Source organism: Haliotis rufescens, unplaced genomic scaffold, assembly GCF_023055435.1.
Source record: "Haliotis rufescens isolate VD_foot unplaced genomic scaffold, xgHalRufe1.0.p SCAF_18, whole genome shotgun sequence".
Classification (NCBI taxonomy): domain Eukaryota; kingdom Metazoa; phylum Mollusca; class Gastropoda; order Lepetellida; family Haliotidae; genus Haliotis; species Haliotis rufescens.
The window spans coordinates 22815137-23391852 of NW_025963868.1; the positions used below are offsets into that span (position 1 = coordinate 22815137).

General features: G+C 40.3%; 10 protein-coding genes and 3 long non-coding RNA genes across 20 annotated transcripts in view; 7 read left to right on the plus strand and 6 right to left on the minus strand.

The window, feature by feature from the left end:
• The first annotated feature begins 1527 nt into the window (after window positions 1–1527).
• On the plus strand, window positions 1528–15369 carry LOC124132888. Its single transcript, XM_048398425.1, has 6 exons — window positions 1528–1667; window positions 8455–8702; window positions 10093–10134; window positions 12097–12189; window positions 12970–13666; window positions 14296–15369. Exons 2-6 carry the CDS (start codon window positions 8468–8470, stop codon window positions 14456–14458), a joined length of 1230 nt encoding a protein of 409 aa, XP_048254382.1. The 5' UTR covers window positions 1528–1667; window positions 8455–8467; the 3' UTR covers window positions 14459–15369.
• Window positions 15370–20711: 5342 nt separating this feature from the next.
• Window positions 20712–40318, minus strand: LOC124132891. 2 transcript variants are annotated; one of them, XM_048398426.1, is made up of 8 exons: window positions 40120–40318; window positions 36942–36995; window positions 35640–35768; window positions 34512–34536; window positions 31241–31284; window positions 24010–24117; window positions 22446–22561; window positions 20712–21705 (listed from the first exon to the last, which is right to left on the minus strand). In XM_048398426.1, the coding sequence occupies exons 2-8, from the start codon at window positions 36970–36972 to the stop codon at window positions 21691–21693; spliced, it is 468 nt and encodes a 155-aa protein (XP_048254383.1). In that variant the 5' UTR covers window positions 36973–36995; window positions 40120–40318; the 3' UTR covers window positions 20712–21690. The 2 variants fall into 2 exon arrangements, with proteins under 2 accessions (XP_048254383.1, XP_048254384.1); XM_048398427.1 differs by lacking the exon at window positions 40120–40318 and adding an exon at window positions 37856–38086.
• Window positions 39235–40653, minus strand: LOC124132964 (basic proline-rich protein-like). Its single transcript, XM_048397967.1, has 2 exons — window positions 40644–40653; window positions 39235–40007 (listed from the first exon to the last, which is right to left on the minus strand). The coding sequence occupies exons 1-2, from the start codon at window positions 40651–40653 to the stop codon at window positions 39235–39237; spliced, it is 783 nt and encodes a 260-aa protein (XP_048253924.1).
• A 183-nt stretch (window positions 40654–40836) lies between these two features.
• On the minus strand, window positions 40837–46216 carry LOC124132892. 3 transcript variants are annotated; one of them, XM_048398429.1, is made up of 6 exons: window positions 46092–46210; window positions 45857–45907; window positions 44329–44425; window positions 43114–43518; window positions 41830–42177; window positions 40837–41165 (listed from the first exon to the last, which is right to left on the minus strand). In XM_048398429.1, exons 3-6 carry the CDS (start codon window positions 44405–44407, stop codon window positions 41071–41073), a joined length of 927 nt encoding a protein of 308 aa, XP_048254386.1. In that variant the 5' UTR covers window positions 44408–44425; window positions 45857–45907; window positions 46092–46210; the 3' UTR covers window positions 40837–41070. The 3 variants fall into 3 exon arrangements, with proteins under 3 accessions (XP_048254386.1, XP_046353003.2, XP_046353004.2); XM_046497047.2 differs by lacking the exon at window positions 45857–45907 and having other exon boundaries at window positions 46092–46216; XM_046497048.2 differs by lacking the exon at window positions 45857–45907 and having other exon boundaries at window positions 40837–41159.
• A 109530-nt stretch (window positions 46217–155746) lies between these two features.
• Window positions 155747–161904, plus strand: LOC124133008. The gene is made up of 3 exons (XM_046497195.2): window positions 155747–156124; window positions 157107–157310; window positions 160947–161904. The coding sequence occupies exons 1-3, from the start codon at window positions 155833–155835 to the stop codon at window positions 161117–161119; spliced, it is 669 nt and encodes a 222-aa protein (XP_046353151.1). The 5' UTR covers window positions 155747–155832; the 3' UTR covers window positions 161120–161904.
• Window positions 161905–184745: 22841 nt separating this feature from the next.
• Window positions 184746–190862, plus strand: LOC124133009. The gene is made up of 3 exons (XM_048398430.1): window positions 184746–185254; window positions 187722–187925; window positions 188335–190862. Exons 1-3 carry the CDS (start codon window positions 184963–184965, stop codon window positions 188505–188507), a joined length of 669 nt encoding a protein of 222 aa, XP_048254387.1. The 5' UTR covers window positions 184746–184962; the 3' UTR covers window positions 188508–190862.
• Window positions 190863–195148: 4286 nt separating this feature from the next.
• LOC124132896 (T-cell-specific guanine nucleotide triphosphate-binding protein 2-like) lies at window positions 195149–204305 on the plus strand. The gene is made up of 3 exons (XM_046497051.2): window positions 195149–195295; window positions 201172–201335; window positions 202209–204305. Exon 3 carries the CDS (start codon window positions 202209–202211, stop codon window positions 203457–203459), a length of 1251 nt encoding a protein of 416 aa, XP_046353007.1. The 5' UTR covers window positions 195149–195295; window positions 201172–201335; the 3' UTR covers window positions 203460–204305.
• On the plus strand, window positions 198487–199179 carry LOC124132969 (interferon-inducible GTPase 1-like). Its single transcript, XM_046497152.2, has one exon. The coding sequence runs from the start codon at window positions 198487–198489 to the stop codon at window positions 199177–199179; it is 693 nt and encodes a 230-aa protein (XP_046353108.2).
• An 11791-nt stretch (window positions 204306–216096) lies between the features above and the next one.
• Window positions 216097–396993, minus strand: LOC124132897 (dynein axonemal heavy chain 8-like). Of its 5 annotated transcripts, none has more exons than XM_048398431.1 (90): window positions 396856–396993; window positions 394503–394690; window positions 390709–390843; window positions 389164–389254; window positions 386736–386887; window positions 385914–386106; window positions 381005–381168; window positions 378530–378820; window positions 377873–377980; window positions 376188–376436; window positions 375462–375659; window positions 374592–374668; window positions 371916–372009; window positions 369374–369493; window positions 365673–365808; window positions 364179–364366; window positions 361196–361276; window positions 360946–361062; window positions 359151–359270; window positions 354617–354764; window positions 353559–353766; window positions 352946–353051; window positions 351915–352083; window positions 349451–349632; window positions 348653–348779; window positions 345512–345747; window positions 344188–344292; window positions 342584–342697; window positions 340451–340513; window positions 338135–338373; window positions 337373–337613; window positions 335132–335331; window positions 328148–328301; window positions 325940–326103; window positions 323300–323402; window positions 321661–321765; window positions 317349–317510; window positions 316181–316405; window positions 315311–315483; window positions 314708–314886; window positions 312880–313067; window positions 312179–312265; window positions 311529–311636; window positions 310928–311062; window positions 308800–308961; window positions 307800–308046; window positions 305435–305676; window positions 304245–304385; window positions 303095–303326; window positions 301402–301544; window positions 299766–299900; window positions 298499–298621; window positions 297125–297338; window positions 295794–295900; window positions 292049–292212; window positions 289847–290039; window positions 288999–289121; window positions 284108–284238; window positions 279712–279865; window positions 278868–279032; window positions 272823–273049; window positions 270548–270770; window positions 269365–269541; window positions 267826–267993; window positions 265354–265569; window positions 264389–264526; window positions 260106–260233; window positions 258818–258986; window positions 256698–256853; window positions 254006–254161; window positions 253439–253528; window positions 252037–252129; window positions 250781–250885; window positions 245303–245441; window positions 242703–242817; window positions 240151–240341; window positions 238577–238698; window positions 235660–235778; window positions 234845–235047; window positions 233378–233451; window positions 232487–232639; window positions 230437–230592; window positions 229407–229523; window positions 226673–226774; window positions 226247–226407; window positions 223068–223224; window positions 219825–219977; window positions 219027–219216; window positions 218350–218471; window positions 216097–216780 (listed from the first exon to the last, which is right to left on the minus strand). In XM_048398431.1, exons 2-90 carry the CDS (start codon window positions 394653–394655, stop codon window positions 216493–216495), a joined length of 13872 nt encoding a protein of 4623 aa, XP_048254388.1. In that variant the 5' UTR covers window positions 394656–394690; window positions 396856–396993; the 3' UTR covers window positions 216097–216492. The 5 variants fall into 5 exon arrangements, with proteins under 5 accessions (XP_048254388.1, XP_048254389.1, XP_048254390.1 ...); XM_048398432.1 differs by lacking the exon at window positions 396856–396993 and adding an exon at window positions 396481–396592; XM_048398433.1 differs by lacking the exon at window positions 396856–396993 and adding an exon at window positions 396170–396189.
• Window positions 396994–411080: 14087 nt separating this feature from the next.
• Window positions 411081–436818, minus strand: LOC124132898. The gene is made up of 2 exons (XR_006860837.2): window positions 436660–436818; window positions 411081–412954 (listed from the first exon to the last, which is right to left on the minus strand). It is a non-coding gene; the product is annotated as an uncharacterized LOC124132898 (long non-coding RNA).
• Window positions 436819–533293: 96475 nt separating this feature from the next.
• Window positions 533294–542332, plus strand: LOC124132899. Its single transcript, XR_006860838.2, has 2 exons — window positions 533294–533425; window positions 541317–542332. It is a non-coding gene; the product is annotated as an uncharacterized LOC124132899 (long non-coding RNA).
• A 15297-nt stretch (window positions 542333–557629) lies between these two features.
• On the minus strand, window positions 557630–569032 carry LOC124133010. Its single transcript, XR_006860851.2, has 3 exons — window positions 568850–569032; window positions 563078–563313; window positions 557630–558043 (listed from the first exon to the last, which is right to left on the minus strand). It is a non-coding gene; the product is annotated as an uncharacterized LOC124133010 (long non-coding RNA).
• A 7611-nt stretch (window positions 569033–576643) lies between these two features.
• LOC124132900 (iduronate 2-sulfatase-like) overlaps window positions 576644–576716 on the plus strand; it is a 3370-nt gene continuing 3297 nt past the window's right edge. The window contains exon 1 of the mRNA XM_046497054.2: window positions 576644–576716. This exon is cut by the window's right edge and continues 3297 nt beyond it. The gene's annotated coding sequence lies outside the window, so the exon portion shown is untranslated.

Below are 576716 nucleotides of genomic sequence, written 5' to 3' on the forward strand. Positions count from 1 at the left end.
AGAGATACAATCATCCTGTTGCCTGGTATGTTCCGAATCATTAACATTGCTTATTTGTTTGTTTATTGTTTAACACTGCACCCAGCTATATGACGGCGGTCACCTGGATATTTACGCAATCATGACAAATATACATTTGCATTGTGCATGTATATAATACTGCAAATATTTCGTAATTTTGACTGTCTGATGGCAATCTGACAGCATGAATGTGTATGTCTCTTAGATACAAATGTAGCATAAAGATCTGAACCGTTTCCATGTTATGATCCAGGATAAATCATATTAAAGGTATTATTCTCTTCATAACAAACAAATGTATACAATGTATCTGTGTATTATAGGGTGGGGATAATATCGGTTGTCATGGTATGGTAAAGATACCCAGGATTATTTCCAACCAAATATGGTTGATATTTATCTCTTAGTTCCAGAAAAGAAGTCATTTAAAGCAATATAACCAAATTACCCCTATTTGGCCCCGCCTCTCCGCCCCACCATTTGTACAATTTTGAATCCCCACCACCAAGGGATGCGTCCAACCAAATATGGTTGATATCTATCTCTTAGTTCCAGAAAAGAACCCCAGCGTTAATACAATTTTGAATCCCCACCACCTAGGGATGCTTCCAACCAAATATGGTTGATATACATCTCTCAGTTCCAGAAAAGAATTCATTTAAAGCAGCCCCAGCATTAATACAATTTTGAATCCCCACCACCCAGGGATGTTTCCAGTCAAATTTCGTTAATTTCAAATTAGTGGTTCAGAAGAAGAAGTCGTTTGAATAAATTGTTGAGCATCGATCCATCGATTGGGATACCATGACATGCATCCACCAAGTCAGCGAGACGGGTGCATTGATTCAGGAGATCAATATTTCCTTTTGTAAGATTTGCGTGATGTTATGCTGCATGGTTGTACGGCAATCAATGGATCTCCACGGTTGCATTGGTTATTTAACACTGTAACATGCCATAAGTTTCCTTAAAGCCCCATCTGCGGTAGTAACTACCGCACTCTAGTGGGCGGAGCTTATACAAGTGATTTGACAGGTCAATATGACGTCATGATAACACATACATTTCATTGGTTAATGCGTAAAGGGAGACGTCATGTAAACACCCACCCACGTGGGCCGTTTGACAACAAGGACGTAAGTTTTAATGGTAATATAAATATCTACCAAACGATTCCAAGACTTTTCAACAAACGCGTACATCTTTGAAGTTTGACGGTCAAATGTTGATCTCGTTCCCGTATGGTTTTCAAAAAACGTCCCGACACTCGGTTGTGTTTACATTGTCAGTCGTTGCGAAACTGAACCACCGCCACTTTGCGGGCTATTTATAGTCAGGGTGGGGCTTTAAAAGTAGGGTTGGGTTGCACAGACCACTTTCGCCCCTTTCGGAAACACATTAAATGGCCTGGCCGGGCCCGTGTGCGAAATACGCATCAGTCGGAAAGGGCAATAAAATCTCCTAAGTAAGTAAGTAAGTTTAAGTAGTTTTATAGATTCTTAGATTGCATGCGAATTGTCGGGTCCCAGTTGGCAAAGGTAGCTTGTGCACAAGTGTATATCCTTGATTCAGGACGTTACTCGGAGGAAATACTGGACAACCAGTTGTTTGAAGGTGTACTTCTACGGATACGAGTCTTCTATTCAGTAAGTACTTGTATATATGGTGTAACTGTCTTTAGGGTTCCTGTCGACCGCTGCCAACAAGGCATTTCAGCGTAGAAATGGTACGTCGAAGAGACTAATCTCAACTCGTGAGAGGTTAATTTCACGAGGTTATAAGTCCAGGAGCGATGGGTTCTGAGACTGTTGTTCCTCATTACCTACATAAATAGAAATTCATGTACTTTCATGTGATTCTCTTTCACCCGAAACAGCCCCGAAAGCCTCGAATCATCTACGAAAATATCAAAATATTTTCTTCGAAACCATAAAGCAATGATTTGTCTAAATGAATAATTGCGTATGATATATTACACCTAATAACATGATGCATGAAATATAATTATGTGGCAAGGAATGATACATTCAAGTCAATAACACTGACCTGAAAAAGAATGCAAAAATATTTGGATAAATATTATTAAATAACGCCCGACGCTAACACCGTATTCGTTTCCAGTTGAGTTGATTGGTTCAACTGTGTCATATGGCCCTGTGACGCAGGGGTAGCATTATGCAGATGGATGTTACAATGAATGCTCGTTCCACCCGTGACGAACAGGTCTGGGCGTAGATTTTCGAAACGATCTTAGCTAAGATAAATCTTAACAACTTACGTTCAAAGATAAGATATCTTAAGGTTAAGATACGATAGATTTTCGAAACTATCGTAAACCTGTCGCAGATCGTTCAGAGTTACGATACCTGTCGTAACTCTGACAGAGAACTCATTTGTGTTAGAGATTGAAAAAGCGGGGTGTTTCCCAATGACGTCACGGGGATTTCCCAGCTGCATATGCGTTCAGCATTTAACATGCGTGTTCAAGTCTGATGTTAAGTGATGTATACTGTTTATTTTTATGTTTATGTCAAAAGTCAAGTTTATATTAGTGTAAACACCAACATTTTACGTGGAAACACTCAAAACAAAAATTGTTCAGGAAGCAGCGCACCCACAAGCAAGTTTATATGACAATCTAAGCTTGTTAAGTTTGTTTTGTTACTTATGTATCCAATATATTTCACGAATAAACCAAGGACTTAAATACAATATCAAGCTATTAGTATTTAGATGATGAAATTATTTTTTTATCTATCTAAATTAGATCCATAATTATTTTCAAAATCTAAAAGTGACACTAATTTTCGTTCGCAAAGAGAGATAATTTAGGAATTGTCAAGTTATATTGTCTCATGGAACACGCCACAAGTTAACGTGAACACACATATAATGTAGTCATTTTGTATCCTTTTAAATTAAGTAGAGCTAATCAACTGATTTGTCTGATTTCATTTAAATCTGGCTGAGGAGCGAAATATTTGTCTTTCAAGAGGATATAGATAACGTAGGTAGAATTTAAAACGAAACAAATTACAATTACTTTTGCAAGAAAAATATTAGATATTGTATCTTCATCCAAGATGGCGGCATACTTTGCCATAAATATTTTGACAAACAATTAGTCTGCTTTACGTCCAAACATTGACATTTCATTTTGTAAAACTGTGTGATTCAAATTGACACTTCGAAAACACGAAGAACGCATCAAGTATATCACGTCAAAAATGTTCTTAATCGCGACAGCGATCCACATGACTGTGGAGTCGATAGCCTACAACATATTTCTATCTGAGTCCATGCTGAAGGAGTGTGAAACAACATACCTTTTCGATAATTTGGGAAGGATAAAAACGGAAGGTGTCGGCAGGCTACAGTAATGACCGTGACCTTATTGATAACTCAGGGGGAGCTAATCTTAGTTCAAACTCTAGTTGAGAGTGGTTTCCCTTTGTATTCCCCCCCCGGGACACCTTGCTCAATGTTACAGTTTTCATAAAGCGCAGAGTTCGCTGTTATATTTTCTGGATCGCATTTGTGTCAATGCTTTAGTCTTTATTTTCGCATTTTATAAAATTATATCAATCAACATATGTAAAAAAAAACATACAGGTTTCGCATAAGTTTTTACATCTAAAATCGTGTAGGACGGATGATTTTAATAATTGAATTTTAACTATACAGTGTAGTATTTATTAACTTAACAAGGAAATACATGTGATCAAATATTTATCAAATATGTAATTTGTTTCGTTTTAAATTCAATACCTATGTTATCTATATCCTATTGAAAGACAATATTTGATAAAAAGTGATTAAAAACTGTCTGTTGAACATTTGCATTCTTTAAAAACAGGTGATTAACGGCATATAGATGTATTCCATTAAATATAACAATTTACTGAAATTATGACAGCAAAAGTTAAGCACAGATTTTCGTATCGACAAATCAAATAAAAATGAGTTCCCATGCTCGTTCGGGTTCTCGTCAAAATGTAGCATAGTTTGCACATTGTCCAAAATTCACTTTCCAAAATATGTTCGTAGAAAATATGTTTTTTGAATGAAATTTACTGATCAATATAAATTACACATTTTCAACACAATAATCTTTGCATTCAATAAACCGCTTTTAAAATAGTTTGGTCTTTTTAATATTTAAGTCTACATCATCCCGTTTTATGTTCAAAATAAGATATAGATATACTTGAGACCATTCAGACAATACCATCGTAAAGGTATAGGGTCAACGGACAAATACTAGTAAATTATTCTCAGCAATTCTGTCAGACAAGCCAAACATCATTGAACTACGTTCTGGAATAGATTTGACACATTACAAAGTATTTCGCTCCTCAGCCAGATTTAAATCAGACAAACCAGTTTATTAGCTCTACGTAATTTAAAAGGATAGAAATGACATTATATGTGTGTTCACGTTAACTTGTGGCGTGTTCCATGAGACAATATAACTTGACAATTCCTAAATTATCTCTCTTTGCGAACGAAAATTAGCGTCACTGTTAAATTTTGAAAAGAATTATTGATCTAGATAGATAAAAGAAATAATTTCATCATCTAAATACTAATAGCTTGATATTGTATTTAAGTCCTTGGTTAATTCGTGAAATATATTGGATACATAAATAACAAAACAAACTTAACAAGCTTAGATTGTCGTAAAAACTTGCTTATGGGTGCGCTGCTTCCTAAACAATTTTTGTTTTGAGTGTTTCCACGTTTAATGTTGGTGTTCACACTCAAATAAACTTGACTTTTGACATAAACACAAAAATATACCTTATACATCACCTTACATCAGACTTGAACACGCATGTTAAATGCTGAACGCATATGCTGTTCGGTCAAAGGTCTCGTCATTGTCATTTAGAATAATGTCCATTACTTTCGTCCTTGACTTTGTACGCGATGTGTTTATATCATACAGTTCTGCGCGCTCACGAGAGGACCATTTGAAGGGAAAATAGTGAAGTATCTTTTGGCACGTTATTTCAATTCTAGTAGCTAAAGTGCGGTAACTACACATATTGATTACAACATTTATTGGTTTTGGAAAATGCTATTGCATGGCACACGAATGTTATTTGTGTTCCGGTAGTCATGGCATCTTTTATCAGAGAGAACAAAACGTCTACATGTAGGACATATGTAGGATTGTACAGAATTTCACTCAAATATGTGCATGTTAAACCATGTGACCTGACAATGTGATCATGAATTCCGTGTCACTTATCTATGTTGTTGTTATTGTCAGCAGCTGGGAAATCCCCGTGACGTCATTGGGAAACACCCCGCTTTTTCAATCTCTAACACAAATGAGTTCCTTGTCAGAGTTACGATAGGTATCGTAACTCTGAACGATCTGCGACAGGTTTACGATAGTTTCGAAAATCTATCTTATCTTAACCTTAAGATATCTTATCTTTGAACGTAAGTTGTTAAGATTTATCTTAGCTAAGATCGTTTCGAAAATCTAGGCCCTGACTTATATCTTCACTCTGAACAATTACCCGGCTATTTTACTTACCGCTTTTGCCGACATTATTATGTTATGACAGTTATTACTAAAGTAACTTACCGTATATGCCCTACGTACGTAGTTTTCATTCTATAGAATTAATGTTAACGATAGTCATAAGTTCTTACCGTAGTTACCCAAATAGGCGCGACACAGAATTGTCATGTTGGCTGTACCATTCATGCTCTATGAAAATGTTATAATTACTCAATTTATCTGTATTTCCCTTGTTTAATGACTATATGTGCATTTACCGTACACACTCCAATATATTGTATTTATTGCCAGACTTAGATTGAAACTGCATCAGGATATTAGTATCATTATTATTGTCATTGTATGTCATTACTATATATGAATTCATGTAAAATGAATTATATGCCTGCACACTCGCTCGAAATAAATCCAAGGACCTCCTCTCTTGTTTCAAGACAAGACTAGCTAATTCCCCATATCGATGCTTGACAGTAATTAGATCAGAGTTGTCTTAATAATATAAAAACAATAGCATGACATCAAATATGACAATGGCAAGGGCTGATTATATGTCCTTGGATTGTAGTTGACTCTAGAACTACGAAAGTCATAGTGTACTCCATCGTATTTCATTATAGGTATATAGGTATTATACTAACCAAACTACGAGAAACTACGCCCCGTTACGTCCTTGTTCCTTTGACGGATCCACTTTCCCAACATAAACAACTGAAGTAAACAGAAAAAAGATCCATCTCAGAAATCAATTTGAAATTGATTTTTATGAGTATTAATAAAAACCAATTAATTGCCTTCGAATATCACATGATAAACAGTTGCTACGCCGTTGCTGCCAGCCGAGGGGAGGTCATAACAACAACATCCACTGGGAAGTATTATGGAGAGGAAGAAGAGGAAGATTACACATCTCTGGACGCAACTGGACTTAATTCGATAAAGTATTGATATAAATTGGCCACTGATGTGATTACACTAGTAGTGGATGATATATTTATAGAATTATAAAAATGGTGCCACGTTACTGTAGGCCAAACAAAGTCAGTCACCTTGAGATTTACAGTAGACTATAAATATGACATTAAATCATTTATATAGCATATTAGAACAAGTATCTTGAAGGAAATATTTCTAAAAGAAATATTTGTGACAAAAAAACCCACATGAAAGCCTACTTGTATTCCGGAAATTACCGAGAGTTAATGACGTGACGTCATAGTGGTGGGTTGCCTTGCAGACGATCACTGTTTCTGTGTAGTGTTTGATAGAATTCTAGCGTTCGTCACGGCATCCCCTGACAATGTCATCGATGAAAACGTTGAATTGTGGCGCAGTGACCTTACACATATCGAAATGAGCCAGTGGTAATCAAAAACAGCAGCGAAGAAAGCGAGGAAGATCTACTGAAGACGATCAATCTGATGTCAACACGGAAAGACAAGGGAACACAATCTGGTGTAAAACGGTATCCTGATATTTCTAAATAAAATGGATGTTTATCAATAAAACATAATTCGTGAGACAGTTATTCTTGTGTAAAATGTGCCAGGCGTAGATTGAGGCTTAGCATTGTCAAAACTTTGTTCACTTAGTCGTCAAAACAATTAGCATAGGGCCATTAAAACTAAAGTTGTTATCTATACGAATGAATGTTATAGATTAATTTATATTGTTAAGTGATGGTTGGTTCAGTTAATACTGCCGTGTAAACAGTTATTATAATATGTACTTCATTTATCAATAGAGTGACATTACAGGCAGGCATTTAGCTTACATGCACACTGACTCTACTCGTCATGTCAATGAACATCCATCATTATAACATGAGAGAGAGAGAGAGAGAGAGAGAGAGAGAGACGAAGAATGAAATTAATTTATTTAATCACTACTAAATGAACTGACAATATCACACCACAAATACCCGTCACATTCTGAACACCAAATTAACACTTATCTAACCTGAAACAGGTTTTTGTCAAACAAGAACTTATCTTAGATTTAGACAAAAAATGACTGAAAAATCGTCGGTGGTAGATCCAGAGGCGGGATTCAAGGGGTTCATTAACCTTTACCCCCACCCCCACCCATCCTTTTGAAATCCACACCTACTAAAAACTTCCCTCCCACCGAGGGTAAAACCAGTTCGATCGAGAAAAACTGGATCAGCCTCTGATTGTTAATAATCGATAATAAACATATACCAAATAAAACTGACACGTTGACTTTAAATTTTATTGTTAAATCATTTCCGAGGCAAATACATGGACTTGATATTTTATTGTATGCAGCAGCGAACATGACAATTTGTTTCAGGAAATATTTGTCAAACATGGTTATGACTACTAATTACTTTAGAAATGTTTCAAAATCCCCGTTCAAGTCAAGATGTAAAACATTACTAGGTTTCATTACACCATGACAGCAATACCCTTGACCACTTAGAAATGCGGAAACATCATCTAAGGTGGTGTACACTTTGTAGATTGATTTATGTTGGAGGGACACAAATCAAATTAAACACAACGTAATAGCCTTAAATGCAGTCGCCCTTGTAGGATGTCCAGAGAAAAACATTGGATTTGACTGTTATATACAGCAATGCTGTAAGGATATTATGGCCAAATAAAAGATGTCAGACATTTTTCTACCTAACGAGTGGAAATGCCAGTCTGGTTATCTCTGCTCGTCGATTACCTATGTCTTATGTATCAAAACTTACTGATCCGACAGCAAGCATGTCCGTGCTGATTCTGTTCATGTGTATGTATGGTGATTCATCAAATATTATGATTTCATACGGATACATCTCATTGCTTCCCTCAAACAATCTAATCCTTGGAACTGCTGAATTATAAAGACGATATTCGACTGTTTGTAAGGTTTTGTTCATGATTTTGCAGAAGCAGGAGCAAAATGGCAGAATCACACTTTTTGAAAACACGGTCAAAGATATCTTATTCAAGACAGATGACAGAAAATATATTAGATCATCAGAGAGTGATGAGAAGTGCAGGTGACAAAAGGATGAGATGCCACCCCGTGATAACTTACAGTGACAAAAGTTCCAGTGATGGCAGTTATGGCAGCTATGACAGTGACAATGATATAAAAAGAGGAAGAGAAAGTAAATCCAGAAAGCTCTCAGTTGGTGAGTAAGAAATAAAAGTACCTGAAAATGGTTTTCACCAGGTATGGTGGTTAATGTATACAAATAATCTGTCAGTTTTGAATTCATTCCAGTAACGTCACCACTGGCACCCTTACATATCTAATAACCCCTAGGGTTCAGATTCATTCAACTGACATCAGAATATATCAGTGAAAACCAAACCAAGTACATCGACATTTTAGGAGAATTGATTTGTTTGTATGTTTGTACCAGAAAAGTCTCTAGTATAGTCTGTGGAATATATCTCATATCCAAAGCAATATAGTTGCGTGTGTAGTGCATCAAACCCCTTTTGTGTTTCCTCGAGACTCCTTCTCGTTGGAAAATCTTTCCATCCATTTTTTCTTCGCTTTGTATTCAGTTTGTTTTTGTATTTGTTGAATTGTGTCTCGTATTTTGCTTCCAGAGCCTTCTATATAGGGTATTGTATTTGCAACAGTAGCATGCACGCGGCATCCGTATACTTTCTGTGCTGCTATTTGTATTTCTTGTAGTATACATTTTGCAGATCCATTTTCTCCAGTTGTACAAGACACAGATCCTCGTAGAGATACTATATCGTTTTCTTCTAGATAGCCAAATACATACATATCGTCTATAAATGTTGGTAGGCCCTCCAAAGGTTCTAGATGTGTTCTGCCTAGATTTCCTTCCAAATAGTCTACCTTGGATATATCTGGTAGCAAGTTGTCTTCGTATGCATTCTCCACTAGTTGGAACACAGACATTTCTGCTCGTATTCCAATGCTCTCCATAGTTGTATATTTCGCTTCTTCCATTTTTGTTCTATACTATAGTTGGGCACAAATGTTCAATTTGGAATTCGTTGGGCACAGTTGTATGCTTTGTGCACATCGTATTGCTCTAGTGGAAAAAAATATTGTAGGGGGGTGCCGAAATCGGGGGTGCCAAAGAAGAAAAAGACGCCCTCTTGAGTTTAGTCTCATGTGGGGTTGCGACAGAATCACCATTACCTATACTACTGATGACATACCAAGTCAGTGAGGCTGACCACCCAATCCTGTTAGTCGCATATTTCAACAAGCAGGGCCATGGGTTGCTTGAAGACCTATTCTCTACCCGGATATTCACGAGTACAGAAGATAAATACTACAGCTATCTGCTGTACCATTTATTGTCTTTCCAGCAAAACACTTGAAGCTGTGGACTCGATCTACAACTAGTCTATTTTGCACGTTTGAATGAACCGCTGTTTGATTCCTCAGAACATTGTAGAAAGCAGTTTGTTCACCATAATCACTCAGATTTTTCAAAAGTCGCACAGAACACGTTCCTTTCATAAAGGCCTGAAGGCGGTGGCCGCATGTACGACCACTTTTAAATGATAGTCTCTCTACATCTATTATAGTTGCCGAAAAGAGGACAGACGATGGCCACCTTACATTCATGGGTAAGATTACTTTTATTCTGAAAGGGAATGTTTTTTTACGCTGTAATATTGTTGCAAATATATCTGTAAGTACGAGTCTTGAAAAGAAAAGCTTCTTGTTGGTGCTATGGACAGTCAGTCACCAATTTGTTTCTTACAGTAACTACCCGATCCCTTCAGAGAGAGCCTCTTGATACATGTCTTGAAATACACTGAAAGGCAAAAGAAACGTCATGTGGATGTATCATATAAATATCTTTATTTTCAAGTGCTTATATATGTAAGTAAAGACATCGGAGTGTTTGACATGAACTTAACAGTCTGGGGAATGTTTTTGCGAATTGTGAATTGGGGGAGGCACCAGAAGACATCACAGCTGGGGGGTTCAAAATCAGTACCTGGTGTGGCCACCACGGGCGTTGACTACAGCCACACTTCCCCTGTACATGGAGTGGACTAGCCTGTTGATGAAGGCCATTGGGATATGGGCCCATATCCTCAGGAACGCTACACGCAGTTCTGCTGCAGTTGTCGGCCTTGGGGTACGTCTTTGAGTCGGCGTTGGATCTCAATGGAATTCAAATCCGGACTGAGGGCAGGCCAAGGCATGATTTGGATGTTGTGCTGCTGGAGGAAGTCCCTGGTGACTCTGGCAGTGAGGGGACGGGCGTTGAAAGGTGTGGTTTTGATGACGGGCAAAAAAGGCACGATATGAGGTCTGAGGACTTGGTCAATGTAGCGGAGAGCTGTGATGCCATTACCCCTGCCTGGACCAATATTCTGACAGTCCACAGGTCCCACTCACTGGTTCAGTCCGATTCCACCCCAAACACAAGCATCAGCATAACGTTCGGCCTCCTTCGCCAGACCCTGACTCTGCCATCCACCGTTGAAACACAGTAGCGACTTTCATCAGTGAAGATGATTCTTCTCCATTGCTGTTGACACCAACTTTTAATGCTGCCTGGCCAATTGCAGTCGGGCCTGTCGGTGACGATCTCTCAGGATGGGTACACGAGCAGGACGGTGGCACGAGATGTTGTTGGCAGTTAGGCGACGTCGGACTGTACGATAATTGATGGCACGCTGGTGGTTGCCAATTGTTTGCCGAGCTGTTTCAGTGGCCATTCGGAATCGGTTCTGCAGATGTTGGCGTATCATGAACCGATCTTGTTGTGGAGTAGTAACTCTAGGACGACCACTACGCGGTCGGTCGTCGGTGGTGTTGGTGGTGTTGTGGCGATGTTGCAAACGATATATCGTTCTGCCGTTGACATTGAATGCATTTGCAACGACCTGTGCACTCTGGCCTGCTTGCAGTCTTCCGATCGCTTGTTGTCTCTTATATCCTGATAATCTTGGCATGGCTGATGAATCGAAATAACAAAAGCCAGCTTAACAGTTTTGGGTGTCTTTTATACTCAAACCATCCACGATATGCACGTGCATCATGTTTTTGACAAGACTTTTCCGCAACTGAGTCCCGTTGCACTTTTGTAGGCTGCGTTTGGGCAAAGCACTCCATTTTAAACTCAATTGTTAAATGGACTTTAAGGCAACAAAAAGAAGCAGTAGAACATGTAACTGCCAGTGTCTGTTAAGTTTTATAAGTATTTTCAGAAGTGACGTTTCTTTTGCCTTTCAGTGTATATTGCGGCACAGGCGACCCTCAATCGATTAGTGAAAGTTTATATTTAGAACGATTCACAAAACTTTTAATTCCAGATCAACTGCTATATATAAAATACATGACATTAGTAATACATGTATGTAATTAATTTGTGTTTGATTTGATTTTCAGTGATCTGTTCATAAGTTTCTTTTTGCATTTTACCCCCAATGTAATCTGAGACATAATCGCGACTTGTTATATACATGTTGTTTATTTGTTTTTAAACGCCGTATTGGGAAACGTTGACATGTAAGCGAAACTGACCACCCGAGATTATATTATGTAGTTTTTGTTGTGTTCCATTTTGTCAGGTCCTCCCCTAAAACCTCTGGACTTGGTTGAACAACGTGTGGCGACACTCAACCCATTCATGCCAGCTGTGTTTAACTTTCCCAAGGTTAAAGGTTTGTATACTGTTTCGTCATGGGAATCTGCAATGTAAGTCTTAGTTACTGAATGGAATTACGAGATATTTCAAGGGGTGAACGAGTAACACCATACAAAATATCGGGTGTACACGAGAAATCCATTCAACTACAAGATTGCAGCAGGGCCATGTCAATCAAATGTCAGGTGACATCTCCTCCACAGAAGATGACACCGCGCTTGTGATCCACGTGGTTATTTTGCACGGGCAACACGGACGACCGGTAAAGACTCGCATATCATTTGTAGGATGCATTTTGTTATTGTGAATAGTGATTGTTATTTGTGTGTTTGTTGTTTAACACCGCATTCAGCAATATTCCAGCTATGTGACGGCAGTCAGTAAACAATCGAATCTGGGCCAGACAATCCAGTGATTGACATCATGAGCATCGATCGACGCAATTGGGATACCAAGTCTGCGAGTCTGACAGGATCCCGACAGTCGCCTTTTACGAGGAGCATAGGGTGCTGATTACCAATTCCAACCCGCATCTTCAAGGGTTGCAGGCATCAGTAAGCCATTTTGTTGAAGGATGAGGGGATGACTTTTGTTGAAGGAAACAGTGATGTAATATCACCATTAAGGGAACAAAACAAGGACTGGTCGGCAGGATACGCTCACCTTTTCGCGAACACCTGGTGTCATCACTATTTGATAGTGATTGAGAACATAAAGTTGGAATCGTACAGTCGACTCTTTTGGCAAATTATGACTTTCAGGTGTAATATACGTGTATGTGATTTATTTTGCACAGATTCTGCTCAAGCCCAAAAGTTGGAACATACTTCACAGAATCTTGCTACAGAACTTGGTCTCACGGAAGCAGATCGTCAGCCTCCTGGCGTTCAGAACACAAAGATCTTCCTCAGTGAAGAAACAGTTCCATTGCTGTGTGTTGTATTTTGTACTGACAAATCACAAGCTGACAAGAATCGTACTGCGGCTGATGCCAAGGACTATGCCAGGTCGCTGGCCCGGGAACTCACACACAAAATGAGAGATTTTACAGACGAATCTTTCAACTTTCTCTGCACGGTGGTGGACGTGGCTGAGTCAACAAAAATCAACTGGACACAGATGTCTGTCACGTTGCTTCAGGAGAATGGACACCTCTACCCATATGAAAGAATGACTATGTACCAAAGAAAGTTCCAGAACCTCAAGAAAAGCCTACATTTTGTGATGTCGGCCACAAGCGTTCCCTTCTACACTCGGAACGGTATGCCAGCATGGTCAAAGCAAGACGATCCTGACAACGTTCCAATCTATCAACTGACACAGAAACAGCTGGGGTTCATGCGAGACCTTCTGAAGAAAGACAAGCCTTGTTTCATAACCGGCAAGCCAGGAAGTGGGAAGACAGTCATGGCAGTGGAAATTGCAAGACGTCTGAACCAGGATGGCGGCGCCCTGTTGATCTGTCATGATCTCACTCTCAAAGACAAACTTGCGTAAGTATTTATTAAAACGGGAGTGAATGACCTGGTGCTAACACCCCTATCATCTTTGTTTTAATATTGTCGCAAACGACAATAATGTGTACCAAGTACAAGGAATTAAACATTGCAAAAATATGCTTTTCTGGTTAAATGAGCCAATCCCATGTTTAGGATATACGATACGTATGTGTACCTGGAAGTGTTTCTGGTGACTGTGTGATGTTTATGGGTGAGTAGGGGAGTGAGTTAATCTAACTCCGTATCTGCATGGTTTAAGCCTTATAGAGACGATTTAAATGCATGTTAGGAATACATTAAAGTTAATTTTAAAAGAAACGGTTTTTTCCAATATTTACACAGGCTGTACAGTTACCACTTTCGTGAAGCCTCCCTGTACGATTACCAGTATAGTGCTGATACACAGAATAATCAGCTAGAGTGAGTGAGTATGGTTTTACGCCGCTTTTAGCAATATTCCAGCAATATCACGGCGGGGGACACCAGAAATAGGCTTCACACAATGTACCCATGTCGGGAATCGAACCCGGGTCTTCGGCGTAATCAGCTAGAACTGACTACAGGAGGAAAAATAGGATATATTGAGAGCGTTACTTTTATGTCAGTTATGTTTGCCTTTCTAGGAGGATGTCATGTTTGAAGGATATCAGAACATGCCCAGGTGACTTGTCACAGACAGGATGTAAACACATCATAGCAGTGAAAGTCCCAGAGAAGGATCTCAAGAAGTACAAGGCTGTAGAACCGCGGGTACCAGGAGGCAAGCTGCTTGTTTTCTGCAACTGAGTCAAACGTTTCAGATGAAGGTTTTAAATGTCAGAAAGTGGAATTGGTTATTTTTAAAGACGATTCACGATATACTCTTGAATATGTATTGATAGGTGAGGATCCTCCATTCCGTGTCCCAAGTGATGACAGAATCATTTCTCAAGCAAATCGTGCTTGACTGTGTTGATTTTTCCATCACATGGGATACATACTTCAAAGATTCATCAATAAGTGATCTTTTTAGCTATATCAGCTCTCATTTAATTCTTTCTTTTTAAAAAAATATAGAATTGTTTCATAAAGTTTTAAATATATGTTGTGTAATTAATACATGATGGTTTTATGATTATTAGTAAGAAATGTGAAAACAGATTCTTAGTACCTGTTCCCTCGAAGGGGGTTGGAAGTGGTGTTAACTGACCGCCCACCGGAGAGTGTATGTAAGACCACGTCATTCAAATTTGTTGTATTTCTGCCACATTTTTAATCGTAGAATAAGCGTGTGTTTTTATCTCGACTAATTTTGTCAATAATCGAAGGGATGATTTAAATCCTGGGTCCACGCAGGTGGCATATATTGTGTCGTTGACTGATAATATATTCCTTTTCATGTTCTCAACTTGTTTTAAATCGAATATGTGATAATCTATAACGTACTGTCAATCGACAGGTTTCTATTCAGTCTGAATATATTTAGGAGATAAACAAAGTGTGTTTTCAATGTAGAGCTAGATTACCTGTAGATTTAACCGTGCTAAACTGAATATGGAACCGTACGTGCAGCGTGGTGTTTCACGCGTTAAATGATCGATTGTTGATTGCACGACTCCGACACTTCCATTAGCATGTGTTTATGAATCACTATCAAATAGTGAGGATACCAGTTGTTCCTGCAGAGGTGAGCGTCTTAGAAATTGACCATAAATAAATCTACATTGAGAGAACTACAGAATAACCAGTCTAGATTATCCGACGAAACAGATGACATTGTTCGTAAAAAAAATAAAAATAGCTGCCCCAATTATATGAATGGATGTCTACAAATCAGTGATGACACCAGGTGTTCGTGAACAGAGTAAGCATGTTCTCCCTACAGGTAACACCGCTACTCACACAATCTGCACTCCTTGGCCCAAACATTTCTATTGTAGCTGACTCAGCATAACTGATATATGCTACCGAGCTTATGATGAAACGCGACAGTCCACCAGCAGAAACGTCGACTCCGTTCAAGTAACTATAAAACGTCAACGTCAGGGAATTACCAGTCTCAGTTATGCGAAGAAACAGATTCAATTGGGCGTTAACCTGTTTGTTTATTAATTAATTGTTTATTAATTTTGCTTACTCAATTGTTCCCTTACAGGTCTTATCAATTGTAAACCTAACAGTCTGGATCACAAAGGAGTGTTCGCTACGTTGTATATTTTAAATAATACAAAACATTCATAAACATTTCAAGTTTGGCTTTATAAACGTGTCGACTTTAATAACATAAACAATATAAATTCGCAGTAAACTGGAATAGACGGTTTGCTGTGTGTAAAGAAGATGTTAATGACATGTGATTTGTCTATTCGAATTTTAAAATATAATGGCAGACCACAATTACATATGATTATATGTACCCGGAGTAATGGTGATATTACGAATTATGAAAAATGCAACTGAAATATTGTAAAAAATTGGTATTGAAATATAAATGAATAACTAGGTACTCAGCTGACTAGTAAAATTACTACTCATTACTGGAAAGTATAGAGATGCAGTCGAACCCCGTTTTCTCGACCAACATTATCTCAAATGTATCGATATTTCGAATCTGTTCTCCGATGCCGACCGCTTTACTATATTCATGTTCATGACTCGTGATCTCGAATGTCCAAATATCTCGAAGTTACAACACGGTCCCGCTAAGTTCGAGACAACGGGGTTCGACTGTGCTTTATCAAATATGAAGGAACTACATTATATACCTTCCCTCCCCGCTTTATACAAATGCTAGCTCGAATTATCTTATCTGGGAATAGAGGAGCAAATATACGCAAAAGATGTTCCCTTAGTGCAGATTTATTTAAGGTCAATTTGTAAGAAGACTCGTGGAAATCCATATGAAATTCACTATTTTTTATTGTTGTTTTTTCTTGCTAGTTCATGTTTTTATTTTATTAAAGGTGTGCAAATAGACATTTTGTCAACAAAAACATGTCATTTACACTTTTCAGAAAACACGTCATGTGGTGATCCATAAAAAAATTGAAACAACAGTTTTTTAAATATTTGTTATGCTTATTACTGCATAATATCTTTATAGAGTGCAAATAGACATTTTTTCAACAAAAAGATTTATGAACAATTATATTTTCCATAAACATTACTCTCATAGAGATTTGTTATTTTACATTTGTTTTACAATTTACCTCAACTCAATACATGATTGCAATTGCATCACGTATTAAATATTTGTTTTTTTACCAATAACTTTATTTACGACCTCTCATAATTTTATGTAAAACATGATTGATCACAAGACTACTGTGTGCTTTTTTTAACATTTATTTATTTTAGTGTGGGGCTTGATATATACTTTAGTGAACATTTGGCCCCATGTCACTTCTTGCCCGGTTGAGCAAATATACTTTATACTCGCTTATGACATTCCTGTAGTTTTCTCAGATCAGATTAATGTTTTACCGCACTTATGTATATGCATTCGTATTTCTTTTCTGAAGGTTCTATCATGATATAACATTTATACTAAGTTTTCCTGTAATAATTAGATCCACATCAAGTGCTTTTATGATTTATCATGGTGTAATATGTATACATCATTTCATATAATTATAGTTTAGCAAGTAATACTCTTCATCAGGTAAAATGCATATATAAAATATCAGTAGTTTAAGTTATAGCTTTTTAGATAGATGCTAGCCTAAGGTAACGAGAACACATCTCCTAGACATACTATTCAATAAGACAAAATTATGTCTACATAGTTTAAATGATTTAAAGCTTTTAGATAAATACAAGCCTAAGGTATCAAGATCCCATCTCCCAGACATAATATCCAATAAGACAAAAGATATGTCTACATAGTCTTATAGATTGCCTTGAACTATTTTATTTAAGTAAATCTGTCATCACCTATATTAGAATAACATTCAGCAATTACTTCAATTTAGACTCATTATGGATTAGCCCCCACACAAGCTCGTCTATAGTGACACCATGATCTCTTTCAAAGTACCCAGTAAATATGTCAACAAGATTAGTGCCAGTCCAACAGGATTAACAGAATTAATTATTCCCCTCTGTCTAGCCATTCATTAACCATAAGGCACACCCCATCGTGTATCAAACAATCATATTCCTTTTTATTGTTCTAAGTTTTGTTAAATACATACAGAAGCAAAATGTTAAGCAGAAGGGGTTTGACTCTCATACCAAGCAGACCTCTCTCCCACAGCCCAGAGGGTTGTACCGACTCTCTGTGGCACCCTCAACTATATTCTAAGATATTGTAAATTGGTCATTGTTAATTGTTCTTGAAAATAAAATTGTGATTAGTCTCCTGTGACCCTGGCTCTTTGCTGACTAATTCCCCCAAGAAAACCAGCATGCCATTTGGAAGGTTTCGTTCATCCGAACAGAACCATAATAGTTCATTGATTGTTCATAGAGTTCATACAACTCTCTGTTTTTTTATAAAGTACCACATGTGCAAGATTTTCCATACAACGACGAGAGGCTAATCGGGTTTCGAATGAGTACTTCTTGTAATTTTATACACATGTAATACATATATTGTTGATAATCTTTAATCACTTTCTTATAATTCATTTTCTCATTTTAATAAACGACTTGTTCGAATTCACGTTTCCATTTTTTTCTCCAACAATTGCAGACTGACTGAGGTCACCCAAACAAGTCTCCCTCCCCCGCCATCAGCTGCCACAGGTCACCGACACAAGTCTCCCTCCCTCGCCATCAGCTATCACAGGTCACCGAAACAAGTCTCCCTCCCTCGCCATCAGCTATCACAGGTCACCGACACAAGTCTCCCTCCCTCGCCATCACCTTTATACAGGTCACTGACAAAAGTCTCCCTCCCCCGCCATCAGCTATCACAGGTCACCGACACAAGTCTCCCTCCCTCGCCATCACCTTTATACAGGTCACTGACAAAAGTCTCCCTCCCTCGCCATCAGCTATCACAGGTCACCGACACAAGTCTCCCTCCCTCGCCATCAGCTATCACAGGTCACCGAAACAAGTCTCCCTCCCTCGCCATCAGCTATCACAGGTCACCGACACAAGTCTCCCTCCCTCGCCATCAGCTATCACAGGTCACCGAAACAAGTCTCCCTCCCTCGCCATCAGCTATCACAGGTCACCGACACAAGTCTCCCTCCCTCGCCATCAGCTATCACAGGTCACCGAAACAAGTCTCCCTCCCTCGCCATCAGCTATCACAGGTCACCGACACAAGTCTCCCTCCCTCGCCATCAGCTATCACAGGTCACCGAAACAAGTCTCCCTCCCTCGCCATCAGCTATCACAGGTCACCGACACAAGTCTCCCTCCCCCGCCATCACCTTTATACAGGTCACTGACAAAAGTCTCCCTCCCTCGCCATCAGCTATCACAGGTCACCGACACAAGTCTCCCTCCCTCGCCATCAGCTATCACAGGTCATCCACACAAGTCTCCCTCCCTCGCCATCAGCTATCACAGGTCACCCACACAAGTCTCCCTCCCTCGCCATCAGCTGTCACAGGTCACTGACATATGTCTCCCTCCCCCGCCATCTGCTGCCACAGGTCACCGACACAAGTCTCCCTCCCTCGCCATCAGCTGCCACAGGTTTACAGCATGATACATTTGAGTGATTTCAACTAGCTACAGATCCAGGCTATAACTTCCGGCAAATTGAAAAATATATTTCACTTTCGGAACGTAACACTGTCATCATATGCTATCAATACCAGAATAATATGCTTATAATCAGCTAGAATGGGAGCATTCAATGCGTCCGAAAGCACATCCCTGGAGTGACGGTACCAACACCATGGTACTGATAGAACAAGCCTGGTGCAAGTGAAAGGCAACATGTGAACGGCCTATTATGATGAATCCTACAGCCGCACCTTGGTTCCATTATGAACCCTTCTGACATCATCTTTCAGTTCAACGACCTGTGAAGATCCGGGGTAGAATAGGTCTTCAGCAACCCATGCTTGCCGTAAAAGGCGACCATGCTTGTTGGCTCCCTGACTTGGTTGATGGATGTCATTGATCCCAATAACGTGGATTGATGCTCATGATGTCAGTCACTGGATTGTCTGGTCCAGACTCGATTATTTACAGACCGCCGTCTTATAGCTGGAATATTGCTGAGTGCTGCGTTTAACAACAAACAAACAAAACAGAAAGAGTTATTTAAGCCAAGCGCTCATCCAAGGAAGCCGTATATATGTTGTTCTTCTGATGAGGTGAGGTAAAATTGGGCTTACGTTTCGTTCAAGATTACTGCCCTTATAAAGCGAGGAGCATGCACGTGTGTGCCGCTTGTGCACATTCTGCAATATTCCAGTTGTATGACGGCGGTCTGTAAAAATCCGGACCAGACAATCCAGTGATTAATATCATGAGCATCGATCTACACAATTGGGATGCGATGACATGCATCCACGATGTCGCCTCTTGCGACAAGCATGGGTTGCTAAAGACCATTTCTAACCATTATCTTCAAGGATCCAAATCTTCTTTCTGTGTGGGATAAAGGCTTGTTTTGATAATTCACGTGGTGATTGAATGGAACGGTGTGGTTCAGGGGTGTTCTCATTACAAAAAAATCAAGGGACATCAAGCAAATGAAAACAAAATTATACAAACACCTGTCTGAAAAAAATAATAAATTGGTCTCCAGAAGTTTAAGGCGTCACAATTCGCTGTGCAGAGTTGCGTCCCTTGGGCTAGAAACCTATGATTGTGGGTTCGAATCCCGGTTCGTCCCGATTAGGTTTCTAGGTTTGTCAGCACCATACTCGTGCTCGTGGTTTTCACCGAAGTGGTAAACGTCTGAGACCTGCATCACTTCGGGCTTTTCTCCCACATTAAACTGACACGCCGTGATATAACTGGAATACTGTTAAAAGAGGCATTAAACACTATTCACTCACTCCTATAGCTGGAACATTGCTGAGTGCTGTTTCAACTACAAACAAACTTATGACGAACATTACGAAAATGAATACCATGTAGACACTGAGATTTGTAATGAAGCTTTAATGAAGTCTCGTTTGTGCGTCTGCTTTTATCTCTAAAAGTGTGCAACATCATTCAACGACAGGTATGGACATATACGACATGCACGCACGCAGCGGGAATGGCGAAACAAAGGTAATTGTTCCAAGTGTCAGCTATAGCTGTGGAGCTGGCATCATCGGTTGTTTCTTGTAGATCACGTCTCCAAAGAGATGAAACTGTGTTTCGACGAACATTAGAATTTCTGGCAACTTCGTTTTGCCCCTTTCCTGTTTGCAGCGTACCCATGCCGCGTAGACCATTTTTCTGCAAGCTGTGGCTTTGCGTAAGCGTTATTTACGGTTAAACAAAAGTGTTTTTATGAGCACCTGGTAGCTAAAAGTCATTGTGCGCTGGTTCACATTAAAAAACCACATGTGTGAAACTTGTGCATCATGCATTAACGTGCACGTGCAAATTGTGAATCACGACTTACAGTCGAGATGTCTCTAGGAATACTCATTGAAAGATGCATTATTGAATTTCAGAATAAATTTAGATTTATGGAACTCTACATCAAGCGTAGTTACTTTTTCCGCTAGTATAGATTGTAATCTTGTATTGCAAAGGCCCCCTAAAATCAAACTGACGCACTTACTCGCTCAAAGTTGTCGCATCAATTTTACGGTGATGCGTATGATTACTGACGGAGGCGTATATACCGGGGACAAATATTGATACTTCATAGCCATACATCGTTCATTCAGAAACAAATACGACAAATAAAGACATCAGATAGTATTCGTGTAAAACAGATGAAGTGGAAGCCTTTGTGTAAATAGCAACTAGGAGGCCTGGTCGTCAAAAACAGCATTCCCTCCATCCGCCTCTCGTCCAGGAAACCAAGACAACACTTGCGGCATCCTGAAAACTCAGTGGTCAGGGACGTTGTTGCTGCATGGCAGATCAAGACGTGATTCAGGGGCCGCTTGAAGTATCATCTGCTAGATGGGCACAGGCTGTGATGAAAAATTAGTTTCAATAAAATACTTGTCTCAATGAAATTTTTTTTTAAGGAAAGTGTTGTCTTAGTGAAAGATTTGCCTCAATATAAGTTTTATCTTAGAGACAGATTAATCTGGATGAAAGATATGTCTCAATGAAAGTTGTGTCTCAGTGAAGGGTTTGTCTCAAGGAAAGATTTGTCTCAAGGAAAGTGTTGTCTTAGTGAAAGATTTGCCTCAATACAAGTTTTATCTTGACAGATTGGTCTCAATAAACAATATGTCTCAATGAAAGTTGTGTCTCAATGAATGATTTGGCTGAATGAAAAATATGTTTGAAAGAACGTTTAGTCTGAATGACAGTTTTGTCTGAATGACAGTATTGTCTGATTGAAAGATTTGTCCGAATGAAAGATTTACCTGAATGACAGATTTGTCCCAATAAAATACTTGTCTCAATGTAATGTATGATGAAATACGTGAGAGATTATTTACAATCAAATTCAAAACATCAACGCCAGAGAATGATCAGTGTAGAAATATCTGCCGAAACCGATTCCATTTGGCGATAAAGGCAAAATAGTGGTGGACATTATGTGAATGAGTCATTGAAAAATCAGTGATGACACCAGGTGTTCGCGAAAAGGATGAAAACCCGCCTCTCGCACAATTTGCATGACAAAGTAAGTGCCAGTGAACAAGGAGGTGTGAAGAGAGCCAATGAAAAGGTAAAAGATAAGATCAGCATTACGAACCTCAGCCTTTGTCGGCTTCCCTGGTGGATGTGTGTCCTTGTCTTCAATGCTGAAGGCGACGTTGTCTTCAGTTCCACTATTCAAGGGAGCCACCTTAATAACCTTTGCATACATATCTGCATGGGAAACAAATGTAGTTTTACTACGCGTACACAATACACCATATAGCGAAAAATATACATTGAGACCTGGACCACAACCGCTTTCATAACAGCAAATGTTAGAAACATCTATGCATGCAGACAAAGGGATATTATTTTTGTTAAACAGGGCGATTTCACTGGGAACATCCACAGTACTAACTATCCTTTAAAATAAATATAGAATACTAAACGAGCTCTCGTGTAATACCAATTTTATGAAACTCGTGAATAGTTCTGGTATCTGACGAGCGAAAGCGAGTTTAGTATTTTATTAATTACTTACCATTAATAACGTTTTTAGAATTACACTGTATACTGAAAGCTTTATCACACATTGTGCAATACCGAAATGCTTGCTAATGTCGGAACATGTTTCCTGAACAAATAGTGAAAGCTCTCAACATCCCTTGGCTTATTAAACGACATTGCGTGTGAATTGATAGATCATTGAGAGGAGCTTATGCACGCTCAGTGACCCAAAGCAGGCCCGTTGCTAGGGTGACGTCACATGACATTGTTTCGCCGATTTATCTGGCAACAAAATTCCATAAATTACGTCAACGGATATTTTGACGTGATTGTAAACTTTGAGGTGCAAGGCCCCGTTCCACACGATGATCGTACTGTATCGCAACGACAGTCGTAAGTCTAAGTTAAGTATGCGAGTTGCGATAACCTTAGCGCTACGATAACTTTGTGGAACGGACGCCTGAATTCTAAAGGTGGACCGTTATATGGTATTAAATTAACTTTTGACGTGTTTGAAATATTATTCTGTTAAACTCAACTGGATTGTGCCGTGGATCGTGTAGGTGTCAGCCTATTCACACACGACAGTATAATTCTAAAAACGTGATTAATGGTAAGTAATAAATAATATACTAAACTCGCTTTCGCTCGTCAGATACCAGAACTATTCACGATTTTCATAAAATTGGTATTACACGAGAGCTCGTTTAGTATTCTATATGTATGTGTATTAAACGGGTGATCTCTCCACGAGCAAGTAATAAAACAAAATCTGTTATATTTTCCGTTTTATATGGCTAATACCAGCCAGGTACTATAGGGCACAGTTCACTGATATTACTTATCACATCTAACTTTGACTTGTGTATTAATCAGAAGAATAAAACATACTAGTATAGCAAATATGGTGCTTGGAACACCTTTTTAAAATTATGCCAGTCATATTTCGGCGTGCCAGCTTCATTTGGGAGGAAATACCAGTGACTCATAATCGTAGGTATTATGCAGACAAACCATGGTGATTCTGACTTGAACAAAGATCTCTGGAGAGAGACGTAACTGCGCCGTGTAGGACCAGAGGGCATCCTTCAAACTGGACTTGAATTGTCTCATCAGAGAAGCGGGTACAGGTAACAGACAATGATTGATTGTCCAGTGAGAAAACTCCTCACCTGTGATCTGACGCTTCCCCGCTGACTCGCCCCTGGGTGGTTGGTCGCCAGGTCTTGCGTCATGTCCAGTGTCAGCGTACCCTCCATACAGTACGTTGTCCACCATGACTAGAAACAGGAACATGAAAAAAGCGATTAGCGTAAATATCATCATCTTAATGAGTGAGGGATTTGGCGAAGTTTTGGCACTGTTCCCCGCATCACGACAATGTCGGACACCTGCAATGGGCTTTGTACACATCACAGGTATGTGGGTCTTCGGCGTGGCTATAAGACACACACAGCGACCACTCTAGTCGTGTAACATATGGAAGATCCTCGGGTAGCACTGGCCGGAATCCTTATTGGAACTAGCTTCGTTCAGGTGAAGGACCGCCTCCGTGGTCTAATGGTAGAGCGTCCGCCCGGAGAGCGGAAGGTCCGGGGTTCGATCCCCAGTCGCGTCATACCAAAAGACATTAAAAGATGGTACCTGTTGCTACCCTGTCTGGCGCTCGGCATTAAGGGGCTCAAACAAGGACTGGTCTGCTCGGAGTCAGTATACTGTGTCTGAGTAGGTTATGCATGTTAAACTGCGGCATGGTATCTCAGTGTGCTAGCACTATAAATCGGCATCATTCCGGACTAGTACAAGCAGCCACACACACACATACACGTGCATGCACGTCGCTATATAAGTGCAATAATCTTGGACGCGACGTTAAACCCTATTTCACCTCACCTCACCACCTCGTTCAGGTGACTATGATAACACAACACAAACTGCGGCAGACGAATTCCGTATATAATTGTTCAAACTGTTTCTGTTTGTTTTTGTTTTCATATTAAATGATATCGCTAACTTTTGTTGAATACACGAAAACCATCTTCAAAAACCGCTGTCATTTGATACAAACTATATGCGGCTTTACATGATTACACTGACATAATGCAATATCACTACTCCATGGCTATCTGAGGTTTTATCTGTCTGTTTGTTTGTTTGTTTTACGCCGCATTCAGCAACATTCTAGCAACTTGACGGCGGTCTAAATGATCACGTCTTTACAAGCCGATCAAGTGACTGATATGATTGGCATCCATCCACGCGATTGGGATACAATGACATGCATCAACGAAGTTAGCGAGAAATGAGATCACCTGAATTTCCTGGACAGTTTCACCATGGTGCAGTCGTGATTTCAGCTCTTAAAGGACAGTTTCACCATGGTGCAGTCGTGATTTCAGCTCTTAAAGGACAGTTTCACCATGGTGCACTCGTGATTTCAGCTCTTAAAGGACATTTTCACCATGGTGCAGTCGTGATTTCAGCTCTTAAAGGACAGTTTCACCATGTGCAGTCGTGATTTCAGCTCTTAAAGGACAGTTTCACCATGGTGCAGTCATGATTTCAGTTCTTAAAGGACAGTTTCACCATGGTGCACTCGTGATTTCAGCTCTTAAAGGACATTTTCACCATGGTGCAGTCGTGATTTCAGCTCTTAAAGGACAATTTCACCATGGTGCAGTCGTGATTTCAGCTCTTAAAGGACAGTTTCACCATGGTGCAGTCGTGATTTCAGCTCTTAAAGGACAGTTTCACTATGGCGCAGTCGTGATTTCAGCTCTTAAAGGACAGTTTCACCATGGTGCAGTCGTGATTTCAGCTCTTAAAGGACAGTTGCACCATGGTGCAGTCGTGATATCAGCTCTTAAAGGACAGTTTCACCATGGTGCAGTCGTGATTTCAGCTCTTAAAGGACTTAGTCGAAAATCGGGGTAAACTGGGAAGTGATCAATACCCAACGGATCTTCTTGATAAACATCCCACTTGCATTTAGCCGACAGGGGTGATGAAGCAAATGACAAAATCAAGAGGAGGTAATCATCTTTCAAGATGAGCTTGGTGCATTTTCCTTGTATTTAGAAGAACAAAGTCTGTTTTTTTCTGAAACAAACTCTACATCATAGCCATTGTAATCAGTATGGTCACTATCCCACTACTGCATTATCTGGCAATTCATATTCCTTGCGTGGAAGGTCAGGTTGCACAATATTGCACAACCACCACTTCCACAGTTTTTAGCATTTGGATTACAGGTAACCCTGTCTCCCCGATAAAGAACATAGCCATCAGTTTTGAAACTGTTTTCTGTCCAAAGGAGAATTCCTTGAATGCAAATAACGTCAGGATGAGTGGAAGTACCCATTAGAAACCTGTTTAAGGTTACAACCATGAGCCACTAAACTTTCCGTGTTCTATTATAAAAAGGTAAATAATAAAAATACCTTCTCTATTAATCTTGATTAGTATGAAGTCACTCCAAATATCTTTAGATACACCAAGGCAGAGATGTGTATAGATGCGGCAGTAGAGTTGGATGTATCAGCTCACCTTGATGGGCTTGGTTCAGAGTGTCCGAGATCCGAACCATGCCTACATACTTGACAGTGACAAGTACATGTCGGGGACGGGAGGGGCAAATAAGTAGAATTTGATCTGATCTCAACTGGTAGTTTAACAGCAATCACTACAGATTTAGAACTGGCATTCTTGAGAGCTGCGGCGTACGAGATGGATTTGCAATTGTCTGCCTTAACAAGGCGGGACGTTCCTGCACATGATAGTTCATTCTCCACACTAACCCTGCGGTCATTTACAGCCAGTAATGCTGGGTAGCCTCTGTAGGCAGCACTATGATCACCGCCACAGGTTCTGCATTTGGTGGCGTTATCTGAGGGACATTTGTCAACAGATTGATTGTCATTACATCGCGTACACACTTGAACTTTGCTTCTACAAGTCCCGGATACATGGCCAAAGAGTTACGTTTGAAGCACCCGATTGTTGGCGGTACAAATAATCTGACACGGTATTACTGGATACAAACCATAACGCTGCCAAGCAGGCGTGGAGTATAAGTACTGGTCACATCCCTCTCTTCACCACGAAGCATCTTTCAATTCGATAAGAACGTCCTCGACGAATATCAGTGTCATTGTATACAGCTCGCTTATATTGAGAAATGTATTTAGAAATATAATTTCTCATAACCATACGTATGTCTTAAAATGTGGACACTTCAAGTGACTTATACGGCTGATCTATTGTCCTTTCAATTGATTACTATCTCTCCTCACTCATTGACTCAATATCCTCGACTTTGTTATCCAAAAGCAACAGAGCTGAGATATAGAGTAACAGAGCTGAGATATAGAGTAACAGAGCTGAGATATAGAGTAACAGAGCTGAGATATAGAGTAACAGAGCTGAGATATAGAGCAACAGAGCTGTGATATAGAGCAACAGAGCTGAGATATAGAGTAACAGAGCTGAGATATAGAGTAACAGAGCTGAGATATAGAGTAACAGAGCTGAGATATAGAGTAACAGAGCTGAGATATAGAGTAACAGAGCTGAGATATAGAGTAACAGAGCTGAGATATAGAGTAACAGAGCTGAGATATAGAGTAACAGAGCTGAGATATAGAGCAACAGAGCTGAGATATAGAGTAACAGAGCTGTGATATAGAGTAACAGGGCTGAGATATAGAGCAACAGAGCTGTGATATAGAGTAACAGAGCTGTGATATAGAGTAACAGGGCTGAGATATAGAGCAACAGGGCTGAGATATAGAGCAACAGAGCTGTGATATAGAGCAACAGAGCTGAGATATAGAGCAACAGAGCTGTGATATAGAACAACAGAGCTGTGATATAGAGCAACAGAGCTGTGATATAGAACAACAGAGCTGTGATATAGAGTAACAGAGCTGATATATTGAACAACAGAGCTGAGATATAGAGTAACATAGCTGAGATATAGAGTAACATAGCTGAGATATAGAGTAACAGCTGAGATATAGAGCAACAGAGCTGAGATATAGAGCAACAGAGCTGAGATATAGAGCAACAGGGCTGAGATATAGAGCAACAGAGCTGTGATATAGAGCAACAGAGCTGAGATATAGAGCAACAGAGCTGTGATATAGAACAACAGAGCTGTGATATAGAGCAACAGAGCTGTGATATAGAACAACAGAGCTGTGATATAGAGTAACAGAGCTGATATATTGAACAACAGAGCTGAGATATAGAGTAACAGCTGAGATATAGAACAACAGAGCTGTGATATAGAGTAACAGAGCTGTGATATTGAACAACAGAGCTGAGATATAGTGCAACAGAGCTGTGATATAGAGCAACAGAGCTGAGATATAGAACAACAGAGCTGAGATATAGAGCAACAGAGCTGAGATATAGAACAACAGAGCTGTGATATAGAGTAACAGAGCTGATATATTGAACAACAGAGCTGAGATATAGAGTAACAGCTGAGATATAGAGCAACAGAGCTAAGATATTGAACAACAGAGCTGAGATATAGAGCAACAGAGCTGAGATATAGAACAAGAGAGCTGTGATATAGAGTAACAGAGCTGATATATTGAACAACAGAGCTGAGATATAGAGTAACAGAGCTGAGATATAGAGCAACAGAGCTGTGATATAGAACAACAGAGCTGTGATATAGAGTAACAGAGCTGATATATTGAACAACAGAGCTGAGATATAGAGTAACAGCTGAGATATAGAACAACAGAGCTGTGATATAGAGTAACAGAGCTGATATATTGAACAACAGAGCTGAGATATAGAGCAACAGAGCTGAGATATAGAACAAGAGAGCTGTGATATAGAGTAACAGAGCTGATATATTGAACAACAGAGCTGAGATATAGAGCAACAGAGCTGAGATATAGAGCAACAGAGCTGAGATATAGAGCAACAGAGCTGAGATGTAGAACAAGAGAGCTGTGATATAGAGTAACAGAGCTGATATATTGAACAACAGAGCTGAGATATAGAGTAACAGCTGAGATATAGAGCAACAGAGCTAAGATATTGAACAACAGAGCTGAGATATAGTGCAACAGAGCTGAGATATAGAGTAACAGAGCTGAGATATAGAGCAGCAGAGCTGAGATATTGAACAACAGAGCTGAGATATAGTGCAACAGAGCTGTGATATAGAGCAACAGAGCTGAGATATTGAACAACAGAGCTGAGATATAGAGTAACAGAGCTGAGATATAGAGCAGCAGAGCTGAGATATTGAGCAACAGAGCTGAGATATAGAGCAACAGAGCTGAGATATAGAACAAGAGAGCTGTGATATAGAGTAACAGAGCTGATATATTGAACAACAGAGCTGAGATATAGTGCAACAGTGCTGAGATATAGAGTAACAGAGCTGAGATATAGAGCAGCAGAGCTGAGATATTGAACAACAGAGCTGAGATATAGTGCAACAGAGCTGTGATATAGAGCAACAGAGCTGAGATATAGAGCAACAGAGCTGAAATATAGAGCAACAGAGCTGAGATATAGAGCAACAGAGCTGAGATATAGAGCAACAGAGCTGAGATATAGAGCAACAGAGCTGAGATATAGAACAAGAGAGCTGTGATATAGAGTAACAGAGCTGATATATTGAACAACAGAGCTGAGATATAGAGTAACAGCTGAGATATAGAGCAACAGAGCTAAGATATTGAACAACAGAGCTGAGATATAGTGCAACAGAGCTGAGATATAGAGTAACAGAGCTGAGATATAGAGCAGCAGAGCTGAGATATTGAACAACAGAGCTGAGATATAGTGCAACAGAGCTGTGATATAGAGCAACAGAGCTGAGATATTGAACAACAGAGCTGAGATATAGAGTAACAGAGCTGAGATATAGAGCAGCAGAGCTGAGATATTGAACAACAGAGCTGAGATATAGTGCAACAGAGCTGAGATATAGAGTAACAGAGCTGAGATAAAGAGCAACAGAGCTGAGATAAAGAGTAACAGAGCTGAGATATAGAGCAACAGAGCTGAGATAAAGAGCAACAGAGCTGAGATATAGAGCAACAGAGCTGAGATAAAGAGCAACAGAGCTGAGATAAAGAGCAACAGAGCTGAGATATAGAGCAACAGAGCTGAGATATAGAGCAACAGGGCTGAGATAAAGAGCAACAGAGCTGAGATATAGAGCAACAGAGCCGAGATATAGAGCAACAGAGCTGAGATATAGTGCAATGGAGCTCAAATTCAACCTCGGGTAAAGGTGAGGTAATGGGATTTAACGTCGCGTTCAAAATTATTGCACGTTTAACATGAATACCCCACTCATACACATTATACTGACTCCGAGCCGACCAGTCCTTGTTTTAGCCCCTTAATGCCGAGCGCCAGGCAGGGTAACAACAAGTACGATATTTCATAATATTTTGGTTTGACGCAGCCTCGATCCAACGCCCTACCATCCGTTCTCCGGGCAGACGCTCTACCACTTGACCACGGAGTCGGGTAAAGAGATGTAAAGATGACAATATATTTGACTGGCCCAAGTGCATTGTCATTCCATCAACACTGTGCTTACTTTTGTGAAGTTTGGACACCGTTTTTGTATATGTCTCGGCAAACTCCGAATCAATGGAAGTTTCCTCAAAATCATGCTCAAAAAGGCCTTTGTACAGTACATGTCAATTAATCAGATTGCATACTGCTCACAGCAAGAGGTGGATTTAGACCAAACTGAATTCAACCAAATACCAGAGGTCAACAAACATGCCAACAAACACATAAACATGCCAAAGCTAGGTAAGCATGGCCAAATAATACATCCTCAGGCTCGAAAATTGGCCTATAAGGAATACACGGAGAAAGAATTAAAAGTAAATCTCAAGCATAGTCAAAACCTAGATTTGCCACTGGTCTGTCTGAATCTACGCTAAACAGCATCAGAATGTGAGGACTAGAGCTATGATTATCCAGTTATCTCAATATCAATGCAGCCAGCAATATTACATTTACATTATGCTGAAACCCCAATTTAATTAATTAAGGGGTATGTCATTGAGTCAGATATCACTGCGTTAAGGTCTCAACCTTCACAATCATCTGATGAATGACATGACATCTATCCAGTATTTAAAGCAAATGACTTCCTTCATTGTTGTTATCTATGCCAATTACTGTCACCGTTTTCACAGTCATCGGGTACGCACTCACATCAGCACGTACTATCGCCACCAGAACTCGTTGTTAGTCGAGACAGGACACGCACCTAATCGTACTACTTGTCGCGGACCACCCGCTACCCCTTTCTTCACAAAGGTACGCGCCAGTAGGCGGACCTCCTGTGTAGCACCATTAATCATAACCTACTTGTACCGTGGCGTACCAGTGATTAAAACCCACCAGCGCTTTCTCTTTTAGGGTTTTCCTTTTCGTCATCATCTTTCCTGAAACACCATACACACATTATCTTTTTTATAACATGGATCATACAGATCATGATATGTGATTAATCATCATCGGAATAAAAAAGACAAAGAGTAACTTTTTTGTTTTCGTAAATAGGACAAATGTTGTCGTCACTAATAAATTGCTAATGCGATGTAAATTTTAACTCACTCTCTCAAAGCCGAACGGTCGCTATATGAAATATATAAAGCCGATACGAGGTTAAACTTTAACTCACTCACTCAATGCCAAACAAATGTCAATACTGAATAAGTAGATGCCATTTTCGACCTTGTTACATCCAACCTAATTACGATTTTTTTAAAGACTGGAACAAACGGATGAAATCTCCGCATAATTTGTTGAACATTGAACACCTAAATTGATCAACAGCTTTCCTACAAGGATCGACTTGCTCATTGTAAACTATGGAGGTACAGTATCAGGGGTTTAGTATTACCCGACGCCCGTGTACAGTCATATTGAAGAAAGTCGAACAAGTGAATTCATCGCTGATACAACCAGTACAATCAGTACAATAAGCACAACAATCAGTACAATCAGCACAACAATCAGTACAATCAGCACAACAATCAGTACAATCAGCACAACAATCAGTACAATCAGCACAACAATCAGTACAATGTGTACACTCAGTACAATCAGCACATCAATCAGTACAAGCAGTGCAACAATCAGTACAATCAGCACATCAATCAGTACAATCAGCACAACAATCAGTACAATGTGTACACTCAGTACAATCAGCACATCAATCAGTACAAGCAGCGCAACAATCAGTACAATCAGCACAACAATCAGTACAATCAGCACAACAATCAGTACAATCAGCACAACAATCAGTACAATCAGCACAACAATCAGTACAACGTGTACACTCAGTACAATCAGCACATCAATCAGTACAAGCAGCGCAACAATCAGTACAATCAGCACATCAATCAGTACAATCAGCACAACAATCAGTACAAGGTGTACACTCATTACAATCAGCACAACAATCAGTACAATCAGCACATCAATCAGTACAATCAGCACAACAATCAGTACATATTGTACAATCAGTGCAATCAGCACATCAATCAGTACAAGCAGCACAACAATCAGTATATATTGTACAATCAGTACAATCAGCACATCAATCAGTACAAGCAGCACAACAATCAGTACATATTGTACAATCAGTACAATCAGCACATCAATCAGTACACTCAGAACAATCAGCACAATCAGTACAATCAGCACACAATCAGTACACATTGTTCAATTAGTACAATCAGCACAACAATCAGTACAATAAGCACAACAATTTGTACAATTAGCACAGCATTAGTACAAATTGTACAATCAGTACAATAAGCACAACAATCAGTACAATAAGCACTTCAATCAGTACAAATTGTAAATCAGTACAATAAGCACAGCAATCAGTACAATTTGTACAATCAGTTCAATCAGCACAACAATCAGAACAAATTGTACAATCAGTACAATAAGCACATCAATCAGTACAAATTGTACAATCAGTACAATTAACACAACAATCAATACAATCAGCTTAACAATCAGTACAATTTGTACAATCAGCGCAACAAACAGTACAATTTGTACAATAAGTACAATCAGCACAACAATCAGTACTATTTGTATAATTTGTACAATCAGTACAATCGGCACAACAATCAGTACAATCAGCACAACAATCAGTACAATTTGTACAATCAGCACAAGAATCAGTACAATTTATACAATCAGTACCGTCAGTACATTTGTAGTCTGTACAATTTGTACAATCAGTACAATCAGCACAACAAACAGTACTATTTGTACAATCAGTACAATCAGCACAGCAATCAGTACTATTTGTACAATTTGTACAATCAGCACAATCGACATAACAATCAGTACAATCAGCACAACAATCAGTACAATCAGGGCAGGTCAGCATTTCATTTTGGAATCCTTTTGACATGTATATCTTTGATATATATATATATATATATATATATATATATATATATATATATATATATATATATATATATAATGAAATGAAATTGCTATGAAAATGCTTTGGTTCACTCGAGGTTAGCTGTATAGCGGTCTGTAAAGGAATTACAAGGGGTGGGTTGTAAAAACAGGGACGAGAAGAAAGGAAAAGTAACCTCTTTAATTTGCTGTGGTCATGAAATGTTTATATATATATATGAAATATATCATATATTTTCTCATTCCTTCTCATTATTTCCTCGTAATTTCCATTATTTTCTCGTTCGAGAAAATAATGGAAATAACGAGAAATTTCGATTTTAAAAAGGAACATTAATGCTACTGTTATAAGGTTAAAAATGCATCCCAAAAACATAAGAAAAATGGTAACAAATAAAACCGTTATAGCTGCAATGAGGAGTTGCATTAGATATAGTTTGTGACAGAGAACTTTTAGTTCGAAAGGAATCAATAGATAAAAGACATTTCAAATTTATCACAGGGTTCCAGGTTATCGTCCATTAGTTAATGAAACAAGCAGAGAGATTCAAGGTATATTTCATTTTGAGCATCCGGAGCGAGTAACAAAATCAATAGAGAGATGAGCAATCTGGCACGTAGGCTTCTGTATTTTTCCGATTACGACACACATGAGTTCATGGTCAGATTTAACTTTTAACGAATCAAAATGAGGTATTGTGACATGTGACAAAGACAGGCCTGGCCCGAACACTATAAAATGATACTTTAACATGCAATCGATCGAGTCGAATCCCGATCATTCTAAGTTTTCCCGAATTTAGTGACGAGTCTGGTCGGTCTGATCCTGTCCTGTATTGATAGATGGGCTGGGAGTAAGTAAAACTATGTGAGTATAAAGCTGGTGTTTTGTTTCTTTATTATACGAGTATGAATGCTGACAGAGACAACTTGGAGTAAGTGTTGTTAGACCAATCATCCCTTGACGGAGCGCTGCGGACAAGGCGAGTTGCAAAGTCATGGCGTAATTGACCATGATGACCAGTAACGGCAATACTTTTAGTAACTGTAGTAGGGTCGTACTTGACGCCCGAAAGCAGTTACGACACTACCAAAGGTGCACCATTAGGCCTTCGTTGTCAAGAGTGCCACGCGATATATTCGTTTAAAGTTGTATGCAGATACATAGAACAACTAATTCCTATACACATCCATTCGATACGAAAAATAGACTTACATTATCGCGTCTTCATTCTGGTTACCTGAAAAATAACATTTGACATCATATGTAGTAACCATCATGAATCGGCTGACGGCATATACATGGATAACTGGGGACCTTGGTAATGAAAGAGGTTAACTGTTAAGCAGTCTGTAAAGGCATTACAAGGGATGGGTTGTAAAAACAGAAAATTTTGAAGAGGGACGAGAAGCAAGAAAATAGTAATGTCTTTACTGTGATTACTGGTATATGGGCCATCAATACAGCTAAAAACATGTTAAAGAGCAGATTAACTACAGTGATATGAACGAATCGGGTGTTCTTTAACTTATTTTTGAGTATTATACATCTTGAGTGCGTTGGGTGGAAGGTAATATTATATTTTATTGAACGTTTTTTTATCTTTTTTATGGGACGGGACGGTTACAACATCATTTCACGGAAACGCTCCTCCCAAACACTATGGGTGTATGGTGGATGAGATAAGATCATAAAAAAGTATTATTGGTTGGGTGAAATAAAGTAAAAATATAATAAATTAAAGTGTCACTTTCACTGACATACTAACCTACCTACGGGTACCTTTGAAATATTTTCACGACAGAAAGGGGCGGTCGGGTAGCCTACTGGTTAAAGCGTTCGCTCGTTACGCCATGGACCCGGTTTCGATTCCCGACATGGGTACAATGTGTGAAGCCTGTTTCTGGTGTCCCCCGCCGTGATATTGCTGGAATATTGCTAAAAGCGGTGTAAAACCATACTCACTCACTCACTCACGACAGAAATCAGCATTTGGAAGACAAAAGCCCAACATTGTCGGTCAACGGAGACGTGAACTAATTAAAAATGGATCGCCTAAAAATATGTGAGTGAGTTGGGTTTAATGCCGCTTTTAACAGTATTCAAGTCATATCATGGCGTGTCTGCCTGAAGTTGGAGGAAAGTCCGAAGTGATGCAGGTCTCAAACGTTTACCACTTTGGTGAAACCCACGAGCACGGGTATGGTGCTGACAAACCTAGTAAAATAATCGGGGCGAACCGGGATTCGAACCCACAATCATAGGTTTCTGGCGTGCCGAAGGGACGCAACCCCTGCTCCCGTAAGTGGGGAATATTGATGGGACACAATATCGTGAACTAACCATTAACACGACGTCTTCCCTTTCTTAACAGGACACAACAACATATGAGGGAGACGAGGATGACGACCACAACCACGCCGCCACAGCCAGCAACGATGTAGATAAATGGCCGCCTTAGAATGAGTTCTCCTGAAATGATATAAGGGCAAAGGTGAGGTGGGGTTTAACGGCGCATCAAGCATTGTTGCATTTATATAGCGACGTGCATGCACGTTTGTGTGTGTGTGTGGCTGCTTGTGCTATTCTAATAGCCAAAATGCCAAAATAGGGCTAGCCCACTGAGATACCACGTCACAGTTTAACATGGATACCGCACCAAGACACAGTACACTGACTCGGGGCCGATCAGTCCTTGTGTTTGCCCCTTAATGCCGGGCAGGGTAACACGTACCAAAGTTCAACGTCTCTTAGTATGATGCTGCAGGAGATCGAACCAACGATCTTCCAATCTCGGCTCGGCTGGACCAGACAAACCAGTGACTGATGTTAGGAGCAACGACCTACGTCTTCGGGATAGGATGTCACACCATCAGCCATGTCACGGCTCCACTCCAGTTCATTGCCTAAAATAAGGCCTATTCTAACCCGGAATCCCAGAGTGGTTGACTTATAATTATAAACACGGTAATCATCGACAATTCATAGCATACATTTTGAATAAGGATGCCAAAACATGGTTACATTTCGACTCATTTTTGAGTCGGGACAATTCCCTATCTTAACATTAAGTAATCAAGACTTTTAATACATTTTTACCCCTGGGACTTCCGGGTTAGAGTGGGTCCCCGGCACTATGCGAACAATTGGATCACGTGGTCAAGCTCTGTGACTTGCTTGGTTGCGTGTCATCGTACCCCGACGGCTTGATCGGTGCTCACACTATCAATCACCGAAATGTCTGATCCAGACTCGATTATTACAGGCCGCCGTCTTTAGATAACACTTTACCGATTGCCGCTTTAAACCACAAACAAGACAAAACACTAAAGGTATGTAATTCACATGGTGGCTTTGTACACAACACCGCCTCAATATGGTATTGTTTGTTTGACTGCTGTTTTTGCCACACTCCGTAATATTCAAGCTATAAGACAACGGTCTGTAAATAGTCGTGCCTGGATCTAGTGATTGACATCATGAGCATCAATCTATTAATTGGGATACGACGACATGAATCAGCCAATCAGCGATCCTGACCACCCGATCCCGTAAGTCGCCTCGTGCAACAAGAGGCTGCTGAGGACCAATTCTAACCCGGAAGTTCACGGGGGATATAGGGTACAGGGCAATACTGGTAGGTACCTGTAGAGGGCGTGGTGCAGTTGGAAGCCATGGCCACGTCGCTCAGGGAGAAATCTGCAGACAAATTGAATTCCATTCAATAACAGGATAACACGTCCTCGGTATACTGGTGATTTATGTGGTGTGTTTACCAGCTTGCTCCATCCCCCGTGAATACATTTGCCCTTAAGTGTGTGTACAGACGTGTGACTATTTGTAGTTAACTAATGACATGGTGCCGTTTATAGCACATGTGCATATGTCTTAAGCACTGTCTTAAAATGAAGCAATGTCTTGAGCAGATGTTACCTGAGCGCTGATTCGTCAGAGCACTCGCTATTTCTCCTCTGACATGAGCTATACCGTTGTTTGATTTGTTGGTTAAATAATGACTATATTATACTGCGGTGTATACACGAGGGGACGTAGTTTATGCAAACCTGTGAAGTACATGGACTGACGATGTGTGTGTGTGTGTGTGTGTGTGTGTGTGTGTGTGTGTGTGTGTGTGTGTGTGTGTGTGTGTGTGTGTGTGTGTGTGTGTGTGTGTGTGTGTGTGTGTGTGTGTGTGTGTGTGTGTGTGTGTGTGTGTGTGTGTGTGTGTGTGTGTGTGTGTGTGTGTGTGTGTGTGTGTGTGTGTGTGTGTGTGTGTGTGTGTGTGTGTGTGTGATTACCTCACTCTATCGGCCGTATGACATGAGCAAAAACATGGCGGCACTTCCTGGTTATATGGAAAGGTGCTAAAATACAATGTACATTTTCCGATAGAATAATATTACTTATACGTTTAAAAGTTCTAAGCAGGCTGTTTAAATCCACTGATTGGACGTCTGCTATACAAAGAGTATCACTGTTTTGTCAGTCCGAACAATTTTACTGTATTCAAACCCAAAGATTAAAAGCATTGTCTCACAGACATCACCACATATACTAACCAAGTTTTCGGATAGGATCCCAAGAGAGCAGCGCACAATTGTATCACTATCCACAAACAGCAACGCTGTGCTTTAACGAAGGTGGAACACACCGGTTGACAGCCGTGTCACAAGCTAGAAAGTTATATCTTACTGTTTACATAGCTAGGTGATGAAAAGTGTTTCATAAGGACTATTTACATTGAGCGTGTCCCTTTCAACATGTTCTATTCCTGGGACGTTCAACAGGGAACGCACATTCATGTATGATGACACAGAAGAAGAAGAGGAAGAAGGGGGGGGGGGGGGGGGGGGGGGGATTACAATATCCCATGACCTACTAACGTCATATATATATATAAGGAAAACATATAAGGAAACACTAAAAGTGACAAAAAGTCACATCAGTGTAGGCCCAGACACATTTGTTTAGGTCTGGAAAAAGACCAGGAAGGGCAAGAGATGATTGCTGCTCTCACACAATGAAGTTATTGTATGGGATCAGCCAGGCGTAGATAACGTCACAGCTTGGTTAGACGTCAGTGTCAATGCAGGTGAACTGGAGCATGTGGGATGAAACATTTCATTAATTTAAAACAGATGTATCAACAAGGGAAATGTGTGTGTGTGTGTGTGTGTGTGTGTGTGTGTGTGTGTGTGTGTGTGTGTGTGTGTGTGTGTGTGTGTGTGTGTGTGTGGTTGTGTGTGGTTGTGTGTGGTTGTGTGTGGTTGTGTGTGTGTATGTGTATGTGTGGTGTGTGTGTGTGTGTGTGTGTGTGTGTGTGTGTGTGTGTGTGTGTGTGTGTGTGTGTGTGTGTGTGTGGTTGTGTGTGGTGTGGTGTGTGTGGTGTGTGTGTGTGGTGTGTATGTGTGGTGTGTGTGTGTGTGTGTGTGTGTGTGTGGTTGTGTGTGGTTGTGTGTGGTTGTGTGTGTGTATGTGTAGCATTGTGTGTCAGTAAGTATGTATGCCATTTCACAAAACCCCATTAATACTCTCACTGTCCTTATCGAAATTCAATTGTTATTGTCTCGTATTATAATGATTGTATTCATTTATTGAGACCATGAATGTTATCTCAGTATAATATATCTTGGTCCCTCAACATTTTTCATAAGGTATGTATGATCTCTTGTATTATAAAACCCAACACAGTAACTCACTCACTGTCAAATCGGTCTCCTTTAGCAATGAGAGTGAGTGAGTGAGTGAGGTTTTTTTCGCCGCTTTTAGCAATATTCCAGCAATATCACGGCGGGGGACACCAGAAATGGGCTTCACACATTCTACCCATGTCGGGAATCGAACCCGGGTCTTCGGCGTGACGAGCTAACGCTTTAACCACTAGGCTACCCGACCGCCCCTTTAGCAATGAGAGAGGGAGAGAGCAAGTCAGTCATACTCAGGGTGGATCTGGAGACGCTTGATATGGTAGGTAAGCCTGGAGTGGTGCGGGGCCTGGGCCTTGAGTGGTGCGGGTCTTGGGCTTGGAGCGGTGCGGGTCTTGGGCCTTGAGCGGTGCGGGTCTTGGGCTTGGAGCGGTGCGGGTCTTGGGCCTGGAGTGGTGCGGGTCTTGGGCTTGGAGCGGTGCGGGGCCTGGGCCTTGAGTGGTGCGGGTCTTGGGCTTGGAGCGGTGCGGGTCTTGGGCCTTGAGTGGTGCGGGTCTTGGGCTTGGAGCGTTGCGGGTCTTGGGCCTGGAGTGGTGCGGGTCTTGGAGAGGTGCGGGTCTTGGGCCTGGAGTGGTGCGGGTCTTGGGCCTGGAGAGGTGCGGGTCTTGGGCTTGGAGTGGTGCGGGTCTTGGGCCTGGAGTGGTGGGGGTCTTGGGCTTGGAGTGGTGCGGGTCTTGGGCTTGGAGTGGTGCGGGGGATGGGCCTGGAGTGGTGCGGGTCTTAGGCCTGGAGTTGTGCGGGGAATGGGCTTGGAGTGGTGCGGGGGATGGGCTTGGAGTGGTGCGGGTCTTGGGCCTGGAGTTGTGCGGGGAATGGGCTTGGAGTGGTGCGGGGGATGGGCCTGGGGTGGTGCGGGTCTTAGGCCTGGAGTGGTGCGGGGAATGGGCTTGGAGTGGTGCGGGTCTTAGGCCTGGATTGGTGCGGGGAATGGGCCTGGAGTGGTGCGGGGGATGGGCCTGGGGTGGTGCTGGGGATGGGCCTGGAGTGGTGCGGGGGATGGGGGATGCTGACGATATGACAAACAGAGAAACGTAATCAGGGCGAATCGGGAACCAACTCTACACCGTGCTTCTACATATATGACTGATGACTAGTGAGTAAATATCACATATACTCACCATGTGTACAAATGGTATCCCAAGTGAGCACTGCACAGTGCCTAGGTGTAGGTGCTATGCTTTAACGAAGCTGAAACGCACCAGTTGATAGATGTGTCACAAACAAGGAAGTTATGTCCGTTATTATCCTGTGCATTCTAGTACATTCATTACCTTGCCTTCCCCATATGCTGTCGTCGCTTCGTTTTGAGCCCAGGGGTCACGGGTGGCCCAGTCGTCTGAGGCGCCGAGATTCCCTGTGCAGAGTTGCGTCCCTTCGGCACGCCAGAAACCTATGATTGTGGGTTCGAATCCCGGTTCGCCCCGATTATGTTTTTAGGTTTGTCAGCACTATACCCGTGCTCGTGGGTTTCACCGAAGTGGTAAACGTCTGAAACCTGCATCACTTGGGGCTTTCCTCCCACATTAAGCTGACACGCCGCGATATAACTGGAATACTGTTAAAAGCGGCGTTAAACCCAACTCACGCACTCACTCAGATGACGAAAGTCGTGTGTCTTATTGCGCTGTTCCTGGTGCTGTACGTGTCCGCATCCTCTGCTGCTTGTGAGTGTGTCTCGGTATCACTCACTCACTCACTCGTCTTGGCCCGAGTTCGACGAATCAAATACTCCCATCGCGAGAGAGTTTAGTTGTTAAGTAATGAGAGGTATGACACGTAACGAAGTGAAGAAATGTGGCGAACGGTTCAAAAGCACTGCAGCAAAACATTGGTAGACTTTTCTTTATTGAATAATACATGTTTAATGCCAACCTCCATCGTCATGATACCTCAAGGTGCACTCAATAATACCAGCAAATTGGATACAAATATGATATTCGTCGACGGTGTAGAATACAACTGTAATGAGCAACTTGCGAAGGGAGATACAAAACCTTGGTGCCAGCCAGGTCTCTGAACACTTTACAATGTCTATGAATGTCTTGCTGTTACGTTACTGCTATGATACATCAGGTGCAGATGAACACCAGTGATAAAACGAGACCCACGTAGACACGTGTGCTCTTCGTCACTCCTACTGCCGTGGAAGGTCTTGAATCTGGAACTAATAATGAAAATATCATCATCGCAATTTACAATTCTTTTCCTCATCCTCCTCCCAGTTCTCCACTTCCACCTCCTCCTCCTCCTCCTCCTCCTCCTCCTCCTCATCATCATCATCATCATCATCATGACCTTCATCATCACCGTGATATAACTGGAATACTTTTCAAAACGGCGTTAAATCCAATTCACTCATTCGTCGTCATCTTCATCATCATCATCATCATCATCATCTACATGAATAAGCATAGATAGCTGGGCATTTCATTGTTGTCACAGAGTGAACCCCAAATGAATTTTAATGTCAAATTAGCCTTCTTTGTTTTCACCATATGTATAAATAAGTGTTTTCGAATAGGAACTTGCTTCAAATCGTTTCTGGAAATCTTTTCAGTATTCCTGACTCCCATTTTGGACCAATCAGAACATTAGTTGTCTGTCGTTACGAACATGAACTTGAGCTTCAGAGTGAATGGTTGTGACAGTTAAAATTAATGGAATTTATTAAGAATCATACTGAACAATTCATATATATGAATTTTGATATTTGCTTATTTAAGTTTAAAATAGGATGAATGATTAAGGACGAAGCATACTTGTTTGGACTGCCCATTCACCGCGCCTAATCCCCAATTTCGACGGCCTACAGATCAGATTAGACATACGTTTAAGATAAATCGTCGTGTTTGCGCTGAACTCGGCACTGAAGACGAAGCATCTGAACTGCGTTCCATTGTCTCGATCAATGACGGTATGCACCAGTGTTGTGGCAGCTGTGAACGTGCAGTCCCCGTAGGAGGGGCTGTCGTAGTTGACGTTGTTAGGGTGAGGGTACTGTGTCCATGGGGTGTCCTCACTCTCCCCAGATCGCCAGTCCCAGAGCCACGGGTTCTGGTGATTGCTGACGTTAATCTGATTGCCCAGACTGCCTGAACATGTCAGCTTTATCTGGTCGCCCTCAATATAGTCCAACTTCTTGTCGGTGATGGACATTGCTATGTGCTCTGGGTAGGCTGAGGAACACATATTTGTTGTTATAACGTGTACATGGCAGGGACATTGGGGATAGGTCTGGGCTTTTCTTTACAAACTGGCTTGATATCAGGGTGAAATACCAAAGTGAGTGAGGTGCTGGTTTTAAGGCTGGATATGAAAAGTAATGCGCTGTGTAGACTTGCGTCCTTTAGGCGAGCCAGAAACCGCGAGTTAGAATCAGACCTGTTTCCAGTTTTGCCAATTATACCCATGCCTGTCGGGTTAGTAAACGTTTAAGACCTGCATCACTTCAAACATTCCGCAAATCAACTTAAATGGCCATAATAAAACTGGTCAAACCGGCATTAAACCCACCAAGTCACGAGTGACTGAGATTGAATGTTGCCTTCAAAATAGAACACTAGAGCGCACCGCCGTCATACAGATGGAGTATTCTGGAGTGCAAACAAAAAAACAAAATGGCAGGGGGCTCCACACCCTGCACCCATTGGTGGCATCGAACCCGGGCATTGGCGCTACGACCGAACGTTTTAACCACAAGGCTATCCCTACGCCCACTGCATTATGTTTACATGGAAAACAATTATAATAATACTGGCCAAGACGATATACCCAAATGTAGACCGCCTCCGTGGTCTAGTGGAAAGAGCGCCTGCCCGGGGAACGGAAGGTCGGGGTTTGACCCCAGGCCGCGTCTTACCAAAATACGTTAAATGATTGTACTTCTTGTTACCCTGCCTGGCGCTCGGCATTTAGGGGATAACTCGAAGACAGGCCGCATAATGTGTCAGAGTAGAGTATCCATGTTTAACCACAGAATTCTTTCCAGCATTATAAACCCGACATGAGACCGGAAAAACCCAAGCGGCGACACTTAAGCTTGCACGTCGCTATGAGTTCAACGATCTTCAACACGACGTTAAACCCCATTTCCCTTCACCAACAGTACTTACTTTTGACGGTGATGTTGAGCGTGTCCCGGTCGCTACCGAGAGATCCCGCAATGTACGCCGTTGTGCAGTAGTATTCCGAAGCATCATAACAATACAGTTGAGTCAACGAGAACTGAAGGCTCCCTGACGCTCCACCGACGGCGCCAAACGGTGTTAAGCGGCCATGGCGTGATTCAGTTTGAAGGTCGTCTACGTGTTGGTGATGCACTTGTACGGTTGTATCTGAGGAGATAATTGACACTAAAGGGACGTTTGTGCCACGATGGTCCCTCCTTCCAATCTCCATTTCAAACACCCGTGATAGTCCAGGCGCGTCCGCCGTGCACACGATGAACAACTCGGTCGTAGGGTTGTTGCCTCCAATTACAATCTCTTGCGGTGATGCTGTCAACGATGCAGCTTGCCCTGCAATATTGGTAAAACGATTAATTTATATAATTCATTTCATTTACGAATCCACTCGCTTTTCACACATATCAATTTAATTGAGATTTTGAGGGAAAACGTTTTCTCATAAGTTAGAAACCTGAAATACGTCGATATGGGAAGGTTTTACCTTGTCATAATGTCGTTTATGAAAAAGTCATCATACAGCGATTTGGACCTTACTAATTATATCATATTGGACGTACTTCTGCAGGACAGACGATCATTTCTCAATCATTCGATATATAACGGCAACTGATCGGCCTTTGCCTCCAGGAGATCATGTCTGGCCCCTACTTAATTTAAAGGACATAATTTGTTGTAAATACAATTCGTCAAGTCAACAGAATAACCAATCTCGGTTATCCGACCCAACATATTCCATTGGGCGCAAAAGCAAAATTTGCGGGAAAGGGTATATACTAGTACAGTAAACTACGGTTATAACGAACTCAAATGGACTACTAATTTTAGTTCGTTATAACCGTAGTTCGTTATAAGCATATATACATCCATTAACTACAGCAAATAGTCGGGACCAAAAAAGTAAGTTCGTTATATCCGTCAGTTCGTTATAAGCGTGTTCGTTATAACCGTAGTTTACTGTAAATGGATCGCTGACAATCAGGGATGCCACCAGGTGTCCGCTGTATACACGTGCTGAGATTTCAGTCATTTGAAAAACGATTGGTGTTCTTGTTAGATGAATTTTCTTATTATTGTCTATTATCCCCGTTACAGGACACAGATCCTTATACATATATATATTATAAAACTGTTTATACTCACCTTTCTTCAAAACAGTAAGACACATGGCGCACACCAATAGGCAACAACTTCTGGTAAAATCGACCATGTTAATGACCATGATGGGGTCACGCTTCCTCTGAAAAGATGCTGATGTATGTACACATTGCAAAAGGAGACCGATTTGACAGTGAGTGAGTTACTGTGTTGGGTTAAATAATACAAGAGATCATACATACCTTATGAGAAATGTTGAGGGACCAAGATATTTTATTCTGAGATGACATTCATGGTCTCAATAAATGAATATAATCATAATAATACGAGGCAATAACAATTTAATTGACAGTGAGAGTATTAATGGGGTTTTGTGAAATGGCACACATACTCATTGACACACAATGCTACACAAACACCACACACACACACACACACACACACACACACACACACACACACACACACACACACACACACACACACACACACACACTTACGTATTGATACACAATGCTACACATACACCACGCACATCACACACTTACAACACACAAACAAACACGCCGCACACAACACACATACACCACACACACATATACACAACACACCACACACATACACCACACACACCACACCACACACACACCACACGCACACACACCACACACACACACACACACACACACACACACACACACACACACACACACTTACGTATTGATACACAATGCTACACATACACCACGCACATCACACACTTACAACACACAAACAAACACGCCGCACACAACACATATACACCACACACACATATACACAACACACCACACACATACACCACATACCACACATACACCACACACATACACCACACTCACACACACCACAAACACGCACACGCACACACCACACACACCACACACATACACCACACACACACACACCACACACATACACCACATACCACACATACACACGCACACCACATACACACCATTCATCACACATACACCACACACATACACCACATACAACACACACAACACACACATACACCACATACCACACATACACACGCACACCACATACACACCACACATCACACATACACCACACTCACACACACCACAAACACCACATACAACACATACACCACACACATACACCACACTCACACACACCACAAACACGCACACGCACACACCACAAACACGACACACATACACCACACACACCACACACATACACCACACACACACACACACCACACACATACACCACACCACACCACACCACACGCACACTCCACGCATACACCACATACCACACATACACACGCCACATACCACACACACACACACACACACACGCACACACACACACACACACACACACACATCACCACACCACACCACACCACACACGAGATTTCAGTCATTCGAAACAGGTACATGAGAGCTACGAAAGAACACACAACGTTGCTCGTAGGACCATGACAAATAATATACTCTATATTACAGGGTGAATAACAGACTGTGTATGTGGTTGGAACCGTCCTGTGACTACGGACCTTTAAGCTCTTGCATGCGTCTTGAGAGATGTTGATGTCACGTCACTGTACCTGGTAAAAAGATGCGAGCAAAGGCCTCAAATAGAAACACAGAACATCGATCTATCTGCACGGGTCCTGCATGACAATCTCCTACACGGTGTTGGCTTATGTCCAGTGCGATAGAAACATTGAGGATATAGGACATGAGAATCGAGTACAAGCTATGCTATGTAATGTACGTCATACTACTTACAATACACAAGCTCGATAAGATCCATAGCAGCCTACTGAAATCTGCCATTCAGGTGCGAACTGCGGACGTCCCTGCTTCATTGAATCACGCATAGCCTTTGACTAGGCCAGATAGATTTGTGTTCATTGACACGGGTATTGCTTTCAATGGGTCAGATGTGTATGTGTTCGAATCGTGACTGTATTTCTTAACATTGTGACGTAGTTACTTTCTTCCTTGCCATATCATTTCAAAATACATTTTCAAGCCAGTAAGTATTGCTGTGGTTGATCGCTCAATAGCTGGAATCTTAGGCGAGGTGAGGTGAAATCTGGTTTAACGTTGTGTTGAAGATTGTTGCACTTATATAGCGACGTGCATGTACGTTTGTGTGTGTGGCTGCTTGTACTGTGTGTGTAATGCCGATTTATAGTGCTAGCCCAATGAAATACCATGCCGCAGTTTAACATGAATACCCCACTCAGACACAGTATATTGACTCCGAACCGTCTTTGTTTTAGCCCCAAATTGCCGAGCGCAAGGCAGGGTAACACAAAGTACCATCTTTAAACGTCTTTTGATATGACGCGGCCGGGAACCGAACCCCGAACCTTCCGCTCTACCACTAGACGATGGTGGCATCTTAGGAAGGGGCGGACTGCCTGCACGTCGCTGTAGAGGTAACATAATCTCAAAATAACGTCCGATGCAGTTGACTAGTTTGACCTTGTACAATATCTTCCGGTGTTTGTGCAGGTGAACAAATGGCTTCCTTTGTAAGTGTTAATGGCGGGTGCCGCCGGTGAGGCAGGATATCCACACACCTTGGCGAACACCTGGTATTAGCACTTTTTGATGGTAATTCAGTAAATGAAAAAACGTCAACGCCAAGGAATTATCAGTCTCAATTATCTGCGTATGGGCGTAGAGGGCAAATTAATGGAGGCAATGATTTGAGCGGATCACAGCCTGAGGAATTACTGTCATTCGAGGGCTGCTTGTTAACAAAGGAATCTGTTTTAGCAGAAGCTCGAGAGTAATTATTTGCGGGGTTGGTGTTTTATATAATGCTCATGGAAAGGGTTTCCAAGGTAGCATTAAACTGAAACAACGATTTATTCATCAGTTAATGACAGAGACGATATTTCCCACATGGAATATCCTATTTATTATATACTTTTTGTGTAATTGTCAACCGGAAAATTAATTATTTCATTATAAATGTAAAACCTTGCAACGTAAATTCTCCCTACCTAACACACATGGGCGATTCACCAACCCTTGTATTTGCGACTTAGGAGTAGTCTCGTGTTTGCAAAATATTAAACAAAAGTATCAAAAAATATTTAGGGTCACGAAAATTCTTTATCATACATTTAATTTTGATAATATACACACAAAAAAGTAACAAAAAATATCCTTGAAAACTAGGTGACCACTGTTGAAAGATACACGCAAAATACACGCCGTCCAAGTAACAAAAGTGGCGCTTGGCGAAACGAACAGTCTCAAATGACGAGTTAAATGAGGGGAGGTAACTCTTGTGTGACAATTGCTCCGTCAAAGTGTTATGTTCACTGCAGTCCATATATACTATATTGTTATAGGAGCGGACATATGTCTTAGTTCGGGAAGGATAAGTATCTTAATTCGGGAAGTCCATAGCTCCACATTGAGAAGTTAAGGAGTAAAGGGACAGTGTTCAGTACAGTGTGTTGAGCAGATGGACGATCTGGAGCAAGCAGGTCATAACATAGGCCCAATTGACGCTCAGTACGGTGTGGGTTAAAGTCGCTCATTTCAAGGATGTAGCTCTGAATGTTCTCTCGCTATAGAGAATGGTGTTATTAACCCACGAATAAAGTGAATAAACAGGAGACTGCTACATAGCCATTTAATTGTACATGGATATAGAGAAAACTACACTCATTCTCGTTAGATACCATTTTTAGGAAACGAGTGGACTTTCTACGTTATATGACCGAGCGAAAGCGAGGTTAAATACCATAGAAAGTGCACGAGTTTCGTAAAAATGATATCTAACGATAATGAGTGTGGTATTTTATTTATTACCCACGTTAAATTTATATTAAAGTGTAAATAAATAACAACTTTCGTTCGTTGACAGACCAAACTGAAACTGGTTGCAAAATCTGGTTGTGCATGAATATTGATATATGCCCAAATATGGGCATTGTTGAATTTCTGTGCATACGCATTTCCAACATGCTCTTGCTATTGTGTTTGCAAACATGACGCCCATTGTGGAAACAAACTTGTTTCTAGTATTTACTTTCCAACATCTTAGTATGTAGTATATTTGTAAACGATATATTCGTCACATAAGACAACTCTGCAAGTTTCAAGAATAGCATATACAAACAATCTAAAATCTGAGCCATTGCTGTTCCTGCAAGTCAGTTCATTTATTATTATTAGAGACGGACCATTTGATATTTGGGTGTCGGGGATGGGTGGGTAGAGTCCCGTTATTATTTCTTTCACTGTTAGGGGGAGAGCCTTTTTTCATCTGCAAATTCAACCTACTGAAAGAATGTTAACATTTTCTCACTGTTAACCAACACACAATAACTGTACAAATGTAGGTGATTTTAAAACAGAACATTAAAAACTAGCAGTATGATCAAGCATTTTCACACAATAAAATTTTTTTAAACACCATGTACAGCAAATGCCCAGTGTGCATTTTCTTCAATACGACAAAAAAAAACAAAAAAAACACCTGATCAACTTGACATGTTTGTACTCATCACTGCTAGGGGAAAGTAACGTTTCATTTTTTAAGATTTTGGATGATGGGCATAGCTTTTGATGTAAGCTAATGAAAAGAAACGTTACCGAAAAGATTTACAAAATGGTTGAGAATCAATCGCCCAAACGCAACCAAAACGCAACCAAAACGCAACCAGATCAGTGTGAAGTGAAACTTTTGCTGCATTTGCAGCAAGCCAACCTACAAAGATATGGGTATAAAATAACGATCTACTGTTCATTCACACCCAAACCGTTGGGCAGTGACAAATAACATGCTAAGATTAACAATAAACCAGAGAGAACAAGCCGTTGGTACTATACATCAAGGAGTAACGCATGCAAGGAGTTTGGCTTGTACAGACAGACTGCGCTGGCTAGAGATAGACCTAGGAATGGCAGACCTCCTGTCACCACCACCCAGGAAAACGCTACATACGTTCCCTCCATGTGAGGAATCGTATCAATACGGTGACGCCGTCAGCTGTTTGAGAATTTAACAGTACAACATTCGTCGTTGAAGGGAACAAGTATTCACGGTTTCTGTCTAACCTTTGATAGTCGTGTTTGCTGGCAACACCGGATCTTGTTGATACCATACTTGACGATTTTTTCACTTTGCTAATCCTACATATTTAAAACAAGATATTGTAATGCGTTGTCAGCATTGCGAGCAAATGCAAACATGTTCACGACGGAAGAAAATGAGCTGATCTGGGCTCAGGTTTATCCTTTGATATTAATGTTTTACAGTCACCATACGATTGCACGAATTATCCAAATGACACTTTAAACACTAGCAGAGTGTGTATTACTTTGTCAGTTAGTGTATTGTTTTAACGCGGCAATCAGCAATGTCAGAGTTATATGACGGCGGTCTGGACCAGAATTCCAGTGATTGACATCATGAGCATCGATCTTCGCAATGCAGGAATATGATGCCATGCATCAACCAAGTCAGCGAGTCTGACCACCCGATCCCGTTAGTCGCCTCCTACGACGAGCATGGGTTGCTGAAGATTAATTCTAACCCAGATCTGCACGGGTCGTGTGCATTACTTCCAAACTGGCGGATATATTGGGTGAATAGACTTTTCGGTAATGTCCCAGCTCCGAATGATATATTTCATAAAATGGGGTTGGTTTGGATAATAATTACGTTCATCAGCTGGGAAATTTGCGACGGTGTGACCGTTCATCCACACGATCACTTTGTCCATGGCCACGACCAAAATGTAACAAAAGGACACACTCGCTTTTAGATAGATTTTCTTGACCTGAGAACATATTATCTTTTCATCTTTAGTTTTACAGTGGAGGGATGTGGGATAACCATATGTCATGGAGAGTGTGCACACCGGATTCCGCCAATCCTTTCTGAGAGTTCACAAGTTTACCAACAATTCCGCGCCATGACAGTGGGCAACTAGTTGTTGTGTTTGTTTGTTGTTTAACGTCGCACGCAGCAATATTCCAGCTATCTATATGACGGCTTTCTGGAAATAATCGAGCCTGGACCAGAAAATCCAGTGATTAACATCATGAGCATCGATCTTCGCAATTGGGATACGATGACATGCACCAACCAAGTCAGCGAGCCTGACCACCCAATCCCGGATTTTTTTCGGGAAGGTCTACTCATATAAGAAATAGTTTACTTAAATGTAGTTTAGGAGCTATGCGACTGCGTCTTTCGAAATGGCATAACTCCTTCGATGCTTCATCTAAATGCAATAAGTATTCTCAGTTTAAATCATGGGTGGAAAGGTATTTAACCTGCTACCTCCTTAAACGAGAAGAATGTCTCGCCAATCATCTGATCAAACACCCAACAATTGAAACTTTGTACTACTGATGTCTAACGACAATACCATAATATTAAATGATATAACATGCGTGCGCGCGCGCGCGTGTGTGAGCGGACTTGAACGTGTTTGCGTGTTAGGGGCGGTATTTTGGTATGAGATCAGCATTTGTTTCTTTATGCTCATTAGCTCAAATAGGGTTTTTTTCTAATTATATACTACTGTACGTTGTTGTGTGTTTGGTGAGGTGAGTGAGTAAGTGTGGTGTGAGTCAGCGAGTGTTACATAAACTGACGTCCAAAAGAAACTTTACCAGAGTTTTAAATCACTCTTGCTCAAAAACAACAAAACATACATGCATGAAGTAAAGTGTATTGAGAAGATCAATATATCAACATAATCAACACTGAAAATGACAATCATACCGCGACCGAGAATGACGTCAGAACCCCGAAAAGTTGGGTGTGGTACAAAATTCGAGCTTTCAGAATCATGGACAATAGGCACATAATAGTACATAAACAATCGCTCACGTTCAGTAACAAGTCATTAGTAGCGTGTGTGACCACCAAATGCCTCAATACACGCAAAAACTCTTCGACGCATAGAAAAAGTCAGTCGTCTGATGAGGTCACGTGGGATTTTGACGCCATTCTTCTTGGAGGGCCAAGATCAGTTCTTGCCGGTTGGCCGTTCGTTGTCGAACACGACGATCCATCAAGTCCCAGAGGTGTTCTATGGGGGACATGTCGGGTGAGCGTGCAGGCCACGGCAGGGCGTTGACGTTGTTGGCTGCGAGGAAGTTAGTGACAATTCTGGCTGTATTGGCTCTAGCGTTGTCATGCTGATAAATGACACCACGTGGCTGCTGTTGGAGAAATGGTAGGACAACTGGACGAAGAATGTTATCCATATAACGCTGAGCTGTCATGTTTCAACGATGACCAGCGGTGTCCTCTCCTGCCCACAGATACCTCCCCACACCATGACACTCCCTCCACCATATGGTACGACCTCCTGCACGCAACACGCCGCCGTTCGTTCACCCCTTCGGCGGTAAACACGTTGTCTTCCATCAGCCGACGATGTTGCGCTGTCAATAGCTGTCCTCTGTATGGTCAAAAAGCCCTGATTCAATGAGCCCTGAGTCTCCTGGCCGCTGTCTGTCGACTCACCCTGTGACCTAAGGCATCTGTCGCCGATGACGTCACTGTCAAGCGATTTCGGAGGTGCAGGGTACGCAAGTACCGGTTATTATGGGGCGTGGTCACCCTGGGGCTGCCTGTTCTTGGCTTGTCAGCGGTCCGCCCTGTCTGTCTGTAACGTTGCATCAAGTTGGTAACGGCAACACGGGACCAACCGAAGGTTCGTGCAATATGGGCGTAGGTGGCTCCCATCTGTACCATACCCAAGGCTCGTTCACGTTGTTCGACTGTGAGTCGTGGCATTTCTTTTGTGTGTGTTTTTTATCACTGTGGATGTCTGACTTGCCGTTGCAATCGTTTTTACACTTACCCGCACGTGCATTTGCAGTTGTCCGTGGTGCACGTGTTTTTCACTTTTTCGCGTGTTATCTCGCTAACATGTAACAGACGATTAACAGTTTCTGCATACACTATTGTTGTATTTAGGTTATGTGTTTTAGATAGACTTCATCGCAAAAAAAATTATACTTTGTCTGAAATTTATATTTTCAGTTGGTAAAGTTTCTTTTGGACGTCAGTTTAATTTGCCACAAAAAAGTGATGAAATCAGAAGAACTCTATAGTGTTGCTGTCTGAAAATTGTTTGTTTGAACGTTGAGAGGAATATCATTTGCAGTCACGCAACAGGCATTAAAATGCAGAGTTAGACAACATATTTACTTTATTGAAAATTGAAAAAAACCTTTTTATTGAAACAACCAAATAACACATATGCCATAGAATAGAATATACCACCGAGTGTCTTTGATTTGACAACCTTGAAGGAATGGCATTTTTTGTGTCGCAGCATAAAATATGCATAGCAAAGATATCAACACCATGAAATTGAAGACACTGTGAGCCTAGATGCAGTGTCTATCTATTCTGGAAATTCCAATAATATGTCAAACAAATATGATATTATCATGAGCAAAGTTCTTTTCGTTTGTTTGTTTAAATTTTACGCTCAATTTTACTCTTGGCAGATGTTTGTGATAACAAAGATTATTTTCGTTTTTATTCCTTATCTTCCAAATATGATATATTAGTCTTCAATGTGTAATATTGAAACATCAAGCAACATTAGGAAAAAGTTATCAAAATTCACATCGTCCGAATAATAGACAGGTATGCACTAAAAGCTAAGGACGATACACTTTTACGGAAAACAATTGTCACAAAAACACATATAATACTATATATAAGCACAAGAATGGGTGATTGAGTGTGGGTTTTTTACGCCCGTTTCAACAATATATCAAGGGTAAGATACATGCGTTAGAAAAGCCAAAGGTGATTTTATTATTTATATTAAACCACTATGATGAAACCCATGAACAGGTCTCAGACTCTATTGGCACACACGCTTACTTTTGTCTGAGACAGCCATATGTATCCGATCATATAGAAACAAATACACACAAATCAGCTATTACATAGAGACCCAAGCACATCAACAATTGACACAATCATTATTTTTTCATATAATGCAGTGACGTGCATGACAAATACAGTGTCAAACAAACAACAATCCATTTTGACCCAGGACCCTTTCCACATTTGGAAATTGGCAGATGCATTCTTTATATTAAGAATATGAAAACTGAAATTGTGGGTAAGTAATACTTTACGTCAATTTCAGCAATATTCAAGAAATATCATGGTGGGGTGGAACAGCAATGGGTTTCACACACTGTAACCATAAGGGCAATCTGGTACAATACCTACATCTACCACAGCATTTTCTCGTTAAAGGGGCGGTCGGGTAGCCCAGTGGTTAAAGCGTTCGCTCGTCACGCCGAAGTTCCGGGTACAATGTGTGAAGCCTATTTCTGTGGACAGAGTGGACACATACTACACTGATAAAGAGTGGACGCATACTACACTGATAAAGAGTGGACGCATACTACACTGATAAAGAGTGGACGCATACTACACTGATAAAGAGTGGACACATACCACACTGATAAAGAGTGGGCGCATACTACACTGATATAGAGTGGACGCATACTACACTGATAAAGAGTGGACGCATACTACACTGATATAGAGTGGGCACCTACTACACTGATAAAGAGTGGGCACATACTACACTGATAAAGAGTGGGCGCATACTACACTGATATAGAGTGGGCACCTACTACACTGATAAAGAGTGGACGCATACTACACTGATATAGAGTGGACACATACTACACTGATAAAGAGTGGACGCATACTACACTGATAAAGAGTGGACGCATACTACACTGATATAGAGTGGGCACCTACTACACTGATAAAGAGTGGGCACATACTACACTGATAAAGAGTGGGCGCATACTACACTGATATAGAGTGGGCACCTACTACACTGATATAGAGTGGGCTAATACTACACTGATAAAGAGTGGGCACATACTACACTGATATAGAGTGGACACATACTACACTGATAAAGAGTGGGTGCATACTACACTGATATAGAGTGGGCGCATTCTACACTGATATAGAGTGGGCGCATACTACACTGATATAGAGTGGGCGAATACTACACTGATAAAGAGTGGGCACATACTACACTGATATAGAGTGGGCACATACTACACTGGTATAGAGTGGGCGCATACTACACTGATATAGAGTGGACACATACTACACTGATAAAGAGTGGACACATACCACACTGATAAAGAGTTTCAGAAACTGATTCCGGTCCCTGGTCATCCCTATTATTTCCTGTCCTGTTTGCATTACTGATAGTGTAGATATAAAGTATAGTAGGGATCAGATCTATGGTGTATCACTAATCTTTGGTTGATTGTCTCACTGTTGTAGGGCGTCTTTTAGATGATGACATCAAGTATATTTGACGACAGATTCACAGTGACCTCATAAAATACGATCCAACTTTGAACAAGATACAACTTTGAGAGATAATGATTATATTAGTTTTGTTTAAAACTGCTTGGAACAATATCTATTAAGGTGTGCTTGATGTTAGAGTAATGTCTATTCAGGTCAGGCATTTGTATCGAGATGTATCCAAAATTTTATAAGTTAAGCATTTGTAATTACTGTGGTAATAACATAACCACTTGGCATACAATATTGACAAATAAGACCAATAATTGATTAATGTTATAGTACTGCAGGATAAGGGACAGACCACTTCATATGCTGCGGGAAGGCCTGAGATTTGATGTAAAAAAACATGTCCCAGAAAAGGTTTCAAAAGCTAATTGTGCTTGAAAGTTGAAACAGTAATTGTTAGCCACGCGAAATACTTTATGGCAAACAACAACAAAAAAACAGCGCCTTCCCCCCAGAACATCCAATGGTCGGTCCCTCAGTAGCATTACATGGGTAGAATCAACAAAGAAAATAAAGATTCCAGTCGGAAGATCGTGAGAAATCGTCATTCTTCACAAGGCCCGTGGCAGTGTGGCATTCTCCAGTCTTGGCATTGTGGTTGATGATGTAACAGTTGGGGAGCCTCACACATGCCTGTAGACATGCTCCTTGACTCATCTCTCGGCCAAGGACAACAGCAGGGGCGCTCAGCTTCTTGCCAGGTTTTTCGTCAGGGATGGAATTAAGGCGACCTAAAACAAATCATTGTGGACCATAAAGTAGGAGTTCTTCCAGATCGTATTCAACGGCCCTCTGTTGCGGTACTGATACCTGTTTACATATGAAAGTATTCTGACATGTGTTGGCTGAAAGCGAGATTCAAAGTTCCTTCAATGCATCAATTTAAGTTAACTACTCCATTCGAAAAATCGACTGTTTCTGTGGAAAGGTTCAGTTTACCTGAAGGCATAGCCTACGTCATGTGACGAAACAATATTTACTATTCCAACTATTTTCAAGCCAGTAATGATGAATAATATCATAATGTAAGTGTCAACATTTTGATTAAATGCTTTTGACATTCTCAACATTACTGTTAAAATAGCAATGATATGTAGGATGCATTTGTCTGTCCAAGTTAATACCCATCCTAAAGATAGGGGGCACGGGTGGCCCAGTCGTCTAAGGCGTCGCGATTCGCTGTGCAGAGTTGCGTCCCTTGGGCATGCCAGAAACCTATGATTGTGGGTTCGAATCCCGGTTCGCTCCGATTATGTTTCTAGGTTTGTTAGCACCATACCCGTGCTCGTGGGTTTCACCGAAGTGGTAAACGTCTGAGACCTGCATCACTTCGGGCTTTCCTCCTACATTAAGCTGACACGCCGTGATATAACTGGAATACTGTTAAAAGCGGCGTAAAGCCAAACTCACTCACTCACTCACCCTAAAGATAGCTTTCACATACATGTGTAACTGGCTATTCCTTTCAGACACTCTTTACCCCGGTGTTTAATGGAAGCCCGGGAATTATAATTTCAATTTCCGACTAATATTACGCTCAGATCCATATCCTGTACCGTAGTTTAAAATGTATTTAAAATTAATTTAAAATGCTTGTTTTAACAGGGAGAATTCCGTTTTTAAAAAGTACCCAGCGTTATATATTGTTTCAGATGAAAGGTTGTGCAACAGATGTGCCACAGTGGTCTTCCTGTGATAATTCTAACCAAAACAATCTACCTTGCTGTTTATTTAGTCCACATAAGCTTAAAGCTTTCTTTTTTAATTAATCATTTCTCTTCTGAGTTTTAGACTCCGATAAATCGACCAATGCCGACATAAGTGTTTGTGTGCGTGCCTACTTGTACTAGTCCGGACTAATACCGCCTTTGTAATGCTAGCCCACTAAGATACCAGGCCGAAGCTTAACAGGGATACCCTACTCAGACACAATAGGGACACAACACTGAGACACCAGGCTGAAGCTTAACAGGGATACCCTACTCAGGCACAATAGGGACAGAACACTGAGACACCAGGCCGCAGCTTAACAGGGATACCCTACTCCGACACAATAGGGACACAACACTGAGACACTAGCCCGCAGCTAAAGAGGGATACCCTACTCAGACACAATAGGGACACAACACTGAGACACTAGCCCGCAGCTAAAGAGGGATACCCTACTCAGACACAATAGGGACACAACACTGAGACACCAGGCCGCAGCTTAACAGGGATACCCTACTCCGACACAATAGGGACACAACACTGAGACACCAGGCTGAAGCTTAACAGGGATACCCTACTCCGACACAATAGGGACACAACACTGAGACACTAGCCCGCAGCTAAAGAGGGATACCCTACTCAGACACAATAGGGACACAACACTGGGACACCAGGCTGAAGCTTAACAGGGATACCCTACTCCGACACAATAGGGACACAACACTGAGACACCAGGCCGCAGCTTAACAGGGATACCCTACTCAGACACAATAGGGACACAACACTGAGACACCAGGATGAAGCTTTACAGGGATACCCTACTCAGACACAATAGGGAAACAACGCTGAGACACCAGGCCGCAGCTTAACAGGGATACCCTACTCCGACACAATAGGGACACAACACTGAGACACCAGGCTGAAGCTTAACAGGGATACCCTACTCAGACACAATAGATACACAGCACTGAGACACCAGGCCGCAGCTAAAGAGGGATACCCTACTCAGACACAATAGGGACACAACACTGAGACACCAGGCCGCAGCTTAACAGGGATACCCTACTCAGACACAATAGGGACCTAACACTGGGACACCAGGCCGCAGCTTAACAGGGATACCCTACTCCGACACAATAGGGACACAACACTGAGACACCAGGCCGCAGCTTAACTGGGATACCCTACTCCGACACAATAGGGAAACAACGCTGAGACCCCAGGCCGCAGCTTAACAGGGACACCCTACTCCGACACAATAGGGACACAACACTGAGACACAAGGCTGAAGCTTAACAGGGATACCCTACTTCGACACAATAGGGACACAACACTGAGACACCAGGCTGAAGCTTTACAGGGATTCCCTACACAGACACAATAGAGACACAACACTGAGACACCAGGTCGCAGCTAAAGAAGGATACCCTACTCAGACACAATAGGGACACAACACTGAGACACCAGGCCGCAGCTTAACAGGGATACCCTACTCAGACACAATAGGGACCCAACACTGGGACACCAGGCCGCAGCTTAACAGGGATACCCTACTCCGACACAATAGGGACACAACACTGAGACACTAGCCCGCAGCTAAAGAGGGATACCCTACTCAGACACAATAGGGACACAAAACTCAGACACCAGGCCGCAGCTTAACAGGGATACCCTACTCCGACACAATAGGGACACAACACTGAGACACTAGCCCGCAGCTAAAGAGGGATACCCTATTCCGACACAATAGGGACACAACACTGAGACACTAGCCCGCAGCTAAAGAGGGATACCCTACTCCGACACAATAGGGACACAACACTGAGACACAAGGCTGAAGCTTTACAGGGATTCCCTACTCCGACACAATAGGGACCCAACACTGAGACACCAGGCCGCGGCTTAACTGGGATACCCTACTCAGACACAATAGGGACACAACACTGAGACACTAGCCCGCAGCTAAAGAGGGATACCCTACTCAGACACAATAGGGACACAAAACTGAGACACCAGGCCGCAGCTTAACAGGGATACCCTACTCCGACACAATAGGGACACAACACTGAAACACTAGCCCGCAGCTAAAGAGGGATACCCTATTCCGACACAATAGGGACACAACACTGAGACACTAGCCCGCATCTAAAGAGGGATACCCTACTCCGACACAATAGGGACACAACACTGAGACACCAGGCTGAAGCTTTACAAGGATTCCCTACTCCGACACAATAGGGACCCAACACTGAGACACCAGGCTGAAGCTTAACAGGGATACCCTACTCCGACACAATAGGGACACAACACTGAGACACCAGGCTGAAGCTTTACAGGGATTCCCTACTCAGACACAATAGAGACACAACACTGAGACACCAGGCCGCAGCTAAAGAGGGATACCCTACTCCGACACAATAGGGACACAACACTGAGACACTAGCCCGCAGCTAAATAAGGATACCCTACTCAGACACAACAGGGACACAACACTGAGACACCAGGCTGAAGCTTAACAGGGATACCCTACTCCGACACAATAGGGACCCAACACTGGGACACCAGGCCGCTGCTTAACAGGGATACCCTACTCCGACACAATAGGGACACAACACTGAGACACTAGCCCGCGGCTTAACAGGGATACCAAACTCCGACACAATAGGGACACAACACTGAGACACTAGCCCGCGGCTTAACAGGGATACCCTACTCAGACACAATGGGGACACAACCTTGAGACACCAGGCTGAAGCTTAACAGGGATACCCTACTCCGACACAATAGGGACACAACACTGAGACACCAGGCCACAGCTTAACAGGGATACCCTACTCAGACACAATAGGGACACAACACTGAGACACCAGGATGAAGCTTAACAGGGATACCCTACTCAGACACAATAGGGAAACAACGCTGAGACACCAGGCCGAAGCTTAACAGGGATACCCTACTTCGACACAATAGGGACACAACACTGAGACACCAGGCTGAAGCTTAACAGGGATACCCTACTCAGACACAATAGATACACAGCACTGAGACACCAGGCCGCAGCTAAAGAGGGATACCCTACTCCGACACAATAGGGACACAACACTGAGACACCAGGCCGCAGCTTAACTGGGATACCCTACTCAGACGCAATAGGAAAACAACGCTGAGACACCAGGCCGCAGCTTAACAGGGACACCCTACTCCGACACAATAGGGACATAACACTGAGACACCAGGCTGAAGCTTAACAGGGATACCCTACTCCGACACAATAGGGACACAACACTGAGACACCAGGCTGAAGCTTAACAGGTATACTCTACTCAGACACAATAGATACACAGCACTGAGACACCAGGCCGCAGCTAAAGAGGGATACCCTACTCAGACACAATAGGGACACAACACTGAGACACCAGGCCGCAGCTTAACAGGGATACCCTACTCCGACACAATAGGGACACAACACTGAGACACCAGGCCGCAGCTTAACTGGGATACCCTACTCAGACGCAATAGGGAAACAACGCTGAGACACCAGGCCGCAGCTTAACAGGGACACCCTACTCAGACACAATAGGGACACACCACTGAGACACCAGGCTGAAGCTTAACAGGGATACCCTACTTCGACACAATAGGGACACAACACTGAGACACCAGGCTGACGCTTTACAGGGATTCCCTACTCAGACACAATAGAGACACAACACTGAGACACCAGGCCGCAGCTAAAGAAGGATACCCTACTCCGACACAATAGGGACACAACACTGAGACACCAGGCCGCAGCTTAACAGGGATACCCTACTCAGACACAATAGGGAAACAACGCTGAGACACCAGGCCGAAGTTTAACAGGGATACCCTACTCAGACACAATAGGGACACAACACTGAGACACCAGGCTGAAGCTTAACAGGGATACCCTACTCAGACACAATAGATACACAGCACTGAGACACCAGGCCGCAGCTAAAGAGGGATACCCTACTCCGACACAATAGGGACACAACACTGAGACACCAGGCCGCAGCTTAACAGGGATACCCTACTCAGACACAATAGGGACACAACGCTGAGACACCAGGCCGCAGCTTAACAGGGATACCCTACTCCGACACAGTGGGGACACAACACTGAGACACCAGGCTGAAGCTTAACAGGGATACCCTACTTCGACACAATAGGGACACAACACTGAGACACCAGGATGAAGCTTAACAGGGATACCCTACTCCGACACAATAGGGACACAACACTGAGACACCAGGCCGCAGCTTAACAGGGATACCCTACTCAGACACAATAGGGAACCAACACTGAGACACCAGGCCGCAGCTTAACAGGGGTACCCTACTCAGACACAATAGGGACACAACACTGAGACACCAGGCCGCAGCTAAAGAGGGATACCCTACTCCGACACAATAGGGACACAACAAGTACCATCTCTTAACGTCATTTGTTATGGAGTGGCCAAGGTATTGAACCACCAACCTTTCGCTCTCAGGGCTAACGCTCCTTCTGCTACACAAAGGAGTGAGTGAGTGAGTATAGTTTTACGCCGCTTTTAGCAATATTCCACCAATATCACGGCGGGGGACACCAGAAATGGGCTTCACACATTGTACCCATGTCGGGAATCGAACCTGGGTCTTCGGCGTGACGAGCGAACGCTTTAACCACCGGGCTACCCGACCGCCCCCTACACAAAGGAGTGTAACAAGAGTAAGATGATCATCAAATAATAAGGGTTCTGTCATATTCCAACATTAATTTGAGATGAAAGCTCAAAGTTATTCAGCTTGTTGACGTTTTCTCCCAGGGACTATTATCATATCACGAAGTACATGTACGAATCTATACTCTTCACATACATGATTAACATCTTGAACATTCAGCAAGTCAGCCACTTGCTCAACGCACAGTATAAAGTAACATAAATATGATTTGTCTCAACAATATTGTTAATATTTTCTGATTTGTAAGAAATACTTATGATTAATTGATTGAAACGTGACCTAGATGTTACATGGGCGGTCATTCTATTCTTTCTAGTACAACCTGTATGACACATGGACATTCACTCGCTACATTGACACAAAATGTCACTCCTTTCAAGATTATTGTAGGTTTGAAATGACTCACCTTTGTAGCGATGATTTTCAAACATTTGTAGAATTTATATGTACTCTCAGATATTTCTCATGTATTTATGGTAATTGTTGCCTCATCAATAATTGTAAACAGCTTGTTGTAAATCCTTAATGATACGGTTGGATAGCTTACGTTCAGCGCTTTATTTTGATACTTATATCTTCAGTTTGGACACACGTGTTTTCCCCATGTGAAGAGAAACACACATTGGCAAAGAGCCCCAGTCTGTTGTATTCCTCGGCAGTTAAGGAGAGTTTAGCATCTATGAGGTCCGCGCGCTGTATATTAACACTTAGTCTGGATCTCGTGTCTTTACCCTCCAGGTTTCGTTAGATCGTTCACGGTTGTATCGCTACTGGCGTGGTCACGGTCGGAACTCAGTTTTCGTTAGAACGTTCACGGTTGTCTCGCTACTGGCGTGGTCCTGGTCGGAACCCAGGTTTCGTTAGATCGTTCACGGTTGTCTCGCTACAGGCGTGGTCACGGTCTGAACTCAGGTTTCGTAAAATCGTTCACGGTTGCCTCGCTACTGGCGTGGTCACGGTAGGAACTCAGGTTTCGTTAGATCGTTCACGGTTGTCTCGCTACTGGCGTGGTCACGGTCGGAACCCAGGTTTCGTTAGATCGTTCACGATTGTCTCGCTACTGGCGTGGTCCTGGTCGAAACTCAGGTTTCGTCAGATCGTTCACGGTTGTCTCGCTACAGGCGTGGTCACGGTCTGAACTTAGGTTTCGTTAAATCGTTCACGGTTGCCTCGCTACTGGCGTGGTCACGGTCGGAACTCAGGGTTCGTTAGATCGTTCACGATTGTCTCGCTACAGGCGTGGTCCTGGTCGGAACCCAGGTTTCGTTAGATCGTTCACGTCAAAGTGTTGTTTTAGCTATGCTCATTTTATAACTGCAATACAGTTTTTTAGCAAAGCAGCTTGTATATTCGCGCTGATGTAAGTTATCAGTGATCTTTGTCAGCGCAGGTTTTTTGTATATCTGATCATTTATTGTCATCTATTAGTTCAATCAGCTGTTATTTAAAAAAACTGTGAACCTATTACCACGTTTTCATTATTCCTTTATTCTTATTGTATGACACTCCCTGATGACTGCTCCGTGACAATATGATATGTGCATCTGCCACATCTGTTTTGTTCTGAAAATGTTTCATCTTTTCCTAGGACCTATGGACTTTATTTTATCGCAGAAGCAACCAACCTTGGTCGTTTCTAAATGTCCCATATACTTCAACTTCACACAGGGTAACAATCCCATTTCTTGATATTCGGATGAACTGAGCTCTTGTTTCTTGAGCAAAGGACACATTGACCACAGCTCCCGACGGACCGGCATGGAAGGTAGAAGAACTGGGGACTGGGTTGTCACACGTGGCTGGGTAGTGCAGGAACCCCTCTATCGTCGTGTTGTCGAGTCTTTCTACAAACAAGACAAGCTCACCTGTTTAGTGTGGGGGCACATGGTCACAATAAGTCAAAGCTGAGCAACGTTGGTTGCGGGGATTAGGTTGATGAGTGATTTGTGACGTTTTTCTAATCTTCTAAGGCTATTTGGTTGGTTGGCTGGTTTGTTGTTTAACGCCGCACCGAGCAATATCCCAGCTATATGACGGCAGTCTGTAAATAATCGAGTCTGGACCAGACAATCCAGTGATTAATATCATGAGCATCGATCCACGCAATTGGAATCGATGACATGCATCAACCAAGTCAGCGAGCCTGACCACCCGATCCCGTTAGTCGCCTTTTACGACAAGCATGGGTTGCTGAAGACCTATCCTACCCCGGAATCTTCACTGGTCCTTAGGCTATTTGATAAGGATAAGGGTGGTGTGTGTGTGTGTGTGTGTGTGTGTGTGTGTGTGTGTGTGTGTGTGTGTGTGTGTGTGTGTGTGTGTGTGTGTGTGTGTGTGTGTGTGTGTGTGTGTGTGTGTGTGTGTGTGTGTGTGTGTGTGTGTTTGGAGGGGTGTGTGGGTGTGTCATCTATAGATTTAAATTAGTTTTTCGCTTTCTCTTATCTTCAGTTCGGCTTTGTTACTGATAGACATTCATACAATCGCCACAGACTGCTGTTGTCCATGTGTATATGTTCGATAAAGTGCAAAAAATGCAAACTGGCGGGGCCAGGTGGAGACTAGTTACTTACCTAAACGATTTTGATATGTTAGAGTGCCTTTGACACAGTTAAACGGTAACTAACAGCTGAAGTGCTCGCAGTTTTATCTGAATCCTGGGAGACAATTTGATTTTGATATTTTAGACTGCCTGTGGAACTGTTAAACGGGTAAATAACAACTGAAGGGCTTACGTTGAGATGTAGCTCTGTTATATATGACAATGAAGTCTATGGTGTATATGTGTTGGAGATCAACGATCCACCATGCTGGATAGCTGAATGCCGTGTGGGTACAGCTGCCTTGGTAGTAATAGGGGTCTTTGTTACCATCCACAGCAACACCAGATGAGCCGGGATTGTTCAAATAGGAGGACTCGGTTGTAGGTTTTCCTTGCGCTATGTTCGTGACTGTATGGTCAGACACCAGACCTGTGCAATGTGAAACACGTAATACAGTATAACTGGAATAAGTTGTCGGTGATCTGACGACATTGACTTGGGGTGGCGTTTTTATTAGGATGGTGTCTTTTAATATTAATCCTTGCCCATTCTTGTTTCTTTATGCACATGGATCGGTATTTCTGCTCATATTGGCAAGGGAATTTTTAACAAAACGTTTAACTTCATATAAACTAGTGTCCAAAAGAAACGATACCACCTGTTTGCAACGACATAAAAGAAAAACTAAACAATGCAGAAGTTTAGGATTGGTGTTATGCTTTTGAGAAATCCTTTCACAACATCTGTACAAAAATTTCATTGCAATAAAATCTGTACAACCAATATGACAAGCCTTTAAAGATGGGTGGGGTCGAAAAATGAACATTTCGTTAGAGCACTGATCACAGAAACAACGGGAAATGTCACACCACACGTCTTAAAGTCAAGTCAGTAGCGGGTATGTCCACCGTGAGCATCAATACATGCCAGAACACGCCTACGGACTGATGACGTCAAACGTCTGATGACGTTGGGAGTGATGCGTTGCCATTCCTCGAGGAGACATCGTTCCAAGTCCTGGACGTTGACTGGAGGCACACGGCGACGTCGGATTTGCCTTGCATTGTCATGTTGGAAAAGGAGTCCACGAGGCTGTTGCTGAATAAAGGGCACCACAACAGGCCGTAGGATGTCATCAAGATAACGCTGTGCATTCAGGTTTCCACGATTTTCGACAAGCATCGTTTTGACGTCACCACATATGCCACCCCAAACCATTAACCCTCCACCTCCAAACGGCCGGACCTGTTGGATACAGTAAGGCGCCAAACGTTCACCAAATCGTCGGTATACAAGCTGCCGTCCATCGTTTCTGAAGATGAGGAATCTGCTCTCATCAGAGAACATAACACGTGCCCAGTCCCGCCGTTGCCAACGTCGAACTCGCCTGGCCCAGATCAGTCTGTTGTTCCGGTGTCGAGGCGTCAGGAGCGGCCCTCGGTAGGGATGACGTGGCCGGATACCATACTGCCGTAGTCTCCTGTAGACAGTCTGTCGACTGATCCTGTGTCCCAGTGCTGTAGCCGCCGTGGACGTCGCTGTTACGGTGCGGTTCCTCAGGTGTTATACCCGGATGTAACGATCTTCACGGGGCGTGGTTACTCGTGGTCTTCCACTCCTGGGCCTGTCTGACGTCTGACCTGTCTGACGTAACCGCTGCATCAACCTGGTGATAGTGATGCGTGCGCAGCCCAACCTTCTGGCGACGTCGACGTGTGACGCTCCTTGTTGGACCATTCCAACGGCTCTCTCTCTCTCGATGGCTGTCAAACGTGGCATATCTTGTGTTCTTTTTGTTGCTGTGATATCAACGTGTCTGATCAGCCGTTTTATACAGTTTTTCTGCACGTGCAGAACATGCTAGAGAGGGAAATGTCACTTTCACGAAATTTACGTTTTTTCCCGGAAGTGATCACATATTCCCGGTGTTTTTTATCGACTATGCTGTGTTTGGGATGTGCAATACGAATTGGCATGTTTTCATACTTGACAATTCACTTAGTAAAAAACAATTTTGAAAATATTGGTATCGTTTCTTTTGGACACTAGTTTATATCAATGATCTGATATGGTTCATTTATAGTCCAATAGCCAATGTGCTTCAACTGATTTACAGATCTGAATTAGGAATAAAAGAGACAAATGAAACCGCCGCATCTGTTTGACATTTAGATCTATGCATACAAATGTCGAGTTAAAAGGAAGTTGTCCACAAGGCTTTATGAAAAGAGGGCTGACTTCAACTCTCCAATCGTGAACTTTCCCTTTATGTAAAAAAATTATTTCAATAGTTCCTGTCTACATTTCGCAATTTTTGAGGTACAAGTATTTGAAAGACCATCATACGATTCGGTCTCCAAAAGGGCTCAAACAGTTTACAGTATTCAAGGCCATAGTGAAGCTTTCGGGTGCGGCAAAAATGTTGATGACTTATAAAAAAGGACAAGAACAGGTTTGTTGGATCAGGTTTGTTGGTCTGGATACGTCTGAGGCTGTATATGGGCCTATTTAAAAAAGTATTGTATTTATCATTTTCGATGACGCCATCTACATATTCCGGGTCGTACCATGGATGGATCTCTGTGTCAAAACCACAAGCATCGCAAAGACGGTAATAAAATGGTCGAGCCACTTCATCATGTCCCTTAAGATACTGTGTTTGTGTTGTGTGATACGCGATCTGTGTTGGATTCCAAAACGGAAGCGTATGTATCACTCGCATTCAGTTAGATGTTCTTCTACATTCATATAACACGAGGTTCTTCATGTAAGCGTCTTTCTTTAACTAAATGAATCACCCTCAACCAATACATAATTGATCTACTCGTGTAGCTATATGGCATAAAAAGCCACTGTTTGTACTTTTGCTTTGGCTAACAAAGTATTAATCTAAAATTAACAGTTGCAATAATCGTTACAAGAAAAGTTAAACACAATATATGTAGCTTGAGTGTGTCATACACTCGCTTTTTTCAGTTTATGCATGTAACTTTCTTGATTTATCCGGTTGTATAAAACCCCCGATCTGTGCTCTATATTTCTCTAAATATATCCCCATTGTGGGAGCCGAGGTGAATATGTTATGACAGTCGGACTACTTGCATGCACGTCCATGTCTTCCAGTCATTCAGTCCAATGAATACACGCATGGTGACAGGCTTATGGTGACATGCTTATGGTGACAGGCTTATGGTGACAGGCTTATGGTGACAGGCTTATGGCGACATGCTTATGGTGACATGCTTATGGTGACAGGCTTATGGTAACAGGCTTATGGTGACATGCTTATGGTGACATGCTTATGGTGACAGGCTTATGGTGACAGGCTTATGGTGACATGCTTATGGTAACATGCTTATGGTGACAGGCTAATGGTAACATGCTTATGGTAACAGGCTTATGGTAACAGGCTTATGGTAACAGGCTTATGGTGTCAGGCTTATGGTAACAGTCTTATGGTGACAGGCTTATGGTGACATGCTTATGGTGACAGGCTTATGGTAACAGTCTTATGATGACAGGCTTATGGTGACAGGCTTTTGGTGACAGGCTTATGGTAACAGGCTTATGGTGACAGGCTTATGGTGACATGCTTATGGTAACAGTCTTATGGTAACAGGCTTATGGTGACAGGCTTATGGTAACATGCTTATGGTGACAGGCTTATGGTAACAGTCTTATGGTGACAGGATTATGGTGACAGGATTATGGTGACAGGATTATGGTGACAGACTAACAGGATTATGGTGACATGCTTATGGTGATATGCTTATGGTGACAGGCTTATGGTAACAGGCTTATGGTGACAGGCTTATGGTGACAGGCTTATGGTGAGATGCTAATGGTGACATGCTTATGGTGACAGGCTTATGATGACATGCTTATGGTGACAGGCTTATGGTGACAGGCTTATGGTTACATGCTTATGGTGACAGGCTTATGGTGACAGGCTTTTGGTGACAGGCTTATGGTGACAGGCTTATGGTGACATGCTTATGGTAACAGGCTTATGGTAACAGGCTTATGGTGACAGGCTTATGGTAACAGGCTTATGGTAACAGGCTTATGGTGACAGGCTTATGGTGACAGGCTTATGGTGACAGGCTTATGGTAACATGCTTATGGTAACAGGCTTATGGTGACAGGCTTATGGTGACAGGCTTATGGTAACAGGCTTATGGTAACAGGCTTATGGTGACAGGCTTATGGTGATATGCTTATGGTGACAGGCTTATGGTAACAGGCTTATGGTGACAGGCTTATGGTGACAGGCTTATGGTGACAGGCTTATGGTGACAGGCTTATGGTGAGATGCTAATGGTGACATGCTTATGGTGACAGGCTTATGATGACATGCTTATGGTGACAGGCTTATGGTGACAGGCTTATGGTTACATGCTTATGGTGACAGGCTTATGGTGACAGGCTTTTGGTGACATGCTTATGGTGACAGGCTTATGGTGACATGCTTATGGTAACAGGCTTATGGTGACAGGCTTATGGTAACAGGCTTATGGTAACAGGCTTATGGTGACAGGCTTATGGTGACAGGCTTATGGTAACAGGCTTATGGTAACAGGCTTATGGTGACAGGCTTATGGTGACAGGCTTATGGTAACAGGCTTATGGTAACAGGCTTATGGTGACAGGCTTATGGTGACATGCTTATGGTGACAGGCTTATGGTGACAGGCTTATGGTGACAGGCTTACGACTGCCGCGTTTGTAATAACGACTTGACACGCAAATACTTCTCCTTTAACGTTTGATAAACTCTTGTCCCACCTATCGCTTTTAAAACCTTGTAAACGCCACAGAATGAATCTCTTGAAGGCTTGAGTTGTATGACGTTTTAATATGAACAATCAGTTCAGTATTTTTAGGTTTAATAGAACAATAGAACATGTAAACTATTTTAGAAAAGCATTTGGAAACTGTTCTTGAATTCAAACATTATTGTATCATTGTTTCCAAACTCCTTTTAATCCTTTAAACGTTGTTTCAAACGAAAGTATATATATATTAATGTATGATGTACAACGTGGACATTGTTATGTGGCAGTATTTAATGTAAGATTTTTCCCTGATGATTATTATGGCAGAAGACAGGGAGGCTCATTCAATATTGAGCTCATTTTTCTCCTTTTAGAGATCCGCGGCAGCTCGTCAATAGAAGTGACTTCCCTTAGTGTTGAACATACAATAATGCCCTTTCACACCTGTGATAAAACTGTACGGCACTACACAACAAACACACAAGTATGGTTAGATGAAATGGTGTTTAACTTTACGTTCAAGAATATTGCAATTACAGCGAGATGTCTCTTGTACATGGATTAAATATCTCATTTTCATTCACTTCCACCTGTATGTTAGTAAGTCCAAATAATAAACATTCGGCATAAACAATGTTTAGACACAGCAAACTCAATCTCAGTAGTTTAAAAGTGATACTGCGAATGTCTCATAAAGTAAAGGTTCCTGTGGCTTGGTCCAACAAGGATTCTTACCCTCAACACATACTGTGTTACCACCATGTCTCTCCACACACCGAGTGCCAGGTCCACAGTTCGCGAGGGAGCACGCACCTGCTGAAGCCTAAACATCAGAGACAATTCATAACACTACAGTAATACTAGTAATTCTAAACGTTGTGAGGGTTTTTAGCAAAGACGATATTTGTAAAGAAACTTGTTTTAACCATATTCTTTTTTTCATGAAATAGTTCCTTATTGAGTGTAGTTTCTTATGTGACTAACGATTGCTACCGGTAGAACAGGACATGCTTACCAGTTTTACAGCAATTCCAACAATGCGTCTTTTTATTCAGATAAATGGGTAGGCCTGCACTTTATTGTCTGGTTGGTTTACAGCCTGCTGTCGCATGGCAGTAGGCAAAAGTGGGCTGCGTCAGGCAACAGACACCTAATTCTGTTGCAAATTGCATGCATTCTATTGGTAGCGGAGGACATACTTACCATTCTCATGACCACCTGCTGTCATCACTGATCAGTGATCTATTCATATAATTCCCACTAATATTTTGCCTTTTGCGCCGAATAGAATCTGTGTCAGCGGATACAAGAGGATGATTATTCTCTGGCATTGACGTTTTATCTAGTCTGTTACAGAACGTTGAAGTACTTTCTACCGAATTATTTCTAACACCAGAAGAACACTCAATACTAGCGACATTTGGTTTCTTAAACATATTCTTGATTCCAATAAAAATTCATATAATTGTCTGTAACTGAAAAACGTACGTTACCCTAGCCTATGAGTATATGTTTATTCCTGAATAAAGTAGAAAGCTGTAGAACGTACTGTGAGGCTGTAGAACTAGACCTTGATCGTGATCTGTTGTACTTATATCATCTCACAGAATCACACGTGTGGTGTTGAATGAGTTAATGTGCATGTACTGTCGTGTTGATTCGGAATGATATAGATTTGGATACTGGTTCTGCTTTAGTTCTCTAGGCTGGAAGTACTCAGATCCTGCCTTTTGCCCAAAATATATGCAGCATCCTATATATCCCAAAAGCGGACCATCGTTTCAGCAATGTCCTACCAAAAGCGGGGATTTTGCATACTATGGGCATTCCTACATCCTTAAACTGTATGTATCAGTGATTTGGGGAGCATAGTACCAACTGAATATGTGAGGTTGCATATCTGTTCTGGTTCTGTGAAATAATATTTTCACTGTCCTCTCGAATGTGGCACTGGTTCTTTGGAGACCCAGGGAACGTGATTTAGACACCTTCAGTTCTAGACAGTGATTCATGAAGTTATGGAACAATATCAGCTTCAAGAGAGATTGTTCTTCCGGGTTGCAGAAGTAGAGTGCAAGATCCCATGCCATGTCCATCACTTCTGGGAAAGCCATACCCAGTGCTGTACGATAACTGTACTATGTCCATCGTATGTTACAATAGTCCTGGTCCAGAGCATACACTCAGGCTTGACATCAACCTTGAAGCGATACATGGCACAGTATTTAAGATTCATTCTATTTGTACTTTGTATTGTGTTTTAATTGTTTCTGTATTTATAAATGTTGCATATGAATCCGGACTTATGCACCACATATTCACCAGTTAAATAAAAGGAATGTCCGCGAGAAGTTTCTATAGGCCATGCCAGGGAGATCATATTGCTTAGTAATACCCACGACTTCGACTCCTAACATATGAGAAAAGCAATATTTCACATTACAGGAAGTGTTATATCGAAATCAAACTTTCCACTGCATCTCCGCTATTGGTTTAGAGACTATGCCCCCATCTGAAAAGAATCCATGCATTCGTCTTTAAATTATAGAATCGAGGATATCGAAATCAGCCTTGAATAACCGAGCATGGTTGTTGAATGAAAGCGAAAAACCAACTGAACATGCAATTTGTACAATAACTAGTAGTAACATGTCATGTTTTAGCAGCATATTTTAGACACTGTTCAAAATTCCAGATTTTACCTCGAGACCTTCAGATACACCAACGATCGTTAATATTCCCACATGAAGATAAAATAACTTACCTGGTTTCTTTTCTTTGGATGAATAACGTATCCGTCCTTCGTCAAACTCGTGTCATCCTTGTGAGAAAGACGGCACACTAGTCTGTCAATGTTATATGCAAAACTCATACAGGAGCCTCTTTGAATGCATTTAAGGTAGCACAGCTTGAATCCAATACCATACACCACCTCCTGTTCCGTCGCTTGTCCATATTGGAGGTACATGTAAGTAAGTAGTAGGACAAGTAGTTCCATCTTCTGAAGAGTCCAAAGTTCAAGACACTGCCCAGGTGTATTATACTCTCAGAATGTATCAGAGCTCCCTGCATGACCTAGCTGAAGTAAGATGGTGGCCCTTGATATCAATCAAGCCTGGTGCACTACTTTCGTAAAATGTATCCGAACTGCTTGAATAATATCATTAGAAATAATTCTATATGTACTTCAAGACCAACCAGTGACGCTTCGCCTATGCTTATACTAATATCAGCACGCCTCTTTTTGCCAACGCATCAGACAATATTAATATTGTATGTCATTTTAAAGTCTTGCTGGTATTCAGTAGTATAGATGTTTCTTTTGACTATGGCTGCTCATATTCGTCACTGCATCCTTACGTGTGGAAAGTTTAACGCTAGTCACATGTCAATACAAGCTGGAAATTGTTATCATTCAAGAACATGAGCCGCCATAGCCACCTGTCAAGTAAGAAGGATGACATTATCATAAAATCTACCATTACACTGAAGAATGCTTGCTCTGTACACAATACTAATACCACTCATATGTATCTCCATCATTTAATTTCCATTATGTTAGAGGAGACGGGTGGCATCTGTGCCTGCAATGCCAGTATCCGATGTGTAATATGAGGGCAATGTGTTCATTAAGTCTGCATTACGCTGTACATCTAATCCACTGTGTGCTCACTCGTTTTATGCAAACAACTAGAAATGTCAAACCAAGGAAAAGTATCCAAGACGTTTAATCTTAGCTTCAGGTATATCAATGATACCACATCGTTCAATACTTGTCCAAATGCCAATTCCCTTTCATTGATTTACATGACTCACCCGATTCAGAGTGACAAAATAACCAGAAGGCTCTATGACAAGAGGTATGACTTCAACTTTCGAATTGTCATATTTTCTTTATGTTGAGAAATTTTTATGCAGCTCCAGGCTTTGGTGTCTACATTTTACAACATTTGAGGTTGCTCTTTCCTGTTTAAAAGTTTTGGATCAGTGTTACAGCTTTCAAGGCCTTAATAAAGCTTTCAAAACGTTTGATGGTAGACATAAGGGGACATTTCCACATTTCACTCATTAGGGGCCACAATTATGTCGATGCAATTCTCCTACTTGATTTGTTCCATATGTTCTCGTGTTTTGTTCTTGTGAACAGTTGTTTTGCCTGTGCATGTGTTTGCGACGGATGTCACAGGATACGTAGGATACGCTCATCTCTGCGCGAACGCCTGGTATCATCACAATCAAATAGTGATTCATGAATACATGCATATAGTACAGGCAGAATCGACTTTGTTTTCAGCAGAGATTTGACTCTGTCGATTTTATTTATTATCATTCACGTACTGGGCGGTATTTTCACAACTGGACATTGGGTTTGCCAATGCACACATTTGCCCATTCAGTGGCTTGTAGTAGTTGTCACGTGTGCTATCACCAATCACCAAACATGGAAATCCCCAAAAGTTGGTGTATTTGTGGAAGCTCGTGAATGTGATGTTGTTCTATGGATATTAATGGATACCTCCAAGGAAGACATAATATATCTGTACATGTCTTATAAAATCAAGGGGTATTGTAACATTAAAATATCATTATCATTTTGTATCACCAATAAGAAGTTATTAATCACAGCGTGGCAGACGTAATTCGTGTTTATTTTAATGGTTATTAAAGCGTGATTTTCATTCAAACTAACGAGTGAAAATATTATTATCAAATCCATATCATAACAGGAAAGGGGATAAAAGCAAGGATGATTCAGTGCCGACAAAGATCACCAGTTTTTTTCTCTACATTTTATATTGCATAAAACCAAAATTAATTAATTTGGAATTCATCCACTACTTCAGTGTTTTGTTACATATGTATTTGTGTCAGACTCTTAGTAACCCCAAGTAGGTATATATGGAAAATTATCAACATTCCAGTTCGACACGCATGTTTTTATTGTGAGGGTGGTTTGATAGTGTATAGGGTTGGGAGGATGGGTGTTTGCTAATATGGTTAGGTGGGTAACAATAAAGTACAATTACTGGTAACATATTTATGTTGCTATTTGTTTATTACCTTTACATGTTTCTCCTTAAACGATGGCGCGATAAACTAGTGCTGGAATCGGTAGTGTTGCTGTCTGAAGTGGTTATGTTTAAACGTTGAGAGATCATTATTAACGCAACAGGCACTAAACTCCATAGTTTACAAAAAATTAACTCCACTGGACAACAACTTTCACTGATAAACCCAACCTACACATATTCCATAGAATACGATAACCCTCCAAACGTTATTGATTTGAAAACCTTGAAGAAATAGGACACTTTATGTCGTGGCATAAAATATGCATTACAAAGATATCAAAACCTTGGAATTGAAGATGCTGTCTGCTCAGACGCTGTGACTACGTATTTAGGCAATATAACATGTCAAACAAATATGATATATCATGAGAAAGTTCACGAGAATTGATTCTTTTCCTTTATTACAATATTCGTTGTCAGCAATCAGAAAGTGCTGCATACAACATCAAAACCTGTCGGGCATTATTGCTTTTGAATGTGCTGCAAGAGGCCCACGACTAGTTATTGTAATACTTGACCAGTATTCTTAGACTGAGTGAGTGAGTATGGTTTTAAGTCGCTTTTAGCAATATTCCAGCAATATAACCGCAATGGACATCAGAAATTTGCTACACACATAGTACCGGGTACCCATGTGAGGATTCGAAACAAGGTCTTCGACGTGACGAGCGAGTGCTATTACCACCAGGCTACCCCACCGCCCAAGTATGTCTTAAAATAAACTGTCTTTGTTAAATATAAGATCAGATAGCCTTAGTTATATACTGTAGCCTAGTCTACTTGCATGAAACGATATCAGTGCAATTGTAAGAAGATAAAAGATCGACATCTTAGATATGGTGGGAATCTACGATGAAGGAGTAAGACATGTATTGCAATAGACTCCTGTCTACATAAAAAATATATCTGTCAAAACATATAGATTGCTCAACACACCAAATGTAGCACTAGTTTCATTGCACCTTGCAAAACATTCCACGTAGAATCGTCCCCAAATTTGTTCATTTTTTTTTTTTTACTTTTAACAAATAAAACTTTTCAATGAATTCAACTTTGCTCTGACTGATTGTACTTGACCCTGAACACAAAGAACAAAATTCAGTGGGCACATGTATCTATGGAACCGATGCCGCAATATTTCTTAATGGAATTGCTTCTGGGAATCTGGATGAAGCGTACATTATTGTCAACAAATAAGAATTATCAGACTTTGTCTGAGGCAAGAGAACACCACAGTCAATACTGACTTGACTGAAGCGCACTTCAAATGCTGGCATGGACTTCAAAGGGACAGGGGGATTCTTTTTTATGTTTTGATGTACTATTCACTTTCACTTTTTGAACAGGTTTTATGGAAGACATGATGCAAATGCGGTTTCATATTTCGGCACGTACAATATGTTCCCGTGATTGTTCAGGTGAATATTTGACCTGCCGCTGCGTGTGTTAGTGACGGGGGCCAATGGTGGGGCAGAATACACTCACCTTTTCGCAAAAACCCCAGTTACACACCAGTAACATTATTTAGTGGGGCAGCAGCACAGCACTTACAACCAAACTCAAAGACTTCAAGATTAGAAAAGAAGAAATCCGCATCAAAAGACCCCAACCATAAATCCACCGTGATCAAGGCTATGACATATCTTCTGCTTACCATCAAGTCATCACAGATTCCTCTTGTTTGTTACTGGCTTCACCCCCTTGTATATGTGACTGACATTTTTTTCACCCGCTTATGTACTCCACTGAAACCACCCCTATCTATTCAACTGTACAAACTCTACCTTATACTTGTTGACATGCTTCTAATCCATACTCTGTACCCCACTTGCTTGATCCGTTAGAACCTAGACTGCAATGACGCTCCTAGTTGTAATACAGAAATTCAACCATATATGTTATCCTTACTCAGTAAATGCACTATCGTGTCACTTGATGGTCTGCTCTGTTAACAGGCCACCGTCAGGAGGCAGGAGTACTGCTGTGCGGTGGCAGGCAATCAATACGTCCACTTTATGTAAATTGTGTGAATGGCGGGTGCTACTGTTATGGCAGGGTGTGAAGCCCATTTCTGGTGTCCCCCGCAGTGATATTGCTGGAATATTGCTAAAACCGGCGTAAAACCATACGCACTTACTGTTATGGCAGGACATCCTTACCCTGTTGGCGAACATCTGGTGTCATCATTGGTTTTCAGTGGTCCATTCACAAACTGTTCACAGCTATTTTGCCCTTTTCGCCAAAGGGAATCTATTTCGGAGGGTAATCTGGACTGGTTACTTTCTTGCATTGCCAATTTATATTTGCAATCATCCACATTGGTATTAAACAAGCAGGGTACAGGCAGTTGTACCTTGAATAACCATTGTGTGGCACTCATCAATCACAACTGCCTGAACATTATCCTAAAATGCCAAAGTGGCTCCTTGAGATGTTGAAAATAATTCCTCATGGTGACATGAGATCACATCATGAAGTCCGGATTCTATTACCTCTGTGAAACATCAGTCTCACATTCCTAAAAAACAAAAATGATACAATGTTCAGCATACAGTTACCGTTCCACTACATTCATTAAACGTATTATCAACAATATTGTGATGGTGTCGTAACTGCGTTTGGGGGCGTCAAGAGACCCTACAACAGTTACTTAAGTGTATTGGCGTTGCGTGTCGTAATGGACAGTTAAGTCATGACTGCAACTCGCTTGGTCAGGAGGAGCGGGACGGTAAGTGAAGAAGTGAGGGGACCGAGGACCATTACTCCTAATTATCCCCATAGGCATTCATGTATGGGCACACTCAGAAACAAGGGGGGCGGTCGGGTAGCCTAGTGGTTAAAGCGTTCGCTCGTCACGCCGAAGACCCGGGTTCGAATCCCGACATGGGTACAATGTGAGAAGCCCATTTCTGGTGTCCCCCGCCGTGATATTGCTGGAATATTGCTAAAAGCGGCGTAAAACCAAACTCACTCACTCACTCACTCAGAAACAAGGAATAACACTACCCAAGGTTTGACACTCACACACGTTTACTCAGCTTCAGTCCATCTCTCAGTACCCAGCCACTTGGACAGAACCAGACAGGTCATATAGTGGGGAATTAGAATGACTGTCAAAACCGCGCACTACTGTGCTGATGTTGAAGGTGTACAGATTCTGAGCTGTAACCTTTCTTCTGACGTAGAAGCGGACCAAGCAGCTGGAAGATCAAATATTTCCCATACCAGTGGGAAGACATACTCTACAGTCACGCTCTTGCGTACAGATATACTCATGGGCTTCCCTCTGATGATGTTTCGGTTTAATGTGTCCCTTGTATGTGAAAAATCTTATACATATCCATTTTCTCATGCACGTTTGTTTACAAACAAGAAAGGAGTCCACGATATGTAAATTACCCGTGTATGACCCCGAACAACAAATTTGCCAGGGTTATAAGTTTGGTCACGTGATATGCAAATTAGCCTGTGGCAGTGGCGTTAGCTAAGTTTGTTTGTTATTTAACGCCGGACCCAGCAATATTCCGGGTGGGGGGCCTCCAAAGACACCCTCCTCTCACTCTATATATCACTAATTAGATCTAAAATAGACTACGGATGTGCCATATACGACACCCTAAACCAATCCCTAAGCAAAAAACTAGACTCAATCCAATATCAGGCTCTAAAACTAATAACACGCACTCAACGTAGCACCTCCTACACATCACTCCAGGCCTTAACAGGAGAAATGCCACTAAATCTACGTAGGGAACAATTAACCCTATATTTCTGGGCCGCGTCTCAATCCAACCCCCTAATCCAAAACCTAAAAAACAAAAATATCAGCCCCAAAAACCAAGCCCTAGCTCAAAAACACCCTCTATTTACTCCAATATCCCAAAGAATAACCAATTACTTAAATGAACACCAAATAAACAATCTTAATCAAAACTGTAAACAATCAAATATCTTCCCCCCAAAACTTAAAACACCCAAAATAGACATAACACTAGCTAGCACAATAAATAAACAAACATAGCTAAAACCACCACACTAGCATACAAACATGAAAATTGGCCAAATTGGTGTCACATTTACACAGACGGATCCTCAGATCCGATTTCCAAACACACAGGTTTCGGAGTCCACATCACACAACCAACTAAAGCCACACAATCCTACCGACTACCAAACAATCAATCAATATTCACGGCCGAACTAATGGGCATGGCCTCAGCCCTTCATAATCAACAATCTAAAACAACAAACAATCCTAATACTTACCGACTAGCTCAGTGGACTACAAGCCCTCCAAAATAAAAACACCAAAAATCGCCCTGAACTAATAAATCAAATACTAAAAAGCTCAAACGATTTAACTAAGGCAGGCAAACAAATAGTATTCATTTGGATCCCCGCCCAAGTAGGAATATACGGCAATGAAAACGCCGATAAAGCAGCTGAACTATCCCTTAAAATCCCAGAAATAAGCTTAAACCTACCCATCTCCAAATCAGAAATTAAAAGTGTCAACAAACAAAAAATCACCAAAAAATGGCATAACTTATATCTAAACTCAAATCAAAAAGGTTCTAAAAATTCTACATCCATCCAAAAAAATCGACGGAGTAATCTCTAAACTCCAAACAGGACATACCAACCTAAATAACCATCTCAAAATAATTAAAAAAACACGCAACAGGAACCTGCCCACATTGCAAACAACAAGAAACCCCAGAACTAGCACTCATACACTGCACCCACTACCTAACACACCGAACTACACTACAAACCGCCCTAAATCTAAATAAGGCTCTTACTCTAGAAGCAATCCTAAACCCACAAAATAAAATAGAAAAATTCAAAGCCTTAGGCGTATACTTAATCAAAACAGGACTAATAAATCGCATTTAAAACCCCAATAAACTACCAAAACCAAACCACATAATCAAACTAACAAACTTCCATACTCAGCTCCCTTAGTTCGCCCCCCCAAACCCTCTTGGCATTTTTTTTCAAATCACAAAATTTCCAAAATTGTATATAAGCAACCACTAAAACACCCCTACTGGATTGCCAAACAACTTTTTCCCCTTTTCGGAAACACATTAAATGGCCTTGCCGGGCCCGTGCGCGAAATACGCTGCAGTCGGAAAGCGCATGTAAAATCTCCAATATAAGTAAGTAAGTAAGTAATATTCCGGTGATTGCCTAAACGTGGGACCAAGAAAAGTCGGGCCGGGCCAGGCCAGCGTGTAATACTAAAAATGGATTGAAGAATAACTTACTTACTTACTTACTTACTTACTTACTTACTTACTTACTTACTTACTTACTTACTTACTTACTTACTTACTTACTTACTTACTTACTTACTTACTTACTTACTTACTTACTTACTTACTTACTTACTTACTTACTTACTTACTTACTTACTTACTTACTTACTTACTTACTTACTTACTTACTTACTTACTTACTTACTTACTTACTTACTTACTTACTTACTTACTTACTTACTTACTTACTTACTTACTTACTTACTTACTTACTTACTTACTTACTTACTTACTTACTTACTTACTTACTTACTTACTTACTTACTTACTTACTTACTTACTTACTTACTTACTTACTTACTTACTTACTTACTTACTTACTTACTTACTTACTTACTTACTTACTTACTTACTTACTTACTTACTTACTTACTTACTTACTTACTTACTTACTTACTTACTTACTTACTTACTTACTTACTTACTTACTTACTTACTTACTTACTTACTTACTTACTTACTTACTTACTTACTTACTTACTTACTTACTTACTTACTTACTTACTTACTTACTTACTTACTTACTTACTTACTTACTTACTTACTTACTTACTTACTTACTTACTTACTTACTTACTTACTTACTTACTTACTTACTTACTTACTTACTTACTTACTTACTTACTTACTTACTTACTTACTTACTTACTTACTTACTTACTTACTTTGGAGATTTAACGTGCGCTTTCCGACTGATGCGTATTTCGCACACGGCCCGGCCAGGCCATTTAATGTGTTTCCGAAAGGGGCGAAAGTGGTCTGTGCAACCCAAGAGGGGGGTTTTAGGGGTTGCTTATATAGAATTTGGGAATTTTGAGATTTGGAATAGATGCCGATGGGATTGGGGAGGAGAACTAAGGGAGCTGGGTATGGTGGATGTTTGTTTGTTTATGTGATTTTGATTTGGTAGGTTATTGTGTGTTTAGATGCGTTTTATTAGTTCCGTTTTTATTAAGAATACGCCTAAGGCCTTGAAGTTTTCTAGTTTATTTTGTGGGTTTAGTATTGCTTCTAGAGTTAGAGCCTTGTTTAGATTGAGGGTGGTTTGTAATGCGGTTCGATGTGTTAGGTAGTGTGTGCAGTGGATGAGTGCGTGTTCTGGGTTTTCTGGTTGTTTGCAGTGTGGGCAGTTACCTGTAGTGTGTTTTTTAATTTTTTTTAGGTGGTTATTTAAGTTGGTGTGTCCTGTTTTGGAGTTTAGTGATTACTCTGTCGATTGTTTTGGATGGATGGAGAATTTTTGGTTTGGTTAGTGGTTTGCTGAGCACTTTTTTGATTTGGCTATTTGAGTTTAGATATAGGTTATGCCATTTTTTTGTGATTTTTTGCTTGTTTACACTTTTAATTTCTTATTTTGAGATGGGTAAGTTTAAGCTTATTTCTGGGATTTTGAGGGGTAGTTTAGCTGCTTTATCGGCGTTTTCATTACCGTATATTCCTACGTGGGCGGGTATCCACAAGAAGGTTATTTGTTTGCCTGCCTTAGTTAGGTCGTTGGAGCTTTTAAGTATTTGATTTATTAATTTAGGTCTGTTTTTGGTATTTTTGTTTTGGAGGGCTTGCAGTCCACTTAGGGAGTCGGTAAGTATTAGGATTTTTTTGTGTTTTTTTTTATTCTTGATTATGGAGGGCTGAGGCCATGCCCATTAGTTCTGCCGTGAATATTGATTGGTTGTTTGGGAGTCGGAAGGATTGTGTGGTTTTAGTTGGTTGTGTGGTATGGACTCCGAAACCTGTGTGTTTGGAGGTCGGATCTGACGATCCGTCCGTGTAAATGTGACACCAATTTGGCCAATTTTCGTGTATGTATGCTAGTGTGGTAGTTTTAGCTATGTTTGGGTCGGTTTGTTTATTTATTTGGCTAGCTAGTGTTGTGTCTATTTTGGGTATTTTAAGTTTAGGGGTGAAGATATTTGATTGTTTGCAGTTTTGTTTAAGATTTTTAATTTGGTGTTCATTTAGGTAGTTTGTTATTCTTTGGGATATTGGGGTAAGTAAGGGGTGTTTACGAGCTAGAGCTTGGTTTTTGGGGCTGATGTTTTGGTTTATTAAGTTTTGGATGAGAGGGTTTGATTGGGACGCGGCCCAGAAATTTAAGCTTAGCTGTTCCCTGCGTAGACTTAGTGGCATTTCTCCTGTTAAGGCCTGAAGTGAGGTGTAGGAGGTGCCATGTTGGGTGCGTGTAATTAGTTTGAGAGCCTGATATTGTATTGAGTCAAGTTTTTTTGATAGAGAGTTGTTTAGGGTGTTGTATATGGCGCAGCCGTAGTCTAGTTTTGATCTAATTAGTGATATGTAGAGAGAGAGAGGAGGGTATCTTTGGATGCTCCCCAGTTAGAGCCAGTTAGGCATCTTAGGGTGTTTAGGTCTTTACTGCATTTAGTTGTTAGGTTTTGGATGTGAGCATCCCAGGTGAGATGTTCATCGAAAATAAGTCCTAAGAATTTGGTTTGTTTTTGAAATTTGATTGTTTGATTGTTTAGCTGGAGGATTGGGGAGGCGGGTTTCATGTTTTTATGTTTGAATACTATTCCTGTTGTTTTTTCTGAGTTAAGGGAGAAGCCCCATTTGTCAGCCCATTGTTGTATTTTATTAAGAGATTTTTGGAGTAAATTTTGGACCATGTTCATGCTTTTAGTGCGGATCCAGATGGCTCCATCATCCGCGAATTTTGATGTGTTTACTTTAGGGGATAGGCCCTCGAATAGATCGTTTATCATTATATTGAAGAGGGTGGGGCTGAGGATACTGCCCTGTGGAGTACCATTTTCTAGGGGACATTGGTCCGATAGAGTTTGGTCTATACCCACGGTTATTTTACGATTGTTTAGGAAGTCCTGGATGTAGTTTATTATCTGACCTTTGAGTCCTATTTTTTTAAGTTTTTGTATTAGCCCATCGTGCCATACCATGTCGAAAGCTTTAGAGAAGTCTAAGAAGATGCCTGTGGTATATTGTTTATTTAGTTGTCCTGTCTTAATATCTTGTTCTAGTCGGGCGAGGTTATCTAGGGTTGAGCGGCCAGGAGTGAAACCGCTTTGATCTGGGTTTATGATGTTATTTTGGGTTAAGAAATGTTGTAATCTATTTTTAGCCATTGATTCCATTACTTTACATAAGTTTGAAGTTAGGGATATTGGTCTATATGAGTTAGCTTGATTAGCTGGTTTATTAGGTTTAGGGATTGGTATGACTAGGGCCTGTTTCCAGGGAGTAGGAACCTGTCCGTTTAGGTAGATGAGATTGTATAGTTTGAGTAGTGCCTGGAGTAGTTTTAGGGGGAGTTTTTTAATTATTTGGTAAGAAGTTAGGTCTAATCCTGGGGCTGTGCCCTTTTTCCTGTTTTGGATTACGTAGAGGAGCTCCTCCATTGTGTAGGGTTGATTTATTTCTAGATTGTTATTGTTTGGTTCTTTTGTGGGTTTGTTTTCTGTTTTAAGTTTATCTTGGAATTTTTTACTGAAGTTGGTGTTACTGCTAACGGCCGAAAAGTGGTTGGCGAGATTATTTGCTTTTTGGGCGGGGTTGGTTGAGTTGTCAATGTTAGGTGTTTTTTTATGTCGTTTTAAGCCTCTGATGGCGTGGATTTTGCGCCAGACCATTCTGGCATCTGTACGGTTATTTATACCTTCGCAGATTTTTTTACAGTCTCTACTTTTGGCTATTTGGACTAGTTTTTGAGCCTGGTGGTTTAGTTCGTGGGCTATGTTTAAATATTTGTAGTCGCGTTTTGCTTTATTGAAGGCTGATTTACGTTTTCGTCTAGTCTGTTCTATTTCCTCATTCCACCATGGTACCGTCGGTTTGCCTGTCTTAGATGTTTTGAAGGGGTGAAGAATAATAAAACGAAACGTGCATATATAGGCAGATCTCAAATGTCCACAAACGTATAGTTTTTCTCATTTAATTGAGTTTGAATCAAAATGCATCTTCAACAATGTAATAAAGTGATAATTATGTCTACATACCGTGAGTCCTCGTAGAAAAGTCAGTGTCTTGACTGTGTGTTTTCTTTGATGAGAGTGTTTCTCACCGACCTTAGCGTGTAGGGGTGTGATGTCCTGGGCAGGAAATGACAGTGTTTCGACTACTCTTCTTTCATTAATTAACGTGTTGGGCATCCCTAATTAACCTTTACTAATTCATGTTAAACCAACACAGGATGTTTTCTGGAAGTGTATATTCGCGAGTGTCATAGGGCTGACACGACACGTATTAATAACTGTCCTAGCACTCCTAAAGTTACTAAACATTCTTTATATCTAAAGACTAGTATTATATCTAATTTTATACCACTTTATTGTCTCATATTGCGGTAGTTAAAGAAAACAAGGTGCTCAAAGTGGAGCCCTTTTCCCTTTACATTCTCAACATAGTCTCTATAAAAAGTGTTTGGCTTGTGTTGGGTCCGAATTGGCCCGGGCTGTCAAAATCAACTTTAAACGCATAGATGTATCATCAAATGTGTTTATATCTAAACCTTGTTTTCTTTAAATACGGTTGTACTGTGACGGGAACATAAACATTATAATGATAATGATGATGATAGTTGTTTATGATGAGGATGATCACCATATTTTAACGTCTATGGTGTGATTAACAAGGAGGCCTTTCATGATTGAATTTAATCGTGCACTATTGTACATATTTATTTATCTGAAGATCCTCTTGTGAAGCATGTCAAGACTGAAAACAAGTCATTCAGTGGATTTTCCCAAACGACCCATTGGTGTAGTACTGAATATCAATGTTAACAAACCTGATATGGTCCTTTTTGATAAATCCAATGAAACCATTGTATGACCGATTTATCTGTTTCTTTTGAAACTAATGAGATTCAGGAGAAACAAGGCAAAGACAGTATGAGGACCGTACTAACGAAATGTCAAGCTAGCTTCCCAAGTTGTTATACTCGCCATTCATGACAAGAAAAATCCCGTTTCCCGACGCTTAAAATAGTGTTTGTATTAATCAAAATGCACAAAATATTCGAAATATTCCAGTGTCCATACCGTCCACTATCCTAGAAGGATCATGATGACGTAGACGACAAAAACGACAACGACAGCAACGATGTGCTGGATTGACTTTCAGAAAGCATATGATTCTGTCTGTTTGGGAATGTTTGGACATGTTGTAGAAATTTACGTCAGTGTCCACATCGTCAACTATCCTGGAAGGTGTATCTTGCAAAATTTGTTAGCGGGTAGAGACACAAAACCAAATAAAGACATGACACATGTGTATGCATACAATTTGGAATAATATGGAAAGTTTACAATCCTAGACACATTCCACATTAAGCTATGTTAGATCATGTTTTCACTGCTGTTTTATGTATGGGAACACAAGAAAGTACATATTTGTCAGTCATTCAAATCTCGGGTTCAGCAAAAAGTTTCGTAACTATTTATAGTAAAAATCGTTAGGAGTTTTGCGATCAGGGTATTAGTTGTCAATTTTAGGTGCTTAAAATGCACTTTAATGAATCCTTGGAGTCTGTAACCTTGAGAAACTTTTGATACAAAAATCAGTAAAAGGTAAAGCATATATTTTGGGACCGGAACTAGCATGTTCGAGGTAAAGCATACATTTTGTGTACCATCAAAAGCATGACAGTGATGACATTTCTTCAAAACATGACGAAATCCCTATAATCCACAACATGAGAGATATTTACCACGAATGTGTGTACCGAACTCTCGAACCTATTCTCCGCCTCACCATAAAAATACATATAGATTTGGACCTGTGAAGATCAGGGTTAGAACAGATCTTCAGCAACCAATGCTTGTATTAAAAGGTGACTATGGTTGTCGTTAGAGTTGTCGGGTTGGTTGTCAGGCTCGCTGACTTGGTTGATTGGATGCATGTCATCTTATCCCAATTGTGGGGATTGATGCTCGTGATGTCAATCACTGGATTGTCAGGTCCAGGCTTGATTATTTGCATGACCTCCTTCATATAGCTGGCATATTGCTGAGTGTGGCGTTAAACCAAAAAACCAAAAACAAAACATATAAATTTAACCGCTTATTTCAAATTCGAGATAAAAATACATAGCGCCATCTCGAACTCCCAATCTGACTTTACAATGAACTGTGTACCATGATATCGAAGTTTGAATTTGCCACCGTGACAGCTTTAAGAAATCTTAATTTAGAATTTTACTTAACTGTAAACAATTCTCCTCGATACAGGTTGAGGAATTCGTAATGAAGTCAAAGAAAGTGATCATTTGCAACATTGTCAAACTTAGTTTCATCCACAGAAACCAAGGACCTTTTTCGCAAAACTAAAATTCAACTCAATCCTTCACTTGTTTTTCTGTCACAATGTTTATTGATTATTACCTGCGAAATACATTTCAATTTGTCATTGAGATACATTTCAGTTAGCAACACCTTACACCTGTTGTATTCTGAATTGATCGTCTATGCAATCGTATTTCTATGGATCTATAATACACAGTCTGTTACTCAGTTTTATTTCGCTTATTGACTTTCTACATAGGTGAACAGGGACATTTATTTTACATGCAAACAACATGTTATTAAGGAAAATATAATTACATGATAGGGGTTTGTTAACACACAAACAATTATTTATTCAAACACCTCTTCCTTTAAAAAAACATATATATTAACACACACAAATGGTTTTTACAAACAATAGTTGATTTTATGCTTCCAAACAAACCACACGCAAGCTATTGTTGAATTTTAAAATATAGCCAAGGTAAATGTATCCACAATCATATTTAATCACAAATATCGTTCTGTTCTATATAAATGTAACAAATGAACTTACCATTTCAGTGGATCTCAACATGGACAAAACTGTTGGAGATGTTCAATGAGTGAATGTTTATTTAATGAAGTAAACACGTAGATTCTTTCTTTTGGTAAATACGTGTAGCTGTACATCTTATAGATGTTCCAAGAGAAAATAATATAATATCTACCTATATGCCACTTTATAGTGTCTCAGATCTTTGTTTGGCTTGTGGTGGGTCCGACTTGGTCCGGGCTATCAAAATCAACTTTAAACACACAGATGTATCATCAATGTAGAGGGAAAAGGGCTTCACTTTGAGCAACTTGTTTTCTTTAAAAAACGCGATCTGAGACACTATAAAGAGATATTTAGGAAGATAAAATACTAATCTATAGGTGTGAATCCATTTCATGTTACATCTGTGAGGTTTAAGTTGATTTTGACAGCCCGGGCCAAGTCGGACCGAACACTTGTGAGACTGTTGAGTGTATGAGGAGCAGAGGTCTACTTTAACCAACGTGTCTGCTTTATACACGATAAACAGTGACATTATTAAGTGGTATTTACATAGATATAGTACTATCCTATAAATATAAACGCTATGCCGACAGATGGAAATTTGTATCGCGATAGCTAGAAGTATTTGATACGTTTCAAATCTTATTTCGTTTAACGATTGCACTTTTACATGTTACCTAATTCAGCGACGCTTACACACAGCTCCACTTTCTGATTTTCAAGCGATTTACTCCGAAATACCTAATTATGTTGCACGTTTTGGTTGGTGATTGTTTAGTAATGTCATGTGTGTATGTTGTATCAATAATATGTAGGTATGATCGCCGATAATGAAGTAATTAGCCAATAACACTTTTGCCCGTCTTGGCCCGGCTCGGCCCGACTTTTAGGCAATGCCATATTCCGGCTGTATGACGGCGGTCTGTTAATAATCGAGTCTGGACCAGACAACCCAGTAATTTACATCATGAGCATCAATCTACACATACGATGAAAGCATCAACCAAGTCAGTAAGCCTGAGAGAGAGAGAGAGAGAGAGAGAGAGAGAGAGAGAGAGAGAGAGAGAGAGAGAGAGAGAGAGAGAGAGTGTGTTACTTCCAGGCTATAGCGCGTGCCAATATTCAATGTGTGTATGATTCGTTATTGGAGTGACTATAGTAACATATCAATAGAATTTCAAAACATCGTATAAATGTCTCTTTTGTCATACACAAACCGAGGAATGTCGGGATGTCTTTGTCACGTAACTTTCCGAATGGCTAGATATCGTTAAAGGAATGTATATATAAAGAGAGCGATCAAGATACATAAGTTCGTGTGTATAACAATATCAATGTGTCATTGGTTTTTAGACATTTACAATCCAGAAATGAGGATTTCACTTGTGTTCGTCATCGGCGTTAGTTGTGTCAACTTCGATCGAAGTTTGTCAGATTTTACATAATTCAATATGCATGACTGTTGATTACTATAAACACGCAGTGTATTCTTAACATGGTAAACCACAGCAATGTGTATTTGTGTTTTTAAGTGTAGAATCGTTGTGTTAATATTTTAGTATAATGGTTTTAAAAATTACTCTATTTGGTTCTTGTCTAAGAATTAGAAGAAGCTCCAAACTGATAGTAGATGCATATTCTACAACAGCATGAGAACATATATATCTCTTTATCTTCTGATAAAGTACATTTTTTAAGTTAAGTCATTATGGGCCGAGAGCATGATTCTGTTCATCTTTTCCCGGGATCTGGCCTATCCTGGGTAACATTGGCCTATCAGTCCTTTCAATCAAGATGCATACCCATATCAATTATAGATTGGTGAAATAGTTTCTGTGTTGCCTACAACGAGTCACGGCGTTAACAGTCGTGAGAACTTCCACGGACGTATCCTACAAACAGTGACAATTGTCCTGTTCAAAGTTTAAAACTCTACCTTGTGAAACGAAATGACGAAGCAAATAAAGTAAAAAATTCAGCGTCCCCTTTCGAATCCGAGGTCGTGTAGTCTAGGTATTATCAGCACTCCGTGGGTCTAAAACCAATAAAACAGACACAGTTCACATACACAATGCCAGAGAATACGCTGGCCACAGCAGTGGTGTAAGTTATATAAATGGATCACTTTAAATCAGTGATGACATCATGTGTTCGTGAAAAGAATGTCCTGCTCTACCGGTAGCACCCGTCACTCACACAATTTTCAGAAAAAGGCCGCACCCAGCAATACCATACGACGGCGGTCTGTAAACGATCGAGTCTGGACGAGGTAATCCAGTATATGATCAATGATTCAGGTCGTCGGCATACGAAGCCTGACCACCCGAGCCACTAAAGTAATGGTGAAAGGTTGACTGGAAAAACTTAGCTGTAAGCTCATTGGTGTCTTTTCATGAACTTGGAATAACATGTACATGTACATGCTCTTATGTTCGGAAGCAACTGGGAAATGTAGACGCAATATGTTGAAGCTGATGGTATATTGGTAGACATGAAGGCGAAATACACGATAGGAAAATCGAAATCATACAGATAATATACAAATAAATACAATCATACAGCTTGGTACAGAGGATACCATCATTGTGAATTTCTTCACACAGATTCAGATATGACACTGGTTTCTCATTTGATCGACACCCAACTCTTGTGGATAGATGAGGTAACAAACTAACCACATCTATTAAAACTCATTTCTTGGTAACAAAAGCGCTGTTAATTAGTGAACGTAATTTCTCTTTTAATGTATTATGAGTGATAGTTGTGTAAAGGGTGGACAGATGTGCGTCCAAGTCTCAAATTCTACGACTTCGGTGCAAATCTTTTGAATTTTTAAGATCCAAATGTGAAAAAATTATATTCTCAATTTATTCACTCAGGCTTTGCTTGATTGTTGTCATAATTATTGTTGGTAGTTTTGACAAGGAGTTGGTGGTACCTTTGCTGGACCTTGGATTGGATTTTTATGAAGCTAAGGAATCTGGTATAAAGCTGGGATGAATTTATTCTTAGTTTTTTTTACGTGTTGAAACACTGCATGATTGTCTGAACAGAACTGAACTGTGCTGAACTTTTATTTACACTCAGGCCGATATCAGCGGCACCAGAGGTACAAAATCATTTCAACAACATATTACATATTCATATATGCATATTTAGATTCACTCGGGTAGCAATATATGTGCAATTCAATCAGGGGAGAGTTACTTGATAAGGTTTAAATAATAACATGATGATTTTACCGAATTTGGACAAATTTCACAATTATGAATTATAGAAAAGTATATTCATTTTATACATATTGGGTTCGATGTAGTAGAATCTGTATAAAAAATATTTTCTTTCTTTCTCTAAAGATAGACAAATAAACAAATACAGTAAACTACGGTTATAACGAACACGCTTATAACGAACTGACGGTTATAACGAACTTACTTTTTAGTCCCGACTATTTGCTGTAGTTATGCTGTATATATGCTTATAACGAACTACGGTTATAACGAACTAAAAATAGTAGTCCCTTTGAGTTCGTTATAACCGTAGTTTACTGTAATGGAATTATTTGCCACTTTGTCAGACAGTTTACAAAGTGGATATTTCCTTTCGGGTGAAGCTATATTTCTCTATCTCCCAGTTTCAGGTAGATTATGGTTGCAAGTTATAAACTTAATAAGACCCGCCAAACGTTTTCCTGCAGTACGTTCAAGTAATATTTAGGTAAAGGTAAATTAAAGTTTAGGTAATCCTTTTCTTATATGATACTATGCATTGCACCTTTTAAGTCTTATCTTATCTCTTGCACTTGTCCAACACTGTAGACTAATGCCATTTAATTTTTCATAACGTAACAAATGTTATATTTGGGATAATCCGTTCCGGGATTCGAACCCACACTTGCCAGAGTGAGGCACCTAATCGCCATGGCATTGTGTATTCATATTTTTTCATAGACTAAATGTTTTAGATAAGTAGAATTTATGAAACTTTGTGAAAACCAAATGTAGATATGTCCATGTTCGTCAAAAGTCTATTTGATATATGTAATCCATTTATGTTTACATTTACCAAACAGGTCGTCATTAAATAATAATTTGTATAAAGAAAGGGTCATTTGGATGATTACCTAGGGAGAAATTTTGTTCCAAAACATATTCTTATTTTAGCGATGTTTGATAGATGGTGTCTTCCAAGTCCTCATGTACCATGAAATTTGGAGTTCTTTTTCTTAAAGATAGGAGATATTTTAGCAAACGTAAATGGACCTCTTCTATGGTTGAGATGTTTTCAAATGCCCATACTTCGCATCCGCAGAGAATTAGTTTAACCATGCTGTCAAAAAGCCGCAGTGGATATTTAAGTCATGAATATAATTTACGTCCTTGGCATAAAACAGAACACAGATTTCGCTGCTTCTTTTATTAATTATTCCTTTGTTAAAGTGAATTTATTTTTTTTGTAAAGGCAACGCCAAGGTAGTTATAGGAATCAACTTTTTCCAAAACATTATGACCAATTTTGAATTTATATTAATATTAATGTTTTGATCCAACAAATATTAATATTTTAGTTGTGATAGTATTAATCATAGCCTCGAATGTATACAATAACCATGAAATGAGTCTAACATATGTTTTGTGGTCAATAACATTGCATCATCTGCATACAGTAATAAAAATATTGTGACAATATTTCTGATTCGATCATAGAATTCATCTGGTTTCACTTCGGCACCGTACATGAATCCCGTACAAGCTCCGTTCCGATATTGTAAGTAAGGTTTTCTCTTTGTCTTACACCAGGTTTTCATGAAAAGAAACTTGTTAAATTACAGTAAACACATGATTTTATATTCTGGAATATATTATAAATAACATATGTGAATTATGTACTGTGTTTCTCCATTGTTTTTTCAAGTATTCAAGATTATCTGTATCAAAGTCATCACCTTCAGACGCAGATTGTAAAGAGTTGAATAAAGATTCACTATCTGGTAGGTGTTCATTGCCAGACTGCCTTTGCTTGAGAAGTTTCCAAAATGAACGAGGGTCGTTTCTTTCAAAATTATATCTTCAAGGTTTTTTTAAATACGTATTTGAAAAATTATGAATGCAGACGTAATTACTTTTCCAGTGTACTTGCATGAACTAGTCGTTGTTGATTTTGATATGGTTGGCTACTTTTGAAATATTTTTTGGCCTCAAAGTATTTTCCACGGGCGACCTTACATTGTTTACTAAACCAGATTTTATGGCGCTTGTGTAATGTTGATGTTTTCTTACACTTTTCAACAAATCCGAAATCTTTACCAGCAGTATGAAGAAGCACGTTACTTATTTTGGCATTTACGTTGTTATAACACCAATTGGATTAGAATAATGGATTCAATGGATTGTGTAACCTCTTTGTCAACATAGTCGACATAGTCAGTAGCAAGCGTCCTATTCCATTTTCCAAGGCGGCGAATCGTGTCGTTCTTTGGGCTTAACGGATGTTTTTCGTTAGCATTAGAGTGATAGGTGAGTGGATATCTGAGGACAATGGCTCAAAATCAAGGACCTCGAAATCAACTGTTTTGGGGGAAACATTAGCGCTCGCTACAGCATAGTCAACCAAGCTGAATCCTTTACATGTAACTTTGCCAACTCCTTGGTCATGTCCAACTCGGCCATTGACAATGTATATATTATTGGTTTTTACATGAATCATCTAGTTTATAAGCATGTGAGGTTGTATTCCCCAAATCCTGTCGTGACATACATTACAGCCTTGGAATTTGGGAAAATGGAGACGAGCGTGGTTTATCGACGAATCACGATTTCTTCTTCACCTGCGAGATGGAAGACAATGTGTTTATCGTCGTCGAAATGAGCGTTTTGCCCCACATTGTGTGCGTGAATTCGACAAATTCGGTGGCGGTGGTGTCATGGTGTGGGGGGCCCTATCCTACACCACGAGATCTGACTTGGTTGTGGTTCAGGGAAATTTGACAGCGAATCGCTAAATCAAATTCTTCAACCTCACCAGTCATTGACCGCCAGAGGGAGCTGTTTCAACGCTCCACCGCACACAACTCTTGTCACGGTAGACAACCTACATCAACGTCTTGCCCTGGCCGTCGAGATCTCCAGATCTCAACCCAATCGAACACCTCTGGGATGAACTCGATCTTCACATACGTCAACGCCAGAACACACCGCAGACACTCCCACAACTGACCAACGCGTTGCAAACAGAATGGTGCAGAATTCCACAGGACATAATTTGTACACTTATCCAGTCAGTGTCGAGGAAATGCAGAGCCGTGATTTCTGCCCGGGGCGGTCACACGAGATACTAAGTTCAGCGCAACGTTGTAGCCTTATGTGACATGACAATGAACAGTCAGTTTTCAATGCCTTCGTACAACGATACCATATGGCTATCGAGCTCCAAAAGTTCATATTTGTATCTATGATATAAAATGAAATATACTGAACAACACAAGTTCCTGTGACATTGAATAGATTTAATGCAAAGTTTTGTTTTTTTACCAAATCTGAAACAATTTCGGTTTGCAACAGATAAAAGACTACTGTAAATGTTCAAATGGTTTAATTTGCCATACTTTTGAAAATGCGTGATTTCATAAAAATTAAACATGAACATGACAAAACGCAACGCATCTTCGTCAACATGGAATGGACCAGGCGTCGCACAAAGTCCTGTGGGATATCTGTCCATATCTACTGGAGCATGTTTCGAAGTTCCTACAGTGTCTGTGGAACACGTGGTTGACGTCGAAGACGCCGATCCATCTCATCCCACATGTGCTCGATTGGTGAGAGATCAGCGAGCCGGCCAGGTGATGACATTCACGTTGTTTTGTTGAAGGAATCCTGAACAGGTCGAACAATAAGAGACCGGGCGCTGTCATGTTGAAAGGTAATACCTGGGCCATGACGACGCAAAAACGGTAGGACAACAGTGCTGTCCATTGAGACTTCCCTCTACCACTATCAAACGGGTCCTCTGTCCTGCTGTAATCCCACCCCATACCATAACGCTGCCGCCCCCGAACCGATCTTCTTCCATGACACAAATACTGACGTAAAGGTTCAACTCGAATCCGTCCATCGCTGTGGCTAGAGTGAAAACGAGACTCGTCAGTGAATAGAACTTGTCCCAACTGCATGGACGTCCAGCGTAGACGCTGTCTGCACCACTGTAGACGTGCTTGACAGTGGTTTCCTGTCAAATTGGGACGTCTGGCGGGTCTTCTGGCGACAATCCCTGCACATATGAGGCGGCGATGTACGGTTTGTGAAGATATTCGTCGATGGCCAGGGATGCTTCTTGCAGTCACTGTTGCTGGCTTGAATCGATTTCGTAGGTATGTTGTTCGAATCCAGTTTTCTTGTCGATTATTGGTTACGCATGGTCTCTGGCTGCATTCATCTGTTGCCAACGCTGCCAGAAACACCAAATGGTGTTTCTGTGGACGTTAAATTGTCTTGCCATGCGGTAGACCTAGATCAGTGCATCTACAATATTCTACTTACGCGGTAAAACTAGATAGGTACATGTACAATGTTCTACCTACGCGGTAAACCTAGATCAGTACATCTACAATGTTCTACCTATCAGTGCATCTACAATGTTCTACCTACGTGGTAAACCTAGATCAGTGCATCTACAATGTTCTACCTATGCGGTAAACCTAGCTTAGTACATCTACAATGTTCTACCTATGCGGTAAACCTAGATCAGTGCATCTACAATGTTCTACCTATGCGGTAAACCTAGCTTAGTACATCTACAATGTTCTACCTATGGGGTAAACCTAGATCAGTGCATCTACAGTGTTCTACCTACGCGGTAAACCTAGATCAGTACATCCACAATGTTCTACCTATGCGGTAAACCTTGATCAGTACATCCACAATGTTCTACCTATGCGGTAAACCTAGATCAGTACATCCACAATGTTCTACCTATGCGGTAAACCTAGATCAGTGCATCTACAATGTTCTACCTACGTGGTAAACCTAGATCAGTGCATCTACAATGTTCTACCTACGGGGTAAACCTAGATCAGTGCATCTACAATGTTCTACCTACGCGGTAAACCTAGATCAGTACATCTACAATGTTCTACCTATGCGGTAAACCTAGATCAGTGCATCTACAATGTTCTACCTACGCGGTAAATCTAGATCAGTACATCTACAATGTTCTACCTACGCGGTAAACCTTGATCAGTACATCTACAATGTTCTACCTATGCGGTAAACCTAGATCAGTGCATCTACAATATTCTACCTACGTGGTAAACCTAGATCAGTGCATCTACAATGTTCTACCTACGGGGTAAACCTAGATCAGTGCATCTACAATGTTCTACCTATGCGGTAAACCTAGATCAGTGCATCTCCAATGTTCTACCTACGTGGTAAACCTAGATCAGTGCATCTACAATTTCCTACCTACGTGGTAAACCTTGATCAGTACATCTACAATGTTCTACCTACGCGGTAAATCCAGATGTGTTCCTTGGCCAAATAACAGGAATATTGGCTGTGAAGTAACAGAGGTAGGGTTTACGAAGGAATTATATATTTTTAAATCAGATAACTTTATTTATGGGACCAAATGTTAGTCTAGGACAAAGGACAGGTGGTGTTATTAAACTACCAAGGATTGTCTGCATGTATATGGTTTTCGTTGTGAACACATGTAATCCACTCTGATTCCATAGAGCTAGTAAATTATGGTGAGATAAAATCGAGATCCAATGTTTTTCTCTGGTCATACTGAGGTCAGTTAGTCGACAGTAAGGATATTTTTTTCCAGCACGTCTCTTACATTGCCTTGAAGGCTACATAATCTCCAGGCTATTGTTATCATCTGACCACGATCTGTGAAACCTATTCATTAGTACGACAAACAAAGGATCTGAAAGTTTTCATTATATTTACGATATGATTCATCAGTTATTCTCACTTAGAGTACATAAAACAACCCTGATAAACCATGTTTACAGTGGTCATCTAGTAGGACCAGATTGTTTGTACAAACTTTGCTTAAATAAGCTTTGATAAGTTTCAAATTGTTGGAGCACAAGCACGACTATTGATATCAAGAATGTGTCTGCCTTTTTCACATAAACATGACACAACCATGTAACGATATCCATGGTTAAAAATCTACCGTCGTTCGGACTTTGGAACACCAACGTGTAATAACACATTCAATTTGTCTAATCATTGATGTTGACAACCTTCACATCAACAATATGTTGAATCAGTTTGTGTTGTAGAAAACCTTTATTAAATTACACTGGTATTGTGAGACCCGAATAGTTTAAAAAAACTGACATTGTGTATTCTATCAATACCTCAGCAGACTATACCGTTATCACTGGCACAGATCCTTTGTCCGCGATGGCTTTATCAATAAACAAAATGTATCTATCTAGATTTACTTGGAGAATGCCTATGATATGACAAGGAAGTATGGTATTATAACAGAAATGCACAATAAAGGCCTTCGTGGCCGGATGCCTGATCATGATGTTATTGCATGGCTTTCAGAAAGAGTGAAAATTTAAAGTCAGAGAGGGTGTTGACTAAAAATATTGATGGGTCATTATCTGTTGATGACCTTAATAGTTCATGCCATGGTACAAAGATGAACATCATTGAAAGACAATTACAACTTTGCCTCAGCAAGATTCATAAGTGGTCACTGGAAAACAGTTTTTATTTTTAAATGACTACATGTATTGATGATCTGATGTGACTATATGTAACTGTGATGGTGGACAATTGTTTGTTTCTTTGGACAGTTCTCGATTTAAGAGTCAACGTATGCGTTGACAATGTCTTGAAAAACAAGTTGTACTTTGAAATTTGTTTTACATATGCCTCGCATTGTAGGAAAAAAAATAAGTGCCCTTTTGTTGCAGATGTATGTGTGTATTGAAATATCGATAACATTCATAAAATGTTATCACGATTTTGCTGACGTTAACATGTTCAAGTTATGAAACATCTGTTGATTGACGATTGCGCTGAGAACATGTTTGAGTGGCAAAATGTTGTATAAATACGTCAGACAGGGACTACCCCAACGCAGATGCTATCCTCCCGGTGAAGGAAAGAGCTATACAAGGTCAGTTCTGTGCTGCGATTTGTACTAGATATGTTGTGATATGTTTTGTACGTTGGGGCTTTTGCGCCTATTATAATCCTAGGTCTCACAGCATAGTACAGAGCGACCAATGTAGTCTTTCCAAAGCTACATACAAATCCGCACAAAAATGTATAATATGTTACTAAATCCCTCTCTCAATGATTAACCATATTCCTTAATACAATCAAGGAAGGACTCTCTTTATATTCACGGAAAGTATTTGAGACGAGTATTTAAGACTATGTCTATTCTCAAAATCTCAAAGATGAAACAGATCGAAATTTGTGGCTTGAAACTTCATGTGACTATGAATGAAAAAGATGCTCTTACAGTGATAATAACCAATCAGAAACAGAAAAAATGTCTATATTCTCAACTATAGAAGCGACACATAAACGTCTTGCTAGAACCTTTTCATATGTCAAGTTATAGACTACAAAACAAACGTACGAAAAAGGTTATTGCAACTCTGTATAGCATATCAAATAATTACTTCAGAGTTATGGTTAGGGATACGTTTGGAATAATCAGCGCAACAGCGAATATTCTGTACTGAACTAAACCTCACAGAGTTTTGCATATTTAAAGTGTCGCATAAGCTGAGTTTAGATGTAGCAGAGACCATAATATATGGTCTCTGGATGTAGTTCAAATAATATGAAGGAACATCATGTCCTTTATATTTGCCCACAATAGATACAAATATATATTGAGCAAAAGTTACATGTAAACCTCAATATATGAAAATGTGTGACATAGAGGATTAACCACTGTGTTTTGTTGTTACCGAAAAATCTACACACAAGTGATTAATCTGTCACGATTAGAACGAGGCTTTGTGTTAATCCTTTTTCTCCCATAACAATACGCCATAAAAAGTCGAGCTCGTAGTTGAAGATTTCCCGTGTTTAGAAACCACTCGGGATTCCCTCCAGCCTCGTTTGGAATATGCTCAGTAAGACAACTGCACCATAAACAGGTGAAAAGGATCTAGCGAAGACAAACCACACGAGTTTTCCCGTGACAGGCAAGCCACTTGTTAGCATTCTTGTTAGGTTTTTTGTTAAACTATTAAAAGCTGATGGGAGTAACGTTTTGAGAATTAGTAATGTGAATTGATGGTTTGGGATTACTCGGCCCACAACTTTATTTGAATTCGTCTCGCCGTGACTATCATTCTCAATGCGCAACACTAAATAGGCCCACCTTTTTAGTGTATGTAAATACGTTATTCGTTTATTTGTTCGCTTGAAACAAATGTTATAAACCCAAATAAGAGGAAATTAAATATTGTCTTTTATATCGTGAAATATTGTTAACGAAAAACAAGGGCCCAAAGGAACTGTCAGCAGGATTGATCAGGCCAGATTCTTTAAACACCAACTCTGACAACTGATCAGCTGATTACATCTTCTCAAATCAATCAATGGATTGTAATATTTTTGGACGAATTTTCCTCTTTAAAACTAAGTTTACAGTGAATAATTTAATATGTAAAATGATGATTATTTCTTGTCATCTTTTTTTATTTTGTTTTGTTCCTGAACACGGTGAGCGCATGTGATTTTATTATATAAAAAGAAACTTATTCAGTGGACAATTTTTCTTTTGAACATAATATTTAACATCATGACACCAAAAGTGTTACTAAATGAGTCATCTAATATTCCCATATTTGTGAATGACAAGAAACAATGTGAATTTGACAATCACAATAATTTATTCTGTGTTAAACATAAATACATAGGCTATATGTAAACAATAAATTATCATTTCAGTAGTTCTACAAATATTAAATTTTGCATTTTAATACCCTTGTTATTTTACATTATTTTACTGCAACAGTTACCTCCAAACTTTATTCTTTTGTTATTTTATCAGATTAGAAGTTAAGACTGATAATAGGTAATTTAAAATTAACATTTTCTTCTTTTTATCTTCATGAAAACAAGCCATAATAATAAATATGTATTTTAGTGACCTGTTCATATGTGATTTTGTTGTAAAAACTATTAAAATCAAAATTAGACATCGCTAATGTAAAGAAATGAGGTTTATGGTAAAATGTTATAAGAGGACCTCTTGTTGGTCATTTCTTCATCACCCATAAATTTGAGTTTTTCTTTATTTACCATGTTCTGAAAATTTACACATTAGAATAATTTAAGGTCTCTGATTACAATAGCGACACAGCTTTCCACTCCCAGGCAGCCAAATAGATTATGTGAAAAAAATAAACCACTGTAAACCTTGTAATGGGAGAATAATAAATAAAAATACATTTCTTATTTTGTCATATGTCAAGTTTATCATCCCAAGAATTGCTAAATAATTATCATTACAATTAAGCTAGCTATGCATATTGGGGCTCTTTATCTGCTAAAGAAGTTATTAAAGAAGTGTTATTTCAGTAATCATGGTAAATAATAAATCTTTGGTTTAAAGAATATACTTGAGACAAACCTAATTCTACATATCTTAATACTCTGTATTGTCTGTTAATTCTGAAAATAATTAACTGTAATATTAAGTTTCTACCTAAAACTAATAATATGAAATTAATTTTGAGATTATTTCATCCTATCTAAAATACAAAATACATTTTAAGATGCATAAATGTACATCATTGTTGAAAAAAAAATATAGTGTTTGAAAAAAATATCTAAAAAGGTTGATTGGTGCCCACCATCTTTATCTTCATCATTGTGTCTGCTCCCTATAATAAATAAAAAAAAGTTAAGAAAATATATAAATACATATATTACTTTCTGGGCCCTGTTCCACAAATCGATCGTAGCGCTAAGATGTTCGTAACTCCCATACTTTAACTATAATGATCTGGATAAACTCCACTTGTTGAAACAACTACTGTGGTTGCAAAACATCTTGGTCGTGAGATGTACGGTCCGTCCGGCAAAGATTGATCGTTTCCTGCATTAAAGTTGAGTATTCCTTTAGATCCAAATTATCTGAGTGTTTATTTTCTTAAAATATGAAATTTAAGTCTCGATTATTTTAATATAACTATGAAATATGTTTTTGATGGATCGGCTCTGGATCAACACTTCTTTATAACGTGACATTTCTTATGTGGTTGATAGTTATTTTAAAAAAAAATAACAAACAATATGTTTTGTCTCACTATTTCATCGGTATTTTTACATTAATTAATTAACTGTTTCATTAGCTTTGTTATTAGCCTTAAAAACGCCCAGTAAAGAATGTACCGGAGTGGCTCACCTGGTCCCGTAATATCGATGCGGTATCTCGCTTCGGTTACCGTCTTCTCATTCTGCAACTGAATCTGGTACATTGGGAAGCCGAATTCCCTGAAATATCTCCACATATCACACTCCTTCTTCCCCCACAAATTTTCTCTCGGTCACCAACTTTCGGAGATGGAGACATTGTCACTACGGTAATGTTTTGCCAGCTGGGGATTTCCTGTACTAGACGACCTCGGGTTTCCCCGATCCGAAAATAGTGCCGTCAATTATTTTTAGCCAGCCAATCAAAACGCGATGACACAACTCTCCACTCTCAGCCAGCCAATCAGATTGGGTGAAAAAAAATAAACCACTGCGAATAAACCACTGCTGAGGATTGAAGATCAAGCCCTGTTATGGGAGAAATTAATGGCAACAAACACTAAAGGCTACGCAGCTTAACCATATACAGACAGATAGATAGTGTAGTAAAGGCCAAGGATCCATAGTACAAAGACGTCATCAATATGTTACTGTTGAGAGTTATACATATTTAAATTCGTTCCGCATTTTGAATACAGAAATGAGAAATTTAGCAAATTTTGTAATTAGTTCTGGTTGAGAGAAGCAATGCTGTAATACATGTCACTATTTCGTGCATGTTATTGGTCCCTTTTTGTCATTATCCAAAACACAGTTATACAGAATATGATATTCATCATCAGGCACCTTACACTTGTTACATACATTGTGTATAACTGATCCATCAATAATCTCAGTAATAACCCTAAGCACCTCCTTTATACGTGACCGCCTCCGTGGTCTAGTGGTAGAGCGTCCGCCCGGAGAGCGGAAGGTCCGGGGTTCGATCCCCGACCGCGTCATTCCAAAAGACGTTAAAAGATGGTACTTGTTGTTACCCTGTCTGGCGCTCAGCATTAAGGGGCTAAAACAAGGACTGGTCGGCTCGGAGTCAGTATACTGTGTCTGAGTGGGGTATTCATGTTAAACTGCGGCATGGTATCTCAGTGAGCTAGCACTGTACATCGGCATCAGTCCGGACCAGTACAAGCAGCCACACAAACACACACACGTACATGCACGTCGCTATATAAGTGCAATAATCTTGGACGCGACGTTAAACCCCATTTCACCTCACTTTCTTCATACGTACATTATTTCATCCACTTCTAAATTTAGGTTTCAGATACACTACTTTTCACCCAGTATGGCGTCCTAGCTTTTTGTGTGCATCTAACACTCTGAAAACAATCAAACAAAGAAAATATAAAACTTAAGTCATCGGGACTTAGCCCAAGTCTCTGTAAGTTCAATAATATGAATTCACTTCTAAATTTAGATATATGTTTCTGTAAGCATATTATTCTGAAGTAAATAATATTCTAAATCCTAAAGTGACTTGAAGGTTGATGTATTACTTTGTTGCATGGCTTGCCAATCTTGTGTTGTACAATGATTAATTTGTTGCTGACAGCAGACATATAAACGTTGCTAAACAAGACATTCAAAAAAGGAATTAAACTTACGTTTTTTAATTTTTCTGAGGGCGGACAGGGCCAATGTCTGTATTTGGGCCCTTTTAACCCTCAGGCATTTGCGTGGGATCTAACATGTGAGATTGTTAAAACTACTACTGAAAGTTTTAACACATACTTTTGAAGCTTTTAAATGATTTGAACTAATGCCAACTTTGTTGAAATAGTTGAACCATAATGATAATGTTTACAAATTTTCAAAATGTCTTGAACAACCAGTCTCACGGAAATGAGAGCTAAAAGGGCCAAAATCTAGCAAAGTGACTTTGGCCCTTTCGGAACTTGACTTTGGCCTTTTCACAGAATTTGAAGTACCTATATTTCCAAAACTTAGACAAGTAGACAAAAACCCATAGATGTTATTTATGCAATAATATGGGAAAAGGCTGTAAGATCTCATGCATGGACTAGTGGTAGAGCGTCAGCCTGGGGAGCGGAAGGTTCGGGATTCGATTCCCGGCCGCGTCATACCAAAAGACGTTAAAAGATGGTACTTGTTGTTACCCTGTCTGGCGCTCAGCATTAAGGGGCTAAAACAAGGACTGGTCGGCTCAGAGTCAGTATACTGTGTTTGAGTGGGGTATTCATGTTTAGCACTATAAATCGGCATCACTTCGGACTAGTACAAGCAGCCACACACACACACACACGTACATGCACGTCGCTATATAAGTGCAATAATCTTGGACGCGACGTTAAACCTCATTTCACCTTTTATATATATATTCTGTTCGGATTAACTTGGCATGATGCATGTATGTATATATAATTTGTAATCATGATCATGCTTGTAAACAACCTTTTGGAATTTTTATATAGTCTGTGGTTATACTAACATTAAATCAAGTAAATAAGAGACTTTTGGGTTTGAGATTTGTAACAAAATACATTGTATGTACATATACTATTCAAAGTTTCTAAGGATCACCACTTTAAAACATAATATGTCAAATTGTGTACATTTGCCCAATACAACATTGCGTGAAAACATGTTAAATGAACAAAAGTACGTTGTCATGTGCCACACAATGCGAACTAACAACATGTGCCGAGCGCAAGGCAGGGTAACAACATGTACCGTTTTTAACGTGTTTTGGTATGACGTTGCAGCCAAGTTCATTCATTGTACATGAGAAGAATACTGTAAAACATTTCATTGTTTGTACATGTGTTTGAACAAGGTTGCTACAAACTATACAAACTATTCTACTACTACAAGATAGTAAGGATAAGAAATTTATGGATGAACAACTTCTTTATTACAATTGTAATAAAGAAGTTGTTCATCCATAAATTTCTTATCCTTACTTAGTACTCCAACTTCTAAATGCCTATCAAAGAAGTTACTACAAGATACTACTTTGGAGAAATAATTATAGTGTAGTTCTGGATTCATGCGTATTTCAATTTGTTCTCTTCAGATGACGAAACTCGTGTGTCTCATTGGGCTGCTCCTGGTGTTGTACATGGCCGCATCCTCTTCTGATGCTTGTGAGTATGTCTCGGTATCGGGAAGGCACTTGCGTCTTTATCTACATACGTCGATAATAGTTAACCCTTATCCATGACACCAACTCTCTTGTAAATCGTGCTTGGTTAAACCCCCTTCCAATTGACAGTGTATCTTTTGTATTATTGCAGAACTGGCACAGCAGTTTGCCTTGTCATAGTTGATCGCGTATTGGCTGTTTGATGGTCCTGCTTGGTTTGGGATAACCTTTCCGTCAAGATCTTCTGCATCGTGACAGAACTTGCTCGGTTTTACGTCCCTATATCCACTACGATTGATAATGTACCTGTTGTGTTATGACAGTGAGTGAGTGAGTGAGTGAGTGAGTGCGTGCGTGCGTGCGTGGGTGAGTGAGTGAGTGAGTGAGTGAGTGAGTGAGTGAGTGAGTGAGTGAGTGAGTGAGTGAGTATGGTTTTACTCCACTTTTAGCAATATTCCAGCAATATCACGGCGGGGGACCCCAGAAATGGGCTTCACACATTGTACCCATGTCGGGAATCGATCGCTTTAACCACTAGGCTACCCGACCGCCCCTCTGTATCGTTTAATGCAGGGATGCAAATGTTAATTGTATGCTATATAGTTATATGATAGTGTACCAAACTTTTACAGATTGTGTTCTTTCGTTTACTTTTAAGTTATGTTACATCTATATTGTGCGTTGTGAGGTGAGGTGAAATGGGGTTTAACGTCGCGTCCAAGATTATTGCACTTATATAGCGACGTGCATGTACGTGTGTGTGTTTGTGTGGCTGCTTGTACTGGTCCGGACTGATGCCGATGTACAGTGCTAGCTCACTGAGATACCATGCCGCAGTTTAACATGAATACCCCACTCAGACACAGTATACTGACTCCGAGCCGACCAGTCCTTGTTTTAGCCCCTTAATGCCGAGCGCCAGACAGGGTAACAACAAGTACCATCTTTTAACGTCTTTTGGTTTGACGCGGTTGGGGATCGAACCCCGGACCTTCCGCTCTCCGGGCGGACACTCTACCACTAGACCACGGAGGCGGTTTGTCCGTTGTATCAAAGTTTAATCAACAATATCAAGGGACTATCATCTTTTGCCAGTGTGTCACTATCTGAACAACGTTAAATCTAGAAAAAGTTTACAGACGATTTGCATAGGTTCCATCGTGACTGTTTCTGTTTCGTAGTTACATGTATGAGTGAGTGAATATGGTTTTACGCCGCTTTTAGCAATATTCCAGCAATATCACGGCGGGGGACACCAGAAATGGGCTTCACACATTGGACCCATGTCGGGAATCGAACCCGGGTATTCGGCGTGACGAGCGAACGCTTTAACCACTAGGCTACCCGATCGCCCAGTTACATGTATGAACAATGTGTATGGTAAGATGCAGTGCTTCGCAACCAGGATTGACAGCTTTTGCGCAATGTGTTTGCTGCAATGCTAGTCAATAATGTTTAAGTTGATTCAATGGCATTACATAGAAATATACAATATTAATAAAACAAAAAATATAAATTCAAAAACATTTCTCAAGCAAGTTAGCAACGAAAGGAAAGTCGCAACTTCTCTGTCTCACAGTCCTGGACCATATGTGTCGCCCTTCTGCCCAGCCCTTACGGTAATACTACATTTCTCAATTACCGTATTCGACGTAATAAGCGCCCCGCTCTAATAAGCGCCCATGGCGATAATTGCTAACATTTTAGCTAGTGAACAATCCCAATTAGCACCCCTTCCGATTGATCAATGTACACAAGACTTTTATATTCGTGTATAATACGCAATCGTGTGTTATATGCACCCTTAATTATGGGCAATTAAATTCTGGAAAAATATATCTGTCGTACATAAACATTTCAGGCTGTCAGCATTAACCACGAAATTTATCTTTCAACTCGGTTTTTTCCACCAAAATAATATTCTTATAAGAGCCCCTATTTTTAATTTTGAGAGCACCCTGGGCGCTTATTACGTCGAATAAGATGAGCAAGTCTAGCTTTTCCCAAGGTCTGAATCTGCCATCTTACAGGGGCGTCTTTTCAATTTAATTGCAGTTGTTTGTTTCTATCAAAATTATATATAATAAGAGACTAAGCGTTATTCTAGCACAACCTGTATAGTACGCAAACGTTAATCTGATTTTGGTGAATTAAACAGTATATCTGTAACAGTCCCGAGTTCTGTCAGAAGCTATTCATTAGATTTATTGTGTATGTAAACTAGTGTCCAAAAGAAACGATACCAACTTATTTTCAAAATTGTTTTTTACTAAGTGAATTGTCTAGTATGAAAACATGCCAATTCGTATTGCACATCCCAAACACAGCATAGTCGATAAAAAATACCGGGAACACGTGATCACTTCCGGGAAAAAATGTAAATTTCGTGAAAGTGACATTTCCCTCTCTAGCATGTTCTGCACGTGCAGAAAAACTGTATAAAACGGCTGATCAGACACGTTGATATCACAGCAACAAAAAGAACACAAGATATGCCACGTTTGACAGCCATCGAGAGAGAGAGAGCCGTTGGAATGGTCCAACAAGGAGCGTCACACGTCGACGTCGCCAGAAGGTTGGGCTGCGCACGCATCACTATCACCAGGTTGATGCAGCGGTTACGTCAGACAGGTCAGACGTCAGACAGGCCCAGGAGTGGAAGACCACGAGTAACCACGCCCCGTGAAGATCGTTACATCCGGGTATTACACCTGAGGAACCGCACCGTAACAGCGACGTCCACGGCGGCTACAGCACTGGGACACAGGATCAGTCGACAGACCGTCTACAGGAGACTACGGCAGTATGGTATCCGGCCACATCATCCCTACCGCGGACCGCTCCTGACGCCTCGACACCGGAACAACAGACTGATCTGGGCCAGGCGAGTTCGACGTTGGCAACGGCGGGACTGGGCACGTGTTATGTTCTCTGATGAGAGCAGATTCCTCATCTTCAGAAACGATGGACGGCAGCTTGTATACCGACGATTTGGTGAACGTTTGGCGCCTTACTGTATCCAACAGGTCCGGCCGTTTGGAGGTGGAGGGTTAATGGTTTGGGGTGGCATATGTGGTGACGTCAAAACGATGCTTGTCGAAAATCGTGGAAACCTGAATGCACAGCGTTATCTTGATGACATCCTACGGCCTGTTGTGGTGCCCTTTATTCAGCAACAGCCTCGTGGACTCCTTTTCCAACATGACAATGCAAGGCCACACACAGCAAGATTGACACAGAACTTCCTTGCCAACGCCAACGTACAGGTTTTGCCATGGCCCGCATGTTCACCGGACATGAATCCCATCGAGCACTTATGGGACCACCTCGATCGGCAAATCCGACGTCGCCGTGTGCCTCCAGTCAACGTCCAGGACTTGGAACGATGTCTCCTCGAGGAATGGCAACGCATCACTCCCAACGTCATCAGACGTTTGACGTCATCAGTCCGTAGGCGTGTTCTGGCATGTATTGATGCTCACGGTGGACATACCCGCTACTGACTTGACTTTAAGACGTGTGGTGTGACATTTCCCGTTGTTTCTGTGATCAGTGCTCTAACGAAATGTTCATTTTTCGACCCCACCCATCTTTAAAGGCTTGTCATATTGGTTGTACAGATTTTATTGCAATGAAATTTTTGTACAGATGTTGTGAAAGGATTTCTCAAAAGCATAACACCAATCCTAAACTTCTGCATTGTTTAGTTTTTCTTTTATGTCGTTGCAAACAGGTGGTATCGTTTCTTTTGGACACTAGTTTACTATATTGTAAAACGTTAGGAACGCGCTAATCTGCAAATCAAATTGATTTTGTGCGTGTATATGTTAAACTTCGACACTTCGACAAAGTAACAATAAGTATTTCTGGTGCCAAGGTACTCTTTGCCATGGTGTGAAACGCTGCTGCGTTTTCACGTTTCAAACTGAACATAAAGGACCGCATCATTCATTCATGTTCACAGACGGCTTGTAGGTATCGTCGTGTCACTTCAGGCGCTCGTCGCAGTCCCCTTCTCTTCATGTAATCATCCGTTACTCTCACATACATGTACATGCAGCAATATATAGCAAAGATTGGTATGTTAAGTGTCCCTAAGTGGCAGTACGAACGGTGATACCCCTAGTCGTGACAAGGCAATTAGCCTCAGGGAGATCTGTTTTAGCTTCCTTGGAGATATACACCACACAACGTTAGCTGTCCTTAAGCTGTTCTTATATAAACAAAAACCTAATCATTGAGGGGTCCTTTGTCCTCCTTATTCGACTGCTTGTCAAGATCTGCGTGCGTGCGTGTGTGTGTTGTTTAACGCCGCACTCAGCAATATTCCAGTTATATGAAGGTGGTCTGTATATAATCGAGTCCGGATCAAACGATCCAGTGATTGATTCACGCCGTTGGGGCACATTGACACGCCAACTACCCTATCAGTTAAATCATGAGTTGCCTCACACAACAAGCTCGGGTTACTGGGGACCAATACTACCCGGATCATCACCGATATACCAAATGCATATAGAAAAACTGACAATGAATACTATCACAATCATTCATTGAAAATTTCCATATGGATCAACATGCTATCTCGGTATACAGCTTTTTTTTTATTCACACTGAAAATGTCCGTAATTCGAATATGCATGAACGCGAAAATGTCGCTCAATGTGTATTTACTCGAATGTATGCGGGCATCCACATATATGTACTGACCCGTGACGATCCGGGGAAGAATAGGTTTTCAGCAATCCATGCTTGTCTTCCCCGTGAAGTCGCTTACAATAAATAGTACTACATTCCAACTACAACTCATCACCGTCCAAAAACAATGCAATGAACTTCCACTGAATCTCAACAGAAACAATGGAATAAAGTTATACTCATTGTTTAACAATAAATTATACTGCCATATAACACTCTCCTTCGGAGAAAGAAAGTTTGAACACAGTGAGAACTTTCCTTGCTGATAAAAGTACAAAAACTGCCAAGTACAGTGAATAATAGTAAACATGACACGTGGTAATTATGAGGAATGTTTACAAAAATGCAAATCATGTTTGCAGTCAAAAGTGATCACATTCAACAAACACGAGACAATGCATCAGCTGTAACGTTGTCTTTGAATTTTATATGCTTGATGTCCAAATCTAATTATTGCAAAGACAGGCTCCAGCGCATTAGGCGTTTGTTTTTGTTCTTCACATTATGAAGAAAGGTCAGTGGATTGTGATCAGTGTGCACCTGAATGGGAAACAAAGTAGTACCCAAGTACACTTCAACATGTTGCAAGATTAATTAAAACTTGCTATGGTTTTACATGTCTCTGTCTTTTACGAGTGATAACGTAAATGCTGTATTATGACAGGTGAGGTGAGGTGAAATGGGGTTTAGCGTCGCGTCCAAGAATATTGCTCTTATATAGCGACGTGCACGTATGTGTTGCTGCTTGTACTAGCCCGGACTGATGCCGATGCCGATTTATAGTGCTAGCTCACTGAGATACCATACCGCAGTTTAACATAAATACCCCACCCAGACACAGTATACTGACTCCGAGCCGACCAGTCCTTCTTTTAGCCCCTTCGTGCCGAGCGCCAGACAGGGTAACAACAAGTAGCCATCTTTTAACGTCTTTTGGTATGACGCGGCCGGGATCGAACCCCGGACCTTCCGCTCTCTGGGCTGACGCTTGTATTATGACATCCCTCCTTATTACATCCCTCCTTGGTGTTGTGGAAAGAGCGGCTATCCCTTTTGTGGCAAGGCACACACGCACACGCACACGCGCTTACACGCACATGCACGTCACCAAATAAGTGCAGTAACCTTGAACGCAGCGTTAAATAAAAACAAGTAAATAGCCAGTCTAGATTATCCTCCTCACCTCACCTCCCTTTATCTCACCTCACCTCACCTCACCTCACCTCACCTAAACTCACCTCAACTCAACTCAACTCAACTCAACTCAACTCAACTCAGCTCAACTCAACTCGGTTACAGCGTTCGCTCGTGACGCTGAAGACTCGGGTTCGATTCCCCAAATGGGCACAATGTGTAAAGCCCATTGCTGGTGTCCCCCGTAATATTGCTGCAATATTGCTGAAAGCGGCGTAAAACTCACCCACCCACACACGCTCTCTCTCTCTCTCACTCTCTCTCTCTCTCTCTCTCTCTTTATTACTTGTGTTTTAAAATTAAAATGTCCTGCCTCCCTTCTACAGTACTTCCATTGACAACTCCGGCTGCACCTACAGGTACAGGTATACCTACGCCTCCAACTACAACTGCAACTACAACTACAACTCCAGCTCCAACTACAACTCCATGCTGAGGTAAACATTTTCTACTGCTAACTCACACGTATATCGTGAGTCTTTTTGTTCATTAATACACGGTACCACGACTTGCTCACAAGTACATGGTGACACTAATTCTTTACAAGTACATTGTGCCCCTATATGCTCATTAGTACATATTAAAACTACTCACAAGTACATGGTGACACTTCTCCCACACAAGTACATGGTGACACTACTCCCTCACAAGTACATGGTGACACTTCTCCCACACAAGTTCATGGTGACACTACTACCACACAAGTACATGGTGACACTACTCCCACGCAAGTACATGGTGACACTACTCCCTCACAAGTACATGGTGACACTACTCCCACACAAGTACATGGTGAAACTTCTCCCACACAAGTACATAGTGAAGCTCCTCCCTCACAAGTACACGCTGACACTACTCCCACACAAGTACATGGTAACACTACTCACTCACAAGTACATGGTAACACTACTCACTCACAAGTACATGGTGACACTACTCCCACACAAGTACATGGTAACACTACTCACTCACAAGTACATGATAACACTACTCCCACACAAGTACATGCATATGGTAACACTACTCACTCACAAGTACATGGTGACACTACTCACTCGCAAGTACATGGTAACACTACTCCCCCACAAGTACATGGTAACACTACTCACTCACAAGTACACGCTGACACTACTCCCACACAAGTACATGGTAACACTACTCACTCACAAGTACATGGTAACACTACTCCCTCACAAGTACATGGTGACACTACTCCCACACAAGTACATGGTAACACTACTCACTCACAAGTACATGGTAACACTACTCACTCACAAGTACATGGTAACACTACTCACTCACAAGTACATGGTGGCACAACTCCCCCACAAGTACATGGTGACACTACTCCCACACAAGTACATGGTAACACTACTCACTCACAAGTACATGGTGACACTACTCCCACACAAGTACATGGTAACACTACTCCCACACAAGTACATGGTAACACTACTCACTCACAAGTACATGGTGACACTACTCCCTCACAAGTACATGGTGACACTACTCCCTCACAAGTACATGGTAACACTACTCACTCACAAGTACATTGGAACACTACTCACTTGCAAGTATTTGATGACACTACTCTCACACAAGTACATAGTAACACTACTCACTCGCAAGTACTTGGTGACACTACTCCCACACAAGTACATGGTAACACTACTCACTCACAAGTACATGGTAACACTACTCACTCACAAGTACATGGTAACACTACTCACTCACAAGTACATGGTGGCACAACTCCCCCACAAGTACATGGTGACACTACTCCCTCACAAGTACATGGTGACACTACTCCCACACAAATACATGGTGGCACTACTCCCACACAAGTGCATGGTGACACTATTCACTCAGAAGTACATGGTGACACTACTTCTTAACAAGTACATGGTGACACTACGACCACACAAGAACATGTTGACACTACTCCCACACAGGTACATGGTGACACTACTCCCACACAGGTACCCAGTTACACTTCTCCCACACAAGTGTATGGAGGCACTACTACCACATAGGTGCACAGAGACACAACCCAATCCCAAGTACACACTGACACTACAAAACACAAGGACATGGTGACACTGCGTCCTCACAAGTACATGGTGACACTACTTCAACACAAGTACATGGTGACACTACTCCCACACAAGTACATGGTGACGCTTCTCCCTCACAAGTAAATGATGACACTATCCCCTCACAAGTACATGGTGACACTACTCCCTCACAAGTACATGGTGACACTACTCCCTCGCAAGTACATGGTAACACTACTCCCACGCAAGTACATGGTGGCACTACTTCCACAGAGGTACACAGTGACACTACTCCCTCACAAGTACATGGTGACACTACTCCCTCACAAGTACATGGTAACACTACTCACTCACAAGTACATTGGAACACTACTCACTTGCAAGTATTTGATGACACTACTCTCACACAAGTACATAGTAACACTACTCACTCGCAAGTACTTGGTGACACTACTCCCACACAAGTACATGGTAACACTACTCACTCACAAGTACATGGTAACACTACTCACTCACAAGTACATGCTAACACTACTCACTCACAAGTACATGGTGGCACTACTCCCCCACAAGTACATGGTGACACTACTCCCTCACAAGTACATGGTGACACTACTCCCACACAAATACATGGTGGCACTACTCCCACACAAGTGCATGGTGACACTATTCACTCAGAAGTACATGGTGACACTACTTCTTAACAAGTACATGGTGACACTACGACCACACAAGAACATGTTGACACTACTCCCACACAGGTACATGGTGACACTACTCCCACACAGGTACATGGTGACACTACTCCCACACAGGTACCCAGTTACACTTCTCCCACACAAGTGTATGGAGGCACTACTACCACATAGGTGCACAGAGACACAACCCAATCCCAAGTACACACTGACACTACAAAACACAAGGACATGGTGACACTGCGTCCTCACAAGTACATGGTGACACTACTTCAACACAAGTACATGGTGACACTACTCCCACACAAGTACATGGTGACGCTTCTCCCTCACAAGTAAATGATGACACTATCCCCTCACAAGTACATGGTGACACTACTCCCTCACAAGTACATGGTGACACTACTCCCTCGCAAGTACATGGTAACACTACTCCCACGCAAGTACATGGTGGCACTACTTCCACAGAGGTACACAGTGACACTACTCCCTCACAAGTACATGGTGACACTACTCCCTCACAAGTACATGGTGACAATACTCCCTCACAAGTACACTGTGACACTACTCCCACACAACTACATGGTGCCACTACTTCCACACAAGTACACGGTGACACTACTCCCACACAAGTACATGGTAACACTACTCCCACACAAGTACATGGTGGCACTACTTCCACAAAAGTACACGGTGACACTACTCCCTCACAAGTACATGGTAACACTACTCCCGCACAAGTACATGGTGACACTACTCCCAAACAAGTACATGGTGACACTGCTCCCTCACAAGTACATGGTGACGCTTCTCCCTCACAAGTAAATGATGACACTACTCACTCACAAGTACATGGTGACACTACTCCCTCACAAGTACATGGTGACACTACTCCCTCACAAATACATGGTCACACTACTCCCTCACAAGTACATGGTGGCACTGCTACCACACAAGTACATGGTGACACTACTCCAACACAAGTACATGGTGACTCTACTCCCACACAGGTACATGGTGACACTACTCCCTCACAAGCACATGGTCACACTACTACCACACAAGCACATGGTGACACTACTCCCACACAAGTAAATGGTGACACTACTACCACACAAGTAAATGGTGACACTACTCCCACACAAGTACATGGTGACACTACTACCACACAAGTAAATGGTGACACTACTCCCACACAAGTACATGGTGATACTACTCCGACACAAGTACATTGTGACACTACTACCAGACAAGTACATGGTGACACTACTCCCACACAAGTACTTGGTGACACTACTCCCACACAAGTACATGGTGACACTACTCCCGCACAAGTACATGGTGACACTACTCCCACACAAGTACATGGTGACACTATTCCCACACAAGTACATTGTGGCACTACTCACACACAAGTACATGGTGGCACTACTCACTCACAAGTACATGGTAACACTACTCACTCACAAGTACTTGGTAACACTACTCCCACACAAGTACTTGGTAACACTACTCCCACACAAGTACATTGTGGCACTACTTCCACACAAGTACATGGTGATACTACTCCGACACAAGTACATGGTGACACTACTCCCTCACAAGCACATGGTTACACTACTCCCACACAAGTACTTTGTGGCACTACTTCCACACAAGTACATGGTGACGCTATCCCTTCACAAGTACATGGTAACACTACTCCCTCACAAGTAAATGGTCACACTTCCCCACACAAGTACATCGTGGCACTGCTACCACACAAGTACATGGTGACACTACACCCAAACAAGTACATGGTGACACTACTCCCTCACAAGTACATGGTGACACTTCTCCCACACAAGTACATCGTGGCACTGCTCCCTCACAAGTCCATGGTGACACTATACACTGACAGGTACATGGTGACACCTCTCCCACACAGGTACATAGTGACACTTCTCCCACACAAGTACATCGTGGCACAGCTCCCTCACAAGTCCATGGTGACACTATGCACTGACAGGTACATGGTGACACCTCTCCCACACAGGTACATAGTGACACTTCTCCCACACAAGTACATGGGGACTCAACTCCCACACAAGTACATGGTGACACTTCTCCCACACAGGTACATAGTTACACTTCTCCCACACAAGTACATAGGGACTCAACTCCCACACAAGTACATGGTGACACTTCTCCCACACAAGTACATTGTGACACTGCTCCCTCACAAGTACATGGTGACATTACTACCACACAAGTACATGGTGACACTACATGCTCACAAGTAAATGAGGACACTGCATGCTCACAAGTTTATGGTGACTCTGAAGCTACAACATTAAAGCTACGAGTACATTGACTTCCTTAGTCACTTGTGAATGTGTGAACGAACGGTTAATGCCTATCCTTTTCTGTTGGTTGAAAGCCTTGTTCTTGGCGACCCGTTGACATTCAAAATAAGACTTGAGATCTCCAGCAATTCTTGTTTGTCCTAAGAGGCGACTAATTTAGATCGTGTGGTCAGGCTCGGTGACCTGGTAAAGCTTCATCAAAGTCATCACATATCAATGCATTAGGCTACTCCAGTATGCCGATCAGTATGTAGGATGATTCAGACAAGCATGTCTGGAGAAGATTTCAGAACACTTTCCAAATATGAATAGAATTGAATCTGCCACTTACACCAGACATGGAGGCATATTATAATAACTTACATGCATCTCTTTTGTTACAGGATGATCTCAGCGAGGGGACATCCGCATTAAAGCAAGACCCATGTAATCAGAAACAATAAACGTTGCATAGATACACACTTCGTTCTGTAAATAGTAGTCCCAATGAAATGGGACAGCTAAAAGAGTTTGTTGCAATTTGACCACCTCACCTGTATTTTTGTCTCGCGACATGTTTTGAAAAGTTTTTTATGACAGCTTTTTCTTCAATGGATTTGTTCCAAGAGGTCCTGTATTGATAAAAATATAAATTAATCCATGTCACTATCCCACCTACATAACGGCGGTCTGTAAATAGTCGCGTCTTGACACGACAATCCAGAGACTGGCATCATGAACATCGTCCTACGCATTTGGGATACGATAACATGTAATTGCCATGTCAACGTGCCTTACCACCCGTTCCCGTTTGTCGACTCTAACGACAAGCATTGGTATACATTTTAGAATGAGTTGGTACCGAATATATACGCAATATAAGTGTTAGTAAACTTAGATTCCAAGTCACATAAAACCATCGTTGCGTCTTTGGAACTGACTATAAAGCCCCCTTCCTCAATCTATATTAGCAACATATCCTATGATCATAAACTCCTCAGAACTCAATTTCTACTGCCGGTTCTACGAAAGTCTAATGGTGCAACTTTGGTAGCATATATATTTAAAATCGAATTTTTTCGTTATTTTAATTATGTGTTTATTTTCTCGTTACTCCGATTATTTCCTTGAAATTGCGATTATTTTCTCATTATTTCAAGTTTATTTCGAATAATAAATAATCGAAATTACGAGCAAATATTCGATGTAACGAGAAAAACAATCGCTATTTCGAGAAAATAATTGAAGTAACGAGAAAATAATCAAAGTAAAGAGAACGAACTAAAAATTTAGAGAGATTATTGAAATAACGAGACTCAGTACTTATCAATCAGCCCTTGTAGATTTGCTTTTTCTTCCACATGAAGGAAATGCGTGTGTGTGTAGCGAAGGGAGCTCATGAACTTATGATAATATTTAGTTCAAGACTTAGTATAAATCACAGCAAAGTTATAACACGTCCTGTTCGACGCGTCATATTGTGTCGACAACATCGTTAACAACGACTGCATTGGTGTCGTCAATACAGGGTATGGCCTCAACTGCGATGGAGAGATGTCTGGTTCAGCGACGAATCAAGATTTCTCCTATGTCGAGGGGATTGAACAGCATGGTCTACAGACGTCTGTGAGAACGTTACGCCGGAAACTGCGTACAGGAAGTGGACATGTTTGGTGGGGGTAGCGTTATGATGTGGGCGTCTCTCATCGCATGGCAGGACAGGTTTGGTCCATACCCAGGGCAATCTTACGGCTCAATGATACATCAACGAAATTCTCCTACCATACGCCCTCCCAATTGCAACCAACGGCAACGGTGTATTCCAGCAGGACAACGCTTAACCGCATACAGCACGGATCACAAGATCCTGTCTTCACAACAACAACGTTGATGTTGTCCCCTGGCCCTCCAGATCCCCGGATTTGAACCCGATGGAGCACCTGTGGGATGAATTGGATAGGGGGCTACGCCGACGTCATCCACAACCCCAGACGTTGCAGCAGTTGGCTTTTGCGTTGCAGGCCGAGTGGGCTACCATTCCCAGTATGTGATTCGCATACTTGTCTCTTCCATGGGCAGGGGACATCAGGCCTCTATCGATTCCAACGGGGGACATACGCGTTATTGATGGCAACTGACCTTCACCTTGAACTTTTCCTATGTACCGATAACTGAGATGACTACAATCACCAAGTGTTCTCTCCACAACATTTTGGCTCAATACCTTGTTCGGATCCTCGTATAAATGTATTTTCCTACCTTACACAAATTTGGCTTTGCGTTGCTTTTTTTTGAATAGTAAGGAAATAAGGAAGATCCTGATATCATAAGGACAGATGTTGATGTCTTGCATGACAAATGGACCCGTGAAGATCTGGGGTTGACTATGCTTGTCGTAAGAGGCGACCAACGGGATCGGGTGGTCAGGCTTGCTGACTTGGTTGATGCATGTCATCGTATCACAATCGCGTGGATTTACAAACCGCCGTCATATAGCTGAAATATTGCTGAGTGCGGCGTTAAACAAGAAACAAAGGAAAAAAACACATACATTCCCAAAGGTCAAACGATTGTAGTGCGCGATTTCTTGTTGGAAATTAGTTAAAATTCTAAACCTTCTGATATGCCATCAATCCCAATCAAATAATAACAACAATGAGCCCACGTCCACTGTTTATTGATAAAAAAATGAAACCTTTTTTTTATTTACTGAGAACAGTGAAGCTCCATACAGCAATGACATGAGTAGGACTAGGAGATCGCTGCTTTATCACGTACTTGGAATGTCGTACACGGCCACTAACGGGATCGGGTGGTCAGGCTAGCTGACTTTGATGATGCACGTTATCGTGTCCAACTGCGTAGATCGGTATCATGATGTCAATCACTAGATTGCCTGGTCCAGACTTTATTATTTACTACCCCCGTCATAGACATGGAACATTACTGAGTGTGGCGTTAAACAAGAAAGAACTAAACATTAAATGCTTTGAGGTTTTGAAATTCTCTTTCTGAGATGTTCAGTTTTACTGTCTTTCTAACTGCTGTTACAAAGAAAGGACATTTTGACCTTTTAAATTCGAGGTTGTTACTTTATTTCAAACGTAATGAATTAAAAAAGCTTATGTCTGCATGAATGAATGAATGAATGAATGAATGAATGTCTTGATTTCCTCCAGATAAATCCGAAGATTTTCAAAACATATGTAATTAAATAATTAAATAAACAATAATCAAACATATATACATATAAATATATATACATATCAATGTCCCGCATATTTACAGGCTATAAACAGTGAGGACTATTGGTAAGGTTACCACACGTTGTTTAGGATATGTTTCATTTGATATAAATACTTTGAGAATTCAATAATATTGGAATGCCACGTTATTTCATCAATGTCATTGTTATCTGCACCAAGAAAGAATGCTTACATATCACGGTCTTACATCATCTCTATTTTAACATACATTTCAACATCAAGATTATCAATTAGAGTGGAAAAGAATACATCTCTCTGAAAGTAGACATTCATAGTTTAAGATGACATGGTGATAATAATCATGAGCAAAAGTATTACATTTTGCACATTCTTTTGATATTTTGCTGCTGGGTCCAATCCTTATTACATACTGTATTTTTTCTCTCAATTCTGGATGTGACATTACAATGCTGTATCACACATGAGGAGTAAGTGTTGTGTGAATTTTAGAATATCGAGATAGGTCAGCTCTGCATGATAGTTTATATTTCCATACTTCTTCCTCGTGGGTAGTTATTTCATTTAACACAATCTTTCTCCACTTAGTCTTCGCGGGGAATTCCCCTGTGCGAACGTAGTGAAATACATGATGAAGTAGCTTATATTTCTTAGCTGTTGAAAGCAACACTCCACATAAACTGAGTAAATTATTGTTATGAAAGTAATAGAGTGAAGTTGATGCGCAGAAAACAGTTTCACAAATTGAGACACATGAGTTGTTGCAGAGACGCCCCAGCAGCTGTAGTCTACATTTATCTATATAGCCAGCCATGCTCCAAAGTCCTAGATTAGCAATAGTGGCAACGGTACCGGTGTGAGAACGTGTGTCAAAACCTTGTACAATCCTTGCAAAGTAACGCTGGGTGCTTTCAGTTAATTCAAGATCTTTACCATGCAGAGGAGGTAGTAATTCACATCAATAATAACTTGTTGAGATCATTCTTTTCCATATCTCAATACTTGCATACTGAGATAAGTCACTACTATTTAGACCAACAGAGAGGAGAGAATTAATAGTACGCCCTGCTTTTGTGCAGCTCTCTTCAATATATAATTTGAAAGAAAGATTACTTTGTAGAACAACACCCGCATATGTTACATTATCAAACACAGGTATGTCATGATCCCCAAAGTGATAAGCATGCGTACACAATAATTGCTTCTTTTTATGAAACACAACAATTTTACTTATAAACAACTGTCTATAAGGCTGTTTGCAGACCTTTAGGGCTGTAACTGATAAGAGAATTATCATCAGCAAATAACGCATGGTAAACTAACATTATATATACATATTCCTGTATTTCACTACCGAAGCCCAGTTATGAGGTCATTTATGCACACAAGAAAAAGTCAAGCTGATATAACTCTACCCTGACCTATACCTGTACCTTGTCTAACAGCAAATACATCAGATTGCTCGCCCTTATGCACACACATACATGGAAGTGAAACAGTGATGTAAAAGAGACCACCAGATGGTTTCTTGTCGAGGAAGTAATGCCGACGAGATGGTTTCTTGCCGAGGATGTAATGCCGACGAGATGGGTTCTTGCCGAGGATGTAATGCCGACGAGATGGTTTCTTGTCGAGGAAGTAATGCCGACGAGATGGTTTCTTGTCGAGGATGTAATGCCGACGAAATGGTTTCTTGTCGAGGAAGTAATGCCGACGAGATGGTTTCTTGTCGAGGAAGTAATGCCGACGAGATGGTTTTTGTCGAGGAAGTAATGCCGACGAGATGGTTTCTTGTCGAGGAAGTAATGCCGACGAGATGGTTTCTTGTCGAGAATGTAATGCCGACGAGATGGTTTCTTGTCGAGGAAGTAATGCCGACGAGATGGTTTCTTGTCGAAGATGTAATGCCGACGAGATGGTTTCTTGTCGAGAATGTAATGCCGACGAGATGGTTTCTTGTCGAGGAAGTAATGCCGACGAGAAGGTTTCTTGTCGAAGATGTAATGCCGACGAGATGGTTTCTTGTCGAGGATGTAATGCCGACGAGATGGTTTCTTGTCGAGGATGTAATGCCGACGAGATGGTTTCTTGTCGAGGATGTAATGCCGACGAGATGGTTTCTTGTCGAGGAAGTAATGCCGACGAGATGGTTTCTTGTCGAGGAAGTAATGCCGACGAGATGGGTTCTTGTCGATGAAATAATGTCAACAGGGTTATAATTATTTATTTGAATTCAGTGATGTAGCGTATCGTGGGATAGATATCAGGGGTGCCAGGATTAAGAACATGTTGCCTACCACCAGTGCGCAATGGAGGTGGGTGACATGTGGGAAACTGGCATCAAGTAAATAGGAGGTGCCTGCTGAGATGTTCAGTTTTACTGTCTTTCTAACTGCTGTTACAAAGAAAGGACATTTTGACCTTTTAAATTCGAGGTTGTTACTTTATTTCAAACGTAATGAATTAAAAAAGCTTATGTCTGCATGAATGAATGAATGAATGAATGAATGAATGTCTTGATTTCCTCCAGATAAATCCGAAGATTTTCAAAACATATGTAATTAAATAATTAAATAAACAATAATCAAACATATATACATATAAATATATATACATATCAATGTCCCGCATATTTACAGGCTATAAACAGTGAGGACTATTGGTAAGGTTACCACACGTTGTTTAGGATATGTTTCATTTGATATAAATACTTTGAGAATTCAATAATATTGGAATGCCACGTTATTTCATCAATGTCATTGTTATCTGCACCAAGAAAGAATGCTTACATATCACGGTCTTACATCATCTCTATTTTAACATACATTTCAACATCAAGATTATCAATTAGAGTGGAAAAGAATACATCTCTCTGAAAGTAGACATTCATAGTTTAAGATGACATGGTGATAATAATCATGAGCAAAAGTATTACATTTTGCACATTCTTTTGATATTTTGCTGCTGGGTCCAATCCTTATTACATACTGTATTTTTTCTCTCAATTCTGGATGTGACATTACAATGCTGTATCACACATGAGGAGTAAGTGTTGTGTGAATTTTAGAATATCGAGATAGGTCAGCTCTGCATGATAGTTTATATTTCCATACTTCTTCCTCGTGGGTAGTTATTTCATTTAACACAATCTTTCTCCACTTAGTCTTCGCGGGGAATTCCCCTGTGCGAACGTAGTGAAATACATGATGAAGTAGCTTATATTTCTTAGCTGTTGAAAGCAACACTCCACATAAACTGAGTAAATTATTGTTATGAAAGTAATAGAGTGAAGTTGATGCGCAGAAAACAGTTTCACAAATTGAGACACATGAGTTGTTGCAGAGACGCCCCAGCAGCTGTAGTCTACATTTATCTATATAGCCAGCCATGCTCCAAAGTCCTAGATTAGCAATAGTGGCAACGGTACCGGTGTGAGAACGTGTGTCAAAACCTTGTACAATCCTTGCAAAGTAACGCTGGGTGCTTTCAGTTAATTCAAGATCTTTACCATGCAGAGGAGGTAGTAATTCACATCAATAATAACTTGTTGAGATCATTCTTTTCCATATCTCAATACTTGCATACTGAGATAAGTCACTACTATTTAGACCAACAGAGAGGAGAGAATTAATAGTACGCCCTGCTTTTGTGCAGCTCTCTTCAATATATAATTTGAAAGAAAGATTACTTTGTAGAACAACACCCGCATATGTTACATTATCAAACACAGGTATGTCATGATCCCCAAAGTGATAAGCATGCGTACACAATAATTGCTTCTTTTTATGAAACACAACAATTTTACTTATAAACAACTGTCTATAAGGCTGTTTGCAGACCTTTAGGGCTGTAACTGATAAGAGAATTATCATCAGCAAATAACGCATGGTAAACTAACATTATATATACATATTCCTGTATTTCACTACCGAAGCCCAGTTATGAGGTCATTTATGCACACAAGAAAAAGTCAAGCTGATATAACTCTACCCTGACCTATACCTGTACCTTGTCTAACAGCAAATACATCAGATTGCTCGCCCTTATGCACACACATACATGGAAGTGAAACAGTGATGTAAAAGAGACCACCAGATGGTTTCTTGTCGAGGAAGTAATGCCGACGAGATGGTTTCTTGCCGAGGATGTAATGCCGACGAGATGGGTTCTTGCCGAGGATGTAATGCCGACGAGATGGTTTCTTGTCGAGGAAGTAATGCCGACGAGATGGTTTCTTGTCGAGGATGTAATGCCGACGAAATGGTTTCTTGTCGAGGAAGTAATGCCGACGAGATGGTTTCTTGTCGAGGAAGTAATGCCGACGAGATGGTTTTTTGTCGAGGAAGTAATGCCGACGAGATGGTTTCTTGTCGAGGAAGTAATGCCGACGAGATGGTTTCTTGTCGAGAATGTAATGCCGACGAGATGGTTTCTTGTCGAGGAAGTAATGCCGACGAGATGGTTTCTTGTCGAAGATGTAATGCCGACGAGATGGTTTCTTGTCGAGAATGTAATGCCGACGAGATGGTTTCTTGTCGAGGAAGTAATGCCGACGAGAAGGTTTCTTGTCGAAGATGTAATGCCGACGAGATGGTTTCTTGTCGAGGATGTAATGCCGACGAGATGGTTTCTTGTCGAGGATGTAATGCCGACGAGATGGTTTCTTGTCGAGGATGTAATGCCGACGAGATGGTTTCTTGTCGAGGAAGTAATGCCGACGAGATGGTTTCTTGTCGAGGAAGTAATGCCGACGAGATGGGTTCTTGTCGATGAAATAATGTCAACAGGGTTATAATTATTTATTTGAATTCAGTGATGTAGCGTATCGTGGGATAGATATCAGGGGTGCCAGGATTAAGAACATGTTGCCTACCACCAGTGCGCAATGGAGGTGGGTGACATGTGGGAAACTGGCATCAAGTAAATAGGAGGTGCCTGCTGAGATGTTCAGTTTTACTGTCTTTCTAACTGCTGTTACAAAGAAAGGACATTTTGACCTTTTAAATTCGAGGTTGTTACTTTATTTCAAACGTAATGAATTAAAAAAGCTTATGTCTGCATGAATGAATGAATGAATGAATGAATGAATGTCTTGATTTCCTCCAGATAAATCCGAAGATTTTCAAAACATATGTAATTAAATAATTAAATAAACAATAATCAAACATATATACATATAAATATATATACATATCAATGTCCCGCATATTTACAGGCTATAAACAGTGAGGACTATTGGTAAGGTTACCACACGTTGTTTAGGATATGTTTCATTTGATATAAATACTTTGAGAATTCAATAATATTGGAATGCCACGTTATTTCATCAATGTCATTGTTATCTGCACCAAGAAAGAATGCTTACATATCACGGTCTTACATCATCTCTATTTTAACATACATTTCAACATCAAGATTATCAATTAGAGTGGAAAAGAATACATCTCTCTGAAAGTAGACATTCATAGTTTAAGATGACATGGTGATAATAATCATGAGCAAAAGTATTACATTTTGCACATTCTTTTGATATTTTGCTGCTGGGTCCAATCCTTATTACATACTGTATTTTTTCTCTCAATTCTGGATGTGACATTACAATGCTGTATCACACATGAGGAGTAAGTGTTGTGTGAATTTTAGAATATCGAGATAGGTCAGCTCTGCATGATAGTTTATATTTCCATACTTCTTCCTCGTGGGTAGTTATTTCATTTAACACAATCTTTCTCCACTTAGTCTTCGCGGGGAATTCCCCTGTGCGAACGTAGTGAAATACATGATGAAGTAGCTTATATTTCTTAGCTGTTGAAAGCAACACTCCACATAAACTGAGTAAATTATTGTTATGAAAGTAATAGAGTGAAGTTGATGCGCAGAAAACAGTTTCACAAATTGAGACACATGAGTTGTTGCAGAGACGCCCCAGCAGCTGTAGTCTACATTTATCTATATAGCCAGCCATGCTCCAAAGTCCTAGATTAGCAATAGTGGCAACGGTACCGGTGTGAGAACGTGTGTCAAAACCTTGTACAATCCTTGCAAAGTAACGCTGGGTGCTTTCAGTTAATTCAAGATCTTTACCATGCAGAGGAGGTAGTAATTCACATCAATAATAACTTGTTGAGATCATTCTTTTCCATATCTCAATACTTGCATACTGAGATAAGTCACTACTATTTAGACCAACAGAGAGGAGAGAATTAATAGTACGCCCTGCTTTTGTGCAGCTCTCTTCAATATATAATTTGAAAGAAAGATTACTTTGTAGAACAACACCCGCATATGTTACATTATCAAACACAGGTATGTCATGATCCCCAAAGTGATAAGCATGCGTACACAATAATTGCTTCTTTTTATGAAACACAACAATTTTACTTATAAACAACTGTCTATAAGGCTGTTTGCAGACCTTTAGGGCTGTAACTGATAAGAGAATTATCATCAGCAAATAACGCATGGTAAACTAACATTATATATACATATTCCTGTATTTCACTACCGAAGCCCAGTTATGAGGTCATTTATGCACACAAGAAAAAGTCAAGCTGATATAACTCTACCCTGACCTATACCTGTACCTTGTCTAACAGCAAATACATCAGATTGCTCGCCCTTATGCACACACATACATGGAAGTGAAACAGTGATGTAAAAGAGACCACCAGATGGTTTCTTGTCGAGGAAGTAATGCCGACGAGATGGTTTCTTGCCGAGGATGTAATGCCGACGAGATGGGTTCTTGCCGAGGATGTAATGCCGACGAGATGGTTTCTTGTCGAGGAAGTAATGCCGACGAGATGGTTTCTTGTCGAGGATGTAATGCCGACGAAATGGTTTCTTGTCGAGGAAGTAATGCCGACGAGATGGTTTCTTGTCGAGGAAGTAATGCCGACGAGATGGTTTTTTGTCGAGGAAGTAATGCCGACGAGATGGTTTCTTGTCGAGGAAGTAATGCCGACGAGATGGTTTCTTGTCGAGAATGTAATGCCGACGAGATGGTTTCTTGTCGAGGAAGTAATGCCGACGAGATGGTTTCTTGTCGAAGATGTAATGCCGACGAGATGGTTTCTTGTCGAGAATGTAATGCCGACGAGATGGTTTCTTGTCGAGGAAGTAATGCCGACGAGAAGGTTTCTTGTCGAAGATGTAATGCCGACGAGATGGTTTCTTGTCGAAGATGTAATGCCGACGAGATGGTTTCTTGTCGAGAATGTAATGCCGACGAGATGGTTTCTTGTCGAGGAAGTAATGCCGACGAGAAGGTTTCTTGTCGAAGATGTAATGCCGACGAGATGGTTTCTTGTCGAGGATGTAATGCCGACGAGATGGTTTCTTGTCGAGGATGTAATGCCGACGAGATGGTTTCTTGTCGAGGATGTAATGCCGACGAGATGGTTTCTTGTCGAGGAAGTAATGCCGACGAGATGGTTTCTTGTCGAGGAAGTAATGCCGACGAGATGGGTTCTTGTCGATGAAATAATGTCAACAGGGTTATAATTATTTATTTGAATTCAGTGATGTAGCGTATCGTGGGATAGATATCAGGGGTGCCAGGATTAAGAACATGTTGCCTACCACCAGTGCGCAATGGAGGTGGGTGACATGTGGGAAACTGGCATCAAGTAAATAGGAGGTGCCTGCTACCATGGGACTTAGTAAAGCGATTCAGCCACTTGCACCGACACAATCACGTCCAGGGTACAGGGGCAATGCACTGACAGGAACTTCACCTTACACACAAAACCTTGACCACTAGGACATTGGGAACGAATGGACAAAAGAATGTATGATATGAAGTTATTGTATTCCACCAATAGGGCCCCAAATACTATCACTAAGGCCATCTTTATCTGTTCCCAGGCGAGATGTTGCTCTGGCTGTTGACGACCACCACCCTGAGCCTGGTTTGGAGTATACAAGGGACAATTAGTCTGGAGAATGATCTCCAGAGATTACATTTTGGGGTTCTGTTTAAAAATTTGGGGAGACTTAAAACATACGACCAAACTTGGGTACACACATTCGCACTGACACTGCCGAAAACACTTCCTACAGATCTCACATTCAAGTTCCCGCGATGTGTCGCTGCATTTAAGGGTACTCCTGCCAGATGCTTACAGACAAAGGACGTAACGGAACCACTCTTGAATTACACTCGGGACATACACCACGCCGCAACCCAACACATACAGAATACCCTCGACACCATCAAACACTTCATACCAGAAAGTACAGAACCTCAAAGCCAATCGCGCCAACAACGCAGCTTATTACCATTTCTGGGTGACATAGCTAAGGGCCTCGCGGTGGTCGCCACAGAAAGGGATTTAAAGGTCACTGCGGATCATGTCAGACTGCTAGCAAATGAAGTCCACTTACGAGACATAGCCTTTAACCTCACGGGGCACACCATGGCATCATATATGACAAAAACTAACTCCCGCCTGGATAACCTGGTGAGAATTGTAACGCTTAATCACAACCAAATAGTACTGGCATCACAACGTAGCCTCCGAGAGAATGACTGGTACAAACAATTATTTGCCACCTTACTCACATTAACCACACAACAGTTGCACCTTACCAATGAACTGAACGCACACGCACGGGACCTCCTGACCAGTACATCAAAACTCCTACAAGGCCAACTACCACAAGAATTGATTCCATTATCTACGCTCAGAGTGGTAATAAATAGAATTCGACTTCAGTTAGCCTTACATTATCCCGACTTTGACCTCGTGCATAAGGACCCGGGTCAATATTACACCCAGGCACATGTGAAAGTCACCCGGAAAGGGGATATTCTTTTCCTGTCCCTATTAGTCCCCATCACCCCATTCAAGGAAGCCACTACCCTTTATCAGACCACAGCTATCCAAGTTCCATTACATGAAGACTCGAACGATACTACCATAGTCAGAAACCTTGCAAGATTCATCGCGGTGTCACAAAGAGATAAACGGTTTGTAGAGTTTACGAGGGAGGAGTACGAATCGTGCATAGACACAACCACCACACAATGTAGTAGTCTACCAGCGGAAAGGAGCTTCGTAAATCCCACATGTACGCTTGCTCTCATTCAGAATGATATCGATTTGGTACATGAAATATGCAACTTCCACTTGGTACCCGATGGAGCGGAGTCACAACTATACGAATTGGGTATAGGACAATTACTCCTCATTAAATTACCCAAAATAATTTACACATGCGCGAACGTAACAAAAATTCAGCAGGGATGTAATTATTGTCTGGCGCCTATCTACTGTTACTGTTCTATCCAAGCAGTAGGGAAGATGCTTCCCCCACGCCTTACTGGTTGCAGACAACCAGAAGACACATCCGCTGTAAATTACACGTTAAATATGGCCCTGCTCCGTCATTACTTTTCGGCACAAGATATCCTGAAGAGACTACCGTCCTTAGTTGCAAAAGAACCAGTTGCTTACAAAACGGCACCATTTCGATTGTCAAACGCTTCGTTTACTAATGTTATGAAAACAGACACAAAAATCAGTATTAACTTAAAACATGCCGTCGCCAAAGCCAAAGCCAACGAAATTATATACACTAACCCGGCCGATCCTTTGTACCTGGATGCACTGACGAGTACTGACGGGGACACCGATTGGTTCGGTGTAGTAGCCTATTCCACTTACGCGATGTGGGCCTGTATTGCTGTTCTATTCGTCTCGGTAGTCCTTACGAACAGCCGCATAGCGGCGATACAGGCACAACTGACCTTAAGGGCGGCGTTGGCCACGGCGGCGGGAATATCCATACCTCAGAATCCCTTGGTATGGACGCGCCCTACCACCACAGCAATGACAACCGCTACACCCGGACTGTCAGTGGCGGCCATATTCAAACCATTATGGAATCTAGAAATGCTGATACTACTGTTCGTAATAATACTGCTCATCTCCCTCGCAATCTATTTCTACCGGGTACAAACCAATCCCACCTCCACACTCTGCCTGAGTTTCTCAGCGCCACATGACAACATTAGGATCAATCTTTTAAAGGTAGATGCCCCACCTATGGTCCTGGCCCTTTCCCAACCACACTATATACCAGAAAATATCCAGATCAAACATCACTGTCTCACTTCAGATCTCACTTCGCATCAAATGGCCCATGAGCAATGTGTCCCTGAGTAACACACTCACTGATACCCAAATTCCTCTCCCAGTAGTAGTAACGGTTCCCCGCCACGTGGCTGCACGGCTGTATTACGTCCTCCAAGGTAGATACTTACTGTTTATGTACTTGGTGCAATTTAGAACGACTTATCCCGTTACTACCGGACCCTCAAATTCTTCTGACAGTCACCCGCCAACAGCCACCCCCTATACAAACAGGTCGGCGGGAGGACTATATCCAGCGTTAAACGTTTAAATTTATTGTCTTCCAAGGCCTTATACGATAGGAATTGCCATACACCAAAATACTGTTCTCTCACAAGCCGGGAGGTTCTGTTCAACCACATAACCGCACAGTACAATCATATAGGTCTACTTCTATTACACACTCATAGGGACACATAACAAAACACACCGTCACACTTTTATATGGACACATATAACGCATATAATGGAGGGGTCACTCCATTCTTGACGTGAGCGAGTCTCGGATAACCAGTATTTATAACGCCGGGTCGGTGTTCCTTACAGTACAATTAGGTATGGCATTATAGTCACTGCTATACAGTTCAACAGGAGTGTTACTCCCGAACTGCAATCCATGCGATCGAGATATATTTACGCCTAGTGTATACGAGTCATATTGCTTTATAATCACTGCTATACAGTTCAACAGGAGTGTTACTCCCGAACTGCAATCCATGCGATTATACATATCGACATATAAGTCAGCAGCAATTATCTCCAGCCAAATAATATTAAGTTCGACAGGGGTGTTACCCCTGGGACTTGTCAAGCCAAACAAACGTCAATAAAATACAAATTCTTCGGGTTAGATTACATCCCCAGAGTTTGATATATATCTGCGTTATCATTACCATTATCCCCTTTTTATATCTATACTTATTCATTTTTATAACAGGATGGAGAACCACCTGGTTGAGCACGTTGTGACTCCCCATGACGAGGAATTCGGTAAAATCACCTCCCCTGTTCCCATCCCAGGGAAAATCTGGCGAAAGCTATGCCATCTCTCCCTCGTGTTAAAATGTCTGGCGGGTGACATTTTCAATTTGGGTGCACGATGGGGCACCACCCATCTCGCTAATGGTTTAGAACGTATAAACGTCTGCGCTTCACGTTTAGTCCCCCGATACTGTTTTTACCCAGCCCCCCTGATTTGGCCGAACGCATAGGACGGGCCCTTACCCTAGCGGCATCCCAGACTCCCCCGACGGACATGTCTTCCACGACGGATATAGGGGCGGCCGTACTTTTAATGTACGGCTTATACTACGATCTACCGGTCCTGGTAGACATTGGGGTCAAGACAGCAATCTGCACGTTAGACTTGGCAATCCATTTCCAGCTAACGCAGCTTCAGACGGACATGGGGGCCGACTTGCAAGCTTACGCGCAGTTATTCTGGCAGCTGCTGGACATTCCCAGATCCGTGATTGGGTATACACTGTCCAAACCGAGTACACCAAATACGGTGGGAAGTTTAAGATTCGCAAGGGCCAGGTTTCCATGCAGGGGAACAAAATTTGAATTGCCGCTCGTGTTACGAAATTGTGCCCTTTGTATGGATGAAATATTTCCATTGACGGATGACGGGACCAACTTCCCACCGATAACATTCTGTAAATGGTGCCGTCGGGTGCAGCATGCGGAATGTGCTGTCGCCCTTTTGAAACTGTCCGGTATATCCTACCGTACTGTAACGCCTGCCGCGGGGGCGCCAGACCCCCTACGATTTATAGACTTATACCTTTCCCCTCCGGTTCACTTGACCGCAGCTTTGACGCAAGGAGGGATGTGGGAGAGTTGTTTTCCCCCGGAGTTAAACCTTAATTTTAATTTAGACCAGTGCTCGGTTTGTCGGGTACCATTCGGACTAAATTGCGGGGATGTGTCGGACACAATTCCCCCTATCCTGACGCACAATCCAGCCCTCAGTCCACCTCAGCATCCACCAAATAGATTTGATGTAAGAACATTCATAAATTATTTTAGGCCAGCGTCGGTGCAAGTACGACCACGGCAACCGGTCCGGTTGTATTTGGGCGAGGCGTCCCCCCCCCCCCCCCCCCCCCCCCCCCCCCAATGGAACTCTCGAGGGAGGTAACAGACGTAACAAGGCGTCTCGTAATCCCTCTGCAAATGAGCTTTATGGCAACAAGGGAGGCACAAATACGCCAGTTTTACCCTCCCCAAAGTTCGACCTTTTGGGATGAGTTCCAGTGGAATGGCGGGGACAGTGAACCCGTCACCAGACACACGTATAACAGGGACCGGGACGCGAAATAATGAAAAACACTAAGGACCAGTTCGGTCGAATCAGGGAACCAAATATTAATAATAAGTAAGATAAGTCTAAATTGCGACTAAAGTACTCGTTCAAGAGGAGTCCCACGTATCTACAAGGTGGCCACCAAGACCTTTAAGCCAATATATATATGGCAATGTAGTTACGTTACGAATTTTATAGTAGAAATATTGTTAGTACATTTGAAGATATATTTGTATTAGAATTGGTTATAGGCGACCTAGTATTAGCATGAATGATGTGATAAATTGTTATTAGACATTGAACTTGTTATTGTTAAAATGATGTGATTAGATTAATGTTGCACACCGAATGTAAATGGATGTACCATATATAATGAAATTTTTTGTTGTTGTGAAACTGTACACGGGTGTTGTTGTGAAACTGTACACGGGTGTTGTTGTGAAACTGTACACGGTCAACCAGTTCATGGTCACGATGGTTATTTCCAAAGTATTCCAAATTTAAAAAGGGAGCCAACCTGGATCTCCACGTCTTGAGAGTGTGAGGACACACTCTTCGCCAAAACGGGGGTCGTATTATAGGCATAAAAGGGTAATACATATTTAGATAATTAACAAATAATTAAAGTAATTAATAAAGCATTAAGAGACATACTGATTATATAAAAGATCAAGAGGGGGAGTTGGGGTCGGTAAGTCGGGAATATATATAGGTATAATACAGGCAGCTCTGGTTAGTTGAAGACTACGGGAGCATGCCTGGCCACGAGCATCCAGGGGTGAGGGTCGTAGGTCGAGGGCTATACATTAACGAAAAATGATTAGCAGATGAGGAAATAGATAAAGGGGTAGAATAGAGTTGGGAGGTACGGGAACGTCAGGGACTTGGGACATATATAGTATGGGGGGGAAATAGTCCGAATTCCAAAAGGGTGAGAAGCTACATTATGGCAAGTCCGAATAAGGTTCTGGTTATTAGAGAAGAGTGGGGAAGAATGACCTAAGGTAAGGGGGGAAAGGTGTTTGACCAATGGAATAGGAAAAAAATGGGTAAGACCCGGACGTAAGCTGGGGGGTAAAAAGACGGGGAGACCCAAGGTTCGGGAGACTGGAGGATCCCATTTGAGCACCACGATCTCGACCTTACTCTTGAAAAACACCAGTTTACACCTCCAGTATTTCGGCCAGGACTGAAGCTTCGCGGCTAAAGTCCATAAACCATCGTGACTAGAAGTTGGTGATCAATCTTATGTGATTGAATAAACAGTCATCGACGAAAGAAAACTCTTTTGTGCTCATTGGGAGAACTACGGTAATTTATCCAAGGCCCTCGGGTACTGACATTGTACCTCTCGCATACCCTTTATCAGACTGTCAGCACCAAGAACGAGGGGATTACCGTGGTTCAGGTGAGGAGGTAACGACTGTTACACTCCGGTTAATTAACATCAATTAACGCCTGTAATTAAGGTGTTAAAAGTACCTTGGATATTACCTCTAATACCAAGATGATAGAGTTTTACAAAGAGACCCGAGTGCCATATTCGATCAAAAGCTTTCTCGTTATCTAGAAATGCTGTGTAGATACAAGATCCCCTGTTAACATAACTTTGTACACATTCTATGAGGGTAAATAGCGACATGACAGCACCGTGCTCTTTCCGAAAGTCAAACTGCAACATATCGGGGAAAATTACAGGCATTTCGGGATGTCCACGTTTCTAATCTTTCTAGGAGAATTTTCTCAAAGAGCTTACTAAGGCAAGATGTTAGCGTAATACCTCTATAATTGACAGGGTTTGATTTATCTTTTTTACCCTTATAAATAGGTAGAATTACCCCGCGTCCATAGGCTGCAGGTGTGTACTGAAGTTTAAGAATAGCATTAAATAATAGAGTAAGTGCTAACTTCCCCACTTGCAGCTCACCACCAAACATCACATGTTCATTATTAATATTGTCAGGGCCAGGTGATTTGTTCCTCCTCAGTGTCTGTACATATCTAGTCACTTCCTGGACCGATATTTCAGCACACAGTACATTATCAACATATGAGTTAGATTCATTACTGGAGGCTAATTTCTCAATTTCATCGTCAATACCATCTTTAAAGTCTTGATCGAACAGGTCAGAGTCATATGGTTTTGCTGGGTCCGCCTAGTACCTACCCCAAAGCTGACATATGTCAGTGGGGGATGTTACATTACGGCCATCATATGTCAGTGGGGGTTGTTACATAACGGTCATCTTATGTCAGTGGGGGTTGTTACATTACAGTCATTATATGTCAGTGGGGGTTGTTACATTACGGTCATCATATGTCAGTGGGGGTTGTTACATTACGGTCATCATATGTCAGTTTTTCAACTCCGATCTTCTGCTTACGTAGTTTTCTCACAGACTTATAAAACGTATTCACATCAGTATCACAAGGTTTGTTTCTAATTCAGAACAAAATTTATTTGAAAAGGGCTGCTTTGACTGTCTGTGGCGACGTCAGAAGTCTCGCCGTACTTGCTTGTATGATGTATAGGAATGGAAATTATTCCCCCTTTGTTTATCCTCGGATAACCATCTCCGCCTTGCAACTCGCATGTTATAATGGTCTTGGTGTAGCCCATCCTGTTTCCAGTAAGGCTTCAGATGAGCCTTGAAACTACCTACTGGTATAGACTGACTACTGGCATCAATCATACATTTACTGATCCCCGTATTAAATGATTCAATATCATCACGTGTATCTATTGATAAACAAATTTCTGCATTGTTTAGCAGTGTATAAAGACAGACCTTGTACAAAGAGATCTCATTATTGGAAGCTTTGTTCCATTTAACAAAACATGCTTCTTTAACCTTTTGCCTTACATTATCATTTACTTGTACGGTATCTACACATGGGAAGTGATCGGATACATCATAACTAGTGAAAAGCATTTCACTTGAGCTAACGTTACTCTGCAAATGGGAAGGAATCAGGATATAATCAATCAGAGACTTGTTTATGTTATCTTTGCTCCTGAAAGTATATGAGCTAATGGCTTGAATAGTATTCACTAAATAACGACTGCTAACAAAGTGAGACAGAAGTTTGTCGCGTAGTAACATTAGACACTTACATATATCTGAGTTGAGATCACCTAGGATAATTGTGTCACCCTGCACACACAACTCATCATATAAGTCAGATAGTTCGTCTAGAGCCGTGCTATACGTAGAGTGAAGGGCATTAGTGGACGGAAGGCGACATGCAATCACATACATGTCAGCGGCACGTGGGTGCGTTAACTTAACAGCAATACTACTGTCAGAAGACGAATGTAAACACTGCGTTCCCCATTTAGAATGAGTGTTCTGTAGAAGAGCTATACCACCGGACCCTCTCATGGAGGTACATGCATCGTCACATATGTAGGACAGAAGTTTACAACATTTAAGTTTTTTGAATCTTTGAATATGCCATGTGTTTAGCCAGTGTTCTTGTACAGCAATGATATCCACATTGTTTTTTTCTCTGATTCACTCCTCGCTCGCTGTTAATGTGTTCTGCTGTATCTCGGCAGCAGTTGTTTAAGAAATTCAAATTTCTAAGGATGGTACATAGCGTAACAATCAGTGTGAACACAAATTACTCAGGTTCATCCATGAACAATGTGATAGCTTGCGTCTGGCTTGAAGGGAATAATAACATCAGCTTAAATGTGTTGCTTTAAAGAAAGATGTGTTATACATGTACATAGTAAACTTAATTGTGGGTTCATTACTCCCTTTCATATAATAATATTATCCTGAAAACAATTTTGTCTGAATGGAAAATATAAGTTATGTTTCACCGAATAGGAAAGTCAAACTGAGTATCAGACTGAGTATTATTGATCCAAAGCAACACCATAGTATACACGATTAATTTAGAAAACAACAGGTGTATGAGGTGTCTAAGTGAATGTATTTCGCAGGAAATTACCAATACCAATTTTACAGTATTTAAAAAAAAGACTGGGTTGGTTGGGATCTCGAATTAACGATAAACGGTCAAATTTATATTATCACAAAGTATACGGTCGGGACAGGTGGATAGGTTCGAGATATCGGTACATTCGATATAACGGGTCTCGATATAACGGGGTCCAACCTTTATGTGTAACTGAAACATAATGCACTGGGGGGACTACAAGAGAAACTATATGTGTTCAAAAGAATTTTGAATAGCATTTTGAAATTAAAAGATATTTTTCACCAGTTAGAAAGTCATGCCCAGTAAGTAACAGAAGGCTGACTAAAAGTATTGACAAATGTAGATGTGCGATTGACAACAGCTGAGTGAAGTTGGTATTGGTATTTTTACGAAAACAGTCAGAGACAGGTGTTTGTACTTAATGACCATGGCTTCAGTGGATAAAACTAAGCGAGACAAATGTTGCAAATGATCTCTGAATTTTACGTCATTCCGGATTCCATAGCCTGTAATCTAGGAGAATTGATCTCAAATGTGTTAATGTGGCAATTGCCAACTTCGAGATAAAGGGACTAAAATTCTATTGTAAAGTCCGAATCGGGACCGAGTGCAAGGTTCGAGAAGGCGCTTTGTATTTGTATCCGAATTTTAGATCAGCGGTCAGATTCATATGTATTAATATAGTGAGACGGTCGGGACCGGAGAATAGGTTCGAGTTATCGGTACATTCGATATAACGGATCTCGATATAACGGGGTCCAACTGTATGTGTACCTGAAACATTATGTACTGGGGCGACTACAAAATGTTAACTATATTACAATAGGATCATAAAAAATGGCACCATTGGTCCATATCTGACTGTAGTTTTCTTTCATTACATACATCGAATCGCCCTCACGCCACTGCTTTGAGGTAGAGCGGAAGGTCCGGGGTTTCGATCCCCGGTCGCGTTATACCAAAAGACGTTAAAAGATGGTACTTGTTGCTACCCTGCCTTGCGCTCGGCATTATAATTAAGGGACTAAAACAAGGACTGGTCGGCTCGGAGTCAGTATACTGTGTCTGAGTGGGGTATTCATGTTTAACTGTGGCATGGTATCTCAGTGAGCAAGCACTATAAATCCGGACTAGTACAAGCACACACACACACGCGCGTGCATGCACGTCGCTATATAAATGCAACAAGCATGAAATACTCATATCCCCCGCCAATATGACATGTCCGGTTGTGTGCAATCCATTAGCTCCTGTGAACTATGTTCACTGGGCCTTTTTGTAAATGGCCTTATTGCAGCACTAAAAAAAGTTATTACTGGTGTTGTTTTGCCATCTGCAGTTTATGATAGAACATGTAACTGTATATGTAATGAGTAAGGATGAGACATATATGGACAAACAACTTCTTCATTACTGTTAGGAGCGATAGGGTTTCGGTGTAGGTTCTAACACTGTTATCAAGCAAGTGAAGTACAGAGTATGGTTGACAAGTATATATACAGGATAGGAGGTAGTGTTTATACAGTTGAGTAGGTTTAAGATCACTTACACTGTTGTATTTGTAATGAGTTGTGTTTCTGCATGAAGTTATTCAGTGAATGCAACAACCGTGTCCATGACACTTTTGGAGGAACATACACACAAGCAATGCGGAACTTACCAACAAGAAAGGAAATGTATTCAATACTGCGAGATGACATTATGTGCCAATTTTGGTGAAGAAATATGGTACGGTTTTCAAGATCTGCTCCGGAAACGAGGACTACCACCATATTCAGCCTAAGTCAAAGTCGTTGCCATGGGAACTCGAAAAATAATGTTCTTTTTAAATCCCAAACTATCAAAAGGCACCAGATCACCACTTGACCTATCTATGTGCCACGTTCGGTTAAAACATATGGTACGGTTTTCAAGATCTGCTCCGGAAATGAGGACTACCACCATTTTCAGTCTAAGTCAAAGTCGTTGCCATGGAAACTCGAAAAATAATGTTTTTATAAATCCCAAACTATCAAAAGGCACCAGTTCACCACTAGACCTATCTATGTGCCAAGTTTGGTGAAGAAATATGGTACGGTTTTCAAGATCTGCTCCGGAAACGAAATGTGACAGACAGACGGACGGACGGACGGAAGGACGGCACCCATTCCTGTATCCCCCTTCCACTTCGTGGCGAGGGATAATAATCCTCGACGCAACGTTAAACCCAATTTCGCCTCACCTCACCACTGCTTTGAGGCTATAAACACCAAGAAATACAGCTTCAAAACACTGGTCACGGTTCAATTCATCAGCAGCTGTACCCTAACCTACATGTACTAAGCGGATGGGCCTTGTCATAACAGGGACTCTAACTAAGTACAGTAAACTGCGGTTATAACGAACTCAAAGGGACTACTAATTTTAGTTCGTTATAACCGTAGTTCGTTATAAGCATATATACAGCAGAACTACAGCAAATAGTCGGGACCAAAAAAGTAAGTTCGTTATATCCGTCAGTTCGTTATAAGCGTGTTCGTTATAACCGTAGTTTACTGTAAATACAAATAAGACAATATAATTATTGGACAGAGACTAGGCAACTATGTTTACAAAATTTACAGAGTGGGGAGTGACTACTTACTCTCAAACGGATAAAAGATGAAACTATTTCACTTTATAATTACAGTCTGTAGATAGTTTATTAACGAATTGTAACTGTCAATTGTACCGTGTGCCTCCTTCCCTTTCTACGATTGTAATGCTGCCAGTTTGATATGAATATATACTGACGGCAAAAAGTAACCGTGCTTCATATAAAGTTCCATCAAATACAATTAAATAAAAATAATAATCTTTCAATACAAATTCATGAAAACATATCATCGACTTTAAGGTCGTGATTCATAATTTGCACGTGCATGTTCCTGCGCGGCGCACAATTTGGACATGTCCGTGATTGTTGGGAGCATGCTGCCGGTTGAAATGGTTGATTGATGAGTTTTCACTGTAATCGAAGTAGCGAAAAAGAACTCTAAATTTCGAGAAAATAATTGAAACAAGGGCAAAAGTGAGCGTGGCTCACTAATACCCCCGACCCGCCTAGTGTGTCTGTAGTTTCAAATTAAATAATGGATAGGGCTAGGGTTTGAAAAATTCATTAAAAAAATTGAAAATTAATAAAAACTTTTCTTTTTTTTGACTGCACCCCTCCGTATGACACAGATTATATGTACTAAGTTTGCGATGAATCCACTGAATAGTTTCAGAGAAATCGCGCGGACAAAGTTTTCGGACGGACGGACGGACAGACGGACGGACGGACGGAACCTTGGTATAACTATAGATGTATATACTATAATAACGAGAAATTTCTATTTCCAAAAAATATTAATGCTACCAAAGTGGCACCATTAGGCTCTCGTATCGGTTGAGCATATTTAAACATTTTTCACCATAACGCTATTCCTTCTATGTGAGGCTCCGCACTTAACAATCAGCCCTCGTAGATTTTGCTTTTTTTTCCCCACATGAATGAAATGTGAGTATGACTCGGGAACAACAACGAAGGGAGCTCATGAGCTTAGGATATATAGTTCAAGTCTAAATCACAGCGGAGTTGTACTACTATATGTCACAAAAAGCCAATATCTCTGACACCAATGTGTTATTGCTGATGGAAAAATATGTGTTAACTTATTACCGAATGACGCAGCTGTGACTTTCTTGGAACATTCAAGATATTCAATATCAAATCTGAAATAGGACCCCTATTTCCTGCAACGTTGACGAAGTATTGTTTGATGAAGAATTGGTAGTGCCCCTTTTAGAGGGGGTGTTGCCAATATGTGAACCACAGAACAATGCCTTAGGGTTGTGCTGATCTATTGGTACACTAGTGTTTATATGTTATGGTTATTTGATTGGTTGGTTTGTTGTTTAACGCCGCACTCAGCAATATTCCAGCTATATGACGGCGGTCTGGGCCAGACAATCCAGTGATTGATATCATGAGCATCGATCCATGGAATTGGGATCGATGACATGCATCAACCATGTCAGCGAGCCTGACCAACCTATCTCGTTAGTCGCCTCTTACGACAAGCATAGTCGCCTTTTACGGCAAGCATGGGTTGCTGAAGACCTATTCTACCCCGGATCTTCACGGGTCTATGGTTAATTGAATACTAGTATATAAGGAGTACTGCGGGAACACCCAATGTAGGCCTTATGGTGTCAGTGGGGATGTAACAGCTAATGGTTGATGAGTGATGGGAAACACGACCAGCTTCCAGCATCCACTTGTATTTTACTTGGTTCACATGTTGATTCATCATTCCATTGAAATTACAGTTGAAGTATCGTATAATATCTAATACAGCCGATTTATCCCCTAAATATGCAACATATTTTTTATCTGCGCGTAAAACAAATGTCAGTCTCACGTTTTTAGAATGTTATTAACATAACTGTTTTAAACATATTGCTGATGGACATAAATGGTCAATGGGATTTAGGAAACGTATCTAACTTATGTGTCCCTCTCCTTACTACATTCATACATACATTGATTTTTAAATATAAACATTACGTTACAAAGAAACAAAAAGTAATATATTCATAAAAAACATACATACATTGCATATATGAGCACATGATACTTGTACAAATACATTGATACATAAATACATAGCAAACGTACACATGCAAAGATACATATAAAATCTAAAAGTTAAACGAGACTTACCTGTTAGTTGACGGTTGACTGTGCTTCTTATCAGCATATCTTTAGTAATGGAGGAATTATATGAGATTGCAATGCGCATGTGCGAGTCAGACTTTAAAGTACGAGTGTGTTTCAGAAAATATTACTTATACCCAGAAAAAAGGTTTGGAATCCACGGGAGGGCATGTAATCCCTCCATTATTCAAGATAAGCTGATAGAACCACAGTCAACCTTCAACTTACAGGTAAGTCTCGTTTAACTTTAAGCTTATCACGTAATGTTCGAGATTCCATGAGATCTCAAAGACTGATATATACTCGTATGAGCTGGGAATACACCATAAGTTGAAACCTTTATTCCAAATATATAATAAGAATGGCAATATTCAAAAGAGTTTAATTGTTAAATGTATTGTTCTCAAATACAATGGTAGTGAAGGTGACTACCCTTGACAATATATACATCATAAGTCGCACATAAGCATTGTGTACACTGACTTAGAGTACATTGCATTGACTGACAAGTCCTGCCAGCTTTTCCAACCCAGCAACATTTACTCAATCACACTGCCCAACAGTGCCGATTCAAACAGACCTCTGTACCCTACAATAGGCTTGTGATAGAGTGTGGCAAATGTTCTCTCTGATGACCAATAAGCCTTTTCCAAAATGTTTGAAATGGGTACAAATTCACACCTCGCTGCAGAGGTGGAGGCAGCACGAACACTATTGGCTTTAAATACCTGAATGTCTACACCAGACTTATGAAGACCGAGTTTTTTTCCATCTCACCAGTGTGTCTCTTGACACTGCGTTGTGAGGCCTAATGTACGTTATAAATTATGTAAGCTTCTGAACAAAACGCAAAACATGTGTCACACTCCACATCTCTGTTTTACGTGGTTTTGGTGGCAACATCTCGAAAACACCCTTCAGAAACCGACACACTACAGGGTGTGATCCACAAGGTCTATTATCCAATTCAATAAATATTTATAACGCACATCGTGCTGTGTGGACACGTTGTCTTCAAGCTTTCAGGCTACATGCTATGCGGATCGAGGGGAAAATATAATGGAACGTTTGGGAGTTAATGGTCGATGAATCATAAGTCCACACAACAAACACAGCAAGACTTTTGATGGAAACAGTGGTCATGTGACATCCGTCCCACTCGTTGTTGGAAAGCTTCAGTGGATATAATTATCTTAAAAAATATTTTGTTGTTTTTTATACAAATGAATTTTGAACGAATGTGACAAGAAAAGGCGACGTGTTTGTCTAGGATACAGATAGATAGGTTCATGAGGCACTATGTCGATTTACTCAAGCCATCAGACATCGATTGATCGTGTCATGCGTCTGTCATGGGCGTTCCCGGCAATGGTCTTTCCGGACGTGTTTTGAAATAATTATAATTATGATAATAATAATAATAATAATAATAATAATAATAATAATAATAATAATAATAACGTACTGAGGATGTACCCCTCTCCGTGGTGGGCCTTGATAGGGAGGATATATTCCCCTGAGCTAAACGTACATCATCCAGTTAGGGCTAACCCCACGAAACTGGTTCAAAACTGGGTTTCAGAAAGCCAAGACGAAATTCATCTTATAACTCCGCAGCCCGGTCAGTATCCCTCCGGTATTCAAACCAGCCTAACTGGAGATGTTATGCCATCAAATGTTATTCTTTAACATGTTTTGGCAGCAAATATCAATCTCAAAATGGTGGCTGGGTTAAAAAAACAAACTTTTGAAATTGTAAACACAAATAAATGTAATGAATCCACTGTAAACAAACTGCAGTCCAAATGTAAAAATATGTTCACGCATTCATTAAGGGATTCCCATTTATCCAACGGCGAGTTAAGCACGCCAGAAACATACATGACAGTGTGTTCGAACCCCGGTTCGCCCCGATTATGTTTCAAGGTTTGTCAGCACCATACCCGTGCTCGTGAGTTTCACCAAAGTGGTGAACGTCTAAGACCTACATCGCTTCGGGCTTTCCTCCCACAACAAGCTAAAACGCCCTGATATTAATTAACTTGGTAGTTATATAGCGCTAGTTTCCAGACTGACTGCTCAAAAGCGCTCTTGAAGCTCGCACAGTTGGTATAGCCGTATATATTTTGCTGAACAAGTGTGTCTTCAGATGTTTTTTGAAACTGTTAAGTTCACTGAGCATTCTGAGTTCTTTGGGAAGGGCGTTCCAAAGAAGAGGACCCTTGCAAGCCAGCGATCCCCGTGGGAGACTGTTCTTGATGGTGGCACTTCAAGCAACGACTGATCACAAGATCGTAGGGTTCTTGGCTGGTATTGTATGATGAGATCCTCCAGGTAGCTTTGGAGCAAGACCATGCTGTGCCTTGAACACAAGAACGAGAACCTTGAACCGTATTCTCTGTTCTACTTTAAGCCAGTGTAGACCTTTGAGAATCGGTGTGATGTGCTCACAGGGTTTGGCTCTTGTGATCAGTCTGGCAGCAGAGTGTTGTACCCGCTGAAGCTTTTGGATCAGGTGTTTTGGTAATCCTACCAGGAGGGAATTGCAGTAGTCACGGTGTGATAGCACGCACGCTTGTACAATAGTAGTGGCTGTCTTGGTGTTAAGATAGCGTCGCACTTGACTGATGTTCCTGATGTTAAGAAATGCTTTTTTGCAGACTTTGTTGATGTGTGCCTCGTAGATCAGGTTTGAATCAAAGATAACCCCAAGGTTTCTTGCTTGGTTGCTTGGCTCAATAACACACGAGACCTCGTTTGTTAGTTTGAATGACAAGTATATCTGTGTGTCATCAGCAAACAAATGCATGGAATGTAATGCCGTGTGAGCTGACCACTTCACTAAGGGAAGAGGTGTAGATTGTGAATAGCACAGGTCCCAACACTGAACCTTGGGGAACACCGTATTTTAGCTCGACCTTTTTAGATGTTGTGCCTTTCAGTTGAACAGATTGGAATCGCCCGGAGAGATATGACTGCATCCACGCGAGAGCATTTCCTGTAATTCCAAACCTGTCCTCTAATGTTGATAGAAGTATGGATTGGTCATTAGTGTCAAAGGCGGCTGATAAGTCAAGGAGAACTAATATAGCTGCTCCTTTTGAGTCCACTGCTTGTAGGTGATCGTTCTGCACTTATTCCATATTTCCAGTACTTTGGATATGATCAACGAGCTGGTTAACTACTATCCTTTCCCAAACTTTGGAAATGAAGGATAAGTTCGACAGGTCGATAGTTCTTCAAGATCTCATGATCTTATTGAGGCTTCTTCAAGATTGGCGAAATCAGAGCAAATTTGAGGGCACTTGGCACTTTAGCATCAGATAGAGATGAGTTCACAAGTTGTGTTATTATTGGATATAAGTGGAATACTATTCAAAGCGGCGTTAAACCCAACTCACTCACTCATTACTCATTACTTCCGGTTTTGATTTGAAGTTTGTTTAGAAGAATCGTGAATATAGCATGCAACCGTTTTATGTTTTAGGGAAATAATTGCAAACTAAAGACTTACCTGTTGATTTCCTATGTATCCAGAAGCAAAGAACACATTCGGGTGTATAAAGTCTGCCGAAAGTTGAAAAAACTGTCAAAGCAAGAAACCATGCAGAACCGTAAACTGCCGCATGAAACGGTATGAATCATACATTACATACTACGAACTACTTGAAACAATACTGTGCTTTACTCTGCAGAGCAAGCACCATACATGTGATTATGAACACAACTCATTACAAATTTCTCCTATCAAACCCGTTGTTTCACGTGTTGTTTATTGAACAAAATCATACTTTATAGAAGCCTAGTATTTAATTGTGTTGAACAATAAGTTGCAATAGCATGTGCAAAGGGAGAACGATTGAGTGCGAGTAACATGCTTGACCTAGCCTGCATTCTTCACTGGAATGTTTCACGCTGGCTGCCTGAATAACAAACGCGACATTGCAAAGGTTGATCCTCTAGCTAAAGATGACAATCGCTAAAAGCGCAATAATTTATTCTTACAAAATATAGACCGGTTTATGTTAGTGAAAGGAGATATATATTTCCCCGATACATTTTTTAGCTCTATTAAAAAGAAAATGAACAAATTGCATGGATTATCTACATTACGAAACTAACTAAGTCACAGAATGTGACAGGCGATTAGTTAACACATGTCCTCCAGCTTAAGTCACTCTCATTTCATTTTACAGACTTCAATTTTTTTTAGAGAAACCAAAATGGCGATCTCCTTCAGTCAAAAACAAACTAACCTTAATACTTCCCCGCCTTCAGGGCGGAATGAATCATAATAGAGTAATAAACAAAATCATCAAAAGAAAATCCGATTCCAAATAAAACTAAGTGAAACAAGGAAAGCAATATCCTGGATAGAACTTTGCTTAACATTGCATTCCTCAACGCAATCAGTGTCAAAACATCAAAAGACAATTTGGATTTTTTTTAAACCAAATACAAGAAAACAAGAGAGCAAATTCTAAATCAAATTCTTGATTCTCTGGAGGCAAAGTTAAAGGTTTGGACAGAAAGAAAGATAAATTGGAAAAATAAAAATAATTTCACTAAACAAAATTATCTTTTCAAATCTAATGAAAAACAGTTTAAATGCAACCAATGGCAATGATGAGAAAAGACCCACCATGGATTCCAGTGAAACGTTTGGAAACAGTTGTGGTCTATGGCCAGAAACTGCAACCTCGAGGAACCATGTGTAGCGGAGAACAATAATAATGTACATGACAAAATAAAGTCACTATTGTTACACCCGATTGCCGGAAAAAGGTAATTAAAAAGTCCGAATCTCATACGGCGCCAGGGCCTGATGATGTTCGAAACCGGTTTTGGAAACTGTTCCCTTGTGTCCAAACACTATTACCTCATTGTTTAAATTCAGGGGATACAGGGAATGTTCAACAATACTGCTCCAAAAGAAACTCGTTTTGACCGACCCTAACCACATCCGCCCCATTACTTTTCTGAATACACAGTTTAAATATTCACAGGGTGTCTTACAGATCTTGTGTCATCACACTGCACTTCAAATGACATTACTTACATGGAGCAGAAAGGAGCCAGAAAGGGATGTTGGAGTTGCAAGGATCAATTATTAGTTCAGAAAACGATAATGAAGAGACTAAAACTTACTACCATAACCTCTCAATGTGTTGGATAGACTCCGGAAAAGCTTATGATTCTGTACCTCACAAAAGGATTTTGAAGTCACTGGAATGTATTGACCTCCCCGAGCGACTTCTTCTTTTACTCAAGTCTTTAATGAATTGCTGGTCAACTCAACATGAGATGTATTCACGGGGGCAGGCGGTGACTTCGGAACTCATTTCTATTAGAAGAGGACTTTTTCAGGGTGATTCTTTCAGTCCTTTGCTTTACTGTTTGTCACTAAATGCTTTAAGCTTGTTGCTTAGCACAGATCCCCAAAACCCCTTACTCCCCTACTTTACATGGATGACCTTGAAATTATTGCCAATGGAGGATCCACACTAAAATAAAAAGATTCTCCTTGTCGAGTCCTTTTCCAACGATATCGGCATGTCCTTTGGACGACAACTGCAATTTTCTTCATCTGAAACGTGGCAAGGTAGAAGAGGGAGGATCAGTCAGTTTATTTGAAGACTTGGAATAGGTTCGTATACAGCATCAGACATATCCAGGGTCCCGTTCCACAAAACTGTCTGAGTGCTAAGACAATCATAACGCCCATACTTTGTGGAATGGGTCCCAGGCCAACAAACCTGTTCTTGTCCTTTTTTTATAAATCCAATGAAATCATTGTTATTGAATTTTCTGTCCCTTTTGACACTAATGTGATTGACAAGATTCAGGAAAAACATGGCAAATATGCGGACCTCGCTTTCGAAATGTCACGCTTGCATCCCAAGTACCAGGTTGTCCGTACCTGTGAAGATACCCGGGTAGAATAGGTCTTCAGCAACCCATGCTTGCCGTAAAAAGCGAATATGCTTGTCGTAAGAGGCGACTAACGGGATCGGGTAGTCAGGCTCGATGACTTGATTGAAGCATGTCATCGATTCCAATTGCGTAGATCGATGCTCATGATATCAATCACTAGATTGTCTGGTCCAGACTCGATTATTTACAGACCGCCGTCATATAGCTGGAGTATTGCTGAGTGTGGCGTAAAACAACAAACAAACCAAACCAAACCACTGGAAGTTCAAGACTAGTCTCCCTATATATTAATTCCACTATTAGCCCTTTAGCTTGTCTACCATGTGCCATCATAATGCCGCTGCATGAAGATAGGGAATATGGTAGAGTCTCAGTAGATTCCACACCCATGATATCAAAGAGATGTGACTTAGCTAAGGTCCTATTACTCTGATCATCCACTATTGCATAGACATGAATTGCTTTCTCTGGCTGACCTCGCGGATATAACCTTGCCAGAATAGTCTTTGCACTTTTAGTTTCCTGGAAAGCTCCCTCCACGCACTTGTGGACACTTGTGACACCTCTGCTTCCTTGACTTGCTCCTCCCCGCCATGAAATGGCACAGCTTGATAGCCAGCATTCCTCAACATATCTGGGCCAAGGTGCATAGCAGTTGTATGTCTGTTGCTGTTGCATTTCAAACATTTCACTGCAACGTTACAATGTTTCGTAATGTGAAGATTTGACTCACAACATCTGAAGCAGATTTTATTTCTGCTTAGGATGACATCTTTTCTGTCGTTGATTGGGGGTTGCTTGAAGGCGCAACATTTGTTAATAGTATTGTGTTAGGGGACAGAAAGGAATGATCCTCGACGGGATTTGTGAAGATGTGCCTTGCGACAGCTGTCTGTCAACTTTCGTTTTCTTTGTCAGCACTGAAGGCTTGAATCTCTGAGTGGATCCTGTATCACGACCAGGACTGTGTCCTACATTGTTCTGAACTTCATAACTAAAGCTTGGATCATTCACGGTACTATTCAAAGTCCACAAAGTAAGTAAACGGTGGAAATGACGCGATACTCTGTCAGTCCACTGGTTTTGCAAGTTGGGTGGAAGCTTTTGTTCAAATGGATCTATGCCAGTTGAAGAGTCAAAATAGGCCAACACTGTATGGTAACGATCATCTTCCTTTAAGGATTCTATTTCACTTAGAATGTCGGACAGATCGAACAGCTTCTTGTAATCTCTATAGCAGTCTTTCAAACTTAGCTAACTTGTCCTTCACAGCTGACTCAACTATTTCAGGACACCCAAATCGTTCATCGAGTCTAGCCCACACAGGCTCAAGTCTCTTGGCTGAATTATTCCTATTAGCTGTTGTTAAACTGATGGCATGTCTTGTTGACATAGGTCCACACAATTTACCAACAAATCCATCTCTTCAGATGATTCTGCCTCCCACATTTGGTATGTGCTAGGTTTATCATTGAAATGAGTGAGTTTAAGCAGAAGTAGGTCCTTTTTCAGAAGAAACCGTTTGAATTCTGCCGCTACTTGATGCGTCTACTGGTTTGCGTGCATGAACTCTGCTGCATTCAAATCCAACGCAGTATATTGTATGTTATGTACCTCTTGAGCATTTTGTACTCAATGTGGTTTTGTGGCACTTGTATTAATCTTGTTGCCAAGGTCATTAGGATTACCACTGAAGTAGGCAGTATGTTCTTCCAAATATTTTGTTGTGAATTCACATCTATCTGCAACTGATCTTGGAAGATCAGGAAAAGAATTTCCCTTTGAAGGAATGTCCTGAATAATTTCCTGTACCACTGACAACTCAGCTTCTGCTTCAGCCAGTGCTTTCTCACGAGCTAAAATGTTCAAAGTGACAGCAGACTCTGTTTTCTGTTTCTGCACAAGATCTTCTCTGTCTGATTGCTCTCTCATCACTTCTCCTTCTCTGCATTAAATAATCTAGTCTTAGCTGCTTCCGCCTTCACCTTCTTTCGCAGGAGTACAGAACTGGCAGAACTGAGATGAGAGCAGGTCGAAGTACGAGTATTACCACTAAAATGAGATATTCTTTCATCCATATCATCACCATGACTTTTGCCCATCTGCTTGAACTTTTCCAAAGGAAAGCTAACCTTGCCACATACCGTATCTGTTACCATCTTATGAGAGGTAAGTTTCAAGTCACTCTCCTCTGTGTTTTATCTTTCCGAGAATTCAATATATTCTTTTGAAAGTACTCTATACCTATAGTTCACCCGAAGATCTTGTTTTATTTTATTCAATGCCCTGATTTCACTATCATAAATGGTCATTTCTGAGATGCTTGCATCTATAGATTTCCTCACTTGACAAAGTTTATTACAGCGCACAGACACAAGCTGTTCATACAGTCCAAGGCCTTTTCCTGAAAGTTTCCTTCTACGTTTGCCTTCTTCCATACTGAGATAGCAGTTTGTGTTCTTTTACTATTCAGTTTCCTGATTGCTTGTAAGAAGACGTCAACCACAACAGACAGTATAACCGACCAGGCTTGTTTTATAGATGAGCCAGTGTGTGGAAAAATAAAGGCGTGTGTGATACAGTCAAGTTCTACACACAGTGAACTAGTACGCCATTGCAAAGTAAAAGGTGTAACTACATATTTTTTCTCAAGATATTGCAATTACAACTAACTGCGCAGCAGTTTTCTTATAGCCACGAACGAGTAATATCGAGTGATGAGCATATATACTTCATATAATGAAACCTGCAAAACCTTCGGACGTATATATTTGTTTATACACGTTAACAAATGACTAGTCATACAGCAGGACCAAGCAAAATCAGAGCGAGAATCGCTACGTGTCGAGCTGAGAAACAATCAGCATTAGTCTAACCCTAAAAGGGCCTCTGGCAAGCCGATGAGAAATTGCATGCTGAAGATACTCATAAATTCAGAGACTATATGACCAACTGACACTTTGTTATTGACAAATATACATCATAATGAATTCCAAGAGGTAGAATTAAAACATACAATGTACTTTCAACACAGTGCTTGCTACATAATTTGAGACAAACTGTATTTCTTATACATGTTCGAAGAGCGCGCTTTTCGCTTGACCATATGGCGGAACAAAGGGCGATAACCCTGAATCCCTTCAGATAAACAGCACAGAGCATAACCAGCCGGACTGTGCCAGGAAAACCCAAACTCTCTTTGCTGCATTTTTATCCATTTATATAGAAACGGGCTCCGTCCGTCCGTCACGTTTCCGGAACATAACTCAGAAACCGTTCAATATTTTTTCATGAAACGTTGCAGGTCTGTCAAGTACATGCCGAACTGGTGCCTTTTGCTATTTAGAAATTTTAGAAAAATTTTATTTTTTACGTTTCCATGGCAACAAGATGGACTTAGGTTCTGTGAGGGTAGGGTTCGTTTCCGGAGCATAACTCATAAACCGTTCAATATTTTTTCATCAAACTTTGCAGGTTTGTCAGGTACATGCTGAACTGGTGCCTTTTGCTATTTAGAAATTTTAGAATTTTTTATTTTTTTACGTTTCCATGGCAGCAAGATGGACTTAGGTTCCAAACTCTTCTTTTTTTACAATTTTCATTACAATTTCCACCTCGGTAAAAAAAGGTTAGGGTTTGTTTAGATTAAATTATGTCATAAATTCTGCAACAGGGGTGGGGGATATAACCACGTTAGTGGCAAACTCTTGTTTATCTTAATATGTAAATAATAATAATAATGATAATAATTATACACCTATTTTCCGCATAATTGAAAATTAAACGAGACTTACAAGTAAGTTGAAGTTTGATTAAGATTATATAAAACTAATCACAAGTATAGGGATCACGTGAGATAGCGAAAGCGAGGTCAGAGTCAGACTTTAAAGTGTTTGAAACCCGTAACCACACAGGGTGGGAGACAGCTACTGCAGTAGTAGGGTGGGCACGTGATCCCTATACTTGTGATTAGTTTCATATAATCTTAATCAAACTTCAACTTACGTGTAAGTCTCGTTTAATTTTCAATTATATTTCAACCAATCACGTCGTAGTACGTGATCACGTGAGATGTTTAAAGCGTTCAGGGTTTCAAACAAACCACAAAACAGTCACTGATAAACAAATTTGAGTTTATTTCAGGTATAATTTACAGCTTCCAATGATGTGACTGAGCAATTTTCATTAACAAGAACTTTTATCGAGAATTGACAAAGCAAACGCAGTCATTATTTACAGGTTTGTTGTAATACTTGGTAAATGTGGAGGATCCACTCCACCCGGCTGTAGTCAGAATGGTTTGCAAAGGCACATTCTGTTTCATAGCAGCACTTGTAGAGGCCATTCTGGTGCTGTGTGGTTTGAATATACTTATGTCCACGCCACTCAGCTCGAGTACACGTTTCACCCATCTTGACACCATGTCCTTAGCTACACGCCTGTGGGGTTTAGTGTAGCCAATTAACAACTGTGTTTCATCAACGCACAAGGGCGCTGTTCTGTCCAGGTATTCACGCATCACTGTCACAATACACAGGCGCCTATCAGTCGCATAGGCCGGAATTGTTATTTCACTAGGTACCAGGTCTAGACTGCTTAACTAAACTACCTATTCTAAACTTACAACAAGCAGAGGAAACAGTCATATTTCTAATATCTAAAGCATGTATAAATTGCAGTCTCTGGCCTGACAATAGAGCTAAAAGAGTAGCAGCTTTCAATGTCAAGTCTTTCAAGCACAGTTTCTTCACAGGTGACTTTGTTTTCAGATATGTCATAACAGTGTCAGTGTCCCAGGTAACAGTATTTCTAGGAAGAGCTGGACGTGACTGAAACACACCTCTCATAAATCTGTTTATGAGCGGATGAGAACCCAGGGTAGCTCTGCCAGTGTCTAAGATAATCACGGGTGATAACGCTGATCTAGCTGAATTCAGAGCGCTATACCCTAAGTTGTCGTCGTATAGTTCACACAGGAAATCTAACACTTCCGTCACAGATGGACACAGTGAATCAACTTGCCTTTTACCACAAAAGAGAAGCCAGCGTTTGATGTACGAGTCATACTGTCTTCTTGTGGATTTGCGCCAGGACTGGAGAATGATTTCGGTAGCTCGTTGCGATACATTTCTCCTCTGGAGAGATCTCCGGACAAGAGAAATGCTGCCATTTTCATTTTTGTTAGGGGATGAGTTGTGCCTTCGTTGTGTGGTAAGAGGAGAACCTGTCGTACTGGAGGTAGAATCACTGGAGGATGCTTGATCAGCCTGAGCAGACGAGGGAACCACGGCTGGGTAGACCACACTGGGGCAATCAGTATACCGCTGCTCTTGTCTTCTTCTATCTTCTTGAGTACAGTGTTCAACAGACTGAAAGTTGGAAATGCATAGATGAAATATGATGTCCATGATACAGAAAATGCGTCAACTGCATATGCATCCGGATCCGGTCGCCAAGAAACATACTTCTTAAGTCTATAGTTCAGCCTAGACGCAAATAAGTCTATGTCAGGTGTACCGAGAATTTGGCAAATTTTGTTGAAAACACGGACACGATAAACCATTCAGTGTTGTCCTTGATCACCCGTGATGCTCGGTCGGCAACAGTATTTTGCTTACCAGGAAGATGTGCAGCGCTGAGCCAAATGTCCTTATACAAACACCACTCCCATAAGTCCCTGGCTAATTTGTTCAAAGTTGGTTTCTTTCCACCCATGTTGTTTACGTACGCAACCGCTGTTGTATTATCAATCAACAGTTTGATGTGGCAGTTAGACATCTTTGTACAGTAAGTACGCAGAGTGAGGAAAGCCGCTAATAACTCCAAGTAGTTGATGTGTAATTCCGCCTCGTCACGTGACCAGTGTCCCCCAGTGGACAGTTCGTTGCACGCTCCCCCCCCCCCCCCCCCCCCCCCCCGTGCACGCCGTGTGAACATGATTAATCCACCAATTCAAATCAGACTTGTCACAGTCCAGCAGAGAAATGACGTAATCATAGTTGCCTTTTGACGCCCGCATTGCTCTGGACTTGGTGTTATCCAACTGGCGGTAATAGAGCTGTCCTAACCTGACGCCTGGGAAACTTGCCACAAGATTACCCACTACTTCAGCTAATTCTCGTATTGTGATAAATTGCTTATTCCGTAGCCTGATACACGAAGACTGAATTTTGGTAGCTTTCGCACACGTGAGAGAAACAGTCATCGTGACTGAGTCGATAACAAATCCCAAGAACACAATCTTCTGCGTTGGTATCATAACCGACTTCACTGGGTGTATGATAAACCCGAGACGTGTGAACAGTTCCGCTGTTTCTTGTACAAACGCTCTACACTCACTTTTGTCATCACCTGAGATAAACGAATCGTCAATGTAACCAACATTCATGTGACCTTTCGACCGTAGATATGAGTAAGGTGCTCTGAGAATCTTGGTAAAGTATCTGGGGGCACAACTAAGTCCATTCGGAAGCGCGGTAAACTGATACAGTTGTCCTTGCCACGTGAATTTCAAATATTTCTGGTGATCTGGGTGAATGGGCACTGAGTAATACGCATCTTTTAAGTCAATGGATGCCATAAAGCAGTCTTTCCTGACTAAAGAGATGGCGGCGGACAGACTCTCCATCTTAAAATGAACATAATCAATGTTTTCGTTCAAATGTTTCAAATTCAGGATAAGGCGATAGGAACCGTCTTTCTTCAAGCGAATGAATATAGTTGACACATACTGTCCATGTTCTTGATGAGATTTCAGTACCACTCCTTTCTTCTCTAAGTTTGCAATTTCGTTAGCAATAAGACAATGTTCACTGTCATTAAAACTTATTTCTCGTGGAATTTGGGATTGCTGCGGGAGCGTATCAAAATCAATATAGCAACCTGTAACAGTTTGTAAGACAAAACTGTCAGATGTAAGTTTTTCCCATTCAGGGAGAAAAAACTGGAGTCTGCCCGCCTGGAAAACATCTTGGTTAACAGTGTCTCGTCTTACCTCCTGGGCATCAGTCTCTAGTATTTCCTCTCCTGATCCATCCTTTTGTTCTTGAAGTTTTGATATCCCTTCGCTAAAAAAACCCTGCCTCTGCCTTGAGAAGGCCGATGTGGGGGATAAGTGAATGAAGGCCGTGAAGTTGACGGTCTGTTGGGTCGTGGGCCGGACAGCACATGGCCGGTGGTAAGCTGACCGCTGACGCGGTTAGTAGCACTCATGTCTTTTATGGTCTCCGCCAGGTTGTCGCCAAATAACAGAGTGGACATTGGCGTCTGAGGCGAGCAGAGCTGTTGGAATTGCTTGTTTAAACAAGGCTTCAGCATTTCACGCCTGCGGTGATTAAGTTTGGTGTTAGCATCGGATATGAGGGAGACAGCATCCGTTGCCAGCTTGGCAAGGGCATTCACATTTAACTTATCATGAGAAAGTTCTTTATTCTTGACTTTCAACAATGTGTCAGTCAGTTGTAAAATTGGCATTGTAGCTGTGATAAGGCAGGTTTGAAGCTTCTGCATCTTGATGTCATTAGACCTGGTGTGTGCCCGCAATCTGCCCCAGATTTCTGGGTTATCTTCGCTTGCTTGTAGCATATCACAGTTCTTGGGTCTGTCATAGGCCTGAGTTTTGGATTTGAATTTTTCATCACCCATCTTCTGGAACATCATCTTGTTCATACCAGCAGCTAGTTTTGAATTGATGGGAGGCCCAACCTGGCCCTCACAAGAATAATCCTCAAACAGTGAATCAAGAATGTCCCCATCTTCTGCTGTGTCACCTGAACCAACGTCGTCACACACGACTTGAGACAGATCAGGGGCTGAGGTGTGGCTGTGTTGAAGGGACCGTGCAGTAAGAACAGTGTTCTGAGTGGACTGCGCATCATCAAACAGATCCTCTAAGTCTGCTTCATATTCACTGTGATCAGATCCTTCACAAGCATCTACACAAGGATCGTCACCAGATCTCCGAATTTTCGACAATCTGGAGGCATCGAGCACATCTTGAGCTGGGCGTTTCTCAACATTATTTTGCATTAACCTTGTGAAGGTATCCCCAAACTGAGATATTGAGGTCGACATTCCAACAATCAGTTGCTGAGTGTGCATACTTTGAGCCATCATCTGTGAGAGCAGATATTCCTGTGTTAACGGCCTCTCCTCTGCGGGCCGATCCGCCGCCATATTGGTACTGTCACGCGCACTGCTGTGCATACCACTGGTATTTGACTCTGGGTCTGTAGGCTTCTCACCACACTCTGGACGGGACGCAGATTTCTGAGATTTTGTCCTCTGGCCACAGCTAGACTGAGATCTGGACATCTCCGACCCCTTGAGGATTTCTCCAACTAGGTCACAGTTCGGAGAGGTTACAGCTGATTGCAGCTTCTCCGATGCCATAATGGCGGGCGGGTGGGCTCGCTCCCTAGGGCTTCTCTCAAGTCGAGACTCGTGCTGGTTCACAACCAGGCCACTGCTACCCTCAAATGATAATTGTATCACTTTGAGGCTTCACAACCCTACTCAACTGGTAATTGTACCACGATGAGTGGAAATTGACGTAGATTTATACCTCGAATTGTCAGAGTAAAATCAACCGTGTCTAACTTTGGAACTCGTTAATCGCACTGACTCTGACCTCGCTTTCGCTATCTCACGTGATCACGTACTACGACGTGATTGGTTGAAATATAATTGTTTGTGAAACGACATGATAATATGTTGCTACAGAGTTTGTGAAAAGAATGCATGTACAGGAAAATAAGTCACAAAAGCCACTAACCATGCATTATTTTATGTATACTTTTGTTTGTTGACACTAGTTTCAAATTCAGTGAGTGAGTGAGTGAGTGAGTGAGTTTGGTTTTACGCCGCTTTTAGCAATATTCCAGCAATATCACGGAGGGGGACACCAGAAATGGGCTTCACACATTGTACCCATGTCGGGAATCGAACCCGGGTCTTCGGCGTGACGAGCGAACGCTTCAACCACTAGGCTACCCGACCGCCCCTTCAAATTCAGATTTGAAAGGACTGGCTGTATTTAATATGCGGCCATTATGGATACTTTTAGGAGATGTGTTTGGACTGAATACAGTATACCCTTCTCGGCATTCAGCAATAACGATTGTTTAATAAATCTGTTATACGAATCTCCTGAAGACAGAATTCCTCGTGTATTCTTCCCGTGTATTCTTCCCACACATGCTGGTTATGTCACCAGCCGACGCTGTGACGACGAATGCATCAGTTGTTACAAAAAGTACTCTCAGTTAAAATTTCAGTTTTTTCCGTGAATGAGGAAGATCAATCTGAACTTGCCTCAGAAGTAGAAACACAACAGCAGTTGAAAAGGCCTGAAACCTAGAAGGTGATGCTCTACAGAGATCACTTGCACGGAAACACAAACTCAATACGTTCTATTGAGTCCAGCAAATCCATGAACTGGTTGGCTGGTTGGGGATCTATGTATAGGGCCACTTAGGCAATATAAAAGGTCTATTTGCGCCCATGAACTGGTTTAAACAAATAAGGATAAGCTATATGGATGAACAACTCCTTACAATTAGGAGCGACGTTTTAAAGCAAGTGATGTCCAGAGAATGGTTGACAAGTGTATATACAGGATAGAAGGCAATGTTTATACAGTTTAGTAGGTTCTTGAGAGGTGACGAATGTCGGGTAAAACATGGCTGCGAAAAGTCAGCCCTGTTTTGTACCCATATGATTTTTAACACTTAACTTAATCTTTCACACCCAGTTGTATCAATAAGGACAATTGATATCCTTGTTCTTTTGTGTGCTATAGAAAAGTGCTGAAAGGCAAAAAATAACCGCGACTTGGACGATATTAACTTATTGGAAACTACCAACAATAAAAAAAATGTGAAGATCCGGGGTACCCATGCTTGCCGTAAAAGGCGACTATGCTTGTCGTAAAAGTGATATCGAGTGATGAGCATATATACTTCATATAATGAAACCTGCAAAACCTTCGGACGTATATATTTGTTTATACACGTTAACAAATGACTAGTCATACAGCAGGACCAAGCAAAATCAGAGCGAGAATCGCTACGTGTCGAGCTGAGAAACAATCAGCATTAGTCTAACCCTAAAAGGCCCTTGGCAAGCCGATTAGAAATTGAATACTGAGATACTCATAAATTCAGAGACTATATGACCAACTGACACTTTGTTATTGACAAATATACATCATAATGAATTCCAAGAGGTAGAATTAAAACATACAATGTACTTTCAACACAGTGCTTGCTACATAATTTGAGACAAACTGTATTTCTTATACATGCTCGAAGAGCGCGCTTTTCGCTTGACCACATGGCGGAACAAAGGGCGATAACCCTGAATCCCTTCAGATAAACAGCACAGAGCATAACCAGCCGGACTGTGCCAGGATAACCCAAACCCTCTTTGCTGCATTTTTATCCATTTATATAGAAACGGGCTCCGTCCGTCCGTCCGTCGGTCCGTCCGTCGGTCCGTCCGTCACGTTTCCGGAACATAACTCAGAAACCGTTCAATATTTTTTCAGATTTGAAAGGACTGGCTGTATTTAATATGCGGCCATTATGGATACTTTTAGGAGATGTGTTTGGACTGAATACAGTATACCCGTCTCGGCATTCAGCAATAACGATTGTTTAATAAATCTGTTATACGAATCTCCTGAAGATAGAATTCCTCGTGTATTCTTCCCGTGTATTCTTCCCACACACACTACAACCAATAAAAAAAATGTGAAGATCCGGGGTACCCATGCTTGCCGTAAAAGGCGACTATGCTTGTCGTAAAAGGCGACTATGCTTGTCGTAAAAGGCAACTAACGGGATCGGGTGGTCAGGCTCGCTGACTAGGTTGATGACTAGGTCATCGATCCCAATTATGTGGATGATGATATCAATCACAGGATTGTCTGGTCCAGACTCGATTATTTACAGACCGCCGTCAAATAGCTGTAATTTTGCTGAGTGCGGCGTTAAACAACAAACCAACCAGCAACCAACCAACAATAAAATAAATATGAGGATATGGCTTTATGGCTTTATTGGTTTGCTAGTCTGTGTACATAGGAAACCCCTTGTCAACTCTTTTGTATTAGAGTCTGTTAGTCAAAATTGAAACACACTTAACTACAGTATCAATAAGAATATAATCGTTTAAGAAGCACATATGCTATCTACAAAACTAGTTTTTCAGATGGACGCACAGTCCCTTGTGACACATACACTGAACCCAATCAAGATTACCAGATAACAATTCAATTGAAACCATTTTAACAGCTCTTGAATATATAAATAAACGTTTTAGATATAAACAGTTTGTAATATTATGATATGATACTCTCACACAATATGTAAACATCCACTTTTACTTTGTAATCGAAGTGATAGTGCTGCATAATGATCATTGTTAATCTGCAGCAAAGGCAGAACTCAACAATTCTGTGGAACCCCTTCGTATTTCAGACAGTGATTATGCACCTGTCATCAGATGGTTTTCCAGATCTAATGCTAAACAAGTAGGTATAAATAAACTTTATGAATTTAGACCAACAATCAGTTACACATGGGGTCACTTTATGATGATATAGACATGGCTTTTCTGTTGAAAGAAAAATACATGACTTCCTCCACTGTGTTCAAAGCATCATCTCTTAAGGACATTTGAACATTAGACTTACATTAAATATTTGTTTTGTTTTAAGCAGTTGATTCATAAAGTATTAACACACTTCTACAAAACAAAAAGGAGATCCTCTAACACGTTTCAGAAGCGAATCCTTAGGAAGTATTGGACATAAACCAAGCATGACAGTAACACAGATTTCAAAGGTGACTTGAAGCTATTTCAAAATGAAAAACTCATGAGTGTTAGTGTTGCTGAAGTTTCCTTCTAGCATCCTTTGTGTTGCAAGAAACCAAGCACCTTAATGTGGAGTTAATAGAAGGCAGTCGTTGGATCTATCGATTGACTCATTGTTGAATCGATGTAGGGTTAAGAAAACTGGAAGATAACTGAAGCTTCATGTTTGCATCAGTGACTATTCACTGTACTCTTTCATTAATGCTGTAACTTATTTATAAAATGACTGGTGTCTAAGGCACTAGAAACCATCAATAACCCGCTTAAGTTATCGATTCTTCTCTCTTGATATGTCTGCAATAAAGTATTTGTCTTTTCATATCTGTCTTACAATTGCATTTTTGTGAAATTACGTTTTCCATATACTAGCCAGAACCTTAGCGGGTTTGAACAATACTTCTCAAGGTGTCTTATATCAAGAGTGTCCCTTGTATCTGGTCGAAAAGTCTAACTAAAGTGATGTGGTGAGAACAAAGTGTTTACGCACGATGCCGTGATTGGCCAATCAGCTGATCAATACTTATATGGGAAGGTTGTATAAATATGAGTATAGGTTGCAGCACTTGGAAGTAGTGTTTGAGGAAAACCGTCACTGACCGCACAAAGATAGGTTACTCATTTACTGTTGATTCTAACTGAAGTAGAGAACAAAGAATGATTCTGCTGATAACCCCATTCCTCTTCTTTCAAGTGGTGTTCTCAAAGAACTCTGTGGTTTCCAGACATGTGTATGCAAGACTCATCCCTCTGGACAACCTTAGGGCGAGTGAGACACCGACCAGCATCAACCAGTCGGAGAGTATGCCTGACTGTACCACCGTCTGTGCCAGGGATGAGGCCTGTGTTGCTGTGATGCATCATGGTGATCAGTGCTCCATCTACAGATCATCCCTGTCTCCTTCGAGTGTTTCCCTTCCCGGCGCAAGAAGTTTAATCAAGAAAGGAGGTTAGAAATAATAGACTTAATTTTATGTTTGGAATTTTTAGGTCACCTGAATGTCAAGTGACCTTTAGTCCTTACGCGATGTTTGTCATCCGATTGTCTGGTTGTCCGTTTATCCGAGGTTAACCTTCACTGCAAGGCATATTGCAATGAAAGTGTGCTCAAGTAACCCCAGCTATTGAACACAGTCAAAGTGATAGCGATAATTATTGTAGCCATATTGTCAATGTCATTTTTGTCCATGTTGTGTGAATGGTAATAATGGTAATAATGATAGACCCATGAAGATCCGGGGTCTTCAGCAACCCATGCTTGCCATAAAAGGCGACTATGCTTGTCGTGAAAGGCGACTAACGGGATCGGGTGGTCACGCTCGCTTGACTTGGTTGATGCATGTCATCAATCCCAATTGAGTGGCTTGATGCTCATGATGCCAGTCACTGGACTGTCTGGTCCAGACTCGATTACTTACAGATCGCCGTCATATATCTGGAATATTGCTGAGTGCGGCGTTAAACAACAAACAAACAAACAAATGTAATAATGATAGCTCAGGGCATCATGATTTGGACTCAACATGATTGTCACAAATGATCTTAGTAAATATACCATTTTGGTCTTTTTCCTAGAATCTATTGCACACACAAAAACTCAGCTCACTATACATGATTGCCAGTATAATTAGGTTGACTCATTTCAGGATTTGTACCATGTATTTGTCCTGTGGTTGAACAGAATAATCGGGATATATTTTGTCATGATCTATCACTATCTTTGAGCATGATACTACCCAGGCAAGATGGTATAGATGACCAACTTCTTTATTACAATCGTAACAATGTATCTGTCATCAAGGTAGTATAGATGATCAACTGCTTCAAATCAACTGATCAAATATAGCTACAATTGTAATAATGTTGCTCATTCATACTATCTAGTCATAAGTTATGATCTAGCACTGATCTAGCACTGTCTATATCCTCAGCTCTGCCACATCCAGACCCGTGTCTCGTGTCTCAAGGCTACACGTCAGTGCTGTCCCCACGCCTGTGTTACAAGCTTTACACGACCATCTTGACTTGGACAGACAGTCAGGCCCGATGTCAGAGTGAAGGCGGCCGCCTGATCATCCTCAACACAGACGAGAAACACGCCTACATTCTGACTCAAGTGTCGCCTGACCTAGCTCGTAAATATGTTGTCATTTAAATAGGCGATTGCAAGTTAGATAATTATTATTAAGGAGAATTAAAACAAAGTTACATGAACATTAGTCATTTTAGGAGGTCTCCAATAGTGGACGACATCCTCCATTGCTGAGATAATTTACAGATAACCTCCAATAGTTCAACCTCCATTAGTTGAATAATTTACAGTACATTAGTAACGCACAAGCTCTGCGTTTTCAGTCAACAGGGTCAGCCCATGCAGGTGGTAGGTTCGTTTCGGGAGAGACAAACTGACAGTCTACGTATATTATAAGACAAAGACAACAAAACAAATGATTTCACAAATATTTATGCTTAACACAAATTCAAAATTTCACAGAAAATGTTGTGCCGTCACCAAGTTTAATTGTGAAATCGCGTCTGTCACTAGTGTAGGGAGCCTGTTCGCCTTTTGATGGGCCCAGTGTCGGTCTTGTCGATGGTTGATTGCCTGGCGGATCAAAGGTAGTGGCGTCAATACCAGGGGGACCAGTTACAGAAGCACTGGGACGTCTTGATTTTCTCTGCACGATTGAGTCTACTGTATCCGCCATTTCCTTGGATGTCCTCTGATAAAAGAAAAGCTTATTTTGCTTGATTATATCACATAAACATTTAATTTTGCATTATATCAAAATTCAACTTTTATTTCCACGTCATCTTAGTTTTAGTAGTACAACGGGCTTGTAACGCAAAAAATTGCAGCTCCAAGATATATATAGTATACTGACACTGGGTGTGACCTCTGAATATATAGAAATATTATTTTCGGATTCGAACCCCGGGGATGTTGATCCGAAGTCTGGCGATTGCCAAAATGCATTATCGCGTCCTCTAACATCCACGGTAATGTTGCAACTACAAGCAGATTAGAAAACGCCATATACCACATTTAAGAATTGTGGGAAATACACAAACGTATAGGTAAAGTTTATACCGTGTAACTTCTAATTGCAACCGATTTATGTCCCGTCTTCTCGGCAATTAGCTATTCGTCTACTCCGCTGTCGTAATACTGACTGAGTTGCTGTTGTAGCTCTGAGGGAGTGATTTGTGATTTGTGTCAAATCCGCTGAACCAGCGGCCTTACAGAGACGGCTGACAGTTGACCGGAGTGGATGAATCCCAACGGCCGCATCAGCAAACCAAACCTTGCCTGCAGTGTATCGTAACGGGCGCAAATAGAAGGCGTCACACTTTCCATGTACTGGTCTGAAACAAAGTGAACTGTCATCAATTCATGCAGCTGACTCGTATAAAGTACATAGTGCATAAGAATATTAGAATGTAAGGTAAAGTCATCCAAAATATGTTAATCAGGTGCACATTACGTTACACAGACAGGTAGAACTCGCTGACTGACAGACAGGTAGAACTCGCTGACTGACAGACAGGTAGAACTCGCTGACTGACAGACAGGTAGAACTCGCTGACTGACAGACAGGTAGAACTCGCTGACTGACAGACAGGTAGATCTCGCTGACTGACAGACAGGTAGAACTCGCTGACTGACAGGACAGGTAGAACTCGCTGACTGACAGACAGGTAGAACTCGCTGACTGACAGACAGGTAGAACTCGCTGACTGACAGACAGGTAGAACTCGCTGACTGACAGACAGGTAGATCTCGCTGACTGACAGACAGGTAGAACTCGCTGACTGACAGACAGGTAGAACTCGCTGACTGACAGACAGGTAGAACTCGCAGACAGAAACGTCGCATAGGAACTACTTCTTCCTTTTCACAATATTAGTTGTGAACTTGTGAGAGAATTATATTTACCTTAAAGACATATAGTTTTCGTACAGTCTGACGAGTCATCTTCCAGGGTTTTCCTCATTACTAGAGATTGTCAGGTGTTTCCTTTCAACCTTCCTGTGCTTCAGCCCCCCTCTGTTCGTTTTGGAAATGTCCTTAGTGTATTTCAATTGTTTGACGCCATTGCTTGACATCAACAACTGTAACTGTGAATTTGAACCACTGCGTAGGTACAATGTATCTGTGTTCATCTCCTGCCCTAAGAGCAAAGTTCAACCCGATTAAATAGACGAGGGTGTCCAAGAGCTTCCGTGGTGTATCTTCTCCGAGTATACCTGTTTCCCAAAGTACATCTTCCTGCTGTTCAGTGATGACATCCGCTTGTCGTTTTTCAACCCCTATCCCTTTTCGAGCTAGTAATTTCATCTTTGCATCAAGAACGGATCGCATACCGGTGTAACAAGATGACTCAAAGAAATTGACGACAACCCCATTCCTTCTTAAGTAATATTGAAGAGAAGACACAATTTCGTACAGAGTGTTGCCGCGGTACTCTTCACGCTTTTGGTTTCGAACCTCCGACAGAAATAACATCAATGTTCTGTTCAGATCATTTTCGTTTTCAGCTAACGACACTATGTTTTGATTTGCTATTGGAATTTCATTATTACTGCGTTTTTACCTCTCAACAACCCAATTCTTGAAAATATTCAAAGCCCATCTACTCTCATGTTCAGTGTTCACAGAGTATGCCGAATCGCACAAATGCACCATATCCGTTTCAGAAAGGGGAGTACCGAACCGAAGCTTTTCATTGTCTAGATTGGTTCCCAACTGCGTAACCTGTACGGCTTTCTAAAAACGTTCATTGTCACCTTTTAACGAATCTAGTATTTCGGAATTTAACTGTCTCTCAGACACACGTGTGCCAATAATTCCTGATTCTTCTATCATCTGACTTGCCAAGTATAGTTCGGTGTCGCAATTATAATCAAAGTTATCCTGAGTTGTATTATACGGTTCAGTGTCAGTGTTCTCATCAGAAAATAACCGGCCTAATTCAAAATTCTGACAAAAATCTTCTTGAAAGTTATCCATATAAAGTAATGTTTCAAAATCTGAGTTAACAACCACATCAGACTGATTACAAAAGGTGTTCTGAGTCACGAACAGTTCATCACCACAATCCGACATGTTGTCTCCCATACGGTCGTCACAGAAAGAAAGCTTGACCAAATTTCCACGACTCGTATGCATGTGGTCCTCCAATAGTTTAGCACGTGCATTGCCCCGTTTCATCGAGTCGATCATAGTCATTTGATCGAAGAAGTGATGATACACGTGACCTCCATTAGTATCGCATGATAATTATGTGAGTACATTAGTTTGGTGGACAGTTTTGGAGAGAGTTTGTCTTAAGTAGGAGAATGTCCGAAAACTCGTCATTAGTTTCGCACGTGAAGCAGGTTGTCGGCCTAACGGCCTCCAACCTGCTTCACGTGCGAAACTAATGGCAAGTTTTCGGACATTCTCCTTCACATATTGAACTAGTTTAGGTTGACATAAAAAAAACAGGTTTAACCCCCCCCCCCCCTTCCTTGTGAACCTATTCGGCCTCTCAGTCAAACCCATTATGAACCTCCACAGCCTCATACACGTACATCAACTGTTTGTTTGTTCAAAGAGTCCATCTCTTGTTAACAATTTTGATAATCAAGAGATTTGAAATGAGTGATCAAGTTCAAGTTTTTCTACATCCCCCCACCAACTCACCATGTTACAATGAGGTATGTCAGATAGGAAATGTTTGTTTTGCTTATCGGATTCAACTTTAATCATGATGCACCTTTTTTGGCAGCGCATATTGGTCTGAAAGCTGATGGTGGCTCCAAAACCTGGACTGACGGATCAACCTACGTACCCGGAATAATTGGCCCCTTCACTTCGAGTTGCGGATACATACATGCATTGTCTACCAGGGGCTATTATTGCTATTGGGGACGCCCGTTCTTGTGTGAAATACCTGTGTAAAACACATACGTAGTGTCCTCCACCAGCATCTCCTCCAAGTAAAATACATGGTAACTATGTATTGTAGACGTTCAAGGCACTGTGTTCATACTATTGTTATAGTGCAAACCATTTCAATACTTGTATTTAAAAAAGTGCAAACCATTTCAAAACTTATTTAACATTTTATTTATCTAAATACCTAACTGGTTCAAAATGTTTCCAAGTGCACCGAAATTCTATGCCCTTTGTCTGTTTAATATATTCAGCAAACATTCGACGTATCCCCTCTTATCATAAGCCCCTCCGGGCAGGACCCTTAATCTCCAGCGCTATCTATAAATTTAAATTAACACCTCCTTACGTTGCCGGATCTTACGTATATACATACACGTGGGGCAATGACCTTGCCACACGTTATGTAATACCTTGCTCTACAAAAACCCTACTGACATGGTCAGTCAGGGAGGCAGCAGAAGGTAAGTGACAGAGCAAGTCTCCACCCGGGAACATTGGCCACTCGGTCCCGGTGTGCGTTCTGTCACGTTATTATCAACATGTACCTTTTCGACTTATTCCAAACCATCAACAATAAACATGGCTGCTGTCGGCTTAAACTTCACCCCTGAGTTTTGTCATCCGTCATCACCCTGAGCTACCATCCGAGGGCCGAAACTTACGCCCTTGGACACTGTCATGTCACACTTTGTATCCTGTGGTTTTAGTTAAAGGGTTCACCCGAGTTTCAGCCTATTAGTCTCAGCAATATTTCATTCAAACCCACGTTTTCAAAACGTAGTGTGCGACCATTCTTGGAGCAAATTACAACCCTACATCGGGTTACAATGACATTCAAGATTTATGTAACAACGTCTGGACCTTAACTGGAAGGACTTGGAGAACAGTCGCTATTTTTTAAAAAAGGGTTTGATCAACACAATACTTCAATGTAAAAATCCATTCCGTTGCAACATGGGTACAATGTGTGAAGCCCATTTCTAGTGTCCCCCGCCGTGATATTGCTGGAATATTGCTAAAAGTGGCGTAAAACCATACTCACTCACTCACTCATACTTTTCAAAGCAGCTCAAAAACACATTGACTGTTCTTATAATAGGTAAGAGGCTGACAATGTATACTACACACAAACATTATTGGAACACCCCTGAATTTCATAGCCATGTATAAAACTTAACGTGGCTTGGTCATTTATGCACTTCAGTAAATGCAACTTTTTGTGTGCACTAAGGGCACTTTGAATGACGTGTTGAGTCATGCATTTTTGCAAGTGCTTCATTTTTTGAAGAATTTTGTCAAATTGATTAAATGCTAAAACAGGAAAAAACTTGGGTGCAGAAAGACTCCCTCGCCATGTCAGATTCAAACGCCAAAACACAACAACCTAGTGCACGTGAAAGTCAGAATTCCCATGCAGTTGGGGGCAACTTTTCTTTATAAAGTAGCTTCAGATACTGTGAAGTTACACATTTCCTTAAACATGCCCCAGCGAAGACCGTTAAGCATTTACGACAGGAGTAGGGCCATAACGTGGCTACAAGATGGTGCATCCATAAGGAATGTTGCCCGTCGTCTTCAAGTGTCACCGTCTGTCATTCACAGACTGAGGGAACGGTTCCAGACAACAGGGAGAGTGCAGGACAGACCGCGTTCTGGTAGACCCAGAATAACATCTAGGGCAGATGCTCGATACGTTGTGCTGCAAGCCCTTCGGAACCGGTTCACAACAGCCAGTGCTTTGAATCTGCAACTTCGACAAGCAACACACACCAACGTGAGCGTATCGACCATCAGGAACCGCCTTAGAGCTTCTCATGTAAGGTCACGTCGTCCAGCTGTACGTCCTCATCTGTGTCCTCATCACCGAGCTGCAAGACTTGCCTGGGCCAGGGCACATTTGAGATGGGATAATCAACAATGGTCCAGAGTTCTCTTCACTGACGAGTCCCGTTTCTGTCTTGAGCATAATGGTGGAAGGGTAAGGCTTATGAGACGGTTATCATCAACGTTATGATGATGCCACTGTAAGAGAAAGAAACAGGTTTGGCGGTGGCTCTGTGATGGTTTGGGGAGGCTTCAGTTTGCATCACCGAACACCTCTCTATCTTGTTCAAGGCAATTTGAATGGAGTGAGGTATCGTGACGAGATTTTGCGCCCTCTTGTCCTACCACAGTTGAACAACATTGGTCCAGGAGCAATCCTGCAAGATGACAATGCCAGACTACATCGGACTAGAGTCGTAAGAGACTCCCTGCAACAGAACAATGTGACTGTGATGCAGGGGCCAGCATATTCACCGGATTTGGCTCCAATTGAGCATCTTTGGGATGTTCTGGGACGACGTGTCAGGGACAATCATGGAGTTGCACCAGCTCTTCAGGTTCTGGTTCAGTGGCTCCAAATGGAATGGCAAGCATTCCACAGGCTACCCTTCGCACCCTTGCAAGATCCATGAGGCGAAGATGCACCGAATGCATCAATCAACGTGGAGGACACACTCGCTATTGACATTGTGATTTCCATTTTTGACCCCAACTTTCTTATTCGACTTATTCGTGTGTGCTTTTCAATGACAACTACCTGTAAATATTTTTGTTTTAAAGCTGGATAATCTGCTAATGCACAATTGTAATGACACGATCACATGTCATTAAATGTTCCTTTTTATAACAGAATATTTTGGTGTTCCCATAATGTGTGTGTGAGTAGTATATATATATATACTGTATATACAACATTGCACGGGGATTTATGCATTAGTTGGAGAACGAAATACTCGTTTTGCCATGTCATTTAATTCATGCTACGTCTTAAGACACATGTAAGTATCGCATATCTTCTGTGCATACAAAAAGTATTATACTATCTTTTGCGAAAGCAGGCATCTTCCGGCTAATCATGTAGTCGTATAATACATTACGCTTGTATTTGGTAAGAAATAATCGCCTGTTACTACCTTCTGAAGGTCCTTTCTCTTCTGGTCTAGCTATGAAAGTTTTTTTCAATCTATTTTGACTGTATTTGTGTCCTATTAAAGCCGTTTACTGACTTTGAAGTCCAAACGATACGAGGCATCTACTCAGTTGATCTACTATGGTTCTCTTCTGGTCATTTTTTGTCCAAAAAGTCACATTTTACTCATTATTGAATAATGTTGACTTAAAGTCGTCTGTGGATATATCGCCATATTGACAGTGCCTAAACCGCTGCAGGTAGAAATCGAAAACAACCTCCAAATCTGCACAAAACTAAAGCCAACATTGTCTGCTGGCACTTTTTCATCTGCCGATAAACGGAAATCTACCGAAACCACTACTACAACCACAACCTACTGTATACATACATGTACGATCAATTTTTGTGTGCCTCGTGCTCCTATCTGTCTGTATCATCAACAAACATCTCCATCATCTTATCATTCGTCAGATCGAATTTAAATCAGAACAAACAAAATATTCTTAAAAAGAATTTTATCTACTGAATTTTTAATCGACGAGTGTGAGGGATAACACGCGACCACCGTTTCCATTATAGGTCATGCTGACGGTGTTTGTTGTGTGGATTCAAAAGTACCATTTTCTTTTCCCTTCAATCTTTATAACATCAAACAGCATGTAGCTTAAAGACAACGTGTGGCCATTAATCATACCTCCATGGGGAGTTGCATTGGCATTCTTGTCCTAGCTAACTTCCACTCTAAGATGTTCAGAGTGGTAGCCAGATCTGGGTAGATGGATGGTGGTCTGCGCATGTCCGGTGTTGATGGAGATGATCATGTCCTTGCCGTAGTATGTGTTCTAGTTGTCCTGCGTATTCCGCCAAAGTTGTAGTTGGTTTTAAACCTCTAGAAACAGCTTGATCATGGGAGACAAACGCAGCCGTGAACCTTAGACATGTCGAAATGGTAATTTAAAAATAGAAATAGAAATATAAAAGTTTAGCCCACATGTGAAGAATTTGGTCATTTGAAGGGGGTATCCATCCCTGGTATACAAAGAACATCGAAGCTCATTACGACCCGAGCATTGCTCTTTTGAGTGGAGAAACACTATAATTCTGCCGGATTAAGGAAAGTAAACATGAAGCCGTTTGGTTGATAAATAGTTTCAAAGTCTATCATTTCATTTTCAAAATCGGAGGCAGCTCCGAACACACTACCTCTTCCAAACTCACTGACAACTAACTGAGCATTTTCCCCTCTCTCTTAAGATGAAAGTAATTCTCTGCTATGTTAATAGAAGCAACAAAGACGAGCTTCGCTGATGCCACAGATGGTGTGACTTCCACCCAATACATGCACATAGTTGTAGGCGTGGTATGAGAAAAAGTCCAAGTGATCGAGAGACATATCCAGGAACTTAGGAGTTCTTTTCCAGTAGCTGAAGTTATTTTTCTCTGAAGGCCATACTGGTATATGTTGCTCGGACATTATTTTATTCCATACCTAGATTTTAGCCTTGCGGAAGACTATATTTAATGATATTTGTTGGTCAGTAATCTTTTTGACCCAATCAGGTTCATCGTTGACTTCAAATATGAGGGGAATGCAGGTCCTCCTGTGTAGTTCTTGGCACTCTGAATCATCAGCGACGCGAGCTCCGCTGCAGCGTCAACGTTGTTGGGGAATGTATCTTGATGATGAGACTTCAGTTCAGACCTGTAAAGAAGTTTCAATTACAATGCGACAAAAATATGTCAAACATATATATATATATCCAGATATAACTTCCTTACACGTACATTTGTATCTGTGGGTTGGTCTAGTTACAGACATTTACAACTGCTGGTGAAATACAAGATTATGGGGTATTGTGCCGACAGAGATATTTGGGGAGAAATGGGATTCAAACCAACGACAAATAGGACAGTAATGAAAGGCTAAAGGACTCAAACAAATGAGTTCTAGTGCCTTAGACACCAGTTCCTCATCTGCTTTGTCGTCAGTTATCACTTAGAACCTATATTCCTCTTTATGTCTATTTCTTATATCGATTTAATGACTTAGGAATCCTTTTATTTCCAAGGCCAAGTTGTCGACGACACTCACATAGTCAACCCATTGTTGTATATAGAACCCCCATGTCTTTGACTGGAGTGCATGGTCCTGGAGATATGTAGGGTTGGTAACCATGGTGACAAGGGTTTTGGTGCCACTGAATATAACAAAAATATATGGTTTGAGTTATTTTTCAGTTTTCTCTATGGAAGAAGAAATCATATTTTTGGCAGGACTTCCATATTAGGATTAAATTAAAATAACCTTCCGGGTTAGAATTGGTCTTGGACAACTGACATGCTTGCCGTAAAAGGCGACTAACGGGATCGGGTGGTCAGGCTCGGTTCCAATTGCGTAGATCGATACTCATGTTGTCAGTCACTTCAATGTCTGGTCCAAACTCGAATATTTACAGACCACCGCCATGTAGCTGGAACAGTGCTGAGTGCGGCGTTAGATAACAAACACAAGTTGGTGAAACAAGCTTTTGTTGTGGATACGCTATTCAAATAGGTAATCATAGTGATATATGTAGGTAGCTGAAAAGTACTAGTAGGCACAGACGCCTGCTGGTGGAGCTGACAGGTTATCGAATAGACATTTTAATGCAATTGCTGTGTCATATGTGCGATGTAGTACATCGACTGCTTTGTCCCATGCAAGAAATGGGCTTTACACATTTTACCCATGTGGGGAATCGAACCCGACGTGACGGAGTGATGAGCAAACGCTTTAACCACTAGGTTACATCACGGTTCTAGTTTTCCACTGACTCCGCGTGACATTGTCATGCAGTTGTACATGCCTGAGACCCGTGAAGATCTGGGGTAGAATAGGTCTTCAGCAACCCATGCTTTCCATAAAAGACGACTATGCTTGTCGTAAAAGGCGACTAACGGGATCGGGTGGTCATGCTCGCTGACGTGGTTAATGCATGTCATCGATCCCAATTACGTGGATCGATGCTCATTATATAAATCACTGGATTGTCTGGTCAAGACTCGATTTATTTACAGACCGCCGTCATATAGCTTGAATATTGCTGAATGTGGGGTAAAACAACAAACAAACAAACAAACATGCCTGAGCTGACATATTATGTCCCGGTTTTTCAGTGGTTCTGTGATAACCTCGATCACAGGTGTAAAAGTAACCTAGGGTCGTAGCTGAGGGGAATTTGGGATGTGAAACCCCGAACACAGGATCAATGCATTCTTTAGGTACGCGACCCTGAGGCACCTTGAAGTCTACTGAATTCTATTCTAAGTCTCTAGACCGCCTCTGTGATCTAGTGGTAGAGCGCCCACCCGTAGAGGGGAAGGTCGGGGTTCGATCCCCGGCCGCGTCATACCAAAAGACGTTAAAAGATGGTACTTCTTGTTACCCTGTCTGGCGCTCGGCATTTAGGGGTTAAAACAAGGACTGGTCGGCTCGGAGTAAGTATACTGTGTCTGAGTGGGGTATTCATGTTAAACTGCGGCATGGTATCTCAGTGGGCTAGCACCATAAATCGGCATCAGTCCGGACTAGTACAAGCATCCACACACACACGTGCATGCACGTCGCTATATAAGTTGCATAATCTTGGACGCGACGTTAAACCCCATTTCACCTCACCCATCTCTACGTCTCTAAGCACATGGGATTGGAAATAAAAATCCCTTGCAGCTACGTGAAGCACTTAGTATTCTATTCTGTATGAGCAACGATCTGTGACATGAGCACTCATGGATAAACTACCTCACACACTCTGTCTGACTCCAATTTTAATGTATGCAGGAATACGGCTCCTTACAATCAAATTGTGGATTCGGTAGGCACACAAAGACATCGAGATCGTTCAAGGTTCATTTCCTAAAGTCTTTCTGCATGTACATGTTCAAAGAGACTATTGTTCAGATCACCTATCAGCCAACGCCTTTATGAAAGATTTACACATGGGAATTACGTTTGAGTGGGTGAGCCCGTTACGTTTGTTCCATCTGTCAACTTCAAAATGGAGGGCCATTCGTTGTGGATTGTGGCTGTGGTGTCCGCGAACGCCGCTCCCCACAGCAACAAGGTGCACGAAACCTGTAGAAACATTCTGCAGGGAAATTAAGAAATTTCTGTTCACCAACGTGAGCCTCGAATTGTTTTGTCGACGTCTGTTATCTTCATCGGCAAGCAGCATGTGACAGCTCTCAGGAGATCTATAAAACATATTTAAGAGAAGAGTAGACAAAGCAACTGATGAGGAAAGATATCACAGATACAACAGACAGTTTCCTTTTGCTCTTGCTGCCAAATTCAAACGTCAGTCAATGGATGTGATGAAAGATTGATATTGAGTTTGTTTCCACTTCTTGAAAAACTCAAAATGTATGCTCTGCTATTTGTCTAGGCCTTAGTTAATTAAAGGCTGCTGTAAAGTTGCGATATAAAAGTTGTTTTCATGAGAGAGGGTATTTTCAAATCTAATACTTTTGTGCCATAAATGAAGTACGGGTATGACAGTAAATAGAAGCGATGAAACACTTTCCACATTCAATAGAAATCTCTGCAAAAAGTGGGATAAATCGCTGACTTTCTGTGCTGGCGATAAGGTGCCTCACTCTGGCAGTGTGGGTTCGAATCCCGGACGGGAATCAGCCCAAAAACGTACGAGAATATGAACCTTACAAAGAAAGTGTTATCCCAAATATAGCATTTGTGACATTTGACCGCTTTCTAAATGGCATTGTGTGTTCACATTCAATAATTGTGAGGATGTTAATCAAGCATGTGCACCTTTTATGAACAACTTAATGAGCAGCTAACACTCTGTATCCCATTTAAAACTGTTACTATCAGACCTAATGATAAGCCATGGTTTGATTCAAATATAAGGAAAGAGTGCAGGAAAAGTGACAGATTACGTTAAAAGGCGAACAGAACCAAAACCGTACCCGATATTACAGCATTTTATAAAAGAAACAATGGCATAGGGTTACTAATATGAAGTATTATGCTAAAGAAACTTTATTATGCCAATTTTGATACTTTTTATACCCCCGACAAAATGTCGGGGGTATATAGTTATACCAAGATTCCGTCCGTCCGTCCGTCTGTCCGTCTGTTCGTCCGTCCGTCCGAAAACTTTGTCCGCGCGATTTCTCTTAAACTATTCAGTGGATTCATCTCAAACTTAGTACATATAATCTGTGTCATATGGAGGCGTGCAGTCAAAAGAAAAAAAATGTTTTTATTAATTTTCCATTGTTTTATGAATTTTTCAAACCCTAAGTCTAACCCTATCCTAGCTATTTAATTTGTAACTACTGACACACTAGGCGGGTCGGAGGTATTAGTGAGCCACGCTCACTTTTGCACTTGTTTTCTTAGATTAACATGTTAAAAAATACATATTCTTACTGGAAACATTTGCGGCATTTAGTAAACCAATGTGATGCGACTACCTTCATCCCGCCGCTTGAGTCTGATGTAAATGATGATGATCCTTCTTACTTCACTGACAATGAGAAAGCCCAAAGGTTAAACGAATACGTTCAGTCTGTATCAACACTGTATGATGAAAATGCACGTTTACCAAATAGCAGTTGTCATAAAAGGTTTACATTTAAAGAAACCATCTCGTCCCGACAGAATGAACTTTACACATGAACTTTGATTTAAATGAATTCAATGAATGAGGTCGTGTGTTTATTATTATATATGTCTTTAAAAACATGCGTTTATCCCTCAAAGTGGAAAGTTGCTAATGTCACGCTACTTATTAAGGAAGGCATCAAATTATAGACCTACACGTATAGCACTCATCTGTTGTGTTGGTAAAGTATTTGAAATAGTTGTTTACAAGAACCTGTTTAGCTGTTTTCATGCAAATAAGCTTTTATATAAGTACCAGTCTGGTTTTCAGGCGACATTCAACTGTACACCAGTTAATCAAAATATACCAGCAGATTTGTACAGCCTTGGATAACAAGGAAAGTTATTGTATGTTTTTTGTTATGTTTCAAAAGGGTTATGTTGGGATGGTTAGCCAGTTATATAAGCATGCTGGTAGTCAAGGCGTCTTTGTTGATGGAGCTACTTCCAAGTTCAGAACACCCAGTGTTGGCGTTCCCCAGGGGTCAGCCCCGTTTTCAAAGCGTTGTTGCCGTCATGGTAGAATGGAGATAAACCTACTGTGTTTTGAAATTTGATGTAGTCCCACTGTAGAGTAGATACCTGTTAATTCTTATTTTGAACCGAGTGCTTTAGAGCTCCGTTCCAAACTATAATAAAGAGGTATCTACTCTACAGTGGGACTACATCAAATTTCAAAACACAGTAGGTTTATCTCCATTCTACCATGACGGCAACAACGCTTTGAAAATGGTGCTCTCTTGCAGTGCGTAACAACACAGGCACACAGGTCCGCAATCTTAGAACATTCCAAAAAGTGGTTACGGGTAATGATGTATGTAAAAATTATTACTAAACTTCAAGATCAAAAACACCATAGTCGTGAGTAGTTCAAAATAAGTGTTCAAAACACATAGTTTTTCAAAAGAAGTTGAGAAATAACACTCCAAACTATGTCCAAAGACAGATGTATTAATTTCTACCAACTTGCCGTACACTGTTGAACATTGTGAACTGACTGTCAATTTTTGGAATTTTGCGAGAGAGGTCATTTCTTGGAAATCGAACATGCCATCATTTCTATTGTAGGGGTGACAGGTTGTAGAAAAAGGTTTTAAAATGCTAAACGAATATATTTCTACAACAAACTTTTTGAATTAACATTATATTATACATTTAACATGTGTAAGTGTTATTAGTTAGTTAGCAATTACCCCCAGTAAACAATAATAACATCAAAATAAATGCCTCTCCACCCGAACTTAGATGTGGCAGAACTTGACCTTCATCACGGTTACTCACACCTCGCAGCTGTCAATGGCTGAAAATCTTGTGTTTACATTTTCCGTTGCAAGTTAAATTAAGCAAGATGACAACCCCGATCTATGATGTGGTTCAACATTAACCAATAGTTTTATTGCGAATGCTCGAGCCTGCTGGTACAATATGATTATCAAATGAACTGAGTATGACTGAACATCCGCTTTTTAGCCTGCAGACGAGCCGGACATTTTTACACGATGTATCTCAGTATCTCAGCTATATAAGTATCTGCATGGATGACCTGTCAATTTCAAGATTTCATGGATTCCAAGCCAGACTGTGAATGGAATGAGACATTCGTGGTCCAGACATAGTGGGTGTGTATGATTTTCTTAATTGTGCGTGTTCTGAAATGAATTTCATCAAGTTTGACTTCAATGATTTCGGGACATTGTTTTCGTGTTTTTTCGAATGGACAAGTGTTTTCTGAGTGATGGACTTTCAAATCCTCTTCTGCCAAATCCTTGGGATGGTGGTTGACGGAGAAAGCGACGAATATCGATCACAAAAAGGTTTGTAAACAACATGTTGTCATGAATAAAGTTTTTTCAAACAAGTTTTATATTATGTTATATTTTACTTCCACTGTCGGTTGTTCCAATGATAAAATAGCTTAAATTGTTTCGATTGTGGTCACCATAGAACATTGCCCTAACAGTTTCATAAACATTTCATCTGTATGCAAAAGATATGCCTTCGTTAAATCTTTTAATGTCATCATCGAAGGAGTCAGGCTTGCGGCCTAGCCAACGCCCAAAACATCCGATATCAAACTACCGTATTTCCTCTATTTGACGCTTTGCCATCTATTAATTTCGCGAGAGGCCTTGACTCGGCGTGTATTAGAAACCTGGCTGGTATTAGAGACCCAGCGTGCATTAGAGGAAATATAGATGCATTTTACAGTTCATATGAGGGTGATCGATCGGCAGCCATTTTCTATGAATCTATATGTAGGCTATCTATGTATTCATACGCACGTTTTTTGTTTTGTTTTTGTTTGTTTTTGTGAAAAGGCTTAATATATTTGAAAGGGGTTTCCGTAGCAAAAAGGAAACCTCTTTTTAACCAATCAGAATCAAGCATTCTTCAATGTCATGGTAGAATTCATTGTGTACATTAATGACATATCTGATGATGTTCTAGACTCTTTGCTGAAGACTCGTCCCTGGGTATTTTTGCAGCTGATAGCATTTACATTGAAATGAAATGAAATGAAATGCAACTTTGAGTAAATGAAGTGTATAGGGTACACAGTGATTGGATTAGTACGATCCGGACAACACTGATCATGAATCAGTACTATTCTCGTTTAGAAATGATACAGAAATGCTAAATTTAAATGTTGATGGTGTTAAACATACAGACGGTTGAAGCCCATTTACATCTTGGAATAACTTTTGTTGGGGTGATCATATTGAAACAGTTGTAAAAAAGGCGTCAGGAATATAAATTCCACGCGGTTGTTAAAGTATATATTATGCAGAGACGCACTAAGTAAAATATCACACATGTGACCACATCTTTAATACGCATGTAAATTGTTGGATGGGTAATCAATAGAGAAGATAAATGACTGTAAAAGCAATATTTAGATGATGCATTTAAATGAGCTTATAACTACAATTTGCATAGATTAATTCATGATGATATCTCAAAAAGATATTAAATTCAATTAATTGTATCATCTTAACAGTTATTAAACTCATTACAATTTCATGAAAGTAAGCGAAAACTGAAGAACTCGATCGTTTACAACCGGCTGACTTGGTTGATGCATGTCATCGATCCCAATTGCGTGGATCGATGCTCATTATATCAATCACTGGATTATCAGGTCCATAATCGATTATTTACAGACCGTCGTCATATAGCTGTGATATTTCTGAAGGCGACGTTAAACAACCAACCAACGTTTACGACCGAGGCTGACTATTAGAATATCCATGGCGGACAATGCTTTAATATTAGATATAATCCAGCACCGAATTCAGAACCATCTTAATTCTTTTAATAATCAACATTAAAAAAGTCCCTCAGTACTGCTGAATCGTATATATCTTATATAAATATCCCCGATGTCTGAAGGACTTGGATGGCGACTGGACAAACACATGTCTCATTAATTCAAACCATGTGTGTGATACACAGACGCTAAATTCCATCCTGTGGGAGACCGCCTCCGTGGTCTAGTGGTAGAGCGTCCGCCCGGAGAGCAAAAGGTCCGGCGTTCCATCCACGGCCGCGTCATACCAAAAGACGTTAAAAGATGGTACTTCTTGTTACCCTGTCTGGCGCTCGGCATTTAGGGGTTAAAACAAGGACTGGTCGGCTCGGAGTAAGTATACTGTGTCTGAGTGGGGTATTCATGTTAAACTGCGGCATGGTATCTCAGTGGGCTAGCACCATAAATCGGCATCAGTCCGGACTAGTACAAGCATCCACACACACACGTGCATGCACGTCGCTATATAAGTTGCATAATCTTGGACGCGACGTTAAACCCCATTTCACCTCACCCATCTCTATGTCTCTATGCACATGGGATTGGAAATAAAAATCATTTGCAGCTACGTGAAGCACTTAGTATTGTATTCTGTATGAGCAACGATCTGTGACATGAGCACTCATGGATAAACTACCTCACACACTCTGTCTGACTCCAATTTTAATGTATGCAGGAATACGGCTCCTTACAATCAAATTGTGGATTCGGTAGGCACACAAAGACATCGAGATCGTTCAAGGTTCATTCCCTAAAGTCTTTCTGCATGTACATGTTCAAAGAGACTATTGTTCAGATCACCTATCAGCCAACGCCTTTATGAAAGATTTACACATTGGAATTACGTTTGAGTGGGTGAGCCCGTTACGTTTGTTCCATCTTTCAACCTCAAAATGGAGAGCCATTCGTTGTGGATTGTGGCTGTGGTGTCCGCGAACGCCGCTCCCCACAGCAACAAGGTGCACGAAACCTGTAGAAACATTCTGCAGGGAAATTATGAAATTTCTGTTCACCAACGTGAGCCTCGAATTGTTTTGTCGACGTCTGTTATCTTCATCGGCAAGCAGCATGTGACAGCTCTCAGGAGATCTATAAAACATATTTAAGAGAAGAGTAGACAAAGCAACTGATGAGGAAAGATATCACAGATACAACAGACAGTTTCCTTTTGCTCTTGCTGCCAAATTCAAACGTCAGTCAATGGATGTGATGAAAGATTGATATTGAGTTTGTTTCCACTTCTTGAAAAACTCAAAATGTATGCTCTGCTATTTGTCTAGGCCTTAGTTAATTAAAGGCTGCTGTAAAGTTGCGATATAAAAGTTGTTTTCATGAGAGAGGGTATTTTCAAATCTAATAACTTTTGTGCCATAAATGAAGTACGTGAATGACAGTAAATAGAAGCGATGAAACACTTTCCACATTCAATAGAAATCTCTGCAAAAAGTGGGATAAATCGCTGACTTTCTGTGCTGGCGATAAGGTGCCTCACTCTGGCAGTGTGGGTTCGAATCCCGGACGGGAATCAGCCCCAAAACGTACGAGAATATGAACTTTACAAAGAAAGTGTTATCCCAAATATAGCATTTGTGACATTTGACCACTTTCTAAATGGCATTGTGTGTTCACATTCAATAATTGTGAGGATGTTAATCAAGCATGTACACCTTTTATGAACAACTTAATGAGCAGCTAACACTCTGTATCCCATTTAAAACGGTTACTATCAGACCTAATGATAAGCCATGGTTTGATTCAAATATAAGGAACGAGTGCAGGAAAAGTGACAGATTACGTTAAAAGGCGAACAGAACCAAAACCGTACCCGATATTACAGCATTTTATAAAAGAAACAATGGCATAGGGTTACTAATATGAAGTATTATGCTAAAGAAACTTTATTATGCCAATTTTGATACTTTTTATACCCCCGACAAAATGTCGGGGGTATATAGTTATACCAAGATTCCGTCCGTCCGTCCGTCTGTCCGTCTGTTCGTCCGTCCGTCCGAAAACTTTGTCCGCGCGATTTCTCTTAAACTATTCAGTGGATTCATCTCAAACTTAGTACATATAATCTGTGTCATATGGAGGCGTGCAGTCAAAAGAAAAAAAATGTTTTTATTAATTTTCCATTGTTTTATGAATTTTTCAAACCCTAAGTCTAACCCTATCCTAGCTATTTAATTTGTAACTACTGACACACTAGGCGGGTCGGAGGTATTAGTGAGCCACGCTCACTTTTGCACTTGTTTTCTTAGATTAACATGTTAAAAAATACATATTCTTACTGGAAACATTTGCGGCATTTAGTAAACCAATGTGATGCGACTACCTTCATCCCGCCGCTTGAGTCTGATGTAAATGATGATGATCCTTCTTACTTCACTGACAATGAGAAAGCCCAAAGGTTAAACGAATACGTTCAGTCTGTATCAACACTGTATGATGAAAATGCACGTTTACCAAATAGCAGTTGTCATAAAAGGTTTACATTTAAAGAAACCATCTCGTCCCGACAGAATGAACTTTACACATGAACTTTGATTTAAATGAATTCAATGAATGAGGTCGTGAGTTTATTATTATATATACTTATTAAGGAAGGCATCAAATTATAGACCTACACGTATAGCACTCATCAGTTGTGTTGGTAAAGTATTTGAAATAGTTGTTTACAAGAACCTGTTTAGCTGTTTTCATGCAAATAAGCTTTTATATAAGTACAAATCTGGTTTTCAGGCGACATTCAACTGTACACCAGTTAATCAAAATATACCAGCAGATTTGTACAGCCTTGGATAACAAGGAAAGTTATTGTATGTTTTTTGTTATGTTTCAAAAGGGTTTTGTTGAGATGGTTAGCCAGTTATATAAGCATGCTGGTAGTCAAGGAGTCTTTGTTGATGGAGCTTCTTCCAAGTTCAGAACACCCAGTGCTGGCTTTCCCCAGGGGTCAGCACCGTTTTCAAAGCGTTGTTGCCGTCATGGTAGAATGGAGATAAACCTACTGTGTTTTGAAATTTGATGTAGTCCCACTGTAGAGTAGATACCTGTTAATTTTTATTTTGAACCGAGTGCTTTAGCGCTCCGTTCCAAACTATAATAAAGAGGTATGAAAGAGGTATGCGACTACAATATATATATATTAATTCATGACGTCTATATAATAGTAAATAATGATATATCAAAAAGATATTAAATTCAATTAATTGTATCATCTAAATACTTAACAGTTATTAAACTCAATACAATTTCATGAAAGTAAGCGAAAACTGAAGAACTCGATCGTTTACGACCGGCTGACTTGGTTAATGCATGTCATCGATCCCAATTGCGTGGATCGATGCTCATTATATCAATCACTGGATTATCAGGTCCATACTCGATTATTTACAGATCGTCGTCATATAGCTGTGATATTGCTGAAGGCGACGTTAAACAACCAACCAACGTTTACGACCGAGGCTGACTATTAGAATATCCATGGCGGACAATGCTTTAATATTAGATATAATCCAGCACCGAATTCAGAACCATCTTAATTCTTTTAATAATCAACATAAATAAAGTCCCAAAGTACTGCTTAATCGTTAGTATCTTATATAAATATCCCCGATGTCTGAATGACTTGGGTGGCGACTGGACAAACACATGTCTCATTAATTCAAACCATGTGTGTGATACACAGACGCTAAATTCCATCCTGTGGGAGACCGCCTCCGTGGTCTAGTGGTAGAGCGTCCGCCCGGAGAGCAAAAGGTCCGGCGTTCCATCCACGGCCGCGTCATACCAAAAGACGTTAAAAGATGGTACTTCTTGTTACCCTGTCTGGCGCCCAGCATTAAGGGGTTAAAACAAGGACTGGTCGGCTTGGAGTCTGTATACTGTGTCTGAGTGGGGTGTATATGTTAAACTGTGAGCGAGCACTATAAATCGGCATCAGTCCGAACTGGTACAAACACACACACGTGCATGCACGTCGCTCTATAAGTGCAATAATCTTGGACGCGACGTTAAACCCAATTTCACCCGACCCATCCTGTTGGGGAAAGAAATAAGAGCGTTAAGACAAAATGAGTTGAGTGCCCTTGTATTTACGGTTGGCTGCACGTAAAGCTCAGTCAAGCGGCCTTTCAATGAATGAGACTAATACCAGTAGTTGGACATGACTTCCCTATCAAGCATACACTATTATTAAAACTCTTGCTGATAGTGATAAAAATTATGGCCATCTCATATCGAAAGTAGTTTATATAAATATGGATTTCGATTGATATGGCTGTCTGAAGACGTGAGATGCATCTCATCCTATATGGTAATCGTCAAAAAGAGATTTTAGAACTCCTTCTTTCAATATTGGCATCACTCACTCGACGCTTCATCTAACTGTTATTATTCTCAGTTTAAATCTTTTCTAAGTGTGGAAACGTATTTAACCCGTGAAAATTTGGCTTCCATTAGTCCAATCAGAGGTAATCGTGTGCGTCTGCTGAAAATGTCAACACAATCAATGCCGGTGAAAAACTGTTTCAAGTGCGAAACGTGCTAATACGCACTACTACATTTGTACTGTTGGACATGTTTTCATGGGTGTGTTCCATTGGGTACCAAGGGCTCGGCTCGTTTATTCATCTTATATAGCCACCCTTCATCGTCGGCACTGTCAGTCTTGGCTGTCTCGCCGCCGGCGATGGTGCTGGCTGAAAACGCCAATGAAGCTAGGACAATGCGATGTAGTGGAGGCAGATGCGGCCTTACGTTCTGTGGTAATATGCATTGACGATGATGAACAAGAAAAAGTGAACTTGGAGCATAGTTTTTACTTGTTTTGGGTTGTTGTTTAACGCCGCACTCAGCAATATTTTAGCTATATGACGGCGGTCTGGACCTGACATTCCAGTGATTGACATCATGAGCATGGATCAGCGCAATTGGGATACGGTGACATGCATCAACCAAGTCAGCGAGCCTGACCACCCGATCCCGTTAGTCTCTTACAACAAGCATAGTCGCCTTTTATGGCAAGCATGGGTTGCTGAAGACCTATTCTACCCCGGATCTTCATGGGTTAGGGTTAGGGTTAGGGTTGATATCTTTGTTTTTAGGTCCAATAGAAAAGTGCCCCAAAGCCAACAATAACCGCCAAACATAAACCCTGGGACGATATTATTTTTTAAATAACTGCCAACAATTAAAATCTATGAGGAAATGGAGCAGATGGCTTCATCACTTATTTTCAGTGGTCCATTCATATACTTTCCACAGCTGTTTGCCCTTTCGCCAAGTGGAATCTGTTTCGGCAGAAAATCTGGGCTTGTTATTCTCTTGCGTTGACAATTTATATATATTTGCAGGTTTGCGCGTCAGTGTACAAGAGGAACCTCTTGTCAAAGTCAGACAAGCCTAGCTTGGTGCCATTTTTGTATTGGAGTCTATAAGTCATAACCTGTCAGTTAAATAAGTCACAGGTGGACCTGTTTTTGACAAAACTCCAGAAAACCGAATAACTGAACTACAGTATCAATAAGAATGTAATCGTTTAAGAAGCACATATGCTATCTACAAATCTATTTTTTTCAGATCGACACGCAGTCCCTTGTGACACTGTCACTGTCACTGAACCACATCAAGCTTAACAGATAACAATTCAATTAAGACCATTTTAACAGCTTTGAATATATAAATAAACATTTTAGATATAAACAGTTTGTAATATTTTGATACTCTCACACAATATGTAATCCTCCAGTTTTACTTTGTCATCAAAGTGATCGAACTGCATAATGTAATCATTGTTAACACAATATCTGCACCAAAGGCAGCACTCGACAAATCTGTGGAACCACTTCCTATTCCATGCAGTGATTATACGTCTGTCATGAACCACTTCCTATTCCATGCAGTGACCATACGCCTGACGTGAACCACTTCCTATTCAATACAGTGATTATACGCCTGTCATGGGCCACTTCCTATTCCATACACTGATTATACGCCTGTCATGAACCACTTCCTATTCCATACAGTGATTATACGCCTGTCATGAACCACTTCCTATTCCATACAGTGATTATACGCCTGTCATGAGCCACTTCCTATTCCATACAGTGATTATACGCCTGTCATGAACCACTTCCTATTCCATACAGTGATTATACATCTGTCGTGAGCCACTTCCTATTCCATACAGTGATTATACATCTGTCATGAACCACTTTCTTTTTCATACAGTGATTATACGCCTGTCGTGAACCACTTCCTATTCCACACAGTGATTATACGCATGTCATGCACCACTTCCTATTCCTTACAATGATTGTACGCCTGTCATGGGCCACTTCCTATTCCATACAGTGATTATACGCCTGTCATGAACCACATCCTATTCCATACAGTGATTATACACTTGTCATGAACCACTTCCTATTCCACACAGTGATAATACGCCTGTCGTGAACCACTTCCTATTCCATACAGTGATTTTACGCCTGTCATGAACCACTTTCTATTCCATACAATTATATAGTCTGTCATGAACCACTTCCTATTCCATGTAGTGATCATACGCCTGTCATCAACCACTTCCTATTCCATACAGTGATCATACGCCTGACGTGAACCACTTCCTATTCCATACAGTGATTGTACGCCTGTCATGAACCATTTCCTATTCCATACAGTGATTATACGCCTGTAATGAACCACTTTCTATTTCATACAATGATTATAGTCTGTCATTAACCCCTTCGTATACCATGTAGTGATTATACGCCTGTCACCTACCACTTCGTATTCCATACAGTGATTATACGTCTGTCATGAACCACTTCCTATTCCATACAGTAATTATACGCCTGTCATGAACCACTTCCTATTCCATACAGTAATTATACATATGTCATCAACCACTTCGTATTCCATACAGTGATTACACGTCTGTCATGAACCACTTCCTATTCCATACAGTGATCATACGCCTGACGTGAACCACTTCGTATTCCATACAGTGATTATACGCCTGTCATGAACCACTTCCTATTCCATGCAGTGATTATACGCCTGTCATGAACCACTTCCCATTCCACACAGTGATTACACGCCTGTCGTGAACCACTTCCTATTCCATACAGTGCTTATACGCCTGTCATGAACCACTTTCTTTTTCATACAGTGATTATACGCCTGTCGTGAACCACTTCCTATTCCAGACAGTGATTATACGCATGTCATGCACCACTTCCTATTCCTTACAATGATTGTACGCCTGTAATGGGCCACTTCCTATTCCATACAGTGATTATACGCCTGTCATGAACCACATCCTATTCCATACAGTGATTATACACTTGTCATGAACCACTTCCTATTCCACACAGTGATAATACGCCTGTCGTGAACCACTTCCTATTCCATACAGTGATTTTACGCCTGTCATGAACCACTTTCTATTCCATACAATTATATAGTCTGTCATGAACCACTACCTATTCCATGTAGTGATCATACGCCTGTCATCAACCACTTCCTATTCCATACAGTGATCATACGCCTGACGTGAACCACTTCCTATTCCATACAGTGATTGTACGCCTGTCATGAACCATTTCCTATTCCATACAGTGATTATACGCCTGTAATGAACCACTTTCTATTTCATACAATGATTATAGTCTGTCAATAACCCCTTCGTATACCATGTAGTGATTATACGCCTGTCACCAACCACTTCGTATTCCATACAGTGATTATACGTCTGTCATGAACCACTTCCTATTCCATACAGTGATTATACGCCTGTCATGAACCACTTCCTATTCCATACAGTGATTATACATATGTCATCAACCACTTCGTATTCCATACAGTGATTATACGTCTGTCATGAACCACTTCCTTTTCCATACAGTGATCATACGCCTGACGTGAACCACTTCCTATTCAATACAGTGATTATACGCCTGTCATGAACCACTTCCTATTCCATGCAGTGATTATACGCCTGTCATGAACCACTTCCTATTCCACACAGTGATCACACGCCTGTCGTGAACCACTTCCTATTCCATACAGTGCTTATACGCCTGTCATGAACCACTTTCCTTTTCATACAGTGATTATACGCCTGTCGTGAACCACTTCCTATTCCATACAGTGATAATACGCCTGTCATGAACCACTTCGTATTCAATACAATAATAATACGCCTGTCATGAACCACTTCGTATTCAATACAATGATAATACGCCTGTCATGAACCACTTCCTATTCGTACAGTGATTATACGCCTGTCATGAACCACTTCCTATTCGTACAGTGATTATACGCCTGTCATGAACCACTTCCTATTCGTACACTGATTATACGCCTGTCATCAGATACAGATAGTTTACCAGAGAACTAATGACAAAGAAGTATGCATAGTAGGTAGACATGGCTTTTCTGTTGAAAGCCGAAATAATGACTTGCTCAACTGTGTTCAAAGCATCACCTCTTAAGGACATTTCAACTTGAGACTTACTTTTAATATTTGTTTTGATTTAAACAGTTGATTCATAAATTATTAACACACTTTTTACAAAATAAATCAAGATTTTAACACCTGGTGGTGTAAATGTGTGTTTAGGCACTGAGAATGAAATTGTGGTATACTCGCAGGGAGTTGAAGCAGTGTGAAGTTATCATCGCTAGTTTGGTGTCATCACACCCATAGCCCGAAATTTATGCAATCCTTGTTTAATAATAAATTGGTTAATTTTATGTTCTCAAAGTAGTTCTAAAAGTAGAAAATGTTATATGATTCTAGCTATTGCATTGTGATGACAGAACAGGTCTTAATATAATTAAGTTGTTTCACATGCTGAAGTCACAAAATCGTTGACATGTTACTGATGTGACTTTGAATGGTTCAACAATGGTTCAACAATTGTGAGGACAATCATGGGCTTGTGGGTATCTTCCATACACGTTTCAGAATCGTATCCTAGGGAAATATTGAATATAAACTAAGCATGACAATAAAGATCTCAAACGTAATTTGAAGCTAATATTCCACATAAATAACTCATGAGTGTCAGTGAGTGTATTTACACTAGCATCCTTTGTGTTTGTAATACGCTATAGATTCAATAACAGATGTGATGACAAACACAACTGGATGTGTGTTGGAATTAGCTATAGATATGCACCAAAGACATGTATTGATTGATCAGTTGCTGTGTTTAATTAAGAATTGACTTTCACTTTGTGTGAGTTCATTGGAGTATGAACCTTCATAGAGTGTGGGCCAAACTACACTGTAGTTGGTCTATGAAGGTTCATACACAAATGAACTCACACAAAAGGAAAGTCAATTCTTATAATACGGATTTCGAAAAGGGTTTTAAACTCTAGATTTTTGTGCTTGATACGGCTGACACAAAATATTCATCCTTATATAAAGGTAGATACTATTGTTGCTTAGTTGATCTTAAAGCTGCATTTGAGTTTATATATATAGTAAAAGTATGTTGTATAAATTTTGATTGAATAATGTGAAAGGAAGATCTTTCCAACTTATTAAAACATATGTCATATGTCAAATCATGTATTTCTATGGCAGATGGACACACTGAATTTTTTAACTTTTTGAGCGGTGTAAATCAAGGTTGTCAACTATCTCCACTTCTATTTTCACTTTAAGTAAATGCTGTAGAATTCCCCCCTGCAGGTGGAGACCGCTGTATTGACTTGGGTTTTTGTCATATTTTTATGCTGCTGTTTGCAATTGACATGGTATTATTTGATAATACAGTTAAAGGTCTGCAAACGAGGCTGAATGGTTTGTCTATGTGTTGCAGAAAATGGAACCTCACTGTGAATATCATTCAAACTAAAGTATTGTTTTCAGAAAAGGTGGTAGATTAAGAAAATATGAAAAAATGTATTCTGATAAAAGCCAGATGGAAATTGTTTCCTCATATAAATATCTTGATATACAAGTTTCATGTCGTGGTTCATGGTATGTTACACACACACAAATGTCATTACAAACTATGAAAGTGTTCACTGTCATTGTCAATTTTGTTGCATATTTTGTTATGTAAAATTATTTCCAGTTCTTTCACATTGCTCTGAAATGTTGGGTTTTCATCCACCACCCGATACTGTTCCTTTTTTATGATAATTTCTATAAACAAATTCTGAAATTCACCCAATAGTGTAGCTAAGGGTGAACTTGGCACTTTGTTCTTTTAAAACAAAAAAAATATCTGAAGATAATTAAATATCGGATTAGATTATCATACCAAAAGGAAATAGTATTTATCTCGAGTATGTTGTTTTCAATATCGGTTAGCAGAACTTGGCAGACGATGTTGGGCTAACAATGCAAAGTGTTTACTGTATGAATACGAATATGGATATGTTTTGCAAAACCAGGATGTTGGTTGTATTAATTCTTTATATATGACTGCTTTTGAAAAAAGATGCATTGCAATAGTTAATCAAATATGGTTGACTCTTAGCTTGATATGTATGGGGCATTGATAAAGAAGTTGTTTTATCTTTGAAGAATATTTATCAATTGTAACAATTCCTATATATAGAATTGCTTTGACAAAGTTTGGATGTTCTAATCACAGGTTAGTGATAGAAGGCAGAAGATTAAAGGTTTAGTCCACTTTGTGTGATTTGTGTTTGTGCCATGTATAGAAGCAGAATTTCACTTTTGTATGATTTGTCCATATTGTAATCATTTGAGAAATATATTGCCCAAATATTACATTGTAAACCCGACTTATGCTAAGTTTGTGCAGCTAGTAATATCAACACACCAAGTTTCTTGCTATGAAAATGCAATGTAAACAACTAAGATTACTGTAAAGAACAGCATGGCGTTCTTACGAAACAGACATCAATGTATCATCAATGTATAAAGGGCCGGTGGCCCCTTAACTGCAATACACACTCTCTCTCTCTCCCTCTCTAATACACACCTGTGTTGTGACAGATTACTTTAATTCCGATATATCTACATTAGATCATTACGTTTTTACTGAAGAAGATTTGCTCTGAACACAATAAGCCAAGACTTTGTATGAAGATGAGTAGTTATTGATTTTGTACCACGTACGTACTACTAATATTAGAGCCTTCTTGCTCCAACGTTACATCAAGGTGTGGACTCCTAGAATACAAAGGTCCTGCTCTAAGAAATCCTGTCAATACAAACAAGTTTGAAAAAAATCCTCGTTAGTGAATACAAGAACTATTTTCTGCGAGAAACCATTGTTCAAATAAGAAAGTAGAGGCTTAATAACTTCATGGTAAGCCAATCATTGGATTTATGGATTGAATCCTTGTTGAATCGATGTAGGGGGGTGAAAGAAAAATATAAGGTAATTGAAGCTTAACGTTTGTATCATTTACTATTCACGAGACTATTTAACAGTCACTCATGCTGTAACGTAATTATAAAATGAGTGGTGGTTGTGGCACATCCTACAGCAGAAATTTTCTTTAACCCGTTATAATTATCTATTCTTATGTCTGGACATGTCTGCAAGAATGTATTTGTAATAATATTTATTTTAACTGTCTTTTCATATCTGTCTTGCGTAAAATTACGTATTCCATATACCAGCCAATGAATATGTCCGAACCTTAGCGGGTTAAAACAATCCTTCTCAAGGTGCCTTATATCAAGAGTGTCCCTTATATCAAGTCGAGTCAGCTTCATGTGGGAGGAAAGTCTAAAGTGATGTGACGGAAATAATGTGTTTGCCACTCATGCGTTTACGTTCGATCCCGTGATTGGCCAATGCAGCTGATCCAAGTACTATAAGAGTAGAAGTCGCAGCGCTAGGAAGTAGTGTTTGAGGAAAACCGTTACTGACCACACAATGTAGGATTCTATCTGAAGTAGAGAACAAAGAATGATTCTGCTGATAACCCCCTTCATCTTCTTTCAAGCGGTGTTCTCAAAGAACTCTGTGGTTTCCAGACATGTGTATGCAAGACTCATCCCTCTGGACAACCTTAGGGCGAGTGAGACACCGACCAGCATCAACCAGTCGGAGAGTATGCCTGACTGTACCACCGTCTGTGCCAGGGATGAGGCCTGTGTTGCTGTGATGCATCATGGTGATCAGTGCTCCATCTACAGATCATCCCTGTCTCCCTCGGGTGTTTCCCTTCCCGGAGCCAGATGTTTCATCAAGCAAGGAGGTTAGAAATAATAGACTTGATTTTATATTTGGTGTATGTGTTTTTTTGGGTCACCTCAAGGTCAAGTGATCTTTTGTCATTCTGCGTTGTTTGCAATTCGATTGTCTGGTTGTCCATCGATCTGAGGTTAACTTTCACTGCAAGGCATATTGCGATGAAAGTTTGTTAGAGTAACGCCAGATATTGAAAATAGTCAAAGTAGTAGTGATAATTATTGTAGCCATATTGTCAATGTCATCTTTGCCCATCTTGTGTGAAATGTATTAATGATACTTCAAATCAAATTCGTTCAGGGCATCATGATTTGGACTCAACATGATTGATATGCCATTTTTATCTTTTTCCTAGAATACGTTGCACACACACAAAAATCAGCTCACTCTACATATTTGTCATAATAATAAGGTTGACGCGTCATATTTGTTTATTTGTGTATTAGTACACAATCCATGTGAACCACTGAGTCAGTATACAATTCAGACTGTACTATTGGTTTGTGTTGATGAATTCCTATCAAAGAACGATGGCATCAGCACATCCTGTCAACCGATTTAAACAAATGCAAAGATAATGTAATCGTGTCTGGATTTGTACCATGTATTTGTCGTGTGGTTGAACAAAATAATCGGGATATATTTTTGTCATGATCTAGCACTATCTTTGAGCATCATATGTAACCCAGGGCAAGAGGGTATACATGGTCAGCTTCTATATTACAATCGTAACATTGTATCTGACAACAAGGTGGTGTACATGATCAACGGCTTCAAATCAACTGATCAAATACAGCTACAATAGGTCAACTGCAGTAGTTGGGACCCCACTTCGGGCGTTTCCGTAAGGAAACCGCTGCATTCGGCATCTTCGCATATATAAATGTGCGCACGCGCTAGCGTGCTAAATTCCGTTAGGAGGCATTTTTGAGCGAAAAGCGGAAAGGACCTCAAAAATAAGGGGGCCGAGAGTTTTGGTGTCGACTCCGTGTTGTTTGTGGGCGGGATCATTTGTGTCTGATCATGTGACATTTCTCATATGGACACGTCACTTCGAACGCCACTACCCTCGTAGTACTTTGCACAGCTGGCAAGACTTCTAATTTTTGTCACTTTTTTCAATTACTTTTCAAGAATGTCTGACAGTAGGATTGTGTATGATAATTTGTATGAATTGTGCAGGGATAAGGGGAGACTTTTGGACTGGTTAGAGGATGTAGACATGATAGGACAGTTTTGGGGCCTTGCTGTAAGTGTGAGAATGGTGTGAATAGCAGGAGGAGGGACAGCAGTAGGAGGGAGGGGCATGTGTGTCGGTGTAGCAGCAAGAGGTATCGCCATAAGATTTCAGTGAAGCATTCTTCCTGGTTTTATGATTCTAACTTGTCCATTCCTGACATTTTGAAAATTACTTTTTATTTGGTTTACAGGTCTAGAGAAGATTTTGTTAAAGTTCAGTTGAAGCTTGGTTCTGATCACACTTTGGTTGATTGGTACAGGGAGGTTTGTTTGAAAATTTTGGAAGGAGAGAATGACTCTATTGGGGGACCTGGGGTAGAAGTAGAAATTGAAGAATCAAAATTTTGGAAAAGAAAGTTTCACAAGGGGAGGAGAGTGGGTGGTGTTTTGGTGTTTGGTGGGAATGAAACAAATTCTAGCAAGATGTTTATCACTGTTGGTGAGAAACGAAATTGCGAAACATTGATCCCACTTATTAAAAGATAGATTAAACCGGGATCAATCATTCATTTGGACGGTTGGAAGGCTTATGACTGTTTGGACTCTTTGGAGGGGATGGGGCACATACATAAAAAGTTAACCACAGTGTAGAATTTGTAAATTCAGAAACAGGGGCATGTACAAATAAAATAGAATCAACTTGGAGAGTGGTGAAGGCATCTTGCCTAGATATGGCACGAATAAAGGATTGTATGATCCTTTTATTCAGTTTCTTAAGTTCATCAGCCGTGTTTACAGTCCAGTGCGTGCACCTGACTCAGATAAAGAAAATGAGGAAATGGATGGATCAACAGATCTTTCGATCAATCAGCGTCAGCTGAATCAGAATTCAACGCCTCACTGGATCTGTTTGATTAAGTGAGTAAGGAAACATACCATGAATATGCATATGCATTCATGAATGAACTTATCATAGTGCGATTTATTTGAGCAAATCCAACGCCCTTTACCCCGTTTCTACCTTAAATGTTCACCACCATCCGACGTTTTTTCCTTTAAACTTTCGACAGCGTTCGGTATTGTAGAACAAATTTCGGCCTACAAATCCTCTCGCTTCGACCATAAATAACGAAGTGCGCATACGTGGAACGTTTTTTGTTCGACAACTTCCGTAATAAACGTTCGTTCCGGTTGGTGACTCAAATACTGCAGTCAAATTGAAAAAAGTTGCTCATTCATACTATCTAGTCATAAGTTATGATCTAGCACTGATCTAGCACTGTCTATATCCTCAGCTCTGCCACATCCAGACCCATGCCCCGTGTCTCAAGGCTACACGTCAGTGCTGTCCCCACGCCTGTGTTACAAGCTTTACATGACCACCATGAACTGGACAGACAGTCAGGCCCGATGTGAGAGTGAAGGCGGCCGCCTGATCATCCTCAACACAATCGAGAAACACGCCTACATTCTGACTCAAGTGTCGCCTGACCTAGCTCGTAAATATGTTGTCATTTAAATAGGCGATTGCAAGTTAGATAATTATTATTATGGAGAAATATTTAACTTGTTTTGATTTACATAAAAAGAGGTTTAACCCCCCCCACCCACCCCCCCCACCCCCCCCCACCCCCCCACCCCCCCTTCCTTGTGAACCTATCCGGCCTCTCAGTCAAACCCATGATGAACCTCCACAGCCTCATACACGTACATGAACTGTTTGTTTGTTCAAAGAGTCCATCTCTGGTAAACAATTTTGATAATCAAGAGATTTTAAATGAGTGATCAAGTTCAAGTTTTTCTACAGCCCCTCACCAACTCACCACGTGACAATGAGGTATTGCAGATAAAAAAGTGTGTTTTGTGAATCTGTTTCAAGATGTGTTAACGGTGTACCTTTTTTTGCAGCGTATATTGGTCTGAAATCTGATGGTGGCTCCAAAGTCTGGACTGACGGTTCGACCTACATACCCGGAAAAACTGACCTCTTCTCTGGGAATTGTGCATACATATATAAGTTGTTAATCGGGGGCTATTCTTGCTATTGGGTACGCCAGTCCTTGTGTGAAATACCTGTGTGAAACACATACGTAGTGTCCTCCAGCAGCATCTCCTCCAAGTAAAATACATGGTAACTATGTATTGTAGACGTTCAAGGCAACGTGTTCAAACTATCATGTCACACTCTGTATCCCATGGTTTTAAGTAAAGTGTAACTCGGTTTCAGCCTATTAATCTCCGCATTATTTCATTCAAACCCACGCAATTCAAAATCGTAGTGTGCACCATTCTTGGAGCAAATCAATCAATGACGTTCAAGATTTTATAACAACGTCTGGACCTAAACTGGAAGGACTTGGAGAACAGTCGCTATTTTTAAGGATTTGATTAATGAACACAATACTTCAATGAAAAAGACCATGCTGTTGTAATAAAAATTACTTCCGCACTTTTCAAAATATTTGACTTGATACAACTGTAACCTAACGATAGCCTTAATTCCAATAATACCATCGGGACTTTAAAAACCATTTAGGCAATCTTTTCACCACGCAAACTTATTACTAATGGCACTTTGGCTGATCACTGGCTAATCACGCACAATATGATCATATGGTGACATATGCTCGGCCTGTACATAATTGACCGTGGACGAGACAAATCAGTGATTGATAACCCCATGAGTCGGGTCGAGATTCCAGGAAGCAATTAGTCAGTTGCGTTTCATGCTACGTTGCCTGGCCCAGGTACTCCAGGATCACTGCTACCATTTCACCCGATTACAATCCTGGCTCTGTCAGGACTTAATCCACAGGAATTACACATGTCCTCATATCAATGACATACTTTTCAAAGCAGCTCAAAAACACATTGACTGTTCTTATAACAGATAAGAGGCTGACAATGTATGTACATACTACACTGCACGGGGATTTAAGCATTAGTTGGAGAGCGAAATACTCTATTTTTTGTTTTATATTTATGCTACAGTGCCGCGCCAGTTATATTCGTACGATCCATTACGGTTTATAACCGTCAAATATTTTACGAGCACAAAAATGTTTCGCGTAGCGTCAATAATGCTCGGAACCATGTTAAATTTGACATGACGTCACTTTGATCACGTGACCGTCACGTGATGTCCTTCACAGTGTCGTCTGCTGTTTTGATCAAAACATACGATAATCAGTGCAAACATCGGGAGAAAATCTAAGGAATTGAGAAGTGATGTGAAAAGAATAGCGTTAAAGTTAAAAGAAGAGGGGGAAAGTTATCAAGCGATTACTGACCTGTTGGGGGGTTCCCAAGTCTACTTGAGTAGTATTTTTGCTGAAGTTCAGCGAACGGGTTCGGTAGAAAACATCCCGAGACAAGCTAGACAAAACAAAAGTTTTCAGACAGAGATCCTGCCGCGCTGTTCAGACTCGTTAAAAATAATAGACAGAGACCTTTGAAGGACATCACTGGTAATTTCAATTCGGTGAGAGACCAACCTGTCTCGAAAAGAATAATTCAAAGGGAATTACACCGAGAAGGATTTTACAGGCGCATCACGAAAAAAGATGGTTGTTAGGGGGATGAACAGAAGAAAACATGTCTTGTGGCGTCGGAGTATGAGGAAAAAAAACTGTCAATGATTTTTGGAAAAATGTAATCTTTACTGATGAGAGTCAGGTGGTTATTGGAAATAAAAATCGTGTATACATTTGGAGAAAGGAAAATGAAGCCGATCGACCCGAGTGCGTGTGTCCCCCTCGAACAAGGAAGTTGAGTTTGATGGTGTGGGGGAGTATCAGCTATCATGGTGTGGGGACTTTGGTGCGTGTAAATGGTAACATCAATGTCCAGAAATACATAGAAATTGTGGACAATAATTTGTGGCCAGTAATTTGTAGACATTTTCCAGACAATAACTATATATTTCAAGACGACGATGCGCCGTTCATAGGGCAAATATTGTGAAAAAATTCATCGCCGACAATGCCATAAACACGGTGGATTGGCCAGCAGAATCACCGGATTTAAATGTTATAGAAAATGTTTGGCTAAACCTAAAGAAAAAACTACAGGACACCGTAAACGACATCACTAACCAAGATCAGCTGTTTGAAGCGATCCATATCACTTGGCAGGACATTGAGCTAGACTTTATTCGTGGCCTTTATGAATCTATTCCACGCCGGATATCTAAAGTTGTGACTATGAAAGGGCATCTTACCAAGTATTAAGGTATGTAGATAATTATTTCATTAATAAATGACGCTCTGTAAAAGCGAGTCGATATGTAAACAAACGGCGGCCATTTTGGATCTTACGAATATAACTGGCACGGCGGCCATTTTGGATCTTACGAATATATCCGTGCGTATAAAATGTATATTGTATTTTGTTAGAAATAATCGCCTGTTACTACCTTCTGAAGGTCGTTACTCTTCTGGTCGAGCTATAAAAGTTTTATCAATCTTTTTTGATTGTATTTGTGTTCTATAAAAGCCCTTCACTGACTTTGAATTCCAAACGATACGGGCATCTACACAGTTGGTCTACTATGAATTCACATTTTACTCATTATTTAATAATGTCGAATATAAAATCCTCATGTGGACATATCGCCATATTGTTATGTATAAAACTGCCCATCGCAAATGATACTTCCCGCTTTAGTTTATAAGAAATGATAATCTTTGGACAGAATCGTTTCCGAGTTTAAACATTATATTCGTCCAAAAGCATGATATAACAAAACTTCGCAAAACCAGTTATTTAAAATAAATATATAAAATATGCATTAGTCGGGACGAGTACACACGCATGCACGCATGCACGCACGCACAGAGACATGACATGATACTATATTTTGCTCGAGATCATTACTTTGCTCCTACTAATAATGTATTGAACAAGTAAGGCGAGAGCAAAATAGATCCATGGGTGACATTAACTGGATTACTGATCTCTACCTTTTTTGTAGCTATTACTTACGGAAACTGTTTCACTTACACAGTTGTATTTGCTGGAATATTCCTGAGTGCGGCGTAAAAAACAACAAACAAACAAAAGTATATATTTTTCTTATTTCTAAATGTGTTTCTTTGCCTTTTGTAAGTGGCGAAATCATAATCTTTCATATGAGAGTGGAAATTTTTCACACAGTCCATTTACGCTTTTACATTCGTTAAATACCGCATAATTTACATATTCATTTTATGGAAATTAGCCTGTTTGTAGAGCGATACTTTATTGTGTTAGAATATACATTGACGGAAACGAAAACCCCTCTGTAGTCCGATACATCGGCTCGTCACGATATGGCAGAAATACTGCCGATGTGACGCTCATTCACTCATTCACTCACTCACTCATTCACTCACTCACATCGGAATTTAAATCAAGTATATTGGATAAGGAACAATTACAATCATTACACATTAAAATAAGGTCCAAACGTTTAGCCGAATTCGTGTTGTTTCAGTAATAATACTGCGTATGTAATTTCATGTTATTATTTGACATAGGTGGGGGATATTTGTATTGAAAAGACCAAGTCACTTGCTGCATATCCGTTTGTCCATTTTCTTATTGTCAATGCGGGAGATGTTGAGTTTAACCCAGGGCCTACAGAATTACGTGAACTGAAACTTGTTATAACCAGATCAGATCAGGGATTTAGAACATAGACTGCATAAAGAGACTAGCGCAATGAGGGAGGAAGTCAGGTCTATCAAATGTTATGTGAAATCAGACAAGATGTTGCTACAAATAAGGAAGACCTTGAAATCATTAGGATAGGCAACTAGTTTGACATGACAAATCATAAACGATGGATAGCTACCTTTATGACTTGGAGGTACGTATTAAAAATGAAGCACGTCGTAGCAGGGAAAATTATGGCGTGCTGTTGAGTTTCCGCGGGTCCAAATGACGCCAACAGAGTACGTGACGACAGAGTAACATAGAGACACATAACACTGCTTGAAAAGCCACGAAAACATGTCCTCCTCTTGTATCAATAGACATTGAAAGAATTCAGCTTAACCCCCGAATAAAACAATGCCTCTTATTGTCTCACTTGGAGAATGCAGACTCTTACTATGAGACGGATACTGTAACAGAGAGGGATAGGTGTAGCCAATTATCTGACACTCCACCAGAGGCCATCTTCCCGAGGCAAGAGAGTTACCCAAACGCAAGTGATACGAGGGGTGGAATCTGATTGGTCCATAGGAGAGGCTTAGAAGGGACATAACTGGTAATAGCCACTGGTGGCGCTACGATCGAGCCCAGTAATTCCAGCCTAGTTCGGCAAGGGTGGAAACTGGACTTTTAAAGTCAGTTAACTCCCTTGCCTCGGGAAGGTGACCAGAGGCGGGAATTAAAGAAACTCAGAGCGGAGAACCCTTTTAGATATCATTACGAAGGGGGACGTATGCCAGTGGGGAGGAGAGCCAACAAGAAGCCAGCACAACTCCACCTCGGTCTTTCAGGATTTACACAGAAGTTACTTATGATATTTTGTTTTAATACAGAATTAGAACTATTTTAGATTCATCGGGAAGGGAACCGGTAAAAGGACCACATGGTTAAGGAGGAATCAGCTAAAATAAAGTGTATGTAAAAATATGCATGATTTTTTATGTGCTATATGAGTGAAAAAAGACTTAATTGTTACGTATGGGCTGTAATAATAATGAAATCTGTCCATTAAAGCCTTTAAAATTGAAATTGTTTAGAGGTATCATCAAGGTACCACATAGTCGGACGCACTTTTATGCAGCATGAAGTGAGGACAGAGACGCTGCAGAGCATGCAATGAAAGCAATATTTTATGTTCGCTTCATCGGGCACCTTTCATCATTACTCACAGCGTAACAGCGATCGCGATCTGTTTCTTTCTGCCCCACATATGCTCCGACCAGGCTTCCCGTGGAGGTTCATGGGACGCAACTTTTGTGTGAGTGAGTGAGTATGGTTTTACGCCGCTTTTAGCAATATTCCAGCAATATCACGGCGGGGGACACCAGAAATGGGCTTCACACATTGTACCCATGTTGGGAATCGAACCCGGGTCTTCGGCATGACGAGCGAACGCTTTAACCACTAGGGCCGCCCCCGCAACTTTTGAACATGAATAATACAATATGGTGACGGCAATGCGACTAGAAAACAGTATTTTTTGTTTGTATGTTCAGAGAGGGAATATATGCCAACTCAATTATTGTCTAAAATAGTGACAATTATGTTATCTTTTAAGAAGCGTTCAGAGGTAAATGTCACGTGCGCATTACGACCAACTGGTCCCATTAAATTTAAAGATGTATTATGTCTCCAGCATCCTTGTCTATATACAAAAATACAATTTTGTCGTATAGAAATCTCCTCTTCAATGAACATTCAAAATAACACAATTGTAATACCAGATACATGCGGTTCCTGTCAATGATACATGTTTGTGGTGCGAAAAAAGTTTGTATTCATAATAATTATTTCAAAAGTATCTATCTCTCCAACGATAAAGTCATGTATTATTAAAAAAAAACGTAAAATAAGTATCTGCTTGTGTGAAAAATATTGAAGTTTAGCGATATTAGTGATGGGAGTTTGGGAGGTATTCCAGACTGACGATAGATGGTTGGAGTTCAGGTTCTTGACGTCAGCGTCATCACAAACTGATAAAACACGATAAAAGTTTGTCCTTGTAATTGCACACGGCTATAAAATTCATCCATTTTATTGTCAACTGAATTATGTTATTAAAAAAATCAAGTTGTACAGTCAACTGCGAGTATGTTTGTCGTAAGAGGCGACTAACGGGATCGGGTGGTCAGGCTCGCTGACTTGGTTGATTGCGTGGATCGATGCTCATGATCTCAATCACTGGATTGTCTGGTCTAGACTCGATTATTTACAGTCCGCCGTCATTTAACTGGAGTGTTGATCGGTGCGGCGTTAAACAATAAACAAACAAAGAAACAAAACTGCGAATATAATCGTTTATTATTGGGAGTTGATTACATTTAATACAAAGCTGACGGTCTTCTGTATAAAGGGAGAACTTCGACCATTACGCATGCGCGCGTTGTTTGAACAATGTTATGCTTTTTCGATTTAGCAAGGTTATACCTTTGCTAATAACAAGATATATGCAGATAAGCAGACGGTAACTTCCTAATAATTATTGTTTTATGGTAAAAAGAATACAAACAACAATGTCAGCACACGTTTTCTCACTTAAACAGATTTCTCAAATTCTAATATAACCATTCTTTGACAAGGCACTACGCCGTCAGTTATAAAGTTTTTCAGTTCATTTTTTTATTTTGGAGGGATAAGATTGTAGATTATGAATTCAAACTAAACTCAATACCGATCACATGAACCCTTCCGCATATGTCCTTGATTTTGGACCAAAGCCAAGCGAATATCGCTCTCGTGACGCCTCGCTGATTTTTCTCACACTGACAGATCCCCGCAATAACTGAAAGTTTCTTATCTCAGTCTTATAATAACAGCGTGAAAACGAGAAGATAACATAGGATTTATTTGGATGATAATAAAATTATTCTATTCGACAAGGTTAATTACGGATTATATTTCCCTCTTGAAAATAATGTTAATTTGATAAGGACATGTAATCTGTCATAACATCATAGCTCAAAATAGTGTTTTTCGGGTAAGATAACGTTATCGTACACATGAGTGAGTGCGTGTCGATTTAGAATGAGTAAGCCTATTCCCCGAAAACGAAACATACTTAGAACAGGAATTGATTGAATTCTCGGGAAATCCAAGGCATAAGCGTATATATATAGCACGCACGGTTTAGGCGACCTACATATGCACGCAGCTCGGAGACGATCGCGACTGACTGGTAAGGAAACATTATATTCTTTCATATGCTCTGACACTAAGGCTATCCACTACTTGTCCGATCAAAATATCGAGTATATATATGTCATAATGTTCATGAGACCTTAACAATCAGACGGGTCCGGCTGGTGCAACTTGCCACAATAACACCAATCTTCGCGGGACAGAGGCTGAAATCCCCCCTGCTTGCAAACACGAAACATGCTGTCCTAATTATTCATTCGCCGGTGATAATTCATGGTCGTGTAGCATATTTGTAAAACTTTGCCCACTTTCCCCATGTTAATATTGTGATATATTGTGTTGCCTTTTGAGGCTGTTCACTGTATGATAATGACAGACACAATCATGAGTGGCCGGTCTGTGTAAACAGGCAAAACTGTGTGTCGTTATGTAGTCAGTCGTTCCACTCATACACATGGTATGATGAATTACTAAACATCAATGTTATTGAAACCTTGGCTCCTGCGCAGCATATGCCGCGTATGGCATCGATCGTGTAGAATAACACTGGTATGAAACACACATTGATTTTTAAACGTTCACTGCAGACAGCAACGTGGGCTGTGTTTACAGTACGCGGACTTTCCGTGTCAGACATGCTGTACAATCTTGCAATTCCATTGGTTAATCCGAACCACGTGACGAAACATCATATTTCAATGTAGACATACCCCAAATCATGTGACTAACCTAACACTGACCTCATCACAAGTATTGACATGTCACGTGATGAATATTGACTCGTCTGCTAGAAAACAAGATGGCGTCTGATACTCACATTTTACAGGTCGCAGCTAAGTTAATAATTTATAATGAAACAGAGGACGGTTTAAAGGTTTCATAAATTTTAAAGTGAATTTCGGTTTAATAAATCGAATGATTACTCTTGACGAGGTCAATATGCATAAACAAGGACACTCGGACCCGAAACATTAATCGGTCAGACAACCTCAGGGGTCTAGTCCTCAGGACCTTGTTTTCATTCACCGTTTGTGTCAGACGAATTTACACGAAGCTGAAGTATTTCACAGTAGTGACAATAACTTGCAATGCGAGACACTTGGTACATGTACCTGAAAGCATGATATACGTTTGACATTGAATTGCTGTATTAGACACGTGGTTAGCGCTACCTGGGAGTATTCCACACTGTTGACATCTGCTTGACGTCTCGGGTACCTGTGACATGATATATTGATGATTCTCTTGGCTATCAGTGGATTTATGGTCCATTATACACTCCTCATGTGATATTTAATCCATTCTTTTATAATACATTGATAAGTACTTTGGGATATGCAGTGAGTCACATACTAGTATCACAAACTGTAATAGAAACACTCTAGAATAGAAACATAAAAGTCACAGTTTGTTGGTTTGTTGTTTAGCGCAGCACTCAGCAACATTCCAGTTATATGACGGCGGAAAGTAAATAGTCGAGTATGGACCAGACAATCCAGTGATTGACCTCATGAGCATCGATCCACGCAACTGGGATACGATGACATCAATCAACCAAGTCAGCGAGCCTGACCACCCGATCCCGATAGTCGCCTCTCACGAAAAGCATTGAATTAGCCTGGCTGTTGTTCCTTTAGGGAGACACACCGATATACTGCAACATAATTATCATATGCGTTGTGTATGTTTGTACCACACATCTGCGTATGAGTATGAGAGTTCAACTGACCGCCTCCGTGGTCTAGTGGTAGAGCGTCCGCCCGGAGAGCGGAAGGTCCGGGCTTCGATCCCTTGCCACGGCAAGCCAAAAGACTTTAAACTATGGTACTTGTTGTTACCCTGCCTGGTGCTCGGCATTAAGGGGCTTGAAGTCAGTGTACTGTGTCTGAGTGGGGTATTCATGTTAAACTGCGGCATGGTATCTCATTGGGGTAGCACTATAAAATACGCACACACACACACAAACACACACGCACACGCACGCACACACACCCACACACAAACACACGCGCACACGCACACACACACACACACACACACACACACACACAAATGAAACAATATTTGAACCCAGAACTCAGTACGTTAAAGGATTTAGTATGAAACCAACAAATGGTATAATTCAACAATTGTATTACACAATGCAAGTAACAAGGTTTACACATCAACAACAATTACAATAGCAGTACACAAAAGAGTACAATGTTCAATAAAAGTATAAAATGTGAAAACATTGGAAATGACAATGACAAGAATACTAATCACCTCGCCGTGGTCAAGCTTCCCAGATAGACCAGGGTGAAAAGTGATCTTCACACGAAAGCTGGTCTTGATGTAATGTCAGATGAACGTATTAACCTATGCATTACCATCATCATTTCATTATTGTCACGGTTTATGTATTCTGACAAGGATATTAACTAGTTGACTAGTTTAAGTTTTAGTTAAGGTTGATGACAGCATACACCCCATTTGCTTAGATACCACCGTAATATGGTAATATCACCGGGCACCTACCACGTACTGTCTGGCACTGCGTGGTACTGTGTGGTACTGTGTGGTACTGTGCAGTACTGTCTGGCACTGTGCAGTAATGTGTAGCACTGTCTGGCACTGCGTGATACTGTGTGGTACTGTCTGGCACTGCGTGGTACTGTGTGGTACTGTCTGGTACTGTGTTGTACTGTGTGGCACTGTGTGACACTGTGTGGTACTGCGTGGCACTGTGTGACACTGTCTGGTACTGTGATGTACTGAGTGGCACTGTGTGGTACTGTGCGGTACTGTGTGGTACTGTGTGGCACTGTGTGGTACTGTCTAGCACTGTGCAGTACTGTCTTGTACTGTGTGGCACTGTGTGGCACTGTGTAGTAATGTGTAATACCATGTAGTGTTGTGTAGTACTGTGTTCTGCTGTGTGGTACAGTGTAGTACTGCGTGGTACTGTATAGTACTGTGTGGCACTGTGCAGTACTGTGTGGTACTGTGAAGTACTGTGTGGTACTGTGCAGTACTGTGTGGCACTGTTTAGTAATGTGTAATACCATGTACTGTGTTCTGTTGTGGTACAGTGTAGTACTGCGTGGTACTGTATAGTACTGGGCAGAAGTGTGTAATACCATGTAGTGCCCTGTAGTACTGTGTCCCGCTGTGTTGTACTGGGAGGTATGCTAGCCTGAGCCGGTGTTGCATGTTCTGCAAGTGTGACATTGTGATGTTTCAGTGACAATGTCTACACGAGGCAAGGACAGCGGCAAGGACAGCGGCAAGACTGCCAGTCAACGTCTGTATAACGTGGGTGTGATAGGCAAGTCAGGCAACGGCAAGTCCAGTTTTATTAATGCCTATCTTGGTCTACCACACAAGGAGGAATACGCAGCCAGGACTGGCGTGGTGGAGTGTACGTCTGAAGACCACCCCTATCACCTCCCCGGATCGGATGTTGTGCTGTGGGATGTACCCGGATATGACACCCAAAAGGTCCCATATGGACCGGACTATCTGAAGAAGATTAACTTTGAAAGTTACGATTTCTATGTGCATGTGTCGTGTACCAAAATTGAGGAGACGGAACTTCTTCTTCACAGCGCTATTGCGAAACAGGGGAAACGCTACTTCTATGTCAGGACGAAGATCGACCGTGACCTAAAAAATCAGAAAAAGGCACACCCAAGAACATTCAATGAAGATAATGAAAAAGAGGCCATCAGGAAGAAGATCGAGGACTGTTTCCCTGACGTGCCAGTCTTCCTGGTCAGCTGTAGGGAGCCCGAGGGCCACGACCTACCAACCCTCAGGAGTCTTGTGGCAGATGGCGCCAACTTCTCCCTAGAGTCTCACAGAGACATCGTCAAACGAAGGCTTCAAAACACTGGTCGAGCAACAAGACCTTTTCTAGAAAAGTTCTGTGTGCTGCAGTAATTGACGTTGTTTACACTGATCGTGCTTCCTCCTGGTTGTATTGTATAGTTAAATCCATATGACTGGAAGTACTGTTGGTTTAATAGAAAGAGATTATTAGCCGAGTGTGTTTCACCTATCACAGATATTATATATCAGGAAGATTGTATCACGCGAGCCTTCATACGGAAACACGCGAGGGAAAGAATATATTTGTCATTTCATGAAATTCTCAAAATAATCGATGTTTATGAAGCTGCTTAACTCAGTGAAATAATTTTAGACGTCGTGTATTGTATTTGAGTGGACCACCCCATGTATGTATCGTTGTTTGTTTGTTGGTTGTTTAGCACCGCACTCAGCAATATTCCAGCTGTATGACGGCGGTCTGTAAATAATCGAGTTTGGACCAGACAATCTAGTGATTGATATCATGGGATACGATGACATGCATCAACCAAGTCAGCGAGCCTGACCACCCGATTACGACAATCATAGTCGCCTTTTACGGCAAGTATGGGTTGCTGAAGACCTATTCTACCCCGGATCTTCACGGGTCGTATGTATCGTAGAGCGTTTAATGATTTGCAGTCATGCTTGTCAACAGCCACATCCACACCTGAAACCCCTATCTGAACTTATTGAGGACGTAGGCCATAGTTAACTGAGGATGCACCATGGCATCGATGTAAGGAGCTTAAAACTACTTCACCTCATTTCCATATTTATCGTACTGGTTCACCGTATCTAACACCATCCATTATGTGATAAAACAGGAAAAATGGCCTCGATGTTTTTATTTGTTTTTCATACTGAAACTTTCATATGCCATTTGTTTGACTAAAACTGCATTTGTATTTTGGTCAGAGAAACGTTTTTATTACATATATGGTTCAGGTCATGGTAGGTCAAGCTGACAGAGTTGATTCCCTTAATCGCTACAGGATCCGATGATCACTGATTCATATATGTCTTACCCTGGTCAGTCAGATAGAGTATGAGAGTATCTTTACAGAGTTTTTCACACAAACAACGCCCTAAAATAGTCCATTTACACGACACAAACTGTTCATGTGTTCTATCAGTGGCTCAGGAAATAAAATATTCCATCTTTCCACTCGTGTTGTGTGTCATCATGTCTCTGTATTACCAGCATGCACTACATATACCTCACATCAAGGGACTCAAGGTACTGACGCAGAAGCTGTCGGGAGCACCCTTGCGTATATTGTCTTACACTTGTCATCAATAACCCATAAATGTCATCTGCCGCCTTATAACTCTCTCACACCAAAGTAAATCTGCTTCATCGCATCAGCCTGCAAATACCCGCGTCAAAGTAATGACTGAAAGCATGAGCAAAGATCCAAGCCGGGTACGAATACACACAATCAACCAGGTCATACATTGTATCAACTCTATCCTCCTCTGTGCGCGCGTACCACAAGCAATGGATAATCACCATAGCAGCATTAAACAATATCAATATAAACACGTTCACGTCCAGTAACGGTAATACACAATGTTTACTTGGAATTCATGTTTCAAGGTTTTTACAGCACAACAGTTGTGTTTCATCTTGAACTCCAAATACATATCACATTGTACATGCTGCTACAAGGAAGAAATAACATAAAATGATGACACATATAACAAAGTAGAGTTTCATGGCGTGACATTAAATTGAAGTTAGAAAATGACATAAACTTGGCATTTCTATAGATGGTCAATCACAACGAATGACATAGGATGAATGCTGGGCACAAGTTGCATACATGCACTGAAGTAATCGAACATAGAAATTTAGATGTCACTTTGTAAACTTATAAATGAACACTGATGATTTAGATTTCTCATGGCAGTAAATGACAGTATGATGTACGGTTAACATCGACATTTAGGCATTGAAGCTTGGCTGAGGACTGCAACTTAAGCATGGAACGCTGCTATAATGTTTCTTTCATTTATGACAGATAACTATGATGTTATGCTTAACGATTGTTTGTTTTTCAGTCAAAAGGTATATCAACTGTAACTGGAATCCAACCCTACGATCTTTCCTCACAGCGCAGACGGTTACTGTTAACTTATCAGACCGGAACCAGCCCAGTTAGTTGTGAAAGCAGGAAGTTGCAGTGACCTGTTACACGGCTCGGCTGTCAGCTGCACTTGTGAATGTGAGTTGATATCACACGGGGATATATGCCAAGTATTTGTTTCATTGTGAACCAACGTGAATTTTTATGTTGGATATTTCTATTTTAACCTGCCTTATCAATATACTTTGCTTCTTTGTGATATTTTAATGGGAGTCACTCTATGCCGACCGCCTCCGTTGTCTAGTGGTAGAGCGTCCGGCTGGAGAGTGGAAGGTCCGGGGTTCGATCCCCGACCGCGTCATACCAAAAGACGTTTAAAGATGGTACTTGTTGTTACCCTGTCTGGCGCTCGGCATTAAGGGGCTAAAACAAGGACTGGTCGGCTCGGAGTCAGTATACTGTGTCTGAGCGGGGTATTCATGGTAAACTGAGGCATGGTATCTCAGTGAGCTAGCACTATAGATCGGCATCAGTCCGGACTAGTACAAGCAGCCACACACACACACACACACGTGCATGCACGTCGCTATATACGTGCAATAATCTTGGACGCGACGTTAAACCCCATTTCACCTCACCTCACTCTATGCCGTTGTTTTTGGGTGGCTTTATAAGGCTTCTCATTCTCAACCTTAACCCTTCACATCATCACACATACGTACATGACAGGAGTCAAGCAACTGATATTATATTGAATATTTGATTATTATTTTGGATATATCAAGATGCGTATGATAGAACGTATTCACAGGAGCAGTTATTGTCGTATTTTTATTTGTTTCATTGAAAAGTGTGACTACCAGGCTGCGTTAATGATTACTGACAAAGCAGTGATCGAGTGTGTAATAAACTTGATGATGATAGGAGTCAATGTGAATAACATCAGGCGGCGTTGTTTAAATGAATTGCATACTTCTGATATTGACAAAAGGCAATATGACTATTTTGCAGATGGGTGACAATGCTTACGAAGACATAACTCAAGCTGAGATTGACGAAATCCGCCGCCACGTTGACAAACATGGGTTGAGCGGCTTACCAGGAATAGTACAAAATAAAATGAGGGACTGGCGAAATGTCCCATTATCAATAGCTCTTGTAGGCGAGGCGGCCGTGGGGAAGTCATCCTTCATCAACAGCATCCGTGGTCTGACTGCAGATGATGAAGGCAGTGCGCCTGTGGGGACAGGAGACGTGACACGGGAACCAACTAAGTACTGCCACCCCTACAATGAGCAGCTGGTATTCTGGGACCTACCTGGTGTCGGAACGCCACGCTTCCCCCAGGACAAGTCGTACCTGGGACGGGTTGGATACTCTAAATACGACTTCTTCCTCCTGCTGTCAGATGACAGGTTCACATCTAAGGACATCTGGTTAGCGCAGGAAATAGAGTCTTTGAATAAAGAATACTTCTTCATCAGGACAAAGATTAATGATGCCATGGACAGTGCAAAGGACAGCGAACGCGACTTTTCAGAAAGTAGGGTTCTCGAGCGAATCAAGAAGAATTGCAATGACAACTTTACAGCAGGACAGCTGAAAAAGAGGCCAGTTTACTGCATCGACTGCTATGACAAACATAAGTGGGACTACTCCAAATTGATGGAAGACATCCTGGTGTCACTGCCTGAAATAAAGAGGAATACACTCGTGCTGTCACTGTCTCCTCTCACAAAAGGTGTCATTAAGTCTAAGACCATGGTGTTGAAGACACGGGCACCAAAGGTGGCACTGGTATCCGGAATCCAAGGAGCATGTACCTCCCTAATACCAATTCCTCTGCTGGGGGGCGCCATCGGTGTGTCACTAGATATTGCTCTTCTGGCGACAGAGGTGACTTTCTACTTGAAGCAGTATGGACTAGATGATGAATCATTACAGGAACTCTCTGCCAGGACCAATAGAAGGCTGGACTATTACCACGATGCCCTGAAAGACGGATCCTCCATCATGACTTCCCGTCAGTCTGTCAAAACATTCTTAATGAACATGATCAAGTCTGAGGCAACAGAGGAGGCAATCAAGCGCATCCCCATAGAAATGACCCGTTTTATACCATTTGTGAATGCTCTTGTCGGTGGAACCATCAATTTTGCCACAGCCCACTATATGTTGAATAACATGATCGATGTCTTGGAGAAAGATGCTATGATAGTCATCGATGCTTTAATACAGGCTACCAGCTCAGAGGTGGACTAGCTGTAGGGACCTTGTGTAGCCACGACCTGCCATCTCGGGAGTCTTGTGGCAGATGTAGCCAGTTTCTCACTACTAGTAGTGTCTCACGGAGATATCGTCAAACGAAAGCTTCATGCATCTGTCCGAAAAACAAGACCTTTTCTGTCCTGTGTTCTGTGTGCTGCAGTAATTGACGTTGTTTACACTGATCATGCTTCCTCCTGGTTGTATTGTATAGTTAAACCCATGTAACTGGAAATACAGTTGTTTGATAAATAGAGAGTATTAGCCGAATTGTTTTTCCCTATCATAGATATCATATATCAGAAAGATTGTATAATGCGAGTATTTAAACAGAAACACAGAAGGCTAATAGTCTTTTTGTCATATAACGTTATTCTCAAAATAATCGATTTTGTGAATTTGCTTAACTCAGTGACCTCATTTGCATATATATCAGATTGGTTTATCGTATCCAACACTATTTATTATGTGATAAAATAGAAAAATAGCTTCTTGATTTTTTTCTTTGTTGATAACTACATAATTATCATGTGCCATTTGTTTGACGAAAACTGCTCTGATATTTGATCAGATCATAACTTTGCCGTTTTCATTACATATTGTTGTTCAGGGCATGGCAGGTCTAGTTGCCACGGTGTTTACAGAGTTGATGCCCTTACTCGCGCCAGGATCAGATGATCATTGATTCATATATTTCTTACCCTGGTACGTAGCAAATAAAGCCGTTGCCCTTTTTTAATATAAAGTTTCAAGCACAAACAGCATCCTCAAACATTCCATTCAAACACTTCATACACTGCTGTGTTCTATTAATGTCTCACGAAATAAACCACTCCATCTTAAGGCTTGTGTTGTGTGTCATCGTGTCTCTAAATCGTTATACCATCAAGGAGGCGGTGGGGTGGCCTTGTGGTTACTGCGTTCGTTCGTCACGCCTGAACACCCGGGTTGGATTCCCCACCTGGGTACAATGTGTGGAGCTCATTTCTGATGTCCACCGCCGTGGTGTTGCTGGAATATTGCTAAATACTCACTCACTTACTCGTCCCGTGAAGATTCCGTGTTAGAATCAGTCTTCAGCAACCCATGTTTGTCGTAAGAGGCGACCAACGGGATCGGGTGGTCAGGCTCGCTGACTTGGTTTATGAATGTCATCGTATCCCAGTTGCGTAGATCGATGCTCATAATGTCAAACACTGGATTATCTAGTCCAGACCGCCGTCATAGAGTTGGAACATTGCTGAGTGCGGTGTTAAACAACAAACAAAAATCTTTTGTTGGATAGAAGTAGGGACCTGTGACGGTAGAAAAGTGGACAAACTTGAGGAACGTGCAGTGATCAAGTACTTACAGAAAAAAGGCTTTATACCAAAAGACATCCATGAAGATATGAGTACAACGCAATGGAAGAATGTCACCGTAAAGAGGTGGGGGGCTGAGTTTAAGCATGGCAGGGGAGAGCCTTGAAGACAAACCCCTTCACGTCAGCAACACCATAAAATGATCCAGAGATGGCGATGACTAAACGGCGAATGACTGAGCGTCATATAATAAGTTCAGTAGGCATTTGCCAAGAGAGAGTACATTCCATTGTCACAGAAACCTTGGCAAAGTATCCGGTCTTTGGATTCCAAAGCTTCTGACATATCACCACGCACAACATATCTTGTGATAACCTAGCTCTGATTGAAGCTGATCCAGAAATGTTCTTGCAACGATTTGTGACTACGACCGAAACCTGAGTTCACCACTGAGTCCAAACAACAATTTAAACAGTTGAATCCTTTGACGCTTGCACCACCACCACCACCACCACCACCACCACCAAAGAAGGCACAGTGTTATGGGATGTCGAGGATGTCATCATGGTGGACGGTCTTCCAAAAGCCCACGTAATAAACGGAGTATAATAAACTGCACATTTGAGGCAGTTGAGGAAAGGAAGCTGGGAAAAGGTGTGCTTTTCGACAATTCGACAGTGCACTAAAAACGGATTGCATACGAGTTTATACCACATTTTTGCATTAACAAAGGTAAAAAAATGTATGCATAGGATACTTTAACATACGGAAGTGTTCAGGAGCAATGTTAAAATAATATTACCAAACGGACATGAAACCAACACCTACAGTTTACTTTCAGCAGTGTATTTCAGATGATATATCTCAATATCTAGTGACTTGTATTTCTAAACGCTGGAGACTCATCCCGAAACCTTTGATATATTAAAGAACACCATATTATCATGAGTTACAGATGGATATCCCCCGACAACGTTTTTGAAATATTCGACGTAAATTAGAAATAGGGGGCTGTTATTCGAATGTTATTTTGGTGAAAAATTCAGAGTTGAAAGATACATTTCGTGGTTTATGCTGACAGCCTGAAATGTTTATGTGCGACAGATATATTTTTCCAGAATTAAATGCCCATAATTAAGGGTGCATATAACACACAAGTGCGTATTATACGCGAATCAATAGGTCTTGTGTACATTGATCAATCGAAAGGAGTGCTAATTGGGATTGTTCACTCGCCAATATCTTAGCAAATGTCGCCGTGGGCGCTTATTAGAGCGGGGCGCTTATTCCGTCGAATACGGTAATTCTCGTTCATTATTCACGTGTGCACCATGCAAGGAGGTCAATAATGTATACAAGTACTTGAGTTTCCCACGCCTATGGCAGAACAACTTGCACATGTTATTCACACTGAGCTACCTTATGCTTTTTTGTAGAAGGGTTAAAGAAGTACTCATTTAATATGTGTTTATTGAGGTGTGCATGTGTGTGTGAAAGGGAAGATCTGAGGGGGTATGCAGATAGGCCTATTTGTGAGGCAAGATGTTATTACCTCCACGTACATGTTTACTTTCTGGTGCCTCACAGCTGTCATAAATAACCCATAAATGGAAACTGCTACCTTTTTGTGTATAGATATAACACAGTGAAAATGAAGGCTTAAAACTATCTCTCAGCAGCAAACGTATACAAGCAATGGATAAGTTTGACCTAATCTGCCCTGACCATCACCAAAGCAGCATTAGGCAACATCAGTATAAACGCGTTCACTTCCTGTAACACACATACACAATGCTTAGTTTGAATCATATGAGCCAATTCGTATGTAGATTCATATGATGGTGAGTTCGATCCCCGTTTCGTCCCGATAATGTTTCAAGGTTTCTCAGCACCATCCTTGTGCCCATCTGTTTCCCAGAAGTGGTGCTCTAAGACATGCATCACCTTGAACTCCACATACACATCACATTGTACATACTGCCTCAACTACGAGGAAGAAATAACATGAAAAGATAACACATATAATAAATGGAGTAAAAAACTAATGTGTTTCATGACGGGACAGGGGCGGTCGGGTAGCCTAGTGGTTAAAGCGTTCGCTCGTCACGCCGAAGACCCGGGTTCGATTCCCGACATGGGTAGAATGTGTGAAGCCCATTTATGGTGTCCCCCGCCGTGATATTGCTGGAATATTGCTAAAAGCGGCGTAAAACCAAACTCACTCACTCACTCATGACGGGACATTGAACTCAAGTTAGAAAATGACATAAACTTGGCATTTACATAGATGGTCAGTCATAACGAATAAGACAAGGATATATGTAATCGAACATAGAAATTTAGATGTCACTTTGTAAACTTATAAATGAACACTGATGATTTAGATTTCTCATGGCAGTAAATATGATGTACGGTTAACATCGACATTTATGCATTAAATTCTTAAACATGCTTAGCTTGGCTAATTATGGACTGCAACTTAAGCATGGAACAATGCTATAATGTTTATTTTATTTATTACAGATATCTATGATGTTATTCTTAACGATTTTTTGTTTTTTCTGTCAACAGGTATATTACCTGTAATTGGAATCCAACCCAGACAATCATCTACTGAAATCCTTTCTTCACAGCTCAGACGGTTACTGTTAACTTATCAGACCGCAACCAGCACTGTAACTTGTAGTAGTATAGATGATGGGGGTTCTGGACCACTTCCACTAGAGCCAGATTTATATATCTATACCACCACTAAAGTGGGAATCTTTTATGGAAAAATGATGATGCGAATCAACGATCGTCAAGAGGGCGTCTTTTTCTTGTTGACCACCCCCCGATTTCGGCACCCCCTACAATATTTTTTCCACTAGAGCAATAGGATGTGTCCAAAGCATACAACCGTGTCCAAAGAATTTCCAATTGAACATTTGTGCCCAACTATAGTCTAGAACAAAAATGGAAGAAGCGAAATATACAACTATGGAGAGCATGGGCATACGAGCAGAAATGTCTATATTCCAACATATACTAGTGGAGAATGCATACGAAGACAACATGCTACCAGATATATCCAAGGTTGACTATTTGGAAGGAAATCTGGATAGAACACATCTATTGTGGGCCCTTATTGTGTATTTAAACAGTAATGGCCACGTATTGTCTTCAGATAACACCCGTTTTTGTCCAGGTGAATCGATCAAAATCATGTGCACAGCACTATAGTGGTAAAAGTGGCTTTTCACGTGCAACTGGTCACGTGGCCATAATACCGCACGTGTTTTCAGCCATACTTGTGAGCAGTCATTAACAAAAAAAGAAAAACACAAGAAAACAAAAGTCTTTACGGCCATTTATCATGCCACGCCTTTCAAATGTGCAACGCGAACGTGCATCCGCCTGTTGCAGACGGGAACGTCCGTAGCTGAAGTCGCAAGAGGATGGGTTGTAGTCGACGGACTGTTTATGATTTACAGACGCGTCTACAGCAAACGGGTACCACCGCTGATCGCCCTCGGCCAGGTCAACCACGTGTGACGTCACATGCAGAGGATCGTCAGACTGTCTTATGTCACCTCTGTAACCAATTTTTGACAGCTACATCAACCAGAAATGAACTGTTTAGGGGTAGACTGAGTGCGCAAACTGTTCGAAACCGTCTGAGAACTGCTCACCTTCAAGCACGACGGCCATACTGCGGGGCCGATTCTGACTCAGTTACACAGACGTCAACGTCAATTGTGGGCACAGCGACACTTACGATGGAATCAAGTCGTCTTCAGTGATGAATCCCGATATATTCTTCGATTTGCTGATGGTAGGGCGAGGGTGTGGAGGCGCCGTCATGAACGTTACGCCCAGTGTTGTGTACAGGAAGTTGACAGATTTCGAGGCGGAAGTGTCATGGTGTGGGGTGCTTTCTGTGGCAATACACGTTCCAGGCTTTTTGTCATCCGTGGCAACCTCAATGTTGCTGCTTACCGCGACCAGGTACTGGTACCGGAACTTCTGCCTTTTATGGCAGCACATGGACCCGGTTTGATCTTCCAACACGACAATGCCAGACCCCACACAGCAATTTTGACAAGGAATTTCCTTCAGAATGCGGGAGTCAACGTCATGGACTGGCCGTCAAGGTCTCCCGACCTCAATCCCATCAAACACGTCTGGGATGCTCATGGCAGAAGTCTGCGCACTCTCCAGAACCAACCACGGAATTTGCAAGATCTTGGCACCATTTTGCAGCAACAATGGCGTCGTCTTCCCAATCATGTGTTCACAAGTATCACAAGGTCCATGCGGAGGCGTTGTGTGGCAGTTCTCAACGCACATGGTGGCCATACACGCTACTGAACTTGTGTGCAATCAGATTCTCGTGCTTGGAACAAATTATGGTTACCACCGTTAATTAAAATCCTTCTTTGGACATTAATGATTAAAAATTACGTTCTCTGATACATTTGTCCATTGTATATCATAAATTGGATTACTTTAAAAATGTGAAGTTTTTAATTTGACTCAGTATACAAAATGCAAGAATGTCTACATACAGAAGAATGGAAAAGACAAGCATGGGAATATCAACCTACAACCCATCGTCCATGGGACTTCAGCTACGGACGTTCCCGTCTGCAACATGCTGATGGCACGTTCACGTTGCACATTTGAAAGGCGTGGCATGACAAATGGCCGTACAGACTTTTGTTTTCTTGTGTTTTTCTTTTTTTGTTAATGACTGCTCACAAGTATGGCTGAAAACACGTGCGGTATTATGGCCACGTGACCAGTTGCCTGTGAAAAACCACTTTTGCCACTATAGTGCTGTGGACATGATTTTGATCGATTCACCTGGACAAAAACGGGTGTTATCTGAAGACAATACTGTTTAAATACACAATAAGGGCCCACAATGATAACTGGTCAAAATGTTAAAGTTTTAGTATTGTGAAGTTTTTAATTTGGTTCAGTATATGTCTTGTAGATATTTTCCTCTATCTTTCGTAGACGTGGTGTATACTTGTCTTTCTTTTGTTATTTCTGGTACTTCTTGCAGATTGTATTTGGACACGCCTATACCTGTAGCGTGGCATTTTGCTGTTCTCCATTCCCGCTCTACTTTTTCTGTAGGTGGCAATAGAATGCTTGGAGACAAAGCGTTTTTGTGTAGTGGTGTTGGCTTTTTGCTTGCGCACAAGATAGTTTTTGTATCTTTTGTTTTTGTATAGCAGCATCGAGGACCTAGTTCTACACCTTCTTCTTTTGCGGATAGAATTTCTACCTTGAACCTCTATTCCATTTTCTGTCCTCTTCTACAGACATTGTTGTTGGACAAATTCGTACTCCAGCGAGGCAACTCGCACTATTTTGCCATTGTTTTGCGGATGGTTGTACTACAAACAAAGGGTTGTTTACTGGGGAAACTATCCATAGAGCATCTTCTACCAAATAGTCTGCTGTTTCTGTATCTCGCAATTCGTCGTTGCAAGCAAACAAAGAAACTTCTATACGTGTGAAGCCTCTAGCTTGTACTTGTGGGTGTAGAAATGTCTTGCCCAAATGTTTGTTTGGACAGTCTACATAGTCTGCAAGATGTCCGCCAAGTTGTTCTCGTATTTCTCCTGCTTCGACATTGGACATGACTTTGTTGTTCAACTTGGTTCTTGTTGTATAGCCATTGCAGGTGTGTACCCATGTACAAACGGTTTTTCCAACGCTTTCCATATTTGCGAGAATAGTTGGAGTATTTTCTTGCATAGCTGCTGCGAGGTCGCCTTGTTCTCGGAAACCATGTTCTTTGCAGAGATATTCGACAAAAGCTTCTCTATCTAGTGTACCCGAAAAGTCCCTAGTGTAGTCTATAGAATACAAACCATAGCCGTGTGCTAGTAGTTGTCTTTAGAAATCTGGCAAAGCAGTGTGCAATTCGTCTATAGGTATTTCGGAAACATCTATATTTGCTACAAACAAGCCATGTACCTCTTCTTCTGGATATATAGTTCTTTCCACTTCTGTTTTGCTTTCTGCTCTGTATCTTGCTCTATTCTTGCAATTGTACTCCGTATGGCACTATTTTTGGTTTCGGTATGTGCAGAAATAGTATGCAAAATTGTTGTATGGATATGTCCTCTTTTTTGCCATCTGGAGTTTCTCCCATACTCGTTCGTACTGCTGTAGAGATTATCGATACAATATATTGTGCAGAACTATCTTCTCCTGTTGTACATAGCAATTTTCCCCTTCTGTATACACATTCTTTGTGATGTAGATAGCCAAACGCGTACAAATCGTCTACAAATGTTGGTAGGCCTTCTAGCGGTTGTAGATTTGTTCTACCAAGATTTCCTACCAAATAGTCGACATTGGCTATATCTGGAAGTAGATTGCTCTGGTACGCATTTTCTATCAATAGGTGGGGTGCTACAGATTTTGCAGCTTGTAGGCCCATACTTTGGTATGTTGTCACCATTGTTTTCTGCTCCATGGTGTGTGTTCGAAATTTGTTGCTCTATATACTTTGGGCTACCAAATGACTATATGGAAGTTATTCGCTACTTGTTCTAGCTTTTTCTTTGTAGCATTGGGGTTGTAGTCTGTTTTTTTGCTATACATTGCTGCCTATTTTATAGATACTGGGGATATGGTTTTTTGGACTCGTTGGAGAAAAAAAGTAGCCGAAAATGTGGTACCCCTAACCAAAAATGCGCTCTAGTAAATCGCATCTTCATTTTGATATAAAAAATTCCCTCTGTAGTGGTGGTATAGGTATATGAATCAGGCTCCAGTGGAAGTGGTCCAGAACCCCCATCATTTATACTACTCTTGTGAAAGCAGGCGGTTGCAGTGACCTGTTACACGACCCGGCTGTTAGCTGGACTTGTTACTGTGAGTTGAGGCTGTTGGCTCGCTTGAAGCCCGTTTACTTTACTCTACAACACAACTGATGCGTGTCGAGGTCACATGCTACTGTCTTAAAGGAAGGGATCACACACAGGGAACTTTTATCTTGAACGGGGATATACATGTATGCCAAGTATTTGTTTTAATTGTGAACCAATGCGAATTTTTGTAATACCGATTATGTTTGATATTTCTGTGATAGTCATCGATGCTCTAATAGAGGTTTGGACTAGCCAGCACTGTTTGTGAGGTGTTAACATACGCACTTTGTATTGCCTTTAGATACTTATTGACACTGACACTTATTATTCACGTGTCATCCTTGTATGTGTGTAATGATTGCTCTTTGACTTCATGTGAGTCATGTGTGTTGATAACGACATATCAAGGAATGGACCCCCCCCCCCCCCCCCCCCCGACACATTCTATCTATGGTGGTGTGACACGTTCTACACGGCTGAAACGACGTCATCATCATCTGTCGCTAGTAAATCTGGTGAATACGGCGAATGTTTAAATGTGTTCAAAGCCACAGTGCACAAGTGCATCATCCTGGTAGAACAACACAACAAAAGTTGTTTGTTTCATTTTTAGCCACTATCAAACGTGGGTGTAATAGTTTCTTTCTTTTGAAAACAGGTTCAATACATTGAAACTGGCAATATATATTATATTTGCATTCTCCCTGAATCCTTATATATCACCTTTTTAAAACTATAATTATATGAAAATTTGTGTAAAAGTTACTCCTAATAATCATATGAAAATTTGTAGAAATGTTACACCATGATAGAAAAAAACAACTTTGAATAAGTATAAGAAAAGAGTTGGTACTCATTTTATTCACTACCACGCCAAATTCACACTTTACTATATATGAAGGCATACAGGGGAATCACTCACTATCTTAACAGTTTTGCATACATAAAATTAATAGTTTTTAAGTATTTAACAATATATTGATAAAATGTTAATATACTCACACGCAAAGAAACGCAAGTCGAGTATGCAGTATACATGTTATTTATTTTCAACAGTAAAGACAAGAAATACCAATAGGGCAAGATTGAATTTTTTTTGACTGAAGACAGTTTAATAGATTAAAAGGCAGATGACATAATTGTTTGTTTCAAATGTTAAGGGCTTACACAGTTTCGGGTCAATACCCAAAATGTCAGTCAATACCTGGTGTGACCACCATTAGCATTGATCACTGCCACACATCTCCTGTACATTGAGTGGATCAGACGATTTGTGAAGGCCCTAGGGATCCTCCTGCACACATCCAAAGCAGCTGTGCGTAGTTTATCGGCAGTTGTAGGGACTGGGCGCACATTGTGCAGACACGTGTTTGATGTGGTTCAGATCAGGGATGAGGCCTGGCCACGGTAGAACACGGATGTTGTGTTGTTGCCGAAAGGCCATGGTAGCTCTGGCAACATGGGGACGAGCGTTGTCCTGCTGGAAAATGTGTTGTTGATGTTGTGCAAAAAATGGAACAACGTGGGGTGTGATCACTTGGTCGATATACCGCTGAGCAGTGACGCCGGGTCCCCGACTTTGACCAACATTCAGAAAGCACATGGGTCCAAGTCTCGCATTAATTCAAATCCCTGCCAATATCATGACGCTAGGTCCACCCCATGGATCCCTTTCCACAACGTTTCTGTCAGCGAAACGATCACCTCGACGCCGCCAAATTCTGACTCTTCCGTCTGCATGGGAGACACAAAAGCGACTTTCATCTGAGAAGATGACACGCCTCCACTCACGATGACGCCAATTGTGATGCCCCTGCGCCCACTGAAGTAATGCTTGTCGATGCCGTGGTTGGAGAACAGGACGACGTGCTGGTCGGCGACATCTGAGGTTGTTGGAACGGAGACGTCGGATCACAGTGTCCCGGCTAATGTGTCGATTATGTGTTCCAATGGTCTGTCGAGCACTTTCACTTGCAGTTAGGAACGGATGTCGCTGGTGTTGACGGGTAATCTGCCGATCTTGTCGAGGTGTGGTGACCCTAGGACGACCGCTCCGAGGAAGGTCATTCTGTGGTTTGTGTAACATTGTATCGATGCAGGAGACGGTAAATTGTGGTTATGTTAACGTTGAAATGACGGGCAACATCTTGGACAGACTCTCCAGCTTCCAAACGTCCGATAGCCTGGTTTCTCTGAATTTGAGTTAGACCAAGGAGTGGTAGGTCCAAGAATCGGCCAGTTTTATACCCACTACAGTTCGTGCATTTTCGATTTCGCGAGAAATGGGTGCATACCTACATATTCATTGAAATGGTGCGTTTTGGCGATTCGTGTTTTATGTTGCGTTTTTATACGGGGCTTCCAAAATGCAACCAAAAATATTAATAACACCATCAGGCTTCACTACATCCTAAAACACTTATCAATTTATGGTTACGTGTTTGTTACCTATTTGCTTAAAACCACTTGCGTTTCTTTTGCGTGTGAGTATATATACTGAACAACAAAAGTTCCTGTGACATTGAATAAGATTCAATGCAAAGTTAGGTTTTTTACCAGATCTGAAACAATTTCGGTTTGCAACAGATAAAAGACTCCTGTAAGTGTTCAAGTGGTTTAATTTGCCATATTGACTTCAGAAAAAGCGTGATTTCATAAAAAAAACACATGAACATGCCAAAATGTCAATTTACAAATCAATAGCGTGTGTCCACCTCTGGTTGCAATGAAAGCAACACATCTTCGCCTCATGGAATCATGGAATGGACCAGGCGTCGCACAAAGTCCTGTGGGATATCTGTCCATATCTGCTGGAGCATGTTTCGAAGTTCCTGGAGTGTCTGTGGAACACGTGGTTGTGGTTGTCGTCGAAGGCGCCAATCCATCTCATACCACATATGCTCGATTGGTGAGAGATCAGGGGAGTGTGCCGGCAAGGGGATGACAATCACATTGTTTCGTTGAAGAGAATCCTGAACAAGTTGCGCAATATGAGGCCGGGCGTTGTCATGCTGAAAGGTAATGCCTGGGCCATGACAACGCAAAAACGGTAGAACAACAGGGCCGATGATCTCGTCGCGGTAGCGCTGTCCATTGAGATTTCCCTCTACCACTATCAAACGTCCTCTGTCTTGTTGTAATCCTACCCCATACCATAACACTGCCGCCCCCGAACCGATCTTCTTCCATGAAAAAATGATTGACTTAACGTTCCCCTCGACGTCGGCACACTCGAATACGTCCATCGATGTGGCTGAGGTGAAAACGAGACTCGTCAGTGAATAGAACTTGTCCCAACTGTATGGCCGTCCAGCGTAGACCACCACTGCACCACTGTAGACGTGCTTGACGGTGGTTTCCTGTCAAAATGGGACGTCTGACGGGTCTTCTGGCGACAATCTCTGCACATCTCAGGCGACAACGTACGGTTTGTGAAGATATTCGTCGAAGGCCAGGGATGCTTCTTGCAGTCACTGTTGCTGGCTTGAATCGATTCCGTAGGTGTGTTGTTTGAATCCAGTTGTCTTGTGGAATTTTTGGTTACGCGTAGCCTGCCACTCCGAGGATGGTCTCTGACTGCATTCGTCTGTTGCCATAAACACCAAATGGTGTTTCCGTGGACGTTAAATTGTCTTGCAACATCACGTTGACTCGATCCTGCTTCAAGCATACCAATGGCTTGCAGACACTCACTTTTGGACAGGCGTGGCATTTCGTAGTGTTGAATAATTGCGTAATTTTGATGTTTTTCTGAGTGGTAGTTGTCAGCACAATGCTAAACAATGCATATGGAATCCCGTTAGCTCACATGTTTTTATACCCATTCTTGGGTAGTGAAATGCATGGGGCTTGCATCAAAGTCAACTTTTGCTTGGAATGCATGCTTTTCTGAAGCAGTTGTTTTTGTGACTTGCTTCCATACATGTACTACAATATTGAAAACCAAACTTTACTTGTTTGAAATATACACTAAAATATTGTTGTCACAGGAACTTTTGTTGTTGAGTATATAAGAAAACTTAAATTCTCCTGTTAAGATATTTTTTTTTAAATTTGCGTTTTCGTAGTTCCCTCAATTTCTAGCATGCAGCTGCATTCATTGATGTTATACAGTGCTATGATGTCTCGCAACAAGTCAAAATGCTGTGACATAATAGTGTAAAGAATGCTGCAGTGCTACTCTCATTCACTTTTGCTGCATGCAGTTCAGTTCATTTTCTTTGGTATTTTACACCAAATATTACCTTGTCTGTGACTCTTGATTTCATCGCTTTATATGTGTTTCCGGCTGGCTTAAAATATATCATTTTTATTTCTCTGATGTAAAAACATTGAACATTTATCCAACATTGAACGTTTGAATCGCTCCCCAATACAGCCATGATGACATAAACATGTAAACCTCTTCCAACAGGGCTGTTTCTTTGGAGAATAACAACTTCACAAAGACTCAATGAATCAATTTGAATGCAGCAAATTTATTCTCATGTAAAACAGACAACAAAACATCAACAATGAGAACAATAACGCACCATTAAATAAATAAATCCTTAACAGAATAATATATAACAGTACATTTTTGTAATAGAATAATATCCAACGATTAAAGGTGTACACTTTTGAAAACAAGCAATACCACAGTATATATATATAAATTACAGTTCATGTAGGCATTTTATAAACTGTTATATTAAATCTTAGAGATTACTGTTATTGTAAGTTTTGTACAACCAGTTAAGACTTCCTCTGTATGGATAACGAATACCATACAAAGAATAAGATCCATACAATTTTATATCTTGAACACAGGGTTACCAAAATAATAAACCGTGGATCTGATTTTAATAGACACTTCTACTTGATGTCACAGAGTGCAGCTACACCCCGAAGAATCCAGTGATCTGGACTCGGGGTGGTCTTGAGGACTATGAAGGTTATGTATGTGAGATCTGTTCTGTGGGGCTTCTTGTAGACTGGACACTGATAGAGTCGTGGGTCCTTGGGAGCTGTAGAGTTGATGGCAAACATGTGTACCACAGGCAGTGAAGTGAACAGCACCTTGGCAGTTGACTCACATAGACGGCAGTTCTTCCTGTCCCAACCAGCACCATCCAGATACAGGCCGAACACATACACGCCCTCCTAAATAGATGAATGGTAAAACTGGGTTAACAGTAAGTAAGTGAGTGAGAAATCATCAGAGACCACATACACATCCTCCTAAATAGATGAGATGGTTAAACTGGGTTTACAAGGAATGCACAAGTGAAGAAGAAGGCAGCACTGCCACATGTATACACACACTCCTTGATAGATTGATGGTAAAACTGGGTTTACAATAAATGCGAAGTGAGTGAGAAGTCAGCACTGCCACTTACAAACCGTCCTGTATAGATGGATGGTAAAACTAGGTTTACAATAAACAACTGTATAGTCGACAATGTCAGCGATATCCCCGCCAATTTTAACAAGTTATGGTCCAAAACCAGGTAAGTGACCCAACATTTCTCTTAGCCCATGTCAAAATAGCTGCAATGGAAATTTTAAAATAAACATTTCTAAAACTCCTTAATATCAAATCAATCACACACACGCACGGATGGACGGATGGAACCCATTTCAATATCCCCCGCCAACTTCGTTGCGGCGGGGGATAATATACAAAAGAGTGAGAAGTCATCAGTACCACCAACACGCCCTTTTATGTAGATGGATGGTAAAAGTTGGTGTACAATAAATGCAAAAGTAGGTGACAAGTCGGCACTGCCACGTACTTGCTGTCCTGAATAGACGAAAAATCCAAAATGTCTTATCTTATCTCCAAGGCAAAAGGGAATTTGTTTGAAAATAGCCTTTGTTTAGTCAGCAGTGAATGGGTACCTGGTAGAATGAGATAGTAATGGGACTGTTAACCATTAACCTCATAAGGCACCATGGGTTGTATGCTGCAGAGAGAGCTGAGAATGAAATTGAGTGAAATGACGGGGGTAGTAATGTGGTGCTTTGAGCAAGCTTAAAGGGGAAGTGTACACGCAAAAATCACTTTCTTTCTTTTTCTAATTAAAACGCAATTTTAGAATTAATTAGTATCTGTGTTTGAAAATATACACTCATTTTTTTCACAGTGAAAGTAGGAAGCTCACAATAGTGTGAAAATGATATACCGTTATGAGGCCTTCGTTTTTCGAGCTAAACATGCCTGAGTTATCCCCCTTAGATTATGACGTAATTGGTGCCAATTCAACTGGGTCCCTGTCTATTCTCAACGCAAAAGATATCAAGTACCAGTTTGCGGTAAAACAACATGGCCTACGACACACTCCGGCGCAGTGGTGACTCAGCATAACACTATGCTGGCTGGCATCTGAGACGCTAGAATCACACAACTAGACCTACACCACGTGAAGCGGCTCTAACAAAGCATGATGACGTCATAATGTTTATCAATTGGCACCAATGACGTCATATTGCAAGGGGCATAAGCCATGGTGTTTTTGTTGTGGAAATAGAACACTTGGTAAATGTGAAAATTATAAATCGTTTTAATGCGAAAAATATGTTAATTAATTGTGATATTTTTATATTTTTGTCTATGACACTTCTAGGTTAACACTTTTAATGTGGAAAAAGTACAAGAAAAATAGGTTAATTTCCGTGTGAACTTGCCCTTTAAGGGTGCTGATTTGCCACATTATGAATAAACACACTCACAGCAGGGGGTGATGTTATGTCTTCCTTGGAGGTCTTCATCACATCATTATGCAGAGTGACAGAGTCCAGAGCCCATCCTTTGTGAGCACGGGTCACCTCCTGTCGCATTGCAGTCAGGAAACCTGTGCACACGGTATTAGAGGAAATACACACATTAGTTTTTCTTATAACATAATCCCAATCTGGACCAGACAAACCGGTGGTTATATTCCATACCATCAGGGTAGGATGACATTCAACGAAGTTACAAAGCATGACAACTTCAAATTTAGTCACTTCTCGACAAGACTTAAAAGATGGTACTTGTTGTTAACCTGCCTGATGCTCGGCATTAAGGCAATAAAACAAGGACTGGCCGGCTCGGAGTCAGTATACTGTGTCTGAATAGGGTATTCATGTTTTCTCAGTGGGGCACACATGCACACACTGTGCACATACACACTATTTCTCTCCAAAAGTGCAATAGTTAAATCCCATTTCATGTCTTAGGGCCAGCAGGAATGCAGAGGACCTATTCTAACCCGGGGCCCAACATTGACAGACTGGCAAGAGCCAAAGTGCAGGTTCTAACCATAACCCTATCTAAAGACAGACAACAATTGATAGGACTTGCAAACATATAGATAAGGTAAATCCCTGCAAAGTGGGAGTACAGTGTGTGGGGCTGGGTGTCTTACCTTGAGGATTGAAGAATCCAGTCATCCAGAAGACATCAGGCCTGCCCTCAAACACCCACCGATGGAACTGGTCATTCCTCTCCAGCATCTCTGTGAACCAGAAGCCCAGGGTGGAGGACTGCCATGAGATCTTCCTCCACAAGTTGGGAACTCGCGCATCGAACATGTTGTCCAGGGCATCACGCAGGTTCTAGCCAGATGATAGGAACCATGTTTTAGTTGCTATTATCTCAAATAATTTTGACCCGATTCACATGTTTGACATAAGGGATCCATCACTTGACATTTTGGGACAGTGGGTGGAAGGGTATTTTGAAATATCTCGCCTCAGGTTTGACAAAAATGAAAGTAACTGTTTGCTGTTCGAGTCCCCTATAAAGAGAAATTAATTGAAGCAGTGACCCCATAATATAGCCCAGGCCCTCTCAACCATCCCCAGAATATTACCTAGACCATTCAGACCATATTTACTGATTAAAAGATTTTATGAACTCTCTTGATAGAAGCATTAACATGCACAATTATTGCTTACCTAAATGTATTTCCAGATCTAAACACATGAATTTGAAAACCTGATTGAATCCATGAAATTGTATGCCTTTTTAACGTAACTTTCCATATAAATAGTATATTAGAGGGGTTTTTGATGAGACAGGACACAAGGGTGTCAATGGCTAGGAAATTTATCTGGATCCCTATTAATGGAATTTTCAAGTCAATTCATGTTAGGTTTTCTGACTTAAATCCAGAGAGTGAATTGTCCTGGAAGTGTGCAATGAACAGTGGAGGTGAACATACTTCACTCATGATGATGGTTCCGTCAATAGCCAGCCTGAGATCAGTCAGTGTGGTTCTCACTTCTCTGATGACTCGCTGCATACGGTCAATTTCCTGTCTCAGAAAGATGATTAATGGAGTCAGGAAGCCCATCTTCTTCAGACGCTCTTTTACCTGAAACAGTGAGTGTGTTGAGTTCAATGCTTCAATGGAACAATATTTCAATGTCAGCTTGATGTTGGAGGAAAGCCCAAAGCAGTACTGGTCTAAGTATTTCACTTCTTTGCTGAAACACACAAGGATGACATGGTGCTGACTATTCCAGGCTAATAATCTGGGAGATCTGGGGATTTGAAATCATGATCAGCAGACCCTAGAACAACTAAGGGAAGCAACCCTGTACAGCAAATTTAAGCATCTTAGACGGCTGGATCACACATAGGATCTTTACCTGAGTACGCAGCATATCATTATTATATCAAAACATGATTTTTATTCTCTTGGAAACAAAAATGCATCAATATATCAATGTTCGAATCTAATTGTCAGAGGCAAAAAAAGAAAAAGAAGAGAGTTAAAATTTCAGATTCACAGAAATAATCTACTATACTTCAGAGACATTACAGACCATACAGAAGAGAATTCAGTTTATTAGACAATTGAACAATAGATAATGTATTCCAATTGTTCAAGGGCTGTCACTTCAATACACTTAGCCATAACACAAAACTTAGCCAATACAATCAGATCTAGACTTGGAAGCATGCTCAAGTATTTCTAAACATTTCAGACATTTGCTGATAACCAGCCATGAGGTTACATTTCGGATACACACTCCCTGAGTTTATCAGGTGAGAATAGATCTGAGTAAGCATCATATACAATGATACCATTCTCAGTGCTATCTTCCAGCACAGCACAGCATGGTACAGCACTAACAAATGAGTACCATATGGTTATTAGTACAAACACTATGCCAAACAAGAGTCATCCGAAGATGTGATCTCATGAAATTGAAATAACAATAACTCCGCAGATTCGCATATGAATAGCTCTCTAGTAGCCTCATGACACAAAGGCATAAAGAGAATGTACTAGGGATTGACAAAAAAACAAACCTAAACATCTTGTTTCATTATATGTCAGGGGCTACAAATTAAAAAGATTAAAATCTATAAATAACAAACTGCACTACTAGTGAACATGATTGATATTTGCATAAAGTTTGGTGAATCTCTGTCGCATGGTTTAGAAGATATGCTTCAGATGAGGACATTACCCTAAGTTCATCAATTTTCAATTGAAAAAAAAAGAGAAAAAATCTGTTTATAGCAAAGGCACCACTACATAACCTGCTTGATAGGTGTAAAAACTTTTGAGAAGCTAAGTTGTATGGTTCGGGAGATACAGTCCGGACAAGAGCACTACCCTCAAATTTCCTAAGTTCATCATATTTCCATGGAAACAGCAAAAATATAAAATTCTAAAAATCTCTAAATAGCAAAAGGCACTTCTACTTAGCCTGATTGTTAAGTGTACCAAGTTTTGGGAAGCTAGGTTGTACGGTTTAGGAAATATGCTCCGGACAAGAGCACTACCCTCAAATTTCCTAAGTTCATCATATTTCCATGGAAACAACAAAAATATAAAATTCTAAAAATCTCTAAATAGCAAAAGGCACTTCTACTTAGCCTGATTGTTAAGTGTACCAAGTTTTGGGAAGCTAGGTTGTACGGTTTAGGAAATATGCTCCGGACAAGAGCACTACCCTCAAATTTCCTAAGTTCATCATATTTCTATGGAAACGACAAAAATAAAAAATTCTAAAAATCTCTTAATAGCAAAGGGCACTACTACTGAGCCTGATTGTTAAGTGTACCAAGTTTTGGGAAGCTAGGTTGAACGGTTTAGGAAATATGCTCCGGACAAGAGCACTACCCTCAAATTTCCTAAGTTCATAATATTTCCATGGAAATGACAAAAATATAAAATTCTAAAAATCTCTAAATAGCAAAAAGCACTTCTACTGAGCCTGATTGTTAAGTGTACCAGGTTTTGCGAAGCTTGGTTGTACGGTTTAGAAAAAATGCTCTGGACAATTTCCTAAGTTCATAATATTTCCATGGAAACGACAAAAATAAAAATTCTAAAAATCTCTAAATAGCAAAAGGCACTTCTACTGAGCCCGATTATTCAGTGTAACAAGTTTCGTGAAGCTAGGTTGTACGGTTTAGGAAATATGCTCCAGACAAACAATGATTACAGACAGACAGACGGACGGGGATATTTTGTTTTGAGGTGAAACTACAGGAAAATACACTAATGTCTGGCAATGAAAGTAAGCGATTTTTATGGCAAGGACATTCCCAAGAAATCTAGCTCCCAAATACAACATTTTGATAGCCATGAAGCATGTCACCTCAGACAGCATGTGCAAGGGGTGATACGCCAGATTTACCATTGTCACTCAGACTCGGTTGTGAGCAGATGCATATTGTTTTCTTGGAACCAATTGCTCAAAGACACTATATAGTTAAACACGTTTAATCAAGAAGGAAGCAACAGCATTGATGATGTGATGTTTGCAACATGCTGAACCTTTACGTGCCATAGGTATGTTGCAGGAGGGCACATATCAGACTTTTGTTGCCCAAATGCTGCATGTTTCTCAATCTGTCATCGGCAGATTGTTGGCCCGATACCAACAAACACATAATGTCGATGATCAACACCGCTCTGGACGCCCAAGGGCAACAACTCCAGCCCAAGATAGATGAGTCAGAATGATAGCATTAACTTGATTAAGAAATCAGTTGTAACCAGCCACTCAGAAAAGGGACAGGTTGCAACAGGTGTAAGAGTATATATGCCTACATGTTGTGAAATCATCAACACAGATGGCATTTGCTTGCACAATGTCCATGTGTCTTCAAGTTGCTGCACATAATTTGAATCAGAGGTGAGAGAGGTGTAGAGAACGTCACTGTGACAATTGACATTGTGCTAATGTCATGTTTTCTGATGAATTGAGGTTCATTCTCAACTTCCATGACCGAAAGAATAAAATTTGAAGACGTCCTAATGAGTTTTATGGACATGAACGTAGTACAGCATAATTATTTGGGGATGGGTCCATATTAGTATGGGGGGAAATCACAATGTCTGGACTAACTGCGCTCCATACTGTCCATGGCAGAGCCAAAGGCCAATTCTATTGGGACAACATCATTGCACAACTCATGATGACATCGTGTCAATACAAACCTCATGAGGAATATAATCCCGAGGCAGTTTTTCCAACATGTCGTCTGCCTGCTTGTACACAACACTCTCCCTGGTCTCTCCTCCTCCTCCTCCTGTGTCCTTTGGCTGGATACTCATCACTGTCTCCAGGACAGAGTTGGCCAGGTTGGTTTGGTATCTGCACAACACAAGCCAGTACAACTGATTAATACACAACACTCTCCCTGGTCTCTCTTCCTCCTCCTGTGACCTTTGGCTGGATACTCATCACTGTCTCCAGGACAGAGTTGGCCAGGTTGGTTTGGTATCTGCACAACACAAGCCAGTACAACTGATTAATACACAACACTCTCCCTGGTCTCTCCTCCTCCTCCTGTGACCTTTGGCTGGATACTCATCACTGTCTCCAGGACAGAGTTGGCCAGGTTGGTTTGGTATCTGCACAACACAAGCCAGTACAACTGATTAATACACAACACTCTCCCTGGTCTCTCCTCCTCCTGTGACTTTTAGCTGGATACTCATCACTGTCTCCAGGACAGAGTTGGCCAGGTTGGTTTGGTATCTGCACAACACAAGCCAGTACAACTGATTAATACACAACACTCTCCCTGGTCTCTCCGCCTCCTCCTCCTCCTGTGACTTTTAGCTGGATACTCATCACTGTCTCTAGGACAGAGTTGGCCAGGTTGGTTTGGTATCTGCACAACACAAGCCAGTACAACTGATTAATACACAGCACTCTCCCTGGTCTCTCCTCCTCCTGTGACCTTTGGCTGGATACTCATCACTGTCTCCAGGACAGAGTTGCCCAAGTTGGTTTGGTATCTGCACAACACAAGCCAGTACAACTGATTAATACACAACACTCTCCCTGGTCTCTCCTCCTGTGACTTTTAGCTGGATACTCATCACTGTCTCCAGGACAGAGTTGGCCAGGTTGGTTTGGTATCTGCACAACACAAGCCAGTACAACTGATTAATACACAACACTCTCCCTGGTCTCTCCTCCTCCTCCTCCTGTGACTTTTAGCTGGATACTCATCACTGTCTCCAGGACAGAGTTGGCCAGGTTGGTTTGGTATCTGCACAACACAAGCCAGTACAACTGATTAATACACAACACTCTCCCTGGTCTCTCCTCCACCTCCTCCTGTGACTTTTAGCTGGATACTCATCACTGTCTCCAGGACAGAGTTGGCCAGGTTGGACTGATATCTGCACAACACAAGCCAGTACAACTGATATTACACAACTCTTTTCCCGAGCTGCCAAAGTTTATTGTGCAGTTGGAACTCCTATATGTTTTTGAAGTGGTGGTATGATTTTGTGTTCACTGTTCATCTCCAATTGTTGTGCATCAGGAGTCCTATAAAAGCATATTTCAAGTCACCTATCCACAACATGATGGAATGCAGGTAAGGATCACAAACTAAAAATCAAATAGTGCAAATGTGAAAGTGACAATACAAATCTGGCCTGCATGACCACCAAATTCTCTTGTGCATTATGTGCACTTTAGTATAACGCACATACCTCAGGAAAAAAAGTTGGTCAATCAAAATGTCAATTTTGCACCAAAAAAACATCACTAGGCATGATGATTTACAATTTCAATTGTATTCCATGTTTACCTAGGACACTTATCTGTAGAGATTAAGAATATCACACATAATTGTCTTGTAAAATAAGCAGGTAATAGCAATCAGCTGTACACACATTTTGCTCTGGGGATATACTGATGATTCAGTTAAAAAATACTCAAAATATTAACTCAAAAGAATTTTAATGCAATGATGGGAAGAAGTTAAATCTGAAACTATAATCCTCCAATAAGAATATATTCTAACTTCTTTTTTTCTTAGTTGCTGTTTCTACTCCACATACTAAAAATATTGAATAGTCATAAGTGCAGCACTTTGGTGTAATACCAGTTATTTTTTAAGTATTGAACAGTTTGATAAGCAACTATTTGAGATTAACCAAGCTGTGTATGATGGCATCCTGTTGTCCTCAGAGAAAAATAGTTTGACATACAACAGTCAAATAAAAACCAGAAACACTTTTCACAAGTCAAAGTATGGCATTTATGATATATGTATTCATTTTCTGACAACAACACGCCAGGAGGTCAGGCTCACTGACTTGGTTGATGCATGTCATCTTATCATTGTGTAGATTGATGCTCATGATGTTAATAACTTGACTGCCTTGTCCAGACTTGATTATTTACTGTCTGCCGTCCTATAGCTGGAATACTGTGCAGCGTTAAACAACAGACAAAAAGGTTTGTTTTAAGGAATAGCAGTCTATTTGATCGTGACTGCTGTACATGCCATGAGTTGGTGTGATTTTGCCAAAATTGATGCAAAACCAGAGAATGAAATTTTGAATAAAATTTATGAAATAGATTAAAAACAAAAAGCCAGAAATACACTCAACACTTTTATAACCAGACTAAATTGTGTTCAAGTATTGATCTATTGACAGGCTCTTTGCCCTGCTATGTGTGGCTATAATGTCTTTGCTTTGGGATAAACAAAATGAAAACTCATTGTCTGAGTCTACACAGCGGCCCCCCCTCAATACAACTCTATTTTGGAGGAAAGTGTGTTCATTATACACAAATATGCATGGAATTCATTACATCTGCAGTAGTAGTTTTCACCAGACATTCCTCTTTTCTTAGATGTATGCAATTCATTGATGTATTTAGAACTCAAATAAACTGTAGTTTTCAAGTGATACCATGTCATATTCTATTTCTTGTCGCATCCATTTCTTCTTGAAGATGTTACTTTTATTCATGTTTTTCACTTGTAATGTGAAAATATCTACTGCTATTTCACCAGCAAAGGTAGGAGGCATGGGTGGCCCACTTGTCTAAGGTGCCACTGTTCGCTGTGGAGACTTGCGTCCCTTGGGCACGCCAGAAACCTATGATTGTAGGTTCGAATCCCGGTTCATCCCAATTATTTCAAGGTTTGTCAGCACCATACCCATGCTCGTGGGTTTCATTGAAGCGGTAAATGTCTGAGACCTGCATCACTTCTGGCTTTCCTCCCACATTAAGCTGACACGCCGCGATATAACTGGAATACTGTTGAAAGCAGCGTTACACCCAACTCACTCACTCACCAGCAAAGGTTGGTATCTCACTGTGAAGCTTCTATCACAAGTCAGCCAGGTTTTAATCTTACGTGATGTCAGCGTTACCATGCAGACCAAAAGCTTCAGGGGAGTCTACCAAGGGAAGATTCTCTATAAAGCCCATGATATCATCAATAGTTCGCAAGGAGGGGATCTTGTAGCCATGATAGAACTGGAACACAGCTTGGAACATGCAGTCGCCAAACCAAACCTGAAAAGAGATGATTGACAAACCTTTATCAGTCATTGAACTTAGAGAAGACAGTTACCGGTACTTCTTAAAGTCATGTTACCCAACAAAGAGCATAACATAATTTAGATTTGTCTTCCCATAGTCCCTTAATCCTGACTCAGTATGGTTTTAGATCCAGTAATCTTTATGCAGCATATACACATATACTATTTTTTTTTAATGTACTTAACAAAGTCATGAAAGATTCCTCGTAACGGATTGTTTCAGAAACAGTTCTACTTACTCTGGCGAAGGTGTTGAGTAGTCTCTTGTCGTAGTCATCTGTGACTCGGCCTCCATACTGCACCTCTCCTAGCATATAGCGTAGAGTGGTCCATGAGACACCCTGTAGTACAAGACATACAGCCATGTACATGTCAGTAATAGCTAACCTACTCCTATCTCTATTTTAATATTAAGTCTACATAATGACTCCAACTAAATGAGGATTTGGTGGTTCAATGTGTGACCATGCTGATGGTGGGTTGTATTGCACAACAAATTTATACACATCTACAGTAATGAAACATCTCAATCTACAGCAAAAGACAAAACACACAAGCTGAGACTGCTGGGGAAAATTAGTGACAAAACTTGAAATAAAATGTTATGTTAGTTCTGTCAGAAAAAACAAAAACAACATCGGCAAGCTCTGACCAAATTGCATCTAAGTGCCCATCCAGTGGAAATTGAGAGAGGGCGCTACATAAACCAACCAAGGGAGCTTTGATTATGTAGTCTGTGCCACTCAGGAGAGGTTGAAGATGAACACCACTTCCTCAATTGCTTTCTCTACACTTCTATAATATCATCATTTCCAGCCCGTATCTCCAATACCAATAATATCACTGCTTTAAGATTCCTTCTAAAATCCGCCTCCTGATTGTTCAGCCCTTAAAGCCCGTTCAATTCACAGCATGTTTCAAATGCAGCAAGATGCAGCAACTGTGCATGTTCCACCACGGTGCTATTACTATCTACTCTGACAATGTGTTTTATTATTAACATTACCATGGTTACTGTATAATATCTCTGACTGTCATAATGTAAAATGTGTTTAATTTGTTTCTGTACCCAGCCCCAGGTGGGTGTATATGTACAATAAATTTGTCTTATCTTATTTACAGGGACAGTGACATGGATAGACTATTGCTGACTATAATGAAAAGCAACTTAAATTTGTACTGGTATACAAGAATACCATGTTTCTGATTTGACCAATACTCAGCATTAGAAACTGGCACTTGCCCTATAGTCCTTGCCAAACTGCCCAATAGTTAAGCAAGGACTATAGGGCAAGTGCCAACTTCTAGCCAAACTGCCCAATAGTTAAAGACCCGTGAAGATTCCGGGGTAGAATAGGTCTTCAGCAACCCATGCTTACCGTGAAAGGTGACTATGCTTATCGTAAAAGCGACTAACGGGATTGGGTGGTCAGGCTCGCTGACTTGGTTGATGCATGTCATCGATCCCAATGGCGTGGATCGATGCTCATGACATTAATCACTTGATTGTCTGGTACAGAATCGATTATTTACAGACCGCCCTCATATAGCTGGAATATTGCTGAGTGCGTTGTAAAACAACAAACCAACCAACCCAATAGGTATCATAAGGGCTAGTGGTTTAAAGGGTTTTGCTATATGCTATCATTATAAGGACTAGTGGACTAAAACTCTTAGTTTCTCTCCCTGATACTGCTACTATGTTCTCAAAATCTAGGAACTGTTTTGAATCGTGTGGTCTATGAAGGGAACCAAAATGCGATTTGAGCGAATGAAAAATCAGGGTATTAGTCGATCATATACTCAACTGCAATATCTAGCCATGAGCTTGCAACTAAAATATGTTTGAAAAATTGCATTTATATGAAACATTAATGTATTGATATAATTCCTTTTCATTTCAATGCTGATGCGAAGTTGAAATTTTAATTCACTCAAACTTGCAAAGCAGTATCTCCACAGGCTCTCATTTGAAAGAACTTCTGTATCTACATGTCATAACCTTATACTCATCTATTGGACAATTTAGGACTTATTTTATCATAGAATCCTTATGGTATTTTCTTTCAAAAAAGCAATATATATGGAGACTATTATGCGAGCATGTGTGGCATTGTGATTTTATGAAACAAGTGTCAGAATTTATTAATTTCATGATAATACATGAATTCTTATACAACTTTCGTAAAATCAGAATGACATACATATGAGTGTTATAATAACATTATTAACCATTTCTTATTAATCCTTTTGGGCTCCCCTTAAGAAATATGCACTGATCATGGCCACTGTCTCAGAAAACCACAATCTTCTATATCTTTGTTTCTAGGGTGATGTCATTCCGCCCTTACATCACAACAAGATTCAAATGACAATCTTTATAAACTCGGTTATTTCTGACCCTATGGGTAATAGAATTTATCATCCAAAACTGGCTCCCACAGGAGGTATCGCTTGGGTGAGATCAAGCGATATCTACACTGTAGATATCGCTGCAATGAAATTGCATCACAATGCTTTGCAGACCATTGTGATGTCAGTGGTTACCATGACGTCACAATCAAATGACATCACTAATGGCTCTGCTACTTTTCACACTTAAGACACTGCTTATTACTGTCTACAAACTGAAAAGGTTTGCAGAATGATGTTGGATGATAAATAAAATCTCACCCTTGTGACTTTTGATATCAAATATATCAACACTCGTTGATAAAAGTGGAAAAAATCCTCGGCAAGCCTCGGAGTCATCCCATTTTTATCAACTCAAAAGACACTCGGGTGAGATTCTCTATATACAATCTATTTTACAAACACCGAACTTCACATGACACATAAAGTCCCATATTTCAACATTAACCACAGAGAATAATGGTAATAGTGTTAAGTCTAAAGATGAAGACAATTCTAAAGATCCGCAGGGATTTCTTACATCCATACTTTACAGAATATTTCTGCTCTCTTCTTTCCTACCTTTTTGATATCAATATCATCCAGATGATTCTGTACAAACTGCACGCTAGCTGTCCAGTCAGCCGTGTTGAACTCGTATGGTATGTTCCAGCCCAGTGGACCAAACTTCCTTCTTTCCTAAAGAAGTACAAACATTTTAAATTGTCACTAGTTCAATAACCTGAAGTTTTGATGATTAAGTAATACAGGCAGATAAGACTCCAAATCCGCCATCTCAGATCACATTCAGTAAAACCCCAATCCCCACATTCAGTGGACCAGCCTCATTGTCCTTGCCTCCAAAGTAAAAAACAACAGTATCAGAAAACATGCAGAAGCTATCTACATCAAAAGATTCAAGCCAACCATCAAAAGAGACCAACGTTTCTTCATTCCGTGCTCGTGGGTTTCACCGAAGTGGTAAACGTCTGAGACCTGCATCACGTCGGGCTTTCCTCCCACATTAAGCTGACACGCTGTGATTTAACTAGAATACTGTTAAAAGCGGCGTTAAATACAAATCACTCACTCACAGTCTTCATCCCACAGCCTACCATCATCGCATCAACTAGAATTACACACTGTTGTTACAAGTCTCATCCCATAATCATCTCTATCATAAATCTGTCAGGCTTAATCCCTACCTTCACTTTCTCATTCCTGTTTGTTTGTTGTTTTTGTTTATCTCTGTATAAATAACAAAGCTATGAATGCATAACCATTTCCTGCTCAGTTGTTGATCGCATTGTTACTATGTCTTCTAAAATTCCACTTAAATATAGAGACATATAGGGGTAGGATAAATTACAAATTTTGAAAGACAAGTTACTTAGGGATGTGTCTTGTGACCACCATCAAACTCTCAGCATGGAAACTCAATGTGCAGCAGGGTTGTGATGTGACAAGCAAGTCACATCATAATCAAACATTATGGTGTCATAATAAAATTAAATGCCGACCAGCCAATTTGTATCGGTTTTCATGAAACAAAGACTGCCCAATTAAATAGCTAGATTCTTTAATGAGTACCGGTAACAATTAATTACATTACCTGTACAACAGTGTGAAGGAAGGACACGCCATAGAGAATGGGTCTCCATTGTGGGAGACTAGACACATCAAGGAAGTCTTGAGTGATACCAGCATAGGTTCTCTTCAAGCCAGCTTTAATTCCCTGAGGAGGCTCATTGGTGAACTTGATCGAGATCTGTAAACGCAAAGTGAATGGAATAAATTTATTTCAACTGACTCTTAGAACATTGCAAACAGACAAAACAATGTCTGTTGTAATCATTCGTGTAGGCTGACATTATCAGCCAGAGATATTTGCACTCACTAGAACAAATTTGTCAAATGTTAAAAATGTGTTATGTCTAAGCCAGTCTGCACAGTGGTAAAGGTGCCCTGAGCAGGAACTTGTTATCCCTGTGTAAATGGTGTCCTTAAGAAGGAACTTGTTTGCCCAGTGTTAAAGATGTCCTAAGCCGAAACAAGTTTTCCCAGTGTAACAAGAAAGTCCTAAGAAGGAACATGTTTGCCCAGTGTTAAATGTGTCCTAAAAACCAGGTATAGTTTTCCCGGTGTTAAAGGTGTCCTAAGAAGGAACATGTTTGTCCTGTGTTAAAGGTGCACCGCCGCATCATCACAAAGTCCGCCGCATGTTTCGTTTTTATTTCCATTTAAAAAAAAAAAAAATCCTTAAATATTCCACGTCACGAACACATGACCCCAACAGTGAAATGCTACAAACCTTAAAAACAATGCGATCCAATATAGCGTGCAGTTACTTCCCTTCTCATGCGCACTGCTTTACTGCGCATTGCGTGTGTTATGGTTATGAGGGTAATAGGAGTGTGCTTGTTTTGCCGTTTGCAAATTTGATCAATGAAAACATGAAATTTGCAATAAAACATCACTAGACATGATGATTTACAAATTTCTATGGTATCTGTGTACTGTATGCGGGACAATGTTTCATGCGCAGAGGTTAAGATTTACATATTTATTTGTCTCATAAAATAAGCGGGAAAATGATGCTGATATATATACACCGTCTTCAGAGTGAATCTGAATGAAGCACGTCACCTGCGCATACACAATCCCTACATTTGCAATAAAAACGTGTTTGTCTGCCTCAGAAAAAAATTAAATCCTATCCTTTCAGTGAAATCAATACAAATTTGAAATTTGAGATAAAACATCACTAGACATGATGATTTACTGATTAAATTGTATTTCCTGTTCTGATTGGCATTGTTTTATATGCAGAGCTTAAGATTACCGTGTGTCTTGTCTCGCAAACTAAGCCGAAAGTAGCAATCAGCTGTACAAATGTTTCTCGGAATCTATTTGACCAATCACCGTCGATGCTCCCGCGGCCGCGATTGCAAAACTTTATGTTGACATATAATAGTCAAACGTCAACAAATATGACTTTCAGCGATTCAATGTATGGCATTTATGATATATATATCGATTCTCTATCCACTAAAGTTTGTTTCAAGGCGTCAATATGACCGTGGTTGCTGTAAATAACGGTGAGTTGTGCGTTCTTCTGATCACTTCACATACGATTTCACCAAATTGAATTGAAACACTATTGAATGAAATGTTGAATAAGATTAATAAAATAGATTACCAACATAAGTCCAGAAATATTATAGCTCTTTTTACAACCAGACAGTGTAATTAAACAGCGATATACAGATTTGGATTCTTACTAGTTTGTACACAACCCAAAAAAACAAAAACAAAAAAGCCGCCCGCCCGCACGATATTTTCAAAAGCTGTTGCCTGAGAACCAATTCTTTTTTTTTCAGGTAACTGGTTTGCCCAGTGTTAAAGGTATCCTAAGAAGGAACATGTTTGCCCAGTATTTAAGGCGTCCTAAGAAGGAAAATGTGTTTGCCCAGCGTTAAGATGCCCTGAGGGTGAATATGTTTGCCCAGTGTTAAAGGTGTCTTCAGGGCAAGTACAATTAATATTATCAATATCATGTGATATTACTTCCAGCATGCTGATACGCTTTAGGGATGCTCCATGTTACCAATACTGGGCAGATTTTCAATGTCAGTTTATTTCTCTGTATCATGTGACATTACCTGTAACAAGCTGATGGGGAAGTGAGGGTGGACCTCGGTTGTAATCCACACACGGAACTGATCATGCATCTGAGTTGCCTCAGCCAGGATGTCGATCAGTTCCTCCATAAACCCCAGTCCCAAGTGACAGTTCTGTAGCAGTGCCCAGCCACCCTGAACACAACCAGTATATAGAAAGTTATTTGTTGAGTAAAAACTATTCTGTACATGTTTGGACAGGGAATATCCAGTATTCTAAACTAAGTGACCTTGGCAGGCAAATTGGTAAAAAAATAATTTTGTTCAAAATTGGATGTTCTTAAATTGCTGATTTAAAAAATTGCAATACTATAAAACTAAGCAGTAAAACCTCTTCCTATCATTTGGTTCTGTTATCAGTAAAATACAGGTTACCTGTTCACAGCCAGAAATTGAGAAATTTTTAATTCCAATTTGGGAATTCTTAATGACATTTGTTGCAAACTTAGAAACAAATACGGGCCTCTGAGAATATATAGATCCCTGTAGTAAGTCAAGTTATCTTTTTAGTCAGATTGCACTCAAATACCTTTGTTGTGTACACGATAAATTGCAAATATTTTCTTTGCTTTTACCACTTGCAGAATGACAAGTGCAGTTTGGAAAATAATAACAAATTTAGACCAAGAGAAACTATTTAACCTTGAAATCATAACTAATTAATTCAATATTCAGAACTAAACATAATTAATACTTTTTGGTCAGTATCATATGTTGAAGTGAAGGTGAACACTTGATATCAATGCAAACAGCTATGACCAACATTCCACAAAATCTTCTTAGTTGTGACTGTTGCAAATCATTTTCTTTGCATAGACTTTGGACATCCTTTGTGCAAAGATAACTCAGCGAGAGACTGCAGAACCCACTCACACTCTGCATGAACTGATTGACAAGCTTCCTGGCATGAACCTCTTGACCCTGTCCCATAGAAATGGCACGGAAATCTGAAATCAAACAAAATATGGTCAAAACCAATTTTACCTCAAAGCAATCACTAGACAACCTTGAGATAAGCTTCTAAATAAAGAATAATATGAAAGTATTCTACACCAAGTGATTTACCTCGGTCTATTTTTTCGTGAGTCAGAGGGTTACAGACTCTCATCAATAATAGTCTCAATTTGACCACTGTCTGGTCCCATAGGACACTCTTGTTTTTACCAAGAACTTCAATGACATTGATATTCAAGTACTAAAACTTACTTAACATTAACATGTAATTAACTACACAAACAATTATGTGATCAAAAGGAAGAAACTTGCATGCCAAAATTCAGTTCCCCCAGTCTCTCAATTTCAGAGAAGGTTAAAGAGGCAAAGATGCAAAAAAAGCATTGAGAAACAAGGTCAAAATATTAGATACTGAATACACACCAGAACATATAACATAATGTAGAGTCCCACCACAAACTACACATGTACCAAATGGCAGAGTAATGGCCATAAATAGCTTTTTCAGATTTGAACCTTTCGAACATATTCAGGTGTCATCATTGGTGGCATATGAAGTTTCAGCTTCATTGTTACCGTAGTTTCTGAGGTAAGGATGTTTACAGTGAGAGGAAATGTAGTTTCAGAGAGTTTAGGAGCATGCTGCAAAGGTGAAATAAAGGTAAAAACTTAAAATTTTGCAAAACAAACCAGGTCAAAACTTAAAATATCGCAAGGAATCGAAAACATATGTAAAGACATACTACTAACTACAGATGTACAAAACTTTATTAAATTTTGAGCAAAAGTGACTTCGTAATGGCCATAAATAGCTTTTCCAATATGGCTCCCATGGTGGCAATATCTATAATGACATTTAAACCTCTTGAACACTTCCGGTGTCACCATTAGTGGGAACAAGTACCGTATTTCGAAGGAATAAGTGCCCAGGGCGCTCTCAAAATTAGAAATTGGGGGCCCTCATAAGAATAAATTTTGGTGAAAAAAAAACAGAGTTGAAAGATCGTAAATTTTGTGGTTTATGCTGACAGCCTGTAATGATACAAAAGAAAAGTCTGTGTGTAGAACACACGACAGATATATTTTCGAAAATTTAATTGCCCATAATTAAGGGTGCACATAACACACGAGTGCATATTATACACGAATAAATAAGTCTTGTGTACATTGATCAGTTGGAAGGGGTGCTAATTGGGATTGTTCACTAGCCAATATATCAGCAAATATCGCCATGGGCGCTTATTACGTCGAATACGGTATGTGAAGTTTCAGATTCATTGGTGAAATGGTTTTTGACAATCAAACTTGTTCTGGTGTATAATTTTTTGGTATAATAACACTACAAGGAACAACTACACACTCAGGACAGATAGATATTTCACTCACCAACTTGCAGCTTCTTTGCCAGGTGCTCGATCTGGTTGGTTGGATCTGAACCCATAGAAAGGAGGCAGATGAGGGGGACGGAAGGTTCACTCTCCCCCCATGTAGCCTCCAGGTTCAGTATCACAGACTCAGCATACCTTGCTCCCATTGAATCACTCACATACTTCCTGGCTTGGGCAATGGTACGATCTGGACACCACGACCTACCATCACACCGTAATGAGAGTCATGTCAAGATGCAACCAACCTTGAAATAACATTGCAAAAATATCTGAAATCTAATTTGGTTGTGTGAATATATTTATGTGACAATTGATTTGCTATTTCAACACAGTTCATCTGTTCATCTGCATAATGATGATTCATATTGTATGAAGGTGGTGATATTAGGAGGTGATGTAAGCACATATTCCACAAGTTCACATGTGCATTTGTAGCAATACCACAATAACAAAGAGTTGACCCTCTTTTGTCAAAATTGGTGGATGATCTATCTCTTTGACAATGTAGCTCAAACAAACTAGCACCATTGTATAACAAATGTTGTCAACAATGTGGAACAAATACCAAGAAACAGTATTGTATGACAGTTGTAATAGGTCAGTAAACATGCTGCAATACAATTGATTATACATTCACCACTGCAACAGCATAGAGTACCATGCTACTTGACCCACCTCCTTCCAAACTGTTGCAGAAACGCATGATGTGATTTCAATATTTTTTCAATGTGGTCCAAGTATAGCAGGAAGAGACTAATTTGTATACCATTGCTGGCCTGCAGGTTACAAGATGTCACTATCTCTGGAACCCACCTGATGAGCATCAGTTTGCGGAATGCATCTAGTGAGGAGCTGTAGCCATCAGGCATTTGTTCTTCCTCGGGATTGTCAGAGTCAAACCAAGATTTCCACCCTTTCTCATTCCTTGGAACCTGGAGAACAAAGGATTTGTTTGTTGTTTAATGTCACATTCCAACTATTCCAGCTATATGAAGGCAGCCTGTAAATAAACCTTGACCAAAACAAACTAGTGATTGATATTATGAGCAACGATCCCACCCCGTTGGGGTATGCCATCAACCAAGTCACTGAGCTTGATCACTGATCCATTAAGTTGCCTCATTCACACAGCATTGGTTGCTGGGGACCAATTCTAACCCAGAATCTAGACAGGGGAAAGATAATTAAACAAATATATAAAAACTCTTGTACCTGTGTCTCTCAAACTGATTTGAGTAAATGATATCATTGTTATACATTTGTAGCAATCCTATGTATGGAACAAAGGGATGCATTTCAGTCACTGGTTGTTGATGCCCAAACATTTTCATAGTGATTGTAAATATGTCAAAAACAGGACTTTCTTTACTTGTGTACCCAGTATCAAACGTGTGTTTATTGTAACGGGGCTCCTGCCCCTATTGACTGGAGTGAGTGACAGTGGAGTTTAACACCACATTGAACAGCATATCAGCTCTATCAGTATGATAATGAAGAAAGATTGATTGAACATGCACCACTTCTGTTATTTGTGCAGTGAAGACATATGAATACACAGAATAACATCTTCCTGACCTACATGTGACTTGCATGCTGTATTTATTTATTTGTTTATTTGTCTATTTATTTATTTATTTATTTATTTATATGTGCATGATGCTCTCTTCACAATAATACATCTTTGTGCATCTTCAGCACGAACACAAGTACAAGTATTTACAAAATGCTTAGTTACTACTCTGTTTGGTGCCATTTCTTCAGCAAGAGCATGAGCAGTGAACAAATGCATGTTCTAACAAGCATGAAATACTCATATCCCCTACCAATATGACATGTCCAGTTGTGTGCAATGCATCAGCTGCTGTGAACTATGTTCACAGAACCTTTTTGAAAATGACCTCATTGCAGCACTAAGAAAGTTATTACTGTTGTGTATTACCATCTGCACTTTATGATAGAATATGTAACTGTATTTGTAATGAGTTGTGTTATTACTTAAACAATAATCAGAGAAGTAAGGGAGTTCTTACTTTACTTAGAGATCATTAAGAGCAGGGGTCACCATGAGATGTACTGAGAAGTACAGCACCAATCATCTGATGATCTGAGTAGTAGACTGGAGTCTGGACTGCTACAGCACTGGCAGGATCAGTAAACAACAAGTCCAGTGTAGCTCCAAGACAGTGAGTTGGGGAGTGAATGAGTTGAGTCATTTTCCGCACATTAAAGAAATCTTCAAGTTTCAGTTTTTCACCCAGATCACAGTTGAAATCCCCAGTAACTAGGACATGTTCACATTCATGCTGCTTGAAGAGATCCTGAAGTTTCTGCATGAAATCAGTAATGAGGCCTTTACACAGGATGGCGACCTTTGTGCCTCCCGTGTGCGACCATAGAATTTATCAGGTCGTTGTTGGAGGCTCAGAGGAGGCAGAATGGTTGCCTAGGTCGTTCCAAGGTGGTACACAGGAGGTTCAGACATTGCCATGGACGCCATGAATTTTTGAACATGTTCAAAACAGTCGCACAAAGGTCCCCGAGGAGGTTGGTTGCTCAAAGGTGGCTCAAAGGAGGCAGAAGGGAGGCACAAGCATTGCCGTTGTTGCAGAATGAAGGCCCAGTGGTTGCCCAATGGTCGTCAGGTAATAGATGCGTTCTGTTGAAATATTGTCCCGTAAATCTAAGCGATGCTTCAGCCTCCCTTGTGCCTTCTTTGGGCGACCAACAGCGTGCATTGAACGTTGAGTATAGCGACCGTCGTGCCTCTATTTGGCTACTACGGCAACCCTTTGAGACACCATGGCAATGCTTCTGCCTCTTTCCTGCCTCCTTTGAGCTACCTGTAGTGCCTCCTCAGCCTGCCTTTAAATAGAGGGCTACAGTGTTTCATTGTGGTTGCAGACGCTGAACAACTCGAGCAGTTACTGCTGAACAACTGCTGGAGCAGTTACATAGAAACATGATTTTCTGGGTTTAGGCGACCATTGAGCGTCCTGGCCAGTTTTTGATCGCACAAAAGTGGCAGCCCTGTGTAATGGGGCCTTAAGTGACACTTTTGGAGGAAGATACACACAAGCAATGCAGAACTTGCCAACAAAAGGAAATGTATTCAATACTGTGAGATGACATTACATCACATAGCTGGACACTGTTCTTGAAACTTGTTGAAACATACACAGCAATACCATGTGTAGTGACGCCTGCATATACTTGATATCCTTGCAGGTCTCTTTTACTGTAATCATTGATGTGTGTTTCTGTGGAACACAAAACATGAACGACTCCAACAAACTTATCCTTCTTCACATCTTGGAAATGAGCATTGGGAGATTGAACATTCAAGTGAGCCACCTTGATTACATTACCGTGAATGTTCTCTACACAGTGTGTCTTTCATTCTGCAATCTAGTCTTCTCATCCAATGCTTTTTTGTTTACTACAATTATTGTGTCAAGTTTGGTGAAGAAATATTGTACGGTTTTCAAGATCTGCTCTGGAAACGAGGACTACTGCCATTTTCAGTCTAAGTCAAGGTCGTTGCCAGGGAAACTCGAAAAATAGTTTTTTTTTAAATCCCAAACTAACACCAGCTCTGGAAACAAAATGTGACGGACACAGAGAAGGATGGATGGACAGAAGGATAGCACCCATTCCTATATTCCCCCGCCAAGAAGTTGTTGCAGATTTAGCATTTAGTGGTGGCTGATTTGCAGTGGACTGCAAGACTCACCTGATTAAGAATCTCAGAGAACTGCTGAAGAAAGCTCAGCTGCACCAGATTTAGCCATGTCATGTCAGATATCCACCTGCAGGGCTTTGGTTGAACAGCATTAAGATCCAGAGCAGCCCCACCTTTCAACAGGCAATTTCAACTTTAAGTACCATATTCACCTTAAAAAACACACAGAGAACTTTGGAGATTGACAGGGTGGGTGCTAAAAAAAAAACCAAAGGACTTAAATTTGATTTTAGAGGACCAACTTTCAAAGAGTTTAAACATCAAACTTTGGTGATGAAAGGTACAACTTTACTTGTATGTCCTGTTACGATAAGCATTAAATAGATGACGAAATCAATACTGTTGTAGCAATCACATAGACATATATTTTTTCCGTTCATGTACACTACCAGTCTTTAAAGTAAACGATGACCATCATCATTACATTGATGATTAACAAAAGGAACTTAATCTGCATCCATTATTGTACCACAGATACAATAGTTATTTGAGAGTGTATATTAGCTCTAGTAGAGGGCAGTTATTAAGATTACAGGCAGAAGGGTCTAGAAAGTGGTTATGGACGCACTTAATACAGTGAATACAGTAATTCTGTCAAGTGGCGAACTTATCTAATTTCTCTCATTTATTGATTCTGCAATACAGATACACACAAACCAGCGATAGAAACTAACAAATTTAGTGTACTAGTCCTTATAATGATAATAAACAGAAAAATCTTTAAAAAATGGCAAATTTCAACTAGTCCTTATGATACCTTAACTATTGGGCTTTTGACAAGGACTACAGGACAAGTTGCAGTTTCTAACACTGCAAACACTGTTATGAAATCAGTTTGATGTCAAAAGTGAAAGTAGGACAGAGCAGAAAAACTATGAAATTGCTCATTTCTTGACTATGGATATAGGTGCTTGTAGACAAAATGCTAACACTCTCCAAGAATGTTTCAAAGCTGCAGAAAACTTTTTGAGCAATTGAGTTTTTACTTGAAGGTTTCTATTTTAATTGGGTTATTACATTTTTCATTGGGTAACCAATATTTTTTCACTCATCTATTCATCACTCTATTGGGTTTTTCCCAAAATGAGCTCACATTTTGAGATTTCAGAAAAATAATAATGTTTTAGATGAATTATTACGGTTCTAAATATAGGCTTGACTCGGAAAGCAAATTAGCTCATAATTTTGTTTCGGAAATTAGCTTCATTGTACGTATGCTGAAAAAGCTTCATTGGATATTTTACATATGCTGTTTTTATTGATTTGAGTTTTTTCATTTTATGCATGCATTTCTGTATGCAAGTTACTTGAAAGTAATTGGGGTTTTGAATATATTTGGGGGTATTGTAATGTAAGCAGATACGCAGCTTATCTGTAGCTTTGATGTTTCAAGGAAGTCCTCCAGCTACAACAATTTCTGATTGTATCCTAGACGCCACACAAGAAGGCAAGTTCAGTCCTGGTGACTGGTTAGTTGCAATCATGAAAGATGAGTTTAGTTTGAATGGATGGCCCAAGAATGCCCTGTGAAAAGTGGTTTGACATCCATGGCAGTAATGGTTTACCTTTGATGAAAGTCTGGAACTCCTCATTTCTCACTTTGCCATACTGAACATCTATCTTTAGTGTCATCAACAACGTGAACAGGAACTTGTGTTCCTCATACAACCCTCGGCATGTGTAACGGAAGGCTTCAAACGTCAAGTAATTAATGATTATGTGAATTCTCTTAGATGGAACTGGACTTTTCTCAGATCTGAAAAGATGAAACAAGACAGCTGTAATTTTTAAACATTTTGGATATACGAAATACTTCAAAAAGGCTGAGGAAGTCTCTGTACTGGTTTTCTATCATATCTCAGGGCTCCAGATAATGTTTCAGCATCAGGAGTCCGTACTCCTTATTACTTCAGTATAGGAGTACTGGCAAAACTGAAGAGTACACTTAGAGTACTGAATGGAATTTAATGGATTAATCTTGTTTTTCATTTTAGATATTTACCACAGCACTGCTAATTTCGTTAAAACAGGTAAAAAAACAATAAACAATACTTTTTTCGTTGTACATGTATGTCAATTGTATAATGCGCAACCCCTCTATTAAGGCTGGGACGAGTCCGAATTTACTACCCTGGTACCCATCCCCCTATTACCTGACCCTACCTGGGTACCCAGTGCAGGTCTCAAGAGATAGGTACAAAATGTCCGATTGGGCATTTTTTACCATAGCACTGTCTAAACGTATTTAGATACATGTATTAAACAATCTGGTCATGCATACACTGAAGTTGGCTCAAGTTATATCTTTATTCAAAGATATGAAAAGTCATTTACATCGTATCCCTTCAACAAATTCAGGTAAACAAACAGGTGATATATTTGGTTTATACAAATTTGAAATTTGAAATAAAACATCAGTAGACATGATGAGTTACTGTTTAAATTGTACTTCCAGTTTTAAAAGAGATTAAGATTACTGTGTGTATTTCTTGTAAACTGAGCCGGAATCAGCAATCTGCTGTACACACGTTTTCTCACAATCTACCAATGATTCAGTTAAAAATTTCCCAAGATATAATAACTTTAAAGAATTTTGATGCAGTAATCGGAAGAACTGTACTTGAAACTATTATTTTATCAGGAATAATATATTCCAATATTGTGTCATTTTAGTAGCAGCTTTATTACTATATGTCTAAACTAATATTAACCAGAAGCGTTTCCCTAACTTTGATACAGCTTATTGCTATTGCTGGATATTTTTTATGCATGGAACAATATCACTGTCCAGGCTCCCGCATTTGCTCTAGAAAACTCAATGTTATTGTGTAACAGTCAAACTACAACAAATATGACTTTAACGAATCATTTATGATATATGTATCCATTCTGTCAGCTAAAGTTCATTTCAAGGCGTCAATAATGTCATCTGACCATGGTTGCTGTAAATCATGATGAGTTGTGCGATCTACCGATCAATTTACACACGATTAAACAATTGAATGAAATCTTAAATAAAATTATGAAAATAGGTTTCAAACATAAGTCCAGATATACAATGAACACCTTTTGTAACCAGACAGTGTAATTATATTTTTAATTTGCGTACTTCATTACGGATTTGTTGACATGGTATTTCCAGTGTTATGTACAAATGGTAATGTCTCTGCGTTCGGGAAAAAACATCAAAACTCATTATGGCATGTATAATGTGCACCCCTTTACACAGCTGTGTTTTTGGACAGTGCACACTGTACTCAAGAAGACACGCTGATTGAAATCAGAAGACAATTTGGGGGGAAAACACCTTTAAATGAATGTTAGACTGTACATGTATACCATGATGTGTATCTGATATGTTTTCATAATTATTCTCACCCCCAGCATATTTTCATCTGTACAAACGCTAATATAGGCTTTACCTGGAGCCCCGTATCTTATGAATACAATATGTTCATTTCACATGAATTCAGTGTTTGAACTTAAGGGGAGTCATCAGGTCCTTGATGTTCGCTCCTGTGGCATGGGATACAATTAAACAATTGCAAATCAAATCAGTTAATCTTCAATGTTTAGCAGATTTAAAGTAATACGTGGCATTGTTTAGCCTTGAAAATAGTCATTGAGAAAATGCAGCGATCATAATTACGATAACTTCTAATTTACATTAAATATTTACCGTGATGGAAGTTGAAATCTGTGACCCCACCTCAAGGGAAAAACAAACATCGATCCCTTCCCCCTCACACGATGACGTCATAATCAATTATCAATCACACCAATTGGCACCATGTCTAAAAATAGATAACTCCCTATTTTATCAGTATGTTTGATAAAACATAACACTGCAAGGTTGTATATTAATCTTCTAGGACACTGATTGTCATCCCAAAGATTTTTCTCAAATTTGGAAGACGGAATGTCCTATAAAAAGATCATAGAATCATGAATATGTCCAAATGCCAATTGTCTCTAGCAAATATCACTGACATAGTCTGAAGTTGAACAATGACAAAGTGAATTGTATGTCTCTGTTAATTCATCACCAGTGTAGACAGGTATCCCATAGGAAAGGCTATTGTTTGTCATGCCTATTGAGTGCTCTACTGTAACTGACCTGGCCATTGAAATGTCAAAGATGCCCAGGAACTGGTTGAGAGAGATCTGGTACATGCAGTTGATGATACTCATGTCACAGATCAGAAAGTACAGGTTACTTCCTCTGTTGGCCACTGAAAAGTTCACAAACATCCCTAATTATACATGTCCAAACCCAATGTTACATGATCAAGTCTAAAATGTCATAATTCAGTCTGCCTCTGACTGGAAAGAGAACATTTATGTCTCACTTTGTGCGAAGAAAATGCTGATCGATGCAACAAGTCAACAGATTAATACTGATTCCTCTCATTACCCTTTGTTTATTGTTGAACACTGCACTCGGTTATATTCTAGCTGTTATGTCAGCTTCCAAACAAGTATTTGTCACAGAGTGACGAAATATCCCCCGCCTGTACACCATAGTACCAAATATGAAGACAATCCAGCGATTAGTTCTTGAGATATTGTGGCAACACCGTTTTCCAACTCCAAAAACAGATTTGCCTGCTGTGACCTTGAAAATGGGGTCAAGGTCACCAAATCTGACAGGTGTATGCGGTGTCTGTATATACACTATAGTTCCAAATATGAAGACAATCCAGTGTTTAGTTCTTGAGATATCGCGGCAACACCGTTTTCTAACTCCAAAAGCAGATTTGCCTGCTGTGACCTTGACAATGGGGTCAAGGTCACCAAAACCGACTGGTGTCTGCGGTGTCTGTATATACACCATAGTTCCAAATATGAAGACAATCCAGTGTTTAGTTCTTGAGATATCGCGGCAACACCGTTTTCCAACTCCAAAAGCAGATTTGCCTGCTGTGACCTTGAAAATGGGATCAAGGTCATCAAAACCGACTGGTGTCTGCGGAGTCTGTATATACACCATAGTTCCAAATATGAAGACAATCCAGTGTTTAGTTCTTGAGATATCGCGGCAACACCATTTTCCAACTCTAAAAGCAGATTTGTCTGCTGTGACCTTGAAAATGGGATCAAGGTCACCAAAACCGACTGGTGTCTGCGGTGTCTGTATATACACCATAGTTCCAAATATGAAGACAATCCAGTGTTTAGTTCTTGAGATATCGCGGCAACACCGTTTTCCAACTCTAAAAGCAGATTTGTCTGCTGTGACCTTGAAAATGGGATCAAGGTCACCAAAACCGACTGGTGTCTGCGGTGTCTGTATATACACCATAGTTCCAAATATGAAGACAATCCAGTGTTTAGTTCTTGAGATATCGCGGCAACACCGTTTTCCAACTCCAAAAGCAGATTTGTCTGCTGTGACCTTGAAAATGGGATCAAGGTCACCAAAACCGACTGGTGTCTGCGAAGTCTGTATATACACCATAGTTCCAAATATGAAGACAATCCAGTGTTTAGTTCTTGAGATATCGCGGCAACAAACAGGTGGGACGTACGGACGGACGGTCGTGAATACTATATCCCCCGCTTCGCGCTTTCGCGCGGCGGGGGATAATAATCAAGTCTGGATCAGACAAACCAGCCACAAGGACTTATACAGGATTGCAAATTAAGTGCCCTTGGCAGGCAAATTTGGAAAAACATTTATTATTTTCTTTAAAATTGAGAGTTGTTTTTTATATATTGGTCTCTGAGCAGTGATTGAAACTTGGGGGGTCCTTGAGGTCTTCTATGGTATTTCAATCTAGGGACCTCCAAATCTTAATACTTTCAACCTCTCGGTTGTGACAAGTACCCCTTGACTTGCATGCTAAATTTCAACCACTGACTTGGAATTGATACTATGAGCAACAATCTAGGCAATCAAGACTGACCACCTGATTTCGTTAGTTGTGTCTTACAACAAACATGGGCAGCTGAAGACAAATTCGAACTCGGACCATCATGAGTTCAGCAGATCAGCAGAGAAAAAGTTACACTAACTATGTAAAGCCATTCTGGTCACCAAGACTATTTTAGTCAGCTGTTTGGTCATTGTAACAAACCAACCCATCCCAGGAATCCGTAAGTTGGATTGTAGGTCAGAGTAGCTGAAAGACTGCTGATGCAGCACTGAAGGGATCAGTTCGATCACAAATAATTATTCTATTGATACAATGTGTGGGATGATAGTTTGTGTTTCATGGTGCTGAAAAATTTGACCATTGCTCACACTGTCACCAACTGTTTTATTGAGAAAGTAACATGCATTTGAGTCAAAATCATATTGTGGAAAAAAAAGTATCTACCGGTATGTTGACACTAATCAATCACAAACAGGAACACAATTTGGGAAAGCCAAGGTCATAGGCTCCTGGTACGCCTGAGGGATGCAACACACCGTACAGAACTACGGCTACCAGGATGACTGGTCTGTCTGTGCCCCTTCTTGCCCTAGAATACCTAATGCAAGGAAGCACCTTTGCACTAGCCCATGAGTCAGAATCAGTTTGTCTGATGTTAAAGATATCCTTAGGGCTAGAAGAATTTCAGGCTTTTTAGTGGTGTCCTTATACATTGTCACTATTTAGGCTGGTAATTGTCTTAGGTTAGTTGCATCCCAGCACAAATATATTAATTATTAAATTTCCACTGTTGGTTCACACTGCCTTTTTGTTAAATAAAGAAATGAAACTGGCAACAAACCTGGCCTGAATTCTTCTCTAGCTTCATTGATTTTGATTTCCGTCTCTGCAGCCACTGTCAGTTTTTCACTGACTTCAGCAGCTGTGATCTTGGTGACTGACAGCACCTCTATGAGAGACTCGTCATCTACCAGAGAGCCCTGTAGGACACAATTCATTCATGGGCACCTCAAAACGTTCCTGATAAAAATAGTCAATGTCCAACAGGTACCAATACATTTTACAGTCCTCACTGACAAAGTGAAATCTGATTAGTCATGATCTTGTTAATCTGGAAGCCCCACCTTTTGGACGATTACTGCTGTGAATGCTTATTTTTATTACAAGGCGGCAGAACATGTAGCTATTACAAGGGCTGGTCAAAAAGTTCTAAGCCTGAACTTTAAACTATGGGCCATAAGAAAGTGAACTAGTCAATATAGTACATTGTTTGAAGAGTTCATTGCAAGTGTATTTAGTCTGTTGAGGCGGTTTGTATATTAGTGACAGCCAGTTGAACATGATAGGGGTCCAAATAGACACAGAAATGGAAAAGAACAAGTAATGAGCAGTCATGAAGTTTTTGACTTATGAGAAAAGTACCCCCAAGAAATTCATGGCCACATGTCACAAATGTATGGGGATAAGTTCTCTAGCTGTTCCACTGTTAAACGTTGTGCAGCTATGTTTAAGGCTGGGAGAACACTAAGTAAAAGATGTTGTCAGCTACCTTTGTGCTGGCCAGCTTGTACAAGCATTATGGGAGGTACTTACTTACTTATATTGGAGATTTTACGTGCGCTTTCGGACTGCAGCGTATTTTGCACACGGGCCAGGCCATTTAATGTGTTTCCGAAAAGGGGAAAAAGTTGTTTGGCAATCCAGTAGGGGTGTTTTAGTGGTTGCTTATATAGAATTTGGGAAATTTTGAAATTTTGAAAAAATGCCAAGAGGGTTTGGGGGACGAACTAAGGGACCTGAGTATGGAAGTTTGTTAGTTTGATTATGTGGTCTGGTTTTGGTAGTTTATTGGGGTTTTAAATGCGATTTATTAGTCCTGTTTTGATTAAGTATACGCCTAAGGCTTTGAATTTTTCTATTTTATTTTGTGGGTTTAGGATTGCTTCTAGAGTAAGAGCCTTATTTAGATTTAGGGTGGTTTGTAGTGTAGTTCGGTGTGTTAGGTAGTGGGTGCAGTGTATGAGTGCGTGTTCTGGGGTTTCTTGTTGTTTGCAATGTGGGCAGGTTCCTGTTGCGTGTTTTCTTATTATTTTGAGGTGGTTATTTAGGTTGGTATGTCCTGTTTGGAGTTTAGCAATTACTCTGTCGATTTTTTTGGACGGATGTAGAATTTTTGGTTTGGTTAGGTTTTTTTTTAGAACCTTTTTGATTTGGCTATTTGAGTTTTGATATAGGTTATGCCATTTTTTGGTGATTTTTTGTTTGTTAACACTTTTAATTTCTGATTTGGAGATGGGTAGGTTTAAGCTTATTTCTGGGATTTTAAGGGATAGTTTAGCTGCTTTATCGGCGTTTTCATTGCCGTATATTCCTACGTGGGCGGGGATCCAAATGAATACTATTTGTTTGCCTGCCTCAGTTAAATCGTTTGAGGTTTTTAGTATCTGATTTATTAGTTCAGGGCGGTTTTTGGTGTTTTTATTTTGGAGGGCTTGTAGTCCACTGAGCGAGTCGGTAAGTATTAGGATTTTTTTTTTTTTTTTTAGATTGTTGATTATGAAGGGCTGAGGCCATGCCCATTAGTTCTGCCGTGAATATTGATTGATTGTTTGGGAGTCGGTAGGATTGTGTGGCTTAAGTTGGTTGTGTGATGTGAACTCCGAAACCTGTGTGTTTGGAAATCGGATCTGAGGATCCGTCTGTGTAAATGTGACACCAATTTGGCCAATTTTCATGTATGTATGCTAGTGTAGTGGTTTTGGCTATGTTTGGGTCGGTTTGTTTATTTATTGTGCTAGCTAGTGTTATGTCTATTTTGGGTGTTTTAAGTTTGGGGGTGAAGATATTTGATTTTTTACAGTTTTGTTTAAGATTGTTTATTTGGTGTTCATTTAAGTAATTGGTTATTCTTTGGGATATTGGAGTAAGTAGAGGGTGTTTTCGAGCTAGGGCTTGGTTTTCTGGGCTTATATTTTTGTTTATTAGGCTTTGAATTAGGGGGTTGGATTGAGACACGGCCCAGAAATTTAGGGTTAATTGTTCCCTACGTAGACTTAGTGGCATTTCTCCTGTTAAGGCCTGGAGTGAAGTGTAGGAGGTGCCATGTTGAGTGCGTGTTATTAGTTTTAGAGCCTGATATTGGATTGAGTCTAGTTTTTTGCTTAGGGATTGGTTTAGGGTGTCGTATATGACGCATCCGTAGTCTATTTTAGATCTAATTAGTGATATATAGAGTGAGAGGAGGGTGTCTTTGGAGGCCCCCCAGTTTGAGCCAGTGAGGCATCTTAGCGTATTTAGATCTTTGCTACATTTAGTTATTAGATTATTTATGTGAGCGTCCCAGGAGAGATGTTCATCGAAAATTAGTCCTAAGAATTTGGTTTGTTTTAGGAATTGGATTGGTTTGTTGTTTAGCTGGAGTTTTTGGGAGGCGGGTTTCATGTTTTTGTGTTTAAATACTATTCCTGTAGTTTTTTCCGAGTTAAGGGAGAAGCCCCATTTGTCAGCCCATTGCTGTATTTTGTTTAGAGATTTTTGAAGTAGGTTTTGGGCCATTTTAATGCTTTTTGTGCGGATCCAGAGGGCTCCAACATCCGCGAATTTAGATGTGTTTATTTTAGGGGATAGGCCCTGGAATAGATCATTTATCATTATATTGAAGAGTGTGGGGCTGAGGATACTGCCCTGGTGAGTGCCATTTTCTAGGGGACATTGGTCCGATAGCGTTTGGTCTATACCCAAGGTTATTTTACGATTGTTTAGGAAGTCTTGGATGTAGTTTATTATTTGACCTTTGAGTCCTATTTTTTGTAGTTTTTGTATTAGCCCGTGGTGCCATACCATGTCGAAAGCTTTGGAGAAGTCTAAGAAGATGCCTGTAGTACATTGTTTGCTGAGTTGTCCTGTTTTAATGTCCTGCTCTAAACGGGCGAGGTTATCTAAGGTTGAGCGGCCAGGAGTGAAACCACTTTGATCTGGGTTTATGATGTTATTTTGAGTTAGGTAATGTTGTAGTCTGTTTTTAGCCATAGGTTCCATTACTTTACATAAGTTTGAAGTTAAGGAAATTGGTCTATAGGAGTTAGCCTGATTAGCAGGTTTATTAGGTTTAGGGATTGGTATGACTAAGGCCTGTTTCCAGGGAGTAGGTACTTGTCCGTTTTGATAGATGAGATTGTATAATTTAAGTAGTGCTTGGAGTAGTTTAGGGGGGAGTTTTTTAATTATTTGGTAGGAAGTTAGGTCCAATCCTGGGGCTGTGCCCTTTTTCCTGTTTTGGATGACGTAGAGTAGCTCCTCCATTGTGTAAGGGTGGGTTATTTCTAGGTTGTCATTATTTGGTTCTTTGGTTGATTTGTTTTCTGTTTTAAGTTTATCTTGAAATTTTTGGCTAAAGTTGTTGTTACTGCTTACGGCCGAAAAGTGGTTGGCGAGATTATTTGCCTTTTCAGCGGGGTTTGTTGAATTATTAATGTTAGGTGTTTTTTTATGACGTTTTAAGCCTGGGAGGTGAGTTAATAGAACACTAAGTAAAGGATGTTGTCAGCTACCTTTGTGCTGGTCAGCTTGTACAAGCATTATGGGAGGTGAGTTAATAGAACACTAAGTAAAGGATGTTGTCAGCTTCCTTTGTGCTGGCCAGCTTGTACAAGCATAATGGTAGGTGAGTTAATAGAACACTAAGTAATGGATGTTGTCAGCTACCTTTGTGCTGGCCAGCTTGTACAAGAATTATGGGAGGTGAGTTAATAGAACACTAAGTAAAGGATGTTGTCAGCTACCCTTGTGCTGGTCAGCTTGTACAAGCATTATTGGAGGTGAGTTTATAGAACACTAGAACACTAAGTAAAGGGTGTTGTCAGCTGCAGCTACCTATGACTGGTCAGCTTGTACAAGCATTATGGGAGGTGAGTTTATAGAACACTAAGTAAAGGATGTTGTCAGCTACCTTTGTGCTCGTCAGCTTGTACAAGCATTATGAGAGGTTAGTTAATAGAACACTAAGTAAAGGGTGTTGTCAGCTACCTATGACTGGTCAGCTTGTACATGTGGATAGGAGGTGAGTTTAAAGAACACTAAGTAAAATACGTTGTCAGCTACCCTTGTGCTGGTCAGCTTGTACAAGCATTATTGGAGGTGAGTTTATAGAACACTAAGTAAAGGATGTTGTCAGCTACCTTTGTGCTGGTCAGCTTTCACATGTGGATAGGAGGTGAGTTAATAGAACACTAAGTAAAATACGTTGTCAGCTACCCTTGTGCTGGTCAGCTTGTACAAGCATTATTGGAGGTGAGTTTATAGAACACTAAGTAAAGGATGTTGTCAGCTACCTTTGTGCTGGTCAGCTTTCACATGTGGATAGGAGGTGAGTTAATAGAACACTAAGTAAAATACGTTGTCAGCTACCCTTGTGCTGGTCAGCTTGGACAAGCATTATGGGAGGTTAGTTAATAGAACACTAAGTAAAGGGTGTTGTCAGCTACCTATGACTGGTCAACTTGTACATGTGGATAGGAGGTGAGTTTAAAGAACACTAAGTAAAATACGTTGTCAGCTACCTTTGTGCTGGTCAGCTTGTACAAGCATTATGGGAGGTTAGTTAATAGAACACTAAGTAAAGGGTGTTGTCAGCTACCTATGACTGGTCAACTTGTACATGTGGATAGGAGGTGAGTCCAAAGAACACTAAGTAAAATACGTTGTCAGCTACCCTTGTGCTGGTCAGCTTGTACAAGCATTATGGGAGGTGAGTTTATAGAACACTAAGTAAAGGATGTTGTCAGCTACCTTTGTGCTGGTCAGCTTGTACAAGCATTATGGGAGGTTAGTTAATAGAACACTAAGTAAAGGGTGTTGTCAGCTACCTATGACTGGTCAGCTTGTACATGTGGATAGGAGGTGAGTTTAAAGAACACTAAGTAAAGGGTGTTGTCAGCTACCTATGACTGGTCAGCTTGTACAAGCATTATGGGAGGTGAGTTAATAGAACACTAAGTAAAGGGTGTTGTCAGCTACCTATGACTGGTCAGCTTGTACATGTGGATAGGAGGTGAGTTTAAAGAACACTAAGTAAAGGGTGTTGTCAGCTACCTATGACTGGTCAGCTTGTACAAGCATTATGGGAGGTGAGTTAATAGAACACTAAGTAAAGGGTGTTGTCAGCTACCTATGACTGGTCAGCTTGTACAAGCATTATGGGAGGTGAGTTAATAGAACACTAAGTAAAGGATGTTGTCAGCTACCTTTGGGCTGGCCAGCTTGTACAAGCATTATGGGAGGTGAGTTAATAGAACACTAAGTAAAGGATGTTGTCAGCTACCTTTGTGCTGGTCAGCTTGTACAGCAGGTTATCCTCCAATTCCTGCATCTTACGTTTGTTGGCTGTCACATCAACCAACAGTTGCGCACGCTCAGCTTCCAGCTCCTGTAGCAAAAACAACATCACAGTGGTACAGATAAAATAAATGATCAACAATAGGATCAACATATTCCCTGAATATTAGACGACAAAGGATTTACAATCTATCATGAGATTATCTCTAGCTAATTTGAATATCTTACAAGGTATTGTCCATAGAACACACATTATCTTGAAAGGCTGCTAAGATATTGGTCAAGGGAAGATACCATGAGTCCATGACTATGCTATCTGCAGACATCTTAAGCTCGATGACTAGTCTATCTGTAGGCATTCATGACTAGCCTATCTGTTGGCATCCATGACTAAGCTATCTGTATGCATCATTAGCTCCATGACTAGGCTATGTGTAGGCATGTTAAGCTTTATGTTTGCGCTATCTGTAGACATCTATGACTAGGCTATCTGTAGGCATCCATGACTAGGCTTTCTGTAGGTATGATAAGCTCCATGACTTGGCTATCTGTAGGCAGCCATGACTAAGCTATCTGTAGGCATTATTAGCTTCATGACAAGACTATCTGTAGGCATCCTTGACTAGGCTATCTGTAGGCATCCATGACTAGGCTATCTGTAGGCATCCATGACTGGGCTATATGCAGGCATCATAAGTTCCATGACTACGCTATCTGTAGCCAGATTGCATGTTGTCATTATAAGAATTAATATGTACATGTTCTTAAAATTATCTGTATACATATTTCTTTGCAATTTAACTAAATTTTCACAGACTAAGGTCGTTGAATTTTAGTGCCAAAAAAATGTTTAAGAAAGTTAAACTATGTTTCATTTGCCTGTAGGGCAACCATATAATGTTTATAACATGAAACCACAAATAAACATGACAACACTGAGAAAAAAATGAACATATGAATATGTTTAATTCATTTTGATTCACAAAATGAATTTGGGGATTCAGAAGAGAAAGGGGTACTAACATGATTTTTGATGTCAGTGATAAATAGGAAGGGGACAAACTTTAAAAGTTACAAGTGCTGATCATCCAGCCAAGGTGAAATGATATTTGCCAAATTTGATGAAAGATTAAAGTTATCCTTCTAGTTGGTACACTTCAATTGTAAAGGGCACACCTAAACATCTATATAAGCGTCCTGTGGCAGACTTGATAAAATACTACTTTTCTATCCTTCTCTTACACTTTTCTCAGTGAGGATAACTCTACCCAGCAGCTGGTCCTCCAGACCCTTCATGGTGACAGTGAAGTCAATGATGGAGGTTTTGGCACTCACCTGCAACATCAGACAAACATGTCACTAAATCCTACAATACAATTTAATGTAAATAACATATACCACTGAAATCAATGCTGCACTGTGGCACAATCGTGTCTGGACCAGTTAATCCAGTACAGGTTCATACAGATATGAAAGTCATTTTCAAGGCTTTTTTAAATGATAAAATACAAAAGTCCAAAGATGAGCTGTATAATATACTCAAATGGTTTCACAAATGTGATTTTCAAGAGTACAGTTATACCGTTACGCTGATTTGACGTCACAGTGCACTGGAACATAGTGCAGACCTCAAGTGCAGTATGAATATCACAAATTTTCACAATTAACAAAAATAAATTAAGTGTCATAACCTCTTTGGCACACAAATCTATCACAGTGATTAATCATACTTAAACATCCTTGATACATATGTAAGTGTTTTTTAACACTTTTATTAACAAGTTTTTTTGTACTGTTATACAAATTCAAGTCTTTTCAAGTTATTATTGGTGGTTTTCAACGCTTTTCACGGCTGACATTAAATATCAAGTCTTTTCAAGTGGGACCTTTAAATTCAAGGCCTCTTCAAGCATGTAGGAACCCTGCAGTGATTGATGCTATGAGCAATGATCCACTCCATCGTGTACTGATCATTCACTCACCCAAGTTACCAAGCTTAACCACCCAATTCATGTAGTTGCCTCTACAGATGGTCATCTTCTGCATTACATTTGAAGTGACATGATCACTAACTAGATAATGGTGTTGGAATCATCACTGCTATTGTACCGGTAATAAAGAGGTTGATCATCCTTGCCATCTCATGGTTTTACCGAAATGCAAAATACTGCATCCTACATCCATACAAATTGAGAATGGACATGAGTAATTAACATTGCAAGGATTAGGGGACTCCAAATCGGTAAAGCTCTTAAAACCAATCAAAATTGTAGATTGCAAGTTACACATCTGACAAATTTATTCTGGTAAGACACTCAGAGTTCAGTGCATCATTGGTGGATTTTCTTCAGTCAAACATTAAAATCACCATCTATAATGGGCAATGATGTACCATCCATAAATTCTTGGAAATCATTTGAAGCATGTCACCATCCTGGAACCCTCATGTTCATGAATATGACCCAAAACGTATTACAGAGTTCCTGAGACAAAACTCAAAATTTGACCCAATTAATCTCTATCTTGACATTAGTGACATATACAACTTCTAAATTCAACTAAAGAATAGGGTCTTATTCCACCTATATTTCAATACAAGTAACAAAGAAATCACAAGTTTAACTACATTGTAACAATTGCTTACTTCTGGAGTGTAGGATGGATTGGGGAGCTTTGTGGTGACGTAGAGGTAGAAGCCTTTCATCACATCTACTTCCTTGTCACCAACCTTCACCTGAAACCATAACCATATTCTCAGCATCATCAGTCTGTAGGAGCTAGGACAACTGCATCGTTAATGATGGGGACTAGTCCAAGTGAGAAGCTAGAGGGGCTAGTTGTTTTTACCCAACATCTAGTAATGTTACATAAATCACTAGTCCGAAACAAGTTGCAGACCAGTTGGATATATAACCAGTGGCACATCTACTCCTGCAACTGTCAACAGTATGCTTGTAATTCCATAAATGGAAAAAAAAATGTATTTGGCACATATATGAACAAGTGCAAGAGGGCAAAGCCTGCTTTATCATGTTCTGAAAATAACTATATATTGAACAAGTTCACATTTTGTGACTGGCCCCTAATAGAAAATGATTCTGCATTTTAAAATAATAATTAGTTAATCTTATTAAACATTAACAATAGTATCATTTAGTTCAAATGTCACAAACAATCTCTGTTGAACTTTCTGTAATTAGGGTGAACTTACCTTGAAAGTAGATCCAGATTTGATAAAGTTCTTCTCAAGAACATTGTCAAGAGCAGGGTCCAAGTCTTCCTCCACATCCTCCAACAACAGAGGTCGCCCCAAGGAGAGGGCATCTTCCAAATGACTGCGGAAGTATTTGTGATTTAGGGACGTCACCTGCAGTAGGAGTAATCAGTCAGAGCAGCTTATCTGATTCCAGTATGCTAAAAATGAACATAAACAGGCTGTTCAAAATGGAAATTATAAAGGCTGCATATCATTATGCAGGATTAGATCAAGGATTGGTTTCTGCGGCATTGCTGTATGTTTGTAATAATTAACGCATCAATACTGGATATTGTGTGCCCAAAGGCGCAATACGTACCAGTGATGTCTAAGTTGTTTTACACAATAACTTTCCATTTAAAACTTATTCGTCTCTTAAGTTAACCTCCCGATTGCAAATACTTTTGGTTTGTAATCTTTTTTTCTGATTGATCTAGTGGACTGGCAAAAAAAAGTACCTGAAAAAATCCTTGTTGTTCCACAAAACATCCGTGATATACAATATATTATATTTTTCAAACAAAGTCAGCTTGTCTGTTGTCATCAGGGTTTCCCACTGTCTACTTTGTCTGCATTGAACGTGATGAAAGAAAAATAAAACCAGAGTTGGGGGGGACTGGTAATATTTAGCGCTGCCAGTCCAGCGTGACTGACAAGTTTCAAAAGCCAGTGGGAACACAATACGGTATATGTTGTTGGCCCTATTAATGTCTTTTGTTTACAATGTTGTCTTGTTTTTTTCAACAAAAGGTTTTGGTGTTTTTTCTATATGCTTCAACATGGAGAAAGGTCATATATTGCACGCTTGTGACAGTTGTCCTTGTGTCTGGAGAATGGGGGTGAGGTTTATGGCAGTATTGTCCCCAGGCCCGGCGGGTAGCCTGGTGTGCGGAAGCTATAAACAATTTTATGAAAGTTCTGATTAACTTTGATTTTTTTCTCTGCACTGTCTTATACTGACTGATACAGAGAAGTAGCCTTTATTTCTAAAGATGCTGTTTGAACAATAAATTTTTCTGCATTTTTATGTAGTCTTCCATGCTTCATGTGTTTTTAATTGTTTAAGAGCCATAACATTTACTACATGCCACATAATATTCATGAAAAGTCCCACAACTTTCAAGGTCTATGGGCCCTAGGGCCCATCTTATAAAAATCCCAGGTTTATCACTGATATTGTGGATATTTTATACACTGTGTAGCTTCTACAACAACAGATGTATCATCGTGGGTTTTCTTTTGTTAAGATTAAAATTTCGGAAGTGACGAAAATGAGAAAGTTGAATCTTTTAAAAGAAATGACATCTGATAGGGTGAAAAACCTAAGCATCCTTTATTTGGATTTGGTGGTCAAAGTTTGCTCACCTGATGTGACCTCCTATGGAGTGTTTGTTAGATCTTCAGCAGAATGGTATCATAAAGGAGTAAAAGACCTGCTTGAATGAGATTGATGTGGCCTGATACACAAATGTTAGTCTTAAACATTATTATTACCTTTGTGAAATATTAACTTTGTCTCAATAAAAACAACCTCACAAGACTGAATTTTATCACAATGTACATTATGTTTTTATGAAGCATCCATAAATATGTTAGTCACAAGCAGGAAATGGAACCAAGGACGTTTTGATCATAAACCAGGGCACAAAACAATCAGCATTATTGTTACCTAGCCTTTAGCATAAACGTACAATACATGAAGTTGTAGCGCTAAGAACACTTTGTGCAGGTGGACACAAAAACCTTGTCCCCCAAAACAAAGAGGTTAAACCCTGTTAGACCTAAACTGATATGGTAAAGCTGTCATCTGAAGGATGACCCTCTTCATACAATTGCTTTCTTATTTTTTGCTGATTTATTGACTACAGCAGTGGGGTATTGCAATTGAGGCTGTTTTTCTGAGTTGTTAAAGGAGAATGGACTATACAGAATTTTAGTTCAGGTCACATCATCAACATATCATAACAATTGAGTTCATGAAGCATTCAAATAGAGTTCTGCTTTTGCTTCATAGAATCCTGTATCGATCGGCAAATTTAAAAATGAAGGGATTTCCTCAGGAAGGTTAGTCTTGTCCTACAGGGGCAAAGACAATCCTCCAAGAGCAGTATTTACGCTAGACTGCAGATCTCAAGGGCAATGGGGACCATGGGTGGTACAATTATCTTTGTTGCCTTAGATTTCCATAGGTATCGACAGGAATTAATGATCGAGGGTTCAATTGACCTGATTATGTTTTTAGGTTTGTCTGCACCATTCCAGCCTTATGGCTGCAGTCTGGAAATAATTTATTCTTGGCCATACAAAGTAGTGATCTCACAAGCTATCAACCAATTCACCAAGTCTGACCATTTCATCCATTTAATGACCTCTTATAAGTTCAGGTTGTTGGGGACCAATTCTTATCCAGAATCCCTTCAGGGCTAAACATCCAAGACCTGCATCACTTCATCCTAAATCAGGCAATACTGTCCAAAGCTGCACACAACTTGCATCCTCCTTCCACAGCAGTTTGCATAAAGTCCAGACTTTTACAAGATTTGTTTACATTGAACATTGGTCAGTGAGGCTGATATTGAGTTACACTGCCAGGAAGTTGAGCGAGACCAAAATAAACAATTGCCTGTCTTGCTGCAGCTGTACTTACCTGCAGGTCATGATCTTTCTCCCTGTTTTTGATCCAGCTCTTGCCCTGCCCCTGTGGATCAATCAGAAGTGGGTAGCGGGTGGCCTTTGTTGTGATGATGCCGTTCTGTACAGACAGGTCATCATTGGGCAAACCCTGGATATTCCACTCTCCAATCTGAAACGTAAATGGTCAGTGATATTTTGATGTACCTAAACTCATGATAAGTTTTTTGTGGTGACTTCTTGTTTAGAACATGATAATTCTTGCAATTTAATTCTTCTCTATTACTCAGTTTAAACTGTAATGTGCTGTGAGGGTTACTACAAGCAGGGATATAAACTAACAGTTTTAGACCACTTGTCCTTATAATGATAACATAAAGCAAAAACCTTAAAAAAGAATAGAATCTATGGTTGTCGACTTTTTTTATTATGTTTCGAGGTATACTTACCTCTTCCGAAACATTCTGTTTCTCATAATAAAAAAGTTCCATTCCTGATGTGCATCACTTCTAAATGCCTTTCAAAGATTTACCTTTAAAAGGGCAGATTTCTACTGGTCCTTAGAATATCTTAACTATTGTGCAGTTTTGCACTGACTATAATTTTTTAAGGACTAGTGCCAATTTCTAACACTGGGCTTACTATAACACCTGGCACTTACAAAGTCCAAGATAGAATAAACAATCTTGATCATGTATGACTTTCCATGTTAGGCATGGACCAACCACGTTTTGTTTGTTCTTTTATTTGTTTTATAACGCCACACTCAGCAATATTTCAGCCATATGAAGGCAGTGTATAACTAATCAAGTCTGGACCAGCAAACCTACGATTGACATCATGAACACTGATGTATGTAATTGGGATACGATGACATGCATCAACCAAGTCACTGAGTCTGACCACCCGATCCCATCAGTCGCCTCTTACGACAAGTATAGTCGCCTCTTTCAGCAAGAATGGGTGGCTGAAGACCTATTCTAACCCAGATCTTCACGGGTCACCAATACATAACATACTACCTATGTTAAACTTAAATGGGGCAAAATATCTACTGCAACAGCAATCCAATAGTTAAAATACTAATGTGATACTATTGCAACAGTTCTACCACTCCTGCACAAGCATTTGGATAGCAAGCAGGTAAAGTTGACCTCACCATGTTACAATAAACAAACGTCAGTACCCTCTTTGAGGCAGTATGACACGACCAGATCTCATGGTATCAGTCCTTATATTGTTGTGTTGATTTAGCATACAGTTTTAACAGCCTAGCCTTAGTTGAGATCATTCATTTGGCCATTTCAAGAATCTGTTCGATTTTTGTTAGCCCTAATGCAAGAGATCCATTTCCATAAATGGATCTCGGTTCAAAGATGGTGGCACCCAAGGTAAAAGAGACATCGATCTATACCAAATTGAACATTTATTTAGATAAGATTGTGTATTCATATGTGCACAGGTATCTACGTTCTACTGGAAGTAATATTTTCTCATCCGTTAAGATATTGATTTGATATTCTTCAACTACAATTTTTTCACAAGTCTTGAATAATTTGTGCCATCAATGTCTTGATATCGGGCAATTGAGAATTGCAATGCATCGATAGTTTGAAGTGCAACACCATGTAAAAACAGACGGTTAAGGATATTGCTACATTGAATAGAGGCTTATACAGAGTTTGACATATTTCATACGTTTGTACTTAGTGCAATGTTTTAATAGATGGGATAAAGGCATCATACAGATGTGATAAGTCATCAGTGTTTGATATTAAGTATGAAGGTCAAGGATTCCTTGCCATAACCCTAATGTTAAAGACTGAAAAGATATAGACGTGATATAGATGTGAGATAGACACGATATAGATGTGATATAGCAGGGAAAAAGATGTGATATAGATGTGACAGAGCGGTGCCATATATATATATATATATGAGATGTAGATGTGTCATAGAAGGGATAAGATGTGATATAGAACGGATATTAATGTGACATAGATTGGGTATAGACGTGATATAGAAGGGATGTTGGTGTGATATTGATTGGGTATAGACGTGATATACATATAGCTAGTATTTAGCATGGACATAAATATGACATACATATTTAATAGGATGCTACGGTGTACTTACAGTGGCTGTGTCCACTAGCATGGAGGTGACATTCAAGTCATGAGTGAAGGGAATCTTTCTCTTGTACATTTCCTTCTCCCAATTGGTCAACAGTTTGGTGCGGAACTCTTGGTTGAATGGCCCCGAGTAGGACAGAAAGCCAGTACACAGAACCACATCCCCGACAAGTCTGACAGGTCATAAACAAATACATTAATCAGCATTAGATACATATGTACATCATCACGGATCTGTCACCAGGACATGCAAGTGCTAGGTATATTCATATGTGAAATAATTCTAGGTTTCAAATCCCTCTATATTATTAGGCCATTTATGTATTGTTTTCCAAAATGCCCCCAAAAATTGAGGTGACCCAAACTCGTCTAACATTTGATAAGCTTTAAATGTTAACATATACTGATATAGACAATTGAGAGTTGAACTTACTGGACAGAAATTTACTAGATTCAGGCTTCTGATTAAATAATGTGTATATTGGTACTTAAGGGCTAGATTCCACACACTAATGTGTTCAAAGTACTATACCATTATTTTATGCTTATAAGGCACAAGTCGGCTAACAGTCAAGGGTCGAATTTAAGCATTTATCAAGTTTGTATGAACAATACTGGCTCTCATTAAAAAATAACCAGATTGAAGGCAAAATAGTTTGACATTCAGCATTCTAAATTAAGGAGGGTCCAGTGTTCCTTGATGATTTCTGCTATAGTAGTTGATCTAGAGCAGGGTTTGCCCTGATGCAAAAAACCTGCGTATTTGACTCAATCTAAGGAGAAAATACGCAATATCATTTCTCCATTGCATCAGTCAAGAAGATGCAGATCGTTCTGACAGTCAAAATCAATCAATTGCACTATATGGTTGAAACATTAATATTTGAAAAGGACATATCCCTTGACAATAAAATATGACTGATATCAGCTTTGTCTAATGTTGGAAATCCTAATGTCTAAAAATGGAACAGCTCTACTGGCAAGCTCTCAGTTGCAGCCAATCAGAAAGAAGTTTCAATAGTTGCCTAGCGGGGTAGTTGTATTTCCTGTCATTATGATATCTAACATCAATTAGTGTTTTATTAAAATGACCCCCTTTGAAAGACATATGACTCCCTGTATTATACCTAAGGAGTCATAATGACCCCCAGTTTGGGGTTGGGTTGGGGCAAACCCTGAATCTAGAGGCCAGAAATCTTTACCTTCTAACATTAGGGTTATGATAAGGACCCCTTGACTATTTTAATTCAATTTATACAGTGACGTGGATCCAGCTATATGAAAGTGACTACCTGTCAATCTGAGTCTTGAACTCTTTGCTTTGAGACGTCCATCTGGTCTTTTCTCCTCCAAGACCTCCAATAAGAGTTGAGGCTGCTGTCATTCTCCTTCGACAAGACTCAGCATCATCCATCAGTTCCTTAAGTCAAACATGAAATAACATCAGTAACCCAACACTTCAACTTCCCCAAAGAACACACATATTTGAAAACTGTTCACTCATACAACATGCTACTGGTCAAGGATTCCCAGTTGAGAGCACACCCTCAAGGAGCTACAGTAAAACAGGATAATAAAAGACTCCATGGATTGCTGAATTTTTTTCATATTATCCCTTGTTTGTTACTCACAAAACCTTGTCCACCATGGATTCCCCAAGCATTCATACGTACATGCTTAGATTTTTGGGCCATCCAGAAAATGGAGAATTTCACACAAAAATGAGAGAAAAAAAGTATCTTATCGTAACGCAAGTATCACAATACTTGCCATGGGCCTATTGGAACAGGAGGCTTAATATAGTATGTGTCGATAGGTGAGATAAACATATCATGAACAGAGTCAAAGTCAAACTTGTTGCAATGGAAATGGGGAAAACATTATTTTTCTAAAAATTTCTAAATAGCACAAGGCACCACTTCAGCCCCTGATTAATACATGTACCAAGTTTTGTTGAAAATCTCAAAGTTCTGCTCTAGAAACGACACCTCTCTCTGTTTCAGCTAAATCTTACTTGTTTCTATGAGAACTGGGAAAAATGAAATTCTGAAAACATCCTAAATAGCCAAAGGCACCACTACAGCCCTTAGTTAATATATGTACCAGGTATGGATGAAAAGTCTTTCATGGTTTTAAAAGTTGTGCTCTGGAAACAAAATCCACCACCCCCTTTTGAGACTAAGTCCAAATTGTTTCCATGGAAATCAAGAAAAATAAAAATGCCCAAAAGCTGCAAATAGCAAAAGGTACCACTTCAGGATCTGTTTGATAGATCTGCCATATGTTTTGGAAAAATATTGAATGGTTTTTGAGTTGTGATCTGGAAAAGAAAAGATTACGGATAGATGGACTGCATTGATTGCAATGGTAATGAAGAAAACAAGAACTTTTCACAAAATCCCAATTTTGAACAAAACAATTTTTTCTTCCAAATTTGCCATCCTAGGTCACTCAGTTTGGAATTCTAGATAATAATAATTCTTAATAATTATAAGAATACTACCTCTATTACATCCTTGCCGTAATTTCTGTATTTTGGCCTCAGTCAAACTAACTAAAATTTTCAGATTTTCAACAGGCATCATCTTCACTGACAATTACACAGACAACTAGTTGTTGCCAAGTAGCATGGTAACCACTCAAGCTATGACGTATGCAATGGCGGGAACCTCACTTCTTCCCACATCTAACCACTAGAGGTAGGTGAATTGGGGAGGTGGGTGGGAGTACTAGCTTCCAATGTAATAGATGTAGTATTCTTAGAATTATTAACAATGATAACCATTGTTCAATTATTCTTATGAAACTTCTACCTCTATTACATCTTGGCCAGAATATACCACAGATGTCCGGTGGGATCTGCCTCTACTAACTCCCTGTGTAATTGACAGTAATCTCTTCTGGAAACCATTATTCTCTGATTCTAATCATAACTCAAGATAAATTTCCTCCGAATTTCCCCCTGAGGCCTTGAAAATCAGAATGTCTCAAGAATCGATCAAATATGTGATACTTTCACTAGAATTACCGTTATATTTGCTATTGATATCCTGAATGGTAAGACCTGGAACTCTTAACCCCGACCTTTGATCACGAAGCACAGATATTTCAGTGACGATGAGTGTATCGGAATGTGAAGATAGGCATCATGTAGATCGAGGCTGATGAGCCAGTCTCCTGTCTTCAATGTCGACCATAACTTCTGTACGGATTACATCAGGAATTTTGGCGGAGGTTCCAGGAATGTCTTTTTGAGGATCTTTAGTCAATTATCATCCTCATGTCGGTCGTATTCTTCTTCGGGACTAGGCATACCGGAGAATAAAAGCCTTTGGTCTTGTTGGTCTCCGCTCGTCTCCTAATGGCTCGCTTCTTAAAAAGCTTCCTGACAGACAGATCTGCTGCCGCTAGCTTGGCTAAGACTGGATCAAATCTGTGTCCAAAGGGTTGATTCTTCAAGATAGGATGTTTCTTGAATAGCAGTTTGTATCCGTGAGCCATGAAGTCTAGAATCCAGCGGTCCGGCGTAACTTGCTTCGGATTTTCGGCATATGACAGAAGGCGCCCTCCCACTGGTCCCGGAGTTGGCATTATGTTGAAAAACAGTAGGCGTAAATCGCAATCCATAGACATAACTTGGTCAAAAGGGTCTATAATGTCGGAGTGGGTGGCAGGGAGGTCAGAATCTGCATTCACCTCTGACTCCTCATTTCTTGTAGTTTGACTGACGAAAACTAGGAGCATGACATCCCCCGTATTCCGGCATCTCAGGTGGCGCATTTTTTGTCACAGGAGGTTGGAGTACACGCATGAGGTGATATAATTCCTCGATGAGTTCCACAAACGTATATCCCTCCGTATAACCCCACTGGGGTGAGTCGTCAATTGATTAATGTCTTCATAATACTCTGCTTCCACCTCCCAGTGACCGTGGGTAGCTCCATCGGGGGGTTGATATTCGTGGTAGTCTGCCATGTATTCCCCGTGTGATTCCTCATCCACCAGTGTCCAGGATTCCAGTATGATTAAAGTTCGTGCGGCTTGTGATGCCTGCCTGTGGTCAACGGGTCCCGTAGGGTAATGCTCATCTCGGTCAGCATAATGGTCGGTTGGACAGTCCCGTGTGGTCCGTGCAGTCCTGTGTGGTCCGTGCGGCTGGCTTGGGTACCACCTGTTGATGGAGGTCATATGGTAGGCCAATCAACTGGATGGTCCATAGGTTTACCAAAGAGTCCGTGCTGTAACCGTACGGTGTCTTAACGGGCGGCTGGGTGGATGGCCGGCCAGCAGGCTGGGTTGTCGTGGACTCCATGTGGTGACTGTACAGTGTCTTAACGGTCGGCTGGGTTGCCGTGGGGTTTGTGCGGCAACCATACGGTGTCTTAACGGTCGGCTGGGTGGACGGCTGGTCAGTCGGCTGGGTTGCCGTGGGGTCCATGCAGCGAGTGTACAGTGTCTTAGCTGGGGAGTATAGCCTGGCGGTTCCCTGCTGGACCCAAGCGAAGACCCAGCTGCCCATGTATCACGGTAGGGAAAAGCCTGCAAGCTTAATCCTGGCTGGCCGTAAGGCTGATAGGTTTGTTGGACAGCTGGCTGGCTGGTTGGCTGGTCGGTAGGGTCGGCTGGGGTAGGCCCTACACGGTGTGTGTTGCAGAGGCAGATGGCTGTCTCCCATGCAGTCTCTTGACCTGGGGACTCCTGATCTGGAGAGCTGCCTGTCTCATCCTCTTCATTGCCTCATTTAAGGCTGAGAACCTCGTCTCAAACATGGCCTTCATCATGTCTTGTTGCTGCTTGAAGAGATCTTGTAGCATGCTCATAGAGAGCGCAGGAGATGGTTGTTCTGCTGGTGGTGGACTGGGAGTGGAGGAAGGAGGCGCTGGGGATGAGGCAGTGGACTGAACAGTGTCGGCTGCGGTGATGACTTCTACTTTCTTCTTAGCTGCTTCACGCCTCTTAGCCTTGGTGATAGCCTCAGCTAACTTTTGGAAGGCTTTCCTTGAAGTATTGGCACACTACTCACACCTAACCTCCTATGTAGAGGTAGAACCTCTGCACCTCATGCAGTTAAGATAAGGATCTCACGTGATCATAAACCGACCACACTTCTTGCAACCGGGAGTAAAGGGAGACTCCATTACGACCTCACAGCAACATCTAACACCAGCTTATACTCACGTTCGTGTGATCGTCACTTCAGTTAGCAGTCTTATTAATATCTACTTACTGGGTCTGTTTTATAGAAAACTTTTTGAATAATCTTAGATTAATGTGGCTAACTACCAAGTGCTAGATCGTTACAACTATATCAATTGGTGAGGTTCCCGCCATTGCAAATGTCATAGCTTGAGTGGTTACGATGCAATTTGGGAACAACTAGTTGTGTGTGATTGACAGTGAAGAGGACGTCTGTTGAAAATCTGAAAATTTTAGTTAGTGTGACTGAAGCCAAAATACAGGATTAATGGCAAAGATGTAATAGATGAAGAAGTTTCGTAAGAATTAGCTTCTTTAGACCATGTGTATATTAATTATCTGATGTCAGTAACAACCATGTTCTACTGTGTTGTATTACCTGTTTTTCTTTCATGGCTGTATCATAGAGTGCCTGCACCACATCCAATTCCCTCTGCTTATCATCTAGCTGCGCTTGGGCATTGTTCAGCTCTGTTGTGGCAATATCTAACCGTCCTGCCTGCTTGGCCAGGTTAGCCTGAAACAAACATAACATTTAATCTTCAAAACTTCAAATTAAACAACCAAACCATAAAAAAAGATATCAGGGATCATATATGATATGAAAGGAATACATCACCCATCGCAAATCTATTTTAGAATTGTAGACAAAAACTGAAGATCTAAATTAATCCAAAAGGAGTGCTCCGCTGGGCCACGTCCTTGCTGTAGCGCGACAAGCAGTGATGTGAAGAAGGTGACCTTAGGTGCCATCAAGGTCACATGCCAACGGCGGTGGTCAGTAAAAGTGGGACTTCAGAACAACAACTTTATTTCTTCACCCAGGACCATCGCCGTTGCACTGTCCTTGTTGTCGTGAGGTAAGCAGTGAATGCATTAAGGAGTAATGCAGGATAAGTAAAAAATACAAGTAACACATTTGAAAACTTACATAAAACACTTGAACAAATTGCATAGAAGAAAAGAGTGGGTCATACGACGCATATACACAATATCAATAATGTTTATTGTAATGCATTTTAATTTCACAAGCTCAATGAGTGTATGACCAGTTGCGTTATCTAAAAATTATTCACTTTTAAAAGAACAGAGAAAGTACTTAAACAATTTATTATCTCTATCATGTTGAATTTCACCTGCTTCCCTAATGCCTCACATGCTTCTCTCTGAAACACTTTTCTCATTTGTTGTTGATTAGCGCTTTTATGTCGTTTGGACATAGTGCTTATGTGTCTGTCAGCGTAAGTAACTTAAAACCTGTTACTTGTTTCTCTATGCTTTTAGGATGCCACCCAAATTTCCTTCAGGATAATAACGTATTATCTTATTATAATAAAGACACACCTTCAGTGGCAAAACTTCTCTGTTGATACCGTAGAAGAAAGCCATAGCTGTGGTCCAGGACAACAGACCAGCCACATTGCTGCACACTTTCTTAGCCGTCTCAAATGTATAGTCCTCCATTGACAAATAGGGCTGCAACAGCTCTACAGTCTCGCCTGTAATGGTGTCTTTACCAAAGGTCTGCAAGCTGGTCAGAAAGCCAGAGCCACTCATAAGCTGTAAACAGAAAACTTGAATTCAAGATCAATTCGATAAAACACATAGCCATGTTGCTCTGTAGCTCACTCAAAATTTGGAAATTTAACATGAAAGTGCTAACAGGGATGCAGATTGTCTATTTGAAATTAAACATCAGGCCTCAAAGTTGCGACTAAAACAGTCGCCAATGCAACCTAAATTTCAATTTGTCTACTATCTAAAATTCAGAGGTAGCCAAATGACTGCCTTGTGAAATATCTTGTGGCAACTAAATTCTATTGCTACACATATGTAGACACAAAAATAAACATGTCTGCTAGTAATTGTACTCGCAAATAATTCCTCATTAAGTCAACAATGAACTGAAATACATAAATATTAATGTAATTAGTATTTTATTTTAGTTGATAGTTTTTTGCATAAGCAAGGATATACCTATAAAATCTAGTAACATAGATTGCATCATTGTTCGAGTCACAAATAACAAAACTCAAGTACAGTTTCCACTAATATAAAATTCCAAGACAAGTGCTTTGACTTGTACATATAAAAGTAGTTATTTGATAACAGATAATTTCAAATGCTTTTGGCTACCTACACTATTGGCTTGACTTCTTAACTTTACCACTGGCTACCTAGGAAAAAATACTTGTAGCCATATTGTAGCTACTTGGTAAAAATATAAACTTTGAGGCCTGAACATACAAACAAGATCGGAAAAAAAGGGTACATTATTAACAATCATTTAAGATACAGATACTCGTTGGGATAAAAGATCTCTATTTGTCTTATAATGTGTCATTAAATATCACTGGCCAGAAGGGAGTAGTGCATACTCTTTGTTAAAAAAAGAGACATCAGATTATCACAAATCCCTACAAATTCGGAATAACACATCATCTGACTGTTACTTTAGTGACTTCAGGCTAACTTGATGAGAGAATTTCTATCACATCTGTCTGTCTGTAGAGTAGTTATTGAACTATCAAAAATATACCATTGAATTGAGATTCAGAACTTTGTATTTCTATGTCAGGTACACATCAATATCAACAGAGTTAAAGTCAAATTTGTTTCCTTGGAAACAGGAGTACAATAGTTTAAAATTCCTTAAAAGCAAAAGGCACCACTTCAGCCCCTAATTAATACATGTACCAAGTTTGGTTGAAAAATCTTCAATAGTTTTTTAGTTCTGCTCTGTAAACGACACCTATATCCGTATCAGCTAAGCCTTACTTGTTTCCATGGAAACAGGGATATATAAAATTTTGAAAAGTTCTGTAATAGCAAAAGGCACCGCTTCAGCCCCTGGTTGATACATGTACCAAGTTTTGATGAACAGACAGATCAGATCATGACTATATCCCCTCCGCATTATATGCTGGGGGGATAAAAAGTGTTCTGGGAGAGTTAAAATTGTCAGTGATATTCCAGCAACATTACAGCAGGGGAATTCACATACAGAAATAGGCTTCACACATTGTACCCATGTGGAGAATAGAAACAAAGCTTTGATGTGATGAGCAAATGTTTTACCACAAGACTACACCACCACCTCTAATATTCATAATATAGATCAAGTTCAAAATGATTAAAATTCCATCAATATCTATTATAGATACCTACTGGAAACAACTGTTTGACCTGGTTAAAACTGACAGATTTAGTTTATCACTGAACTTGCGTTATGTTTCCATATAGCTTGTTTACAAAATCCATTCAGTTGAAATACATCTCAATTATTTACAGATTGTTGTCATATAGCTGGAATATTGCTGAGTGTGGTGTTAAACAACAGAAAGACACAAACAAAACATTTCCCTGAGCATTTAGCTTGAAAGTATTGTCAGTCCTCACTCTCAGGCGAGCCACTGTAAAATGTTCTCAGGTCATAAGGTTAGAGTAACTTCTCTTGTTTTACGTTTGATCTATAACAGTAAGTAACATTAGGTACCAGGTATCTTTAAATTAAATGTAAATTGATTTGAATTTTAATAAATTTACATAAATAAACCAATTAGCTTGTCCTCTGTTATTGAAGATGTATAAATCACAGAGTTGAAAACCTGGTCGTATGAGGCAACAAAATCAACTGGGTGATCAGTTACAGCTGAAGCCATGTCATCATATCCCAACTGCATGGATTGAAGCTTGAGATTATTGTCTGGACTTGATTATTTACATACCACTATATAATAGATGAAATAGTCCACCGTTATAACAAACAAACAAATAAACTATGTTCCAAGTTTACATGGGCAAGATGTGTCATACCTTGAGAGACTCCCCCCATGATGGTTTAGGACAAGCTCTCTCTGGGTCTGGTGTTACAGTATCAAGTCTCTTCCCGAACAGGATGAGCACGCTGTCCATGATCCTCATGATGAGATGGGGAGGCTTACCAAGTTTCTTCACTGTGGAAATATCGGATGGCTTGATTGTCTGGATTATCAGGAGGCAAAAAACAATCAACATTTGACAATGATAATATGCAGAAAATCTCACAATACCTGTCACAACAGTTCCATGATATAACTGGATAATGCTTATCTTTATGTCCGGGGCCCACTTGCACAAAGCTATCTTAGCGCTAAGACTATCTTAAGCCTAAGTTAAAGTATGGGAGTTATGATCATCTTAGCTCTAAGATCGCTTTGTGCAAGTGGGTCCTGATTGTTTCATCTGTCCTATTTTGTGTGTATGAAAAAACAGTGCTCAGTGTTTAAAACAAAAATACAGATAAAGTTAGACCCTTCAAGTGTTTTGTTCTTTTGCACAAAAAAGGGTTAATAATAAACTTTCCTTTCAAATTCTTTATTTTTCATGTTCTTATATATGTGCAATATGACAGGAAATTATATTCTCTGGTGCACATCTGTGGCATTTCACAGAGAGGGGATTTGCTGTTTTATTTAATAACAGAAAATACTTATGATGACACTCCAGTCTTATCTGAAATAAAGTATTAACTGAAAAGAGACATTTTTATTTTCAAATATGAGACCAGATATTCTGGAAGTTTCAAGCCTTTTTAAGTGTTTATGCACTATGATATATGTTGCAAATTAATATACGATTGTATTAAGAACAAAGTATTGCGATACATATTGTATCAGGAGATAGTCATATCATGACATTACTACTCGTAATCCAGGATAAGTGAGTTGTGACCTGACAATTAATCTTGAATAAATATGAATGAGGTCTGCCTACTGGCACGTACCACTGTGAACAAGGGGTAATGGGTGGTCCGTGAAAAGTAGTACGATGAATATGTGTATGTCCTGTCTCGGCAAATGAGTTCTAGTGGTGAGTTCAATAGCAAATATTAATAATAGTACATGCTGATGTCCACGGGAGCTTAGTTAATGTCATCATCATGACCTGCATGTGCACAACATGCGTACACCTCCATCCCTACTATAATCATTGTTTGAAATTATGGGTGGGTCCTGGGCCCACTTGCACAAAGCGATCTTAGCGCTAAGATGATCGTAACTCTCATACATTAACATATGCTTACAATAGTCGTAGCACTAAGATCGCTTTGTGAAAGAGGGCCCTGGAGTCCTTGAGATTTGCTCCTGTAGTATTTGAATCAAGGCACCCAGAAATCTCAAATACGCAACATTAGGGTTATGACAAGGACCCTTTATCTTTCAATACTTATTACTAATTTCTCTATCAATTTCAAACAACAAAAACCGTTATGATTCAAAATCCTACAAAATCTTCAGGACGAAATTACTTCCCTTTATTGTATCCTGATCCTAGTAACGCTTCAGTAAGATTTCACCTGTCATATCAACCCACCTGCAGTGCTACCTCAGCCTCCTTCAGGGCAGGTTTGGCTGCCTCCAGCTTCTCCTCAGCATAAGATTTTTCAGAGTTGATCTCATCAACAATCTTCTGAGCTTTGTCCTTGACTTTCTGTACTTCAGCCTTGACCTTCTCAGCAGCCTGCGCACTGACTGTCACCTCTTCCAACACCTTGATGACAATACAGCACCATCAACTACCTGTCTATAACACTATGTCTATGCTCTGTACAGTAAAGGAGGAAACAATAAATGTTTATTACCCCTTACACCTTGTTGATTATCTCTGCAACAACCAGTCATCATACATTTGTTTAATGAGAGACAAAGTTCAGAATGTTTCTCTGAATGGGAGTAATAGTGTCAAGCTCACTCTTTCCTGTTCGCATATAAATTGTCTACATAAATTAATGACAAATATCAACCAAGTATCTCAAACGCTGCAGTGTAACACACCAGCCCAGAGGACTAGTGGAAACCTTATTTCACTAGTCCACAGTTTGTAGCTGGTCCTGCTTGAACAAAACGAAATGTTTACCGGTACTATGTTTACATTTTCTGTCAGTTTTATTCAATTCCAATTTGTAGCAAATTTGAAACATTGAGAACTGTTTGAGCATTTTTTTTAAAAAACAAGTCCAGAGGACTAGTGCAAAACTTATTTCACTAGCCCTCCAAGATTGTTGCGAGTCCAGCTAGCCAAATTTGTAGTAGATTAAAAATGTATAGAGAACTGGTATAAATTTTTTAGACCTCAAATGTCATTGGTCGCCGAGAAATACCATCACTGGTTTTTTACCTGTCTTAAGCACAATTTAGTTGTTTTGTAGGCCGCAACTTTGAAATAATTCATAACACATTTGGTATTGGCTATTCATAAAGTGTCTACAGGCAGATCATCATTCACCTCTTTTATAACATCTGGCATCATCCTGCATGTATTGGAAACCTCACATCTATCAGAGACCCTGCCTTTATTGTTCAGAAAAGGGTTTGACAGTCTGTTAGAGAAACATGGTACAACTTATAGCACAAAATTGTTTCATTTAAATGAATTGATATTAAATCTTTCATTGTGACAAGCCTTGGGATTAGTGTATTTCAAGAGTCCAATGTGAATTTTACTAGTCTTGGACTAGCAAATTCATGTTCAAGCTCTGGTCTTGAGATAATGTTACCTTGTCTGCCTTCTTGTTGGCTAATTCCAGTTCTTTCTCCTTGACGACTAGCTCCTTGCTGAGTAGGTCGACAGACTCGCTTGCCTCAATCAGCTTGGACAACCCTGTATTCATTCTCCTAGCCATCTCACCAATGATTGTGTGTTTCTCCTTGTACACATTCTTATACCCATCCAGAAAGGACAGGTATGATTTGGGAGTCACATGGGACTGTCTCCGATACCTATGTAAATATACATATGGGTATTTGTTTTGTTGTTTTTTGTTTAATGATGCACTCAGCAATATTCAAGCTATATGACAGCAGCCTGTAATTATTCAAGTCTGGACAACACAATCCAGTTAAAGATATTGTGCGGAACAATCCACATCGTTGAGGTACGATGACCCGAAATTCCCACGAGAATAAGTCTCCCATGTTCAGATAAGGAATCTGACAATCACAAACATTGACAAGTTTGAGTGGTGAGCTAGTATTTCTAATATCATATTTGGAGACTGATGTTATCAATATTGCAATATGATACACTAAAACTGTTTCTTGTGCAAGTTTTGAGGTACCACACTTTCTTCTGAATCACTCAACACATTTTACATGTCCGAACATATTCCTTACTTACTAACAGAATAAAATACAAATTGTCATAAATTATACAGAGCTCCAGATAACTTTTTGAGCAATTCAGTTTTTACTTGAGGGTTTCTATTTTAATTGGGTTATTACATTTTTCATTGGGTAACCAATATTTTTCCACTCATCTATTCATCATTCTATTGGGTTTTTCCCAAAATTAGTGAACATTTTCAGATTTAAAAAAATGAAATGATGTTTTAGATGTATATAACTGTTCTAAATATATAGCCTTGGTATGGAAAGTAAATTAGCTCGTAATAGTGTTTCAGAAATTAGCTCCTTTGTGCGCATGCTGGAAAAGCTTCATTGGGTATTTACTAGGGCCGTTACGATTCACTCGTGTATTCGGTGAATCGAACCGTATCCATTCATGAATTGAATTCGTTATTCATGGCCACTAGAATCGAATATTTATGAATATGCAATCATGTGCATTTATATACCCTGTACCTAAAACATCCATAAGAACATATGATATGCATAGATTTCTTTAAAGACAACACTCTTATAATATTTAATTTGACAGGAATTTGGTCACTGGTCATTGTAGCATTTGAGCAAATACTAAGACTAAGTACCTGGACAAGTGCAGTATATAAATGTATTATATAGATAATTAACAAACCATGTCAAATAATTTATGTTGTTAATGTTTCACTGAATATAACAAAAAATTCATCAACTACTGACTTATTATTGTATTCATGAATTAATATTCATATTCATTACCCTATATTCGTGATACGAATCGTATTCGCCTCAGGTTATTCGTTGCAGCCCTAGTATTTATGCATGCTACTTTTATACATTTGAGTTTTTCAGTTAATGCATGTGTTTCTGTACGCAAGCTTATTTAAAGTAATTTGGTTTTGAATATTTTGGGGGGGTATTTTACACAAATACGCTGCTATTTTTTGCTACTTAAACTTAAAATACAAGCATCACATAAAAAAAACCTAATACTTTCTTTATCGTTTAAGTTGGTTTTATATTACTTACATAATTATCCATATATTGCACTTAATATAATATTAAGAAACTACTGAACTATATCGTATGAGTTTCATGACATATACAATGGAAGATTGGTACATAGCTTCAGATGAAACTTAGATTTTTCCTACTGGCACTGTGTTTTTAAAATTATTATCAATTACATACGTAACATAGACACTAACAAAGACGATTAAAACACAACATTTGAATACCTGTAATCAAACAACTGGGATACTATCATTAATTAGTGACTGAGTCAGTGACCACAGTTTGTTTGTTTGTTGTTAACGCCTCAGTCAACAATATTCCAGCTACATGACAGTGGTCTGTAAATAATCGAGTCTTCACCAGACAATCAAGCGACTGACATCATAGGCATTGATCTACGTAGTCAAGTCAAGGCTCTCCAACTTGGTTCATGCCTGTCATCCTATCCAAATTGCGTAGATTAGTATTTCAGTCACATCATGACATGTCAGTTTCATGTTGGAGGAAAGCCAATAGTAATGCAGGTATCATATGTTTCAGCAATATTCCGACTGGGAATACCAGAATATTGCTTCACACATTTACCAAATATGGCATTAAACAGGGACATTCAGTATGACGAGCAAACACATTAACTACTAGACAATCTACTGTCACCTCTGGAAATACTCCACACAGACCGCAGCTACGTTGTCGTGTACAACTCCCATAGTGTTGACCACCTGTTGCTTAATCTCCTCAGACGTCTCCATGGGGAAGTTGTTGAGGAAGTGGCCAGACACAGCCACCAGGGCATCCCGGGGCCACTTGCTGAACCAGTCCATTGTACACCCTGATATCAGACCAGGGAACTTTAGGGCTCTGTTGCGGAACTTCTCACCTACCTATACAGCGTTCATACAGATATTGAGCATTAATGTGTACAGCCTTTTCAGCGAATAAAAATAACATTTTCAACGCCTTTTATAACAAATATAATAGCCTAAGTAAACAAACAAAATTATTTATTAATACAAACACCTTAATAGATGTCATACACTACCATAATTTGTATGGCTGACGGGCCAAGAGCACACGACATTTGTAATAAACTATTTAATACAAGATCCACCAAGTATATACTGACGAGAAGTAATTATATCTCTTAATCTGAGAGTGCAATGCTCAAGTGACAAGTACTTTTAACATTTCAACATATTGATGAAAACGAAATACAACAGGAAAAATAACATTTGTAACTATACTATCACTGACAACAGGAAAAAAGTGTTTGTCATAATACTATCATAAACATCAAACAATAAGTTATCATTGATAATAATTCTAAGAATACTACTGGTACCTCTATTACATCATAGCCATGAATCTTGTATTTTGGCTGCAGACACACAATGACTAAATGTTCAGATTTTCAACAGATGGCGGCGTTATTGGCACTAGTCCTATAGTCCTTACCAAACTGCCCAATAGTAAGGGTATCCTAAGGACTAGTAGCAATTGGTCCATTTTAAGGGTTTTGCTGTTTGTTATCATTATGAGGACTAGTGGAAAAAAACTGTTAGTTTCTAACCCTGGAAGCCCTCTTCATTGTCAACAACACACAACGCTGCCCTAATAGCATATGTAGCTCTTCAGTGCAAAAAGGTTGGAAAAGCATCACTTCTTTCCAAAACATCACACCACTGGAGGCAGATGCATTGGGGAGGTGGGTGGGAGTACTTCCTGATGTAATATAAGTAGTATTCTTAGAATTATTAACAATGATAACTATTGTTTGATAATTCCTGCGAATCCTTTACCTCTATTACTTCATAGCCAGAATATAACAGAGGGATAAGGCGGGATCTGCCTCTACTAACTCCCTGTGTAGTTGACAGCAATCCAATACTGTGGTATGAGTTCTTGTACATTACTGTAATCAAACCCTTTCAAGAGGTAATTACACTAGAATCTCTTTTAGAGGACTTGAAATCGGGTATTATGATTATATCAGTCAATATGAGATACGTTCACTTGAAGTACCTTATTGTTTGCTGAGAATCATGAAATGATGTCTTTAGTTCTATCTAACTCATTGTTTATCTCAGATTCTGAGAGTGACGTCACTTCCAGTTTATCAACTTCCAGTTATGACGTCACTTCTGATTCTAATGACATCAATTCTTCTTTTTGACTGGTTTTGATGTCATTTCTAGAACCTCTGATGTCATTTACGACGTCACTTCCAGTTAAAACGTCACTTCCGCTCTGTATTATTTCCGACTGTGACGTCACTTCCGGTAGATCTGTTTATCAGCTGTTCTAACACAGGTAGCCCTTGAATTCCTTACGTACCATACTAGTAAATCAAGGTAAAAGGTGTACTCACCTTCTGTAGCTGCTGAAATCCATGAGCACAGGTATGGTGCTGACAAACCTAGAAACATAATCGGGGTGAACTGTAGGTGCCAAGGTGGGAAGAGTATAATGTCTGTGACCCAAAGGACCAATAGCCATGGACTGATTCTTGACTATAAAGTCCGGTAAGGACCACAAGGTGATGAAGGTCCAGTTGGGAGTGTGAGTGAGACTGGAGTAGTCGAGGGCCCAGAGTTCAGAAACTCTAGCTGCAGTAGCCATGGCTAGTAAAAATGCTGCTTTTCGGGATTTTTGGAGAAGAGTAGCATTTCCAAGAGGTTCATATGGAGCGGCTAGTAGAGCAGACAGGACGACTGATAAATTCCTTTTTGGGAAGATTCGGGGAATGCGAATATCCTCTCGGCTGAATGCTTGCATGAGTCTGTTCAGTACCGGATGTGTTCCAATCATCAATCATCAATCCATCTATATCCTTCAATAGTTCCATGTCGGAAATTATTATCCTGTCATAGGTGTTAAATGAAATTGACAACCATGGGAATGTTCACTGTGACATTGTCTCCACTGGACAAATTTGTTCCATCTGTTGTCATAAATTTGGGTGGATGACGATCTCCATGATCTTGCGACAGCAGTAGAGGCAGCTTGAGAGAACCGGAGGCCTGCATTCTCTGTGAGATACTTTCCATACTGTGAGATGGAGGCTGGGAAGATTGGAGTAAAATATGCTTGACCTGGGCTGATGCAGGAGAAGTGAAAGAGTGTCCATCAGGAGTGATAGTAGTCTGGGATACCATGTCCTGCTTGGCCAAGTTGGAGCGATGAGGATGATTGTGCAATCTGTCACTTCATACTTCTGTATGACCTTGTCAAGGAGAGACCATGGAGGGAACGCATAGGCGGACAGTCCTGTCCAATCCATGGATAGTGTATCTATCTGGAGAGCTCTCGGATCTTGGACCAGGCTGACATAAACTGGAAGTTGATGGTTGAGACAGGTCACGAAGCTCCAGATGCGGGGTGTCCCAAAAGGAGGTTATCCAGGTAAAAACGTCATGATGAAGAGTCGACTCCGTGGGTACAATCCTCCTTCTCCGGGATAAGCTGTACGCTAGTATGTTCAGTTTGCCTGGAATATGTCTCGCTTCCATCCATTCCTTCCTGAATGAGTCAGCCAAGGCAAATAGCTAAGAAGTTTCCGTCATCACCGAACTGGACTTAATTCCACCTTGCTTCTGAATGTAGGCCACCACTGTCATGTTGTCTGTGGCAATCAGGACGGATGATATGATGAGGCGATCTTTCCAAGTTTGGAGAGCATAACAGATTGCTTTAATCTCTCTGCAATTTATGTGTAGAGCTGTTTCCGTCTCGGTCCTTAAACCTTGAACTTGGATGTTGTCCATGTGAGCTCCCAAACCTGAATCCAACGTGTGTGTGAACAGGTGGTGTTCGGGAGCTGGCAGGGTGAGAGCAATCCCCATCATTACATGATCTTTTGATTCCACCAGATTAGATCTTGGCGCAGGTGGAGAGGTATGAGTGTCCGTATATCCAGGGTCTGAGATCGTAGGTAGTTGATCCAATTTTGTAGAGGGCGTAATTGTAAACGGCCTCTGTGAGTCATAAACTGTAGAGAGGACAGCATTCCCATGAGAGACATCCACCATCAGGTTGATCTGGTAGATTGGTCTCGGGGTAAGTTGATCATGGTACGTAGAAGAAATCTGGTCCCGATGTAGACTATGTCGTGTACCGGATAAATCTCTGACTTGGTCAGATGGATGAAGAACCTGAGATAAGACATGAGTTGGGTGAGGAATGTCACATCCTGACGCAGCTGGGTATGTTCCTGATTGGCGTCCAGAAGTCGTACCATCTGTATGTCAGCGTTAAAAACTGGCACTAGTCCTATAGTCCTTGCCAAACTGCCCAATAGTTAAGGTATCATAAGGACTTATAGAAATTTGCCATTTTTAAGGGGTTTGCTGTATGTTATCATTATAAGGACTAGTGGACTGAAACAGTTAGTTTCTTCCACTGTATGATGGCGAAGTTGATGACTGGCGCCGTTATTCTGGTGGATTATCAAGGGGCTTCTGATATATCGAATGGTAGAACCCGGAACTCGTACCGATGGTCGTTAATTGTAATACTTTTGTGACATGCGGTGCATTGGCACATGGAGATATGCATTCTAAGGGTCGAGGCTGATGACCCAATCTTCTGTTCTGAGTGATGAACAAAGCTTCCTGACTGATTCCATCTGAAATCTTGGAGGCGGGACCAAGTACTTCTTGTTGAAAGTTTTGAGGTCTATGATCATTCTCATCTCTGTGGAGTTCTTTTTCGGTACTAAAAACACTTGGGAGTAGAACCCCTGAGTTTCATTGGTATCCCACAATCTCTAAATGACCCGTTTGGTGAGAAGGGTGAGAAGGGTCTTGATGGTGAGCTCCAGACTTGAAACCTCTACGTCCAGATCCACGGTGTTTGGAGTTCTGAAAAGAACCTGACGATGGCTTGTCATAATGCCGTAATCTCTCTGTTGTGTCCTGTCTGACCTTGCCAGGATCGTGACCAGCTCCTTGTTAAAGAGCATCGATGATGTGACTGGCTGAAACAACCGTCTGTTTGGCATGCTTGAAGACAGCCCTTGATCTGACTTGAGACAGGAGTTAATGTTGAAGCCATAGGAGTTGGGAGGCAGTCCAGACAGTCTTGACATATCCTCCTGCATGTTGACAATCGCATCTAGCAGACTGTAGATGAGTCCCACTTGGTCTATTCAGATGGACATCAGAGTTTCTGATATAACTTCTTCCTCATAGTTGGGAGCTTCTGCATGGTTTCAATCATTTGGTCTAGAATCCTGGAGATATAACTTGGCCACGGTAAAGTACGTGGATATGGGATGACGAAAACAGTGCATGGCTTCCAGCATACTCGGGCATTTCTGGAGGAGGCGACTGTTCAGTCCATGGCTGTGTGGTCGGCTATAGTGATATATAGCGTGTATCATATTCACAAAGGAGCAGTGGTCCATACTCCTGCGGAGGTGATGTGGCCGGTTGATTGTGTGCCTCTCCGTTGTCCGGCTCCGGTGCCGATGATTCCATGGGCTCATATACAAGATCGTCCTTGTCCGATGGGGTCCATGAATCCGGTATAATCTGCCGAGGGTCGGGCGTAACAGAATCTGGACGGCTGGCTTGGTGACTAAGCTCACTCCTCGTGCCGTCTGTGGTCCATGCTGGAACCGTTGGTTTGTCTAGCCACTCCCGGGGAGCCTGTGTGGGAGTCACGTGGTGACCGGCTTCATGTGGTAACAGTAGCAGACGTTTCAGGTCGGCCGGTGGTTTCCGTGCTGTCTGTTAGGGAACCGTACGTTTTTTTCAGCGGCTCAGATGGTCGGTTTGGTGTAAGGCGTTCTTGCCACTATCATGGTGATTGTCTGGAAGTCGTGATCTCAAATCCCAAGGCTGGAACTGGTTGGGGTGTCGAAGGACTTGGATAGGGGAGAGCACATGTCCTATCTCGACTCTACTGTGCATGAAGCCTCTCTACACTTCCAGCAGAAATTATGTGGATCTCAAGTAAGCATGAACTGGCCACACTTCTGACATGTCAGTGGGGAAGTGGAGGACGCCATAGTAAGAGATACAAAAAACAACAACCCCAGTACACTTCCGTATCAAGCCAGATCGTAATAACATTTCTGAAGAAATTAATAAACAGTGTGACTACCTTATACCAGGTGCTAGACACAAAAAAACAAACAGGTGGTGACTCTGGCACAAACAGGAAAGAAGTGACGTTTTTCACGCCTTTTTGCACAGAAGGGGCTGAAGAGCTACATGTGCTATTAGGGGAACAACTAGTTGTGTGTAGTTGATAGTGAAGAGGACTTCTGTTGAAAATCTGAAGATTTAGTTATAGTGTGTCTGCAGCCAAAATACAGGATTTATGGCTATGATGTAATAGAGGTAAAGGATTCGAAGGAATTAAGTAACTATCATTAGGTACAAATTCAAACTTTTCAAGATATTTCAATGATTTTCAAGACTTTTTAAGACAGACACTAAAATTAAGGCTTCTCCTAGAAACTAAAAGCCAGCAGTATTCTCGCTATGCCACAGCAGCCTGATAAAAAAATAATGAGTCCAGGTCAGACAAACCAGGGGTAAATATTGTGAGCAACGATCCACACTGTCAGGGTACGATGATACACAATCAACCAAGTCACCAGGCCTAACCATCCAATCCATTATGTCTTTTGTATGACAAGCATTGGTTGCTAGTGACCAATACTAAACTGGAATCCACATGGAGAAAAAGACTTACTGGTGAGAAGCAGAGAACTGTATGTAGATTGTTCCTTGCTCTGGAGATGAAGTAATCATACAGGTTCTCCTGGGTGGGAGGTCGCCGGGGCTGCTCTTTCTTCATCACAGATATCAGTTCTTGGGTGATCTCATCCAGTTCATCGCGAGCAAACAGGTTGGAAACCTATCAATAGTTTGGTCATATAACTTTAATGATTAAAGATTTCAGTGGCTATATATGTGTGACAAATGATATTTTATAAGAGCCGAGTTCAATGTTTGCATAGTCGTGGTTTTTGGTATTCTTGGTGGGAAAAGAATATAGTGTTCTCCCTCATTATTTTTTTTCATAAAATAAAAAATGAAGTTTTTCCTCCCTCCTCACGTTTGAAAAAACTGCCTGAGATTTTTTTTTGTAATGCAGCCTTGCCCTGAACCCATTCTCCACCATAGTTTCTTTTTGAGTCTGGTTAGAATTACACATCACTAAATAATGAGTGAGTGAGTGAGTGAGTGAGTGAGTGAGTGAGTGAGTGAGTGAGTGAGAGTAAATGAGTGAGTAAATGAGTGAGTAAATGAGTGAGTTTCAACTACGCTTGATTATTTGGCATGTCAGCTTATGTTTAAAGGAAAGTACTCAGTGACGTAGGTCTTAGACTTTTACCACTTTGGCAAAATCACTGGTATGGTGCTGACAAACTTAGAAACATATTGAATTGACCATAGGTTTCTGTCACACCTAACACACAGAAAATAGTGGTCTCTTAGAGGACTCAGACACCTTCCCCTAAACATGAGTTGAAATAAAAAGAACTGGGAATACAAAAAACTGTGGATGTGTTTGATTGATAATGTCTACATACCTCGCCAGAGCTGAGAACATTGTTGAGGTATTCCAGGAAAGATTCATCCTTGATCTCATTATCAGTAAAGATGAACGTAATGCCTTGACCATTACCTCCTGCCACTCGGTACATAAACTTGAGGTCATCCATCAGATTCGTCACATTGTACGACCTGTAATTATGTAACTGTGTCATTAGAGGGTACATTCTCACAATAGAACATAAAGTCTCACATTATCTTAACATATTAATATTGTGCTTTAACAAGAAGAATACCGGTACACTTTGTGGTGTGACCTTTATGTTTCTGAACAAGTAAATCTTGAGGAAAAAAGGAAAGAATTCATTAATTCTGTGGCAACGTAATACTAATAAACAGCGGTAGAAACTAACATTTTTAGTCCACTAGTTCTTATAATGATAACATGGCAAATTTGTACTAGTCCTTATGATACCTAACTATTGGGCAGTTTGGCGAAGACTATAGGACTAGTGCCAGTTTCTAACCCTGATGATTGATTAACTGAAGTACCCTAATAATTTGGTTCCATCTTGTTTATCCACCCATTTTCAATCAACCATTATCTGATGATCATGCATCCTTGTCTTAAAATATTCCAAACAACCATGGTGGATTTTCTCCCAAACCATTAACCTTGTAGATTCCTCGTCAAACTGAACAAGGTTGAAGAAAACCAGCATTTTGACTGACAGAGGCAGTCATCAAAACTTGAATCTGACAAGTTATTGTAAGTTTCTTCGGGTAAATGTATTTTTTGCCACAAACTGGAGTTGCTATGGCTGGGTTTTTTAAGAGTTTAGTTTTTGACAATACCTCTTGCAAGGACTATAGGACGTGTGCCAATTTCTAACGCTGAATAAAGTCACATGATGGACCTGGTAGAGATCTGAGTTCTGTTACACCAAATGTTCAACTGTTTATCCAAGAGCAAAGCTTTCGTTTTTTTTAAGCTATTCTTCTAAATTACTTTTAGAAAAACATTCAAGAGGTAATTCTGTATTTTCATGTTCTACAAAACAGTGGTGTATTGTATCCCGATACAAGGCCCACGATACAAAACATTTATAACACCTGTCTTGTGATACATACAATACATAACAAATAACTTATTTTGGAGTAAAAACATGATAATAATAACAGAAACAGTTAAACAACAAGCTTATGCAGATTCGGTATTTCCCAGTTGGCACAAATAGCATAACATTCACAGTGCCATTTAACCCATAGGTTTCTGCCCTACAATATCTCATTTTCGATCTCTTAAATTTAATAATAAATTATTCCGGTTTGTAATTCACCTGCAAAAAGAAAAAATATCAACTTAAGGAGTAAAAGTACTGTATCACGATACGTATTGTATTACACCCTTAGTATGGGGATATTTATCGTCTTGTATCATGACCCCCAACATATTGTTACAAATCAACTATGAAATAAATATTATGAAATGATGAACAAAGTTAGTTGGTTGGTTTGTTGTTTAATGCTGCACTCAGCAATATTCCAGCTATATGATGGCGGTCTGTAAATAATCGAGTCTGGACCAGACAATCCAGTGATTAATATTATGAGCATCGATCCACGCAATTGGGATCGATGACATGAATCAACCAAGTCAGCGAGTCTGACCACCCGATCCCGTCAGTCGTCTGTTACGACAAGCATGGTCGCCTTTTATGGCAAGCATTGGTTGCTGAAGACCTATTCAACCCCCGATCTTCATGAACAAAGCACAGAGAATAATTGACAGCTGTTAGAGTGCAAAAGATAGATCACAATACTGTGCTTGAGGGGAAAGAATCAGAGTGAAGCAGCTTTTTACAAGTCATCATTCCACAAGACAATGGCTACTAGACTGAAAACAAGCTTGTCTGTTTGATGGTGGTCTGTGAATTTTGTGTTGGGATCACACAATTAAGTGACTGATATTATGAGTAACATGCCATCAGAGTATTTTGAAACCCTATCAACCAAGTCACTGAGTCTGACCTCCCAATCCACTAAGACGCCCTGTAGCACAAGCATAGTTTGTTGAGGACACATCCTAACATTAAGACAAGCTGAAACTTGGTTCTTCAAAGGTGGTCCCTCTTCAAGGAAGTACACAGAGTGTGTTTGTGAATTCTGTTTTACACTGCATACAGCTGTATTCCAGCTATAACATGGTAAAAAAATAATCAAGTCCGGACCAGACAAACTAGTGACTGATAAGCAACAATCCACAGTTTTTGTGTGTGCGTGCGTGCGTGCGTGCGTGCGTGCGTGCGTGCGTGCGTGCGTGCATGCGTGGAATCAAGTTTTCATCACGCAAACTTCCCGTTCATTGTTTTTACTCACGGGACAATGGAGGCGAATTTTTTAAATAATGAAGAATTCTGTTTTGCGGGAGAAATAGTCCATCTTGCCGGAGACTGGGAGATTTCATCAAATTGCGGGAGTCTCCCGCAAAATGCGGGAGGGTTGACAGGTCTGCAGATGTGAATCCACATGGGAAGAGACTAGGGGAGTCGAGAATGATATATTTGAAAGATCTAGTAGAAAGAGTATATGGTGCAGATTAGAATGAAGCTGGACAGGTATGTACAGACTTGTATGCACAAGGTACAGGAAGGGCTGGCACAAATAGACAAATAGGGTACAAATAGAATTAATGTGGTATATACTTACATCTCAAATGGTGATAGTGACTACAAATTAGTACAAAATGATATCATCTTCTAAATGACTCTAGTTACTAGCCAAACATACCCTTTCAGAGTTTAGCTATTGTATCTCCCAGTCTCAATTCTCACATACAAGACTAATATAAACAATAAACAACTCATAACTGGAAGTTCCTTAAAGGCCCGAAAATTAAATACACAAGTTCCTCAGGATAGATAATCGGCAATGCCCTTGCCAGGCAAATTGGGAAAAATCGTTCAGAGATTTTGACATTGAATTTTGACATCGCATTTAACACAATAATGTCAAACTAATCATTAAAACCTCTCCCTCCCTCTATGTTGGTCCTGTTATTGGGGAAATACAATTAACCGTACAAAGCCATAACATCAGTAATAACTATATAACAGCATGAATTAGGAAATGTTTAATTCCAATTCAGGAATTTTGGGGGATTCGGAACTTGGTTATTCTATGTCAGGTACATCCCCATTTGAACAGATTCAAAGTCAAACGTATTGCCATGGAAAAGGAAAAACATATAGATTCTAAAAATTCCTAAATAGCAAAAGCCACCAGTTGACAACCTGGTCTTTGTGTGTGCACAGTTTCAAGAAAGAGTACATATTAGTTTTAGAGATATGGTTCGGACAAACACACCAATATGAACAGAGTCAAAGTTAAACTTGTTGCCATAGAAACAGGATTTAAAATAAAAATGTTTATATACCTAAATAGCAAAAGGGACCAATTAAGCTGCTGATTAATACAAGTACCATGTTTGAATGAAAAATGGGGTTGAATAGTTTTATAGTTCTGCTCCGAAAACGACACCTACAAATCCATTTCAGCAAACTCGAAATTGTTTCCATGGAAACAGGGAAAAGGGAAATTTTGAAAAGTTCATAAATAGCAAAAGGCACCACTGCAGTTCCAGGTTAATATATGTAGCAAGTTTGGATGAAAAATCTTTCACAGTTTTCAAGCTATGCTCCAGAAACAACATAAGGACGGACGGTCAGACTTACAGACAGATGGACAGACAACCGATCACTATATCCCCATGCCAGGCTGATAAAAACATTGCAACAATATTGTCACATTTGTGTTTTGTTGTGGCCACGTTAGAATACAAAGATGCTACAACATTAATTTGTATAGTTTTCTCAATGTTGCCACTATTAGTTAAGGTGTAACGTTACCAAAACACATTCCTGTAACATTGCACTATAATAATCTTTCATTTTTGAAAGAAATGCCTGTCATATATTCTCATTACTTCTTGATAGGGCTCATATATATGAAGTTTGCGCTTATTTCTTATTTAGAATTGAAACTTTAAATTTGAAAAACTCTCCAAGTTACTTTGTAATGATTAATAATGTTATCCTCATGTTTTTCTGCATCATTAATATATATTTGGAATACAAAACATGTATTATGCTCACAAAAAGCTTGCATTATACAATATTTATTCCCGATACATTTAAGTTAATGGAACAGCCTCAGAAAAGTATATTATAAAAACTAGTCCAGAGGACTATTTCACTTGTCATCAAAGTTTGTGGCTGGTCCTGTTTGAACAAGCCAAAAATATTTACCATGTTTACATTTTCTGTCAGTTTTATTCCGTTCAAATTTTTAGCAAAATTACTTTGTCCTCAGCACAATTAAGTAACATTAGGTAACGGACTGGCATGAAAGTGCACTGCTTGAGGTAACACCCACCTGGTAAGTGTGATCTGGAAGATCTTGTAGCCGGCAATGAAGGAGGCCAGTCTGGTAAGAGACTGTTTCCCTGAACCTCCCACACCAACAAGAAGTGCTGCTCCTCTTGGGGTACGGATGATACGAGAAATCTGAATAATAACCATCCATGACTTTATCTAGGATTTCAAAATGAGTGCCTGTGGTGAGCAAATTGGGAAAAATGAATTTAAAAAAATATCATTTATAGTTATTCTGACTCATACTAGTTGCTCATCTCTTCTCATTCCCGAAAGGTAGTGGTAACTTCCTATGCTGTTTTTCACCAAGAACAGAAAAACATCTCACCCAAATGCACCCTCTCACGCACAGGCACACCGGAACTGTTTGACGCATCACTTTCCATTTTCCTATTGTCTTTATTCCTATGGTCTTAACAGCTGAGTGAGTGTTTCAGCGTATAAGTCAGGATAAGTATATATGACATATCATACTTTGCATTATTCCGATACTACGTGAATCTCACAGTGGAAGGTGGGTCTCGCCTATGTGTGTGATTCTGATGTGATCTGCTCCGAATAAACCCTTCGGGAACGTGGTCAGTTGTGGGGTACCCTCTCCTTTTTCGGGGTAAAGGAGCAAATTTAAGATTTTGTGGACATTTCAAGCTTGCATTATGACGATTAAAGTGTTAAGAGAAGGACATAATCTTGACAAAATCCCTCATGCTCTGAATCATAGTAATACAGGGGAATATGGACTCTCGGTCGTTTGTTTGGGGAAAGTAACCTGACATCTGTGAGTCAACCAGACTTTGGGTGCATGTAGCTCTAGTCTATGTTGCAGTGGATATCGTTTGTTCCTGTGCTACTACCAGTGGCCCAAATTGATGTATGCCAGCAACATCTTCCGGGGCAAAATCTCTGAGGTAATGATTTGCAAAGACGGAATCAAATTTCCAGAAACATCCCTCCCTAATAGTCAGCATGGAAGAGTTCCCGCATAGGGCTAGAGTCGATGCGTTGCTATCGCTCTGATTTTGTGTGGGTTGGACGCTGAAGGTGGGTGGGTTCAGCCCTGCTGCCCTGTAAGCTCTGAGTATAACTACTCTCATCCAGAAGGAGATTGTTGTTCTGCAGACTTGTGAAGAAGCATTCCTCAATAATGGGATAAAAAATCTTCGCAGTCTTTGTCTTCTAGAACTCTATGTCCTCTGATCCAAGAATGAACGAAAGTGCTGGGACATGAAATTGTTGATCTGGTTGTCCAAGTAACTGTTTTTTTGCATCCCATCTCAAGCTGCGAAGGGCTGATGCATGTTTATCGTTGTCGAACATGGTACAACTGAAGTCGATCTCATGTATTCTGGCTGCATTAGCTACCGCCCAGTGAAATTAGGCCTTTTGGGTCAGATGTTCAAAATCAGCTTGTTCTTGTGGCTGATAAAAGTCGCTGGTGAGATGTTTCAGCACTACATATAAATCTCAAGCTGGGCTCAAAACTTCTGTTGAACCTCAAGTTAACGTTTGCAGTATTTCAACAGGGCTTTCAGTTTGGGAAGTTTCTTAAGTAGCTGATAGCTGCCAAATAGGTTTCTAGTGTTGAGCACTTGAGGTCTCTTGTGCTTCGTAAATGACACAAGAAATCTGCTACTTGTGGTGAGGTAGCTTTGGCTGCTGTGAACCGTTTTGGATCTTGCAAACTGGTCAAACCACTTCCATTTGTCATCACATATATTCCTTGTGGATCTACAAAGTACTAAAGAAACTGCTTTAGCTGCTCTGGTCGAGTATCCTCATCTTGTGAAGAATGAATGATGTTTATTCTCGTAAATCACGGCAGTGATACAGAGATGTAATTGGACACAGGAATAAGATACAATGAAGAAAACATGTCAGTGGAACATTTCCATACATGATCTTATATAACTTGCCAGTTTTAATAGAGTTGGCTTATAAGTAATGGACATCAAATGAGAGAATTTTACGGCAGAAGGATACATACAGTAGTATTGAGGCAAAAACTTGTTTCTAATTTCTGAGAGTTTTGGACATTCTAATAAAAAGTGCATTTCATCACATATAAAATTTTTACACAATGTACATTTTCTTTCCTCTCTCACAATATTATACCATCTTCCTGTTTCAATGGGTAATCTATGATTTGCTGTTCTAAAACGAGCAAGGGAGATGCGTAAGGTGATTGGTAGTTCTAGTAAATAAGGTTCTAGAGATGGTAACTCTTTAAACATGTTATAATAGTAACCTTTAGATGAATTTTCCTTTGATTCTCGCCATCTTTGCAGAAAATTATCAATGAGAACATGTTTCACATTTTGTTTCAACCATGCGGCACTAATAAAGGTTTGAGACAGCCAAATGTAATTAAAGCCTATATTTTGAAGAATGCATTTTACCTATTAATAGTGGGAAATGGTAATCTGGATTTGCAATGGACATTTGAAACATAAGTTTATATACTATACTAGAAAGGCTAGTTTGTGATGATGTTAGCTTGCACCAATATGAAATCATTCTTATCTTAATGAAAATGCTGAGAGGATACCTCCCTAGTTCACCATATACCATGTAATCGGGTGTTGACTGTTTTAACTTGAGAATATATTTACAAAATTTAAGATGTACACGTTCAATGACAACAGCATTTTCAAAACCCCACACCTCAGATCCATATAACAATACTGGCTGAACAAGTTGATCAAATAATTTCAGTTGACAGTCAATAGGAATTTCTAATATTCTAATTTTACGAAATACAGCGTACATTGCTCTAGATGCCTGATCTGTCAGTCTCTTTAGTGCCTTGTGGATCTACAAAGTACTAAAGAAACTGCTTTAGCTGCTCTGGTCGAGTATCCTCATCTTGTGAAGCTATTTGCAGTATGCCCCATACATGAAGCTTATAGAGATCCGTCTTGGATGAAGCTGTTTTGAGTGTGGATGACGAAGTAGATTTGGCCAGTTGGTTTTCCTGCTATTGCAACAAGGTCTGGGAACCATGACCAGGCCAATAAGGCACAACCAAAAGCACTCGTAGGTTCTTCATATTCATGAATAATCTTCTGTAAAAGCAGAGGTATGAGTACTGGTGGTGGGAATGCATGCACATGTAAACTTCCCATGATATTGCCACTGCATCGTTGGACTGGGGAAACGAGGGTTGCTATCTGTTTGCTGAACCTGATTGCGAATAGGTCCACTGATGCACCTGGGATGCATCTTGCTTTGATCCTTAGATTCAGACTGTCTGTTAATTTATACAGCAGAAAAGTTAACCTTCAGAAGGGTTGCCGACTGCGTTGTGCCTTGGAGGTTTATGTAGAAGGCCACAGTTGAGTTGTCTGTTTTCATCAGATACTTGTCTCTCAACTGTGGCACCCGATGAGATATTGCTCGGATTACTGCCTCAAACTCTCAATGGTTGATGTGGAAGAGCTTATCTTCTTGGCACCCCATCCTTGTAATGAGGCGTCTACAAATATATGTTGATTGTATTCCGACTCGTGCAAAAAAGGTCCTCCGCAGACATTCAAGTTGAATGTCCAACATCTTGAAGATTGATGCTTACCAGATAACCGTCCTGTTTTATCATCTGCTTTAGTTGTGGTAGGTAGATCATTCTGAACTTGTCTGGCTTTTGAAGATACTTTTTGTTGAATTTTTAAAAAAAATACTATGTTGTACGTTGAATAAAACCCTCTACAGCGCCCTTTGTAAAAAGTGTATCAATGGCTTTAGTTAGTTTGGACTGCAGTGTCTCCGGATATTGAACAATCGGTGGAATGAGAGAAAGAGGAGGTTCCTCCCGCACAGGTGGGAGGTCATGAAGAGTCCCTTCTCTCCCTGTAAATCCTCTTAATAATGTTTCATCATGTAGAACAGATGGGGAGAGGATCACGATCTGATATACATTGGCAACATTTAACACACATTTTCATCATGAAAACAGGGGGATATCAAAAGAGACAAAATTTTGAAACATTACAGCCAAATCAAAAAAATAATTGATGAATATGACAGATGGATGGAAAAAGGAATCCAAATCAAAATAATTTAATGAAAATGGGTAATTTTGATAGGATGGTTCAGATTACGAGCCAAAAAAATATTTCCACTACCTTGTGAGAAGAGATTAGATATTGGTATGAGACAGGATGAGGCAAAATACATGTTTTCGCCCAAATGGGATTTTTAAGTAAGGTTCCATAGTCTATCATTCATTGGTATTCTAACATCACATTCAAAATTTCAATGCAAAATGGACACGCCATTTAACACAGGTCACAGCAACATTGCGCCTATATGATGGAAGCCTGTTATTAATCGAGACCATACAATTCCCAGATTGATATGAGCAAAGTCTCCCGCCTATGATGTAAAATGACACTCTATCAACCTAGTTGCTGAGCCTGACCACCCAATCCATTTAATTACCTCTCATGACAAGCATAATATGTTGCTGGGGAACTCTTTTTTCACACTGAACTGTAACTTATTTGTAGCGGACAGTGACACTATGTACCATATTCGACATAATAAGCACCCAGGGCACTCTCAAAGTTAGAAATAGGGGGCTCTTATTAGAATATTATATTGGTAAAAAACAACAGTTGAAAAATCATTAATTTCATGGTTTGTGCTGACAGCCTGAAATGTTTATATTCGACAGATATATTTTTCCAGAATTTAAGTTCCCATGATTAAGGATGCATATAATACATGTATTATGCACGAATAAATATGTCTTGTGTACACTGATCAATCGGAAGGGGTGCTAATTGGGATTGTTCAATGGCCAATATATTAGCAAATATCGCCATGGGTGCTTATTACGTCGAATACGGTATATATCAAATAAGCATGAGTAAAAGGTTACCAAAGAGTTTCCTTACCTTGACAAGATGCACCATGGCATCTTTGAAGAAGACTAGATCCAGATGGCCACCTCTCACTATTTCATTGTACTGCATAACATACTGCAGTAGCTTGTCATTCAGGAAACCGTAGCTGGGAATCTGCAGATTAAGCCGGGAATCATTTGCACCAACAATCCAAGACATATCTATCTTGAATGTGGTTTAACATTGCATTAGTTTAATGTCAGATGATTGCCTAAAATGAAGCAGGATTTCGACATCACAACTTTGGTGAAACACGGGTAAGGTGCTGAAAAAGCTAGAATCATAATGAGAGTAATCATTATTAAGCTTTCTGGCATACCTGGACACAAACATACCAATTACAGCGCCTGAGATGACTAGGCCACCCATGCGCCCTATCTCTCTTGACAAGCAGGTTCTACATTATACCTGGTTGTAATCATGGTCCGATAACACCCTTCTGAGTGTAATTATGAAACAATTTCAACTAACCCATTGGTACTGACAATTCTCCCATATATCTACTTAATGTGAATGGCATTTTGAGACTTTTCAATGTAATATTCTGAACAAGTTTTATAGGAACATTTTATTTTTATTTCCATTTTTCTTATATTATTACATATACCACGGACGTATATATATGTCTTTGCATATACTTAATTAAATAAGTAAAAAGTATGTTTGTTAACCTCCCACTTCGCAATATTACATGAGCAACGATCCACACTGTCAAGGTAAGAAGGTATGCTATCAACCATGTCCCCAAGTCTGACCCTCCGATCCATGAAGTCACTAAATAGAGTACGCCTCTTACAACCAGCATAGGTAGCTGGGGACAAAGATGGTAGTCTAACAACCTTTTCATACACCTTGGGTGCATCTAATGAAGCATCATCTTCCTCCTCTCCAGTAGGTTCCGGCTCTTCTCGGAGGAAGTCCACAAAGTAGGGCTCTGGGTCTGTCACGCTCACAGCCTCATCACCTGCCTGGTTCCGCAACACCTGCATCAGGGCACTTTCAAACCAATGCTTGTCTTCTGCATTGGTGAATCTGCAGAAACAGTTTAAGGTCAGTGTATAATTCTTAGTATATAATTCAATTTCTTATTTGTCAGCTAGTGGTATCAGATCTACCAATGTTTTACCTCACTCTACTGTATATCGCTGTGTATAAGGTGAGTTTTTCGTACCTAGAATGCGGGGGTTAAGAAGCGGGGTCGTCTTATACACGGAGTCGAAGATCTCACATTTTTTTTTAGTTGTTTCTAGCGATGTCAACCGGCGATGTCAACCGGCTTTCAATAGCCAGCCCAGCATTTGACAATGAAACTTTGCATTTCGTCCTAAATGACTGTTCCAATAACTATTTCCATACAGAAACATGATTTGTATCTGTTTTCCTTGAATAAAGTTGAATATTTTCTGCAAATAAAGTTGGAATGATCGCCTTGATCCAGATTGTCAAGCCAGCTGACAGGGTAAAACAATCAACATCTTTGAGTAGAGAGCCGGAAGTATTGGTAAGTATTTGCATATTGCACATGTGACCTAACATGTTATAACCAGTGAAGCTGAAATCAATTCCCGTTGTTTTTACAGTTGTATAAACAACGGTTGGAGAGGGGTATATATTTGCAAGTCCTTGGGACAATTGCTAATCCCTTTTTTGGGTTCAAGGCATTAAATTGGGATTTGCAAGATGGCCACTCTTTCAACAGCAAAGAAATACAATGTGTTATGCCTCATGCTTGTCATAGAAAGGGATTTCCTTGTTTGTATCGAAATGTCAGAACATTGATTCTATTTCTTGTCAATAAATCCAACATCCATACTCTATTACGTCTAATGGGATATTATTTGTGTCTATTTTTCATGTCTGTGTGTACAGGTTGCAATATTTTGTGGTTAGTAAGACTCTGTTTAGACCTTGAATAACTTGTTGAGCTCACTGATTTAGTCGTTGTACTGTCAACAAAAAATCCATTTGAATGCATTTTCATCTCAACAAGAGGACAAAGTCATTGATATTCCCTGAAATGGTAAATACTTGTCGTGAATAGATATATAAAAATTATTGCCATGTAAACTTGAAAAATATTTCTTTAAAAAATCCCAAACTATCAAAAGGCACCAGTTCTCCATGAGACCTATCTATGTGCAAAGTTTGGTGAAGAAATATTGTACAGTTTCAAGATCTGCTCCAGAAACTGCATCCTTCACAGACCATTAGTCCATTTAAATACCCCCCACAAAACATGTTGTGGTGGATAAAAAGGGTGTGTTATTTCAAATATCAATATTACCAATACTTATTAAATATTGCCATACCAAGATCACCTAAAGCAAGTGTTCCAAGACATTTTGGGCAGGAAACCAACCAACAACTGAATTATCAATGCAGTAAGAATGGTTTGTTTAAATGGACAGTATATTGGCAGTTCTGTGTGTTTTTTAATTGTTTATGAAATAATTTCCGAGTGTGATGTCACACCCTCAGTTCATGCCTGATTTAAACCAAAAACAAACAAATGAAACTCCACACAGCAAAAACGATAACCCAAGTACTACACATAATAAACTGGCTTTTGTCATGTCTTTCAAAAGGGCAAACTGAAGAGAAGGCTCATGTGTTTTTCTTACAGATGAGTAACAAAATACTAATTCTAATTGCCAGCTTGATTAGATTGGAAGCCAGTGTTTATCAAATCTTAGATTACAAAATAAATGCCTTGGACGTATGAAGCCAATAACTCTCCTACCCAGAGTTCCATGCGGCCAGCCCAGTACCACTGTCACATTGTCACATCTTACTGTCCACTCATTTTACATAAAATCAATGTTTGGAACCTCAAAATCCTAAACAGGTTTATCTTTTATACAAAGCTTCATATAGAATTATTATTACTTTTGCTGTTCAGGGTCCCATTCCACAAAGCAGTTGTAGCGCTACGACTGTCATAAGTCCATGTTGAAGTATGGAAATTACAATCATCATAGCACTACGATAGCTTTGAGGAACATGTCCTTGTTGTTTATCTTTCTCATCTATCACATGCATACCTGTCAGCTATGACTCGTGTACATTCGTGTTTCCACAGAGCCAGTACCATAGCTGTAGCCTGGCACTCCGCACCAGCAATGGTCAGCATACCCTGCCAGATTCGGGATAAATCTCTCAAATTGAAGATGTAGTGAAACTTGGCTGGTGTTGGCAGCATCTTGATCTGTAAGTATATGAAAGGAACATGTCAGATATATACCGTCTCTCATCCCAGTTGGCAAATTCATTTGTCCGAATACCCAGTCTTGTAAATTATGTTTTGTCCAGTATACATGGCTAATAAATTTCATAGTTTAATACTAAAATCTTCTAAAAATGATTTCAACAGACTCAATTCTGGGCTTCTCATTGTTAAAACTTCACAATGTTTTGTTTGATAGGCATTACTTAGAAGTTGATGGATGACAAGGTAGACACAATTTTATGGATAACAACTTCTGTAATACTGTAAAAAAGCGACGTTTTGGTATAGATCCTTATACCGTTGTCAAGCAAGACTGGTTCTTATCCATAAAATTGTGTCTACCTTGTCATTCTCAATGTTCTTCCATCACCCCTGCTAGCATACAGATGTTATGCAGTGTAGTAGTGCCATTGTGAAAAACAAAGCCGTTTGTGTGATGTAAGCTGTGAACTTGTTGGTTTACAGCACTTACTGGCTTCCCTATGCTAGAGCTATGACTTTGCTTTCTTTGCTGGTTAAAATAGTGATTACAGTGGCGGTATGTATGAGGTAGAGGAGCAGAATGTACACAAACCCAGTCTTGGATGTATGCCACTACTGTGCTGTTGTCCGTGGCTATGAGGATGGATGATTGGGAGAGACGTATTTTCCATGCCAGGATGGCATAATAAATGGCCTTTATTTCCTTGCAGTTGATATGTAGGATCCTCTCTCAAGTGTTCCAAGATCCTTGTACCGTGAGATCGTCAATATAGGCTCCTCACCCCAAATCTAACGCGTCTGTAAATAGATGGGGTTCAGGCGTCAGAGAAGTCAGAATAATGCTTCTTCATCCGGTGCTCTCTGTGAGTCCATCAGTGCAGGTCCCGTAACAAGTTGGGAGGTAACTGAGGCTTGAACTCAAGTGTGTGGGATCGTAGTAAGTTGATCCATGTCTGTAGAAGACGTAACATCAACCTTCCTGTGAAGGTCATATCCTGTTAGGTTGCCTAGAAGAGATATCCACCACCTTAAGGACCTGCTGGGATGAATTGATAGGGATTGAATCATCGTAATAGTCTTGCCGAATCAATCCTCTGGTGGACATAGATATCCCTTGTGAAGTTGGAAACGCGCTTCGATGTATACGATGTCTTGAACAGGAGTGGTTTCGGACTTGGAGGGATTGACTAGGAAGTCTAGGTAGGTCATAAGATGAACCAGAAAAAGCATGTTCTGGTGTAACTGAGCTTCTTCTTGGTCTGCTGTCAGGAAATCGTCCACGTATTCATGCATTTGTACTAGCTGGATGTGGGCAAACCTGATGACTGGCGCTGTAATCCTGGTAAACAGCCAAGGGGCTATTGAGACCTGTAACTTGTGGCATCGACCATTCATTGCGAAGCGCAGGTACTTCCGTGATGAAGGGTGTATCGGGACATGAAGATAGGTGTTTTGTAGTCAAGACTGATGAGCCAATCTCCTGTCCTCAAAGTTGACCGCAACTTCCGTACGGATTCCATTTGGAACTTTTGAGGAGAGTAAAAACCTTTGGTCTTGATGATCTCCGATAGTTTCCAAATAGCTTGCTTCTTTAGTAACTTCCTGACAGCCAGATCTGCTGCCGCTAGCTTGTCTCTGACTAGAGGATATCTGGGGCCAACCGCCGAGTCTTTTTTATCCCAGGAATGCTTGGGGGGATGGGAAGATCCATGTGTAACAGCTAGGTTGATAGTCGACACCTGGCATCGTTCAGTTGTGTCTTGTCTGACCTCGTCTATGACAGGTCCCAATTTGAGGGTAAGGCTTCCTGCATTCTGACTATGGTGTCTAGCAGGCTGAGGATGAGTCCGACCCGATCAGTCCTAATAGTCAGAGGATTCTCTCCAGATATGCCATCATGTGATGTCTGCAACAGTGGAATGATGTGCCTGATTACAGCGACAAACCAGTTGATATAAGCGCCAATGTCCATTGAATGTCTGGACGCCATAGACAGGTTTTTAATCCAGTTGCCTACAAGCTTAATAAAGTCCTCGTCCAAAACTTTATGGTCCGGAAGTAGAGACTCATGGGTTTGATACAACTTCCGTTTCAATGGAGGTAAGGGCAGCCAGTCATCATGTCTGTCATAGGAGGTTGGAGTACAGGCTCCTCAATGAGTTCCACAAAGATGTATCCCTCTGTATAATCCCGCTGGGGTGAATCGTCAGAGTGATTCACCTCCTCATGTAGGTCCGATTCAGCCTCAGAATGACTGTGGGTGGATGTTCATCATAATCCATACACTCAACGTGTTCCCTGTGTGGTTCATCATCCGCTGGTGTCCAGGACCCTGCTATGAGTAAAGTCCATGTGGCTTATGACGACTGCCTGTGTATAGCAGAACCCGTACAGGAATGATGGTCCTCTTTCAAAAAACGCTAGGCTGTCCTATGATGTAATCTGTGTCTCGGTTGGTCATACGTGGTCCCAGCGATCGGCTTGGGTTCTGTCGTTTGATGGTGACGATACGGTTGAAGTGACACTCCCATAACGGTCTCCTGGGCTACCGTGGGGCCCGTGTGGTGACTGCATGGTGTCTTAGATGAGGAAGATGGCCTTGTTGTACCCTGACGGGACCCAAGCGGAGATCTAGATGCCTGTGTTTCACGGGAGGGTTAAGCTTTGGGAGCTTCTACCAGGCTAGTCTGTATGGTCATCTGGGGTAGGCCTGAACAGATGGCTGTCCCCCATGTGGCCTCTTGGCCGGAGGACTCTTCTTATCCCATACTGTCTGCTTCTTTTTAAGTATCTCAATCTCCTGAGATATAGCTGAGAAGGGGGGCTCAAATAGTGCATGACTCCATCATCTTCTTCTGCTGGTTGAAGAGCTGTTCCAACAAGTTCATAGAGAAGTAGATTCAATCGACAGAGTAGAAGGTAGAGATGCTATGACAGGGTCAGAGTAAATAGCTGCAATCACGTCGGCCATTTTCTTAGCAGCTTCTCTTCTTCTAGCTTTAGTCAAGGCTTCTGTTTGTTGAACGCCTTCTTAGACAGAGTAGAGCACTGATCGCATCTTGCCTCTTCAGTGCATCTGCACTTCCAGCAGTTGTTGTGAGGATCTTCCGTGATCATAAAATGGCCACACTTCTTAAAAGAAGGAGGGGGTGACTCCATGACGAACTCACAAACACCTCACACAAACAATACTTACGTGAGAACGATCGTCACTTCAATAAGCAGCTCTTAACATGACGTAATATATCTGTTTTAAGAAAACTATAGAACAATCTTAGATTAAAGTGACTACAACCAAGTGCTAGATCATTACAACTATAACAATAGGTGTTGGCTCTAGCACACACAGGAAAGAAGTGAGGTTTCCCGCCATTACGCACGTCACAGCTTGGGTTACTATAGTCCTATTTGGAAACAACTAATTGTGTTTAATTGACAGTGAAGAGGACGTCTGTTGAAAATCTGAAAATTTAGTTAGTGTGACTGAAGCCAAAATACAGGATTTATGGCAAAGATGTAAGAGGTAGAGGACTCGCAAGAATTATACAGGATTTATGGCAAAGATGTAATAGAGGTACCTTTGTTTGTTGCCAGAGAATTCTGGTAGATGGAACTAGTATTTTGATGACATCACAGATCTCTGGGTTAAATCTGCTTGTACAGAAATAGCCTTCACCAATGATACCTGAAAGCAGACCTTGGTTTTCAGCAGTACTCACATTAATTTGATGCCACGGAAGCCTTTTACCCATAGGGCCTTTTGGTTTGGGGTTTTTTTTCTTAAAATTTCAAGAAACTAAGTTGACATTTCAAGATACTAAGATGAAATTTCAAGATACTGACTTGACATTTCAAGATACATACTAATTTGAAATTTCAAAATAATGATTTCAAGATATTAACTTGAAATTTCAAGAAAAAAATATATAAAAACAAATGGTCCTAAAAGGCTTCCGTATGAAGCTGTTCCAAAGGGTAAAAATTCACACATACATACATGCAAAATGATTGAGTATTGTTTTACACCACTTTCTGCAATATTCCATCAATAACATGGCAGGTGACACCAGAAATGGGCTTCACATGTCGAAATCGATGCCAAACCATTGCCATGACAAAAAACACTACAACCTCTAGGCTACTCCATCGCCCTAAAATACAAAAACAGTGTTAGAAATTGGCACTAGTCCTGTAGTCCTTGCCAAACTGCCCAATTGTTAAGGTATCATAAGGACAAGTAGATATTTGCGAGTTTTAAGGGTTTCACAATACACATGTATTATCATAATAAGGACTAGTGGACTAAAACTGTTAGATCTATTGCTGGGAAAGGTGTATCAAGTAATCATTAACCAGTTTACCTAAACTTAAAAGAATTTATGTGACAAACTTACCATTTGTGTCCCCAATTTATGGATTACGAGGAATGACTTTGTAGGAGTTGATGATAGAAAGATTGAACTCAGAGGTAATAATATGGGAGAGACTTTTTCTTAATAGAATTAGAATATTGCAAATACTATGTCTTTGTGACAAATATCTCAGTTATCATGCATATATGTAGGAAATAGAATTGACCTAAGACTAATTCCATGAATGCGACTTAAATCTTCTCGTCTGAAGCTTGTGTAAAGTAAAATTCAGTTTAGTTTAGTAATCACAGCTAATGATACTCTACATTCTAACAATACAATCTATCCACCTGCCAACAGCCAAGTTAGCAGCTGATTTTGTCACAGACTGTATTCCACATGATTGTGCTTTTTAGGGATATTTTTGATGAATTCTTGGAAACCAAGGGGTACCCAATGCTGTATACAAGGTTGGGTACATCGCGGTGCGGTGTTGTATCAAGGGTTCACTGTAATCTTAATGTTGGGCTAACATGCTTCTCTCTTTATGAATTTACCAAAAACCTTGTCGATGGAACTGTTTGAAGGCAGAGTACAGTTGAAGATACAAAACTGTCTCTTGAGTCTCTGAGGAATGTCATTGCGACCTCCGCCTGGATGAATCATAGCTGCAATAAACTGTACATCTACGATGGACAGGAAGTCTCCGGGCTTGTCCAGACTGTACATGCCATGCATCTCCATCATCTGACGGGTGATCTCATTGGTTACCTGCCACAGATACACTACGTCAGTTTACCTGCAGTCACCCCAATCCATTCATTTTTTAATGTCAGTCTTCTAAACTTGGGATAGTCTATTAATAGGCTAAAATATTTATAAAATCCATATTCCAACATCTTACATAATCACTCACCTACATATATGTATACTTTATTTTTATCAAAAGTAAACTTTACATACGAATTCGAGATTGAAAACAAACACCAGTACAGGTTTATAAAGGGTATAAGAGATCAACTGCATATACACACAACTGAACAGGCAATATTTAGTGACTGTTTTCTGGCATAACTAGACAGTTTAGGAAAAAATGCTGTCTTATGCTACACCTAGTAATATTCCAGCAATAATACTGCAGGCTTTTAACAATCAAATCTGGATCTGACAAACCAGCATGAGCAGGGATTCAATTAACAGTATGCATGAAATGTTGGATACAAAATGTCAAAATGAAGTTCCTTTGATATTGCAAGAGTATGTATGAATACACATGAGTGAGTGAGTTATGAAGGGCGTAGTTAACAATAAGATTATTCCCCCGGCTGGCTATGGCACTGGCTATGTTTAACGCCGCTTTTAACAGTATTCCAGTTATATCATGGTGTGTCAGCTTAATGTGGGAGGAAAGCCTGAAGTGATGCAAGTCTTAGAAGTTTACCACTTCGGTGAAACCCATGAGCACGGGTATGGTGCTGACAAACCTAGAAACATAATCAGGGCGAACCAGGATTCGAACCCACAATCATAGGTTTCTGGCGTGCCCAAGGGACGCAACTCTGCACAGCAAATTGCGACGCTTAGACGACTGGGCTACCCATGCCCCCTGCGCCACATGAACGTTGTGGTATTATAATAACTAAACCTTACTCACAAAGCTTTCCTGTAGGATGTCCAATTAATGTTTATTGAAGTTAAAGTTTTGCCAAACACAGTCAATGCCTATCATATTAGAGTAAAGTATATGGATGAAAAAACAAAACAATGTTTCACTAAAATTTATTCATTAATTCAAATTGGCAACCCAATCAAAACACTGGTCTGAAGGAAAATGCTTTCAAATATTAACTATACTATCTGTGGATTTGATGGTGCTGAATTGAATTTTGAACCAAAGTGTGATTTAATTGTAAGTATTGTGTCCGACTGACCTGATCTCCCCATGGATTGATGGTAGGCATGTTAATATCATCCACAAACACTGTCATCTTTCTACCACTTGGCGGGCCGTAAGTGCTGCCCATCCTCTTCTCAACAAAACTCTCTACTGTTCTCTGACAAAACATGGGTGGAGACATAACACATTCATAAACATCCTAAAATCAAGGAAATTTATAATCAGAAAGAATAAATACTCTCAATTATTATCATATTAATTTTTTAATCGGGGCAGTATTTAACTCATTCATCCAGAACTATATCATAAATCATGATATGAAGCTTTCATAGGCTTTATGAAGTGATTTGCAAAATCAATCAGACAAACAGAAATAGTGTTCTTTGGAGGTGTTTTTTCGTAGCTCTATTTAATCCAAAATACTATTGTTTTTCCACTTGTTTAACACCACACTCTCGCTATTCCCACTTTTATTATAGCAGCCTGTAAAACACTCTGTCCAATTTTATTTGTCATGTCCAGGTATGCCTTACAAAGTGAAGTGTCAGGTAAAGTGGAATAGCCTTAGAAAACCTTATTTCATTAGTCCTCTGAGTTTGTAGCTGGTCCTGCTTCAACCATCTTCCCGTGGCAAGTGAGTTAACTGACTATAAAAGTCCAGTTTCCATCCTTGCCGAACTAGGCTGGTATTATGGAGTTAGATTTTGGCTGGACTAACGAGTCTATGCATAGTCCAATCAAAATGGCGCACCGAAATCGAAATCCGGTTAATAGAGTGTCATGCAGATTTCGGTCGACTGCAGGATTTGCAAAGCCTTGTGCACCACTAACTTGTTGTCAACAGATATTTTCTAAATCTTTTCATGTTTTTAATCAAGGTGCTCACGTGATTTGATGCACTTCGCTATGTAAGACTCGTTTTATCACAATATAGATCTTGATTATTGATCAGATCGTCTTGACTGGGCGCCACCGTTTTGTTTGAAACAAATGCAAGTGATACGAGAGGTTGAATCTGATTGGTCAATAGGAGAGGCATAGAAAGGACATAACTCGTAATAGCCATTGGTGGCGCTATGATCGAGCCAAGGAATTCCAGCCTAGTTCGGCAAGGGTGGAAACTGGACTTTTAAAGTCAGTTAACTCTCTTGCCTCGGGAAGATGGCTTCAACAAGACAAAAATATTTTCCATATTTCCATAATCAGTTAATTTTATTCAATTCCAATTAGTAGCAAAGCCCTCAAATGCTACACGCCCAGTTAGCGGACTAGCATTCATTTAGAAGGCTAGTTGTTCTCACCTGGAACATCATGGGTGTGGAAGCAGAGGAGAAATTGAAACTCTTGCCGAGGTGAACATCAGGGTCATACCTGGCCATGTAACCCTTGATCATAACAGTCTTAGCTGTACCCTGCTCACCAATCAGTAGCACTGCCTGGAGACAACATTCACAAGTACAGTAGAACATGGATATAACAAATACGGATAGAGCAAACAAACGGATACAACGAACTGTTAAAAGAAACCCGATTTATCTCCTATATGTTATCATATAAAATTTACGTACCGGTACATAAAGAAGGAAACAAGAGTTTGCCACTAATGTGGCTATATCCACCGCCCCTGTTGCAGAATTAATGACATAATTAAATCTAAACAAACCCTAACCTTTTTTAACCGAGGTGGAACTTGTAATGGAAATTGTAAAAAAAAGAAGAGTTTGGAACCTAAGTCCATCTTGTTGCCATGGAAATGTAAAAAATAAAAATTTCTAAAATTTCTAAATAGCAAAAGGCACCAGTTCAGCATGTACTTGACAGACCTGCAAAGTTTCATGAAAAAATATTGAACGGTTTCTGAGTTATGCTCCGGAAACGAAACGTGACAGACGGAGCCCGGGGGGATACTAAGAAGTATCCAGGATAATTGGGGTCTCAAATTAGTTATCAAACACAAACATAGTCATCTTTATTAGCATGAATACCATGACTGATTGTACTCGTCAAAACAAGATAAACAAGAGGCCCATAGGGACTGTATCGCTCATCTGGATATTTACGCAATCATGACAAAATATACATTTGCATTCTACATGTATATAATCCTGCAAATATTTTGTAATTTTGACTGTCAGCATATAAAAGGGGTGGGTGGCAAATCTGACAGCATGAGAGTGTACTTCTATAGATACAAATGTAACATAAAGATCACCCCTTCCATTTCTCCAATTTGAATCCCCACCATTGGAGAACGCTTCCAACCAAGTATGGTTGATCAATATTTCTTAGTTCCAGAGAAGAAGTTCCTAAAAGCAATATAGCCAAATTACCCATGTTTTAGCTATGCCCTCAGCCCCTTGGAGGGTCAGCCCTTCCATTAGTACAATTTTGAATTCTCAACACCGGAAAATGCTTCCAACCAAATATGGTTGATATATATCTCTTAATTCCAGAGAAGAAGTTGATTAAAGCAATATAGGCAAATTACCACAATTTGGCCCCGCCCCTCAGTCCCCTGGGGGTCAGCACTACCATCTGTAAAATTTTAAATCCCCACCACCAAGGGATGCTTCCAGTCAAATTTCAAACTATTTGACAATGCTTGTGATAATTTATTTATACCAAACATTACAGAGGATAAAATATTCTCTACAGTCATATCAACATATTGTATATGGGTTTTTTAACCAACAAGCTACTTGTCACAACCACTGTGACAGATCAAAATCAATAACTAAACACTAGCTTTAAATTTTGCCAACATTCATAATATTTGTACTTTATTGTATTGATGGAATTTGGAGAAAAATATAATGAATCCACCAAAATCTTAATGGTTTGCATCTCTGCAAAACTCACTCTCAAGTGATTTATTTCAATAACTGTTTCAATATGACCATTCATATCTGTAAATGGAAAGTTATACACAGTACAGACCTTGTTTTGTTTGGATATTGTTTCAATGAGGAAGTTGGTTCTCACATTGTCCACATTCGGAACAAGAATAGATGCAAACTCAGGTACGCTGTCAGACGGGTAGATATACTCTTCCACACGGTTTGACCAGTGCTCCCATTCACCTGGAGTGACAATGAACAATCTTATCATCTGACAGTAACCATTACACAGCACTGAACATGTGACAGCTCACACTGAGAATCATGTACCTAGGTATCTTTTCAAACCCCATGGGCTCCGCAACTTTAGCCACTAGTCTGTAGCCCGAGTCTATTAACATATTGTTTGGCCAAGTAAGCTCAGCTAAGAATAGTCTATAGTCTGAAAATAAGTTTTCAATAACACTAAAATCTACTGTCAATGGAGCTAAGACCCAGGTTCAGACAAGCAGACTCAAATTTTTCGGTACAGACTAGTATCAATTTTTGGGTCCACAGCATGAAAATGGGGGTCCCAGGCTGGTGACATGTGTCATGTTTCACTTGATTTCCAAGAATTTTACAGATATCATATCATTGCACATGCTCAGAAGCCTTAAGCTTATTATAGATGGGGATGTCATTTTTATATTGAAGAAACTTAACCACAAACTTTGAGTATTTATTACTGAAATAGAAAAGGCAGCTTGTATGCAACATGTGATCAACAATTTTTATAAGTTTTATACAGTCAAGGTTTTTTGGTATCCATCCATCAAGACATGCAAAGTAAATTATTTGTTTCTATTTACAATTTGTTTGTGCATAGGATGCAATGAATTGTGTCAGGAAAAACCTCTTATGCATAAAAAGTTTCATGTCTTCATATTCTTCCAACTTTTAAATGACTATCAAAGACTTCATTCATGTAAAGGTTCAGTGCATTGAAACAAATTACATTGATGTAGTTTCCTTAATTTCTAACATCAGCGACATTCTATGTATGTTGTCATACAGTACTATTAATGAAACATTTTGCAGTTGTATATTATTATATTTATTATCTATAAATAGGCGGTCAATCAAATTTAAAAAAGAAATTGAATACCATTACTTTGGTTTTTTATTGTGGCTTTTCGCTCTGGTTGGTTGAATGTGTTAAATGAAAAATGAAAGAAGTGTCGCCTCATATTGCTTGATTGGCCAAACATCAGACAACCATGTTTATTAACAAGGTATTTAAACATGGTTTCTCTTTCCAATAATGCCATTTTTCAGGGCCTCAAGTAAGGCCAAGTGTGTCTCAGATTTAGTAGACCCTTCTTACTTTCTTTTACTGTAAGAATGGCATCACTTTTACATCCACATACACAATCAAAATATTTAATCCCATACACCAGTAGTTCAAGATTATTTATCAACTGAGGTACAGACCAAACGTCTTCCATAAGGATGGTTTGTTGTTTAACGCCGCACTCAGCAATATTCCAGCTATATGACGGTGGTCTGTAAATAATGGAGTCTGGACCAGAAAATCCAGTGCTTATTATCATGAGCATCGATCCATGCAATTGGGATCGATGGAATGAATCAACCAAGTCAGCGAGTCTGACTACCCGATCCCGTTAGTCGCCTTTTTACGGCAAGCATGGGTTGCTGAAGACCTATTCTACCCCGGAATCTTCACGGGTCTCTGCCAAAAGGCAGCATGATGACATGATTATGTTACTTGACTGGCCTAACATCAAACCAACCTTGTTCATTGACAAGGTATTCAAAAATAGTTTCTCCTTCTTTAAATGGTGGCAGACTAAGTTTGCTGGAGTGGGCCACCATGAAGGCCTCCATTTTGACTCGGTCTTCCAGCTCCAGCAGGGCTCCCAGGCTCCACATCAGGGCAAAGATGAAAAGTCTCTCCAGGTGGTAAGAGGGCAGACAACCCTTGTCATCTTTCTTTGGGATCAAGCCTTGGAGCACATCAGACGACTGAAGTACATATTTGTGGCACTTAAAGACACTTAAGATGTTTCCTTCTTACAAAGAACTATAATTAAGACTATTTAAACATCTTTCAATAATAAATTGTAATCACGTCATCAACATTACATGTAACCTATGTATAACCTACATTCCTCCTTCCCCTGTGAATACATAAGGCCACTTTGCAGTGTAGTTGCTACTATTATTACTGGCCAGTTGAAGATATCACTGTTGATAAGGTTTATAACAGGTGATATCACAGGTTGATAACAATAACCTGATATTAGACAGTGTTTAATATGGAAGTGCTTGCTTATGTACTGCAGGAGCTAGTTTCACTAACAAATATTGAAAACTCTCAACATCCCTGGGCTTATTCAATGACATTGCGTGTAGAGATGATAGAGGAGCTTATGCACACTTGATGACCCCAGCAAACCTGTTGCTTTGTAAGGCTGACATCATATGGCATTGTTAAGCCTGTGAATCTTGCCAAAGAAATTCACAAATTATGTCATAGGGTATAATGTGAGGCATTTGTAAACTTGGTGACTGTAGCACAATGACAGTCTCAAGTCTTTGAAAAAAGTATGGGAGTTAGGATCAGCTTAGGGCTACAATAGATTTGTGGAGTGGACCACTAAATTCTAAAGGTAGGCCGTTGTATGGTATGAAATTAATACATGTCAACTTTTGAAGTCTTTGAAGTATTATTTGGTAAATTGATTTGGATAATGATTTGGATCATGTAGATGTCTGCCTATTTACAGACAATGACATTTGTAAAAGTTAGAAACGGCAAGTAATAAATAAACTACGAAACTCACTACATGTACCAGAAGCGTTGCTTCCTATAACTTAAACTAGTAAAACCCTCTTCAATGACCAATTTCCACCTAGAATGCTGGACTTAGTACTAAGTACCTGTCTTATTTGATTACACTGAAGTGTGTCCATCTTTGCAGAAAGGTTGAGGTTGACATACAGGAAGAGATCTTCAAAGATCTTGTCGTACAAAGTTTGAAGAATTTCTGCTTCCTGGGCATTTCTTGTTCGCAGCCAGCCCTACAAGACAAGTCACATTACGTCAAACAAATCTTTCCATTTCCTACATTGCACGAATGAATTAAGAATCATTGACATTCACTGAGACAGAAAACATCTTTGGATCACATCCTTATTGTTTGTAACCACAGCCTAGTAGATCTCTACTTGATGAAGGAGGCGGTTGGGTAGCCTAGTGGTTAAAGCGTTCATTTGTTCAATTCCCGGGTTTCGATTCCTGACATGGGTACAATGTGTGAAGCCGTTTTCGGTTGTTCCCCGCTGTGATACTGCTGGAATATTGCTAAAAGCGGCGTAAAACCATACTCACTCATTCACTATTTGATGAAGATGCAAGAATTATCCCTGAAATGTAAAGAAGTTGTTACCCATCTTTTTTCGTGTCCAGGAGACTCTCAGAAATAATTTTTTGGGTCCAGAGCATGAAAACTGGGGATGTGTTTTCACTCTTATCAGGGTTTCAGGCTGATTAATTTTCTTGGTCACTGACTGATTGTCATTCAAAATGTTGTAAAGATATTTTTCTAATGTGGTCATTAATACAAGCTGAAGAATATCAAAAAGTTGATAAAACCATGAAAATGTCCTATAGCTATTTGTCTCCAGCAAAATTAGTGCTCTAAGACTAAAAATAATAATAGTCTTGGTTCTCAGGCAATGCCCGCATCATCAAAAAGTCTGCAGAACATTTCATTTTTATTTCCATTTTAAAAAAAAAATCCTGATACTTAAACACAATGCGATCCAATATAGCACATAGTTACTTCTCTTTACATGTGCACTGCATTACTGCACATCCCTGGTTATGGTCATGGCAGCAATGAGTTTGAATGCTTGTTTATGTAGGGAGGCCCTTTTCCAGGTTGATAGTACACAACTGTTACAAAACTTTGGTTACATACTGGTATGAACAAGCAAAAAAGAAATACCCATTTTCAAAAATCATTGCCTGTGAACCAATTCTTTTATTTTTTTAAGCCTAATACAAGTAGTTTCGAACACCTATATACAATGTTTAATACCAATATGAAAATAACGCTTTGTTTCACCTGCAAGATTGGTTTCCAGTCCAGAGCAGAGCTGCTCATGTACACCATACCATTCCTAGATACAGTAGCTGGGGAGGCGTTGTCAATGTTGTGTACTTCAAATACCACCTTGCAGTTAGGGGCCATGGGGATACGATCACCATTGGCCAGGGTGAGAGTCTTGTTGTCATCCAGCACAGAGTTCAGATTCTCAATCCAGATTGCATCAACAGGACCGTCCAGAACAATCCACACATTCTCACCTGTCAGACGTAAACAGCCAATCAACAATCTCACATCATATTGATACAACAGCTAGGGGTTATCTAGGAAGTAGCCTGTCAACATTCTCACATATTGATACAACAATGGTTATCTAGGAAACAGCCAATCAACAATCTCACATCATATTGATACAACAGGGGTTATCTAGGAAGCAGCCTGTCAACATTCTCACATATTGATACATCAGGGGTCATATGGGAAACAGCAACTCAACAATCTTACATCATAATGAGTGGTTATCCTGGAAACAGCCAATTAACAATCTTACATCTTACTGATACAACAGGGGTTATCTAGGAAACCGCCAGTTAACAATCTCACATATTGATACATCAGGGGTCATATGGGAAACAGCAACTCAACAATCTTACATCATAATGAGAACATCAGAAATTATCTTGTGAAGCCATTCAACAATCTCACATATTGATACATCAGAAACTATCTGGTTAACAGCCACTCAACAATCATACATCATACTGATACAACAGGGGTTATCAGGGAAACAGCCAATTAACAATCTCACATGGTGTTATCTATTTTTAGATTTTGCATCAATTAGCATAACCTTTCAACGAAACTTTCCAACATGCCTACTCCACCCTTAGCCTGTAAAGTTTTATATTTTGATCCAAACTCACTCTAGCCAGTACATAACGAAATCAGGGCCAGGCAAACCAGTGACCGACAATCAGCCAGGTCACACATTTAACGTCCAATCTTCATTGGTCGGTTCTTACAACAAACAAGAAGTGACATCTTCACACTAGTTGTGCATATTAACTTTTTTTCAAGTTACCCAGAGGACCCTCTTTTTGAAATCACCCTGTAAATGGCAAGTGATTTCATGGAAGTCACAACATCCTTGTACTTATCTTAACCAAACAGGCTCAAAACATTCTGATTGGTCAATCAGAGGCTATTAAATCACAATAAACCCCCTCTGATTGAAACAGCTGGTTTGATGCCCGCATCACCGCGGAAGCTAATATTCATAGAATAGTACTATTTTCAGTCATTGTGTTGAGGCATATTTAAATAATTATATCTACAATTATAGGTTACAAAATGCACAGATGCGGTTACTACAATTTTCAATGGATGTGTGGCAATACATATCGTGCAGAAAACACGATAGAAATCTACAAAGGGAATGCATTTATGTTTTGGAGACAACAGCGAGCTTGGAATTTTGGCACTTTTCTATATACGACTGTGACGTCATATCTTTGGGTCACAATGAGCGATTTGACGTCATAATGAAGACACGCGATGTTTTCTTTAGGGATGCCCACCTCATGTTAGCTTACCAAGTTGCCGTGCTTATATGTTTTCAATGGCTGTCATATGTTCAAGTGAAGTATTACGATGTAAACAAACTGCTTGTGTACATACAGCCCCATATTTTGTTTGGTGATTCCGTATTTCAGATCGATAACCCACTCAAAACACTGGACTCAATCCATGCCGCTTCACTCAATATGTTTGCTAACACCAAAGAGTTCGCGTTTTATTTAGTCATGGTAGAATGGAGATAAACATACTGTGTTTTCAATGTAGAGCTAGGTTACCTATAGATTTAAACGCGCTAAATTTAACATTAGAAACCTCAAGCTGTTCGTTCGGTTACAAATTGATTTTATTGCGGTTAAATCTACAGGCACCTAGATCTACATTGAAAACACAGTGTGTATATCTCCTAAGTGAGGCTGTCATCTTATTTGCCTTCCCCTGACTTGATAATTGTTTCTGGTGTGAAGTGTCTTTAAGAGAACAAATTTCAGTTTACAAGCTATTTCTTTTAAAGTTTGGTGCATTCAGAAAAAGGTACATATGATTTTGAACCTTTGTTTGTTGTTTAATACTGCACTCAGCAATATTCAAGCTATATGACTGGTGTGTCAACAATTGAATCAATCCACTGATTGGTATTAGGGGAAATGATCCATGAGGTGCTACAAACACACACAATCAACCAAGTCACTGAGTCACCACCTATTCTACTTTTTACGATCAGTGTAGGTTGCTTGGGCCAATTCTAACCCAGAATCCCAATGGGGCGGCACTTTACTAGTTTTGCATGTGTTAAATAACAGAGAACCTTTTTTGGCTTTGAGTGTTCTTCTCCATAGTGTTGAAAAGATGCCATCTGTCCAGTCATTGGTGGCAACATCAAGTCGACCAAACATCTGCGGTGCTGTGATAGCCTTGGGGTTCATTCTCATCTCCCGATGTGGGTTGCCGCAGTCAGTCATGGATCTCATCAACACATGGATACAGCAGGATTTGCCAGCCCCACTGGGGCCCAGCGCCATCATGCCATGACGGACACGCTGAGTTTCAAACAACTGAAGCAGGGAGGTTGCGGATACAATTACATATTTATATGAAGAACAAGGAGATTGGCATTCATATACTTTGCTGAGAGCACATCAAAAACAAGTTTTAGTAAGGACACCTTTGGCTTTAAGTTAAAGGATCTGCATAATTAAAGAAATGAACTGAACTTTTAAAATTTGTTTTGAAGATTTAAATAGGTTCATGTAATAGATAATAAGACCTTTTTTCAGTATAATACTTGCATGGTTTTGACTTTTAAACTAAAAGTAAACATATAGCTCAAATGTGGTAAAAAATCTGATTGCAGAGGTTTTCAGGAATTGTTTTCTAAAACAGAACATAACCAAGTATTTTCTTTAGTACTGTAGCTACAGAAAGTACAAACATACAGCACAAAATCATGGAATGCAATATTCCAGTTATGTGATGGTGGGCTGTAAATAATTGCGTCTGACCCGACAATCAAGTAATTGATATTGAGAGCAATGATCCATGATATAGGGGTATGAGGAAATGATATCAACGAAGTCACTGACCACCTAATCCATTAAGTTGCCTGTTCCGACCAGCAGAGGTTGCCGGGGAACAATTCTAACCTGGAATCCCCACTGGGGTGAAATAACTGTAGTCATCAACAGCTTTGGTATGAAGTTGCCACTCATCAAAATAAATAACATGGCACCATGACTCAGAAAATGGTATCTCAACAATGGGTTGCTGATACACAAAAGTTCTATGTCACACTGACATGCCACGCTCACCTGAACAACTTTCAGATTCCAGGAAGGATGGTTGATGAGCATCATTTCATTTACTTGGTTGTCAATGGCTACCTGGAGGTCAGCATATGAGGCACTGTCCAGTACAATGCCCGGGAACAAGTCGGCAATCAAACTCAGGAACAAAGGTTCATCCTCATCAACCTGAATCAAACTTTGTTACATGTACCATCCTCGATTATCCAGTGTTATATGCTGAAACGCATTGAAAACGCCCAAGGGGTAAAAAGTGAAATTGACACTAAATCAAATTTTATATGGTGTTGCCTGGGTACTACAATCACACTTAGATAACTTAGTTCCACATTAATAATGACAAGGTTATTGGAAAGTACACAATTTTAATGTGGAGGAAATGGAACACACAAGGGGTCCAAAGACAAAAGTCAGTACCAGGTATGATCATCCCTAGTTGCAATGCATGCCACACAACGCCATCTCATGGGCAGTATCAGTATGGATGAGAGCTTGTGGTCCTACGCCACTCGTTTTGCAGGACAAGTGCGAGCTTTCTCATGGTGGTGATTTGAGGTCGACGGGCGATGCGCTCTCCCAGGTTGTCCCACAAGTGCTCCACTGGCGATAGATTGGGAGATAATGCAGGCCATAGCATAACAGGTACGTTTTTCTATGCCAAGATGTTCATAGAAGCACGTGCTGTATGTGCTCTGGCGTCCTGTTGGAAAGTATGCAGCTCTTGGTGTTTGACGGAAACAGAGGACAATGTGACGTTTAAAAAATGGCATCCCTGCAGTAAATTGCATTAACACGACCTATACATACATGGAGCTGCGTTCTGCGCCGAAAACGGATATCGCATCTAACCATCACACTTCTACTGCTCCATCGATCATCAGTCTGCACAACCCAATCATCGTGTCAACATTTACCACGGCGACACCATACTCATATACGTCGATCGGCATTCCTGAGGTGAAACCTGGATTCTTCAGAGAAGAGAACACCATGCCAGCATAGAAGTTACTATTGTCTGTGCCGTGTAGACGTGCATTTTGGTGCCTTAGGATCAGAATCGGGTAAGGAAAGGATGATGGCACTTCCCGTTCCTCAAGTGTCAATCTCGGCATTGCATCCTCTGTGCTATTTTGCGGCTACAGCCATTATGCAGGTAGCCTTTGAATGCCATCCCTTTATACTCCATTTCTGCATGAAAAGGTACTGACACGTTGCATTATTCGTACTTTGCACATGTAAAATTATGTTTTTGAGTACCATTCTCTTTTGACAACAGTTTTGGGTAGGATACCCCTAAACATGGCATATTTTCGTTGTTCTTTGCCAACTATCATGATATTTTCATGGATTCATGTTGGTGCGTTTTCAAAGCGGGTCAGTATATATCTTCACTCTATTCTGATAAATACCCTCGACCAAATTGACCCCAGTTTTGCTTTGACACTGACTCCAATGGCACGACTCCAAAGACCGCCATCTAATCAAATAGCTCCAATGAGCGAGAACAATTTTGTGCTAAGTTAGTGACATTACTTGCAAAATATGGTGGCAATGAGTCCAGGGTATTTATCAGAATAGAATGGAGACATAATACACTGGATAACTGAGCAAGAACGTCTACATCCAGACGCATTAATAAACATTATACATAATCCATAATCTTTCAAAATGTCAGTGGTATAAAGATACCTAATTTCAAATCTAAGCAAGTTTTCATGATTTAACATCATGCTAGCAGTGTCATAAATTTAAAGAAAGGTGTCCTGGGGTCCTTGAGGTATACTTCTCTATACAGTATTTGAACATGGGGACCCCTCCATCTTTAATACTTAACGAAAGGGTTGATATTCATGCTTAATTCCGAAGCCCAAGTCTAGTAAAATTCTGTTCAGTCTAGTAAGTTCAGATCATAATAGTCCATATATGAGAGTGAGTGAGTTGGGTTTAACGCCGCTTTTAACAGTATTCCAGTTATATCACGGCGTTCATATATAAGAACACAAAAAGCTACAAAAATGATGTTCAGAGCCATATACGGAGTAGCTGACTCAAGAGTTTTGGCCACAGATTGATGATGATATCAGATTGTATCATAACTTCCCTGTATCAGTCAGTGTTGAATCCCCCAACTCACCAGTTTGGACAGGTTCATGTCTCTCAACACTCTCATCACAATCGTACTCTCTGTATCGTTGGGCCGAGACCTTTTCTGTGCACCAAGTGTTCTCAGAACAGACAAGATGTTCCGCAGACCAAAATCATAGTGAACCTACAACATGTTGCAGTTAATATGCTGTTAACACTTTCATGTTTGCAAAGGGATTTCGAAATTACATACTAATATCTCTGAAAGCGTGTTTACATCACACCCATGCCCACATATTGTGATCGTTTAATTAAGAAGTTGGAAGAACACGACACTCTTTCATACTATGTAACAATGTTTCAGAGTTATTTCTTGCCCCTTCATCAGGTGAATACTGAATCTGTCAGTGTCAAGTATCATGAACACACAAAATCATCACGTTATCTTGCTCACTGTTGTCCATAATAATTTTGGACTCAAGCAAAAGTAAATCACACAAATGTAAAGAACATAAAAATGTTACCAACCTATGGGCCATGAGGCTCAAATTACAGCAATAACCTTTCAGTATTCACCTGAACATACAAGACTGAAAGAAACATTACTACTTGTTTCTGTCAGACTTTATGTAGATAAGGCAAGACTTCACCTGTTTGGAAAGCTGTTCTTCACACAGCTTGTAGAGAGTGTAGAACTTCTGGGCCAAGATGATATTTTCTATGAAACCACATGCAGCCAATTTCACCCTCATGATGATCTGTTAAAATCCAACACAAGTTTAAGTTATAACTCAAAAGTAATGGCGTGTTGCAGTGAAGACATTTCTCATTTGCAAAAGAATGCATATTTTTAATTGTAATAAACTAGATGAAATAAGATTTTAAATAAGATTTTAAAAAAGATATTAAGTGATCTGGTATGGTATATGGTTATTGGGATAGATCAACTGTAAAGGATAGAAATATTTCTGACGGGCATATTGGAAAATGGCCACCATGGTCGGTGCAGTGACTCTACTTCATTGCCCACATCATGAACTGTCATTGCGATAAGTTTCATGCTTTTATGATAAAAGACAGAGTTTTAAGTTATATGACAAAAGACACAGTTTTAACTTATATGACAAAAGACACAGTTCTAAGTTATATGACAAAAGGCACAGTTCTAAGTTATATTGCACATTTACTGGATGAAAGTCAGCAGGTGTGTCCTTATGCTGACAATATACCAACAGAAAATGATTCTGACCTGACAGTTGAATAGATGATACTTTCACATTTGTTTTTACTTCCGACATACCTGTCTGTCTGGAACCATCATAGAAACTGTTCTGAACTGTACTTTTAAATTTTCTGGCAGCTCCTGTCGACCTGCATAACCAGGGTTCTGAAATAATTAAGTTTGAATATGACTAATTTATTTGCTAAGGATAGAAAATCCCTTGTGTTCTGTTTTTCTAACTGTCTATATGCTTGTTCGTTACAATCACAGCAAAACTGTGGTTACACCAGTCACATCACTAATATGTGATGTCAACCATTATTCATTCTTTTTAAAAAAATAGTGTGAAAGTTTATCATTTATTGAGTCATATACACAATGACATGAAATGAAATTAATTGATACTGTGCATATACTGAATTCCAAGTACAAGTACAATAATGATAACACATGGTATAGAGGGCAAATTCATTCATCTAGACCTTTTCAGAGGCTGATATTGTCCCCAAAGTCTGCAGCAAACATTAGTAAAACTTACCAAATGGAAAATACCAATTTCCCAATTCATGTTAACATACTACATGTAACAACTAATGTGATAGCTGAGTCAAGGCAACATGTATTTCACTGATACAGGATCAATAAAGAGGGAGAACGTCAACTTGCATTAGGTAAGTGCAATGTCAAAATCCCTAAATGTATTACGGATAAAGACCCAGGACTCACAAACATATGGACCAAGGTCAATTCCTGACCACAATTGCAAGTTGCTTGGTTACCATTGTAAGGAAAATTCCGAACTCTGGATTGAGTTCCACATTGTCTCCATCAGTAAAGATGAACTCCCTCTTCCGTTCCTTCTTGGCTGTGAGGACAATGTAGATCTGTTGGGCCGCAACGGACAACACAGGCAGCTCAATTCTGTTGAACTCGTCAAAACATCCCCAGGATCCTGACTGTGCTAGACCTGCATGACAATGATAAAATCAAGTAAACATAAACTCCGGAAACGAACAGTACCCTTATAGAACCTAAGTCCAACTTGTTGCCATAGAAACGTAAAAAATAAAAATTTATAAAACTCCTAAATAGCAAAAGGCACCAGTTCAGTAGGTGTCTGGTAAACATGCAAAGTCTTGTAAGAAATTATTTAACGGTTTTTGAGTTACGCTCCGGAAACAAACAGTACCCTTAATAGGGGGCTCTTATTAGAATATAATTTTGATGAGATTAAAAAGGAGGTTGAAAGATTGTACATTTTGTGGTTTATGCTGACAGCCTGAAATGATATAAAAGAAGAATCTATGCGTATTATACACGATAGATATATTTTTGAGAATTTAATTGCCCATAATTAAGGTTTAAGGTGCAAATTGTGATTGTTCACTAGCCAATTCTCCTATATGTTGACCAAACTTGAAACTTATCTTGAGAACACTGGATGATGATTTGTCAGTGTCCAAGAAAATTAACCAATCTGAAACCTTGCTTTGGATGAGACCTTCTTTGTTATCATTGCCATGGAACATGGACACAATCATGTTCGAGGATCTGTGAGATCACTCAACAAAGTACAGTCAAGTCCTGTTAATCCGATATAGTTGGTTGCATATGATAATGTCGGATTAACGAGTATTAGGTAGTATCAACGTTCAGGATTGAAAATCGGACAACTACATGATAGATAACAATTCAAACACGGAACAAAAAAAGAGGAAAAAGGCAATATTCATATTGTTATGTTACATTGTTAGCGGAATACATTTATGTTTCTAATCATGCAACATCTAAGATTTAACACAATGTATTACTGATTTAAAATACTTTTTAAAACATAGTCTGGAATGGAAGTTGCCAATTTGAAACTGGTGCCATAATGATTAAGAAAGCTGCTTTTCTTAGTGGCTAATGTTGACTTCCTGTTAGTAATGTCATTGGTCAGTCAAAGTTCATTCTGACATGACTTGTAATGGGATGTCCTCAGCGGTAGCGAGATCTTGTATCCGATTTTATGAGATTGAGGTAATCCTGTTTTGTTTATTTAAAGCAGTAATTGTTTATTGTTAAGCAAATCTATCTCTGCAGCCGTTGAAATATGCAGCTACTCGCCAACTCGTCTTGCATCAAAACACAGGGCTTCGTACTCGCGGGCAGATGACTACAGAGTCCGCTGATAGCTGTGTCGGATTAACAAGACTGTGTGTTGGAGTCGGAGTGTGAGACTGTCGGATTAACGGGTCTAAATAGCACTGATTTAATCAGTTCTCATCATTAGTGTCGGATACAGCTGAGTGTCGGATTAACGAGACTTGACTGTATCTTGAATTGGACAGGTTTGGAAATTATTTCTTGTCTTCAATAGTAAGCAAAAGTTGACGTCTACCTAAAGGCACAAGTGGTAGTCAACAAGGAAATGTCACAAGTTCTTCCTGAATATTCCATTGATACGATACCGGCCTGTAAACAACCCAAGTCTCAACCAGATAATCCTAGCCTAAACCTAGCCTAAACACCCGATCATTTGAGTCGCCTCGTACGACCAGCATAGACTGCGGAGGACCTATTCTAATCCAGAATCCCCACAGGGACTATTCTGTATCTTCAAACCTTTGTAGATACGTCCAAGTCCTCTGAAGTCCATCTGATCAGAGCAGTTAAACACAACGACATATTTGCCCAGAGCTTTGCCCATGTCTTTAGTTGTCTCTGTCTTGCCAGTTCCAGCAGGTCCTGCTGGGGCACCTCCCATAGACATCCCAAGAGCCTGGGCTAGTGTGATGTAACACCTGCAGTACCAACATTATCAATTATCCAGTGTATCATATCTTCAATCATGATATATATCTGGATCCATTTGTCATCTTAGCTTCTTATTGAGGCCAGTGTGAATGACACAATGCCCAAAATAGATGTCCAATCAAATTAAACTTTTCTTCATGATTTAAACATTGCAGCATACACATTTTATATCTGTGGATATTATTGAGTCTGAGAAAAGTTTGTTTTTTTCTCGAAAATGATAACAGGACGAATAAACAGATTTAAATGCTTAATTTTACTGGTTGCATTGATATCAATCAATTCAAACTTTTGAAATTAAGCATATAAACAACTTGACAAATTTTCCTGTCGGGGTCACTTAGTTTGGAATCCAGGATAAATCCTTGGCATTTATCATTGAATAGTCTAAGAGATATGTCCAAATGTTACCTGTCAGTGAGAGGGGTGATGACCAGTCTGTCAGTACAACCAAGAAACTCGTTCTGGTAGGTGTTGTCTACATCAGTGATCTGTACAATACACAGGTCAATCTCCTCCTTGAAGTAGAACCTTGCTTGCTTCAACCATTCAAAATCAGAAGGTGTCTTGATATGAAGTTTCACCTACAAATACAATATCCTCCAAGTTAAAAAGGCACAGGGTAGTACATTGGTAAAAGTGTTTTCATCAAGTGAACTTTCCAACAAGCCAATCAGTGTTGATGTTTCTAAATTCTCAGGATCAGGGCAGCTTTTTTCACTTCTGTACCTTGAAAATAAACTCATATGAGTAGTTCCGAATGGAAATAATAAAAGCTCATACTACAGGGGGTTTCAGATATTTCATATATGTTTTGACTGCCATGGCAACTACACCCAAAAGGGAATACAATTGAAAGGAACAAAATATATCTGTGTTCCCTGTTATTTTTTTTCGGAATCATTTTAGAACGCAGACCTGTGACAACCGTATGCATCCTTCATTTAGATTAGGCAGTCAAAGTTCTTTTTTTGGGGTTCATTGATCCCTGCAATTAGGATATGATGACATGCAATCAACCAAGTCACAGAGCCTGACCACCCGATCCATTTAGTTGCCTCTTAAGACAAGAATTGGTTGATGAAGACCCGCATCTTCAATGGGTGTCTTCTTCATTATCAAAATGGTAGCAATTAGAAAATTATACCAGAATTTGCATCAAAAACAAGACAAGCATAGATCGCTGGGGACATATATTCTTACCTGATATTACCATGCATCCTCAGGCTAACAGACTTAATTATCAACAGTGAATGTACAACCATAATGTAGGATACTTACCAGATCATCAAAGATGTCCCGCTGATGCACATGGATAGTGACAAGAGTCTCATACTTGATTCTCTCCACCTTGGTCAAGTCATGAGTTGTCTGCTCGATGAGTTTATTGAGGAGATCAAGGAACTTCTGGTTGGTGGTTGGCATCATCTTCTTGTCTGATCTGGCCACTTTCAGAGCATCCTCTGCATCCCTGGTCCACAACATCTGGATACCCAGCAGGCCAACCTACAGCAGAAAGCAACAGTCATGTCTACTGTTTGTTTAACAATGTGCTCAGCAAAATACAGTTAAATAACCAACGTGACAGATGTTATGAGCAACGACCCACGCCGGGCAACGAAATCAGCAAAAATGATTACCCCATCTTCAAACTCTTACTACCAGCATAAGTTTCTGGGGACCAATTCTCCACCTGGATTAATTTCCTATGTAGCCACAGCATTTACCTTAATAATGCAAGGCTTTCAGATTAGTTCATTATTTTTACATCTGACGGCCCATCCAAAATATCCTAAGACCTACAATTTCTTTAATTTGGTACTATTAGATATATAGAAGTTCTATCAAAAGATAAAGTCCATCAAAATGCCCTAATGCCGTGTCTTTAACAAAATCACTTCTTAGAGACACAAAATACACCAATAGCTACAATGGCTTCAGAACTCAACATACAATTAGACAATGGTATTTTACTTTGGTGAATCGTTTTGAATATAATATGTTTATACTCCTGAAAACATAAACACTACTGTATTTAGCATGTCTTAAATGTAAACATAAACATTGTATTGAGCATGCCTTAAACATAAATATAAACTTTGTAGTAAGCATGCCTTAATATAAATATTAACATTGTATTTAGTATGCCTTAAACATAAACATTATATTTAGCATGCCTTAAACATAAACATTGTATTTAGCATGCCTTAAAAATAAACATTGTATTTAGCATGCCTTAAACATAAACATTGTATTTAGCATGCCTTAAACATAAACATTGTATTTAGCATGCCTTAAACATAAACATATACATTGTATGAATATCAAGTGCACTGGGTCAATAATGTAGTGCTTTGACCATGCGTGTGGATTTGGCACATTATAAATATGCATAATATTATGGTTCTAGAAATTATTAAATAACAATTAATCTGATTGTTTTTATTACCTGAGCAGGCACTGAGTTGAGAAATTCTAGAAGTTCAAACTCAGGTGCATTGATGGTCCTGAAAGCATCTCTGATAACACCATGAAGTGATTTCATCTGTTCTTTCAGCAAATCTCCAAGCCATACCTCAACATTTCCCTGAGCTTGCACCACTTTTTCCAGCTAGAGCAATTAAAACCGCACATATTATATACCACGCATCATCATTCATTGTAATGAAGCATACAGACTATTATCTTTACTCGTTAAAGAATCTAGTTACATTATTGCTGTACACCTTAGAAGGTTGGCTGGTTGGTTGGTTTGGTGTTTAATGCTGCACACAGCAATATTCCAGCTATATGGTGGGGGTCTGTAAAAAATTGAGTCTGGACCAGGCAATCCAGTGATTGATATCATGAGCATCGTTATATGCATTTGAGATATGATAACATTCAACCAAGTTAGGATGCCTGACCACTAGGGCTGCAATGAATACACTATGAGGCGAATATGATCTGTATCATAATATAGGGTAACGAATACGATTATTAATTCACGAATACAATAACAAGTCAGCAGCTGATTTATTATTTGTTATATTCAGTGAAGCAATAACAACATAAATTATTTGACATGGTTTGTTAATTATTAATATATTGTACATATATATACTGCACTTATCCAGGTACTAGTATCTGCTCAAATGCAACAATAACCACAATACTGTCAAACTAAATAGTATAAGAGTGTTGTCTTTTGAAGAAATCTATGCATATAATATGTTCTTATGACTATATTTATGTAAATGCACATGCTTGCATATTCATAAATATTCGATTCTAGTGGCCATGAATAACTAATTCAATTCATGAATGGATACGGTTCGATTCACCGAATACACAAGTGAATCGTAACAGCCCTACTGACCACCCAAACCTGTTACGCGCGACAAGCATGTGGCATCTGGCATGTACAGTAAACTATGTTGATAACAAACACGCTTGTAACGAACTAGCAGATATAACTGTGGCAGTTACATATTGCGAATATTTCTTGTATTTTACCTTTAAGTATAATTGATGTACATAATTAAATACAGTTTTAGTCATCTAATTTTATTGCTCAGCCTACACCACACTATCAATCACAGCCCTTTTTCTTAGCAAGCTTAGTGCATGGTTTGTTTGTGAATGTCACATCCTGTGCCCTTGCCCAACTCGATCCCTTTTGTCTATACGGCCAGCTTGGGTGGTGAGCCATGCTGTATACTGTACACCTTAGAAGGTTGGTTGGTTGGTTTGTTGTTATATGACGCACACAGCAATATTCCAGCTATATGACGGCGGTCTGTAAATAATCGAGTCTGGACCAGACAATCCAGTGATTGATATCATGAGCATCGATCCATGCAATTAGGATCGATGACATGCTTCCATCAAGTCAGCGAGCCTGACCACCCGATCCCATTACTGGCCTCTTACAACAAGCCTAGTCGCCTTTTACAGCAAGCATGGGTTGCTGATGACCTATTCTACCCTTGATCTTCACGGGTCAGAAGGACCGTGGTCATTCCACATATACTTTTCGAATGATAAAGATATATATATTCACTATTTTCTCACCTGTTGTTCACAAGGATAACTTTGGGGAACTTTAGATCAAATTCTAAGGTTTATATCTTATTACTGGATTGAGGACTTTATTAATTAATTGTATTTGCAATATTGTAGATATTGTTTGTATTTGGATATATTTGTGTTTAGAACGAATACACGGAATGTGCATTCGTGATTGTTATTGAGTTAAACAACCAAATAAGTATCCTAAATTCATTAATACCTGTATGAGCAATAAACTAAAAAGGAATATTAGTAACTTTAGAAATAATATTAGAGCTTGTTTGTAATATAGGAGGTAAGGCTAAGCATGAATGAATGAGGCATTTTATAGTATTGCTTTATCATGTTCAGCTACATGTATGTATAATTGAAAGAAAATATTAGTACTATATTTGTTCTTATTGGCATGCCTGCATGTACTGTATATATATGTAGGGTTATTTTCTCTGCAGACGGGTTTTGCACCACTGTGAAGAAACTTAGCGCGGCATTGTCCCCAGGTGTGATATCAACCAAAGCCCACACACCTGGTAGGTTTACACGTTTGCATATCGTTCATATGTAATTTATTAACTGTGTATATAGTCTATCTAGTGTATACATTTGATTATATATCAAGACAAAAATACTTTTGAAATGTACTATGATATAAATAGATTCTACCTATCCATTTACAACAATGCTACATACTGTATCTCATCTTATTGGTATGCGTATGAATTGTATGTGCATATCTGTGTTTATAATATGTGTATATTGTTATATATGTGTTATATTGTAGACCTGATGGTTTCTTGGTGTTTTCTTTTATGTTCATACTATCTGGGAATAAATATTGGCCATTGAAGAACACAGCAGTGTCTGTAGTCTGTGTGCATCTGACGCAGTCCTGCTACATAACAAACTGCTTTTTGCTGTTTGCTGTATATATGCTGTGTATATGTTTATAACGAACTATGTTTACAATGAACTAAAATTAGTGGTCCCTTTGAGTTTGTTATAACTGTAGGTGTATCAAACACACCAAGAACAACATGGTACTTGGGTACAAAGACACTCAAAATTAAGTATTTTCTACACTTTGTAACCAGATTAAATGGCATGCCAATCTTGTATTAGTATTGAAGACCTTTCCCAATAGGCTGAAGCCCAAGTCAAGTAAAATTTCTTCAGGTCTAGTAAAAGTAGTTGATACGAGTCCCAATTACTTAGACTAAATACACTAAAAGTGATGCCAAAATACAAGTTTGGAGTAATAGACCAAAAAGTGGTTAGCACAGACTGCACAATCATAGAGTGCTATTGTTACCATATTCAACTTAATAAGCGCCCAGGGCACTCTCAAAATTAGAAATATGGAATATTATTTTGGTGAAAAAAAATTGTGGTTTATGCTCACAGCTGACAGCCTGAAATGTTTATATACGACAGGTATATATTTTCCAGAATTTAATTGCCCATAATTAGGGGTGCATATAACACACGAGTGCTTATTTTACGCGATTAAATAAGTCTTGTGTACATTAATCAATCGGAAGGGGTGCTAATTAGGATTGTTTACTAGCCAATATATTAGCAAATATCGCCATCGGCACTTATTAGAGCGGGGCGCTAATTACGTCGAATACAGTATTTAACTTAACACCGGTAACATCTGCTAAGATTTCACTAGACAATGCAAGAAGACAAAGAGCTTTTGATATTAATAGAGGTCATTGAATCTGAAATATTACTGGTAAACATACAGGTAATGTCAATAGTGCCAAGTGACTTTATTAGCACCTCACCTACCGTATTTTCTTGAGTATAGTGCGCACCCATGTATAATGCGCACCCCCCTCTAGCGGGTTCAATATTTTGGAAAAAAAGAAATTTGAATATTATGCGCAGAAAATTTTTACACCGTACCCTTTCAGTGAAGTCAGGCAAACGAACGGGTGAGAAGAAACTTCGTCAGTACAAATTCGAAATTTGAGATAAAAAATCACCAGACATGTTTATTTACCGTTTAAATAGTATTTATTGTTCTGCTAGGCATTGTTATATATCCAGGAATTAAGATTACATTGTGTATTTTCTCGTAAACTAAGCCGGAAACAGCAATCAGCTGTACACACGTTTTCTTGGAATCGACCGGTGATTCAGTCAAGACACACCCAATGATATAACTTTATAGGATTTTTTATGCAAGGATCGGCAAAAATTGTATCTGAAACAAATTTTTTTATCAGGAATAATATATTCCATTATTTTCTTAATTATATGCAGCCTTTACTAAACATATTTAAAATAATAATAACCCTAAGCAAAGCAGCTGATCGCTATTCCCGTGTATTATTTTTTACATGGAACCAGTGTGACCAGTCACCGTCAAGGCTCACGCGCACGTGATCGCGTGATCGCGAGAATTTCATGTTGACATAGAATCGTCAAATAAAAACAAATATGACTTTTAACGAGTCAAAGTATGTCATTTATGATATATTTATCCATTCTCTGTCAACTAAAGTTCGTTTCAAGGCGTTCAGTATGGATTTGTTGACATGGTATTTCCGGTGTTTCGTGCTCACGGTAATGTCTTTCCATGGGGGTAAAAAAAATCCAAACTCATAATTCGTGTATAATGCGCACCCCATTCCAAACAGCTGTGTTTTTTGGAAAAAAAGTGCGCACTATACTCAAGAAAATACGGTACTTATTCATTCATATACCATGATTTTTTCACCCTCTTTGGAAACAACAGCCATGATTCTGTCATAGTCCTTCTCATGGAACGCCACTTCATTGACATTCTCAAACACCCCCAGCAGGTGAGACTGGAACCAAAACAAAAAGATATTTACAACATATGTGCTGGTCTGAAACCGCCATCTTTATTATCATAATGGTAGCAATTAGACAGTTATACCAAAATTTCCATCAAAAACAAGATTTTGGCAAAATGCTGCTTTCCGCTTTACAGGTGTTTTTTTTCATGCTGCAGTCAGTAACATTCAAGCTGTAGCCTTCGAAATTACACTAGTCTGTGAGCCCAAGACTATTAAATAGTTCTGAGGACAAATAAACATCCCATGATGATAGTTTCATTGACTACCACCGTGTGAGAGCGAAAATTCTGAACCAGTTCTCAATGGTATTATTTTGCTACAAATTGGAACTGAATAAACCAGACAGAAATGAAAACATAGTAAACATTTGTCTTGTTCAATAAGGACTGGCTGCAAATTCTGACTAAGGACTAGTGAAAAAAGGTTCACATTAGTCCTCTGGACTGTATCAAAACATCCTGTAGTCACAATGAAGTCTGGGCCTGGCAAACAAGTGAAGAAGCATGGGTACTGAATATCTATTCTGCCCTGTAGCCCCACAGGGCCTTTTCATAGTAATATATATGTCATATTACAGTATGTTTTCACACTGGTACAGACCATTGCCAAATCATTATGTCAGTGACTCTCTGTTACTTGACTAGAGTCAGCTCATGAAGGAGACTCAACAATGGCAACATGTTTACCAATTGCTTCACGGTTTCATTGATTAATACCAGGGAGTGCTCTATTTTTAGTAGAAAATGCACTGTGGCTCACCTGGATATATAGTCAACAGTTTAAATATAAACTGTAAGAAAAGACAGAATCTTAAGTAACACTTGCTGCGGCATTGCTGTTCAAATATTTTCATCTGATCTACTGAAGATAAAATTACAAACAAGTATGAAACAAGGATCTTAATTTCCCCAATATTTCTAAATCTGCAAGAATGAATGAATTATGTGTTATGTGTCAGTATATATTTTTAAGTTATTGATGTCAAAGATTTTTAAGTTCTGATGATTGTCAAGATTGTCATAAAATGTCAAGATGTTCTGTTGGCATAGAGTTGAGTGACCTCGCTTGGGTTTTCATTATTCCAAACTCAGTTCCAACTCTTGACAGATGAAATATAGTCACCCAAAGCCAACTACAAATCCACCTAATCCCACAAAAATGAAACATTGCTAGATTTTTGCCTGTTTTAGGCACAGGCAGCTTACGATGTAAAAACATAAACATCTCAAACGGCACAAGGCAAATCAAAATATGCAATAGCACATTCTGAGTCTTTACCTACTGGTCCAGGTCCAGGTCCAGGTCCAGGTCCAGGTCCAGTGAAACCCCTTTCTGACAGTTAAGATCAACCCATAACAGGGCTTGATTTAACTATATATATTACATGCACCACTGCAACCTTTTATTGAAAAATGCAACCTAAAATCTGCTTGTTATGTTGGCAAAAGGTAAGTTTTAATTAGTAATTAAATATACTTTAAAACACTATATACTTTCAATAGAGGAGAAAAGATCTATGTACCTGAATTGTGTGAGAATCGCTTGCTTGTCCAAGAATTTCCAGCAAGGAAGGATCTGAGATGAAGAAAAACCTGGGAAACACCAACCTCTTTTTCTCCAGGTACCTGTTAAAAAACATCATAGGTGTTAAAGCTCAAATTTCCTTCCGTTTGTTTGTTTGTTTACTTGTTATCTGATGTCACACTTAGGAATATTCCAGCCATGTGATGGCAGCCTGTAAACAATAAATCTGGACCTGACAAACCAGTGATTGATATTATGAGCAATGGCCCAGATTTTCAGGATATGATGACTTGCAAGCAACAAAGACACCAGATCAATGAAAATCTCTTATGACAAGTTGAGGACCTTATCATACAGGGAATGCACATAGAGGCTCTTTACACAATAATTCAAAAAACAAACCTCTGAACCAAATTCAAGTTCCAGTCCTCTACGTTTCTGCTGCTGTAGTAATTCCTTCCACTAATGAAGTACATGACAAACGCAGTGTCCACAAAAAGCATAATATGAAGCATCATTATTGCCCTACTTTTACAGAATTAAAACAGTAAGATACAATAATATAACATAAAAACACTTGTCCATCAGCTGACCCCTTTCACAAAAGACATTGCAGGACAACCACAGAGATGTTAAAGTGTCCTTTGGAATTCAAATGTGCAAAGAAGAACATTTTTTTTTATCTATTTTCTAACTCAGTGAATGTAATTTTTAATACTAATTAATTTCTAATCAATAAACACAATGACAAGGTCTTTTGGTTAAATAACTTGTTTATTATAATTAAGGCAATGTTTTGATGTAACTAAAAACATCTTTATTTAGCAAATGTTAAATGCGTTAAAATTGACACCCAAACATCACCTTAACTGTAATAAAGAATTTGTTTATCCATAAGAACCAATCCTTGTTCATCATAACAACTTCTAAAATCACTGCCAGTCAAAGAAGTTAGATAATAAGCAGTTGTAGTTGACAAAATCTGAACCCATCCTTTTCATTGAGATTGAAAACGTGTTTGAAGAGGGTTCATATGTTCATTTTACACGTTGGTCCCAATTAATTATGTGAATGAACATGCATTAATGGCTTCATTTATACTACTCAAGAAGGCACATATATAGACCATATTTTCTTATCTGATTTATCTCAGAGGAATCCTGAGTATATGTACAATTATTATGTCCTTGTTTAACGTTACCATGAGTCATTTCCGAGTTTGAATCCAATGCCACTGTTTACCAATCACAAAAAAACAACCACGTCTGGTTTTATCAATAAAGGGCGTGTGGGACAATGGGGAAAGAATTTCATGTGTTTGTTTGGGGCATGTGCATCATAACCATAAGTTGGGCATTTGGAAGCTGGCGAGTCGCATTCCACTTTTGCTTGGCACTTAAAAGTGTCCTGGAGCACAATAGGGAGGCTCTGGCACCAATTCCAACAACATGGAACAACACAGGACGCACAGGACAGGTTCATCCGTCTACAATGTTTACAGAACAGGTTTGCTACAGCAACCTCTGCCCTATTTAGAGTGCCTGGATTCTGGAGAATCTGTGATCAAACTGTCAGGAACCGTCTATGTGATGCTGGTATACGTCCAAGGAGACAAGCGTGTGGACTCATCTTTACACAACAGCATTGCCATCTCCTAAGACAGTGATGTTTAAACCATCTCAACTGGCCATTACAGAGATGGAGAACCATCATTTTCTGAACCACCTGCAGGGACTGGACAGATTTGGTGGAGGGAGTGTTATGGTATGGGCAGGCATTTCATACAGTGGGAGACAGATTTCATCCAGATCTAAGGCAATCTCATGGCGCAACATTACTGTGTTGAAATCATGATCGACCTCATGTCATTCCATTCATGTACTGTCATTTACAGCATGACAATGCTCGACCCCATACAGCAAGATTAACCACAGGTTAATTGGCCCAGAACAGCATCCAGGTTCTTCCTTGGCCATCAAGATCAACAGATTTTAACCCAATTAAACATTTATGGGGTGAACATTCCACAGCATTCCAAGACCTGTAATCATGAATCTGATTCAGTCTATGGGAACACAATGTCAGACAATCATTCATGCTTATTTAATGGTGGTCATAAACATTACCGACATTCTTTGACCTAGGCCTCTCTTTATGTGTCATTTGTTGTACACCGCCTCTTCCCTTTGTGATTTCAACATGTGTAAAAGCACTTTCTTCCTAATTGTCATGTAAATCCTATGTTTGCATTTATAAATATATGAAAAAAATCCCCTGTGATTTTCTTGTTTTGAGTAGTATAATATACAAAGTATCATCAAAAGGGGTATTTTTATAGCTTAAAATAGATTTCTCCATATAGAAACTGGTTAAAGCTAACAGGAAACGTAAACATGGGTAAACATTTGGGCTTGTTCAAGCAGGAGTATCTACAACCTCTGATGACCATTTAAATAAAGTTTACACTAGACCTCTGTACTTGTCTCAAAGAAACACATGAATATCCAAGTCTGCAAGAAATTTCAAACCTTGCATCTACTGTAAATAAACAGTGCCCAAACTCCACTGATAACATGTCATGATCAGCTGTTCGTGCAAACACTAGGTTTCTACAATATATGGAGCCAGACAGGATTACCCTGTGAGAGATTTCTGACACAGCTCCAGCTGTTCCAGCAGATGGGGTAGAAGTTGTCCCATGGTTTCATCACCAACACAACACTGAACGACATTGGTGCCCTCATGAGCGCGCTGCATGATCTTGCCCCACGACTTGTCTATATTCTGAAACCGCTTGGCTTCCTACAACAGAAGGTAAAGAGTCTTCTAGCTTGAAAAGCATAAACAAAACATTACTGAACAATATGCTCATTTTCCTCAACTCTTAAATTCAAACTCAGATCTTGATGCTATTATCAGGGTTAAAGATTTTTTTAAAATTTGGTTATGATATAGAAGAAAGTCAAAAGTTGACAAAAGTTAACAAATGTTATGGCTTTGTACAGGTGCCTTGTATATTACTGATTAATTTGAGCACAATAATTTTTCCAATATTGCCTATCGAGGGCACTAGGCTCTGAATCCTGAATAAATCTCTGTGTAGTCTTCAAACTGTCCTTCTATTCAACACAAATAGACCTAGGACATGCTGTACTTAACTTTAAGTACACTGTGCCAAGTTTTGGATGTTTTCAAAATGATGTTTACTGAAGATAACAAAAGGGTTAAAATCAATATCTGGACACCACACGCCAACATAGCAAAGGTTGCCTTCCAACATTCATAACTGATCAAAATACATTAGAATCTGATTAATCTGAATCACCGTCAATACCTCATCAGAGGAAGAGGAGGATATCGGGCCCTTTCTTGCCCACTGGAAATGTCTAATTTGAAAGTTTGGGAAACCTCTGAGCTATTGGTATGAAAATGATCACACATACCGGTATTCAAATTATTGACAACTAGCCTTTTACTGTTGTACACATGCAAGTTTTAGATTTATGTCAAGGTCAAATACATAAATATGGCTAAGATGAGTGAACAGAACAGATTGTTAAAACTTCCAGTGGAAATGTAAATACGGGCAAGTCCATGACCCAAGATGAAGGTTTTACCATATATCTGTAATGTGTTTATGTTCATCTATGAAAATTAACTTTGGTCAAGTACTTGTTCATATATTAAACAAATGCTTTATGAAAATCTCTAAAATAATCCTTTTGCAAAAATTTCATCTTCATCCATGCATTTAGAGTTGTCAATATAACCAAACATGCCATTGTTAGAAGAACAATGTCCACTTCAAACTTACATTAATATGAAAACAACTTTCATGACAATTTCTAAAACGTTGCTCAATTCCTAAATTATGCAGATTCTGTGGGACAAAATGGGCCCTAATCCTACCTAATTTACTACATTCATTAATCATAATCTTTCTTATCCAGACTTCCTTCACTTCATATGACTAACTTGATTTGTTAGACAAAAGACCTATTTTATCATGTCATTGATTATCTCTGAATTGGATTAACTTTTCACACATCTCATTCACATGTCCAGAGAGTTGTTCTCATAAATGAACAATGAGTCTACAGCATAGCTTGATGCAGAGAATCACTTCACATTTCACATGTCATTCCAAGGTATGTTAATCTTCATATTCTGGTTCCATGCATGTCATTTTCATATGAATAAATGGATGAGACATATGACCAACATACTACTTAACATTTGAGATGGGTACTGGGCTATTTCATACTGTTACATAACTAGTGAGTGAGTGAGTATGGTCTTACTCCCTTTTTAGCAATATTCCAGCAATATCAAGGTGGGGGACACCAGAAATAGGCTTCACATTTTGCACCCATGTCGGGAATCGAACCCGGGTCTTTGGCATGACGAGTGAACGCCTTAGCCACTAGGCTACCCGACTGTCCCGTTACATAACAAGAGGTCAGCAACTGGTGTACTTGAATTGTGTACTTACTTTCAGTAACTTTAAATGAAGCTGAACATGCTCCATAGGCATGGCAATATGGGATACTATTTGAATGACACCGTCTCCAAGCAGCCAATCACACACATTGAGGTCCCACACTTATAATATCCTTATCAAATGTTGAATCGTATTTATAGCTGTTTCATTGTTAATTTTATTTTATCAGAATTCAGTAAGCAGATTTTAATGACACTTTTGGGAGTGAGTTGAGATGAAATGTGGTTTTACACTGCATTCAACAGCAGTTTAACATTGATACCCTAATCAGATACAGTTCACTGACGCCAAGACAGCCAATCCTTGTTTTATCCCCTTAAAATCTTGTTTCTATTATTTCTTTACCTGAGGCAGTTGTTTGGCAATATCTCCCCCAACAAAGACAGCTTCCAGGTACACCCAGAGATTCTGTACAGTCATCCAGTTCTCCAGAATGTCTGTTGTATTAGAAAGATTACCAACCCATTTCTGGATGGTTTTCTTGAAGGGTGCATTGTACCTGTCAAATGCAAAATTTCCTTTTATTGTCCAACAATTCTGAAACTGTAATCAAGTTTTCGATTGAAAACAAACTTCTTAAAGACTCAGAATGTTTACATAAACTCTTTTCAAACCCTATGGCGTACCAGGTTAGAATTGGCCCCCAGCACTTTATTTTTGTAAGAGATGACTAAACTGAATTAAGAGGTTAGGTTCAGTGGCTTTAGTCCAGTGTGGGACATTGTTCACAACGTCAACCACTGGCTTGTCAAGCCAGACTCAATTACAACCTGTTAATAGCGAGAATATTGCTGGCCATGACATGAAACAACACTCACTCTCTACTACAATAGCCATTCCACAGGTATGTTGTAAACCTTTCTATAATGTCTAATGCACAGCATGTTCAAAATGTGAAATGATACACTCACTACACAGGTTCCATTATGGTGACATTATTTAGTGCAATATCTCTAGTATCATTTCTTTAATCCATACTTTCATGTATAATGTCATAACTGTTCGTACCTATCCCAAGTGTCTGTATGTACAACAAAATGTATTTTTTAGAGTAAAAATATCATTTATACTTATCCTGACTCATACTTATTGCTTATCTCTCTCTCTTCCGAATAGGTAGTGGAAACGTCCTGTGCTGTTCCCAAATAACAGAGAAAACAGCTCACCCAAACACACCCTCACTCTGCGCAAGCGCACCGGAACCATGTGACCAAGCCCATTAACTCATCACTCTCTCTTATTTCCTACTTAATGGTCGGAACACATCAGTGGAAAGAGGGGAAGGCCTGGAGGGTACTCATTTGTATGAGTCAGGATATGTATAAATGATATTTTTACTCTAAAAAATACATATTTTATCTTATCCTGACTCATACTTATTGATTGAATCTCACAGTAGGTGGTGGGTTCCACCTGTATGTGTGATTAACGTCGATCTGTTCTATAAACCCCATAGGAACGTTGTTAATCTTCTGTGTAAATTCTTTATCTGGGGACCACCTTCCTTTTTTGTGAGCAGCAAAATGGAAGTAAATCATATAGATTTGTGGATTTATAAGGTTTCTAAGATTAAAATCTTGTTCACCTTAAATAATTCAAGTGTTAAGAGAAGAGCAATAATCTTAACACAATCATTTCTCACTCATGTGCTGAATTACATTGTAAAACAGGGGGCATGGACTCTCAGTCGTTGGTTATGGAACAGTAACCTGACATCAACAAGTCTACGTGATAGTGGGTGAGTGTGATCTTCTAATGTTGTCTGGTAGGATTCGTGAGTAGTTGTGCCACAACTAATGATCTGAATTGGTGAATACCAGCTAAGTCTTCTGTAGCAAGGTCTCTGATGTAGTGATTGGCGAAAACTGTATCTGATTTCCAGAAACAGCCTTCCATAATAGTTGTTATGGAGCAGTTGCCGTGAAGAGTCAAAGTTGAGGCTAAGGCTCTTACTTCGTGAGGGTTGGAGGCTGAAGAATAATAGCTCTCACTCAAAATGAGATAGTTGTTCTGGATACCTCTGTGTGTGTTTTCCTTAATAAAGGAATAAATAGTCTCTTAAAACCTAGGACGGAGGAAAGAGCCGGAACATGGAATTGTCTGTCTGGTTGGCCTGGTAAACATGGTTCTTTGCAATAAAGTCCCATCTTAAGCCAAGGTGCGCTGATGGGTTGTTACCACTGTCAAATGTGATGCGATTGAAGTCTATCGCGTGGATTTCAGACATTCTGGCTGCTGTAGCTAATGCCAGAATAAATAGGGTTTTCTGCAACCGGTGTTCAAAGTCGGCCTGTTGGAGCAGTTTGTATGCATCACTGGTTAGGTGTTGTAGGACTATATTTAGGTCCCATGCTGGGGCTCTAAACTTTTCTGTTGGTCCTCAAGTCTGAAGGATCTGAGTAGGGCTATCAGCTCAGGAACTTTAGTAAGTTTTATCCCGTTAGCCATTGTCAGTACAGAACTGATAGAGGCCAAATAAGTGCCCAGTGTCGAATCTTTAAGATTCCTTGTACTTCGTAAGTGACATAGGTAATCTGCTACTTGTGGTATAGTAGCTTTGGCTGCAGAAAAACCCTTGGATGTTGCAAACTGGTCAAAACTTTTACATTTATCGTCATAGAGATTCCTCGTTGATCTACGAAGTGCTAAGGATACTGCCTTAGCTGCTCTCATGGAATATCCTCTTTTAACGTGACTGCTCTTGATATGCTCCATACATGAAGTTCGTATAGATCTGGTCTTGAATGGACCTGATTGGAGTGAGGATGTAGCAGTAGATTTGGCCAGTTTGGAAGTTTTAATATTGGATTTCCTGCTAGTTCGACGAGATCTGGAAACCACGTTCTCGCCGGCCAGTAAGGAGCTACCAAAAGCAGTTGTAGGCTGCTCGTGTGTAGGATCTTTTGTAATATCTGTGGTATCACCGCTGGTGGAGGCAACGCATACACGTTTAGTCCCTCCCATGATATTGATAGAGCATCGACTGACCAAGCTAGTGGGTCTGGCACTGGTGATACAAATGTTGTTAACTGATTGTTGAATCTGGTTGCGAATAGGTCTATCTAATGGGCAACCTTTTTCTTTTATTGCCAGTTGGAATGCTTCTGGGTGTAGCTTCCATTCTGTCGGTGATGGTTTGGCTGGTCTGGTGATCGCATCTGCTAAGACATTTGCCACTCCTGGTATATGTCTTGCCTTTATTGTAAAGTTCAGATTGTCTACTAGCTCGTAAAGTTGAAATGTCAACTTCAGGAGGGTCAAGGTTTATATTGTATGCCACAGTTGAATTGTCTGTTCTGATCATCAGACGTTGGTTTCTTAACTGTGGGGCCCAGTGAAATAATGCACGGATTACTGCCTCACATTCCAGATAATTGATGTGGTAGAGCTTTTCTGCTTCTAACCATAGGCATGCTGATACTTCTCCGTTGCAGTGAGCTCCCCAGCCTTGAGGTGAGGCGTCCACGAATAGGTGGTTGTTGTAATCCGGCTTGTTTAAACAAGTTGCTGCTCAAATGTTCGATTTCACTGTCCACCATAATAGGTGTTTACTCAATGTTTGTGGTAGTTGCAGTTTTAAATCCTGGTACTCTAGGTATGGAATTAGAAATCTCTGAATAGGGCGTAAGTGTAGTCTGCCTCGGACCGTCCACGCTTGGGCTGACGTGAGTCAAGCCTATCTGAGATTTTCTTGTAAATTGCTGTTGGCAAACAAGTCTTGATTTTTATCCACCAATCTTCTGGTACCATTATCAGATTCTGATTGGTTAGAAATCTGATCCCCAGCAATTTGAGGTCCTGAGATGGTTGTAGATCGGACTTCTGAAAATTTATTAACCAACTCAGTTGTGTCAATAATTTCAGGGCTCTGTTGATTGATGGGCTTGTATCCCATCGTCTAGGTAAAAAGCACAACGAATTCCCTTGTTGTGAAGAAATGTCACAATTGGTTTGGTCACTCCTGTAATTATGGGAATGTGTAGGTAAGCATCGTGTAGACCCGTGCTTCCGAGATAGTCGTGCTGTCTTATCATTCGTTGAATCATTTTGAAATCCTCCGGTTTCGGGAGGTATTTCTTGTTGAATTTTCGTTTGAATTCTTTTTGAGAACCAAACAGATTGGCGAATAGAAACCCGGCGTTAGTAATTCTGGTTGAATTATCTCGACTGCGCCCTTGTTGAGACGTGAATTGATTGCTTCGGTTAACTTCAGCAACAATTCTTTCCAATAAGGTATTTCCGATGGCTTGCGAGATAACGGGGGTTTCTTGAGTAAAGTCGGGGCGTAGCCCTTTCTTAGATGTTGGAAACAAATTCGTCTCTTAGAATGTCCCAATTCATCCAATATCTTGCCAATCTTCCGCCTACAAGGGAATGCTGTACATGAACGGCTGGTGGGGGAGTTCCCTGTCGTTCAAAAGCCCATATTCGCCGGTAATTGCGAGATCCCCTCGTACTGCGGCCGCGGTCGCGACCGGCATCACGTGACGTGTCATGTGACTTGCGGAAAGCAGATGATTTCCCGCCTCAGTAGTTGTACGAGCGTATCTCTTTAGCTTTTTGAATGCCCGTCATACGGCATTTGAATTGGGTTTTCTGCATGGATTGACGATACATAGAATTCATAGTCTGAACTGACTTGATCAGCATATGATCTTTGGAGTCTTAAAGCACTTCTTTGTTGATTTTGCATATGTTACCATTAAAAATGGTTGGGGCCTTCCAGGGTTGTCTTAATAATTCTTTGGTATAGGTATACCAATTAGAATTATTTATAAGACCTTGTCGCCGTAGTAGTGTTGAGCCTGCCGACACTGAACTCATATGATCAGAAATAATTTCTTGATTTTTCTTTTGATTGACGAGAGCTGAAAGTAGCATTCTTTTGCGGTCGTTCTGAGGCTCTTTTAATTCATAGAACATAGCTTCGTTCATAGTGCGTGACACCGCTTGTCCAAAGAATGCATGACTTGTAGTCGTATCAAGTTGTGCAATTTTCTTATCCTCAATGATATAAGATTTTTTACTTTTGGAGTCTGACATGAGTGAGTAATCTTCATCAATCTCCGGTGAGCGAAGAAATTGCGACATGGCGTGCATGGGGAATTTCTTAGAATTAAAGCTTGGTGTTTGAAGTCCTTGTGATTTCGTGGCTTTCGCAAAAGAAACATGCAGATTCTCTGCAATGTTGGAGATTGGTTTTATTGGTCGGATGGTTAGTGTCTATATCGTCCCCTTTGATACAGTATGTATCAGTGGGAGAAGAATTTCTTGACGGTGATGATATCGGCAGTCTATCTGTAATCCACGCCATTAATTCATGATCCTCATAAATTGAAGGGTAATTTCCCCCCGATGTGTCCTCATTTTGAGGGGGCTCGAACACATCCTCTTCTCGCAGAAGATAGGAGGCGTTAGGATTCGGAGCCGTAAATGAAGGCTGCGACATCTGCGAGCTATTGTGTGTAGAGGTAGTCGACTGCGTGCCAGGTTGTTTACATATTTGTTGTTGCATAGCCATTACGACTTGTTGTGTGATATTTGCTATCACATCTGTATTAATAGCAGGCGTTAGCAAAGTACCTTGTGTAAAAAAGGTAGGCTGCGTGAAGGTTGTTGGCAGTGTAAACGTTGAAGGCTGCACGAAGGCGGGAACCTGCGTGAAGGCAGCCCGAAGGCGGGAGCCTGCGTGAACGCTAGCGTCTGTGTATACTCTTGTTGATTAATAGGCTGCGCGCAGGCTGATGCGTGCGCGAAGGTAGAGGATTACGTAATTGTTGTGTTGGACTGCGCAAAGGTCTGAGGCTGATTGAGGTATATATCGGTTGTATTTGTAGCGGAATTGGATGACACTGCGGGCTGCGTGAATCTCTGGGGTTGTGCGGACGTAATTGTCTGCGCGCAGGCTTTCTTCTGGCTAGAAGAAACAGCTGATTTTCTTGAAACCCCCTTCATGACTGCGGATGAAGTCTATGGTTTTGTAGAGGTAATAACCTCTACAAAAACATGCTCTCCCCTAGAGGAAGACGGCTTCAAAGTAGATGATGCAGCACTCTTTTTCTTAGACTCTCTAGACTTCTTACTGGTAGACGAGTAAGTAAGATGGGGGGATGACTGCATCATATTCAGCTGGAGTAATTTGAATAATATCAAATCGAATTCCTCTGACGAAGGGCAGGGCGTATTCTTGCCTCTTCTTACTTTTAGCCGTCTCCATGGATGATAACGAGCGTGAAGACTCACGTCGTTTCCGATCCATCTTTTTCCTCTGCACTGCAAAAAGATAATTACTAAATTCTTCCTTCCCCAAAGGGGCGCAGAATTTGCATCTATTCTCTGCACTGCAGTTCTGTACTGTGCAGCTGGCACAGGTTGGATGAGTGTCCGAATCTGAAAAATGTAATTTACATCGGTTACATGTTTTCATAATCTCCGATAGGGGCTGCATTTGTGTCCAAATTACGAAAAATTCTAATGCCAAATATATAAAATAATCGTTAGATATGATGTATAGAATATCACAGAAGATAATCCAAGCAAAAGATTTTGTTAAAAAGGGTGAATTTTTATGGAAAGCTTGGATTATGATGCACAGAAAAAATTTCCAACTGCCAAGATGGCACGAAAAAGAGAGAGTGATGAATTAATGGGCTTGGTCACATGGTTCCGGTGCGCATGCGCAGAGTGAGGGTGCGTTTGGGTGAGCTGTTTTCTCTGTTCTTTGGGAACAGCACAGGACGTTTCCACTACCTATTCGGAAGAGAGAGAGATAAGCAATAAGTATGAGTCAGGATAAGATAAAATTTACCTTATTTCGGAATTCAGGCCTAGAAATTCCTAATTTAGAAAATGATTAAAAAATACCATGCTACCCAGTTGTCATCTACCTGTTGGTAAAAGGAGCTTTTTTATCACCTTTAGAAATTTGTGTTTCTTAAGACTAGTCCAGAGGACGAGAGTAAACCACATTACACTGGTCCTCAGAGTTTGTTCTTAAGCAAGAAAAAATGTTTACCATCTTCGCATATTCTGTCAGTTTTATTCAGTTCTAGTTTGTAGCAAACTTAAGAGTTATATAGAGAATTATAGATTTTGTTATTATATATTTTGTTTGCTATAAGTCAATGAGGACTACCATCATTGGATTTTTACTCATCGAGTACACAATTGCATGAAGTATGAAGGCTGTCATTTGCAAATCCTGAAACCATTTACAGCTTTCCAGACATTCAGAGTGAGTGAGTGTGTGAGTGAACACTTTTTACAACCAGGCTACCCTACTGCCCCAAGAGATTCAGAAGGTTCATGACACCGCTGATGATAAAGTACCTGTTGCTAAGTAGTGAGCTGAGAATCATCAAGCTGTCCTCCAGGAAAGAGATGATCTCACCCGTTTCACCTCCCTTCAGTAGGAGTTCCCCTCGAGATTTGAAGTTGGAAAAACTGAGATTTCGTCCATTCCAGTCACTGATCACTGCCTTTAGTTTTGCTTCAATGTCCTTCTCCTTCACAGCCGAGATGCACACATCCTGGAATCAACACTCACAGTCATATCAATCATTTCTGAGGTGTAAAATGTTTGAATGAAACCAGCAAGTGGGTCCGTAAACGCCATCAAACGGGAAAGCCTGATGTCAGCATGATTATTGTTAATGTTAAGAAGCTCAAAGCATGTTCAAATGGAAAAACTTGTTATGAAAGATTTGCTATTCCGTTAATTTGTGAATCCAGAATATTACAAAGATAACATGTGGTCTTAATTCACAGAGTATCATTGTATAGAAATGTGGCATCAAAAGCGTAACAGTTTTGCCTACAGTTATTGCCTTATTGTAACAATATGATACTAATGATTATTGCTGAACATAAAGCAGTAAAGCCTTCATTTTGTGTTGCATACACACTGCTTAGAATAATATATAAGCATGATGTATTTTCAGAATGTTTTTTTTTGTATTTAAGTGTTCAATACCCGGAAATTCAAGTTGCAACTGGCAACTTTAGATGTAAGTTATTAATGTTAAAATGTCCAGGCATGAAACCACTCAGTAACACCCTCAAAACTGAAAACACATTATATTATATATATCAGACATAAATGAAGCACTCCCAACGTGAACTCTAACAGGTGTGTGATAGACATAACATTCCCCGGAATGCAATGACATCATGATACAATGGATGATGTCACAGGCTTCTGTGACAACTGAATTCACCTGGTTATCAGAATGTAGGATAAAAGAAGAACTAAACTGAAGTTTTTCCAAAAAATATTGATAACTCTTACTCATTTCGCCAAGCCAAATGGCTTGGGTTTTTTCATTTGGGACTGACAGAAAAAAGTGATACTGATCACAAAAACTCTCACTTGCCACAAAGAAACAGATTTCCAGGATCCAATCCCATTTAGCATTTTTCAACTAATCAGACTGCAGCACACACTCCCAATTATATACAGTATACAATCAAAATAGCTATTCAAAAACACCAACCTGAATACTGTCACTTTAACATTTACATCAGGTCATGAGTTTTACATGAGTGGTCAAAGAAGTATTCTGTATAGACTTGAAAAACTTCTGTACTTCTAAATATATTCAAAAACTTTGCTGTCAACCTTTTCCAGCGATAGAAACTAATTGGTTTAGTCTACTAGTCCTTATAATGATAACATAGAGCAAACCCCTTAATAATGGCAAATTTCTACTAGACCTTATGATACCTTAATATTGGGCACTTTGGCAAAGTCTACAGGACTAGTGCCAATTTCTAACACTGTTTTCATTGTGTCCGAGTAGTGGAGCCTTTATAATGTCTGTTGATAAACTACCATTGCTAAAGTTGTTATCGTGTAGATTAGTAGAAAATGTTAGGAGCCACATTCTATTCTACAAAGCATGAAAGTCAATACTAAAATTATTCATTAATGCAAAGCTGTTTTCTCGGTAAATGATTTCCTTCTATGCCTCAATAGTGAAGTGTAAATTTGGTGTGTCAGTTCATAAGTAATTGTATGCCTTGTAAAATAGAATGCACACTTTCCTTCTGCTGTCTTCCATATATATCGGAAGATTAGATAAAATCATCTAGATTTTAGAAATACTTATTGAAAGAGACGAGAAGGCTGTCTGTACTTCAACATTGCTTATCACTTTAACTCAAACATCTCACAGACAAGCGAAACATCCTAGCAACTAACTGTCCTAATCATGACAACCCATACACAGTCCCATTTATTCATAACATTCCAATGATTTTAAACATGCCACATTCGCCACAGTCACTTCCTGAATAACCAAGCATTACAGTTACCTCCCTTACTTCAGTTACTCAGCACTTTGCAAAAATACAGGTACTCTGACCATAAACATCCTTATTTTTAATGCGAAAAAGGCATACATTCTTTTGTCTTCAGTAAACACATTATTTTATGAAAATGCTGATGCAAACTATTGATGAACAAATACAGCTAGTCAAATAAGTTATCCATGGATACAGCCTTCTAAACCTGTTTGATTAAATAGTATCACTGAAGACACTAAATATTAATGAAACTTCTTGTCTACCTACTTCAATTTCCTCCTTGTATTTGAGCAGAGGAGCCTTCATGATGTCTCTTAGTGCAAAGTTGTCTGAGTCAAAGTCAAATGTGTGTCCTGTAAGTTTTGCTATTCGGTCCCAGTGTCTTTCCTTGATAGCTTTGTTAGCCATCAGCTCCAGCAGGGGACACGACTCACTGAAGTCATCGATCTTCTTCTTCAACTCTAAAAATGCCTGCCAATCTTTCAGACCTTTAGGGAGGCGGCGACATCTGTATACACAAGTGATTCTTATTACATGATAAACATGATAAACTATATATATATATATTAACTTTCACAATCTCTCAGTGTTGATCTGATGAAGGTGCAAGAAGTGGCCCAGAAACATTACGAACACTACAGAAGTTGTTTCACATATAAAGTTGCACTTCTTTGAGTTTGAAATGATTGTAGTCATCAAGAGATTTTCACATGCGTTAACCATAATTTAAGGTGACTTCATGATAAAGCTAAGGATACACTGATACCACAAATTGTTGTCACATGGAGCATTGGGTTTGGACTGCAGTAAAATCTCATGTCTAGATTTACAGACTATTGAGTCACCTTGTGGGTAAAGCTTTGACTCATGATGCCATTTCCCACATGGGTACAATATGTGAAGCCCATTTCTTGAATCCCCTGCCTGGAATAATGCTAAAAGTTGCATAAAACCATTCTCACTCACCCACTCTCCACACTATAGGTGTTAAGCGCACTTAAAAATAAGGCTACCCATCCAAACAGTTACCTGTTCTGAAGATCCAACAATTCTGAATTGATTTTTTCAATGTCAACTTCTATCCAAAGAATGTCAAAATATCCATTAATGAGGGTCATGACCGTGTTGTAGAGTCCATACAGTTTCTGCAGCAGATTCAACTCCTTTTTCACCTTGACAAGAGCTGGGTAGTCTGTGACTGTCAGGCCAAACAGCTGCTCCCCAGCTGAGTAGATAGAGAACTTGCTCCACAAATCATCAAACTGATTCTGGTTAACGAGACAATATTAGATACATGATTTCATTAAAGCAGTCTGCGACCTTAGCCAAACAGTATGAAGCCCTAGTAAAAACAAGTAAAAACATTTTCCGGTGTAGTAAGATAAGATCATGCTTGTCCATATACGAAGACCAAATTCTACTGTTTTGTTTGTTCATTAGTTGTTTAACGCTGCACTAAGCAATATTCTAGCTTTATGATAGTGGACTGTAAATAATCGAGTCTGGACCAGACAACCAGTGATTGACACCATGAGCATCGATCCATGCAATTGGGATATGATGACATGTATCAATCAAGTCAGCGAGCCTGACCACCCGATCCCGTTAGTTGCCTCTTACGACAAGCAAGCTTGGGTTGTTCAAGACCTAGTCTACCCTGGATCTAACGGGTCTCCAAATTCTACTGAAAATAATGCCAAAATACAATGTCCATATAAAACATTCAGATGAATTTTTCCAAATTTGATAACGACATATGAGAATGTCATATCAAAAGTTGGTAAAATCTGAGACAACAAAATCACTGACAGTAGCTGAAAATGTACCTAAAGTTTCTATTTTCATTGTTAATACATCTTTGCGAAGTTCAGAACAATTGCCATCATAGGGGGTCCTGAATCCTTTTTTTTTTTTAACATTATTGCTCATGAAAAGAAACCCTACCCAGTAGGTAGATTTGACCTTCTTATTAAGTTCTTAATTATATAGAAATAATGTTTATCACAGATGGTTTGTTTAGAAAAATGATTCACAATGTTTCTTGAATTTGTAGGTTAAAATAATTATAGAAACTATAATATTTGGAACCATCTGATATATTCCCCAATGTGAGATATGGGTTTCTTGTTCTTGTTTCCATCCGTATTACAAATACTTGGGCTGCAAATGAAAGAATTGGTTGGTCAGGTAACCTGAAACACAACATTTTCTTTTTGCTTACTATGTAATAGTAATATATAAGCAGCTTGTGACTTTAGCCACAAGTCTGAAGCCTAATGGTTTAGTTTCTTTCAGTCTTGAAAGATCAGCTAAAAACAGTCAATCTAGGCTAAAAAATAAAAGGTCTTGGTTCTCAGGCACTGCCTGCATCATTATAAAGTTTGCCGCATGTTTCGTTTTTATTTCCATTTTAAAAAAATATTTTAAAAATCCTTAAATATTCCAAATCCGGCGGTAGTCAAATACCGTATTTCAGTTTTTACTCATCAAAGAATACATTTATGTAGGGTGGCCCTTTCCCAGGTTGATTGTACACAACTGCTTATTGATTACACAACTGTTTATTGGTTACATATTAGTTTCAACAACAACAACAAAAGACACCGCCCGCACTATATTTTCAAAAAACATTGCCTGAGAACCAATTAATTTTTTTTTTTTAAGCCCTACTAATATTATGATAAAAGTGTCCGTGCCAAAAACTCTCGAGTCTACTACATTTGTTGTTCTCTTTTGGAGTATTATTAGGTGACCCCACCAGACCGAACAGAATTTTACAAACTCTGACTTCGGACTAGTGGCAAAAGTTACAGACTGAAGACAAAATCAGGTGCAATGACTCAGAAGTTGTTAGTACAGTCTGTATGACAGCAATTCACATGTTCAAATATGTATGTCTACACACAGCAATAATGATGTTGTTAGAATTTGAGCATGTACTTGATTGTCTCACAACTTCCAGGAACAACACTGCCCAGGCTTCAAAATAACATTAGGAAGAACTAATGATAGTGACATTCCCTTGTGGACTATTGCTTTTACCATTAGGTAGGAGGCAACTCTGTTCAAGATCATTTTTGCAGACGTGTGAAACAACAGGTACTTGTTTGTTTATTAATGGCACATTTGGAAATATTCCATCTATATGGGGGCAGCCAGTAATAATCAAGTCAGGGCCAGACAATCCAGTATTGATAGTATGACCAATGAACCCCACTTTCAGGGTACTATGACATGCAATCAACAACTGCACTAAGCCAGATTGCCCGATCCATTTGGTCATCACTTACGACCTACACAGGTTACTGGGGACCTATCCTAACCTGGATTTCATACAGAAATTACCTGGAAACACTGTAGTCTATCATTGGCTTCTGATGGAGATATTCCTTCAATCATAGGGCCTCCCTGTCAAAAAGGAAGTACATGTATACAAATAAGACAATCTAACTTTCAACAAAATCTTCAGATGACTGAATCAATACTGTAAATCATGACAATCATGCTGCACCAAAATTATATGCGCATTGATTAGGGCTGTTACGATTCACTCGCATATTCGGTGAATCGAACCATATCCATTCATGAACCGAATTCATTATTCGAGGCCACTAGAATCAAATATTTATGATTATGCAATCATGCATTAACATACACTGTACCTAAAAATATCCATAAGAACATATTATATGCATAGATTTCTTCACTCTTATAATATATAATTTGACAGTATTGTGGTCACTGGTCATTGTCGCATTTGAGCAGATACTAGTACCTGGATAAGTACTGTATATAAATGTATAATATATCAATAATTAACAAACCATGTCAAATACTTTATGTTGTTATTTTTACACTGAATATAACAAATAATAAATCAAACTGCTGACTTGTTAATGGTATTCGTGATTTAATATTCATATTCCTTACCCTATATTTGTGATACGAAATGGTCCATTCAAAATGGCATAAGGAAATCGAAATCCGGTTCGATTGCAGGATTTGAAAAGCATGTGCACCACCAACTAGGCGTCAACAGATAATTTCCAATTCTTTTCATGTTTTTAATCAAGGTGCTCACATGATTTGATGCACTCTGCGATGTACGGCCTGTTTTTACACAATATAAATATTGATTATTGATCAGTAAGTAAAACCTGAGGCCGAATCTGATTGGTCAAAAGGAGAGGCATAGAAGGGACAAAACGCGTAATAACCACTGGTGGCGCTACGATTGAGCCCAGCAATTCCAGCCTAGTTCCAAGGTTGGTAACTGGATTTTTATAGTCAGTTAACTCCCTTGCCTCGGGAAGATGTATAATGGTAACATATAGCAAAACCCTTAAACATGGCAAATTTCTACTAGTCCTTATGATACCTTAACTATTTGGCAGTTTGGCAAGGACTATTAGGACTAGTGCCAATTTAAAACGTTGGTATATTTACAATATCTTGTTGAGCAAATTGCATGTCAGCTTAACACTCATTTCTGAACAGTTTCATTCATTCTTCAGTTGATTGTATTGCATTGTATACAACTTTGGCAGGCTCCACCTAATGTTTATTCTCATTCGCCCTATGAATTCCAAGTAGTTTAATTTCTGTTTGCATTTTTCTCCTCCCAAGAATAAACCCAGCACAACCTACACAAATCACTCAATATAAACGTAAACAGAAATTGAAACTAAATGATCTGTAGCTTGACATTTTCAAACCGACCAATCATGTAATTCATGTTATTTTGAACCAACTACGCATGGTGTTGTTCTGAAGAAGGTGACAACAGTTTATATCAGGAAGTGTCAAGTGGCAGATTATTTATTTCAAGTTCAACCCTTTAAGCACCTGTTAGGACTATCCGAGTTGTTAAATCGTTCGACACATGGATTTACTGGACAAATGCCCACCTGTGTCATCTTCCTGGTATCATTTATAGACAAACTTAATTTGTTATAAGTAAGGTACATGTTCCGACACATTACTTATCCAATATGTATTGAGTTATCCAGTAGAAAGTTTGGTATCTTCAAACAAGGCACTGTATATTGCAATGTTAACAAAGTGAAGCATAAAATACTCATATCCCACGCCAATATGACATATCCGGTTGTGTGCAGGGCAAGAAGTATGTACAATTTTCAAGATCTGCTCCGGAAAGGAGCACTACCACCATTTTCAGTCAAGTCAAAGTCATTGCCATGGAAACTGGAATTTTTATATTTTTTTTAAATCCCAAACTATTAAATGGCACCAGTTCACCAATGGACCTATCTATGTGCCAAGTTTGGTTAAGATATCTCTCATGGTATTTGAGTTCTGCTCCGTAAACGAAATGTGAAGAACGGACGGACATCCCCCTTCCACTTTGTGGCGGAGGATATTAACATATTACATGATTACTAGCCAACCACTGCAACTTGCAATAATATGTCATGTTCCTGGTCCCAACATGGGAAATTTACTTTTATGTATACTCACAGTTGAATATCTTTCCTCAAAGCTCTCCACATCAACATGAAACACTTCAACCGACGTCAGCAGCTCTGTCTTGAAGCCTGGTTGTACATTCACAAGTTCATCTTGCACCTGACTCTACATTGTAGGCAAACATAAAATAAATAATAACAGGAGCTTTGCCTGTGATTCAGTGAATAACATGAAACATGGCCATTTGGAAGTCTTTTAATACTATACTGGGATACAGTAGTCAGAATTAAGCATAAAAATCATGTGGTTCTTGTCATAACCCTTATGTTAAAAGAAGGGATGTCATCATCTTTCATGATTTATATAAAATCTATGAATACTTAACATTAAAAGAATAAATCTCTGCCACATAAATGCTTACATTTAGTGAAATAACCATGAATAAGGTGGACAAAAAGAAGGAAGAAAATTCAAGTTTAAACATTTAATGGAAAATCCTAGTTCATATTTAGCATTAAATTGATCATATGGCAAGTCGAGATAAGAAATATGTATCTAAACACACACACAAATATTTTTTCTTATTAATCGATTAATTTAGGGGATCCTTTAATTTCAGTACCTCAAGGACCCCTGATCCCTTATGATCTTGAAAACTGTTATATATGTAATAGTATTCTATTGTTGTTACTCATCTTCCTACTGTGAGTGCAGGTGTAAATTGTTGTCCATGTCTAAAAGAATTGAGTGTACATTTAAAAGAAAAGAAGCGGTAATCCATTTAATGTTTCTATGTAGTCCAACATACCTGGGCAGCCCTGCCTGTATCAGCACAAGTATCAATATTTTTTCATGGAAGCTGAGCGATTAGGTGCCTCACTCTTAGAGTGTGGGTTTGAATTCCAGATGGAACCCTACCCAAAAGAGAACTAGAACTTTTACTTTACTAAGGAAGTGTTCACCCAAATATCAGATATGTTACTGAACTACTACCTTGATAGATAATTTGCTGTAATGGAATGAACATACAGATATTCTTGATGATTTGATTTTCGTTAGAAACACAATATATTTTCAATCACTGTTTCAAGATATACACTTTTATCCATGCCAGAGAGAGACAAAATATGTTTGTTTAAAGACATTCAGCTTGTCCAGAGAAGACCTAATTTTTGTTTGAAAAAGCTGAGGCAAATTTACATTTTTCAAGTACCGGTATATTCTGGAGAAATGATCCTTTTCAAAAACAACCCACCAAATGCAACCTCACCCTCACCCACCACACCCCCCAATAACAAACGGTCAGTCCCAAAAAAAACAGCCTTCGGAATTCATTCTAGTCTGCTAGACAGAGACTACTAAATTGTGCTGACGACAAGTAAAAATCCAATGATTGTTGACCTCTTGTCATAGCATTAGAGGGCTATAATTCTGAATCAGTTCTCAATGCTTTAATGATGTTACAAATTGGAACTGAATAAAACTGATAGAAAATGCAAACATTTTTGTCTCGTTCAAGTAGGACTAGCAACAAACTCTGAGAAATAGTGAAATAAGGTTTACAATAACCCTCTGGACTAATCCTTAAAAAAACCCTGACTTTCTAACATGTTGTCTAAGGCTGAACGAGTTAAAAAGAGAGTAATCTCACTTACAGCTTTACTGAGGGCCTTTTGGAAGGAATATCGAAGAGAATCCACCTTGTCATTTTCCTCTTTGTAAACAATAACTTCAAAGTCTTGAAGCAGATTGTATGACTCCTGGAAATAGAGAAAACAAGTAAGCGTTGTTTTCTGCAGCAATACATCTTGGCTGCCAAAGGTAATCAAGTCTGCCCAGACTGGATGAGGCAAAACTAGTGATTGAAATCATGAGCATTTATCCATGTCATTTGAATAAGTCAGGTGAAAATAAAAATAAGAGTATTTTCCCTCAAATATACTGACTAAATATTACCCTTTGCTGCCAAATATCAATTCCAAATATTAAATGATTGTTTCCACCAATGAAATTATTCTCTCAAATCTGACATTTTTGGTATCTGTCATACAGGAAATTTTCCTTTAGTTCTTTGCGTACATTGTTCAAAACTGAGCCATTTCTTTGTGGACCACTACTTTTTATCAATAGGTCGACATTGACATCCCCCTAGCTGATAATGTTTGCGGACTTCAGAAAACACAAATTAAAACCCTCATGTATTGTTTATTTGTTATTTTTTGTTTATCCCTTCACTCGACAAAATTCCAGCTATGTGAAGGCAGTCTAAATAACCAAGTATGAACCAGGAAGACCATTGATTAACATCATGAGCATCGATCCATGCAATTGGGATACAATGGCATGTAGTCAACAAAGTCACTGAGTCTGACCACCCGATCCACAAGGTTGACTCTTACAACCAGCTGATGATAGGTTGCTGGGGACCAATATTCTTACCTGGAATCACCACAGTTCCTTGATGTAGATCAGGATAACACCATAAATTTTGGTATTTGAACATTACCGTATTCAATGTAATTAGCCCCGCCGTGATGTTACTGGAATATTGCTAAAAGCAGCGTAAAACCATACTCACTCACTCACTCAATGTAATTAGCGCCAAGGGCACTGTCAAAATTAGAAACAGGGGGCTCTTATTAGAATATTATTTTGGTGAAAAAAAACACAGTTGAAAGATTAATTTCGTGGTTTATTCTGACAGCCTGAAATGTTTATATATGAGAGATATATTTTTCCAGAATTTAATTGCCCATAATTAAGGGTGCATGTAACACACGAGTGTGTATTATACGCGAATGAATAAGTCTTTTGTACATTGATCAATCGGATGGGGTGCTAATTTGGATTGTTCATTAGCCAATATATCAGCAAATATCACCGTGGGCACTTATTAGAGCGGGGCGCTATTACATCGAATACGGTAATGTAATAACTAGGAGCAGCTTAAGAGCATGTCATAGCAATAACATTTCTTACCTCAATAGGTCCAAGCGACATGTCGATCCTGATGTGATTTTCTCGGATGTCTGCAAGTGCTATCATGGCCTGTCTGACATCATCAAGGTCTCTGATTGGTCGCATCAGTCTCTTAGTGTACTCCTCCACAAACACCAGGATGTCCTCCATCTTGTCACGGTATTTGTTATTCAACTCTTTCCCAAACAACTGCTTCCAGGCTTTGATTTCAACGCTCAGTGCCAGTTTCAGGGGTTCTGTAAGAAAAAATGCACTTACAAGCAATCTGCTCCATGTGAAAGATATTTTTATTGCAAGTAGAAATTTTCTTGTTGAACAATATATGTTTTCACCAATTGATCAATTGCTGAGTAAGCATGTTTAGTCTAACATTCTTGTATCAAGGTTGAATACAGAAAGGATGACCTAGGATACAGGCCCATTCTGGAAATATCAGACATTTGAGTTATGGAAAACTGTCATATGGCATGAACATTCTTCAACGTGTTCAAGGTAGAAAACTGACCTTTTTTGACTAACCAGATTAGAGCTTCTGGCATGATAAAGTAAATAAGAACTGCTTAAAGAAATGAAAGTGGCTAATATCTTAAACTTCATGAGAAAATTTAACTATGAGTAATTGCTTGACCCAAGTTGATTTTCTTTTTAACATGTGTTTGTGGTGTCTTCATCTACATGACACCCCAAAACATTAGCTTGGGTCAAAGACTTGATGGGGGGTTTCACAGAAGTGGAAAATACCTGCATTACTTGAGGCTTTCCTCCCACATCAAGCTGACATTCTGTGATAGAACTGAAATACTATTCAAAGCAGCATAACCAAACCCACTCATTTATTCGATGCTTGGCTTCAGACTTAGCTGTTAGCGTTGAAAGAAGCATCTGTATAATATTCCTGAATGGCTGCATCGGAGGCAAACTTTGAGAAACGGCAACCTGACTTCTTTGCCTTGATTGTTTCCACGAGTGTAGATGAAGATTGTGCAGGCTGCAGTAGAATACATCCAATCAGGGCTGGCGAAATAGATCTTGACGGAGTGATAGCTGAAGTGGATCTTCCACAAGGAAAGGGAACATTATGGGAAACCATGTTCTGCTTCAAGTCCTCCGCTTTTCTCTGGACTCTGGTAACGGCCTTGGGGAAATGCATGTATGCAAACACCACTTCACAATTCAGTTGCCATTATCCACTTGAAAATTTGGGGATGTATAAACCACTCCACTGATACGACCTTGTTTCTCCCAGGTAAAACAGTACAACACTATGTTAATTTTGTTGGGCATGGGACGAGCCTTCAACCTAAAATAAATCGCATCTGTAAAGCTGAATTAACATAAAGTCTCCTTCAACAAACACTGTAATAACTACAACCGTGGTGCTGTCCGTAGTAACCAGTAACAACAAGAAACGCAACTTGTCTGTCCATGCACTGAGTGTTTGGTAAATCACCAACGTTTCCAGACAGTTCATGCGAAAATGCCTGGCATGTTCTGTCCATGTCCCATGGACTGTAGCTTCATCTATGTGAGCGAACATTTACTAGGGGAATCATTGTGACAGACCATCCACCAATACAACTAAACCAACCCAGTTGGAAATGGTTGTACTAGGGTCTTGAGATCGAGGGAGCCCATGGAGTTCATCCAATTTTGAAGAGGGCAGAGCCGAAGTCGCCATCTGTACGTGAGATCTTGGGTTGATGTCAGTGTCAGGCAAGACACCTACTAACAACGAGATCAGCATGGCTGATTGAGTGCTTCATCATCAATGCCTGTAGCTTCTTGTAACGTTCCTCTATGGATAAGGATGTAGAGAATGTGTTCTGTAGGTCTAAGCTGACTAACCATTGCCGCCATCTGGAACATTGAATGTACCATGTAGTCTTTGTTAAGGAGCTTCAGGTGTTGGATCATACGCATCTCTTGCGTGTTCTTTTTTCAGTACTAGAAATACAAGAGAATAGAAACCTCGCTTGTATTGAGGCACAAATTGCTCCCTTCTGTAGTAGCGTCTTGATGGCCAAATTCCCAGCCGCCAACTTAGCCCTTCCCAGATGGAATCGCCTACCTGTTGGGTGGATATAAATGCTGGACGCTGATGAAAGTGCACCTTGTAGCCAGTTCGCTCCATGTAAAGAATCAAGGTGTTGGATGCCACAGCGAGTAGTTAGTGGTGTAGGTTGTCTGTTTAATGGACGGTAACTTGTCATCAATCTTAGTGCACGTAAGAGAGTCACTTACATGACGTATGAACTTGTATGTGCATGAAGACAAAGTGGGAGTTAATGTAGGAGCCATGGACAGTATGTCAGCTTTCAGGCCTCTGGAGAGGAAATGGTCCTGTTATGCTAGCAGTAGCCAATCACGTAAGCGAAGTGTTGGAACTAGTGTGACTCGTTCTGCAGACCCTCCATCGAATGTCTTATCTGCTGACCTATCGTTCAGATCAGCCTCCATACTGATGAGATCTACCAATCAACATGATGCATATGTGGGAGAGAGACATATGGTCCAACAATAAATTCCATGGATTAGAGGCACATAGAGTTAACAAAGACACGACACTGTGTGACACTGTAGTTTCCATGCTTCCTGGGTGAGGAAGACAACCATCACCATGCATCCCCAAGTACCTGAGATGACCGCTTCTTAGACTTTCCTGATAATGCATCTTCCGATGTTTTGAGGTTGGCACAGGCAACTGCTGACAATCCTAGGCTGCCCATAGGATGACAAATGATGATTCAGCATCTTGATGAGAGTGTGCAGAGCTCTGCTTGACAAAGGATATACTGGAGATGAGGGTCTCTGACGACCATTGTGCGGCCATATCACAGATAGTCGGCAAATGGCTAGCACAACACATGCCAGAAATACAATAATACTACAAAACTTTTGACACGTAGAAAAAAGTAGGTACTGATGATTACAGTCCATTATGACTATATATACCTATTAGGTATTACCTAAAATATATTATGACCCTCAAATTTAAAAAGTGCCCCACCCCCCCACCTCCAAAAAAATTAAATAAATAAAATAAAATATATATATACTGTAGTTTATCATGACTCCCACTTATCAGACACAAACAAATCTATATTTGCTTGTTTTGACCCTGAATGAGAGTGAATGCTTTACCAGTGAAGAGTTCTATAGGTCCAACAACTTCTGATGCATTGATGTCTTCAATGGAAATTTCCAGCTTCTTAAACATGGCTATTTTAGCCTTGTACTCCGAAATAATGGGATCTGTTGACAAAAATTCCTGAAACAAAATGACAAATGTCAGTGAGCATGATGAAGCTCACCAAGGTCATACTCGGACATTGGCACAAGTGTGACCTTTTTGGTATAGATATATTTACACAAAAGTGATCTCATTTGTAATGAAATATATTTGTAGGTGATAGCTGAACAATCTCTGACTCAATCTCTGCGCAATGTAAAATTTAAACTTCGTACAGTTTCAACAATAAGCACTGTGACAATTAACTCACATAAACTTATTTCCACCAAACCTGTGCATAACCTAACTATGAGAAGTATTGTTTGAGCTATAAGACTAGCCCAAATTATAATAAGAGTTCGAAATTGGGGTGGGGTTGGGGGTGACCTTGAGCATTTCTGCTATAATAACTGAATGTATTTAGATATGTAGGACCCCCTCATTATTCTACTTTAAACATTAGGTTTATGACCAGTCCCATGCTCACCAAAGCAATCTTAGCGCAACAATGTCATAAGTTTTTGTTAAAGTATGGGAGTTACGGTCATCTTAGTGCTAAGGCGCTTTTGAACAGGGCCCGGGGCCCAGGACTTTATTATTTCGAACACTGCTTATGCTGATAAGTAGTTGATCAATGGTCATGTCACCTATAGTTATGTTTTAAATCACCCAAGACAGGAGAAAGTTTCAACATATGGTACTGAACTCACGGCCACGGACTGGTCTCGGTCCTGCTCCCATAGGAAGGAGAAGTCTGTGTATCTCTGCAAGGCCAGAGACACCTCCGGCCTCAGGTTGCTGGTGGCAGACGACAACATCATCACATACTTGGCTATATCCTTGTTGTCAACTACATTCTTGTAGTAGTTCTTCTTAGCTGAGGCAAACTTCACTGCAGGAGTATAAAATGATATGTTATATATTACTGGTACATGAAATTAATTGTAGAAAGTGTCAGTAAAACTTCCAAAATGGGAATTAGTAATTTCCGAATTAATATTAATGTAGTTATTATTTATGTGATGGCATAGTCCAAGTATAACAGTACCAATGAAGAGGGAGAGCCGTGAACTCTACATTTTACATTACTGCAGTGAATGCAATGTTACAATCCAATGTTACAACTATAGATTTAAATAAGAACTAATTTAGAACAAAATTTGCCTGCCAAGGGCAATCCTAGATAAATCCCTGAAGAGTGTTTAAAATTCAGAATGAAAGTCAGGGGGTCCTTGTCATAGCCCTTATATGTTAATAGTTAAAGATTCAATAACCAAACAGGCATCAGGGAAGCAAAATGTTTAAAGCGCTCTCTCATCATGTCTAAGTTCCTGGTTCGATTCTCCATTGCCTATTTCTGTTGTCTACTGCTGTGACATTGCTGGAATATTGCCAAAAGCAGTGTAGAAAACTTACTCAGTCAAGTACAAAACATCAAGGAAGCCAGGACAGCCTTTAATTTCGAACACTGTTTGCAGCTTTCATCCCATGGTACTTGAGGTTTGTTCCTGCAGTATTTGAATCTAGGGAACCCTAGATATATACATTTTAGAATTAGGGCTCTGACAAGAATCCCTTAACTTTCTTTCTTAATTTCAAACACTGCTGTAATATTTTATAGATACGCTAAGTACATCAGAGGCTGCAGAGTTAGAAAATAGCAGAATGTGCAGTCATATTAGTAAACAAATAGATATCTGTGTGAACACCATATTTATGGACTTAAGCCATAGAAGAATCCATTTCCACTGAACATGGAGTTCATGTTCTATGTGTAGTTGGCAATGCACTACATTGATTTGACACAAAGTACTGTAGCTGTGCTGGTTACATTAATGAATTGATTAAAGGATAAGCTGTGTTCAACTGCTTAGATATCAATCACTGATATATTTGTCTCATAGAAAATCATCTTCAGAAGCAAAAAAAATGGTCAAGTTTTTTCAAGTACTGTATTCGACGTAATAAGCACCCGGCTCTTATAAGCGCCCACGGCGATATTTGCATATATATTGGCTAGTGAACAATCCCAATTAGCACCCCTTCCGATTGATCAATGTACACCAGACTTATTTATTCGTGTATAATACGTACTCATGTGTTATATGCACCCTTAATTATGGGAAATTAAATTCTGTAAAAATATAACTCTCGTATATAAACATTTCAGGACTGTTAGCATAAACCACAAAATTAATCTTTCAACTCTGTTGTTTTTTTTCACCAAAATAATATTCTAATAAGGGCCCCCTATTTCTAATTTTGAGAGCACCCTAGGCACTTATTATGTCGAATACGGTATTTCAAATCTGCATTTTTCCAGCTAACTCAAATTTTATGATCTATACAAAGAAAGATTACCCGAATTACAAAAAGAACACGTCCAATTTTCCAATTAGACTGGAACAATCCCAAGACAGTGTAGCATTGGCCCTCATTAACTTACCTGTGACAACTAATTAATGAAAACAACAATCTTGCCTTTTAACAATCAGTAAAGTACGGAAATGATAGTAGCAGAATTATGCTACAATCTCAGAGTTCCAAAACTTATATTTTTTAGTCTACTAACCAGAACTGTTTTCTGAGCATCATTTTCACTAGATTTTACTTTTAGTGTCATAACATGTGTAGGATAAAACATGTCTGAGGGCTTTTTATGAGATGTTAAACCCTCATCCATGAAACTCAAAAACTTGGGGGAGGCGTTTTATCTTACTTAACCAAAAGAAAAATTTGAAACATTTATCAATAATTTGATATCTTAAACATACTTTCCATGAACCTAAGGAAACAGACATAAACTATCTCTTGCTGACGTAAATGTAATTTAGCAAGAGAAACTGAAAAGCATTGTGGTTTATCTGCACCTCTGTAGCCTAGTGGTTCAATGCTAGTCTACAGATATACAAATGCTGTTCAACCTACTGAAATATATGACATTTGTCGTTCGATATTACTATATTCTGGTACTTCAGGGAAATTGCAACATCCCTGTTTATGGGATTTAACCTTATAGTAGAAAAATAGGGTAATGTCACTGGAGGTTTGAAAGGACCATTATTAGCTGAGCCGTTTAAACCAAACAGAATTTTGCAAGACTTGGGCCAGGGACTGCTATCTTTAATTTGCAAGCTACATTTGTGTTTTGCTACCACCATGTTGAAGGTGTACCTTGTTGGGTGTTTTCCCCACTGCTGTCTTCTGTTGTATAGGGATTGAGGAGGCTAGCTATGCCCTGCTTATATCTGGTCCACTGTTCAACACCTTTGGTGACGTCCAATACAAACTGCGTAGCCTTGTTAAGAGCCTGTTGAAGGTCATCCAGGCTTGGATGCATTACCTACAGGTACAGAAGATTATCAGCCTTAGAAACTAACAGTTTTAGTCCAGTAGTCCTTATAATGACAACATATAGCAAACTCCTTAAAAATGGCAAATTTCTACTAGTCCTTATGATACCTTAACTATTAGGCAGTTTGGCAAGGACTACAGGACTAGTGCCAATTTCTAACGCTGATTATGCTTTTGGATGTCTGGTTTTGTGTATCAAGAGTATAGCTACCATGCCAAATTTACACTTAACCATTGAGGCATATAGGGAAATCAGTCATCGTATTAAGAGTTTCGTCAAAAAGTATAATTAATGGTACATGTACATGTATTCAACTTTTAAAATTATTTAACCTCATATATCTGTTTATCTACCAAACCCTAACCAAATAATAACTTAAATATGTTAGTGCGCTATGTTAATCATAAATCAATAAAATCGTGTACAATTTCTTATTTCCCTCAATTGCTAATGTGTAGGGATATTCCACTGATGACATCATCTAGTGCTATGACATCAGGCAGTGAGCTTGCAATGCAGTGATGTCATACTTTAAAGAACACAAGACCCATTCACCTTTGTCATAAGAGATATTGGGCAAGTCTGGAAATGGGAATCAAATCCTCTTTGTTATATATTAAGCTAAATCTTTGACTATTTGACAAATGATTTTGGGCTGCATCACTTCATAATGACGATCACTGACATAATACATGTCGTAAAGCACTCAAGTTTTAAGCAGTGAATATGCAACCATGTCAACAGACATGCTTAACTGTACTACCCTGGGATCAGAATTCGTTTTGGTGGTAATAGAGAAATATATAGTTTTCACGTGGTGTCTGGCGTTAATTTACTGAGGAATACTCACAACATTTGGGATGGCTAGAGTGATATCTGCTGTAAAGAAAGAGGCTCTGTGCTCCTGAACTGAACTTTTCGTGTCCTCAAAGTGACTCAAGCTATGGCGTCGACCACTGAAAAAACCCAATACAATGATGCTTGAATAATAGGCGACCTGTTTGCTAATCATAATAATTAGAACAATAATAGGCTAAATATAGCACCATATTTTCAAACCTCACAAGGCCATGCTCAAAGCACTACACTATTATTACCACGATCAATGGATCATTCTCAGCTCCCTAGGGAGAATACAAACCATGCTGCCTGTTGGGCACTAGATTTACAGGCACATCACCATCTCATGCAACCAGGTACCCAATCCCTGTGTCAATTCACGAGCCAGCATTTCCAAGCCATATGCATGCAAAGTCCCTTGCCTATATACAAAGTGAAATGTTAATCAAATATTTTTCTGTGTCAAACGCTATAGTAATGGTATTATAACGTGCTGCATGCAATTGTCAGACACTACACTGTTGCAAGCATATCTATCTTTTAGCCTCTGGTGAAATAAACACAAAGGTTTTAGAGCAAACAACATGTCATCGTGTTTGACACAGTAATAGATCAACGCTTACCCAGAGAAGAATCTCTTGCGCATGACATCAAGTGAATGTCTGGTAGCACGGAGCAGAGCATCAAGCAGTCTGTGGTTGAAATGTTCAAACAGCTCCTCACAAGCCTCCTTGATCTGTTGCTCAGTGCTAATCTCAAACTCCTCTCGCTTTATTTCAGAATCACGACTTGCAGTATCTTCTGGAATACTCAGCAGAACCTCACCATCCACTGAAATAGGATGGCATTATCATAATATGACTGTTTCTTATGCTGGCTGTGTTCATTCTTTCCAAAATTCTCAATAGCCGACCTTATTAGCTGTGTTCAGAATCAGGAATGAAAGTCCATTCTAACGTAACAGTGTTCAAACTTCTGTTCCTGGGGTTCTTGTGGTCTTCTCTTATGGCATTTGAATCTACATGATCTAAGGAAATCTCTACCATATAATATTAACCTTATGAAAGGACTGTTGACTTCCATTCCTAATTTTGATCTCTACGTAAGATATTAAAAATTTAGGTGTTCCTAGTAGAATTAGATTATAATATTTCAACATGTTCAAGGACACTTAACTTTCAATACTTACAAAAATACAGGTCAGGACATCAATCGCTAAATATTTCAAGTGTTTCAATGGAAACACAAGATTTATTGAAAAGACTACACTGGACTAATAGCTAAATGTCCCTTGGTGGTCAGTGGGTCATTAAGATTTGCTGCCATAGTGTTTCTATCAAGAAATCCCAGAATCTTCACACTTAAACATTATGGAGATGACAAGGACCTCTTGGCTTTCCATTAAATGTATGCCTTACATAATATGCCTACACAATCAAATATTTGCAGGCATGCAAAAGTGTATATTTGTGATAAAAATAACATAATATGGTAAAATAATATAGCATAAATGTCTTGAACAACAAACTTTTCTTCCTTGTGAACTGGTTTTAAATTTCAATCAATAAAACATGAACATATTGATAATGGTTTCAATTGGGGACAAAAAACTTGATACTAAAATAATAGGGAGAATGATTTGCAGGTTAATATATAATATGCTCCATGACCTACTACTCACAGTTCACATCTTCTTCTGGTCCATCAAACGTGAAGGAAGAGCCTTCAAGTTTGGCCTTGTTCATAAAGATCCGGATCAGTTCAATCACTGAATCTTCTACTGACTGACTTAGCCTATTCAAGTCCAGGGCTGTTCTTTCACAGTAGCCCTGGAATGTCCAATACATTTTCTCTGATTACCTTCTCATTTGTACTTTTATGCTGCAGTCATCAATATTTCAGCTATCATGGCAGCTTACAAACAATCAAGTCTGTGCCAGATGATCAACGAATGAGCCAAGTCCACTCTGGCACGTCTGATGAACACAATCTGTGCCAAAAGACCCAATCACATGTACTTTTTTACCTTATGACATGCAAAAGAGTTCTGAGGACCTATTCCAAATTTTCACATAATCAGCCTTAGAAATTTGATATTTTTCAATACCAGTTCAGTAGTTCTCAGTGTTTGTGGCTAGTCCTGTTTGAACAAGACAAAAATGTTCACTAAACTGACAGCCAAAAGAAACTATACCACTTTATAATAAAATTTAGAAACACTAGTTTAAATAAATGCACATCACATGGTCCAAATACATCAATGCTCTATTCAGAAAGTGATACACATCCACGGCCATTTTTTTCTTGAGAAAATGCAAACAATTGAAAAACACATGCAGCTTGGGCAGCCGAAACTACATGTGCAATAAGGGTATGTAAATGACACTGACAGTGTGTCAGACACTCACACTGACAAAAAACAATCAAAGAAACGCCACAACTGACACCCAAACAATGCGAGCGGGCCCTAATTATGAAACAGATGGGAGCCAACCATGCCCACATTGCTAGAACTTTTGGTTGCTCCTGTGTTGCTGTAACTAACCTGATGCAATGTTACAGACAAACAGGGCAGTCATCAGAAAGGCCAAGAACAGGCAGACCAAGACTAACTACGCCAAATGAAGACCGGTACTTGCACACTTTGCATCTCTGGAATAGATTCCTGACAGTGACGTCATCAGCGACAATTGAGCATATGATTAGTCGACAGACAGTGGCCATTTGACTCAGGGCTCAAGGAATTAGGACTTACAGATCTCACAGAAGACAGTTATTGACAGTGCAACATTGTCGTCAGAGACTGAGATTGGCCCAGACTGTAGTACGTTGTTAGCAGCAACATGACTGTCAGAGGGTTGTCTTCATTAACTCTTTCAACACCAGTCAACCAGAAGTGTTTACTGCTGGGACACTGAGTTCCCAGGGACTCTTGTGTGATAGATGAAGCCAACATTTATCAAAGAAAATATCTGCTTGTAAATTATTTTCGCTACTACACGTTATACACCATTTGAAAGGTCTGATCCTATGGTTAATAAATATGAAAGTTATGTTTATCACATTATTTGAATAATGCATTTACAACTTAATTAAGTTCGTTGTAAATAAAAATTCTACCATGAATTTGAGATTTACTCGATTCTGATTGGTCAATCAGAAGCTATTAAATCACAATAAACCCCCTCTGATTGAAACAGCTGGTTTGACGGCCGCATCACCGCGGAAGCTTATATTCATAGAACAGTACTATTTTCAGTAATTGTCGGTAGGCATATTTAAATAATTATATCTACAATTACAGGTTACAAAATACACAGATGCGGTTACTACAATATTCAAAAGATGTGTGGCAATACATTTCATGCAGAAAACACGATATAAATCTACAAAGGGAATGTATTTACGTATTGGAGACAACAGCGAGCTTGGAATTTTGTTAAATCTACAGCTAACCTAGCTCTACATTGAAAACACAGTATGTTTATCTCCTAAATGTAAGCTAACATGTTGATAACATCCAGATTAAGGAGCAAGGAAGCGAAAAATTTATGATTTTCAGCAAATATTAGATTTAATAAATCCACTTACCTATTTCTGTTTTATTTTCATTGTTTACGTAATTGGAAAAGCATCTTAAAAAGAATTATAAATAGTATCTGTCATCACCTATTTCCCGATAACAGTGGCTGTTCACTCAGTAACATGAAGAAATACCCCTGTTTTTGAGGCTTCGTATGAATAACACGCTCGTCAAAGACTATAGCATATGACACATTGCTAGAAAGCTTATTCCGTCATTTATGCGCTCGTAACATCGCCTGGAGTTTTTTTTGTAGTTATAACATGTGATTTCATTGGATAAAAATTGGTTTCTAATGAAGCTTGCTTGCCGAAATCTGCTACAAGCCTCGTGATTGGTCAAATTTAAGCATGTGACCTAAGGCAGCCAATCAAATTACAGCTATGGTACTTTGATAAATCGTGTTATTCTGAACTTTTTAAGCAGGAAATCACTTCGAAAATGTATCGTGCTAGGTTACGAGATGTGACAAAGATTTTTCATGCATATATTTTTGCATTAAAAATCGACGAAATAATGTTTTAATTTATCGATAAAAAATGATAAATTGAAATGGAATACGTATTTCAGACATTGTGAAATGTGATAGATTTAATAAATGAATGATATGACATTAGGTTAAAAAAAATATAAACTATTTTGACGTGACTACAGCTTGGCCGGTAAACCAGCCTGCGGTGTCTGGGGACTTGATGCTTCTTGGCCGATATACCGGGGTACTGGCCTACAGTGTTGAAAGAGTCCATGAAAGCCGGTTCTGTCTGTTCAGAGCTGATGGAAGAACAGGGAGAATGAACAGTGGCATGTTGCATTCAGGAGGTCGTGCCATATGGTGGAGGGGTGTAATGGTGAGGGAAGGAAATTGTCGGCAGGAGAGAACACCACAAGTCATCGTTAACAGAAATTTGACAGCTCAGCGTTACATGGATGACATTCTTCATCCGATTGTCCTACCAGCGGCCATGTGGTGTCCTTATCAACAGGACAAAGCCAGAACCCATACAGCCCAAATCGTACACAATTTCCTTGCAGCCAAGAACATGTTGCTGTGGCCTGCACACTCCCCAGACATGTGCCCCAGTGAACACCTCTGGCTTGTCATGTATCATCGTGTTCAACAGCGACCACATCCTCCAGCCAAGAACTGATCCAGGCCCAGGTCCATTAAGTAGTCTCAGGCTAACGGACTAGCGTGAATTTTGAAGGCTGATAATGCAGGAATTCTGCCTATTTGACACACAATTTTCAACAAAGTACTCTCAATTTTATTTATAATGCAACATTATCGATGCAATATTCCAAAGAAATGCTGGTTGTTGATCACAAAGTTTGTATAATACATAACAGTCTGGCTGGTCCATAAATTACGCCTATTTCGTTTCTGAAATAATTTGAAGGTATTCAGTGACATCTACTTCTTTCAAAACTGAAAATAGATCTTTGGAGTCCCAATTGTAATAATAAACAGATAGGCTCCATTAAAGTAGTCTGCAGCCAGCCAATCACAGGTGATATATGAAAATGAGAAACGACAAAACCAAAATGTTATAGATTTGGTTTTAGATTTTTTAGTTTCAATTTTCATAACTTATGATACCTAAAAAATAAATACAATGACTAATGAGCCACAGGTACTCCCAGATGTCAAAAGAATTGCAGAGCCCCGTTATTCAAACCTGGTTCCCCACAAGGTTCTCTGATTACAACTACAACACAATACAGCAATATTCCAGCTGTATGACGGCGGCCAGTAAATAATCGAAGCTGGACCAGACAATCCAGTGACAGCAACAATACACACTGGCGGGGCATGATGACACACCATAATTAACCAAGTCACTGTGTCTGACCACCCAATCCATTTGGTCGTCTCTTATGAGGATTTTTTGGGTCTGCTGAAAATGTCAAACTTTTATGTTATGTTAAATTTTGTAATAATCATGGTTTGAAAATTATCAGACATGTTCAAATTATTGACAACTGGCCTTTGTTCCATTTGCAAGTTTTTACTTTTGGCATGTTCAAACTTTTTCAACTTCAAGGGAAAATAGGTACTCTGAGCCAGTCTGTGACCGAAGATCATTTTTCCACCATATGTTTGTATTATCTTTATCTACATCTCCTTACAAAATAAACTTGTTTCAAAGACTTACTCATGTTCAATAAAAAATGCTTCCAAAAAACCTTTAATAATCCAACTAAAAACACATTTTAGCCTTACATATATATTTAGTGTTGTAACACATCCAACACTTGCATTTGAAGTGTTGAAATAAACAAGTCTGACATCTTTATTTATGATTAATATAGTTGGGTTTTTTCTCATTTCTGAAATTACAAGTTTACAGATCGTTTGCTAATGTAAATTTATTGTTAACAAATATTGTGCTTTTCATGGACATATGATATTTCCATATTACCAATGACAGACATATTACCTTGGATAGAAATTAGCACAGAAACTCTTCCAACCTGTAAAGTGATAACATATAGAAACACCATCCAATATATTCAAAATTCTACTACCCTTAGGATACTTTTAACATGAGTGAAACTGACTTGGGCTAGCGGGCTAGAGAGAATGTCTATCCCTGATAATGTTTGTGTGATGTTGGACTATTGCTAACCATACCTCCATGATGTGTAGAAACTCTTTCAATGCCCATGGGGTTCTGTCTGGGAGATCACACAGGAGACTCTCACACACATCTGTCAGGATCTTGTCAATTCGAGTCACTTTGATGTCATTCACCTGGATAATAGTGCTCACAAAATAGCGCAAGAAGTGGCAAAAATCATGGTAAATTAAGATGGCATCTAAGAAGTTTTGTTGTAAAAGTATCCTCTCTTCACTGGATTAAAACCATTGGTGCCATACCCAAATTGAGAACCTGTTACCTTTCAGAAACCCTGCTGCAATTTCTCAATTCTCCCATAAAATGTTGTTTATTACTCTTTTTAGTAGATTACATTTGAGATATTACCCATGTCAGATATATTACAGACATAAGAGCAGTAATCTTCTTTAATTCTCACTGAGCATAATAATTTCTGCATTATGCAGGTTTGCAAGTTCAAGCCTATAGTTCCACGGTTTTCATTATTTGCGACGCAGTCAATAGGCAATGTGATGTCATATGAACACATTGTCATAAATAATTAAATATAATGTCATCCATTGTTCGTGGCTTTACAGCAATTCACAAAGTTCAGTGGAGTGATTAAAAAACTTCAGTAGCATACGTGATTCTCAAAACTTCAGAAGACTGATTCACAAAAGTTCTGTAGAGTGATATACAGATGTTAAGTAAAGTGATGTCTAAGCCCAATATGCACATCTAACCTCCCCCCACACGCAACCTGCATAGACATGTGTTGTGCAGTTAGTATGTTAATTTGGGTGAAAGATGGTTAGAGTTATCTGCCCTTGTTAAAAATCAGGAATATACAAAAAATGTACAAAATTCAAGGCCATGCAAATTTCCTTATAATGATCTACCAAAATCAAATAACTTGACAAGCAAAGCTGTACCCATCACTCATGCCTTTCTGTTAGGGATTTAGAAATATCGGACTCATCATGGAAGCAGCTGATCCAAGCTCCTTCCCAGCGCGTGACACCTTCGTTACACTCTCGGTAACATCGTTGCCACCAGTGTGGGCGCGGCCATTACAAGAATCTTGAAATTTGCCCTCTAACCCCAAATGTAGTAACGTTCATACTTTTGTTTATGTGTTTGGGAATGTCATCATATTTTATTTTGAAAAGGTTTACGACTGACCATGTTTTCCAGATGAATTTACTTTGTTGTTTGTATAATCAGATTAGTTCGAGACTGCAGACTAACGGAAAATCAACCAACTTCTCTGTTACATTCTCACTTTATCAATTACATGATAGTTCTGAATGAAAGAGAAATTCAAATTGACAAACAAAGAAAGTAATTTAGCAGCGGTAAGTGTATTAGGAGTCACAACAGTCGTCACTTATTTGTAAACATAACGGTCATTCGGTTGTGAGTTCAACTCCAAGCATAGTTGGGGCCACCTATCACAGTGGGGAGTTTTGACTGGTGGCAGTGATAGTATAGAGAGCTCTGCGAACGGACTATCGCTGTGAGGAGCTTGCAGCTGATCAATGAAAGGGAGATAACTCTATGGTTATACACTATGAATGGATTGTTTACAAATTCATTTGTTCAAAGTTTGAAAACAGATTTCAACATTTTTTTCAAACCTTTCAAGCCTCAGTGCAAACCAATAACACAGATATGGAAACAAACCTTACTTCTACTTCTACCTTTAGCCCCTTGTCAACAACATGAGTATAAACAAAAAAAATATGGTAAAACACATTACTCAAACAACCAAAACACTAATTTTGTTGTACCTATCTATTTAGTGATGGGCATACATTGATGCAGTACCTCTTTGACAACCAGGCATAAATCTTTCAAGGCAGAATAGGCTTGAGCAGTGAACTGAGGTAGACTGAGTGAGGTCCAACAGTGTGACACAAGTCCTGGCTGCATGGCTCTATCAACCTGAAGGTAGAACAACATTCACACTCAGTGGGCCTGGATAACAGTAAGGAGGTTGTGACTTCTGGAATCAACTCTGGTTCATACAGTTAATATCAAAAGACACACTTATGAGATTCTGTTTTCATCATTTTACCTTTTTCAGCGACGGGCCCAACAAGACAAGGAAAATGCTGGGTATTTGGGATCTCAAGGATGTATTTTCATCAAGCAGCATCTTGAAAATGGACAAACAAGAAGAAAACTGTCAAAACATTTTCAGTAATATCTACTCATGACATGTATTATCTGATATTGCCATGTGGGAAAATCAAAATAAGACCTCTATATATTCCATTTGGGCCAAAGCAATGAATCTAATTGTATGTACAAAAGGATGTACAAAAAAACTGAAAAGCCAGGGATTTAGGGGCTGTAAGCCTCCGTCCAGGTCATGATGGAGCCCTGATGGGGGAGAACATAGAGATCAAAAAGTCGGAATTACGACTTTAGATAGAAGTACTGCATTCCTGAATATGGTTCCTCACAAAACAAGATAATCTTCCCGATCTAAGTGGCTTATATAAGTGATGCTCATTAAAAATCAAGTTTGTAAATTTGACTTACACATCTACTCTAACATATCACCAGCAAATAACAAACTGCCTATAATTTGAAAGTGAAGACTCAGTTTTATAACTTAATGGTCAGAATTTTCATCAGAGAGACACAAATAATCTCACCAGCTTGCTGAGTCATGTACCGCAATTCATAAATATCTCACTAAGTTAAGGCAAGTTAACCACTCTAGAAAATGATGAGATTCCCATGGACACAACAAATATTTAGATATCAATGTGCTGATTTCATATTATCCAAAAACAGTATAAATCAGTTGTTTTTTTAGTTTTCACCTTCATTAGTGTTCTGTTTTTATTTCAAGAAGTAAAAGGACATGGAATCATAAAAATAGCATCAAGGCACTGTTACTCAGTGTTTCATGGGATATAACTATTGTATTTGATTACAGTATTAATTAACGTTTTGTACAAGTTTAACAGTGGCCGTAACACAAGGCACTTCTAATAATACTTATAGCTTTTTTGAAAACATGATCTTGTTTGCTGATCATGTAATGACAAATCGAGTTGAATAAAAAAGCAATACACTTTGGTGTCTCGCCACCTCTGTCGTATGTCGTTTAGGATGGAACCTGACAAAAATTGTTTTTACAAAATGATTAACAATGGCCAAAGCTTAGAGCCAATTGTGATGCTAACAAATATAATAATACTTCCAGGGTTCAATATTCATCATAATACAGAGTAAATGGCAGGATGAAAATCATAATGACAGGTTTAAGAAAGGTCCCCAGTGCCTGAAGAGCACACTTGAAAATCATATTTTTATACACAAAGCAGGATTCGAAATTGCAATGGTCTCATGTTCCTCTACATAGGATTCCAGCTCACTGTCATTTGTGTCTTCTGAGAAGGATATTCTTAACCATTTTCTAACCTTTGATTTTTATTCTTTGAAATAGAACCAAATTCACAATTCACATTGTTTTGCTACTTATCCCTTCAAAGTCTCAGCTCCTGGGGGTCTTCCTTTTGATTCTGAGAAGATAATGTTTAACATATCCCAGTTCCAATTTATGAATTGTAAGTGACTCTGGGGCACTTGATTGTAACCAAGCAATTGTTCTTTGCGTCTATATTTCCCAAAATCGAAAACAAATAGGCTACACCAACAATCAGACAATAGAATGGGCAGAGCTTGGGATACACAGGGTTAGAAACTAACAGTTTTTGTCCACTAGTCCTTATAATGATAACATAAAGCAAAACCCTTAAAATGGGCCAATTTCTACTAGTCCTTAGGATACCTTTACTATTGGGCAGTTTGGAAAGGACTACAGGACTAGTGCCAGTTTCTAACGCTCATACATTAGTGCTGTGAATGATGTCACTGAGTTTAACAAGAACATATTGTTGTCCTTATCCCCTGCAACGGGGCACATTAGAATTCTGTTCGTTTATATATTAGTTGTGAATATTAACTTTAAAAAAAAGCCTGAAGAAGAGATAGGAACTCGAGTCGCTTTATCATTATGTCATCAGGAGAAAAATATTAAATGTGAAATTTATACACACAAAAGGCCCCTTCTCTGGAAAAAAACTTAGTCTTGATCATTATCGCTTAGAAAAGCTTACTTCAGTAGTTTCTGAGACTGCACTTTGTAAATTAACATGGATCAAAGGTTATATAACTGTGTATGCTCAAAATCTCACAAGCGTATAGTCGACGAAGTCATCTATATCCCCCGCCATTTTAACACGTTATGGTCCCAAACCAGGTAACTGACCCAACATTTCTCTTAGGCCATGTCAAAATAGCTGCAATGGAAATTCTAAAATAAACATTTATAAAACTCCTTAATAGCAAAAGGCACCAGTTCAGTATGTGCCTAGTAGATATGCAAAGTTTTGTAAGAAAGTATCTAATGGATTTTGAGTTACGCTCCGGAAACGAACAGCACCCTTATAGAACCTAAGTCCAACTTGTTGGAATGGAAACGTAAAAAATAAAAATTTATAAAACTCCTAAATAGCAAAAGGCACCAGTTCAGTATGTGTCTGGTAAACATGCAAAGTTTTGTAAGAAATTATTTAACAGTTTTTGAGTTACGCTCCGGACGGAACCCATTTCTATATCCCCCGCCAACTTCGTTGGGGCAGGGGATAAAAACATGTAGCAAAGGCAATAACTCTGTAAAAAATAAATTTAAGACACCAATTTTCGAACTCATATAAGATCACATCCAATAATAAAATTTAATTTCTCTAAGTTATATAGTTTTTGAGAAAGTTTATCCTCTTTGAAAAGCATCAGACTTTGTGGTGGGGTTAATAATCGAAATAAAACTTCCAGCTGGCTTTTTGCGTAAAAAGTTTACTTTGAGGCCTGAGTGTCTTGTTTGTCTATCAGTCGTGAGAAACAAGAAGAAGCAAATAGCAGGGCCTATGTTCAAATTGCCACCTCAATGCTATAAGACTGGAGTATGAATATGCTGAGGTACTTTGTCAAGATAGTCCTATCTCTACGATCGCTTAGTGAACGGGGATTGAGCAATGTACCTGTATCTGGGTGAGATTTGTACGGAGCTGCTCTGTAGAGTGAATGAGCAACTTGGCAGCATCAGGAACGTCCAAGTCAAGTTTTAGCATATATTCAGCTTCCTTGATCACCTCAAAGATATATGGATCAAAGTTGGTCAAAAAAGTGTCTGTTGTGGGGTTGCGGACTAGCAGAGGAACTTGTAAATCTGAAGAAAGACAAAAAATACAATTAAGGATGACAAAAGCATCAATACTGAGGTTTGTTGTATAACAGAAATGCATTGGTAATCTTTTGACCACTGAGCTAAGTCATATATATATATATATATATTTGAGTTGAGTAAAAAGTCAAAATGAGCGTTAGATTGTATATAATCAAAGTACCAAATAACTGCCAGAAACCCACAATTAATTTCATTTTTCATCAACTTTATTTGTTTTAAAACTTAAGACACTCGGAATGTAAGTCAATATAAATCAGAGGTTGACAGTCAGCAATTCTGTTGGTAAAAACTCCCAAATACAAGTTAAAGATATCTCAATTCAGGTCTTAAATATATTTGAACTCTGTTATAGCTTTGCATATGTCACATAGATCAACATTACCAGTCTTAGAAACTGGCACTAGTCCTATAGTCCTTGCCAAACTGCCCAATGGTAAAGGTATCATAAGGACCAGCAGAAATTTGCCCTTATTGAGGGTTTTGCTACATGTCATCATCATAAGCATTAGTGGACTAAAACCGCTAGTTTCTAATGCTGATTACTGCTTTGGACCTCTCAAAATGAAAATATAAGCATGATACACACCATACAAAATTTGGCACAAAAAAAACAAACTTTTTTCCAATTTGTCCGCCACTGGCATTAGTGTAAATCCTAACTCAATGCCTGGCACTTTGAGGCATTACGTAACACTTCTGGTCTGACATGTTTTCTATTACAAGGTATATATGATCAGCATTTTAATTGGCTCAAACAATGATGACACAAGATAAGCAAAACAGAAAGATTTAAATAAACCTAGACATAAACTAAAACAAGTCATGTCAGTCTGTGCCAAAAACTTGTCTGCTGAACCAAAATTGTTTCTTGGCATTATTTTCAGCAGATTTTTGTGTTACAACATGGACCAATTTCTAGATGAGCATGCTAGACCAAATCAGAGTCTATATATTTGCATGTTCTGGAATTTCATTTTTTGGGAGCCGGGTATTAAACAATGTGTGATGCCTCAAGCTTCTTTCAGAAAGTGATGTTCTTGTTTGAATGAAAACTAAATGAAAGTAGAGAAAATCTGAAATGACTGACATTGATTGTATTTCTTATGAGAACAGAAATATATAAGATAAATCAAATTTATATGTTTCAATTTATTCATTCCATACTCTTTTTAGTCCAAAGAGCTTTGCAGTGGATGTTATTTGCATCCAGTCTTAATTGTTATGGGTGTAGGAAGCAATATTTCTGAATCTATGAAGTGCTGAAGTGGCAGGCTGCATGTGTACTCACATCCATTAGCTAGTTCCACAGACTTCACCCAAGCAGAATGGTAGAGTATTTCATACTCCACCAGTACCTTGGCCACTCTGTTGTAGTTCCTAATGATTTTCCTGGCATCCTCTGAAGCCAAGCAAGTTGGATGTACCTGTTGCAACATATTCAAGTCACACATTATAGCAGTGCTTCAGGGTGTCCTGTGCTTGGGGCGGTCGGGTAGCCTAGTGGTTAAAGCGTTCGCTCGTCACGCCGAAGACCCAGGTTCAATTCCTGACATGGGTACAATGTGTGAAGCCCATTTCTGGTGTGATGTTGCTGGAATATTGCTAAAAGCAGCATAAAACCATACTCACTCACTCCTTGAGATCTTCTATGGTATTTGAATCTAGAGAGACTTTATTCATTAACTTTTAACATTAGAGTTTTGAAAAGAATCTCTTAATTTCCATGCCTAATCTTGAACACTACTATTGAATTCATATTGTTTGGATGTTGTTTGGATGCTTGGGACATGTGGCTCCTCTTCAACCCTCACTTTTAAGTCTAATAAAATTCAACATACATCATGCACACAAATAAACTTCAGAGTTTTGAATTCTGTGGGAAACTCTTTGTTATGTGATAACAGCCACTGTCATTTTAGGCAAAGCAAAATTACAGAAAATGACCTCTTGAAATTTGGTACATCGTAAATGTCGCCATTTTTCACACTTTACTAAATCACCATTCACAGCGTTATTTACAGCATGTTTCAAAATATAAATTTCGGATATTTACCAGCGTTAGAAATATATTTCAAACTCATCAGCGATACATACATCCTTGAATTCCTCATATATTTCAGATTCAAATGACAAATGGTCTTTGTGACCAGTATCTAGATGAAATCAAGCAAAATAAATTAGGTGTGAAAACGAACGCTGAGGTTGGAAAAATGCACTTGTTTGGAATGAAAACAGCAAAATTCAGATTTTATACTGTGTAGCAATTTCTTATATTTTGAGCTCTCCATTCGTCTATCCGTTGCATACATTGGCTCAACATTTTCAGAATATGCATGGGAAGCGAATCGTAGCAAAAGTAAGGAAATTCAAAAAAGGTATTTGGTAAATTCAACAGAAATTGTAAAAAATTTCGTCACGGCATGACTGACGCAAATTTCATAAAATTCTCATTTTATACAGTTTCAATATCAATATTTGTATTGGAATAGTTTGGTTCCTCGTGAACAAAACACCAAGAAAATATGTTATCCTTATCCACAGCTAATTCTCACCAAGTGACCTGAGTTACAATAAACTAGTGCTAAGCATTGCAGCATTATGCCCCCTTTTCTTTGTATGCGAGTAACCTCTCTGTCGTCTTTCGACGTCATAGAGGAAAATCAGTTTTCGTCATTTACGGCAGGCTATTTTTTGTATTGAATGTATAACATTATACATAAGCATATAAATCTATTTTATATACATTAATGTTGTTCTGATATTAGGCAGTATTTTGTTCGCTCACAGTTTCTGTAAAGCTGCTAAATGAAACAAATTTGTCACACAGTACTCAGAGCTCCAGATAAGCTTTTGGTGTTGTGGGTATTTTACCCATGCATTTTAAAATCGTTGGGTATCAGTAATTCTATCTGCTTATTCAAATTTCTGTTACCCACTAGTTTTTACACATGTGGGTATTTAAGTTAAATATTTCAAAACACTATTCATCTAGTCCCTGCAAACTGGTGTCGTGTGGGTTCGAGAGCTTTATAGGACTCCAAAATACCACGATACTTCCACAAGAAAGTGTGATGGCAAATGATCATGATGTAACTGTCATCGTGGAGTTTGGCAAGGTTGACGGAATGCCCGTTTATAATTTCAAAATAAGTTGCTGATTTGCTAATCGAATACGCAGGGTTACTTCACAATATTTTCATGATACGCACAAGTTTTATTTTTGTAGCGTATCTGTAATGTTCGTTGCGTATTTGATACTCTTGGATTATATTTTACTGTGTATTTCTGCATTTCTGATGCGTATTTCACGCAGATATCACGCTTATCTTGAGCTCTGAGTACTTTTATCGGTGTACGATAAAATGCAGAGAAATTTGCTGTTTTTCAATGCAGAATAAATTCTATGACAGCATTTAGCAGTGTCTTTTTTCAAACTGGTTTAATATTTGCTGTAAAAATTTACACCATCAGATTGGAAATTTAATATTCTACATATCTGCCTAATATTATTGCCGGAGGTAGATCCAGTGCCATGTGAGCACAATTCTCGCACAACGTTCACTTTTCAGATCTTAGGAAAATGTGCGTCAAATAAAAAACTTGGCATCCAGCGGTTTAATGCCACACTCAGCAATATTCCAGCTATATGATAGTGGCCTGTATATAACCAAGTCGGGACCACACAAACCAAATGAGCAACGATCCATCCTGTCAGGTATGACACACAATCAAGCAAGTCACAGAATCTGACCACCCAATACACTCAGTCGATTCTTACAACAAGCATAGGTTGCTGGGGACTGATTCTAACCTGGAATTCCCACACGAGTGAGCCTGAGGTATTCATAAAACAGTCCATTTGTCAGTACTTTTAAGTTTACCTTCATATATGATTTTTGGGTTTACGAATATCATGGACCAAATATTTCCAAAATTTGGAATGGTGTATAAATTTTGAAGACAAAAACACTTAGACCAATAGAAGAGAAATTACTCTTTCTCTAGTCCTTACCAAATATTTTCCTTTAATATTTTCTTTATTTATCCCAATAACAAGTCTTTCAATGCATCATTTAATTAAAGAAGAAATGCTTTTACAATTTGGTGTTTATTTTTATTTTTACCACTGATTGAAAATCAAAAGTTTAAAACAAGTAATGAAAACAGATAGGTAATACTTATTGAATCCAATACCAAACAGAAAGATGAAGGGATTGGAATAGGACTGCACGGTATTACCGCTATACCGCTATTCTGCACTAAGCATTTAAACATTGTATTGCGATAATTTTTTATTAAACAACAAATTTTAGAGGCATGGTCGGAGTCACAATGCGAGTTTTCTCACTCACTACTGACATTATTGAGATGAATTAGGAAGTTAATGTCACTTCCAGAAATAGCAGCCTTTTTATAGCACATGTAGCCCTGATAACAAAAAGTGTAGACACCTTGGAAATTGCTAGAAACATCAAGTCTCTCCTACTAGTTGACACACGGAGAGAAGGACAGAAGTTGGCAGATCAACAGCTGTTGTTGACTAGTGCTACAAACTACACTGACCTTGACCAATTTAAAAAACCTTTGATCATTTCTTTGGCCATCAACAGACATTATTTATTTCAAAAGTATTAATACTGATCTTGCAGCTTTATCACTGTTGAAATAACTCAGTGTTAGAAATTGGCACTAGTCCTGTAGTCCTTGTCAAACTGCCCAATAGTTAAGGTATCATAAGGACTAGTATAAATTTGCCATTTTTAAGGGTTTTGCTATATGTTATCGTTATAAGGACTAGTGGACTGAAACTGATAGTTTGTGCCGCTGAAACATTGCGCTTGTTCTTACCGAGGGGCCTGGTTCATGTGACAATGAACAGCACTATCTGTTGTCTGTTAGATGATGGGCAGTGCCTTTGACATAGATATTACATGTACTTGAATACCATCTAATGAAAATATCACCATCAACATTTGAATGCTTTCCTACCCTGAAAATGTTCATGGGATCATTTATGCGCTGAAACAGCTGGCGGATCCAGACGATTCTCCCTGCTACAGGTGGCATGTTTCTGGGGACTGGGGGGTCATCCCGATATTTCTGATACAGCTGTAAACAAGATGGATTTTCACAGAAATAAAAAGATTAAATGCAACCAATTTCTACAATATATCTGCAAGAGCTGTTTTACATACCACACTAAACCGAAATGATTCAACACAATATGTATCTTACTAGTCTTCAGCTCATTTCTGGCAAGTGGTTTGTGTAAAATAATAAGAGTGAAACGATATATCAAACTCTCCATGTATCACAGTTGTTTCCCCTATAGTGTAGGGTACTATTGCAATACAATCACAACAGTGAAAATATACTATGGAAAAGAGTAGGGGATTTTTGTTTTGAGGTGAAACTAAAGGAAAATACACCAAGGTCTGGCAATGAAAGTAAGTGATTTATGTGGCAAGAACATTTCTGAAGACATCAAGCTCTGAAACACAACATTGTGACAGTCGAAGCATGTGACCTCAGACAGAATGCGCATGGGTTGTTATGCCAGATTTACCATTGTCACTCAGACACATATTGTTTTCTTGGAACCAAATGCTCAAAGACACTATATTAAATACATCGGCACTCTGGACGCCCAAGGGCAACAACTCCAACCCTGGACAGATTAGTCAGAATTTTGGCATTAAGAAATCGGTTGCAAACTTCCACTAGGATAAGGGACATGCCTAGATAGTGCAAAATTGTCTGCACAGATTGCATTTGCATGCACAATGCCCAAGTGTCATCCAAAAACATACTGCTGCATAAGTGCTGTAGGGAACGACAGCACTGGGATAATCAACGTTGGGCTGATGCCATGATTTCTAATGAACCAAGGTTCACTCTCAACTTCCATGACCCAAGGAATCAAGTTTGGCAATGTCCTAATGTGAGTTTTATGGATGTTAACATCATACAGCATGATCGTTTTGGGGATGGGTCCATAATGGTATGGGGTGGTATCACGATGACTGGCCGAACTGAACTCCATATTGTCCATGGCAGAGTCACAGTTCAACATCAGTGCACATTTCTTTGTGATGGGCAGGCTACGTTTCATCTTTCAAGCAGATAATGCATGTGAGCATCGTGCCAGGATTGTGAAATAATTCCTCCTGGTCCAACAACAAAACATCAATGTCATGCCATGGCCAGCACTCAGTCCTGACCTTTTCCCCATTGAACACTCCTGGGGCGTCACTGGCAGACATGTACATCAACGTCAAAATCCACCCACCACTCTCAATGAACTCGGTGTTGCTCTCACTGATGAGTGGAACTACCCGATATTAGTGACGTTGGCTGCAAAATGTGAAATTAAAATTGGACCCCTGACCACTTTAACAACCAAGTGTGCCACCATATCTCATCACATCAAACATTAGCATGATTAGAACCCATTTGATCTAATCGGCTACTCCCCAGCAGATATGATCATATCATTTCCATTTGCCAATACCATAAAGATCAGACAAAATGTCTTAACAGGGACAGAAATGTATTTTCTTTCAAGTGTACCACAGGCCACTCATAACAATGTTTAGTTGTGCCTGTTGGAACGGAAGTGTGCCAACTAGGACAATTCATCTGAGAATTTTACCACAAGTAATTTGACCCTCTTTTTCATTGAAATTGATAATACCCTTTTCAGTTCCTGAATTCACAGGATTATTTTGGGAGTTATATTGTCCATTTAATCATGGAACTTATTTCAATCATACCATTACAATTTTAACTGTTCCATTGACATTGTAATACAACAGCCTTTGTAATTTAGTCCTCATTGACTGGCAGCATTTTAGGGCCATAATTCTGAACCAGTTTTTAACGCTTCAATTTTTCTACAAAATGGAATTTAATAAAAAAGTAAAATATAACACCTTTGTAAACTTTTGTCTTATTCAAACAGGACCAGCTACAAACTCTGAAGCAGTGTTCAAAATAGCCCGTAGGCCCATAGTTTCAAATTTGTATGGGTCCTTGTGTGTTGATTGATTTATTTGTCACAATAAGCTGTAGTTTTTTTTAAATGAGGGCCTGAAGAGTTTAGTCAGGACCTGCAGCTTCTAAAGTCTTTGGGTCCTGATGGCAGCCTGGTATTGTTTCTTATTTCAAACATTGCTCTGAAGACTAGTGAAATAAGGTTGACACTCTGGACTAGTGTTAAAGAAAATCAGAGTTGCAACGACTCCCTGTGATATGAATGTGGTGTTTGAAACTAAGGGGTCCTGGGGTCATTCCGATTTCAGCTTCAATATTTGAATCTGGTCTAATAGTCAACATTTGGGTTATGACAGGAATGCTTTGATTTGCAAGCTTAACTTTTAACACTGTGTATAGGTTCAATGATAACCTGAGCAGTATATGTGATATGCTTCATTCTGACCTGATTCTTTATTGTTTCACAGTTTCAGCTTTGCCACTGACATTATTCAGTTTGATTTGTTTTGATGTAATTTTGTGTGAGTTGAAATCTCACCTTGCGTATATCTTCAATCTCTTCTCCATACTTTGCCAGTATTGATGAATATTTCTCTTCAATATTCAGCTTTGCAATGTTCAGTTTCTCAAAGCTGGAATAAGAGCTAAAGTTGTTGAAATTGCCATCGATATGATTACCAATATAGATTCTAAGGATGTCAGCTGGTCGGTATGAAATGTATACACTTTTTCTGAAAAATTCTGATAAAGGAATCTTACTGATCAACTGATTTGTCTGTTTGTTCGTTGTTTAAAACCTGACATTCAGCAATATTCCAGCTATATGACAGCAGCCTGAAGCAATGACATGCAGTCTTGACCACCTGATCGACCTCTTGGCACCTATTCTAACCTGGAATCCCCACTGGGTACTGATTGAAATGAACAAGACTAGTGTTATGGGACCAAGGACTAGTGTTAGGGGACAACAGGACTAGAATTAGGAGACAACTGAATTAGTGTTAGGAGACAACAGGACTTGTGTTAGGGGACATCAGGTATAGTTTTGGGGAACAACAGGACTATTGTAAGGGGACAACAGGACTTGCGTTTGAGGACAACGGGACAAGTGTTAGGTGACAAACGAACTAGTGCTAAGGAACAACAGGACTAGTGTAGGGGACAACAGGACAAGTGTTAGGAGACAACTGAATTAGTGTTAGGACCGGTGTTAGGGGACAACAGCTTTAGTGTTGGGGAACAACATGACGAGTGTTAGGGGACAATACGAGGAGTATGAAGGGACAACCGGACTAGTGTTAGGTGACAAGAGGACTAGTGCTAGGTGACAAGAGGACTAGTGTTAGGTGACAAGAGGACTAGTGTTAAGTGACAAGAGGACTAGTATTAGGTGAAAACAGGACCAGTGTTAGGGAACAACACGACTAGTGTAAGTGACAACAGGACTAGTGCCAGGTGACAAGAGGACTAGTGTTAGGTGACAAGAGGACTAGTGTTAGGGGACATCAGGTATAGTGTTGGGGAACAACAGGACTATTGTTAGGGGACAACAGGACTTGTGTTTGAGGAGAACAAGACCAGCGTTAGGAGAAAAACGAACTAGTGCTAAGGACAAAAGGACTAGTGTTAGGGGACAACAGGACAAGTGTTAGGAGACAACTGAATTAGTGTTAGGACCGGTGTTAGGGGACAACAGCTTTAGTGTTAGGGAACAACATTACTAGTGTTAGGGGACAATACGGGGAGTATGAAGGGACAACCGGACTAGTGTTAGGTGACAAGAGGACTAGTGCTAGGTGACAAGAGGACTAGTGCCAGGTGACAAGAGGACTAGTGCTAGGTGACAAGAGGACTAGTGTTAGGTGACAAGAGGACTAGTATTAGGTGAAAACAGGACCAGTGTTAGGGAACAACACGACTAGTGTTAGGTGACAAGAGGACTAGTGTTAGGGGAACAATAGGACTAATATTAGGGGACAAAAGGGTTAGTGTTAGGGGACAACAGGACTAGTGTTAGGGGACAACAAGACTAGTGTTAGGGGACAACTGAATAAGTGCTAGGACCGGTGTTAGGGGACAACAGCTTTAGTGTTGGGGAACAACATGACTAGTGTTAGGGGACAATACGAGGAGTATGAAGGGACAACCGGACTAGTGTTAGGTGACAACAGGACTAGTGCTAGGTGACAAGAGGACTAGTATTAGGTGAAAACAGGACCAGTGTTAGGGAACAACATGACTAGTGTTAGGTGACAACAGGACTAGTGCCAGGTGACAAGAGGACTAGTGTTAGGGGACATCAGGTACATTGTTGGGGAACAACAGGACTATTGTTAGGGGACAACAGGACTTGTGTTTGATGAGAAGAAGACCAGTGTTAGGAGATAGTATTAGGTGAAAACAGGACCAGTGTTAGGGAACAACAGGACTAGTGTTAGGTGACAAGAGGACTAGTGTTAGGGGGACAATAGGACTAATATTAGGGGACAAAAGGGTTAGTGTTAGGGGACAACATGACTAGTGTTAGGGGACAACAAGACTAGTGTTAGGGGACAACAGGACTTGTGTTTGAGGACAACAAGACTATTGTTAGGAGACATCCGAACTAGTGTTAGAGAACAACAGGACTAGTGTTAGGGGACAAAGGACTAGTGGGAGGAAAGCAAGTCTAAGTTGCAGCATTTTTTGTGTGAATCTCTCCTTTCAGGGTTTTATTATACAATGGCTGTATGCAATCTAATTCCAGTCAGATCTTTTAGTCTGATATGAAGCCTCTCTATGTGAAGATCCAATGAGGTTGAATCAGGTTAACTTTCTAAACTGTAAATCGGCAATAAGGCTTCTAACTTCACAATATGAGTGAACAGAGCATTTAGACCATTATATCTGACTTCTGTTTCTGACCAGTTCCGTCAGTAAGTAATGATATCATTGTGGATATTTATATACCCTGTCATTTATGAGTTCCATGGCATCTACACACAAACAGGAGTTCCAGCGAAGAGAAAATTGATTTGTTCAAATCGAGGTGGTAAGGAAATGAAGCAAAATTGTTTTAGAAAGCTAATAATTGATTGGTTCAGAAATCCATGCATCCTTCATTTAGACTGGGCGTCAAAGGTTACGACCTTCTATGGAAGTGTTGTCAGATCTTCATGCAGAGTGATTTCATATGGAAGTAAAAGAACTGAATTTAGTGAGATTGTGACTTTACCTTGTGAGGAGTTCCAGAGCCATGATGGTAGAGCTCACTCTTTTGAAACAGCCATCCATGAATGTTTGGATATTTATCTGTAGGCATAGAACAGATGACTTTGTTGATTCTAATTAACAAATGAATAACTTTCAGTTCCATGGTTAAAGTGGACTATCTAAATTGTAATATGCTAAAATTTTCTCTCAGCCCTGTGATTATAAAGAAACAGTGGTGCAAGGGGTTATTATCTGAGAAGGGCAAAGTGTTTCAGAAGACTTCAATTTTCAATCTCCAAAGTACCCTTACTCCAATAAAACTTCAATCTTCCAAATTCAGTCTAATGCAACATGCAAGCAAGTAGCAGTGGTAAAATGTGATGCTTATTTGAAAAAGATTCCAGTCATATCACGGCATGTCATCTGAATGTGGGAGGAAAGAGCAAAATGATGCAAAATTATCTCGGACGTTTACCACCTTAGGTGAAACCCACGAGCCCACGTATGCGGCTGTCAAATGTCAGAACGAACGAACTTGGATCTGAACCCACAGTCATAAGTTTACCTGGAATGTCCAAGGGATTGGACGCAACTCTGCACAGTGAATTGAGATGCCTTTGGACTGGGCCAGTGGTGCCCCCTCCAAAGTATGCAAAGGTATGTACAGTATAAATATATACGTAACAGGCACGGTGGTGTACTCTGGTTCAAACATTCGCTCATCATGCTGAAGACCCATACTTAATTCCCCATATAAGTGTACAGTGAGTGAAGCCCATTGCTCCAATCCCTCGCTGTAATATTTCAGAAATGATGTTAAAACAGGCGTGAAATTATACAGAAAATACCTGCATGGATGGCTCTTGTGAAATCAATATCAGTATGTCCCTACCTCTAGCTCTCCTACCAGTCTGCAGAAGTCTTCAAAGTCATTGTCAAAATCAACTTTTCTTTGGTCGAGAATATCATAAGGTTTCTTCTTGATAGTACCAAGTATTTGCTGGAAACGAGCAGCAAAAGGCTCTATTCCTTCAATCTTTGACTCGGATAGAGTTGAGAAAGCATCTGTGTGCCTCAGTAGTGTAATGATCTGAAACAAAAACTCTATTCGATGAACTCATTTTCAGTTGTTGAGTAAGATTCCATTCATATCATTCAAAACTACATCTGTCTCTCTCCTGAACGAACTCATGTTAGAATATGTTGTTATTTGAAGTTTTCTGTGTTCCCTGAAATGACCTTAACTGATCAAATGGATGAAGGGTCAGGCCAGGTCACTTGGTTGATAGCATACTCCGATGGCGGTGACACTGATCACAAATATCAGTCACAGGTTTGTCTGGTCCAGTCATGAATATTAACCAGCTGCTTGAATATCCCTGAGTGTGACGTTAAACAACAAACAAACACTCTCTCACTACAATTACAATCTGTTCCAAAAGTTTTGAGTGTGCTAGTCCGGACTTGGCTATTAGCATCATTTTCAGGAGATAGCAATGTGATAACATGGTCTTGTGTTATCTTATTGTACTAGGCCAAACATAATGTTTACAGGATTCAGGCTTTTCTCTAGTGGCTTAAGTTGCAGACTGTAATTACACTTTTCATTTTCAATCACCTTTTCCAATCTCTTACAGAAAGTGTTAAACTTTCCAAAGATGTACATCTCTGAGAATTCAAAGGGCTTCTCTCCTGGTGTGTCTTCTATCTTCTGTTTGGTACGCTGGAAAGCTGACTGGTAGGTCTTGTACAGCTTCACACAGCTTTCTAGCCTCATGAACAACTCCTGACGAGGCTGCTCCCAGATCCTGTACATGCCATCATCAGTGATGAATGTCTTACAAGCATTCACCATTTGATTGGTCACCTGAAAAGGACATAAAATGGGTGAGCGAGGTGAAATGGGGTTTAATGTCACATTCAAGATTTTTGCACTTGTATACCCAATGTATAAGCACAAGAGTGTGGCTTTCGTGCTTTATTTTGAACACTGATAAGTAATAATGTTTGCTATAGCTCCACACAAGTATTTCCAACTAAAGTAGCCAAGTGCCCTGCGGCAAACTGGACAGGATAATTTGCAAGGTTGGACAGTATTTTATTTGTTTGCTTGTTTGTTGTTTAACACAGCAGTAAGCAATATTCCAGCTATATGATGGCGGTCTCTAAATAATCAAGTCTGGACCAGACAATCCAGCGATTGACATCATGAGCATCGATCCACGCAATTGGGATACGGTACCATGTGTAGCAGGGGGCGTGGAGTGATCCCACAGATGACATCCTCTGATGCCTTGTCCACATGACCAAAGAGGTTAACCCCGTCATCAAGCTGACAAGGTAAGGATGTCATTTGTAGGATGACTCCACGCCCCCTGCTACGCATGCATCAAGTCAGTGAGCCTGACGTGTATTTTATCTGTACTACTATGCTTTACTAGTAATGTTTATGAAAGATATTTTGATGTAACCTGACTATTTTCAGTAGAATTTAGTGTTATTATGTGGATTATTATTAGTTGAACTTAGACTGCTTAAACACAGGATGTGAGTCTGGAATCTCTCGGGACACAAACCTTTCCAGTTTGTAATAAGTAATATAAGATAGCTATGCGATAAATCGCAAAGAACAATGAAGAACAAAGCATGGTTTATTCCATGATAAAACAATGTTCTATCAAATGGCATCATTTCTGATTAATCGAACATACACTTGCAGCTTGATGATGTTATATATTGCACAACGTTACTTTTGATAGGGAAGTGTCTCTCATGGTTTATTTTCCTGGCAGTGTTTTATTGTACGATAAACAACGACCACAAGTCGTTTATTTCTTAATGAATGTCGATTTATCTCCATTTATGGAACAAAGAAGAGGTTTTGTTCATCTGTCGCTTACAAACAGCAAATTGGTCAAATTGGCCATGACCTTGAAAAGACGGTCAATGTAACTGTTATGAACTAGGGTCTGCAAACACCCATGAGACACCTTTGCCTCAAATTGGAACCAAATCCATGGTTGCCCAAATACTAAGTACTATTCATATCTTCACTGTGTGTGACTTTGTTCCTGTGGAAAAACTACAAATTGTTAACATTCCAGTCACACTTCACAAAAATGCCGAAAGGAAAATAGAGAACTGAATTATCTTTCATTTCATCATTTTAGTTTTATTTCCACCACCAACCAAAGGTTCTATGAAAAACATAATCTGTAAAGCAACTACTAAATGTAGACAAAACTCGTTAGCAGGACTACTTTTGACAAATGAAAGTGTTCAGATTGAAGTCAGTTTTGCTACCTTTATAAAGAGTGAAGTCATCCTCTCTGACGTATTGTAGTATCGGGAAATGTTATGTATCATTCGGATGGCATTGATCAGCCCAGGCAGATAGTCAATCATTGAAACCTGGAAAAATATTATATATTTACATATGCAGAGACAACTGAAATTGTAATGCAATACATTAGGACATTAACATGTTTCATGGTTAACACAAATTAAATTTTTTTGCTGTGAAATATTTCACAGCTGTTTGCTGTCTAAACAAGACAAACCAGTGACTGATGTTGTCAGCAATGTCCCACTCCGTCTGGGTATGATGGATGACACACTATCAACCAAGTCACCAAGTTCGACAATCCGATGTCGATGTATTGAGTCCCCTTACATCAAGCAAAGGTAACTGGGGACATATTCTTACCTCTTCAAATGATGCCTTGATGAGGCAAGACACATAATGACTAGACTAGGATAGAAATTAGCACTGAGCCCTTAGCAGACCGAGCCAGTTTCGTTTACATTAAAGGTATCCTATGGGGTGGTAGAATTTGAGGGGGGAAGAGGGTGTTGTTCCTATATGCTATCACTATTCAGGCTTGAGATTTTCCAGGAAAATTTCTATCCCTGCTGAAAATGATGAGCCTTCAACCATAACAAAACCATGCCTTTACTTACAGGGTCACATCTGTACAGAGGCTCACAGTATTTTTCTAATGTGTAAAGGTACTTGACGTTATCCTTTGCCTCATTGGCATTGTCTGTGATTCTCTTGTCCAAATCCTTCCATTTCTTGAGGACCTTTGACTTTGCAATGTGGATGATGTTGATGACCATACGACACTTGTGACTCTTGATCTGCTCCAGGAGGGCATTGAAGCGAGCCATCATTTGCCGCCAGTGTTCCAACTCAGCTAGAGGGCCAGTATCATCAGCTTCCTTTCTCATCTGATCACTCTCAGCCAAAATCTGAACATCAAAATAGAGGCATTAAATTGATCTAGTTGTAAATGTATTTGACAAGTATGAATGATTTTCTTTTATTGATGACTACCGGTGTGAGTTTTTAATATCAGGTGTTCATTCCAGTTGCAAAGGTAGGGGCTTTATGGCTTTCCTGTAAAAAAAATACCGTATTCAACATAATAAGTGCCCAGGGGGCTCTCAAAATTAGAAATAGGGGGCCCTTATTGGAATATAATCTTAGTGAGAGAAAAAACAGAGTTGAAAGATTGTAAGTTTCGTGGTTTATGCTGACAGCCTGAAATGATACAAAAGAAAAATCTGTGCGTATTATGTATACACGACAGATATATTTTCCAGAATTTAATTTCCCATAATTAAAGGTGCATATAGCACACGAGTGCATATTGTACACAAATAAAAAAGTCTTGTGTACATTGATCAATTGGAAGGGGTGCTAATTGGGATTGTTCACTAGTCAACAAATTAGCAAATATCGCTGTGGGCGCTAATTAGAGCGGGGCACTTATTGCGTCGAATACGGTAGTGGCCATTATTTTGAAGAAGCCAAAACGCCAAGACTTTTCTAGTCAGCCCTTCATTTGTCTCTTTTCACTTGATCTCACTGTGGCTCTCAACAAATTTATGTTTAAACAAACATATCTCAAACTTGAAAAATATAGTGCCACAGCACTGTTGCTCACTTGGAAATGTAGTAGAGTTAAATATCATCAAAGAGGAAAAAGTGACACTTAAATCTAATAATTTGAACACAAAATTGCCATCATAAGGGAGACATACATTATGTTGAGACCCACTACTAACTACACATATATACCACATTTCATTATATTTGGAACAACTGATTGCCATAATTAGCTTTTACAAAAGGACTGCCGTGGAGGCTATATTAAAATAACGGATTTAAACCTCTTAAATAAATTCATTTCTTATCACTTGTGTCCCTCAACTTCATTGGTCCATTGGTCTCTCAGGAGGTGTTTTGCAAACACCGATTTTGTGACCAAACCATGACATAAGCTTACTTGACTTTCAGTTAGGTGAGTTAAAAATCAAAAGTGAACAAAATAAGTCCATTGTTATTCTCATTATAAGAGTAAACTTCACTTAGGTTGGTAACAATATTCATAAATGCTAAAGGCCAATCAAACAGCCTGTTTCATGAGTCAGGGAAACTACAACAACGCTCTACCGAGTGATATTTTATTCCTTGCGCTGTTAACGAATGTGACAGAAGGTGCTTCAAAACAAGCCATAAAAGGTGTATGCATACTGCTTATATCTGATGTAAACAAACCTGCAAGTGGAGAATGTTCACAAATGGACACAAAGCCTGCGATATGAGATTCTATTGTACTGAAAACCATGACTTCTGCCATAAGTGAAAATCCAGATGGCAATGACATGCTCTCGCATGAACATTGATTGTATGTTTCAAAATGTTGTGTATTGAACTGCACTGCTTGATAAAACAGGGTTAGAAATTAACACTAGACTGTTAACCCGGGGCTAGTACAAATTCCTGCAGGCTAGTACAAATTTCAAAATGTATCCATTGTTTTAACATAACAAAGGCATTTTATGTTATCTGGGCTCGTAAAGTTTTGAGTTTAGTTCTAACCCTTTAAAATGAAATTTCAACTTTGATAACCGTGGTATCACATATATAAATATGTTGAGATTAATGAGATGAAATGATTTAATCTTTGTACTTTAATTTCATGCTTACTTTTCAGATTGAAGTTATGTTCATTACGAAAGGACATATTGACTCCAAAACTACACATCATTATCATTATTACCATGTGTCTAACAAATATCATGATTTTTATCTATGTTTCTTTTTCTATTCATTAACTTGTCATCAAAGGGATTATTTTCAAATAAATAGATGACAACAGGAGAAATATTTCTTACACATAAACAATACAGTGTTTAAATCATGGATGTAATGACATAAAATACCTCTCGAAGAGGAGACAGAGTTCGAAATTAATCTAGTCAGAGAAATTCATTAAGGACTAATGACATTTCCTTGTGCACCACCACTGTTACCATAAGGTAGATGGCAAGATGGTAGGTCATATTTTGGGACTTGTGAAAATTACTAGATTTCTAATACTGGGTAAGGTTGAAAACCTTTGCCTAACAAACCTAGTAATCATGTACCTGTTCAATCTGTTTGCACCAGGCAAGGGCTAGATCTTCTAGAACTGATACAATATCAGGGTTAGCTGCAGCCTGCACACAGTCACTGACAGACTTGATTCCTTGTATGTCCACTTTGTCACAATCAACCAGTTGCACCACTTCTTCAACATGCATCTGAGCACCTGGAAGTTAAAGATGGGTAAATGGGATTGGTACTTCCATCTGTCCATCTTAGATCTATTTACTGTAAGTAAATGTATTTTTAGGGTAAAAATATCATTTACACTTATCCTGACTCATACTAATTGCTTATCTCTTCTCCTTTCAGAAAGATAGTGGAAACTTCCTGTGCTGTGTTCCCAGTGAACAGAAAAAAACATCTAACCTGAATGCACATCAGTCCTGCGCAGACACACTGGAACCATGTGACCAATCAGGCTGACTCATCACGCTCTAGATTTTCCTACTTAATGGCTGAAACCACATCAGGTAGAGCGGGAACACTAGGGAGGGTACTTATGAGTCAGGATAAGTATAAGTGATATTTTTACACTACAAAAATACATATTTTACCTTATCCTGACTCATACTAATTGCTTGAATCTCACAGAAGATGGTTGGTCTCACCTGCATGTGTGATCTGTTCTGAAGTAAACCCCATGGGAACGCGGTTAGACATTGTGTTGGCTTGTCTATGTGTTTAGTGTCTATGTGGGTACCACTTTTTGGTAAAAAGGAGCAAATTTTATAATTACGTGGATTTGATAAAGCATGCTTAGAAAGATATTCCAGCTTTCTTTAAATGATTATAGTGTTAAGAGAAGAACATTATCTTGACACAATAGTTATCACTCATGCTCGGAATTACGTAAGTAATACAGGGGAACATGGATTCTCGGTCAGTGGTTATGGAACAGTAACCTGACATCAATAGGTCTACCTGATTGTGGGTGAGTGTAGCTTTATTCCATCTTCTGCTGGGTACTGTTAGTTGCTGTGCAACTACTAGAGGTACAAATTGATGAATGTCTGCAACATCTTCTGTGGCAAAAGCTCTGAGATAATGATTCGCAAAGAGGGTGTCAGATCTCCAGAAACAACCCTCCATGAAGGTCGGGACTGAACAGTTACAATGAAGGGCCTAGGTCGATGCTATAGCTTTGACTTCTTGTGGGTTGAACGCTGAAGGTAGGTCCAGCCCTGCTGTCCTGTCAGCTCTTGTGTATAACTGCTCTCATCCAGAAGGAGGTAATTCTGATGAAGCATTCTGTTATAATGGGATAAATTATCTCCTTCTTCCTTGTCTCTTTTGCAGATATATAAGTGAAGCCCTAACTGGACAAACAAATCTTTGATGTCTTCTGCTCCTAGAATGGACGAGATGGGCTGATGTATGTTTACCGCTGTCGAACCTGGTACAACTGAAGTCGATCGCATGTATCTCTGACATTCTGGCCGCTGTGGCTAGTGCCAAAAGGAATAATGTTTACTGAGTAAGACGTTCAAAGTCAGCATGTTCTAAGGGTTCATAAGCATCACTTAGCTCTAAACTTCTGTTGATCCTCAAATCTGAAAGATCTCAAAAAGGCTATCAGTTCAGGGACTTTTGTAAGTTTGACATTTTAGAACAGAGCTGATAGCAGCCAGGCAAGTGCATAGAGTAGAACCCTTGACATTCCTTCTGCATCTTAAATGACACACTTATTCTGCTACCTGTGGTGAAGGACATTTTGCTGCTGTAAATCCTTTAGATCTCGCGAAATGGTCAAAACTCTTCCATTTATCATCATATAAATTCCTTGTTGATCTTTGAAGAGCTAAGCAGACTGCCTTCACTGCTCTGACGGAGTATCCTTGTCTTGTGCTTGTTCCTAAGGCCACACATTTTTTATTTCTCATTTCACGGGCCTGCCCCCCAACTAAAAAGCAGCTGGAAAAAAAAGAAAGAAAAGCACATCAATATTTATTTTTGTTGTCTCCCGCCAGTAATAGTCCCTCTTATACAATAAAAATGTTATATATGAATTCCATGTCTACAATACCATTAGCGATTAAAGAAGCAAGCTGCAATTTAAATCCATGGCACAATGGCGTAAATGATTGACATCGCTATTTATTTTTATTTTTATTTCAACCGACCTTGTGTGGAAAAGCTTGAATGAATCCGTGAAACATTAATTTAAAAAAGTATGGCCTAATATGCTCAATACGTGAAGCTCGCAAAGATCCGGTCATAGATGACATTGTTTTGAGTGAGGTCGTAGAAGATTTGGCCAGTGCGGGGGCTTTAGCATTGGTCTTCCTGCCACTGCAACAAGGTCTGCTAACAAAAGCAGTTGCAGGTTCTTCATATGCATGATCTTCTGTAATATCAGGGTCATCAGTGCTGGTGGAGGAAATGCATACGCATGGAGTCCCTCCGAAGATATTGCCAAGCGCATAATTGGACCAAGCTAGTGGGTCTACTGGGGAAACGAAGGTTGCTATCTGTTGAATCTGGTTGAGAACAGGTCCACTGATGGGTCACCTTCTTCCCTTGTCATCAGTTGGAATGCTTCTAGTTAGAAATCTGATCCCTTGGAACTTGAGATCTTGGCAGGGTTAGAACTTAACACTAGCCCGCTAGCTCGGGGCTAGTACCAATTCCTGTGGGATTGTACAAATTTCCCAATTTTCCAATTGTTGGTTGCTTGGTTGGTTTGTTGTTTAACGCCGCACTCAGAAATATTCCAGCTATATGATAGCGGTCTGTAAATAATCGAGTCTGGACCAGACTATCCAGTGATTAATATCATGAGCATAGATCCATGCAATTGGGATTGATGACATGACGGGGCTCTAAAAATTCTAAAGGCCAGGACTGACCATTGATAATGTAAAGAAACATAGGTATTTTGTGTAGGCTGGATGAATGGGGATAAGGTAAGCATCTTGGTCAATGCAGATAATTGTCCTGTTTTATCATGTGATTTACTTGTGGTAGATGGGTCATTCTGAACATTCCTTCATGTTGTAGATCAAATACAACTTTTTTGTTTGGAGTTCTTTTGGGGGACAAGGAAGATCAGTGAATAAAATCCTGGGGTTAGGACATCTGGATGTACTATCTCAACTGCTCCCTTGATCAGAAGTGTGTCGATCCTTTCTGTTAAATTTGGTTGCTGTGTTTCCTGATATTGTACAATCGGCAGTTCCTTGCATAACGGTTGGACTATAACCCTTCTTGAAAATGATCGATATGAAGAGGTCGTCAAGGATGTCACAATTTTGCCAACCTTCCACCTTTGGTTGATTGTTGTACTTGCTGGGGTAGGTAGTTCCAAGTCGTTCAACAGCACCCCGTCAGCGATATGCACAGCATCCCTACCCCCCGTCCTGATCCGCTTCCAAAGCTTCACAATGATAAACTGAACAGTTTACTTTGTTTGATGTTTAACGCCACAACATAACGGCTGCCTGTAAATTATCAACTCAGACAATCCAGTGATTAATATCACGAGCAACATCCCACGCTGATAGGGTATGATGACATGCAATCAACCAAGTCACCGAGTCTGACAACCCGATTCATATAGTTGCCTAATAGGACAAGCACAGGGACAGAAAATCACAAAAAAAGTCTACTGACCCGAACTGCTATACCATACAGTGAGTGAGTGAGGTTTAATGTCGCTTTTAACAGTATTCCAGTTATATCACGGCGTGTCAGCTTAAAATGGGAGAAAAGCCCGAAGTGATGCAGGTCTCAGACGTTGACCACTTCGGTGAAACCTACGAGCACGGGTATGGTGCTGACAAACCTAGAAACATGATCGGGGCAAACCGGTGTTCGAACCCACAATCATAGGTTTCTGGCATGCCCAAGGGACGCAACTCTGCACAGCGAATCACGAGGCTTTAGACGAGTAGGCCACCCATGCCCCCTCTATACCAAACAGCAATACCCATCAAAATGTTTGAAAATCTACTAATCCCTGGGGATACCTTCAACACTAGTGAAACTGGTCGGGGCTAGTGCTAATTTCTATCCCTGCAAGCTAAGGATGACTTATCCTAACCCAGAACCCCCCAAGGTGCATACGAAATTGTTAAAAATACTAGTAATAAAAAAATATGCCTTCATAAGTATTCCTGCTTCAGATAAAGATCAAACTAAGTATTATCTTGTTTATTATCATGATTTTCATTATATTCCATTTACAGGGATTGAATAATATCTGTCAGAACTAAAAGGACTGAATGCTCATATGACTACCTGATCTATATACATGTACAGTAGAACCTTGCTTATCCAGACACTTGCATTTTCTCAAAATTGTCCAGATTAACGTGTTTACGGGTATCTGAATTCCTTGTTAGTTCTACACCCAACCCAAATTGGACTGAGGCATGAAAAACTCCATTATATAATGTACAACATCTTCATTTTCTTGCATGTTAATTGATGGTATCATCTCAAACATCACCTCAGTGTCAAACGACAATGACTGCCCAACTCACAATGGAGACATGTAACTAATTAACAGAGTGATCACATGATACCCGCCTCTTTGATTTTGACTGCTAGATGAATTGCAAACAAACATTGTCAAGTGTGGTCCATGTCCGGTAAGTAGAAACCCAAGGGCAAAATGGAACAAAACAAGATGCTGGTACAACACAATGTTTACTCAGTCAATAAATATGCAGCCATCTTGGGGCCCCGGATGCTCGCTCCTTGACAGCGAAGGCATTTGGCAAGTATATAACATTAAACAGATGATAAAATTTGAAATCACCCGATATATCGAGCATGAACAAATGATATTGTGATACATATCGTGGAAAGAATGAACATCAATTTACTGATATACCGGTAATACCTCACACCCTTACTGAACACCCCTGGCTTCTACTGTACATAGAAAATCTAGGAAACACTGCCTACTTCTTAGATATGCCAGAAAGTTGTCACAGTTATCCAGGAACTGTTTCTTTATCTTCCTGCCATGATTGGACTCTGTCATGTCCCCCCAGTCTTTAAGTCTCTTCAAGGCAGGCTGGTAGATGTTGTTCATCACCATTTCAAAAGCTCCCAGTAAGCCTTCTTTGCTTGGATCCAACACACCAGATGTGATTTCCTGAAAAGGAGGTCACCAATACAGTACCAACTTTCAAAATGAAGAATGAATGTCAAGGAGTCATTGTTTTGTTTTTGTTTTGTTTGTAGCTTAACGCCTCACTCAACAATATTCCAGCTGTATAATGGGGCCTATAAAAATTCAGGTCTGGACCAGACCAGTAGTTTATAGTATGAGCAACGATCAATGACGTCGGGTACAATGACGTGCAATCAACCATGTCAATGGCCTGGCGTCGCGATCCATTTGGTAACCTATTATGACCAGCATAGCTTGCTTGGGGACCAACTCTAACACCTAATCACCATTGGGTCTTGGTATATAGAGGTAAACAGCCAAGAAGAGAATGCGACTTATATTTCAGGATCAAGCCTCAAGCCTGTACCAGACAATCCTATAATGAGCAACAATCCACAATGTCAGGTACGATACGATGACACACAGTCAACCAAGTCACTGAGTCTGACCACCTAATCCATTGTCTCCTCTTCTAATCTATTCTAACCTGGGAATCTCCACGGAGTGAAAATGTATATAAGAACTTTATAAATACAGTGAAGCTAGACATGTACAAAAACAGCTATTTCAAACATAACATTTTTAGGAGTTTGTTGTTCTTTAGCACTCACCTCATGAATATTTTTGACAGAAAGTTCAATCTCAGTTCTGGACTTCAGAAAGTACACACAAACTCCAAACAAACTTTCGCCTTTTCCACTTGTGACAATAAGTCTGTTTGTGCGACCCCCTTTAGGAACACCGGGATACACACGTCCACACTCTGTAAAGAAAATCCCGCTATAATACTGGAATACTTGAAAGGTTGAAAGGGCCCTGTTTTGTCCACTGGATATGTCAAGTCTCAAAGTTCAGGAATAATTTGTATTTATGGTATAACTTCCTTTCTTACACCTGGAAGGCTTTTTTAAAGTTTTTTCGAGTACAAAAGAATGGCTAAAATGAGCAAAAAAAGGGATAATTTTTCTAACTTCAAGAGAAAATCTATAAGCAAGTCTGTGATCCAAAATCCCAATTTTTCACCCCAAGTACTGCCCTTTTAAACAACTGCTAACAAAATCTGCTTTGGCCAAAGACTTCACTTGATGCTTAAACCAACCCTCTGAAATCAGCCTGTTCTACCTATTTTAGGCTTAAATATACAATTATTGTTGAAAGGGGTACAAAACATGCATATGTTGAACTAAATGTCTAGTTCTCATTCATATGAACATATATGAATACTTTCATAACAAATTTGAAAAGTTTTGCTAATTTCTTAAATCATGCAGATCCTGTGAGCCAGTATAGCCCCTTATCATACATTGTCCTTTTACAAAAATACAGAGGTAAATCGTGATACTGCAGCCTTTTTCAATTTATTAATCTCAGCTTGTGGATTATCATTAAAAAGGAGATAATAATTGAAGGATATTTTACAAAACTACAAACAGACTAGTGGTTAGATTTGCAAACTGAGGTTAAAAATGAATTGTGAATAGAGAGAATTATTATTTGTACAAAAACTAAGGGTTGGTTGTGGCTCATTGTGTTTAAGACTGTTTAACACATACAAAGGAAGACTACTGGCATTTGTATTGTTTCTACAGAATGGAGTGGGTTTGAGCGATTTGTGATGTTTACACAGAATAAGGTAGCCGACTTTGAATAAAGTCGTGATGTAGACATAGACTGATGGGTGCACCTACATAGGAAGGGGCCACAAAATTGAGTGGGAAGGTTTTGATGGTTTTAGTATAATGTGATGTTTACAGGGAAAAGGGCAATTGAGTTTATAGACAATAAACTGTGATGTTTATAGAAAATTATGTATGAGTTTGAAAAGAATAAACTGTGATGTTAAGAAAACTTCCATAGTCAAATGAGCCAATCTGAAGGCAGTTTTCTCGAGCTTTATGACACTAGTTTCAAACTGGCAACTACGCTTTGAAACATATTTTGACGTATTTTCGATTAAAAAACTTAAAACTGACAAGAAGAACATTCTTGAATTGCTTACAGATGGCCTAGAATGTATGGATATAATCATAAAATCCATAACTGTCGTTCGGAATACCCCGTGTCAAATATTTCGATGGTTGCATGATTAGAAAACACATTCCGACTGTCACTTTCATGATCTGGTAAGCGACGCTCTGATTGGTTGGATGAAAGGTCGTTCTGACGTGAACCTTAATGGGATGTCCTTAGATCTTTGTTTAGCATAGCGAGAACTAAGATCTGATTTTAATGAGATTGTTACAGCATTTTAGCGTGTGTATATCTGCTGTTTAATGCCGCACTGAGATTACTCCAGTTTTATGACAGCAGCCATTAACTCATCGAGTCTGGACCTGTCAATCCAGTGAACGATATTGTGAGCACACCGACTGTCCGAGTCACAGAGTCACTAGCCTGACCACTTGATCCATAAGTCGCTTCTCATGACCAGCACAGCTTTCTTGGGACCAATTCTAACCCGCATCACCACAGGGTTAGAGCATTTCAATGTTCATGACAGCATTAGAAACTAACAGTTTCAGTCAACTAGTCCTTATTATGATAATATATAGCAAAACCCTTAAAAATTGCAAATTTCTACTTATGATACCTCAACTATTGGGCAGTTTGGCAAGGACTACAGGACTAGTGTCAATTTCTAACACTGCAAGAGTGTAATTGCACTCTAAATTTCTTCCAAGTTGTAGTTGTTCTGATGACAGAAATCAAGTTGTTTTTAATGATCTCCTAAATTTTGCCATGTATGTATTGTTTGGAGACCAAAATAAAAGCGACAGACAATGATCATACAGTAAACTACTGTTATAACAAACATAAAGGGACCACTAAATTTAGTTTGTAATAACCATAGTTCATTATAAGCAAATATACAGCATATATACACCAAACGGACAAGGCAAAATAACAGTTATTTATATCCATCAGTTTGTTATAAGCATGTCCATTATAATTCATAGTTTACTGTTATTATTTGGCTCCATTTCAAGTCTTGCCTTATCCCAAGTGATTAAATGGAGATATCAGGTATTGTTACTATACCTTCCAAAGTGGGCACATCCATTTCCTGGTAATAGAACTTGATACTCTTGGAGCCATTTTTCATGAGGAATCGATCAAAAAGGGTCATGTGCTGAAAAAATCAATCAGGATAAGGATAAGGCATGAAAACTGCATATATAACTGCAACCATGATGTAGGAAGAAAGTTCAAAGTGAACCCTAGAGATGCAGGTCTCCTGCACCTCTGGTGAAAGCAACCAGTACGGGTAAGATGCTGACAAACCAACAACCACAGTCAGGGCCAAATGACTCAACGGTCTGGCTGTCTGGGATAATTTGAACAGGAATTAGGCCATCAGTGCTACCGATAAGCTACGCCTCTGCATAAATTGCGCAAATAAGATCACTACCCAATTAATTATTGACTTGAGGACAAATACCTCTGACAAAATTTATGAAACTATAACACAACAAAACAGTGTATAACTTATTACTAGTTATGTGTTTGCATTACATGCCAAAACAAATGCAGCTTTCATCCCCTAAAATCTTCTACACCAGGGGTGGTCGGGTAGCCTAGTGGTTAAAGCGTTTACTCGTCACGCCGAAGACCAGGGTTTGATTCCTGACATGGGTACAATGTGTGAAGCCCATTTCTGGTTTCCCCCGCCGTGATATTGCTGGAATATTGCTAAAAGCGGCGTAAAACCATACTCACTCTCCTCCATAGGTCGCGTCTAGTGAACAGTAAGAAGACTTTGACCACCCAGTATTCATGGTTTTTGAGCCAATCAGGTGTTAGCTTTCTAACATAATTCAGCTTCATTTCTTGTCCACCTTGATTGGGAAAGAATACAAAAATTCCTTGTGTGATACTCCCTTTTGGGATTAGATGCCCCTGGGCTCAGATTTGACAGGTACATAATAAATTAGGGCTGGGACAATACACCAACTGTGAGATCCGATACATATCATGATACCTTACTCAAGATCCGATATGTATCACGATACTTGCATACCGTATATATACTCTTATCTGTGGTGCGAAGCCATCTTTTTCATAGACAGGATGGCCAAACACCTGGCACACTGACGATCGATTTACAGTTGGCAGTGTCAAGTTTGGCACAAGAAATGAAAAAAATTATGTTTTCACTATTAACTTGCACTACTGATTAGTGTTTAGTGGAACAGTTATTAAAGAAAAAAATTTAAGCCCAGAATTGATATAATTTACTCAGTGTGCGACTTGTATCAAGAAGTGAAAAATCACGATCCAATGATGCCACCACTATAATATGTCCGCAACAATATAATGACGTAGCCGTATATATCCACAAAAAGAGAAACAATTAGATCAGAAATTTCATCTGATGCAATCTTCTAAGGAGGTGTCCTCAGGTACAGAGAAGCATGATATCAGAGTAAAATATCTGATTTATGAGATTGACCCAAAGACAAATTGCAATATTCAAGGAGATTGATTACATGTGAGTATAACACCATATATATATTCAATGGCTAAAAATTCGTTATTGGAGCAGTGTCATACAATTAATTAATTCATGATATTACAACATCCTACCCTGTCTGAGTCCAACACAAACTCCTCTACGACTGATGTGTCCAGCTTCAGGTAATTGGCTACAATTGTCAGAACATGTTTGTGAGCTTTATCGAAGCGCTGCCGTCGTGATTCCCTGTTTTCTTTGGCCCTGGCCTGGTAGTCAAATATAAAAAAATACATAAATATCAGAATGGAATGAATTGTAAAAATACAAATGCCAAAGTATACTGAACCGCAAAAGAAACGCGAGTACTGTGTGACTGTGAAATATGGTTTATTCACAAAGCGACAGAGAGGTCAATTATGATAAGTCTGAGACAGTTCATGTTTTGCATGCACATTGACCACAGTCCATGGAACGTTCTTGCAAGTTCTTGCTTTGGGCCGATCACACACATGGAAATGCTGAGGTGGAAAATGTCAGTACCTTGTATGCCCTCCCTGGGTGTTCAACACAGCCATACACCCATGGTACATGGAGTGTAGCAGGCGGTTCACGAAGGCCATAGGCACCTGTGCCCACACCCTGATGAAAGCTGCCTCCAGATCAGCACGAGTTCTTGGTGTTGGTACCACCTGGTTCAGCCGTCTCTGTATTTCATCCCACAGGTGCTCGATCGGGTTTAAATCCGGGCTCATAGCCGGCCATGGCATGGTTTGGATGTTGTGCTGGTGCAGGAAGTTCCTGGTGAGCCTGGCCGTGTGGGGACGCGTGTTGTCCTGCTGGAACACATGGTTCTAGTGACGTGCGAAGTAGGGAACGATGTAAGGTCTCAGGATCTGGTCAATGTAGCGTTGCGGTGTGATGTCATTCCCCCTGCCAGCGCCAATATTGTGAAACACATGAGGGCCAATTCTCTGGTTCAGGCCTATAGAACCCCAAACCATGATGCTCTGACCACCCCACGGGTCTCTTTCCATGACTCAATGGTCCATATAACGTTCACCCCTCCTTCGCCACACCCTCACTCTCCGAACAGACGTGGATCCACAATACTGGCTGTCGTCAGAGAAGACAATTGTCCTCCATTGTTGATGCCGCCAATGTCGGTGTTGTGTAGCCCATTGCAGCCGTGCCTGGCGGTGGCGGGCGGTGAGGATGGGCACTCGAGCGGGCCGACGGCAATACAAGTTGTTGGTACTCAGCCGACGTCGTACTGTATCGTCACTGATCGGTCGCCTTCTAGTGCCAATGGTGTTTCGAGCTGTCACACTGGCTGGTCTGAAGCGATCCCGTAGGTGTTGGCGGTGGATGAACCGTTCCTGCCTGGGCGTGGTCACTCTGCAGTACTGTTTGTGATGTTGTAGCGCTGCTGCAGACGGTGGATGGTGCTGACGTGAACATTGAAAGTGTTGGCCACAACCTGGGACCGTTGTCCAGCTTGTAATCAACCAATCGCTTGTTCTCTCTGTTGTGTGGATAATCAAGGCATACCTGCCACATCAAAATTACGAGTGCCAAAAAGGCAGTTCAAGTTGCTTTTTATACCCATAGCCTCCATGAGTTACACGTGCATGTTGGTGTCCACGGCAAAGCATGGTAACTGTCACCCACGGCCTTGGACAAGGCTGCGTTGTGGCGACTAATTTCAGGCCTCGTTGTACCGTTCGATGTCTCACAAACGCATCAGGACGTCACGGAATATTATCACCTACAGTCTTGACATATATTTTCCGCATTTTACCATATAAAATTTATATTTTACAATCTCGCGTTTCCTTTGCGGTTGAGTATACTATACTTGAGAATAGGAATGGTAATTATCTAAGAATAAATAGAGACAGCCCATTGAGATACCATGTTGCATTTTGCCATGGATACTATACATGGGGGGGCACTTACACCCCAAATATGTGCATAATTCAGGAAACAATCTGCATTTTATTAGTAAAGAATCGGTCAATTAATTTATTCTTTTGGTTGAAAACCTGCCACCAAATTATTTAACTACGGGTTTTTTTCATAAATACAGTTGAACCTCGTTGTCTCGAACCTGTGGTGACGGGGAAAAAAGTTCAAGTTATCAGGGGTTCAAGATAACCAACAGAGTGAATTTGAAAACCAAACATCATGTTACTAGAAATTATTACCTGGTCAGGACATAACACTGCTGTTAATGAAGTGGGCGGCATATCATTGATCCTAATGTCTCCATCTCGATTGGCGTCATTGTTCAAGTCATATCTCGAATAATAGATTCACTAACATAATCTTAATTCGTTTTACCCATTTCTCAATTGTCACATTGGCAGTCACGTGAGAACACTTGCTGCCAATGTGTATACACTTAATCAGCTTGATGTAAGGCGTGCTTGTTACATAGGAGATAAACCTACTGTGTTTTGAAATTTGATGTAGTCCCACTGAAGAGTAGTTACCTCTTTCTTTCAATTTGAACAGAGTGCTTTAGTGCAAGGTTCCAAATTAAAATAAAGAGGTCTGGCTGGTATTAGAGACCCAGCATGTATTAGAGGAAATATAGATACGTTTTACAGTTCATAACGGGGTGATCGATCGGCAGACATTTTTTTATGAATCGATAATATGTAAGATTCGACACATCCAGTTCGACAGATTCGAGTATATATAATGATAAATATAGAAGGAATTAGCAGGGACCTGAAGGTGAGTTCGAGGCAACCGTGAATTTGACACATCCAAGTTTGACACAAGGTTCGACTGTACGGAAACATGACGGTATGCTTCAACATGTTCAAAAAGGGAGGTGCAGACTCCTGCACCTCACCCCAGGTCTGCATATGATTCAATCTCATTAAAATCAGATCTAAGTTCTCGCTGCCGCTAAACGAAGATCTGAGGACATCCCATTATGGACTACATCAGAATGACCTTTCGCGAACTTTGACCGACCACTGAAACGACCAACTAGAAGTCGACATCAGCCAATTAGAAAGCAGCTTTCTCGAGGTTAACGGCACTTGTTTTAACATGATTTCCATTTCATACTATGCTTGAAAAATATGTTGACAGAGTTCTCGATTAAAATTTTGAAAACTGAACAAACGGACATTCCGGAATGTCTAATATATATTTGCGATTGTACGGCAGTGCTTCCCATGTACTGTGCAACGCCTCCTCCATTCAAATGTATATCCCACGGAAGCGAGAGATAGATGATAATTTTTATGGAATTAGTCATAAGGGCCATAACTGTCGTTCAGAATATCCTGTGTTAATGTTTTCGAGGTTGCATGATTAGAAAACACATTCCGACTGTCACTTTCATGATCTGGTAAGCGACACTTTGATTGGACGGATGAAAGGTCGTTCTGATGTGACCTGTAATGGGACGTCCTCATATCTTTGTTTAGCGACAGCGAGAACTAAGATCTGATTTTAATGAGATGGCATATGATTAATATTAAGGTTACAACAAGAAACACTAGAGGTGTAAGGATACGGTAGGGGTCATGATACGACACATATCCCAATACTAAGGGTGCGATATGACATGATATGATTTGTATCCCAATACAATACTTTAATTTCATTTGTTGATTTACTTTCTTTTTCCAGGTGAATCACAACCATGAATCATTTGTTATTAAATTTCAGAGATCAAGGATGGGATATTGTAGGGCAGAAACATATAGGCTAGAGGGCACTGTGAATGTTATGCTATTTATAGCCAACCAGGAAATACAAGAGAATCTGTGTGAGCTGGTGGCTGAACAGTTTCTGTTATTATTATACACATGTTTCCACACCAATATAACTTGTAATGAAATGTATCGGGATACAGGTGACGTAAATTGATGTATCTTCTCAAGAGCAGAGAAAACCCTGTTACCTGTTTCTCTTTCATTGTTTCCGCTGGTAGGACCTGTCCAACAGTACTCCGTCTTCGCTGTCTTAAAACAGCTGTACTGTGACTCCGTTCCTGAAGGAAGTCTTGGGTGGAGGACTGTAAGTCCCCTCTGGTGGGCTCTTTCAGGAACGACATCTTGTTATCACACCAACACTACTCTGGCATAGTATCTGAAAACATATTCATAAAGAATTTAGGCTTTGCTATTATCAGACAATAAAAGTCATGAAATTATTGCGAACATAAAATCAATGCAAAAAATGTGAGTGTGACTGTCCCTTGTTCTCATTAATAATAAAAAGCAAAACACTACTCACACTTTGAACATATCCGGTAAAGCAAAAGCAGTTATGGTGATTACATAACCTTCTCATTTAGTTCAAAGCATTGTGTTAACTTGTGGGACATCACTTGAAACCTGTACAAGTTTGGTTGGTGACCTGACCTATCTCATTTGAATACTAGTATGCCATATTGGAATCTCCTACTTTTGACTTCATGTCAAGCAGTTGAAGTTCAGTTTGTGAAGATGGCAAATGATATTATTCAATCAAACTGCTATCACCCCAAATTATATCAAGTCCACACAGTGTTAGAAATTGGCACTAGTCCTATAGTCCTTGCCAAAGTGCCCAAAAGTAAAGGTATCATAAGGACCAGAAGAAATTAGCCCTTTTTAAGGGTCTTGCTATATGTTATCATTTTAAGGACTAGTCGACTAAAACTGTTAGTTTCTAACGCTGTCTACAGTCTTGGTGTCATCTTTCGCCGATTAGCATTTATAGTTAAAAGGCAGGGCAACTCGCATTCATTTCATGACTCATTTATGGCGTCTAAATTTGGATAAATTAATTTCATGATTTACAGTAACAGCATTCGTGAATTTAACCACTTGTCCGAAGCCTGGGTTTCTTAAAGTTCTGTTCGGTCTAGTGAGCTCAGTTACTGTTATTTTCAGTAGATAACAGTGATAATGTATGGACTTTCATAAGCAAAGTCAACAAGACCAAAAGATCTAATCTTCAATATGAAACTCTTCTGTAGGCTTCAGAATGTTGTCAATATTATAAAAAATATTTATTTGTCTGTCTGAAGCCAACAGAAGAGTTTCATATTGAAGACAAAAAACTCTTAATATGAAATTGTTGGCTTCAGAAGATTTTTAATATTTATTAAAGATATGAAGGCATGTAATAACAACGCTCATTTAGGCTAGCAAATTCAAGAGCAGGGATATATCCAGGCTTCCAACTAAGTAAGTGCCCCTGACAGGCAAATTGGGGAGGAAATTGTTACTTTGCAAGTTTGGTTGATTTGCTTAAATTCAGATGTATTTTGAGATAGCTTTTAATGCAATAATATAAAAACTAAGCATAAAACCTTCTATCTCTTTATTGGTCCTGTTATGAGGGAAATAAAGGGTATCTCTACAAAGCTATGATTTGTTATATTAACATGAATTGGGACATTTGTAATTTCAATTTGGGAATTTTTAAAGACATTTGCTGCAGACTTAGGGCAGGCTATCGGCTCTGAACAAATCTAGATAAATCCCTGCAAGAGGTATTGTCAAAAACTAAACTCTTAAAAAAACCATCCATAACAACTCAGTTTGTGACGGAAAAATACATTTACCTGAAGAAACTTACAATAAATTGTCAGATTCTAGTTTACATGATTGACCAGATCTGATTGCCTGTCAGTCAAAATGCTGGTTTTCTTCAACCTTGTTCAGTTTAACGAGGAATCTACAAGGTTAATGGTTTGGAAGAATATCCACCATAGTTGTTTGGAATATTTTTAGACAAGAATGAATGATCATCTGATAATGGTCGATTGAAAATGGCCGGATAAACAAGATGGCACCAAATTATTATACTGCAGTCTTATCAATCATGCTGTCATGACCCCCTCCCCACAGTCAGATATAAAATAACGAATTAACACAATGTAAAATTACCTTTTATCACCGATGTGACATTTTCATGCTAACGTTAGCACAAAATAGTGAAAGCCGCATTCAATCACTGTCAGTGTCTGACGTCTAACAGCGTTCACGTACGACGTGTGTTGATATCGCTACGCGCATAAGCGTCGTGTGTACAAGACTAACGCAAAAACTAAAGACAAAAGTGACAACGAATGAAAAATAATTGATAATGTCGAATATCCTTATACCTACACTCTTGTGGCTGTAATTTGATACGGATATTGCATATGCATTTACATTGTTACGGAACTAACTTCCACGGCGGTTGTAGGCCATCTATCGCAGCATTGTTGCGGAAATTCACGTTTCACTGATGCAGATGCTTGTAAATCAAGATAAACTAACCCGTGTATCTTTCTTGTGGTACAAGCGTGACCAATGTGGGATGTCTCTGACACGAAAGCAAAACTTCAAACACTTCTTGAAAGTTTTGAAAATAACTCTCTCAGACAAAATACACGTCTGCCGCACAGGCAAGAGCGCCACCTGTGGTGAAACAATGAACGTTAAAAGAGTTATTCGCCCCTGAATGTTTAATAAATATAGTATAAATATAAACAAATATATTGTTTGAACAAATTACTATACTTTAATTATGTTTGAAACCAGTGTTTTCTTTGGGAAAATACATGACTTTTTTCAAGGAAGTGGACAATATCACTTCATTACACCAGAATTTATTCTATATGTATTAGATTGATCTATACCAGGTCACGTCTGTTTCGTCCGTAAAGATCCGGGTTAAAATAGGTCTTCAGGAACCCATGCTTGCTGTAAACGGCGACTATGCTTGCGTAAGAAGCGACTAACGGGATCGGGTGGTCTCGCTGACTTGGTTGATGCATGTCATCGATCCCAATTGCGTGGATCGATGCTCATGATGTCAATCACTGGATTGTCTGGTCCAGGCTCGATCATTTACAGACCGCCGTCATATAGGTGCAATATTGTCTGAGTGCGACGTTAAACAACAAAATAACAACAACAAAAACAATATTATAGGTCAAATCAACGACATATTGAATTAACCTCAAGTGGCCTGGCCCTTCATTTCTGACACTGAGGTCATATTAACCTTGAAACAAGAAGAGAATTAATTGATAAGTTAAAGATTGTTTAGTCCGGATCAGACTCGATTATTTACAGACAGCCGTCATATAGCAGGAATATTGCTTGGTGCGGCGTCAAACTACAAACAAAATCTCATTAACGCATGCAGCTGTGCGTGAGTTCCTCCGCGGATGACTTCACATCCTATAATTGTGTTCACATTTTATAACTTTCTAATCAAACAACGCAGTGACAAAATGTGTCTGCAATTTGTTTATTTTTTAATTCCGACAGACATGTCAATGTTTCGATCAGGTCTACTGTGAATGTTGCGCAATTCTTCCTATCTACGAATTGAAGAAAATATGCAATACAACCGTTGTTAAAGTTTCGAAGATATGTTCGTTATTCTATATCTATTACAAAAACCTTAGGTGACACTTGGTTGCATATATTATATTTATTTTTATATCGAAATTTCTCGTCATTTCAATTCCTTGTATATTTACTCGTAATTTCGATTTTGTAATCGTTACTTCATTAATTATTCCTTCATTATATATTTTTCCGTTGCTTCGAGTTTCTCTCTCGAAACTCGCAATTTCGATTATTGTATCGTTATTACAAAAACTCGAAATTTCCTTTTTTCCTCTCGTTATTTTAATTATTTTCTCGAAATTACGAGTTTTTCTCGTAATTTCAAAATTTCGAGGAAATGATGGAGATGACGAAAACAAAAATCGAAATTTTGAGTTTTTGAAATAAAATTGAAATAACGAGAAAATAATCGAAATGGTGAGAACAAACTCGTTAATTCGAGAAAATACTCAAAGTAATAGGAAAGTACTCGAAATATCGAAAGTAATTGAAATAACGAGAAATTTCGATTTTAAAAAATTAATGCAATGAAAGTGGCACCATTAGACTCTCGTAATTCATGACCTACATGTATTAGAAATCCTGCCTGCGCTCCACTTTCGCAGGTGTCCGCCATTTTCTGTTCCGATTTAACGTCCAGAAAAAAGATACGCGGGGATGTCACGTGACAAGCTCGCGTGAACAAACGTCCAAAAACAACGTTTTAAGGTAATGTAAATATAGGTCAGTTGTTGCGTATACCACGCGTATCTTCCAGAAAATACAATTTTAAAAACCTCATTTAGCACTTATTGAAAATATGCTAGCGAAAGCTGTATCGTGTAAGTATTAAGTTAGGCCCCAAGAGGTTTTACTGTGTCGGGGGTCGATTTCACGTGAAAAGAAAGCAAATAGCAAAGACAGGCCTTCCTATTTATCAGAGTGAAACGAGGTGAGAGGAAATAGGGTAGCACTTCGCGTTCAAGCTTAAGATTATTGCACTTATAACATGCATTCACGTATGTGTGTGTGTCTATCATAATCCCTGCTCTACAACATGGTACATGCATTGAGCATTTGGACGTGCTTGCCTTGGATGAACCATGCACTATACACAATTGCTAAAACAAACTGTGGAACTCTCCTGAGTTATATGATGAAATTCCTTATCACGCTTGATAGATTTGCATATTGAATAGTTGCTTTCAGGATTCTCAGAAACTGTCCCGAAGGAAGTAGATGGAAAACTGCTCCTTGAATTGCCTCAGGCAGATTTTCTGATTCCTTCAACATGTGTACCCACCTTGCTACAACATCAGGCATATGTGCAATATAAAGAAACAGAAGCCAACACAGAAGATCCTTTCAGAAACTGGTGTGCACTGAAGTAAGCTGCCCTGCCCCTGTTTCACTACTGGCCCCTTGTTCTTGAACGAGAACTTTGCATATTGTGCCTGGTGGGTGCAATTCAAAAACAGATTTCCCAAAGTTTGCAGCATCAATTGTCAGTGGCTTGCATTTCACAGATATGTCCCTCTTACTGTAGAGCACACGAATATTGTTCCGGTGGATTAGTGACACACAAGACAAAACGGACATTCTCTGGTTGGCACAAGATCAGACATATGAACAATTCAATAGCCGTATGAAGGAGATGGAGGTGCAGTTGGATTGACTGAAACAGCCGAGAGGTTTCTTCTAGATGCACATGGAATTCAAAGACATTGTCACTAATTCATGCCTTTACCGGTCATATGCTTGGGCTACGTGTCAAGTGTTTCCTGAAGTAACGAGTGCTTTCCCATCATCATCAGATATCTCTGACAATGCAGATTCTTGAGCGGTTTGTCGTTCTCTCTGGTTTATGTGAAAGGTAGATGAAGGTGAATGAAAGGCAAAATCTCTGTTCATTAAGATCTCAGACAATTGACAACATTTCAACCCAAAGACAGCACCAATGCATATATGGGAACAGGTACTTGACAAACGTCCTACACGACAGAATCTTGTAGTCAGGGGTTGGGAGAGGACATGCAGTAATAGGCACAAAATAATGGTATAAACTAATACTACACCTGTAAGAAGTCTTGCAAGCCTTTGAAAACTTTACACTGCCGGTCTTGAGTACAGAGTTATGTGATGCTTTGAAGGAAAGTGTTCATTTTAACTAAATTATAGAACTGTAAACACATACATCGTACCGATATTCCTTGTCACACTTAAGTAGGAAGTAAGTTCATGTCATGGGTTCATGTCAATAATGTCAATAATACATACATTCCTGTTTTTAATATATGAATCCATTCCCAGACGATTATGAGTGAATTTTGGGTGATCTGAGACAATGGATACAGTTCACTTTATTCAGGAAAAGATGCCTTCTTTGAATTGTTCTCTAGAACACGACATTTTTAAAACAAAACAAGGTAGAATATTTCTCAGTGGACCATTTATAAAATTATATGCCGAGCCATCATACGAATAGATCATACACAATTCATATAGATTGATAACAATGTCATTTAAAAATGTTTCATCATATCAAAACTTATCATCTTATCCTAAGTCCAAAGATATCAAATGATATCTATATCTGATGTAGAAATAGACAATTTCTGAAAACTAACACATATTGGAGGCCATTATGGATTTTCGTCATCACCAGAATTTTATAAAGCTTTGCTGCAATTGATCCCGAAAAAGATACTGTGATAAATAGTATGAATTGGCCAGATAATTATGATATAATGTGTATAGATTAAAGTCAGAAGACATTTCAATCACGTTGGCGGCCATCTTGGACTTTCATCACCACCAGGGGGTGCTGCATACTAAGTTTGAATTATATACAGGATTGTTGTGATTACTGCTAAATACATTACAATGATAATTTGTGTACATTGGTCAGATACTTATATCTGTTTTTTATTTTTTTAAATAATTTATACATTTTTTTATTTTCATTTACCATCATATTTTGCATTTCAATATCATACATTTATTGTGACATTGTTGGCATGTTTGTAGCATGGACAGATCAGATATCATAGTTATACAGAGTATACATGTATACATGTAGAGAAGACCAGAAGTGATGAAAACTTGCATAAATTACAATTTAAATATGCAATACATTTTGTAATTTCATAATATCGAAGTATTTCTTTTTGAATTAGTAAAAAAAATGGTTTCACTTGTTTTCTGTTAAATGTGTACAGCATAGATTTTGTTGCCATAATTACTGCATTGTGTGAATTGTTATTCTTCTCTTTAAATCCAAACAGTATGTGTTCATTACTAAAATTAACTCTGCCTTCTGTATAGTTTCAAAACCAAATCTGAAAGTTGCATCCATATATAAGCAGCATAGTGACAATTACATAACACATGAGTAATTGTTTCAGATGGTTCATTACATAATGAACAAACTGATGATTTAACAAATCCAATTTTAAATAAATAACATTTAGTACTTAAAATATTATGTATAACTTTTAACTGAAACCATCTTAATTCATAACCTTGTGTACATCTTTTTGCCACAAGGTTAAAGTTTGTCCACTCTGTATCTGAATACTTTTTTCAAGATGTACAACAAATCTTTCCATTACAGCATAACTGTACACTGTACACTGTTACTGTAACACTTATGTTTTATAAATGTATGGTTTAATATGGCTTCATAAAATACCTTGCCTCCTTTTTCATTGTTTATTTTTGATACATAATATGGCAGTATAGGCCTTTGGCAAACTTTAGCACAATGTATTGCTAGTTTTACTCCTTATTAGGTTAACAAGTCTGTCTATAAACTGTATTTTTGTACAAATTCATCAAAATCATGTTATTTCTATGTCTCATGAATGAAGTCATTTAAATATGCTATACCCTTTTGGTGCCATTGTGGAAAATAATTACCATCAGTTTTAATTTCATTATTATACCGGGGGCACGGGTGGCCCAGTCGTCTAAGGCGCCGCGATTCGCTGTGCAGAGTTGCGTCCCGTGGGCACGCCAGAAACCTATGATTGTGGGTTCGAATACCGGTTCGCCCCGATTATGTTTTTAGGTTTGTCAGCACCATACCCGTGCTCGTGGGTTTCACCGAAGTGGTAAACGTCTGAGACCTGCATCACTTCGGGCTTTCCTCCCACATTAAGCTGACACGCCGCGATATAACTGTAATACTGTTAAAAGCGGCGTGAAACCAAACTCACTCACTCACTCACTCATTATTATACCAGACAGATTTGCTCATAATATCCTCACCAGATTGTTTAACATTATCACAACAATTCAAGTATACTGACCATCATAACCAAACTTCCTTCCAAAAGTTATCTATAATGTTTGGAATAATCTTTTCGTTAATGCACCAGCCAGGTAAATTACATTTATACCAGCTACATTTTCAAAAAAGAAAGCTGTTCACGTGGAATTACCATGTACCTGTCTCTTAATCCAGCTGGCTTTCTGTGCAGCGATAAACTTTTCCACCACTGGAACACTAACGCCGCCATATTTAGGACGTAATGTATTAATTTCCCTTTTAACTTTGTCGGGTTTAGATCTCCAGATGAAGTGAAAGCATTTTGACTGAAACTTTTCTATTACAATTTTGGGTGGACTTGGTATACTGCAAAACAAGTGATTGAGTTTGGATAACAACAATGATTTAAGTACAACATTTCTACCCATAGGTGTCAGGGTTCTCTTTTCCCACATTTTCATTTCCTTCTCTATATATCTTATCAAACTTGCTTGTATAGTTTAAATTAACCATATTTTCCAAATCAACATCAAAATCTATGCCTAATAACTTAAACTGAGTTTGTGACCAGTCAAAATTCCAGTCCTCACATAACTTTCAACGTGATCTTTTTTTTACCCTATCCACATCAACATGTTTTTTTCAGCATTTACTTTTAATCCCGAAAACCGGGCACAATTTTTTAGCGTACTCATTGTGGTATAGAGGCTTTTTTCAGATCCATCTAAACTTAATGTAGTATCATCTGCAAATTGTGCAAGCAGAGATTTAATAATACCCATCTGCATACCTTTTATTTTGTAATTATTTCTTATCATTACTGCCAATGCTAACTTTGATATATTAAGTACAGATTGATATCATTAGAGATTTCAGCCATGCTGGCGGCCATCTTGGATTTTCTACCACACTACCAAACTATATTTGAATTATATACAGCTCTGCTGCAAATCATTCCGCATGCACTACTATGATTATATGTATAAATGGATCAGATAAGTATGATATATTGAGTATATATTGATATTATTGGAGAGTTCAGCCATGTTGGCGGCCATATTTGATTTTCTACCACCAGGGGGCTCTGTTGAGGTGGATCTATATCCAAAAATGTGCCAAGTGTGCCAAGTTTGGTGCTTTTAACCCAAAGTTCACAATTTTAGCCTTAATTTTGTGTTCGGAATATCATCTATCTGAGACGTACGTAAAATATCTTAGTTTTCCCCAACATTCCAACAAACCGTTCCACGCAATTGGGATACGATGACATGCAACAACCGTGTGTGTGTGTGCGTGTGTGTGTGTGTGTGTGTGTGTGTGTGTGTGTGTGTGTGCACTAGTCCGGACTAATGCCGATTTTATAGTGCTAGCCCATGAGACCAGATGATGTGAAGGCAGGGCAGGACGCACAGAAAACCAGTTTGATTGACATCATGAGCATAGTGAGTGAGTGAATGAGTATAGTTTTACACCGTTTTTAGCAATATTCCAGCAATATCACGGCAGGGGACACCAGAAATGGGCTTCACAGACAGAACCCATATCGGGAATCGAACCTGGGTCTTCGGTGTGACAAGCTAACGCTTTAACCACTAGGCTACCCGACCGCCCCGACATCATGAGCATAGACCCACGCATTTGTGATGCTTTTACTCGCCTCATTCGACCAGCATAGATCACTGGGGACCTATATCTCCATGGATAGCACTTGACAGTGATGTGTTGGTTGTTTGAGACAAGAATGCCTCTCACAAGTAGTGAGTGAGTTGGGCTTAACGCCGCTCCTAACAGTATTCGAGTTATATCTCATAGCGTGGCAGCTTAATGTGGGAGGAAAGCCCGAAGTGATGCAGGTCTCTGACGTTTACCACTTCGGTGAAACCCACGAGCACGGGTATAGTGCTGACAAACCTAGAAACATAATCGGGGCTAACCGGGATTCGAACCCACAATCATAGGTTTCTGGCGTGCCAAAGGGACGAAACTCTGAACAGAGAATTGCGACGGGTTAGACGACTGGGTCACCCCAGCCCCCGAATCTCAGTGAGTGAGTTGGGTTTGACGCCGCTTTTAACAGTATTCCAGTTATCAGTTCCAGGGCGTGTCAGCTTAATGTGGGAGGAAAGCCCGAAGTGATGCAGGTCTCAGACGCTTACCACTTCGGTGAAACCCACGAGCACGGGTATGGTGCTGACAAACCTAGAAACATAATCGGGGCGAACCGGGTGAACCACAATCATAGGTGTCTGGCGTGCCCAAGGGACGCAACTCTGCTCAGCGAGTGGGGGAGCGTTGCGGTGGCAGGTGAGCGGGCAAGGGAGTGTTTGGGTGGGTGGGGGAGTGTTGCGGTGGCAGGTGAACGTGCAAGGGAGTGTTTGGGTGTTTAAAGTCGCATTCAGTAATATTCAAGCTATATGACGGCGGTCTGTAAATAATCGAGTCTGGACCAGACAATCCAGTGATTGATATCATTAGCATCGATCCACGCAATCGGGATTGATGACAAACATCAACCAAGTCAGCGAGCCTGAGCACCTACTCCCGTTAGTCGCCTCTTACGACAAATAGTCGCCTTTTACCACAAGCATGGGCTGCTGAAGACCTAGTCTTACCCTGATCTTCACGGGTACGCTACACTTCTGTCACAACCTGGACTGACTGGCCCGCACCAACAAGAGGTTGACAACATGAGCAACCCTAGACCTCGGTTACATCCGGGTCACACATATAGCCACCCAATCCCCATCCAGGGGCGTGACCCTCTGGTAAAGCAACTGTGCATGTGCTATTATCGAGAAGCACATAACTTGTATATTTCATTGAGGGACCTGAGAAAGTTAATCGATTGATGCATGTCATCGTATCCCATATGCGTAAGTTGATGCTCATGTTGTCAATTCTGGACTGTCTGGTCCAGATGCGATTATTTACAGACCGGCGTCATATAGTTGAAATATTGCGTTAAACAACAAACACACAAACCATCAAAACGAAATACAAAATGAATTTTTGTAAAATCGGATCTTTGAGCAATAAATTTGATATTCTACTATGGATATAATTAGAACTGTTTCCAAGCTTGCAGATGCGCCAATGGAAATTTGTTTCTTTCAGATGAGATTGGAAATGTATTACACAGTCGAAAATCTAAGCCGCGTTTCTTTTCAAACACTCGTGATGAATCAAAGCTGGCTGAATGTCGAACAATGCATTAACCATGAACATTATAATTAGTTTCCTGGACAATCTGTGGGATGGATGATTACAGAAAGGTCCTCACCCCTCATCATCAAACATTCCACATTCAACATTAATGCTGATATATTGCCATCAACGAGACAGATTGCATCAAATGGACAGCTCCGATTGTCCCCCGTGAGCTAATTTCCGTGCTAATGCAATCATCTGATTGGTTGATGCGGTCTCCGGGCGGAAGTTGAAATGGCCGCTCGTGACATCAGCCAGTCAATAAGGGACACTGATGCGCGCTGCTAGTTCCATTACACACAGGAAGTGGGAAGCTAATGTAATACTACTGAGTGTTATTCTGAGCTTTTTAAATCTTGTGGCTCATAAAACAATAACATTGGAAATGAGGGGTCATAAAATATTTGAGGTGAAGACGTCTTAAAAATGTGCATTTCCGTTATATCTGTTTTATTCGTGTTATGTTATGTGGTTTGGACCTTAGGTTTGCAAAGTTTGGGCGGCTAGAAACAATTTGACAACGATTGTTTTTTTTATTATATCAAATCCAACTTTAAGCGTGTCCTTTCTTTTCTCCCGCAGTTTATTATTGACAATTGAAACCATCCATCCACACCCCGACACATCAATCCATCCACACCCTCAAGCATCCATCCATACCTCGACATATCCATCCATCCATACATTCATAATTCCACACACCGACACATCCATCCACACACCGACACATCCATCCACACATCGACACATCCATCTACACACCGACACTTCCATCCACACACCGACACATCCATCCACACACTGACACATCCATCAACACACCGACACATCCATCAACGTACCGACACATCCATCCACACACTGACACATCCATCCACACACCGACACATCCATCAACACACCGACACATCCATCCATTCACACACCGACACATCCATCTACACAACGACACATCCATCTACACAGCGACACTAAATCCACACTCCGACACATCCATCTACACAGCGACACATCCATCCAAACACCGACACATCCATCTACACACCGACACATCCATCCACACACCGACACATCCATCTACACAGCGACACATCCATCTACACACCGACACATCCATCCACACACCGACACATCCATCTACACAGCGACACATCCATCCACACACCGACACATCCACCTCCACACCGACACATCCATCCACCCATACACAGACACACCCATCTACACACCGACACATCCATCTACACAGCGACACATCCATCCACACACTGACACATCCATCCACACTCCGAAACATCCATCCACCCATACACAGACACATCCATCTACACAGCGACACATCCATCTACACAGCGACACATCCATCCACACACCGACACATCCATCCACCCATACACAGACACACCCATCTACACAGCGACAAATCCGTCTACACAACGACACATCCATCCACACACTGACACATCCATCCATCCATTCACACACTGACACATCAATCCATCAACACACCGACACATCCATCTACACACCGGCACATCAATCCATCCATCCACACACCGTCACATCCATCTACACAGCGGCACATCAATCCACACATCCACACACTGGTTCATCCATCCATCAACACAGCGACACATCCATCAACACAGCGACACATCCATCTACACAACGACACATCCATCCATCCATCAACACACCGGCACATCTATCTATCCATCTATCACCCCGACCATCTATCCACACTTTTGCGCTTCTTCGCACCCACATCCGCACATACACGCACGCAGCACATATGTTTAAGAAATCTTTTTGTTTGTCTGTGTCTCACTCTTCTCTGTGCAAGTCGCCCCTTATCCGTATCAGTTGCTTGTGGTTCATGTTCTAGATGTGTCCTGATGATGGAGCTTTTAGCCTGAACAATTAGCAGCGTGTTCTTTTAAATTATTTGTTTGGGGCCAGCAAGCAGCGGCTTCGTAATACAGCATATGTACATGTAGAGCACGACGAAAAGGCTGGGACACCTCAGTGACACTGCTTGTGTGGAAACTGATGAAGACAGTGCTTGTGAAACTCAGTGACACTGCTTGTGGGGAAACTGATGAAGACAGTGCTTGTGAAACTCAGTGACACTGCTTGTGTGGAAACTGAAGAAGACAGTGCTTGTGAAACTCAGTGACACTGCTTGTGTGGAAACTGATGAAGACAGTGCTTGTGAAACTCAGTGACACTGCTTGTGTGGAAACTGATGAAGACAGTGGTTGTGAAACTCAGTGATACTGCTTGTGTGGAAACTGATGAAGACAGTGCTTGTGAAACTCAGTGACACTGCTTGTGTGGAAACTGATGAAGACAGTGCTTGTGAAACACAGGGACACTGCTTGTGTGGAAACTGATGAAGACTGTGCTTGTGAAACTCAGTTTTCCTAATTTTGTTTATTTGTTCAACAATCACACACATTTTTTCATTTCCACGCACATGTTAACAAATATATAGAGTGGGCAAGTACACTCGCTATCAAGGTAGAAGACGTAATAAAAGACTATTGATGGAAGGCCTGTTTGAAGTTGACAATGTTTAATGTAGTCTTAAACGGCGATAAAATATTTTATGAACGCTTCATGACTATGGACAGAGTAGAAGTCAGCTACTTCCATTTCTTATGACAACAATGCATTCTGTTGTTTTTGTTTGCAGTATGTTTTCAATTTGACAAATATCACTCAGTCTTTTAATGGCTACATCAAAGGACGTTTTTTTGCTGATTAATACTTGATAAATAAATTAATCTTCTTGCTGAGAGAAGAATAATGGTTAACTACATGCTTGTACATGTATGTACGAAATCCAAACATGACAGACAGTATATTTTGTGAATTTAAGTTTATTATTTAGATTAATGCTGATAAATATTTAAACCTGTTCCAGCAGTCTTTGGCGTGTTCACATTCATATTAAATATGTGATAAATCTTCTCCACAGCATTTACAGAATCTACAAATATCACCATCAGTTTATCACAAGAAATACTTTCTTTGTGTAGATTGTTCGATCAATAAATCTATATTGAAAATCCACAGCCCTCAGTCCTCGGTAATGTTTTTGTAGTATGAAAAAGCATCTTTCCAATTATTATGAAAGTGAAAATTAAAATACCATTCAAGTATTTAAGACTTTAATACTTATGTCACTCTTGATTATTTTGTCCTGAAAGATCCCGGATCCCATGTTAACTGAGAGATTGTCGATGTTGATGCTAAGTTGACTTAATTTTTTATGATCTGTTTGTAATGACAGTTCTCCAAGCTTTAGGAATATCGTTTAACAGTTTTTCATAGTCCAAAACTGTTCCTTTTATATTGTATCTGCTCTTCAAATCTTCAAAATTTAGAATACCATTTATATTACGAATATATCTTATAAAATGAACACCATAATGTGGTATTAATGTTCCTTATTAAATCGATAATCCATTTTGGAAAGACATTTATGAACTATGGTTTAATATACACTTTATACATTTTGACTTTGTGGTAGGAAGTTGGATAAAGAAGAAAATAAATCAAATTAAAGACATATAATGTATATGTAACGAAAATGGTTTAATCTATTTCAAGGAGTTTAAGGAAAACTATGATATTAATGATACATTATTATGTTACAAAAGATGTTCAAGAGTATGCTGCCATTGTGGAGGACAAGGTTAAAAACACGCCCACCCTTTGAGCCTCTATATTGTAACATGAAATCAAAGTGAAGGCGGTTGACAATTTTATGATATTTTAATCAAAACTGGTAATGTACCACGCGTTTGCCTCTGGCAAATCTGTTTGATCTGGAAGGATCTTGATGGATTTAATCAATAAAGAAAATATACAAGAGACACCAAATTAATTGAATGTCAGTATAAGTTAATACGTTATTTTTACAAAACAAAAAAAACAACCCCAAAAACAACCAATTGCGTGAAATGAAACTTGTTGATGATATTATTTACTGTTTTTAAAAATCTTCAAGTAAATGTTTATTTCATGCTTATATTGAATGTAATGTTATTAATAGTTTCTGGAGAGAACTGGAACACGAGTTGAACTAGCACCTTCAATATATGTTTCATGTTAACGGGGACAGTCGGGTAGCCCATTGGTTAAAGTGTTCACTCGTCACGCCGAAGACCCGGGTTCGATTCCCGACATTGGTACAATGTGTGAAGCCCATTTCTGGAGTTCTCCGCCGTTATATTGCTGGAATATTGCTAAAAGCGGCATAAAACAAAACTCACTCACTCACTTATATAAACGCATTTCCCATTCCGGTTGGGTTTCAAGAAAATATGAAATTACATAATCACATATAACTGGTAGCAAACAAAATTCGTTTTCAGTTGCTTTGGGATCATACAACCCAAGCTGCTTATGAGGCAGGAGAAGGTTGACAGTTACATCCTACCGGGTACCCATTCACTGCTTGGTGAACAGAGGTTATAAAATAACCCAACTAGTTATTAAACCCCTGCCATTCACGCGTACTCGTGAATTCACCGTCTGACGCCTGGAGCCGCTCGCGCCATATCGCCATATCCCTAACCACTCGGGATCTTGTAGATTACGGAATGGGACGAATGGGCCAAATGGCATTGGGATCCCCCATGAGTGTCCGTCGACTAAAGTCACGAGACACCATGCCTACCCGTAACCTTCGTAAGTCTCCGTCACATATTCGACCCTTTCCGTTAAGTTCCGTAACGTCTCAGGCATGACGAGGTAAAATTGCGCTAACAGTGGACGCAGCTCAGTTGGTTAGCTGTCGGGGCCGACGGATTCTCACAGAAACTGGTTGCTTGTCTTTGAGACACGAGACCTTCGGCAGAGATCGTCCTCACGAGAAGTTGTGGTACTGTATTCTAAAGGTGCACCCGCTCTGGAGGCAAGTAACTGAACACGGTCATCCATCCCGCGACCAGCTTAACTCCGCCTAATTTGTGACCTGAGTACGCGATCGTGAACATCCGGGTTAAAATTTGTCCTCAGCAACACATGCTTGTCATAAGAGGCGACTAAAGGGATCGGATGATCAGGCTCGCTGACCTTGGTTGATGCATGTCATCGTATCCCAATTGCGTGCATCGATGCTCATGATGTCAATCACTTCATTGTTTTGTCCAGACTCGATTATTAACAGACCGCCGTCATATAGCAGGAATATTCCCGAGTATGGCGTTAAACAACAAACAAACGAACGAACGAACGAACGAAACAAAACAAACAAACAAACAAACAAACAAACAAACAAATCAACAAACCTGTGTACTCAAGCCAAGGAACCAAATCTTGGCGTGACCAACTGTGCGTATTGGATTACAGCGCCTTACACCACTGGACCCACGTTGGTCGTAAAAGGGAGTTTGGTTTAACACCGTTTTCAACAGTTCTTCATTTATACAAGGGCGAGACAGCTTGATGTAGGGGTAGGTGATGCAGGCCATAGGCTTTTACAACTTTGGTGAAACCAGTGATATGCTGCTGGAAAATGTAAAACATAGTCGGGTCGAAGGTTTTTGAAGCGCCTAAGGGACGTAACTCTGCACAGTGTATTGCGACGCCTTGAACGACTGTCCCCTTATCATAACATATAATGCTACCACGAGCATGCTAACGTTTCATGGTAAAAAAGGATAACGAATTTGTATAAATCAAAACAAATTTATTTCGATATAGATAATTTCATCGGAATTAAATTAACTTGATTGCTGATGCCAAACAACAATACAATATCTTGATGCGTACAATGCTCAGCGTCGCTGTATAACGAGGATCTGGATTAGGCCACAACAAAAGGAGTATTAGTTCTTCATCATTTTACGTTCCAAGACCGCTTTCAGTTGTTATGACAATGGTTTTCACAGTGAATGAGTATGGTTTTACGCCGCTCGTAACAATATTTTAGCAATATCTTGTCGGGGACACCAGTAATGGGCTTCACACATTGTACCCATGTGGGGAATCGAACCCGGGCCTTCGGCGTGATGATTGAACTCTTTAACCACTAGGCTACTCGACCGCCCCCTTTTACTATCAGATACAGGATAGTTTCTTACACACACCTGCCTACACTGGCTGGCAAAATGTTCGGGACATAAAATGCGGAAACAACTGTGAAATAAATTAAATTAAGGATCTAGAGAGAGAGAGAGAGAGAGAGACCACATTCACCTATACTTAAAGATAATAATACACGACGATTTCTGCATTACTGTTATTGAGGCAAAGCCAAGTATATGTGTATGTAAACAAGCCACGAATAGGTTTTTAATATAAGTCTCATAATTCAGTATACAAAAAATTTATTTAGATAATGGCAGATGATGTCTACGACAGACAAATGTGGAATTGACAAAAGAAACAATCCCAATCTCATCATAATCAGATCTTAGTGCTCGCCCCTGCTTCGCGAAGATCTCAGGACACCCCTTTACGGGTCACATCAGAACGACTTTCGCGAACTTTGACCGACAAATCTAAAGATGGTCGACATCAGCCAATCAGAGAGCAGCTCTACTACCTCCTTTCCAGACTACGCTATGAAAAATATTTTTGCAAACGTCTCGATTCAAAATTTTAAAAGTCAACAAAAGAACATTCTGGAATGTCTTACAGATGAACTTTTCAGGGCTATGGAAAGTCTAGATCTCTTCTGTTTCAAACGTTTATCCTATCGAATCAGTCGTACAGACCATAAGTGTCTTTCGGAATGCTCCGCGTTTACCTTTACGAAGTTGCATAATTAGAAAACACATTCGGACTCTTACGATCTCGTAAGTGACGATCTGATTGGTCGGATGAAAGAGCGTTCTGACTTGACCTGTAATGTCCTCACATCTTTGTGTAGCGGCAGAGAGCACGAAAACATTATATAATTAATGAAGTTGAAACAATCAAGTCACAAAAAATTCAAGGTCATCAAGAAAGAACTGTTCGGGTCAAAGTTGAGGGTCAAAGTTCACGGGTAACATGTAGAATTTGTAGATTGTTTTTTTGGTCAACCACGCCTTTGCACACATTCACTGCTTGTTTCCTGTCATTGAACAAACATCCACGTGTGTTTAATGTTGAAAAGTTCATTCGTAACCCATCGCGGCACTCCGGGTCAAGTCGAATGAATGTTACGGCAAGGGCCGAGCGGTGACGAAAGGAATAAGTTCATTGTTTTCAATCCAGAAATTCAATCGAATTGTTTCTCACTGTTAAGCTGGCTTTCATTTGAACACAGTCCTTAAAGAAAAAAAATAATTTTTGAATCTTATTTCATGAACCAATTTTCAGCGTCAGTGTCACCAGTGACGGTCCCTCTTTGGTTCGATCCATATATGCTCGAAGCAGTGTGTTCGGAGCTCTTTGTCCACGCAACACTCCTCGTATATCTTCGGCTTGTCGTAATGGGAGCTGCAGTAATAGCACTTCATGTCCGTTTCTTTGTCAGCGCAGGCGGACGGTCTGGCGGACCCGCTGCGGAGGAACATTAGCTGCAGGAACAGTAGAACCACAATGAACGGCCGGGACATCCTGGAACAGAAAGAATGTTAATGTACGACTGATTATTTCAATCAAAGAAAATCAAGGACATTCGCGGATCATCGTGTAATTCCGGATCCATTCGTCACCATTCGTATCTGTCCATACCTCACAAGAAGACACTTGGTTTGTCCCGGAAAGAAACGAGCGGTAACGAATGAAACCTCCATCGTGGTGTGAGTGAGTTGGGTTTAACGCCGCTTTAAACAGTATTACAGTGATAGCACGGCGTGTCAGCTTAATGTGAGAGGAAAGCCCGAAGTGATGCAGGTCTCAGACGTTTACCACTTCGGTTAAACGCACAAGCACGGGTATGTTGTTAATAAACCCAGAAACGTAATCGGGGTGAACTGGGATTCGATCCCACAATCATAGGGACGCAACTCTGCACAGCGAATCGCGGCGCATTAGACGACTGCCCCCAAAGTCAAAGTAGATATGGTTTCCTGGAGGCGACGAGTAGCAGTAACCCATGGGAAGACATTTAATGTAAAGGAGGTTGTGTAGGTGAGTGAGTGAGTGAGTTGGTGGATGAGTGAGTGAGTAAGTGAGTGGGTGAGTAGGTGGGCGCCTCAGACGACGAATGTTGGTTATTAGCCAATAATAATCAGTGACTCCCCCTAATGCCAGTTAGATTTAACGTCTCACAACCAGGACATAATGCGTGTCAAACTTGCTTGCTGGATGCGTGACCCAAGGTACTATACCTCTGGTTGTACTAGCAGTATCGGTATAACGCGAGAAATCTTGTGTAACGTAACGTGGCTATGTGTTGTCAAAGGATGACGTGATATTATTCGTAAGGTGGATTGTTTTTTTAAAGGTGAATCGAAAAGAGAAACATCCATTATATCTCTTGTTGTTTCATAACGAGAACATTGCTAATATCCTTATTCCGAATTATCTCTCCTGGTGAGCATTTAAAACCTGCAGATGACGAACCAAAGGGGGCATCCCAAATCCCAAGAAGATGGAAAAGGTGAAGATTTTTACAAGTGGGTATTGAGATTTGTCATTCCACATATCGTAATTGAAATAAAGTCTACGATGACTGATTCTCCGACGACTGCACCTCTGGTGTAATATCCCGACTTTCAGCTGCTCGGAAGGTGTTTTAATCAAGAATTCAACGATAGTATTTATTTTTCATATAGGGAGGTTTTTCAAATCATATTTCATTTCAGAAATTTATTTACATGTCTTTGAGTGAGTGAGAGAGTATGGTTTTACGCCGCTTTTAGCAATATTCCAGCAATATCACGGCGGGGGACACCAGAAATGGGCTTCGCACATTGTACCCATGTCGGGATTCGAACCCGGGTCTTCGGCGTGACGAGCGAACGCTTTAACCACTAGGCTACCCGACCGCCCCTACATGTCTTTGAGATATTCCCTTATCGTCGGGCTGGATATGACCTAGGGTTATGCATGCTCCACTCCACTTCATGTCAACCGTCACAAACTTACAAAATGATACTGAAGAAAATATTTTTATTCGGACATAAGATATAACACCAATTGTATTTTTCGTTAGGTCCATAATTATTATTCGTTGCGTGATTGTGTGCCAAATGGAAAATAATAGTGAAAAATCGGTTGCCAAAATGATGGTTGACGGACTATAACTCTGTCGACCGGCACTTCACAACTATGTATTTCCTGTGCGAGTTTCGCTTCGATCACAATTGTCTCGCGAGACTTCATAGCATGCAAGCGGCCTATCTCAAAACGCCAATATGCAAAGACATGTTGATTCAGAATTAAAAGTCAAAACTGGCAAATGATGCTTGGGCGTATTTTTGAACCGCAACAATCTAATGGAGGCAATCTGTGGCAGCCTTCTTTGTTTTGCATATTTAACGAAATAAGTTGGAGTAGGTTAACATGAGTTGAATTATGTGTCATGATACTTTTAGAAACACCTTTATGCATTTGCAAAACAAACCCATGGGCGAAATATTTTATTAACACCACAAATCGGTTAGATTAAGTAAAAATGAGTTGAATTATTTGTCATGATACTTGTAGAAACACCTTTATATATTTCATGAACATGAGTTTTGAGCAAAGGAACATATCCATGGACCACTCTTCGCCCATGGGCGACATAAATGTAGTTTAATTTTTTTAAATTTTGAGTTTACGAAACTTTTCTTTTCATATTTTCTTCCTTAGTATGTACCCATGATAACAGCATGTTGAATTTTGGAATAACCTTTGACCGAAAATGTCCACAGCATGGAGAGTTTCTTGACAAATGGATTTCGAGAATTAAAATAGGACGTGTTAAGTACATAAAGTACAAAATTACTTTTCTACTTTTCTTGGATCACTCCATTCTAATAGTTAGGTAACATAGGGTAGATCAGCCTGTGGCTTCAGTCATGACCTATTTTGTTTAAGGCGTGTGACAAATGGGACTCGTAGCTAATGGGAGGAGACCGATAGAGAGTCTGCCCAGAGAGTGGAAGGTCGGTGGTTCAATCATGTACGACGGCGGCGTGGCATCTCCGTGGGCTAGCACTATAAGAACGACATAAGTCCGGACTAGTCCAAGCAGCCACAGAGACGCACGTACACTACCCCTCCCCTCTACCACACACACACATGAACGCACACCCGTCGCCACGTAAGTGCAGTGATACTTAACGCGACCTTAAACCCCACTCAACCCTTGTCTCGCCTTGTTTAAAGAATTCGAAGGTTCTTCTGATGGTTAGGGCAGCAAGATTGGCGCTGGCCAAAACATGAGGTACAGATATGTACAATATCTGGTTATATTTACGAATGAAAAAAAACATGGAGCCATGTCTGCATTTTAAAAAATGTGTTTTGGTTGTTACAAACCATAACAAACTACTTAGCTGACGTTGACCATGGCGAGAACAATCTTACTTCACAGACAAACTTCACCTTAACCGCTATTTCATTCAATCCCGAGGAATACAATGTTTAGTGTCAAATCACTACCACCAGTCAAACAAAAATATATTCCATAACAACAAATGTCTTCCTGACCGCATGGGTGGTTCTTCACCCCCCCCCCCCCCCCCCCCCCCCACACACACACAGCCACTCACAATCCCACAAACAGCCACTCACAATCCCACACAAACAATCACTCTCTAAGTCATTCCAAAACAGTCACTCACCAACAGTCACTGTCTGTTTCCAGCTATATGACGGCGGTCTGTAAATAATCGAGTCTCGACCAGACAATCCAATGATTGACATCATGAACATCGATGCGCGTAATTGGGATACGATGACATGCATCAACCAAGTCAACGAGCTTGACCACCCTATCCCGTTAGTCGCCTCTTATGACAAGCCTAGTCGCTTGTAACGACAAGCATGTGTTGCTGAAGACCTATTCTACCCCGGATATTTACGGGTCCCAACAGTCACTGACAATCACTCAACAAGTCGCTCACAAACACCTCCTCACGAAACAATCAGTCAACAATCGTAAAGGTAACTTTGTGGATCGGGTGGTCAGGCTCGGTTGTTTGTGTGTCCAAATTCCCCGACGGTGTGGGGAGAGTGGGTGAGTATGGTTTTACGCCGCTTTTAGCAATATTCCAGCAATACCACGACGGGGGACACCAGATATGGGCTTTATACATTCTACCCATGTGGGGAATCGAACCCGGGTCTTCGTGACGAGCGAACGCTTTAACCACGAGGCTACCCCATCGCCCCCGACGGTGTGGGTCGCTGCTCATTATATCAATCACTGGTTAACGGGACAAAGTTAATGATTGACTGGTCATATTGCTTTAACATTGCCGATTGCAGCCTCATACAACATTCACGCACTCACAAGCACTCTCACACACCAACCTTCACCAACCATACACAATCTCTCATTGCTACTCATGATCAGGTTCTATCCGGGATGAATATTCAGCCATGACATTACTCCCAAAGGAAAAGATCAGGTGCAGGAAAGACGTTTGATATAATATAGCCCTCGAACCCGCGCACAACTTTACGAATTACTGTCACGCTCATCACGAAACAGATCAGTGTCTGCTGTTAAATGATCCAGACTTTTTCATATACTGACGTTCGTTTGTTTGTTTGTTTGTTCTTTAACGCCGCACTCAGCAATATTCCAGCTATATGATGGCGGTCTGTAAATAATCGAGTCTGGAACAGACAATCCAGTTATTAATATCATGAGCATCGATCCACGCATTTAGGATCGATGACATGTATCAACAAAGTCAGCGAGCCTGACCAGCCGATCCCGTTCGTCGCCTTTTACGACAAGCATCGTCGACTTTTACGGCAAGCATGGGTTGCTAAAGACCTATTCTACCCCGGATCTTCACGGGTCCATATACTGACGTAAAGAAATAAGGGAACATGCCCCAAAGGAAATGGCGTGTTTACCTTGGAAATAAAAAGTTACAGAGTTGAAGACTTTAAGATTTTAACTTTTAATTCATGTCAACTCTCTCGTCCCAACAACTTCTGAAATGCCGCTTAAGCATATAACCTGATGTTCTGTTGGATCGTACACACAGGGGACCACATGCACAAATAGACCTTAGCAGTACGACGACTCTATCTCCACTTGTCCAACAAAGCCTTATGACGTGTTACCACAACACCCGCTTCCATATCGCCATGCTGAATCATATGTGACGTTTCTTATAAACTTACTGGGGCGGTCGGGTAGCCTAGTGGTTAAAGCGTCCGCTCGACACGCCGAAGACCCGGGTTCGATTTCCGACATGGGTACAATGTGTGAAGCCCATTTCCGGTGTCCCCCGCCGTGATGTTGCTGGAATATGGCTAAAGGCGGCGTAAAACCATACTTACTCACTCACTTTTACACTTACTGACTCACAATCGCTTTGTGCACGGCTGCGCATCTTGCACAGGTACTGTTTTGGTTATATGACGTCACAGTCCAGAGCTTATGTCGGAATAACTGTCTTACTTCATTCTATTAATGTATATATATCGAAAGATGTCCCTGCTGACCAAGCTGTGAATGGGTACCCGTAAGGATGAGATGACCATCTAACGTCTTATAAGGCAACATGGTTTGTGTACTCAGCTGAGAATATAATTTAAGTGCACACTGATCAAAGGATCACTACTACTACTACTACTACTACTACTACTACTACTACTACTACTACTACTTCGTCACGCCGAAGACCCGGGTTCGATTCCCGACATGGGTACAATGTGTGAAGCCCATTTCTGGTGTCCCCCGCCGTGATATTGCTGGAATATTGCTAAAAGCGGCGTAAAACCATACTCACTCACTCACTACTACTACTACTGAAGATCCGGGGTAGAATAGGTCTATAGGTCTTCAGCAACCCATGCATGCCGTAAAAAGGCGACTATGCTTGTCGTAAGAGGCGACTAACCGGATCGGGTGGTCAGGCTCGCTGACTTGGTTGATGCATGTCATCGCATCCTCATTGCGTGGATCGATGCTCATGATGTCAATAACTGGATTGTCTGGTCGAGTCTCGATTATTTTCAGACCGCCGTCATATAGCTGGAATATAGCTGAGTGCGGCGTTAAACAACGAACTACTACTACTACTACTACTACTACTACTACTACTACTACTACTACTAATGAAGCATGTCATGACAGGGCATTCCACATTTTGTTGATAGTTCTGCACTGCTGATCTGTGCAGAAAATAGTGTCAACCAAACGAAGTAGCAGCGAAATCGGCCTTGAATCAGTTTTTCAAGAAGAGGCTGTCTGAACGACCACTGCATCGCCTTTATGTGCTGTGTGTTGAGAAAATAAGAAACCCTGCAGTCCTGTAAATATGAAATGTAGATTGTGCAATGACTTTAATGAGACTGCCCAACACATTACAAGTAGATGCCCAGCTTTGGCACAAACACGTACAATATCTTAAGCGACGTAGTGGAGTGGCTCGATCCTATTAGTACCGACTTCGCCATGCTTGTGGTTTTGACAGACAGACAGACATTCTTTATTTCCTCCAATACTTGAAGAGTACACATGAAAGTATGTTAGGTCAAATCATACATGACCTTTAATTAATCAAACGCAGATAACAAAAAATACATACAATGCCCTTCCAGTTAGGTGCTAGTGAACAGTAACTGTTATAAGATGTTTTGTTTGATGTGTAGCTGCAAATACGTACAAACTTTGAGACAACAAACACAAATTGTATCCAAGTGCTAAAATCAACACGACATAAAGTGTTGTGACCTCCTCCAAGCAAACAGTTCAAGATTGCAGTATCATCCTGGTCACAAAAGTTAATGAAATCGTTTATATGCAGCACTGAAGAAAGTTTATCGCACATCTGATTTCTCTGTTGTATGAGTCCATCACACAGTCAATGATGACATTTCTACAGTCCGGTACTATAGCGTGGCATAGTGTACAGGTAACATCACCAGGTTTTACTGATTTACTAATGTGATTGTCAAGATTCAGGAAAAACATGGCAAATATGCAGACTTCTTGGTGCCTTAGGTTTGGTACCTCCCATTCTGTTGACTGACATTGGGAGAGTACCTGGGTTTGCTACCAGGAATATAGCCCTTCTGACAATCTGGGTAATGCAGAAGGCTGCAGTGTTGGGGAGTCTTCACATTCTCCTAAAAGTTCTGGGTGGGTTTGACTAGGCAGCGCTTCCTGTAAGAAGTCCCATTCACTGTCTGGGCTGCGTGTAGAGGGGGCAAGGGCCCCGAGCTGACGATGAGCCTAATCAGCCTCACTGTGCCAGGATCACCCAAACCCTCTTTGCTGCATTTTTTATTTTAATCTGTAAATGTTTGTATGCATGTAGACAACGCACAGTCATCGTCCAGAAATCAGGATTTCTGGATTAACAGGGCTCGGTGCTCAAGAAGTATCATTGTGAAAGCAAATTATTCTTTGAATCTTAATTGTAACAAGGTTCCTGAACTTCATGCTGGAAAACATAATGATTATATGTCAGATACATACCGCTCGTGAATAGCGTGAACCAGTGAATGTTGCTTCACCCCGCGTCTCCACTAACAGGGCTTCCGTTGGGGTAACTTTCGCTCGGGGTAACATTGACTGATTGCCATACAAAATGTCATAACGATTCTTTTCAATTTTGGTGATGACATAGAAGAATAGCACTATGAAAATATCGTACTTTGTTCGAGCACATTAACCCTAATTATAACGTTACATATAACTATGAATGCGGTGACCTCGAGTGCTGGTTTGGCATCTAAGTCTGAGGATCATAAGCCGATGAAGGGGCTAGAAGTAGCATTGAAACGTTGTTACCAACAATACACAAGTTGTTATCCATATAGGTTTTATGTCTTGTTGACGACAGATGATCCAATGATCCGATACAGTGACTTGGCTGTTTGTGGAGATCATTGACCTCGCTTTCAGTCACTGGTGTCTTGTTGACTATAGATGATCCGATGATCCGAAACAGTGACTTGGCTGAGTGTGGAGATCATTGAGCACGCTTTCAGTCACTGGTGTCTTGTTGACTGTAGATGATCCGATGATCCGAAACAGTGACTTGGCTGAGTGTGGAGATCAATGACCACACTTTCAGTCACTGGTGTCTTGTTGACGACAGATGATCCGATGATCCGAAACAGTGACTTGGCTGAGTGTGGAGATCATTGAGCACGCTTTCAGTCACTGGTGTCTTGTTGACTATAGATGACCCGATGATCCGATACAATGAATTGGCTGATTGTGGAGATCAATGACCACACTTTCAGTCACTGGTGTCTTGTTGACTGTAGATGATCCGATGATCCGATACAATGACTTGGCTGATTGTGGAGATCAATGACCACACTTTCAGTCACTGGTGTCTTGTTGACTACAGATGATCCGATGATCCGATACAGTGACTTGGCTGAGTGTGGAGATCATTGAGCACGCTTTCAGTCACTGGTGTCTTGTTGACTGTAGATGATCCGATGATCCGATACAATGAATTGGCTGATTGTGGAGATCAATGACCACACTTTCAGTCACTGGTGTCTTGTTGACTACAGATGATCCGATGATCCGATACAGTGACTTGGCTGAGTGTGGAGATCAATGACCTCGCTTTCAGTCACTGATGTGACGGGCACAGAATCGATAACTAAGGATCTGGCCAACCTTTTGATATACTGGGGGGATGGAAATTTCTGAAAAATAATTGTTTCATACAAAAAAATTAGTTTACTTCAGGTTTTACTCTATAAAAATAAAACAGTCCTTTTCTCCAAAACAGATTCCATTGGGCGTAAAAGGCAAAATAACGACGGATGGATCACTATAACAAGTGATGATAGGGAAAGCTTTCCTGCCCTACCGGTAGCACCCGACACTCACACACTTGGCATAAAATGTGAGAGTTTGTTGCCGGACGCCGCCAAGCACTTCTCCCGCCATGCAAGTCCTCACAAAGTGTTTTAAACAAAGTTCGGCTCTTCTTTTACAGAAAAAGTTCGTATGTCCTGAATCAGCGACTGTTAAACATTGTATGTCTTGAAGCATTGACTGTAAAACATTGTATGTCTTGAAGCATTGACTGTAAAACATTGTATGTCTTGAAGCATTGACTGTAAAACATTGTATGTCTTGAAGCAGCGACTGTAAAACATTGTATGTCTTGAAGCAGTGACTGTAAACATTGTATGTCTTGAAGCAGCGACTGTAAAACATTGTATGTCTTGAAGCAGTGACTGTAAACATTGTATGTCTTGAAGCAGCGACTGTAAAACATTGTATGTCTTGAAGCAGCGACTGTAAACATTGTATGTCTTGAAGCAGCGACTGTAAAACATTGTATGTCTTGAAGCAGCGACTGTCAAACATAGTATGTCTTGAAGCATTGACTGTAAAACATTGTATGTCTTGAAGCAGTGACTGTGAAACATAGTATGTCTTGAAGCAGCGACTGTAAAACATTGTATGTCTTGAAGCAGCGACTGTCAAACATAGTATGTCTTGAAGCATTGACTGTAAAACATTGTATGTCTTGAAACAGTGACTGTAAAACATTGTATATCTTGAAGCAGTGACTGTAAAACATTGTATGTCTTGAAGCAGTGACTGTAAAACATTGTATGTCTTGAAGCAGCGACTGTAAAACATTGTATGTCTTGAAGCAGCGACTGTAAAACATTGTATGTCTTGAAGCAGCGACTGTAAAACATTGTATGTCTTGAAGCAGCGACTGTTAAACATTGTATGTCTTGAAGCAGCGCCTGTTTAACATTGTATCATAATGTCTTGAAGCAGCGACTGTTAAACATTGTATGTCTTGAAGCAGTGACTGTAAAACACAGCACGTCTTTAGCAATTCCCAGACCACCGTGGTCACCACACTCACCGCCTAAAGAGATGTTTCCAATGTGTACCACTTAATGACAAAACTAACAATTATTGTTACCACAGCGTGTCTTTAGTCTTATCACGATATGCTGCACGTGATTTCCAGACTTTACATGTTAATCCTGCACGAGACAAATACGGCATCTCTGACGTCCCATGCGATGCGTTCATAAGCGTCAGTTCACACAACATAACAGTATGTTCGTTTGTGCATCGAACCAATCTAATATCTCTTGAATATGAGCAATTCTTCATATATTAACCAACATGTATTGTATTCGCGTTTCTTTAGGCGGTGAGTGCGGTGTAAAATAGCATTCACTCATTCACTCCTAACACAGTGTGACGAATTTCTTAAGGACATCAACTCAGTGATCATAGACACCGGCAACTTTAACAACGAGACTACATGTTATATAGCAATCAACAGAGGCGCATTCAAGTATCACGGTGCTCTCTCCTTAATCCCTGGCCACAATCGCACTCTGATCAAATATCTCAAGATGATGTTTCACAAAGGCACCATGTCGGTAGAAGTCAATGATACTAGTTTCAAATCTATCTAACCATTGAGTAATGCCTCTACGGCAGGGCCTAAGTGTCAGATTCATAAGCCCCGACCATGGATAATCGGTCTTGGCTGAGCATCAACACAAGATTGGAAGCTCTCCGGAAATAACAGACCAGAGTGATGTCAACACACCATTCCTTACTTCCGCCGAGGTCGACAGAGACGTCTTACAACCACAACCACAAACTTTCCCGTCCAGTTTGAAATTCAAATGTCATGGCTCGGAGCGTGCCAATAATCCCACAGTGCCACTAATCTGCTTGATTTACATCCAGACCAGCATTGAAAGTATTTCGTTTAAATCATCCATGATTAAAACCTGTGTGAAGCCTCATATGCCCTGATCGGGGTTACAAATTCCTGGCAATTCATGGTAGTAATCTCTGCGGGAGAATTCCTTACATAAGGTCCTGATGTAAAGTGCTGCAATCAGCTGATGACCCCCTCGTGCATAAGCGGGTCCCCGCCGTTCAACAGTAACAACGCTATGATTACGTACGCCGTTCATACAATTATGTCCTTGAAAGAAACTGGCGACTGCGTCTCCTGGATACTTTCAGGGCTGGAGGCAATGCTCGCTGTGGGCACGGGGCAGTCAATCAGAGAAATAGTGTTACGTTGTTCTGGGGTAGATCACAATGTATATCCCACAACGTAACGGTTGAATCAGAATATTGAGTTGGTTTTCAGCAGCTTTGAATTTCACGGGAGGAAAGCAGGTCTTGGGCGTATTTCATTTCGGTTAAACCCACGATTACGGGATTGGATAAATTACGGGATACAAGAAGAGGTTCCTGGTACGCCTAGGGGACATAACTCTAAAAATATAAAAAAATGGACTTCGTGATCACTGATGTGATTCGAACCTGGGTCTTTGGCGTGAGGAGCGAAGGCCTCAACCACTTAAAGAAATTGTCATGAAACAATCATGTCATGATATTGCTGCAGATTTGTTAAAACAAGTTGTTTGTTTGTTTAATGTATAACGCCGCATCTAGCAATATTCCAGCTATATGACGGCGGTCTTTAAATAATCAAGTCTGGACCAGACAATCAAGTGATTGACATCATGAGCATCGATCTAGGGATACGATGACATGCATCAACCAAGTAAACGAGCTTGACCACCCGATCCCGTTAGTTGCCTCTTACGACAAGCATAGTCGCCTTTTAAGGCAAGCATGGGTTGCTGAAGACCTATTCTACCCCGGAGCTTCACGGGTCTTTAGTATTTGCAAACAAACATGGTGTTACCCTTGTTTTTATCAGCGATGGAGTCACTTCGTCAGTTATCATTTTAAAATTATAGTTTTAAATACCGAAAATATAGTGATATGTGACAACTATGTCTACTTGTTCAAGTCAATGTTTGATTGATCTGGAAAATAGTTTACCATGAAACATTTCAAAGAAGACAATATTCATTAAAATAGTCTTGTTTCATGTTTGTTGTTTAACGCCGCACGCAACCATATCCCCGCGGCGGTGCGTACATCGAATCTGAACCAAACAATCCAGTGATAGACTCCATGAGCATCGATCTTTGCAATTGGTATAAGATAACATTAATCACGGACCTATATAACAAGTCCGTGCATTAATCAACCAAGTCAGCGAGTCTGACTACCATGCCATGCCGCATCGCAGTAGCAAGGCTCCTCAGAGGCAACATTGGGGCCACGGGTGGCCCAGTCGTCTGACGCGCCGCGATTCGCTGTGCAGAGTTGCGTCCCTTGGGCACGCCAGAACCTATGATTGTGGGTTCGAAACCCGGTTCGCCCCGATTATGTTTCTAGGTTTGCCAGCACCATACCCGTGCTCGTTGGTTTCACCGAAGTGGTAAACGTCTGAGACCTGCATCACTTGGGGCTTTCCTCCCACATTAAGCTGGCACGCCGTGATGTAACTGGAATACTGTTTAAAGCGGCGTTAAATCTCACTCACTCACTCAGGTGCAACATACCCATGCCGGGGTTGCTTCGATAGTTCGAAACCGATCATTTGAGTGAGTGAGTATTATTTTTTAGTCGCCTTTTGAAATATTCAAATATCACGGCGGGAAACACCAGAAATGGGCTTCACAGTATTGTACCCATGTGGAGAATCGAACCCGGGGTTTCGGCTTTAACTACTGGGCTACCCCACCGCCCCAAGGCCTCCAAGGAGGTAAAGGTCAAAGAATGGCATCACTTCAGGCTTAACACCGTTACACCAATCTCACCTATGCACTTGGTTATCTCTGTACAGCTGCATTTATCTTGTATGTACTGTGTGGCTTCCGGGGAAGAGTATAGGTCCCCAGCAACCTATACTGGTCATAAGAGGCGGCTAAATAGGTTGGATGGTCAGGCTCGGGGACTTGGTTGATTGCGATTTACAGCCCTTTAGTCAGTCACAATAGGTGGTGGGCAACATACGGTCGACGACGCGTGTTTTAATCACCGAACATCAATTATGACTGTTAAACACCCACCTTGATGGCCTCACACTACCATAACGACGGGGGATGAGAAGTGACATATCTCGATACGCTTAATGACTGAGCTATTGCGTTACTCTGTTAGCGTGTGATGTGATGAAGTTGGATGCTGTTGTTTGATCAGGTGCTATCATCGCACTGGGAGGTCAGGCTCGCTGACTTGGTTGATGCATGTCATCGTATCCCAATGGCGTGTATCGATGCTCATCGTGTCAACCACTGGATTGTTTCGTCCAGACTTACTATTGGCAAGCCGCCGTCATAGGCTGGAAATGTTGAGTACGGCGTGAGGTATCAGTAACAGTGGACAATGTTTGTGTAGTCCAGTGTACAATGTAAACAATGTTTGTGTGGTCCAGTGTACAATGTGTACAATGTTTGTGTGGTCCAGTGTACAATGTGTACAATGTTTGTGTGGTCCAGTGTACAATGTATACAATGTTTGTGTGGTCCAGTGTACAATGTGTACAATGTTTGTGTGGTCCAGTGTACAATGTATACAATGTTTGTGTGGTCCAGTGTACAATGTGTACAATGTTTGTGTGGTCCGGTGTGCAATATGTACAATGTTTGTGTGGTCCAGTGTAAAATGTATACAATGTTTGTGTGGTCCAGTGTACAATGTGTACAATGGTTGTGTGGTCCGGTGTGCAATATGTACAATGTTTGTGTGGTCCAGTGTACAATGTATACAATGTTTGTGTGGTCCAGTGTACAATGTGCACAATGGTTGTGTGGTCCGGTGTGCAATATGTACAATGTTTGTGTGGTCCAGTGTACAATGTGTACAATTTTTGTGTGGTCCAGTGTACAATGTGCACAATGGTTGTGTGGTCCGGTGGGCAATATGTACAATGTTTGTGTGGTCCAGTGTACAATGTACACAATGTTTGTGTGGTCCAGTGTGTAATGTTTGTGTTGTCCAGTGTACAATGTTTGTGTGTTCCAGTGTACAATGTGTACAATGTTTGTGTGGTCCAGTGAACAATGTGTACAATGTTTGTGTGTGGTCCAGTGTACAATGTTTGTGTGGTCCAGTGTAAAATGTGTACAATGTTTGTGTGGTCCAGTGTACAATGTGTACAATGTTTGTGTTGTCCAGTGTACAATGTGTACAATGTTTGTTAGGTCAAGTGTACAATGTTTGTGTGGTCCAGTGAACAATGTCTACAGTGGTTGTGTTGCCCAGTGAACAATGTGTACAATCTTTGTGTTGTCCAGTGTATAATGTGTACAATGTGTGTGTGGTCCAGTGTACAATGTTTGTGTTGTCCAGTGAACAATGTCTACAATGTTTGTGTGGTCCAGTGAACAATGTGTACAATGTTTGTGTTCTCCAGTGAACAATGTGTACAATGTTTGTGTGGTCCAGTGAACAGTGTCTACAATGTTTGTGTGGTCCAGTGAACACTGTCTACAATGTTTGTGTTGCCCAGTGAACAATGTGAACAATGTGTGTGTGGTCCAGTGAACAGTGTCTACAATGTTTGTGTGGTCCAGTGAACAATGTCTACAATGTTTGTGTTGCCCAGTGTACAATGTGTGTGTGGTCCAGTGTACAATGTATACAATTTTTGTGTGGTCCAGTGTACAATGTGTTCAATGTTTGTGTTGTCTAGTGAACAATGTTTGTGTGGTCCAGTGTACAATGTCTACAATGTTTGTGTGGTCCAGTGTACAATGTGTACACTGTTTGTGTAGTCCAGTGAACAATGTGTACAATGTTTGTGTGGTCCAGTGAACAATGTGTACACTGTTTGTGTGGTCCAGTGTACAATGTGTACAATGTTTGTGTGGTCCAGTGTACAATGTGTACAATGTTTGTGTGGTCCAGTGAACAATGTGTACAATGTTTGTGTTGTCCAGTGAACAATGTGTACAATGTTTGTGTGGTCAAGTGTACAATGTGTGTGTGGTCAAGTGAACAGTGTCTACAATGTTTGTGTTGTCCAGTGAACAATGTATACAATGTTTGTGTGGTCCAGTGAACAATGTGTACAATGTTTGTGTGGTCCAGTGAACAATGTGTATAATGTTTGTGTTGTCCAGTGAACAATGTGTACAATGTTTGTGTGGTCCAGTGAACAATGTGTACAATGTTTGTGTGTACAATGTTTGTGTTGTCCAGTGAACAATGTGTACAATGTTTGTGTGGTCAAGTGTACAATGTGTGTGTGGTCCAGTGAACAGTGTTTACAATGTTTGTGTTGTCCAGTGAACAATGTGTACAATGTTTGTGTGGTCCAGGGTACAATGTTTGTGTGGCAATATATACAGTATAGTCTTGTATGTTACTACGCGTAGGTATATCAAGGCTAAAATATGGCCCAGACTCGTGTCAGTTGAAGACTTTCATATCTGTATTTCAAGCATCCGTGTCTACCAAGAAGATATTTCTTATACATTGTTTGTATATACGTAAATATAAGCGACACAACCCATTCCATATTCATAACAGTCGATTGTACGATTCGGACTATACCAGGAGCAAGAGCGGGCTAATCACTATCACATAACAATGGTTATACGCCATTCCGTTGCCTTAGTAACGCATCTTTTATTCTATACATCTTATACATTATCGTATTTTTTCTTTCACAAACTTGAATTCAATTAGTGCTCTCAACAAACCCAGTTAGCAATACTCGCCGCTATGACATTATGAGTACATTTCTAATGAATAAACATATCTCGGAAGTGACAAGTACATATACGTGGCAATCTTTTATGCGTCAACAATTTGTTTGTATTGCATTGCAAGATTCCTTTAAATCATTAACAGTGATATTCTGTATTCGTTAACAATGGTGTCTGCATTACGTTAACAATGGTGTCTGTATTACGTTAACAACGGTTTCTGTATTACGTTAACAATGGTGTCTGTATTGCGTTAACAATGGTGTCTGCATTACGTTTACAATGGTGTCTGTATTACGTTAACAATGGTGTCTGCATTACGTTAACAATGGTGTCTGTATTACGTTAACAATGTGTCTGTATTACGTTAACAGTGGTGTCTGCATTACGTTAACAACGGTGTCTGTATTACGTTAACAATGGTGTCTGTATTACGTTAACAATGGTGTCTGTATTACGTTAACAATGGTGTCTGTATTGCGTTAACAATGGTGTCTGTATTACGTTAACAATGGTGTCTGTATTACGTTAACAATGGTGTCTGTATTACGTTAACAATGGTGTCTGTATTACGTTAACAATGTGTCTGTATTACGTTAACAATGGTGTCTGTATTACGTTTAACAATGGTGTCTGTATTACGTTAACAGTGGTGTCTGTATTACGTTAACAATGGTGTCTGTATTACGTTTAACAATGGTGTCTGTATTACGTTAATAATGGTGTCTGCATTGCGTTAACAATGGTGTCTGCATTACGTTAACAACGGTGTCTGCATTACGTAAACAATGGTGTCTGTATTACGTTTACAATGGTGTATGTGTTACGTTAACAATGGTGTCTGTATTACGTTAACAATGGTGTATGTATTACGTTAACAATGGTGTCTATATAACGTTAACAATGGTGTCTGTATTACGTTAACAATGGTGTCTGTATTACGTTAACAATGGTGTCTGTATTACGTTTACAATGGTGTCTGTATTGCGTTAACAATGGTGTCTGTATTACGTTAACAATGGTGTCTGTATTACGTTAACAATGGTGTCTGTATTACGTTAACAACGGTGTCTGTATTACGTTAACAATGGTGTCTGTGTTACGTTAACAACTATTCCTGTATTATGTTATCAATATCTGTATTACCAGTCACGTATTATGTTAACAAATATATAACGGGATATTAAGTCCCTGGAACCGCCTGACAAACAAATACAAGTCTCAGTTCATGCATAACAATTCTTGATTTTTCGCATTCTCGATTACTTGGTGGATTAATTATTGGCCGGAATGTCCCCTGATTAAAAACGACCAGTGGAATCATTTTGATACAAAATAAATTAATGAGTGGCGACCTAAATGGTAATTTAGAACGTCATTCTCTTCCATTACACCGTTGTGACGACAGCACTCTAGCTCTAGCCCTGGTGGGGCAATTTCTGGCTACTATTGTGCGAGCCCAATCACCATAAAGGACCACGATGCCATTGTGCCATTTGTTCACCAATGACTACTTCCTGGCACACATACATGTACTTAGCACGACGATTCTAATGAGCTCACGTTAAAAGTGTGTGAATTACGACTATCATAAATCTGACTAAGCTTTACGACTACCGTAAATCTATGTTAAAGTAGTGGCTATACGACAGCCTATGGGATACATCTACAATTTTTAAAGTAAATGATGAGATAAGTTAGTCTTAGAGATACAACCACCATAATTCTGTGCTAAAGTAATGGACATACGACAATCATAGGGAAACGACTAACGGAAGTCTATGTTAAAGTATTGGAAATACAACAGTCTCAGTGATACATCGAACGTACGTTTATGTTAAAGTCGTAGATTTACGACAGGTTTATGGATACGACTTACGTCACTTTATCCAAACGTAGAGGAGATACGACAGTCTCAAGGATACCACTGACCCAAGTTTATGTTAAAGTATGGATGGGTTTGGTTTTACTAAGTTGCTGGCAACGTTCCCGCAATTCCACCAAAAGGATTAAGTTGCTATTTTCCAAGTCAAATTCACCACTGAAGGAATCTGTTCATTTACTCTGTATGGCAGTTGATATAAAAGTATACAGCCGAAGAGACCAGTGACTTAACTCACAGGATACATTAGGCCACGTTAACGCAGAACATAACAGAGCGAGTATCATAACGCATAGAGGAGGAAAAAACAACAGAAGACCTCCCTCCCCTTATAATAGTAATGATACAAATATGTATTTTAAAGAATATATAAAATAAATATAACAACACCTACTACCCCACCCCCCAAGAAAAAGGGAAATACAGAAAACAAATAAAAAGTAAAAAAGCATACCCAAACAAAATCAAAAAGCCAACAAACAGCAAAACAAACACACCATTCGTCACCATGACCTCTTTCCGTAACCGCAAGAAGACTCGTCCCCCTATCGATGAATGTTATGTGCGCGAATGACTTCAAGTTCTTTGGTCAAAGGATCCCTCAGGAATACTTTTTTATTTTACATGTCTTACATTTAAAAGTATACCCATGATACAGTTAAATGTATTCAACCATACTGTATAATACCGCAAGTCCCGATCTGCTTTAAATAACTGGTCAGCCAATGACCAACGCTTAGTCTCTGCAATTATATAATTTTGATAGAAACAAACAACTCCATCATTTACATTGAAAAAGGATTTGCATGTTTGTTGTTTAACGCCGCACTCGGCAATATTCCAGCTTTATGACGGCGGTCTGAAAATAATCAAGTCTGGGCCAGACAATCCAGTGTTTGATATCATGAGCGTCGATCTACACAATTGGGATAGGATGACATACATCAAACAAGTCAGCGAGCCTGACCACCCGATCCCGTTAGTCGCCTCTTACGAAAAGCATGGGTTCATTGAAAAGGAGCCCAAGTGAGATGGGAATCTGTGGAAAATCTAGAATTGCTTAATTTGGGGCTCAAGCATAACAGTAACGGCTGGGGGGAAGCGATAATAATATGGTTCAGGGACTGTAAGACAGACTAGGTCAGCCTGTCGGAGGCCCGAATCCCGCTAATTATAATAACGAGCAGACCTCTTGGCAAACACAGAAGGCGTCATTATCCGTCTCCAAATGAATGCAGCCAGGCGCCATATTGACAAATGGAACAATTTAACTATAGTCTTTAGTCGCACTGGCGATTAGAGCGATCAGTTCTGAGATACAAATGTATTATATCCCGGGGGAGTGATAACATTCCATCTGTCAGTCTCCAGGTAAAGGTGCACTTATTGCTCCTTGTCCGTGACGTAGAAAACCGTAATTTAAACAATTCCTCGTTACCAAATTAGGACCAGAATCACCACGTGATGGGGTTTCCGGGATTGAATTGGTTCCCAGCAAACTATGCAGTTCGTGAGTGAGTTAAGTTTTACACCAATTTGAACAGTATTCCAGTTATATTATGCTATGTCATCTTAAGGTGGGAGGAAGACGCAAGTGATTCAGGTCTCCGACGTTTACCACTTTGGTGAAACCCACGAGCACGGGTATGGTGCGGACAAACCTAATCGGGGCGAACCGGATTCGAACCCACGATCAAAGGTTTCTGGCTCTGCACAGCGAATTGCGGCGCTTATATTAGTCGACTGAGCCTCCCGTGTCCCGAGTTCGTAAGAGGGGACTTTAGGCTTGGGGACTTGGTTGATTGCGTGGATAGTTGCTCACTATATTATTGACATGATTGTCTGGTCATACCTGGATTATTTCTAGGCCCCCGTCATATAGCTGGATGGATAATGAGGATGGCGTTCGCCGCTTTTAGCAATATTCCAGCACAATCACGGCGGGGGATTCACACATTGTACCGAAACTGCCGGAAGACTTGAAGGGGTTCGAGTCCCCACAGTTTACGAACCAACATTACACCTGATATTGGCGTGGTCATATCAAGGTCACAATCATGTCTACGGTAGTGTTAGGTCAAGATCCTGGCTGAAGTGTGGGATTACACTATTCATACATCTTATGGAAACGGAGTTAAGTTTAGCCACACGTCACAAGGTATCACGTCTAGTTGCATGAAATGACCAGCGCAGTAATGTGCGTGTAATAGTCGTGTGAGTTCTGTTCAAACTTTTCACAAAATGTGTGTAGGGATACGTGTTGTGACATGTTATCCTCAGTATACCGAACGCACGCACACACGCACGCACACGCAAGAACACACACACGCACGCACGCAACAACACACACCCACTCACAGACAGAAACACACACACATTCACATTGACATACGTATACACACACTCAGACATGTGTACATGCACACGCAGACACAGACATACAGTGTCAGAAAGTAAAACACACGCACACACAGACACACACAGAGACACACGCACATGCACACGTAGACACAGCCGATCCCGTTAGTCGCCTCTTACAACGGGCATAGTCACCTTTTACAGCAAGCATGGGTTGCTGAAGGCCTATTCTAACCCGGATCTTCACGGGTCTCTCTTCTTCAGTGGTAGCAACAGCATTCAAATCCAGTGTCAAGCACGTTCCAAGTACCTGCCCACATACAATTTCACCCACTAGCTCCCCCCCCCCCCTTCCGACACATACGTCCATCCTCATTACCAAGTTAACCCTCCTGGATCATCAACTAACGGGATGATGTTGCTCATCCTAAAACCTAATATTCTTAATATTCCTCAAATTACTATTATTTCTAGTATTCCCCCAAGGAAAATTTAGTATCCTATTTTAACTTATCATATACAATATCTTTTTACCCGGATGCCTTTGTTGATAGCACAATGAAATATCACTTCCTATGCTCCAACAAGCGGCTTGAAATACAATACAAGTTCTGTGTACGATGAGGGTTGATATAAAAATATTATACTTCATAATAGTGTAAAAAGATACCCTGAACATTTTGTTTCGAATTCGTACCGGCTCTCGCAGAGACTAAAGACACCGTTAGTTTTAAAAAGACTTAAAAAAGAAAATAATATAGATGTATATTGTAATTACACACATACAGGAAATTACCAAATTTTGACTTTAGAATGAGCGTTACACACAATTGATGGCGGCCATTTAAGGACGTGTATCAGCCAAGATCTATAACTCATATCTATAACCCTTTCATGACTCTAATAAAAAACAATATATATTATATTTATTTAAGAACTGACTTTCACTTTGTGTGAGTTCATTGGAGTATGAACCTTCATAGATCGAGGCGGCAGTTTTACATACGCCGTGGCCTAGATATTCAGTCCTGAAGCACTCGGGTCAATTAAGCCTTTTCCCGTTCCCTTCACAATACATCGGACAATGTGGAGCAGTGATGTTGCATGTTTTCACTGTAAGCCGTGTCACGCCAAATCCCGCCGCATACAATTCGTATAACACGGCAGCCGTGTTTGAACTCAGCTAAAAGTAAAGTCGGCTAAGCGCAGCGGACCTGGGGTTTAAATATTCAAGATTGGAACACACTGATACGTTCAATTAACTGTGAACGTGGCAGGTAGTCCTCCAAAATAATCATATCGAGGGCCACCAAAAATGGGCTTTACGCAGTATGGAATCGGACCGATGACGATCGATTGGTTTCAACCGACGTCAGAACTTACCGGTATGATAAGTTCTGAACACGACACCTTCAGTTGGTTGGTTGGTTTGTTGTTTAACGCCGCAATCAGCAATATTCCAGATATATGACGGCGGTAAGTAAATAATTAAGTCTGGACCAGACATCCCAGTGACTGACATCATGAGCATTAATCCACGCAATTGGGATCGATGACATGCATCAACCAAGTCAGCGATCCTGACCACCCGATCCCGTCAGTCACCTTTTACGACAAGCATAGTCGCCTTTTACGGCAAGCATGGGTTGCTGAAGACCTATTCTACCCGGATCTTTACGGGTCTACATCTTCAGACTCGCCCCAGTCCAAAGGCACCTGGAGCCAGCATTGGCAGCAACCGTAGTGGAACTCCTACCTACATTTCACTATCGAGTGACGCAACACCTGGCTACAGTCGTGAACCTTTTATGATATTCAAATTGTTTCTTTTTCCATTTCACTTCAATTCAATATGAATAGTCATAATTGTTGTTAAGCACAGAAAATAATCTGTCTTAAAAAGTAACAGTCGTGTTATAATAAACTGGCTTAAAAATGAGGTTCGTGTTATAATCGCAAACAATAATATGTAAATGTATACCGCTGCCAATTTTCGTGCCACAACTGCGATGACGCCTTTCAATACAGTTCGCAGTGAGGTTGTCTAGTGGTTGAAGCGTTCGCTCATCACGTCAAAGACCCGGGTTCGCTTCCCAAAATGGGTACAATGTGTGAAGCGTATTTCCGGTAGTTGCTGGAATATTGCTAAAAGCGCCGTAAAACCACAATTAATCACTCACTCGCTACAGTTGGCATCATGGGACTCTAACAGCCAATCAGAAAGCTTGTTTGCGGGCAACTGAAGCTGATGGTTTTGTTGTCCGAAGATCTCATGTCACGAGTCGGGCAACTGGTGCATACAGCTTCCACACCCTAGCTTACGCTTGTCGCAGTGCTGAAGTGGCTTGTGTATGAAGGCCCTGGACCACATTCAACGGCGTTAACAGCAAATAATGCACGTGGTTCATGTAACAGAGAGCTGATTATATTGCCGAGTCTATGTTCTTAAACACACCTTAAATGTCATTCTCCGACTAATATATCAGTGTTACGCGAACGAGGAGATTACTGTGAGTGACTTAATTACTTGTGTCGGCGACTAAGTAGTAATCAACCCTGAGGTTAAGCATATTACTTGCACTGCGGCACCTGCAATCTCATATTGCTGCTGATGTCGAAGCGGGTTATTTGACTAAATGGGGGGTACTGAATGAGAAAGGGTGGAAGGTGAGGAATAATAGGTAGAGAGAGGGGGAGAGGGAGAGAGAGAGAGAGAGAGAGAGAGAGAGAGAGAGAGAGAGAGAGAGAGGGAGAGAGAGAGAGAAAAAGAGAGAGATCTGTTACTGTTGTAATCTTGCTCCCATCCCTTACTACTGTAACCTTGCTCCCATCTGTCACTGCTGTAACCTTGCTCCCATCTGTTACTACTGTAACCTTGCTCCCATCTGTTACTGCTGTAATCTTGCTCCCATCTGCTACTACTGTAACCTTGCTCCCATCTGTTACTAATGTAGCCTTGCTCACATCTGTTACTACTGAACCCTTGCTCCCATCCCCTACTACTGTAACCTTGCTCCCATCTGCTACTACTTTTACCTTGCTCCCATCTGTGACTACTGTAACCTTGCTCCCATCTGCTACTACTGTAACCTTGCTCCCATCCCCTACTCCTGGAACCTTGCTCTCATCTGTTACTACTGTAACCTTGCTCCCATCTGTTACTACTGTAACCTTGCTCCCATCCCCTACTCCTGGAACCTTGCTCTCATCTGTTACTACTGTAACCTTGCTCCCATCCTTTACTACTGTAACCTTGCTCCCATCTGTTACTACTGTAACCTTGCTCCCATCCCCTGCTACTGTAACCTTGCTCCAATCCCCTACTACTGTAACATTGCTCCCATCCCCTGCTACTGTAACCTTGCTCCCATCTGTTACTACTGCAACCTTGCTCCCATCTATTACTACTGTAACCTTGCTCCCATCTGTTACTACTGTAACCTTGCTCCCATCCCCTACTACTGTAACCTTGCTCCCATCCCCTACTACTGTTACCTTGCTCCCATCTGCTACTACTTTTACCTTGCTCCCATCTGCTACTACTTTTACCTTGCTCCCATCTGTTACTACTGCAACCTTGCTCCAATCAACTACCATAGTAACCTTGCTCCCATCCCCTACAACTGTAACCTTTCTCTCAGCGGCTTCTACTGTAACCGTGTGCCTATTGGCCAAGTGTTGTAACCTTGCACCTATTGGCTACCATTGAAACATTGTGCCTATTGGCTACTATTGAAACCTTGTGCCTATTGGCTACTATTGAAACCTTGTACCTATTGGCTACTATTGAAACATTGTGCCTATTGGCTACTATTGAAACCTTGTGCCTATTGGCTACTATTGAAACATTGTGCCTATTGGCTACTATTGAAACCTTGTACCTATTGGCTACTATTGAAACCTTGTACCTATTGATAAATCTCTTGCGGTCGTGTCGGTACCCTCACGATGTTACAGATACCCAGTAATTGGTGGCTGCAATGTACAGTTGTGTTTTAGTAGTAGACATATGTTCATCGGGAGGGTAGTGGCTGCATCCACTATTTAAATCATAACCGTACATTAATTGAAAACGAAAATGTATTTAACACAGCAGATACACGTCGACTGATGAATATACACCGTTTCCAACACCATCATCAATAATTCACCTGTATCAGAACTCATGAACAATCACATCGATTGAATACCGACTCAACCCAATCAGCAATACAAATTACATTATGAAACATGAAACATGAAAAACAAGTTCAAACAAATATATATTACTTCCGAGGTTACTACATCACGAAAGTTAGAATCGAAAACAAATGAACAAACAAGAAACACAATTAATTAATTGTTGCGGTATTTTTCCATGTACACATGTTCAGTTTTCATACTTTTATAACAGCCATGCAGGTCTTACCTGTCTTTAAGTGAAAAGCCTTGTCTCTCGTAGCGAGCTTTCTCTGTGCTGAGTGGTGATGCTCCTCGGCTTAATATATAGCATTGCGGTTCCTGGCAGACGGGAGCTGCCTATACCATATGCGTGTCACGTGGTCACGGCTTGATCTTGACAATTTAGTTTTCATGTGACGATACTCGGCTAAATGCCCCTGATGATGAAATCCTCGCGTTTAATAGTTAGACCTACTAATTTAAGTAATTGTGAAGGTGGGAGGGGTGGGTGGGTGTTGATGTGTTTGTTTTTGTGTCATGAGCAATGTTTGCACGAAGGGCGATCTTGGCATGAGAACACCGGGACCTGTGGTTGTGATGTGTTACAATGATGGCCACAACAATTGTGATGATGTTGATGGCTACTACTACTACCACTACTTCTACTACCACTACTACTACTACCACTACTGCTGCTTCAAATACTACAACAATAAATACCACGACAACAACAACTTCTACTACTACTACTACCACTACTACTACTACTACTACTACAACAACTACTACTACTTCTACTATACTACTACTACTACCACAACTACCACTACTACTACTACTAAATTCCTAGTCCTACTCGTTTTACTACTACTATCCCTACTTCTGCTACTAATTATACTGCTACAATAGACTTGGAACAAATACGGTTTCGCATGAACTGAATGGAAAATCAATGGTCCTGGCTGTCCATGTAACATGAAGGACGCGGAGACAGAATGCTAAGACCAATTGTATTCATTAATGTTTGTGATAAGAAGTCACCTTAATGCGTGTGTGTACAGCGGCCGTAGACCAGACCGCCCTATTTAAAACTCCTGAACATTTTGTACAAGGAAGCCCTGTTCGACCAGATCGTCCTATTTAAAACTCCTAATCATTTTGTACAAGGAAGCCCTGTCCGACCAGATCGTCTTATTTAAAACTCCTAATCATTATGTACAATAATCCCCTGTTCGACCAGATCGTCCTATTTAAAACTCCTAATCATGATGTACAATAATCCCCTGTTCGACCAGATCGTCCTATTTAAAACTCCTAATCATTTTGTACAATGAAGCCCTGTCCGACCAGATCGTCTTATTTAAAACTCCTAATCATTATGTACAATAATCCCCTGTTCGACCAGATCGTCCTATTTAAAACTCCTAATCATGATGTACAATAATCCCCTGTTCGACCAGATCGTCCTATTTAAAACTCCTAAACATGATGTACAAGGAAGCCCTGTCCGACCAGATCGTCTTATTTAAAACTCCTTATCATTATGTACAATAATCCCCTGTTCGACCAGATCGTCCTATTTAAAACTTCTAATCATTATGTACAATGAAGCCCTGTTCGACCAGATCGTCCTATTTAAAACTTCTAATCATTATGTACAATGAAGCCCTGTTCGACCAGATCGTCTTATTTAAAATTCCTAATCATTATGTACAATAATCCCCTGTTCGACCAGATCGTCCTATTTAAAACTCCTAATCATTATGTACAATGAAGCCCTGTTCGACCAGATCGTCCCATTTAAAATTCCTAAATTAAATCTTTATGTACAATAATCCCCTGTTCGACCAGATCGTCCTATTTAAAATTCCTAATCATTATGTACAAGGAAGCCCTGTTCGACCAGATCATCCCATTTAAAATTCCTAATCATTATGTACAATAATCCCCTGTTCGACCAGATCGTCCTATTTAAAACTCCTAATCATTATGTACAATGAAGCCCTGTTCGACCAGATCGTCCCATTTAAAATTCCTAATCATTATGTACAATAATCCCCTGTTCGACCAGATCGTCCTATTTAAAACTCCTAATTATTATGTACAATAATCCCCTGTTCGACCAGACCGTCCTATTTAAAATTCCTAATCATGATGTACAATAAAGCCCTGTTCGACCAGATCATCATATTTAAAACGGCTAATCATTACATACAATGAAGACCTGTTCGACCAGATTGTCCAGGAATCTACGTGGGGGAGACAAGCAGAGGGTATTTGGGACACATTCTGCTCTTGAATCCACACAAGAAGACAGGCATGAGATACCGGGGACATATTCAACTCTGGAATCTACACAAGAAGACAAGCATGGGGTACTGGGGACAAATTCTATTCAGGAATCTACACAAGAAGACAGGCATGAGATACCGAGACCATATTCAACTCTGGAATCTACACAAGAAGACAAGCATGGGGTACTGGGGACACATTCTATTCAGGAATCTACACAGGAAGACAAGCATGGGGTACTGGGGACAAATTCTATACAGGAATCTACACAAGAAGACAAACATGGGGTACTGGGTACACATTCTATTCAGGAATCCACACAAGAAGACAAGCATGGGGTACTGGGGGCAAATTATATACAGAGATTCTACACAAGATGACAAGCATGGGGTACTGGTGACAAATTCTACTCTGGAATTTACCTGGGGAGGCAAGCATGGGGTACTGGGGACACATTCTATTCAGGAATCCACGTGGGGAGACAGGCATGGGGTACTGTGGACACATTCTATTCAGGAATCCACACAAGAAGACAAGCATGGGGTCCTGGGGACACATTCTATTCAGGAATTCACACAAGAAGACAAGCATTGGTTACTGGGGACACATTCTATTCAGGAATCCACACAAGAAGACAAGCATGGGGTACTGGGGGCAAATTATATACAGAGATTCTACACAAGATGACAAGCATGGGGTACTGGTGACAAATTCTACTCTGGAATTTACCTGGGGAGGCAAGCATGGGGTACTGGGGACACATTCTATTCAGGAATCCACGTGGGGAGACAGGCATGGGGTACTGTGGACACATTCTATTCAGGAATCCACACAAGAAGACAAGCATGGGGTCCTGGGGACACATTCTATTCAGGAATTCACACAAGAAGACAAGCATTGGTTACTGGGGACACATTCTATTCAGGAATCCACACAAGAAGACAAGCATGGGGTCCTGGGGACACATTCTATTCAGGAATCCACGTGGGGAGACAGGCATGGGGTCCTGTGGACACATTCTATTCAGGAATCCACGTGGGGAGACAAGCATGGGATACTGGGGACACATTCTATTCAGGAATCCACGTGGGGAGACAGGCATGGAGTACTAGGGGCCCGTGGTATTCTGGAATCCTCGCAGGAAACAAACCTTTGAAACATACTGGAATCAACCCAAACGCAAAGGTTTGTCAGCACCATTCCCGTGGTCGTGGGTTAACTTTCTTCAAAGTGGTAAACGCCTGAGACCTGCTTCACTCGAGCTCTCCTCCCACAAGCAGACACGTTATGACGGAACAGACATACTGTTCAAGGCGGCGATAAAAAACACACACCACCAACCCTTGTTGGCAGAATGTTTCTTACATGAGTTGTGTCGGAAAAGTACCCATGCGTTGGCGCTCTGACCTTATTTCCAACCACACACACTTGTTGCCCCTAAAGCGGTCGGTCTGGAACGTCAACGCAAGGCAACACAGTGTCAAATACATAGGCGAGCATGGCTCTTAAAGGGTTAACATGCATTAGAACGTCACGTCATATATTACGTTGGAAGAGACGCACATGGCATGAAAATTAAGAATGGGGGTGTGCAATGCGTATGACATACATGTGGCGATGGTCGTTTAGGGTTGGGATGGGATCTGGGCGGGATCAGGATGAGTGATACTGGGAAGGAACTGGGTGATGTGATGTTTGTTTGTTGTTTAACGCCGCTCTCAGCAATATTCTACCTATATGACGGCGGTCTGAAAATATTCGAGTCTGGACCAGACAATCCAGTGATTGACATCATGAGCATCGATCCACGCAATTGAAATACGATGACATGCATCAACCATGTCAGCGAGCCTGACAACCCGATCCCGTTAGTCGCCTCTTACGACAAGCATGGTCGCCTTTTACGGCAAGCATGGGTTGCTGAAGACCTATTCTACCCCGGATCTTCATGGGTCGAGCTGGGGTGAATTTGGTGGATGGGATATGTGTGTGTATGTGTGTGTGTGTGTGTGTGTGTGTGTGTGTGTGTGTGTGTGTGTGTGTGTGTGTGTGTGTGTGTGGATAGGGATAGAAGGGGATCGAGGGTGTGGGATCTGGGTGGGGTCGGAGTGGGTTGTATCGTGAGTATAGGATCGGAGTGGATTGTGAGTGTGAGATCGGGGTGGGTGGGGTCGTGGGTGTGGGGTCGGGTTAGGTTGGATTGTGAGTGTGGGGTCGGGTTAGGTTTGATCGTGAGTGTGGGGTCGGGTGGGATTGATCATGAGTGTGGGGTCGGAGTGGCTTGGGTCGTGAGTGTGGGGTCGGGGTGGGTTGGATCGTGAGTTTTGGGGTCGGGGTGGGTTTGATCGTGAGTGTGGGGTCGGGTTAGGTTTGATCGTGAGTGTGGGGTCGGGGTGGGTTGGATCGTGAGAGTGGGGTCGGGTTAGGTTGGATCGTGAGTGTGGGGTCGGGTTAGGTTTGATCGTGAGTGTGGGGTCGGGATGGGTTGGATCGTGAGAGTGGGGTCGGGTTAGGTTGGATCGTGAGTGTGGGGTCGGGTTAGGTTGGATCGTGAGTGGGGGGTCGGTGTGGGTTGGGTAGTGAGTGTGGGGTCGCCTTAGGTTTGATCGTGAGTGTGGGGTCGGGATGGGTTGGATCGTGAGAGTGGGGTCGGGTTAGGTTGGATCGTGAGTGTGGGGTCGGGTTAGGTTAGATCGTGAGTGTGGGGTCGGGGTGGGTTGGATTGTGAGAGTGGGGTCGGGTTAGGTTGGATCGTGAGTGTGGGGTCGGGTTAGGTTGGATCGTGAGTGTCGGTCGGGTTAGGTTGGATCGTGAGTGTGGAGTCGGGGTAGGTTGGATCGTGAGTGTGGGGTCGGGGTGGGTTGGATCGTGAGTGTGGGGTCGGGGTGGGTTGGATCGTGAGAGTGGGGTCGGGGTGAGGTTGGATCGTGAGTGTGGGGTCGGGTTAGGTTGGATCGTGAGTGTCGGTCGGGTTAGGTTTGATCGTAAGTGTGGGGTCGGGGTGGGTTTGATGGGTTGGATCGTGAGTGTTGGGTCGAGTTGGGGTTGATCGTGAGTGTGGGGTCGGGGTGGGTTAGATCGTGAGTGTGGGGTCGGGTTAGGTTTGATCGTGAGTGTGGGGTCGGGTTAGGTTTGATCGTGAGTGTGGGGTCGGGGTGGGTTGGATCGTGAGTGTGGGGTCGAGTTGGCTTGGATCGTGAGTGTGGGGTCGGGGCTGCCGCTTTGAACAGTATTTCAGCCATATCACAATGTGTTAGCTTGTTGTGGGAGGAAAGCCCGAAGTGAAGCATGTCTCAGACGTTTACCACTTTGGTGAAACCCACGAGCACGGTCATAGTGCAGACAAATCTAGAAAATCAAGTTGAAATCAAATTCAAACCCGTGAGCACAGGATCCTGGCACTCCCAAGGGACGCAACTCTGCACAACGAATTACGACGCCTCAGACGACAAGGCCACATATGCCTCCGTTACATTTGTATAATTACTTGCAAAACTGTCAGTAAATCCTGAAATCCAAAATACTTTCTACATTCATGTCAATGAAGCATAAACAGCTGGGTCACCCTGAACCCAAGCGCTATTCGTGACTTGCTGCTATAATCGTTGGTCACATTTCATTGTGTTCATACCAACAGTCTTAAACATGGTAACGGCTAAGAATTAACATCTGTGCATTTGTGTTTTTTGTTTGGACAATCACCCTATATTTAAGTAACTGTGTACACGCGAACGACATTCACGCATGTTAATTGATGGATAGTGAGCTTTACATCAATGATTGCCGCACAGAAAACAAAGCGAGGTCACCCGATGGTCAGGTCTTTCGTGAGTATAGGTTGTTGTTGTCGACCGGCTCCGTGGTCTAGTGGTAGAGCGTCCGCCCGGAGAGCTTTACATCAATGATTGCCGCACAGCAAACAATGCGAGGTCACCTGATAGTCAGGTCTTTCGTGAGTGTAGACTGTTGTTGTCAACCGCCTCCGTGGTCTTGTGGTAAAGCGTCCGCCCGGAGAGCGGAAGGTCCGGGGTTTGGTCCTCGGCCGCGTCATACCAAAAGACGTTAAAAGATGGTACTTGTTGTTACCCTGTCTTGCGCTCGGCATTAAGGGGCTAAAACAAGGACTGGTCGGCTCGGAGTCAGTATACTGTGTCTGAGTGGGGTATTCATGATAACTTTAAATAGGCATCAATCCGGGAGAAAAACACGCACGCACGAACGCACGAACGCACGCACGCATTTTCAAAGTTATTGGATGTGGGTGTGAATACACACACGTTAATTAGGAAAATACATAAATAGCCTTCGCTATTGCATCTGTTGGTTTTAGAAGATCTACAACAGCTAGCGGATCTAACTGCTTGAGCCTGGGATGGGGCATGACCACGGTAAACACATGAGCAATGGATTCCGGCTGATTGCAAGATAAGTATACCTTGTCAATGCGCTTTTTGAGTCACAGAGTATTTGAGCATTAAGCGTATATGAAAGAAAAGCAACAAAGCGCGAACGTCGACGTCGGAGTAGAGTGAGTGAGTGAGTATGGTTTTACGCCGCTTTTAGCAATATTCCAGCAATATCGCGGCGGGGGACACCAGAAATGGGCTTCACACATTGTACCCATGTCGGGAATCGAACCCGGGTCTTCGGCGTGACGAGCGAACGCTTTAACCACTAGGCTACCCGACCGCCCCTCGTCGGAGTAGAAGGTGAGGTGAGGTGAAATTGGGTTGAACGTCGCGTCAAAGAGTATTACACGTGTGTGTGTGTGCGTGCCTGTGTGCGTGCGTGCGTGCCTGTGTGTGTGCGTGCGTGCGTGCGTGCGTGCCTGTGTGTGTAAATCTTTTAACGTCTTTTCGTATGACGTCCCCGGGAATCAAACACCGGACCTTCCGCTCACCGGGCGGGCGCTCTACCACTAGACTCGGTCCGTCTGAGTAAAAAACACCCGATCGGGTAGACCTTCACCCCCAGCGGTTTGCCAAGCATATTGTGTGTGTTTCCCAAACAATTGTATTCTGATGCCTGTGATAAACATTTTATCTAAAACAAGTATTAAGGCCGTCATCATACTGTGCTGCGTTTGCACTTTGAAAATATGGTTTATAAACAATAAAGGCACAAATGTTTTGTTAGTTACGGCCTGAAAGGCAACAAGAAACACAAGGGAATTTAACGTTTAATATACATGAACAATAAACAATACACTGAGAAGGTTCCTCAGTCTCAACCCTGTCACAATATTACCATGCATACCGTATCCTGACTTGGTGCCTTGTTTCGTCACTAAAGAGGTATTGCCAGGTCTTGCTCATTTGTGTAATGCTTGCAGTGCAGTCCATACATGAACTGCCCAAACCACCCGTGGCGATCCGGACTGGAATTGGTCTTCAGTAGCCCATGCTTGTTGTAAGAGGCGGCTAAGGATCAGGTGGTCAGGCTCGCTGACTTGGTTGATGCATGTCATCGTATCCCAATTGCGTAGATCGATGCTCATGATGTCAATCACTGTATTGTCTGGTCCAGACTCGATTATTTACAGACCGCCATCATATAGCATGAATATTGGTGAGAGCGGCGTTAAACAACAAACAAACTCCCCATACATATCTCGGGGCAGATACCTTACATTCCAACGGTTTCAAAAGTTACTTTATTTCGCCAAAATGTCATGGTGACCCTAGTGGAGTTGCGGTAATCGGCGGAGTGTGTGAGCAAAATCAGTGTAGAAAGGCTATTCTCCAAATAGATAATAGAATTCGTCCCTAATTTCGACTAGACACTGTGGACAGACCCTCCTTATTAGTTTGGGGAAACAAGGCCCAGCTTCGATGGGCAAGACATTGACCTTTTGTATGACATATGACCTTTGAAACGCGCACGAGAGCAGCAGTGATTGACAAGACACAATACAACAGATTTGTTTATTATTATTTTTATTATAGAGAATTTAGCCACTGTTTTACAATCCCCATACATAGCCACGTGGCTGTGGATTTCGGGGTTTGTATCGAACTAGGTATGTAGCGAGTCGTGGCATAAAGAATAGCGCAGTTAGAAAATGAAAGTAAGAGAGGCTGTGTTACGACGTAAATTGTAATAAAAAGGTAAATTGTAATACTTGCAGCAAATTGTAATAATTTTGACGTAAATTGTAATAACAACGTAAATTGTTATAAAAATTGACGTAAATTGTAATACGCAAATTGTAATAAAAATTGACATAAATTGTAATAATCTCAACTTGCGGTAAAATGTAATAACTTTTTACGTAAATTGTAATAACCTTATAAGTTTAGTGTCAAAGGCGTTAAATGACTAGAACCTATCCTTGTCAGGGTTGGTACAGGGGTTATCGTAGAATTGTCATCAAAGTATGGGTGTGGGGGAGGATTGAGGTCGTTATCGTGCATTGTTGTATAATTATATGTATATATTAAACGCATTGGAATTTCATTTCTATGGTTGTCCAGAAGAGGATTAATTACTAGAATGAACTTAGTTTTCTTATTTATTTGAGAAATACTCTGTGTGTTTTGTATTATATTTTGACGAAGAATTCAAATACATCAAATGAGTGACAAATCTCCTGTGCAATGTCAAATGAAAAAAAACCAGTCGTCAGCAAATGCAGCATAGATTTCACCATGCATGGGAAAGGAGAATACTTAATACATAACATTATATACAATGTTTTTATTAATATCAAAAGAGGGGCGTGGATATATTTTACCTACATTGAATATACTATTAGATATTGTGTATTCTCGATCTCTGTGAACTTCTCACAGATAAATAAATAATAATAAATAAATGCAAACCATGTTAACTTATGCAATATTTGTAGCAATGTATGATTAACATATGGATAATTAATATAACATAAAATATTTCCTTTCATAACAAGAAGTATATTTAATGAAATAAATGAATAAACGTAACTGTCTGGATTCCTTTCATATGTCATGAAGAACTAACAACAACTTACTGACAACTTTTGCTGGGATAATAACTCCTTGCCCCAACAACAAAAACAGAATCCATCATGATAACGGCACGAAATCATAATTCAAAGCATACACAAATAGTATCCGGTATCTTCGGGCATGTCTTGTTGAGTTCCAAAGAGCATCAGAATGTATAATAAATTTGTTGCAATCAATTATTGCTGAAATATATCTGTTTTGATCAAAATTGAAAGGATGGAAAATCTATAATGAAAAGGGTTTTGTCACTAACGTAAATATTCTCTTTGACCGTATACGAAGAGTACTCTAAGATCATTAAACTCGACAATCGTTGATTGATTGCGCCAAGCAACCTTGATACCAAATTTGGTACCTCACGTGTAATGCGGTACATAATTTTCGAAACAGATAATTACGTTTTTCATAAGTTATCACTAATTTGTGACATATATACGAACAAAAATTACCCCAGAGGATAATCTTCTCTGGGGGTTTAAGAGGATTTAAATAATTCCAGCTAACATCAAGCACTGTAATAAAATATTGAAATTATAGCATACCATCTTAACATTCCAATGAAAAGAATAGTGACTAACTAAGAAACCAAATTATATTTATCTCCGATACTATGCCCTCATCAGTATACACACACACACACACACACACACACACACACACACACACACACACACACACACACACACATACATACAAACACACACACACACACACACACATACATACAAACACATACACACAAAGGTATGTATGTATGTATGTATGTATGTATGTATGTATGTATGTGTGTGTTTATGTATGTGTTTATGTATGTATGTATGTATGTATGTATGTATGTATGTATGTATGTATGTATGTATGTATGTATGTATGTATGTATGTATGTGTGTGTTTATGTATGTGTTTATGTATGTATGTATGTATGTATGTATGTATGTATGTATGTATGTATGTATGTATGTATGTGTGTGTTTATGTATGTGTTTATGTATGTATGTATGTATGTATGTATGTATGTATGTATGTATGTATGTATGTATGTATGTATGTATGTATGTATGTATGTGTGTGTTTATGTATGTGTTTATGTATGTATGTATGTATGTATGTATGTATGTATGTATGTATGTATGTATGTATGTATGTATGTATGTATGTATGTATGTGTGTGTTTATGTATGTGTTTATGTATGTATGTATGTATGTATGTATGTATGTATGTATGTATGTATGTATGTATGTATGTATGTATGTATGTATGTATGTATGTATGTATGTCATTGGTATCAGATCTATGACTGCACTTCTACATATAGTTCCAAGTGAAAGATGAGTGACACTACTTTGTGAGAGGTCCCACAATAATGCTGATATGAGCAATTAAAGGTTATGCAAAATGTAACAAATGAACAAAGTAAGATATTTTAAAAGATAAAATAGAAACACAAACCTGTAGATATACGAATTAGAATGTAGCAAATACATAAACGTATCTTCTACGTAGATAAAAGAATGTCCAACGAAGACATAAGTATATTCTTCGTAGATAATACGATTTTCATTTTTTATCATTATATGATAGTATTTTCTACGCAGATGGTAGTATTTTCTACGTAGATGATAGCATGCCACAAACATCACATCACTTCCAATAAATGTCTGTCACTATGTTGACACCACCCTTTAATGACGATTGTACGATAAAGCCTATACCAACCATCCCTAACTTAACAGTTTTGTACGTTTGTCATCATACACAGTATTTCTCGAATTGTACATGTGAAACGCAAGCTCAACTGACAAAGATCATTTCTAGTCAATTGGCGTCTTGGACACTACGGTAGTAAGGTTATTACAATTTACGTTAGAATTTATTACATTTTACCGCAAGTAGAGATTATTACAATTTACGTCAATTTTTATTACAATTTGCGTATTACAATTTACGTCAAATATTATTACAATTTACGTCAAAATTATTACAATTTGCTGCAAGTATTACAATTTACCTTTTCATTACAATTTACGTCGTAACAGGCTGACATGTGCTTGGTAATAGCATACAAATAGACGTTAATTATATAATAATGAATTTATAGTGAGTGAGTATGGTTTTACGCCGCTTTTAGCAATATTCCAACAATATCACGGCGGAGGACAACAGAAATGGGCTTCACACATTGTACCCATGTCGGGATTCGAACCCGGGCCTTCGGCGCGACGAGCGAACGCTTTAACCACAAGGCTACCCGACCGCCCCTAATGAATTTATAATATATGATGTATAACAATATATAAGCATATAAGAGATGATGATCTGGGCTGATAGATAGATGTCCTTCAATGTAATTTAGTTGTAAGAAAACTAAGCTGAACCCCACATTCGGGCAGATGTCCCCTGACAGGCCGTATTCTTAATGCGACACGATAGTCTTGTTAACCCCCTACCACATCGCTAGCCCAAATGTTAAAAATAAGAAAAGTATATCTTTCGCAATTGAGACTTTGAATCATGCGCAGAATTTCAAGTTTGGAGAAAATTACCATGTAAGCAACAGACGAACATATAAGATCGCGAGATTTCAGCCAAATCTCGCATTCTCGCGTCTCTTCACCAGGTTTTTTTTAAACGGTAAAATCGCCCGTCATGAATCTTTATCCTACCGTGCACATGAATATCGGATTCGGACACCGCTAACATATACTTTACATTTCTTCTGATCCCTGCTCGAATTGCCGAACTGTTGGCCTAACATTTGCAACATACTTACCGCAATGTGTATCTCGAATTGCCGAACTGTTGGCCTAACATTTGCAACATACTTACCGCAATGTGTATCTCGAATTGCCGAACTGTTGGCCTAACATTCGCAACATACTTACCGCAATGTGTATCTCGAATTGCCGAACTGTTGGCCTAACATTCGCAACATACTTACCGCAATGTGTATCTCGAATTGCCGAACTGTTGGCCTAACATTCGCAACATACTTACCGCAATGTGTATCTCGAATTGCCGAACTGTTGGCCTAACATTCGCAACATACTTACCGCAATGTGTATCTCGAATTGCCGAACTGTTGGCCTAACATTCGCAACATACTTACCGCAATGTGTATCTCGAATTGCCGAACTGTTGGCCTAACATTCGCAACATACTTACCGCAATCTCGAATTAAGGATGTAAGACGCCATTCTCCGGATATTTACGATACTTTACAAATGTAACAGACCTGGGGGGAATAACAATTTATACGTATAGTCATGAAATCCCATACTTTTCGAAAAAAAGAATAAACGTTTTCGCAGAAAAAGGCGGAACAAAAAGAACGTTGGACAATTTTAAAAATAATATTATTTATTTTTAAAAATTTCTTTTTGGACATTGAACTCGGCTCTTCAATACAATGCCTGTTGCCAAACATTCTACTTCATGGATAACAGAGTATGTTTGGTATGTCGCGGGAAAATAGAAATTTTTATTTTTTTTATTTGAAAAAATATGTGACTGACACGCAGGCTATAAAGTATCGCGCAGGTAATTTTAAAGTTTTACTCCCAAGCGATGCTGGGACTCCGATTACGTTTTTTCATGTTTTGAATTCTCCATTCCTGACAGTAATTTATTGTATACATTAGTGTTGAAAGACTGAATGTTTTTGAAGTTGAGAAAAATGATATTTTCATTGCAGTGAACATAACACTCTCGATATTTCACTGCAGTGAACATAATACTTTGACGGAAGGGGGTATTTTCACGAGTGGCGTTGTCTATAACTTGAGAATTCTATGTATTTTATTTTTGTACATACGATCAGTCGCATCGGCATTGCATCTGCCAAGTGAGTTGGGTTTAACGCCGCTTTGAACAGTTTTCCAGTTGCATCACGGCGTGTCAGCGTAATGTGGGGGGAAATCTTAAGGTGATGCTACTGATGCAGGTCTCAGACGTTTACCACTTTGTTGAAAACCCAGAGTACGGGCATGGTGCTGACAACCTAGAAACATTATTGGGGCGAATTAGAAGTCGAACCCTGCACAGTGAAATGCAGCGCCTACCCCAGCCCCTGTCCTCAAAAGATTTAGTGTATACCTAACTTACTTACTTATATTGGAGATTTAACGTGCGCTTTCCGACTGCAAGCGTATGTCGCACATACCTAACATTCACCATATTTATATTAAGGGGTACATCAAACATGACCTACTTTCTGCAATGCAAATTCAAAGCTCATGGATTTAATAAAAGAACACGTGCATTACGAAGGTACTGGTTAGAATGACCAAATGCACGTGCAGTACGAATATGCGGACAAGTCAAATGCAGCACGGGTATCGAAGCACCAAGTTAAAGATTCTCATGTATTACGAATGAACTGCATGAAATTTCCGTGCAGCATGTTTGTGTTGTTTTTATTTTGACTTTTGTTTTAAGTTTCAAGCTGTATTTTAAGTCTAATTACGCAATATTTTGTTACTTTGATACTATACTTCGAGTCATACAACGGACGCCTAATTGGACATTTGTTACAAATAATGACAGTCAGTGAGTGAGTGAGTGAATATTTATAGTCACATCGGCAATATTTCAGCCATATAGTGACTGAATCAAGTAAGACAGTAATAATACATACAATTTTATTATAAAACCTGTCGTCAAAGGACAGTAAAATAACTAGATTATCACAGATGTATATTTTAAGACTAGTATGGAACCATAAAAAGATATCACGATAAATAACAAGACAGTATAAAAACGGGGCTAGGTATCGCCAGCAACTAAAGGTAGGCCACCAGACTAGGTACCGTGGGGACTTACAATACTTCTGCTACCTGCAGAATTTACGCCATCCCTTAGCTGCTGACGATTATCATCAAGTTTAGCCAAAATTAAAACAAACAAGTATACTACGACTAACACGGTAGTAGGAATAAACTGACTTCGAATGATGTGGTCTTACAAATAATGACAGACAGACAGACAGGCAGACGTTTTATTACGAGGTCTTATCACCTCGGTTTTATATAATAAAACATAGACAGCAATAAAACACGCTCAACCCATTTCAACAGGAGTTATGACAGACAATCAGATAAATACATATGAACTATGATGCAGATAATATGTTACAATTGTATGAAGAAGAAGAAGAAGAAGAAAAATAGTGTATTTAAGTGTCCAGCGGTGTATACATAAAATTACTTCAATTTATACAAGAGGTAAAATATATTAAAAGATATACATCGCCCGGCCAGCGTGGGCCTATTAGACACTAATGTTCTTAAAAGCACCGCAAGTGCTAAAATAGTTATGGTGGACAGTGGTTTATTTGTTAATGGTGCACAAAATACGAGATAAAAGTATAATGCTCGTACATTTATGACAAGCATTGCCATACAATGACATGTTTTATCAAATATAAAATATACAGAGGCATACAATACTGGAATGGGTTTATGACACGTTGTTATATAACCTACGTTTGTACATGGATTTAATTAGTGCAGCTACAGAATAGGATAAATGGTCGCACTTCATAAGGAATGTGGTTTGATCTATAGGGGTCATGAGACAAAAATTTGGGCAAAGAGACGAGGCATAACCCCAAACATATTCTCGTTGATCTGCATAAAGATTACACGTTGTTAAGAAATGAACCTCGTCTTCGATACTGTTTGTATTACAGTGTTTACAAATACGATTATGTAAGGGAATTTTTGGTTTCAAGAAACGACCGAGTTCAATTTCCAGAGGGAGGGTATGTACACGTGACCAATACAGATAGGGGCGGTCGGGTAGCCTAGTGGTTAAAGCGTCCACTCGTCACGCCGAAGACCCGGGTTCGATTCCCGACATGGGTACAATGTGCGAAGCCCATTTCTGGCGTCCCCCGCCGTGATATTGCAGGAATATTGTTAAAAGCGGCGTAATACCAAACTCACTCACTCACCCACCAAAATACAAATAATACACAAAGATTGTGAAAGATAAGAGGCGGATACTATATGAAGCTTATTTCATATATACAAGATACAGGCACGATAAATGCATTTGAAACATAAAAGTAAATGAAGTTCAACACATATACATACTCTTCTTGTGAAAAACAAATCATTGCAGGTTTTGGCTGAGTAAAACAACATTTTAAAATGTTAAAATGTGACAAAGCTTCTGATCATTCGATAAGTAGTTAAAACCGTTAACTATTTCATTGCAACGTTGTTTAAATGTAAAATAAAAGAGGTATATATAGTTTGTCAATAATTAAGTCTGGACCAGACAATCCAGTGATGAATATCATGAGCTTCGATCCACGCAATTGGGATATGATGACATGCATCAACCATGTCAGCGATCCTGACCACCCGATCCCGTTAGTCGCCCTTACGAGTGCCATATAGTCGCTTTTTACGAACCTGTTCTAACCCGGATCTTCATAGGTCCCACAGCATCTGGGATGGCGAAACAATATCTCTGGCTGGCTGGTACATTTTCATATCTCCATCCGCGAAGGATTATTGATGACTGATGCCAGGTTATTTCTGTGTTAGGGGACACGGGTGGCCCAGTCGTCTAAGGCGCCGCGATTCGCTGTGTAGAGTTGCGTCCCTTGGGTACGCCAGAAACCTATGATTGTGGGTTCGAATTCCGGTTCGCCCCGATTATGTTTCTAGGTATTATCAGCACCATACCCGTGCTCGTGGGTTTCACCGAAGCGTTTAACACAACTCACTCACTCTTAACAAACCGGTTAGTGTGTATCTTCATGTTGATATACAAAACTGTAATGGTGTCTGAGACCTGCATCACTTCGGGCTTTCCTCCCACATTAAGCTGACACGCCGTGATATTACTGGAATACTGTTAAAAGCGGCGTTAAACCCAACTCACTCACTATTTCTGTGTTATCCTTACATAACCCGGTATCGTTGAAATGGCGACTTCAATTACGCGGCGCTGAGGATTATAACTGACCATTTCAACATAAGACACCTGGTGTCCTAGTGCCCTAACTCAGTCAAACAATGGTCAGCATTTATACAACCTCGACAACTTTGTTTGAAAACCGTAATTGATAAGATATTCAAGAACTCTCACCTGAGCTTTGAATTCATTGCTGGTCTGCTTGATGCACGTGAAATATGTCACCTTGGCCTTTCGCACGTGGATCTCGATTTTTGACGACTCGGGTTATGAAATGCACGTCCCTGGGCAAGTAAACATTACATACTGGACCAGACTGAACACATTTATCAATCATCTATTAAAAACCTGTTCCAATTGTAGCGACCTTCTGATCCGAGGTCGGACGCCTTGTCCACATGACCAAAGAGGTTAACCCCGTCAGCAAGCTGACAAGGTAAGGATGTCATCTGTGGGACGACTCCACGCCCTGTTACACAATGTTAATTTCCGTGTTGGGGCGGTCGGGTAGCCTAGTGGTTAAAGCGTTCGCTCGTCACGCCGAAGACCCGGGTTCGATTCCCGACAATGTGTGAAGCCCATTTCTGGTGTCCCCCGCCGTGATATTGCTGGAATATTGCTAAAATCGGCGTAAAACCATACTCACTCACTCACTTATGTCCGTGTTATGATGAGAACCATCTCCTTGGTGTATCGGACAGAGCGTTTGCCCGGAGAGCGGAGGTCTGTGGTTCGATCCTCTGGTCACGTTCTTGTTACCATACTTGCCGCTCGACATCAGGGGTACAAACCAAGGACTGGTCTGCTCGGAGGCAGTATAATGTGTCTGAGTAGATTATCCAATTTAACTTCGGCATGGTAATTCGGTGGGCCAGTACTATAAAACCGACCAGAACAAGCGCACGTACGTACGTACGAACTAACACTATATAAGATCAATGAAACCCGACGTTAGACCCCATTTCACCTCACCTAATATGAACAAAGATACTGTTTTACTATGTATTTATTTCTCGTTACAAACAAACCACACCAAGACACAAATCAGTTTCTGGTGAGGTGTCATATTTACGGCAAGAGTTAATAGAATCAGTTTTTTTTAAAAACTGATTGACGTTGACCACACAATCAAGTGACCGATAGTATTAACTGACTTTGTGGAAACTGAAAACGATATGTTACTTTTGAAATACGACTGTCGTGCACACGTGCAGGTGAGGTGAAATGGGGTTTAACGTCGCGTCCAGGATTATTGCACTTATATAGCGACGTGCATGCACGCGTGTGTGTGGCTGCTTGTACTAGTCCGGACTGATGCCGATTTATAGTGCTAGCTCACTGAGATACCATGCCGCAGTTTAACATGAATATCCCACTCAGACACAGTATACTGACTCCGAGCCGACCAGTCCTTGTTTTAGCCCCTTAATGTCGAGCGCCAGACAGGGTAACAACAAGTACCATCTTTTAACGTCTTTTGGTATGACGCGGCCTGGAATCGAACCGCGGACCTTCCGCTCCCCCGGCGGACGCTCTACCACAAGACCACGGAGGCGGTCTTGTACACGTGCAGAGATTCCGATGCATGGTATCTCAGTGGGCGGTTTGTTGTAAAGAAAACGTTTAAGAAATACCGTATGTCGACCTGGCAATGAATATGGAGACGGTTGGTGTTGGCCTCGCGTGATGACACCCACGCACCATCGAGTCAAAATAAGACATATTTACTCACCTTGATGCAGTTGTTGCATTTAGATTATGTGAAGGAAGCTGATTTAATACCTATGTTTTTTTTCAGCAAAGTGCTAACATTTATTAGACACGACAACAGAAAGATAGGGGTGGGGGGTTGGGGGTTTAGCAAATGTAAAGTCAGGTGAAAAAAGTTGTTTTCAACACCCCACATAAAGGTCTTTACAGTTGTGACCTGGGGAGCCTACTGCAAATTTCTAGGCACTATGTCATACCAAATTATAGGGTGGGAAGAAAACTACAGGCAGTATATTGCCAGGTACCTATTGTATAGATTAGGACACGTTTCTAAATATATCTGCTTGGTGGGATAGTGTAAATATTTGTAATAACTGTTACATGAGTCATAAACTTATGAACCATAGCGCAGAGTTACTTCGGTGACAATCAACTTTTTCTAGAATTTATTTCAATTAGGCCAATATCAGACATGGCAGCCATTTATCAAACTGGTCATTCTAAAACAGAATGGTACATAATTATTGTGGCCAAAGATTGATTTAATAGGTTTCATACACACATAAAACTAAGCACAATTACAGTATTAGTGTTTTGTATTAATTCTTGGTGTAAATCCCGTCAACATCTTATATCTGCCGTCGATGATAACGATGCTACAAAATGACCACCATTCCCGACCATTGACAGTCATATCTTATGAATACATTTTAGACAGTGCACATTTCTGAACATATCAATACACGTTAAGTTATCCAAACTATAGGGTTGGTAGGACACAGTTCAATTTTTATTTAATTAATTGAGTGATCAACAAAGATTTCTAGTTGTAGAACGTGTTTAATTAAGCCAATGGCTGTCGTGGCATCCATTTTTCAAAATGGCCGACATTCCGAAGTACATACCTACCATGGCCAATGATTGCTTTAATACGTTTCAATCACACATAAAACTAAGCACGTTTAGTGTATTAGTGTCTTATAATAATTCTTTGAAGTTAATTCAGACAAGACCCAATATCGGTCGGCCCTGACATTTTACGCAATGGCCGCCATTTCCAACGTGTTTTTTATCAACAAAATATTTGGGTTAATACTGCACTGACAGTCATATCACATTTTTTTCAAAACTTTCTTTGCATCTTACTATAAGTTATAGGCAATGCACATTTCTCAAAACATCATCAGGACTTTAGTAACCCCATACCTTTAGGATTAGTACTGAACTAGGGGTCAAAATTCGATTTTTATTATGAATATTTGGAATGGCGTAACTGTATCAAAATATATGAAAAACTGAAATGTAAAATTACCATTTTAGCAAGTGTTTATCATGTAGTGATATTTTAAAGGGTGTCTTTATCCCAAGTTGCCCGACTGTTTGGCATATCTAAAAGTTTAATTTCTCGATTGTGTAGCAATTACCGCCTAACTGGCGGGTTGCAATGAGACGTGGGCGTACAGGCCTAAAGAGACGCCACCAAAGATAGCCTCATTACATTAATTGCACGACGCAATACATTCAAATCTGCTCCTGTTGTAAATAGAGAATTTAGATAACAGAAAGGCGAGTTTCAACACATACAGCTAAAACCGACTCTTGGCGGCCCGCCCAAAAGCCACGTGTCCCCTGACATGTCCTAAAAGAGCATCTGTGGGATGCTCTCGAGCGGAGAGTGTACGCCAAAGACCCGCACGTGACCCAGCTCTTCAGACGGAATGGCGGGAAATAACAAGGGCAATCATACACAAGTTATTCAACAGTTTATCATCAAGGTGGTGTGCTTCTAACGCCCAACATGGTGAACACAGCAGGAATTGCTCTACACGACTGAAATATATTTACAAATATTTATCGTCATTATGCCTTTACCTTACATTCTCATCCGAGGAGGAGGTTTTTATCCCACTTATAAAACTTTTGTGACGTAACACTACTGTGTGAGTAGAGTCTTTAACATGTTGATAAGCTGCGAATATATTCATTGACCAGGAAATCCCAGTCATTCCGCCAGAATGCCAAAGCTTCAATTGAATTGTAAGACCAAGGTTTTACAGTTGAATTTTATGAACTGGCATTTTGATATGAATCTAATGTTAATTTTTTGATTGGTTTAAAGTCACAATTTGTTTCTCATAACGTGAATCAAATCTGCAAACTCACACGTTTTCCCACTGAGCCACCAGGGAAGGTGATGAAAGGGTGTTCAATCTTACATGTCATGACTTTGGTCGTATGCATGCTGCACGTGGTCTCTCTCTCGCACGCGTTCACCGATTTCCTTTTAAACCGCGACGCACTGTATTATTTCACTATAAGACATCCCGATGTTTTATTATTCTCTCTGATTTTGTTTACATTTGGACGGTTTATGTAGGAAAGACAGACGTGATGTATCTCACCCATAAGTGTGTCTGTTGTGATTTAGATCGTATTCGTATGCGCACGGAAGATTAGGTTAGTGATTGTGTGTGTGTGTGTGTGTGTGTGTGTGTGTGTGTGTGTGTGTGTGTGTGTGTGCGTGTGTGTGTGTGTGCGTGCGTGCGTGTGTGTGTGTGTGCGTGCGTGTGTGTGTGTCTCTCTCTCTCTCTCTCTTTGTGTGTGTGGCTTAATGTCGCACCCAGCATATTCCAGCAACATGATGGAGGTCTGAACCTAATCGAATCTGGACCAGACAATCCAGTGATTAACATCATGGGCATCGATCCACGCAGTTGGGATACAATGCGCGCCAGGTCACCGAGCCTGACCACCCGATCCATTTAGGCGTTCCTTTCGACCGGAACAGGCTGATGGTGACTTATTCCAACCCGGAATCCCGACTGGGTATACCAGGGAAACGCAGCTTCACTGTGATAGGCCAGTATGAGTGGGTCAGATCGGTTAATGGCACTAACCCCGAATCCATTCTTACGCCAAGCAAACGGTAACTGGGTACCTATATCCTTACTCTAAATCACCACGTTTATTTGATTGTTTGGTGTTTAACGCAACATTCAGCAATATTCCAGCTATGTGACGGCGGTCTGTAAAGAATCGAGTCTGTACCAGACAATCCAGTGATTGACATCATGAATATCGATCCACGCAATTGGGATACGATGACATGCATCAAACCAAGTCAGCGAGCCTGACCACCCGATCCTGTTAGTCGCCTTTTACGACAAGCATAGTCGCCTTTTACGGCAAGCGTGGGTTGCTGAAGACCTATTCTACCCCGGATCTTCACAGATCAAGTAACAGTATTACCACGTGTTAGTGTATATGTGGGTATATAATCGATGTGACGATAGTATTGACTTGGATTTCAATGCAACATTTCGATACAGAAGATAGTATTTTTATCACCAAGCAAACATATTTAATTGATTTCACAACTTTTAAAATGCCACTATAAAAACGATAATTGTAATCTCGTGCATATTGCCTCCACATGTCGACAAATAACGTCTCCCTCTCCAAGTCGGCTTACATCCGTGGTAGCACTTTAAACCTGGCGGCGTTCATTCAAAGAATTCCTCAAAACACGTCCTGCGATGGATCAGCTGGTGCTTTGCCAGCAATCTGTATTATTGGGGCGAAATTACTACCATACACCTCTTCAATTTGATCTCGGATACGGCAAAAAAGACGCCTTCGGTGCCGTCTTGATAATGTCCAGGTTTCATCAATACAGACCGTTGAATTCTTGGAATGTACATGGTCTTCATTCCTATCATTTCCCTGTAGTAGATCGGCACGGGTGCGTTGATATAAATGTGCCAGACTTAAATCATTGTGTTTTATCAAAGAAGGAAACGCCTAAGATCTGCAAAAGTTGTGCTTTCCCCCTACGTCAAATTATGGAATCCTGGAAGGGACTTTGTCGCGTTGTCACGCGTTTTAACGCCCTTTTCACACATCTTTTAAGGGACGACAATGCAACAACGCGACGTGTTTGACCTTGAAAATGTAACGTTATCGCATTGTCGCCCATTAGTTCAATAAAAAAAAATCATGTAAAGCGCGCCAACGCGACAAATTGCCAAAATGTCGCTATGTCACATTGTCGCGCTTTGGTTATTTTTGACAATTTTTGCTTGTTTTTGTAAGGGCGACAATGCGGTAATGTCCGTTCTAAGATTCCACATCAAGCCGACACGCCGTGAAATAACGGGAATACTGTGGCGTTAAACACACTGGCCTACAAGCATACAGCGAAAACACCCTATAGCTAGCTCGGACGTTTTAATCGACATTTCGTTGAACATGAAGAACAAACGCCACTTAGCTAACTTGAACATGTTACAATCCTCGCAGATACCTTCACCGAACTCTGCTTGTCTCGAATTACTGGCTACTGGTACCACAAACGACTCGAACTGAAGATGGCTTTTACTATAGATATCTCGATACTGTCGACTTCCAAATTGAAACAATTATTCAGTGTGAAACCAACAAACAACCAAGAAATGGTAAACAATTAACGATTGTATTCTAAAATTAACTAGGTTTACAAATCAATACAATTACTGCACAGTAATTACAATGGCAGTACACAATAGAGTTGTAGTGGAAAATTCAATGTCAGTGGTGATAGCAAAATGTCAGTTATAATAATATTCACCTAACAGCAACTGTTGTCTAGCTTCCAAAAAAGACCTAAGCTTGAAACCAAGGGTGAATATGATCTTCACACAAAAGCTGGCGATGATGTCATGTGTGATGAGAGAGACACACGATTACCTCCTTATAGAGTCTAAATCTCCCCCAGACGGTACTGTACAGTACTGGGTTAGTCTAGCTGTTCATGGTGATATCAGATAACATTTGACCCCAAAATTATATAAATGTAGTAACTTCCACACCACTGCTTACATTAAATACATGTAGTACTACATTTCTGACAACTAACCATTGTCAAAACACAATGATGTGAACATCTACTGAATTTCCACAGAAACAATGTAATACAGTTACAACATTGTTTAACAATATATTACACTGCCATGTAACAACATCGCCCCAGCACAAGTTCCCTGTTTCCCTCTTCAATTGCATATTGACTGTAAACAGTCAGATAATACCCTTGCCTCATAAAGATGATTGAATCTGAAAAGTATGTTACAATTCAACAAAAGGGGTCGATTCTTCTATTCTGAGCTCGAGCGTGTTGATCACAACACAATATTGAATGGTAATGCTAATTTGACAAAATCTAGTCATTAAGGTATCTTGAAATCATTACATTTTGGAATAACGTAAGACTATAAATACCACAAATATACAAATATTTTATTACTTTTCACACCAAACTGTGATCTAGTGGTAGAGCATCCGCCCGGAGAGTGGGAGGTCCGGGGTTCGATCCGTGGCCGCGTCATATCAAAAGACGTTAAAAGATGGTACTTGTTGTTATCCTGTCTGGGGCTCGGCAATAAGGGGCGAAAACAAGGACTGGTCGGCTCGGAGTCCGTATACTGTGTCTGAGTGGGGTATTCATGCGGCATGGCATCTCAGTGGGCTAGCACAATAAATCGGCATCAGTCCGGACTAGTAAAAGCAGCCGCACACACACGCACGTCGCAAAATAAGTGCAATTAACTTGGACGCGACGTTAAACCCCATTTCACCTCACCTCACCCAAACTGTTGTTTATGACCACTTGTTTTTCTTAAAAATATTCAGTTAATATCATATATTTGTTTGTATAATGCCTTCATGGATATTACTCGTACTGGAGAGGTATTAACAAATGCCTTCTTGACTTGTTTACAAATCCAGATTCATTGAATAGAAATATGCATGTTTAAATCAAAATATATACACGATACTCACAGCCCAATAAGAATAAATGATATATTTTAATAGCCACAAGAAGCGGTAGCTGTATTCACAATCTAGCTATGTACCTTTATGACGCTATGTTCCCACGAAGAACAATTCTAAGGATATAATGTCATAAATCCTTTATCTGATTGAAATATAATATTTTAAACAAAAATAAGAAAATGGTTTAGTAAACAAGCGACTCGCTTTTGTGAATACTGCCCCATGACACAATGCATGGATTGTTTGTTTGTTTGTTTGTTGTTTAACGCCGCACTCAGCAGTATTCCAGCTACATGACGGCGGTCTGTAAAATAATCGAATCTGGACCAGACAATCCAGTGATCTACATCATGAGCATCGATCCACGGTATTGGGATCGATGACATGCATCAACCAAGTCAGCAAGCCTGACCACCCGATCCCGTCAGTCGCCTTTTACCACAAGCATAGTCGCATTTTACGGCAAGCATGGGTTGCTGAAGACCTATTCTACCCCGGAATCTTCACGGGTCCACAATACATGATACAGTTGATGCGCCAGTAAAGGTTGGATGTAAACAATCAATGTACATACCAATCTAGATGTGTATACATGATAAATATCCATGCAGTTTTTATTGATCATTTCATTACCTAAATGAAGAACTGACAGTTTTTAATTTGAACTTTTGAAATAGATTCCAATATTTTGATTTAAACTTCCTTACTCAAATACGAATTTCTGGATAGCACTGTTTGTAAAGAGAAACAATGTTGATAAAATACTTTTCAATTCGAAGAAGTAATTTGTACACACACAAAGTGTAAGGCATCTTCGGCATGTTATCCACAGAAACAATCCTTTTTCTTGTCAACTCCCTTTTATAGATATATTGTATGTATTCTGCACGTTATGTGATCAAACGTTAGAATGGGCCTTAAGCCTACATTTACCGAAATGAAGAGAATATATATGAATATAAATTTGCCGGCTTATCTCGAATTCGAGACGAAAAAACTCAACGTTTGCTCGAACCTTGGACTTGGTCCCAACTTTGACTTTACTATAGAATGTGGTGGTACCTTTATCTCGAAGTTGGTATTGTGTGGCTGCTTGTACTTGGATGTTTATACCTCGTTATCTCCAATGTCCGGATATCTCGAAGTTACTATACGGTCCTGTTATGTTCGCAATAACGGAGTACGATTGTATAGTCCTCTGTATTCAGGACTTTAACGAATCAATCTCTTATTTTATCTTCCTCTGTTTAGGTGACTCAACGCGTAACGTGACCCTCCCACCTGAAGTCCAGTTCCTGTTTTATTAAAGCCCCCTGGTCATTACATTGTTCCATCTGGCAACCATTGAAGTAAGATACTTGTACGGAAGCCTTTTAGGGCCATTTTTAATTTTTTTAAAATTTTTGTCGATACTTTTTTGAAATTTCAAGATACTTAGTTGAAATTTCAAGACACTATCTTGAAATTTCAAGACACAGAAGTTGAAATTTCAAGAAAATGATCTTGAAGTTCAATTTACTTAGTTGAAAAAGTTGATACAGAAGTTGAAATTTCAAGATCTTAAAATTTCAACTTATTATTTTGAAATTTCAACTTATTATCTTGACATTTCAACTATTATCTTGAAATTTCAAGATATTATCGACAAAAATAAAAAAAACAAATAGTCCTTAAAGGCTTCCGTATACTTGCTTATGACTTCACAGCTATAATGATGACGCTCCCCAAGGGCACCTTGGTGAAATCTCAAAGTAGCTCCAATTTTGCTGGTAATAAAATATTTTTGATCAACTTGACGACAGATTAATTGCTCTTAGTTCGAGCACACGGCTAGCGGAAATATTCTTGACCTAATTGCAAATCAATATCAGCATAATAAAATGTAGTTTGGTCACAGCGATCTTCTCATCTTCTGACTGTGAATGTAAGTGAATGAATGTTGTTTAACACCACATTCAGCAATATTCCAATTACATTCCCGTAGCCAGAATTGAATCGAGTCTGATCCATGCAATTCTGAGGTTAATAGCGTGAACTCCATTGTGACCAGCCGATCCTCAGTGTAGCTGTAACAAGTATCAGAACTTTGAACCTATCCGACCATCACACCCCAAATTGGTGACTGTGTAGATTCTCCCTCGTTGAGTGAGTGAGTGAGTTACGTTATTTAAAACAGTTTATGAAACATTTTTGAGTATAACGATATCATGTATACATTTTTAAAACACGGGCTACCAGTAACCAGGCCACCTCAATGGGAATCATGGGGACTTAAAGTACCTCGGCTTTCTGCACGATTTACATGTACGTCATCATTTTAGCCACTGGTGGTTGTGGAAATTATAGCCAATATTAAAAAATACTCAGTGAGTGAGTGAGTGAGTGAGTGAGTGAGTGAGTGAGTGAGTGAGTGAGTTTTGTTTCACACCATCATTCCAGTGGCATGAATTCAACCGAGTCTGAACCAGACAACCAATGGTTGATAGCAGGAGCGACGTCCGCTCGTCAGGATATTCTCATACTGATGATACACACACAGGCGCCTAAGAGACACGTGTCTCAAGCTCTAACGACAATAGGTGCCCAAAGTGCAAACCCGTCTTCTGCCAGTGAAAGTTCTTTCTTTAAACTGTAGTGCGGCCATCATTCAGACGAGAAGGCCCGTACCTTAAATTGAATGAGTGGCACCGTACCCGTCACATATAAGTTTAACAAGATTAATGATTGGTTTGTTTGTTTGTTGTTTAACGCCGCACTCAGCAATATTCTAGCTATATGACGGCGGTCTGTAAATAATCAAGTCTGGACCAGACAATCCAATGATTGACATCATGAGCATCGATCCACGCAATTGGGATCGATGATATGCATTAACCAAGTCAGCGAGCATGAGCACCCGATCCCGTTAGTCGCCTCTTACGACAAGCATACATGTAGTTGCCTGTTACGGCAAGCATGGGATCTTCACGGGTCACTAGATTAAGTAAGATAACTTGTACAGGCCCGTACTCCTCCCACCCCCCCCCCCGACCCCCACCCCCACCCCCCTTCCCCCCACCACACTTATTGTTTTCCCCACCGAATTGCTTTTTGCCTATAAATTTTCACAAGGAGAACCTCCCCATCCTTCCAGCATGTACATGCAGAGTATTTGCTTACAAACCGAACGTTGACTTAATCAAATTTTATGCAGATTGTTAGATTTGATTATATGCTTTTTGGTTTTGTACTTTGACTCGCCTCTTCTGAATTCGAAGATTCGGAATCAGTGCTATTGATGCTGTGGGACAATGGGACATAAGCCTCTCGCATTCACCCCCGTTACAGGTTACACACACAGCCGATTAGTCCTTGTTTTATCCCCTTAATGTCGAGCGCCGGACAGGGTAACAACAAGTACCATCCTTTAACGTCTTTTGGTATGACGATCCCCGGCCGCGTCATACCAAAAGACGTTAAAATATGGTACTTGGTGTTACCCTGTCTGGCGCTCGGCATTAAGGGGGTTAAAGCAAGGACTGGTCGGCTCAGAGTCAGTATACTGTGTCTGAGTGGGGTATTCATGTTAAACTGCGGCATGTTATCTCAGTGAGTTAGCACTCTAAATCGGCTTCAGTCCGGTCTAGTACAAGCAGCCACACACACACACACACACACACACACACACGTGCATGCACGTCGCTATATAAGTGCAATAATCTTGGACGCGACGTTAAACCCAATTTTATCTCACCTCACCTTTTCCAAGAGCGAATATAACAGTGTGTGAGCCGCTTTCAACAGTATCGTATCGCGTGTTACAGACTAATACAGGCAGTAGACCCAAAGTGACGAACAAATATAGTTGTGCTGAAACACACGGTTATGGATAATCGCAGCGAATTGATTCTGGAAGTTAAGGGACGCAACTCTGCACAGCGAACAGAAGCGCATCATACCACTGTACAAACTCCATTTGTTTCGAGATAAACTAAATAATAAAATGAATACTAATTTACATGAATAGCACCACTCGGACATACACTAAACTGCCTGGCAAAAGAAAGTACACACCAATTTTTTTTATGGTGGCTAAAAATGAAACAAACGAGAAATGGTTATTCGATGGTGATGTATTTGACACGGGTATCATAGTTGGGTTTTAGACGTTAACTTTGCAGTTTTTCGACGACTGTTTTCAGACTAGTAACGTTTTGATAACGTTTGTAATGTTTTGGTCAAATCAAATTTTCAAGTGAAAACTTTCTTTTGCCCGATAGTGTACATCTTCCAAGATGCATGATTTGTTCACAATAAGCAGCTGCATTACAGTCTAGAAATTATAGTCTAGTTTCATCCCGGAATAAGTGAGTTCCTCGTGGATAATGGATGCTAAATACACGGGGCAGGCTTTCCGTTGACACGTCGACCACACTCACCAGTAACCTTTAACATGCCTTGAGCGTAATTCTGCCATTATAACCACTACTCTTAAAACAAAAAATTACAAGTGCTTGATTCGAGTTGCACCAGGAAATTCAACCATGATATTTGTTTCAATTGTTTTGTTTTTGCATTTTCTGATAAAAAGTATCCACATCGTGTTTTCACGACTGTAAAGTGCGTAAAATTCAATTATCCCCCAAGCTCCGGACATCGATATTTTGTTCCTTATAGCAACTTGTGACACATTTCTCAGGCGGTGCAACAGAGCCCTGAACAAACAGACTCGTTCCCGTCTCTCTTTGCTTCGCAGACTCTTTATGGTATGTTTATATGTGGATATGTTTCGCGATTTAATGTTTATCCCTTGCATTCTTAAACTGATATCTTAGTACTAATATGGCCAACTCGAACTTTATTTTTAATGCATAGAATATCTTCCTTACATGAGTAATCTTAAAACAAGCAACAATCAATCGTCGTTGTTAATAAAACGTATTTTATTAATCATCGTACAAACTCGCATCAAATTTCATCTCAACAATGATCCGAATTTTTGTATTGATAATTAGATTAAAGTATAACTAGAAACGTCACAGCATCCGGAGTAATAATATTCGTGCCAGTTAAAAGAAAACGATCAAATCACATTAATATAAAAATGAAATTTCTGGTCTCAATTACAATTCGTCGCTGTCATGATACAACGGAGATATGATGTAAAATATTAATCACTTATTGAAACCCCGATTCTATAATCCTGATTATAACGTTAATCAATTTGTAGTACATTAAACGAGCATCCCATATTATATCAAATTTATGTCGCGAGATGAAAATTATTTAGCTGTTTTGAACTTTCTATGTGTTATATGCTATGACATAGGAAGGAGTTTCGTCTCTTATTTATCACCAACGATGATTTTAATAAATTATCAACAAAATTACGCCATGTCCATATGTTCGTTTCTCACTTTATATGTCCATATCTGTATGAATGCAAAGTATGCTGCAGGTAAACACAGTGCCGCATCACTTCTCGCTTGTTTTTATTTCGAGACAACCGTTAGTTCGACACATCAAAGTTCGAGTGAGTGAGTGAGTGAGTATTGTTTTACGCCGCTTTTAGCAATATTCCAGCAATATCACGGCGGGGGACACCAGAAATGGGCTTCACACATTGTACCCATGTCGGGAATCGAACCCGGGTCATCGGCGTGACGAGCGAAGGCTTAAACCACTAGGCTACCCGACCGCCCCCATCAAAGTTCGACACAGCAGTGCTGGACTGTACTTATCTTACACCGATAAAACAACAGGGGGTTGTCTTATCGTAACTTCTTTGAGTAGTGAGTACTGAGTAAGTATGGTTAAAGCCGCTTTAACGCCACAAGGCTACCCGACCGCCCCTTTACACCAATAAATACAACAGGGGGTTATCTTATCGTAACTTCTTTGAGAGGCATTTAGAAGTTGTACTATGTAAAGATTATAGAGATTTGCTTTTATGACAATATAGTCACTTTTATATTACTGTTTTGTGACTTATACAGTCAAACATTGTTGTGTCGAAGTTGAAGGAACCTACGTAAATACCTCGAGTTATGCGAGGTTCGACACATCCGAAAATGGTGTCAAGTAAGGGATACGCAGGGACCAAGCTTTTATTTCGAGACAGACGTAAGTTCGACACATCAAAGTTCGACACAACCGTGTTTATCTTACACTGATAAAACAACAGGGGGTTATCTTATCGTAACTTCTTTGAGAGGCATTTAGAAGTTGTACTAAGTTGTACTCACTCACTCACTCAGTTGAAATGCCCCAACACATCGACAAACTATGCAAGCAATACAATCACCTCCTGGCATAAAACATACGCGAATCTAACCCTTGTTGAGAAACAGATGCCTTTATTCTGTTAATTCCACAGGTCGCACTCGGCTGTGACACAAGCCAGCAACTCCAGGGCCATCTGGTCTGTGCTCGCTGTCCAGTACACGACAGACGTCATTAACATCCGACGGAGATCACCTTCATCTTCCTGATGGTAATACCCCCAGCTGCATCAGCCAAGGAAATGTGCAAAGGTAAATCCCTAATATGGCTTCTGTAATCCGTCACACAGTGCATGACGCGAAGAGTGCAGGTTAAATCTCTGTCAGCCTTGTGACTGCGGGTGATGCCTAAAACCCCGTCTTATCACGTTCTTAAAATTAATAATGCCACGGCACTGAAGCTCACCTGAATATGTAATCAACAGTTTGAAATGACAACAAAGACAACCACCTAACAAAAGTTTATATTGAAATATTTTCTGCATAGCGAAAGATTTGAGGGGAGTAATGAGGGGCGTCGCCAATATTTGTCCCCGCTACATAGGTGAGGGTGGGGGGTGGGGGGTGGGGGGTGGGGGACGGGGTATTCATATAGTCGGGGCATGAAACAAATGACACTTCTATTTTTTCAAGCAATTTTAAAATACACGTGAACATTATTTAATAAATAAAAATATATATATGATCTTATTTATTATCATAAATGTTACCACCGGTACATGTATGGATTTGTGTGTGTGTGTGTGTGTGTGTGTGTGTGTGTGTGTGTGTGTGTGTGTGCCTCTGTGTGTGTGTGCCTCTGTGTGTGTGTGTGTGTGTGTGTGTGTGTGTGTGTGTGTGTGTGTGTGTGTGTGTGTGTGTGTGTGTGCCTATGTGTGTGCCTATGTGTGTATTTGAGGTATGTGTGCACAAATGAAACAATGTTACATAAAATAGGGGAGCGTCAGCAACCTATGACGACCAGTCTCCCCGCACCCCCACCACCCCAACTGCCACACTGAACATGCCACATATGATTTCCCCATGAGGTAGAAGCCTACATGCCCAAAACAACCGCCACAGAACACACATTTTCCATAACTAAAGATCAGATTCGAACCTCTGGAAAACTTGGTCAAATGGTGAGTGAGTGAGTGAGTTGGGTTTTACGCCGCTTTTAACAGTATTCCAGTTATATCGCGGCGTGTCAGCTTAATGTGGGAGGAAAGCTCGAAGAGATGCAGGTCTCAGACGTTTACCACTTCGGTGAAACCCACGAGCACGGGTATGGTGCTGACAAACCTAGGTTTCTGGCGTGCCCAAGTGACGCAACTCTGCACAGTGAATCGCGGCGCCTTAGACGACTGGGCCACCCGTGCCCCCGTCAAATGGTGAGAAAGTCGACATGATAGTATTTATTTCAAAAGACTTAACCCCCTCCCCCCACCCGACACCGTTTTGTTTCAGAGGATTATGGCATTAGGGTTAAATTTTCTAAAGCTGAAAAACAAAATTCACTCGTCGTTTTTTATAGGGATTCCCCGAGTGTCCAGGGTGCGAATATCGCTAACAGCGGCGTAAAACTATACTCACCGACTCCAGGTGCGGGCTGAATACTATTGTTTGGCATTGTGTCACGTGAATAGCACGCGGTGTCGCCATGGAAATGGTGCCAGTTTAGCTTAATTTCAACTTACGTATACATTAATGTAGGTTCCTGGTCTCCCGGCAGTCATATATCTTAAGTAACTTTAATTTAATCCCGCGCTTTAATATTTCATGCCCATATGTTTGCGTGACCAAGATAAATGATTATTGTTATCAGAACATCTTGCTTAAATTACATAACGAAACGGACTTGATATATTGAACGGGGGCACGCTAACTTCATACATCACGTGGACTAGGATAATATCCGTGCTTCCACCGGAATTGATTTGTGACCAGTTGCTGCAACAGCGGGATGATATTACTGAAAATGGCGATTGGAATTCTTATTTAAGTAGGTTGCTTGATACATACTATTTTGGACACTTTGTGTCTATTCGATCTCGGAAACAGAGTGGTGTGCGTGCGTGCTTGCGTGCGTGCTTGCGTGCGTGCTTGCGTCCTCAGTGAAGTCATCATATTTGTGGGGTTAAGTTTACGCAGTAGTGTGTGTGTGTGTGTGTGTGCGGCCTCAGTGAAGTGAACGTACATGTATATGTGGGGTAATGGTTACGCAGTAGGGTAGTTGTGTGTGTTTAGTGGAGTGAGCGTATGTGTGAGTGGTAATGTTTACGCAGTAGTGTGTGTGTGCGTGTTTATTGGAGTGAGCGTATGTGTGAGTGGTAATGTTTACGCAGTAGTGTTGTTATGTGGGTTTAGTGGAGTGAGCGTATGTGTGAGTGGTAATGTTTACGCAGTAGTGTTGTTATGTGGGTTTAGTGGAGTGAGTGTATGTGTGAGTGGTAATGTTTACACAGTAGTGTAGTTGTGTGTGTTTAGTGGAGTGAGCGTATGTGTGAGTGGTAGTGTTTACACAGTAGTGTAGTTGTGTGTGTTTAGTGGAGTGAGCGTATGTGTGAGTGGTAATGTTTACACAGTAGTGTAGTTGTGTGTGTTTAGTGGAGTGAGCGTATGTGTGAGTGGTAATGTTTACGCAGTAGTGTGAGTGTGTGTGGTCGTGTTTAGTGGAGTGAGCGAATGTGTGAGTGGTAATGTTTACGCAGTAGTGTTGTTATGTGGGTTTAGTGGAGTGAGCGTATGTGTGAGTGGTAATGTTTACGCAGTAGTGTTGTTATGTGGGTTTAGTGGAGTGAGCGTATGTGTGAGTGGTAATGTTTACGGAGAAGTGTGGTCACGGGTTTAGTGGAGTGAGCGTATGTGTGAGTGGTAATGTTTACGCAGTAGTGTGGTTGTGTTTGTTTTAGGAATGAGCGTATGTGTGAGTGGTAATGTTTACGCAGTTGTGTGTTTGTGCGTGTTTAGTGGAGTGAGCGTGTGGTGTGAGTGGTAATGTTTACGCAGTAGTGTGTTTGTGCGTGTTTATTGGAGTGAGCGTATGTGTGAGTGGTAATGTTTGCGGAGAAGTGTGGTTGCGTGTGTTTAGTGGAGTGAGCGTATGTGTGAGTGGTAATGTTTACGCCGTAGTGTGTTTGTGTGTGTTTAGTGGAGTGAGCGTATGTGTGAGTGGTAGTGTTTACACAGTAGTGTAGTTGTGTGTGTTTAGTGGAGTGAGCGTATGTGTGAGTGGTAATGTTTACGCAGTAGTGTAGTTGTGTGTGTTAAGTGGAGTGAGTGTATGTGTGAGTGGTAATGTCTACGCAGTAGTGTGTGCGCGTGTTTAGTGGAGTGAGTGGTAATGTTTAGTATTACGTAGTAGAGTTTGTGTGTGTGTTTAGTGGAGTGAGCGTATGAGTGAGTGGTTATGTTTACGCAGTAGTGTGTGTGCGTGTTTAGTGGAGTGAGTGGTAATGTTTACGCAGTAGTGTTTGTGTGTGTGTGTTTAGTGGAGTGAGTGGTAATGTTTAGTATTACGCAGTAGAGTTTGTGTGCGTGTTTAGTGGAGTGAGCGTATGTTTGAGTGGTAATGTTTACGGAGAAATGTGGTTACGCGTGTTAAGTGGAATGAGCGTATGTGTGAGTGGTGATGTTTACGCAGTAGTGTGTGTGTGTGTGTGTTTAGTGCAGTGAGTGTATGTGTGAGTTGTAATGTTTACGCAGTAGTGTAGTTGTGTGTGTTTAGTGGAGTGAGTGTCTGTGTGGGTGGTAATGTCTACGCAGTAGTGTGTGCGCGTGTTTAGTGGAGTGAGTGGTAATGTTTACGAAGTAGTGTAGTTGTGTGTGTTTAGTGGAGTGAGCGTATGAGTGAGTGGTTATGTTTACGCAGTAGTGTGTGTGCGTGTTTAGTAGAGTGAGTGGTAATGTTTACGCAGTAGTGTGTGTGTGCGTGTTTAGTGGAGTGAGCGTATGTGTGAGTGGTAATGTTTACGCAGTAGTGTTGTTATGTGTGTTTAGTGGAGTGAGCGTATGTGTGAGTGGTAATGTTTACGCTGTATTGTGTGTGTGCGTGTTTAGTGGAGTGAGCGTATGTGTGAGTGGTAATGTTTACGCTGTATTGTGTGTGTGCGTGTTTATTGGAGTGAGCGTATGTGTGAGTGGTAATGTTTACGCAGTAGTGTGTTTGTGCGTGTTTATTGGAGTGAGCGTATGTGAGTGGTAATGTTTACGCTGTATTGTGTGTGTGCGTGTTTAGTGGAGTGAGCGTATGTGTGAGTGGTAATGTTTACACAGTAGTGTTGTTATGTGTGTTTAGTGGAGTGAGTGTATGTGTGAGTGGTAATGTTTACACAGTAGTGTTGTTATGTGTGTTTAGTGGAGTGAGCGTATGTGTGAGTGGTAATGTTTACGCTGTATTGTGTGTGTGCGTGTTTAGTGGAGTGAGCGTATGTGTGAGTGGTAATGTCTACGGAGAAGTGTGGTTGCGCGTGTTTAGTGAAGTGAGTGTATGTGTGAATGGTTATGTTTATGCAGTAATGTGGTTGTGCGCGTTCCAAAGTGCCAAAATAAAACTTGTATATTCTGAAAATATTTTTCGTTATGCGGTATTGAAAGAAGATCTAAAAAGTATTCATGTTGGCAAATAAGCTTTCTTTCCAACGGCTATTTTGTAATCCAATATATAAAAGAAACGAAATCTGAGTTTATTTTAATAAAAAGTATCGAAACTAAGATCTTAGAAATGATATCTTGTTGACAATATTTAATCATATATGCGGGGGTTTATGGAGAAATAAACAGTTTACAGTATACTGTTGCGGTCCACAGGGTGAGACTTATGTCCCCAGTTGCAGCAGCATCAGGCGTGTACTTGACATCTCAAACAAATGACCCTATTCTGGATTGTAGTCATGCAAGATTATTCTGTAGTTCCCCCAAACACTACGCCGTGATTGATAACTGGTAACAACTGAATTATCTAATTTACTGAAAACGTGATATGGCCTGCAACCCATAGCTTTCCATTTAGCGATAACAAAACCAAGAGCCATACTGGCTGATTGCACGACTGCACTTGCTGCGACTTTGTAGTCCAGAAGCTCATTCATCAAACGCCCGTGAAGATCCCGGTTAGAATAGGTCTTCAGCAACCCATGCTTGTCGTAAGAGGCGACTAACGAGATCGGGTGGTCAGGCTCGCTGACTTGGTTATTGCATGTCATTATATCCCAATTGCGTAGATCGATACTCATGATGTCAATCACTGGATTGTCTGACCCAGACTCGATCTTTTACAGTATGTGTGTTGTCAGGTGCTCAGGCGTATGAGTATTTGTTCTTCTAATGTTATGGGTCGTTTTCTGCTCCTTAAACACCATCACACGTAACTTGAACACATGTACATGACAAAAAACACACGTTTATCCGCTTGGTCATCAATGATAAACAAACTCAATCGATTACCATTTCCTGTGATTACACGATATGTCCCAACACAAACAGAGCAGGCACTGGTGAGAGACACGAAGACCGTGGCAATCAAACAGTGGGTGTGACACAACACTATTACGTCGAAATGGAAACTGGTGGTGGAAGCCAACAAAGCAGTGAGCACACATCATCTCACCATCCGCAACCTAGCAACCACCCGCGGATCTCATCACCCATGTAACGATGTGAAGTCTTTTCCTGGCAACACTGATGTGCCAATGCCCCACCACCGTCATGAGAGTGGACTGAAATAGAGTTTGCTTCTACTTCAGGGATTCGTCACCACGGGCCTGTCTCGGTGGGTTCAAAGCAATGACACGTGTAGTCTCGTTTCCGTGGTCGTGGTCGTGTTAACAGTAGTCACCGTGACTCGTGTTGTACCCGTCTGAATCATCACAACCTTTCCAAACAAATTTATTCAAGTGATGTAAAATGAAAGAGTATAAAAGAGTTCCGTTTCACAAAGCGACACCAGCGCTAAGACATTATTTTATCATTCTGTGATTGACTTTGAGCTATATTGCTTATCAGTGCATTTACATGGTACAGGCTAAGGAGAAATTGATACAGGAGAACGTATAAATTAATTGTATTGTTTGTTTGATGCTTAACGCCGCATTTTGCAATATTCCAGCTGTATGACGGCGGTCTGTAAATACTCGAGTCTGGACCAGACAATCCAGTGATTGACATGATGAACATCGATCCACGAAATTGGGATACGATGACACCAGGCCTGGCCACCCGTTCTAGTCACCTCTAACGACAAGGATGGGTTGCCGAAAACACGGGTCAGATCTAGAATTATTATATGTCACCTCTTAGAAACTATCTCTATAAAGCATGTCTCTAAGATACATGCTCTACAGAGATACTTTCCTAAGCTGCACAATTGTTTGACTTTCTGTACACTAAATAACTGCCTTAATTTAAAGATTGACAGATTTTCTAGCAGTATGGTCAGCTAAACAGAATCCGAACTTGATAATACGGAAACTTTTCAGGGCCACTTGTTTTTATTTCCATTGTTTATGTATCTTGTGTATATATAATGTAGAGGATGAGTTTTATTTTATTGTAACTTGTCCTGTGTATTATCATACGGAAGTCTTTCTGGGATTTTTTTTTCTTGGAATGTCAAGATACTAAGTCGAAATTTCAAGATACGTTGAAATTTCAAGCTACGTTGAAATTTCAAGTTACAATTTTAAAACTTCAACGTATTATCGTGAAATTTCAACTTTGTATGTATCTTAAAATTTTAAGACAAAAATGACCCTAAAAGGCCTCCATATGATAAGACACAGACTAAGTTAATATAAAATAACACACATCCTCTACATTATGTATACACAACGGACATACCCTGGATTTGATACCCGTTTCAAAAGCTAACTTAGGTGATGATAGTCTATATTTAGTGAATGTAAAATCATAGGAGTAAAGCCAGCTGTAATACTCAGACCGCTTTGAGTGAGTGAGTGAGTTGGTTTAACGCCGCTTTTAACAGTATTCCAGTTATACCGCGGCGTGTCAGCTTAATGTGGGAGGAAAGCCCGAAGTGATGCAGGTCTCAGACGTTTACCACTTCGGTGAAACCAACGAGCACGGGTATGGTGCTGACAAACCTAGAAACATAATCGGGGCGAACCGGGATTCGAAGCCACAATCATAGGTTTCTGGCGTGCCCAAGGGACGCAACTCTGCGCAGCGAATCACTTTGTATTATACAACATTACAAAACGCCGAACAACGTTTATCACACCTAACATTAAAACACTAGCTTCTAATTGGTTAAGGAGCGGGCAGTTATTTCCCCTGTAGCCCGCTCATGTACCATGCTGAGAAACCAATCGGAACACACCTTAGGTAACATGCTTATCCCGCCTAAGTATCGTTGAGCTGAAAAGAGACGATGTTGTTCCGAATGCATTAGGTAAAGGGAAATAATTCGGTTTGCGTCGTGTGCTAGCTGTCAAAATGGCTGAATCAAAGCGTCCACTAGGTGAAACTTCGCACATATATTCCGGGTCTGTGTGAACGAACGTTTGTGAGATAAATTCGTTGTCAACCGATCACTCGGGGCATATGGTGGGATGTACCCTGTGTGTGAGCATATATACCCCGAGCCGTCAACAGACAACTTGTATAGAACAACTGGTTCAAAAGTGAGTGAGTGAGTATGGTTTTACGCCGCTTTTAGCAATATTCCAGCAATATCTCGGGAGGGGGCTCCAGTAATGGGCTTCACACATTTGTACCCATGTCGGGAATCGAACTCGGGTCTTCGGCGTGACGAGCAAACGCTTTAACCACTAGGCTACCCGACCGCCCTGTTTCAAAAGAGTGCGACGACGAAGTTTGACTAGTTTCCTTGTACATAACAAAAATAAACATGCTTCAGTTGAAACATTTCATGAGTAAGTTGATATATTTCTACGTGATTAAATGCTAAAGCTGCTCTCAGCGTGAAACACCGGATCAAACACAGGCAATGTTAGCTTTGTTACAACACAGTCTCATTTAGGAAAATACACAGCGACACATTCAGCATGGAATGATAGTGGTAACATATTTAGACGGAACTAACGAGATGCAATGACTCAAAGCTCGGCCATTTATCGTGTTTTTCGTTAACACACATTAGTTCCAAGTTGAAAAACAAAATCATTAAACTCAATTTAGTGAGAAAACATTTCTCCTAGATAGATGAGTTGAAAATATTACAAACTGCATGTGTGGAAATTGAAACTAATTGCTTAATTGATCGAAATGATAGATTTTATTTTAATTTTAAACATACGTCTAATTAAGCTAGAACGTTATCATTACAAGTGCACGGTCGATTAACTCAGCTATGACATATAATTTGTCCAAACTATTTGCCGAACCTCCTGATTTGTCCAAGGGCTCATTTATTGAACTGATGTACCACATGTTTAAGCCGAATGACAGTAAACAGAAAGGAAAACACCTGTCGCGTAGCAACCTACATGTTCACAAACGAGTCCACATCAATAGCCTGCCACAAAAACGAAGCCATGAAGATGTAAATTGCTGTTGCAGAAGCACACCGGTTTTTACGTTCACAACTCAATAAACGTCAAACATATTGAATGTATAACGTCAGCGTTGGAGATGAAACAGATTCATTTGGGCGTAAAAGGCAAAATAGCGGTGAAAAGGTGCGGTAGATGTCAGTTCTTAATAAGTGCAAGGCCCCGGACCGGCAATGCTACAAGCTTGCAGGCTACACTAACCTATGGCCAAAATAATGGATCTGCATTCATCAGTCGTACAAAGATTTCTACACGTATGAATAATAATAATGTATACTGTATGATGTACTGAGTCGCCTCACGCAGTGTGTCTTGTGTTCGGATTCAGCAGTATTCGTCTTCCAGTGTCATATCAAGTACTAAAGGGATGGTCGGGTAGCCCAGTGGTTAAAGCGTTCGCTCGTCACGCCGAAGACCCGGGTTCGATTCCCGACATGGGTACAATGTGTGAAGCCCATTTATGGTGTCCCCCGCCGTGATATTGCTGGAATATTGCTAAAAGCGCCGTAAAACCATACTCACTCACTCACTCACTCAAGTACTAAACGATGATTGATACTAATTTGTGTGACTTTGACGGCTCAAAAATTGCATGATTAATGCGTAGTTCCCAGACAGTAATTTTTTAAACCTTGTATTACAGACATACACACAGTTTATTCAGTATGCAAGGCCATATGGCCATAGTACAGTTCAGTTTTAACAAGTGCATTAAAATCAACGTGATCTTGAACATAGCATAATATATATTCATATTAGTCTAAATACATGTTTTGAATACATTGCTCAAAATTTAAAAAGATCTTCATTGATCATTTATTGATTGTCTTTGTGTGTAATATCTAAATTGGATAGAAACTTTGATCTCAACGTTTAATATTTTTCCAAAATAAAAAGAACACGAAACTCGTCTTCAATCTTCAATTTAACCTTGTACTTGACCTTCATTATAACTTTGTATGACACTTAGTGGGTAAGAGTACATGACGGCGGTCAGTAAATAATCGAGTCTGGACCAAACAATCCAGTGATTGACAGAATGAGCATCGATCCACGCAATTGGGATACGATAACATGCGTCAATCAAGTCAGCGAGCCTGACCACCCGATCCTGTTAGTCGCCTCTTACGACAATCATAGTCGCCATTTACGGCAAGCATGGGTTGCTGAAGACCTATTCTATCCCGGAACTCCACGGTTTGTTTAGGTTTGTAACAATACATTATTACTCATTGGTACTGAGTAGGGCGAGGTGAAATGGGGTTAAACGTCGCGTTCAAGAGTATTGCACTTCTATAGCGACGTGTAATCACGCACGTGCGAGTGTTAGTGTGCATTCGGCTGAACTAGTCAGGACAAATGATGTGTCTGTATGGTGCTAGACCACTGAGATACCATGCCATGGTTCAACATGGATACCCCACTCAGACACAGTATACTTACTCCGAGCCGACCAGTCCTTGTTTTAACCCCTCAATGTCGAGCGCCAGGCAGGATAACAACAAGTACCATATTTTGACGTCTTTTGATGTGACGCGAGCGGAGATCGAACCTCTGACGCTCTATCCACTAGACCACGGAGGGGGTCTATTTTAATGTAGGTGCACTTTGAGAGTTAGCCTTTTGGTTTTATAACACTCCTATCTTCAATCCAGAAAAAGGGCCCTATACATAGATTCTGCCTGTCTGCAGATATAACTATAATAAAAACTATGACAGAAAACACGTTGAAAAGACGCACAACTTGCTATGTATCAAATTTTGTTTCTCCGCAAAAATATTCACATATGACACAGTCTAGAATGTCAGCATTATAATGAAAATTCAATACCATGGGCCTTGGGAATAATATCACATATGACACAGCCTTGGTGCCAGCAGAATGATGAAAAGTTGATACACTGAGCCCAGGAACTAAACCCCGTTCGACAACGTATATAGCAGAATAATGAACAGTTTTAAACCTTGTATTACAGACATACATACAGTTAACTCAGTATGCAAGGCCATATGGCCCATTGAACAGTTCAGTTTTAACAAGTGCATGAAAATCAACGTGATCTTGAACATGGCATAATATATAACTTGCTATGTATCAAATTTTGTTTCTCCGCAAAAGTTTGACAACGTGTATAATGAAACCCCCAAAAGGTCTTCTTTCCTTTTCATAATTACATGTCCTAAGCGGTTTTTAAGTTCTTTCAATGTTTGGGAAGTCAAGTTGTTTGGCTGGTGCACCTATGTGTTGGCCAGCAATGAATGTGACGCTACCCTGATGTACCTGTTACGATAGTACAGTTTTAATGGCACTCGTATATGTGTCGCCCCCACTGACCGTCATCTCTGGTCCTCACAAGGCATTGCTCTGATTATAGTGACATGAAACGGAAACTCTTGTTTCAACAATCAGTCTCCCAAACAACCTTTCCTTCCGGGGCTACATTAATGATTGCATCAAGCCCTTAGGGTAGGATTATCAATTAGATTAAACATAGGGCAGAATAACAAATCACCGCCTATGAATGCTAAACAGATGGTGTCAAGTGTAATGAGGGTTCTTCATCACTGTCGACTCCTGGCTGAAGGACGGGGTTAATAGTATTGTTAATATTTCCGGTTTGTTCTACGCCAGACAGTGACAACGCATTTCTCAAGCCGACGTGGTCAGTCTGACGAGTCACATTTCTCCTCAAAGGACGGTCACATTGAAGGCCTCTTTGGCCCACAGTATCTGATAAATTTAAGAAACGAGCAAATCCTAAGGATATCATTATGATATATACACCACAACGTTTGATAGTGAGGTGAAATTGGGTTTAACGTCGCGTCCAAGATTATTGCACTTATATAGCGACGTGCATGCACGTGTGTGTGTGTGTGTGGCTGCTTGTACTAGTCTGGACTGATGCCAATTTATAGTGCTAGCCCACTGAGATACCATGCCGCAGTTTAACATGAATACCCCACCAAGACACAGTATACTGACTCCGAGCCGACCAGTCCTTGTTTTAGCCCCTTAATGCCGAGCGCCAGACAGGGTAACAACAAGTACCATCGTTAAACGTCTTTTGGTATGACGCGGCCGGGGATCGAACCTCGGACCTTCCGCTCTCCGGGCAGACGCTCTACCACTAGACCACGGAGGCGGTCCACAACGTTTGATAGACATCATCAGTTATATCAGATATATATAAATATACACTTGACATATTAGAAGAATCCGTTTTGAGTATCATAGAAAGATAAAAGCTATCCTATCAAAAGTGAAGTGGTACCTATCACATGCTTTCTTCTGAACGAGAGGTAGACCTTTTGCACGTTTTGGACCTCAAATGTTGAGGTTAGACAAAAGTGTAAAGACGCTGATTTGAGAGATTTTTAGGAAGAGTTTTTCTTACCTTTGAACATGAGAAAGTCTTTGACCCAAGCTGATTTCCAGAGGATATGTAGATAAAGACAGTGCTGTGAAACAAATCACCGTGATTCATGTATACTGATCAGTTAGATTTAATTTCGAGCAATCATATTTTTTTCATATTTTTACTTGACCGTGTCAGGCGTCCAACACATGACAATAATAGGAAAACAGGACAGTTGGTCATAAGAAGGAAGGATTATTTCATAATTTGGTGTGACTTAAGTTTTACCTTTCTTATGGGCAATAAAGGGGCCTGTTACGACGTAAATTGTAATAAAAAGGTAAATTGTAATACTTGCAGCAAATTGTAATAATTTTGACGTAAATTGTAATAACAACGTAAATTGTAATAATATTTGACGTAAATTGTAATACGCAAATTGTAATAAAAATTGACGTAAATTGTAATAATCTCTACTTGCGGTAAAATGTAATAAATTCTTACGTAAATTGTAATAACCTTACTACCGTAGTGTTGAAATGATCTTTGTCAGTTGAGCTTGCCTTTCACATGGACAATTCGAGAAATACTGTGTATGATGACAAACGTACAAAACTGTTAGGGATGGTTGGTATAGGCTTTATCGTACAATCGTCATGAAAGGGTGGTGTCAACATCGATAAATTTAAATGACTGAAAGATCCATCTTTGGGTTCAAAATGATGGGTTACACAACCGTATATTCGACAAATAATTTAATTGTGACATATTGTTCAATACTCTTATAAGGCTATTCAAGATGTTTTTTGCATGACTTGCTTCAACAGTACGTTCACCAGTTCGACACGACTGAACGAGTGATGACGAAGGGTACAAACACAGGCTGGCCAACCAGTGTGTCGATTTGCAGTGGAAACGCTATACGAGTTGATAAGGAGTACATGATCCTTTTCTTGAAACAAACGAGGGAATTTAATCATATTTATACACTTCATTTTATTTTGACGAAGAATTCAAATACAACAAATGAGTTGACAGATCCCGTGCATACACAAATAACATCCGGTATCTTCGGATAACTCTTGTACAGTTTCAAAGAGTATACGAATTATCATAAATTTCTTGCAATCAATTGCTGAAATATATCTGCTTGTATCCAAATAGAAAGGAATTGAAAATTTATAAAAAAAATATGTTTGTCACTAAAGTAAATTGTCTCTTTGACCTTGAAACGTACTTGAAGATCATTAAACTCGACAATCGTTGGTGGATTGCGCCAAGAAACCTTGATACGAAATATATACGTACAATAATCCCCTGAAAACATAACCTCCTCTGAAAGATTAAGAGGGTTAAAGTAATTTGGGCTAACATCAAGCACTGTAATAACATACTCTCTTAAACTTCCAAGGAAATGACTGGTGACTTACCAAAAAGTCAAATTATATTTTGCTCCGATTTTGTTTTACCTAGTTCTAATTGCCTACCCTTATCACTTTTTTTCTGAAATTGAGTTAAAACTTCTAAATTTGAGACTGCAATATATGTCTTCATAGGGTATTTTAACACTATGTAACAACTGTTTACCCCATTTCACATTTGGTTTCATGCTGAATCGCTCTTTTCAACTACTGCTAACACACTTTAAATGCAAGGAAAGCATCCCAAACATATATTTTTATATATAAATACATTGTGTTGATAACCACGTACTTAACCTACAGAAATAACACTCCAGTGAGTTTATATATATATACAACAATGTTCGATGTATCAAATTTCAAAAAGTTCTCACACCCCACACTAAGTCATATTTAATGACGATTGTACGATAAATGCTGTACCAAACTTCCCTAAACAGTTTTGTACCTTTGTATATATATGTACTCCAACTGTTCGGAGTACAGTAAAACATTTACAGTAAAACATTATCGTATTTACATAGGTATGCTATAATTTCAATATTTTATTACAGTGCTTGATGTTAGCTGGAATTATTTTAATTCTCTTAAACCCCCAGAGAAGATTACCCTCTGAGGTAATTTTTGTCCCTTTATATGTCACAAATTAGTGATAACTTATGAAAAACGTAATTATCTGTTTCGAAAATTATGTACCGCATTATACGTGAGGTACCAACTTTGGTATCAAGGTTGCTTGGCGCAATCCACCAACGATTGTCGAGTTTAATGATCTTAGAATACTCTTTGTATAAGGTCAAAGAGAATATTTACGTTAGTGACAAAACCCTTTTCATTATAGATTTTCCATCCTTTCAATTTTGATCAAAACAGATATATTTCAGCAATATGTGATTGCAACAAATTTATTATACATTCTGATGCTCTCTGAAACTCAACAAGACATGCCCGAAGATACCGGATATTATTTGTGTATGCTTTGAATTATGATTTCGTGCCGTTATCATGATGGATTCTGTTTTTGTTGTTGGGGCAAGGAGTTATTATCCCAGCAAAAGTTGTCAGTAAGTTGTTGTTAGTTTTTCATGACATATGAAAGGAATCCAGACAGTTACATTTATTCATTTATTTCATTAAATATACTTCTTGTTATGAAAGGAAATATTTAATGTTATATTAATGATCCATATGTTAATCATACATTGCTACAAATATTGCATAAGTTAACATGGTTTGCATTTATTTATTATTACTTCTTTATCTGTGAGAAGTTCACAGAGATCGAGAATACACAATATCTAATAGTATATGCAATGTAGGTAAAGAATATCCACGCCCCTCTTTTGATATTAATAAAAACATCGTATGTAATGTTATGTATTAAGTATTCTCCTTTCCCATGCATTGGAAATCCATGCTGCATTTGCTGACGACTGGGTTTTTTTCCTTTGACATTGCACAGGAGATCTGTCACTCATTTGTTGTATTTGAATTCTTCGTCAAAATAAAATGTATAAATACGATTGAATTGTCTCGTTTGTTTCAAGGAAACGGTCATGTGCTCCTTATCTCAACTCGTAACTCAATGTTATTGCAATGGACTCCTAGCTAAGCTACTATTGGATGATAAATCAGTTAACCTATTTGTCGAATAGACGTACCTAATGTCATCCATCATTTTTAACCCGAGGATGGATCTTTCAGTCATAAATTTCGATGTGTACAGTTGCTAGAGTATCATTCTAACAATACAGACATGACACAAGCTGCACGTAAAATAATTGATAAAGGTAGTCCTTGCGGGTTCACATTCCTACATGTACATCGCCCAGGTCATTGTCATTATTTGCTTCACATCCTTCGAGCAACGTTAAAAAAATTGAAACTTGAATAATAATAAATTGATATTATGTATATGAACATGTATAAATCAGCTTGCACACAGACTACTGTAGAATGACATGTCATCCATTTGCTAGTTTAGTTTAGTTTTAACATATTTTATTCACAGAACAAAAGGAGAATTGTATTGGGGACAAGTTCTTGCAACTTAGTAAACCCCTCTCCGCATAAAATATGTACAAATATACAGTTGCAAAATAAATAAATTTGCTTCAGTCAGTAACAGTCAGACTTTCCACATTTACACATCAATATATTTGTGTAAGTTTGTTATGCTATAATTATTCCATTGTGTATATTACTACCTACTTTACCAATTGAAATATGATTCCATTAGGTTAAATATGAACAATTATGATGAAAATCGTCAATAGGATATATTACAATTAACTACAAAACACACAGAGTATTATAAATAAACAAGAAAACTAAGTTCTTTCTAGTAATTAATCCTCTTCTGGACAACCACAGAAATGAAATTCCAATGCGTTTATATATACATATAATTATACAACAATGTACGATAACGACCTCAATCCTCCCCCACACCCATACTTTAATGACGATTGTACGATAAACCCTGTACCAACCCTGACAATGATAGGTTCTAGTCATTTAACGCCTTTGACACTAAACTTATAAGGTTATTACAATTTACGTTAAAAGTTATTACAATTTGCGTATTACAATTTACGTCAAATTTTATTACAATTTACGTTGTTATTACAATTTACGTCAAAATTATTACAATTTGCTGCAAGTATTACAATTTACCTTTTTATTACAATTTACGTCGTAACAGGGCCTTATCTGACCACATGTTTTAGATCAAAGTACTTTTCATTATTAATATGGTTCATAAATAGCATATGAATATCCGTGCGGGAAACATATAATTGCAGAGGGACACCAGAAATTGGCTTCACGCACTGTGTAACCATGTGGGGGATCGAACCCGACATAACAAGCCAACGCTTTAACCACTAGGCTACTCCACCGTCCTCCTATCAAATTATACAGGATGTCACACCTTGGAACACGTTTCGCGAAGTCAGCATGCCACACACGCGCCCGGGAAATAAAATCTCTATATTGATAGATCCATATCTGAATAATCGCACCTGTTTGTCACGACTGTTTAAAACTTGGCCGATAACAACAAACGGAACAGCTGTGCTTATAGTTATATAACACGATTTACAGGATGCAGTCGCACACGGATACACAGGTGATAGGTATATGTCGCCTTTAACTGAAGCGTGTCCCATATACCTGCACTCATAGAAGCCAATTTAATGTATGGCATGCATGAATAAGCATGAGTGAATATCAGTGATTATATATATATATATATATTAGATATCCCTTTATGATTTGTCCTGCCTTAAACTGAATTTGAGATATCTGCAAATAGTCGATTCATAGATGGATATTAATGATTGAAGGAGAAGTTTGAAGTGAATGATGTCGAGCAATGATCCGGCAGCTCCAGGCCTTTATGTCTTCATTTCAAGATTTCAAAGAGCGTCATTGAGAGCCTTGTTTGATCAAGGTTACAACACTGCCCTAGCAAAGCTTTCAAAAAGTTTTTTGGTAGACTGGAGATATATCTTAATGATTTGTTCTACCTCAAACTGAATTTGAGATATCTGCAAATAGTATATTCATAGATGGATATTAATGATAGAAGGGGAAGTTTAAAATGAACGAGGTGGAGTGATGTTATCTGTTTGGATTGGCAAAGTCAAAACAAGGTAATTTGGCCAAGAAGTTTAACTTAAGGTTCGGTTATAACGAAACAGTGATATCCTTCAATAACCATCAAATAGTCAATCCCCTGCCACTTATATACCACCTGTACTAGAAATATAGGAGACAAGTGAAACACCCTCATCTGTTTCATATTTAGATCAAGCATAACGATTTAGAGTGACAAAACATTCTCCATAAGCATGATAAGGCTGTATGACAAGAGGGATCACTTCAACTATCCAATAGTCCGCCACCCCCATTTGCCCAGTGTCCATTACCAATTACTTAGCTACTTAATTAGCTACTGATTACTTATGTGTTGGCTTCCCTTGTCTATTGCTAATCACCTATCAGCGCCAACCATCTGTTGGCTTCCTTTGTTAGCTTGTACCATTTGTTATTTTCCACCTTATGTTATGTTATTAATTTTGTTGTCCTTACATGTACACATATATATGCTCTCTGCCTCGTGGCATTCTTTCACCCGATGAAGGAGTAAGCATATACTCAGAAACGTTGTGTTCCTCATAATACAGAAGTTGACATCCATATATTCTCTTCCTCCTCTTCCTTTCAAATAGTCACCTTTCTCTTCATGTCGAGCAATATTCCTGCAGCTCCAGCCCTTGGTGTATTCATTTCAAGATTTCAAAGAGCGCCATACGACTCTTGCTCAGAAGATGTTTAATCAAGGTTACATCATTGCCTTAGTAAAGATTTCAAAAGGTTTTATGGTAGACATGTGGAGGACATTTCCAAATATGACGCATCATTGACAAAAATTATGTCCGACGCAATTCCCTATTTTGACTTGCATTTGTACCATATGTTTATGTTTATTCATGCGAAAAATTGACTTGCTTTGCATGTATTTGTGTCGGGTGCCACCCGTTGGGCAGGATACGCCCACCTTTTCGAGGTCACCTGGTATCATCTCTACTTGATAGTGATTCGTAAACACATGCTCACGATATAGTCGGAATCGTACAATCGACTCTACTTTTGGCCGAGATTTCTCATGAATATGGCTTGTATTGAACCTCGCGTTCAAGAGAAGCTTGAAGTGTACAGACAAACCCGTCATTATAATCAAGACGAAATCTGGGATTGGAACCAACGAGCACCACGTCCCAGGTTGGTAGGATCACTCTGACCTGAAAACACATGGTTGGATTCCGGATTAGAATCGGTCTCAGCAACCTATGTGGCTGAATGGATCGGATAGTCAGACTCGGTGACTTGGTTGACAGCGTGTCACCATACCCTGACGGCATAAGTTGCTCATAGTATCAATCTATGGTTGGTCTGGAATTATAGGTATATGCTGCGTATAACAGCAAACGCACAAACAATATTAATGGCAATACGCTGTACCTCTCGGTATATTACAACTAAGTCACGGCATATGTAAATGTCCTTGACCTTTTTCTTTTCATGCTATATATTTTTCATTACCATATATATTAACGTCCAATTATACAACACTATCCAAAACATTTCATTTTAACGAAATGTTTGGACCCAATGTGGTGGGCAGAATACAGTCATTCTGGTTGTGTATTTTTCACTACATGTTTTGGGGCAAGTTGTCTAAACATCGTTAGTCCGGAACTCGTGTATCTGGAAATAGATATAAACTTCAAGACATGAGAACGGCCAGTCTCATCATCAACTGACACAGATTACACAGGGCGTAAAAGGCAAAATAGTGGTGAAAATTACATGTCTTATCACTGAAAGTCATTGGTGACACCAAGTGTTCGCGAAAATCCATTTTTCGTCCGAAAGCTGCCGGGAAACGTTTTTTGCCCGGAAACCACCCGCATATCTCCCCAAGTTGGATCCTGATACCTTCGCAATAAAACAAAATAAACACACTTTGGTACTGAACTTGTTTTATGAAGTGTAAAATACATAAAAAAGCGACAAAGCCATTTTTGTAATTATAAGAAATCAGAATCGAAATCGGACAAAACCATTTTTGTAATTATAAGAAATCGGAGTCGATTTAACGATTTCGACTATATTTTAAACATGTGTAAATAAATCACTATGAAAAAGTGATGACACAGGGGTTCGCGATAGGGCGAGCGTATCCTGATCCATTTGTTGCATTCGTCATAAACACATGCCAAGTCAAGTCAAGTCAAGTGCTCACCTTAAATAGAAACACGCAGGAACGAAATGGTACAATTCAAAATAGGGAATTGCATCAGTAATCATTTTTGTGAATATATCTGAACAGATCTATGAAACAGATGAGTCGGTTTCTCTGGTCTCTTACATTTGGACCAGGTGGGTAAATCAGTGCAATGGATTTGGCTATTTTGCCATTAATGAACGATATCAGATCATGAACATATCCAGAGCTTAAAGTTGACAAGGAGCCGAAATTCGGACACAGATCAGCATGAAGTGGAACACAACTGGTCTCCGTGGGGATGTCGTTCAAATATCCTGTCACATAGACGTTATCTACAAGAAAGTCCAGCATATTATATACTGTTTTATCAGTAAACTTCTGATGACATATGTTTTAATGTTTGAAAAATTAACCCGAACCTTTAAAAAAAAAGATCTGTTGTCACCATGTTTTGTGACAAATATCCCAAGGATCAAGTATTGCCACTTCCTCGTTTGTCGTGAGGGACAATGGCGTACAAAGTTGAAAAGCAAAGTCTTGCCTTTGGAACCATCATTTTAAAGAGTTTCTCTGTGTTCTGAGCTCCAAATTCTCTGTGTAAACAAGTTTTCTGTGATGTAAGATACAAATTCTCTAAGTTTTAAGATATAACTTCTCTGTGTTTTCAGATACTTCTCTGTGTTTTATGATACTTTTCAGTGTTTGAAGATACTTTTCTGTGTTTAAAGATACAACTTCTCTATGTTTTAAGATACATGCACAACTTCTCTGTGTTAAGATACTTCTCTGTGCTTCAATATACAACTTCTCTATGGTTTAAGTAACAAATGTTCTGTGATTTAAGATACAACTTCTCTATGTTTAAAGATACAGTTTCTCTATGTTTTAAGACACAACTTTTCTATGAGTTCAGATTTCACTTCGATGTTTTTTAAGATACAAAATCTCTATGTTTTAAGATACAACCCCTCTATGTTTTAAGGTACATGTTCAACTTCTCTGTTTTTAGATACTTCTCTGTGTTTTAAGATACTTTTCTGTGTTTAAAAATACAAGGTCCCTATGTTTTAAGGTATATGCACAACTTATCTGTGTTAAGATACTTCTGTGTTTTAAGACACAACGTCCCCATGTTTAAAGGACATGCACAACTTCTCTATGTTTTAAGATACAACTTCTCTTTGTTTATAGATACAACTTCCCTATGTTTCTAGATACAACTTCCCTATGTTTTAAGATACAACTTCTCTTTGTTTTAAGATACAACTTCCCTATGTTTCTAGATACAACTTCTCTATGTTTTAAGATACAACTTCTCTGTGTTTTAAGATACAACTTCCCTATGTTTTAAGATACAGCTTCTCTGTGTTTGAAGATACAACTTCCTTATGTTTTAAGATACAACTTCTCTATGTTTTAAGATACAACTTCCCTATGTTTTAAGATACAACTTCCCAATGTTTTAAGAAACAGCTTCCCTGTGTTGTAAGATACAACTTCCCAATGTTTTAAGATACAACTTCTCTATGTTTTAAGATACAACTTCCCTATGTTTTAAGATACTTTTCTATGTTTTAAGATACAGCTTCTCTGTTTTAAGACATAACTTTTCTATGAGTTAAGGCTTTACTTCGATGATTTTTAAGATACACTTTCGATATATGCTAAGACACAATGTTTCTATAATTTTAGATACAACTGATTATTATTTAAAAAGATACTTCCCTTTGAGTTCAGATTTAAGTTTTGAAATGCAACATTTCTGTTTTAAATCCCCGCTGGAGAATATCACTAAAGGCCAGAATGTATGCCTCAGAGATAAAATGGATTTCATACCGTATGGACAGAGAAATTTTTACTATTTACAGCTGTTACCCATACTAGCTGGTGGGGCTTTCCAACAGATGGGACGGCAATCCCACTGTTATTACCGCTACTCTCGTATATCAAGGACATGTTCACCATGCGATGGAGTGGACGTCGGGCCCTGTGTCAACATAGGAAACAATCTATTGATTATACCTCTAGTCCCTGTCTCTCGGGCAACATGGCACCATGCATCAAGTGTCATTGGCAATAATAGTACAGCGATATAAACTGTGCTTCATGTCATGCTGTTGACAGAGTAGACAGGCAGGCAGATATGATGACAGATGACAGATAGGACAACGTACATACATACACTACCGGGCAAAATAAAGTATACACCCATGTTTGATGGTGGCTAAAAATGAAACAAACAGGGAAAGGCCATGCGATGGTGATCTATTTTATATATCATAGTTGTGTTTTGGACCTTACATTTTCAGTGTTTCGACGATTGTTCTCAGTCTGGGAACGTTTTGATACCATTTGAAATTTTGGTTTCAAATCCAATGTTCATTTTTATACTTTATGTTTCCCGACAGTTTACATACATATATACACATAAGGGACAACCGCCAATATATAAAGAACAAGAGACAGGCAGACTGACAGATAGACGTACAAACATAAAGGCAGACAGAGAGGCACACAATGTCAGAGATGATGGATCGAAGTGAGGACAATGTATATATAACAGTTTACACATTTTATTGATATTAAACATAGTGACATGGGAGTGGAGAAATCTTTTTCAGTAGAGAGCACTGTGCATTACAGGTTTGGTCAACGATAATTGATTTTGATTCAACTGGTCACATTTGTTTCAGTTTCAAAATTCGCATTAATTTCCGTATTAACGTATTTCTTCAAAAAATATTGTTTTCAGGACATCGTACCTGTCCAGGTCATTTTTTGTGACAAAAATTGAGGACAAATTATGTTTTCTAGTTTTTAAAACCAAAACTCCAAATCGAACAAAGCCTTATTAAGGTCGCTTCATTTCATCTCGGGTGTCAGCTCGAAGAAAGCTTACAGGATATCTGCCTTCGTGTTTTATTGTGTCTCATTGAGGTGGTTCAAGTGTGAGTGTGACCACTATGGCTAGGGAACATAACACAAACTCACCGCCAATAGAAACGCGAACCATATAAACTTAAAGAGAAGTATGTGCGTTAAGAAGAGATGTTTCCAATATGAACTAATTAATGACAAAACTTACAATCAGTCAAGTGTTACCACATAGTCTTTATTCTTATCACAATATGCCAATATGCTGCACATGATATCCAAACTTTAAACGCTAATTCTGCACAAGACAAATGGTGCATCTGGAGTCATGGATCTATGACGTCACATGTGATGCGTTCACGAGCATCGGTTCTCTTGAATATGAGTGAGTCTGCAAATACTAACCAACATGTATGGAATTCGAGTTTCTTTTGGCGGTGACTATATATGCAATTTAAACTCTTCATTTAGCCCTGAAATCGCCCTTTCCACCTATTGGAAGTAGAGGCTCAACCGATGCCATAAGACTTTATCATTCTTGCCACAACAAAAGTGTTCCTGCTTGTTTTGTCATTATGTCATGAAAGAATGGAGATGAACCTATTTTATTCAATTAAGAGCTTTCGAACTTCGATTCGATAACTGTATTTTTTCAAACTTGAAACCTTACGCTATCCCGTTCAGTTTGAACAATTGAAATTCAAAGGTATATTGAATCTACGTTCGGAAAGTACATTGAAAACACATGTCCTAAGCGAGCATTTGAAAGTTATGTCATGACGTGTTCTGACATGGAGTTAACGAAAAGTGATAAAAGTTGTACACCCATCAGCCACACTACAGGTCGGTTAAAACGAACTGAAATAACTGGTCCCTTTGAGTTCATTATAAAATGTAGTTTACTGTGTATGTTTAATATGCATTCTCATTTGGCATAATAATGATTAATTTTCAACAGGTTTAATAATAGTATTTTAAATAGTTTATTTGTATTGATAGCCACTGTAAATGATTTTTTTGAAAGTATTTATATATTTTTGGTCGGCGGAATATTAACCCCCTGCTTTTCAGCTTTATTAATTTTCTCACAGTTAAAGTGCAAGGAGTACAACTCGGTGTTAACCATGGTCGGTAACGCATCAGGGCGCACCTTCGTGACAGTGGGTAGAATGACGTCTAATCGATGTTACAATAACTGTTCACAATTTGTCTTCGGTTACTATACAAACATACCGACCCCACTACTATCAGATGTTATATATCAGGTGTATTTACATGTGACAAGGTTGAGATTGCTCTGTCTTAGGTTTCCGACAATACGGATATTAAAGACGGTCTCAGGTGTGTCAAGTGTCGGAGCGGGCCATGTGATTGGTCGGAACCCTCCGTCTCAGATGTATGTACTGCCGACATTCTTGGTTATGGGAGAACAAGGTGGACATAAAACTCAATATCCAACATCCGGGTACCCTGCGTCGTCGGTCAAACCAGACCGCCGTCATTCGTGACCAACTTGTGTTATTCCGGGACAAGCGTAATAGCGACTCGTGCCCTTAGGGCAAACGGGCTTTGTTAAAATAATTTGTCAACTCGTTGCGTAATGATTCACGTATATATCCCATAGATAATATGTATTCTAGATGGTATTTAAGACACATTGGGACTTAAGGTATTATACAGTATGACTGAACACTTTTAACTGTATCTCGGGTATATACGTAAAAATATAAAATATGTAAGACATGTAAAATCAAACATTATTCCTGAGGGATTCTTTGACGGAAGTACTTGAAGTCATACGCGCATTTTGATTGGTTTGTCGATAGGGAATCTTCTTGCAGCATTCGTGACCAACTCGTGTTATTCCAGAACAAGCAGAATTGCAGATTACGGAAAGGGGCGAGTGGTGACGAATGGACCGCCGTATATGTCCACACTGATGCAGTGAATCCAAGATGGTGGACGCTACACTTATACTTGAGAAATATATGTCTTGAGACGGTTTCTGGTATTCTATTTCACTTCGGGAAGCAAACAAAAAACATATAATTATTCGTCATAACCTTGGAGTGAGTGAACGAGTGAGTATAGTTTTTAGCCGCTTTTAGTAAATTTCAAGCAACATCATGTCGGAGGCACCAGAACACGTACAATACATTGTACACACGTGGGGACCCGAACCCTGGTTGTTGGCGTGACGAGCGAACACTTTAACCACTCGGCTACCACACCGCCCCCAGCGACATTGGAACAGCGACATTTTACAGGGTTTGTGGATGCTGCATGAATTTTCATCTTCAAACTTTGAAAGTGTAGAGAAAGAAGAGCCTCCTAAACACGAAGTAGTATACACAGTAATCTCTCTGTTGATTTTCCATCTCTCATTTACCATGGAAACGTGATCAGCGTACGACATATAATCAGGACCCTGAATTACGTGCAATAACATTATTATTATCTCTGTACGTGGTATAAATGAATTAATTTTTATCTCAGTTGATGTTGAATTGTCTTATGACTTTACATATACTACATAAACTGTGATCTAATATCACCGAAGAAGATCTCCAAGTCAACACAATTTATATAGTATATGTAAAGACATTAGACATTAACATATTATGCAATGTATTAATTTATCAAATTCCATCAAAATGTTAATGAGACTTACATGAGGTATTAGTGTTTGTTTAACGATAATACAAACGATAATATTTAATTGAATTTGTTTTTTAGAAATATGGCTGTTGTAAATTGAATATAACAGCAAAAAAAATCACTGTTGATTATTTTTTGAATGTTTGAATTAACCTAAAACGTACCCTGAAAATCACGGTGATGACGTCAAAAACCTGATGAAATCCCTTGTTTATATATAATTCACGGTGTATACAGTTCAAGATGCCCAGAAGAGATATAAAGTCAAAATCATCCGTTGAAAACAACAACAGTGACGAAACCAAGGGAAGACTGGAAGAAATCAGTGAGAAGTTGGAAACAACAACTGTGACGAAACCAAGGGAAGACTGGAAGAAATCAGTGAGAAGTTGAAAACAACAACTGTGACGAAACCAAGGGAAGACTGGAAGAAATCAGTGAGAAGTTGGAAACAACAACAGTGACGAAACCAAGGGAAGACTGGAAGAAATCAGTGAGAAGTTGGAAACAACAACAGTGACGAAACCAAGGGAAGACTGGAAGAAATCAATGAGAAGTTGAAAACAACAACAGTGACGAAACCAAGGGAAGACTGGAAGAAATCAATGAGAAGTTGAAAACCACAACAGTGACGAAACCAAGGGAAGACTGGAAGAAATCAGTGAGAAGTTGGAAACAACAACAGTGACGAAACCAAGGGAAGACTGAAAGAAATCAGTGAGAAGTTGGAAACAACAACAGTGACGAAACCAAGGGAAGACTGGAAGAAATCAGTGAGAAGTTGGAAACAACAACAGTGACGAAACCAAGGGAAGACTGGAAGAAATCAATGAGAAGTTGAAAACAACAACTGTGACGAAACCAAGGGAAGACTGGAAGAAATCAGTGAGAAGTTGAAAACAACAACTGTGACGAAACCAAGGGAAGACAGGATAAAATCAGTGAGAAGTTGGAAACAACCAACAACACGTTACAAGAAATTCTAACGGAAATCAGGAAGTCAAATGTGGCTTAAAATGATGCCGGGAAAGACATTCAGGAATACGGGACCAAAGATAAAGTGTTCAAGGGAGAACAAATTTTCAAGGTTTGTGAAACCTTAACTGGAAAACTGATTTCAATATGTTCTAAAAGTGAACACACTCCTGTGTCAGCTATATCACTTGATAATGACGCATATTTGAAAAAAAAATCGCATGTATTCAGAGTGGTAAAGTTACCTAAGTGAAAGAAGAGTCGCATTCTATAATGCTTTCAGCACCAGCCGAAGGATAGACATTTACAAAGAATGGCTAAGCAAGGACGAGCCAATACTCCCACGCACATTTTGGATTAACAAAATCCCAGGTGAACCGAGGGAAGAGACAGACCTGGTTTTGGTTACGGTTTGGTTTGTTGTTTAACGCCGCACTCAACAATATTCCACCTATATGAAGGCGGTCTGTAAATATTCGAGTTTGGACCAGACAATCCTGTCATTGATATCATGAGCATCGATCCACGCAATTGGGATACGATGACATGCCTCAACCAAGTCAGCGATCCTGACCACACAGATCCCGTTAGTCGCCTCTTTCAACAAGCATTGTCGCCTTTTACGGGAAGGATGGGTTGCTGAAGACCTATTCTACCCCGGATCTTCACGGGTCACCTGCGTAAGGAGTTGGCCGTTAAGAGGTTCCAAACGGAAGTCAAACTATTGGAGAAAAGACTGCCGAGATTCGAATTAAAACATCGTAACATGGACGACAGCATGTAATTTGCATTTCAGGAGGACACTTCACCTCAGGTTGAGGACATTCTTTTATAATTATGGAAAGAAGATACTGACAAGGAAGAGATGAAGTCCGAAGAAATATGGAGTAGGAAGGAGTCATGGTTCCAGGCATATTGGGACAACTGCTGCAGAGACAAGAAATGTGTCAAGGAAAAAAGAAGTAGCAATATCCGCCCTTAATTTCCAAAGAGCACCAACCAAACTGGAGCACACAGCTCCGGTCGGAGTTACGCAAGTGTGGTTAAGTGTGACGTGCAGCAACCATTCCGCCAAGTTAGGTCAGGACAAAATTACCAACAAAACACTCACGAGGATCAGATGGATTCAAACCAAAGGAGACAACCACGTGGACGATACGTGGAGGATCGATACAAGCTATATTCACAAGAGGAACGAGTAGGTTTCCATCCTCGAGGTGACGGACTCTATGGACATGTGAACCACCGTGGCCAAGAACGTCCATGGTAACAGAAAAGAAATAGAAAACATTCTCATGAAAATCATGAACACAACCATAATTTAAACAACTTCCGCCATCAAACAAACCGATACAGGTAGAGACAGTATCACCAGATTCTGAGAAGCCCGAAGATACACGAATTGATCCTATAATAAAAACCTCTCCTACAGAATATTAACACCAAACCAGAACACCGAAGAGTTGAAAGTGGATATACAATGTCATCATTTTTGTAGACGACTGAGACTATTTTGAAGGTTTTGAAGAGGATAATATAGTCAACTCACAGGAAGCTGCAACGTCAAACGTAAGTCATGAATCTAAGTGTCCTTTATTAAGAATCAAAAGTGGGTTTAATCCTAAACGAAATAGAGACAAATATTTGGACGAATTTACGGATACTATCGAGAAATTTCCTTTAAATGATTCCAACAGAGTTAATTTAACACAATTAATCGTTTGAGGAGAGAGAAGCACTAGCGGGAATTAAAAAAAGGATCATTCTATTGTAATCAAAGAGGCTGATAAGGTGGAGCGGTGGTCATTATGGATTCGGCATTCTATGAAACTAAAGTGAATGAATTGTAACATGACCAGGAATTCTATCGGGGAAACTAACGACCAAGAAAATGCTGTAGCACAAAAAATCAAAGAGCACATAAAACATTATTCTAATGAGCTCAATGAAAAGGAACAAGATAATTTATGTAATTAAAATCCCCAGACTGCAAACTTTTATGGACTGCCAAAAATACACAAAAGTCAAGAGATAAACTCAGCAGTTAAGGAACAGAATTGTGAATATGTGGAAATCAATAACCCTAAAGCCTATTGTTGGAGGCCCCAATAGCCCTACTCAACTTCATAGGTATAATTCTGAAACCTCTCACGAAGAAAGTTCCAAGTTTTGTTCGAGATGACATAGACTTTTTAAGACGCCTACCGGAAGTTCTAGGCGAACGTTAGGTTTTTACGTCATCACCGTGATTTTCAGTGTAACAAAATGTAACACACGTCATTGTGGAACTTGCCCAATAATAATTGAAGACTGAAAATTTCAATTTTGTGAAGATAAACTATTTACTGTTCAAAACAACATGAACTGTCGCAGTAAATATGTTTTAGCTATATGACGGCGGTCGGTAAATAGTGGAGTCTGGACCAGACAATCCAGTGATTGATATAATGAGCATCGAACCACGCAATTGGGATCGATGACCTGCATCTACCGATCGGCGATCGGTGGTCAGTGAATATGTGGAAATCAATAACCCTAAAGACTTATCATTTAGGCCTATTGTTGGAGGCCCCAATAGTCCTACTCAACTTCATAAGAATATTTCTGAAACCTCTCACGAAGAAAGTTCCAAGTTTTGTTCGAGATGACATAGACTTTTTAAGACGCCTACCGGAAGTTCTAGGCGAACGTTAGGTTTTTACGTCATCACCGTGATTTTCAGTGTAACAAAATGTAACACACGTCATTGTGGAACTTGCCCAATAATAATTGAAGACTGAAAATTTCAATTTTGTGAAGATAAACTATTTACTGTTCAAAACAACATGAACTGTCGCAGTAAATATGTTTTAGCTATATGACGGCGGTCGGTAAATAGTGGAGTCTGGACCAGACAATCCAGTGATTGATATAATGAGCATCGAACCACGCAATTGGGATCGATGACATGCATCTACCGATCGGCGATCGGTGGTCAGTGAATATGTGGAAATCAATAACCCTAAAGACTTATCATTTAGGCCTATTGTTGGAGGCCCCAATAGTCCTACTCAACTTCATAAGAATATTTCTGAAACCTCTCACGAAGAAAGTTCCAAGTTTTGTTCGAAATGATATAGACTTTTTAAGACCCCTACCGGTAGTCACACCAACGGATGCTATTCTAGTGACCTTTGACGTGAATATATAATATACCCCATGATCTAGGACTTGAAGCGGTGCAATATTGGTCGAGTATGCATCCAGAAGCCATTGACAGTAATTTCACGCATACGTTCATCATGGAATCTTTGAAATGTATGCTGGAGAACAATACGTTCTATTTCAACAATAAGTTGTATCAGCAAATAAACGGAACAGGCATGGGAACACCAACATACGCCACTCTGGTAATGGGATACATAGAAGAAATGTTATTTTCCAAAGTATAACAGTTGATGGATGTAAATACAGCTGAACATATTCGTGAAACATATTTTAGTATTTGGTTCTTAACAGTGAAAGAGTTGCACAATTTCCAGAAGATTCTGGATTCGATCCATCCTCCGATTTCATTCACTATTGAATGTGGCCACAATGAGATTTCATTTTTGACGGGAAATTTATGAAGCAAGGAGACCAATTGAAAACAGATATTTACTACAAGGCGACGGACACGCATCAGTACCTACAAATCAATCCATGTCATCCGCGGCACACTAAAATTAATATTCCATATTCTATGGCAAGAAGAGTGTGTACTATTGTTTCGGATGTGGACACAAGAAACCGAAGATTAGAAGAATGAAAAACATATCTCCAACTGCAAAGATATCGATGTGGAGTGGTTAAAGACGCTGTAAATAAAGCAATGGAACTTCCACGAGAAACATTAATGAAAACAAAAGAAACAGACACAGACACTGACATTCTTCCATTTGTGTGTACCTACAATCCTAGAAACTGTCAAATTACGCCCCTTATATTATAAAAGCTAATCTTCCAATTTTACAGCAAAGTCAAACTATGAAAACATGTTTATCTATGTGTAAACTTATACGCAGCACTAGACAGCCTAAATATCTTAACCACATTCTTTTTCCATCCAGATACTCACAAAATACAAATACCGACAGTGTTACAAAATGTAACATAACTCGATGTAGAATTTGACCAATAATAATTGAAGACTGCAAGTTCCAATATTGCGAAGATAGACTAATTACTGTTAGAAACAACATGAACTGTCGCAGTAAAGAGGTTATATATGTTTTAACATGTGCGGGGTGTGGTAAGCATTATATTGGAGAAACTGGTATGCATCTAAAAGACCGAATCACTGTACACAGACAACGAATTCGAGATCCAAATGTACGTTGTATAAATGTTAGCAAACACATTGATGAATGCGGGAGTGGTCATTTTACTGTCTTTCCGTTCAGTACATTGTTTAACAATGACAAACATTTACGAATGAAAAAAGAACAGATGTTTATTAGGCTTTTGAAACCTAAACTTAATTCAAAACTTTAATTTTCAAAACTTCCCCATGTAGCTTAATGTATTTTGTGCACTCACACCGTAATGTATTTATGCCTCCCGCTATTATCACTAGCTATGACGTCATATGCTTTATGACGTCAAAAACATAACGTTGGCTGTCGCCTAGGACTACGCTTTTCTTCTCCCTCTATTGTCACTGTTACGTCATAGGCATTATGAGGCCACAAATACTACTGTTATGCGTTGCCTAGGACTACAATGTCAGTTAAAGTCATCACACCTGAAGAGTCTTGTGTGACTAAATGAGATGTGACAAGCACGAATATCTGGACTCTGTTCTTTATTTCAACATGTTTAAAATCTAATATTAGGATAATAGACAATGATATGCATTTTGTTGCACACATGTTTCATCTCTAAACATGTCTAGATTATGGGGAAGTTGTGTTTAGTTGGTAATATACTCTGTGTCACATTCCCAAACAAGTTTAGATCTAAGCATGTCTCGAACTAGAAATAAAGAAGACCAGTGTCATCTATTTCATATTTAGATCTATGCCTAACGATTAAGGGTGACACAACACTCTCAAAATACTGTATGACTTGAGGGATGACTTCAGGGTGACAAAACACTCTCCAAAATACTGTATGACTTGAGGGATGACTTCAACTTTCCAATAGTCAACTTTCCCTTCACGTCGAGCAATATTCCAGCAGCTCCTACCTTTGGTGTTTACATTTCACAGCTTTTGAGATACAAACGAGCATGCTCTTTCTACCAAGATTTCAAAGAGCGCCATAAGACTCAGAAGTTATTTGATCAAGGTTACAACATTCAAGGCCTCAATAAAGCTTTCAAAAAGTTTTATGGTAGACATGTGGAGGACATTTCCAAATTTGACGCATCAGTGACAAAAAATATTTTCGATTCCCTACTTTGACTTGTACCATATGTTCCCGTGTTTATTCAGGTGAACACTTGACTTGCCTTTGCGTGTGTTTGTGACGGGTGCCACCGGTGGGACAGGATATGCTCACCTTTTCGAGGTCATCTGGTATCATCACTACTTGATAGTGATTTCTATTAGATATGAAAAGGTTTTTGTCGCTTATTAATTATCATTATTATCATTATTATTATCATTATTATTAATTTTATTCTATTCACATTCTTAACTCATTTTTACAGCGCATGGGCCTCGTGACATACGCGTTAAAGTTTTTCATCAACCAAAAACTGTGATATGTTAACGTTTTAGGAACAATATGAAAATAATACGTCATCACACCAAAGTACGAACATGACGATTTTTGACAGTATTCCCCATTAACAATGGTGATACTTACGTACGTCTTGTCACAGCTTTTAGAGATTGACGCGTGCCTCCGCAATAGCTGTCAATATATTTCGTGCGTCTATTTCCTGATTTCACAGTTTAGTTCTGTAAGTACCGATTTCTTTGTTTACCTTCGCGTTTCGACATGTAATACCATTCAGAAAGGATTGAACATGTTTTTGCAGTTTTTCGACGACATGCGTAGGTTTAATGTCTAACCTAACAAAATCACAGAATGTTTTCACCTGAAAGAGTATTATTCCAACCAAATGGGCGTTTGAATTTGATGCATGCATCAGGACTACACGTACACACACCTTTGATGTATATGCCGTTTCCCTTTGTTCCATTGCATTATTTAAGGGATGTTTTATTTTGACGATAAAAAGTAAACAAACATGATGAGGGTTTGTTTGTCTGTTAACAACGAAAGGTGGTTTCTTTCAGGATCGTTTACACGCTCAATCACTCACCATATCACCTAGCACTATAAATCGCCATCAGGCCAGACTAGTACAAGCAGATACACACACACGTGCATGAACGTCGCTATATAAGTGTAAAAATCTTGGACGCGACGTTAAATCAAATTTCACCTCACCTCTCCATATTACCTACCTGTCGATTAATTTACATTGTTGTGCACCTTTATAGGCGTATTTTATTTTAACAACGCGCATTGCTCCTGCGTTACATACATGTGTATGTTGAGTAAGATTATTTTCATATTCCTGTATGCAAGGGGTCAGTGTGCGTCCTCAGTGGGATGCCTGGCAGCTTGCGGTCTATCTTATTTTGGTGGTGGCACGTGGTCCTGTGCACAACGCACAGATCACAAATCAGGTGAAGTTAAGCAACGTCGGTCTCGGAGAGTAGATGCATGGGTGACCACGTTAAGCAGTTTGACTCCTGAGAGTTTCTAGGGCTTCTGTCCTGCCCCACACTGAAGCACATGTGCCACATGTGGTGTCTCCTCAGGCGAGTGACTTTGTTCAAAATGTGCCTCTGTTCACCCAGCAGTGAATGGGTACCCGGTAGGATAAGGGATGGTAATGTGGCTGTTAACCTTCTAGCGCCTCACAGGCAGCTTGGGTTGTATACTCCCCAGGGAGCTGAGAATGAAAACCGAGTGCTCACTGATACATTGACCGGGGTAATGATAGTGTAATGAGCATTCACTTGGTGAATGGAATCTGGCGCATTATAAATGCACTTATTATTATTATTAGTAGTAGTAGTAGTAGTAGTAGTAGTAGTAGTAGAAGTAGTAGTAGTAGTAGTAGTAGTAGTAGTGGTAGTATTTTTACTTGATGCAACAAACACTATGTGTCAGGTGAGCATATAGTGGCAGTGGTGGTCGTGCTCTAGCTTGGTGAGGAGTGGGTCTGTCCCTCCACATCCCTTGACAGAGGTGTTATAGCCAAGGTCACCTAACAAGGATTATAGACCATAAGTGAGTGCGTGAGTGAGTTGGGTTTAACGCCACTTTGAACAGCATTACAGTTATATCACGGCGTGTCAGCTTCATGTGGGAGGAAAGCCCGAAGTGATCCAGGTCTCAGACGTTTACCACGAGCTCGGGTAAGGTGATGACAAACCTAGAAACATAATCGGGGCGAACCGTCACTCGAACCCACAATCATTGATTTCTGGCGTGCCCAAGGCGCGGACTTTCAGTCACAAACAAAACAAATACAATATTCTGCGGAATACAATAGCTGCAGAGCACATCCTTGGTGGCTAACAGTAAATATGCAACACCATGGAGATGAGGATTAACAATTCACACTCTCATCCTGGTTAGCATCCTCCTGTAGTAATAGCAATTACCTCCAGACACATGAGTTTACTCCTGGTATTATTGACCTGGTGTTATATCGTGTGTAGACGTTTTAGGGCATAATCACATCGAACTATTTTAAAGATAACAGGTTAGAGAGACAAGAGATTACCTGGGCACTGGACCTTTTAGTTGTCGTTTTAAGCTGTATGAGTTTTGGTAGACAGGGCTGGGACGAGTCCAAATTTACTACCCGGGGAACCCACACCCCTATAACCCGATCCTACCCGGGTACCCGCTGTTGGTGTCAAGAGATAGGTACAAAATGTCCGATTGGGAATAGTTTGACAGTAGCCCTGAGAGAGTGTATCTAGATACACGTATAAAACGATGTGGTCATGCATACACTAAAGTTGACTGAAGTTTTAGCTTTGTTCAAACATATTAAGTCAGAAGGAACGTGTTCATAGTCATGAAGAAATGCGAACATTAGAGACTAAAACTTGTCGTGTAACCATGTAGTTATATAGTGAATTTCTGTCATGAAACAATATATCACGTGACTAACCACGGGTTCGGGTAGTCCTGTGGGTACCCGGGTCCTACTCAGTACCCACCCAACCCGAATACCCGAGTTACCCGTCCCAGCCCTAGACAGATGTTCAATTTTCGTTTCATCCCTCTACGTCATAAAACATGCCGAAAAGAGCAGTATATAAATACAGCGGTACTCATCTAAAGTTATCAGAGACGATACAAACTGAATGAGATGTACAAATAAAACATTTACCCCAAAACAAATCCTTTTTTAGTTGTAATAAATTAAAGGGCAAAAGAAGATATATCGATTTTTTATGTAATTGAAAATCGATTGTGTTTATTTAACCATCATTAATTTCTGCAACAGTTTGTAAAAAGAAATCTGTGGCTGGGTAATTTTGTGTAAAAATATACGGGGTTCGAAATAAATTACAACAAGACCCCTACCATGTTTGAAATGATGTACATTTGTGCCAAAAAGCAAATTTATTGATCAAATGTCTAAGATACCGATCAGCTGTTGTGAATTATGAGAGTTAAAAGAACACTGCCTTTATCCCCGTCTTTGAAGGTTGGTCTTATTAATGTTCGTTCAGCAAAATACCTTACTCCTGAAACTGACAAAGCATCTTCAATTGCTGATGTAGTCATTAATAAAAATCTGGATAGACTTGCCATCACTGAAACTTGGCTCCGTGAAGAGGACATTGACATGTTCGTAATAAACAGAATGGCACCCACTGGATGTAACCGTTTTCATAAACCCAGGATAAGAAAACCAGGGCCCCGTTCCACAAAGCGATCTTAGCGCTACGATTGTCGTAAGTCAGTGTTAAAGAATGGGAGTTACGATCAACTTAGAGCTAAGATCACTTTGTGGAACGGGGCTCTGGTTTTCTTATCCTGGGCATATGAAAACGGTTACATCCAGTGGGTGCCATTCTGTTTATTACCAACATGTCAATGTTAAGTACCGGGAAACTATTGAGAGCACAGTTCTAGCCATCAGAAAACGTTTCCTCTGAACACTTCCAAGTAAACTTTTCACTTAATAGCCAGAGTCTGCAACTGTACGTTGATTACCGATCACCGTGTACAAAACCGTCTGTATTAGTTTTCATTAAGTCTGGTAATTACACTGACACGAAGAGCACTGGAACGTCTGTCTTAATCCTAGGGGATTGCAACACTCATGTTGATGATCGCCAAGACCGAGAAGGCCTCAGATTGCTTTGTCTCCTGGAAACTATGAACTTAGTGCAACGTATCTCAGAACCAACACATGATTGTGGACATACACTTGATCTCGTTATATAACCCAGTGGCGATGTCGAGCGACATGATTTTGAATTTGATCACTCGGTTTCTTCGGATGACTGTTCCTAACGTTCTCTGTGAATGCTGATGAGCCAGCAGAATCTGTAAAGACCATAGTATTGTCACTGGGTCGTAAACCTTGTCTAGTCACGGTTTAGTGACCGCACCGCTCCCCTCGCCTTCACCGTCCAATTTCCCACACCGTTCGGCAAAGTCCGGCAGTGTATGTAAGTGTAATAATAGTGAACGCGCCGTTAAACCCCATTTCACATCGCCGCATGTTTGACAAGTTTACAAAATTGGACGTTAATTCATAAACAACGTAAATCTAAGATCATAACTCAATGTGACCAATAAAAAATTATGAAGATTTAGTTAAACGCCCAACTCTTTTAATAATGTATTAATGAAAAGAAATATCTGCCCCCAATTTTAATCATAGTATGTATGTATGTATGTATGTATGTATGTATGTATGTATGTATGTATGTATGTATGTATGTATGTATGTATGTATGTATGCACCAGACAATCCAGTGATTGACATCATGAGCATCGATCCACGCAGTTGGGAAATGATGATATGCATCACCCAAGCCATCGAGCCTGACCACCCGATCCTCCTACAAGCATACTCGCCTTTTCCAGCAAGCATGGGTTGGTGAAGACCTATTCTACCCCGCGTCTTCACGGGTCCGTCCCTCACGAGAAGGTGTTTGGACGAAAACGCCTTCACATATAAACCGTGAGGGCACTTTTCACATCTTTGTGTCACAGTTACATCGATGGGTACAATGTGTGAAGCCCATTTGTGGTGTCCTCCGCTGTGATGTTGCTGGAATTATGCTAAACACGGCGTAAAACCACACTCACTCACTCATTCACTTACACCATTTAACGTCTGATAATCGCCCAGTTTGATAAAACATTAAATTATCATTGTCTTTCTGTTCAGTTAGTTATGTATAGTTCTCTTTACTACGCGTTGCTAGTTGAGATGAAGATAACGATTTAATAAAGAGAAGATGGACCCAAACAATAAAAATAACGTATCCGAGAAAATGTTCGACTTATCCGAGTGTTCGGCGCTTCCGACAATATTCACACTGTCATACGCATGTGACGTATTAAATCAGTTCCATACAGTGGATAATTCCACAATTTAACAAAATTCGACTGTATTCGACATTATAAAGAAGCCACTGAAAAGAGATTAAAAGTCATTTTTTCAAAACTCCGGACACAATGTTACATCTAACATACGAAGATAATACCCGAATATCATATTCTATGAGAAGAGTTTAAACCAGTATACTCTTGACCTATTAATGTAAGTTTCTACAGCTCGAATAACACACTCAAAATTGTATTATTTTGTACGAGACTGCGTGCTCATTTTACTGACTCGGTTTCATAGACATAGATATTCATTTTTTGTAAGTCATTGTCCTAAGTTTCAAAGCAGATCCTATTTCAGCTATGAAACGTTGGGGTGTCTGATCTTATGTCAGCTATGAAACGTGGGGGTGTCTGATCTTATTTCAGGTATGAAACGTGGGGTGTCTGAAATGTCAAGGCTGTGCTGTTCGTCCGAATAGAATCACGTCGTTTTGAACAGATTTCAGTTATACTATATCACGACGTGTCAGCTTGATGTGTGCGGCAATCCTGAAGTGTTACAGGAGGTGTTACAAATAGACTCACATTCATGTCCGCGTAGCTATTTCTGAAGCCAGTGTTATTGATGATCATGTTGAAATCCGATTCAGTGGATAATCGAGACTGGTTATTCTCTGACGTTGGCTTTATTGAAAGTACATGCTTACCCTTTACGCGAACACCTGGTGTCATCGCTGATTTTCAGTGATCCATTTATTGGGTTTTCACCGCTACTTTGCCTTGGAATCCGATTGAGCGGATAATCGAGACTGGTTCTTTGACGTTGACGTTTAATATTCACAACTGACGTTGCTCCACGCTAACGGTGGTGTCGGCATGACTAATTTCTGAACGCTTTTCGTGGATAGTTCTATAACACCCATGCTTATTTCCTTTATACAATGCTACTTCTGCACCAGTGCATTTGACTAGTACCATTTGAAACAGTACTTATTTAGACCACACACAAATTGGTTAACGTTCCCCTGTCTTTGTCCTGGTGGTTTACATTCTTTGCAAGTTAAAATCGAATCGGGGTCCAATCTTAAACAGACACGTTGGAAATGACGTTAACACTTTTAACAACGCCTGTGTGTTATTGTTAGCTATAGTATTATATCACAAGTATGTTACGACATGCGCGTCATCAGCTGATGTCACCATTACATCTCCTCCTCCTCCTCCTCCTCCGCCTCCGCCTCCTCCTCCTCTTCCCCCTCCTACTACTACTGGTAGACTAGTGGTTAAAGCGCTGGCTCGTCACTTCGAAGGCCCGGGTTCGATTCCAACATGGGTACAATGTGTGAAGCTCATTTTGCTTGAATTTTGCTAAAGCGGCGTAAAAACATATTCACTCACTCACTCTCACTACTGAATATTGCGAAATAGAGACCTGAAAGTATTGCAAAAAGTGGCCCTAAGGTGGCGTGATAGTGACGAAATACTGGCGCCATATTGGGACAAAACTTATTTATAAACGATGTACTATGATGTGTTGCTTCTCCCCTTATATCTAATAATAATAATAACAACAAATCTCGCTATACACATTCCATGCAATCAGGGGATGTATTGTACATATTAGGGGCCGTGGGGTAGGCCAGTGGTTAAAGTGTTCGCCCCATGGGTACAACGTGTGAAACCAATTTCTGGTACCCCCGCAGTAATATTGATGGAATATTTCAAAAAGCGGCCTAAAACCACACTCACTCACTCATTCACACGCGTGAACAAGTTGTGTTGTCTGTCCCTCCACAAAGGAGTAAGCTTCACCGCCAGATTCTTAAGGATCATCTTTTGAGGCGGAAAAAATTGGGTATCAATGTTGGCTTACAGATTCGTTTCTTTGTTGTTTGACGCCGCACTCAGCAATATTCCAGCTATATGATTATGTAAATAATCGAGTCTGGACCAGACAATCTAGTGATTGATATCATGATCATCGATCCACGCATTTGGGATCGATGACATGTATCAACCAAGACAGCGAGCCTGACCTACCGATCCCCTTAGTCGCCTCTTACGACAAGCATAGTCACCTTTTACAGCAAGCATGGTTTGCTGAAGACCTATTCAACCCCGGAATCTTGACAGTTACGTGGTAGTAAACTGCAATAATATATGTTGTGCTAACAAAGGGAAAACAAACAAAGCTCTTTCCTTTTCAGCCAGAACAGAAAATGTAAATCACATCACAATCATATTCTTCAAGGTGAAGTTTAAAGTGGGTTTTACGTTACGTTTAAGATTATTACGCTTAAACAGCGACATGCATGTACGGGTGTGTGGCCTCTTGTACTCGTCCGGACTGATGCTGATTTATAGTGCTAGCTCACTGAGATACCATGCCGCAGTTTAAGATGAACACCCCACTCAGACACAGCATACTGACTCCGAGCCGACCAGTCCTTGCTTTAGCCCCTTAATGCCGAGCGCCAGACAAGGTAACAACAAGTACCATTTTTTAACGTCTTTCGGTATGACGCGGCCGGGGATCGAACCCCGGACCTTCCGCTCTCCGGGTAGACGCTATATCAACTCGACCACGGAGGCGGTCTAATATTCTTCACGGCATTGTATACATAATTCAAGTTTAATTGACAGACTAGATGAACGGAATTGGTCCTACATTTAACAAGCATCCAATAGGGAACGGTAACCTTATCATTTTTATGTATTTATAATGTAAATTTATAACTGTATGATATCACTGCCAATCAGTGATAGTCAAATATTGACGGAGAAGATTGACGTCTTTGGTTACTGTAAATCTAAATTTACGCGACTGCTGACTTTTAGCCCAAAACACGACTCAATATTATTGCGAAAATGGCTTTCATGAGGTTTGCGTAAACTACCTCCATATTCGTTCGATGTGGCTAAAAATGAAACAAAAAGGCTATGGTATTTCGATTGTGATGTATTCAAAGTTTCATACAGGTATCAAAGCTGTGTCTTGAATCTTAGGTTTGCAGTGTTTCGGCTTGTGTTTTTAGCCTGGTAACGTTTTGATAACTTTCGTAATCGCTTTTGTCAGTTCAGTTTTCAAGTCTATGCTTTGTTCTGCCCGGCAGTTCATTTACCATGGATAGAAACAGTAAAATGTATTGTTTGGACCTAAAATACATGTATAAGATGATAAAAAGCAGTTGTTCATTTACAATTTAAGCCAAGCTACATACTCGTGCGACAAAGTACATGCACTGTACGGGTAGGGCAATGCCATTGTACCAAATGTATTATAATGTTATGGAAGTTCAAGATTCGTTTGTTTGTTTGTTGTTTAACGCCGCACCAAGCAATATTCCAACTATATTCCAGCGGATTGTAAATAATCGAGTCTGAACCAGACAATCCAGTGATTGACATCATGAACATCGTTTCAGTTTTGATCATGTGCCAATTTTACATCAACCTTAATAAGAAGGGAGATAAGCACAGATTGGTGTGGTCATGTCACCATGTGTTTTAAGCAGCATGCATGAGGAAGTCATGCTAGGAGCCACTGAGGTCTAAAGTAATGGTAAGGCACATTTATTCACTCATTTGAAAATTCATAAATAGGAGTTTGTTTATAAATGCATCTTCTTAATTTCTACCATACATAGTAGGTCTGAAACGATATCCCGGGACACCGATGCATCGCGATTCACTCCATACGATACGGTGTGCGATTTGTGAGGGGCTGTATCTCGATTTTTTACGATACGTTTTTTCAAAGACGTATATACGTACGTCTTTTTTTGGTAAATAAACTTTTATCACAGATACGTTTTAAATGTGTTTTAACTCTTTCAACACCGCAGGCCGGTAAACCGGCCAAGAAGTATTGGTCACGTCAAAATAGTATATATTTTTATGGACCTACATGTCATACCATTCATTTATTAAATCTATCACATCTCACAATGTCTGAAATACGTATTCTATTTCAATTTATCAATCATTTTTTTTATCGATAGATTAAAAAGTTATTCACTTTTTCCCGCAATGTTATTGAAAATATAATTCTCGGACACACACTTCGACAACGGGTCCACATCGAACATGTCAAAGAGCAAAACAAAGACGTTTCAAGCAAATTTTTAAATATATATACAAAGTGATAAATAAAATCAACAAAATATATATAAAAGTGGTCAAACTTACAGCTAAGTTATTATTTCCATCTTTTCGTGCGATCGCGTGTAATGTTAGTCAAATGACATCTTGGCTTTCGTCGCCTCGAATTCTCGGCTCGGACACGATGTTCAATGCCAAAATATATGCATGAAAAATCTTTGTCACAGCTTGTAACCTAGCATGAAACATCCACGAAGCTCCATATTTTTAATATAGATCGCGATTTCCTGCTTAAAACGTTCAGAATAACACGATTTAACCAAAATATTTCGTAAAAATCTGAAATTCATCGTACACGAGGATTTGATTGCCTGTCTCAGGTCACGTGCTCAAATTTGACCAATCATGAACCTTTTAGCAGATTTCGGCAAGAAAGCGTGTAGATGAAAAAACAAGCTTTCTAGCGATGTGTCATATGTCAGTCTTCGACAAACGTGTTATTCATACGAAGCTTTCGAAAACGGAGGTATTTCTCCATGTTACTGAGCGGACAGCCGCTGTTATCTGGAAATGAGTGAAAACAGATTCTATTATAATTCTTTTAAAATAATTTTCCAATTACGTATACAATGAAAATAAAAAAGAAATAAGTAGATCTTTTGAAATCTTAAATTTGCCCCAAATCGTCAAATTTTCGCTTCCTTGGTCTTTAATCTGGACGTTATGAATGTGTTAGCTTACATTTTTTTTATTTACAACGGATTTAATTAAGTTGTAAATGCATTATTTAAATAATGTGATAAACATAACTTTCATATTTATAAACACTAGGATTGGACCTTGCAAATGGTGTATAACATGGCTGTTGCTATTATTGTTTTTGATTGTTTTTTTTGCCTTTATTCACGAAAATGGCAAATCATTAGTTACTGGACACTGGTACATTTAGTATCTACTCCTAGAATCTACCATCTAGTCACAACTCACAAATATGTAGGACTGTTATTTTTGTGTTTGCTAGCCATTACATGGAAATGGCAAATGATTCATTAAGTTCAAATACTCATTACAGTGTATATTTTATGACTCATGAACATTCATCACTTTCATTTAATTTTTCATTTTAATAAACTAAGTTTAATTCATTTATCTCTTGTCTTCGTTGTCACTATGTGTATCGTAGCGTATCGAGATACGTATCGAATCGTGATGTAAGTATCGAGATACATATCGTATCGTGACCTAGGTGTATCGTTGCAGCCCTAATACATAGTAACTTAGTTCTTCATAATTGAGGGTTTGTGTCTGATCTAGACTTGGCTCATGGAACTTTATTCATAAATATTCTCATGGCCTAAAGTTATGAAAAGTATATGAAATATTAAGCTTCCTGTTTATTTAGTGCAGTTAAGGCATTGAGTTTGCACATTTTATTGGACTATTATGCACTTAGTGCAATGTCCAGGTTTGTGTTGTAATTTACCTTACTGTTAAATGTTCACCTCTTTGTGAAGTAAACAAGCCTAAACTAGTATAATACTGCTGTATTATAAAAATAAATGTGTAACTTTATGTGTAACTTTAAATGCTGTATACTAAATGAAAATTTAATCCTGTCCATCTATTACAGTCAATCTAATGTTTGTACATGAGACACCAGAATAAGAAAAGAATAGAGAATCAAGATTATTGGTGGGAATTTTATGTTGTAATCAACATACTTTTAGGACAATTAAAGAAACACTTCTTGTTCCGATGTCAGCATGTGCAGTGAAATATAGCTAAATTCACGTTGGTCCTCTCCTAAATAATGACACTTACTAATTGTACAGCTAACATCAAGCCGGTGTGCAAATAGCTATTAACCAGGAACTGACCATGGTAGGCTATAAAGTCTATCCTTTGTGTATGCTTTGTCATCTGTCATTGTGTGTCAATAGTCAGCTACCCATCGTTATATACGTGAACGTTCAGCATCCCACGCATCCGTTAAGCCGACGTGCAAATAACATTTAACAGGAAACATGTACTGAAAGTCTGTAAAGTCTATTGTGTTCCATGACTAGTCAACGTTGCTTCTACCTCGACTTTGTGCAGTGTGACACGGACCAACAACATCACCGATTGTTATATCAGGATACGTGAACGTACAGCATCGTATGCATTCATCAAGCTGATGTGCACATAGCTATTAACCAGTAGCACGTGCTGTAAGTCTACATGCTGTGACGTGCCGTGTCATGCCGTGTCATGCTGGATCCTGTCGCCTGCTATGTTATGTCATGTGCCATGCCTCGTGGTGTCATATGTCATGCCGTGTGTCATCTGTCATGCCTTATGTCATCTGTTATGCCTTGTGTCATCTTTCATGCCTTGTATCATCTGTCATGCCTTGTATCATCTGTCATGCCCGTGGTGTTATCTGTCATGCCTTGTGTCATGTGCAATGCCTCGTGGTGTCATATGTCATGCCGTGAGTCATCTTTCATGTCTTACGATGTCATCTGTCAAGCCCCGTGGTGTCATCTGTCATGCCTTGTGTCATCTGTCATGCCTCGTTGTGTCATATGTCATGCCTCGTGGTGTCATCTGTCATGCCTTATGTCATCTGTCATGCCTTATGTCATCTGTCATGCCTCATGTCATCTGTCATGCCTCGTGGCGTCATCTGTCTTTCCTCGTTGTGTCATCTGTCATGCCTCATGTCATCTGTCATACCTCATGTCATCTGTCATACCTTATGTCATCTGTCATGCCTTATGTTATCTGTCATGCCCCGTGGTGTCATCTGTCATGCCTCATGTCATCTGTCATACCTCATGTCATCTGTCATACCTTATGTCATCTGTCATGCCTTATGTTATCTGTCATGCCTCGTGGTGTCATCTGTCATGCCTTATGTCATCTGTCATGCCTCATGTTATCTGTCAAGCCCCGTGGTGTCATCTGTCATGCCTCATGTCATCTGTCATACCTCATGTCATCTGTCATACCTTATGTCATCTGTCATGCCTTATGTTATCTGTCATGCCTTATGTCATCTGTCAAGCCCCGTGGTGTCATCTGTCATGCCTCATGTCATCTTTCATACCTCATGTCATCTGTCATACCTTATGTCATCTGTCATGCCTTATGTTATCTGTCATGCCTTATGTCATCTGTCATGCCTTATGTCATCTGTCATGCCTTGTGGTGTCATCTGTCATGCCTTATGTCATCTGTCATGCCTTATGTTATTTGTCATGCCTTGTGTCATCTGTCATGCCTTATGTCATCTGTCATGCCTTATGTCATCTGTCATGCCTCATGTCATCTGTCATGCCTTGTGGTAGAGCGTCCGCCCGGAGAGCGGAAGGTCCGGGTTCGATCCCGGGCCGCGTCATACAAAAAGACGTTAAAAGATTGTACTTGTTGTTACCCTGTCTGGCGCTCGGCATTAAGGGGCTAAAACAAGGACTGGTCGGCTCGGAGTCAGTATACTGTGTCTGAGTGGGGTATTCATGTTAAACTGCGGCATGGTATAAATCGGCATCAGTCCGGACTAGTACAAGCAGCCACACACACACATGCACGTCGCTATATAAGTGCAATAATCTTGGACGCGACGTTAAACCCAATTTCACCCTTACCTCACACCTTATGTTATCTGTCATGCCTTATGTCATCTGCCATGCCTTGCGGTGTTATATGTCATGCCGTGTGGTGTCTTCTGTCATGTCATGCCGTGTCATCTGCATGCCATGGCATGTCAGTGGATGTTTCAGTAATGATAGTTCCAGTCTTGCATATAGGTCTGTTTTCTACAGTAACGTATTCAGAAGGCATAGTCAAAACGCAGCCTTTTATTATGATGTTTATGATGTGTATTCTCACGAACACAGGCACACCACAAGGGACAAATCCTGGATTCGAACCCACGAGCAAAGGGGTCCCGACAACGGAAATGGCGGCGTCAAAGATTACCCGGCCAGAGTAAGAGAGGCTATTTGGGAGTGAGTGAATGTAGTTTTACGCCAGGCTCGGTAATATTAACCCTTTTCACCACAAATCAGTAAACACCGATAACACGAAATCAGTTAACACCGATAACACAAAATCAATACAAAATCAGTTAACGCCGATAACACGAAATCAGTTAACACCGATAACACGAAATCAGTTAATGCCGATAACACGAAATCAGTTAACACCGATAACGCGAAATCAGTTAACACCGATAGCACAAAATCAGTTAACGCCGATAACGCGAAATCAGTTAATGCCGATAACACGAAATCAGTTAACACCGATAACACGAAATCAGTTAACACCGATAACACGAAATCACAATAACACGACAGATGACATGAGAGGGCATGACAGATGACACAAGGCATGACAGATGACATACGGCATGACAGATGACACAAGGCATGATAGATGACACAAGGCATGACAGATGACATAAGGCATGATAGATGACACAAGGCATGACATATGACATAAGGCATGACAGATGACATAAGGCATGATAGATGACACAAGGCATGACATATGACATACTACATGACAGATGACATAAGGCATGATAGATGACATAAGGCATGACAGATGACATACGGCATGACAGATGAATAAGGCATGCCAGATGACACAAGGCATGACATATGACACAACGAGGCATGACAGATGACATAAGGCATGGCAGATGACACCACAAGGCATGACATATTGCATAAGGCATGACAGATGACACCAGGCATGACAGATGACACCAGGCATGACACATGACACCACGAGGCATGACAGATGACATATGGCATGACAGATGACATACGGCATGACAGATGACATAAGGCATGACAGATGACATATGGCATGACAGATGACATAAGGCATGACATATGACATATGACACCAAGGATCACAATCTGACAACACCAGGGATCACAATCTGACACACCATGGATCACAATCTGACAACACCAGGGATCACAATCTGACACACCAAGGATCACAATCTGACAACACCAGGGATCACAATCTGACAATACCAGGGATCACAATCTGACAACACCAGGGATCACAATCTGACAACACCAGGGATCACAATCTGACACACCAAGGATCACAATCTGACAACACCAGGGATCACAATCTGACAACACCAGGGATCACAATCTGACACACCAAGGATCACAATCTGACAACACCAGGGATCACAATCTGACACACCAAGGATCACAATCTGACACACCGAGGATCACAATCTGACACACCAAGGATCACAATCTGACACACCAAGGATCACAATCTGACAATTAAAGGATTAAAATCTGACAAATCAAAGATTACAATCTGACATCCAAGGATCACAAAATACAAAATATCTATCTACGCAGGAAAACACATAGCGTTAAAGTTTTTTGAATCAATCCAGATGTCTTTATGTTTAACGCAACATGAAATTACTTTTCCACATACTCAACCCTCTCCTGGGTCTCTTTAAATTAAAAAATATGCATTTCCACTGAGAATTTCAAACTTGACGTCCATATTAGTCATGCATATTCCATTCTACTATTAACTTGAAACCCTCCCTTGATGATCACCCTTAGAGTCTCTTAAAAACTACAGCAGGAAACGATTCTTCTTATATGCGTTACTCGGAAGATGGGAAGATGGCAGCGACTCACATCGTTCTATATGATGCTTGATGATATGCCACGCGCATGCGTATAGATGCATCTAGATATACGCATTAACGCATGGCACAACTCTTCTGGGTACATTAAAATAGAGATTACTGTCACACGGTGCCCTTGCTTGTTGTGAGGAATTGTCACTGGATGCTTATAGTAGCATATCATCAATCAACTATCCCCGTGGGACCATCATTCTAATTATCAAAACATATTGTAGCAGACTCTTCTTGATATTTATTGGCGATGAAATATGGTACCATTCCCGACGAAAATTGATTTTCTTTTTCATTGTTAATTAAATCAGAAAGAAGATTGTTCAATGGTGACATTTGGACTGAAGACGAATGTGTAGTGTCGGGCTGGCGTGATGATGTAGTTCCCGTCGACACTGACGTACCTATACCCTTGCCCGTGGCTTTTACTAAAGTGGTAAGCTCTAACATGCATCACTTCATCCGCCATTAGACCCGTGAAGATCCGGGGTAGAATAGGTCTTCAGCAATCCATGCTTGTCGTAAAAGGCGACTATGCTTGTCGTAAGAGTGAGTGAGTATGGTTTTACGCCGCTTCTAGCAATGTTCCAGCAATATCACGGCGGGGGACACCAGAAATGGGCTTCACGCATTCTACATATGTCAGGAATCGAACCCGGGTCTTTGGCTCGACGAGCGAACGCTTTAACTACTAGGCTACCCGGCATCCCCGCTTGTCGTAGGAAGCGAATAACAGGATCGGGTTGTCTGGCTCGCTGACTTGTTTGATACATGTCATCGTATCCCAATTGCGTGGATCGATGCTCATGATCTCAATCACTGGATTGTCTGGTTCAGAAACGATTATTTATATTCCGTCATATAGCTGAAATAAGCAGCCTTAAAGAACAAACAAACGCCATCCGCGATTTTTCGGTCAAAAGGAAATATACACTTTAAAAATGGATTTGATAATAAATATTACAAACGTTATCAAAACGTTACTGGGTTGAAAACAGTCACCCCAACACTGAAAACTTAAGGTCCACAGCTATAATGCCCGTATCAAACACATCACAAGAAGAATCGAACCAGGACCTTCGGCGAGACGAGCGAACACTTTACCACTATGCTATCTCACCGCCCCCTTTATGTTGTTTGATCAACTGGTGGGTAATTAATGCCCACCGCGTAGAACATGCTAGTTATTCTCGTACACAGACCCATTTTGACCATTCAATTCCCATTTGAATCGACTCTTTAGTAAGAGGTCGGACAGTGAGTTTGGACATCGTAAAGTCCTATTGTATTAACGATCTCACTGTATCTGTAATTGATTGTCACAGTGAGTAATCGCCAGTGACAATCAGTCATGTACAGTGTGTACACGTCGTCAGTCCCCGCAGATATTTGTCCAAGAGAGTTGCACATGACATTTGTGATTTAGCTTCCAGATTATGTTGACATGAACTAAGCCATCAATATCTCCATATGTTTTAATGGTTCCGACGGAGGGTGGAGTTTTGTTGTGCCGCTCATAACGTTGTTCTGTTGGCATCGTTTGAGTGTTGTTTGGGATTCGAGATTCGCACCAATTATGGTTCTTGAACAAGTGGGTTCCACCAAGGCGCAGTGCAGAATTAAGTCTTTTAGATGGGTCAGGTCATCCTTGGTTCGAATCCCACATTCACACTGATTGTCACCCTTGGTTTGTCAGCACCAAAGTTGTAAGCTTAATTACTTAGGGTTTTCCTCCCACATTAAACGGACACCCTGAAATACTGTCCAACGCGTCATAAAGCCACACTCTGTTGGAGGTGGCAAGTAACCCAGGATGACTGGTTCAATGTTAGGGCGCGGTCGGATAGCCTAGTGTTTAAAACGCTCGCTCGTCACGTCGAAGGCCCGGGTCTGGTTCTCTAGATGTGTGAAGACCATTTCTGGTGTCCCTAGCCGTGATTTTGATGGAATATTGCTAAAAGCGGCGTAAAACCATACTCACTCATTCACAGTGTCACGCAGTAAGAAGCTTCGTTTTGATCCGGTTCGGATGACACAACACTAAAATTAGCCGCCCAATAGCATTACCCTTATGAGCGAGTACAAGTCTGTGCTAAGTTAGGGATAGGAGCAATGGTATTCGTGACCAACTTCGTGTTATTCCGGGACTAGCCGAAAAGCGATGGGTGCCCCGCTCGTGGCCATGTTTTCGACTGGGTTCTGTCTAAGCGCAAACGTACATAGCTATAGAGGTTATCACGCGAGTGTGTTTGGGGATGGTAAATATCCTGCATTAGGAATAAACATTGTATTTAGCGAGCCTTGGCGAGCTAAAAACATAGTGTTTATTCCTAATACAGGATATTTACCATCCCCAAACACACTCGCGTGATAACCTCTTTATCATATATGTCATTCTTTAATTCTGTGCTTGAAAATCGCTTTCCCTCTCTCACAAACATTACCGAAACATTGCGAGTTTCCATGGAATGCGCGCATTAATATTTATTACGTCACAGGGTAAGTGATGTTTCAGTCGGACAGTGACAGTTGCCAATATAAACTAGTGTCCAAAAGAAACGATACCAACTTATTTTCAAAATTGTTTTTTACTAAGTGAATTGTCAAGTATGAAAACATGCCAATTCGTATTGCACATCCCAAACACAGCATAGTCGATAAAAAATACCGGGAACACGTGATCACTTCCGGGAAAAAACGTACATTTCGTGAAAGTGACATTTCCCTCTCTAGCATGTTCTGCACGTGCAGAAAAACTGTATAAAACGGCTGATCAGACACGTTGATATCACAGCAACAAAAAAACCACAAGATATGCCACGTTTGACAGCCATCGAGAGAGAGAGAGCCGTTGGAATGGTTCAACAAGGAGCGTCACACGTCGACGTCGCCAGAAGGTTGGGCTGCGCACGCATCACTATCACCAGGTTGATGCAGCGGTTACGTCAGACAGGTCAGACGTCAGACAGGCCCAGGAGTGGAAGACCACGACTAACCACGCCCCGTGAAGATCGTTACATCCGGGTATTACACCTGAGGAACCGCACCGTAACAGCGACGTCCACGGCGGCTACAGCACTGGGACACAGGATCAGTCGACAGACCGTCTGCAGGAGACTACGGCAGTATGGTATCCGGCCACGTCATCCCTACCGCGGACCGCTCCTGACGCCTCGACACCGGAACAACAGACTGATCTGGACCAGGCGAGTTCGACGTTGGCAACGGCGGGACTGGGCACGTGTTATGTTCTCTGATGAGAGCAGATTCCTCACCTTTAGAAACGATGGACGGCAGCTTGTATACCGACGATTTGGTGAACGTTTGGCGCCTAACTGTATCCAACAGGTCCGGCCGTTTGGAGGTGGAGGGTTAATGGTTTGGGGAGGCATATGTGGTGACGTCAAAACGATGCTTGTCGTAATTCGTGGAAACCTGAATGCACAGCGTTATCTTGATGACATCCTACGGCCTGTTGTGGTGCCCTTTATTCAGCAACAGCCTCGTGGACTCCTTTTCCAACATGACAATGCAAGGCCACACACAGCAAGATTGACACAGAACTTCCTTGCCAACGCCAACGTACAGGTTTTGCCATGGCCCGCATGTTCACCGGACATGAATCCCATCGAGCACTTATGGGACCACCTCGATCGGCAAATCCGACGTCGCCGTGTGCCTCCAGTCAACGTCCAGGACTTGGAACGATGTCTCCTCGAGGAATGGCAACGCATCACTCCCAACGTCATCAGACGTTTGACGTCATCAGTCCGTAGGCGTGTTCTGGCATGTATTGATGCTCACGGTGGACATACCCGCTACTGACTTGACTTTGAGACGTGTGGTGTGACATTTCCCGTTGTTTCTGTGATCAGTGCTCTAACGAAATGTTCATTTTTCGACCCCACCCATCTTTAAAGGCTGGTCATATTGGTTGTACAGATTTTATTGAAATGAAATTTTTGTACAGATGTGTGAAAGGATTTCTCAAAAGCATAACACCAATCCTAAACTTCTGCATTGTTAAGTTTTTCTTTTATGTCGTTGCAAACAGGTGGTATCGTTTCTTTTGGACACTAGTTTAGTTCCAAATGAAATCTGTTTCTTATACAGTGGCGAAGCAACAAATACGCAGAACAACAATTGTTTTTACTTGCCTTTCGCGGTAATCCATCGGTCTGTCCGTTAGAGTAACTGCCCTTTGTCAAAGGGAAGCTACTCTAACCCAAGTCTATGAGACGTCACGGCCACGGCCCGACGTTGTTGATAGTCGGCCTGTCCTGTCATAACGTTAAGAAGTGCAGTCAGATGTACACACAGCGACAAAACGAAACAAGGTAACAATTGAAACATATTTCGGCCAAATCCACCTATAATAATTTGTGGAGAAGGTTTCAAGCCGCAGAGGTCTACAAGCACAGATATGGCTACTGATCCCGCTTGGCTCGGCCTCGTGCCCTCGCAAAATTGTTTCGAAATTAATATCTCCAAAGTTGCCAAAACTTGTAAAATACCTTAGCTACCTCACAGTTAGACACTGATTTTCAGTATAATAGACTGTTCTTTGATAATGATAGCAATAATTCCTGTAGTTTATCGCGATTCCCGATGTTTAATTCTGACTCGATCGCCGAATGACACGGGCGACGCCATGTTTGTTTATAAACGCTGAAAGTAGTCCCACTTGACCTTTGATATTTGCATCTCTATCCGCATATGACCCCAACGGATATCGTTTTTATCCGTTGGCTTTATCCTGTCGAGAAACCTACCCATTATATGATAAAAAAGAATTATCAACAATGATTCACGTGTATATCCCCCATATATCGTATATATTTCAGATGGTATTGATACACATCGGAACTTACAGTATCATATATAGTATGATTTTACACACTTAACTGTATCTTGGGTATATTTTTAAATGCAAAACGTATGTAAAATCACAAAATATTAATGAGGGATTCTTTGACCGAAGTACTTGAAGTCATACGCGCATTCTGATTGGTTTGTCGTATTTTTGCACATAACATTCAGTGATAGGGGGACGAGTCAGGTTACGGAAAGTGGCGAGTGGTGACGAATGGACCTATGGATGTCCACTTCCGAAACGAAGCCATGATGGCGAATAGGTATTTATTCCAATAAACTGCCGGGCAAAAGAATGTCCACACCCAAGTTTGATGGTGGCTAAAAATGAAGCAAACAGGAAATTGTTATTGGATGGTGATGTGTTTCATACGGGCATTTTAGCTGTGGACCTTAAGTTTTCAGTGTTGCGATGACTGTTTTCAACCCAGTAACGTTTTGATAACGTTTGTGATATTTATTATCAAATCCAGTTTTCAAGTGTATATTTCCTTTTGACCGAAAAAACGCGGATGGTGTTTGTTTGTTGTATCAGGCTGCACTCAGCAATATTTCAGCTATATGACGGAATATAAATAATCTGTAAATAATCGTTTCTGAACCAGAAAATCCATTGATTGAGATCATGAGCATCGATCCACGCAATTGGAATACGATGACATGCATCAAACAAGTCAGCGAGCCAGACAACCCGATCCTGTTATTCGCTTCCTACGACAAGCGGGGATGCCGGGTAGCCTAGTAGTTAAATTTAAAGCGTTCGCTCGTCGAGCCAAAGACCCGGGTTCGATTCCCGACATGGGTAGAATGCGTGAAGCCCATTTCTGGTGTCCACCGCCGTGATGTTGCTGGAATATTGCTAGAAGTGGCGTAAAACCATACTCACTCACCCTTACGACAAGCATAAGCGCCTTTTACGACAAGCATGGATTGCTGAAGACCTATTCCATCCGGATCATCCCGCGTCTAATCTGCGGATGAAGTGATGCATGTTAGAGCTTACCACTTTAGTAAAAGCCACGGGCAAGGGTATAGGTACGTCAGTGTCGACGGGAACTACATCATCACGCCAGCCCGACATTACACATTCGTCTTCAGTCCCAATGTCACCATTGAACAATCTTCTTTCTGATTTAATTAACAATGAAAAAGAAAATCAATTTTTGTCGGGAATGGAACCATATTTCATCGCCAATAAATATCAAGAAAAGTCTGCTACAATATGTTTTGATAATTGGAATGATGGTCCCACGGGGATAGTTGATTGATGATATGCTACTATAAGCATCCAGCGACAATTTCTCACAACGAGCAAGGGCACCGTGTGAGAGAAATGGCTTTTTTACTGTACACAGTGAGTTGTGCGATCCGTAAATGTGTATGTCCAGATGCATCTATACGCATGCGCGTGGCATGTCATCAAGCATCATGTAGAACGATGTAAGTCTTTGTCGCCGCCATGTTCCCATCTTCCGAGTAACGCATATAAGAAGAATCGTTTCCTGCTGTAGTTTTTAAGAGACTCTAAGGGTGATATGATTCTCATCAAGGGAGGGTTTCAAGTTAATAGTAGAATGGAATATGCATGACTTACATGGACGTCAAGTTTGAAATTCTCAGTGGGAATGCATATTTTTTAATATAAAAGAGACCCAGGAGAGGCACGTTGAGTATGTGGAAAAGCAATTTTCATGTTGCGTTTAACATAAAGACATCTGGACTGATTCAAAAAACTTTAACGCTATGTGTTTGCCTGCGTAGATAGATATTTTGTATTTTGTGATCCTTGGATGTCAGATTGTTGTCCTTGGTGTGTCAGATTGTGATCCTTGGTGTGTCAGATTGTTGTCCTTGGTGTGTCAGATTGTGATCCTTGGTGTGTCAGATTGTGATCCTCGGTGTGTCAGATTGTGATCCTTGGTGTGTCAGATTGTGATCCTTTAATTGTCAGATTGTGATCCCTGGGGTGTCAGATTGTGATCCTTGGTGTGTCAGATTGTGATCCTTGGTGTGTCAGATTGTGATCCTTGGTGTGTCAGATTGTGATCCTCGGTGTGTCAGATTGTGATCCCTGTTGTGTCAGATTGTGATCCTTGGTGTGTCAGATTGTGATCCTTGGTGTGTCAGATTGTGATCCTTGGTGTGTCAGATTGTTGTCCTTGGTGTGTCAGATTGTGATCCTTGGTGTGTCAGATTGTTGTCCTTGGTGTGTCAGATTGTGATCCTTGGTGTGTCAGATTGTGATCCCTGGTGTGTCAGATTGTGATCCTTGGTGTGTCAGATTGTTGTCCTTGGTGTGTCAGATTGTGATCCTTGGTGTGTCAGATTGTTGTCCTTGGTGTGTCAGATTATGATCCTTGGGTTGTCAGATTGTGATCCCTGGGGTGTCAGATTGTGATCCTTGGTGTGTCAGATTGTGATCCTTGGTGTGTCAGATTGTTGTCCTTGGTGTGTCAGATTGTGATCCTTGGTGTGTCAGATTGTTGTCCTTGGTGTGTCAGATTGTGATCCTTGGTGTGTCAGATTGTGATCCTTGGTGTGTCAGATTGTGATCCTTGGTGTGTCAGATTGTGATCCTTTAATTGTCAGATTGTGATCCCTGGGGTGTCAGATTGTGATCCTTGGTGTGTCAGATTGTGATCCTTGGTGTGTCAGATTGTGATCCTTTAATTGTCAGATTGTGATCCCTGGGGTGTCAGATTGTGATCCTTGGTGTGTCAGATTGTGATCCTTGGTGTGTCAGATTGTGATCCTTGGTGTGTCAGATTGTGATCCTTGGTGTGTCAGATTGTGATCCCTGTTGTGTCAGATTGTGATCCTTGGTGTGTCAGATTGTGATCCTTGGTGTGTCAGATTATGATCCTTGGGTTGTCAGATTGTGATCCCTTGGGTGTCAGATTGTGATCCTTGGTGTGTCAGATTGTGATCCTTGGTGTGTCAGATTGTTGTCCTTGGTGTGTCAGATTGTGATCCTTGGTGTGTCAGATTGTTGTCCTTGGTGTGTCAGATTGTGATCCTTGGTGTGTCAGATTGTGATCCCTGGTGTGTCAGATTGTGATCCTTGGTGTGTCAGATTGTAATCCTTGGTGTGTCAGATTGTTGTCCTTGGTGTGTCAGATTATGATCCTTGGGTTGTCAGATTGTGATCCCTGGGGTGTCAGATTGTGATCCTTGGTGTGTCAGATTGTGATCCTTGGTGTGTCAGATTGTTGTCCTTGGTGTGTCAGATTGTGATCCTTGGTGTGTCAGATTGTTGTCCTTGGTGTGTCAGATTGTGATCCTTGGTGTGTCAGATTGTGATCCTTGGTGTGTCAGATTGTGATCCTTGGTGTGTCAGATTGTGATCCTCGGTGTGTCAGATTGTGATCCCTGTTGTGTCAGATTGTGATCCTTGGTGTGTCAGATTGTGATCCTTGGTGTGTCAGATTATGATCCTTGGGTTGTCAGATTGTGATCCCTGGGGTTTCAGATTGTGATCCTTGGTGTGTCAGATTGTGATTCCTGGTGTGTCAGATTGTGATCCTTGGTGTGTCAGATTGTGATCCTTGGTGTGTCAGATTGTTGTCCTTGGTGTGTCAGATTGTGATCCCTGTTGTGTCAGATTGTGATCCTTGGTGTGTCAGATTGTGATCCTTGGTGTGTCAGATTATGATCCTTGGGTTGTCAGATTGTGATCCCTGGGGTGTCAGATTGTGATCCTTGGTGTGTCAGATTGTGATTCCTGGTGTGTCAGATTGTGATCCTTGGTGTGTCAGATTGTTGTCCTTGGTGTGTCAGATTATGATCCTTGGTGTGTCAGATTGTGATCCTTGGGTTGTCAGATTGTGATCCTTGGTGTGTCAGATTGAGATCCTTGGTGCGTCAGATTGTGATCCTTGGTGTGTCAGATTGTGATCCCTGGTGTGTCAGATTGTGATCCTTGGTGTGTCAGATTGTTGTCCTCGGTGTGCTAGATTTTGAGAGAGAGGGAGAGCTTAAAATGTCATTTGGCCAGATCTGTTTAAAAAGTAAAAATTACTAAACTTATACGTTCTGCCCCAGTTTATTGTAACTGTCCACTTAACTTAACAAATCAAATTAAACATTTTGCATATAGCTGCCACCATCTTAATATACCTCTTGGATAACTTGTATATGTAGTGTGGGGAGGGGGGTCACATTCAGAAAACACACTGCAAGGACATCGAGCAGGTCATGCAAAGAACTATTTTCTGTCACTTATCACTATCACTAATGATATTTGTGCTCGTTTCACTTCTAAGTTAAATTTGACAAACATTATTCTTTATGACCTGGAACATCGGTGTCAAGTTGGTGCGCACTGACCATATACATGTATGCGTGACGGACGGTGGGTGACCTCGTCACGTGGAAGGTCTGGGCTTGTTTCCCCACATGGGTACAATGTTTGAAGCTCACTTTCAGAGTCCCGCTTTCTCGTGTCGCTGGAATATTGCGTATAAGACGGCGTAAAACCATACTCACTTTTACAAACCGATGTATAGCTGGTATTCTGCTGTCTGTGACGTCAAACAATATCCACTCGCTCATTTAACACAAAGGTCTACACGTGTAAAAAAAACAATGGACAATTTAACTCACTCACTCACTCACTCACTCACTCACATGGATTGTCAAGGATTGTTCATTTGATAAATCTTGAAACGTTCATAAAATGAATTAAGATTTGGAGCTGAACTACGACAGTTTCGTAAGTTATTCCATATACTGACCATACAGTTAACCCATTCCATAATTCCTTATAGTAGACAGACCCGTGAAGATCCGGGGTAGAATAGGTTTCAGCAACCCATGCTTGCCATAAAAGGCGACTATGCTTGTCGTAAGAGGCGACTAACGGGATCGGGTGGTCAGACTCGCTGACTTGGTTGATGCATGTCATTGTATCCCAATTGTGTGGATCGATGCTCGTGATTTCAATCACTGGATTGTCTGGTCCAGATTCGATTATTTACAAACCGCCGTCATATAGGTGGCATATTGCTGAGTGGGGCGTTAAACAACATACAAACAATTATAGTAGACACTTAAATTTATTAAAACATTCTAATTAGATCAGTAGTTAGATGTAGACATTACATTTTTTTTCAAAACAATTTCCCAAGGACCCACATCCACCGCTCTGGACCCAAACCCCGCCTCCAACCTTATCCCCAACAGAACAACACCTAATTTCTCTCAGTCCGAGCCCATCGGCATATGAGGTACATTGGTTACAGAGGTTAGCCGTGAGATTTTACCATTTTTATTACTATGTTAACAAATTTACACAGACAGGGATGTTATGGTAGTCAAATATTTGCTGAAGATTTGAAACATGATGTACATGTCCCTTTGTTCATTAAAATATTTACATTTGAAAATATATTGGAATGCATCTCCAATGTCAAAACTATCACACAACGTGCATAAACGGTCATTCAAAGGAGTTTTATTCCATCTTCCGGTTTCTATTGCCAGGCGGTGACAAGATATCCTGAAGAATAGCAATTTAAAGGATGAGGGGGGTGGATTGTCTATTAAATATGTTTCAATTTTCTGGGCGATTTTATAGTTACGATAAGTGAAGCATTTAAGAGAATTTGAAATATCCGTTTTCCACGATTGCCAATATGTATCAGAGAAAGTTTTGGAGACATATGATTTCAAATAGAAGGATGGTTTAAAACTCTGTGATATCCAAACGTAAATGATTCATCCAAATTCTTTTTGATAAACGACAACCATTTATAAGTCCGTTGACTTGCAATTGAGCCTCTTTACAAGTTTGCTACATTCTTCGACCGGACATTTAACATTCTTAACGTTAAGAACACTTTTTGCTCCACTAGAACAAAACAATACTGAATAATTAAATTTTCGTTGTGTTCATGGAAATTCCTGCATTCTGATTAGCTGAATTGGTCACGTGTTATTGCATTTATTTCCCAATGAATGTAAAAAATTAAGCCACGCCCACCGCGGCGCACTACTTTTATTACTGCGGAATGTCGGGCAATCCCAATATTACAGTCGAGGGAATTCCCTTTCTGCAGACGTGTATCGTCATGCACAGGACATTTAGCGACTTTCATGCATATTCATTTTCCAAACAACCGTTTGAAACCGAAAACGAATGAAACAGCAAACGTGCAGGCTCTCTCGACTGTTTTTTCCCCGCTCGTCTCGGTTCAACTTTCATGTCTTCGGGTTTCATGTCTAACTAGCATTTCTCTAACTGAGTTTTACCGTAATCAGGGAAGTTATGTTTGAATCACGCAGTAAATGACCATGTTATTTGAAACAGCCGCCTTCTCTCGGTCGACATATTTCTTCCGGTTCGTTACAGTCTGACTGTTGCAGTTCTTTTTGCCTCTTGCCTTAATTGACAGGTCTAATGAACATTGTTTTAATCCCACTCTCCGTTGATTGGCTACTGACTGTGTAGGCGTGTTGAGTTATGTGCATAAATTAAACGATCACCTGATACATGTCACGCCACTGTATATATTCCTACACCTGGAATGTTTATCAATGTCGTCATTTTTGTCTGTTTTGATATATGCAACTGTTTTGGGTTAAACTATTGTAGATAAAACATGTTTAACGTTGTCGAATTTAATTATAAGCATTGACTGTATATTTTTTTCGGTTCATTGAGGTATGAATCGAAAAACCGATGTGCAAACTTTTGTAAGAATCCGCTACGCGGATTCATACAGTTTGCACATCGGTTTTTCGATTCATACCTCAATGAACCGTAAAAAAATACACAGTCAACCCTTAATTAAATAACGAAAACATTCCACGGGAGTCCCTTGACTCATGTTCTTGTTAAGAAATACACAGGCAAGAGTCCCGGATAAGAACAACAGCAGTCACATGACCTCAGCGGAAACAGCTGCTTCAGAGGAGTAAACAGCTTAGAGTTTCTTCCTAGTTTGCAATACTGAGGCTGGTTGGTTGGTTGGTTGTGTAGGTTGGTTAGTGAGTGGTTATGTTCATCCTGAACCCCGGACCTTCGGTTCTCCGGGCAGACGCTCTATTCACTAGAACAATGTTTATCGTGAAATAAACCACGCTTCGTTCTTCTTTGTTCTGAAAGCACGTGGTTGTCAAGGAACCATTTACATTTGGCAATTATTTATTCAAAAAACCTTTCCAGACATTCTGATTCCAGAATGGCTGCATTATGGATATCGTGTGAAAAACATTGTAATGTGCATTTCATCAAGCAGATTACATCAACACATTCACTGCCTCTCACAAACATTGCTTTGCTGACGGATAAGGCACATTCTATTGAAAGAGGTCACACATAATTACGGTTTTGGGGGAGTAAACGTGTAGAATTAATGTATTAGAATGTGTGAGTAGCAGTAACGTATGTTACAACCTTGAGTTTTACAATTTTGAGTTTTAAATACAGCCATATAGCCGTGTGTGTGTGTGTGTGTGTGTTTGTGTGTGTGTGAGTTGGGTTTAACGCCGCTTTTAACAGTATTCCAGTCATATCGCGGCGTGGCAGCTTAATGTGGGAGGAAAGGAAATGCTGACCATCAATCCCCTTTGTCTCTTTTGTCGACAAGGGTTGCTGAAGACCCGCTGAGAGAGAGAGAGAGAGAGAGAGAGAGAGAGAGAGAGAGAGAGAGAGAGAGAGAGAGTAGTAATTACTAACCTTCTGTATCGTTATGGACTAACCATTTCTGCCCCGATTTATTGTTCAACTGTTAAGTAAACTACGGTTATAAGGGACACGCATATAACGAACTGACTGATATAACGAACTTAATTTTCAGTCCCGACCATTTGTTGTATAGATGTCGTGTATATGCTTATAACGAACTACGGTTATTACGAACTAAAATTTGTGGTCCCTTCGAGTTCGTTATAACCGTGGTTTACTGTAATCAAAATAACCATTTTGCATATATCTCCCACCATCTTAATGTAACTTTTGGCTTATTTGTGAGCTGGCATATCCATGACAATCAATGGTTGTTTGGCATACTCATGTATAACCATTGGTGGTTTGGAGAATATACTTGATTAGTTGATTTTATCATCCGGTCGTTGAGTTCATGCACTCGACTCAGCTCAGTTCAGTATCATCTCGGTCAGCATCAGAAGGAATCCATATTGGAATTTCGCATTACGCGATCATCTCATGCAACAACACAACCAGACGGCAGTCGTTAACCTAATGTAACTGATCAAACTGTTTGGGCTTTGCTTTTGTCTTCAAATGCATACATTATTTACGATTAGCACAGAAAAACCTGTCTTCAAACACGGCCGTTGTGTTACACGAACTTTATGCGGAAGGGTCTTGCGGTAACACGGTTTGCAGTGAATGAATACACCTTTGCTGCCCGAGGTATTAAGTAGGAGGGGGCACGGGTGGTCCAGTCGTCTTAGGCGCGGCGAATCGCTTTGCAGAGTTGCGTCCCTTGGGCACGCCAGAAACCTATGATTGTGGTTCGCCCCGATTATGTTTCTAGGTTTGTCAGCACCATACCCGTGCTCGTGGGTTTCACCAAAGTGGTAAGCGTCTGTGTCCTGCATCACTTCGGGCTTTTCTCCCACATTAAGCTGACACGCTATAACTAGAATACTGTTAAAAGCGGCGTTAAACCCAACTCACTTACTCACAAGTAGGAAGCGGAATAAGCCGAGCTGACCCGAATGTCCTCACCTCTCTGTGTTTGCAGACTTCAGCGTTGGCGGCATACAATCAGTGGGGAAACACACAGCCAGGGAGTTCGTGCCGTCCGCCAACGAGCTCCGCGTGACGTCACTGTTTGCCTTTTCCTCTAGGGGTACTCTTGATCACATACAGGTTAACCATGTCTCGCTCCAGGACGTAAGATGTAATTGAAGACGTTGAACGTTTTTTTCACAGATATGTTACTTTGCGACATATAGGCTTGTAGGCGTTTGGTGGAATCGAGACGTCGAGACGGTTGGAGTATTACCCAAAGCGGCGTAAAACCATAGTCACTCACTCATTTGTTTCGTTACTACAACTACTACTACCACTACTAGCCCAGTCTGGCGCTCGGTATTAAGGAGCTAAAACAAGGACTGATCGGTTCGTAGTCAGTCTACTGTGTCTGAGTGGGGTATTCCTGTTAAACTGCGCCATGGTATCTCAGTGAGCTAGCACTATAAATCGGCATCAGTCCGGACTAGTACAAGCAGCCACTAAAACACACACACACACACACACACACACACACACACACACACACACACACACACACACACACACACACACACACATACACACACACACACACACACACACGTACATGCACGACGCTATATAAGTGCAATAATCTTGGACGCGACGTTAAACCCCATTTCACCTCAACACCTCACCTACTACTAGCCCAGTGATTAAAGCGTTCGCACGTCACGCCTAAGGCCCGGGTTCGATTCCCCAAAAGTGCACAATGTGTGAAGCCCATTTCTGGTGCCCCCCGTCTCACAGAGGCCAATAGTGAAATTTCACAGATGTATTATTATCAGCTAGATGTAACTAAAGAGAGTCCATATAAAGGATCAATACCCAATTGACATTGACAATGATAACTGATTAATACACCATGAAATATACAAGCTGATTAGCTATAAGGCAACACTATAACAACTTCTTTGAGCGGCATTTAGAAGTTGGAGTACTGCGTTAGGATAAGATATAAGGACGAACAACTTCTTTGTTACATTTAGGAGCGACGTTTCGTTGTGGGCTGTAATACCGTTATCAAGCAAGTGATGTACAGAGTATGGTCACAAGCACATATACAGGTAGGATGGTTATGGGTGTTTGTTGTTTAACGCCGCACTCAGCAATATTACAGCTATATGACGGCGGTCTGTAAATAATCGAGTCTGGACCAGGCAATCCAGTGATTGATGTCATGAGCATCGATCCACGCAATTGGGATCGATGACATGCATCAACCAAGCATAGTCGCCTTTTACGACAAGCATGGGTTGCTGAAGGCCTATTCTATCCCGGATCTTCACGGGTCTATACAGGCAGCTGAGAAAAAATGTAGTTACACTGGGATGGGGGCGGTCGGGTAGCCTAGTGGTTAAAGGGTTCGCTCGTCACGCCGAAGACCCGGGTTCGATTCCCAATATGGTAACAATGTGTGAAGCCCATTTCTGTGATATAGCTGGAATATTGCTAAAAGCGGCGTAAAACCATACTCACTCACTACACTGGAGTGGAGAAAAGCCTGTTGTGTACACAAGAGGATAGACATATTAATCGGTGACGCCAGTAATATAAACTTACTTAACACTATAACAGCTATATCAAAACATAGATAAATCAACACTCTGACAAGACACGACGCATAGACAGCCAATTAAGCCGGCTGTGACAAGCTAACACCTTTGACTACATTAACTGTACACGCTAATGAGTGAATAACCTCGGCTTGGTGAGATAGGGGGAAATGAGCACCCAGGGTTCATCCCTAACACATGTCTCTTTGACAATTAAGATTGGACGAACCCGCCCAAATAAAAACTTAGTCTTATAGACCAAAGTCACTTTGACCAAGCAGGGACATTCTGACTTCCCAAAACTAAAGGTACTTGACCTACAGAGTATAGACTTGACCCAAAGAGTCTCTTACCTTGTGTCTCCACCGTCTAATCCTTACTCCCCGGGACTTTTCCGATACGCTACATCTTTCGTTGCTTTAGCTAAGTTTGTTAGAAATCTGTACCGGAAGTCCATTGTACGATTCCGAATATGCCCCCCCCCCCCCCCCTCTCTCTCTCTCTCTCTCTCCCCTCTCTCCCCCTCTCTCTCTCCCTCTCGTTCTCCCTCCCTCTCTCTCTCCCTCTCGTTCTCCCTCCCTCTCTCTCTCTCTCTCGTTCTCCCTCTCTCTCTCTCTCCGACTCTCTCCCTCTCTCTCCCCCTCACTCCCCCATCTCTCCTCTCTCTCTCTCTCTCCCCTCTCTCTCTCCCCCTCTCCCTCTCTCTCTCTCTCTCCCCCTCTCTCTCTCTCTCGATCGAACGACACGAGGATGAGATACTGCTCTATTTGTTCTTTGTGGTTCGTACACCTTGACCCTGTCTCACAGTCCCTAGACCAGTATATCCCCTCCGTCCAGTTCTTTTTGTTATGCAAAAGCCAACAAAGATGCAAATCCAAATCTGAATCTCTCAATCTCTCACTGGCAGGGGCTCCTTCTCAATTTAAATGGAGCCATTTGATTACATCAATATTACATTATATTTTCAGAGATTTAGTCTACCTGGCAACGAGTCAGTTATCAGCGCTATAATCACAGTTGCAGTTGTACCCCAAAAATGGAATCGATATGACAAGTGAGGCATTTTGTTAAACTCAAAGGATGAAAGCAATCAGATACAGCCTCGCCGCTGGTGTGTTTACCTGTCATACCTGTTATCTATGAGAAAAATGCCTTTTATTAACATCCTTAACTGAAGACAAAGGTTTAGAAGCATGTTGAGACTCGAACCCGAAACGTGGTGTGACAAGCAATCCACTGCCCCACCGCTTGCATTACACAGGCACGTTTATCGTAGACATATGTATGTTCAAAGCAGCGATACTGCGCACATTGGCTTTTCGTGACGTCATTAACTGTTCGCAGACTGAAAGATATTGAAACATTTTATCCTGTCTCATCCGGACAACCATAAGCTGCTGATGTCGTATTTTAGGATCTTCATCTTGTTGACTCCTAAAAACATTTTGCTTTCAGTCCAGTATATATTTTTAGGCAGATTTTAGCAAAGGAGTGTCATTGGATAGCAAAATATATCGTTTCCTGATCACAAAGTCAACAAAAGCGAAGTGCCATATCAAATCAGTCTATAATCACTTTTTCAAAGTGAGGCTATCTGAACGACCACTGGATCGAGTCTTCTGTGCTGTCGTGTAGCTGAATATTGCTGAGTGCGGCGTTACACAACAAACAAAATATGCACAGTGTTGAGAAGAGAAGCAACCCTGCCGAGCCCTGGATGAAGTCGTCTGGCCTGAAATGTGAAACAGAAGGCTTTATGTTTGCTGCTCGGGACCAATCACTTCCCACTCGAAACTGTCAGTGTGTGATTTTGCATCAAAATGTAAATATGAAATATAGATTATGCAATGAATTTAATCAGACTGTCCAACACATTGTCACTGGATGCCCAGCTTTGATACAAACACAGTATCTTAAACGACATGAAGGTGTAGCTCGATCATTTTATTACCGTCTTCGCCATGCTTGTGGTTTTGACACAGAGGTCCACCCATGGTACGTCCCGGAATATGTAGAGGGCGTCATGGAAAATGATAAATACAAAATTCTTTGGAATAGGCCCGTTTACAGCCTTAGACGTATCCAGGCCAATAAACCTGATCTTGTCCTTTTTGATAAATCCAATGAAATCATTTATATCATTGAATTTTCTGTCCCCTTTGAAACAAATGTGATTGACAAGTCTGAGGAAAAACATGGCAAATATGCGAACCGCGCATTCGAAATGTCACGCTTGCATCCCAAGTACCAAGTAGTCCGACTCCCCATTGTTCTTGGTGCCTTAGGTTTGGTACCTCCAAATCTGTTAACTGACATTGGGAGTGTACCCGGGTTTGCTACCAGGAATACAGCCCTTCTGACAATCTGGGTAATGCAGAAGGCTGAAGTGTTGGGGAGTCTTCACCTTCTCCGAAAAGTTCTGGGTGGGTTTGACTAGGCGGCGCTTCCTGGGAGAAGTCCCATTCACTGTCTGGGCTGCATGTAGAGGGGGCAAGGGCCCTGAGCTGATGATGAGCCTAACCAGCCTGACTGTGACAGGATCACCCGAACCCTCTTTGCTGCATTTTTTATTTTAATCTGATGATGATGATGATGATGATGATGATAATAATAATAATAATTTGTTTACATGACGACTGAATACGGGTGAAAAAGGAATAAATGTTTCAAGGGCGAAGTGTCATATCTGGTGTGAAGACAACCACGTGGACGGCTGTACTTGCACGGCGCGTCGCCCACCACCAGTGTATATATCAAAGTTTACAAAGTTCCGTGATGTAACTGACATATTGCGTATATGCACAAGGAAGCCAGAGTTGTGTCACGAACTGGTTGCCTAATCTGGTCAGACCTGGAAAAAATCATTACCGTTGTCTTAAAAATATTTGTTTGTCCGCATGTGGGTTCACAGAGAGTGCAGTGCATGTGTTCCATGGTCATGGGAATAAAAGGCAGCAGATCTGTCTGAAATGATAATGAGAAATCATTATGATGTCTGGAACAAATAGATAATTTGTTCGTCCGTATGAAAAAAGTCAAGCATTTGTTTGTGCGATTTTCTGCCCCGGAAAAGTTTCTATATAAACTGCGTAGTAACCTTATAATGAGTTTGTCAATTTGTGGAGACTTGACTTTGTGGGGTGGTTCAGAGTGTTGAGGTGGGTGAGAGTGTGTTAGTAAAGTTGTAGAACAGTTATATCGATAGTCTAGCTTGATGACACCAACGGGTTTCATATATCGTAAACCGGCCACCAATGGGACGACCGAACACTGATAACCACTAACCTACCCAACGACCTCCAGCCTGAAGACCTGGGTCAAAGTCGTGATTCAAGATTTCTGAATCCCCCCCCCCCCCGCCCTTTACCATACCCTTGATTCAAATACCACCTTACCATATCTCATTCCCTTCCCACACCTTATATCATACTGCTTAAGACAGCTTAAGAGACACGCACTAACACGTGGCCTCGCCCACTTGAGACTTTGTACTTTACTCTAGGGTGGGGCGGGGTAGCTGTCTTCAACAATGTACAGACACACTCCAAAGCCATGTCAGATTGTGAAACCCTTACTTAGTGCAGTGATGAAAGCCGCGGGGGCAACAGGAAGGGCGAAGTAGGATAACGGCCCTTATTGCTGAGTGAGTGAGGGAGTATGGTTTTACGCCGCTTTTAGCACGGCGGGGGACACCAGAAATGGGCTTCACACATTGTACCCATGTCGGGAATCGAACCCGGGGTTTCGGAATGACGAGCGAACGCTTTAACCAGTAGGCTACCCGACCACCCCGGCCCTTATTGGCCCACGTTGTCGACATATATCATTTAGGAAATGAGCTAAACTTGCACGGCCTTGACTTATAACAACTGCGTGTATAAGTAAGGCTAGAAATATGTCGAGAACGTGTTTTCGGGATACTTTTTGCAATACTTGAACAACAAGCTCCAGTTTAGTTTCGGAACGTGGGATCAGACGGGAATGTTGTCTCACATCACCATGGGGCTTCCCACACAGGTGTCATAGGTGTTAGCGTCTTCAACCCGATTGTTAAATATCTTCCCAGGATAGTTGCAAGGTCAACCGACTCTTGACTGCATCTTGTGCCCCCCGCCCCACCCCCATGACAGACTGCACCTCGTGACGTCCCCCTCCTCCCTGATGGCAAACCTTGGTTGTTATATATAAATGCAAGTTCACATTGTCTATGGGTGACAAATATCACACATCCCCCCTCGTCAAGATTGATTAATTGAAATACTTTCAGTGTAGTAACTTACAGTGGAAGAAAACCAGATTCTTGTGATGACAAGACTGTAACATGGTGATGACACGATGATGACACGATGGTTATATGATATAACATGGTGACACGAGGGTACGAAACGAGGATGACACGAGGGTGACACGAGGGTGATACGATGGTTACATGATACAACATGGTGACAAGAGGGTACGAAACGAGGATGACACGAGGGTGACACGATGGTTACATGATACAACATGGTGACAAGAGGGTGACACGAGGGTACGACACGAGGATGACACGAGGGTGACACGAGGGTGATACGATGGTGATGCGAAGGTGACACGATGATGAGTAATTTGTTGAGGTTGAGTAATTGACCAATCACATGGCTTTGATCAATATCTGGACTCTCCCTCGACACATAGTTTAACCACAACGTAAAAGAAAACTTGGCGTGTCATTGTGAACACGGAACAAGAAGAAAGGTCGAGAACGCTGTAGGTGTGTTGGGTCGCCGCGTCACATTCATACAGACTGTTTTACTGTCACAATAAAACACAACGACGCATAAATGTACCTTAAAATCGGATGAGACTGCTTCCGACCCAAATCACGGAATCCGCGAAAACGTGTTTCGGAATAATAAAAAGAATTTAGTCATTCGCACTCAGGCCCACTTGGCTTTACAGTTGCCGACTTCATATCTCGGCTACAGTGAAGTGGGGGTCGTCCCTGCGTACGGACCAGTACCTCCTGCATTTTTATATAGGTGTTTTATGGTAAATAAAATTAGGTATACGATTTCATATCGAACAAAATATTGAAAAGGGCCACAACTGCCTCAAAAACGAGTTGTGTAATGTGAACTATTGAAACTAGTAAATACAGTTCTAGTTTGGACTCTTCCCATCGCTCGCCGGTTTTCCGGCTAACGACACACTACCACCTCGACAATTTTTCAGGACAGTGTGACATGAGAATAACCATATTGATAAAATTGAAATTGTTTGCTATATTCGAGACAAATATTTCTCAAATGACAAATTTGAAAAGCTTGCTCATAATAGAGTTAATGCATGCCTTATTATAAAATACTAAAGCGGGTATATATGCCACGATCCCCGTGAGGATTCTGGGTTTGAGTAAGTCCCCAATGACCAATGCTTGTAAGAGGTCACTAAATGCATCGGTTTGTCAGGCTCGATAGTCGGTCGCTTATCACCGTACCACTGATATAGACTCAATTTTATTTACAGTGTTTATTTGTTATTTGTTTTAAAACGTCGCACTCAGAAATATTCCAATTATATTGCAGTAGTCTATAAATAATCGAGTCTGGACCAGACAACCCAGTGACTGACATCATGAGGATCGATCTACGCAATTGGGATTGGATGGCATCCATCAACCAAGTCAGAAATCCTAACCACCCGATCCCGTTAGTCGCCTTTTTTCTGATCAATGTCCTAATCTAGGAAGTAAATGACGAAATGTGAATAGCTAGGCTGCACCCTCGTTCCTGATCTCTGACAGGGCAAACACACGGCCCAGCCGGCACGTCACGGCAGCTATTAAAGCAGACGGCACATGCTAGGCCTCACTCGTTCTCGCAGCATTTCATTAGCTCGACCGGACACAGCGTGGTTAAGCGCTAGCAATAAGGTAAGGCACGCTTTCATATGCATGATCATGTTGTTCAGGAAATCCGAAGGATTAAGAACATGGATTATTATTTCCGATCTTTTACTGAGTGAATGGTTTACATCGCAGTCAGCATTAATACTCCAGCTACGTGACGGCGGGCTATAAATAACCAAGTCTGGGCCAGATGAACTTTATGATATTGAATACTTCGATAAGTTGATACTTTGATACAGATGTGTTTCTCATTTTCGATGTAATCTTCGATTTTCTTGCCGATGTACACATGCGATACATGAGAAAGTGAGTGACTTTTTAACGAAATATTTGTGTGAAATATCTATTAAATATTGTTTGCCCCCCCCCATAATAATAATAATAATAATAATAATAATAATAATAATAATAATAACAACAACAACAACAACAATAATAATAATAGTGATGATGATGATGATGATGAATGATATCATTAATAGTTTCAAAGAAACACTCACTCACTCACTCGTGCAGGAACCTACGATCATGGGTTCGAATCCCGGTTCGGACAGGTTATGTTTCTAGGTTTGTCAGCACCATGCAGTGCTCGTGGGTTTCACCAAAGTGGTAAACGTCTGATCATGAAAACTGCATCACTTCGGACTTTCCCTCCACATTAGGCTGACACGCTGTGATATAACTGGAATACTGTTCAAAGCGACGTTAATTCCACTTCACTCACTCAGGGTTCGAATCCCAGAAATGGGAAATATTTCAAAAATAGTTTATTGGGTTTTGACCACAGTGACATGTATTTAGGGATGATATTTTCAAGATTTACAAGATTTGCACGATTTACAAAAGGACTCTGTTACAGCATGAGCAGTGACATATGGAAGCGTATTACTGCCACGGAGTAAAATTATGTTACCACCCACGTTGATAATACTTCCATCTGCGTATGTGATATTATAATCGTACGTATGGGACGGTGATATTGTCTTGTGAAGTTACTACCCCAGTTGTTTACTAGTTTACAGAAACATGTATTATAAAAATAAAATAAAGGTGATTACTTAATTACTGTTAATTTAATTAAATGTTTAAGAGCATGTTTGTCTTTTCCGTATTTTTACAACATACTGAGATCATTTCAAATTGTCAAATTATCAGCGCTAAAATAAAAACACAAACTGCAGGATTGTACCTTCAGTGCTTCATAGGATGATGACGAGTATTGGTTTGATGTGGGTACTATCCTCTCTTTATAATGGTTGTAAAAGACTTCGGCATGTGTCATACTTCAGTAACTTTGACACATTGAAATGAGTGAGTGAGTATGGTTTTACGCCGCTTTTAGCAATATTCCAGCAATATCAGGGCGGGGAACACCAGAAATGGGCTTCACACATTCTACCCATGTCGGGAATCGAACCCGGGTCTTCGGCATGACGAGCGAACGCTTTAACCACTAGGCTACCCGACCGCTCCATTGAAATGAAGATTTTCGTTAATTAACGTGTATATAGCACCTCAATAAAGACATGTGAAGGTGACCTGTGAAGATCTGGGGTAGAATAGGTCTTCAGCAACATATGCTTGCCGTAATAGGTGACTGTGCTTGTCGTAAGAGGCGACTAACGGGATCGGGTAGTCAGGCTCTCTGACTTGGTTGATGGATGTCATCGGTCCCAATTGCGTGGATCGATGCTCATGATGTCAATCACTGGATATTGTCTGGTCCAGACTCGATTATTTACAGACCGCCGTCATATAGCTTGAATATTGCTGAGTGCGGCGTTAAACAAACAACTAAACAAACAAACAAACAACATGTAAAGGTAGAAAGTCAGACAAATCGGTCATTATTAGTTAAACCAGAGACTATATTACACATAAATGACCCGGAACAGTTGTCGATTATTCGTGAAAATTTTGTTACAAAAGTCGATAATTCGACAATAGATGATACTTCTACGTAGATTGTGAAACTATCTTCTCCGGAGATGATATTTGTGGCAGTAATACGCTTCCATAGGGACGCGAACAAGTTTTATTATTAACATTGAACAAGTAACGTGCTGCGCTAAATCTTGTCTCAGCATTCTATTTTGATTACACATTAAATGAAACCCGCCTGACTTGAACCCAACTTCTGCATTTAAGTCTGTAGTTAATATACAAGAACCAGTTCGATTAAGGAAATGAACCATCAGTGGAAAATAATTGTGGTATTTGAAAATAATTTGTCACCATTATAAATTGCTGATTCAGAAACGGAAGAGATAGAGTCCATGTTTCCGCTTGTGAAGACAGTTGTCTATGAGCACGTGCTGAATGATGATCACGTGACTAGCTGCCGACATGACCATGATTGACCGGTGGTTGATGTTCAATGAGTTTCTAAACGCGTGGTCCATTATATAGTTAAATCACGCGTGGCCTTGGGCCAGCATCGTCATGTGTAATTGCGGTACCAGTGTATTTATGTTAATAACCTTGATGATTGCTCTCTACTTTACTGCAATATCTGGTGTCAAGCGACCCCCTACCTCTCCCCCTTCTGTTCTGTCTGCATCCTCTCTAATTGCCCTCTCTCTTTTTTCCATATGTGCCATGTATCTCCCTCCTTGCCCCCTCTCTGTCGTCTCTCCCCTCTCTCTCTCCTCTCCATCTCCCCTTCTCTCTCAGAAGATATACACCTTTCTGTCATCTCCCTGCATAAAGGCATATAGTTCCTGTTGGTGCAGATATAGGCGTGTACCCCCCTCCCCCAAATGTTTGAGTAAATGTAGTTTATGATATCTTCCATCACAAGACAAACTAACCCCTTTGTCACATACAGGCTATCAGTGTTCTTGCCTTGTTTGTATTTAAGCTTAAATAAACGTGAACACTTCTTCAGTAGCATCACTTTATTTTCATGTGCATATGTACACAAGGTAAAAATATGTTATACATATTGGCGCTCTGTACATCATATGATATTAGTAGTTTTATATGTATAATGGCCGACCTCTCTCTCTGTCTCTCTCTCTCTCCCTCTCTCTCTCTCTCTCTCTCTCTCTCTCTCTCTCTCTCTCTCTCTCTCTCTCTCTCCGCCCCCCCCTCCCGAATACAAATGCCGTCTGTCTGTATCGAGCGCTTGCTTTTTGCACAACGCCTGAATGAGCGTGATGGCAGCCTCCCCACTGTTGAGTCCCGCTGCAGGCAACAATTGTCGTCCTGATCACCCGCTAGCTAACTACTTCTAATTGTTGTGTTGATTTGTTTGACAGATAGCAATGTCACTGAGATATGACATTAGTCTTGTACGTGTCCATGGTAACTGACACGCTTTCCAAAGTCCTCATCCGAGTGCGACACGAAGACAGTAAATCAGATGTGTAAATCACGAAACAAATCAACATAGAAGAGGTTACAGTTAAACACCGTTGTGTCGAACTTACGGTTATCTCGAAGTAAAAGCATTGTCTATGCGTATTCCTTCTTTATTCATCAATTTCGGTTGTGTCGAACCTCGGACAACTCGAAGTATTTGTCTACGCCCCTTCAACTTCGACACAACAGTGTTTTCCTGTATATCTATTTCTTCTATCAATGACGATTCACCCGCGTACAACTTATCTCCTTCAAAACCACGCAGCACGTGCACTTAAGTAATAGACCCGTGAAGATTCCGGGGTAGAATAGGTCTTCAGCAACCCATTCTTGCCGTAAAAGGTGACTATGCTTGTCGTAAAAGGCGACTAACGGGATCGGGTGGTAGGCTCGCTGACTTGGTTGATGCATGCCATCGATCCCAATTGCGTGGATCGATGCTCATGATATTAATCACTGGATTGTCTGTTCCAGACTCGATTATTTACAGACCACCGTCATATAGCTTGAATATTGCTAAGTGCGGCGTTAAACAACAAACCAACCAACCAAACTTAAGTAATATCCGTATTTCCTTCAACAACGAAGTGTCACGTGCCTTCAGGGAAAATTTGTATTTCCCCTTAAAACCACGCGCCACGTGCACTTAAGTAATATCAATATTTCCTTCAACAACGAAGTGTCACCTGCTTAAAAGTGATAGCTTTATTTCCTTCATAAGCGACGAGTCAGTGCACACAAGATATATATTTGTTTCTTTCCACAATAAAGAAATGCCTGCATACGAGCTTCATCTTTCTTCCTTTCTCCCAGAGGTAAATCACGTGCATGTGCTTACAGGGTATATATTTTTTCCTTCAACAGTAAGAGTCACGTGGATGTAGGTAATAGCTTATCTTTATTAGTTAAGTCACGTACAAATTATTATACTATATATGTACATTATACGTTATTTCCAAGACGTTGGGAGGTGGGGTATCCTATAGGTTAAAGTATTCGCGTTTCACGCCAAAGGTCCGGGTTCCAAACCCCACATGGGTACAATGTGTCAATATCAGTCATATGTCATCCGCCGTAATATTGCTGGAATATTGCTAAAGCGACGTAGAACCATACTCACTCACTCACTCAGGCGTCGAGTACTTGTCACGTGCGTAAAGGTGATATGATTTACGTGATCAAATAGTTATATTTAGGATCGCGTTGCGCATGCCACATGCATGTTTCGTATACCCAAGATGATTCATAGCTGTAAATTAATAATTCTTATTTCAGACTTTGGCAATATTAAGTACATACATGAGTTACACACTGTCTAGCTCGTCGCCCCGGATATGTAAAGAGGGTATTCGAATGAACTTGAATCCCTCCGGGGTCGTCATTGGCGTTAGAAATCCCCAGGTCGATAAAATTAGCATTTGCTCTGTCATTATGAACAAACGCCCAGCACTCACGCCTCGACCACATTTCCATATTTTAAAAGACTTAACTCATTTAATAAAATTACATATATGGTGATTTTTGAAGTTATAGTGTTCTGTGAATCTCTGAGCCGAATATCTGCTCTTACGGATATAACATGACCCAGATTAAGACTGTATAGTCTTGCTATCTGATAAGGATCAATAATGTACCGCAACGCCGTGTGTGTTCATTCCTGACATGTAGACAAGCAATACTACTGAAAAAAGTAAGGGAGCAACTTTCACCAGGCTGATACTAATGTCACCATACGAGGTATCATACAATTGAGAAATGCGCCCCGTAGATTAGTATCGATTTGCTCAGCGTGGGTTCCTCACGTGTGGATTCCGAGTTAGAAAAGGTCCCAGCAACCTATCCTGGTCGTAGGGGCGACTAAATGGAGCGCGTACTCAGTCGCGGTAATGTGGTCGGTAGCGTCTCATCATACTCCAAAGGCGTGGATCGATCACTGGATTGTCTGGTCCACTCTCGATTATTTACAGACCACCGTCATATAGCTGGAATATTGCTGAGACAGGCGTTTAACAACAAACAAACAAACACACAGTTACATATGTAGCAATTTCTATAGTATTCTATAGTATCAACGTGTTTCTCAGCTATGGAAAAGTAAACCTCAGGCATGTGTTGTTCTTTTACTTAAAGTTTACTTAATACCAGCACGTTGAAGGACTCGAGGTTTTACAACACTAGAGTTTTCTCTGAAGTTCAGATTTTAGTCATCTGAACAACTGAATTCGAATGCTTGATACTGAACTAAATCTGAACATAACTCCAGCCTCGAAAAAAACAAATTAAATAGGCCTCGTGGAAAGATAACGAGGATGCACTGATGTTTCTGGTGTGACGTGGCTCCAGATTCTATCTGCTTAATTCTCTCGGCAGTACGTAGCATGGCATTACACAGCATCATTAGGCCATATCACCAAATACTTGTTTCTCATTGGTTTGTTTTGGTATATGGTAAGCAGGTCAATTTCTCCCAACTACTCCAAACAAAACAACCGGGCAAAAGAAATTATACACTTGAAAATTGGATTTGACCAAAAAATTATAAATGTTATCAAAACGTTAATGGGCTGAAAACAGTCGCTGAAACGCTACAAACGTAAGGCCCAAAACATTACTAGGATATCCGTATCAACTACATCATCAAATAACCAATTCTTGCTTGTTTCATTTGTACACTCTTTTTTTACACCATAGTAGTTGTTATAAAACGCCCCTTTCTTGGGGAAAGCATTTGCAGGACCTCTGGACTGGTTACATTAAAGAGTTTAACTGAAGACTTGAAGACGACTTTAAAAGTCGTAATATAAACCGAATTTAGCCTTACGTAGTTTTACGTAATTATAGCTTAAGGATAATGCCGATTAATAAAATCGGAAGCTCATTTGTGTAAATAATGCCTTCATTGGGCAAAATGCTTTTTTTCTGAATGGAATCTAAACATAAACCACCCAGGAGGAAAACATTCGTAAACTCGTAGGAACCTGATCGTAAATTCATATTTGGCTGATCATAAACCCATATGAACCTGATCGTAAACCCATATGAACCCGATCGTAAACCCATATGAACCTGATCGTAAACACATATGAGCCTGATCGTAAACCCATACGAGCCTGATCGTAAACCCATATGACTATGATCGTAAACCCATATGAACCTGATCGTAAACCCATTTGAGCCTGATCGTAAACCTATATGAGCCTGATCGTAAACCCATATGACTATGATCATAAACCCATATGAACCTGATCGTAAACCCATATGAGCCTGATCGTAAACCCATATGACCATGATCGTAAACCCATATGAACCTGATCGTAAACCTACATGAACCTGATTGTAAACCCATATGAACCTGATCGTAAACACATATGAACCTGATCGGAAACACATAAGACCATGATCGTAAACACATATGAACCTGATCGTAAACCAATATGAACCTGATCGTAAACTCACCGGAACCATCAGGAAACCAAAGTTCCATTTGGTGTCCTGTGGGTTCCCTCATTCGAAAAGAGGCGGTCGGGTAGCCTAGTGGTTAAAGCGTTCGCTCGTCACGCCGAAGACCCGGGTTCGATTCCCAACATAGGTACAATTTGTGAAGCCCATTTCTGGATTCCCGCGCGTGGAATATTTTTAAAGCGGCGAAACCATACTCACTCACTCACACGAAAACCAACTGTCATTAGCCATGTCGGTGAGAAACGGGCCATGTTTAGTATTTGTCCTTACAGTAACATTGCAGACTTGGGATGTAGGCTGAAGTCTAGGGATGGCATTTGAAATCTAATCTTACGTTACATGTTGTGGTTATAATGACGTCATCGGGACCCAATCAGTTGAAGTGCTAACGTAAAAGCAAAACTCTCGCGTTACCGTCATTTGCGAAACAGATGGAATCACTGGTTACGTGCCATCAATGTTTTTTGTTTCGATGGGATCATTGGATGGGAACGTTTTGATTTCAATACGATGTCAGAGCTGTGGGAGGTGTCAAATGTATTTAAGACTCATTTAGATGATATGCTATGGATGTTGATCATAACGGAAATTTTGTATCATGCGATTTGAATAACGCGTTTGTAATTACTCTAATGCGTTTTGCAATTTAATATTTCGACTTTTGGAAATGTGATTATTAAACTATAACAATTTTACCCTTTTAAAATAAATGAAATTCTTCATTGTTTCTATGTCATGGAAGGGGCGGTCGGGTAGCCTAGTGGTTAAAGCGTTCGCTCGTGACGCGGAAAACCCGGGTTCGATTCCCAACATAGGTACAATTTGTGAAGCCCATTTCTGGTGTCCCCCGCCGTGATATTTCTGAACTATTGCTAAAAGCGGCGTGCAACCATATTCACTCACTCTATGTCGTGGATACCTCGGGGCAGAACAGAACCTCATGCTGATTTAAAAGCCGACTACAATGTGATGACCTGTTGTCTGACCTGTCTGTGTAACATGTAACATGTAACATGTAACAAATACATTGTATGTCCACGCTTGTATGCTTGTATTCAATGTTCTCACAACCAACTTTTCTTGATTTCAGATGACCAAGTTTCTACCTGTTTTGTTATACCTATCAGTCGTGAGTTACGTGACGTCAAAGCCCACCCTCTTTGTGAAGGATGTCGGCTGCAACGACCGCGACACCGACACCAAATGCTACTACTGCAGCTCCCACTACGACAGACCGGAGCTTTACGAAAAATGTTGTAACGACGTTGCGTTCCAGGATCACTGTAAAACAGAAATATGGGTGGAGCTTAAACGAGAGAGTATGTGGTGATCCCAATTCAGGATTGTAGTCCCCTTTGGAAGTGTCGGCCAAGACGGAAGTCAGTGGAAGGAACGATAACTCTTACCGGATCTGAACCAGCTTTTAATGCCCCGGATGTAAATGGGGGAACCAAATGGCTTGTGTGCGTTGTGATATAGTGTTTGGCTTTGAAATTCCCCCAAAGTCATTAAGATACAATTATTACGGACAAACGACAGTGAACCGCAAAAAAATTAAACATGAAATTATATTTTGAAAGTAGTTCAGTTAAAGTTAAACGACTTTGATGTGATATTGTGAACACTCATTTCTTGGTTTATTTTGTCATTGTTTATTCGAACAAGAGGGACTCATAATTATGTCACGGTTGTGAAGTGATGGCAAGTGTTTCTCGAGTGATATACAGAGAGGAGTTACAGATGGAATGGCAGTTGTGGCTGCAAGGTTAACACACAACCTCGAATGAATGAGGTGAGGACAATTGTGCATGTGATACGTCATGTGCAGTTACTCGAGATGAAGTTGATGAGACAGGTGCCCGTGATGAGCAGGTAGAATCCCAGGCAGGGATGTTGATCCTGGAGATGGACCAGCCTGGAGATGGAGGCAGCAAGAAGAGTTATTGACGTTATATTCTCTATAATTTTATTTTGGCCCTGGATTCGGCCGTCTTGGTTAAAGTATCGTTTGTTTATATTTGCTTGTTTATTTATTACTCTAAATGTTATTTATTTATTGAGAGTTTATTTATTATAAAATATGTGAAATAAATTTTATACATTGTAGTTTATCGTCATACTTTACATGATTAATTATTTCGTTCCTGGGGCGGTCGGGTAGCCCTAGTGGTTAAAGCGTTCGCCCGTCACGCCGAAGACCTGGGTTTAATTCCCAACAGGGGTACATTGTGAGAAGCCCATTTCTGATGTCCCCTGCCGATATATTGCTGGAATATTGTTAAAAGCGGCGTAAAACCATACTCACTATTTCGTTCCTATTCCCCTAGGGCAGACCCGGTTTATTAGATCACCCAGTACCCATGCTTGTCACAATCGGCTTTTCAGTCACAGGTTTGCCTGGTTGTGATTCCGTTCTTGACCTCCCGCAGTGGTTTTGTTGGAATACTACTGACTGTGGTCGTTCAAGTTATGATCAGTTGCGAGGCTCAATTGGAGTTCGCAGATGTATTGCATGCTGTTTTTTTATGAAACATGAGACATTTTCCTTCAGGTTGATGTGAGGCAGAAGAGCTCACCATCAATTATTTCCTGTTCTAATAATTGTCTAATGAAAATAAACAGGTTTATTCTGTGTCATCGCACTCCATCTGGCCATACCCATCTGGGTCAGATTCGATAATTACATTTCGCGATAGAGCTGGAATATTGTTAACGATGTCGTAAAACAATAGTCACATTTGGCGTTGAGAAGGGCAAATCAAGTTCAGCTTGTAACGTGAGGTAATCACCAGTCCACACTGTCACGGGGCCTAATTTATCGACTGCAGTGACGTATTAGAGTGTTCAATCAAGGGAATGTGAGCGTGACACCTCTTCAACAGCCTAACTTTCATCACGTGACAGAGGAGGGGAAAACCTGTCCAAAGTGACGCTGGTCTTTAGCGTTCAGACCCTTTGGTGTAAGCCACGAGCATAGTGTTGACTGATTAGGGATCATAATCTGACAGACCAGGGATCATAATCTAACAGAGCAGGGCTCATAATCTGACAGACCAAGGATCATGATCCGTCAGACCGAGGATTACATTCTGACTGATCAAGGATAACAATCTGACACACCAAGGATCATAATCTGACACACCAAGGATCATAATCTGACACACCAAGGATCATAATATGGATACGATTTGTGAGTAGGCTTCTCCAAGTTACATGAAATCGTTTTTATAAAAGTTTTTAGATCTTTGGTTGTTTGCTTATATGGCCACATTGGGCCCACTGAAAAAGAACGTGAGTGAGTGAGTGAGTGAGTGAGTGAGTTGGATTTAACGCCGCTTAGAACAATATTCCAGTTATATCACAGCGTGTCAGCTTAATGTGGGAGGAAAGCCCGACGTGATGCCGGTCTTAGATATTTAGCACTTTGACGAAACCCACGAGCACGGTGCTGAAATAACAGTTCTGGGATTCCAACCCACGGTCAGCGGATCATGACACACGTAAGGGACGCAACTTCGCGCAGCTCATACCAGCACTTCCAACGACTCGGCGACCAGTTTACCCCTTGAGTATAGAATGGGATTTTTGTTCTTTTAAAAAAGGAAGATTCAGTCTGTTGTTAATACAGATTCGTAAGTGTCTGAGTTTTGCGCCAGGGCCCATTACATGTACCAACAGGAGAGAGACCGCCTCCGTGGTCTAGTGGTAGAGCGTCCGCCCGGAGAGCGGAAGGTCCGAGGTTCGATTCCCGGCCGCGTCATACCAAAGGACGTTAAAATGTGGTACTTGTTCTTACCCTGTCTGGCGCTCGGCATTAAGGGGCTAAAACAAGGACTGGTCGGCTCGGAGTCAGTATACTGTGTCTGAGTGGGGTATTCATTCACTGCGGCATGGTATCTCAGTGAGCTAGCACTATAAATCGGCATTAGTCCGGACTAGTACAAGCAGCCACACACACGTGCATGCACGTCGCTATATAAGTGCAATAATCTTGGACGCGACTTTAAACCCCATTTCACCGCACCCTGTTTTACATCTTACATAATGTATTTGACTACTAAGCGGTTACCCCCCTTACACACTGGATTTGCCAAACACAGACTTTCCCCAGTAGATGAGAGCAGTAGCCTATCCTGGCCGGAACAAGGTCAGTCCACATTTCGCCTGTGATGTACTGACACGTAGGCGCAGTCTCCAACCCATTATCGCGGTGAACTTTCTTTCAAATGTCACGCATTTCAATGTTAAGACATAAGACAAAAAAATATAAAAAAAGAAAATTCAAAATAAAAATTAAAAAAATTAAAAAAACAAAACAACTAAGAAAAAATCTGGAATTATAAGAACTAGTTGACCTAATATGACATGTTATAAACAATTGTTTAAAAATAGAAATGAAGGTACTTTCTATTCAGTTATCTATGAGTCCCACATAGAAAACTGTTTCAAATAGAGTACGGAGTAACAGACAAAACCAATTCAACAATTCTGAGAAAGTCCATTGTACGATTCAGACTAAACCTTTAGCATGCTATGATATACACATGATGAACACGTAAATGCAGTGTATGTGGTTATAAGGAACACGTAAATACAGTGATGTGGTAATAAGGAACACGTAAATACAGTGGATGTGGTAATAAGGAACACGTAAATACAGTGGATGTGGTTATGAGGAACACGTAAGTACAGTGGATGTGGTTATAAGGAACACGTAAATACAGTGGATGTGGTTATAAGGAACAAGTAAATACAATGGATGTGATTATGAGGAACACGTAAATACAGTGATGTGGCAATAAGGAACACGTAAATACAGTGGATGTGGTTATGAGGAACACGTAAATACAGTGATGTGGCAATTAGGAACACGTAAATACAGTGGATGTGGCAATAAGGAACACGTAAATACAGTGGATGTGGTTATGAGGAACACGTAAATACAGTGATGTGGCAATAAGGAACACGTAAATACAGTGATGTGGCAATAAGGAACACGTAAATACAGTGGATGTGGCAATAAGGAACACGTAAATGCAGTGGATGTGGCAATAAGGAACACGTAGTTATAGTGGATGTGGTTATGTGTTTAGTTATGTGAATATGTTGATGGGTTTGACCTGGATGTGTGTAGTGGGTGTGGAGAGAGTGGTTGTGGATGTAGGTATGGGCATGGGCGTTGACGTTGGCGTGGGCGTGGGCGTGGGCGTGGGCGTGGGCGCGGGTGTGAATTTGGGTTTTGGTGAATTTGTATGTGTTTTATTTGCGCTTGGGTTGGTGTATTGAGGGTGTGGATTTGGGCGTGAGTGTGTCTATGCATGTGTGTAGGGCGTGTGTAGGGTGTGTGTTTACGTGTTGGGTTTAGGGTGTGGTGTGGTGTGGTGTGGGGTGGGTTGTTTGTGGTTGTGGATGTTGGTTTAGGCGTGGGCGGTGGCGTGGGCGTTGGTGTGGGCGTGGGTGGTCAATGAATCACATTATCATTATTCACAGTACAATATTATTGTGTCATCTTTATACAGGTATAGATCAATCCTAACAATAGGCATGTCGCCCGTTGACAAATGCATGGGAGACCATCCAGGAAATGTCCAGAAATATCCAAGGAATGTCAAGAACGAAGGATAATGTACAGTCAATGTTGACTTGCACCTTTCCCACACGGTACGACATAATGCTTAAAGGAGGAACTACAACTTCTCGTCAGGAATAGTTTAAACAGTCACGACCAACACAAAAGCGGTTTTGTCTCACATGTATCGAGTGTCGCGGCATACAAAAGGCGGCCAGCTGCTCATGCTATTTTGGCGCCATGAAGTCGTGGGTATAATAGCGGCGGCCTTGTCACGTGATTCCCGCGTACATACTATTATTATAGGCATGAAAGCGTAATACATATTTAGATAATTAAAGGGTAGTTAAATCAATAGGTCATAGAAATAAGAGGGAATATATACCAGATAATATAACAAGAATTGGCACCATCTTAGAGTGTGGGGACACACTCTTCGCCAGAACGGGGGTCGTATTATAGGCATAAAAGTACAGTAATTAACAACTAATTAAAGTAATTAACAATTCATTAGGACACCTACGTGATTGTATATAAAGGTCAAGAAGAGGAGTTGAAACCAGTAAGATGTAAACATAACACATTGATATATATATAGGAGACGGGCAGCTCTGATAGTTGAAGACTACGGGGGCATACGGGGCCACGAGTAACCAGGGGTGAGGGTAGTAGGTCGAGGGCTATACATTAATGAAAAACAAGTGGAACAGAGATGAGAGGGACGGAAACGTCAGGGTCTTGAGACATATATGGTATTGGGGGGGGAATAGTTCGAATTCCAAAAGGGTGAGAAGCTACATCATGGCAAGTCCGAATAAGGTGCTGGTTATTAGATAAGAGTGGGTTAGAATGATCTAGTGTAGGGGGGAAAGGTGGCTGACCAATGATAGATGGAAAAATGAGTAGAGCTGTGACGTAGGTGCCGGTTTAAAAAGGGGCAAATGCCCCAAATAAAAAAACCGCTAAGAACGAAGAGAGAACGGCTAGACAACGGTTAGAGACGGCTAGAGAGCGGCTAGGTAGCGGCTGCGGCTGGGGAGACTACATCTGGACTGGTGCTCCGCTCTCGGCTTGTGGTCATGATCTTTCGAACCAGAAACCAAACCTAGGCACCAGCAATTTTGACTGAGACTGAAGCTTTGCGGCCGAAGTCTCATAATTAAGTGACAATTAGAGTGGGTTGACCGGCAACACAAAGTTGGAATAAAAGCTGTTAAACGAAGATCACTCTTTGTGCTTGTTGGAGGAACTACGGTAATAGGTCCAAGGCCCTCGGGTACTGACATTGTACCTCTCGCTCATCCCAGACAGTCAGCACCAAAGAACGAGGGGATTACCGTAGTTCAGGTGAAGAGGTACACCAATTGACACCAGTAATTAACAACAATTACTGGCGATTAACGTCGTTAAAATTACCTTGGATACTATGTCGCAGACAGAGAGGATTTTGATATTTGGCCCCCTTCCTTTAAAACATCCTGGATCAGTCCTTGCTCGCGCTAATTTCTGACTACTGTTTTCTCTCATGATCAAAATGGTAAAATAAGTCTTTCTCAGATGAATGAGTGATTGAGTATGGTTTTACGTCGCTTTAGCAACATTCCAGCAATATCACGGCGGGGGATACCGACAGAAATGTCGGGAATCGAACCCGGGTCTTCGGCGTGATGAGCGAACGCTTTAACCACTGGGCTACCCGACCGCCCCCTTTCTCAGATGACCATTTATTACATAAGTTTAAGTCCATTGTTTCATGTTTGTTTGCAAATGTTCTTTTACGCCGCAGCTCCAAACCCTGGTTCTCTTTGAAACTTATGTTGTAATAAGTGTCATGCGTGAAGCTGAGAGTGAGTGAGTGAGTGAGTATGGTTTTACGCCGCTTTTAGCAATATTCCAGCCTTATCACGGCGGGGGATACCGACAGAAATGTCGGGAATCGAACCCGGGTCTTCGGCGTGCTGAGCGAACGCTTTAACCACTAGGCTACCCGACCGCCCCGGCCCCTCCCAGAATATCAAATGGTGACGTCTACTGCCGTGTAGCAAAACATGACTCATGCCATGGTAACAAGCAGTTTCAACTTTGCTACATCCGACCTGATTCATTTTCCCCACAAAATAGTTGTTACAAAACAACACCTATGGGAAATAGTGTCTACCCGACCGCCCTGAAGCTGAAAAACAGTCTCTGGTGGTGGAGCGTCCGCTGCTGGAATATTGCTAAAAGCGGCGTAAAACCATACTCACTCACTCACCAATAACCATAAGAAATCTGCTAAAAGCAGAGTTCATTGAACGATTCAGACTATATCATCAGCATGTGTTTATGAATCACTATCAAAGAATGTTAATACCAGTTGACCGTTTCCTGCCCCACCTCAGACACCTGCCACAAACACATGCAAAGGCAAGTCAATTGTTCACCTGAGATATACGTGGACCTATGGTAAACAAACTGGTCACTGATGCGTCAATTTTTTAAATATTCCCCACATATCTACCATAATTTCTTTGAAAGCTTACTGTGGCCTTGAATATTGTAACCCTGATTAACACCTTCTGTGCAAGAATCATTTGGCGCTCTTTGCCATCTCCAGAGTAAGAGCATGCTCGATTGTATCTCAAAAGCGGGGAATTAAAAATACCGGCATAAGCTTGGACTAATACAAGTTGACACACTCACCCGTGCATGCATGTCATCTTATAAGTGCAATCATCTTGAACACGATGTTAAACCCCATTTCACCTTGCCTCACAGATCACTCGACCGCCTCCATGGTCTATAGTGGTACAGTGTCCGCCCGGAGAGCGGAAGGTCCGGGGTTGATGGTACTTGTTGTTACCCTGTCGAGCGCTCGGCATTTAGGGGCTACAACAAGGACTGGTCGGCTCGGAGTCAGTATACTGTGTCTGAGTGGGGTATTCATGTTAAACTGCGGCATGGCATCTCAGTGGGCTAGCACTATAAATCGGCATTAGTCCGGACAAGCAGCCACACACACAGATACACAAGTGCGTAAGTGCAATAATCTTGGACGCGACGTTAAACCCCATTTCACCTCACCTATAATCTTGAACATGATGTTAAACCCCATTTCACCTCGCCTATCATCTTGAACACGATGTTAAACCCCATTTCACCTCACCTATCATCTTGAGCACGATGTTAAACCCCATTTCACCTCACCTTTCATCTTGAACACGATGTTAAACCCCATTTCACCTCGCCTATCATCTTGAACACGATGTTAAACCTTATTTCACCTCACCTATCATCTTGAACACGATGTTAAACCCCATTTCACCTCACCTATCATCTTGAACACGATGTTAAACCCCATTTCACCTCGCCTATCATCTTGAACACGATGTTAAACCCCATTTCACCTCACCTATCATCTTGAACATAGGGGTTAAACCCCATTTCACCTCGCCTATCATCTTGAACACGATGTTAAACCCCATTTCACCTCGCCTATCATCTTGAACACGATGTTAAACCCCATTTCACCTCACCTATCATCTTGAACACGATGTTAAACCCCATTTCACCTCGCCTCACAGATCACTCACCCTCGATTATCCAGTGTATTACCCTGTTTATTTGTGTGTGATTGTTGTGCACATTAAACCATTGCCATGTGTGAGGGACTTCAATTGAACGGGGCTAAGAAGGTCCCCCTGTAAATGATCGAGTCTGCACAAGACAATCCAGTGATTGACGCCATGATCATCGATCAACGGAACTGGGATCGATGACATGCATCAACCAAGTCAGCGAGCCTGACCACCCGATCCGGTTAGTCGCCTTTTACGACAAGCATAGTCGCCTATCAAGGGAAGTATGGGTTGCTGAAGACCTATTCTATCCCGATTCTTCATGGGTGCTGATGGCATGCAATGCAATCCGCTTTTATCATACAAAATTGGTTGACGTAACGGTTGTTCTTACCCTTGGTCGGTGGTTGAAATTACTGTACAACTATCTCTTCAATCAATAATTTTGTATGGAAACAAATGTTAGTAGCATGAGATTAATAGCTACATCATGACGATTCAAGCGAATCTGGACAAACCAGTGATGGATATTATGAGCAACGCCCCATGTCATCGTGGTACGACTGCATGCAAACAACCAAGTGACAAGAGACTTGTCCCCAGTCTAGTCGCCCCTTGCGTCAACCACGGGGGGACCTTTCTGACATGCTGTACCCACAGTGTTAAACACATCAATATAAATTGACACCGTAAAAAAAAACAGCTGCAAGCACAGGGTAAATTCGTAGTGCACGTTCGAAATGGATTAGCCGCCACTCCATCGGTATGTTTTTGGAATGCCGGCAGGTCAACGTATGGTCCAGTTTGTTTGTTGTTTAACGCTGCACTCAGCAATATTCCAGCTATATATCGCCCAATCCAATCTGGACCAGACAATCCAATGAGTGACATCATGAGCACTGATATAAATGTATGTCGACTCTACAATTATGTATTATATGATAGGTCCATCTTTGTGACCCGTAACGTTACGATATAAAAGAAAATACATGTATGTGTGATAACTGACTGAAACAGAGGATGTTATATGGCCGGTATTTTTTGTCTTTTTATAAACTTAATGTAAGCAGGGGAGCAGAGCCGATCTCCGTTGTGTAAAAATTGTGTCATTTTACGTGCGCATCAACCATTTGAATCATACAAAATGGATTATGTGCCATGCTATGAATGTTTGGATGTATTTCGTAAAAGCTATTCATATTTTTTTGGTCAGCGTATAAATAGTTCACGATTCGTTGAAAACACTCAGTTTCTCGTAGAGTTAACGCTGAATCATTAGTGACAAGCTAGAATGACAGGTCAAGCTTGAATCACAGGTCAGTCGCATGGATATGCATATATATATAAACTGACGCCCAAAAGAAACGTTTCCATAGTTTTAAATCACCCTTGTTTAAAAACCACAAATGGTACATGCATGAAGTAAATTGTAGTGAAACGATCAATATCTCAACGAAATCAGCATTTAAAATGACAGTTAAACAACATCCGATATTGGCATAACAGTGCCCGAATTTAGGTGGGGTTGCAAAATCAAGCTTTCAACGTAATGGACAAGGGGCACACTCATCTTAAATCTCTCAAGTTCAATGACACGTCACATTAATAACGTGTATGATCACTGCCTGCTTGAAGACACGCACAAACTCTCCGGCGCACAGGAAAAGTCAGTCATCACGCGGTATACGTCGCCATTCTTCTTTGAAGGACTGGATCAGTTGTTGTCGGTTGGCTGGAGTGAGTGAGTGAGTTTAGTTTTACGCAGCTTTTAGCAATATTCCAGCAATATCACGACGGGGGACACCAGAAATGGGCTTCACACATTGTACCCATGTCGGGATTTGAACCCGGGTCTTCGCCGTGACGAGCGAACGCTTTAACCACTAGCCTACCCGACGGCCCCCGGTTGGCTGGATGATGTGGGCGCTGTCGTCTACAACGATGTTCTATGGGGACATATCTGGGGAGCGTGCTGGTCACGGCAAACACGTTGACATTGTTGACTGAAAGGGCGATTCCGTGCGATTCGGGCTTTTTGGAGTCTGAGGTTGTTATGCTGAAACGTTATGTAGAAATGGTAGGACAACTGAGCTGTCACATTTCCGTTAACGATGACCGGTGGTGTTCTCTTATGCCCACAAATTCCTCCCCAAACCATAACACCCCGTCCACCATACGGCACGACCTCCTGGTCGCAACATGCCGCCGTTCGTTCTCCCCTTCGCCGATAAACACGTTGTCTTCCATCAACAGACAGAACCGGCTTTCACCAGTGAAAACGAACTCTGTAGTCACGTCCTAGCCAACAACGTATAGTCGGGCCCATCTCAATATTTGACGACGATGTTTGGCTGTCAATAACTGTCCCCTGTAAGGTATGTAAGCGTAAGTCATTGAACACAGAGTCAACTGGCCACTGTTTGTCGACTAACCCTGTGACCTAAGGCATCCGTCTCGGATGAAGTCACTGTCAGGAATCGATTCCAGATATGCAAAGTACGCAAGTACCGGTCTTCATAGGGCGTAGTTTCCCTGGATCCAGTTAGTCTCCTCTTACGACCAGCATGGGTTTAATGATCTTTGTTTCGAGGTGGCGATCGGGGATTTAGATTATCATCCCCTTTTAGAAACATTATCTACCCAACGTCACTCATTCATCACACCAAACAGTTCGCGCGTATTTTTCAATACATACGTATGTTAACTGTTAATTTGACGGCAAGAAAATTATCATTTGAAACCTAAATCGGAAAAAGTACGCATTATATTTGAATGTAACATGGCTGTTCCTTGAAAAGTCAGTGTGTTCATCTGTTCAAGTTAAGACACTGTTTCAGCAGGATAGCGTATGCTACTTTCGCCACAACTTCTATACTGTTATATCAAGTATACTACTAAATATATAAAAAAAATCACAAATATTTTATGTACCACGACAGATTAACTAACAGTAAAATGAAAGAATAGGGTGGTCCTTAAGGTTTTTAAGTAGCGCATGCTGCGATAAAGGAACAGTGTTGCACTCCTGAAAGTTGATCTGCTATTAGTTCGTTTAACATTACACCGCTATGGGGATAATATACATCCATTGTGCTCCACTTATTGCTGATCTGTGTCTTTATGCATGAGTTTAACTTTATCTTCTGGTATTATTGATGATCCGATATCGTTAATGGTCAAATAACCAATTCCCTTTCGCTGGTTTACCCATCTGAGCCAGAAATAAAAGAGACCAAGGAAACATCTGTTTCATATTTACATCTATGCATAACGATTCAGGCTTTGGTGTCTACATTTCACAATTTTTGAGGTGCAGTCAAGCATTCTCTTTCAAATGACTCTTGCTCAAAATTTGTTTGATGAAAGTTACTTTCAAGGCCTTAGTGAAGCTTTCAAAACGTTGTATGGTAGATATGTGCAGGATATGCCATACATGACGCATCAGTGACAATAATGATATTTGGTTGCAATTCCTTGTTCATGTTCCCGTGTTTTTACAAATAAACAAATGACTTGCCTTTGCAAGTGTTTGTAACAGGTGCCACGGTGAGGTAGGACACGGTCATCCGATCGCTAACACCTGGTATCATCACTATTTGATAGTTATTCATAAACACGTACGGGGACACGGGTGGCCAAGTCGTCACAGGCTCTGCAATTCGCTGTGCAGAGTTGCGTCTCTTGGGCACGCCAGAAACCTATGATTGTGAGTTCGACTCCCGGTTAGCCCCGATTATGTTTCTAGGTTTGTCAGCACCATACCCGTGCACCTGGGTTTCACCGAAGTGGTAAACGTCTGAGACCTGCATCACTTCGGCTTTCCTGCCATATCAGGCGGAAACGCTGTGATATAACTGTAATACTGACTGTTAAAAGTATTGTTAAACCCAACTCATTCACACACGTATGTACCCTGAGAGTTGGCAAATAGTGTTATACGTTCCTGGCGCAAGGAGTGCTCTCGCTAAAACGTGGAACACTGAAGGCAATGACAAAATTTACCCAATTTGAGAAAGTTCAAAACCCAACTCACTCCAACGTGCTTATGATCGTACAATGGACGATATTAATGACAATCGAAATGGTTTTGTCGCTTACATTTGAAGACAAATATGTCATCAGTGTGTGGCAAATATAGTTCAGCGTTACAACCAAGTGTTTTAATAAAGAAAAGAAGGCTGGCCCTTGTTTTACCGTTTCATTAGTTAAGTGCGTATTAAACAATGCACATAAATACGCGTCACAACTCACGTGTTCCACGCCAAGCCATACAGTCACCGGATATCCGTTAACAAAGCGCTGTGTCCATGATGCATCAGAGATGAAGTTGAAATACCCCTGATAAGAGTAATGACGCAGCTCAGTCTCATGAAACAGTTATAAAAACTACTGGAGATTGCACTTCTACCAGCGGGATATCTGCACATGAATCAGTGCTTCTGTCAAGTCTCGTTAGCGTCATGGCGTGATGCACACTGTCCCCACTTGCTAGATATTTCCCAGAGGAGTGTTCAATCATATAGTTTCAGGTCATCTGTATTTTTCATGTGTGAACAATCTCACTAGTCGTGACTTATCATTACTGTCCCATATAAATTTATATTTTATTCCTGATCTGACAGTTATATCCGCTGACCTCCATAATCGATAACAAACAGCAGGGGTGGGGGGTGGGGAGTGGGGGGTGGGGTATGCTCCTGGACCCATCAGTGCTATACTCATGAGGGGGGGGGGGGGGGGGGGGGTATGCTCCTGTACCCATCAGTGCTATGTTCATGGGGTGGGGGTGGGGGTGGGTTATGCTCCTGGACCCATCAGTACTATCTTCATAGGGTGTGTGTGTGTGTGTGTGTGTGTGGGGGGGGGGGGGGGGGGGGGGGGGGGCGTATGTTCCTGGACCCATCGGTACTATGTTCATGGGGGTGGGGGGGGGGACGTATGTTCCTGGACCCCCCATCGGTACTATGTTCATGGGGGTGGGGGTGGGGGTGGGTTATGCTCCTGGACCCATCAGTACTATCTTCATAGGGTGTGTGTGTGTGGGGGGGGGGGGGGGGGGGGGGGGGGCGTATGTTCCTGGACCAATCAGTACTATGTTCATGGGGGTGGGGGGGGGGACGTATGTTCCTGGACCCATCAGTACTTTGTTCATGGGGGTGTGGGGGGGGGGGGGGGGGGGGGGGGTATGTTCCTGGACCAATCAGTACTATGTTCATGGGGGTGGGGGGGGGGACGTATGTTCCTGGACCCATCAGTACTTTGTTCATGGGGGTTGGGGGGGGGGGGGGGGGGGGACGTATGTTCCTGGACCCGTCAGTACGATGTTCATGAGGGGGGGGGGGGGGGCCGTATGTTCCTGGACCCATCATGGTTCACTCCCAACTGCCAGACAAGGGATTGGGAAAAAATAAGGTCAACACCCATATCTAAAGGAAATAGCTTTGATATCAATGAGTTTCCAATACATTAATATTATTGGTGAATCCGGTAGTCATTTCCTTGCATTGTTTTAACCTGTCTGACAATTGGCACATCGGCCTAATGGGAAGCCACCATTGCTGCCGATCTTATTGTATCCAGCGTTCTAATGTTTAAGTTTTGAGTGAGTGACTTATGTTTAACGCCGCTTTTAACAGTATTCCAGTTATATCATGGCATGTCAGCTTAATGTGGGAGGAAAGCCCGAAGTGATGCAGGTCTTAGACGTTTACCATTTCGGTGAAACCCAGGAGCAGGGGTATGTTGCTCACAAACCTAGAAACATAATCGGGGCGAATCGGGATTCGAACCCACAATCATAGGTTTCTGACGTGCCCAAGGGACGCAACTCTGTACAGCAAATTTGCGGCGCCTTAGACGAATGAGCCACCCGTGCCCCCTGTAAATTTTAGGTCAAATCCGTTTTTCAAGTGTATAGTTTCTTTTACCCGGCAGTTCATATTCTCATCTGGAGTCAAAAATACTTACAAATGTCATAATCTTAAATCGTTTGGAAACAGATAGCAAGATTAAAAACCTGTCTGACGTTTTAATATTAAAACAAATAGACACCTCGAGGTCACAGGTGTTGTTTCCTCACCCACACCGAGACATTTCCGGCTGAATTCAAAGCGATATTTCAATAGTGATACATAGCCCGACATATACCTGGAATTACGACTTAAGCGCGTTGTCTTAAAGGTAGCTATCAAATGCGTATTTCACAAACAGCTTGACAACTCAACTCATTGTTTATATTTTTAAATTAAATGATGACGTGGTCTGCCTGCGCAGAAAGAAAATTCCATATTTATGGCATGTGTTACTTTAGGTCTTCCAGCCTTTCAGTAGGACTCGATGACTATTTTTAATAGTCGGCCAGACTTGGCATACAGATTGAGTTAAAAAGGTTCAACGTTGCGTTCAAGAATATTTCACTTATAGCGACGTGCGTGCGCATGTGCGCGCGCGTGCGTGCGTGCGTGCGTGCGTGCGTGCGTGTGTGTCTGTGTGTGTGCTTGTACTAGTCCGGAATAATGCCGGTTTTATAGTTCTAGACCACTGAGATACAGTATACTGACCAGTCCTTGTTTTATCCCTTAATGCCGAGCGCCAGGCAGGGTAACAAAAAGTACCACCTTTTAACATCATTTTGACATGACGAGTCCAGATTAATGCTGGTTTTATAGTGCCAGCCCACTGATATTTAACACCGCGTTCAAGAATGTTTCACTATAATAGCGACCTGTGTGACGTGTGTGTGTGGCTGCTTGTCCAGTCCGGACAGTTTTATAGTGCTACGCCAATGAGATACAATGCCGCAATTTAAAATGAATAGCCCACTCAGACCCAATATACTGACAGAGCTTACGAATCTGTTTTATCCTCTTAATGCCGAGCGCCATGCAGGGTAACAACAAGTACCATTATAAAACGTCGTTTGGTATGACACTGTCACAGGACAGGTCTTAGTGAGTGAGTGAGTGAGTGAGTTGGGTTTAACGCCGCTTTTAACAGTATTCCAGTCATATCGCGGCGTGTCAGCTTAATGTGGGAGGAAAGCCCGAAGTGATGCAGGTCTCAGACGTTTACCACGTCGGCGAAACCCACGAGCACGGGTATGGTGCTGACAAACCTAGAAACATAATCAGGGCGAACCGGGAGAATACAAAAAGTGAGTGAGTGAGTGAGTGAGTGAGTGAGTGAGTGAGTGAGTGAGTGAGTGAGTGAGTGAGTGAGTGAGTGAGTGAGTGAGTGAGTGAGTGAGTGAGTGAGTGAGTGAGTGAGTGAGTGAGTGAGTGAGTGAGTGAGTGAGTGAGTGAGTGAGTGAGTGAGTGAGTGAGTGAGTGAGTGAGTGAGTGAGTGAGTGAGTGAGTGAGTGAGTGAGTGAGTGAGTGAGTGAGTGAGTGAGTGAGTGAGTGAGTGAGTGAGTGAGTGAGTGAGTGAGTGAGTGAGTGAGTGAGTGAGTGAGTGAGTGAGTGAGTGAGTGAGTGAGTGAGTGAGTGAGTGAGTGAGTGAGTGAGTGAGTGAGTGAGTGAGTGAGTGAGTGAGTGAGTGAGTGAGTGAGTGAGTGAGTGAGTGAGTGAGTGAGTGAGTGAGTGAGTGAGTGAGTGAGTGAGTGAGTGAGTGAGTGAGTGAGTGAGTGAGTGAGTGAGTGAGTGAGTGAGTGAGTGAGTGAGTGAGTGAGTGAGTGAGTGAGTGAGTGAGTGAGTGAGTGAGTGAGTGAGTGAGTGAGTGAGTGAGTGAGTGAGTGAGTGAGTGAGTGAGTGAGTGAGTGAGTGAGTGAGTGAGTGAGTGAGTGAGTGAGTGAGTGAGTGAGTGAGTGAGTGAGTGAGTGAGTGAGTGAGTGAGTGAGTGAGTGAGTGAGTGAGTGAGTGAGTGAGTGAGTGAGTGAGTGAGTGAGTGAGTGAGTGAGTGAGTGAGTGAGTGAGTGAGTGAGTGAGTGAGTGAGTGAGTGAGTGAGTGAGTGAGTGAGTGAGTGAGTGAGTGAGTGAGTGAGTGAGTGAGTGAGTGAGTGAGTGAGTGAGTGAGTGAGTGAGTGAGTGAGTGAGTGAGTGAGTGAGTGAGTGAGTGAGTGAGTGAGTGAGTGAGTGAGTATGGTTTTAAGCCGCGTTTAGCAATATTCCAGCAATATCACGGCGGGGGACACCAGAAATGGACTTCACACATTGTACCCATGTCGGGAATCGAACCCGGGTCTTCGGCGTGACGAGCGAACGCTTTAACCACTAGGCTACCCGACCGCCCCGAATACAAAAAGAAACACTGCTACTTTTAATCTATTGAAAAAAACTATAATGAAAATGAAATAACGCATTTATTTCCTCATAGGTATAATGCTTTAGAGGGAAAGCGTTCCTGGATACCACTTTTGGAGGGACTGTTTCACACACGCAACTGAGGAAGAGTTACTGTTCTTCAAAGACGCCGGCATGTCCACCAAATAATAACATTGTGTTTTTCACCGATTGTTTTTGTTCCAGATCTTCACCAATTTCCTCTTTTGGGTGCAACCCACACCTCATCGGTACAATGTCGTCGAAGAACCGGGTTCTCGCAACATTCGTTATAAACGGACGGGTTGTCGTAATGGCCGCTGCAGTAGTAGCACTTCCGGCTTGTGTCTGCGTCGACGCACGGAGCTTGTGAGGAGATAACTCTGAAAAAGGTCATCAGGAGACACGGCAACATCAACAGGGCTGGAACTGATATCTGAAAAAGAGTGAGTGAGTGAGTGAGTGAGTGAGTATGGTTTTACGCCCCTTTTAGCAATAATTCCAGCAATATCACGGCGGGGGACAGAAATGGGCTTCACACATTTTACCCATGTGTGGAATCGAACCCGGGTCTTCGGCTACCCATCGACCCTCTGAAAAAAACCCCATGTCTTCATAACCTAATATATTGTGTTCAAGGTAAGGAAATGCACATTTGTTTGAAAAAATAGTCAATCCATAGATTTGCTCAGAATTCCTCCATTCGTGACAATATTAAGACTTTTAGTCATAAGGTTTGAAAATAAGATGAAATAAGTCATCGTCATCTCTCCTCTTGTATTTATCCGCTTATATTGGATCGGCTGGTTAAGCTCGGAAACGCCTCCCTTGTCGAGAGGATACAACGTCTGCCATGGACCCGTGAAGATCCGGGGTAGAATAGGTCTTCAACAACCAATCCTTGCCGTAAAAGGCGACTGTGCTTGTCGTAAGAGGCGACTAACGGGATCGGGTGGTCAGGCTCGCTGACTTGGTTGATGCATGTCATCGATCCCAATTGCGTGGATTGATGCTTATGCTATCAATCCCTGGATTGTCTGGTCCAGACTTGATTATCTACAGACCGCTGTCATATAGCTGGAATATTGCTGAGTGCGGCGTTTAACAACAAACAAACAAACAACAAGAGAACGGAACATCGGTGGTTGGATTTCCTGACAGTCTCATACCGAAAACACATAATGGTTGAAAGATGGCGCTGAAGATAAAGGACATAAAACAAGGACTGGTCAGCTCGGAGTCAGTGTACTGTGTCTGAGTGGGGTATTCATGTTAAACTGCGGCATGGTATCTCATTGGGCTTGCACTATAAACAGTCCGAACTAAACAAGCAGCCACACACACACGTCACACAGGTCGGTTTATAAGTGAAACATTCTTGAACGCGATGTTATATATCAGTGGGCTGGCACTATAAAACCAGCATTAATCTGGACTCATGTCAACTGGTGTTAAATTAGGGACTTGTTGTTACCCTGCCTGGCGCTCGGCATCAAGGGATAAAACAAGGACTGGTCGGCTCGGTGTCACTATACTCTGTCTGAGTGGGGTGTGGACTCAGTGGTCTAGAACTTTAAAACCGGCATTACTCCGGACTAATTCAAACACACACACGCACGCACGCACACACACGTTAATCGCTATAGTTCGTGTAATCTTGAACCCTACGCTAAACCTTATGCCTGGTTAAGCTCGGTGACTTGACTAATTTGACCCGTGTGGATTAGGGTTAGAACTGGTCTTCAGGAACCCATGCTTGTAAGAGACGACAATGCTTGTCGTAAGAGGCGACTAACTCACTAACTTGTTTCATGCATGTCAATGTATCCCAATTCCGTGGATCGATGCTTATAATATCAATCACTCGGTTATTAACAGACCGTCGTCATGGAGCAGGAATATTGCTGAGTGCGGCGTTAAACAACAAACAAACATGGATATTTGCGTGGTATCATACAGTGGCGTGGGGCGTTCCTCATAATATCAGACTCGTGAAGATTCCGGGGTAGAATAGGTCTTCAGCAACCCATGCTTGCCGAAAAGGCGACTATGCTTGTCGTAAAAGGCGACTAACGGGATCGGGTGGTCAGGCTCGCTAACTTGGTTGATACATGTCATCGATCCCAATTTCGTGGATCGATGCTCATGATATCAATCACTGGATTGTCTGGTCCAGACTCGATTATTTACAGACCGCCGTCATATAGCTTGAATATTGCTGAGTGCAGCGTTAAACAACCAACCAACCAACCAACCAATCATAATATCAACCACTGATTTGTCTAGTCCAGACGCGATTGTATACAATGTCATGTACTTTAAATAATGAGTGCGGCGTTAAAGTACATTCATAAGCGAACTTATAAACATGATGAGTGTGTGAGTGAGATTTGTTATACGCCGCTTTAAGCAATATTGTAGCAATATCACGGCGGGGGACACCAGAAATGAGCTTTACACATTGTACCCATGTCGGGAATCGAACCCAGGTCTTCGGCGTGACGAGCCAACGCTTTAACCAAAAGGCCGCCCCTAACACGGACAGCGAAGTATAATTTTCAAGATAAGCGAGTTGATGAACTTTATAGGAAGTACATAAGCAAAGGCCAGAATACACGTAATTTGGTGTATTTTGGTATGTTTCTACGGGGGCACGGCTGGCCCAGTCGTCTAAGGCGCCGCAATTCGCTGTGCAGAGTTGCGTCCCTTGGGCATGCCAGACACCTATTGTGGGTTCGAATCCCGGTTCGCCCGATTATGTTTCTAGGTTTGTCAGCACCATACCCGTGCTCGTGGGTTTCACCGAAGTGGTAAACGTCTGATACATGCATCACTTCGGGCTCTCCTCTCACATTAATCTGACACGCCGCGATATAACTGGAATACTGTTTCAAGCGGCGTTAAACCCAACTGACTCACTCACTGGTATCTATTTATGTGAAGAGGGATTACTTTTTACGAGTCTATTTCGTCTCTGTTTATTTCGTGTGGAAACCTTTGACCAACTTCCGAGTATAACGAGATTTGACGGTTGAGTGACATTATAACGGCTGCCATTGCCACCATTGCCAGCTGACTTAAATGTCCCCGTGTCACCTTTTCCGTGTAACTCTTAGTCATGGCGATAGCGTTATAACAGCGTCACCATGTTAACTACAGGTGCATTTTGTCACCGTCAACAGTCAGTTTATTTCCAACTTGAAGCGATGAAGTCAAATCACCCGACAGACGGAGGGATGGATGGACGGATAGGTAGATGGATGGATTGATGGACGGACGGACGGACTGATGGATGGATGGATTGACGGACGGACGGACGGACGGATGGATGGATAGGTAGATGGATGGATGGATGGATGGATGGATGGATGGACGGATGGATGGATGGATGGACGGATGGATGGACGGACGGACGGATGGATGGATGGATGGACGGACGGATGGATGGATAGGTAGATAGGTGGATGGATGGATGGATGGATGGATGGATAATAAATGTAAACACATCACATTCACATTACAAATGCTCCCTGATGATGCATGTGGAAGTTTAATGTTTCACACCAGTGATGTCTGGAAAGGGTTTCCATGACTATGACAACGGAACCGTTATTAGTATTTCAAGCAAATGAAACACCAACGGCGAGGGAAGAAATTCCGAGTAACGAGACGAGATTTCCCGTTTCAAAAATCATGACGGAGAATTAGTTTTCTCAATCCCCCCTTTTGGTTTTCCCTATTTATAAAACAATGAGTGTCATCTTACGTTACTTTAGTCATCGAGATGCATTGTTTCTTTTAGACGTTTAGGCAAATACTAATCTCTATAACTTCTTTGGTGGAGATGCATTAGGTTAAGGTAACGGTCTCAATAAATAGAACGTTAAACGCTCTATTGTAGCATGTTTGAAACACTGGTAATCACAACAATGCGGGGTAGATCCGGGGTAAAATAGGTCTTCAGCAACCCATGCTGGTCGTAACAAGCGACTCTGCTTGTCGTTAGAGGCGACTAACGGGATCGGGTGGTCAGGCTTGGATGATGACTGGATTGTCTGGTTGTGACTCGATTATTAAAGGACTGCTGTCATATAGCTGGAATATTCCTGAGTGCGGCGTTGAACACCAAACAAACATACAAACGCTCGTGGAATGACACTCTGACTGATGGGTCACAAGTGTACATTTGAGGCGCTCTATGTGCGTGTTTGTTTGTTTGTTGTTAACGCCGCACTCAGCAATATTCCAGCTATATGACAGCGCCCTGTAAATAATTGAGTCTGGACCAGACAATCCAGTGATTAACATCATGAGCATCAATCCAAGCAAATGGGATACGATGATATGCAACCAAGTCAGCAAGCCTGACCACCCGATCCCGTTAGTCACTTCTTAAGACAGGCATGGGTTGCTGAAGACCTATTGTGACCCGGATCTTTTTAACACTTTTAACACTGTGGCACACCCTTTAGTATATTATAGAATGAGTATGATTTTACGCCACTTTTAGCAATGTTTCAGCAATACCCCGGCGTGGGGCACCAGAATGGGCTTCACACGTTGTACCCATGCGAAAAATCGAACCCAGATGTTTGGCGTGCAAAGCGAACGCTTTAACCACAAAGCTACCCCACCGCCCCTGTTAGTATATTAGAAAATTGTTTCTGACAACGGATCCATGTCGTTCCGTTGTAACATAAAGGCTTGTTCACGTGCGAGAAAAAGTGCCTTCTCTGGTTATGGAGATATAAACTTATATCATGGAAAAATATTTGCGAAAGGATAAAGTATATAGTAAACTACATTTATAACGAACACGCTTATAACAGACTGACCGATATTACGAACGTATTTTTTAGTCTCGGCAATTTGTTGTATATATGATGTTTATACGCTTATAACGAACTACGGTTATTACGAACTAAAATAAGTGGTCCCTTTGAGTTCGTTATAACCGTAGTTTACTGTATAATCATACCCACATCTTGCGTCAGGTGTTTTCGTAAAACAAACCTCATCCTTGCAGGAACTATTTCATCCAAAGAATGATGAATGTCTCAAGTATATTCCCCTCGAACAAACAACAACCCTGTATCGCCTCCGTGGCCTTGCGTTAGAGCGTCCGCACGGAGAGCTGAAGGTCCGGGGTTCGATCCCCGGCCGCGTCATACCAAAAGACGTTAAAGATGTTAGTTGTTGTTACCCTGCCTGGCACTCGGCATTAAGGGACTAAAACAAGGCCTGGTCGGCTCGGAGTCAGTATACTGTGTCTGAGTGGGGTATTCATGTTAAACTGGCATGATATTTAAGTGGGGTAGCACCATTAAATAAATATTAGTCAAGTCTAGTACAAGCAGCCACACACACACGCGTGCATGCACGTCGCTATTGAAGTGCAATAATCTTGGACGCGACGTAAACCCCATTTCACCCCCCCATCTCACCAACATCCCAACCAAAATGGACTTACCTTCTTCATAATTGCAGCAGCGCGTGCGACGCTCCGTGTCAGTGTGTGGAGTAAAAGTGATGTGTTGACAAACAGCGACAATCCGTCCCATTATATAAAGCCATACATGTCACGTGGACACTTATTAAATTGTTTCTGTCGTGGTGTTGTAATTTGAGCAGTGGTCGCAATGGTGTCGGAAGTAGTTGCTGGTGGTGCAGTGAATTGATAGTCTGTTGTCAGAAGCGTCAATCCCCCTGATGGCAGACAACAATACTATCATTTTGGATGATTGCTTGAAAATAATTCGGAACAAATTGAAAGAATGAAAATACACAAAACTCAAAGATTCTTCAAGTATGTATAACTAATTAATTATGTGCATAACTACAGGTTATAAAAAGCAGTGTTGCGGTTAATACAATATTTAAAGTATATGTGGCAAAACCTTTTGGGAAAATCGCACGATAGAAAAAAAATCGATTAAGGGAGTGTATTGAAGTGTTATAGAGAACAAAAACATTTAAATTTGGTTCCTTTCTATATATAACTGTGACGTCATAGTTGAGTGGCGTAACGTCGTCATAGTAACGAGGAGTGTGGAACTGGGCCCCGTTCAACAAAGCGATATTAGCGCTAAGGTGATCGTAACTCCCATACTTTAACATATTCTTACGATGATCGTAGCACTAAGGGGGCACGGGTGGCCCAGTCGTCTGAGGCGCCGCGATTCGTTGTGCAGAGTTGCTTCCTTTAGGCACGCCGGAAACCTATGATTGTGGGTTCGAATCCCGGTTCGCCCCGATTATGTTTCTAGGTTAGTCAGCACCATACCCGTGCTCGTGGGTTTCACCGAAGTTGTAAACGTCCGAGACCTGCATCACTTCGGGCTTTCCTCCCACATTACGCTGCCACGCCGTGATATAACTGGAATAATGTTAAAAGCTGCGTTAAACCCAACTCACTCACTCACTCGTAGCACTAACGTCGCTTTGTGGAACGGGGCCCACTTCACGTTTGATTAAGCAGATGCTGTGCTACACGATTTCATTGACGGTATTATAAGCGATATAACGATATGAAAAAAACAATTTCGAAAAAAACAACCAACATACACATCCCCAAATTTAGCTTATAGGTTCTATCGGTGTTTCCGTGATTCAGATCGACAGCACCGTGAAAATATTGGACTCGCACTTCGCTCAGCTGCAACGGTTACCCGTTTAGATTTGTGGATGTAGATTAGAGAAAACAGAGCAGTCAGTCCCCTTTACTTTTACCGGTAACCTCGATCTGCATGGGGACAAATATGTTTATCTCCTAAAAGACGTCATCGGCTGTTTTTCGCCCTTTTCGCCTACACATTATGTCACCACTTATTTAATTTTAGCGGTCCATTCATATAGCTTTCACCGTTATACCCAGTGGAATCTGTCTCGGAACATGATCGAGACTTGTTATTATCCGGCGTTGATGTTTTGATAATCATGTAAGCAATTAGATGATCAAAGGTAAACAAATCAGCCAATCAGACAATCAAAACAAAAGTTTCCCCTCGTATTCTAGTGGGACTATATTGATAAGTGCGCGCCCATCCTTAGCCGGATCAAGGCGGTGTAGGACTTAGGCATGTTAGGCGATGGTAGACCGGCACCGACGTGTTCATGGTATTGCATTGGATCTAAGTGAGTGAGTATGGTTTTACGCCGCTTTTAGCATTATTCCAGTAATGTCACGGCGGGGGAAACCAGAAATGGGCTGCACACATTGTACCCATGTCGGGAATCGAACCCGGGTCTTCGGCGTGGTGAGCGAACGTTATAACCACTAGGCTACCCGCCCCATGGGATCTGAGTGAGTGAGTATGGTTTTACGCCGCTTATAGCAATATTCCAGCAATATCACGGCGGGGGACACCAGAAATGGGCTTCACACTTTGTACCCATGTCGGGAATCGAAGCATGGGATCTGACTGACATGAGTCAGGATCATTCACTCACGGTGTCGCCGTGAATCAATGGCTGGTTAGAATGACGGAAATTCTAGACAACCTAGTATGCGATAGGGACAGTAAAGCACTGTTACTGATACAGATGTTATTGACACAGGGCTGTTTGGAGTGGGCAGCGATGGTTACGTGGGTAAAGACTGGATGCACGTACACGTTAACCTACCCCGTGGGGGCCCAGGTTAGAATAATCACCATCAATCTATACTTAAAAGATCCTAATAGCTCGAACTGTCACGCGCGGTGACGTCATTGCGTGTTATCGTATCCTGTTGACTGTTGCTGAAAATATCCATCACTGGATTCAGCGTTAAGCAACGAACATACATAGATAGGTAAAGAATTAACTTTAACACACGAAGAACGCAAGTTAAATAATAAAAGAGCGTGTCTTACAGAATAAAATTTAGCTCGAATGAAATAAGTATTGGATTTATAATCGAATACATATTTTAATTCTAAAAGGATTCTGCTAAGATATGATTTTTGACCGTTAATTTTAATTTTATTTCGATTGAAAAGACCACTAATGCTAAATAATTACAATTTTCAAAATAGGTTATAATTAAATCATTTGTTAACTCATTGGTGAACGACAACGAGTACTTATAAGAAGCTATTACCTACATGGTACGTGAGTAAGTGATTTAGTGAGTTAATACTTGACGTCACATCTCTAATAATAATAATAATAATAATAATAAATAATAATGTCATTTGTCAAGTGCTTGATTTGGCGAGAATCAAGTATACATTCATAAAAGCAATGTACGGTGAACCGTTATTGTAAAGTTCATAGCTTCACAGAGCGTAATAGATAAGTCAAGAATTTGACTTTAACACACGAAGAATGCAAATTAAATAATAAAACAGCGTGTCTTACATATAACTTAGCTGGAATGAAATAACGTTTTGGATGGATAATCAAATGCACCAGTGAACCATTATTGTAAAGTTCATAGCTTCACAGAGCATAACAGATACATCATGCTTATATTCAAGCTCCTTACATAGTGTGAAATGTCATCAGTCTACTGAGACTGAATGATTCGCCCAAAGATTACAACTATTTTCAACAAAGGTTTAGACTAACACTTAATCTTTGATAACATTTTTTTTAAATAATTGTATTTTTTTTTTCAAAGAATCTTTCCTCCTCTGCTGTGTTCATGTGGGATCAATAAAACTAGACTTGGTTTAGTTTGATCTAGACTTGCCTCGGCTTTTAATTAATAATATATTGCACAGTCATGGCGCAGGACTAACAAAGATTATTCTTCAATTATTAATGAACGCATTGGTGGACCGAACGTTGTACGTTTAAGTACCTAGTTACACGAGATCCAGTGAGTTAATACATCACATCCTCCCAAGGCAAGGGAGTTATAGTTAACTGACTGTAAAAGTTCAGTTTCCACCCTTGCCGAACTAGGCTGGATTTCTGGGCTCGGTCGTAGCGCCACCAGTGACTATTAGGAGTTATGTCCCTTCTACGTCTCCCCTATTGACCAATCAGATTCCACCTCTCATATCACTTGCATTTGCTTCAAACAGAATGGCGACGCCTAGTCAAGACGATCTAATCGATACTTAAGTTCTATATTGTGATAAAACGGGTCTTATTTCGCGAAGTGCATCAACTCACGTGATAAGGTTGAGGGGTTGAGGGTTTTTTGTTTAACGTCGCTCTATATTCCAGCTTTATCACGGCGGTCTGTAAATAATCAAGTTTGGACCAGACAATCGAGTGATTGACATCATGAGCATCGATCTACGCAGTTGGGATACGCTGACATGCATCGACCAAGTCAGCGAGCCTTTCCACCCAATCCTGTTAGTCGCCTCTCACAACAAGCATGGGTTGCTGAAGCCCAGTTTTATGACCCAGATCTGCGCGGGTCTAGTCAACAGGGATAGAAATGTATTGCTTAACTTACTAGTAAATGTTTGTAAATAGCGTTTTCACAAGCTAAAACAATTGTTGTAAATGTAATCTTTACAAGCATAAACAATTATTGTAAATACATTTCATGATATCTACCTGCATAACTATGATATTTACGATTATTAAATACATGTATTTATTTACGATCATGCCACATAAATATTATATTTACGTTTATCATATTGTCATAAGTATTCAATGAGCTCTGGACAATGGAAATTTCTTATGATTATGGAAAATGATTTGTAGCTTTTATTTACACTATTTCAAAGTAAATTATCATTTACATATGATATTTACAAACATGAACTATTAATTTAGATATTATATTTACAATATTTATTTACAAGAATAAACCATTGTTGAAAATATTATATTTACAAGGATAAATAATTAGGGCAGATATAGTTTTAAGCATAATCAATAGTTGCTTGATTTTGACCTCTGCACTATTAACATGACCACATTGCAAGTGATATAAACTTAATAGTTCAACAACAGGTCTAGAGTCAAATATTTCTTCTGCAGCAGAAAAAAATGATAATATACTTTACCAAATAATACAATGTACACAATGATCAAGGGCCCGCAATGATACACTCTGCGTAGTGATATATTTTACACAATGATATACTTTACACAGTGACACAATGTACCCAAAGATATACTGCGCGCAATGATACATTCTGCATAGTGATGTAATGTACACAATGATACACTGTCTGATATACTGTACACAACTATTTACTGCAAACACTCGGCATAGTGATATACTTTACACAATGATATACAGTCAAGTCCCGTTAATCCGACATCGATGGTTTCATATGATTATGTCTGATTAACGAGTATGTCGGATAAACGAAATTAAGTAGTGTCAACGGTCGTGATCGAAAATCGGACAACTACACGATAGATAATGATTCAAACACGTAATAAAACAATATAAAATAAATATTCATATTGTTCCGTTACATTGTTAGCGGAATGTGTTTTCTAATCATGCAACCTCTAAAGTTTAACACAAAACAACTGTTACGGACTGTATGACTTATTCAAAATACTTTAAAAAGCATAATCTGCAATCAATCTAATTATAATCAGACCTTAGTTCTCGCTACCGCTAAACCACCGGTAGCGAGAACTAAGGTCTGATTTTAATGAGATTGAGTCTGTAATGGAAGTCGTAAGTTTGAAACTGGTTCCGCAAAAATCAAGAAAGCTGCTTTCTAAGTGGCTAACGTTGACTTCCTGTTAGTCATTTCATTGGTCGGTCATAGTTCGTTCTGACGTCACCTGTAATTGGGTGTCCTCGGCGGTAGCGAGAACTTGTATCTGATTTTAATGAGATTGAGGTAATCTAAGCATGTGATTAATCCCGTTTTCTTCATTTAAAGCATTAATTGTTTATTGTTGAGCAAGTTTATCTCTGCAGTCGTTGAAATATGCAGCTACTCGCCGACTCGTCTCGCACCAAAACACGGGCTGTGTACTCGCGGGCAGATGACCACGGAGTACGCTGATCACTGGGTCGGATTAACGAGACTGATTAATAAGTGATTCTGGTAATTCGTTGCAAATTAGGTGTGTCAGAGTGCGAGTGCGAGACTGTCGGATTAACGGGTCTAAATTGCACTAATTCAATCGGTTCCCATCATTAGCGTCGGATTGTCGGATAAACGAGACTTAACTGTACTGTACGTACTGACACATTTTGAAGAGTGATATACTCTACAAAATGATACAACGTACACAATGATATGCTGTGCACAACGATATACTGTACACAATTATATACCCTACACAAAATGTGCCATATTCAGCAGTAGACTTGTCTCACCTTAAGAAGAACGACTGGCAGTCATGTGAGCTGTTCAGTGGTGGGCCGCGTTGACGTCTATGAAACTAGATATTCATGAGTGGAAATATTTCTCTTACATCCTCTAGGCGGAGTAGCTTTGTCCCATATATCCTGGTGTGGGAGTACGTTCCACCCAATAGCAGTTCCCCGACGTGTGTCCAAGTAGCTATTTCCCAGCTCTGCATTGAACATGCATTGTTGTATATGAGGTGTTACACTTAGGAATGCGGACGTCGAAAGTCAACTGACCAATCAGTATTGAGAATGGCCTGCACATGTACAGGAAGTTCTTACACGCAATGTTTCCCCACTTCAAATAGTAGACACTATTTCCCACAGGTGTTGTTTTCTAACAACTATTTTTTGGGGAAAATGAATCAAGTCGGATGTAGCAAAGTTGAAACTGCTTGTTACCATAGCATGAGTCATGTTTTGCTACACGGCAGTAGACGTCACCATTTGATATTCTGGGAGGGGCCGGGGTGGTCGGGTAGCCTAGTGGTTAAAGCGTTCGCTCGTCACGCCGAAGACCCGGGATCAATTCCCGACATGGGTACAATGTGTGAAGCCCATTTCTGGTGTTCCCCGCCGTGATATTGCTGGAATATTGCTAAAAGCGGCGTAAAACCATACTCACTCACTCTGGGCGGGGCCTGGGATTATAGCGACAAAAATAAATTGTCCCCGAAAATTCTTGAAAACATGCTGCAGACTTTTGAAAAGAAATTTGTCTGCCGCATTATTGCTAGGTGTTTTTCTTTAAAAAAACACAAATCAGGCTCATAGTTCTGAATAAAAATATTTCTTTTTTTTAGCTGTAGCTGAAAAATATCTAATCTCGATACAAAATTCAAGGTCCCTCTAGAATATCACGTGGTCGGTCTCTTATCAAATCCATCCTGGTAATTGAACCCGATGGAGCTCAAGGTTTGAACGGGTATCCAGCACTCCATCGTAAAAGGCGATACTTATTGGTATTTTTCATCTACGAGGGGTGTTCATTAAAGATTTCCCCTGATCCACTTCCGATGGACCTAGTAGAATGAAACTTGGCATAGGTATTAGTCTTTCTCCACATAGGAACCACCAAGAGTTACACACTTCTCCCATCGTTTTATGCAACTATGGAGACCTCGCTTGTAAAAGCCCTCATTTTGCGTCTCAAACCAGGACTTGACTTCAGAAATCAGTGTTTCATCATCTGTGAAACGTTTTCTCTTCAAAAATGACTTCATGGTTGGAAAGAGGTGGAAGTCAGATGGTGCAAGGTCAGGAAAGTAAGGAGGATGTGAAAGGATTTCAGCAGATTATTCACGTGGGAGATACACTGGACAACTGTAATGACGTCGGCGCAGCCTACATGCACGTTGACAACTGTACTGACGTCGGCGCAGACTACATGCACGTTGACAACTGTTATGACGTCGGCGCAGCCTACATGCACATTGACAACTGCGGAATCGCCGTTTGACGTGACTGGCGTTGAAGTCGAACATTATGAGAAACTAGATGATCAGCTGAAAGGGAATGTTAATGAATAGAAATAAGTAAGTTTTTCCGCGTTCCCTTGAAAAAGAGATGCGTCACAGTTATTGCACTTATTTAGCGACGCACATGCATGAATTCAAGATGGCATTTATATATAACCATGGATATACACGATAAGTTAATGCGACTTCAGATTGTATTTTGTATATATAACTAATTACATAATTCTCTACTAATAACTGAGAGGAACCTACCAAGTTGCATAAGAGGCGTTTTAGATTCTTGGTGTTTGGGCAGATGAGGTATTCCCTATCGATATATTATTGTTTGTTTTCTAAAAGCCTCACAGCGAAATAAATAGTGAAATTAGTCTGCAATGCCTGGTGAGTTACACAATTTACAGAAGCGATCTTCTCTAGGTGTACTGCGCCATCTCCCGGACTCAGTGGGAAAGTAATAGTTTCATGTTCTAAATTTTAGAAGTGCGTGCGTGCGTGCGTGCATGTGGCCATCAACCTTCCTCTCTCGACTAGACGACATCGGTCTCCTTGGAACAGAAGATCGAAAGGTATTTCAACTTTACATGAGCAACAGCAATGTTAATGCGACATTTCCGTCCTACAATTATGAACAATGTGAGGTATGCATATTAAGTGGGAGATGCACACACCAAATCTCGGTTCACTTCAAAATGAAGCCCACATCTAGTCGGCGATCGAGTGGTACCACTTAGATAATTACTAACCCCCGTTGCGCCCATTTTGAATTGCCGTATAAACAAATACCAACATATTTGCCCCATATTTGAGATAATGAATGGGAGAAAATGCAAAATATTCTTAACGTAATAGTAATTCTACTGATGATGTCAATGAACTACAAATATGGTATGGGTGCACGGGTGGCCCAGTCGTCTAAGGCGCCGCGATTCGCTGTGCAGAGTTGCGTCCCTTGGGCACGACAGAAACCTATGATTGTGGGTTCGTATCCCGGTTCGCCACGATTATGTTTCTCGGTTTGTCAGCACCATACCCGTGCTCGTGGGTTTCACCGAAGTGGTAAACGTCTGAGACCTGCATCACTTCGGGCTTTCCTCCCACATTAAGCTGACACGCCGCGATATAACTGGAATACTGTTAAAAGCGGCGTTAACCCCAACTCACTCACTCAAATATGGTATGCCTGATTTGGAAATTATTTTTTATATAATATTATAAATACAGCCTTGATATCCGTTTGGCATGCATGGTACACACACCTTCAAGCGAATGATGTATTTTCAATGTAAAGGCTGACTATTTAAATATTGCACTTACTGAAAATCTAGTGGAAGTTTCCACACACTCTACGGAATGAATAACAGTTATGACATTCGGGACTTCTGTCCGACCAATCAATATCGATATATGTTAGGATATTCATAATTCCGGGATTGTTTTCATAACTCACCCTTGAAGATGCAGGATGGATAGGTCTTCAGCAACCCATGCTTGCCGTAAAAATGTTGGCGACTATATGCTGGTCGTAAGAGGCGACTAACGGGGTCGGGTGGTCAGGCTGGCTGACTTGGTTGATGCATGTCAACGTATCCCAATTACGTGGATCGATGCTCATGATGTCAATCAATGGATTGTCTGGTCCAGACTCGATTATTTACAGACCGCCGTCATACAGCTGGAATATTGCTGAGTGCGGCGCTAAACAACAAACAGACAAATCAGTACAGTGATGTCTAAACTGCACTTGACCAGCCCAAAAGGCCTGAATATCGTGTGATCAATCGTGCGTCATGTGAAGTTTGTTCTTTTGTTTTCGGGAAAGCAGTTTAGAGTCACCTGAGCTCGGTTACAAATCCGGAAAACATAAAAGCCCGACGCAAGCGGTTGAAAATAACTCGGGCAGTGACCAGAAATATATTTTTTGTTTCATTTTTTTCTATTTATTTATCCACTCACTCACTCACTCACTCACTCACTCACTCACTCACTCACTCACTCACTCACTCACTCACTCACTCACTCACTCACTCACTCACTCACTCACTCACTCACTCACTCACTCACTCACTCACTCACTCACTCACTCACTCACTCACTCACTCACTCACTCACTCACTCACTCACTCACTCACTCACTCACTCACTCACTCACTCACTCACTCACTCACTCACTCACTCACTCACTCACTCACTCACTCACTCACTCACTCACTCACTCACTCACTCACTCACTCACTCACTCACTCACTCACTCACTCACTCACTCACTCACTCACTCACTCACTCACTCACTCACTCACTCACTCACTCACTCACTCACTCACTCACTCACTCACTCACTCACTCACTCACTCACTCACTCACTCACTCACTCACTCACTCACTCACTCACTCACTCATATATTTATTTTCCTGCGCGGGCGGGGGGTGGGCCCTGGGGTGTGTGTGTCTTATCAGGACATCCTCGTGACCACAGTCAAGTTTCGATCCAACACTCCGGTTTTGAGTAGCATTATCTTCACTTCTCAGAAACGGTTTAACGTAGAGGGGAATGTTCGAGTAACTCTCCATTCCTTAAAAATAATGGAGCCGAGGCCCATTATTTTTAAGGAATAGAGAGTTACTAGGATATTCCCCTACTTAAAACTCATCCCTACTTTGACACTTTGACACAATATTCTGTTGTGGAAAATATTTGAAAAATAAACCAGAACTCTTTGATGACTGTATTTATACTGCGTGAGTCGCCCTTGCGTGATGCACGAGGAATACGTTATCTGCCGCTGTTGCACGTGCATCAAGCACACAATGTATGGTACATGGCTCTTCATAATTTCGTTGGGTCCTGAACTGGTGTTTATAAATCGCGTGCACATTGTCAATACATGTTGACGGGAATAATAGGAAATACAGAGCCCCGAACAAGGATATATATATATATATATATTCGACTTAACGCTCCTCGAAGTACCGCTACTCCGCATGCACTGCGGGGTTAACCTTGGCTCCCAAAAATGAATAAAGAATTTCCCCCTAAAATCGCGTTTAAGCAAATAAAGTTACAAATACATGGAATCAAGTCGTTTACAGTGACCGGGGAGCGGAGACTGGCTGACGACGACGCTGCTGACGCGTTTCCCGCCATCCTAAGAGATCTGATCGAGTCCGAGGGGTACGACGAAAAGCAGATTTATAACTGTGACGAGACCGGCCTGAACTTCAAGCTGCTGCCAGACAAGACCCTAGGCACCAAGGAAGACAAGCAGACTGGATTTAAGTCCGCCAAGCAACGGGTCACAGTTTTGCTCACGTGCAACAAGCCTGGGACTCACAAGTTGAAGCGTTTGGTGATGAAGATTTCGTTGGGGTTCAAGAAGAAGATGTCACTGATGCTGTACGAAAGTTCCGCGACTATGCTAAGGAGAACAGCATCGATGTATCCCCACGGTTTGGAACACGTGCGACGACGACCTGCCGATTGCCGAACTTCTGAACGACCAAGAGTTGGTTGCCGCAGCTATGCCCGTCGAAATCATCGATGATGAATGAGTGAGTGAGTATGTTTTACGCCGCTTTTAGCAATATTCCAGCAATATCACGGCGGGGGACACCAGAAATGGGCTTCACACATTGTACCCATGTCGGGAATCGAACCCGGGTCTTCGGCGTGACGAGCGAACGCTTTAACCACTAGGCTACCCGACCGCCCCCATCGATGATGAAGAGGACGAAAACAGTGACGATGACTTTGTTCAGCCAATGGCACCCTCCGTTCGAGATGCCATTAATGGGGTCGAGTGTTTATTGCGGCACTTAGAAAAAAATGAGTGATACGAACAACTTCACGTAATGCAAGTTCGCTGCATACTGTCACAACTGAGAACAGGGGAACGTGACAGCGAGAAACAAACGATAATCAGTGACCTTTTTAGTAAATAAAAATGTATTCATTACCTCATGTACACGCACCGGTTGCATGGTACGAGTGTTTCAACGCAACATTTTCCCTGTACATAAGTATCATTGATAATAGAACAAAATATTTCTTTCATCCACTCAAATCTACGTTTGGAACGTAATGTGAACCTCTGCAATGAATATCTGTACAACGCTCTTTCCTAGAACGCGGGTCGGTTTTTTGGACCCCGATGACAGCGGCATGTCTAGGGAACAATATATATATTACCTGATTTGTATTTTATTTTCTCCTGAAAGGTTTATCTAATTGCTATAAACATGAACATTGTTGTAGGTAACCTGCTCTAACCCAAAATATGTACATATTATTTTGCTCTTTTAAGCATTATGCAAACTTATGAAATTTATAATAGTTAATTTTACACCAAACCTTCATGTGCCGCCGTAGCTGAGGTTGACAATTACACGTCCTTAAAGCAAACGGGTTCAATCCCCTCTGGCGATACATGTTTTCGGAATAAAAATGAAATTATTCACTTGTTAATAAATGTAAAAAATAGTTCCGTCTATTAAAAGTGGAAATTGATCTAAATGTTGGTTCAAGATAATGTAAAGTTACCAAACAACACTCCATTCCCGGAATGTAATGGAGCATCCAAACAATAGAATGACCTCAAGGGTATTTTTTATAGAAACTGTTTGCGTATTAAACACTCTGCTAACAGGATAAAACACGGATTTCACGATACGATGTGTGCCAGGGTGTGCTACTTCGGAAAGAAAGTAGGAACGGGGGAACATAAATGAACAGCGCCTGATATAATGTCCAGAGATTGATACTGAGAAAAGATTCAGCGTGACAATATAGATGGATAAATGGACAGAAGAACCGTCAGCGATCGGGTTGCGGAAATGAACAACGCATCATCCAATAAGATACGTCGTGTGATTGAACTGGAACTGCGACCTCCATTGACAATTCTGCTAGGTGTATGGTGCAGCCATATTCAAGTTATGGATGCATGTATCATAAATTACAGTCACCCCCCCCCATCTTTTCATAACTCCAGGCGGATGGGTGTCCCAGTCGCGATTCGCTGTGCAGAGTTGCGTCCCTTGGGCACGCCTGAAACCTTTGATTGGGTTCGAATCCCGGCTTGCCCCGATTATGTTTCTAGGTTTGTCAGCACCAAACCCGTGCTCATGGGTTTCACCGAAGTGGTAAACGTCTGAGACCTGCACACCACTTCGGGCTTTCCTCTCACATTAAGCTGACACGCCGTGATATTACTGGAATAAATGTTAAAAGCGGCGTTAAACCCAACTCACTCACTCACTCAACCTGAATCAACCTCACTCTCATGCCTCCTCTCAAATACAAATAATATTTTTTCATGCCTCCACCCCCTCTACGCTAATAAATGGCCAGTCCCAAAAATGATTATTTTATTTGACATTTTTTCACCCCCTCCCATGGATTAAATTTGAAGAGCGGTGTTCTGTCGTTCTTTTTAAGCACACGAGTGGGTGAGTGAGTTAGTTAGTGAGTTTGGTTTAACGCGGCTTGTAACAGTATTCCAGGTATATAATTGCATGTCAGATTAATATAGAGGAAAGCTCGAAGTGATGCAGGTCTTCAGACTTTTACCAGTTCGGTGAAACCCACGTGCACGGGTAAGGTGCTGACAAACCTGGAAACAAACATAATCAGGGCGAGGCGGTAATTGAACCCGCGATCACAGGTTTCTTGTGTGTCCAAGGGATGCAACTCTGCAAGCACAAGGAGGACGCGTGCCCCAAGAGGAGAAATTAAAGTTAAAATCGAGAAAGAAAACAGCCAAAATGTCAGAAGACAAATACGCATTTGCTACAAAACTAAAATCGATGCATTGTCCTGGTGACAGGTGTTTTAGACAGCAGCTGAATTGCTTGATCATATCTCGTGAATGTTGAAGTTGGAAGTTATAAACAACACAGCTGTCACCTTATGCATGCGAAATAAAGTCATGTTCGCTTTTTATCTGAAGAAGATACGTGTATTTGATCACCCGTGATTAACCATTTTATCATATCGCCGTTCTAATATGATAAAATAATAAATGCACTGGAAAAGAGAAGATACAGCGTAGTCGTAAAATACAGGGACTATATGTCCTAAAATAAGGTTTATTTACAGATTGGGAAAACGAAGTTATTTTTCTCAGATATATTGAACAGACTTCATAATTCAAAAGAGAAACAGTGAGGTCTTTCACCTGACAAATCAGAACATACATTCTTAATGAGCTTTGCAGTCCGTTTAAAAGAAATATTAGATGATTATACGGTCCCTAGGCGGAAGGGGTTGACTGAGTCTATATATAGCTGCCGGCAGGTCACGATTGTGCGAGTGACGGGGAAGTCTGGCTACGAGTGAATCAGAGCAGAGGGTGTTCAACAAT

Excerpts from the sequence above, each read along its gene's own strand:
- LOC124133008 (XM_046497195.2), top strand. The coding sequence starts at position 155,833 with ATGATTCTGCTGATAACCCCATTCCTCTTCTTTCAAGTGGTGTTCTCA. Across the intron at positions 156,125-157,106 it reads AAGTTTAATCAAGAAAGGAG|CTCTGCCACATCCAGACCCG; the intron begins GTTAGAAATAAT and ends CTATATCCTCAG. Across the intron at positions 157,311-160,946 it reads AGTGTCGCCTGACCTAGCTC|CGCATATTGGTCTGAAAGCT; the intron begins GTAAATATGTTG and ends CTTTTTTGGCAG.
- LOC124132891 (XM_048398426.1), bottom strand. The coding sequence starts at position 36,972 with ATGGCTTCCAACTGCACCACGCCCTCTACAG. Across the intron at positions 35,769-36,941 it reads CTGCACCACGCCCTCTACAG|GAGAACTCATTCTAAGGCGG; the intron begins GTACCTACCAGT and ends ATATCATTTCAG. Across the intron at positions 24,118-31,240 it reads CCCTAAAAGAGAAAGCGCTG|TCATGGTGGACAACGTACTG; the intron begins GTGGGTTTTAAT and ends TCCTGTTTCTAG.
- LOC124132892 (XM_046497047.2), bottom strand. The coding sequence starts at position 46,139 with ATGGCAGATTTCAGTAGGCTGCTATGGATCTTATCGAGCTTGTGTATT. Across the intron at positions 44,426-46,091 it reads TCTTATCGAGCTTGTGTATT|AGGAAGCGTGACCCCATCAT; the intron begins GTAAGTAGTATG and ends GCATCTTTTCAG. Across the intron at positions 42,178-43,113 it reads GCTCAACATCACCGTCAAAA|CCTACCCAGAGCACATAGCA; the intron begins GTAAGTACTGTT and ends TGTGTTCCTCAG.
- LOC124132969 (XM_046497152.2), top strand. The coding sequence starts at position 198,487 with ATGTCTACACGAGGCAAGGACAGCGGCAAGGACAGCGGCAAGACTGCC.
- LOC124132896 (XM_046497051.2), top strand. The coding sequence starts at position 202,209 with ATGGGTGACAATGCTTACGAAGACATAACTCAAGCTGAGATTGACGAA.
- LOC124132897 (XM_048398431.1), bottom strand. The coding sequence starts at position 394,655 with ATGTCGTTCCTGAAAGAGCCCACCAGAGGGGACTTACAGTCCTCCACC. Across the intron at positions 377,981-378,529 it reads CTCTGTACAGATGTGACCCT|GTTTCAATGATTGACTATCT; the intron begins GTAAGTAAAGGC and ends ATATTTTTCCAG. Across the intron at positions 342,698-344,187 it reads AAAAGGCCCTCAGTAAAGCT|AGTCAGGTGCAAGATGAACT; the intron begins GTAAGTGAGATT and ends CCTACAATGTAG.
- LOC124133009 (XM_048398430.1), top strand. The coding sequence starts at position 184,963 with ATGATTCTGCTGATAACCCCCTTCATCTTCTTTCAAGCGGTGTTCTCA. Across the intron at positions 185,255-187,721 it reads ATGTTTCATCAAGCAAGGAG|CTCTGCCACATCCAGACCCA; the intron begins GTTAGAAATAAT and ends CTATATCCTCAG. Across the intron at positions 187,926-188,334 it reads AGTGTCGCCTGACCTAGCTC|CGTATATTGGTCTGAAATCT; the intron begins GTAAATATGTTG and ends CTTTTTTTGCAG.
- LOC124132888 (XM_048398425.1), top strand. The coding sequence starts at position 8,468 with ATGGCAGAATCACACTTTTTGAAAACACGGTCAAAGATATCTTATTCA. Across the intron at positions 12,190-12,969 it reads TAACTTTCCCAAGGTTAAAG|ATTCTGCTCAAGCCCAAAAG; the intron begins GTTTGTATACTG and ends TATTTTGCACAG. Across the intron at positions 13,667-14,295 it reads ACTCTCAAAGACAAACTTGC|GAGGATGTCATGTTTGAAGG; the intron begins GTAAGTATTTAT and ends TTGCCTTTCTAG.